The sequence below is a fragment of the Hyalella azteca genome, unplaced genomic scaffold, assembly GCF_000764305.2.
Source record: "Hyalella azteca isolate HAZT.00-mixed unplaced genomic scaffold, Hazt_2.0.2 contig1645, whole genome shotgun sequence".
Lineage (NCBI taxonomy): Eukaryota > Metazoa > Arthropoda > Malacostraca > Amphipoda > Hyalellidae > Hyalella > Hyalella azteca.
In genome coordinates, this window is record NW_025931949.1 from 187,156 (window position 1) to 668,458 (window position 481,303).

At 38.6% G+C, this 481,303-nt stretch overlaps 4 protein-coding genes across 5 annotated transcripts in view; 2 read left to right on the plus strand and 2 right to left on the minus strand.

Moving 5' to 3' along the window:
- Nucleotides 1-15,809, minus strand: part of LOC108669463 (protein turtle homolog A) — a 22,498-nt gene extending 6,689 nt beyond the window's left edge. Inside the window, exons 1-5 of the mRNA XM_018156801.2 lie at nucleotides 15,402-15,809; nucleotides 6,960-7,092; nucleotides 1,240-1,454; nucleotides 798-914; nucleotides 210-413 (exon numbers count right to left, since the gene is read on the minus strand). Of these exons, the coding sequence (XP_018012290.1) occupies nucleotides 210-413; nucleotides 798-914; nucleotides 1,240-1,454; nucleotides 6,960-7,092; nucleotides 15,402-15,537 (805 nt within the window). The 5' untranslated portion in view covers nucleotides 15,538-15,809. The remainder of the gene's footprint in view (nucleotides 1-209; nucleotides 414-797; nucleotides 915-1,239; nucleotides 1,455-6,959; nucleotides 7,093-15,401) is intronic.
- Nucleotides 15,810-35,173: 19,364 nt separating this feature from the next.
- Nucleotides 35,174-46,131, minus strand: LOC108669469 (bifunctional purine biosynthesis protein ATIC). Its single transcript, XM_018156811.2, has 13 exons — nucleotides 46,002-46,131; nucleotides 42,615-42,736; nucleotides 42,203-42,352; nucleotides 41,742-41,956; nucleotides 41,311-41,486; nucleotides 40,869-41,029; nucleotides 40,392-40,547; nucleotides 40,012-40,101; nucleotides 37,881-38,009; nucleotides 37,531-37,697; nucleotides 36,797-36,900; nucleotides 36,158-36,306; nucleotides 35,174-35,691 (listed from the first exon to the last, which is right to left on the minus strand). The coding sequence occupies exons 1-13, from the start codon at nucleotides 46,030-46,032 to the stop codon at nucleotides 35,572-35,574; spliced, it is 1,770 nt and encodes a 589-aa protein (XP_018012300.1). The 5' UTR covers nucleotides 46,033-46,131; the 3' UTR covers nucleotides 35,174-35,571.
- Nucleotides 46,132-50,079: 3,948 nt separating this feature from the next.
- LOC108669448 (dystrophin) lies at nucleotides 50,080-452,824 on the plus strand. Its single transcript, XM_047883400.1, has 65 exons — nucleotides 50,080-50,502; nucleotides 58,862-59,016; nucleotides 59,713-59,883; nucleotides 60,005-60,094; nucleotides 60,452-60,650; nucleotides 61,547-61,671; nucleotides 61,920-62,153; nucleotides 62,419-62,600; nucleotides 62,901-63,172; nucleotides 63,593-63,795; nucleotides 64,069-64,251; nucleotides 65,529-65,699; nucleotides 67,267-67,587; nucleotides 67,875-67,993; nucleotides 68,361-68,511; nucleotides 68,993-69,138; nucleotides 69,403-70,687; nucleotides 70,957-71,112; nucleotides 71,489-71,641; nucleotides 71,951-72,076; nucleotides 72,506-72,644; nucleotides 73,207-73,361; nucleotides 73,963-74,106; nucleotides 74,482-74,661; nucleotides 74,778-74,960; nucleotides 75,371-75,505; nucleotides 75,769-75,927; nucleotides 77,194-78,780; nucleotides 84,379-84,576; nucleotides 84,896-85,195; nucleotides 85,695-85,829; nucleotides 86,281-86,481; nucleotides 87,601-87,738; nucleotides 88,203-88,352; nucleotides 88,765-88,964; nucleotides 89,649-89,792; nucleotides 94,233-94,368; nucleotides 95,174-95,287; nucleotides 95,761-96,060; nucleotides 101,414-101,558; nucleotides 102,339-102,466; nucleotides 105,938-106,036; nucleotides 121,574-121,685; nucleotides 137,916-137,993; nucleotides 141,151-141,365; nucleotides 141,837-141,991; nucleotides 143,161-143,362; nucleotides 334,187-334,359; nucleotides 338,035-338,303; nucleotides 338,608-338,768; nucleotides 440,104-440,235; nucleotides 440,613-440,776; nucleotides 441,339-441,461; nucleotides 441,936-442,072; nucleotides 442,559-442,846; nucleotides 443,080-443,264; nucleotides 443,721-443,819; nucleotides 444,249-444,404; nucleotides 444,725-444,844; nucleotides 445,544-445,683; nucleotides 448,084-448,227; nucleotides 448,696-448,942; nucleotides 449,442-449,550; nucleotides 450,441-450,554; nucleotides 452,284-452,824. The coding sequence occupies exons 1-65, from the start codon at nucleotides 50,166-50,168 to the stop codon at nucleotides 452,460-452,462; spliced, it is 13,551 nt and encodes a 4,516-aa protein (XP_047739356.1). The 5' UTR covers nucleotides 50,080-50,165; the 3' UTR covers nucleotides 452,463-452,824.
- Nucleotides 452,825-463,341: 10,517 nt separating this feature from the next.
- On the plus strand, nucleotides 463,342-476,850 carry LOC108669468. Of its 2 annotated transcripts, XM_047883402.1 has the most exons (15): nucleotides 464,712-464,859; nucleotides 465,279-465,360; nucleotides 465,872-465,901; nucleotides 466,575-466,733; nucleotides 468,387-469,283; nucleotides 469,525-469,759; nucleotides 469,962-470,108; nucleotides 471,536-471,633; nucleotides 471,831-471,953; nucleotides 472,418-472,598; nucleotides 473,004-473,258; nucleotides 473,615-474,195; nucleotides 474,453-474,516; nucleotides 474,656-474,892; nucleotides 475,057-476,850. In XM_047883402.1, exons 1-15 carry the CDS (start codon nucleotides 464,792-464,794, stop codon nucleotides 475,956-475,958), a joined length of 4,059 nt encoding a protein of 1,352 aa, XP_047739358.1. In that variant the 5' UTR covers nucleotides 464,712-464,791; the 3' UTR covers nucleotides 475,959-476,850. The 2 variants fall into 2 exon arrangements, with proteins under 2 accessions (XP_047739362.1, XP_047739358.1); XM_047883406.1 differs by lacking the exons at nucleotides 464,712-464,859; nucleotides 465,279-465,360 and adding an exon at nucleotides 463,342-463,426.
- The last annotated feature ends 4,453 nt before the right edge of the window (nucleotides 476,851-481,303 follow it).

Consider the following 481,303-nt stretch of genomic DNA (forward strand, 5'->3'; position numbering starts at 1 on the left):
ATCATGAAATACATACAATTCTTGTACTACAAAGCTTGCATTCACGTCGTGAAAAATTATCAAAATTAATAAAAAATTAAGTCAGTCGCAACGCAAAAAAATGTCGATGCAAATTTCGGAGTCGTATTGATATATTAATTATAAAGTAGATCAATTAAATTGAGCTTCCATTTAAGAATATCAGTTCATCAAATTCGAATTGAACGTACAGGCAATATCGAGAGACACGGCTGTTGACAAAGGGGCCGTCAAGTTGCTGTTGGCGGCGAGACAAGTTAGTTTACGGAACAAGTCATCGCCTGTGAGACGAGGCAGACGAAGCAAGTTACGAGTGACTTGCTCTGTTGTGACTTCACTGACGTCGTCCATTAGCGAAGCACCTTGCCACCAGGTCACGCTCGGTCTTGGTGATCCTGTAATTAAAATGATAGAAAAATCTGTATTTAATTATTATTCAATTTGATCACACGATTAACTAACAATTGGCCGGTCAGAACACCGGCTCTGGCTCGCTGGAAGGACCTATAATAATACTTTCCGTATAATATTATTATAATACAGTGAGACAGTGAGGGTGTTTCCGATCCTACCAAAAGAGATGTAGCCAAAGAGTGTTTAAAAGGTAACACATTTTGCTAAAAAAAAATCCTAAAATTAAATATGATAACGGACACCGGCCATCCATGCATTTACAGTGATATTATTAGGTAAATTTTACGCTAATGAGCTCATTTGTGAATTTGGCAGCACAATTAGTCATACGCACATAAAAGAAGAGTATGAATGAATATACTAACCTCCTGTGACCTGGCAGGCTAAAGTTAGGTCAGCTCCTTCAGGATAAGGTCCAATCCTGCCGGAGACGATGCGGCCTTCCTCCCAGCTGCTGGTGACGAGGATGTGCCGAGGCGGCACTGAGAAAAGTAATCCAATAGGTTACGGTCACTGATGGCTTTATAGGCCTAGTCCTGGAGTAACGAAGACCATTAACATTTTAGGGTGGCCGCGTGGGAGTTGAATTCATTAACCTTTTTGCTCGGGGGTTTTTAGGATGACCGCGCTTGGCTACCCACGGCACAGTAAGAGACACATGTCCCCGCAAACAAACTTCGGGAATAAAAAAAAATAAAATTGTTTCTCCAATGGATGAACACGGGCATGCCAGCTACATGAAGTCACAGCAGGAATTCAGGCTAACATGAATAAAATGTTCTGTCCAACATGGTTTTGAGAGCTTACCAATGATTTCGAGGATGATTCTCGCATTTCTAGTGGGCGAGGACTTGAAATCGACCCGACAGCGGTATTCTCCTGCATCATCTTCAGTGAGCCTTGAGAGGTAAAGGCCTTGTTGTCCTGGACGTCGAACCTGTAGATTTGCTCTTCTGTCTAACTGCTCTGAGTCTGCCCAGTGTTTGCCAGAGTAAAGGTTCGAGCTCTCTCTGGCATCCACACTGCAAATGAGTTCAAAACAAAAGACTGTGAGACCATGTCATTCGTTACAGCAACGTTCAAGCATACTTCAGAAATTCTTTTATGACGGATAATCCTGATGGCTAGCGAATGTAGCTTAAGTCTCGGGCAGAACTCTTGATTAAATACCGCGTTACTGGGCCACTGAGATATTTCTAACGGTGCTGAAACAGAAAGATCACGGTCGAAAATTTCAATATGATCCAAATTCAAGAGAAAAATAATTCAGAAGCATCTATAAACTGAATTTTTTAACTTTGATCTCAAGAAGAAAGTGAGAAGTAAAATTGCGCGAACATCGAGCCGCTAATGAATGCTGCCTGAGAGCTTTCCATACGAGGATATCTTCCTGCTTCTCAACTAAACAAAAACCAATGATAGATCAAGAAAATTTGGAGGAAGGTCATACTCCATCAAGGAATATTTCAGAATCTTTTAAATTCTGTGAGAAAGATTAAATTAAGTAATTTTCATCACTAGCTTATGAGAAGCTGATTCAAATTTTCCTTAACATTCTTACAGCCCAAATAATTCAAGTGTCGGAAAGAATAAAAGCGATTCCTTTAAAATTGACCTTGAATGTCTTGTTTCTTGGAACTAAGTTTTCCTTCGCTTTTTAGAAAATACCTCGATGTTCAGAACGAAAACCTAACTTTCATTAACTTCCAACTTTTTCGTTAAACTCAACTACTTCTGCAGCCAATAAAAATTCTGTTTTTCATTTTCTAACAGAAACAAAATAATACTTGAAATTTTGGTATATTAAAAAGCTACCGATGGCTTATTCCGCCGAAATGTTCACAGCGGAAAAAACATCGTCGTAATTAATCTATGTTGACTCGGACAAAAAAACTTTAATCAAGGATCGATGTCTCATATGTGAAAGCTGGCAGAGGCTCATGGCGAACAGAAGCAAAGTGCATCATCACTGGATCTAATGAGTCTGAAAAAAATAACTTAATTGCGTAGTGTTGCATGTACGGCAATTATCTCGAATGGCACTTAAAGGCAACGCGATAGCAACGATCACAGAGGTCGAGCATTTCCCACAGCTAGGCCACTTGAGATCAGCTTGAGGACTTCTTATAGACGATATTCGATTAGATGCGGACTTCTTTGTAATGTTCAATTCATACACTCGAGTGATATCGTATCAATAACTGCAGTCGATCATACGGGACATAGTAAAAAAACTAAATACAGACGACCACTCGATGTTCAATAATCGTGAGAACTGTCAATTTTTTTAAGCACATGTGCTTTTCTAGTGACAGGAACACGACAAAGCTATATTGAAAGGATTGATGAACGCTCCCTCAAACGCCATAGTTAATTGTATTATAATTATAGAAAGCAAATTAGAAGCAGTTTTTAAATAAGTTTCATGTAAGCTTCGAAGTCCATAACGAGATTTTCACACTTCCTGCGATGGCTTAAAATGATTAAATTTTAGCAAAATTTATTTGATAGAATAATTTTATTTATTAGCATAAGTTTACATTTTTAATTTTAATATATTGAGAAGTTGCTACCGTGGAAGAATAAAAGGCCAGAAAAAAAACAATTAAGATGATATGCATGTAATAACCGATGTACATCTTATGAACAAACAATTTGAGATTTGCACTATAATGATTGATTATCCTCTTATACATCTTTCAGAGCTATAACGATGGTAGAAAGAATCATAAATTTTTAAGCGAATTCATGACAATAGCTTTAAGCTCTTAGATTAATCGCCGGCGAACTTCTTCCGGGCCCACAAGTTTGGCCGGAAAAAAGCTGCCCTGATTGCATCTCATCAAAGAAATCAGTATTCATTCAACAATGAATCGAATAATTAACCCTCTACCGCTGTATTTAATTCTCCGGGAACATAACTTTCAACTTGAATTATTCGTAAACTATTGAGTGTAGCAACCTGAGAACGTTTGTACGCAAGTGCAAGTCATTTTGTGCTCACTCGAACTTATCTTATTTGGGAGGTAGGCTTGTGACAATATTGCTCCGGTTACTCGTGTCAGGCGGTGGAGGGTTAAGCTAGAGTTGCAATTATTATATTCAAATATGAATTAAACTGAAAGCGAGTGGTTGAGTGCAGTGATTTCGAGCTAACAGAAGACTGATACCCAAATAAAAATTAAGAGTGGAGCACCTATGTTTTTGTGGTGGCTATCGGCGGACGCCATAGGTGGAGCTTATATGATTTATACAGTGAATTAAGGGTGGCGTGCACCACCTATCCCACACCTATCACCTGCCAATGGCCACCACACCCGTAAAGCTCTTCGTACACCAATAACTACCCATTGGCACCAGTGGCGCATCAATGAGCCACAAGTGGCCACTTTTGAAATGAATTCAATAAAAAATTCTCCTTTAGTTTCAAATCCGATGCTTCTGAATTTACCGATATTGCTTCACCCAATCACCATTCTAAGTGCTACGTATGCAAATCTACCATGGCAGTACAAGTAACAATGTCAGACATGTAGCAGGAACATATAATCAGAGTACCATACACATACCTCGTGAGAAATCGACTTGAAGAAAATCCCTGCCTGCAGGATTCGAACTCCGGTCTCCCACACGCGAAGCAGAGCCTCTACCGCTGAGTCATCGGAAAGGACATGACGGTCGAGTAATTTTGAAAGCTTTAACTGAAGTATTGCAAAAATTAATTTCATCAAATGAGCACACTTGATGATAAGATGGTTTCATCACCAATTTTATTTGAACATGCTACTACATTCGAGTAAACACGCGCTGAAAGAAATTTCATTTATCCGTAACGAACGATGGTTCAGCTCAGAGTAAAGGCTACGGGAAAATGCTTAATAAGCATCGAAGTTCATAATGTCAACATTACACCAATTTTTGACAGCGGTTTGATTCGATATATTTTCACCAAGAATATTCTGACGTGAAGTAAGAAATTGATATTACACTATTATTTGAAATATCAGACGTGAAATACCTGAACCACTTCTAGTCACCATTGTTCTATAGCCTAATCTTAAGTCTTTTTGCGTATGAAAGATACCGGGGCCACTTTCTTAGATTTTTAGAGTTAAAATGTAAAGAATTATCTGACTGTGTATTAAATTTCACAATCGAAGTCAGGATGGATAACCGAATTTTCACTCGTATCCTCTGCGTAAAAAAGATACTCTTGTGACAAGCAAATTACCCGGAAAGCACGTTTCAAGCAGGACTAGGTAAAGATTAGTAGGAAGCTCAACGTCGAAGCGCGTCAAGCCAACCGGTATGAACGTGTGCTTACTGTGGACTCGCTCTCTGCCCTTGATACCGAGCCGCTGTGCTCTACCTTCAAGGAAGAGGAGCCGCTGTTGACTACGTCAACGTGCCTTTTGAGTTTAGATAAATGGGGGCAACTTGAGTATATTGTAAATATAATGGAACACACTTAATCGATCCATACAATTTATACTTAATAATAGAGTAAGTAGTCTCAATTGATCGCAATATTTCCAACACAGCCAGTTGAAGCATACGCAAAATTCACAATAAATTTACGCAATATTTCAGGTGAACATGAAAAATTGGATTCGCCGTCATGTATGGAAAAACTGTATTTATTGCAATCAAATTTTTTCATTGTTCCTCGGACAATTTATATCAGGAACAGTCTGATACATGCCCAGTGGCTCCACTTTGGCTCAACAATTTTGTGAACACCTTGATTCTCTGTCAGTTTTATTGGTGCCTACCTAATTCACGCAAAATTTTCTTAACATAACTAATTCTTAGAAGCCAAGCACACAAAACGAAGCCGTGGTTTCGTCTAGATCTCGAATGACCCGCAATCCAATAACACCTTTCCATGTTGGATAAATTACTGTGGCAAATACCTTCGTGCATTGTGTAGGCAAACGGTTTTCAGTGGCTTAAAAGAGATTTGCCTGCAATGTGCTATCGATTATTCAGACCATACAAATCAGCAGAGATTCATAGATGACTGCCACCTTTACTCGCCATCCTCTCGATTTATTGATGTTTTATTTTCGATTTTTGGCAAATCTGGCCACTCACCGTTACGCCACCTATAAACTACTATCGCCACCTATAATCATCGGTGCACCACCCTTAATTTTCATTTGGGTACAGTATATCTTGCAATAAGTCGTAAGATTTGAGTCTGAAATCGAACTTTTGCTACAAGATTTGAAATATGTGAGGTGGCTAGTGATCTAGTGTCATTTTCCTAAAACCCCGAACAACAAAATTTCACGTCCCGAATGAACTTTATTGGAAGATGACGTAGAATAAAATTAACTGTCTAAATGAAGTTAAGTCTGATCTCTTCCTGGTCGAACATCGAACGACGTATAGTTTATCTTATGAGAACTTTTCCAGAGATGGGCAAAAAATATTTTTCCTAGGGAAAAGAAAAAGTTTTATAAGTGCATCATATTTGATGTTGTTATTCCAGAAAGTTCGCATCGTAGTTTTCCGCATAGCCTAGCCATCGCAAGAAGTCTGTGCAAAACTTCACCGGTCTCGTATACTTTCTTTGAAGCTATTGACAGCCGCAAACAAAAGCTCCTCTCGAAGATAAAACGTGAGTGCATATGTGTGGACAGCCGAGAAACTTTTCCCGCTGAGCGAACAGGAAAAAGCGAAGACTTTTAATCTGCTTGTATGCGGTACGTAGTCGGTCGTAAAAGTTCTCATATAGGGTCAATTTAATGGAAAGGATGAACAGTATTTGATCTTGGATAACAGAAACGGAGCTTGTTATTTTGATTATTGTTCTGGAATACATTCTAACAGACTATTATACTTCTGCACATATTACGAAGCGAGTGATTAGGTTAAATACATTACAATAATAGCAAGCAATGCTGCAAGTGGCAAATTTTAAGCGAATGCTACTGCCGGACGTCAGAAATAATTTTATATCAGAGTATAAAGAGAAACTATCTTTTTAATGAAGTCAATAGATTCAGCCACGTTAGAAATTTATTACTCCTGATGCGTCGGCAATAACACAGCACATTCATTACAAGTTTTATAGTAATTTTAAATAAATAATCGGAATTTTTTACGAAGACTATAATTTTTCAATACGAATAGCATTAATAGACCCAATAACAAATCAACTAATTAATTTCCTTTAAGTGGCTCAAAAAATTCAGTGAGAGGTTTCTGATAAAGTTCTTTCCTGTTGCCCTATTTCAAGTTATGGTTGGCTTTCTCTCAATCCAGGCTCTGATCATACATATATTTCAGATGAACAAAATTATTACTTACTATGAGATGTCAATCATCACTGCACAACAGTAGTTATTAAGTAGGATTTGACCATACATTTGACCACTACAACCACTCATAGATGACATATCAAAATATGGAACAAATTTAAAAAGCCAAATATATACAGAAATATACAGAGTATGTGAATTAAATATACCACATTTATGTAATTGTGATCATTATCATACTAATTAAGACAAGTATCATACCTATAGATCGGCGTTCCTTTGGTCTTGAAGAAAAATAGCACAAGCATCGGGGCATCAGAAGGTGTGGGCGGTGTCACGTCGCACGGCAGTAGAACAGACTCCCCCACCACAGCCTGCACGGCGGTAACGGGACCTGTGGGACAGCAATAGAAAACCTATTGAATTACATGTAGTAAAGAATTGCAGGCAAGCCCGCATATGGGAGGAATAATTGCCCATTGAAATTTACAGACGCGGCAGCTTCTGATTTGGATTACCAGAAGCTGGGGCGACTCTAAATTTTGTTAGGGTGTAGACCAAATTGTTAACAAGACAATAGAGTACATGAAGAATTTTCTTTGGTCATATCGTGGTTATTTGGCAGAACTTCTCAACTTCCAAATGTATTTTAATAGAAATGAAAATACATAGACTAATAATTATATACTTGCATGCCGTGATAACGTGGCAGAAAGTAGAGCTATTCGTTCAGAGATATCTATCCTGGATTGAATAACGGGATCGGAGGCATAATTTTGAACATTATAATAGTGATCGTGTTCACAATTTTATATATGCTTAGTAACATAAATTTGGACGAAGCAGGTGAATTTTTCTTAACTTTTTTTATCTCGAAAATAAATCAATTCAAGCCTATTTTCATGTTCACATGCACAGTACGCAAGATGGTGTGAACGAGCTCAATAACTTCAAAGTGATAACAGTCAAGAGTCTGAAAATTTGCATACGAAGATCAAAGGGCATGATTAAAGTTTCAGGGCTCATGCTCTTCAGAACTTCGGAAGAAGAAGTAAAAAGGCACAGACGAAATTCAATCAACGTTGCATGTATCATCGAGTTTGGGTGCACTCAATTCTACCTTAGTCCCTTGAGATCGAAACTTATCCAAAATGTGCTATGAAATAGCATGTTATGTGATGCAGCAGCAGTAGTACAGTATTGACGTTATTGATGAGCGAAGTGAACATTTCTAATACGATTTGACAAGCTAAGCAGTGAAAAGATGTGGATTCGCCAATAGCATAACTTTCTTGACTCAACTAATTTCAATTATTTTAAAACATCTTGAGATTTCTATTCACCGAATGAACCAAAGAACTTGATAAAGGAAACGGCGCAGAAATTCAATGAGAAATCTCACGGTATTTTTTCAACCCGACTCGTTTAAAAAAGTTTAGATAGGCGAACTTTCGGTACGCTTGGTTCAGGGGGAAACTTTTGAACTCGATTCGTATCTTTCGCATAGAATACGGCCGGTGAATTGAAAATTTTGACCAGAAGAGTTTTACATTTGCCGCCGCGTCAGTTTTTATTTGTTCCAGTCTTGATGCCTTAAGACTTTTTGTCTGCATCAAAGTAATTAATTTTCAAGGTAAAAATCATGGAGGGGCATCTCATTCCATTTAAAAGACGGTGAAGGCCGAGAGTTCCACAGCGAATATCATCTCTTTTATACGAGACTTTTAGAAGCGCCTTCACGTCCCCTTCCCCAAGAGATATCGCGCTAGAAGTTCAGGGTAAGTGTTGAGACCTTCTCCAAGTTCCGACGTTAAGATCAACCCATAGCAAAAGTGTTTATCCTTACTTAAGGAAAACCTCAATTTGACTGTGAATTGATATTCAACTTTATGCACTTAACAACTTCTCGCCTGAAGTTTGTTCGTTGCATCGCCAAATATCTCGACGCCACAGAATTCAAGCGTTATTTACAAAAAAAAATCTGGATCCGAATTTTAAAGAGAATAGTCAAAGCTTAGAATAGTCGCAAAATATTTTCGAAAAACTTTTTTCTTTTCAAATCACAACTTCATGCTAGTTTAATACAGCATTTAAATCAATAAAATTTTCTATGATTTTCGAAATGCCGTTAAAAAGTTTTTTTATCTATTGAGACAGTTGCTGATTTAAGCTAAAAACTAGCGCGCTCGTTAACCTCTAGAATATTCGTTCGAGTGCGATGTACAACGTAAACTGATTATCGGCACAGTGAACAACTATTACATGTAAAAATGTAACACATTACATTACACATTAGGTATAAACATTGAAATTAACGTTGTCCAATCTTCGCCGAATATTGTTGCCTAACTTCAGACTCTCGACGCACTCCAGATGAGCGGAAAAGTATTCCCTTAAGCTGAAAAAACATCATCAGCACTTGGCAAGTTGTGATTGTCTGGCAGCTAGTACTCAAAACTTGTAAGGTCCTTAATGATCATCTTACCCTTTGCGGTGAAAAGTTTTGATTTATTGCACACGCAACGTGTCATATTTTTCGTCAAGATTGTACATCCAAAAATAGCAATTCGGGAACAATATTGTTGATCGATAGTCAAATAAATTACATATTACAATAATATAAATTTACATCGATAGTACATCGTTCACCGATAATTTTATTTATTACAATAAATAAACTTTACATCGATAGTCAAATTCTGATGCTCTAAGAAGCAACCGCTCATTGGTCGATAGCCGAAATAAATCGCAGTTTTATAGACTGCGTTTCTTTACTTCTGTGATTAAATTATTGGGAAAATGTAAGATAACATTGATATTGCCCGACTATAAATGAAGCCTGGCGAAAATTTATTAGTGATTTATTACATAATTTTCATCATTTCACGCTGAGGTCCGAGAAACTAATATTTCTTTGTTGCGCCAGCGGAGGATCAGGCAAGGCTCCTGCTGATCTCGTTTGCAAGCCAACATCCAAGCTGAGCACTGGAAGACGAGTCTCATCCTGGCTCTAATGGAGCCTACGTGAAAGGTTTATCTCTTTCAATTCGCCTACATGGAAGGGCTGGCTGCTCCGGAGCCCTTATATCTGCAGCCATGGGTCTTTCTTCATGTTCTCCAGAAATGGTTTAGGACATACTGACGGTCTCAGATCGACTCTGAGAAGCCACCAACACCGAGAGTGAATTAAGCCCAGTGTCAGACAAATATTCAACATGAAACTTGTACCATCTATACATATTTCCTCCGTAAACATTTATCTAGAAATTTTTAGATAAAAGCTAAGTCATATATAGTGTGGAATTGTCGACGAATAGATTGTGTTTCAAAAAAATTTTTAAAATTCTTTTTTAAATAAACCGCCGATGCATATTATTTATCCGTTGAAGTTGACGAGAATATAAAAGCTTTAAATTATTTTTGCATAGCTGTGTTCAATGCAACAAGATGAGCAAATGTCAGTCTGCGGTAATCGAAAGTCCATAAGGGATCGAATCTCAGGTGATGACTGAATCAGACCTCAAGAGCCTAAATGCATTGCCTATATGGGCATATTTATGGTAATTTTATAATCATGTAATGGTAAAAACAAGAATTTCAGAATTTCTACATGTATCTCGTAGATACCAAATAGTTGGGAACGAAATAAAAATGGTGTTTTTACTCTTCTTCATCAAAGGGCCTCATCAAATCAGCAATATCATAATGAATAATTTGTATAAAAAGTAGCTTAACTTAGAATCAATTAAAACAAAATGGCAAAGGTTTTCCAGATGTTCATCAAAATTAGATCCAGGTACGAATGAAACTCAAGATACTTCAGGCCTTCTCGAATCCTCATCTTGTGCTCTTCAGCCGAAGCGTGAAACTGACGAAGGTACGAGCGGACCACAACATGGCATTCGAGCTAACGGAGTCTTATATAGGGTATACAGGCAATATACATAGAGCGCGGTAAGCCAGACTATGAATACCGAAGTGTGGGTCGAGTTTCGTGCTTCTTGTGCAATGAATTCATCGAGTCTGTCGACGTGGCTGACTGGCAAACTCCTGCGTCTTGAACGTGAATAAAATTTTAAATATTTTATTTTCCCACTAAATACGTAAAGTGGATTTGTAATTTTAATATTCGTCAAACAACTTCAGAGAGAGTAAAATAATCCGAGTTACTGGAAAGCAACAAATGCCATATCAAGTTAAAGTTGTTGGCATCAGAAGATTAAATACGCACTCCAAGTTATTCATGAGAGATAAATTTTCAAAAATGTAGTGTGCTAGTTAGAAAAAAGTTACACTACTGAAATTAAAAAGAAGTTAAGTAAGACTTTCAATTGAATTTATTTGCCCAGTAAAAGTTTAAACCGCCTGCTGCTCAATGGTGGGAGCTTCCTTTGCATTGCGCTTGCACACAAAGGCAGGGGCAGTAAAATGGGCCAAAAACGGCCGGCGTCAGCATTTTTAACGCTAAATTTCGTTCGGAATACAAAATTCCTCGTAAATTATTCGGTAGGCCGGTTTTTTTGACAATGATTCTAATATAAAAATCTGAAAGTTAGCGTCTAACAATTGTGAAAGCTACTTATATCATTAGTCTGCTTATATCGCAAGTTCACAAGGAATTTAAAAGCAAAGAAAACGCCAAGAAAATTCACCATATCGATATTGAAAACGTTTCGGAGTCCAGCTCCATCATCAGTTCGACTAAACTAAAAATGAATAAAAATCACTTTAAAAGTCAAAATTCAAAGACAGACATAAAACCTAAACAAGACTTGTTTAGGTTTTATGTCTGTCTTTGAATTTTGACTTTTAAAGTGATTTTTATTCATTTTTAGTTTAGTCGAACTGATGATGGAGCTGGACTCCGAAACGTTTTCAATATCGATATGGTGAATTTTCTTGGCGTTTTCTTTGCTTTTAAATTCCTTGTGAAAGCTAAAAATTAAATGACAAGCCGTCGAGTATTCCGGTTAAAGATAAAACTTCAAATGTAGTCATTAACTTGAAATTAATTCCAAAAGAAACGAGAAGATTATCTGAAACTCCGTGAGTTAGAGAAATATTTTCGCGCCTTTCGGGGTCTTCATAAAATGTATTCCAGAGTTTTTATCTGAAGTTTAAAGGGACTTAGGCGACTAAAACAGTGGGCCTGTACCTTTAATCGTAAAGGTTTTATGTTCGTTAAAAACGCTTTTATCAAGGGCCGTGCCTAAATGCCAGAGGCATAGAAACTAAACGCCGTCTAACATTTTACGGAAAACAAAGCCATTCAGGGATACGTTCTTCTCTCTCGACGCCGCTGCAGGCTAACTGCAATTCGTGAAAACCGTTCGACACTTTGCTACAACTGAAACAATTTTACGCAACAAAAATCTTCTGAGGAAAAAAATGTCTAAGTTTGTGTAAGGAAATTCATTTTTAAACTTTGAATTTCGCTCAGATGTACCACGGAAGCCATGACACGGCTTAGCTTCTTTTATCAAACTGTTGGCAGGGGTTATTTTCACTAGTTTTAGATCGGTCGGAAAATTCACTTCATGATGAATGAAGTCCATCAAGATCAAAAATAACAAAAAGCGAATCCTACTAAGCAGTTTGCCGCTTATCCTTGATTAATTACAGCTATATGTCTGAACTTGTACATTAAATCAAGTGCACCCGTGTTATATTCTAAGCAATTACAAAATGAATTAGGCTTGCTCCTCCAAAGATTTTTCTTGCTGCACTCTACGTATTTTCGTATAACTACGTGCACTTAACTTTCCATACTCAGCAATGGTGATTGCAAAATCTTCCTGAGCTCCTGGCACATTGCGAGTTAAATTTTTTTACTTTTTCAGTCTTGGCGGAGTTATCCAATGGAGTTACTCATCAGCGATGAGTAACCCCTCCTCCACCAGTAATCCCAGCTATGAGTAATCATTCAAGAGAGTTTAAATAAAGAGTAAAATTACAGCAGTAGTAAAGAGTTTAAAAAAACAGCAGCAGTCAGTAGCATTAGCGCCATTAAAAGTAGCAGTCACAGGAGCAACCGAAATAGCAGCCGTAAACAATGTACGTTCGGCGTCCGTAGCATCACTACTACTCGTATATGCTGTATCGTATACAAACAACGTATAACGTATATAAAACGTTTATTCTGTATCGCCGCTATCACTGCTACTCGTATATGCTGTATCGTATACAAACAACGTATAACGTATTTAACAACGTATATTCTGTATCGCCGCCATCACTGCTACTCGTATATGCTGTATCGTATATACAAACAACGTATAACGTATATAACAACGTATATTCTGTATCGCCGCTATCACTGCTACTCGAGCAGCAATGAGGTGCGCTCTCGCAGGCGTCCATCGGCGCGCGCCATCAGATCGGTTAACTCACTCTCATGAATATGTTAATTCTAAGTCGTTAAGTAGTTGCTGCTTAGTGCATAAATTGCACACAGAATTTCTTATCAAATTACACTCCTGTGTTCTGCGAAACTTTTCTCTCCCAAGCTTTGTATTAAAGATGCGCTCAAGAAATTGTACCCGGTTTTGATCCTGATCGAGTTTAGCTGCAAAATTTAGAAGCAAAGAAAACGCAAAGCAAATAGATCATATCATTTTCACGTGGCATATTTTTTCTTTTAACATTTTTCAGGAAATTAGCTATTAAAGTCGACTAATGATATAAGTTCACCTTCCACTCACTTGAGGAACATCCACTAACGAAAATAAAAAATTATTTCGCATTTTTTATGCAGAGTTCTATTTAAAATTATATATCACGTTTTGACCGCTTAGACTCGTTTCGCGTAAACGAGGAAAATTTGTTCAAGGACAAGAATTATCTTTAACCTTATTGATTTTTTATCTGTAGGACTCTTTACTGAACTTCGATTTTTATTGAAATATTCTAAAAAGTGAAGTACATAATAGTCGTGGATAAATTCTGTTAAACTAATAACTGGAAATTTGGATTCTGAGCGAAGTTTGTCAAGGAAATTTAATAACATTTCCCTAACTTTGTGACATGAGAAAAAGTGCCCGATAGCCTTAACAACGTACGCACAGTAATAAAATATATCACAGTGTCACATTTATGCAGAAAATGTTTCATCTCATAAGTTATCCAGAATTTCTCGTGCACAACAGCAAGCATTGCAATTTGACGCCCTTGGGCGGCTTAATCTTCTCATCAGATTTAAATTGAAGAATATTCCGAGCAAGAAGCTTCAGTTTAAAAAGAACCGCTCACTTTTCACATTCTTTTACAACAGGCTGAGCTGTTGTGAAATATTTTTGTGCCAAGACGTAATTTGTATAAGAAAATTTCCTACTGAGACCCAGTAATTCGACCAGAATAAAAAATTGGATCTAGATTGTATCGCGTCAGCAGGTTGGATCATCCGTAAAAACTCGATGCAGCTTGAAGAATGATGTTGGTCTCAGCTACGCCGTAATCAAAAGCCAAATCACTACTAGCCAAAGTTATTATTTATCTAATTAAAAGTTACGGAACACATTTTTTAGGATGGAGTGCTCTTCGCAGGAAAAGTGAAGCTAACAACCTTTGGTTGACCACTACAACTTTTATAATTTGTTACCGGGCACTGAATGCTGCTGTGTCACCGCATGTTTCTAAAACATAAATGGGAAAACTTGAACCACGCTCCGAAGCGCATTCCAATAGAAATCCTGACGAGCCTAAAGCAGGCATTCCTATTACGCAAATCTCGCTGCGTTAAAAAAAAATACAGAGAATTTTAAGTATTATAGGTATTTAGCGAAAAATATTGTCAAGCATCGCGAAACTGAAGATGGCCGATTGGGTAGATTCTTCTTAGAGCTAAACTAAAGCCAACGTTCTTTGGCGGGAAGGCAAATGATGCAACCTGTCCAAACGAAGTTTGACAGGTTGCAATAGTATACGAAAATTCATTATTATACGAACATTCTCTCTTTTAACCACGCCTAATTTGGGTGGCGACTAAGAACTTTTCGACACTTTGAAGCATTAAGTTCAGAAGGCTAGCAACTCATGCTCATGAAATAACGGGGTTCCTGCATTTTAAAAAAGAAAATTGGATTCAGTCGATGTAAAAATGAAAACAAGATAGTGAAAATGTTTTTTAGCTCTAGCTTATATCATTTCGCTACTCGAGAAGCTACAGACGAAGAATAGATCTACTTTAATCCAGATTTTATTTTATTTTATTATTTACAGGGTGGAATTCTGGATTTATTGTCAGCCGCAATTCCACCAGGTGCTCAGTATGGTAATTTTCAATAAAAAATGATAATAGTTGTTTTGTAAGTAAAGCTCCTCACAACACGTAGCAATAAATAGAAATTTAAAAGCGAAGAAAACTCCACAAAAATTCAGTATTTCTCTATTGAAAACGTTTCGGAGACCAGCTCCATCGTCAGTTCGATAAATCTAGAACACAAATACAGTCAGAAAATTAATAAAGTTTGGAGTCATAAGACACATCAGGGTAGCAATAAATATTCTAATCCAATATTTTACATTACCGATCTTCATCTATACACCCTAGATCTCTACCTTGCAAGTTCCATGCTTAAATAAACATTGATCAAAAGAAAGGGATAGGAAACTCTAATTCGTATTTGAAGTTCCCAAAAGCAGGTGAACCGAGCAAGAAGCTTGCGAGTTAAGGTCCATTAGAGGGCAAATATTGACATAACTCACTGTTCTCCAATCCTTCAGGGCTGCTCGAATACTCTTCCAAAGCCCGATTGCCGTGCACCAGGACGGCCAAGTTAGCCCAGATTACCGCCACAAATGCGACGCTTAGCACCACTGTTATAGCACGCGCATCTAACATTTCGCCGCCAGTCTGCTTTATGGATGCTACAATCAATTAATTTCACTTCGATCTGATAGCGAAATCAACTACAAAATAACAAATAAACTTTTTCTCACTAGCATACTCTGCAGCGCTGATATCACTTAACATTTGTTACATCGCATATCCAATGATAAGTTAGGAATATTCTTAAATTAGTCTAAACACGAGCATCAATCACACCGCGCGACACCGGGGGTTAGAGTGGTCACTTCAGAGGCGACACGAACACACAACCAGCCTCCGCAGCCTCTGCCTTACGACTGAGCTGACCATCCCAGTCTTGATCTCCATAACCTGGGATGCTATTGCAGGGTCGCCGAGCGCCTCAGGTCAAGGGATGATATGGACGCTGATAAGTCCATGAGCCGGCACCTGACTTACATTTGATTGACTCTGGCTTCACTCTTATTTTCTCTGCAAATGCCGAGTCTCTCAAAATTGTTATCTATAATAAAATAATTATTTTAAGGTGAAAAGGTAATATCGAAGCGTTAATTCAGTTACAGTAACATCCCAACGTACCAAAATTTACACGACTGTGCATGTTTTACTTTCAAAGCAGGTAAATCTTCATTTATGGAACACAATTAAAACGTAGTGCATTATATATGTAACTCCCCAATGCATCACAATTTTTCATGCACCGATGCATTTGAAATTGCCATGGACAGCTAAGTGCTCAAAATAAATTTTCAAATTTTTAGAATCGTGATGCGGTAGACAAATTTTCAAATCTAAGTGAACCATTTTCAACCACAGGAAAATTATAAATCTTCAATACCGCAAGGTAAATTAGGCGTCTGCTGACTGTAATGCGAGTAAACCTTATCCTCTCGAAGTCACGGTGAAAGGAAATGACAAGGCTTGTCATTTGCGTTCTCAAGGATTAGGAGGCGACGAAGGGGGCAACTTTGCTGAGCCAGCCTGCGATTCGTATTTTGTGTGACCTCCTGCACGGAACCTGACTGCATACTTCATCAGGCGGATGAGGACGAGGAATGTGAGACTTGGAGCCTGGCTTAAGTGGAGCGACATGTCACCTCTGACTTGTGGACTTACTCATGCAGCAGCGGCGCATTCTGTCAAAGATGGAAGTGGTGTCCATTGCTCAAATGGCTCCAAATCCTGTCTAACCCCAACTCCGTTGAATTTATGAAGGCAGCGCTAGAAGTGCGGGCATGAACTATTCATGCACCTGATACGAGCAGTTCCAGCAATTCAAATTCATTATTTTCAAAGTTGGAACAGAAACGCTTGATTTTCAATTCGTGTGCTGAGGGCGCAACGCAATGACGCAGAATGAGGATGGAATGACCCAATCTTTGCTTAATAGATTTGTTGTTGAACCGCACTTAAAATTTAATTTATTATCGCTGCTGGAACTGTTTTAACTGACCGAAGGTGTAAGAATTGATAGGACTTCATTAAACTCGAAATATGTTGTAAATTCAGTAATATGTAGAAATTCCCGTTTATTTCTGAACATTACGACGAAACTACCAACTAGTATCAATGAAAAATATCATGATTATGTCTAAAATTGTCTTTGATTATTCGATGTAGATTCATGTCCCTAATTTTTCAAATAGATGGCCATTTCGTTTGCCATTTTTGCATCAAGCAGTTTCAGACAGACTTCGCCAGCCAGCAACTCGGGAATTCTGTCTCTCTTCCTGCAAGTGACAATTGTTTTTGTTCATATATTTCTCAGCGTATGAGCAATAAATCTTGAGAGAGCACACGCATATCCCTTGGCCTGAGGGATATTTTGCAGATAGAACTTGTTTGAAACGGTGACAAATGTTGCGCCGAGGGCTGCGACGCACGACCTGCACTCCAGTTATGTATGCAATTGGCTCAGCTGGCGTGTGTAGTGCTGAGAGCTTCTAGATCTGTGGCAGATTCCTGGCCTTCAAACTCGACAGCAGAAGAGGAAAATATTTATCTCATATTTTTCAGCAGCTAACATAGCAAAAGCCGGAAAATTTTTGAATTTTAACGACGGTACGCAAGGCACATCAAATTATATTTACCCAGGTTTCCCATGAATATCCTTAAATCTGGAATAAACTATTATACCGATACACCTTAAATACATTCAAGTATTTAGACATGACCCTATTAAATTTTCTCCACATATTATCAATCTTTCACGGGGACCTCTCTGCACTCGACAGACCAACTGGATGCGAAGTTCTCATTTGAACTTCAAATGCCACTGGGGCAAAACTCGAGAAATTTTTATGTTTTTGGCAACTTTGTTCGCTACTCGAGAAGCTCAGCTCTGCATTTCTAACGCACAGGCTTCGTTTAACATTAGTTCACTGCCTAAGTCGAGACGCAGTCGTTATCTGGCGGCGGGTTTTGCAAGACCTGCTCCCGATAATAAGCTAGTGCGATCACATATACAGGCTCAGACACACTGCAGGCTCGCAGTTTAATTGCAACTTAAATGCAAATCAAGGAACAGCAGCAAAACTTAAATACACTGTGCGACAAGGCTTAATATTAAAACGTGCTGATTTGCCTATAGATTGACTACTGAGTTGGTGATGGGAGCACGATTTTCGTGACTATTCGTAATGAAATGAAATGGGGATTTGCAGTACCAAAATTATTTCCTCCCATAACTTAATATAGATCAATGTTATTCGTACCAAAAATTATTCAATCAGTACAAATATTAAGATCACGCGTTAATCTGTAATGTGCGTTCATTGAAAATGCTTCGAAAATTCATATCACCTTCATTTAAAAAATGTTTCCAACCAATTTATGTCATCTACAGGAGATAGAATTTTCGAACTGATAATGAAGCTGAACTAGAAAATATTTTCTACCTAAATATGGTTATTTTTTACACTTCTAGTTAATCGAAGAAAAAGTAAGTATTTTGTGGTGATATACCACTAGTCTATTTCAGTGTTTCAACGCAATATTTTCAATTCAGTTGCTTACAGCCTACGAACATTGAGAATTTCCGTATTCTTAGGCATCCATTTTGAAAATTCGACTGTATTGCACGCATGTTTTCCATTCGACGAGTCAAATTTAAACGGCAAAATTTTCTTCAGATTCTCTTTCTTTGACAAAAGTCATATTTTCCTTGTCACTGTGCGCGACAATAGAAGTCCATGCACTCAGCACATGAACTGTCGCAGCAGCATTGGATTGGCTTCCTCAGCTCTGTATCATGCAGCGTCGCTACTAACACGCATTCGTGCGAGGAGAGAGAAATTGTCAGATTTCATTGGTTCGTAATTTTGGAGTTTATAAGTTCTTGTTTTATGTCAAATATTTCGGTAGTTCATGAATTTATTTGTGAGCTCTATACATTTTCGAGTGCAACGCGATTTCGTAGCCAGATTACCAGCCATTAGCTCTTCTTTCGAATCGAAATAAATTTTCACGATGGCAAAATTTAACATTGAAAACGACGATAAATAATTCGATTATCAACTTGTGGAAGATTTGAAGATTTGAGTGATATAAAAAAAATAATTAGTGTAAATCAGTTTTGTTTCATTGTCGACGACTAATTATTATATTGCGATCTTTTGGAGTCAGATCAAGCAGAAAAGTTCAACTTGTTGCGAACACCGAATTGCGAAGTGTGATAACTTATCTAGTATAATGGTAGTTCCTGTATAGCAATTCAAAATTTGAAAAAAAATGTTGGGCCTTCCACTAAATCCTCAATGTTCATTCACTCGTTATTAGGTTCTTCATTGTTAGTCAGTAAAAAGTTGTGAAATAATAAGCCATACTAGAAAGTAATAGAAGCGAATTTAACGATATTCTTCATTACATGAATGGTCGAAAATACTTTAATTCCTTTTAAACATGCAGTATATCTATTTATAAATCACAAATCATCACTTATCAACATGAAAAACTCAACTTTTATTATTTTCTATATGCATTTAAACTGTGTTCTTCGCGTACATGATGCGATTTCTCTTACCTGTGCCCCATTTTATTTATATATGGAACAAGCTTTATGTTCCATGCCTTTCATCTTTTCTTCTTTTCGTCCTTCTATATATAAGCGCAAATGACAGCCAGAGTTATTATTCGATTAACATTGATTTTAACCAATGACTTTTTCATCATTCGACGTCAATTAACTTTTTAGTAACAGAAATAATTAGCGAAGATGAAGTTTTTGTGCAATTTTTCGATATGTTCGAGCAGACCTTGAAGAACAGGACTTCTACCAACTAAAGTTGAGCTGTGGAGCAAAAAAGTGCGGCACCGAAGGCAGTTAGGCTACTTTTAGCGCATTTTCTCATTTATGAAAAAAATGCACTATTGTCCTCGCCATGTCCGTCTGTCCGTCCGTCTGTCCATCCGTCTGTCCGTCCGTCTGCCCGTCTGTCCGTCTGTCTGTCCGTCCGTGACTTCATGTTTTCGTCGACGAGAAAATGCGCGCTCTGTCACTCACTGCAGTGAGTACTGAGCTATATTTTGTCTTAGTATTTCCACCTTGCTGCATTCGGGCCAAAAGAAATAAGTCTTTTATAAACAAATTTTGAATCAATAAATTTAAATTAAATTTATGGTATAATGCTAGGAGTAAGAAAAAATTGAATTAGATGAATCATATCTTGAAAAAGCATGCAAATGCTTGTTAATCCTCGAAAATAACGCTCAATTTGAAACCAGAGAAAGGTCACTCATTTTCAATGAGTTTAATTCTAAATCCCCTTTTTCATTATGAAGAATTATCAAAAGTCAAGAGAATAATTCCGTTGAAATAGTTCATTAAATACTTGTTGGCAAAGGAATGGAGGAATTGAAACAGGCGTGTAGGAAAAAAAGAAGGCACTTAATTTGTAACTTGCAATGGAATTGTTGCATCATTTGCATCGAAATTGCGTTGTCTAGAAATGTTCTGAAAATTACCTCCGATATGAATGTATTACTACTATTCCATTATTGCCTTATGCCTCCACTTTATAAAAAATTACAACGAAAAATATTGTTAATCAAAACTATAATAAAAACAATAATAACAACCGGTCAGGGTTCAAACAATAATAACAGCAATAAATAGAGTTCAAAACAATAATAACAACCGGTCAGGGTTCATAATCTCAGGACACAACAAACTGCTGAATGAAAATGATATGTATGAGCTAATAAACGGTGTGCTATCAATTCTTATGATAAAGTGTCCCGGCATGCAGATGCCCCACAAGCAGCAAGCTGTGTAAGGCCTACGCCAACACTGCACGCATGCCGCCCCGCGCTCTACAGGCTCTCTTGCTGCCGCTAAACACGTGCAGTTTTCAGACGCTGATATTACTCTGGCAGTGCCGGCAACAACAGGCACTCTGGGGATCTTATTTCTTATTTGGTGCCGACCTCGGAAGCTTCTTCCAAAAATGCTCAGGTCATTTTTCATTTCTGACGGGGAGCTTTAATTAACCCGAAGTTTCAATATTGCCTCCATTTAGCCGGAGTGATTTTGATTTTGAGATCTCTCAAGAGCCAAACTTAGAGCAAAAAATTACTTTAGGTCATGACTTTAGAATAAATTCGTAAGTGATTTTTTATTCTTCATTTGATGATGTTTCGTGAAATAAATGTTGAACTACATTATTTACCTTTATGTTTTTCTTTCTCTTTGAAGAAGCTCATGACAATGCAATGAGAAAAAAGCCAGTTCTCCGTATTTAATAAAATGTCGCGGTCTAAATTTTATTGTATATTATTAAAATAAAATTGAACGAGGTTTTCGCCGTATTTTAGTCAATGCAGCAAAAAGAATTTTTCTAGGTTATTGTCGGCAAAATTCTATGTCAAAATTTAGCGGAGCGTATTATCAAATAACGACAGACGTGACAATGCTTCATCAGCGCAAGCGATCGTTACGTCTTGGAAGTGAGAACGTTATATAGTCACGACGGCCTTCATTCTACTCCCGTGCGATAGAATGACTGCGCTTCAAAGAATGAGAAATGGTTATACAAAGTGCACAAGTAATATAGTCATATTGACAAATCATTATGATTCGTGGCTCTCGAACTCTTTGGAGTAAGAAGATCAAAAGCGATTCCGATATTCCTTGCTGGGATTTTTTCAAGCAGGGAATTTTAAATTTTTAAATTCGTTAATTGGTTTGTTGAGACAAAAAATACAGTCATAATCATAGTGTACAAAAAAAAGTTTGACGGGAAAATCGTACAATATTTTTCTGTTTTCAACATGAGCAAGAGTGTACATTTTGTGTTAAATTATCTGAAATGGCTTTTAATTAGTAGAATTTTATAATTCAATAAATTCTACAATATCGCACTTCTACCAGATGCAATGTTGTTCCTGACGTTATTCAAAAATCAAGTCTGAATAAAGATGACGACCATATATAGGCAGTATACGGGGCAACAAAGCATATAGCGACGTTTGATTTTCCTTCGTAAATGCTTCCCTAGTCTCTCAAGGGCTGGGTGTGAACTACGTACGTAGCCCTTGCGTGATTGTTCAGTCCTGAAGCAAATTCCATTACGCTTAAATCAATTCAATTTAGAGCCTGCAGGGTGATCGTCTAGAAGAGTTGAAGCAGAAGATTCTCTCAAGAAAATGTTTCTAAACTTTTCCGGAGCAGAAGAAGGAGGAAAAGAATATTCGAGCATCTTGAAAGGGAAAAGATGAGCTGTGTTGTCATGATAAAAATAATTTATAATTACTCGCATTTGCAGCTCCTTATAGATACTTAGTTTTTAGAAGAGAATTATTGTTTCAAGCTCTTTTGTCTCACGTCTGACCTTAAATTATAATGCTTATCCATTCTTCATAAAACTGGGATCGTCCATCAACGAGAAAGATGAATCGTCTCACCACCAATCCTATTTCTGGTCAGGAAAACATCTGTCGTCCCTTAGAGCTCTTCCAATCACTCACGTATAAAAAGTTAGCAAGGATTTGAGAGCGTTTGAGGAATCGACTTCATGTCCCAATCTTGCGAAATCTCGAGGTCCGTGTAGTGGTTTGAATCTTGTGATGGAATGGAGTCTCTGAAGTGTCGCTTTTATCACGTAAGTTTAGCATAACTCGGAAGGTGATGAATATTGGCGAGCAGGAGAGATGAAGGACCAACTTCAGAGTATGGCTCTGAGCTGATGTTGATGATGGCGGATGATGGCTGCGCTTGGTCGTCGCATCGCTGAAAGGAGCCGTGAGGCTCCTTTAAGCCATATGGCTCCCTCATTAGACTTTTAATCCGAAGTCTTCAATGCTTCCATTTCTTGCAAACTTACGTCTTTCCGTAGAATTTGCAGACCCAGATTGTGAAACTTCCGCTGATAGTTTGTTATAAAGTTGAATAAGTTTTGCCGTTACAGCCTCAGTAACAGCTTAATTTGGGAGGGTCAGTAATAATTTAGTTCATCCTCGTTCCTCAAGATGAAAAATTATTCAAAATATGATAGTCTACTACATATTTTGTCTACTATCTACATATCTTTGTCTACATAGTCTATTATCAGATAAAATATGATAGTCTCTACTACATAACTACAGTAATAGAGAGAAATTGAAACAGGACCATACTCAATTTCCATTTTTATTAAATTCAAGCTAGTATGCTTGAGCAGTAAACTCTAATTATATCACCAATGATACAAATATTCATAATAATGATTTGTATTTCCCATTTATAATATAGAATTCACATTATTTCGATGCCAGCTTCGAAATTATTTTGAGAATCAAAATATGATTAAAAGCAATAAGTAAAGCAACGTGATGTGCATTGTGCAATTAATTCTCGCCCACAGAGCACAGCTGTTAGCTCAGCGCTCAGTCCTCACATTTACTGAGTTTTCCTTCCGAGTTCGGGTGCAGTTTTATTTTATTTTAATGTAGAATTTAAATTAGGGCTAATTACTTTAAAGCTGAAATGATGAAACCACAATTCAATAGAAATGGTGAAAATATAAAAAAGTAAGCATCGTAGGAACTCTCCAGAAAATATGTTTCATGTATTGAAAATGTAATAATAAAATGGCCAGACCTCTAATGCCTGGTGCTGCCGAATAAATAAATATTTTGATAAGCAATGACCACAGTTCATTTAAAATATGGGCAGACCAGATGTGCCGAGCTTCCACGAGAATAATGGGAATGCGGAAGCTTTTGCTTTCAAAGTGCGGCATAATTTATTAAAACGTATACGCTGTATTTCACAATAAGAAAGGAGATAATTAAAGATAAAAAATAACCTAACCATATAATTTTTCTTAACGGGCTTGTTTTAATCCTCTTTGAAATACCTTGTTTTTAAGCGAGAATAAAATAATTGTCAGCATTATGACCGCAGCGTACATGTCAACCGCCACGATGATGTAGATGATGTGATGGGACAAATCATCAATTAGCTGACTTCCGTAAATGCGGCCAAAAATTTCCCTTACGTCAGTTAATTCATTTTAATAACAGTAGAATCGAATAAGTGTATCTAGAAGTAAATCTTCTTCGATTGCTGATCGTTGGCGAGTTTACCTTCGCTTTCACTGCAAACATATTTTTTCTTCCAAATTGTCGTCTAATTTGGTCCGCACATCGCGTTTTCGTATTTAGTTTACCGCCAGTAGCTCTTCTTTCAAATCGAAATAGATTTTCACGATGGCAAATTTACTTTTGAAAGCGACGATAAATAATTCGATGGTCAACTTGTGGGGATGATATGAATTTTTGAAGTATTTTCAATGACAACTCAAAGTAGCGTGTCAGTAGAAGTGTTACCTGCCAGTTCCTGGCGGAAAAGTTTCTGTATTAAAAACTTATGTGAAAGAATATATATTACGTACAAAAATATTTTATTGTACGAGTAGAAAATATACCTAAATACCAATAGAAAATAAATATACAAATATAAAAGAAAATATACCAATACCTAAATAATTTGAAAGTTCAATTCACATAATATCACGATGCTATACTTTTTCACGTACACGCATTTCGTCTGCAGCCTACGGTGGGCTATTGCAACTTTGCACTTGTATTCTAGCTATATTTCTAGACGAAATACTCCTAATAATATTCCAAGACCGTCCGAATCCGCACACGCAATTTGAGGCTTCTCGAAATCGAAGCTATTGTGGAGCCTCGTTCGGTGTTGCTGCTAAGTATGTGACCTGAATTTAGAAATCGAAGCCCAGTAAATTCGCAACTGTGCGATCACATTCTGTGTAAGGTTTAAATTTATTTGAGGGCTTATAATATGCTAACACCCGACAAAAAGCATCGGTCCCATTTTTAATTGAACTATCTTAAGCGACTCACTAATTTTTTTGTTAGGAGCCTGACATTCAACTTGTATTTATATCAATTCGTCGAAACATTTTTGATAAGCTTTTCTAACAATTTTGTTCCAAAAATTGACATAGTGGTAAACCCTGACACAAACTAATTTAAGGAGAGCCTGCAACGCATGAGCGATGGGAAATGAAAGAATATATACGCATCGAGGGCGAATCTTCGACTAATACGAGTCGAAAAAAGTTTTTGTTGTGACCGCATTTACGCCCTGGAACACCCAGCAGCCACCCGCCACAGGTTAAGATTTTAGACACAACGCCAATGTATCGCTGCTGTTGAATATAGTATACCCTCAAGTGTATGTTGCCACTGCTTTCCAAAATGATTCATCTCCATAAGACACACAGAGTAAATCATCCCGAGCGTGGGTGTGTACAGAATTCTGTAGCCAGCTTCCAGCTGACCCCGTGGGCAGTGATGAGTGAGGATCATTGTATGTGAGAATGAGTACGTGGTCTTTCTTTAGCTCTGCGGCGAATTATCTCTTCCTCAACTGCTTTATACTTAATGCATGGCTGCTTTCCTGAGTACGTATTATAATCCCGGCTGTCACAAATTTTACACTTTATATGACTGCCGCAAACTATTATACTCGTGTTATGTTCCATTCCTCCATCCCCCTTTAGTTCCAAATCTCCATCCTCAGGGGGCCTCCCCACTCAGAACCCAACATGTTTGTCCCGAGGGCAGGAGGTGCATATCCCACCATGACACAGTCTACCATCTTTTTTATCTCGCCACTTCCCCTCATCTTCATACTCGCAATTACATAGACAATCTCACCAACATTCAACCTCTTTAGAACTCTTTAAACTTTAAACCTGCAGAACGCACTCTAACAAATCTTTTCTAGCTTACCAACTAAACAAACTAAACAACAAAAACATTCCACATGACGTTGAAGAGCCTAACGCTCTTGCCATTGGACTGATTAACCACTGGCAGTTACGTCGTGACAGATGGCGCTTCTTTAATATCGACAAATTGACTTCCATGAAATAAATTCAACATGATTGGCTTGACGAAAGTAATACGATTTCACTTATGAGCTTATGAAGAGACGCAACGAGTTTGATGTGTGGTTGCGGTTGCCGGTAGTTTGAGGAATGCAAGGGAAGCCGTCAGAGCTACGGGACACTCCAAAGTCGATTATTTTTTCGCGCATTCCACTTCTAGACTGACTTTCCTTGAACGATGACAACGACCAAGCTTTTAATTAGGTAAAAAATGAGACAAAGATCAAATAAAAATTATCTTCGACTTTTGAATTAATTCGTGCGTTTTTTTCTTTGACAAACGTAGGTAATGTTTTAAATTGTACTTTCCTTTCATAATTGCTGCAACGAGCCAAGCTCGCTAGCTTGGGTTCTAGATCCTTATACTAGCACCAATAATAAAAATATTCGTTTATAATACTATACAAACTAATACTACATAACTGTTTAGGCTTTAGATTACATCTTAAATGTTATAACGTATAGAAATTCATTTTTTTCAAAAGTCTCGATGAAATCAAGTTCCAAAACCTATTCGCTAGAGAAAATGTACACAATAGCTAGGATCGAGAGTGCCCCGCTTTTTCAAGATTTTAGTCGGGATTTATTCGTCATATCACACGACTCAAACCAAATTTACGCCAATTTTCATTTACTTGTTATTGTAACAATCAAGAGTATTTTAAGCCATCTTGCATATATGAAACCTTGCGTATACATTAATATTTTTTTTTCTCTTAATGAGCTTAACATCGGTCGATTCAGAGTCGTATTCGCAGCGGAAAAAAGCTGCTTATTCTTCCTGCTCTGCCGCATTCGTCTGAGATGGTTTAGACCTGCACTTTCTTTGCCTCGATGAGTGAATTAAAAGTTGCTCCAAACAGAATAAATCTAATTATGTATAGATATATATTATTCAGAACCTAAGTTTTACCAACTTTGGTGCTGAAGCTGAACCATAAGTAATCAAAATAAGATGACATTGTACCCGGCCACGTTCATTATATAGCACACTGCTTTGATTTTGATTCTCATAAGTGTGAAATCTTCATGCACAAGTTAACAAGCGTTTCAAGGAACCTTGATTCAAAATTTTCTAGCAATACGTTTATTCTTAGATCACATGCACTTGGAGTTATAGCCAATGGCAGTTACTATTTCTGTTATTTGCTTGGCAAATCCTGACGTTTGTAACTGGTGATTAGTTCTCTTGGAACACAACTGTTGGGAACATCTCATTGCATAGACCAGTAATCATAGTGATAGATACGATCAATGTCCACGCACACTCTGCAATTTACTCAATGGTCAATTGCACGAGTTCATCTCACAAAGCTCATGCACATTGATGATACGTGTCCAGCCCATAATGTATTCCCTGTCTTGTTTTTATTTGTATCTATTTGACATTTCATTTCAGCTGATGTTCCTACGACAGTTATTGTGCTCGAAATTTCGCAATTATGGCACTAAATTGAGATGTAGATGGCCTGGAGTGTCATGATTTTTGTTTTCTCTGATGTTTGGACTTGTTCAGGCATTTCCAAATATTAGACTTGCTCAGGCTTATGGGAAATACTTCACTCATTATCTACCAATAAAAAGTTCAATGAGCTTTAACAATATAGTTTGGGTATGATATAGTAACAATATATATGAGTATGCGATGTAAATTTAGGTGAGCATTTAGCGCACAAGAATTTTCTGTTTTTTGGGCTACGAACATACCAATTAACTTGCACTGTAGCACGGAACATAATTAAATTATGTTCCGTGAGACACGGTTTTCGTTTGAAAATATGTAGAGACTCCAATATTCTCAAATCCGAGCAGCCAGAAGTGGAACCGAGTATCCTGAAGTAAACCGTGTCGCAATAGTGTGTTTAGTTCTTATAATCTGGAAATAGTGAATCGCTAGGCTTTTATATTCTTTTCGTGACCCTTAGAACTATAGGTTGTTCCAATCGAGTCCTGTTTTTCGATATAATGTTATAGGTTTTATGTCTGTCTTAGAATTTTGACTTATAAAATGACTTTATTCATTTTTTGTCCAACTGATGATGGAGCTCGACTCAGAAACGTTTTCAATATCGAAATGAGGAATTTACTTGGTGTTTTCTTTGCTTTCGAATTCCTTGTGAACTTGCGATATAAGCACACTGATAATACAACTCGAACCATCGACAGAAAGAATACAAGACGCAGGTAATTAAATTCAGTAAAAAAACTTCTGTCTTGGGTCCATTGACTTTACATTTAACGACAAAAGCATGCCCAACGAAACTTAACAAAAAGAGTAAAAAGTAAGAAGGGCGGGTGTTAGATTTGAAAATTGAAATGTGACTTCTACGTTTTCGAGAGTTAATTTTATTGGAAATAAACAATTTAAATTTTCAATAAATTTATTACAGTATGAGTTGAGCGCCAATTAGTAACATGACTTCCTGCAATAAACTTATTTAATTTTACAAATATTGTATCCGGGTTAATGAAATAATAATAATAATAAAATTATTGCGGAATTTAATTAAGGAAGGTGCACGGGATTCTAAATAAAGTGTTTTTAGCGCATTTTCTCATTTATGAAAAAAAATTCACTATTGTGCTCGCCATGTCCGTCTGTCCGTCCGTCCGTCTGTCTGTCCGTCCGTGACTTCACGTTTTCGTCGACGAGCAAATGCGCTCTCGGTCACTCACTGCAGTGAGTATTGAGTTATATTTTTTAATTATAGGGACCATCACTTACAGAATGGGGTAAAGCAAATATAAGCAACGTAGGAATCAAATTTATTCTAAAGGTAAATTGATTTTTAAAACTGTTGTTCCGAATATAATTTTAATCAATTTTCCTGTTGCAATGGTTATAATTAGCTTCTTTTATAAGTGTTGTTTGGGCCAATTTTTGTCATTCGTTCTGAAGCATCATCGATGAAATAAGTGCCCGTTCGTTTGATTGCGTCAATATCTTAGTGAGTTGTCCATGAAGAAATTGGTGTCATCGGCTCATCAATAACTGTTTGACCTTTCATTTAAACAATGAATATAAAAAGACGTATCGAAATGGGGGCGTATGGAGGTATTTTTACCGCGGTGATCTAATATTAGCTGCGAAGCGGAGCCAATTTTTTTTAAACGCATTTCCATTGGTACCGGTCAATGACTGATAAACCACCTTTCAGTGAATTAGCTAACTTTGTCGCATTTTCGTTGGTGAATCGGTGGTTATTTAAAATATTTTTTGTGTCATTTTCATGCGTGGGCTTTTTAGAAGGGGGGGGGGCGGTGTTTTTGAAAACCCGTTAGTGTGACTCATAAAAATATTTGTCGCTAGCCCACTCATTAATAGCTTATAAAAATGTACTTTGAAATAAAAGCAATTTCAAACATTATATACGCCAGAAACAGTCGTTTTTTTCATGCAATCCAAATTTTGTTAATGCTACATAACTTTTACTTTAATCTTTCATGTTGTTGCCACTTGCCAAGAAGTAAAACACCAAACTGTGTTTAGGTTGGTTTCAATTGTAAATTTCGTTCTAACAATACTACTATTTTTGTTCGAATTAGAAATTTCTGGTTGCAAAAAAAAATTATCATTAGAATATGTTTTAATTCTATTCAAAAAAATCGAGCCGACGTTATGCTAAATACTAAATATATACGTTACGTGCATTGACAGATATTCAGAGAGACATTTCTATTGCAATTTTCGTTATTTTCAATAATTCATTAATTCGAATAATTGAATAAACAAAAGTTCCAAAAATTAAATAAAATAAGCGGCCTTCAAATTTATGACTCATTCGACAATTCCCTAAATTGAACTAAATGATAGATGTCACAACAACGCATTATATACTGTGCAACGCAGCTTGTCGATCTTTTCGAAACTCCTGGAGCGCGTTGTGGCCCTATAGCTGAACAACCGTCTTCGGCAGTCCTGTCGCATGCCTCGCGTCCAGTCTGCATACCGTCATCTCCACTCGACGGAAACCGCTGTGCTGAAGGTGCTTTCCGACATTTCTGCGAGCAGGAGACCGCGGCGACACTGGCTTTACTCGACACGCTTAATTGACACGGTCGACCACGCCACTTTATAGCGTCGACTTGACGTATCATTCTGCCTGTGTAGCACAGTGATGCGGTGGTTCGAGTCCTCTCTCAGCAATAGGTCCCAATACGTTCGACGCGGGAAATCTTCGACACCATCGTTGATTACTTACGGCGTACCACAGGGTTCAGTTCTCAGCCCAATCCTCTTCCTATTATATACTGTTGACGTATTGCACATAATTGACTCACATAGTTTGAATCCGCATATATTCGCCAACGACACCCAAATTTATGGCTACTGTGCACCAGCTGACGCTGCAGCATGGCAAGACCGGAGGTCTGTCTGCATGGACGTCGTCTCAGACTGGCTGCGCTCCAACCGACTCCAGCTCAATGCATTGAAAACCGACTTTAAAGGTTTCTGACTACTCGGCGCCAGCTTCAGCTTCCGGTCAACTCTGTTTGCGTGGGCAACGCGTTCATCGTACCTGCGTATACGGTTCACAACCTCGGCATTCTGCTGGGCTTGGAATTTTCTATGAATAATCACATCGCCAAAGTTACCAGAGCTTGTTTTGGGGCTTTTTTGCATGTATAATATATTCAGGAACTATTACAAAGAATCGATTTCATATTTCAGGCGAATCATATTACAACTCATCACGGGCCTCTTAAAAATATATATCTCAGAGCTACAAAACTTGCCTGAAGCGGCTGTTTACCACAATTATACGGAATTGTGATTTAAGTAATAAAAAATAATGAAAATGTTGATCCCAAAGCAAGCACTTCAGCACTTTTCACGTATTACAATGATTCGGTTCCTCACCTCATAAAACTGCATTTATAATTGAGTCACATAAGAAAACAATTGTTTCCTCTTTGTTCAAAACGAAATGGCAATGCTTTCAGCATATTTTCACATTGCAGTGATTCTAATTTTTAATATATCCTTTTTTATATTACTTTTCTAAATTCGCAATGATCACATTGCATTTTGATGCACGATTTCAGTTGAACGACTCCTAATGCAGACTCTGATTGCGATCATGTGAAAAATATTTAGCGGAATATACGTGGATGCATACTTATGTGGTTTGATTTTATAGCGAATCCAGAATTTTTTTAGAATGAATTCCTAATCTAAAAGGAGATTGCTAATCATCTATCAGCCATGGCACCGGTTATGATGAGGTCTTTCATAATTTTCGACCCTTGCAATCGAATGAATAGAAATAAAAATTCACAAGGTATGTATTTAATCGTGGACTATGAAGCAACGAGGCAATTTTTGTGCATACAATCAGCTCGTTCTTGACACTTCACAGTCAATAGTGCTATATCGCGACGACGGTGGTTCAAGAGACATTAAAGCTGTGCGAATAAACGTGGCGCCGGTCCATCTTCCTACTCATTTGGCGTCGTTCCGACCATCAAGCACTGCTTATAGTTTCATTTCGATGTAAATTAAAAAATTCTCACGTATACCACCGACATTAACGCCTCTGTTACGTCACTCTTATAGTGTATGTACATTAACTCCACTCTCTATTCCCTTTATGCACAGATGTATATTGCTATAGAATCATATCGTGACTATACAGCAAATATTATCCAGGATACCAGGGCATATTTACTTCATAGTCTATGACTCTATGGTATATAGGATGCAATTTCACAAAACGCAGCTCTCGTCATAGTTTTTTAACACACGCCTCCCCTTCGCCATACCAAATTGCTACTATAACGTTAGACAATAGATTAAAAACGTAATTGAAAAAATAAATTTTTATTATTTTAATTGAATTCACTAGATCAGGATAACTTTTAGACAAATAAATAAAAGGAATTAACCTTTGTCCTGGAAGAAAATGCTCTTATATAGCTGAGCTGGTGAGACCACGATTTCTTATTTTATGAATTCGCAACTAAAGATGTATGAAGGCAGAAAAATCACCAAACGGATATGATCACTGGAATCGTGAAATTGGAGATTAATTAACCCTATAACTATAAAATATCTTAAATTCATCATTATATTTCAAAGCGAGAGTGTTACAAAATTTTTCGCAAGGCTGCTAGTCCGAGCAAATGAATGGAGAGAATATAGTATATCGCGAACTTTTACTTTGACTTTGAGTTACTAATAATATACGGTTAAAAATTACTTTTTAAAGACAACACTTCCAAGGAATCCAGTGTCTCCAATCTTACAGATGTACAATGAATTTCTCATTTAATTTTCGAATATTAAAAAATTAATTTTTCATTTTTTTTAAATATAAAATTTTTTTAATTAGTTATTCTGTTAATAGATTCATGCATTGCCTCTGACTTCACACAAGTGTGCAAAATTTCAGATCAATTAAACAGGTACAAGTGTGTCAATTATCAGTTATAAGATTTGTAGCTGACAAAATTATTTTTTCAATTTTTTAATATTGAAAATAAAATTAATATCCTTTATTTTGACATTTGATTCATGCATTGTCTCCAACTTTACACAAGTGTGCAAAATTTCAGATAGATTGGAGAGGTAGAAGTGTGTTAAATATCGGTTATAAGATTTGTAGCAGACAAACAAACAAACAACAAGAAGCGAAGTTAAAGATAAGTGTTGTAAAAACGAGTGGTGCGTTTCCCATTTCGCTACACTTAGCGCAAAGAAGGCACAAAAGACAAAAAATGTTAAAAAATTGCTTGTAAACAAATTAGCCATATATTTGACGCACAAATGTTTTGCCAGGTTCGAACGGAATGTTATTAATATTTCAGTTCGGGATGCTCTCGTCAGCATATATCATTGAACTCTGCATTTAAGGTTTCATATTAGTTATTTCAACGACAGAGACGTTGAAAAGATGCCTTAAGTATACCTAATTAGTATATCCAGTGTAGACAATAAATTATTCATTTTCTAACTGATTTAGTTGAAGGCCGCAGAAAGACCTAAGTCAGATGACCATGTTGTTCAGTTATGAAATTATATATTCTTCACTCAAATAAATGAGTGAGACTTTGTTCATATAGAGATGCATTTTTCGCCTTTGAGTCGGTCATCCAAACCAAGATTGGCCTATCAGAATAACGTAATAGTGCTGTGGATAAATGCGTGATACAATTTGGACAATATAACCCATTCATTTTTCTGAGACTCTGACTCGATCATCTCAACAGGAAATCTAATATAAAGTATGCTCCAGTATTTATAGCCTTTGAAGTTAAGAAAGATTCGAGTGATGAAAGGATTCGCGCAATTGTTATTAACTTTCAACGTCGTTTTCTCATGCGATTCTGAGTTCTCTGAACGTCCGTAAATTTTTCAGCGGGACTTCAATTACTTAAATTAATAAGCAGAGTAAAAATGAAGTTCATGCTACAAATATACTAAAGTATTTTGACTTCATTTGTTATAAATCACAGTTTTTTCTAAAAAAATTTTGATCTAAAATATATCAGAGGATTTTTCGAAATCATTCATTCGAAATTTGATAGTTCGATTTTATAGAAAGAGACACTATAGCCAGTAAGCACCCAAAATTAGTGCGCCCGACGAATGGTTCGAATATATATTTTATTTAAATACGATTATTATACAATAGATATTATAAGACATAAAAATTTAATAAGCCAAGCGTATTCATCATGATACAAATGCAAGGAGCATTCTAGTCAGCAAGTACAAACGAGGCAGAGCGAGAATAATCTCATTGAAGTTATGAGGAGTTAATTGCAATTAAAATACGATTTAAACCCCATTTAAAACCAATGCTTACGATATGCAAACGAGATCCATTAATGGAAATTTCTGATACATTTTCAATAGGGATATTAAAATTTATCAAATTAATACAACCCAACTAAAAGCCGGTGATTATTATTGAATTTCGATTATGTATGTTAAGAAAAATTCCTAGATCGTGCATTGTAGCTATTTAGGATCTATGTGTCTAATTCGACAGATCCTGCCACCATAACTGTGGAACTGGCCGAGTTTCGAGTTAATATTAATAAAATATCAGTTATGATATGAGAAGTATATACTTAAAAGATTAATCATTTTCGAGAGAGCTTCGTTGACTCTTAATGTGTCAACATTCCTGCCTGTCGGACCGTTCAGGGTTCATTTCTGAACTGATAGTTCTATACAAAAAACTCAGATTTATAGACACCATTTGAAAATAAATGTCGCTGCTTTCGCTTTCGCATTTTACAACGGTGTTTTTGAATTTTAAAAAGGTTCTAAAATATCCTAAAATTCTGAAGCATTAGCGCCTCTGATCATCGTTTGTTGACAATGACTGTGATCGATACAAGCGTAGGAGTGTGGGTGACGTACCGTGTATGAAATAAATCTAAAGGACGGTCACCGAAACTCGGGCTGACTGAAGAGTTTATGATGTACGTTCGTTCCGAAATGAGCTGTCGCTTTCCCAGCCGTCGCTGCGGATTTTGCGGGCAGACGAGTCTCATCTTTCGGGAACGATGCGTTCTCTAGCTGCCTCATGTGCCGGGAGTGGTATTTTGGCCATGATTTTGACAGGGGTTCTGTCAGCTTTTAATTGCAAGTACACGATAAGCATTTTCAAACTTATTTAACTGATTTATTAAATTGATTAGAGAAAAATGAATGAAAACTGGTATGTAAGTTGACAACATTTTTGTTATTATTATTACTTGGAACAAAGCGTCATTGGTGTGTTTTGCAAAATAGAACGAGAACTCCTATCGCGGTTTTCAGCAACCCGGATGTATTTTCGACCTTTCGCTGTGGTCGTACCTGGATCCTCTAAATTTTCTAACTGATGATGGAGCTGGTCAATTATTTATTTTCTGCACAATTTCAAGCACCAAGCCTGCATAATTTGAAGTAAAAATTTTGGACAGCATGCTGGAAGCCCTTGCATTTGGACGAGCTGATGTGCTTTTTGCATGTCATTACCTCAACAGAGCAAGGTGCATTTCACAATGTATAAGAAATATTTAACCGGAGAACTTGGTCCCAAAAAATTGACAGTCACTTCTGCGAGAAAGAAAAATATACGACGTTTAAAATAATATACGAACTGAATGAATTGGCAGGATGTTTGTGTTTATACTCGTAAATGCAATGGAATGTACGACATACTTTCATGAGCCGAAGTTAGCCAATTATCATTAGCCAAGCTTTTCACTGTTTGGTAGCATTTACTAAAACTAATTCAATCATCACTGTATGAAAGGAAATATAAATTCTTAAATAGAAATCCATGTAATTTATTATAACCCATTATCCTCAAAACACATACAATGTAGATTCTGATACAATAAATTGTTCATAGCCGCATTGAAAAAAATACTTTCATGCACTTGAAGCGCACTCCAGTGAGAAAGTGCAAGCGATATTTTCTTGCTCTGCATTCTAATCAGAAATACAATGTGAAAACAGAAGAGCAAACTTTAGCAGTATTTTCAGATCGCGGCTTATCACATCTCACCGAAGTGTAACTTCAATATTTTCACTCAAGTCTAATTCGACGAATAGTTCGGGTAAAAAGAGCCCGCTAATAATTGTATACAAACAAATATCATATCAGAGTAATGAATTACAATACATAAATGATGCAAATGCGTCGTTAAACTGTAGGTGTTGGTTGCTTCAGTGGTGGAAGAGTCTGAGATCCGAGTGCACCATAACAATGCCATGCTCGTTGCAGGCGTCCACTACAGCCTGGTCGTTCTGGGAGCCTTTCGGGCTAACGATGAAGCTCACGCCACTCTGACATGATTAAACATAAAAACATTAATAAAAAAGAGCTAAATGCGAATTGCAATTGTACTGCCAGTATTTAGAAAAGCATTCGGAACGGAAAGAAACAGCCATATTGTCCCCAGCTGCAAACGTAGAATAATAGAGAAAATGCCTAACACCAAGTAAAAATAAAAAAATTTTTGGTTTCAATTCATAATTCTCGGTCTCATTTACTAAAAAACTTTTGAGAAAAGAGGAAAACGTCTCAACGTCAAAAAAAGTTATTATATGAACACTGAATGCAATCTTAGAATAATAATAATTGAAAATGCCAAGTAAAAATTACGAAAATTTTAGTTTCAATTCATAGTTCTTTGTCTCGTTTATTAAAAAAACTTTTGAGTAAAGGCGAAAACATCTCCACGCTAAAAATAAAAGTTATATGAACACTGAATGAACAATTAAAAATAATTTTACAAGTCTTCAAACTGACTTTCTTAGTTCGGTCGATGTTATCCTTGAAGGGAAAGAAGGCGTCTGAGGCGACAGCCACGCCGCTGAGCTGGCCGAGCCACTCTTGCTTCTCGTACTCCGTCAGGGGCTCTGCTATCTCACTCAGGACTGAGCTCATCATGGAGACATCTGCGGATAGTGTTATTATGTCAACGTATATTGCCATTAATGTTGCCTACTAATTATGTCTACAAAAAAAATTGAAAAATTTCTTGCAGTGGTCATTACCCAACAGGTACATTTTATAGAAGTTTTGGCACTATAAGGTCGGAATAGCGAGTTTATGAAATTGCATTTGTACAATTGTAAATAATGTTTCAATGAATTAAAAAACAACAAAAATAATTAAAGCGAAAACTTCAAGCCGCTTGCAATTGTTAGCCGAATCAGTAGTTGAAAAAAAACTCAGTGATTGTGTAGCCTCTAAGCATCTAACAAATTTAGTAATAAACAAATCTCAACTGATTGAATGCGAAACAACAGGTGCAAAATTATTTTTTAATAGAAAAATCTGCATTATTAATAGCAAAATGCATGCAAAAATGAAATGAGATCACGTAGTTATTTAGATACATGCATATTGACTGAATAAAAATGTTTCAACGTTAAGTCTCATCACCGGCATATCCGTTGACGTAGTTATCGATGAGATTTGCCTTTTCAGCCCTTTTCACTCCTGCCTTAAAAACCAAGTTAAGAACTTTTGGGTGATGTCGCAGCCACCTGAAATCAGAGTGAGAACAGGCAATATTGTTTTTTAGCCACTTGTAACGTGCCCTCGAAGTTCGATCCGAACGAGACGCCACGACAATCTTTTCGTGGAATAATAATAATAATAATAATTATATTATGTTATAATTTAATATATTATAATTTTTATTTTGATACTTATCAAAGCAAGTGCGATGCGTGCATAATTGGATAAAATTAATTTGTCAAAACTTGCGTGAGCTCCAAACGTGTCAAACTGAAAAATATTATCAAATAATCTAGAATGCAAGGTCTTAATATCAATCCTATACGAACAAATGGTTAAGCTTTAGATTTTAGAAAAACTTTGAAAAGCACGACTTCCCACTTGCTGCTGAGGTCTACGTAATATTTTACTTGCGAAAGCAATTATAAAAAATTTACACGACTTGAAATGAGGTCGTAGAAATGTCACCAGTTATCGAACACTTTTTAATTGTTCATTCAGTGGTCATATAAAATTTCTTGATGTTGAGACGTTTTTCTCTTTACTCTAAAGTTATTAGTTAAAGTGACCGATATGAATTGTCTATGTAATATTTTCACAGCGAAAGCAATTATAAAAAATATAAATGACTTGAAATGAGGTCGTAGAAACGTCACCAGTTATCGGTTTTGTCGCCGGCAAGACGCGTGCAGTGAATCCTGCTTTGTTGCCCAGCGCCCAGCCCCACAACCTGGCCCCTGTAGGCGTAGCAGACGCTGTTGCTCTGTGCGTACTTCACAGCCATCGCCGCCACCAGCAGGTCCCGCAGGTTGTCTGCTGACATCTGCAACACCATGAATAATTTCAATAATCTCATAAAATTGTAACTATATGTCCGTAATATGTGATAAATACTTTCATAATAAGTGACGTTTCAGAGGGTATAAACGCGAAAAGAAATTCTTCAGAGAGTATCAAAACTTTTGTAAAAATAATTGCAACGAGTTCTGGTATTATTTTGACCCACCTCTTTCTTCTCAGTTACCACGTTCTTCAGCAAGTTTTCCGAAATTATTCCATCGTTTCTTTTCTGACGGAGCTTGACGCCGAAGATTGTTCTTGTCTCCATCGGCTGAGGCTCGTAGTCTGCATCGATCTGCGAGATTCCAATCTTCATTTAATGAACTTTCTTTCCATGTAGTAAGGTAGTATACAAGGAGTTCTCACAAAGTAATAAATCGCACGAAAAAAAGGTTAATTTTCCTGGAGCAATTTTTCTCAGCCTTTTTCTTACCGGCACCGCGCCTCATTAGAAGTCTGGGCATTAAATTTCGTTACTGCTTTCTTGACTCTAAATCAATTCTCAAATTACAACACACATGCAAGTTTCTACATATAATGAAGTTTTAATATGTTGTTGAACAAATCTTCTAACCGAGTCGATAAACGAATTCACAGGAGAAATGCAAAAAATAGTAATGTAAAATAATGTACTACTAGATAAATACATGATTATTGATAGTTTCAACATAGTCTTGATAGTTTCAACGACACTTGAGAGAGCAATTTCAAACGTACATAGTAAACCAGTTGTTGCATATTTTCAGAAGAAATATTGATTCCATCTCTCAGATTTATAGAACTATTCATTACAGATTTATAGAATAAATAACTGTAATGTCTGAATTTACTCTTCAATTACTTTTTAGTCCTTATAGTTTTTGATTGCATTCCTTAATAATTGAATGTTTAGAGGTTAAAATGATATAAGCAAACAGGTCCACTATGAGGAAAACTTTTAATTCGCAAATAAATTAGAAACAATTTAGAAACCTTAAAATTTAGTAAAGCTGCGTTTATTTCACGAGATGATTAAATGATTGAAAAAACTATTACATCGATTGTTTCACACTTAACTGTATGACCCAAATTTTACGGACTTGTCACTGCAAGCAGTGATCGGCTAATTCAAGTTCACTATGAAACCTGTAAAATTTATTGAAATTTAAGTTATCTTTTCAAAACTTACGTACGCATAATTGAAATTGCATATAGGTATATGATCACACGTGAAGTCATATTGAAACACGCTTATACCGCGAAGTTGTGGATCCACAGAATGAAGAACTGACGCAGGGTCTCAATTGACAACTAAAATTTGGATGGTCTCCGGCCTTCCCTCAGAATCCGGCTTTGAATGTGAGCTATCACACTAAATACTTTCACAAAAAATGAGGCACCGTAATATTGGCTTAGAGCACCCCGATTTGTAAATATAAATATTTCGGTTACGGTCATATTTACGAGTTGAAATTTTAGCTTGCTAACAACCCATGATCTATTATGCGAACTCATTTGAAGCGTGGGACATTTATTTCCTATCAGAATTAATGGGTTAACTGTATCAGCTCTGATACGAACTTGGTAGTCACTGATAAGCGAGATCAAACGTATCAGATAATGCTAAAAACGCAAAGTGATGCATGATCAAATCAAATGACCTCATGCACGCTTGTTCGTTTGATCGCCATCAATTGATCACTAATCGAAACTTAGGTCATTATCACATCCCCATCCCGAAGTTGGCTTTATCCTATTAGCGTTAGAAACGAACACCTGTTATCGCCAACGCAGAGGAGCAAACTTCTTATAAAAACCGAGTTAGCATAAGCAACCGACTAAATCTTCGCGTTCGTACAGCAAAAAGATAGCGTTCACGTAACACGTGCGGCGATTTGAGTTGTATACAAGCTTGATCTATGGTTATAATTTACAATATTCTTACTTTCTTATATCATTGGATATCCACTTAATAGAATAGTGGGTTTTAGTGTTCAAGAAAAAATTCTTTCATTAGTAAAACTGGATTTTCAATAACCTCTCCCCTGATCGATGAAGAGACAAATCCACCACTAAGACGTTACTCAATAACATCAACAATGGAGCGTTATCACTGCACTGACAACGACGGATTTAGAGTGGAAAAAGAGCGTCTTTTGACCAGCAAAGAAAGGTCCCTATGAAGAACTAAGTATTTGAAGAATTTTCTTTACCACCGAAAAATGTTATGAACCTTGCTTTATACCCATGAGGGAACGACAGTTGGTAACTAAAATTTGTACGAAACGTGGATTTATATACGATAAAAAGAAGCTTACCTGCAAGACGCAGTAACTCCCTCCTTTCTTGGCGGAGAGAATTTTGAGAGCTTCTTGCGAGTAGCCAGGAGCGACGATTCCATCGGATACCTGCGCAGAAACGGGCGCAATAAGCTAATAAAGAAATTAGTTCCACAATAGTAGTGCCAGTTGTCATTCTTTACAGGATTGAAATTGAATTGTGACTATAATTTCTATCCGAGAAACAATAAACTAAACTTTACAAATTTATAAACTCTACAAATTTACGTTTCATTTCTACCAGGAACGTAAATTCGTTTTGACATTCCTGCAAAAAAAAACTGTTTTCAACAAATATTGCGTGGATGTATTGAAGAATATTTCATGCACAGATGTCAGCAGAATATTTCGTTGTTGACCTCCTTGGCGATGATCCGGGCAGTTGCAACATCGCACTCGTCCGACAGCGAAATGAAGTCTCCGAATGAAGACATCCGATCCGCTCCTCGAGCTCTGCAGTACGCCTGAGAGAGCTCGCTCATTTCCCCCAGATTGTCCACCTGATACACTGCGGCCTACGAAAGTCAGGAGCGTGAAGACGAGGATGAGTTTCAGCAGAAAGAATGTGGACATTTTGACTGGGGAAATAAAGAACTGGAAATCTTTGATGCGTATTGTGGCTCGTATGATTACGAGTCGATGACTTACAAATTGCGCGGAAGGAAAAATTGAATAGTCATGAAATGTTTGCCAAATATCAGAATCGCGCTGAATGTACAGTACAGAGGAGGAAGTGAACGTTTCCGATGAGTAACATAACTTTTTATCGTTCACAAACCAAAGAAATAGTTATGGAAACAAACAATAAGTTAATTCCTTTGAAGTTTTGAATTTACCTCAGTGTCGGTGAGAGGCACGGCCACCGCAGCACCAGCGGGAGAAACGTGCTTGAAAGAGGCAGCGGCAGGCAAGCCGAGAGCCTCCTTCAGTTCCTTCACGAGCTGCCATGCGTTCAGAGCGTCGCACAAATTGATGAAGCCAGGAGCCCCATTGAGAACTGCACGAACACGATGTATAAGGCCGAGCTATTCATAAAGTCATTTATCTCCAATAGTAATATGCAACGGAGAGGAATTGCTCCTGCTGAGGGAAATGTCCATTTAACAGCACCATGGAACAGCTCCCATGATATAATATTTTATCTTATTTTAGGCTTAAAATTTTCATTCAGATGCGAGATTAGGTGTAATATGAAACAAAGATAATATTCAACACATTCAAAACTTGAGTGGATGTAATCTTCACTTTTGTCTTACGATAAAGTAATGTAATTTTTACCCGTAATAGGTAGAGTTGGTGCGGCCGTGTATGCGAAGGCGGGCTTCTGATGAGGGTTCATCCCGTATCGCAAGCTCAGATGTACGTCGGATTGTTGTTGGTTCTCCATGAAGTAAGAGCTAATTTGCTCGTCGTAGTTCGACGTGTGGATGAACGCTTTCAAGGCCAAACTACGTCTGCAAAAGAGAAAAAATTATTGGCACGACTTACGGTTATAGGAAGCAATACAATAACTTGGGCACTGTAACGAACGATTGATAACAATTAGTTGTCCACTTTTCAAAATTAATGGTTGGAAATTTAGTTTGAAACGGCATGATATTGAAATACCTTAAGCAAAGGGAATGTTCTCTAGTTGGAAACTAATTTCATGAGGAAATGAAACTGCACTACTAAAATCTAACTTCAGTGTCATATTTCATGGAACTAACCTCTCATTCTCTCCATAGTCCTTCTCGTCTTTGAGCTTGGCCAGTGCAGTGGAGTAATCCGCAGGATCACACAGCACAGTCACCCTAGAGAAGTTCTTAGCCGCAGCTCGTAGCAGCGCCACACCGCCGATGTCTATTTCTTCGACCGCCTCGCTCATGCTTACCCCGTCCTTTGCAACTGTCTTAGCGAACGGGTAAAGGTTGCACACTACCACCTGATTATGAAACGAGTAGAATTTGTTAGTATTTACGATTGTACGAAGAATCATGAAAAAATATGCAAATGAACTTCGCCGGTTGAACAAACTCAATTTTTCCATTTGAAATGCGATCAATATGGATTAAAATTTTCTGCGCATAATAACCACCAAATATTGGAAAAACAATAGGGACTTTAATCGAATTTTTACTCGCTTTTTCATTCAGATATGTAAGCCTTACAATCTGACAGTAAAACTTACATTGATTGGCTTGATGCCATGGGAGCGAAGTTCATCCATGTGCTCCTGACTGTTCCTGGCAAGAATAGCCCCGTGGATTTTAGGGTGTAGGGTTTTGACTCGACCGCCCAGCATGCTAGTGACACCTGTGACGTCACTCACTTCCGTCACCTGACAGGTTGGATGATCTTTGAAAACCTCCTTCAATTAAGTAGGGAGTTCAGTTCAAGTCTATTCAAAAGTTTAAATGCATTTTCACTTTAAAAAGTAAATTATTCACGGAGTCTATATTTTGCGTTTAAGAAAGCGAACTCGTAAAATTAGAATACTTTATTCAAGCATGGTGACCAAGCTTAATAAGCAATAATGAGACTAGGCGTAGAAAAGTACCTAGCATCAGACAATATAAGCTACAAGCCGGAGAGCGTCTTACCTCAAGACCGGCTGCCTGCAAGCTCTTCGCTGTTCCACCAGACGCCAGGAGATCGTAGCCAAGTTTGGAGAGGCCTTCGCCGAGCTCAGCAAGTCCCGATTTGTCACTGACACTGAAGAGGGCTGAAATAATACAAGACATTAGCAAGGTTTAACCACTAATTAATTATCTAATAATTTGTGACAAGATTCTTTAATGTAAACGAAATTGAATATATGAATTAATGAATAAAAACCAATATTGCCGCGAGTGTGAATAACACGTTAACACCAGTCCCACCAATTCTGTTATCATGGTGGCGGGAACTTAATCGTAATTCAAGTAGTAACTTGAGCCAAGTTTAATCAAAGTGATAAAGATTTGTAATTGAAATGCATATAAAAATTATTGAATAAAAAAATATTTAATTAATATATTAACACATAATTATCGTTAACATCATGAACTCAACGTAATTTTATTTCCTCATGTAGAACAATAGAGTAATGAAGGCACGGGTGATTCACGAAAACTTCCTGATTTGTATTTCGCTCCAAGCAGCCAGATGTAGGAAAAGGATGGGGTGTATTTCGTATGAAAGGCAAGGTCATGAAGTTTTCTGTCCCGCCTAGTCACTTGCCCCTATGCATTGGACAAGTGAGCAGCGTGCGTTTGCTGTCGAGGAGTACTTTTCACTTTTCTTATGGCCGTTCCATAATCGCTACTGGATGAGCATTGCTCGACGAAATGCACGTGAAGCGTTTCTTGAGAACTTGCTTCACGATGCAGTCGTTTTCTTTAGTGATGAGGCTCACTTCCAGATTTCCGGCAGCGTGAAAAAGCAAAACGTGCATTATTGAAGTGATACCGATTCGCGTGAGATCCATCAGCGGCCACTGAATTGTGAAAGCGTAACTGTGTGGTGTGCGGTCTCAAAAGTCGGCATAATTGGAACTCATTTATTTGAGGAAAACGAACGCGCAGTAATGGGGACTGCAGCTCGGCACACGCAAATGATTGACGCCTTTCCAAAACTGGCTGAAATGAATGTCAGGGATGTCTGGTCCCAACAGGATGGAGCCACGGCCCGCACAGCGCGATGTTCAATGAATCTTCTGAGACAACATTTTGCAGAGCGCCTCATCTCCTTGAGAGGTGACCTTATTTGGCCGGCACAATCCCCCGATTTGGCTCCTTGCGATTTTTGAAAAAGATTTGGTTCCGTCCTCATGAACATTTGGCTCATCCCAATTTGGCTCCGACCTCATTTGTAGAACAAATTCCTAGCCATAGGCAACATTCTTCAGCGAGTTAAAAGGAACTTCAAAAATCAACTAACTGAATGCATTGACAATGATGGCGGTCATTTCTCCGATTTCATATTTAAAACTAAGTGATACAAAAATTAAGGCAAGGCTTTTTTAACTAAAAGTTATATCGCAATGATATCTTTATGAGTTCTTTTTTTATTGAGCTGCAAATCAGGAAGTTTCCGTGAATCACCCTGTACGAAAGTAGCGGAGGAGCTGGTACAGGGAGCACAACTACACGGCACTTGACGACGCGGAATTAAAAAAAAAAACAAATTCATTCGTGATTTCGGTGTGTTGATGAGCACCCGAGTGACCAGTTCAAGCTTAGTGTTCACACAGAGGCAATAACTGTACGAGGCAAGCCAAAGATCGAGTACAAACGTACATCCTGTGCATAATGCACGTTCTGTGCAAATTGTACATCACATGATTTATGTCAGTTCCGTGCAAAACGTATTCTTGCGTCGGATCTCCGGCCTATCGGAGTCAAAGCGACGACGAAACATTAGAATGTTCCGGCAATTCGGTATGTATGTATACCTGATTGTGGATGCCTGTCGGAGACCGCCCCCTGCCTCTTCAACTGGACTGGCATGATCCCTTCCCTCAAGTACGTGGCCTCCAACACTTCTGGACTGTATCATTATCAGCCGCAGGCCACCGGACAGATCACATTCATTGAACTAGACCCATCAACCCACAGGAGAACAGCTTACTTTAGTATGGCCTAGCATTGTCTGCCAATACGTGGAAAAATTCTGCACCACTCGGACAGAGCTCGCCGGAGCCTTGCAATGAATATTATGTTCGGTGTTCGCCACCAACCCGTCCGTATCTCGCCCGTGCATCGAATCAGCCCACGTTCGAACGGCCACTCATCGAAGAACGATAGATTTTGGAACAGAAATATGCTACCTGAAACCAAACCATAGATGCTTTGAGCTAAAAATTAAAAGTTACGTAATTTAAGGAAGCCCCGGAAATCATGATCGATCAGCGGTCTGGTGGTGCACGGCAGGTTGCATACAGTTCCCATGATGAGCTAGGCTGGTCGATGGCATTCCGTTGTACGCTGGTTATAGTTCGAGCTATAGCCGGAGTATAACGTGATGTTTGGATGTAATGCTCAGTGGTGGACGAGCATTACACTCTGGGCTATTGGCTCCCGTGTATGGTGATGTAAAGCCCATAATATTCAAACCAAGATGAGGTCATGGGCTGGTAACTGGCGGGAGGCTTACTCCTTAGCTGACTGGCGGTCCTACGGAAATATGCAAGACATTCCGTTCATGGTTGTTTGGTGAAGAAATTGGTGGTGCACGGCTGAGCTCCCTCTGATTGTATGTATAACCTGGCTCGGCTTGGAAGCTGAACCGAAGGCTGAAAACAGGCAATCAAATTTGACAAGCATTCCAAGATCACCGAAAGGTCCTGAGATCGATTAATACGCTGCAGACAGCGAGATGAGGGTCATCGAGTAGAATTTGATCAGAGCTGCATAAAGTGATTGACTGGGATGAACTATATATAAGGCTTTCTTTTTCTTCTATACGGGTGAATGAACAAAATTATTTTACAAAACGCGATCTACTTATTGGATTAGAATTGGAAGACCACAAGCAATAATAATTAAACTAATTTAAGTAGATTCTAAGAAGTTTATGATGCTTTTGAAACATTTCCTTGTGTCGTGTCCATGCACTGCATTAATTCACACACCGATTTACCGATTCTAAATTCACTGATTCACAAAAGAAACAGTTCGAAAAGAAACATAATAGGTCAGGTACCTAGTTCACATTTAAAAATGTTTAAAGCCTCTAACAGATGAAACTCTAACTTGATGAAACTGGATACCGTTACCTAAAATTCTTTACTTTAAATTAACATTGCCACCGGTCCGGTAGGCCTAAGCAGCGTATATAACAGAGCCTGTGAGAGGCACAAAATTATTGGGCATAGGCCTTCAATTCTAGGAAAACCAGCAAACGAACCAAATTATCAAGCAAACATGGAAACAACTCTTCGTACAGAATCTAAGAACCCAAGGATGACAAGACAATCAACTTAATGGAATGAACTAACGCTTACTCACCATAACCCTTTGAAGTTTTGTTCCCGTCCATGTCAGTAAAGAGGTACACGGCGCTAAGCTTACACTCTCACTCAGCTGAAGTTCAGGCACAGACTGACGGCGTCAGACGTAACGTCGCAGTTAGCAACCGCAAACTGCGTCACTTGGAGCCTATCAACGTTGGCGATTTTCCTGTGGGCAATTTTGACTCCAGCAGCAGCCTGTTTGAATGAGCAAAACTTGTTTGTTTTGAATTACGTACTTTTAACTATAGTTATAAATGAATAAATAAATATCTGACTTAGATTATTATGTTCTGTCCAGTCTAAAAACTTGAGAACTCCAGGGTTTTACTTCAGATGAAATGTTCCGAAGCCATTCATTGCTTGTTCTACAAGAATTTCCCGTGATTTTTCACAGAAATTACTTGCAGAACCTCAATTTTGAATATCACAGGAATTTAATTATGTTGCAATAGCTAAATTATGATCGTGAGGTATCTATCTGCAGAGAAACACCAAAAATTTGTACCGTATTCATACCAATTTGCAGCCCACAGTCGAATTAATTATTTCATGAGACTCCCTCGAGGCAATACTTAAGACACAAGAGCTTAGCTGAGAGTTTGAGTCATGGTTAAACTATTAGTTCATTCACGTATTAGTTACATATTCATGTATTAGTTCAACCATAGTTTTGAGTTGACGCGCCACTAATCTAAGACCTTGAGAACTTGTCCACAGCGCAGTCTGGCGCCCGGCCTTCAAGAAACGCCGGCCGGTGCGACTGTCTGAAGATGGTCGTCTGTCTTGCTTACAGTAATTTTCCTCGCTGTAGCTGTTTTTTTCCAATTAACCAATTAATTACCAGTCACCGACATTCCAGTTTTTCAAAATTTACGTAAATGTGCATAAGCGTTGTCAGCATATGTTCTAATTTGTTGTAGGATCTAGATTCTAGAAGATGGAGCTGTAATTTACCAGCTCCATAATATTCATGTTCCTACAAATGCCTTGTTTACACTTCTGGTCAATGAATGGACTCAGTGAGCTCGAAGTACTGGGCATATGGTTACTTTCATTATTGTCTATATGAATTTAGATATAAGAGTTTGATGTAAGATGTAAGAGATTACTGGCTTGAGCAAAAAAACAGCAGCAAAACAAAAATCAATCCATAATTTTAATGAAAAATTGCCTCCTTCTGGCTTTCTAATGCTTTTTCCTCGTACGTCTTCATGTGAGCTCAACATGTGAATAGTGTTTTTGGTTAAAATGTAAATTTTCTGTACATTTTTACCTGATTGCCGGACCCTGAAAGTTTGAAAACCAGCCTTGGATGGGAGCCTGGTACAAACGCCACCACACCACACATCTCTAATCAGAGAATCGCCGTCCGCGAACAAGACTAATGGCCAGAACACGCGGTGTTTGATGTAGTGACGGCGATGACGATGGTGTCAGGTGTTGGGGGTCCATTGCTGGGCTCAATGCAAGAGTGGTGCCAAGATCGGCTTCAGTGATGTTGTGAACGTGACGCGCCGTTGCCATCTCTCCCTCGCCGCTGTGCCGAGCTATGGGTTGCCCTTGCCGAACTACATAACACGAGTGAACTTATGCTTAACTTTACGGTCGCTTAGATTCGTCCAGAATAATCTTATGGTTTATATGCTCTTACAATTGTGGAGTTGTCTTGTCAGGAAAAGTGTTTACATAAAAGGATCGCCCCGGCCTCAGAGCTCTCGTGCGCAGCTTCTGCACCGAAATCATATGGCACCGTCCAATAGCTAACAGCGAGACAAGAAGACCGCTTGACACACTTGCATCTCTTACCCATGCAAGACAAGCATACTGTGCATGTCATCGAGCTCACGCGCGATACGTGATCTTTTTTTCAAGTTGATGCAATTTCATTCATAACGTAAGGCTGAAAACCTGGAATGAATTTATGTTAGCTTGTTGCCTAATTACTCACCACTTATTGAATATTGAAATATTTTTCTATTCAAGCACCTACGATGATGAAATATTGGGATTACTGTTGTAGAGTGCTGTGTACATCATGCTTATCAAGTTATCAACCACTGGCCGCCAGTTAGCTTATTAACGATCAATGGAGAAGAAAATGTGGGAGCTATTCGGCTTGGCATTGTACCTGTATTCTGATTTCATACAGTCGTTGTAATGCAAAATATATTAAAAATGAAATGCATGAGCATTTACTATGGTTTCTTTATAATTAATTTTTTGCTGTTTGTTGGAGTTCATATACAATCTAAGATCTGTAACTTAGCCTGTTATCAAGTAGATTAGCTGCTAAGAACACAACTAAGGTGAGCAGACCCCTGTTACAGCGCGGTTCATGAGAGTGGTCATGATGTTGAAGTTAGGCTATAGGATGGGATCCTATAGGACGGTCAAAGGAGATGAGGGCAATTCAAGTACTTGAACGCAGCCCGCCTGATGATCTCAAGGGCGAAGAACTTGCCACTTGAAGGCATTAAGTAGTCGCCTCTTCCACTTATACTTATGGTCTCAAAGCCACGTTGTGCAAACCATCTTGTTTAATGACAAATTTTGAAATAATCGTAAATTGTCCCTTTATTTGTGACTTATATTGCACCAAACTTGTGTTATTGTCAGTTAGTACTTAGATCATTTTTTATTTTTTCACGATTTTTTAATTTCACTTTTTTTCAACATCGGGTTACATTTTAAAGTTACATTTTACGCTCGTACAATGCAAATTTAAATATAAACTGAAAGCAATTGAGGATTCCGTAACATTTGTGACTTTAACCCATTAGTACTGCAAATAAACTGTTATGAACATGAACCTAAATTGATGAAATATAGCTGCTCGTCAAATTTGTTGCATTAGTCAACTTAATTTATTGAATCAGCCTTACTTGAGCTCGAAATCACGATAAAATAATTCACATCTGAAGAATCAATACTAGAACCGCTTTGCAAATGACAGTTGCATGATGTGCACATTCTTTGAATTGTAGATCCTTTTTTGAAGAGTTCGTTGACATCTAATATCAAGTGTAAATTGATAAACCGAAGCAATTTAGTTCGAATTGTTTATACCTATGCGAATTTCAGTGTCCCTACCGGACTACTAAAATATTTTTTCGGTGTCGATGTGGGAAGCCTAAATGTGCTTATACTCGAGGAAAGTTTTAGCTGATGGTATAAACGGCCAATGCAGTTCCTTTCCCAGTTCGGCTTAAAGCATGTATACTAGAGGAAGGTATTGGCTAATTAAGCTTAACAGTGTTTTCTCATCTGATAGCGCAAGTTTCTACGTTGTGTGATGCCATCGAGTGAAGTCTGCGCTCGGTGGAAAAATATGAAACGTAACTCCAACAGAAATGAGAGTTTGAGGAGGCTTTTGGTGAAGCAGTTGGTGAAATTGTTGCAACTCGAGCTGAGGAGATGACAAACTTTGTCAATCAACGTATTGTGTGGGTGAAATACTGGCTGGGACTTTTAGCATAATCGAATTTATATCATGAAATCGCGGAGGGCAACAGATGCTCCCTGAATACGGCTGGTTCAGTACGTCTAGCTAATGTCGCATTCTGGCGCAAAGCTTAAACTCTTTCAACTGCAAGCGCCCGTTCCTTGTTACTTTCCACTGAAAAAGAAATTAGCCCGAAATTCAAAGTTAGAATATTCGTCGTTAATACTGTCGGCTCAAACTTTCCACATGCAGAGCAGCATAATGATGCAAATGTTGTCTTTCTTTAACTGCTTTTATCACTTGATTTCCCCTGAAATTGGTGCCATAGCTAAAGCGTCTTGTGATATTGACCAGTCCAGTCTTTTACGTCATTTTCCTTCTTTCGTGCATTTGATTCCGAGTAATATCATCGACTTTACTTTAAGAAAACTGTACTTCAACATCATGATTTCTTTCACTGATTTAGAAAATATATGTACATATAATTATACCACCGGTGAAATTCTGTGCTTATTAATGTACATATTTCCAGAACCGAGCGTTAGAAGTACATGTATAGAGAGAATTTTCGTGCCTTAGAAGCGCTGATCACTAACGTGAACTATTTTAATCTAAGAAAAACATGTAGGCAAATACGAACCAGAATCATTTTTCTAGATGGGTGCTAACTAAAACACCTTTTACGACGTGACCAGCTTCAGGTATTTCTCATCCATCATGGACAGAAAATCACAGTCCAAGTCCAGTCGAAAGAAGCGGAGCCGGAAAAACCGGAAGAATAAAAGCAGCGGTTCCCCGCCACCCGAGTCTGGTGACTCGGCAGACAATAGGGAGGAACTTTCGGGTGGTGAAGACGCTTCGCTCGCTGCTGAGGTGCGCCAAGTTTCTGAAGTTACTCAACTTCCCAAAGTTCAGCTTGGCAGAGCTGTAGAAGGTTGCATAGGAGCTTCGGATACAATTATAAATGAAGAACAATTGAAACAGGAACATGAATCTGTCATTTCAGCCGAGCAAGAGTGGACGCAATTGGAATCGGAAGTTCGTTCACAAGAAGGTAAGAAACTACCTCTTCGTGGATTTTAGGCTAGTCCTAACAGTACGGGAAGTAGAAAATTACACTTAAAACTTCAAAATCTAATTTTTAACATGTTCCTGGTGAAGTATTATACTAATGGTCTCTGTGACACGATTACTGATTGGTACTTGTAGAGCATGGAGCATACCTGTGGGAACGGCTGGGGAGAAGTGACCGTCTGTGGATTATCAATGAGAATAATGGAATGTTAATACACCTAAGCAATATAGACTCTATTTCCAAATTTCCAATACAGAATACAAAACTATCTGTAATTTTTACAATGGTTTCTCTAGAGTATATTCTGTACCAGGAGTTAACTAATTTTACCGCCATTTGCCACGTCAACTCAAGTTTTAAGGATGAGTGACACTGAACGAACGTGCAGGGGAATAAGCCCTGGAAGACGTAGGTTAGCGCAAAAAGTATGCGGCGTCACGCTTAGTAGACTCACTAGACTGCGAAAAATGTTGCTCCGGCCACCCTGTACGTTACTGTATAGTGTATACTATAGCTGTATTTTTTCTCTTGCATGAATTCAGGACAGCGAACCATAAAGGCAATTGATGATTATGATAACTTCAGAACATTTATAAAATTATACTGTGTAACGCTATTATCATTTATCTGACGCATGGCACCATCGAAAACTGGGTAGGAAGTCAGCCTACAACCGGGTAACTAATTTATCAATTTATTTCGAATATGACTCGCTGGTAATGCCTTATTTTATGCTCGCTCTCGATGAAATCATTCAGTTGATGCAGGTCCTGTTCAACGCTATATTTTAATTCAAAATAAATTAAATATCTTTGAGGTTAAGGTGAATAAAAGGTCCCGCATTTCGTTTACGCGTGACATAATTTTCAACGAACGTTTATGCTCCGATTACTTTGGAAAGTAGTCTAACAATGAAGGGTATTAGAAGTCACATCTCTTACATAAATACTACCACCGTACCACGCTATAGCTGTATGCGATGAGCCGTGATGGAAATAATTCTACACAATAATACGATTTCTAATTAAGCATTGTACATTAATAGTTTCTACACCATGGCGTTTGTTTTTCAGTACTTCCGCTCTCCGATCCAGATTAATCATTTGTTACTGTTAGTATCCCCCATTGGGTCGTTTTTTGTTGGAAGAAAACTTGTTACGCCTAATTTGATATCCGTTGTTTTCTGTCTCTTCCTGCATGGAGCAACGCTCGATTATAGTAATAGAATAGAATAGAAGTGTCGGCGTTGAAGAAATAGGCCCATGGCCTGTTGCCGATTCTTGAACTTTTCGTGACTTGATTCACAAGGGATCCGGCCTTTGGAACCCGATCTTTCCATAGCTGACGGTCCCACCTGAGCATAGATACAGATCACAAATTTATAAATTTAAAAATGTCTCTGTGAAAATCGAAATATTTTTTGATGAATCACAAAATTACTTCGTTCTACAAATTATAATTGTGTGCGTTGTAAGTTGTAACTGATAACGCTGATGGCTGATGCCGCTGTTTTGTGTGATAACAGTAACAATCATCGCTACTAAGATAAAGTTGTTGGATCAAGATACGTGCGATTAGTTGTTTCACTTTATAGATTGGCAAGCTCCGATAATTTATTCATTTTTACTTTGAAACAACTAGTGAATATGACTGGAAAATACTTCGAGCTCCTTATTAATGAGAGAAAATGGAAGTACTAAGATCGCTATTTTCTCATAAATTTAAAAGAATTTTTTTCTTTCCACATTTAAACTGTATGCTTTTAACAGCCCTTAACATCAATTATGGTAAGTTATGCCGGTTTGCACCGAGTCATCGCAATTTTTTTCAAACTATCTCATTAATACATGAGAAAATAGTTCTTAGCCGCAATAGCACAAAAGGCCACGTTACTAACACGTGATGCGAATCATCGATCGACTTATCCAATGGCAGCTGTAATATTCATTATTCAGGTCTCGTGACGGCAGATTTACCTCCAGCACCCTTGACAATGAGCGAGCCCTGCACGTGACGAGCATATTATTCTACGAAACCTATCACTGAATCACGGTGTTCCCAAATTAGCATACAATTATATTTACTCCTTGAAGTCACATCTAGTCTAGTGGCACCCTAGTTATAGACACTTGAGCTTTTCGGGCGATAACTTTCTAGCTAGTTGTAGAATTGCATTGATAGAAGCGTCGGCAATGAAGAAATAACCCCATGGCCTGTTGCCGATGATGATAATGTTATATGATAGAATCTAAATATAATTTTTCTCCAGATTGAAAACCTCTTAGACTAAACCTCTTGGACCCTTTTATTACGATCGGACTTGTGGCCGGTCTCCAAGGTTCAATGAACCTAAAATATTTTTCTAACTAGTGAACGCAGCTCCATGAAACTTTGCATGCGTTTTCAATAGAACCTAACGGTGATGTTTAGATCGTGACCATTTTTTTCGACTTGGTTTGCCGGTTATACGGCAATACGGGCCCAAATTCGTAGTGAGCCTAATATATCTTGTATCCTACTGGACTGATTTGACCGAAATTTTGAATATTATATGAAATATGAAATTTTACACCTGAAATTATTAGGCCATAACGTTGATGTTGAGAGCGTGATCATTTATTTCCATTTTGCCTTCGTTTCCAAGTTAACCGTAAGTTTTGTTCAAATCTGTAATGTAGGATAGAAGAAATTTTAGGCATTTTAGTCTCAGAAACGAAGGCAAAATAAAGCAAAATATCAACGACTAAAACATCACCGTTACAGGGTTATATATAATTGGATGTGCAAAGTTTCATCGAGCTACGTTAATTAATTTGGTAACTATTTTAGGCTCACTGCGAATTGGACAATCGGCCACCGAGATACCTACAGTTGTTTCCCTGTACGTATACGCATACTATACCATAGTATACTATAGCTGTATATTTTATATATAACTCACGAACGAAAGCGGAATCAGTAGAATGTTCATGACCTAAACATCACTGTTAGTTGGTTAGAAATGTATATAGAAAGCATCGTTCGCATTTGTGTTGTAGTAAACAAAATATATTAGGCTCACTGTGAACTACAATCCGTAATACCGTAGAACACGAAAACTAAGGCAAAAGTGAAAAAAATAATCACGACCATAACATCACCGTTAGGTCCTATTGATAGTATTGAACACGTTTGCAAAGCTTCATCACGTTGCATTAGCTGAATTACTGAAACTTGGAGATTGGCCGTAAGTCCGGTCTTAAAAGTGTCCGAAATGTACTCCCGTTTAATTGGATACCGTTTTGAAATTTAAAGGAACATTGAACTTCTTATTGAATATAATCCAAACCTCCTGGAGCCGGAGTCACATGCAAACTCTTAAATCTAACTCCTTGCTCATTATTTTTTTTCGATTGCACAGGGTCCCACCATTAAAAATAAAATTTAATTCATGTGGTAATATCACGAAACGATGAGTACCGTGGATATGTACAGAAACAGCCATTATATCTTCTCGTTGCAGGCTACAAACACACACAATTCCATAATTAAATAAAACATTTACTTCCGTGATGAGCGGAATATATTTTCACTTGCATGAAGTCGTGAGCGTGCATTACAAGTTATTCTCACAGATTGCGGCCACATCGCCATAGTTTAGGAAACAAGAGAAGCGACTATGTGCAGCTGTACGGCTAGCAAATACTGTGTGGCAACAGAGATGCAGACAGATGCTCTCAGTCTCAGTTGTCTGGCGATCGTACCCAGGCCGACCTGCTGCCTAGTGCTGCTCATCCTGCCCAAATGTGAAACATGTTATAGGCAGTGGTTGGAACTTGGATGTTCGCTGTTCGTGTTATAATATATATATATGAAAATTTTATCGTTATCATCGATAGGTATTCTCTTGCTTTAACCTGAGGAAATGATGAAAAATTGTGAATTTGCATAATATTTCTAAAGAGTGTATTCATTTGGATCGTGTGTTATTCTGTGGAGGTGGACGAAAAACTTCGAAAAAAAAAATTCGAATTCCGGTTAATTTTTTTTATTATTGTCTCGGATTATGACTATGAAACTTTGTGCAAAGGTATGGTCTCCTCCGTGTCCCCTGGGGCCCTGGAACTTCACTAAGTATAATGTTACTTTCACAAACGGTGACTAACTTGCCCGTGGAATTACTGACTTCTGACTACCTTTAACGTCGGTTTCTTAGTTTTGTGCGTAGTGACTGCGATTTCTTCCAATTTTCAGCATTCTTTCACAATTACTGGCGATGAAATTCACAGATCTCAAATGATAGTTTGAGCATCTTCTCTGCTGAGGTGGAACTATCCAGTACCCACTAGGTACTATATCAACATTTCTTTACTCAAAAATCATTTCACCAATATAATAAATACGGCACTATCACCAAAATTAATACGGGGAAAGATTTATTTACCTAATTAGTTCTCAAATTAAATCTGAATATTTCTGGCCTAATTTTGAGTCTCATCTGAAATGCTTTGGTCTGTCATCATGTCATGCAGCACGCCGAATAGAGATGCATCACGTTCTCTTACTGTGGAATGCTTGAAATTATGTGATAGTTATAATGCTCTTTACATTGACATCTGTGGTTTAACTACGCATTCGCTGACAGAGACGCTCTGTTTTTCTTGAATCTGGCCGCTTAGGAGGCCGCCTAACAGTGAGGCTGATTGAAATGAACCTCTTCAGTAAACGGAAATTCTTCACAAACCTCGCCCCTAGCGTTTATTTAGCATGTTTGTCGCAGGAATTTGCCGGTTTTGCAAATTATTAAAAAACTATATTGTTGGCTCAACGTATATCGTAGGCTGAAGGTTACGCTGGCCCAACTCGTAGATTCGTTGAAGCTATTTGAGATGATTCAGTATTGTTTAGAGAAATTCGTTATCAGCGCGACAATCTGTTTATATATTTTTTATGTTGTCAGAATTAACATAAAAACGTCTGCCGTTGGAAAAATGGGGATAGTTTCGATAAGCCGTCGCAATTTAAAACAATTTCCTGGTGTAGCATTGTATGAGAAGTACTTCTCTTTGGATTTAAACACAATTATCTCTAACTTGTTCAGAAAATTCTAACAAAAAAAACTAGTTACACGAAGATGTTTGGCTATTAAAACCGAGCGCTTAATACGTATATATATACGTATATATATCACGATGCCTTCTTATGAAACTAGACGAAAGTGAATGATGAGTCGCTATTAGACAAAAAGCATGGAAGTTCCTACCTTGATGAGGACTGAAGCTGTTATAGAAATTGGTGAGGTTGGCAGGAAAGAGGGAAACGATGAACTGCCATGTTACGTTGATACGTCAAAAGCCGTGTCACGGTCTGTTCTCTCTGCCCCTGCGTTGGGCGAGATAATATTGAACAGCAGGGTGGTCATGGAGGAGCATTACAGCTCATCTACTAGGTGCACTACGCTTATCAGAAGAAAACTGAAAAGTGAGTTTATTTAAATACAGGATGCACTATATTTTGAAGTACAGCATTTTATGAATTTATCCATTTCAGTTATCCTGCTATACTGCTGTAACTATTTATGCTGTATGTATTTTTTTTGCGATGGACGCACGAACAGAACTTTTTTCTGGCACAAGGATCTCTCATTTTCTTTTCTTTAATATATTCACTTCTTAACTAATCATTTTACTGTGGACTGTGGTACAACGGTTGTGCGATTATGTATCGAGATGATAATGCATCGAGCTACTAATCATTTTCATCTTGTGCTGTCTCCGGCTATATTTTCTCAGTGAAACTAATTATTCCTGTAATGGGCAAAAGAGATCAATTAAATTGTTGTGAATAGCAATTATTCTTACTGTTTAGGAATTGTGAGCGGGCATTTCAGTAATAGTGTTTCGAAAAATTGGGCCTTACGCCGATCCTGCATATTGCAGAATTTTTGCCGCCTGCCGAAAAGTTTGAACCCGCGACTCACTCCAAACCGCTCTTGCTGTTCTGCTTTATCATGTCTCCTAAACCGATTGCAACAAGATTTTCTTTGAGCTACCTGGGATCGAACCAGCAACGATAGGCTTTAATTTAGGTGCTCTAAACTTTTAAGCACTTGCCTCTTACGATCACCCACATCTTGGTATGTTCCTGGTGGCAACAACGAAATCACGATAGATGATCGGAACATCATGCTCAATCAAGGTTTTGCAAACACGGAAAACGCTTGCAAAAAATTACTGCAACTATTTTCACGCCCACACGAGTTTACTTTACTACACAATCTTGAATCTTTATTAGTACTTGAACTTGTTGATCAATATACGTCCGGTTGTTTTTATTTAACGTACTTAATTGTAATTTGTAACTTGTGAAAGGAAATAGTTGCGGAACACTAGTGTGCAGTTTTGGGTATACAGCAGTTCTTATACCCAGCAGTTAAGGTTATAGCTGCATACAGCAGCTAAGGCTATCATTGTCTCGTAAAGGATTTGGTCTGTGAACGGAAAGTGATAGTTGCTAAAGGGAGAATGATCTCATAAATTGGACGGAGTTTTTCTAACATCATCTCCGTCAACCAATTGGTGCTGGCTATACTCGGCACTCCTAAATGCGTTCATCAATACATGAACCGCTTCAACTAAAGCAATAAAGCATATTGCAGAATGATCGTTTGTTATGAGTATGATTCGTATAAAATTTTGCATTTGTTTTATTTTATTCAGTCTTAATTTAATTTGAAATTGAATCTTAGAAAAGTGTTATTTTCGTGTTTTTATGATAAACAGTGCAGGGTGTTTTTCTCTGTCCATAAGTTCAGGAGTTTAGGTCGTCTAGTCCAAGTTGACTTCATCACTCCTTAAAAAGTCAGTGTGTTCAAATGTTCTGTTAAGGGAGGTCGTGCGTCGTTCTCGTGCTGCTGCTCTGTGTGTGAATTGTCTTTTTAAGTAACTATGCAGTTCCATTGAGCATGGAAGGAATATTCAAAGGTTCGGCTTGATTATTTGAATTAATAATGAGGAAATAATATTTATATTGCGGTAGCAACAGGATGACAGCTAGCGAGCTTTGGGTGCAGTGTTGAGTGCCGAAGCATTCTAAACTACGGAAGGAGTTGTATTGCCTATCGGCCCTATCCTATATTTTTGCGGTGAAACGGTTTCAAACTATACACAAATTTTTTATTCCCTTCTGTTTATACAATATTTTATTTTATCTATATTTAGAATAATTTTATTCGATTGTTTACGCAACGTTCTTGCGTGAACGCAGAAGATAGGTGGGAGTTCGGCCGTCAACTGTGTACCGCAACAACCTGTAGCCCTGGTTCCGTTGTTGCGTCGTTTTTACTGTCGTGTAACAGTTGTTGCTGATTTTAAATGCCCTATGGTATAATTTTGCTATAATATCAATATTTTCGTTACAGATATTAGTTTTGGTGTGATATCGCTGCAATTCTTGTGTGCCTGGAAGAATTTTCAATATAAATTGTTCGAGCATTGTTACCGGTACTAATAACATTAGAGTGGCCGATCTACGCAATAAAACAAAGTTTAGCAAAATAATTTAATTTAAAATTAAGGACTAAGTTACTTCGAACTTTCAAATTGCAGGTTTGGTTGGCCGGCCCTGGCCCTCAATCAATTTGCTTTATATTTTGTTGCAAATCATTCGATTTTGTACATCTTCTTTAACTGTAAATGATAACTGTCATATTTTTTAATCCTATAAAAAACAGAGGAAATTTCATATGAACAGCATTGTCAGCTGTGGAAAATAGGTATTCACTATCTGAAAAGCACTGTCCAAAACTGTAGCTGTTCATTCATTATGGAATGAATGAAATTGCTAGGCCCAACCACACAATTTTTCTAGACAAATTCAAAATGTACCCTATCTAAATTTTAATCAAACCATATGATTGATTTAATATTCAAATTTAACTAGGATGCCAGCAGCTTTACTATTTCAATCATTCACATCTATCAGAAACTTGCGACTGGAAAATCAAGCATGGGCACCCGCCACCCATGATCCACAGAGAAGAACTGCTTTTTCCTGTTGATTTGTATGTTGTGTGTATTTCATCTGTAGTTCTTGAATTTTTTTCTTACTCAATTGAAACAGTAAGAGTTTTATCTATCACATTTGGCCCAAGAACTACCACAAAGCATTTACCTAGCTGCTGACTGCTCAGTCTCATGGTTTTCTGGATAATGTGACCTGGCATTTCAGTCTGACTCTAAAGTTTGTGCTAATGGCTGAGCTGTTGTGAAAATAACTGTAAGGCTAACCAATTATATTTGTATGGTACGGTATAGTATATACTAGTATAGTTTATTTACATTCTAAATTTATTTGGCAGATGAAAGGGAAGATGTCCAGAAGAAGACATTTACTAAATGGATCAACAGTCACCTGAGCAAGAGAAATGAATCAACTGTAACTGATCTCTTCTATGATCTCAGAGATGGCACCAAACTTCTGCTTCTTCTTGAGATTCTTACAGATACAAAGCATGTAAGTGTAGTGCATGTTATGTTTGTCTACAGAACGTTCTTAGGACGATTAGGAGCAGTAAAAGCTGCCTACACTTGATGACTTGATGTAGGTACATATTTAAAATTTCAAATCAATTTGGAATGAATTTTTAGAAGTAAGATTTTGCAACCTATTAATTGGTGTATTACTTAAAATTTTTATTATTGATTTATATGGATGTAGTCATATTGGATTGAGCTTTTTTTTAAAGCTCAAGTTATAAATTCACTGTTAAATGCATTCTTATTTGCTCAATATTGATCTATTATTGTTCAGTATAAAATTATATGAAGCTTGAACTGAATCATCTATTCCTATTTATATTGGTGTAGTTTGGCAGAAGATTTTCTTTAATGCAGGTTTCATTGAAGACCAGAGAGTATTTCTTATTGACAATTTTCTTATTGTTTTTCTCTATTCGGCAAATTAGGCTCTTGATAGGAACTGAAAAGTCAAATATCAGGTTTCCAAGGTACATTTAAATGTCCCTTGGAAACCTGATATTTGACTTTTCAGTTCCTATTTATATGTAGATCTATGGTAGTATATTGAGAAAGACTTGCACCCATTAATAAACTCGATTGTTATTTTGAATACATAATTTTAAAAATGGTCTTACCTAAACTTTCCAAGGTTTAGATCCAAGCAATAATTATTGTACAATTGAATTTTCAGGCTAGAGAAAAAGGAGGCATGCGTGTCCACCGCTTAAGCAATGTGAGACGAGCCCTTGATGTGCTGGCTTCCTATAATGTGAAGCTTGTCAACATCTCAGCTGACTACATTGTTGATGGATCTCCAAAAATCACACTTGCTCTTGTGTGGACCATTATCTTGCATTGGCAGGCAAGTTGAATTATTTCAGCTAATATAATCTTAATCATAATTAACCTTTAAAAAAAATAACAATATAAAAATTTTTTATTTATATTATAAAATAATCTAAATTATTTGTATGTTGTTGCAGGTACAAGGAGTATTGAAAGAGGTCATGGCTGGCTTTCAGCAAACAAGTCTGGAGAAAACTTTGCTTGCATGGTGCCGTCAAACAACTAAGGTAAAAGAGTCATTATTGTAGGTAAACTCAATATTTATGTATGTTTTGTTTTCCGTTGTCATTGCTAGACTTGGCATAAAATGTTTGTAGTTACTCAGATGCAGTTATCCAAAGCATTTATACTTGTAATGAGATTAAAATAATAATTTTGTATGTGCTTCCAAATTACATCACACTGTAAAGTTCTTGTGTTAATGAGTGGGTTAATATTTGTTTACATGGTTTTATGATTCAGTAAGTGCTGTATTTTTGATGTTTTTTGCATCATCAAGTTATTTTATTTGTTATTTTTCATCCATATATACGTATAGTAGTTACTTACCCTACAGTTTTTCAACATAATTATTTCAAATGCAGGGCTATGCTGGCGTGGACGTACGAAATTTCAGCAGCAGCTGGAGTGATGGACTTGCCTTCAATGCTCTGCTGCATAAGCACCGCCCGGAGCTTTTTGAGTGGGCTTCACTGGCTAACAAAGTGCCTTTTGCTCGCCTCCAACACGCCTTCAATCTTGCCCATGAACATTTGGGCATCAATAAGCTACTTGATCCTGAAGGTCCGTCTATAAAACTCTATACCTATATTCTTCTTTGAAATGTTGCCTCGTTTCTGATCAAGTTTCTGTTTTCGTACATAGAGTACCCTGCAAAAAAATCTCGTTCCAATCAGACAAATCATTATCTATTTAGAGGATTAGATATCAAGTGTTTTTGCTAAAAGTTTAAGGAAACCGTTTTTTTGTTGTTGTTATGGAGATTTAATATCTGTAAGTGCATGATACTTTACTCAAATTTGTTGGAAATACTGACCAGAAATATCTTTATGCATTATTATTACACCTGGGACAATTACATGACTAAAAATGAGTGTCCTATTCTCAAAATTTCTTGCCATACCAATGTAAGGAAGTTTTATTAGCTCCTGTAGTTGTTATTTTGGTGGTTGATGTAGATCAAATACGTATTCTCACAGAGTCGTTATAATACATTTGTACAATTTAATATGGACTAATCTCTGCTTGTTTCTGAGGATTTAATGTGTGCAGTCATCATAGATGAAAGATGTTTATCCTATTATTATACCTAGATATACCTAGTGTGGAAATTACATTATGCAACTTCATAAGTGATTAACATGTATGTGCATTATTATTTACTACTGATGAATTTTATTTCCATGTTAATTCAATATTAATAACGACGTGCGCATTTTGTTTTATTACATGAAAATTTTTACCCCTGTTGACTGATAAGTAAAAGCTAGAATGCTCAATGTTTGATGAAGGTCTCTTGGTTGATGTTAACTGTTTTAGTCATTTCTACTTGCATCAATGAACCTGTTTGAGAAAAAATTGCATAATTTTAATCATTTGTGCCTTTTGAAACTATTTTAACTTCTTTAAGTAGTATTATAGTTGATGATATAATTTTACTATAATGATTGTTTTTGCAGACGTGCACACTCAGGTTCCTGACAAGAAGTCTGTGATGATGTACGTGATGTGCCTCTTCCAAGCCCTGCCACCTGACCGAGTCTCACTCCAACACCTCGAGGAAACTTCACCTGATTCATCTCTTGTCTGTTCTAATACCGTGCTGTTCAAAATTGATGATGTTGTGTCTCAGTCATTAACCGAGGAATGAATATAAAAATCATTGACGGTTTTTATCTTCAACTTTTGTTCGATGGTCTGGTAGTTAACACTTGTATGCTCTGCAATATTGTTAGTAATCGGTAATTCCTGTGTTGCATATTATCTGCTCTGTTCTTGACCTCCTAATTGTTATCAATTGATTTGATTTGAAGACCTTCTTTGTTACCATAGACTGAAACTCAAGGAGGAGGTGAAGGAAACAATCTTAAGACCACCATGCGGTCACCCAGTAAGAGCAGTGGCATGGAGCGCCCTGCGTCGTTGGTATCCACTTGCCTTGCCGCATACCTGCGTTGCTTGGAGGAGGTACTCGTCTGGCTGCTGGGGGCCGAGGAACGCATGGATGCAATGCCCGAGATCGGAGACACCACGCTTGTATTGAAGGAGCAGTTTCACGATTTAGAGGTATTTCGTCAGAAAAGTTGGGGTTTCTTTTGTTATACTACTACTGGATGTAAATACCGACTTGATTGAGTCGTGCTCATGGAATATTGATACTAACAGATTTTATCCATAGCTCCAGTTTTTCGTTGTTTGTTTGTTCCTTTTTATTTTTTCCTTCTCGTGTTTACTTGTTTCTTCTTATTTTTTCCTTTTTTTAATCATGACCTATACAGTAATTTTCAAGGGCGTTATTACCTCCAACATTAATGGTGTTTGTACATGCCAGGCTGTAATGCTGGAGCTGACGGGACGTCAGAGCGGCGTGGGCGAGGTGCTGAAGGAAGGCAGTCGTCTGGTGAAGGAAGGTCTTGCTCAAGGAGAAGAGGGAGAAGAAATCAAGCAGCAGATGAGGCTCCTTAACGCTCGCTGGGAGGGCCTTAGAGTCAAAGCAATGGATAGGCAGTCAAAGTGAGTTCTTCTTAATTATCTCTTGTGTGTGATTCCCGTAGTAGAGTTACGGTGTATTTCAAATGATGATAATAATTTAATAATCATGCATTGGCCGTATACTATTCTTTATTCAGTAATGCTCACTAGGCCTGTGACGGGATGAGCTTATCAACATGTTGATTTTCCACGAAGAATTAGCACTGCCTCTATCTTCCGACATGCACATTTTAACTTAAAAAGAGGCACGGTTTTAACTTAAAAAGAGGCACATTTTAACTTAAAAAGAGGCACGTTTTAACTTAAAAGAGGCTCCTCCAGGCTGCACGTGAAGTTGATGAAGCACCAGCAGGAGGAGCTCATGTCCCTGAAGAGTTGGCTAAGCTCCACTGAGGAGCGCATAGCTGCCATGAGTCCCGTGGGCAGCAGCCTGATGGAGGTGAAGCAACAGCTGGAGCAGCACCGACAGCTGCAGCGAGACCTGGAGAACGAACAGAGCACGGTCAGCTCACTCAGTAACATGGTGGTCGTCGTCGATGATCCTGCTTCAGATGCTGCTTATGCTCAGCTCGAAGACGAACTAACGGCTTTAGGTTAGTTATTAATGTGCCTGCTTGAAATATTATCTCGAAATGCGTAATTATTGATATTCTAATGTCGCTTAACTTAGGGCAGGGATAGATACCGTAAGTTTGAGTTTATGGGAAATTCTTTGTTTGCATGGTATTGATTTCGCATACTGCTGGTTTTAATAGTTGTTTTCCCACAGAATTTCAAGCAACTTCTCTGTTCCTGCTCCCTTTACTTTTTATAATGTCTTTAATCATTCATTCCTATAAATTTATTTTAAAACTTAACAATATATATTCCTTTTGGATGGAATTTTATTCTATTCAACGGCTCATGTTGTGACCTCAATGAGATAGGTACGGTATGTCGCAGTGCTTTTTTACTGTGTGAGTACACAAATACTGTGCCTAATATTTTGAGATTAATTAGGAACTGATTATCAGGTGAGCGGTGGGGCCACGTGTGCAAGTGGTCTGAGCAGCAGTGGGCGACGCTGCAGGCCTTAGCACTTCACTGGGGGCAGCTGGAGGAGGGCGTGAGGCAGCTCACGCTCTGGCTGGACGGCAAGGAAGCGCAGTTGCGACATATTGAGAGCAATCCTTCCACAAACCAGCAGCATATTCTCTCCCAGGCTTCCATGCTGCAGGTCCATGTCTGAACTCCACTCAATTATTCTGGTTTTCTTGCAATAAATGGGTGTTAAATACGGGGGCTGTTGGCAGACTTAGAACGAAAAAGCATGGCTCTGTTGTTAATGACAGTGAAAATACAGGATAAATGTCTTCAGTATATTTGCCCTCTAATCTCATAGCTACCAAAATGCACGTTTGTTTTTATTCGAAAACGCATTTAATGTTTTACTTTTGTCGGTTATTCTTATTTTTGTTTGATTTTACATTGTGTGTGTTTGTGGGAGCAGGAGCTGCAGTGCGAGCTGGAGGTTCGTCACGAGCAGCTGTCAGGTCTCCACGATCAGTGCAGCGTCGTGCTCTCAGGCGTTCCTCTGCACAGCGCTGCTCATACTGAGTTGCCGCGCACCCTTGAGAACATCCAGGACCGATGGGACTGCCTTCTCTCCATCATTGAGGCGCAGAAAACAAGGGTAAACTCAGCACTGATGTGTATACTTATTTTCATATACCGTATCATTATGGTGCGGGAAACAAGGGTAAACTCAGCCTTAATTTGCTTCCTTCTCTCCATCATTGAGACGCAGAAAACAAGGGTAAACTCAGCACTGATGTGTATACTTATTTTCATATACCGTATCATTATGGTGCGGGAAACAAGGGTAAACTCAGCCTTAATTTGCTTCCTTCTCTCCATCATTGAGACGCAGAAAACAAGGGTAAACTCAGCACTGATGTTTATACTTGCTCTCATCTATCATTATTTTGCGGGAAACAAGGGTAAGCTTAGCCCAAATTTGCTTCTTTCTACCAATATGGCGCGGAATACAAGGGTAAACTCGGCACTGATGTGTATAATTACTCTCATCTATCATTATGGTGCGGGAAACAAAGGTAAACTCAGCCCTAATTTGCTTCTTTCTTTCTATCATAATGGCACGGAATACAAGGGTAAATTCAGCACTGATGTTTATACTTGCTCTCATCTATCATAATGGTGCGGGAAACAAGGGTAAGCTCAGCCCTAATTTGCTTCCTTCTTTCTATCATAATGGTGCGAAAAACAAAGGGTAAATTCCGGAAAGACGAAACTGCCTTCATTCAATCATTAAAGCGCAGAAAACATAATAATTTGGTAGAAATGAGACTGCTTGCTCGTCATCATTGGAGCGTAGAAAACTATGTTAAACTTTATGACAATTATATTCAGATAAATAATGAAGCGGTCACCCTGGTAAACGGGTTGTCTCGGCATTGGAACTCTCGATACCGGCCCCGTGTAATAATCTTTTATGTTTTATTGTATTCCAAATCAGTCGAGTTGTCTCCGACAGGGAGACTTGTAATTGCAGCTTATGAATGCTGCTTTAAAACCTCGAACCGCATTTTTCATAAAAATTCATGCACTGAGAAAATGGGTTGACCTTTTTTCTCGATTTTACATTAGAGAAGTTCTCTTGTACTTGCTCTTGAGTCTTGAACTACGGTAGTGTTGAAATGCACATGCTAAAAGTAATCTCTATCAAGTATCACAAATTCTGTACATTTGAATTGGATTTAAATGCAATTAGTCATAGGTAAACATATTTCGAATGCGGAAGGTAACAATTTATTTATATCTTTCTGCTAAATTGGAAGTTTTGTCTATTAGTCTATTACCCTCTAAGAAGTTTTAAATAAAATGCGAGAAATTCTCTTGAATTATTGAGTTCGACATGACGCCAGTTAATTATGATTTTCTTGATGTCAGTTGGCGAAGTGTGGCATCGACATCAGCACCGTGGTGCTGGTAGGCGGCAAGAGAAGCAGCACCTCAGACTCTGGTGAAGTGAGTGGTGATGTCACCACAACTACTGCCAAGACTGCTCACGGCTCTACCATCATCACCAGGGTCATCACTACCAAAAGCGTCTCATCTCAGGTCACTATAGATAACTGAAGTGCTAGTATATCTATAATTAATTGTTGTGCTTGATGCATGCATATGTTGTTCGTATGCACCTTACATGGCAATTATTGATAGAACCTCATTCTACAAATTTTACGCTCATATACATATTTATATGGTGTATATGTATATAGTAATCCAGATGATGAACTTTTTATAAATCGTGTGTTTTATAAAACTCTATTTTTTGTTTTATTCTATTTCTGTCAATGTCTGGTTTCTTGTGATCATATTTTTTCATAAACGAATAGAGATATCGTTAGTGATTGTGGATACTTGAACATATTGCAAATTTTATGATGAGGACTAATAAAAAAGGAATGAGATTATACAAAATTTTATTCCTTTGCATTTAATCTGCCATTTCTTGTTAATTTGACTACAGTATTAAAAGTGAAATATTTTGGCAATATCGGGCTGCATTAAAGGAGCATTATTTATTCTATTTATCTGAAGTTTGCAGAGGTGAGGACCCTCTGCTAGGTGAGAAAGCGGTGGTGCTGAGTATGAACGAACGTACATAAAATAGGATGAAACAAGACAAGATGTGTTATTTGCGATATGATGGTGGGACGAAAACTGGTGAACCTGATGATGGAATGCGAGGCATATGAGAGTGAAAGAAATATAATAATTAGGATCATTCTGAAGAAATGAGTACTAATTGCGTGTGATGAGAAATGAATTGCAGTGATTGTGTTTTTGTCTGATGGAACAATCTTCGATAGAGTACAATTTCGAGCAGCATGTGTAGGCTGGAAGGGTGGAGGAGGATGAAAAAAATTTGGCGTGTGTTCACTATCGTGGTGGTGCAGCTTGGGTGGTGGGACGGGTGATAGGTCAGTTTTTTAGGACACTAAGGCCAGTTTAGGTAGTGCTCGCTCATCCGCCTGAACCATTTTTATTTTTTCAACAACACCTGGGACAAGTTAGGTTCTCTTTCATCAAACATTCCAACTGAATATGATGAAGTACTGAGCTTCACGAAATAATTTGTCTTGAGTGGGAATTGAACCGTGGTCGCCGCATGCAAAAGACAGTGTATCTTTCAGTTCAACTGAAAATGTTGTAGTTTTCTGAGTATTGTTACGGCCACATTTCAAGTATATATTACTATGAGGTGCCTGGCTGGCTGACTGATGCAGAGGTTTGAGATGAGTGCTCTCCGAAAATAAATTTCAGTGGAGGGCATAGGATTAAATAGAGTTTTTTAGTTTTAATTCATCCCATCATTTGTTCTGTCACTTCTGTGGATGGTGGCGTTGTCGGTGCAAATGGCAAACACTTTCATTGTCCAATTTCTTTTACAGTTCCTATCATGATGCTAAATAAGTGCCACCGGTGCCATTTTTGCTAAATATCTTGCACAGTAATCAGAAAATGTCTCGTCTGTAAAGGTTGCTTCTCTTTTCACAGCATCCTTTTATCATCTTTCATGCATCAAAACTATGTCAATCACAAGGAAAAATTAATATTTTACTTCATTCGCAGATCACACTTAAATTTACAATTTACTCATGAAAATTGCATTTGATCACAGGAATCTCTGGACACCGGAGGTCACAGTAAACGGCCCAAGTTGGAACCAGGAACGGTGAGAGTAGACTCTCCTTCGTGCGGATCAAGTGTAGACAGCCCTCTGCCCATGGAAATAGTATCCCTTCATGAGGTGGAAGATGATCAATATAATTCAGAAACAGACAAGATTGAAGCGGAACCTCGGTCTGGATCATCTGAGCCTTCAGATGTATCTGCAGTAATTCGGTGCCTAGAGAAAATTGAGGAGAAACTCCAGCCATCTTCTACCCTCAACAAGAACGACGAGCAGCGCGAAGATCTTCAGCGAAGTGTCATCCGAGAAGTGAGACTCACTGACTTTTTTGAGTTCAAGATGATCATATACCGTATTTTTTCATGTTTGCAAAGTGGTGCTCATTTGATCCTAGAGAACTGGTAAAGTAAAGCTCCTCGTCAGGCTTCATGATAAATAAGTTAAAGTACTTATTTCTAAAGAATTTTGAAGACGGGTAACGGTAATAATTTTTATCTTTATCTGAAAAAAGTTGAGGTCAGATACTGAACTGATTGTTGAAGAATGCAGTGAGGAATAAACTAGAGCTTATGTCTGGTATTTTACCGTCTCAACAGTTGTCTGGACTGGAAAAGTCTTATCGCCGAGTCAGGGGTGAAGCTGGTGACCGCAGCAGAGAACAACAGCAGCTGGTGGCTCAGTGGCTCGCCGTGCAGAACATGCTGCGCAGAATACGGTTCATATTTCATAATTATATTACGTATACGGGGTGACTTGTGGACCGTCTTGTCATTTAGGAAAAAAAACCCTAACTCTAAAAGTTGTTGCCTTAGAAAAATTGTGTTGATGGCGCTTGAAGTATCATGAGATAACCTATAAATGCAATAAAGAGATATGTTTTATATATTTACTATATATAACAAAAAGTTAAGCTCCAAAAAAGTCCGAGTCACCCCGTTTTACGGTACTTGATTCTCTTAGGTATATTGTTTCGCCTTTTTTCGCGCTCTTTACTAGTTGTTCTTGCAAGTGTTCTTAATAATTGAAAGTTTCGATCCTTGGAATCAAGAATTTGTTCCTAAGGTCTGGGGTGAACATTTCAGGTCGGTGAGCGTGCCCAGCACCGAGGGGCAAATAGCTGACAGATTCTCGCTGCTGCACAGCCAGTATTCGGAGACCCTGGATTGGCTTCAGGATGCTGCCGAGGCCCTCAAACGGCCTGGTGGTGAAGAGGATATACGCTCCGAGATTATGGTCAGAATACTAAGAGTATGAGCTAAGAGTGCGCAAGAATCTCGATGTATAAACCTTGGACGTATGTAAACTATCTCGTACACACTTACGTTATCTTCAATATGCCAAGGTGTCATTCTTTGTTCGTTGAAATTCTTTAGGAATTCGATTTGCCGGATTAATGATGATTTACTCACCAATCAAATAATAGGTATTTAGAGGAAAGCAAGATTAGTGTTTTTTTTGTTGAATTCGAATCTTTAACAATTCGGTGAATACGAATCTTTACGAATTCGATTTGCTGGAATGATGATGATTTACTCACCATTCAAATAGTATTTAGAGGAAAGCATGATTATTGTTTTTTTTTTAAATTCGAATCTGTAAAATTTCGGTGAATTCTAATCTTTAGAAATTCGATTTGCCGGATCAATGATGATTTACTCACCAATCAAAGAGCATTTAAAGGGTAGCTTGATATGCGTTTTTTATTGGTTGGTAGAGTTTGGAAAGCAGTGTTGAGGACGGGCTGGAGTCGCTGCAGTTGCTGGCTCGTGTAGCTCAGGAGCGTCTACCTGCTGACACCGGGTCGTCATTACGCTCTGACGTTGCTGCTCTCCTCCACAGCTGGCTCACTCTCGACACAAGGTGAATTGTTTTGATATTTGTGCGGATAGTTTTTATATATTTCTACAATACACTTGGTATTGAATTCTTGTGATTCATTTTAGCGGTGGAATAATAAATCATTGTTACGTGAAGGGTTCAGTATCAAGTGAGGAATTCAACTTAACAACCGCTACTGATAACAATTATTTATATGCTTGTTTCGTAATTTCTAATCCCTACACTAGTCGATGTGGTCTTCAAATTCTCTCCGTTCCAGAGGTAAATTTTAGGTTTCTCTTTCAGGTTGAAAGAGCTTCAAAAATCGTTGTCCGACTCATCGTTTCGTGCAGTTGATCCAGAATCCGTGATAGAAGAAGTGAGGACAGTTGAAGTGGTTGCCAGGGACGGAACGAGTGGCCGCAAGGTGGTAGAAAAAATTGAGACTGTCGTGCAAGAAGTATTAGAGGTGCATGTTGAAGGCATCGAGAGCTTAGAGCTGTGGTTGAGTCGAGTAGAACTTGAAATCTCGTGTTCACCAATGTTGGACGTCTTGCCTAAGATGGTTACTCATGTGAGTACGCTCCGTAACTATTTGAAGCGGGTCATAGCTGAAGCTGATCGACTTATAGAGCACCAACGGGAGTTGTCGGGAAAAATGACAGCGACTTCTTTGGCTGAATCTCCAGACTCGAAATCTACAACTGTGGTGACTGAAGTGACGAACAACATGGCTGAGGTGATGTCAACAGTTTCAGGTGCTGCTGATAAGTGTGCCGCTGTCAGGTTGTTGCTAGAGCGCCGGCTGGCTGTATTGACTGAAGGTATCGAAGCTCTTGAACAGCATAAGGCTGAAGTGAAAGGACTTCAGTCATGGCTGGCTGAAGTGCAAGTCTTCCTAAAAGCTGAAGAAGACCAGGTATTGGGCCGAGCTGACCTGGAGACCCTAAAAGCTCAGCTATTGCAGTCGAATGCATTGGAAGATGATATCGCTACACTGTCAACCAATATGCTTAGAGTTGAACAAACGTGTGCCAAACTCGAGGAAGGGACACCTCCTGCTACTGTGACGGAAATCAGTGATGTTAGTGCTGCACTCCGCGAAGAGGCTCGCGCCACTGCCCATACTCTTCGATCGGAATGGGAGTGCATCGTGTCAAAAACCCGGCAACTCAATGATAAACTTATCGAGGCTGTCAAATGCAAAGAAGAGGAGAAAATCCAAAGTGAATGGAATGATTGGATCAACGACGCCAAAATACCATCAGCACTGGGTATTGAGACCTCTGGTGACCTGCAGTCAGCTATCAGGGGATGTCTTGAGCTTCTGCAAGAGTTGCAGATGAAAAAAGCATTTGTGGATGACAAGCTTACTGATGAAGAACGTCGAGCAAATGTTAACAAGCAACACGTTGAGCTGAAACAGAGTTTGGATGAGAGGTTGACTCTTCTAGAGACAGCTCTGCGGGATTACAATTTATTCAAGGATCTCACCGCTGCTGAGAACTCTTGGCTACTGGAGCTTGAACAGAAGCTGCAGCTGTGGTCTCGACCAGCTGTCGATGCTGAAGAAATCAGTGCGAAGCAAGACGTGAGTTTCCTTGAATGTCTTGTATTGTTATTGAATGTCTTGTCTTCGTCTTTTTACTTCGTCCCTTGTCAGCCAAATAATTATTACTTTAATTTTGCCTTATATAAAAGGAAACTTGGTGCACTCTTTTACTAACTCTATTCACTAACTTTTTTCTTTTGCACTCCTAACTCTTCATTGAACTGGTAAATACGAGAATCGGTGGACGTTTTAGACGTATAATTTCTCAGTTACTAATGGCTGTCCGTGTTCCTTTTTTTATGTATCAGGAGCTTGAGAGCTTCCTGCGAGAGCGCGACGAAGGCTCTGGTCGCTCTCAGCTGGAAGAGGTTGCAGAATCGCTGGTGCAGCGGCAGCTCATGACCGTCGCTGTGCAGAACTCCCTGCACGATGTCCGTACGCGACGCAAAGACCTCATTGAGAAGGTGTCGTGTGCCATCTTGATTTGAGATATTCAATTGGTGGAATAAAAATCATTGATTGCTTGTTGTTTCACTTGAATATGAGTTTGAGACCAGAATATCTGCCTCTAATTTCTTTCTTGATGGTTGATTGGTGTGCGAAGACAAACGGATTCGTATTTTTATTGTATTTTGTTATTTGATTTTTCTTAAACTTGGCTGTTCAGAGGAACATTCCCGTCAATACGACCTAACAGGTAAAGATGTTCATTGCATATATTTGAAGATGTTCTATTAACGTAATATATTTAAACCTATGAATTACCGACAATGAATATTCATGGTGAGGCTTTGAGATGATGTAACTCGCTTATTAATTCATATTAAACATTGCCGACAGAGTGAAAGCGTCCAGCAGAGCCTGGAGAAGGCCAGCGCTCGCGCCCAGGAGAGTGAACAGCAATACCTGACGCTGCTGGACCGCATATCGTCTCTGCAGCAGCTGCCTGCAATCATACAGACTGACGAACACGCGCGGGATATTGCTTCGCAGGTCAAATACTGTACATACTTAACCATTAAAAAGGACTGGTAGTTCTTTCCTGGCGATTTTATTCATAAGCATTTGAACACGGTTGGCGACGGCTGTGGAAGTCCGGCTCTGAAACGGATGATTTTGACGCTTGATAATTCCTAATTTTGTTAATGGCTTTGGCTGGTCAATGGCTTTGCCAGTATTACAGTGTTTTAAACAGGTGCATTTTTCAAATTTGTGTGGGAGAAGCATCATCTATTTCAAAAAATTTTTCTAATTTATGTTTTCATAATGGATATTTTGTAACAAACATAATTTTTTTGTCAGATTGAGAAGGAAGTTGCGACGGACAGGGAGAGTATGACTCAGCTCAGAGATCAGGTGCAAGTGCTTCTAAGCGAGGGCAACCAACTGGCAGCTGATAGACTCTCGCAGCAGCTGCAGTTACTTGAGGTTTGTTTTGCTGTGCAATGCAAACTTTGCTATATTGGAAGGCTTGGTTAAGATTCCCATTTCATTTGTAGGGTACTGCAAGGCTTGGTTTAGATTCTCATTTTGTTGGGTACTGCAAAACTATTGTATCTTAATTTAGTTCAAAATTGATTACAACTTCATTGTAAATAATTATGGTTATCAATTAATATGTCCCTTTACTTTGAAATGTTTCTCGCTTATTGGTTGACTCAATGTTGACTTTTTATTTTGATGGTATGACACAGATGATGGATGGAGTTTGAGGAGTTTAATGTTACTATCCTATTAGCTCTCGTTCTATTTTCTTTTTTCTAATTTCACTGCTCTGAGTTTATACATGTAACACATTTCGTTTCTTTCTGAATTATTTATTTTTGAAATATAAATTATTTTCATTGCGTTACACAGAGCAAGTTCGAGGAGGTGCTGCGTGAGTTGCAGGCTGAAGGACTGCTGCTCGAGACGTTCACTCAAGCCACGCTGTCCGTGTCGTCTCCTGTGCAACCCCGCGCTGCCTCCAGCGTGCCTGACAAGTCTCTGCATGCAGGTTATTATCAATGACTTGTTTAGGAACTTGTTTCTTAAGCTTCTTATTTGAATATGATAAGTTTAAGATAAGCCGAAGTCTCTGCATGCAGGTTATTACCAATGACTTGTTTAAGAACTTGTTTCTAAAGCTTCATGTTTGAATATGATAAGTCGTTAGCGGTATAACATATTACAATTTGAAGGAAAAGACCTATATTGTAACATGATATACAAAATTATTATATGACAAAATGGTCTACGCACTGTTTGATGAAAGGATAACAATGTGACTTGTTTCATAGGGAAGTGGATTGTTAATAAATCATATATAATTAAGCCGTTTACGTTGACGCGTATTGACACTGATGGTAGATTTCAATTATTAACTATATTTTGGCATTTTGTATATTGTATTTTTTTAAATATAATGCAGGTGTGACTGCAGTTTACAAGGGTTTACAAGGGTTTACAAGCGTTTACATAGGTTTACAAGGGTTTGCATAGGTTTACAAGCCTTTACTAGCGTTTGATTATATTATATTAATTATTGATTATATTTTGACTATAACAACACAATGCAGGAGAGACCGCAGTAGAGAAGCGCGCCAGCATGGAAGTGAGTGACCGCGTGGAGGAGCTGAGCGCGAGGCTCTCAGCCACGGGCGAGCGCGCCAAGGAACTGAGTCTGGAGGCCGCGCATCCCGCGCACGTCAGCGATAAACTGTCCCGCTGTCTTGTAAGTACGCATACTTTTATAGTACTTTTATAGAGAGTATATACTTTTATATACTAGTATACTTACTAGAGGTATACTTTATACTTTAATAGTATTTTTTTCACTTTTATAGTTATAGAGATTTTTGCATGCAATTTTTTTGGGGTTTGAGCTATGTATGAATTGCTGGATTTCTATTTCAAACAGTTTCTGATTTTTAAGCAATAGAGGTGTCACTATTTCACCTTGCAGTTTAGAATTGAGAAATCTGCACTTACTTTATTCGTTTGTTTGAAACATCAGAAGGTTTAGTAAAACTTCCAGTCATAGATTGAAATGAATTTCTTTTGCTTTGTAGAGCCAAGGCAATAATTCTAATGATTATATAGCCAATATAATGCCGATCATTTGTTCAGTGATGAAATTGTTTTAATTACGGTTCATGTAGAAGGGACTTTCACGCGCTTAAGACATTATCATGATCAGAGGCGATAATGGTGAAATCGAGCCTCAATTTACAAAATATAAGCACCATATTCCATGTAGATTTATGATTTATCCTGTTATTCCGTTGAACATTTAATATTCAATTTTGATTGTTAAGAATACCTCTGTTGTGAAGGTCGTGTATCGTGAACTGAGCGAAGTGAAAGCAACCATTGAAAGCACACTAGCCAGCGGCCGACGTCTCGTCAAGGAGAAAATATCGACTCAGCCCCACACATTGTCGTCCAAGCTTGACGATCTCAAGGCGCTCTACAATCAGGTGAGCAAAACTCTTCATTTCCAGCCAAGGTCTCAATTACAGTTACTTCTCGACGGTGCGTAGTTCCTTGCGTCAATTTTCAAAACCTTGTTGCGAAAGTTTTTTGTAGATATTTAAAATAAAGGAACAGATTTTGTGAGCATAAAGTTGAGTTATGATTTGACCCTCTTGCTGTATCGGATATCTAAGGGGTTAAGGGGTTGTGGGTTAAGATAAAAATTACCTCATCAACCAACTATGGCTGAGGAATCGCACGGCTGTCATAAAGTATGAAAGTGACATTTCGTAGCAGGCATTTTATACTAACTAGCCATTTCGTGTGAAAGATTCATGTGTAAAATTAAGGAACCTGCGAGCTGAGAATGTTCTGTGCAGCTTGGCAGCGATGTGACCGTGCGCCGAAGTGACCTGGAAAGAGGAGTCCAGCAGTCGCGAAAGCTGGAGCGCGATATGGCCGCTGCTGAGAAGCTCCTCGCTGCTACCGAAAAAACGCTCGCTGTTTCTGCTGATACAATGGATCCTGGGCAACACCAGCAACACATTCAGTATATTAAGGTGAGTGTGAGATGGATGAGGGAAGGATTCTGCTATTGCAAAAACATCGCCCATAAAAAATAGTTATTTTTAGTTTATGTCAATAGTGTAGTTTTGAGACCCGATTACTTACTTAGGTGGCCTTGGAGGAGTTGCGAGTAAAGCGTCCTCTGCTGACGGGCGCCTGCGAGAGCTACAACTACCTGGCCGGCCTTGCTGCTGATGGAGGGTTCACCGAGATCCAGAATGCGCTGGAGGAGCTTGGGAAGCGTTGGGAGAAATGTACCGCTCTCCTCATGGATGCCAAACATGCTTACGATGTGAGTTACATCATCCATTGTTCCTTTAAACTACAGATCCATCATCTTGTATCATCGTTATCTTATCATTGAACTTCCATATGTTCGTTTTTTGTATGTTACTCCTTTCTCGCCGTATTTAGATCGTATATAAGTACTTATATTATCAGTCTGCTCATATCGAAAGTTCACAAGGAATTTAAAAGCAAAGAAAACGTACTGATGATGGAGCTGGACTCCGAAACGTTTTCGATATCGATATGGTGAATTTTCTTGGCGTTTTCTTTGCTTCTAAATTCTTTACTCCTTTCCTTGTTAACTTTCAGATATACATGTATTGTTTTATGGTCTGTATTGATTTGGAAAAACAATACCAGAGCTCGTATTAATTATGTTAGGTGTAGCAAAAATAGCGGTGATCGCTTGTGCAGGCGGTCGAGGAGCAGAAGGAAGGCGAAATGTCCGAGTATATTCTGCATCTCGCTGACATCAAAGCTTGGCTCGAGGGCACCGAGCAAAAGTTGGCACAGGAGCAGAACACCAGCGATCGCGCGGCATTGCTGAAGGCATGTATAGAATTTTTTAACATAAAAGCCTATTAATTCTATATATATATATATATAGATTATATATATTATTAATTCTATATATACATAACTGCCACTTGAATTTTGTCATTGCACAAGCGTCGGAATAATCCATAGAGGACTAAACTAATTTGATTGTTAAGCCTAAACTGTGGACTCTAAAATATCATTGACGCAAAGTTAGGGAACGATAAGCGCGAGAAGTGTGCGTAAAGAATAATATTGTTCTATTTAATGTACAGGTGCTGTCTGAGGAGGTGGTGCAGTACCAAAGTGCCGTGGAGGCCATCAAGACGGCGAGCGCGTCGCACATCTTACACGGGACTCTCTACGGCGACAAGCTCGAGCCTGAGCTACGCGATATCTCGCGGCGCTGGGAGAATATCAACGCTCAGGTTAAGGTCGGTCTGCCCACGAGCTTGCCATTTATCTCTTGAATGTGCCTTCAATGTCTCAAGAGAAGGTTATTTTTTTTCTTTTTTTTTTGCGTCTTCCATGATGCGCCATGTACCGGGTGCAGGTACATGTCATGATGACATGTATTGCGTCATGTCATGATGACATTTTTTGCCATCTATCTCTTGAATGTGGTTTCAATGTCTTAATGGAAGGTTATTTTTTGATTTTTTTACCTGAAGAATTTCAGGTTTATATGAAATATTGATGTAACGCACGGTTTTAGTCATTTTTAAAGTTAATTGATATACTCAATCAGCAATTATTTAAGGCTATTGAAAGTAATGGTGTTACATGAACACAGCGCAGTGGAATTATTCCTTGTTCAGACGCTTTGAATGTTTGTTCTACATAATTTTCAGTGATTATTAGTTCATGTTATTATATATATGTTCTCCTTGACGACTTGAATCGGGGTAAATCATATCATATTAGGAAAAGATTAAAGTATTTTCTTCACCATTTTCTAGTTACAAATGGAGATTCTGCATAGTGTTTGGCAGAATTTCATTATAAGTTTTATCATAATCCACATAACTGTGAATGTAGCCATGTCTCAAGAACAAGTCGTGTTTACTGCTCCTGATGTCTTCTAAAGTTTCGTGTTACGTTAAGTTCACCAAACTATCAGCAATGTCTGTCAATAAGCATGTCGCACCGATCACTTAAGGCTTCTAAACGAAGAATAAACTTTTCCTCTCACGTGGCATAAAAGGTTATTTGAACTGCATACAGTGTTCGTCGTTGTGCATGCCTTTAAATTTGCTAATATGATGACAATGTGATTTATTTGTCCCGCCTTTCGCTTCGTTCTTTCTGTGATACGCCCTTTGCAGTTCACTTGCAGAATATAGGATAGAAAATGTTATTAGTTCGTTTTAAACTACCGCTGTAAACCTCCCTGTCCGTTATTAGTAAACCTAATGAAATGATTTAGATTCATCCTGACGCACCATAACAACTAGAAACTTGCTTCACTAACTGTTCAACATCTTATTGTTGTGTGGGTGGTATTTGGACCTCATTATTTTGATTAAACACTCATTTGCTTTATTACTTAAGATTTTGTTGTTATGTTTGGGCCCTCATTGTTCTGTTCCCACATCTTGAACGATCAAAAGATGGCCATAAATGTTGATTTTGTTTGCTCCTCGTAATGTAATTTGAGCTACATGCATTGGATTGTTTTCGTTGAACGTTTTTTATTGCAGCGCAAACTAGATGAACGTCAACAAGTGCTTGAGACACACGAAGAGGTTGGTTCTGGTACAGGCGAGCGAACTTCGCCGTTACATCAAGAATCGCAACTCTCATCATTCTCTACAAGCGACCCTAAGTCACGTCAGGGCAGTCAATCGTGTGATGTGAAGACTATAATGACTTCTGATTTTATTCCAAGTACCGTAAAGACTTATTCGACCAAAATGGAGACTGTTCTAAACTCACCAAGATTGGATAGCTCCACTGATGCGGAGACAGGGGCCGCTCTGAAGAATGCGGAGACAGAGGCTGCTCTGAAGCATAATACGTCTGCGTTTGCCAAGAGTCGACTGCAGCCTTTGAAACAGCCTTGGAATGTTCTGCAGAGTAAGCGTCAGTTCAGCGTGCCCAAGTTTCCGAACAAAGATCCCACGTCGTTTGATCCTAACTCCACTGACCACTCAGTTGAAGGTTCACCAGTTAGACCCAGAAAACGGAAGGTTATCGATAAAGATGCCGATGCAGATAACCTTGATGATCTTATTGCTAGTCTGAAACGAGTAGCAGAGAGGGAGATGAAACCTAACGTTTTCGAGAGAATAAAGAAAAAAGCTTCAAGCAGGAACATTCCGGTAGAGAGTTTCTTGGTTGAAAAGCTTTCCTTATTGAACATGCCCAAACGATCCGAGCTTGATGATGATGATTTAGAATCACTTTGTTCGGTGGACACAGACATGGCTCCAGCTTCGGAGACGAGTCGTGACCTGGAGTGTACTTACTCTGATCTCGAGAGTGTCAATGAGTCAGTATCTTCTCGTGACTTACTCTCAACTACAGGTGGTGTCACACCTCTTCCTCCCGAAGTTTATTTAGCCGAGACTTCCAAGCTATATGCTAAACTTGCACCCGAGTCAGAAACGGAAAACTACCGCAGTGAAGCTGTCATAAAACTGACTTCCAACGATAAATTGTCTTCGACTCCGTTGAAAAACCGCAAACTAAATAGCGCTGAAAAAGTCCACGTCAAAGGAGAATATTCCACCAAATTCGATTTATTACCTGTCGAAAAACTCGAAGCCATGATAGCTGAGCTGGATCAAGTAATTAGTGACACGGACTCCAATGATGGCGATACCGCAGAGCCCAGAGTTGCCGAAGGAAAACCTGGCGAATCTAGAACCGAGTTGATACCACCAGGCAAGGATATTTCACACTCCAGGGAGCAAGAGGCGCGAAGTACAGGAGATACGAAGCAATCTACCGAATTGGCTACCAAGAAAAAGCACGAGAATCCCAGCTCCGTATCATTATCGTCCGTGCGAACTAGCGAGTCTATTACAACGAAGGTAAAGTTCGCTAAACCTGAGTTCGTAAGGAGTCGTTCTGTCGACTCCAGTTATTTGTGCGATAAATCTTCATCTAACGTAATCTTCATTCCATCATCGGAAACGTTCTACCCCCCCATTCCTGAGAATGCAACCTTCGTCACTCTCCACTCCCGGCCAACGTCTGAAGAGTCTTTGGCTTCAAGGAAGTGTCAGGAAAACTTTAATAGAAACGGTGAAAGAAACATTATACTGTTCAAGAATTCTTCCGAGGTGAGTGCAATGTGTCAGTTATTTCATTGACAACTTTACTGTGACAACTAACAGTTTTTCGTTCGATGTGGGTGAGCGATGGTTGAAACGAGACCGGACTAACGGACGTCTTTATGCCACACACCAAGTCACAGGTTCACGTTCATAGTTGGTGTGTTCACCCCTCCTTCCTCATTCCTTCCTGGTGTTTTCAATCCATTCTTGTAGATAGAAAATTTCAATTCACGGATTGTCTTATTTTTCAGGAAATCACTGCATGTGGGGGACATACACACTCTTCTCCTTCTGTCATCCCAGATCTTGACGCTACTTCACCGACCATAACTCTTTCCACTTCTTCTTCTCTGCTTGACGTCTACGAACATGGTGTCTCTCCTGGTACTTGCGTGACAGTTTCTTCAGGTTTAACATTTAGTAATGGAAAAATTGAATCTAACACTTATACAGACATTGCTGATACGGTGCATCCCGTAGATCAAACTACATGTATTGCTATAAGTTGCGATCCTTCAGATTTATTGCCTGTTGACTGTACTCCCATAGATTGTGTAGTGGAATACAATACGCAGAGTACAACTCCCATAAACTCTGCTTCGTTTGTTCAAGAAGAGACCGAAGTGAATGCGAAAATTTGCGAGGAAAACGTGCCTGTGACAAATGATGATCGAAGTGAACCTCGTACGCAAGATCAGAGTCATGGTGTTAAAGATGATGACGATGATTCTCTTACTTTGCTTGAAGCTTCTGCCCATGTTGCTGCTGCAAGACGTGTATGTAGGAAGTCTGTGCAAGGTAACCTTAATCTTGAGCTTAAAGAAACTCCTCATACATCCGCCGATGCTTTTTATTCATTATCAACTACTGAAACTCAAATGGCAGTGGCCTCAGACGAACCTGATATAGTTATCCCCATGGAAGATTTTCAAGGAAAAGTGGTTGATGCTTCTTGTGACAAAACCACTCCTCCAAAGCCAATGTCTAGGCTAAAAAGTCGTAAAAAGTTCATACAAAGTTTATCTGATGAAGGGAAGTCGTTTGAGTCTTTTACAACTTCAGACTCGTCTGATTTACTTAGTTCACCTCAAACTGGCATATGTTCGTCTAAATCATGCGGGAGTATAAATGCTTCTTCACAAGGTCAAATAATTTCAATAGGTCCCCCCGATGTGGCTAGAGTTCCAGTATTGCAGCCCAAAAAGGATTGCACTGTGTTAGGTCCATCGGAGAATGAAGATATGATTGGTGTGCATTACGTTCCGTTTTACTCCAGTGATCCGTCTGTAGCATTTCTCGGAACATCCCCGTCACAGGCATTTTTACCCACTTCCACGAACAAATCTGTGCCCTCACTGTTAACCGTGAGAAAAAGTAAACCTGATACACACGAAAGTCAATTCGATTTTGCTAAGTCCGACAAAGATGTGCAGTATGTCCCGTTTTCTGCCAATATGCGTTCTCTACACGCTCAAGATTCTCCTCCTAAAGCTCCTCCCGAGAAATCCTTACCTACCGACATTCAGTACGTGCCTTTTCTTTCTCCTGCATCAACGGGCCCTGTGTCTTTGACCAGTAAAATTTGTGCCCCTCAAGAAAAAATTGTCGAACCTATTCCGAGCACTGTGGCTCAAGTTGTAGAAGGGCCTGTTGTTTTTCGAGACAAAGCAAAAGAAATTTCATCTCCAATGTCAATATCGGAACGAAAAAGTGCTCCCGTTCCCGGAAATATTATCAGAGAGTCTTCTGTGAAATTGACTTCTTTGCGTAGACTGTCCTCTGGCTATACGAAAAGTTCTATCTCTGACACGAAATTGAATACTACTAATGGTGACGATTCGAAGACCACAGGATGTTGTGGGCCGTGCCTGATGTCTTCGACTACTTTCAAAAGTACAAGTAAATCTAATAAAGCCATAAAAGAAGAATCTGATGAAGACGCTTCTCCTGTGAGAATCATCGAGCCCAAATCAGAAAAACCGCGAAATGAAAACGTGCAATCCAAGAAAAAGAGCGTTGATTCTGGGAAAATGAGTTTGTTTTTGTCTCCTGAAACATTTGAATGGAAGCCGTCCCGCTACTCCTACGCTAGTGATTCAGATGAACTCGATGATACGATTCATTATGTGCCTTTCGCGAAAGAAGACTTGGGCAAGATTATAGCCGAGGAGCGTCGATCTAGCGTTTTGTCATCGTTTAATAATCAACAGCCCATGATAACTCGAAAGCGTATTGCTGCTGGCGCAGAAGCTCGTGTGGACTCACGAACAGCTAGCTTACCAGCCAGCTCGACAGCAAGACGTGAAACATTGCCATCTGAGATGAACTACGTACCTTATGCTCGTATTGATTGGGAGAGAATAAGGCAGGCTGAACTGATACAAAAAAGGCAGTCTCTACCAAATGTTAAACCTCCAAATCATTTCACTATTTCTGGCTCTACTTCTTGTCAAGACTATGCTGATAACTCAGTGAGTAAGGAGTGTTTTCTCTCACTTCATCAACGTTATCGACCTTCTAACGATGCGTGTTGCTTCATGTGTAGCTTCGTAGACTACCCATTGTGTTTGAGTTGATTATTGATCGTACTACTAATCGACTGGTTGTAATAACTTTAGATGATGGAGTTTTTGTTTTGTGTTTAATTGTGTGATATTTTTTAATTCTACAGGTGGAAAGGAGCTATCTACCAGGATTAGGTAATCGTGTCAATCCATACGATGGCTCAGTAGGTCTCGAAACCGCGCGTAGTTCTTCAGATGGCTCTGCTTTGGGTTCAGATGCAGAGTCATTTATTGATAGCCTCAATAGTCAGTGGCATGAGGCCAAAAAACGAAATCTGGTCGATTCTGCTGCTGCATTGCAGACATCGAAGCGCTACGGGAAGCTTTACCGCAGCAGTGAAGTTGCAATCATGAGTGAACCTCATCCTTTGAAGCGTCTTTCTTCTCAAGACAGAAGCTCTTGCAGCTCTTCCGATTACAAGCATGGCTCTAGCTGCGCGTCCAGCATGGCGGGTTTATCTGACGAGAGCTCCGTTGATTTTGGTTCTGAGAACAGAAGTATTCCTTCTGGTGACTTTAGCGATTGGTTTTACAAAGAGACCGGTATTGAGATGGTATCTTCGAGCACCGCCTGCGATGCTGACTCGCGATTCAGTTACGCAAGCATGGGCAGCTTCTCCACGGATAAATACATAGCTAGTGGAGACATGTGCTTAGAAGACTTCGACACTGACGCTACTGATTCCAAGCATCAGGCAGAACAGTCTTCGTCCGATGAAAGTGAAGCTCCGGATAAACCGTCTAAAAACAGAATATCGGCTGCCACACTTTACGAGAACGCCGTCTCGCAGGTCTTGGAAAACAGTCGGCGGACAAGCACGGAGCGCTGTGATTCTGTTGCTGATGAAACCATTATGGAGACCGTATCTGATTCCTCCGTGTCCATGCGTGGTGTTCTCTTCAATGCATACGCCAAGGATAAACTAGATGGCATTGTAATGAGCACTAAGACTGAATCATCATTAGGGAAGCTTAACGACAGTAATCGTTACAGACCTGAACTTGAAAATAAATTAGCTAGCAAGGATAAAATCTCATCCAATATCAGCGATGGAGTGCAAGGATCGAAGTCTCCCTTGAGTTCTCGTAAGTTAGATGTTGAAATTTTGTCAGGAATTCCAGTTAGGCTGCGTCTCGAGAGGCACGTTAGCATGGATAGTTCAGTGTCGACAATTTCCGACGCTGACACTGTTATTTTCAATCCATCCGCCGAGCTTTCACGCAACAATTCTATTACGGGACCCAAGCACAAGGGTTCTCTTCCTCGCGATCCTAAAGTCATGCTAAGATCCGTCTCTGCGGAGGGCATTCTTCAGAAACCTAAAGATTCAGTTAGCTCAACGGATTCAATGAGTGGGACTCCTCGAACAATTGTATACACGTCTGTCCCAAGGAAGAAAGCATCGAGCACGCAAACCGATAATCATGCCGAACCCGATCTTGCTCATACTTTCATTGATGCTCCATCCTCCGATTCCATGGAAGAACAAGAAATCACAATGGATTTGTCAGATTCTCAAGTGTCCGAGAAAGAGGATGCCGCATCCGATGATACCAAACGGCCGCGGTACTTAACGACAATTCCACCCAAGACCCCTTCAAGCTTCAAAGTCGATATTTTGCCGTATGAGGAACGCCGCCGTGCATCCATTGATCGCATTCTACCGCCTTCTAAAGCTTCGTCAAGAACATTTTTAACGACTAAAACTGCAGCACAGAACGAGAGAATGAGTAGTTCGTCGAAAGGTCCCGAAGAAGACTATTGTATATATTCGACGGCTGAATTGACCGGCAGATCAACAAAGAAGGAAGTTTTACACTCACATTCAGGGATCAAAGATGAAGCTTTGAAGCTTGACTCGGCGAGCCTGATCAGTGGAATAACAATGCGTGTGAAAGCCTCTGATTCATCCTCTTTGCATCCCGTAACTATCAAAAAAGAGGTGATTTATCGCACTAGCATTTCAAGTTTCGACACAGAGATCAGCGACAGTCATATTTTGGGCTTCAGCGAAACTGAAGATGAAATAACCCGAGGAGAAACTTCTGATGAGGATCTTACGTTTGAAGAGGAGCAAATAAAGCTATGGGTGGAGGTGAGACCAACTCCACTCGTTCAAAAAAAAAAAAAAAATGAAAGACTATCATCATCGTTTATCGGAACTCTGCTATGCCTCTAAACCTTGTTGACTCGGCAACTAAACGGTGCAAGATCCTGGTCGTCCTTGCTACAGGCTAAACAACTTGCTTTCCAGAAACTGATACTCTTTCTGCCCCTTATTAAACTGTATATTTATTCACATGTTCTCGAAATTTTCGAGTTGTTATCCAATTGATTACTCATTAACAGCAAAACAATTGATGGCGCTCGATGGTTTTTCTGGAATAATTTGTTCATGCTACAGCCCAGAAAATATATAATTTCATTCCAATGTTCATTCGATATTTTTGTAGGCCATTTTACTTATTCTAACTCAACAGTTATGGTTTATTTATATGATTAAACCCTCGTACTCCAATGCTATTAACATATCTTTTCTTTCTTAGTGTCCACTAATCTTAACAACAACTAATTATTCTACGTGTTTTTATTAATAAAAAAATAAAAAATCGTTTGCATCTATATAAACATTAAAGATGTCATGGATGTTATAGTCATTTTTGTAGTCTCGGTATAACATTAACTCTGTCGATCAGGAAAGGTTCTGCATGCTGCATCAAAAGTAGTATACGAATTCTATCTAAATTTTATACGCATGTCAGTTTCTCACCTGCATAACTATAATCCGACCAATGTTGAGACGTTATTTTTATAAATATCTGACTATACTTTACCCAACGATGTTTGAAAGATAAATCGATCTTATGACTTTCGCAAGTTAGTAACATTTAGCGTTACTTAATAATTATGTAATGGAACACTTTGAACATTCGATAGTGTGGTGTAATTTCGTAATAAGTATAAACTTTGGATTCTCGAGGGAACGCCTGAGAGATAACCCAAATATGTGAGCCTAACTTTGTGTTCGCTGTCCCATAGAAACAAGAAAAGATGCAAAAAGAGATGCTCCAGAGAAGCTCCAGCGAAACCGCTGCTACCGAAGCATCTATTGTGGCTAGTCGAGAAAGCCCAAGTTCTGTCCGTAGCACCGTTGTTGATATCGTCTCTAGTGCGTGCTTGTCATCTTCTACAAGCGTCACTACCACCACTAAAACTTCTACCTACCTTTCCGCGCTGGCAAGTAGTTCCGTATTTTTGTGTTAGGCTGTTTGAGTATTTTCGATTTATTTCATGCATTACGATGATATAATACTGTCTAATAGAACTGTAATAAACGCTCACCATACTTGCCATGTTGCTGATACAAAGAGAAGAAAACTGTAATAAAATCAGATTCATACTGAAATGACTGACGTTTACCTGGCTAGATCATGTAGCTATGAAACGAAGCTGGGCGTAGTAAAAGTTGAGATATCAAAAACTAATGAGATAAATTGAGGTAGGATCAGGTTTGTAGTATTGCTAATACTAAGTAAGTAATTAAGTCATATTGCAGAGCGACGATGTCCTGGACACATCACAGTACCTCGAGAAGGTGGCAGCGTTGGTAGATAAAATAGCAGCGGTGCGCATGAAAGCTCAAGTCGTGCCTGTTGTGTCGCAAGCAAGCAACAATGCGATGGCGCTGGAGCAGGAGGTGGGGGCGTTAGATCCTGAGGTGGCCGCCGCAATATCGTTTGGGGAGTCACTCATCCTCTCCCCTCGTCTTGAGGACACTGATAATATAAAGTCTGCTATCAGGAACTCTCTTGAAGATCTCAAGGCTACCTGGTCTCAGCTGAAGGCTCAAACCCAGGTGACTTTACTACCTCTAAGTTGTTTTTTAATGCCAAATTTCAAAGTCATTAACTCTCTAGGTGACTTAACTACATCTAAGTTATTCTTTTAAAAAAATTCAAATTTCAATGTCATTAACACTTTAGAGTGACTTTACTACCTTACTACCTCTAAGTTTTTTTTATTAAATTCCAAATTTCAAAGTCATTAACACTCTAGGTGACTTTACTGCATCTAAGGCATTTTTAAGAGTTTCAAATTTCAATGTCATTAACGCAATCTGCAGTTATGTTTTTCGTACGAGTTGACTTATTATTAAAGTCAACTCATACGAAATAAGACTCATACGTCTCTAATAATAATTTAAGATTATTATAAGGATTAGATTAGAGACTCGCAAGTCTCTAATAGTAATATGTAATATTATTACATATTATTATTAGAGACTTATTAGTTGACTTGATGTCGTATTCACGACAAGAAATTCATCATTGCCCCGGCGCCTACAACTATACCAGGTAGTCAAGGCGGAGAGCGAACTCGTAACCAAGGAGCTAGGCGGGTCGTCCGAGCGCGTCAACGATCTCGTCTCGTGGCTCAACGACTTCAACAAACGCCTGCATCTCCTCGACACGGACTACTCGCTGCTTCCGGTTAGGGATTATTTGCTCACATATTTTAATATTGACTGTCCAAACTCAACAATATCTTCCACCTTGTAACAGTTTATTTGATGTGAAGCTTCTTTCTTAGCGAATATTTTTAGCATTTAATTTTTCTGATCTTCTGCTGAATAACGTTTTTAAATTTATTTGTGTTCTTAAAACGTAGCATATAATCGAAATTATCGCATCCTCCAAATACCCACTCACGCTCACTTGTCTTTAAGTTAATACCTTGTTTAAAAATATTCATTCCTTCATCTGCTGGCACTCAGAATCTGGAACGCGAGCTCGCACACTTGTCGTTAAGTTAATACCTTGTTTAAAAAATATTCATTCCTCCATCTGCTGGCACTCAGACTCAGGAACGTGAGCTCGCACACTTGTCTTTAAGTTAATACTTTGTTTTAAAATATTCATTCCTTCATCTGCTGGCACTCAGACTCTGGAACGCGAGCTGTCAGCTAAACGGAGCGCAGTGGACGAGTTGAACACGACAGCGGCGCTACTGACGAAGTATCGACACCAGCAGTTACTGCCTTCCCTGGCCGTGGTAAACTCGCGCTGGACGGAGATCACGGCACTACTCGAGCGATACAGGCAGCAGGGCGCCTCTGACCCATCATGTAGACTTCGCTCACAGGTAGATACAATCTAGGACCGTGCTTTTGTGAAAATTGCTCATGTATATACACATACCCTAACAAAATTTAGAGTCGCCCCAGCTTCTGGTAACCCAAATCAGAAGCTGCCACGTCTGTAAATTTTCACTGGGTAGTTCCAGGCACAAAGGCTTGTAAAATTTAGGCCAAATGGCTTGAAAGTTAGTATTGCGGTGAGATTTAATTAAAAAATATTCAGTGATTCTTCGCAGGACTATTGTTTCGATGATGACTTTAAAAGAGAGTAATATTCTTTGTGACTATTATATGCGTTAATGATTGTATATAACTTGAATAAAATCTTTATTTATCAAGGCTCAATCACGCGATAACTGTCGAACTATTAATTGCAATATCTGTGTAAATTTTATTTTTATGCATGTATATTTGTAAAAATTGTTGTGACTGTTTGTATGTTTGAAGTAAAAAATTCTCCTTTTGTGAAAATTGCTTAAGTATATACACGTAGTGGCTGATTTCCAGGCTGTGATTGGTGGTTTTGCTTGAGAAGCCGTCAGTGATTGGCTAGCGAACTTGTGAAATTTTGATTTTTTTTAAATATGGCCACTTGAATGCTGCGGTTTTCAAATTTTGACCCCAAATTACACATTTTACTTTTTGTTCGCTGTGATAATCGTTAGTTTTTAAGTTATTCTATTGACTCAGTGATTGGCTTTATGAGGATCCTTTATTTGGATCGTAGACCTGGTTAGTTATAAGGATATAGCTGAAAATAGCAGTGAGCAAAATTGAAATGACTGCAAGGATACTTGAATCGCAATAACTATCAGAATTTCTCTAAAGACATATTTTATTCACTTAAAGCTGTCGCTGAATCTCGCACAAACACCATGTACGTTCAATGCCGAATAAATAGCGTCTGAGAACATATATAAAAAAATAACTCTGTACTCACTGCAGCGAGTAACAGAGAGCGCATTTTCTCGTCGACGAAAACGTGAAGTAACGGACGAGCAGACAGACGGACGGACGGACATGACGATGACGAGCACAATAGCGCCTTTTTTCCATAAATGAGAAAATGCGCTAAAACCTGAGAATATGAATTGTGCTTCGAGCTTATAAATGTTTTCATGCAGGCGGGGAGCCCTTCGGTGGTACCAGACTACGTGGCCTCTGTCAACAAAGTCCGTGAGAACGTTTCTTCCATTGCCAGGCAGATGACGCCACACAAGCACGCTTATCAGGCCCTCAATGTTCAGCAGAATGAGATACGAGTGAGTACGGGTCTTTGACTTGTGAATATTCGATTAGTATTTGGGTATATGACTTATACATTTTTCTGGCAAGTCCAACTCACAAAGAGAGAATGCCAGCAAATGGATGTAATTTATAAACTGAATTGAGGGTTTTTTCTCTCTATTCCAATCATTTGTCAACGATTAAAACGAATATGTCTTTGCCAGTTACGATGACAATCGTGCTGGTTATTTAAAATTCAGATCTCTCACTTCGATTTACAATTTTTCTATTATGTTTTGTTCATTACAAATTTTGCTAGGTTGTACACCGTGGCCATTAATGATATTACCCTGTATAATAATTTGTTATCTCCACGATTCAGAATTACCCAGTATAATAATGTTTTATTTCCACGATGCACAATTACCTTGTATAATAATTTGTTATCTCCACGATTCAGAATCACCCTGTATAATATTTTGTTGTTTCCGCGATTCAGAAGCTGCAGTTGCGCCTGGCGGAGACGAAGGAATTAGTGGAGCGAGTGGAGGACGAACGCAGCGTTGCTATCAAGAGCGCCACCGGCAACGCTCAGCAAACCGACCAAGTGCGACGAATCACCGACAAGCTTCGTCAGGAATGGTCGCAGGTCTGTCTTAGTTTATTCAAGTTCATTTATGATCTTCTACCCAGAAAGTGGGTATTTTATAGAAATAATTTGTAACTCAGTTATATGGAGAACTCGGTGAATGACAGTGCTCCTGATTATTCTGTGTGAGTGACTTTATTTATCACAGTTCCTCTGTGTACCTCAGCGTGAATGAGTGAATGGCTCGCAATTCAGTCGAGCAACATATTTATTACATTTGTTATTATTAATACATTACATTATTATTACATTATTTTTAGCGCATTTTCTCATTTATAGAAAAAAGGCGCTATTGTGCTCGTCATGTCCGTCCGTGACTCCATGTTTTCGTCGACGAGAAAATGCGCTCTCTGTCACTCACTGCAGTGAGTACCGAGTTATATTTTGTATTATTACATTTATTTCTGTGCAGGTGAACCGCTCAGTGAATGAATGGCACGCATCTCTCGCTGAGCGCCAGGCTACGTGGCATTCGCTGCAGTCGAGTCTCACAGGCTTCACGCAGTGGCTCAGTGAGACTGAAGATAGACTGCGTGTCTCGCAGGATGAGCCGCTCACGCAAGCTAAACTCACCCAAAAGGAACTTGAGAAGCAAGTTACCCTCAAGCACAGGTATGGTTAATAGCTTTAGTAATTATTGAAAAATGCTGCCATTAGTTCAGGTTTACAACATTGGAAAAGTAAAACGAAAGTGGTTTAATTTTCCGAGGTGAATGCTGGCGTTTGAAAGTGTTGTTTCTTTGATAAATTGCATTTTAATTGTTAAATATTTATCACAGAGTGAGAACAAACGCCGTATTGAACATTCAATATCGTAGATTCACCCAGAAAATCTCTAAAATATTAAATTTGTCAACAGTGATTCAGAACTGCCCTCAAAAGTTCATACACCAAAATAGGGCAAAGGTAAAAAATTTAGCTAAAAAAAGAGCCAAGACTGGAAAGATTGCGCTGCATTTTAAATTCTGAAATCAATGCACATGACTTATTTTTCTATCCTCAGGACCACTTAGAATTCTTAAATGCCCTCGTGGCAAGCCATTAGATGCCGGAGCTAACGCTAATGTATTGTCATGACTGCAAAATTACAGTAGAAAATCTTCATAATCTGTAGCTATTTTTTGATGTTAGTGAGCCATCAGTTGCTGGAGCTAACGCTAATGTATCGTCTTGACTACAAAATTACAATAGAAAGTCTTCATAATCTGTACCTAGCTCATAATAATATGATCATAATAATGTGATCATAATAATATGATCATAATAATATGATCAATTGGTCGCCACTATGACCAGAGTGAGCCAGAAGGTGCAGGAGCTGTGCACGGAGGTGATGGAGGGACTGCCGGCATCAGAACGCGGTATCCTGCAGCAGAGGCTGGACGGCGCCCTGCAGAGGTGGCGCGCCATCCTGCACGAGCTTGCCGCCAGGAGGAACAGGTGAGTCTTCGTCAACCCATCTTCCTCTTGTCTAGCAGGCAATGCGTCGCTATTGCTGGTATTGGTATTGAATACCGTACCGTAACTGTATGGTATTGAATACCGTAACTGTATGGTATTGAATACCGTACCTGTAACTGTATGGTATTGAGTGCCGTAACTGTATGGTGTTGAATACCGTAACTGTGTATGACATTGAATACCGTAACTGTATGGTATTGAATACCGTACCTGTAACTGTATGGTATTGAATACCGTAACTGTAACTGTATGGTATTGAATCCCGTAACTGTATGGTATTGAATACCGTACCTGTAACTGTATGGTATTGAGTGCCGTAACTGTATGGTGTTGAATACCGTAACTGTATGACATTGAATACCGTAACTGTATGGTATTGAATACCGTAACTGTATGGTATTAAATATCGTAATATTGTTATTTGAATTACTACTCTTCGTTTGGGTACTTTGGAATATCAACTTATTGTAGGTCACGTGTCTCAAAAAATTTCATTATTCCTACTAAAAAATGTTTTAAAGGCAATGGCGTTACCCAGCGGTTTTTGGCACTGACGATTATACTGAAACATGAGCATGATTTGTTTCGTCGTATACATGAAGTAATATCTTCGTTACAGGAAAAATTCATTTGTATTATTTTGTATTATAAATCCTGAAAATATTTGAACTAGTGTATATAATATATACACTACTATAAATTGCATATTTGAATTTAAATTTCCTCGTTTAGTTTTTGTTTATATCTTCACTTTTTGTGTTTTATGGCATTGGTATCTTTCATTATTTTTCTGATTCTTTTTCTAGTTCATTTTTTTCCTTGACACGTTTGTTTTTTTGGGTTTTCACTCTATTTTGTGGCAATACTAATATCCTTATTTAATGGATCTTCTATTTATTTCTCTCGTCAACTTCTAGCTGTAAATTTGTTTGCTCTTGAGCCTCTTGTTGTTCAATCTAAAAAAATTTCACTTTCCTTGCTATAACATTTAACCGTATTTCGCTGAATATTTATAGAGCAACAACCCATTACTTTAGAAAGAAGGCCGCTGGGCAATATATGTCGAACAACGTGTTACAAAGTTTTGTGCTTTGATGTAGCGTGAGTTTTCTTGGTTTTATCTGTTGAAACGATCACTCGATTTTATTCATTAATAAATTGACTGAAATATATTTCAGTGCCAATGCTTCTTCCGACTTCATGTATTTTTTTCTCTTATATTTAATTTTCTTCGTTCAAACCGAGTGGAATAATTGCGTGTAATTAATAATTGCGTGGTGTTTACGAGCATTATTGGATTGTTGGAGATTACTCAGGTTAACACAAACATTTAAGAGCTAGTATAGCGGCAAATAATTCGATCTTCTAAATCTAATTCTCCGTTAATATTTTGTTGACTGTTTATAAATGCGCTTTTAATGGTTGCCTTTCAACCAAATGCATTTTTAACAAAACAAAAAAGAAGCCAGTTTTAAAATTTTAAATTGTGCACGTCACATGCAGCAACAAGTAATGTGATAATAGTTGTAAATTGGGATTTCCATTGGTGTGTGTGTGTTTGTTTTTTGCCTCTGGTGAGGCATGCCTATTAAAAAAGGGTTTTAGTATGAGTCTGTAAACATCTGTGTAATTTATTGTATAAAGTTGTGCAGTCCTACTTACTGATGTCATCTAACCCTGCTTTTCTTTTAACATGACTCACTGTAATTTCTGCTGGTGTTTGTATGAAAAACTTCATTAAAATGTGGAGACTAACTCGCGTGTTCTTTGTCCCTTGCAATGTTTTGGGTGCTTGAGGTTCTTTTTAACGCCTTGCTTCTCACCACTTCACATGAGGAGTCAGGCATGTCTGCTCCTATTTAAAACAATGGAGATATAATTTTCTCCGTCGTTTCACGAATTTAATTGCTTGCAGGGCATGATTGCATAAAATAAAAACTAGTGTAAATTATACAAGTGTACATAACGCAGTTAAAACTTGAAGATAAATTTGTAGATGCGTGCAATGTCGGATGAACATTTTAAATTTAATCTGGAACAGCTATACGGTAAAAAGTCCAAGTGCCCCCGGAAACGAACGTACAAGAGCCCTCAAAATCGGTGCCCTGAATGATACATTCCAGTGCGAAGAAACATGTACGCTGAAGGTTACTACCAACTGCCAAAAAGAATGTCCTGATGCATGTGCAATAATTTCTAGTTAACGTTTTTGTAACGTTACGTGCTCTTCCGAAGTTGATTTTGCTCAGTGATATTTTGCGTTTAGTGATGAATAAAATTGATTGTTATGAGGAAGAGTGACTAATCTACTTATTAAATTAATCGAGAAAAAAAAACGTTCACCAGCAATTTTTATCGAATTTTATCAAAACCCTACTAGCCAGTATGATAGGAGTTTCGATTACGTTTGCTTATTTCCATCTCTAAAGAAACAGAGGAAGTTTTCGAGGTAAAAATTTACGCTACTAAAGAAGCGAAGGCTGATGCTGGAAACTATGAAATGTGAAATTATTTTTGAGCGTTTAACATGGAGCTTATGGGTTATCGTTGATAGCGTAATAACCTTCATAGCGTTAGCGATGATAGCGTAATATTTAGAACTATTCATCTCATTTTTTGAGTTATGCGACTGGAATGGGGCTCTCGTAGAGTTGATTAACACGGTCCAATACATGTTGCCTTTTTTAATCGCGTAAGTTTTAATTGATCTGCTGCGAATGGCTCAATGATAGCTAAAACTTCAGTAAAAGTTACCGTCATTCGTCTCTAATCACTGCAGAATATAACAATATTCCTTTCAATGTGGAATTACATCAGTAAAATGAGCTTGCTTTTTTTTTGATAAGCTGGATCGAAGAGCTTCTGCCCAAATGTCGAAGTATAATAAGTTCAAATGACGTTACTGGAGCTTAAAGGTAAGCTACCGATATTTTTCAGTTCCTAAGCATGATACCAGACTTGAGATTCACTGTCGGTATTGTCCCAATCATTTTCACTCCTATTCACATTTTATTTAAAATTTAGTAATTTTAAGTAGACGTTTTTTATCGTGTTTGAATGAGTTTTATTTTTTCGAGTTAATTATTATGCTGCGTCTGCGCTTTATTTTTTACAAAAAGTGAAAATTAGTCTCCTATTGTTTAGTTTTCTCTCAAGTTATGGTTAGTTAGGTTGCTTGACGTGACTACGCTACACGGTTCAAATATTAGCTTCCTTAAATAATAATTTAATTCATTCACTGGTGATTGTATGGAAACTGCACAAGCTACCAAAAACTATTACGCTATCTAACATCCGACTAACAACAAACAATTAAAAACTTCAGGTGTTGAATTATTTCAAGTAAATATCCCATTACGAGGAAATGTATCTTGTCAATAAACCTGAATTGAATTAAGCCCTGAAAATCTAATCCTGAAGCATGTTGCTCTCTGTAATCTCTAAATATTTTAAATCATTTGACTATTTTTTAAATTTTTTCTCATTAAATATTAGTTTACACTTAGAGTTCCCGTAATAATTTATAAATAATTGCAAGCACGTCTCATTCAAGGCCTCATGCGCGTCATCTGGTAACCTGAATCTGAATTGGAATTAGATTCAATTTGCTCTTATCAGCTTTTCTTCAAGTGCGGTGTTTACAGGAAGCGAAAACAACTGTGCAAGAAAATTCAGATTCTAGTTAATTTCAGTGGGATGAATACGCGCTTAGCATGCTAGATTATTGACGTATTTATAGGCAGGAACGAAACAATGAACAGATTTCTACCATGTGCTTAATCGGCCAACTCAAATGAAAGTTTCTAGTGATATATTCTAATGAACTCAGACTGGTAGAAATAATTGGTTTGTAAAATTATTTTTAGAAGATCCTGATTACAGTGCAAGATGATAATATTATCTAATGTTAATGATTTGGTCATATAGCTTTATAACAGATGTCCGTTGAAGAAAAGTATCGACATGAATTGATATAATGGCTGATTGTCAGGTTTAAAAACATTGTTTAAATTAGTTAAATGATGATTCTCAAGAATAAAATTCGATTCCAGAAAGAAAAACAGCACTCTGATTACCTGACCAGAATCGCGAGTGATGATTGTCATGTCAAAAACAGTGTTTAAATTAGTTAAATGGTGATTTTTCCAGAATAAAATTCGATTCGGAAAGAAAAACAGCACTCTGATTACCTGACAAGAATCGCGAGTGATGATTGTCATGTCAAAAACATTGTTTAAATTAGTTAAATGATGATTTTTCAAGAATAAAACACGATTCGAGATAGAAAAACAGCACTCTGATAACCTGACCAGAATCGCGAGTGTGATGATTGTCATGTCAAAAACATTGTTTAAATTGGTTAAATGAGAATAAAACTCGATTCGAGAAAGACAAACAGCACTGTGATAACCTGACCAGAATCGCGAGTGAGGGCGGCGGAGGCAGCCAGTACGAGAGCATCTCTGGCTGGCTGCAGCAGGCCCACGCTCTGCTCTCGACGCCTGTGAACGTCACGGACGAGTCGGCCGTGGCAGCGCACACTACGATGGTGCAGGTGGGGACGGTCGGCTAACATGCGGCATTTAATTAATTAGCTCAATCTATCTCAACGAGTTACATTACACAACGCTCTTGATTAGTTTTTATTTTGTCGCTTTGGTGACAAATATTCTTTTTATTTTTTCGCTTCGGTGAAAAATATTCTTTTTATTTTGTCACTCTGTTGGCAAATATTCTTTTTATTTTGTCGCTCTGTTGACAAATATTTTTTTTATTTTGTCGCTTCGGTGACAAATATTTTTTTATTTTGTCGTTCTGTTGACAAATATATTTTTTTTATTTTGTTGCTTTGTTGACAAATATTCTTTTTGTTTTGTCGCTCTGGCGACAAAATATTCTTTTTACTTTGTCGCTTTGGTGACAAATATTGTTTTTAATTTGTCGCTCTGTTGAAAAATATTCTTTTTATTTTGTCGCTCTGTTGACAAGTGTTCAACTTCTTGTTTTTCAAAATGTATTCAACTGCCAGAATCTGGTTGAAAAAACTATATATACGTATAACGTGCTATTTACGTCTTAGGCGATAGTTCAACTTTGATTGCAAGTCATACAACGTTGATATAGAAGCTACGCTCACTCATTATTTGTGTTTCTTTTATTTCGGTGCACATCCCGAAAAGAATCGAATACGAACTATAGTCTCCATGACAAAGTTGCGAGTGATACTATCATTTATTAAAAAAAATCCTTTCGTTTCTAGGTAAATTATTCCTCAATTTGACTGCGAAATGCAATGTTTCGTTGTACCATTAGCCTAACGCACTACAGCCGTGGCAAATTTGTAAGTTAATTAATTACAGAACCACGTGAGTGAACTCAACTCGAAGAAACAGCTCGTGAAAACCTTACAAGACGTGCAGCCAGCTCTGGTGTCACAGACACAAGTAGCCGAGCTACAAACAGAGCTCGATAAGGTGAGTCATATTTTTTAATCTAACTCATTAAAATAGATTCCTCTCGTAACACACAAGGAGTCATATAGATATGTATATAATTATGAAAATGAATTTATTGAGGATCTTCTTTTGTTAGGATATTTATCATCAGTTTTATATATGTGAACCTTGCTGTTTCATGTTGAATTGCTTCTTATTATAATACTAGTACTAAAAAATCCCTTTAATATTGGACCAACATACGTGTAATGTGAATATGTGATTAGATGCAATTCAGGTTTTATTTGTATTAAAGGAATAAATATTATATTAGTTTTTGTTATCAAATCAAATACAAAAATGGTTTTCAAACTGGAGCTGAGATTCATGGAACGAATGCATGACGTAGATACCGAACCGAATTTCCCGTAAGCATCCAAGATTTTTACAGCGAATTTTGTCGAACCACTCACCGACCCATTAACAAATGCCTTGTTCACGTCCGTCACCAGCTTTCCCAAGCCCTTCCGGACTACCAGAATGCCCTCGAGACCAAGCTTAGCGTCATCCGGAACCTGTTGGACGGATCAGAGGAGCTTTACCGCTGGACGGAGAAAATTCGTTTGCAGGCTCTTGCCCCTGGCAATGCCGATGACCTTAGCAAAGCGACGCAGGAACCCTTGGCTTTGGTGCGACAGATGCAAAGGGAGCTCGAGGATAAACTTGTGACCTACGAGACCCTGGACTCGACTTACTGGGTGCTGGCTAACGATGCCGAATCCAAAGGATTACCCGTCGATTCTACGCTCAAGGTAAAGTCTGTCGAGGAATATTTTTTTTCTCTTCACTCGTGCATTATTACTGCTTTAATAAGATTGTGTATTTTAATAATACTCTGCTCGTAATTAATTTGTAATGTTTGGATTTGGCCTAAAGAGCCTGCATTGATTTGATCTTTTATAAGCATACTTTTATTTCTTTTCTTTAGTATCTCTATTAGCACTTGTCATTTCTTTCCATCGTTTAAGACAAGATACGTTTTAAGTAGCGGGTGGTAATGTTTGTAGGATTTTAAAGATGCAGGAAAAAATTTCTTAAGTACCAACTGACGATGAAAAGTCTTTCCGGTAACGTTCAATGACTTTGCACATTTTGCAGAGCTTGTCATTTCATGAAACTTACCTGCGTAACTAGAAACATGCTAGTTAGAGAACAAATAGTCCTTTTTGAAAGCGCTTCCGAACACTGCAATCTTGCTGACACCTTTGATGCGTTATTTCTCATGTACAAAAACATTTCCTAGTTTTCTCTGTCAGTTCTATAAAAAAATTGTCGTGTGCATGCATAGTATCATTTCCAACTACTTGCTGTAGCCTGCCTAAATTTCTCTGCCCCAGACAGCTGTAATTTATATATTCTTGCTTTTTGACTAGTAATTTTTGGTTGATTTGTTCCTCATTAGCAAGTTTTACCTAATCAAATACCCTCACACCCTGCAAAAATATTATATATAACTCAAATTGCATTTATTGTGTTTAATTGTCTTTAAGACGATATTCACTACATTATCGGGGTTTATTTTCGTTTTTTCGTTTCGATCATGGGACAGTGTGGGTTGCCGACCTTTGGTCTGAGTCACTTGCGGTAGCCCGTTGCTGCACGAGGGTTGCTTGCTCAACTGCCCTCAGTTTTGGCAGAGCTGTCGTGGCCGCCGTCCGTGCGTCTTATTCTTGACGTGCTTAATAAACGTGCAGTGCTCGTGTGCTCTTCTTTCACTTCTACAGTTGCTAGCTTATTTCTTTAGTCAATTCTTTATAACTCTATTGCTGTGCCTCTATTGTTTGTTGTCTTGTGTGCTGGATTATCTAGAAAGTTTTTTTTCTTGCCACGCTGCCACGAAGTTTAGGATTAGTAACATTTATAGTTCTGATAATCTGATTTTTATAATGCGTATACGAGCGAAATTATCATTTAAATCAGAAAATAGTTGCATGTTAATTTATCCCCTTCCACTGAATGAATTTTGGTCACATTAAAATTCCCGTACTACTCGCAATAATTGTCGATTTGTCGAGCCTAATTGCTGGTGAAGCTTTTATATTAAGAGTTTGCTCTCTAGTTGGTAGTGAGTTCATTTACTTTTTCCTGTTGAATAACGTTTTCACTACTCTGAAAATAATAAATTAATGATCTACTTTGAGTTAACTAGCTTTGAAACATTCCCGTGCCGTAATGCAATGCTCGGTTAATCATGGCCTAGCGGCTCTCCGTAGCCATCTTCATTAGTGTCGCTGCCAAGATCGCGGCTTTAGTTTACTCCTTTGCCGGCCATTGCTGACTCGCTGCCATTGTTTTGCATAAAATATGACGTGACCCTGAATAAATTCGTACTAATGATTAGTTTTTGAAAACATTATATGTTTAATAAATTAAATATTTTATACTATTTTCCGCATCCAGTTGAAAAAATTCCAGGGAAATAGGAAATATTTGATTGCTGTTCTTTAAATTGATTAAATGATTCTCTTGTTAATTATTTTAAAGATATAGTGTTTGGATTTACGAACGAGTACTCGCACGTTAATCGTTTCAGTCAGTTTTCACCAGGTTTCCCTGTGATGATTCGGTCTGTCATTCTTGAATTCATTGCAAGTCATAGAAAGAAGTTTTATCCATTTTAAAGTAAACTTATACCAATTTGATTAACATTGCTGCTAGAATTTCTGGCGTTCCATTTCATCCTTTCATTCATAAAGATGATCTGTAGGCAGCAATGTCTTTCTAAATCCTCATAGCCAGATGAGCTCTGTGTCCTCGACGGAGCTCGAAGGTTTCCGATACATTTTCCGATGGCAGATTTTACGATTGTCCGGTAATAATGCTCGGAGTTCCGAGATTTCTTTCCGTGGCGTGGCATCTGGTTTATGCAGTGGAATGTATTACATGGCATCGCTCGAACATTGTTGTCGAGTTTATCGCTTGACTAGCGCATTTTTCTAGCTCCTAATGTTCGAAATTTTTTACATTGGGCTACATTTTCTACTTTCATTATCTATTTATTTGCTCCAAAGAATTATGTTTCACCGGGTTTACTGAATATATGGAAAAAGTGACCCATAGATGTTACGTAGATTTGAATGTATGGATTATTTATTTATTTTTAATTTTGAATTTATTTTCAATTCCTCTCTTAGTTCTCCTTCAATGGTATTGATTATTCCTGAAAACTTCCTAGCACGCATTATTTAACTGTTTTAATTTAATTTTGCAATCCACAAGGTTCTGGTTCCTTTGCTTGAATCCCTATCTAAATTTGTCGCACGTTTCAATTTTTTCTACTTCTTGTACCGACTTTATGGTTATCTATACATTCACTAGTCTCCGGTGTCTGATTTAAGTTGGAAAATTGTATCATCTGAAGGAAGATAGTTAGAGGGCATGCGAGGTAGGTATTATTTATTAATAATCCTATACGCACTTGTCATTGTTGCGAAGTAGTTTACTACGAGCGGTATTACGGGCAATTCTATAGTCGTGTACGCACCCGCGTAGCTGCGGTCGTCTAGTTTGTTTTTATTGCTCTTCTATTTTTATGCCGGTGCGTGTGCGTCTGTTGCTTACACGTGAAAAAATTCTTATAGAAACTGGCGGTAATCGTGGCTCTCGACTTGAGCGCTCTGCTGCATTGTTCTATTCGTCAGGCTACTCTTGGTCAGGCTCTAATATCTAACGGAATTTTAATATTTTTTCGTTTACCGCTCTTACATTATGATTGTCATTAATTTGATGTATATTTTCACCATTTTATGTTTATTACGGTAGGTTTGGACGAGAATGGTTGTTTTTATTATACTGAAAGTGTTCCGGGTTTGCATACACATATATTGGTGAATTATTTTCACTTTCAAACAATTCACCTATTTTTTTATCACTCGCAAAATTAGTTTTTTGTCTGTGAAAATTGTTAGATTTATTTTGGAAAGTGATTTCGTTCTAAACGCATTTTCCATGGGCCGGTGCAGTTAGGTTTTCATTTTCGGCCTTCTTTTCGGCCTGGCTCTGAATTAATGATCATTTTTAGCTTTTGTTCGGGGGGGTTGGGCTTTCTTTGTTTGAGGCAACTTCCGTGGATGAAACGAACATTTCGCGCTCTTTTGGAGGTGATGGCCTAACGCTAAATGAGAAATCATTGGAATACTTCGAAAAAATTCCGCGCCGAAAATTCCTTGCGAAGTCTAGAAATTTCTAAGCCGTGCTGAGAGTTTAACTCAGCACACTGCCGCATTCCGCTAAGTAATTAATTATCCTACCATGTAAAATGCTTTTCTTTCACGTTCATCAAAATAATCTATTCAAAATTCTGTTTCTTTTATGCGTTTATTTATGAATTACAACATTTTATTGCACTGAAATGGATTGCAATTTTTCATTCTCATATTTGGCCCATTATAAGCGTGTTCGAAATTTTAGAGGGAACTGCAGCAATTAACCCACTACTTGCCAATATTTGTTTTGAAATAGTAATGTACTCATATGCACTTTTTCATCAGTGAGAATCTTGTTTTTGGTGTTATTCCTCATCTTGATGCTTGCCATTCGTCTTGTGTATTCCCTTGCCTTTATTTTCAGGAACAATTCTGCATGTTGGCATTGTTAGTTCACTGGTATTTTACTTCTCGTTTTCATGGTCACATGTTTATTCATGCATAATGAACAGTTCGAAAAAATTTGGTCGAACCCCTAAAAGTCAGAAGCGACATTCATCTCGGGGGAAGCGAAACGTCGGTTCTTCGAACTCATCTCTAACTTCCAACCTTGATCTTGATACCTCGAGCGAGTCTGTCACCAGCACTAACGCTTGCACTGAAGCCGACTCACAAATAGCAGTTCAAAACACTGCGCTTGCCAATGATACTGACTCTCTTCCTTTCATCGATGGCGTGGCTTCCAGTGTCGCCGATGCCGGCTGTCAAACCGACCCGATTTTTTTCCCCGAGCTCGAATGTCTCGAGCAGCAAAGTTGTTTATCGTCAAAAGTTTCTCGCGATTTTCTGTCCAATTCAACGCATAAAATTTGCGAGACTGACATTCCTAATTCTAATCGCAAAGTTTCTTGGAATCATAAGAATCTTGATTCTCAATCTCAAACTAGCCAAAAAATAGCTCCATTTGGCTCTGAAAAGACCTCGGGTTCTATTGCGCTGAATAATTTGGTGGCTGATGAAGTGGAGAAAGCGTCTTCAAAAATGTCGCCTGGACTCTACACGTCTCCTTTCACTTACGCGTCCCCTTATTCATCTAATGCTGCTCCACGGACCTCTCTCAGATCACCAGCTCTTTGGGGCAATCAACGAGTCTCTCTCAACAGCTTGACGTCGTCGCCAACCTACAGCATAAGAAACTCAAACGTTACGCCTACATTTGGGGGCAATCAAGATGTCTTGAGTTCACCTTATCTGTCTAAATGCAGGCAACCGTTGGATTGTTCTGATTACTCTGTAAATAAAAATGAAAATGGTGATAAAAGCGTACATTTTAATGATGATTCATTCCGGTGGAAAGACTCATCGACATCGAGTTCTTTAAACACCCCAATTTTTTGTCGTGCGAACCATGATTTTAAAGACCGAAGATGGGACAGATACAGCCTTCCTAATATTGCAGTTACAAACAAGCTTACTAATGACTTAGCTCCAAACTTCAGTTCAAAATTGAAAAATGTTGATGACGACGAACTTGAGTTAGATCCAATCAGCGTTTTGAGAGCATACGTTGCTGACTCACAGGTCCTTTCGACCAGTAGATCGGGGCAACCTGTTGCCTCCAACACAAAGAATGAGGTCGGTTGTTTCGCCCCGCAAAACTTTTCCAAATTTTATTCATGTGGCTTTCAGTGTTCTTCAACTGAAAAAATAAAGAACAGGTTTCGTATTTATCATGCAGAGTGTTCTATTCTGGTTCTGGCGAGCCAAAGCATTTATTTTGAATTCTTTCCTGGGATAAGAAGCTAGGTAAAAACTTCTGCTGGGAAAACCCCAAAATTCTAAAATTCTCGAAACTTCTTTTTTTGTTTCCATTTTCAAAGTTAAAATTTTCAATAAAGACATTGATTGAACGATTCTTATTGCAATCACTAACTTATATTATTGCGATTCTGTCCACCAGAAACGCATGTCCATCATCGACAGCCGGCTGAAGGTGCTGCCGGACCAGTTGTCCACCGCACGCGACCTCATCGCACGGCAGCCTGACGGCAGCGACGCGGCGCACGACGCGGCACTCGTCCTACAAAACACCATCTACTTTGAAGGTGCAATACGCATTCTGTTTAGATCCTACAAAACACCATATACTTCGAAGGTGCAATACGCATTCTGTTTAGGCCTTAATTCCAGAGGCCATACTTTCAAAAAAGTTAAGAGATCGTAAGTTCATTAGCCGATAATTGACGGCCTTTCGAGCAAAATCAACCAATCATAGACAAGAAAATATAGCGTAAGTATAACATCAACTTAGCGAGTTTTGAAAGTATGGCCCCAGCAGATCTGGAGCTTATTTACGAATTTATTGGAGCTATTCGTATTATTGGAGCTATTCGTATTATTGGAGCTATTCGTATTATTGGAGCTATTCGTATTATTGGAGCTATTCGTATTATTGGAGATACTCGTATTATTGGATTATCGATGTTGTCTCGACAACTCTATTCATTTATATATATATTATAATCAACATGTTTCGAGTTTCCTATTTATTCGTTGCATTATTTTTATCGGGGATATATATAACTCATAGGACTTAATTATTTGTTGTACTGCCGGCCTTGTAGTTTCCAACTTGAAACACAACTTTCATGCGTCGACCGTGGCATGAGCTAAGCCCGTCAAACGACACGACCGAGGCTGAGTTAAGCTCTACCGGAAGGCAAATAAATTCAAAGGCATATAAATTCAATAAATATTAGCCCGTGAATAAAAAAGGTATATAAATTCTAAACTTCACGTTTCGTAAACAGTGCACCGAGATTACCGTAAATATTATGCTGAAAGTAACATAAGTATGAGGATTAAAATAGGTGTTGTGTCGTCAGAGAACCGCAGCGTTGTTGATAACAAGGGCTTGATGACGCCCCCCTCCCCCCTGCTCCGCTCCACCAGACCCCCCCAGGGATCGTCTCCGTCCTACATCATGGCTTCGCTTGATAAGAGCATCCTACAGGTGACTGTTGCTATTAATTACTTACTATTATTGTTATAATATAAACTAATTACTTGTTTCCTCTGATATCACGATAATTACTGACTATTATTATTATAATATTAACTAATTATTTATTCCCTCTGATATCACGATAATTACTGAATATTATTATTTTAGTAATAAATAAATACTTGTTTTCTCTGATATCACGATAATTACTGACTATTATTATTTTAATAATAAATAAATACTTGTTCCCTCTGATATCAAGATAATTACTGACTATTATTATTTAAATAATAAGTAATTACTTATTTCCACTTATATCAATAGTACAACTTTGACTAGTGGGTAATTTTAGTCATCAGATACAAACTATTTTTCGGGTTTTGCTTGTAAAGGCTTTATCTGGAAAAATAGTACACGACTCCAGTTGAATTTTGTGGTCATCTTACTTGATGCCATTGATAATTTTTTTATGTGTCATCGCTCAAAAAATCAATAACGTGGCTCAATTTTGCGGCAATGAATTCGCATGTTCGCGACTACTGCTCTGTTTCCATAAACTCGAGACTGTACTTATGCACAAGTTGATACTTTTATCGTAAACGAAATATTTTACTTTATTAGAACTAATTTACTTTTTTTGAAGTAATTTACTTTTTAAAGATCCTATTAATTTCATTTCACCGCAATGTTACTGCTGATGTCGTGAAATTCAGCTCGCGATGCAACGTACACTGGTTTCTAGCTAGTTTCTTCATTTGTGCTACAGTGCTACTCTCAACTAAGCTTTCTTCAGTTATACGATTTATTCACATTTAGCTTCACTTCGTATACTCTGTTACTATACGACAAAAAAAAACTGCTGCTCCCTAGCTAGACTGCCAAGTCTATTCTGCTTGTCATGACAGGTTCTTGGTTGATATTCTCTTACCGCTCAGGGAAGTGTCTTTGTCATTGACAGATATTTGATGGGCGTTCCTATGCGAGCGAAAGCCGAGATATTCTTTAGTGTACCTTTTGCTTTCATTTACCGTTGCTCCATTTACCGTGTGCAAGCTATATTGCTACCTTTGTTATCCAAGTAGCTGAAGAAATCAAATTATTTTCTCTTTATCTCTGATGGACGAATCGTTGAGCTTTATTAACGAATTGTGCTCCTTTTCTTGGCATTTACCGTTGTTTATTGGAGTACAAGCTTTTTTCTGTCTATTCTCTTCTAATAGATGAAGAACTTATATTCTTCCGCCACTTTCTCTCAGATGAACGAATCGTTGAGCTTGATTAATAAGTAGACCCATTGACGGAAGTTTTGTTCGAAGAAAAAGAGAGAGAGAAAAATACTTTATATTTGAATAATTGTTCCCTTGAATGTCCTTGTTGATGCAGTAAATTAAGTGAGTAGCAGTGCTGCGGTGCAGTATTGACCGGTCGCGCTGCACCGACCATTAGCTCTCGTTGCGCTCATGATCGCTGCTTCGTGTCATCGCCATTGTGATGCCCGCGGCCCTTCTCGTGCACTGCGGCTGCTGCTGCTGGTGCTGCTGCTGCTGATGGTGTTAGTGCTGCTGCTGCTGGTGGTGTTAGTGCTGCTGCTGGTGTTAGTGCTGCTGCTGCTGGTGTTAGTGCTGCTGCTGGTGTTAGTGCTGCTGATGGTGTTAGTGCTGCTGCTGGTGCTATAGTGCTGCTGCTGCTGGTGGTGTTAGTGGTGCTGCTGCTGATGCTAGTGCTGCTGCTGCTGGTGTTAGTGCTGCTGCTGGTGCTAGTGCTGCTGTTGCTGGTGTTGGTGTTTGTGCCGGTGCTGCTGCTGATGATGATGATGGTGCTGCTGGTGCTGCGGCGTCTGCTGCTGATGGTGCTGCTGCTGCTGCTGGTGCTGGTGCTGCTGGGACTGCTGCTGCTGATGGTGCTGCTGCTGCTGCTGGTGCTGCTGCTGGTGGTGGTGCCGATGCTGGTGCTGCTGCTGGTGCTGCTGCGTCTGCTGCTGGTGCTGCGGCGTCTGCTGCTGCTGGTGCTGCTGATGGTGCTGCTGCTGATGGTTCTGCTGCTGCTGGTGCTGCTGATACTGCTGCGTCTGCTGCTGCTGCTGCTTCTACTGGGGCTTCTGTCATTCTAGCCATCATTTTATATATTGGGCCATAAACGACTAAATTGCTCGCCGTTCAAAAGCAATAGTGAGTAAAGTTTCATCGTTGGTTTCCTGCCTAATTTTTTACATGGCAGTATTTAGAAATTGAGACGTCAGAGACAGAAACGCTGAACACGGCGCATTTGGACAGCTAACACATCCCTAGGGTAATTGGCAGTATAAGAAAACTAATTCATTAGTTTTATAAATATAACAATAATTATCTGGATTGGAAAGGGTTGTTGTCAATGAAAATCAGCATTATTAAATGTGAAACTTGTCTTGACTTAGTTCGTCGTACGCGTATTTCTTCATGTTAGAACTGCAGTCTCATTCATACGAACAAATTTCCGTGAGCACAAAGTAGCATCAGTTTAACAAGGCGCTCGTGTCACAGCCATAAGCCTGCTCATCTCGCTGTAATTCTACTTAGCCTTAATTGAAGCGTGTATCTGGCGCTGGCGCTGTAAAGATGTCGTACTCAGGTACCGTCCGACCCTCATCACTTTACGATCTCGTTACTCAGCGCGCGAGCCTCGCAAGCTGCACATCGCTACATTTTATTCCTTGTTTTTTTTCACCCCAGCATTTGCTTTGCTTGTTTTTTTCAAAGGTATGCAAGTGCGCAGAGAATCTCACGTCTCTTTTCTCTGTCCACATTTTTTTTAATTATTATCCATCGTTAGTTCGCTGTTTCTTGCGTTTTCGACGCACATTATAATCATTATACATTATAATCATTTAACATTATAATCGTTTTCGACACACATTATAATCATTATACATTATAATCGTTTTGGCCGCACATTATAATAAGAGACGTAACGGCTGTCTTTGAAAGCTTTAATTCATGCAGAGTTGTGCTACCTTCGAGACGGTGTGGCGCTTGCTATCAAGATTGCCAGCGTAATAAAGAACCCTTAAGAGTGCACTGTCATAACTCAGAGAGGTGTACACTCAGAAAAATTGAGAAATTTTGTCCAAATAACGATACACTATTTGCCCATGTCTGGGTCATCCTTACCCAATTTTGCCCGGCAATAGGACGGTTTAGTGCCACACACAGGAAGTATGTCACTATTTGGACAGTATTACCCATGTATTTTTCTGAGCGTCTAGTATGAGAAACGAGTGAGACTGTCCAAGTACCGAAGCACTTTTTCCTCATGTGTGGGTCATTCTGACACAGTTGGGCCCGGTAACAAGGTGTATCAGTGATACGTCCTCTCTCTTCTTGTGCTGGGAGTGAGAAAGTGTGACAATATTTGGATAATAATAATTTTATTTGTCTGTATTTTCTGTGTTTATGCTACAGTATTGACGTATTTTATTATTATATTGTAATTATTTGCTACCAGATCCGGGACTGGCTGACGGTGGTGGAGCAGATGTGTCGCCAGCAAACTGTTGTTGTGGGAGACCTCGACGACATCCGCAGCATGACTGAGAAGCAGAAGGTAATTATGTTAATTCGAAGTCATTTCTTGGACATTACTAATAATAAATATTTTTTAGAACTTGATTCATAAATACGAAATTTATTTGGGAATTTTTTGCTCTGAATTATTTACATGAAGAGACATGGTGGAAGCGTGAACACTTTAAAAACGATATCGCTTTTGATGTCGGGTGTTGTAGTGTTAAACTATGAACTTTTATCGATAGATACCTCAGGAAAAAATTTTCCTTTTCATCGAAATTGCCATCATTCATATCTTCGACATAATTAATTTCTTTGAAGTTATTGCCATTTAATTGACTAAATATTGCATTGAATAATATTACGAATATTATTAACTGGATATTATCGCTTGACATCAGTTAATAATTACTCGCCAACATGTATAAACGACCGAGAAGTTCTAGATTTAACTTCATCGTAAAAATGATTTACTCTCAAGAATTCGTTAATATTCATGATCGTTACCTGACGGGCATGCATGCTCGCTGCCTCGAATTTGGTTTGTGTCTCAAAAATTTGCGTTACAAGTTCAATTAACGAAGTTTTAATGGGCAACTCCAACGCTTCGATGCTCACAGCTTCTCATTAGGAAGCTTTTCACTCGTGTGTTATTTTGCCTTCGGCGACCCTGAGACTTTTTAATTATGCAAATCAACAGCCGCCCCTCCAACGATTGTTCATTTAAAATTTATGCATTTAGGTGCGACCTCCCGAAAACTTATTCCGATTGAATCCAGATACATGATTACGGGTGGATGACGAAACATTCATTGTTCGTATCTAGTAAAGAACTAGTAAAGATATCATTATAATATAAATTTTATTTAAAAATGCATTACCTGCATTTTCGTATCACTTAGTTCCAAGTATGACATCTTACAAATTATGGCCCGGGGAGCGTTGAGTATTCTTCATCTGAAAAAAAAAAGAAAAGACAAGTTTCTTAGCTATCATGTAGAAAATTCCACTTTGGTTTTGACGAGCCATAGCATTTATTCTGAATTATCTCCTGGGACAAGCTGCTAAATCTTGTTTGATTTAGTTTTATAAAAGTACAAAATGATATCTTGCTTATTTCCTTTCACAATTAATAATATTTACAGAATACTTGAAGAACTATCTGAGAATAAATTACCCTTAATAACAAGAATATACAGGGTGCAGTCAGGGGTGATTCACGAAAGCTTCCTGTTTTGAAAGCTCAACACAAAAAGAACTGGTAAAGATATTACAATATAAATTTTACTGGAAAACCCTAACCTAAATTTTTGTAACACTCGGTTTTAAAGATGACAGCTAATTGATTTTTGAAGTTTCCTTCAACTCACTGAAGCATATTGACGGGTATGTTGGCGATGGCTTGGCGTATGTTGTTCTTCAAATGAGGTAGGGTCCGTGGACGTCATTGTAAACAATCGATTTAAGATAATCCCATAAAAAAATTACAAGGAGCCAAATCGGGGAATCGGGCCGGCCAAAGAAGCTCACATCTCGAGAAGATGAGGCGCTGTGCAAAATGTTGTCTGGGAAGTTCCATTGAACATCGCGCTGTGTGGGTCGTGGCTCCATCCTGTTGGAACCAGACATCCCTGACATTCATTTCAGCCAGTTTTGACAAAAAAAGGCATCACAGACAGTTGGGCGGGGCTGAAATTGCAGTTATTTGTTGAGTATTCGTACCACACTGCTCTTCGAAATCCCTAGAAAAGCAGCGTGTTTACGTGCTGAACGGTGTGTAGAACACAGAAATGCCTCTCCAAGTCAATGTTTTGGGGTTTTGTGGCAGTCCGCTGACCTCCAGACCCACTTGCATTCATACTTCCACTTACCCTAAATTTGTTCACCCACGTAACAATCGATTTTCAATCAGGAACCTGACCTTAAGGACGAACATGGAACTGATTACGGAATGCCCGTTAAGTAGCGATGATGGAACGGCTATTAGAAAAGTACGCCTCGACAGCGAACGCACGCTGCTCACTTGTCCAATGCATAGTGGCATCTGACTAGGCGGGACACAAAACTTCATTACCTCTCTTTTCATATGAAATACTCTTCGCTCTTTCCCTACAATGTCTGGCTGCTTGGCGCGAAATACAAAAAATGAGGTTTCCGTGAATCACACTGTAGAAATAATTTTCCTTTTTGCTTATTTACTTTTTTTTATTCAACTAAAGAAAGCATGTTATTCATACATTGCTCCTGAAATCTGTTTTTGTTAACTTATCTTATTCACTATCTTATGACCTCTAGTAGTGTTTGTAACGTATTTATAGCAATTCCACTGAAGGAATTTCCCTGCGAATTCACTATGAAATAGTGAAGATGTCTGATTAATTAAGAATGAAAGGGAATATTCTTGTGTTCTTCGGCGCGTGAGAGTTTTCCAACGCTGTAATTCGAAGTGAACCGACAGAAGAAACAACATGGCGAGTACCACTTCTTTGGTTGTATTCGGATCTTTTTTTTTTCAAAAATCTCCTGCACATATTGTGGATATTGATGTCGAACGTAATCTCCGGATGATCCTGGAATTTGTGCTACACTAATCTTAGGTGATAGCGCTGACAATATCTTTCTCCGACTAACTAGGCTCCACAGATACTCAGAGCAACAAGGGGAATTTTTTGCAAGCGTTACTAATTTCGTGACTTTTTAATACAGGATTCATATGATTACTGATAGCAGAAGTTCACGTTGAGTTGCAAATGCTCCTCAGCACCCATGATTAGGTTTTATTGACTCAATATTCTTCACGCAAGTGCAATCTATTCGGTGAATAAAATAGCTTATGATCACCATGACGGATGGAGTTCACTTCGTTTATTATATTTGCATAGGCTGGATTTTCTTCGAATTAAACTTAGCAGTGAGTTGAGTTGCTTTCTCAACTGAATTGATCGTCTCCTAGTCGACATGTTAAACCGGTCTGCAATACTCCTGGCAGTTAAAACTGGATATCAACTTCCTTTGTGCATGGTCTGCTGTTGCCGCGACAGCAAACTGACAACGTTGCGCTAACTTGCTTAACTTTCCTATTTTCATTGCAAATGTTAAATATCTATGCTGTAAATGGTCCATATCTATAGCGCAAGCCTTCCTCATCAGGATTTTTTTTTAAACCAGAATTGTTTTACATCTTCATAATAAAATCCTAACCTTTTGCCTACCGAGAAGTACGTGGTTTCGCTCATCCTGATACGGGCAGAGATCTTTGACCATTTTTTTCTGTATTCTATCATAGCTACCACTATTGCGTTCACATTTTTCTTGCTATTAGTTCGCGAACGCCTGGTTCATGTCTCCACGGACATGACTGAAACTATTACATGGGCTGTCGCTGCCTCTTCCCAGTGCTGGACCGCTTCATTTCCGCTTGTCCATTCACTTACAAAGTTTGTTTCCTGGCGCACAACTTGAGGGATTTTCCATCCAAATTTTCAGGTTCTTTCTTTGTGAACTCTGCGAAACTTGGCCCAGTTTTCTTGTTCCGCTCCGTACTTTTCCTTAATGTGCTCAGCGAGGACGTCTCTGTTAACCAACAATTATATTTACGTTTCAGGTTTCTAATTTTGTGTATTCTTAGGCTCGAGTTCATCATGTATTTTGAGTAGTTTTGTGGAATATTAGAGCATAAATTTTAATTTATTATTGATAGCGGTTACTAATAGCCAAGTATTAATGGTATCTAATATAGATATATTGCAGCATTTTCCATTGTCAAATGTGTATATCCAATGTAATGGATACTTGTATCTGCATCTGCACCGATTACCTAGTCATCATTTCCAATATATTAGACCTATCTTTCCTAACATGATTCCTTCCAATGTATTCCACCATATTCCTTGAACTGTTCTTCGTATCGACTAAAGTGATGAAGGTAAAACTTGGTAGAGAAGGAAAGGAAAATGACTTGCACGGATCCGTGCCTGGAATCTTCACACTGATATAGTATGCTAAATTTTTGTAGTGTATTTAAAATCTGCGCCTATCCTACGTAGCATAACTGTAGAAACGAGTCTTCAAAGAACAATCATATCATTGAAAAGATTGAAAAGAATATCTTTTAAATGTCGCTCATTCAGCAGTTAAGTATTTATGACTCTGTTTGATGCGTAGAACATGCAACATGCGTAATACATGTTTGATGCTATCTGAACATGCCAAGAAATCCGGGGTACGTGTAGGCTCCGTGTCCGCGTGTCGGCAGGTTCACGAGCTCATCACAAGTCCCAGATTTCAGTCCCGTTATAAAGGAACGGTTTTGAGAGTATATATAGTGGCGAAGGTTCTGAAAATGGCTATTAAATTGAGCGTTTAAAGCCGATGTGAACGAGTACCACAAATCTTGATTGGGAAATGTATTAGGCTGGGAAATTTGAGTATAGATCCTCGATTTTGTATTACCGGATTCTGCTTCATTGAATGTCCTAAACAGTGTGTAATGAAAAGTCTGACATCCGTAATATAAATGATTTCTTCTTAAATAATTTGTTAGGGCATTGCAGTACGTAAAATTGAGGTATTTGTGGAACTTTCATATTTTTAATTATAATTTTTTTCTGAGTATCATTTTACGTGTCATAATTTTTTTCCGGTTCTGCGAAAATTTCATCTGACTTCCTTTCCAAATTCGAACCATTCTCGTTTCTCACCGGTACTTCCGTCATTATTTTACCCGATTTCTCCTACCACGAAAGAACCTCACGTTTAGAGCCGCTCGGCTATTTTTCTCCGTTGTCGAGATAAGCTCTACAATCTGATTAATCCGTGATTCTCATTTACCCTGCGATTATTAAACTATAAGCTTTTTCCTCCCCTTGTCTCCGTGCGATGAATTGATTATCCGCCAATAAATCAGGTTACAAAACATTCCGCAGCATCTGCTGTTGGGATAATTTCACATTAGGTTGTGAAATGAACTACATTACGTATTGGACCTCAAGATCACCTTAATGAAATTAAATTGTAATCAATAACGATCAATTTTTTTCTGACATCGTTATCTTACCCCAATAAATTTTTTTCTGCTCTACCACATTATTACATTCTTGAGATAGAATGAAATCAACTCGACAAATTACCCTACGAACTAACAAAAATTTAGAAGTTTATGCACTTCTTTACTAGCTGAATCCATACAACGTAATATACCTGCAATAGGTAATTCAATTTGCTACCTCTCCATCACTGGGGTTTAATACGTCACGGCGTGTTGTGGTCCGCATAATTACTTTGATCCGCTAAGCCGCGCGCAACAGGACCCGGATTCGCTCTGTCGTCACTCTCCGTTGCTACTGATGAAGCAGACTTTGCTGGTCTTTGGGGTTGTCACTTCCAAAATTAATGTGTGCTTTCATTTTCTTAGTCTTCAAGTTGTACCTTTTCTTATCATCTAACTTTTGGGTGTTTATTAATTGGTTTCGTGTGCTGGTTTGGAATATGTTGTCTGTTACTACATCTGCTCTAGATTTCCTCGTTGATTTTTTTTTCAGCGTACAGGCCTGCTTATTTGTGCTTAAAAGTGTTCCTGTTTTCCATATTATCAGATAGTTTCATTCGACGGTTAATTGTGTCGTACGAATAGACTCATATTTTTAATGCTAATCAAAGAACGTAATTTTTTGAGTTCGAAGAAAAATTTCCGGGGCTGTTAGGCAATTTCTTATAATGAGCTTAGTGTGGCGACCAGATGTATGAAAATGCGCCATATTTTATTTTATTGCTTCAGTTGTTAGTGTCCATATGTGATTTATATTCCGCACAGTTCCGATTATATTAGTGTTTCACAAACTTCCAAAGGTAGTTAAATAATGGTTTGTCTTTCCGGAGACTTTCTTGTGAAGCTTTTTTGAGTCATCGTTATCGAGTTCCGGTCGACGGACACGCGAACTTTTATGACACCCGCTGGAAGCTTTGCCTGTCATTCGTGTCAGTGTAGAAAGCATCTGCTCTTAGATTATTGCTAAACGTAGTATTCTCTGTTCCTAACTTGACCATAATAGACGAGGACTGCAAATCTTCTATAATACTGTATTTGATAATTCAAGTCATGTATGTTATATACCGGCGACATTATAGTAATTGTGATGATATTTTTATCAGATCTCTTAGAAGCTGTGCTTACACCGGCTGCCAGAAATATTTCTAGTGCGTGCGACGCTCGCTAGGGGAATGTCTGAGCCTCAGCGCTCGAGGCACTCCAGTGTCGTTCGGGAAGTGCGCGCGTGTTGAGTGTCTCTCGCGTTATCTCTCTACTGCTCAGTGTGTGAGCTGGTATCTTCCATTCGCTTAGTGTTGCGGTGGTGAACAGTTGCTGCATGTCATGCTTGTGATGCTGTAATGAGGCAATCTAGGATACCGTCCCGGTTTATGCCCGATTAGGGTACTGAAGCAGCCTTTAAAGCACTTTAGGCTTACGTGGTCGCTTTTGGAAGGGTGGCTGCGTTTTGAACTATTCTGGGCACGTGCTGGATTGCCTGCTTGACCCGTAAACTCTTGAGCGTTGCTCCTCATCGCACTTAACAAGCCATCGGGTGCCGCTTGTCATTCTTGCTTAGTCGCTTCATTGTTCTCTCTTGACATCTCGACCTTTTTTCTTCCTAACATTCGCAATAATTTTTGGTGCTGCAATTAACTTTTTTAGGTTGGACAAAGTGAATTTATTTGTCAGGTACTTTATTGTAAGTTAGAACGATGTTTAATCGTTCGAAGCGAAATTAACTCAACAACCGCTAGCTGACAGGTTGTCGCGTTGTCGTTTCAACTTGTAGCTGTCACTACCAATCGATGAAGCTTAAGTGGCTTTCACTTCGTTTTATTGGTCGAGTCCCAATCATTTTTCGATTTAAGTTTGAGCAAATTCAGTGACGACCCATAACAAAATACGGTTACTGGATAGGCTTCTGCCCTAGAGTAACTGCACTCGGGTAAATTTTTCGGGGTCTGATTGCCCACCCGAACGAAATCAGCTTCTCGACAGAATCTCCTACCGACTTTATAGTTGCCTGACAGTATGAGAAGGGTTGGCTGAGCCGAGTCATACCGAGCTTGCAAGCTTCCCAGAGGCTGCCGTTCAAATTCTAGTCGAAGCGGACATGGAGCGGCTGATCCACTAGTATTCCGAGTCCTAGGCGGCACCTATATTTCACAGTCGGACTCGCATCGAAATTTTGTTAGGGACTGTGATGACTATGTCTTCAAGTTATGTGTTTGAAAATATTGCAGCGCTTGCGCGCTGCAATATTCTGAATTTTTTAACAAAAGCGTCTAATAACAAAAGCGCCTAATGAATAATTTTTTTAGTTATATTGTCACGTTCATGGAATCGTGAAATAATAGCAATATAAAAGCAAATCGGCAAAAAGCCGCTGATTTAAACGGGTTCAGTGTTCCTGCATAGTTTTCTACGGACGGAAAACGTGTGCAACTCGGTTGCTCCAGCTATACAGCCTTGAGACTGCCGTTTACTTTGCAACGATTTAATAACGGCCAAGCATACGGTACATTTTTAAGTGGTCGGCCTACAGCCTATGCAAGAGGCAGTCTCATCAACGGAGCCCTACTGCTATATCACCCTATATACTTGTTCTCAAGCCCAATCGGGAAGCATAACTTTCATCTGATAGTAAACGCGCAGCCATAAAGCGATGAATGCGTAAGCAACCCGATTTTTTTTCAAATAACTTGCATCTCTTTAGATGTTTTTTGGGCATTCATTTGCTTTCTTAATCTGTTCGGAGCTTTGATGATTCTTAGCAGCTCTGTCAAGAACCGGATGTTTTTTTCCATGTTTTTTTTTTCACAAATAATTCTTTACGTCGTCTATCCATGAGAAATATAGCAAAAATGAACGAAATGATTGTCTAACAAATATTTGATTCCTTTATCGTCACTTAGATTTGATCATGTACTTACTTGCCACTTTTTATTGACAGTTTTCAATTGGTTTATTCCTAGGTTCAGCGAGACGGCCTGTAGAAATTTTATTGCATACCGCCCGAGCACGCATTGATCCTGTTGTTTTCATGTGCTACTCTGGAGAGGTTCCGTTGATGTTGCGGGAGCTCTCTCATGATGCGGTCGATGCAGTTCCGGTTTAGCTCATGAAGTGTTCTGTTCAGCCATGTCAACAATTTCGACCGTGACTTTGATCTGATATTGATTGCCTTGCGACTAACTTGATTGGTTTTCGTTGCCTATTAGTTGAGGGGGCAATCATGTACTTTATGCTGCTTTAAGACTTAATTGAAATAACTTCTTTAACATCAACATGACATCAAAATTCACTCCCAATGGACGATTAATTAAAAGATTTAGTGCAGGATTTGTTGGTTAAGGGCTCCGTATCAACGGAGGCTCATTCCAGTTGATTCATGTGGATTACCGACTGTTTCAATTATTGTTTCGTCATGTGGAGACCAGTAAGCTACAATTACAGTGTATGCTCTTCTTCCTTTCGACTCCAAATATTTTCGAATCGAACTTGCACTTGCTATTCTGACGGTCATTGACTTGACTGGGATCTGTCGCCAGACTGGGATGCGTTGGAGAGATCAAAGCATGTCTTGCGTTTCCTTGCTCTATGATTCTTTACAACTTGGTTCTACGCTATTCATGCATGTATTTTCCTTTTCCGTTTGACTTTGGGCCGCATAACAATCACTTTCTGATATGATCAGGGCTTCTCAAATCACAATTTTCATTTACGAGTATGTTTAAAGTTCACAAAATTGGCTCGTGTCAAGATTGCTAAGAGGCTTGATTCTAAATCTCTTATATTATTTCATCTTAGTTGGTAGTTGTAAGAATGGGGAGCTATTATTCTCGACGCTCATTTCAAGTTTCTTTTTCTGTTAGGATAAAAAAGTGTCACAATCGCTGAGTAGTAAATATGCTCTCCCTTCTTACGTATGTTCATTTTTTTCAAAGCGTTAGGTTTAACAGAGCATCTTATTTAAGAACCATTTCTAATCAATTTCACAACTATTTGTCTATTAGCAAATGCTGAGGTCAGGGACTCAGGGTTCATCTGAGTAAACTTATTGTATCCATTTGTGATAAGTTTACTGCCTTTACGGAAACAACATATCAAGGAAGTGCCGCACAAACCATATCATCAGGATATAAGGTAAAGACTATATCCAAGATATTCTATATGCTTTATATTATATACTAGCTAGGCTGCGGTGTGAGGTAGTTGATGAGTACACTGTAACCTAGTGCTGCCGTGTTATATGAAGAACAATGATCGCTAAATCTACGCTTTGAAGTGATTACGCAACTTTCCGAGGCTCGCTTTCTGAACCTAGGGTGAGAAAAGAAACATGTGGAATCATCGGACCAGTAATACCCTGGAGCATCGTTTCGGGGTAAGTTTTCACATGGAATCGTTGGATAATCTAATTTTCATTTACATTTATGGCAAGAATGCTTTTTAATATCCAGCGCTGTTTAATGTTTTTTTTATTTTGTTTCTTTGCACGTTTTAAACAGGTTTCGAAATTGGATTATAGTTTGACTTTCAGTTTTCTGGACGTTCAAGTTTATTTCTCACCTGAAAGAGATCAAATAGAAATCTATAGTTGCTACGGTGACACGGGCATCGTGTGCATTGAGGCATTTGTACACTTTTACCATCGTATTTGTTGTCAAAGAATATTGGCGGCCATATCTGGTTTAAATTCAACTTCAAGTGAAAAATGCAAGAAAGCTATGAGAAGTTATCTGGCTCGGGAACAAATATAAAAAAAAATGATTTCTGAAAAATATCGTTTGTAGCATTCAGTTTTTTTTTTGACACAACGATAATGGTATTGCTCCATTTGTAGCAAAGTGGTATGCTACCTGTTGAACGACTTGAGCGCTGCCGTCACTTCACTTATTATGGATTTTTGCGGCAAACAAACGAGATAAAGGCTCCACATAAATACACCGAACTTGATATTACTTGGCTATTTATCGGTGGCCACTCATCAGGGGTTAAGAATGCAGTATAATAACTATTTAGCCTTTAGGAATTTGCTGCCATGGACAGGGCCAGGCTAAGGGTATAGGAGGCAGTTCTGCGTCAGTGATGCAAGACACGTAGAATGCACAAGTATTCACGTTGCTTGTAAGCTGAGCTCTGCAGATTGGCTCCGGTGACCGATGTTTCGCATTGGCTTTTTGAACTCGGATTATATACTAAATTGACCATTTTATCATTTATTTTCAGCGTACGTTTAATTTTATTTAGATACAAATATTGTTTTTCCCTCAACTCTAGCGAAACTTAGCTTACTTCCACAATAATTTATTTAATTTTACAATGTTGTTGAACTTGACAATGTATTTCGCATGCATTTGAAAAGACTTTCTTTCATACGTATTATTTTCACTATTATGAATTATCTGGCTAGTCACATAATTCAGTTTGCGTTACATAATTAACTGTACTCTTTATTCATTTGATATCTTGTTGCTAAACTCTGCAGCGTATAGTTAACTTTCATATTTTGCGGTGGGGGTTGCGACGTTTGCGAAAAATTCAATTAACGTTTCGTTTGCGGAAACCTGCTACCTATATATGGTGTGATGTAATGTACAAATGAATATTAATATTATTTGGGAAAAAAAATTAAATAATATTAATAACAAGCCTATAAATACGGAAATCAATAAATATTATCTGACACTTCATTAATTTAAATTAAAGTAATTTCTGCATGTTTTACGCATGAGCTTGTCCTACCTGATTTTAAATAGAAAAATGTAATGAAAAGTAATGGCCGGCATTGAAAAAATTTTAAAGATAGTTTCTTCCCTCTCCCTCCAAACTTTTCTATCAACTCAGAGCATAGTTTACTTGTTTTTGCGAAGTTTCAATGCGGATTAATAACATTCGTACTCGTCAATTCAAAAATTTAAATATATCAAAAATATTTCCTAGAGAAGCGGTTGGAAGCTAGCGTTATGGTTAGGAAGTTGTTTTTTGCGAGCCTCGCGCAAAATAGCGTGAGGTGCCAGACTATCGATCTTTTCGCAGCTGGAACACGCTTCGCCGCTGCTATACTGCTGCCGTTCATGCTGCTTCTCGCACTCCGGTGCAGTCACTGCTTCCCACCTGTCTTGCTCCATATATATATATATCTTGAGCATCTCAGTTTAGCGTTTTAAGCATTGTTGAAACCCTGACATGGGCAGTCTTTCGTTTTTAGCGCATTTTCTCATTTATGGAAAAAATGCCCTATTGTGCTCGTCATGTCCGTCCGTCTGTCAGTCCGTGACTTCACGTTTTCGTCGACGAGAAAAGGCGCTCTCTGTCACTCACTGCATTGAGTACTGAGTTATATTTTTTCAAATTATTGAGATCTTGTTATTTCTGTATTGACGCTGTTTCGAGCGCAAGAAAGCAAGAATGTGGCTATATTTCCGATGCGGAAAGACTTAAAATCAATTTTCAATTGTTCTTTGGAAACTATTTGAGTTAATGGTCGGTTTCACCAGATTTTTTTTTTTTTTTGGTAAATCGTAAAATGTCGTGCTCATTGCATCTGCAATTTAAAATGCAGCTGAGAAAAGTTCAGTGTTTAGTGGATTTCGATATAACTTTTCTAGTTCTTAGCAAACTTATGAATTAATTTTGATTTTGATGACAATCACGACGTTGAACTCTAAGTCAAGCGATAATATGAGGCTCAATTTGAGCACTTGAGACCACGTGGCGTGTGCTGGCCGCATGATTGGGTAATAGAATACGACAACGAGGGAGCTGCACGCCACACACGGCCACTCCTGGCTCAGGTCGCGTGCGTGACGCTAGAGACAGGCAGTTAGTGGACTTGATTGATTCTGGATTTGGCGAAGATGACAGTCATTGTCGCCCATCCGCAATCTCGCGTAACTTCATCATGTATTCGATTCAATCGTCGGGATTGCGCTGGCTCAACTCAAGCCTTTGTAGACTCAGAGGAAAGGTGATAACTTGATGCTAAATTCAGAGTAACTTTCGTTATTCTTTGTGCCGATGAAGAATTCTTATGCATCCCTTAACCATTTGGCCTTTAAGTATTGCATATAATGTTGTTGCAGAAAATTATTAATTTGTATCTGTAATAATTTGTATTTGTAATAATTAATTTTTATCTGAAAATATATTCATTTTAAGAGTAATTATCAACAATTATATGCAGTTTGACACGGAAATAATAGTCTGTGGTGAGTACATCATCGGTGAAGGCAACACGGCACGAATTCGATTTATTACAGCCAACGAAACGCTCACACATCAGGATCTCTTGATGGCCTCTATAAAACTAGCGTCAGTATCGGCCATTTATGAGCTGCTCGCTCTTTGTATTCCCGCTAAACTCGCAAACATTAATTGCACAGGCATCATAGGTTTTGATTGTTTTAAACTTGATCATGCAATTGAGAGAAACGTAAATCATTCCTGACGCACCATTTAAAAGAGGTCATTTAATTACTTATCACGGCACTTTATTGGCATCTAAGTTTGTCTTAAGGTGTAATTACTCTCGATCACTTAAGATATTGACGGGCGCTCGGCTTGTCTACTTACACAAACCAAACAGAAGCGAAATCAGTTGATATAAGAAAAATAGGCCGGCGCTCGAGCGTCGGCCAAGACCGTCTTGCTTGATATTCGGGCAGTCCCGGAGCTCCAAACTAAATCGGGACTTCACAATTAATGGTTCAAATTAACCTCCCCGACATTAACGACTGCTGGACCGCGGGCTCGTTACGTCCTCTTAATTAATTGGAATTTTGTTTTATTATTTTAAAATAGAATTTTTATACCATGGGTTATGCTGTGGCATAATTTGTGTCTATTTCAGGATAAGTAATTCTTGCTTGAAGCCCTTCGTGCTGACATTTATTTTGTTTTAAACAAGGTTCTTTTGTTTCGAATGAGGAAAATTCTTTTGAGACCATCACAAAATTTCTTGTAAGATTGATTCAATATCTCAGTTTCCTATAGTTCTCACTATTCTGCTAAGAAAGGTGCAAGATTGCGGCTTTGTTCTGCAGTATGTGACCATAGTTTAGTGCTGAAGGCATTCCGACCCTCGAGACGAACTTTTCGTTCTCATTATCGTCTCGAGAAAAAAAAGAGCTTATTCTTTGCAGAAAGTTTGCTCCAGCTCAGATATTTTATGGTCTCTCGTATATCCTGGCACCTTAGCTTATTTACGGAGCTGTGGCATGCCAGAATTAAACCTGTACGATGCATCACGCCTTACTAGATCGAGTGCCAAAAGATAAATTATGGCACATCAGTATTATTGAACATAAGGCTTTTATAGGAACTTGGAACTTCGTGTGAATTGCATGTAGAATTTAATTAAAATTTCACAATGTAAATATTTGCTATTTATTTCACAACTTTTTTGGGCACCTTCTTGTTCTTTCCTCTGTAAAGAGTGGTCTATGTCTTATCATTGGTAGACTGACTCGCGTTCTGAAACTCTTGTTCTTTTGAATCACTCGTATCTTCGATCGACTATCATTTGCTTTGAAAGTGTAAATATATTGTGGAGATACGACAAGCAAAATTGTTGCTGCTCACAGAAAATTCTCTATAATAAGTGATTTAAATTTTCACGCACCTTTGCATTCGGTATCAAATAGTCCAATACATAATATAAAATCTAAGTTTTCTTTCTTGAACTTCAAAGCTTTGACATACTAAGCTAATTAAGATTTGTTAAATAAATATGGTTGATAGGTTGATTCGCTCTGTGAATGCAATACTGCATTTTTTTACTTGATTTATGAATATTCCACAGGGCAGCGGTAACTTAGGTGAGCGCCTTTAATTCTAGAAAAAGATTCTTCCTTGCTACGGGGAGTACTAAAGTACCTTTCTTGCTACGGGGAGTATCAAAAGAACCTTCTTCTTTGCTACGGGGAGTACAAAAGAACCTTCTTTCTTGCTACAGGAGTATCAAAAGTACCTTCTTCTTTGCTACGGGGAGTATCAAAAGAACCTTCTTCTTTGTTACGGGAAGTATCAAAAGAACCTTTTTCCTTGCTACGGGGAGTATCAAAAGAACCTTCTTTCTTGCTACGGGGAGTATCAAAAGAACCTTCTTTCTTGCTACGGGGATTATCAAAAGAACCTACTTCCTTGCTACGGGGATTATCAAAAGAACCTTTTTTCTTGCTACGGGGAGTATCAAAAGAACCTTTTTTCTTGCTACGGGGATTATCAAAAGAACCTTTTTTCTTGCTACGGGAATGATCAAAAGAATATCTTTCTTCGCTACGGGGGACTATTTAAAGAACATTTTTTCTTGCAATTGGAAGTATTAAGAGAACCTTCTTTCTTGCTACAGTAAAAATCAAAAGAAAATCCTCCCGACTACAGGGAATATTAATAAAACCCTCTTTCTTGCTACGGGAAATTTCCAGAGAACCTTATTTCTTGCGACGCGAGCATCAAGAGAACCTAATTCCTTGCTATGGCGAATCTCAAGAGAACCTCCTTATTCGCTCCGCTTAGCCCTGGCATGACGAATTGTTTCAGTTTGCTGCTTGTTGGAGCTACAGGGACCGGTAGCGCTCTGCGTTGAATTCTTGTAAAATTATAAATGCAAGGAGCAATTCCTGCATTTCGTTCGTAAGTTCACTCTCGCAGAAGGGATCATTTTGATGGAAAAAGTGGTTCCTGAAAATGGTTATTAAAATTATTCAACTAGGGAAGAAAATAACCAAATACATTTTAATGTAGAAACGATTCCTGAACGTAGGTGAAATTTGGCTCGTTTTCTACGAAGCGAGTAAAATTATCATGGTCTGGAATACAGATTACCTACACTTGCCGTGAGACGTAATATTATGGCATTCCGAGCCGTAGCCAGCGGAAAGAGTTAAAGGCACACCGAATGCCCCCTACATATTTTTGGCAGCGTCTACAACGATATACAAGAGTAGTCTTTTATGGTCCATTAATGTGCTTAACAGCACCTCAGGTATTTTACCATTTTTTCACATGATAGAATTTTATCAGATGAATAATTGATGGAAAAGAGGTTTCAAAATTGAGATTCTCAATTCTCACACCGAATATAGATTAAAATGCGCAATATATTTTGATCTATCATGATACCGGTGACTTAATCCTCTCTGTCCATCATATCTTTTTGTCACGAGTCTAATTTGACATTACACTGCCCTGTCTTGAAACTCATCCGCGTTTGTCTTCTAACAAATTGACGATGTCACGTGCAATTTTTTCTTCCTTACCCACAAATACTCACGCAATTCTCTTCACGAGTTGAACGATTTATTTTCCCCTAATAATTTTCCTCTCATGTGATATGTATACAGAATATTTTTTTTTATTTTATGTATGTGTAAGAAGCTCTATGGTCCTCCCTCAGAACCACCCACAAATACTCAGACATTTCTCTTCACGATTTGAACGATTCATTTTCCCCTCATAATTTTCCTGTCATGTGATCTGTATTCAGAATGTGTAGTGTTATTTTGTGTATGTGTAAGAAAGACTGCTGTCCCCCCTCAGAACGTCTTGCGGGAGCTGGAGAGCAAGAAACCGCAACTTGACGACCTCGTCGCGTCAGCCGACGGCCTCAAAGACGACGCTAAAAGCAAGACGCAGCAGCCGCAGCAGGCTGGTAAGTACTATTTCTATATGCATGTTAAACTAATAATGTATCAAGTCTCGTTTACAATTGATAACGTGTACGATAACGTGTATATTACGTGTTCTATTTGGCATTACAGATATTGCCAGAATTTTGTAAAAACAAAATCTTGCATTTTGTTTTTACTGATACTTTCAGTGTACATCATACACTGCTGTCTAAAAATAAATGGGTTCATTACTTCGGTTAAGAAACGTTTACGAAAACGAGGTTCAATTTCTGTATTTAAATAGTCCGATATCCTGTGAGCTTTAACTGTAATATATGCTCATTCAGATTGATTTAGTTGTGCTTAACTATCATTTATTAAATTGCCTCAGCATCGTTCAACAATAGTCAAATGCTGCTCCATCGAATTTTTTTCGTTATTTCAACTGTCAAGGCCCTCGGAATTTATAAATTGACGTATTGATTTGTCCGATTAAACTTTATTTGTTCAGGGAATTCAATTGTATCGTAATCTAATATCTAAAGTGTTGAGTTTTTTTTATTGAAAAAATGTACAATTGGTGATTCAACCTAATGAGCCTGACGAGTTAGGTTATTTTATTGTATATTTATAGTCGCTCAGGTGCGTCGTGCAATCAAGTGCTCTGGACAATCCTCCACTCTGTTCTCTCCGACAATAATTGTCTGCTCTCAAGTTACGTTCCTTTCGGATTAATTACGCTTCCGCATCGGAGTTCAAGATAGAATGCTAATTTAACAATTTCCTCGGGTATTTGCGCCGGATTATATCAGTTGTTCGCTACCCTCGCAATTAACTTAAGAGGGGGAATTTAATTACTATTTGTTATAGAGTTCTTTCCAAAATGAAATTTCTCAAAAGTGTTGAAATATATTTTCGAGTTTTGTGTAGAAACATATATTCTCGTCTTTATGAAAGTGATGTACGTGGTACATTGCTTTAATTTCCGTTCAAAGGAGAAACTTGCAATAATGTACATTCTTTTTTTTTAGAATTTCAAAAATTTCATTTTATCAAGGAAATTGGTTCTATACTTTTCTTGTCGAAATAAGTTCCTATCTTTTAGTTTGACTATCCCCAAGGCTAGCAACTCAAATGGCCGAAGTCGCGGACCATTTCTAGGTACTTTTCTGCCGGCTCCTGTTGTCGACGACGCTGATGCAGCCAATAGCATGAAATTGAGTGCTCGCCAATTGCATGCAACGCGCTCTTGTTCTGATACTTGCGATTCCTTCGATAATCTTTCGGGGGCCGTTTAGCTTAATCAGAAACCATTCCATTTTCGCTTGAGGTAAGTAGAATCGTTTGCCTTGAATGGCGTTGTTCGGGTCCCTATTGCAGCGTGACGAACTCTTTAGCTCTTTGTCTTTGAATTCACTAACCTGTCGTTAAATCTATTCGTATCTGAAGGCACAGCAATTAGAGTTGCCGACGAAGGCTTTAATTATAATTGAAAACCTTAGCTGTTAATTAAAACTTGATTATGTTGTTGGAATTATAATAAATTTTAACATTCAATGAAGGAAGTTATTGGGTCTAACTTGAAAAAAAGTTATCACACCCTTAAATTTCCTTCCTATTATAAACAAGACGGGAATTCCCTTCAAAAATTATCAGAAGAATAGCTGTACAATGTGAGTACATAATTCAATATATATGTTTGTTCAGTTTTTAGGATTTTGTTGTTTATAGCTTTAAATTATAGGAAAAGCATTATTTCATAAATTTCAGCTGCAAAACACGGATTATGGTACCTAATGGGTATGAAAAGAGCTATTAATATATATGATTTATTTAAAGGTGGAAAAAATAAAAACAAACCTAATCGAAGGTGTTGATGTTTTTCCTCCCATAAAGCAGCTATTTCAGATTCAGAGCATTAATTTTAGATTTGTATTGATGCCAATTTATAAATGTAGAGTAAAGTCGTGTGGAAGTTCCTTGATAGGTTTAATTTACATTGATTATGCAAAACTAAAGGATATTTTAGATATTTTTTGTTTAAAATATCTGAAAACACGGGAAAGGACAATTTTTCCGCTTAACATGATGACGTATTTATTCATGATATCCTACATATCGGCGATTTTTCCTGAAATCTATGAATTTGTTGGAGTTTGTTTGGAGCCTGTCACTGTCACACATGCAAAAGTGTAAATCCTTTTCGTGTAAGGCCACAACCTGGAGGTACAATTTTTTTAGTGTTGAAATGATGAGATGTTGAAAAAGGATGGGAAAGTAAATAGTTTAGAAATGTAAAGGCTATAATTATTTTGGTACGTGGGAATTGCATTCAAAAATAAAACGTTAGTTTCCTTTAAATGTCAAGCCTAGACTTGAATTGGGCTTCCGTGCTGTCGGTGCTGAATGTGGGCAAAATCGTTTCTTTTTTAACTAGTGCCCTACTTTAGTTTTAAAATTATTAACGTGTTTCGTTATGCGGGTTAATGGGATTCTCATGTTAAAAGGATTATCTATCGCGAGCAACGCGGGCTAACCTGTTAGTTTATTATTTTTATGAAGGTTTAGGTGTTGGAAGCATGGCGCTGTTGAATATATTGAGGATATTCGAGCGCGTATCCGCTTTATATTTTTCGGATAGGGATGCCACCTCGATTTCAAGTTTACTTATAATATTGGAATTATGACGCAATTCATTTTTTATAATGATCAATTCATCTTGAATCTTTATATCTTGTACCATACTACTGTTTTTTAGATTTTCTTGGTTGGTTAGATAATATTTCCACATGTTTGCTAGCTTCCCACTGATCTAAAAATAAATTAGGAAATAAATGAATAATCAGTGAAAAATCATCACGCGATAGCAGTTGTTTTTTCGTCCGGTTGATTCATATATGAAGTAGTGATGTAATCAGGGTTAATTCTCATTCTTTCTGGTTGAAAAGTTAGCAAGTAAAATTTTTTGTTGCATGGATCACTTACTTATATCTCTTAGTTCATTGTATCTGTCTGTGTATCTCCAGGCTTAAACTAATAATGGAAGTGCTTGCTTACCTTTGTAAAAACTTGAGTATAAGCACTAAGCACACTATGTGGATGCAGTTGCTCAGTTCTATAAGCACACATTGCTAAGTTGTTGCGCAGAATTCGCAATGCTTTACTTCATACTTCATACTAATATATTAATGATCCACACTAAATAAATGACTCTCAGTACCCTGCATGGTTTTAAATAAGGATCACTGCAAATACCTTGGATTGTATAACAAAATTTTGACGTCTCTTATGTTGTATTACTATATTTAATTTTTCGGAATATCGTATTTGGGGGATCTCATGGGGATCAAAAAATAACGATCATTTTTTTCTGCATTCTGTTTCAACAAGATTGGTATTTTCCAGCTTATTTAGTTAGGTGTTCAAACATTATTGGAAAATGCCTTGGATGCTTGGTTGAACAGGTTTGGATAATTATCACTGATGAACATGGATAAATTTTTTGCCACTATTTTGTGTGGGCAATGTTACCTATGTTGGCAATGGACTGTACAAGTATACAGGAGATTTACTGGCTAGCATAAGAAATGCCACACTGCCACAGCTGTGACCTAAGGGAGGAGGTTTTCGCCACACGATCGAGCACAATTTCACGACCCATCATGTGGGGGTCGCTAATTCAAAAGTTTTTCATATTTTGAGCCAAAATTTTGGCAAATTTCGGTTGAAAAACGAATCAAATTATGTGTGAAATGTCATCAAAATTGGGGATGGTCAGGTTGGGACCTTTGGTATACGAGCAATGGAATGACCCCCAATAAACAAACTGTACAAATAAAACAAAACAAATAAAAAAGACATAAACAAACAAATACAAAAAATGAATTGTACAAGTTTTCATACCTCAGTATAGCATGTAACTGTCTTCGACATGCATTTGCGAAACATAAGTGTTCCCTGCCTGTTTTCTTTTTAATAATGTGGCATAAAAGTGATCACTGTTGGGGAGCTTGGTAGGCACTGAATTGCTTTGTTCTTTTGTACTATTTGTTTTCCCTTTCCCTTCGAAGCAAATTCATGGGCTTTAGATTGTTCTAAACTCTGGGCCCTGAGCCGCTAACTTTGGTACCAGAAAATGCTTAGGTACGTAGGAGCTGTCTGTCCCTGGTGCTGTTTGTTCGGACTCCTCATTTGCTAGACACCCTGCACGTGTATCGTTTATGCTAGGCTTTAAATTTTGGTTCAAAATTTGTTAACATTTGCTGTAGCTGTTTTTAATAGCTAGGCTGTTGAACACAAGAGCCTAGGTATTAATTACGAGCAAGCAACAGTTGAGTTGCTTGCTCGTAAATTGTTTATAACAACGATATCACTCAAAATTACATTCGGAATCATATATAGAAATTTTTTCATAATAAAAGGCTGAAATTTACTGCCGCGCTGATAAACTTTTCTAATGTAATATTGATTTAGATTACTCTTATTTAATACAAATGCAATTCATTACTCCAGTGAGATCTATAAAACCAAATTAGAGGCTAGTGCTCACTGGGCTGTGTTGTCTCTTATGGAAAAAATTAGCACAGATTATCTTTGTATTGCAGCGACCTCTTGCCTGTATCCGTCCAAGTTTGTTGCCTGTGACCGCTGGCATAACTTGGCCTTAATGACTTCTCGAGTACTACACCAAAGGACACTCGGAGTTCCTGAGGGACCGCCAAAGTTGTTACGGGTCGCGTTACTGAACGTCCGCGAAAGCTTGCGATTGTCGCGATATCGTTCAGTGCGCGCCCTGAATGGTGCGTTCGACGTCTATAGGAGGCATTGAAAAGTGGTCTTTGGTCTCAGTTGTAATCGAACTTAGAACTAACACGTAGAATATTGAATTGCCCTAATGAATATAACTAGAATAGATAATAGATAGTAAGCACCATGCCATTGGCCAAGCTGAAAAAATAAACCCTACAAATGCATGATTTATGTTCAAATGTTTAAAATTATCGGTGTATTTTTTTGTTGAAAGTGATTTACTTAATAATATTCACTGAGAGTTTTTAAATAACTTGTTAAGATAGATTTGGTTCTTTTGTGCATAATTTCTTGAGTGTTTGCGTTGGTTCCACCTGAATTTCTCCAAATCTGGAACTACTAGCGGAAGCCTTCGAAGGACTCGCTTCCCTTCATTTGCCGGGATTAGCATTCGGATTTGGATTGATGGCCTCAAACTCTGCTCCTGAGCGCGCAAATGCTCAGGGATTTGAGGCACCTGCCACATAACTAGTCTGGTGTGACACTGATGTTTGTCAGGCCGTGATCTTTCGGAGTTATGGTTTTAATTGAGATTCACGTGTCGCGTAGCGTTTGAAGAGATGTAATGTATTTAAATCATTTGAATAAAGCGTTAAATGTGTTGGTAATTGTAAATATTCCTAATAATCTGCATCAATCATTTGTTATGGATGCTTTATTATTTTGTGGATTAGAGAGATCACATTTAATACTGATTGATGTATTGATATGAAAGCGATGCAATAGTTTACTATAAATAGTCTTCATAGATATAAACTACTGCAGAATTTCTGGTTAAATCTTTGTAGAATTTATCTAGGATGTAGAGTGAACTTGTAGGTCGTATCTTCCTTATATCCTGAATAATGGATGTCTTCAGAGACGTCCGACTCGTGTGGGTCTGCAGGTCTAGCGTGAGTGATATAAGCTCATGGCGTCTGTTAGTAATATCCTAGCCCTGATGTATCAGTGGGCTATTGTTATGCAGGTGTTGTCACGCTCTGGCTAGGCTACTCACGTTGGCCTTGCTATACTCCGAACAAAGATTGTTGCAACGAAATATGTTGTACTGATATCTCTTGGCTCTAGCCAAATTTCTCTCGAGATACGGTTTTCAATAAATTTATTTGCAACGGCTTATCCTGCCTAAAGAAATCAGCTCCGCAAATGGTCCAATGAATAGAGGTTTTCTGGCTGCATGAAACGCGTAACCGTTGTAAATTGCAGTCCTGGAACGAATGAGAAAAAAACTTGTGCAACAAGAAAATGTCTCCAGGTTCGCTATAATGCAAGGATGTAATCAAATAAATGTTCTGCATCTTGCGTAATTCTTAGGAGAGACTTCTGTATCATTTAAAGGTGTTCATAGATTCAGAACCAAATTCCAACGTACAGAATGAAGTCATTTCTATTAAATTGGTTGACGACCACGTTGCATGCTCGTCCAGCTGCGAGACGGTCGGCAGCTGTGCATCGATTTGCACTGCGGTGGCTCTGCGTCCCGTATACGCACGGTACCAGCTGTTCTCGATACTGTATAGATCGCTATCGATATATGTGAACAAACGGTTTTCCCCGTGCATTGAACTGGCGTGCGGCTGATGGTTGATATCAATTACCAACCAGCACGGTAACTTTAACATAATTAATAAGTTTAATAAGTTTAATGTTTGCTGCATACACAAAAAAAAAAATATAAATATTATCTGGAAATGTTCATAAATTAAACGTCTATCTCTTTGTTGAAGTAGCTGAAGCCTGCTTGCCCAGTAATGTCATTGCTACCTGAAAGTGACATTATTATTAATCGCAGCTCCCCATTTGCAAACATGCATTCGTATTATTGCATTTCATTGCCTTATGACATTGATACGTGTCCAATTCTAGCTGTATTTTTTTTATGCAAGTTGCTTATCTCACCACACGCTGGATTAAAACATGGCTCACGAGTGATCCGTATCTTTATGGAATCTTTGATTTGTTCGTTTTTAACATGGTATGGTTTAACCCGTCTCACTGTACCTCTCATAATGCGAGCAATTAATTTTACATAACATATTCTACTATTGTCGCTAGAGATGGGGAACATGGCTTGACACACCATTAAGCTGCGGTATATACACTACGCAGTTAAGCTCCAGCTCTCATGTGGTCCTGACATGGAAGAATGATTACTCGCTCCTGATAAATGTATCGGAAAACACGGCTTCTCTTGAGCCGTTCTCCTCACAGAATCTTGGGTCCAGCAAATTTTCGATTAAAAGAAATTGAGTACCGTTAGTGCACGGCTTAGATTGTTCCTGAAACTTTTCTCATGGGTCAAGGACTCGGTTTTGAATTTAATGTGGTTAAATAGACGTTTTTCATTTTTTGCAGTCCTGTTTTACTTGGGTTTCTGCAAATCCGAAACTTTTAGAGGATTTCGTGTCATTAACTTGTTTCAATTTACCGGTTACTCTTGGAATATGTTCCAACTCAAAATGTTACAACTTTGAAACTAAGATGTAGAATTTCATTAATCAATCGGAGGATTAACTTTAAGTTCGTTTCATTTCATCGCTAGATAATTTTAAATGATACAGCACTTGTTTTCTTTCAGCGTTGCGCTCTACAAAATTTTCTGTACACGTCGTGATAGATTATTCGTTTATTTCATCCTGTTAATTTTTGGCATCGATGTTTGAAAGGTCGTAATCGTCGAGGTCTGATAATCGATTTTTGACGTTGATTTCTGGAAAAATCGTTCATTTTCTCAAGCCGCCAAGCATTGGGCAGGTTACGCCACAATTCTTAAGAGCTAATGTGCGGAAGGTTTATTTTCTTTATAAATAAACATTTGTTTTTCTCAAATCCGTTGAGAACTTTAATATTTGTAAGAAAAATATATAGTGGTGGCTATATGAATATAGCCTTCACTCTGATGTTCCCTTGAAAATATCGTTAATTGTTACCAATTTCAGTCGATTCCTTATCCATCCTTCACAGCAGTTGGTGCTCTCATATCTATGGCTGGTTCAGCTGTCAATTATCCATGATGAATTGAGACAACGTTGACGCTGACGAATTTTGATTCTTGCAAAATTCGTATTTTCATCATCGAACGACTTGAGTTACAAGCTACTCACTGACGTCATGAATTTTCGGAGTGGAAAATTCCATTGTCTCACATGCCATCCAGCTAAATCTAACCTCATTTCCACTCACAATAATAATGTGAGTATGTTCATCCGATTCTACGCAATGTGTCTCCACCTCTTCTTTCTATGTATTTTTTCCCGTTATTTGTGAACGTTATTAATTCGAGTTATCCACTTTATTTTCGAATCTGCAACGAAATTGAAGGGATATTACTATTTATTTCCTATGGGTTTCACCAAAATTGGATGCAATGTTTCTCATTCAAGTATGCATGCCAGGACACAATTGTTTTCTCATTCCAGCGCGTTAAAGTGACGAAATAAAGAGTTTAATCTTCGAATTTATCTCTGATCTTGGATAGTGAATCCTGGTTCTCCTATTTCTCTTGTCATTGAGCGGAACCGGAAAAATTCCTCCTGAGTAAGTGCACCTTATGTCAGTTTTAGACAATAATTTTGAACTACTATTTTCAAGTCTTGGCAGCTTTGCCTTTCTTTGGTTTCAAGACAAAAGACGCGTCACTTCCAGGCTTATTCAACCCGTCCGTGTTTAAATCCTGCTCTGCAATTCAGCCACTCGTTTGTTTCAAAAGCTACCGAACTTTTGCAGGGTTTGGATGGAGGAATTCATTAAAAGTGAGTCTCGTCTGATTTTCCTTGAGCTCAATTTTACGGCAACTCAGTGTTTGTTGGGAGGACGGTAGTTCTATGACCAAACAAAAAATTTTATTTTTAGGGCAGGTAAACATCGGCTTCTCACCAAAATGAGTATTTTAAGAAGTTTCTTTATTTTATTTTAAGCAATGTTGAATAGAATATAAATTATTATCAAAGGTGTAGTAATGTTTCACATTTACCTTAGAAATTCAATGGGTTCAATCCTTGATATTTGCTTGTTTTGAGCTTCAAGGATTTTACTACGTATCATGTTTTAGCATTATTACACAATGCACATGTCACTCAGTTTTAAAATATTATCACATCTACTACCTTCATCTGTCTCATCGTTCATGGACTACCGCGTAAGTCTCACAGTATCGCAAGCCTCCCTGCAAGATGTTATTTACTAATCGAATGCCAGCTGAGATGGGGTATTCTGGTGGTGCTGTGTTAGAGCCATTGCTATTGACTATTACCTGTGAGGCTGCATCCTCTTTAAGACCAAAGTATTGCAGCTTCTGCTGCTGCTAAACTCTCATAGTTTGTGCTTCTTGACTTCTGTTACATTTCATTCATTCCAAATATATTGGGGAATGTCCTGATTATCACAGAGAGAAGCAACTGACGTTCCCGAATCAATACTCTGGTACAACTTGCATTATGAGAAGGCGGTCATATGGGCTTAGCTGTCGTGGTTAGTGCCATAGCTTTCTGCCTGAATGCTGCTGTCCCAACTATTTATTTTTATTGGGCTTCGCAAAACGCATGCCTGCTTGGGCGATGAAAATTCTTCACTTCGTCAGAATTGGCTCCCAGAGAAAAAATTGTGTATTTATTCCTTGAATTCTTGCATTGGCTTGAACATATTTTAATTGTTATTGTCTGAAAACTACTTGCTTGCTATTTTTTTAGAATTTCCTGTTTGTGGAAAAGCATTTACCTGCAGCGATTGCGTGCATCGAGCTTAAGCCTCCATATGTAGAGAAAATTGGGTTTGAATATCACCCGTTTCTGATGATGATTTTGTGCCTTATTTCGTCCGATGTAAGCATCATTCAATTCGCCGGCTACCTAGGATCTTAGGTTTTTTTGCGCTGTTGTATTCATCGTATAAAGCTACAAGGTCGATGATGCCACATTACAAAGCCTTCTCTTGTTAGCCTAAGCTAGAAATTGTGCTTTTATCTAGCTTCTTTTGTTCCCAAATTAAATCTTGTAGTATTAAGAATTTAGAGCCCGATCTATCATTGTATTGTCCTGGTGACGTCCAACTTTTTCTAATCGTATTTTTCTTAAAGTAATGGCTTCCTAGCCAGCTCCAAAGTTCCTCCGAGAGAAATTCTTTACTGAGCTACTCGACTCGAGTTTCCTAGCAATCAGCGGCGCTTCAGGTCAATAAGGAATGTTCTAACCGGGGCGCTCTGGCCCGCGACCGTGCCGATGCTTGCAAGCCTCACTTGGCAATTGCCGCCCGACGGTATTGTGCGCACCAGCCTACCTAGGCCTTGTTTGTGACCTGCACAGGAAGAGAAATCGTATCATTGTTTCCTGCCGTGCATTCGGGGCTCTATTGTGCTCCTTGTCTTGATATTTCAAGGCCTCTCTGTTGGGCGACCCCTGTGGATGCAACAATTTTTTAGTGTCACATGTTGGCGTGGTTTGTCTTCCATGATGGTGAGAAAAGACCAGTTTATCGTTGGAAAGAAATTGCTTTATACTTTGATTTCACTAGTGAGTATTATTTCAATAGGTTGCTTTAATAATTCAAATAATAACTTATTTGCATGCAACATCGGCGTTCTGCATGGATAAATTGGCACAATTTCTACGACGGTTGACAGTCACTCTGTTTAATTTTTCACATTAGATAACTGCTATCTAGCTTTCAGTTTTACTTATTATTTTTAGTGGATGTTTTCGATATAATATTTTACTTATTATTTTGAGTGGATCTTTTCGATATAATATTTCCTGTAATCGATATAAATTTAATTTGTTTGATTTTAGTGCTTCTCGCGCCCTTTCCGTCCAACCTACACGTCCCGTGCAATATTCTCATGGGCAACTTATCAAGCGAGATACAAGGACCTTTTCGATCATTCTTGCAAACATTCTTAGCAAAAAACATGCCTACTAACATCCTTGCAAAAATTCGAACTAATTTTGTTGTGCATTATCGCAAAAATTCGAATTAAATCTGTTTCTTGATTTAAAATTATTTGATTTATTAATTTGTCAGCATGTGCTTCTGCTTTGGATGATACTTGCGTGTGTTCGTCTGTGCTTTAAAATGAATTTTCTCATTTATTATTTTGAAAAAGCATGGCATTGAACCTCAGTCGTTAAAGCATTAAATTCTGATGTGATTGTATGTATACTTCACTTGTCTATCTTTGCAATTTCATCTATCAACATCTTATCCCTTGGTTGATTGACTCTCTGGTAGTCTGGAGCTCCTCACTTTTTACTATGGCCGCGTTGTGTTATTTAGATTTCTATCGACTTCTGATATTTTTTGTCGTGTCATCCTTACTATCCTCAGGTTGTACATCTTCCTGCTCCCGCTTGCATGCGGTCGAAGATTTACTTCGCCATGCAGGTTAACAGAATTGTTATTTCACCTCCTGCCGTGTTGCGGTTTGTAAACTGTTATATTGTCTTGCTAGATTTTTGGGCTTATAAGTAAAATTTAATAATCTTTATGGAGTCATATGAATGTAAACGATGCGTTTTACTATTTCCGTTTCTCCTGGATCAGCGACAGTTTGCGTTTCTTGTGTGAGGATAATTACGAAAACTGAAGTTTACGTCACAAAGAGTTTTATAGAATACGTTTTTCGGTACCGTTCCACGTACTTGACAAAGTTAGGGTAAGAATCTGCTCTTCTCTGCGACGCTTTTAGCGCTGCAGGGGCCATACTTTCAAAAAAGTTAAGAGATCGTTAGTTCATCAGCCAGTCATTGACGGCCTTTCAAGCAAAATCCACCAATCAAAGACAAGAAAATAAAGCGTAAGTACTTCAAGCAAAATCAACCAATCGTAGACAAGAAAATAGAGCGTAAGTACTTCAAGCAAAATCCGCCAATCAAAGACAAGAAAATAGAGCGTAAGTACTTATACGTTCACTTAGCCAGTTTTGAAAGTATAGCCACAGGAACATATGAGCTGCAGATGTGCTTGTGCTGCGAGTTTCCGGAGACGACAGCCCGTCCGTTAAAGTTGCGGTGCGCGGCTGCGGGTCTCGTCTATGTTCTAGTCTACGTGGAATAAATGCCTGACTCCAGGTAATATGTTCAATCAATGGGGTTTAAGTCTATTTATTCAATATAATAAGTTGCAATGTCAGCGCATTAAATTGTACATTGGCGAATTTTTTTCTAACGGTGATTCAGATAATTTGTTTGTATTTTTGAGCTCAACTCTTTATATTTTCGACGAAATAATCTCTTATTGCGTGAATAAATCGCTACCCTTGCTTTATCTTGAATTGCATTACGTTCGTTAGTATTTAGTCCGCATCTAGCAATTGAAATCATACAGCGTGTGAACATTTTTCACTGCAGCTATTCTTCACTTGCAGTCCAATTTTCAACCACGACACAGTTTGTTGTCATGATTTAATCCACCCTCCCGATCTATCCATTATAATGTGGATTATGGATGCTATTTTTGCGCGAGGTAATAGCCTCACCGTTTACAATCACATAAGCCAGCATCCTGAGATAGCTCATGTGTTGTTGGGTCAGATTTTTTTTTTGTATTGGTCGCCTCCTCACCCTACTGGGGCAGTGTCATTTTTTTTAATTTTTGTTGTGATGTATATTTTTCTATCAGTGTTTCCTTTCGTAATGCAAGTTTTTGCTTCACGTTGTGGCATCGCACCTTGTTCATTTCCTAAGAATATAACTTAAAACTCCTATATTTAACGCATGTTAGCGGATTCCTACCATAAAAGGGTTTGTGACGGCCTGGCCGGCTTTTAAAAGGCTTAAATGGACGTCAATCTTCAAGCCTATTTCTTCATTTCCGTGTCCTTGCGTGTCGCTCATGTAATTTCCTCGCCATTATGACAACGCATCACAACATTCCCGGGATAAATCTGACCGCGCGTCATTTTTGATCGAGGGCATTAATCTTGAATTTTTTAAAACTTTCTTGCACTAGAGATTCTATTTCAGAAGCGAGGTCATAATTTCTTTCCTAAAAATAGAACCTTCAATTGAAATATATTTAAAAACTCTATTAAAATTTGTTTTCAAAATTTGAAACTCAAATTTGCGATTTTATTTTTCGTCATTTTAAAATGCTTTCTGACATGTTTTGCAACACTTTTTTTGAACCGGCGTTTAGATTAAATTACATTATCCGGGGAGATATGTTATTTTCGACAAAAAATTTTCCTGAATGTTCTTCAAATTATGTACTTTTATTTATTAATCGATTGATTCTTCTTCGCTTCATGTGCATCTAATTGACATTATTATCTTCTTCGCTGTTCTGTCCGTTCTTATCTATCTTGATTTCTCGTATGTACAAAATCAAGTACGATTGGTCAATGCCCACTTCTGAACAGTGCCCACTTCTACAGAGGATGCCCACGTCTGGACAGTGCCCACTTCTGCATCTATTTCCTGTACGCAGCAATTTCAGCAAGACGGTCGCTGAACAGATTCTCTTTTTGCTAGTATTGATAGATCTTCCTTATGCAAACACTTGCTCATTCTCGTCTAAGATCGAGGTGCTGTTTGTTTTTACCTTCACAAGACACGGAAGATATCTATTTACATAAATCTTACTTGTCTATCAGGTGAATGTGGACCTGAATCTTGTGAATGTCTAAAGCTAAAGCCTACTCATTTCATTGCAGCAGCTGCAAAAAATATATATTTCTTTTCCCTCGGAAATTCAAAGCCTCAGCACCGCTACTTTTTGCTTAGGACCAACATGGATCCTTTCCAGCCGGTCTCTGAAGCTTTGTCTTATGGCTGTCCAGGCCTGTAAGCTTTTATCTGGAGCTCAATGGGCTGTGAAAATGAAAGCAATTCTTTAGGTCTTTTATTTATTCAAATGTGGAATAAACTTAGGGATTGAGAACGAAAAACTGTTTGTTAGGGTAGATTTAGTATGGTCTTGCTTCTATATAAGCAGGAAATCGTTTCTTTATGAACTGAAATTTCTCGGAAGTTTGAAATTGAATAGATTCATCTGAGCACAGTGATTCATTTACTGAATCCTCTACCGCTACTTAAACCATCATCAGTCTCTGATTTGTACGTAAATGAGTATTTGAATGTATCGAACCATATTCTTCCATCGTGTTATTTGTGCGTTGATACGTTGCTTCTTAGATGAAGTCGATGAGTTGGCAAAACTTTGGATCTAGAGTTCCATTAGGTCTGAAAGAATTGCAGCACGAGAGGGGACTCTCAATCTGCAATGGAAGTCTATATGGGAAAGTGAAAAGTGAAGGTCGAAGCGATTATATTGTCAAAGTTGGTAAACCAACATACCCACTCTACTTCCCACCAGGCAAATGACGTTTAAACACCGTTTAATTAGAGTTTATTCTACGAAACAACAATTAAATCAACGGCGATTTAGATGCTTGGTGAGTTGTTTATGCTGATGTTCGTAAATTGGAGCATTGATTGCTGTAGCATGTCATTATAGATATTTTTATCATGGCCTTGGTACAGTTATAAGTGTGTAAGATACACAACATAAGTATGTAAGGTTTACAACATAAGTATACATGTAATATTCTCTCAACAATCAAGAAGCATGCGATGACAATTTTGTGTTATGTCGCTGTGATAAATTTTTCAGTGAATAAAGGAAAATTATTGGCGATATCCGGGCTTCGTTCCATGACCCAGTTCAAGTTGACAATTCACCTGAACAACGTCGATACTATGCTTTCTAATTGAAGATTTCCAATGCTCAAATGTCAGAGACATGCAGCTTTCACAATAACCGAGGACTGCCAGGCTCTTGTCACACTCGATGCTAGTATTGACTACTATTACTGGACTGCAGTTCGTTCTGTTCTTGGAATTTTTTTTCACCGAAATACGATAGTACGATTTAACCAGTTTCAATTTTATTTTTTTTATGTTGGCGCCACTTTGAGTGTACAGTTATAACTTGAGAAAAATTATGCTTCTATCTCTTCTATTGCTCTTAGTTTTATATTCCCCAAACCTTAATGAACGTTTCGTTTTTGTTGCATTTGGCCTGGGTTTATTTGGAAATGTATCTGCGTTATCTGCTCTTCAAGTGGATGAAGCTGTTCGGAATTTTAGAGTTTTGAAGTTTGGCATTTTGTTCAGTTGATTTGGTACAAGATTAATGTTATGTCATTCCCCGTCATTTTTGTGTTATAGTTTACACATTATCCGGAAAGAATGACATAATTCCGTGACAACGATGCAGTTAATTTAATTTTGATTTACGGTTTTCATAAATTAATTAAGCCTTCCGGTAGAAAATGATATGATTAAATTGAAATTGTAATACGCAAGAGTATACTTTTCAAAAACTTCCTAGAAGTGACCGAATATTTCCATTTGCGAAAAATTTCGCTCATCTGTTAATTTATAATTCTTCAGTGAATGGGACTTATTGTCAAGTTTGAAACACAAAAACTATATTTTTCAAGCTCTAGTTGAATTTATGCTGGAAATATATTTTTGATAATAATTAAATTATTAATTATTAAGTGATAAAATAAATAAGGAAAATTTTTTATTTTATCACTTAATTCCTGCACTACTCGCCTATCTCAAGCCCTGGCAGCCTTTGATCGATCTTATCGAAGCATAATCATGTGGCAGTTAACAGCTCGGCTGCCCCTACATTGTATACGAATTGATTCGAGCTTTTAAATTTATCTCATCTTCAACGAACATTAAAAACTTTTCATAAACGTTTTTAGTTTGTCAATTGTCTGACGGAAGTAAGGACTGATAAATGAAAGTAAGGCATACCACTAATATATCACGTGTTCTTCATGTGACAGCACGTGTTCTCGTTCGAACGGAACTTGATATCAGGGCCGACCTGATACTTTGCAGTATTCATCGACAGTCATTATGTTAGCTCAACCTGTTCAATAATTGCTGCACTCGCAAGTTCATGAGAACTCAAGGATTACCTCAACTTGGAGCCTTCATTCTTTATTAGCTGTGCAAAACCACCGTTACTGAGCTCGTGTCATTATAGCTGCTAGTCGTGCGGCAATGAAACTGGTGTCACTCAAAGGATCGCTACTAAGCTGCAAGCGATTCAATTTAGCCTGGACCATGGGCAGTTCTTTGAAGCCTTGCCCGAGTTCGCCGCTGCATTGCCGAATACGATGCATCATCTGATCGATTAATCGATGATGTCATTTGCCATTATGATGATAAAGATTTTCTGCCACAAAATTCCGTACCTTTCTGTAATAATAAGTATTTACCAATTTACTATTCCAGTCATATTTATCAGAGAACTTTTCATTAAATATTTCAAGTACAATGAATTAGGGAATAAATAATTTAAATACTTTTGCTTTAACCTTTTCTTTTGTTAAGCTTATTTAATTTGGCATCAGTAAATAATTATCTGAAATTACGCATGACAAACCAGGATGAAAATTCATGTTCGATCACCATTAAAATTTGTATGTCCTTCGTAATTTTTTTCAGCTACAACAAACGAAGCTGCCATCTACCAATTCCCATCTCAGGCGCGTCTGTTCGACCATTTGCGAACTTGTTTCAAAGGTATACGCGTGGAGCTGCATTTCTTGTTCCCCGTTTGTTAACATCTGTAGCTATAACTTTATATATTGACTTAAAATTCTACTGACTCGTAATCCAACTTACTAATTGCATAGAAAAACACCTATGCGTAGTTATAACTTACGAACCTGTTCAACTCTAGTGTAAACAATTTGCAAGTCCCGAGTATGTAGTTCACTAATTTTAATCGTAGTTCTGTGTGCTTCTGTGAAACTTGTGGAAAACGAAATTACTTTTTCAACTTACAAAATAAATGAACTCTCTTTGTTTTGATTGGAAATCGAACTGCTCCGAAGATCTTGGTGTGCGCATAGGACTGCTGCTTGTGTTATTCGAGTTGTTCTATAGGACTGATCCACTAGCTAGCAATGAACGACCATCATAATTGTTCATGATGATGCGGGCTGTAAATTATAACACTATTTAACAGCACGATACGATTTTATTTATTCTATTTCATCCATACTTTCCGTACAACTGAGAAATATGAAAGGGTCGAATTGTTCAAATAATGACACACTTTCTTACATGCAGCGCCAGCATGGAGTGGATTTAGCAATGATACGTCTTTTTGCCGGGCCCCACTAGATCAGGATAACATAAACAAAGGCTAAACTGCATCACTATTTAGACAAATTTTCACTCATTTCTCTCAGTGCGCCATTGTACTTCGAAGATCGATTCTGTGATGAAATGTACTACTGTAACATTTATTGTGACGCTCTGCTTGGAAATCCTTATAAGTACCGAGTACTTACTGCCCTAGAGATCATTCTCTATCATGATCGCGTAGAGCGACCACCTTGATGTAACGCTGGCCCGTCTAAACTCTCAAATGTTAAAGTAATTCTGCTGTGTCAATATCGCCGAACTTGATCCTATAATGGAGCTTGTGTGCTTCAAGTTTTCGGCGTCGCTGCTGTTCTATCACGGCTTTAATTTAGACGGTGCGTCTCATCGATCATCCGCCAGATTCTCTATTAGTTTTACTCGCGAATTCAATCGCTGCTCCGCTCTTCACTAAAAGTTTTGAGTGGCCAAGCGCGAAAGATGAGAAAAAATAGAACTCAGTACTCACTGCAGTGAGTGACAGAGCGCGCATTTTCTCGTCGACGAAAACTTGAGGTCACGGACGGACGGACAGACGGACGGACAGACAGACGGACATGGCGAGCACAATAGTGCATTTTTTCCGTAAATGAGAAAATGCGCTAAAAAGGCGTGAGGTTTGCGAATCGAAATTTATGTTTCGTCTCTTTTTCTGGGTAGAAGCGCGTTGACCCAAAATTTTTCGAATCGCTAAGATGCGTATTTGTCAAGTCGAGCATAAAACATACCCTCGAAGTTACGTAATATCCTCGGTCAATAGTAGAAGTTATATCAAAAATAGTTGCGACTTCGTCTTTTTCTGCTTATCACAGTCGACTTTTCAAGCTAAACCCTCCAATCACAGACGCTAATCTAATCAGCCGCTTCGTGTACTTCTAAGCTGCTACGAGTAAGAGTTTTGATAGTACCTATAGTTAGCCGAATTAACCTGCCTGCTGAACCTGCTACGCTAGCTCACCTAGTCTGATTAGCCCGCTACTTATCTCGCAATATCTCGCGGATCGCTACATATGCCTTGTTGTATTCAAAATGAAAAACAATTGATGAACTGCATTGACTCATTTTAGGTTTTCTTATTTGTTGCAACTGTTGTTATTAACGAGTTTCTAAGTAATATATCTGAATTATACCCTTCTGTTTGGTCAAATCATTCTAACATCCTTCAGTATTGTTTAGTGCGCAAATTTGATTAATTTTGGCTTGAAAATAGAGCTGGTAACGTGGTTGTTTTCTAATGAGCATGGGCAATTGAGTGAGTTTCTGTCTATTTCAACTGATAATGCTATTTTAGGCGAATAATGGACAGAAAATGAAATATTTTTACGGCTAAATGTATCCATTTTTGTTTAAAATAACTTTTTATCAGAAGACTTCCGCTGCTATTCAGACAAGTCGCCAAAAAGTAAAGGAATAGTGCGATTATTAAAAAATTAATTTAATAAAAAATTAAGTAGAGTAAGTTTAAATTTAAAATTAAGTAGAATTAATCTTTGGTAAATCTGAACTCATCAAAAGAAACTCTAGGCCGAGATTTTCGTTCTTCAATCGCAGCTCTAATTAATTCCATATGATAGGCTGCTGTAGGCCCAAGGCCAAGGCCACTGTGCTCGAGATATCTACGTATATTTCTGTCATACTTAATTAAATGAAGTTCGTATATTTTTTTGCACGCACACATTTAGTTAAGCTGCTGTTTTTATTGTAGTAAGATTCCTTTCTGCCTACGTACTGACGGTATTGTACTCTGTACACTGTAGTGTTAGTGTACAGTCCAGTCGCAGTCCTTCAATGCCGAGCGGCATATTGCTTCAGCTTCTCCTAGAAGTTCTCATTTTCTGTCAGAGAGCGTTAGAAAATGTAATTTTGAGAGATGCTATTGTATATATAATTGCTATGTGTGATCTTGTAATTAATAAGTAGCAATATGAGTTCCCGTACGTGTACTGTCGCCGCCCCCCTACCTATGCTACATAATTGGCTTTGATATGTAGTGTAATTTTATTAAAAATTAATGCACTAATAATTAGACATAACGTTTGTATTTAATAATACGCTAATGGGGCGAGATCAGACTGATGAGATCATAAGTGCAGTGTCTCAACAGTTGAAAACCGTTGCCAGTTTGCCTTTTCTTAGGCAATAAACATTTCGAATACCTCCAGGGAGGCTATCATATGTATATTAATTGTGTAACAGGTACACGATTGGGAGCCACAGGTCGTGCATGGATATTTGTACATGACAACGCCTCACAACGGGCCTGTAAATTACAAGTTTGAATAAGGAAATATGATAATTGTAGACACATCGACAGCTTTTCGTGGTTACGATTAAAGTTTTCTTTATCTCTCTCGCCGAAAATATCTTGAGGTAGATGTCGTCAGCTGGTTCTCCTTCTTGAACAAATGCGCTCCATTGCCACGCATATTAATGTATCTTTTTCATTGCAAAAGGATACAGTCATTCATACATTCATACTGCCACACATTGGTCTTCTGCTGTTTTATAGCAAACTTATATTGTGTTTCAGTTGCAAAGCTACGTGAGCATTGGGACGAGACGAGCAGCGCTGTGCTAGCTCGCAAGACTCAGCTAGACGCGATGCTCTCCGACTCTCACAAGCTCGAGACGAAGCGAGCCGAGGTCGAGGCTTGGCTCACCAGGATGGAACACAGACTTGAACGGTCCTCTATGACCGTCGGTCTCGCGCCTCACATGCTCGACCAACAGATCAGAGATCAGAAGGTGAATTAAATATATTTTGTTTGGCCTGTGCATGCAGGTAAATTTGTTGAATTAATTGAATTGTTAGCATGAGGTTTCAACTCTGGATGTATATGAACATTGGTGAACATCTTATGAATTTCTGATGATACTATGCACAGAATTTAATTTTTTTTATTCGACGCATAATAGTGACAATTGTTTTGTTTGCGTAGAGATATTGATGTATTACAATTATTTTGTTTACGTAAAAATATTGATGTGAAAATATTTACGTCAAATGAAGCTGAACTATTACCTAGTAGTAGCGAATCAAGTACGAATAGTGAATCGAAATTGTTGAAGTCAAATATCGTCACTTTCTTACTGGTTGATAGAATATATGATGGAAGGAAGCGCCTCTCGATGTCTCGATATGATTTTTAATAACATTCAGTAATAATGTGAATACCTAACAATACTCGAGAAAATATTTGTTTTGTTTGGCTGCAGGGTCAGCAGGCGGAGGTGCAGCAATACAAGCACCAGATGGAGCTACTGAACCAGCAGACGCAGCGTCTCATTACGATCTACCAGCACGACGACACGCGTCACCTGCGACGTCGCGGCGACGCACTTAACGCAAGATTTAATAACCTCCAGGCAAAGTGAGTCATGCCTCATTGAGACCTACAAGTGAATTATATGTGGTAGACATCAGCGCGTTCAATGTTCTCTGTTCTCAATTGCACACTGTAGTCCGGTCGCTCGTTCTAGTTTGATTCTGTAACTTTGCACAGGGACAGTTGAAAAGTCTTTATTCAGATTTGCACTGTCTGATCTAACCGTCGCTGACTTGGGACGCATCATCAGCCAGCGATAAATCCGTTAAAATGAAAAGTAATCTGAGAGAGAAAATTTGAAGAAACTTATGTATATTATACTTCTAAGATGAAAAGTTGTTAAATCCTACTTGGATTCAAGGCTATAGCGTGAGACAAGCGAAATAGCCCAAATATGTAGTAATGAATGATTATGAATGTAAGAATGTTGTAATTCTTGCCTCTTGTAATTCAAGAGTGTAGTGCTTCCTTCATTCAGACTTATGAGCAAATAATTGGAGGCCAAATTCAGCGCGTTCAATGTTTTTACTAACTGTAGGCTAATGGTGCTCTGCCTCATTCAGGCTTACCAGCGAATTTCCAGTGGCTGGTGTCATCGCGTTCTATTCTCTCTGCTATGAAAGGCTTTAAAAATGACTTCAACATTGTGGTAGACGGTGACCAATAGGTCGGTTGGCTTGCAACTTGCCCTTGTTGATGGTGAAAATTATGTTCACGTTCAATAACTTGGCTTTATTGGCGGTGTGTGGGATTTTCTTTGTAGATTCAATGCATCAATCTTAGCGTTCAATGAAATTGCCTCTTTTGTTCTTATGATGTTTCTGCTTAAATTGATCCTTTATGTCAACTCTACTAATTTCGAGGCTTCATGTATTTTATATTGTATTTTATGATTTATTCGATTTATTTGTCTATTCATGATGTTAACATAAATTCGTCCAAAATTGTCACCTAAGAACTATTTTGCAGTTATTGTTTTTATTTCCGCCTGCCAATTAATAATGCAATTAAACTGTATCTTTTTCTTTGCTGACCTCTTATAGATGCACTATGTTTACCGTCACGTCATTAATGATAGAATAATTTTACTGCGCTCAGACACGAGCAGCGCCACTGAAAAGTTTAAAAACTTTCAGCATGGCTGTTTAATGGTTTTATATCCAGATTATTAATATCCTGCAACGTACTTATATAAATTACGACTTGTGTTTCAGCCTCGCGATGCGCGGCAAAGCCCTACACGGCGCCATGAACTCGACCAGCAACTTCGACAAAGCCTTGGAGAAGTTCTTCGGCTGGCTTAGTGAGGCCGAGGCTTCCAGCAACTCGGCAGACCTCGACGCGGACAACACGCAGGCGTCCACGGGGTCTCTTGGCCACCGACGCGACCATGGACGACATGTCGCCACTGTCAAGGTGAGTCAAGGAATAAGCATCTTTATTATTATCAATTTTTAAGAATCAGATAGATTCACAGGTTTCATTTGGAATATGATCTAAAATTTCTGTCTGCGTGCGAGTGGGAATTGGTGCTTATCGCTATCGGTGACCGCCGTTAGATGAAGACTGCTTTCGACTTTATTTTATTCGATTTTCTGGAAGGTTTTCTTGAAAATCATTCAGGTGTTCTATAACTCAACGACAGTTAACAGTAAACAAAGATGAGAGCAAATGAGAATTTATTTATGGTTAAAATCATTTCAACTCAAATTGTTAAAGATTGAATTTGTTTGTTACAAAGATTGAATTTGTTTGTTAAAGATTGATTTGTGTTACACCTGTGTAAGTAGTGTTGTATTAATCTTTTTCTTATTTTTCAATCTATGCAATGTTCTGAAAATAGTTTTCATTTAATGCTTTCAGCTTCATGAAAATCAATGTGTTGTTGAGAGCAATTTGTAATGTTCAGTAGCAAGTTATCGGTTGGGCAGCGTTAGTCCCTTCACTTGTCGCTACTCTTGTCGCTGCTTCCTCACACGCACTCGGGCGCTGGTAATTGGTTCCTGTTTAATTGCATCCATTCGTAACCATTGCCGTCCTTGACACCTCTGCCCGCGTTCACATCGCACCCGCGACGCTGCTTGCTGGTCCCGCTAGGATGCGTAATTCTACACAGAATAATATCACATTCCTAGGAAATTGCTGCTAACGCGTCTCCATTTCACTTACTTTACAAAGTCAACTCAATTAAGATACGTACTATGCGCATAATGTTTGAGACCTCGCAGCCATGCTGTAACATGACATTTTACTTCAATTATTTAATGCCATTACCAAGAAGTTTCCCTTATCAATAATTACTAGTCGTCCACTGTTTTATTTTTAGGTTTTCAATGGCTTTCATTCGGCTGCGGGTAGAACTTTTTCCGATCAGAGATAAATTATTTCTCGTGTGGAGTGACTAGCGAGGCCGAGAAAAGAGCTGCCTGGATACTATATACCGTTCTCCCTTAAATATTGGCGTCCAGTTGCTATGCTTGCTGTGGACGCTTCTTCGCGGCTCTCCCCTCTCCAGAAACTCTCTACTCATTAAATTGATACGACGTTAAAGACTTTTTATGTTGAAACTCGAATGGCAATTTCCTATGTGTCGACACAGTTTTCATTTTTTAGTTTCGTATTTACTTCACATAGTGAATTGTGTCTCATCCTTAAACTTTTCCTTCTATGTTAACTTGAAATTAACTAATTAAAGCCAGTTGTATCAAGAACATCATTCATCATTAATTAGAAAATTCGAGTGAAATTTGATTTCAATCGTTCTGAATTCACTTCAAGTCGAGTCACAAACATAGGATCGCACCTTATTTAATTTCAGGTAAGTTTTAAGTATTGTAATTATATTGGACCGCCAAGCTGGTTGATGCTGATTTTACACGAGTCATTGATTTAAAGTTTAGCTCGTCCTTCTTGAATTACGCAACTGTAGTCTTTGAGCATGCCGTACTAGATAAATATAGGGTCCTTCTCCAGGCCACTTGATTACCATCCGCACACTGAAGACGGGATGAATCATTTAATAATTCATGCCTACCGAACGAAGTAGATGTTTTTATAAAGTTTTATTTTATTGTTTCATGCTCAATGTGTAAAGACTCTGAATACCCGCATAAAATAAATCGACCGCCGTTGAAGATCTTCGTTCTTATTGGATACCGAAAATTTTTTTAACTATCGTTTGATTCTACGTTGATGGACTAGAAATCCGTTGTTTTTAAAAACGTACTTACATGCTCCGAAATGAGTATTTACATACTCCTTTAGTGAATGATAGTTCTTTAGTAATAATTCTATAGTTTTCGGTGAATTTGTGCATTTGAGACACTCTTGATGACATAGTTTCCATTTTCTTTTACACCGAAGCGTGAATGGAAGTAAGCGAAGCCTAGGCAGCGCTGGTCGCATTTCCGCCGCATATATGCAACAGAGCGCTTTGTATGTTAGTGTCACAAGCCTCCATGATGTTGCATTTGCATCTGGGGGTTCGATGTACGGTAACCAACTCTGTACATGGACATTTCATTGCATAGTGATGTTCTGTCCCTTTGACGTTTGCTTCATCCTCGTCTCAGTTCTCCATGTATTCTCTCAGGTATCTTTGATGTTATTCTCTTTGACGCTTGTGTGTACGCATTTTGTCCTTTGCGCAGCTTAGTTCTATGAGGTGCAGATGGGATACTGCAGATGATCGCTATAAATTCCTCCATCAAACTTGGAATAATGGCAGTGAAATTTGTTGGCGGCATTTGTTAATTCATGATAGGCAATAACATGGAAGCATGATATAATGCTATTAAATTCCGTTTTGTATCCAAATGAATTTTTTTATTTAATATCATTCATATCTTGTGATGTCGATCGCTGGACAATAGGCCTGATGTGGCCTGTTGCCAATTCTTGTACTTGTTCACCGGAGATCTAAAAACAATACCTCTGACCGGATCTTTTCAAAACTGACGATAGTTTGAAATAGCTACTAGAGTTACATCAATTTCAGATTTTTACCTACCGTTATATAATTCCGTGCTGAATATGTCCAATGCCACTGATTTTCTTACCGCTCTAGTGTTATTTTAATTTTGATACTACAATTATAATTTTGCTGGGGGTTGAAATGCTCGGACCTCGATAATTTCCGCGGCTACTTATGCTACATTTCTAGCTGGTGTGTTAAAGTTTACCGATTAGGTTGCCTGTTCAGAGTTGGCGCTTGTCTCACACACCGAATTTGATGAACGGGTTCGACGATGGACGGATAATGAAGCAATCTATTTACAGCTCCGCCTCTCACTTTTAAGATCTTGAAAAATTAGCCTTTGCTCCTTCGAAATGCCGGAGGAGACGACACGCTGTAAATATTACAACAGGTGGCCATTTTCAAAACGCTTTGTTTTGATGTCCTGGAATAATGCTTCTCCTACCGCTGTTTTCATGTTGTCCAATGAGCTTCGCATTTTCTCATCCTCGCTCGAAAGGTTACTTAAATTTTTAGGTGGACATAGCAGTTAACTCTTATAGGTACTCGTGCATTGAAATTTATCATTAACGTTCTCTAGAACCTGATGTTCTCTCAATAAACTCCAAGCATTTTCAGTGACTTGTTTAATGTATTTGGTTAACTTAATTTGATCGTTTCCGTTGGAATATGGTCTCGTGTTCATTTCATTTATCATTCAGTTTTACAAGATATCAAATTTTTTCCTGGTCTCATATTATCATCGTTCACTTAATTTTTCGTTGTGTTGGGATTGACGAAATATCGTAGTATTGAGGTTGTTTCTCAGCGAATATGAATATTATTGGCCTTTTACAACCTAATCACATTCATTTGTAGTACTGTCGAGTGATTTTATGATAGCACACTTAGTAAAAAAAATTCTACCCAACTTTACAATAACGTCTGCGTGCAGCCATGAGGTGGCTGCGTTACGTCTCATTCAGTTGCGGCCGCCGGTGGGCCAATATAAGCTCTCAGGTGTCAAATGATGAGGGCTTTGTAGCGATTGCGTTGATTCAGGAGCAACTGCCTCCCTTACCCTCCTCTCTCTCGCCTGATGTTATGGATGAGGCATCAGCGCAGCGTACGGCTCATGATGAATTGCCGGCCCTCTGCCGCGACGGGATATTGAGTGCTGCTCGGCTGGGAATATCGGGTGCTGCTCTGCTGGGGATATCGGGTGCTGCTCTGCTGGGAGTATCGGGTGCTGCTCTGCTGGGAGTATCGGGTGCTGCTCTGCTGGGAGTATTGGGTGCTGCTCTGCTGGGGATATCGGGTGCTGCTCGGCTGGGGATATCGGGTGCTGCTCGGCTGGGAATATCTGGTGCTGCTCGGCTGGGAATATCGGATGCTGCTCGGCTGGGAATATCGGGGTATAATCTGCTGCAGTTAGCGAAGGTTTTGATTGTAGTATTGGATAACTTATCAGGATAACAGGTCCAGCCGACGTATGCTGGTGTGCTTCCTAGTCATTTGTTCATATTGTATGTTTGTAAATCAAACACACGGTATTGGTATTTAAGGTGAACAGATTTGATGGTTATGCTGCCGTTTATCGCCGTTAATAGCAAGTCGAGGTTGAGGAGCGCATTAAATCAAGCATTGAACCTAGTGAATGGCGAGCGCACAGACACCGGCATGTTGATGATAAGCGACAGCGGCGCCTCTGATGTCCCAGATGGAAATTATTAACGACGCTGCTCATCTTCATCTCGTTTCACTTGAACACTTAATATATTTAATCTCTTTAAGAGGAGCTCTTGTTTGGGCTGTTTTGACGTTGAATTTTCATTCATATCTACTATATTACTGAATATTATGAAATCCCTTGACCTTTTTGTATTCAATTTTTCACTCAATGGTTTTTACTTGCGTATGCAAAATACTCACCAAACTTTGGTGGTCCTCCTTTATTACGGGAACTTTGGTTGTTTATATTTTTTCGGGAATTCTTTTTGCACATTACAGGCCAGGCTTATCCTATTGTCTCGTGTTGTGTTGCACTCTAACTGTTGTTTGGTTCGTAATTGTTCTTGACCTTATTATAAAACTTATGATGACATTGATTACCTTACAATAGAAATTTTTAGATAATTAGAGATTTATCCAAAAAGCTCTCATTTTGTTTCCATTTTTCTAAAAAAAAAGTTATTCGCTTAATAGAGGAAGTATGAATAACGCACCGGAAGAGAAAAACTCCTCTGGAAGAGATTATAATTATACCGCTCCTCTTGAAGTGAGCTACAGCTATGTCTCGATAAAATGAAATTGCTTTTTTTACAAACACAACCTACAATGTCCCATAGATTCAAGGATGTTAAGATAGTGGGTTTGTTTCGTTTTCTTCTACTAACCCTGTAGCACCTGCAGCTCACTGGTACCTCTTCTCGCGTCGCTTTGGTGGTTGTGGCCGCAATGATACTTCATTGTGCCCGGGTTGGTACCACAGAGGAGCAATTTCAAAGAAGATTACTGAGGCTTCCCTCCATAGTGCCTATACAAAGCAGAGGTCTTTTGAGCCGAAGTTTATTCTAGCCGATTGTGAGGAGCACTGCGTAGCACGCCAAAATGCGACGAGTTTTCTCTGGGCTTCGCCAAAGCATCTTTCATCTTCCTCTGAGAAACGCTCTGCTTGTGAACGTTATCCTCTTGGACGTTTGACGAGACTTTCATAACAAATGATAACTCGAGTCTGTGCTGCCTTCAAAGAAGTCTGAATGAATACCCATTTTGCTGCTCAAGATGACTAAACCGGAAAACGAAAAGAGCAGCGCTTCTCAGTAATATTTATTCTAGGTTTCAAGTTTGCCTGTAATTATATCCATCTATAATTACGGTGTATATAAATGTATAGACTATTTAAAGGGCAAAATAAAGAAGACTAAGTCCGAAACGCTTCACGAAAAAGAAATTATTTTATTTAAATGAATTGTATCTGCATTTGTTATTATTCGGCTACATTTAATTTGGTGTTTTGTATGTGGTGAGAATTATGTAAGTGACTTTGAAAAAGTTTGTTTTCGTTGATTACATATATTTAAGTTTCGATGTTTCTCCTCAAAAATCTTTATTTCAAAATTTAAATTAGGCATTCATGCGTTACACTAGCGGTTGAACGAATTTGAAGTTTCTAACTTATAAAAAAATAGGAAATATGGTGTTTATAACTTAAAAAACATAATAAAACCTCGTCTATCACGCGTGTTACGTTCCAGACCCCGCGTCTATATGTATAATTCGTGATTTGGAATTCATCAACTTTTAGTAATTTTCAAGTATTTATATTGTAATTGTTAAAGAGTTTTCATCGTTTGATTATGAACTTTTTTACTCTTCTTGATGATCAAGTTCGACGGGCTGTTAAATCTTCTGATTTGCCTCAGAAACTCGCGCCCCACGAAGTTCCATGAATGATTCTTCTCGTTATTATGTCTTGAATCCGTGATGAAGTGAAGCCGCCGTTGGTGATTCATTATATTACCTTTCACTTCTGAAAAAACTTTACTCCATTATTTAATATTCCTGCCAATTAGATACATTTATCGTGTAAGGAGCAAAATACTTACGCTTTTGAGTTTTCTCCACGACGCCGGAGCCAACTAAATGAAGCGTTATTATGCGAGAGACCTAATGATGGTTTCGTCTGATGGTTAAGATCTCATGCTAATCCATGGCTTGTCCCCTAATTTAGTTTCAGTCGATGTTATGCTACTGAAGCCCTGGATCGTAAGAGATGATTATGTTCGTCATAATATTCACAAGGGACAACATCATTATTAAACGCTGCTTAAGGCTAGCAGATCCGTACGGCTTGGAATATCGTGAAGTTGTCTTCCGTCTCTCAAACGACCTCAGCAAAGGATTTGTGATCGCATTTGCGAAGCTAGTTTCCCTAAACTTGATTTCTCATCTATGCATTTTTAAGAACTGAACTTAGGTCCCCATTTAATTATTGCGAACGATGTGCTTCTGAATCGTTTGTGTTTCTGCACGGAAACGTTGACACGAACTCGTCGTCCGGCTGCCTACAAAGCCGGTATGTGCGTGCTGGAGATAATGAGCAATACGCGGTCCTCCAGGGATTCCCCTCGACGAGATTTAATTAAGTCACCTGACGGATGTTTGGTATCTTTTGCGCCTGATTATGGGAGTTCATCGTTAAATTTACGGCCAAATCCTATCCTCTTGTGATGAGAAATCTGTAGCCATCTACTATTATTCAGACCGTAACGAATGTACAGATTCATTTCTGTACATGGGCTCCAAAATTTGAGTCAACTGTGGTTTTGGAGAATCCAAAATGTCGTTTCCCGTATTTTCCTGTTCTTTCTAGACTGATCGTTTCATTCCTAACATCAATGAATTAATACTAGAAGGAATTGAAATTTTGATTCACAATTCATGAGGTGCGTTCGTCGTTACATTATAAAAGTAGTATTTTTAGCGCATTTTCTCATTTATGGAAAAAATGCCCTATTGTGCTCGTCATGTCCGTCCGTCCGTCTGTCCGTCCGTCTGTCCGTGACATCACGTTTTCGTCGATTTTGAGAAAATGCGCTCTCTGTCACTCACTGCAGTGAGTACTGAGTTATATTTTTTCAACATAACATCAGAAAATGACTGTCCAACATGTTTACTAGCATTTTCCAAGAGGTTACTTTGCTGATTTTTAAAACAGTTTAGAATTTTCTCTGGCCTAGTTAATGGTTGAGAACTTTGTCAATGTCTCTGGAAAAAATTTGTGCGGGGCATATCTTCGTTAGGATTTTTGAGAAAAAATACATTTTCTCCAAGTATATTTATAATTACCTCTCTGAATTTATCCAGTCTGAAATTGTCGGAAAGATTTGTGTGTACCTACGTACCTAATTAACATATTATTAACAAACAGAATGAGTTGCATCGAATAAGTTAGAATTTGCAAACTTCAACTATACAGGGCAAATGTTATTGCGCATAAGATATGACAATTTTGCCCTGATTTTACGGCCTTCTTGCAAAAATATTGACATCTTTCTAGTGGCTTGGTAATTGTAGTCAACCTGAAACTTTATTGATACATAACTTATATTTAAATACTTTTTTCGCGGTGTGTATTTTGTTACTTATAAATTTACGGCCTGAATAAATTAATAAATTAATTAATAAATTCCTGAAGGAAATTTATCATTTTCATCTCGTTTCAAGTCGTTGGTAATAATAGTCGGTGCAGACTCCAGTCCTGAAATGTTAAGATAATTGCCGTTATTGCCTTGACTTGCTTCGGAAGTAAAAGCTTCGGTTTGGTTAATGGAGCTGAATAGACCTTGACGAGCGCGACTATTGCCCTCGGAATGGTCTAACATGAATATTGAAACAATACAGGGATCGCTGCGTGTAACACAATTTACAGAACTTAGCTACTTTGTGGAAGTTCTTGCGTAGCAAACTTCTATTAAGGCAGATCGAGATCTTCGCATTTTATTCATGGAGCCAATTTTATGCATCTTTCAAAGAGCGTTGCGATGTGAAAAGAATCCCCCGCAACAAACATCAAGCTGCATTTTATTTGTTACTTGGAATCTTATATGAATAGGCAAGTTTCGGTATAATATAAATATTTTTCATAGACAGATTATATTTTTGCATTTATTTGCGTTTCCTCGTTTGTGCGTAACCTGGAATTTATTCTTGTGGCGCGAGATGTTCACAGTTGACATGAGCTCAATTTCAAATTGTAATAGGAGAATTTTTCTTCCCACCAAGCAATAAAGGCGAGGCTGTAAAGTTTATTGGCAGTCTGTTGAAATGGTCGAGGCTGGCGTGAGGCGTCACTTTGCATACAGCCGTCCAACGTCATTGCTTCCTATAAATAAAGGAGCATTTGTTTGTGTGGTGCTTGGCGAACCTTGACTACCTCGATTGCTGCATCGCTGCTGCTGATCCGCTGTTCAAAACTTTTGGTTTGTTCCTGAGCGTGTCGCAAGTACTGTACTCCACGACTTGCATTAGCATCAACCGACACAACTTTCGCATATTTTCTTCGTGACTTTGAAACTCTTGCTATCCTTTAACTCTTGCACTGTCAGCTAGCTAGCTTCCGGTTATCGAGTCTTGAAGTTGTCTAGTATCGCCTTATGATGCACTCCCTCAACCTGTTTGAATCGTCTATATTTCATGCTCGTACAGCGTGTAAAGAGGCGTTAATGACTTTAACTTAGACTTGGGTATCATTTACGTGTTGCATTAAGTGTTGAAGAAACAAACAGAATTTTTTTCAATGTGAAAATTCTAGGATGTAGCATAAGAGTCTAACCTAGTTCGTGTGCGCCTAAAAATTTCGATATAGGGCATTTTTACTTTGAAAATTCTGGGATTTGGTGCAGAGAGGTGGAATACTTACCAATTTTTCAGTTTATTTTGCTACGATTTAATCGAAAAAAATACCTGGCGATTTTTGCGCGCTGGTGCGAATATTGAAGCGTCGCTGTTTCCTCCTTTAGCCTCCTAGTGAGGATGAAAAGTTATACGCATTATAATTTCCCTGCTTTGCTATTGAAAACGAAATGACTTTAAATTATTCCTTGCAACTCGATTGCAGTTTAATTAAATCGCCTGAAAGGGTTTTGATCTTTTCTCATCCTAACCTTTGGTCGTCGACAGTGACGACAACTGAATTCGTAGATAGATAAATGTTTGTTTATTATTATTCTGTATTTTGTTATTTTTGAATCAATTAAACATTATATCATCACCTTCTAATGAAAAATTTTCTCCATTTCAGGTAAGTTATGATGAGGATCGCGTTGTTCCTCACAAACAGCTATCGGGGCTTCGCTTGGTCTGTGAGTAACTTTTGTTCATGGTCTTGTGTTTACTTTCTTCGTTGTTCGGATCTCCTGGACATGAAGGAGGTAAGCTATAAGGTGAGGCTGCTTTGGATTTTTCGGTACCTATGAAGTTAACCATTTAAACATCAGAACAAAATTTTTATGCGGCTATTGCATCGAAGGACGAATATGATGCATTGCAGCGCACTGCTCACTTTATTCAACATTAAAATGTAAAAATCGTTATAAAGTTGAATATTTTTTTATAGACTCGGAAAATTTTTCAATGAACATGTATGTATCTCTATTTCGGAAACGAACAATCCATTACAATTTCATTTGTTTTCTTTTGCGTGCAAGTTGCCGGTTGTCGTAAACTGGATACGTTTTGTCCAGGTGCTGGGAAACAACGTGCAGTGTTTGGCCTCGCTCGCAGTTCATTACCGTCTTTGGAAAAGCCTAGCTCTTTTAGGTCAGAATTCCTATGATGCTTGTTCTCTCTTTCTTTGGACGGGATTGCATCAAAATCTCATTAGGTGCTGAGGAGCTGCATGTTCTCTTAGCTGGATAACCCGGCACTTGATGCTGCGTGACCTTGTCGCTGACTCTTAATAATTTTTCATAGCCTACTTTTTATTCCGCGTAATAATCGTCCTCTGCCTACTATTTTTATATAAGATCTTCACAATATCGTGGCGCACACGATCGGCATACCGTATAATAATTGTTTGGTTATTTTAATCTTTATTTAACTCTGTTATTCGGCAATTCTGAAATTTTCTAAGCTCATCTTTGATTTTATTTATTCTTAACGTATTTTTCTCGATTACTAGTTAGACTTAAGAACTGAAAAAAATGGTTCTTTGGAGAACGACGCGGCCGTAGTTAGGGAGAATTTTCAATACGAGTTAGTGAGTTAGTGGAAGCCGTTGGTGGAAGTCGCATGTACACAGATCACAGATCACAACAACAAAGTTGCAAGTCGTTATTGGCACAAAATTTCCTAATGTATTCCTAAAAAGTTATCAAAGTTTCTTTTTGAAATATGATTACTCCCTGCTCTCCTAGATTACGTATACTCAGATCATACCGCCACCATAATTTGGCATGAAACTGCTGTACATTACATAAAACTGCTGTACATTACATAAAACTGCTGTACATTACATAAAACTGCTGTACATTACATGAAACTGCTGTACATTACATAAAACTGCTGTACATTACATAAAACTGCTGTACATTACATAAAACTGCTGTACATTACATGATCTACGTCAGTTTGGGCTTGTACTTTTCACGAATAATAGCGCAATCGGCAAGCAACACTTTTGCTCTTCAGAACGGATGATAAAAAGTATTTCTAATTATTCATGGGCAGTTTTGGTATCACAATTCATCAGCCAAAAGCAGTAACGACCCATAATCTGCCGATGCTCCTAACAAGGAGAGATGAAGGGCTATTATAGGAATAGGCGGCATTAATAATTTTGTTCTCTGCTCATACTCACCATTTCCAGGCTAAAAAAGCCGCCAACTTGGTTGAATTTAGAAATGAACTTATCAGGACAATTTAAAGGTAGTAAAATATTGACACTGACCGATGGCATGTTCAAGCGGTTTAAACTGTCGTCATTTTTGCAGGAAAAATGTTTACATATTATGTCATTTTAAGCGTTGGTATCTCTCGGGACCGTTTGACTGAGAATTCATGTACGCCAAATCTTGAACCGCGATACTAGAATATGCGATCTCGGCAAACTGTCGAAGCTGGTCAACTGGATTGATGGGTTCAGTACCAAGAGAACCTCATTAATGGCCAAAGGAAAGTTCCTAATAGTTGTGACCTCGAAATTTCTATCTTCAGTTCTACTTTCGTATTTTGGCATACAGTATTTTTTGTATAGATCTGCTCTTCTGCTTTTCATAACTTTAGCAATAATTTAATAATAAACCAAACCATAATTTGTATATTTTTTCCTTAAAAATAATTCCTGTTAGCTTACGTCGTTGGTCATGGAAGGTTGACTTGGGGCGCCATGCGTCGACGTGTCTGTCTTGTTGTGTCCGGGATGACGATGGCGAGCAAGCTATCGCATGGCTCAGTTTACTCACCAATTGCATCGCCCGCCAACCTTTTGATCTGATTGCATCGTGTCTTTTCAGCCTCGGGATTTCCGGCGTTCCTTGTGTGGATGTTCTGACACTGAGATGGTACAGGTTTTGCTTCCGAACGAAGCACGAAAACACGTTTTCTTGCTCTGCAAGAAGTTGTATTCGCCTCTACATGTTAATTTTTAACGTGTTATAAACAATGAAAACGTGATATTTTCATGTTTTATTGTTTATTGTTGCTGCTAATTGATATTTTATCCTTGCACATATATTTTCGATACATTTTTGAGTCTATAACCTAACCTATAACCTATAAAAAGCAAACCTCTGACTTTCAAAGAGGCCAAATTATTGGTGCTCGTATGGCAGGTGCTAGTGTGACACAAACTTTCCGAATGCTTGACGCTTCTAGAGGTACTGTCTCAAAAGTAATGTCTGCCTTTGAAAGTGAATTAAAATTTCCTCAGCAAAGCACAAGTCTGGCCGAAAGTCAAAATTGTCCGAGAGAGACCGTCGATACCTAAATCGAATTATGAGGGACAATCAAAAGACTGCAGACCTCAATGGACACCTACAGAACCCATGCAGTTTCCATAAAGACTGTCCGCCGAGAGCTGCACAGATCTGGATTCTATGCATGGGCTGCAATTAGAAAATCTCTGGTTTCAAATACAAATGCTTTAAAGTGTCCAGAGTGGTGTAAAATCCTCCAGAATTCGTCCCATGAGCAGTGGACAAATTTGACTTACTCTGATGAATCATCGTTTACCTTATTTCCAACCTCTGGCCGAGTTTGCGTTTGGAGATGGCGAAAAGATCCCGACTGCCTCCGCCCCCGTGAAACATGGCGGGAGATCTTTGGTGATCTGGGGTGCTATTTCTTGGAAATCCGGCGGACCAATGATTTCTCTTCATGGAAGAATTAACAGCCGTGACTATTTAGGAATTTTGGGGGACCAAGCTCATTCCATGCATCTACTATCGTTTCCGGAGGGGAACGCCATCGTTCAAGATGATAATGCCCCGATCCATACAGCTGGAATTGTTAAAAAATGGCATGAGGAACATCCTAATGATGTTGAGCAATGAGCATCTCATGTGGCCGCTACAATCACCAGACTTGTGATTGTGGAAATGACCTCGTCGCTTGTGGCCACCATTGACAAGGTCAGTTCTGTCAAGAAAGCATTTATGGTCGATTCTAGAGATACCGGTCAGAAGTCGATTCCCGCCGCCATCGTCTGTAAAAGAGCTGGAGTGAGTTTCAACTGAAGAATGGGTTAAAATTCCTTTGGAAACCATTCACAATTTGTATGAATCAATGCTTCGGAGAATTGAGGCTGTAATTGCTGCAAAAGGTAGACCTACACCATACTATGTAAAATATATTTTGTGGATTTCTCAGTTGTTTCCCTTTTTTTTGTCTAACCCCTGCATGTTACATTGAAAATGTCGTTTGGAGCCCTTGAGATCATTATAATGTAATTGAATGATATCAACATGCCTTACCACCAGCTCTACTTATCTATCAAAAACAATTTGAAGGTGACATATCGAGTTAACTGATATAGGGCTTCAGATGTTCACTACCGAACTAAACGTTTTGTCTACTAAACACCTTCACTTGCCCCCAGGCGGTAAGGGTATTATGATATTATTTTGCGTATTTTAGCTTCTTACTGAGCTTTTAAATTTTGTCATATGGTGTTTTTCCATTTATACGTACGAAATGATCAGTAGGTAGCATCGATGAAGAAATTGTTACGATTTGCAGGACTAACCAAGCGGGAGCCATCAAATATGGAAGCCTATAACGACGAAGTTTGGATTCTCATACAGTATATAGGGCGCTAGCAGTTGAACCCGGCATTGCTAGGATTAGGGTTAAATATTACCCGGGCATATTGGCATTCATCTATCGATTCGTTTTCTTGCTTTCATTGTAATATTCAGAGTTTTTCTTTAAGTAATTATATCTTCGTTCAATTCCCCATTTAACCCATGTGTTTGAAACTTGAAATCAATTAATCTGTTAATTATGTCCACAATCTTTATTGTTTAAATTTAAAAATTAATCGGGTATAGTTGTTTTCCATTTAACCTCATGTGCTCCTTGATTCCATAGCTGCAAATAAACTTGTCGATCCAAGAAAAATTGCGAAACAATATGTTTGTACGCACTCGAACCCCCTTTTTGTTTGTTATTTATTATATCTTAAATAAATCTTCCAACATTTGTAAGCGCGTACATTGGGATGTATTCCTGCATCGCGATTGCATGCAGATCCGTACTCGTTCACATTATGCAAAATATTACGTAGTATAACAGATTGGTTCTATATTTTATTAAATTCGTGATTTACAACATCGTTGTTGAGCTAATGTAACCGTAGTCTGTAAGCGTGCCTGTCGCTTAGTGCGTTCGCGACACGGAATGGGACATTTTTGACGCGCATTAAAACGCTTGATCTATTATGCACGGAAGCAGATTTCAAGTCGCTCCCTCGGCCGGGAAAAACGCACTCCAATTCATTCGAGCCGTCATGAATAATTGATGTTATCTGCTGAAGACGTGTTTGGAGCGCGCCAGCATTAGTCTACTCGCTCCAATATCGTCCTTAAATGATCAAACGATTTTCTGCTTCAAGTAATTTTGGGGCTCGTATGGAGAACTTTAAATTTCGTACGGGTTTCTGGAAGATATGATAATACTTGCAAAGCTTAAGGAAGAGGTGAGAAAATCTTCATGGAGAAGTTATAATTTGGGGTAATATGCTAATGCGTCACGCCTCTTACATGTCATGAACGATATTGTTCTTCAATCAATTATATGTTCATGGAGTTTGAAATTAGCCGAAGACCTTCAAATAAATGAGGAAATTAATTTAGATGCAAAACGTATTCCTCAAAAATACTGTTATTCAAGTTATTCTTAATTCGGTGGTCTATGCTCAATAACTCAATAATTCCCTCGCTTTCGTTGCCTCTCTTATATGTTTTTAGTCTCCATAGCAACGCGCGGAGTCCGCTCCTACCACAACTTTTTTTGGAGTTTTTCCTCCCTTTACGCCTCTCCGCTGAAAACTTCATAATCTTTGACAGTTTCTGGTGATCGATTACTTCCGGGGCCTTATTTCTGGTGTCTTATGTGCCAGCTCATGACCTCCCTTTAGAAGCTTTCATTGCTCTCGTCACACAGATTGAACATTTCAGTTATGAGGTTCTTTTGGCACGCGCTTAACGTAGCTTCATTATTAGGCATGCAAATATTGTTATGGCGAAGCGCTTGTCGTTTTACTCGACTGGTATTGCCTACTTTTTGAGAGTGAAATCGGTTACTCGTAAGGCAATTTTCTGATCTAGTCATGAGATTTATTTTCATGGCTGAATGTTGTTGAAATGAATGATTCACGTGAAATATAAGGAAAAATTTTCTGCGAAAAGTCTTGCAGTTACATAACTTAAAGTGTTGAATTGTACTAGATGAAATTTAAATCCCCAAAAAAAAAATTCATAGCTGGTTGAACTTTAAAGAGTCAATTTTTTAATGAAATAGATCTCTACAACTCGTGCCATATTATTTAATGATATTTAAATAGAGTTCTTCAACCACAATCTAATCCGGTCTTAATGTTCTCGATTCGTTTCCCACAAAATTTTTGACCCGTAATTAGTAAGAATCAAAGATTCTGGCCATTTGTCTTGTTCGTTTTCGAACCGTACATTTCTGTTTTTCAGTGAATTTGAACTGTGTGTGATCTTGAAAAGAGTAATTGAGATTTTTAACAGTGCTGGTTCGAAGACCCCTCAATGCGTTCGGTTACGATGCCTCACTGAACTGTTCTGCTTATCCTAGACCTTGACGAGGTCAGTTCTGTCAAGAAAGTTTATAATTTTTAACTTTGTGTTGTTTGACTTGGGTCGTTGCTGTGTGAGTTTCGCTTCATTTTAGTTTCCCCTTCCCGTAAACTTCCTCTGCGGTCTGTGTTCTTGGTTCTTTTTTTTTTCAACTGAAGTTTCCGTTTTCTCTCGAAATTTCTTGAACCTCTCCCAGGCATCTATAAAATAAATTCGACTTTAGAATTTCGAAGCTTTACTGCCTTATTTCATTCATATAGTCGCTACTTTCTAGTGAAAGATTTCAGCTAGCATTGTAAACCATGCTATTTATGAAACAATTAGTATTGTACTCTGGTTATATCGCAACATGTATAACCAAAGCCTGAAATTGAGATTTATGAAAATTACCTTGTGGCATTCTCGATGTAAGAACAATCATTTAGTCGCCATCTGCTTTTTAAGTTACTTGAATTTCGTTGTTCTGTTGACCTACGCATTCAAACATCAATACCTGGATGTATAAATACAGGTTTATTTTCCACAAGAATAAAGTACATTCCGGCTCACACTCAAATGCTCTGTGCATTAAGCCTATTCCTAGCGATGGACCCGTACATTTTTCACACAAAATCAACCCATTTTCAGAGTTATTTATTATTGAAATGATAGAATATGAACCACTACCAGTAGTTTGCGCATTCAAGTGCTTGCTTTGGGACTGTCACGACCATGCTTGCTGTTCCTATGAAGTCCTCAAAGCTCCTGCACTGTTAGAAAAAAGGGTGAAAAAACGGTCCCACTGGCGTTCTAGTGGCCGGTCGCCCCGTAAAAATAAACTGTTTCGCCGTTTTTATCAGATGTTTTACGGATTTATAGTGCTAAATTAGAATAAAAACGGTGACACGGTGTTTCTTTTCACGTGCCGACCGGCCACTGAAACGCCGGTAATACCGTTAACGGTAATTTTTCTAACAGTGTGTGATGCCGTGCGTCTCATTGCTGTGGTTTGTTGCTAACTGCTCCCGCATCTCACCATGTTCTATACTGAGATTAGCTGTTATTTGAATAGGATATTCCCTAGACTCAATTTGAATAATCCTTGAACAATTTTATTCGTTATTCTCACTATATGGGTTAATTTACATTAGATTTACCATTGCATCAAATTTCTGTCTCTTTAATCTTGACAGTTATCCGCCGATAAAGAGAATTCCTTTGGGCTATGCTCTTATTTATTTGTGAACAGCAGAAAGGTTGCTCGTTTACAAACGGTAAAAATGATGTCTGAAAAAGCTTAGGTTATTTCAGTCAAATAACTTAGTTATGGCATGTGTTTGAGGTTCAGTCCGAGGGTCCAATGATATTGAAGGAACCATAATGCCCATTAATATATTTCATACGGTTTGGGCAGTTGGGCTGACTACATCACTGTGTATCTGGTAATACGTTCTGAAACTTTACTAATCTCAACGCCCGAACAATGCTAAACTCCCTGACTGATGTTGAGCAGAGCGGTCAAGTTGTCTGCATGGTGTCTAGATATCGAATATAACTGGTCAACACAAGAACAAGTCCATGGAAAGCCCGATAGCTCTAATTGAATTCCTCGCTCATTGTTTTTTCCTGAATATTGCGTCTCTCATAGCAGTGACTGTAGCTGATTCATTTTTTTAGTTCGAATTCAAATCCCTCTTGCATCTTTTGATTTTTTGTATCGAATAGCTGGTGAACTTTTCGTTTCCAGAGCGGGAGACTAGAGAGCAAACGGCGACAGTCTCAGTTCGCGAACGAAACTCTAGCTTTCGTTGTGTAGTTTTTTGCTTCAAGATTTTTCCGTGGAAGTTGGTACGGCGTCGAGTAGATGTGTTTCTCATAATTCTCTACTTCAAAGCCTATAAATCTATTGATGTAAGGTTTAAATAAAATAAATATGAGTTAGGTGCGTATAATTTGTATCTATCGGACTTGCACTAGTGCTTTGAGTTTTTGAGAACCACATTCGTAGCTCACCTAAAACTTTTTTCCTAGCTTCAAGTTGCTACTATGAAATATTTTCTTCCTCTCCATGCCGAAATTTTAATACTTATTAGTTCATCTTTGCGCCGAAAATTGTACGAGGTTTCGCTTCAAAAATTTTCTAGAGGAATTTTCAAATTGCTTCGTACCAGGAATATTCACGCTAGTTTTTTGTAGGTTTCCATTGCTAAGCTCGAACTAATTACAATTCGCCTATTATACGGTGTTTAATTCGCTCCAAGACGCTGGACTTCAGCCATGATTAATCTCTACTTTCTGTCTCTGTGGTTTTATCACTTTGCCCTCGCTAAACTCCATTGCAACCGTAGTCCTCGGTGAGGGATGCTGCTGTAGGTCTGAACTGAGCGCGTCAGGAGGCTGTAGGATGCGTGAGGTCATCAGTGTGCTCCTAGGCATGCCCTGGTGAGGTGTTGTGTGATGCGCGCTGGTGTCCACCATATCCTGCAGCCAAAGCTCTGACTCCTGTCTTCGTCACGTGTAAATTATGGGTTTTATGCCCAGCTGCTGATGGCGTGATGTGTTCAAAGTCTCGAGTGATGTCAAGCAGCGTGCTTCAGAAGCTCTTGTGTTGAATTGAGCACAAACAAAACGCTTGTTGATGGAATCATTGATGTTTAGCGCTAGTTATTCATATCGGTGCGCGTATCATCTGGCTTCTGTATTAAACAAATATTAGCAATGCTGTTGTGTCGGGCAGCTCTACCTGCTTGAACGAAACATTTTCTTTTGTTTGCTCAACTTGAATGTGTAACTATTAGCCTGTAGCTGAGTGCTGTATTTCTCATTGTCATAATTATTTATGCCGCAAGCCTTATTTGTTGACAAGATTCATCTACCCAAGATATTTTGAAGCTTTCGTCTTCACCGCAAATTATTAATGTATTGAATTATACAACAAGTAGAGGCGGCGATCCATCGTAGCCTGGGACTGCTACGTCCCAAACAAATACTAAGGAAACTAAGGAAAGTGTATTCACAACTCTAAAATTTCTACCTGAACTTGCTCTGCACCAAGTGTCAGTTTGATGTTCATGCTTAGTTTAACAAAGTTTAAGGTGATATGCATAGAATCTTGACCTACTGCAACGAAATATTATCTGTCAGTACACAATTTCAATAAAATTGTTATTGCATGAGGCGTTTATTGTTCTTATTGAAGTTTATTTGCTGCGCCAAAGCCGCGTTGTTGCTCAATACTTCTCTGAGGCTGCCGATCGTCTGTGCCACAGATGTGAGAGCTCCAACGCTGGTCCAGTGTTGCGTCTTCCTCATCAAAATGCAATATCAGCTGACATGTACTTTGTGTATTGCCTATTGTGTTCTGTCTCATCACCAAACAATAAAGGACTACACGTGTTTAGTTTACATATTATTTGTGCTACGTTGGTATTATTGGTGTACAATAACTGAGTTCACGTGTAGCCTATGAATCAATTTCACTGCTCAACGCCTAGCACTGTACTATAACTTTTGTCGTGTGCAGGATAGATAGCTAGGATCCTGCATTTTTTTCTTTTATTTCCTTAGACTTTTTTTCCCTATTTCCAGCTCTAGGAATATTTTTACTCAAGTGTCACTTTCTGTAATAAAGAACAACTTTTATTGTGCATCAGTTGTCGGCCGGTCGGAAAATATATCTTTAAATATTGATAATTGTCAGTAAGAATCAATTCAAAACCTCATTTATTGGTAAAGCACTGGACTTTGATCAATTTATGTTTCCTCTTGTTTATGTGAGATGTATCATTTAATTTGCGCACATTGATCGAAATACTGGTCCTTGAATATATTACGGTGTGCTGAACTCCGTTGCAGTGTATCCAGTCATCAAAGTGCATGTTATTTTTGATCCGCGTAACAACTTTGAAGTATTCTGTGTCATTCTTGTCATTCATGTTACCGTGAAGCACTTGACTCGTATCCCCTTAACACACTGCACCGACGTCCTCTTTTAGAACCTCATTAGCCTGGGCATGAGTACATTGGTAAAAAAAACTCCTTATTTTAAAGAACTGCCTGGGATCGCGAGTGTCAAACGTCCTTTGATGGAGAGAGTTGCTAGTCAGAGGCGTCCAATCCGCTCTGCAAATATTATTAAGATGCTTTATATATGTCTTTGCTATTCAGCAGGGAAGTTATGTTCCTGGAAATTGTATTGAATTTGTTATGACGTGCTGAGCGTTATAAATAACGAATTGGAACTTTTTTGCTTCAAGTTCATGACAACGCGACAAGAGGGAACGTCAGATGCCAATTATGCGTACGTTTCATTACGGAATTGGGAAATAATCTGATGGACGTCAACATCTTCGTAACTCAAATGAAGTCAATCTATTTAGAAGTTTGGGAGAATGCATTTTTTATCAGTTTAATTGAAAATTTCCGTGCAAGTTTCAAACATTTATCTACCTTCGTTCTTTGTTTCCTTTGAAGTTCAAACTTCAATTGTTTTTCGTTTCGGTTCTCGTCTTGAGTGAATGGCGCGAATGTTGCTGGACGACTTTAAACAGGGAAATTTTATTCAATATTGTGTGTGAAAATTCAAACTTCAATGTTCCTTGAGATTCATTACTGCACGAATAATGAGCAAAGTACATAGAACTCTCTCCTGTTTTCAATAATGGATCAAATAAAATAAAATAAATTTGCATCACACTGCAGGTTAAGGAACTCTCCAGGATCTTCTGGCTAATTTTTCTACTAAACGAGGCTCAAAAATGAAAACTTTATTTCCCTTATCCTCGCTAACGAACGGAATTTATGTTTCATGAAAAGCTTCGTAGCAGCAAAGCACCTGATCGTGGTTTCTACTCACTTTATGATAATTAATACGAGATAAAAACTGCCGATTGTGCGGATATGAACATTCCTTGCTGGGAAACGAGTCCGATAATCTTGCTTGGATCTCATGTTAAGCGATCGCTCGTGCAAGTATTCGTAAGCGGGTGTCTTGGGACAGCCATGCTCGCTTGCTTGTATCAGCTTGCCCATCTCTCGCCCCGATGACTATCGCTGTGTCGATACAGACCGGTTCCAGTCTATGCTAGGAATCCGCGGCTATATATGCTTCCACGAGTGTGACTGCTGGCTTCCATACTGCCTCGATCAAGGTCTCTGAAAAATCTACGTTTGAATCTTATATTAACTACCTTGATTATTTCAAAGTAGTTTTATTAAAGCGCTCCTATTTCTAAGCTGAAGGTAGATAGCTGATAAGCAATACAAAGGGTAGCTTAATTCCATCAATTACTTTCTGCAAATAAATTTGCTTCCCTGCTTTTCTAGTACGAATTTTACTTCTTTATGCGGTGAATAAAGATCATTATGTTAAAAGGCGTTATCATACTCATCACAAATTTTGTCTGATAATTTTCCGAGAATTCCGAAAATGATCGTGCTTGGGCTTTTTGTTGACCATTATATTCGTGCTTGGTCTTTTTATGATGGTCGACTTTGCATTTCTCAAAGCCAGCAGGCTTTTGGCTGGTGCATCATCTATGAATATTTGTCATAACGGAAGCTGCTGGGCGCGATCTGGTCCTGTCTGGTAATGTTTACATGAACTTTTAAGCGGTCTCTAACTTCAGGTGTTAAGCTTAGCCTCCCATATATAACGCGGTGTTTGGTCCAAGATCCGCTTTCCGGACTAATGCTATGCTGATCTTTTCGGCCATGAGCGCGCCTTGTGATATTTTCTAGTTTTGTACTTGATTTTGCTAATAAAGTTCATTCCTTCAACACATACTTGGATGCAATTTATTAGAAAGTTCAGTTCAATGCGTTAACCACTAGTCATATTTCAGAAGGTAAAACAGACCCAACCTGGTCTTCATTCGATTGGTGAACATCCGAGCTGTGTTGCCTATAGTTTTGAATCTGCGTTTATTCTTTTTAGTGAAATTTTTATCTTTTCTGTTGGGTTAATTATGGAAAAATTAGTCTTAAAGCTGAAAAAAATGTGAACCTTGAATAGTCATTGCTGCTGCATTGCATCCTGATGAATATTTGTGTGATCCTCGTGTGTCAAATTAACATATTTGCAAATACTTCGCATCTGCAAACGTGTTAATTTTAGTAATTATATTATAATCTTAGCTACTGAAGTTGAATGACTCACTCTTGGGTAGTAAAGCCTGTTATCCAAGATCGTGATTTTTTTCCTGATCTACGCTCACGATCATTAGTCACGTCGCTCATAGGTCACCTAGGGGCGACCTTCAAGCAAGAGGTTATCAATAGGTACCAATTCATTACTAATTGCCGCGCTAATTACGGTCTCATTACTGTGCCGTAACGGTTCTCTAATATTATACGCGGGGAACTTTACCCCTAGTAATTGCATTTTAATGCGCCTTCTGACGCATAATTTGCCGTTAATTTCGCACAGATTCTTCGCACGAATAGAAAATCTTTCGACGCCATAACTTTTTCAATACAACTGCCGCTTCGTATGTTAGCGACATTCTCCATGCACTTCTTTTCTTGTAGAATAGCGACCTCAAGATCGACGTGCGAGTGAGTGCCCCTAGAAGATAAGTTTATATGATTTAGCTGCGAAAAGTTCCTTGATTTTAAACCATAATTGGTGTAAGATTTTCTTATGGATTTTCGCGGCTAAGAAGTGGGAAGCGAAATAGAATCAATTAAATGTAGGATTTCTCAAGTTTCAATCTTGAAAATTTTGAAAGTCGAAACTTTTTCGGACTTTTCTCGATCAAATTATTAATACTAAAAAGTATTTAAAGCCCTAATTCCCAAAGCTCAGTGTAAGTATTTTCCGCCTTTAGAGCTATGAAGTTTACTGTAAGTATACACCTGGGAGTTAACTTGGGTTTGCGTTTCCTCGGATAATCTGTTTCTTCTTCCCCTTAGACGTGAACTCGCTTGTACATGCTGAGCCATTGAATAAGTTGGTATCCAGACTTACAGTTCCGGCCTGAATACCAACTGAATAATACTCTTTCCAGTTGAAATGAACAAGTTGGTATCCAGACTTACTCTTTCCGGTCCTGGATACCAACGGTGTCCCGACGATGAGGACGATGAGAGCTCCTGATAAACTCGGTTTTTGGGACCTTATTAGTACATGCATAGAAATTTTACTATTTTCTAACCCACGATGATTGCCAGCAGGGTTGGCAATGATTAAATCAAAATGATTAAATCATGTGATTAAATCACTTGATTTTTTTATAAAAAAATCATGATTTTTTTGATTTTTTCGATTTTTTTGATTTTTTTGATTTTTTTCATATATTTAAATATATTGAGCGGCAGTCTTTAATTTATATTGAGGTATTGTTATTCCTGGCTTAGTATAAATGTACTATGAATGACAAATTGGTACATAAACTTGTTGCCTTTAGTGTGTATTAGGTTCCAATAAATTGAATGTTTTTGGTACAGAGGCATCAAGTGTACAATACATTGTACATAGCTAGCAGCTTAGCTAATTCTTATAAGGCTACCTATAAGTAGTCTTTAACTATTTGACTATTTGTTATATATTGATTACAATATACACTTTAAATGTGTTAGCTAGCTTATACAGGGTGGGGCAGAACTGATTGAACAGTTTTGAGGCAAAATAAAAGAGTAATGGAGGTACATAAAGAAGAAAGTTTTTTTTTCCTCAAGATTATCATAACATACCATTTAAAATACTTATGTTTTGAAAACAATATCAGGAAGATGGGGCTTGTTAGCTGCATCACACTGTTGGGGTCGTTTTCGGAAGTTTTCTATAGCACGTTCACACATATGGCGAGGTATGGCCATAACCTCTGCTGCAATAATCCGTTCCTTTAGCTGTGGTAGGGTGTGAGGGCGACTTCTGAACTCCTTTCTTTTAGATGTCCTCAAAGAAAGAAATCGCAAATGCTCATATCAGGTGACCTCGCAGGCCACTGGAAATCACCCCTCAGAGTCTGGGAACATGCATTTCAAAACATTGAGTGACATTCGGGCTGTGTGAGCTGTAGCCCCATCCTGCTGGAACCACATGTCTCCCAATGCTTCATTTTCAACAATGTTTTCGTCCATCATGGGCTGCAAGAAATTTTGCAACATTGCAGCATAGCGATTGGAATTCACTGTTACGGTTACTCCCTACTCTGCATACGACTCCAACAGTGTGTTGCTGCTAATGGCCCCCATCTTCCAGATATTGTTTTCAAAACATAGGTATTCTAAATGATATGTTATGCTAACCTCTAGGAAAAAAAAACTTTCTTCTTTATGTACCTCCATTACTCTTATTTTCCCTCAAAACTGCTCAATTGGTTCTCCCCCACCCAGTATATTGAGAGGTTGAGATTGTATTGACCTTTTAGGCAATTAGAAAGATTTTCCACAAGTTGAAAAAATCAAAAAAATCAAATAAATCAAAAAAATCATGAAAAAATCAAAAAAATCATTGATTTTTGATTTTTTTGATTTTTTAAAAAAAAATCAAAAAAATCGCCAACCCTGATTGCCAGATCGGTGCATGTGAGTACTTCTGAGAAATTAGTCAAGCACAGTATTTGTGGCCACAGACTCTGCTGCTTCTATTAACATTTTCTTTGCTGAGATTGTTTATATCTCGACTCGAATCAAAGCCTTTATGATTTCCATTTTGTCTTCACATTTCATTGAACTTCTAGCTTCCATAAATAGACTTCATGTCGGTGATTCATCTGCCTTGTCGGCTTTCTTGATTGTCGTTCCTTTAAAATGACTGCACCATTCAACTTAGATCGTGTTTTATTGTATTGAAACATCATTTTATGAGAATATATATAAATATTTTTCAAATTTACTTTTTATTTTTCAAATTGAAAAATTTTCTACGGAATATTTGTATTTAAGTTTTCAATGTGAGAGCTGGCATCCTGCCTCGCTATTATGACGTGGATATTTTGCTGCGCTATTTCCTTCATCCTGCAGTAAGATCCCCAATCGGATTTCATTAGCTTGCCTCATTTGCTAGAAAGCTTCTTAAGCACTTGAGCTTTATTTGCCTGATTTGCCGAGTCTCAACGACCGGGCAGCCACATACAGCGATTGGTTTAGTTCACTGTTAGAGCATTAAGAGTGTACGCTACAGCGGACCTTATCACGAGCTATTGCCAAGATCGCAACGAAGGTGCTATATACTGGGTCATAATACCTATACTATACGGTGCCATGCGGCCATTTCGGCTGCTCGATATGATCCTTTTCAGTGCTCTGAACTCAGCGGAATATGAACCAATGCCATCACGTTGACCACGTATACTCGTACTTTGTAACCGGTCTCTCATACTCGTTCGCCTGGCACCTTTAGTTCTATCAATTTTTCCGTGTCATCAAGTTCGCCATGAATAAACATTTCGAAACCTGAATTTTGCTCACTTGTTAAAATATGACATCTTTTCTTTCTTGTATTTATTGATTAATAACTGGTGCTGGTAGAGTTCTATCATATTTATATTAACGTTCACTGCAGACATTCAAAGTAATGACGGGCAAAATATTCCCTTCCCACACTGCTGGTATATTTTGCAGTGCACTGGAAACCTATTCCATGCGATATTTTAGGCGACGAGATTCTCATCACATGCCTTTTCCAGCAACTTTGCTAGTGTCTCTGGAAAAAAAACAGAAAGTTCGTCAAAGTTTCAAAGCTCGTTATTAATTTTTTTAATAAGACTTCATCCACTTTTTCGCTTCGCTATTAAATTAATTCAGCTTTTTTTTTACGATGGATAATCTCGTCTGCGTGCACAGTTTGCTGCGTGTCGTGTTGGTATTTTTTTCTCTTGTCTTGGAGACTCTCGAAGTGGTTTCTTTTGTTGGAGTTTATTCTCCTTGAAAATCCCAGTGATTGCTTACTCCGACTTATTTTTGGGCACTTGGCTATTGTACGCCTGGGTAAAGTCTGGCTTTGCAAACAGTCTTGAAGCTGTACCGGAGACTGCGAGTCAACATAGCGACCTGAGTGCATATATCTGAGAGGTCGTGATGGTTGCCCATATGGAACCGGCCTCGCTCGCCTCGCCCAATGGGAACAGGTGTTTTTCTCGCCGTCTGGCTCGGTCCACCTCAACAGTCGGACCCTGAAATCGAAATTCAACGCTCGTTGAATTTTACTCCAACATGCATTATAATAACGTTATTACGTCATGAAATTTTGTCAACGATTCAATTTACTTTCAATCTATTTTGTTTATTTTACGGTGTAATTGTCCTGTTATGACAAGTCTGTTGATAGATTAAAAGAGTTCTTTGCATTATGCTGCTGTTGAACGATGCAAGCAATAATTTAGGCTTGAACTTGACAGATATCGCGCATTGTTTAACGGTCGGCCAAGCGTCTATGCTTTGAAGCTCCATGTGCTCCAATATAGCCGACCGTGCAGGTCATGCTTGCCTTCAGTTCTGCCGAAGCCCTCTGCCCTAAATGGGCCGCTTGCATTCCTCTCCTGAACTTGCGGGCTCGGCTCCTGATGCTCGGCGCAGCGACTATGAAGTGACACTCGATACGAACGCGGCCCTCGGGTTACATACCTCGCCTCTGCTGCTCCTTCCTTAGATATATTTGTCCTGACTTATTTTAATCAGTGCATATTCTCAATGCACTCGAGAATCTGAAATCTAGTGTTCAAATGACATGTAAGTAAACTCATTTCAATGCAGTTCTTTCTTCTATGTCCTAAATAGATTGTGTTGAACTTGAAGGATGACTAATAAAAGTTATTCTTAAACCATGTCAGTGTTTTTATGGGTAGGTTTTACGATTGGTGATTACAGTATTCAACGCCGTATATGTGTTAATGCTATGACTCTCACCTCTACCCTGATCTGCTTGAGATAATGAACTGAGAGCGTGCTTAGTCATCGCTCTTCTGAGATTGGATATGGTGGTGCCAGATAAAGCCTTGGAACTTTATTGTTCTCTGTATCCGGGACTTTTGATTGATCTTCGTTGATGAACGATATTTGTAAACACCATGAATTTTTCTTCAAAGTAAAAATAAATTCTATCAATTCGCAAATTTGTCATTGACGTGTTTGATGCAGTTTCCGTTCCGTTACTTATCGTTTTGTTGTATGTGCGGTCGAGTATTAAGTCTCTTAATTTGCACTCAGTTGAACCGTTCCTACAAAGCTTACTTTTTATTGAACATTTTCATTATCTATGATTTTTCAGCATGTTGAATTTATCAATGAACGCAGCTCAAATAGCGTCTGTTGATGCATTTTATGGCTGCCTGGAGCATTGTATCGTAACCTCAATTTGCATAATTGTTTTTCTTTCTGATCTTATCGGCTTGGTGGTCCGGTGTTATCCACTACACGTTCGCCTGAATCACTGGGCTGTCCAAATCAATGAGACCTCGACAACCTCTCATCATGGTCATATGTTGCCATTTGGCCGCAAGTGATCCTATCCTCCCCAACATCAACCATTATAGATAGCGATCTCACCCTCCCTCTAGATTACGTCTGCGGTTTTTCTTGCAAGTCCGTGTGGGGGAAACAGTAAATGATTCATCGTTTTGGTGGTCAAGCTGACGCGTTCATTCTTCGTTGTCTTGGAGGCGGGAATGATCCAATTCAAACGAAAGAAAGGATGCACGTATTATGCATTGTATCTTTCTTTTCTTTTGTCTTTTTGTTGCATAGGACTTCTCGCTAAACGCGTGTAAATTAGTTGAGATATCTGAACGATTAATGGCTAGTTAGTTAATGGATGAGCAAAAACCTACACAATTTTTGTGTGGTTTCATAATCTCATCACGTCTTCTCACTTCCATTGAGCAGTCAGCTTCACGGCGGGTATGGGAATTTTTAGTTCGTAAACGGGTTTATTTATATTGCCAATTTACTCTTCCTTGAAGGATCGAAACCCATTAGTGCCTTAACTGATCCGAAATTGTACGTCGTTAACTGCCTCTTAAGAAATTGAAGATGATGCGTGAAATTATTTGTTTATAGAGCCTGAGAGCGCCTAGAATAAACTGGGGTCGTGATGGTGGGTGCGCTAAGATTTAAGATAATGACAGGTCATGAGGGCGTCTGTGAGCAACAAACATTTTCTCTCCGACTGAGGCACCTAAATTTCTTTCAGAGCCGCATGCAACCTGCCTGATAGAGGCTTATTCTAACATCGAATAATGTCCCCAACGTAAAACAACGATGTTTAAAGTTTTTGGCCTGGATGTTTAATGTTCTACTCTACCAACCGATTTATTAGTAACATATTTCTATCACTTTGCTTTAATGGAAAATATTATAATTAGAAAGAAATGCATAGATTAAAAAATATATTTGTAGAGTAAGAAGCGCTATACGTAGATGATTGATAGGATCTTGAAGTACGTGTGATCATTAAAAAATAGAGATGTTTTTACTTGGAATAAGATGTGAACAGTACTGCTCGCTTCCTATATTAATATTTTCTTGCCTTTTCACAGTTATCCCTTTAGACGCAGTGCATTCCTTTACAGTGCACACAAATGTAATTCTATGACTTGATAAAGCTTAGGGGATTCCAGTCTGTTTTATAGGAGAAAGGCATACATTTGCCTCTCATGTGAGCTCATTCTGATGTAGATTTGATCTTGTTGCTAAGTTCATCCTAAATTCGGGCATTCCTGCGCCGATGAATGCCTCTCTTTTTGGTAGCTCAGGCTTCCCGGCAGCAGTGGGAGCGATAATGTATTCAGGTAATTTGTCGTTCCCATGCGTATTACTCAGTTCCTCATCATTTTTTCCGAGGACTCTTCGTCGTGAATTTATACTCAGGAGGCGAGATTTATGAAGGACCTCACGACCACTTCATACCAGGCAAGATAAATGGGTGCTTGCGAAGCTTGCTGTTGTATGGGCGGTTGCTTTGCGCGCCTCCTGGACCCCTGCATCGGCACAAGATTAGCTTCTTCTCTTCCGTGCAGCTATTCGGTCAAATGAGAGGAATGATAATTCTGCTATTGACTTGTTCCAGCCTCAGGCACACGTTGGATGTGTATGAATTCTTTCCTATTTTCGGCTTATCGACTGATGCTCGTAGTTATTAAACTTTACTCAAACCATATTACCTGCAAGTTTATTGGCTTTCATGCACAGGTTTATGACATTTAGGCTTATTCCATATTTCAGTTTACTCAATTCTGATTTTTATTTTATTTTGTATTTGTATTGATTATTATTATACTTACAGCATTTTAATTTACAGTCATGGCTTTGAGTCCTACAGTTCCTCGATTTGAATCCCTGCCGTGTTCCGCGGCTACAGCTGCAGCCTAACTTTTTACGTCTGAGTAAATATTACCGCTTTGGTTATAGTGTACCCTGAGCCGACGTCTCGCAGTCTCCGTGACTTGACGAGCAATACTTTTTTAATATCAGCGCTTATGTTCAGTCCGGCCGCGCTCCCTCCATCATCGCAGCCGTACACGCGACTCGTGCCCGACTGGTCGATGTAACCCGAGTCCATGTCGTGTTCTGCAAGCTTTTACATCATATTTTGTCTCGCATTCTTATGTTAGCGTTACTAATTGATCCTCGAGTCTTTTTCCATGGGAGAATGAAGACATCAAAGTTTAACTCACAAGCTGGAAACAATAATTGGCGGCGTCAGTTCCGCTGGCTTAAAAATGTTGTTTTTCTCTGGTTGTTTATTTGCGTGGAATTGCAGTCTATTAATTTTACAAAAAAATGAGTTATTCATAAATTAATTACGAAAGTCGAAAATCTCAAACCATTTTTTAGTATAATTCGTGTTCGGGAAGTTTCGTTTTGCGTTAGTTTCGGAATGCACTGAAGATATAAATTTATATTTACAACTTTTCTTCGCAGTTTTTGATCGGGTCAAACAAATAAGCATTTTACTTCTTGTTTGAATTGAATATGTTGCGATTAAAATTATTTGCTGTATGATAATTTCATGAAAACTGTCAATTGAAGCTGTACGCTGGGTCTTTCCGAATCTAATATTGGCACCAACTCATACTTTCTATAACTGGCAAATGAACTCGGAAGAAATTCCTTGCAGATCATTTCATCACTTCCACGGATCGTAGGAACCATTCAGGAGGTACCTTGATAATTTTTTCCGGATATTCTGTCAAGACAACAATTTTTTTGAGAAACTAAAACTTCCTAATTGAAGCGATTTTTCAAACAGAGCTGTACACTGTGAATAAATTGTGAACCATTAACAATTAGGCGAGCTTTCTTATTCTAGTCATATCGTACTATATTAGTTTCAGGGTGTTTGTATGTATGTTTACTGTAACATGATGAGGTAACTTAGCTATACAGATAGAAATGCTGCAATCAAGGAATGACAGTAAAGGGAGTAAAGTCACATTGGTTCAAATATCTTCAACCTAGGAGTAGATGATCTTAAAACCTCGACACACAGACGCTTATAGCTGCTACTGTAAACTGACACAGGTTACCTGCATGCAGAGGTGGTCCTGTTCCGATGAGTTGCTCATGATAGCTTCACTATACCTACAATGAGATGCTTGGAATGCAGTTCACCTGATGTTCTTTAGCTCAGTATTGTAGAGTACAGGACCTTGCCTCCCTATTTATCAGGGGCTGATCTGCTCTCTAATTCAAATTCAATTATCTCGTACCTTTGGCCTGCTGCTGCATATGTGCTGCAGGGTGGTGAAGCGATTGGTAATTGTACATTACCGTCTAATGCATATACGCCGAAGCATCTCTTATATTTATGAATGCATTTTAATCAATAGACTTCATATGGGCTGTAAATTACTGTTGTCGTAATAGATTTATATGCTGCGAGCTGTTACATATTAATCGATGCAATACTCAGATTCCGCTTGTTATGCGCATATAGTTAAAAACTTGTTGTAAATTGATGGCGTATTGGAATTTCGCTTTGAGTATTATTGCTGCCTAAATCTGTGCTGATGAGAATTGGCAAGTCTTCTAATTGCGAAACAAAAGTACAATCAAAACCTGATTAAAATTAGGTATATTTGTGTGATCTCAACGAGAAAAGAACTCGGGTTTTTATTTGTGTACTGTAGCGAGAGAAACTCAAACTCTTGGTTATTTTTAGCGCATTTTCTTATTTACAGAAAAAAGGTACGGTACTATTGTGTTCGCCATGTCCGTCTGTCCGTCCGTCCATCCGTCCGTCCGTGACTTCACGTTTTCATCGACGAGAAAATGCGCTCTCTGTCACTCACTGCAGTGAGCACTGAGTTAAATTTTTATTTATTTATTAGAAACTCAAACTTGGTAACTCTTGGTAGAAACAATTCTTGGTTATTGTAAACTTTTTGAAACATATTAGTTATGGTACATTTGCGTTATGTTTTTTCCTCGAAAAAAAAGTTACAAATAGTTATGAAAGGTTCATGAATTGTATTTAATTTATTCAAATTAGGCTATGTAAAGATCGTCTATTATTCTAAAAATATGAAATGATTATTTAGTTTCCCGAGTTAAAGCACAATCCTCGCCTGATAGATCAACCTCCGGTCGCCACATTAACTCGTCGTTTACTGCTTTTTACTGCTCATGGGTGAGGGATGCCGAATGCTTGCTATCTCGTGCTGTCGCCTGCGCCTGCTGTTCGTTGGTCGCCTGCGCCTGCTGTTCGTTGGTCGCCTTCCCCTGCTGTTCGTTGGTCGCCTGTGCCTGCTGTTCGTTATGCGGATCGCTAGTCGCCTGCGCCTGCTGTTCGTTGCTCGCCTGCGACTGCTGTTGGTTGGTCGCCTGTACGCCGGTGCGGATCGCTAGTCGTCTGCTGTGGGTGTAGGGGTCGCGTGGAGCACACGGCGCGCCTCAGGCCACTTGTCCGAGATTTGACCTCCGCCATCGGCCGCGCGTCTGTCTACCTTAGCCAGCATTCCTACTACATCCCGTCTAGCTGACAGTTCTTACTTTATTTATTATTAATTATTACTTTATTAATTGTATTTTTGCGTAATTTTAATTCATACGATAAACAAAACTCTCCACGTTTGTTATTGGTCTATTGCTCCTTGTTGGCAGTTCCTGTTAGTATCTCTCTTGACGTCTTAGTCATGCGATTTTTAGTTTTTGCCTCAGCGAATATTTTGCTTTGCTTTCTACATAAGCTTATTTGTCACCCACATCTCATACGACCGTAAATGTTTTAGGGGAACATTCATCGCTTAATTACAATGGTATTGCCATGGCATTTAACTGACATTCTTTTCACATTGTCATGGCTATACCATGGTATTATCATGGTATCTTCATAGCATTGTCATGTTTTTTTTACTGAATTTGTATGCATTGTCATACAACATTAGCATAGCATTGGCATAGGATTGTTGCGACATTTGCGTGGCATTGCCATAGGATTGTTGCGACATTGCCATTTCATAGGTCCCAAGTTTATGTGCCTCCCAGAGATTTAAGTCCTGCGCGTATCCCTGGCATGTTTGATGTTTATGGCCTATTGACTCAACGTATTGTCGACACAGCCTCTCAGCATGCGGTGAAGTCCTGTGTAGCTCTTGCATCCAACGCTGTTGCGGCAATACATACCGATTGTTGCATTCTGAATAGATGTGAGACAGTCGGGTCTCACTCAGATCAATTGATAACGCATTGCAAGTTTGTAAGTAATCCAATGTTATTAACGATAGATCTACTCGATCGTGCTTCTACGTTATGAATTGTTGAGTGTTCATCTCTTCAATGCTAAAACGGCCTTTCGACGTTTTTTGCCATTCGTTCACCTGTCCACGGAATGTGCACTGCCTTCAGAAACTATAATTTCCTCTGAAATTTGTACTTAGGATGCGTTGATGGTTCTTTTGTCTGCGTCACGACCAGTGATTAGTCTTGAAAATTCTGCCTGCGTGAATGCGATGAAGCCTTAGAGCTTTTCTGTCATTTGCTTCTATACTGTATTGCTTTCTCGTTGTCTACTCACTGTTAGAAAAATTACCGTTAACGGTATTACCGGCGTTTCAGTGGCCGGTCGGCACGTGAAAAGAAACACCGAGTTGCCGTTTTTATTCTAATTTAACACTAAAAATCCGTAAAACATCTGATAAAAACGGCGAAACAGTTTATTTTCACGTGTCGACCGGCCACTAGAACGCCGGTGGGACCGTTTTTTCACCGTTTTTTCTAACAGTGCTGCGGCGCTTATGGTTGTGCAGTGTCGATGTCGGATAACATGTATCTCGACTTAAAAATCACGCAAATTTGATGCAAATACGACAGTATCTTGGTTAGCATCCTATATTATCATTGTTTAATTTTTAAAAGCCATCTCGTTGTAGTTAGTCATATTGAGAAATAAAGTGAAGTGAATCCGTAGAGCAAATATATTGTAGAGCAATCAAATTCAAACGATGATTCGATTTAACTGTCTCACATGAGACTTGCTGAACAACTAAACTGCAAAATATAATATGCTGTGCGATTTAACTTACTCACCTGAGACTCTTATTAGCCTTTTCCTGTTTCTGCCTCTTCTCTATAGCCACACTTACCAATTGTATCTTCGTCCGTTACGTTGTAATTTTTAATGATGTAAGCTGTAACAACTATATGGCGAGCCATAATGCGATCCTGGCTTTTATGGCGCACATCATGCTTCGCATCAGAATTAGTTCTCCATTTGGTGCTAATATATTGTTAAGTTGTATGGAATTAGTTGCGTTGATGCACTTGAGAGCATAGCAAGGTTTAGCTAATGAAGGCTCTTCCCTAAATGAGGTACATTGTCGAGCAACTTTTTACGGCTATCGAGCCCGTGTGTGCTGCCGCTGCTGCAGTAAACCTCTCGACTTGCTACTTTGCCTGGACCCTTCATGGCACGCAGCATGGACGCTGTAGGTTAAATAACACTGGTATTATTTTTTTCTTTTTAGTAATTTATTTCCGATCACACAAGTCTGTCGAAAAGCCTACTTAAGTTGATGCGCTTTTCGCTTCTATCTTTATTTAGTTTCTTCATTCGTATTTTAATTAAAATTGCTTTAATCATTTGACAAATGATTCGAAATCTTACTTTAATGTCTACTAATTACAGTAATAACAATTAATATTTGAGGTTGAACCACATTTATTTCATCGAACAAATAATTTAGAATAGTAAGAATCTACCTTAATTCTGCTGTTCTTGCTGTTGTGCTGCAGTGCCCTGAAGTTGTATAATTTGTTTACCCTTCTCCCAGCTTTTCTTCTCACAGCTCTCCCATTCCCAGCTCTCCTACTCCCAGCTCTCCCACTCCCAGTTCTCCTACTCCCAGCTCTCCCACTCCCAGTTCTCCCACTCCCAGCTCTCCTACTCCCAGCTCTCCTACTCCCAGCTCTCCCACTCCCAGTTCTCCCACTCCCAGCTCTCCCACTCCCAGCTCTCCCACTCCCAGCTCTCCCACTCCCAGCTCTCTCACTCTTGCTTCCATGGCTCGCCCACAATGGAACATACCAAGGCTTCAGCATAAATTACTCCCATCTTACCCCGCGCATGTGTGTCCATGTCGTCTCCGAGTCTCCGAATAGTCGGGCCTCAGCGCTGCTGAATTTTAAACGTCTTTCCAGGTCAATATTAATTTCTTGTATTTCATCCGAATCTGGGTTTTTCTTGCCTCGTTTAGAGGAAAAAAATTGTCTTGATCAGGCATTGGAAGTTGGAACATCGTCAGTCCAGGTGAAGAATCGGGTGGTTTAGTCTTGTATTTTCACTTCATTAATTTTCTGTGCCAGAATGTTGATGCTGATATTTCACCCTGTCGAGACTTGAGGTTCAGGTGCATGACGCATCATGCACTATAACTAAAAATACGTCAAAAGATATTTTTCAATATGGCCTTTACCATTCTCGATTGCATTCAGCGCCAACATGCATTCAAATGATGTGTTCAGTGAATCAGTACTTCAATCTCTATCTCTTGCGAGTGCGAAAAATTTATAAACTGAGGCAGCAGAAATGTAATCAAAATTTTTTGTTTACAAATGTTTAATCCATTCTATTGGAAGAAATAGCTGTTTTCCCTGATATTTCTCGATTGCTGAAGCGTAGACGGGAAGGAATTACAAGTATCGGCATGCAGCGACGCCCTCTTAATGCACAAATTACTTGAGTCGCAAATCCTCTACTGTCCTTTCTCATGCCCGATAAAATCTTGATGCAAATTTAAGACGATTCTTCCTCGTGGTAGCAAAAAAATTGAATTTATTATCCTCTGAAAGTGCGGCGGCCATAATGTCTGTGTGTGTGTGTCTTTTTTATAATGCTTTGGTGATGAAGTGATCAGATAGCATCGCGACGGACTCCTCTCCGTCAAAGTCGTTGTAATTATTTCTTCCTTCGGTGTCATATTTTTTACCCTCATCAAGCTTGCCATTGAAAACCTTTTTTTCTGTTGTTCATGTCACTCTAGGCTTATAAATAACCTTACGGCGAATCTTGGTGTAAAAGTGTGCAAAACAATCCAGAAGCTTCTTCTATTCTAATTTCTGATAACTTCTATCATAATTTGTACGATCAGAAAATTTGGTCTAAAATTCACACACCACTAATTTACTTATTCCTAGTCTGGTTGTATCACGGCACGAGTTCTTCCCTCAAGCATTCCAGACGCGCCAGGATTATAGCCTGGCAACGTCTAGCTGAGATGCGCCGAGTGGCAGCATTTGTCTGCAGCAGACAATGGATCGAGACGCTCATACTAATTTGTCACGGTAGCTTATTCCTGCCTGCGGTGTGGCCAATGCGATGACGTGCGTGCATGGACTGACTGGCAAGCGCTTCCTTTGCTGGCACTGACGGGGACCACACTGCTATGGGTTAACGGGATCTCGACGAACGAACAGCCGCTACAAGAATTTAAGTACGGGAATGGACAAACATCTCGTATAAAGGCGATGCAGACTGACAATAAAGAAAAGCTTTAGTAAGAATTACAACTCTTATAATAACGAACAGCTCTGTTTCAATTACGAACAGCCCTGTAAATCGCTTGGAATCTTCAACTGCGCGCTCTGAGTCGCCAGTGCCGTCTTAGATGTCCAGTAGCGGCATTGATGGACAGTACCGCAATAGATCGCAGGCAGCTGTGCATTTTTAAGACACTTAGCTTCGACATTAATTGATCTTATCGAGTTTCTTGGAACCCGTTTTTCAATCTCTCTTCTTCTACCTGCCAAGAAGTTTATACTAGCAAAGAAGTCACTATTGGTGAGTTCTTTGCTATTTGCTTACTTTGGTTAACTACAAGCTTATTATCACCCTTAACATGCATTTTTCAAGAGTAAATAAATTCGAGTTTTTATATGTGTATTCGTGTTTACATGGAGTTATTCAGTTTGACTCTATAGCAATTCTGTACCACGAGTAGATATTTCTTCCAGTACGCGCTATTAGTGTGCAGAACACGTGGTGTCCGTGTTAAAAAAATTATTTTTAAGGTGCAATCTAATTGCTTCCTCTGCCCGAGAGGCAGCGAATAGCCAAAAGTTCTTGTAAACTCTGGCGCTTCTTTATCTCCAGCGATATTGCTCGTACTTCTACGTTTCTTCTGTCTTGTGTACTTTCTGTACTGAATTAATCTGTATTTATTACACTGCGCGAGCTTCTAAACTGTGCAAAAGTTTGCAAATACTGCTTTTCCTTCGTGATTTGTACATCTGTTTATTAAATGCTTGAATATAATAAACTTAGTACCTAAACTCGCGTTGAGTTTAGTGAGTTGAACTCACGTTGAAGTGAGTAAAAATTCATTCTTTTTGTCAATCAACAAGTAATTTTTCATTATTACTGACCATTTTTCTGGTACCCTGAATGTAACGGCTTCAAAATTCTGTCCCAAGTCGACAAATCCTAGTAATTAGCGGTGGCAAAGGCTTTGTTCGGGGCTCAGGCTATGAAAAATAAGTTCTGTGGCGTGAGCTTTTCTTCGCATTGCAGAAGAGAGAAAACTTCCTCATTTCACTTTCAGAACTTAATTTTATAAGTAATGTAGTCCAAAAAATACATGTATGTTCACACATCTGATATAATGCACTATTTTGATATAATTGTCGCTTGAAATAAGCTAAGACACAAAGAAATGTCGATTTCGGGATATTTTGCAAAAATTTATTTATTATTTGAGAAATGTTATTATTATTAGTTATTTAATTTTTGGAAAATTTGAAGTGAGTTTGCGGCCATTTAAACACAAGTAAATCATGTCTAGTCAAGAACAGGGGATCTTGATTTCACATAACTATATAGTTTCATTCATCATTATGTTGTACAATTCTAAATTACTTGAATATAAGAGTACAACGTCCAAAGATACATGCGTGGTTCGATAAATACTGAGGCTATACCGTTCGAAGAGATTTTTTTGTGGCCGTTCAAAAGTTGACAATTTTTGGATGCCAGTCCTCACAGTCCTGTTATTGCAAAGAAAATAAAGACAAATTAATTCAAGTGTACCGGCTCATGATCGAGCCCCATACACAGGCATATTTAAGGCGATTTTGTTCAAAATATTTAGCAATTTAAATATACTCGTGTATAGGTTATTGTATTTATCAATTTAAATATACTAGTGTATAGGTTATTGTATTGATCAATTTAAATATACTCGTGTACAGAATAAATAATTTTGAACAATTTAATTTTTTTTAATAAAATTAAAAAATTAATTTTCTTAATATTTCATAATAAAATTAGAAATTCATTGTACATGTGTAACGCCAGAGACACTGGATGCTTAAGAAGTGTTGTCTTTAAAAAGTAATTTTTAAATGCATATTATTGTTGTTGAGATCATATGAAAAATGTTAGGCATTTTCTGCACCATACAACATTAGTGAATGTCAGAAACACGCAAAGATGTTTAATATAGTATGTTTTGCTCGAGAGAAAGCAGTAACAGAACCGCTCTGGAAAAAATCGTTCAATTTCTGAAATTCTGCCGTTAAAAGTTGAGGAGTTGGAATCCATTTTTACAACACTTCTCTTTAACTTCACTTCTTGTTTGTCTGTCTGTCTGCTACAAATCTTGTAATCGAAATTTAATACATTTATACTTATCCAATCGATCTGAAATTTTGCACATTTGTTTAAAGTTGGAGACAATGCATGAATCGAATGTCAAAATAAATGATTTTAAAAAATTTAAATTTTTTTTTTCAATATTAAAAAAATTGATAAAATAATTTTGTCAGCTACAAATCTTATAACTGATATTTGACACACTTTTACCTTTCTAATTGATCTGAAGTTTTGCACACTTGTGTGAAGTCAGAGGCAATGCATAAATCAATTAACAGAATAAATAATTTTGAAAAAATTCATATATTAAAAAATTTATATATATTAAAAAATCGAAAAATAAATTTTTTTAATTTTCGAAGATTAGATGAGAAATTCATTGTACATCTGTAAGATTGGAGATACTGGATTCTTTGGAAGTGTTGTCTTTAAAAAGTAATTTTTAAGCGTATATTATTTGAAATAGCATCAATCCCCTGAGTAAAACTGGCTGCAGCAAAATAAAATTACTGGTTGTGCAGAGTACCTAGGATAAAAACGCAGCGAAGAAATGTGTCCTTATTCGGATAACGGGATTATTTCACACAAATTCCTATGTAATCGCTTAGTATTTAGTGCGGCAAATGCAATTAGTGAGAAAATTTTCCAGCAGTAGAGGCAAAAAAGACCCACGTAAAAAAAGCATTTCTAATAACTAACAATCAACCACTAAACTACTGATAAAATTTCACTTGTGGCGTCTCTTCAATCAGTCTTTCACTTACACAGGAAATATCTACAATAAACTAAATTATCTCGTTCAAATTTAGATTTTTTAACGCAAAATCAAGAAATAATGAAACTTTCAAACCATTTTCGATGTTCTTGAGGAATCTCATATAATTTTTTTCATTGTAAATAACATTTGAAGAACATGCAGGGGCAGCAGGGCATAGACGAAAATATGTCATTTTAGATAAAAAATTCTAAAATAAGAGGTTATTTTTTTGCGGCATCCCACTGCGAAATAAGTGTCGTCGTGGCCGGAGCCTCCTGCTGCATTACCGTACTTTCGTCCCATTCTCCGAGACTTGGATCATTATTCTGCCACGAAATATTCGAAGTGATGCGTCGACCTTAGCTATGGTCGTGTTCGAAGAACTCCTCGTCAGTGTCAATTAACGTTAAATATTCTTTTAGCATTGCTTACGTATTACGTAGAAGCTCTCCCCGTGAACCATCAAGCGGTGCTCTGCAGATGGCGCCTTCTTTCCACTTACGAATTTTTGCTCAGGTTTGTTGAGAGTCCCTCACGCCGGTCGTGCGCGCGTTGTCGAGTGAAGTCACGATCATCCACTTCATAATTTTTTCTCTTTCTAAAGTAATTGTTCTTTAAAACTTCTTTACGCTTCTTTCTAAATGTAATTACCTTCATTTTGTGATTCTTGGAATCGAATTTTTGTTTCTTGATTTAGCAGATTTTCTCCGAAACATGGAATTTTTCTGCTGAAACGGGAACAAATTGTTTATATTATGATTATTTGATATTGCTATTTTAAAGTTGCGAAATTAACATTTCATAAATATGTTTAATTAAATATATGTTTTGTGTAAATATGTCATGTGCTTTTTTATGTTCATAAAAAAGGAATTAATAATACTTATGCTTCGGTCCTGCTGATGTTGATTTATTATTGTTATTTTTTCTTCTGTTATTAATTTAATTCGACCAATAAATGCAGGTTTTCGATGCTCCTCTCACTTAAGCATTTATTGGTTGTCGTTTCCTGTAATGTTTAATGCAGGTTAGACACATTCGTTCCTCGCCATGCGCGCAATGTGAATTCTGTCCAATTATTTCGCTTGAAAAATAAAGAAGTTCCTCAAAAATGCCTCATCAATTACAAACTTTAATCGGACAATTAATCAAAAGCTTCAGAGCGGCCAAGTCGCGCTTGTGTCGCGCTCACTTGCTTAACTTCATTTCATGCTGGTGCCAAAAGTGCCTGCAAGATGAATGTTATCCGGCAGTCAATTGTTTGCTACTGTCGCTAGCTTATTTTGCACTACCCCGTTATGCGTTCACATCCTTAAGGTTTAACTCCCGGGTGAATGCAACGAGTTGAATGCATGCGTTTGTTTGATTTTTCAATAAAATTTATTTGTTGTGTTTTAACCTCTAACTGATCATTTTTCTATACACCAAATCTTACTCTATATATGGTCTATGCAATCATGTAACCTCCATTTTAGTAACAAATCTTCAATGCGTCACTTCAATACTACACCCGATTTCCTTCAGTCCTACAACTAAGTAAAGTATTCAAGAAAAAAGTTAATCTTCACTCACTCATGCGTGAACGGCCTTGATCGTTTGTTCAGAGGAGTTTTTGTTGACGCCTGACACCTCAATCTTACGTTTTGCCTAACGTTTTCCGGGCGCAAAGCCGATAGAGACGGCGATCGAGCTATCCATCACTGAAGCGTGCCTTAAAACCTGCTATTCTGCTAGTGAATTTCATCTTGTTTGGCGATGCACGTTTGTTTTCCCGCCAGTGCTATATGCTCAGAAGAGATAACTCCCATCCAATCGTGTCCAGGCGAATTATCATCTGGCGCCTTGTGCTTAATTTGGGATTTTTGATGTTTACATTGGATCATTCAACTTTAACTCCAATTCTCACTGCCAATAAATTAGAATATTTATTTCAAGTTCTCAAAAGGGTGAAGATTTTGAATCATAAATTACATCAAGGAATGCAAATGATTTCGATTTTTCAAGAGCGGTTAACGTACGTCAATGTTATCTCGTCATGACAAGCGTACAACGCTTGCATGTATCGTTCATTTCCCCAGTGATTACACGAACGTTCCTCGTGAGAGCTTTTATATTGTCCAGTAATAGTTCCTATGTGTGTCTCGGCACGCAGCGTTTGTTCGACGAACAAAAAAGGCTGTTATCGCCGTGCGCCATTGCTGTTCTTACCGCCCATCTTCATCCTCACAAAGAAATGCTTTCTTGCCGCTCTAATCGAATTGTTTCTCCAACTGGAATAATTAGTTGTCGGTTTTGTGTGCTCTTTTTGTTTATTCAAACTTAATTGCGTTTGCGCGTTTCTTTTGTTTTGAAGGTTTTTAAGAGCATATTACATTTCTCTCAATGATATAAATGCTTGCTGCATACAGATTGTGTAGTAGCGTGTCGTGTAACGATGGCCTGTGACTATCAAATCTCATCTGCAACCGCTTTAGTTTCCATAATATACCGATATGTGCGTTTGTGAATTTACCTCATCGTAATTTTGAGTCCGTGTTTAATTCAGATTCGTGTATCTGCTTGCACTCCTTCACACCGCACGGTGATTTATCCTCGGCGCGCGACGCTCGTCTTTGGTCTGCAACTCAACTTCGCTGTGCTGCGCTGTACTGTGAAGAGAGCCCATCGTAACGAGCTGCAATTGGCAAGAAGCGACCAATGGCTAATGCGCATTTTTTCATAAGACTTGTCCATTCACGACGCTTGTATAGGTATAAACTCGCGAACCATGAAGGTTGTACATCTCTTGTATCTATTTATAGCAATGATCTTCTGTGGTGTATCTGCTGCCGCCTACGCGTGCTTGGAAGAACCTCAGGCACCTCAAGGATTCTCGCATCATTTGCATTTCCTCATTACAGCAAAATCGCCGGGTTTACTCTGGTACTAAGTTCTTGATCAACTGAAACTCGATCATCAGAACGACGTTTTCTTTTCGCATTGAACTAAGTAACTACGTATGGTTCAATTTTGTCTATCACAAAATATTACCTTGGTTGGCTTCAATGTGTTGGCCTATCTTTCAAAAATTTATTGAGGAATTGGCATCTCGTCGCGCGGCATGCAGTGCACATTCTTTCTACCTGCTTCGACTGCAGGACAGCGCATCCATCCTAATCTATTGCGATCGTGTCCTACTTGAAGGTCCCTTATAATTGCTGCCATTCGCGTATCACTTATGCTTATTACTAGCTTCTAATAATACGTGTTATCAATTATAGTTAGTAATAGGCGCAGTAGGTATAAGTGTAATTTTGGACTCAACACCGGATTGATGAGCCCAGTTAGGTTGCCAATTATCGACAGATTTTCTTGTATTATGCAGTTGACATTTTTTGTGAAGTAAAAATAACCTACTGACTGAAGATCGTTCATGACTTCTAAATGTTCACTTACCAGTAGTTTGATTCGTGTACCATAGTTAAGGAATTACCACATTAAGAGAATGGTTCGCTCCTAATCTTTACATCGTAAACTTTTCACCTTCTTTGATTGTCCGCTCGTTGTCTGGCTCGCCATCAGTATATCACTGACTTGTCTACATTGACACCCTTCGCTTTGCGTAATTCTCCGAAACTTGCTGCATGCGTTCATCTTTCGTTGCAGGACAACATGGGGGATTCGTAGGTTAATTCGCTGCCACCGCCTCTTGATTAACGTCATAGACCTTTAAGTGGGCGGCATTCAGTCCGTCATTTCCTGCGTCGGATCTCGTCCTGACTCCTCTAAATCAATTATGACTCAGCCTCTCTATTTGGAAACTGCCCTGCTATTCTAAGCGTTCAGCCGCCCAACACAGTTATAACATTAGACGAAGCTCATTGAGGAGTTATGTCGTTGATAATGTTTCTTGGGTTGTTTGTCTACCAATACGTAATGCAGGTTGTTTCCAACATGAGTGAGTGTGCATTATTAATGATCCCATCGATTTATTTACAAGTATCGTTTTACAGTAATTTAGCTGATATAATGCTTTCAGAATCTCATTCTAGCTAGGGTATTATGACAGGAGTTAATATTCTAGTATTATTCATTTCATTAATTTTCAAATTGATGTGATCATAAATTAATTGTTGTATGTGCTATAAATTCTGCGCAAACTCTTGTTTGGCATGCTCCAATATTTGTGCTTGGTGTTAGACTTCTTTTTTTTTGACATGGTAAGTTCAGAAAAACTTTGATTTTGTGCGTGCAAACAATATCGTTTCCCCATCCTCTCCGCTCTGCCATCGCCAAACTCCAGGATGCCCGGCAGGGACCAACCTCCCCTTGTTATTTCTTCTCAATTGGTCATTTTTCTTCCTTAGAATTATGACTTTATCGCGAAAGTTTTGTTGAAGTAAGGCGGCTCACCAGAAAGACGATGATCCTTTGATCTGCCGTCGGATCGCTTGAGGTCCTCCTTAAAGAGTATCTCTCATGAGCGGCGCGCAGCTCACGCTCTGATCTGCGCTAAAGATTCATTCTCCAGTTGGTCGTCCCATAGTTCGGCGTGTCGACAGTAAAGCACGCAACGGCCCCTGTCATAAAGTAAACCATGGGAAGGATTTGCATAGCTTAATCTGGCGAGCCGATCCGCGCATAGGTTTGACCCGTAGCTTTCAGCGCCGTGTTGAACCCTCATTCGTGTGGTGCAGAGTTCACTCAATGGCTTGGGAAAGAGGGCCTGGATGCCGCTAGATGAGATGCGGCGGCTTTGTCGTGGCCAGAGAGCACAGTATGCTAGCACCGACATGGAAATTACCTGAATCCATAAATAACCAACGAGCTCCTCGTCTTTTGATGCCGAGCGATCAACTACAAGAATTTAATTATTTTTGTAAGTTTGTGGCCCCATGTTGTATTATCGAAATTCGTGTATGTAAAACATTTGTTTAACATCCAATTTTCTTTGGGTCTTCTGATCATTGTGTGTGCCGCATTGCGCTTCACTAATCAAGCACATTTCTTTCTCCTCTGTACTGGCTGCAATTGCCAAATCGAATCAAGGTTGGGAAATCTAGTCTTGGAAATTTCTTGGTTGAATGTTGCAGCGCTCTCGATCTCAACCTAGCACTACTCAGCCGATTATTCCAATAGATAATGCAAAAATAATGGTCTCTTATCTTGAAGTATTCCTTACTGCGCAGCGATTGATGGCCATTTTTCGACTCGCAGTAAAGGCATAAAAAAAATCTATGTGAGCTTCTAAGGCTTCAATGCGATGGGTCGAACGAGGAATTATTCGATGTCATTAGCTGATTGCCTCCTGGGGTTTGGTTACGGGATTGTTCTTAGCTCTAATTAATTGCTAAAAGCACCGGGTTTAACTCAATGTACTTGTATAAAACCTGGCGTTATTATGAGTGTTAACGTTTTGCGTAATAAAAAAAATAATTTTCCTCGTGATTCTTCAATTGAACAAACTTTCTTTTATTTATTTGTTTTAAAAGTAATTATTTTTTCTCCTTTTTAGGATGAAAAAGCCTTGCAAATTTCGAAGGAAAGAACCGAGAGAAAGGTGAAAATGACATAGCTGTACTGCGCTGGCTCAAAATGGGTTCATATAATCCTGATCATGTAAATTGAAAACGGTACAATAAACGACGTTTTAATATTATTTATCACATAATTTCCCTCAAATTGAAGAGATCACTTCTCAAATCACTCGTCGATGATAGAAGCTTTAATTCCACCGCTCCAGTTTGGAATCGCTCTTTGATGTTAATACTTTTTCAGTTGTTGCATTCATCTAATTTGGAATATAAAATTTTTCAATCTTCCACGATATAACGTCTTATTTTCGCAATTCTCTTTGGTGAAATGTCTCGTTTTTGCAATCATCTGCGTTGGAACGTCTCGTTGCCTCTTGATGCGTTGTCTCGTTGCCTCTTGATGCGTTGGAACGTCTCTTGCGTATTGATGCGTTGGAACGTCTTGTTGCGTCTTGATACGTTGGAACGTCTCGTTGCCTCTTGATGCGTTGGAACGTCTCTTGCGTATTGATGCGTTGGAACGTCTCGTTGCCTCTTGATACGTTGGAACGTCTCTTGCGTATTGATGCGTTGGAACGTCTTGTTGCGTCTTGATACGTTGGAACGTCTCGTTACTTTTCGAATAGCAATAAAAATGCTTGGCTTGTTTCTTTTTCACAGCGATTGAGAAGACGCCACTGAGCGTTTTAGCAACGCGGCTATTCGCTGCCTGCAATAAAATCGCACAACGACTGCGAAGTGCTGGCAATTTCTCTCACAGCAGATAATTGCACGGTGAGCCAGTGTAATTAATGAGAGATAGGGGAGTACAAACGCTTGTGCAATACTGATGCAGCTGGTTAATGCTCTCTCTAATGCAGTCAGTGAGGAATTTATTCTTCAGGGTGTGATTTTTCTGCACTGAAATTTTGACTGTAATTCATGTGAGTAACGAGCAGGCTACTGCACCCCGCTAGTGCTGAGGGAGAAGATGCATGAGCGTTGCGCAGCTCCTGGAGCGGCGCTCACCGATTCTGTACTAAATTTCACGCGTACCGATATGGTTATTTAGCGAGTCATTATTAATGAAATTTATTATTTAGTGAGTCATTATTAGTTGAATTTATTATTTAGTGAGTCATTATTAGTTGAATTTATTATTTAGTGAGTCATTATTAGTCAAACTTATCATTCACTGAGTAAGTATTAATTGAACTTATTATTTAGTGAGTCATTATTAGTCGAATTTATTATTTAGCGAGTCATTATTAGTCACATTTATAATTTAGCGAGTCATTATTAGTCAAACTTATTATTTAGTGAGTCAAATTAGAATATTTTAGAAAACGTTTTTTGTTGGGCTATTATTTTTATTCATTACACTATTTTAGTGCAGCATTTCTCTTTCAGCAAAAAATACTATTGAGAAGTTTATTGAAGTCTGTTTTTCCAACTTCTTGATTGTGTGACGTTTTCGTACGAAAATAATTCGACGTATTTTGATTCAGGCCCAAAAACAAATTAAAATTTTATAACTCAAATATTGTGTTATTTTGAGACTTTATAAAACAGTTTTTTCTTCATCCCGCTGAAATTTGTGCTATTCAGGCAATGCTTGGAGTCGAGCTGTCGCCCTGCTTCCAGCTCAGCGCAATTTTATTACGTCCCTTCGAATTATCCCAGAAAGAAATTGAATCATGTCTTAGCGTCGAAAGTTTAATTTTCAAGTCATTCCTTACTAGGCGAGCGACCGGAGAAACTTCTCCGGAATTTAATAATCTTTGCCTGAAGTGTGGGGCTTTGCTTGGCCTAATTTTGCTATTCTATTCGCATGGCTCCTGAAGATACCGCTGTTGACTCTTCGTATCATCTCGCGACGTAGATTCCTTTTTTTTGGAAACTCGTTTAAGCTTTTTGATTTTGGCCGATCAAATGCTAACAAGAGCAGATGGTAACGTTTATATTTACTTTATATATAGCGCTTCTATTGATGTTTTCCACTATTTACGGGCACGGGAGGTTTAATTCATTTTCTCGTGCTCTAATTGTAACTTGCGAATTACTATAAACTCGACAATTACTACTTGATTTCTCGACCATTCTATTCACCATATATCCATTAATATTCTGTCCATTATTTGATCCTGTTTCATGAATTGAAGACCCTCTTAATTTATCCCCACTCGTATGAGTATCTCCCGTCACATTTAGTGACTGTACAAAAGAGCGCATCGAAAATTATCCAAGAATGCGTCGTGCATCCCAAAGAGCTCGTCGAACATGGAGTTTCAATTGACTGTTATTATTTACTGAACCTAGAATTTCTCCTGCTTTCATTTCGCAGCGGTGCTTCATTTTGTGAGCGCCTGGAATATTAAATTAATGACAAAGGTCGTCGTTCTCCAATTTAAAGCTGCCTATGCACTCCCAGCGTTATATTCATCGGCATTCAGGCTATTGTATGTGGAGAAATTCCTCCGCTTGGATGAGAAACCTTTTGTCAAGGGTTATTTTGGAAACTGTTAGCGAATAATCGTTAAAAATGAAGATTATAGGTCGTCCTAGAGCTTTTCATTTCCCTTCCTTACGCTCCACCGTACCCTTTGCGTGTCTGCTTGCGTTCAAGGATCGCATAAGAGTGACACCTTCCATTTGTTTTGTGAAATATGTTCATTCTAAGCAGACGTTCCGCAAGTCTTGCTTAATGTCCGCAGAATACCGTCTGTCCTAATTGAGTATGACCTTTTTGCATACATTAAACCCTAATCATTTGGCCTGAAAGAACGTCCTCTTGCTTTGGTATGGGTGGAGCTGCAACTTATGCCTTCTCTTATCTACGCGCGTTTGTCGAATTCAAACCTGGCGGCGGGCTCATTCAAAACTTTCTTCTGGTCGTCTTGTGTAGTGCTTCTGTCCATCTTGCCGTTGTTCCAAACTGGTTTGGATAATACTTGTAAAATTTAATGTCTGAAAAATTATTTATTAATCATACATGAAATATATATCGTGTTAAACTATATGATTTAATATGGTATCAAAATTGTTGGTAGATATAATTGTTGGTTTCATGTTTGATGAAATTTTTACTAGGATCTATCAAATTTCGTTAAACGACTGTGAGGAATAGTGCGTAGATGAGCTGGTAAACACCCAGACTTGAATTTTTGGTGACAAGAACTGTAAGTTTATTGTACCGACACTGCACTTGATTCATGTTGCAGGAGATAAATTTCGAATAATGTTATTTGTAAGTTTGTTTTCATCTGCTAACGAAGGGAAATTATCGGTCATGAAATAATTGAGATGTGAATTATTTTCTTAATTAATACTTTTCGGGGAAAAATCTAAACTGAGACTACGTATCAATACCAGGAAGAAGTCGATTTTTGTACCAGATATATAGTTTATATTTAGAATAAAGTTAATTAAAAGGTTAAAAACATTAAACTGGCACTGTCCGATTAAGTTGACAAGCAAACCTCTAATAAGACAATTTGTTGGAGCTTCCTTTATTAATTGTAAGTTTTTTGCCTGCGAGGCTAATTTCTCATTGGCTAAAGAACGTGTCCTTATTTGCATAATTGATGACTGAATAGTAAACAAACGAAGTTGACGAGACAAGCTTATGAATATGGAGTAGGCAAAATTCTTGGCTGCCTTCGCCCCTATTTTTGCCTCGATCTCGTTGCGTTTTTGTTGATTTAAGGAATCGAAATTTGTCTACCAGCGTTTATTCGTAACTGCAGAAGAATCCTGGAAATTCCTGTGCGACTTTCCCGTTGGAACGGGGCGATGTAACAGAAACACATCTATGTGGGGGTCTACATTAAACCAAATTTCACTTGATTAAAATTTAGCTCCAAAAAATCGGTGAATCAGTAATAGAGGTGGATTGAATATTGTCCTCAGCATTTGATTTCAAGTGCCATTTGTTTAAATGAAAAGCAAAAGCCACGACTTGCGCTCGGTAATAGTAAAGTATTAATTTAATAATCCAGGTCTTACTGCCAGCAAAGTTTTCCTAATTTTCACTTGCCTGCAGGCATCAGTAGCGAAAATTATCAGTGAGCTATCGGGATATTTCAACCTGCCTAAGCTGGGCATATAATTAAATGAGAGAGACCCGCCTTCTATCGACGGTCATACTTTGGTGGAGCTCTGACCGATCTTCTCCTCTATAAATAACTATAAGGCGTTTGGCAGCTGGGCACTTAACGAGGACTTATAATTAATGTTACGTTTAGGTTGGTCGAGAATTAACTGCGTCAGGTATTGTAGAACATGTCGGCATCCTTTATTAGCGGTCATTTTACCACCACCCAAACCTGACCGTCCTCGATCCTGAAGCGTCGTCTTGTTACATGCACTGGTATTTGAGCCGCCCTCTCAACCGCACACCTTCCCTCTCCGGTACTAACTTGTTTTCAATATTCTCATTCATTTTTCCTGGCGATATTGTGTACAGAAACGATGGAAGCCTGTCTACGACTCCTGCATATGTCATTGTCGACAGAATATCTTGCTTTTCATTTTCCGATGTACATTTGAGGAAAGGTTTTTATCGAATTTTTTAAATTTGGTGTGATGTTTCATTGCTCAAACATTACAGCAGGGATTTTAATTCAATATCTTGGCTTTACAGTACGCACTCGTACAACTAATTTTGCAAAAGCTTTGGTTAGCGACTGCACTCGAAGGATGAACACAACAACAAAATAAGATTAAAGAAGGAATCCTGCGCATCTCCGCCAAATCTGGTTTTGAGATTTTTTAGCTCAATTTTCGCAGTGCAATTAGCTTTTGTCCTGCCTCCTGCAGTGGCGGCTGACCATGCGGAATAGTTTTAAATCACTGGGCAGCAGCGTCCGCATCCAATTTCCAAGCTTTGGAAATCATCGCTGGCCCTTTGAATTTTGCTGCAGGTTTTCATTTCTTTTCAGAATTCGAATATTCTGATTCACTCTGCTCTTCACAGTCCAGCTCACTGAGTCGTGATCTGCGAGGGTCGTATATTCTTCATTTGAATATTTTCTCTGAAGTCCTGTTCCGGTGATTAAAATTCTTGATATATTTTACCCTATGTTGTTTGCTTCTACATCGTCCGCTGTACGTTGTTCCCAGTCGATCTTTCGTTCTCTTTCAATTTTATTTTTACCGCAGTCTAGTTTTTTATAACTACTTTGTGCCATGTGATACGGCTGCCACATAAGTTGTTAAGCATCAATAAGTTGACTAGTTGATTTCTCAAATTTCATGCAAAGTGCATCGCCTCAAGTTGCACAATATCAACTGCAGGCACAAAGAAACGATTGAGGGTTGCGACAATAGCTGACCGTGTAGCGGCGTGGCATATCATTGTGTTGTAATATGGCCTGAGGACATTGCCTCTGTGCTAATTAGTGTTGAAGGAGACCTCTTAGCGGAGCCTTTTGCTGGCTGACGTGGATATTAACTCGTGCCATATTTGGTGACGTGAGTAGTACAATACCGTGCCATACTTGGTGCCGTGAGTAGTACAATACCGTGCCATACTTGGTGCCGTGAGTAGTACAATACCGTACGATAATTGACTTTATATATCCCAATTTATTCTTAAATTTCAAAGCTTGGTTTGGTAGTACAAGTATTTTGTCGCATTATTTGAACACAGCCTCTAATTTTCATGGTTTATTTACCTATAAATGCAATATTTTAACCTTATCACAAGAATTCTGTCTTGTTTAGTGTCCTCATTTCTCATATTAATCATATTTTTATTTCTAAATTTAAAAATGCAAAATTTCTGTGAACTTATCTAACCTAAAGAGCTTTTATCAAATTCTATAATTTTAATCTAAAAACATATATTTTCCATGGACACCATGTCAAAATATATGGTGTCGCATAAAATATGCGACAGTATGGAAGTGTGGGTAGACATTATGAATGTTTTTTTTTATGCGTCATGTCGCTCGCACTGAGCGCTTGATGACTTGCAATGCCCTGCCGCTGAGCGAACCACAGGCGGCTTCCGCGCGGTGCCGCCCTCTTAAAAAAAATACCTCCTCGGCCGCTCGATTTCTGCCGGCGCTCGAACGCTGATAACTGATAAGGCGACATGATTGAATTCCCATTGGTGATTGAACAGTGTGCGCTCGAGTTGGCGTCACTCTTTCAAGCCCTACTTGGACAACTCATTCCGGTTATCTCCGCGACCTTTTTTTAAGTCATTACTTCTCGCTGTTCTGAGAATTGGGCAATCGCGTGTAGTGGTATAGGCTGTTTAGACACTAGCTTCAATTTAAAACGTGTATCTGTTTGATTCGACTAGAGGGAATTTCAAAATAATAATTTCTTATTCCACATTCATCTTTTTTTTTAATTTGTTCACGCATAAATTGATTGCTCTGAAACTTCATCTGCTGTTAATTCCGAAAGTTTTTGGTCCTGAAATTATCTACGTGTTTTGAATGATAACTTATTATGTTTAAAATTGCTTTTACTGAATCAAAGCAGACAAGTCTGGATCTGTGAGTTGACATTTTCGAGCACCCTTCAGTATATTTAATGGAAGTAACTTTTTAAACTTGAACAGACCTGCTGTTCCATCGCTGCATTTAATCACCTGATGTTGCGCTCTCATATTCTAATGCGTTTCAGGCAACCGTGTAATTGAATGCTCGACTTTCCCATTAGTTGAGCGCTATGAGTTTTTGGCATTCATCACACCACGCCCCCTCTCAGAATTGAGATCAGGATAAAGTTTCATGCTATTGAAATTGTATTACTTCTATATTAAATGTTGTAATACTTTGATTCAGAGCATTGATCAATGGAGTTCCATCACGACTCGGCATTTGTTGGTATCTAAATTATTCGTTATTTTAGTAGGTGTATTTATTCAGGCCGCTTATAATTTTTCATTTTAAGCAAGAGTTTGGTATTTTCTAAAAAAATGAGCTAAAGATCTATTGCGAATCCATTCAAGACAAATGTGATAGAAACTCTATTCCTTGCATTCCTGCGACTTCAGCATTGATCTGAGAGCGAAACGGAAGTGCACGATATCCTGACGAGGGTTGGTAGACCTTCACGGTTACTGCCGTGTTTGGCTTCCTCTCTGCAGGTGATTTACGCATGCGGGTCCTGACTCTAGATTTCCACGTTTCCTCTTCTTGCTTTTGTGCCACAGTTTAGAATTTCCTCTGTTTAGTTAATTTATTTTACCTCTGTGTAGTTGCGGGTTCCGTTTTGTCTTCGGTGAATTTTATTAGTTTTTCTCCCCACTTTTGATGGAAAATAACTTAGAAACAGATGCGAAATAGTGCTCCTGCACGTTTGATTGAAACATGTGTACTGTTAACATGCAAGTAAAGCTAATTTGACATTCAGAAATTAGCCTTAAATCACTTTTTCTACTTCGAAAGGCTGAAATTAGTGTGAAGGAAGAGGTTTTTAATTTAATAACTATCTAGCTCAACTAATGCTGCTATACTTACTAGATTTAATATATTATAAATCATTCCAAAAATATAAAAAAATGTATTCCACTTATTGAGTTTGTGCAATACGTTTAGTGAAGGTTATATAGTATTCTTTAATATATCTAAGAATTTGTCCACTAAGGAAACTAAATTGTGCAATAAACTCGATCTGTATGCAATAACCCACCAAACCTTCTCCTAGTCCATTGTTTCTATTCATTTTAGATATTGGAGGCTCCAATCTTTATACTCTGTTATTTTACTACTTACTTCTTTACTTTACTACTTACTACTTGACATCGTTTCTGAACTTCGCACTCAGGTTTGAATTAATTTGCGCTTGTCTGCAGCTCGTATATAGGCTACCAACTACTAGCCGTAACTATTGCTCGATTAAATAATGACCGTCATTGTTGTAGACATTCAATTGAGACGCAATAGACAATTATGTACTGTGTGTGAAGCAATTTCATTGTTTAAAACTTTTTATGTGGGCAATCTACTTTAGTACATCCTCTCATATCTGCTCTTATAACTGTAAATCAATAACGCTGATTCGAATTAATATCGTAAAATTATTTTAACTCCTCATCTAAATTTATTTAAATCTATTTGTGGACAATTAGTTTAAATAGGTTTCAGCGCAATTTAGTATAGTTTACATCTAATTAATATGTAGATAACTGCCAAAATTGAGATCAAATTCTGTTTGCTAAGTAAATGTCAGTACTGGAAAAAATTCCATTTTTCCCCACCCCACTAGCGCAATAAATCCATTATAGCTGACTGCCCTGCTTAGATCCGCTCCATTCGACTCATGACAGAAACAATTTTTAATTGTGCATCGTCCGGTTATTGCTTCACGGTAGTGCAATGTAGTGTTCAATCTCTAAGGTCAATAATTTTCCTCTGTTCCTTGTTCTTTAAATGGAATTGGATTTACTCTCGATCGAGTCATTCGAAACTTTAATCTTTAGAAATGAAATGGCCTAAGTTTCTTTTGGATATTTATGTGTGAAAACCAGCACTATAAGTTCTTTGAGTCCATTTGTCTTTTATGGCCTCCCACTTTTGAATTGTAATGTTAAGCATCTGCATATAATCCTAATTTGACGAACTAGAGACTTTATCGTGCTTTTACCCTCGTCTGGAACGGCGGCTTTCGAATTCTTATATTTTACAGTTTCCTGGAACTCGCTAATCGAGTCTAGCGTGAACTCATTTGTGTGCATTGTGGAGCTCTAAGATTTTTTATTTACGTGATCCCACCGTTTGTTTAGCGCGTCTCCGAGCTGCGCTTTAGGCCGCATTTATCGCCGCAATAACCGACAGATAACGCAAATGGATGAGCCCTAATTTCTCCCGGGAAGAGCTGCACGTTTACCCTTGTTAATTTGCTGCCGTGCTCCTCAGAAAGCACGGGCATCACTTGCTGTTCACTCCTTTTTTGTGCTGACTTTGCATGTCAAGGCCTGATGAGGAATGGGGTCGTACACTTCGTGCTATAATTGAGCACTCCGTGTTGAAAATGTGTTGTGCTTGTGCCCGTTAGGAAACCCCGCTCTGAGCTATTATTTGTACCAGGTTGGTCAGTCCAGGTGTTATTGCTGGCAAGCTTATTACATAATTTATATCGCAACCAAATTGATGGCAACTATAGTTGAAAATTGAAAGCGAAATGATTGCTTAGATAATCGGAGTGGCTTTGTCTTAATCGCGTAGGACTTGAGATCCTGAAGAAATCCTGTAATTTATATCAAGTTGACGACAGCACATCAATGAGGTTTTACTGTTAGTAAAGTCTACTACTTGGCGACTTTACCCTATTATGCACCTGCCCCACATATAAGATGCTCAACACTGCAGGTTTTCATTGCGAATTCGATTTAAATTGTAAATTACCCAAACAATTTGTGTGGGAGAATTATTTTCAATTTTTGTTAGTGAGATTCGAGCTGGAAAATAAATTGATTTACCCATCATAAATTTTGATCTGTTTATGAAACTCGAACAAATGCAAAATGATTAATTAGTCTAGAAAAACATATATTTTAACTAAAAGGTTTTTATTTCGCTCATTATTGGTCTGAGCCCATACTTTCAAAAAAAGTTAAGAGATCGTAAGTTCATCAGCCAATCATATCATTGGCGGCCTTTCAAGCAAAATCCCCCAATCATAGTCAAGAAAATAGAACGTAAGTACTTACGTTCTCTTAGCGAATTTTGAAAGTGTGGCCCCTGGGCGGGTGATCGAGTGCAGCTCTGCGCATGCAACCTCAACATATCTACACTGAAGCTAGGAGACCGCCAGATGGAAGAGCAAGTCTGTGCTGCGGTCATCCATCTCGAATGACAGCCTCTCCTTACTGATTGGGAGGCTTGCTGGCTCGCATGCATGCAGCCGTCTTGCTGCGTAGCATTTTTGTGCTTCAACATTCGTGCTGAAAAAAGTGCACAACTATTGTCCTGTAGCTAAAAACATTTGTGCGAAAATTCTTTTTTCAGTGTCACTTTTTTTTAGCTTTTCATTCGAAAACGGATTGCTTGTCATTATCTTCTATTAGCTGTTAAAAGATTGACGTGCATACAAGTATATTGCAGAGTAAATCTCTGCATGGTTGGCCGCTAGCTTAAGAAGGAACCCATGCCCGCATGAACATGTTTTTCGAGTTTTCTTTCCAATCCGCGGTTGTTCTCCCTGAAAAATTATTAATTCCTTAATATTTCAAATGAATCCGGGCCCGAAATTCCAACGCTACAATAATTTTGTTTTTCTCTTTAGAATGGCCTGATTGGCAAGGATCTTCGATCTAATTTAGTTTACATGTATTCGACACAATTCTTGTAGTTAATTACTTCTTTGGTATGGTTTGACGTTAACTTTCTGTATAATTTTCACTACTGGATAAAAAGACCAGTCTAGAAAACAAGAACAGAGTTCATAATTTCATCGTAAGTCTTTCTTTTAGCGAAAAAAGAAGCTCTCACCGTATACGAGCTGCTCTTGATGGCCCAAGAAATTCCATCATGAGCTTCATGAAGACGATTTGAGGCTCGATCATTAGAGGCCACCTGAACATCATTATGAGCTGCGAGAAAGGGAGCGCGTGAGCAGAATTTGAGAGACACTCAACATTCTGTAGGCTTCGTGCCGACCCTCAAAGCGAGACAGGCTTTACCCGACTTCCTATTGTGAGGTCGCTCCCAGGTGGACAGGCGTCCAGCACTTAGCTGCTGCGCTCAGGTGTTGGGTTCGCCTCGTACCTGGCCTTCCTTGCAATCTCGGCAGCTCTTAAGGTCGCCCTCTAAGTGCCATCTCAAGGCTCAATGCAACGCCGAATTCAGTGATTTCCGTTGCTTATTAAAAAAATTTGTCAAATTATGCTGCTTTTTTTGTTAATGACGTCACTAAGTCAATTTCTGGAATCTTTTAGGAATGTTATCAAATTTTCCGAGCTACAAAAATGTAATGAATCATCAAGAATGAATTCCGTGTTTTTTTTATTAACTAAAATTTGAGATTTGCTGTCTATAAGTGACGTATGTTTTGAACTTTAAAATCGAATTCTGCAAGCTACAAAAATGTGATGAAATGTCAGTAATGATTTCAGTGTTTTTTATAAACTAAAATTTAAGATTTGCTGTCTAAAATTTGCTGTCTAGAAGTGACGTATGTTTTGAACTTGAAATTCTATCCAAGTGTCTCATTAAATAAAAGAAGCGTATTTCGCCACAGGCCATATCGCCGTGTGTGAACTTTCTGATAATGGAGTTTTCTTGCGCCCGGCAGCCGTCTCTATGCCTGCCTTATTATGCCTCACGTTGAACGTTCCAACAAAAGCCTCGTAACGTCTGATTGAACATTCCGAGTCATTAGGCCTTCTTTATAGTTTTTTCAGAGCTAACTTTGGGATGCCCTGCTGCGGAAAAAAGACAATGAATCCGTGCTCATTTGAGTGAGGCCGTTAGGAGCTTCGGAAGGCCTGCGTGCCTAATGACGCTCACTGAGCAGTCAGTCCTCCGCAGCTTAAAGAACCCACGTGACTTTTCAGCCCGCAAAGAGGAAATTCTTTTAATGGTCATCCTTAAAGTTATTGTTCGGTACCCAATGAAGCATTGCGCACCAAAATATCCCTGGAAAAGTTTGGTCCTGGAAATATTGCTGCTGGTCTTGAGAGACCACACTGGGACTAGCCTGGATTTTACTGCTGCTAATTGGCAGGGTAGTTTTGTGTGAATACACGCGCTGGTCTGTATGTGCCAGTGAGCTGCATAATTGGCAGACATCTAAATGGAAATAGCCCATACATGAGTCGTTAGGAGCTATAGCGCTCACGTTTTCTCGCGTATTCTATCGTTATTACGAGACCTGTTGTTGTAATAATTTTTTTCTAGGGTTATGATCTTATTTTTTAGCTAAGTCTCTGTACCTAATTTGAAAAAACAACAATTATGCTTTCATTGTGGTTTTTTGCTATTCTTAATTGTCTCTCTGAGCAAGTATATAATCTCATTTCCAAACATTCCTTGTTTAACATTGATGTCTTGATTAACAAATATTTGCACTCAATGCTGAACGTGAATGTAGAAGGAAGAGGGCTGAACTCGCCCTCTTCCACAAGTTTTCAGAATAAAGAGTATAGTTTTCGTTTAGAATAAAAATATTTTATAGAAAATTCTATTTTTTTTTTCTGAGAAGAGATTTCTAAATTGCAGACGCAGCAGACGAATCGCTTGATATTTGCCGTCGCTTCTATTTTCATCAAATTTACTTTATTTTTTTAGAGACTATTCAATAATTTCATTTAATTCGGCGTGGTTTATGTAGCTTCAATTTGAATTAGTTGTTTCGATCCGGTTTCTAAAATCTTGAAAGTAATTATTTAATGTCGAATTTTTAAATTTCTTATGCAATTTATCAATCAGACGTCATCGCCAGCTATTATTTAGGAGCGATTTTGTAGATTTGTTTGACATAAGCACCGACCATTTTATTTTGTAATTTATTGGCTTCATTAGGAATTTTCATCAAACCGCTACTACGCCAAATATTAGTATCTGTTATTTTTGGCTTCTATTCCATGTTATTTATGGCTCGTATTCTAGTTGATTCAGGGATTGGTAAGCTTAAAACATTATCATTAACTTAGGGTAATATGAGTGATAATAACGTGAGCTTCAACATCGTCACTCTGCACCGAATGAGAATAAATTGTTTACTTGCTAAAAAGCTTCTCAATATCTTGTTGGTCTCAAATATCAATGTGTTTTCCGGCTAAAAATATCCCCCAATCGTGTTTATCATTGCCTGCCTCTCGTATGAGGTATAGTCGAGCCTCCTTATATGCGGTGTTGTTCACAGTTGTCCTTCGGTTCATTTTGTTGCTCGTTAGCGCTATGCGAATGCTATCGAAACATCTCATTCTGACGAGTTCGAGCGTCCCACGCTCATGTCAGGCTGCCAAGCAATGATGTTTGACGTGCGGTATCTTGCACTGGCCGTTGTTGTTCAAAGCAAACGCTCTTCATTTGGATAATTAGAATCCTAGCGAATTCTGTTTGTGCTCTCAGGTTCACAGGATTTATCTAGCCTTAAACTACGATCTTGATTGGCTTTTGAAATTCTATTGGGTCGGTTCTTCGACTCAGCGTTATCCAGTTTGCATTGACATTTTCGTCAGTAAAAAGGTTATATTTTTAGTTATATTTTCCATAAGTGGGAAATCAACAATTTTTTTCTTTTATAAGTATAAATTGTTTCAACGACTGAATAAATCTAACGGCAGATTTAATACGATGAGACAGCACCTCACTACGTACACTTTTTTCATTCATGCCGTCAGCGTTTGACAAAATAAAATATTTGACATTTTTTTCTACTATTCTGTTTTTTTCTGTCGCTCTCGAAGTAAGCATTTCAAACACCTGTATAGTTTATTCGTTTATATTTGGAAATTAGTAAATAGATATGGTATGTCATTGATCAAAGAGGCTTAATTTTCATTTATCTTAATTATTATAATTAATATTAAATTTAAACTCGTAAAGTGTTTCATAGGAGGTGCCCTGAGGTATGTGATTTATTCGACCAACATTAATTTGTAAACGTAAAAAGTTGGAATTTATCAGCACTTGGCCACATCACCTCAAATTTTGTCTGTTATTCTTAATTTTCCTTGAAGTCAGTCATCCTCAATGTTTGCTTGGAATTTCGTAGTATCTTTAACGCATTTAGATGAATTTTATTATAAATTTGTTTTTTCGAGTCAAGATGAATTTTTCATCCCATTTTTTGCCGTTTCACGTATTTACCCGCCCCCTTCCATTCATTTTTAGGTGATTCCCTCACTGTATTGAATTTCATTAACACAATGACCGACAATGTTCACATTAATTAAGTTTTCATTTTTTATGTTCAAGCAAACAATTGTGTGTAATTGTTCTGAATTTTACCAAACCGTTGCCTAACGTGTGCGCGAATTAATTTCTATAATCACTAGCTCTACAAATTATTCCGCTAGTGTCGTCAGCTCTACCTGTTTTTTTTTTCAAAGAGTCTTTTGGGCCCAGGGGAGTACGCTGTCCATGTGGGTCTATATGGGAGACCTGTCACGACCCTCTGAAGGCGAGACCTCAAGCTTAGAGCATATCTCCGCTCCCTTCACACTGGCATCGTGCTCTTCCCTGAACGAGCTTTACGAGCCAACTTCTTGGCTTCGTCTAAAATTTATTTGACACCGGAATTTCAGACGTGCTCTCGAATTTTGGGGAATTTGCACTCCCGCTTCTTTCGCTGCACTGGATAACGGCTAAACAAAGGATTTAGCGACTCAAAAAATCGTCGAGCGGGATTCTGTGCGTACGTTGTCCGTCCCCACAGCCGAGCATCTCTCGTTCGTGTCTCTTGCCTCCGGGGCCAGAGAGCGTATATAGGCTCTGCCAAACTGAGTGTATGCAACACTGGTGGCTGTTCTATTTTTGTAGGTACATTTATTCCAAATCACAAGGAACAGGTATATCTAAAAGTAATAACATAATGTCACTATTTCAAATAAAGTTGATTGCTGATGATTAGATTATCATCATTTATGTAATATCAGTCGGCTTTTTATATGAATATAGATATTTTTCTGCGGAAGTAGTGCAGAATCTTTCTAAATCAACCATTTTTTTATTACTTAAATTCACGCACAATGGGTCTACAAACTTTTGATTATGTTCAAAGCTGCATTAATGCAGAATTAAAATTTGCGTATGACGACAACATATTTCCAGTTTTCATTCTTTAACCGTTGTAACATTCTTCGTTTCAGCCCTAACTTGTCTCATTAGTTACACGAGCGAAATTGTTACTAACCAAATATATTCGCGTCCCGCATCGCTTATTTTCGCCCTTCACTGCAGCCAATGTAGGATTTGGATGTGCATGTGCGGATGGTCCGCCGTTCTGAGCGGTTTATATTACGTCCCATTGTACTAATGGTCCATAAATTATTCGCAATCTGTGGGTAGAAACGTCCAATGGCTAGTGGCTGCTGTAAGTCAGTTCCAAGAGCGCATTATTCTGCTGACGCAGCGCTCGCCCAAACAACGTATTGGAAAATGATCACAACGTCAGAGGTCTCCTCTGGCGCCGCTCCTCCGGCCAACTCTTTAGTTTGGTGCGTGTAAACTGCGGCTGCTTCTTCTGATATGTAAAAAAATCGTTGAAATTCTGCTCGTATCTGTGTTTCCTGACGTCAAAATTTCTCTCTCCTGTTGAGTTTGAGAATATTTTTCTTTAATTAGTTCGTCACAGCAATAGTGATAAAAGAGTATCTAAATTTTAAAAATATGCATCGCGCACTTTAAATCTATATTACTACGGAATGGTGAGTCATAATTTGAGAAATAACTTTTTTTAAAGAATCATACACGATTTGATCATCACTCACATGAGTAGTAATAAAATAGTGTCGCTTTGCTTTTCGATCTTTCGCTGTACTAAATGCACAATTTGTATACCACAGTGAGTGAATATTTTAATACTAGAACCATGTAATTGGATCTTATCAGACTAGAGTGAAAAGGTTAGATGTTTCCTTCGTCGTTTTTATCGCATGTTGACTTGCCTCGTTTACTTTTTTATGCTCCGTGTAGCGATCATCTTTAGAAATATTTCTCTACAGTCTCTTGTGGCTTCTGTTTCCAATCATGTTGCATTTACTGTAGCTGCCCTACGTGCTGGATGGCGTCGCTGCTTTGCAGCAGCGGCTTGTGTTACTGCTTCACACGCAAACGAAGAAATTTCCCCGCATTCTAATTTATAGCCTCTTTTAACAGTTTTTTTCAATAGATTTTAAATGCGAGTTGCATATAGATTTTCATTCTTAAAAAATCTCGTTTGGGGAATAATGTATGCACAATGGCGTACTTTTACTGATAAAAGAAACTCCGAATTTTTATCCCTGTCAAGCCTTCCTGATTCTAGCAACCTAGCTCTTTCCCTTCACCCAAGCTAGAGCGTGCCCTCGCTCCCACCCCGCATGCCTGGCTTTCCACCATCGCTGCCGGCGCTCGGGTTGCAAATGCATAAAGTATGTCCTGTCTTTTAGAGCCGTAACCGGCAATTGTTGAAGTTACGGTACCCCGAGTTTTATTCTGAAACTCGCCGTTATTGGGAGCGACATAACCCTGCCCATACTTCACTGCACTATTTTGCCTACATAAAATCCTTTGGTTTTCTATTTTCAGAAAAGCAATATTATGGTACCGTTTGTTATTTAAATGTGTAATTTTTTATTCAATGAATATTATTTATTTTCTTGGCAATACTACACGATTATTATTGGTTCTCTTTTTCAGACTGCAAATTTACTTCAAATCTTCACATTTCTCATATCTCATATAATTTTATTTTCTTAGGCTCTATCAGTTTTTTACTTCCCCTATATTTATTCGGGAACAGTTTGAATAAATTTGCTACAGATAATGAACAACCGGTTCCTTGGACCTGAAACTTGATGTGAACAACCGATAGCTGTAGTTTAGTGTTAGCATTTGTCGGCTGATAGGCCTCAATCTTGCAAGCTTTCGAGCAGCCTCTTGCCTAAGCCACGATGCTGGATGTCGCTTATGTGATCTGAATAGCTAAGAATGCGTTCGATTGTGATGCGGTTTGACAACAGCTAGGGCTCAAATGTAGGAGCTACCGTACATTATAGCCTTGAAGCGTCCTACTGGAATTTCTTCTCTACGTGGAACGAACTGAAAATGTGATTAGTGTGATTATTTAAATAGGATAGGATGAGTTGTTTTTCAAAAATTCTCACTTACTCGTACATCTCTTTTAACTGCGGGTTGACAATTAGGAGTGATTTTTTCTTGATTTTTGTTGATTTTATTCATTATTCTCTGCTATGGATTTTTGATTACTTATTTCTTTGATTACTACCCAATCATTGTGTGAAAGTTAAATGAAGTCTGGTTTCCCTTGTAGAATGCTGCAGCAGTTCGTGATTGTCGCTGCCTGAATTTTGTTTGTGAGGCCAAGTCCAAAAGATTATCAGAAATTTTGCGTTTCCTCCCTATGTTTGAAAGTTGAATGATGGCGATATTGCAAATTTATCATTAATAGTCCGTGTAAATAATTAGTGAAACGGGTTATTTTTTACACCCCTCGGGTGGTCGTAGTTGTGCTCAGCTCTCTTGTCTGTACGCGACCTTCCACTTAACGACTTGCGTAATTTGAACCACAAGTAATTGTGGGTTGGATTCCACAAAATTATACAGCGTTGAGCCCCACGCATAATCTCTTGGCAGTTCTTTTCTTGTTAATGAACGCATAATTGTTTTACAGGGCATATTTTAAAGAAACATTTGTCGGCCTCGTGAAATTCGTTGCGGTAAGCCGCGTACGTGGGCGCATTTAAATCATATTGCTTTCCGAGGCTCAACAAGCTTTAGGGTAGAAGGTATTGCATTGTGGCTTAAAATAGGAACTGGCGAATGCATTTTTTTCACATGTGTTCAAGTGCATTCACTAGTGTGGTGTTATGAAGCCTTATTCACTGGTTTATTCTCATTACATAATAAAAATATTCACTTTTTTGTCTGCCATGTTCCTTGCCAAATCACGCCGCTGGTATTGCAGGAGCTCGAACATTGCTTGGTGACCGATGGACGATAATTGAACGTAAGAAATGATGGAGCCTCTTTTTGCCAATGGCAGGACTTGGAACCGAAAAGCTGCTTATGCTGACGCTTATCTGCTTGTCAACGTGACTTTAATCCCGAACTTGGCTCGAGGCCTGAGAGACCCAAGTCTCATGGTCATTGATGGAAATCAAAAAATGTTTAGCATGTTGCAAGGATCGTTCTATCCTTAATTTGTGACCTTGCTCTGGCGTACAAAAAAATCTATTGTTTTATAGAGAATATGTTAAAACTTATCATTGAAGAAAATCGCGGTTGACTAGAATTACTCCTAATATATGCTTGCTAACACATTATGTCCCACTAAGAAAATTGTTCAGTGTTAATGTTTTATACAAAGTAAGATAAGTTGCCTCTGAAATGCCGTGCCATTGCCAGTTGTAATTAGAATTATGCCGAGTGGCTTTTTTCCCGTATTGTATAGTTCGTTTCGAGTAGTCTATGCGATCTCAGAGATATTCTAATTCTCCGGAGGATTCACAAGTCAGTCAGCCGAGCGCATAGGAGCATAATAACTTTCTTGGGGAGATGAAGTAAATCGTGCCTGACAGCTTCGAAAACGACTGGGGCAAAAACAGAGAATTGTAACTTATTCTAGAACCTTGCGAGCACATTGTGATTTGCCTCCGTATTAAAAAGACTAGTATTTTTCTATTGAAAAGAATCGTTGTCAGAACCGAGGCTCTGGTCAAAAAAATGCTATGAACAATAACGTGAATTTACGAACAATAACTGCATTTTCATGTACGGTAGTAGAAATGCATTGTACGGTATTTCGTGAAAAGCATCACTTGGTTATGCCTGGGAACATATTTCTAGAACGCGTTTCTTAGAAATGTTAATGCAGGTTATTTGGATTGTTAATGCAGTTATTTGTATGAGCTGTGAATGTCGTAATATGAGAACCTTTCGAACATACCCCCTCTTAAATTATTCTACAATATATATTTGTACCATTGTATTTCACCTTGTCTTGATCTTTTCTCTGAAACTCGTTTTTTATTCAAAATTCATTCCGATGATAATCAAAGTCTGACGGGGATATTCACTTTTTACGGACCATGTCTCATATTCATGGCAATTTAATTAAGTCTTGTGGAGTGCTCAGTTCAAGTCGCGTTTTTTCAATTCGCTGTGTTTGTTGACTTTCTAGAGGATTGGGTCATGGCGTCTTTGAAGCTCGATTGCTCGACGGATAGACGGAGTGCGATTAAAATTCATTTATTCATTAGCAAAGGCGAGCTGAGGATCTCTCTAAGCCAATCATGTGCTCAGTTTGGCTTTGCTTGGGCAAACTCGCGGTACGAAGCCAAGAAAAAAGGCACGTGACGTAGTGAGGATTATGATCGCGAGAGTTCAGCATTTGTGAGGCACTGATAATAAATTGTTTCGAAGTGAAATGTCATGCTCGTGAAAATTTAGCTTTTGTGAGGTACTGATTATATGCTTGAGGGTAGTAACGATCATGCTTGTGAGAGTTAAAAATTTGTGAGGTAATGATAATCAATTTTTAAGATGCGAGAGTCATGCTCGTGCAAGTTTAGTAGCGTTATTAAGGTACTGATGATATACCTGTGGGGTTGTGAAAACGCTGGTGAGAGTTAAGCACGCGTCTGGTTATAAATACCTTCATCATATATTTACTGAGACCAAATATTAATAAAAGAAATACAATTTTGCAGTTGATATAATACAATGGACGCTCGTAAGTGATTGGTGAATATTCGTGGGGTACGAGAGGACGTTCATGAAACGCTGTGATATGGTTACGATCTTGCTGCAGTATCGAAAAATCCATGCCTTCATAAGCTTCTGGTACCCGTACGAAAGGCGCACAAATTGTAATGGTGCTGGCGACATATCAGCTTGGTGGTTATGCCGTGGTAGTGACAGAAATGTAAGTTATCTCAAGATTTGAAAAAGAATTTTTCTTCGGTTAATCATCTACCAAAGCGCACTTTGTGTTGTATAATATAAATTTGTCGTTCTCGAATAATTTAGCTGGCTTTTACAATTCTTCTCATCATCTCCTTTTGAATGATTTTATTTAGCACTATAATGAACCGTGCTCATGAAACTCAAATGAACCTACGTTTTTTCGTAAATTTAAAACTTATTGTGTTCCAATGCTTTACTGTTTCTAGTTCATCTGTCTTAAAAAGTTCATATTGCAAGATAGTGTGCAACATTAGAGTTTACTTAATTGGTATCACATTTTACATTTGCCTAGCTATTTTTCCGAATACTTTTCGTTTCACAGCAAAGTCTACAATTAGCCAAAGAATTCTTTCGATCGAGCATCAGCATGCAGATCAGCTATCGGCTGTAGCACGGCTACGTGCCGACGGCTGCCTTCTTCGAAATTAATCGTTCTGCATCTCCAAACTCGTCGGCATGCCAAGCACAAGGTCGTTCTTTCTGATGCCACAAAGATGTCTTGGCTTGCAAGTTTACCAATGACTGATAACTTTGATTCAGTCAAAGAGTTCGAGCATTGGTGCTCTTTCACTCTTAATTTATAAATCGTGTTGTTTTATATTTTTGGTTGTAGGGTTGTTGTACTCTTTCTCAGTGTTTAATTAAGCGTCTGCGTTTGTTTTGTCTATTATACCTATCAAAATTATTTTATCCTTATTATATAAATTAATTTCCGGAAGATACAATCCGCTGGAAACAATAAAGATTATTTTCTCTTTGATACAAACTTGTTCTACCAAATTGTGGTCGGCCTCATCTCCGTAATCCAACACTATTGCTTGCACTCTGCCTTGACGTCTTTTCTTAGACTGCCTATATTGTTGCTAGACAAAGAGAAAGTTTTTTTCTGATCCTTTCCCAATAATCGATGTAAGGCTTGCAAGTTGTGCTGTGCCTTTAACTTTCTTCATTATACAGACTCGAGGTTTCCCTAGCGAGCGTTTTTACGACAGCTGCACGCTTATGATGAGTGCAGCGGTGCAGGCCGAGCAAGACTGGTTGGGTTCAGTCCTTAATGACCTCACTAATATGGAGTGAGGAACGCAGTCTCTAATCTTATAGGCCATATTGGTTTCTTATCGTTAGCCTCGGCTTCTTCTCGAGCCACAGTCCCTGAAAACTTTATCGTCCTGCTGTTTAACGCAGCCTTGTTGAATTAACGCTTCATTACTAACACTCTGTAGTTTGTTCGGCATTTAGTAACATTTAATGTGATACTTTGTATCTTCGACAGCCTGGATTTTGCTCGAATTATTATTTTTTATTTTATTGTTATTCCATGCTCCTCAAGACACATGTCAATCTATGCTGCTGCTTAGGCCTTGTAAACTGAGCTTGCTAATGACGAGTAACTTTATCATTCTTTACTTCCGATGTTTCATCTTTTTGCTCTCTGTCCAAGTTAATCTAATTCAGCAAATGCCTTTTCAAGTGCAAAAATCGTTCTACTATCTCGGAAAGTTGGTGGCGACGAAGCCTTGGGTTGAAAGTTCAGCACCTCCAAAGAGGCTCTTGAGATACCGCACCCGAAATACTTGCGGCTTAAGGCCTGTAAAAGTGTAAGCCACTTGCACTTACTCTTCACTGCGATAAGACTAAAAAACGTGTTCTTGGAGATAATGGCTAATGCCCAGCTACGAAATGTACTTTTGTTGGTCTTCGTTATAAGTTTTTGTGCTCGGTGGACCGCGTCGCCGTCGAGATTCACTTTACTGCTCATCTGTGCGATATGCAGTATTTATATGTGTGCAATGTGCACGTCTCCGTTTATTAACTGCATATCTGATTAGATCTCGACAAACATTGCAAAGAATTGTTTCTGCATGGGTGTCGGGGCAAGCCTCATTGCAATCGCTAGGGACGTTTTAGGTCAGCGGTGCTTACATAAACTTGAAAGGTTCCATATCCTTAAGTCAGCTCACGACGTTTTAGTACACTCTCTGAATTACGACACCCATGCACTTACAAAGGACTCGGTAAGCGAAGGCGCGCCTGTCGTTCTCAACTTGTAGAAGTGCTGGATATTGCTGAAAGCTTATGCATTTTGATTTTAGCGCGATTTGTCTCTGTGTTCTAATTCTTTAAAAAGTTCTGATTTGTGGATCCATGTATTGCATGCGGTTACTAATGCACAGTTTCCTCTCCAATGTGTTTTTTTAGCAGCTGCATTATATCTATGGGTAATTAGTCTCAGAAGTACGACAGAAAATGCCGGTAAGATTGGAGATGTTCGGCTGCTCAATGCGTGGCTGTAATATACGTGGCATCATCGCAGTCAAATCTGCACTGAACAATAACTCCTGCGAATATTTACACACCAGAGACGGCAAACAGTATCAGCTGCAGGGGCTGAACTTAATTCTATCGCATGGAGAATTACCAAGCCCGTGAACAAACAAAATCAGCACGCTGGTCAGCAGCTGGGCTAAATAGTGCCTTAATTTACCAGGAATAGTGACTTTCTGTAAAAATGTTAATAAACAGTGCTTACTTGCATTTAGTCAAAGCCGATTTGAATTGGACGCCTCAGGTACCGGCTTGGGACTACTCGTTGCTTTCGCATTGCACGTAACACCGAACCAATCCTCCATACTGAAGTTTTAACCACCATCTAAACATTGATATGTTCCGATTAAAACCTACATCGCATCAAGAATCCCTGCATAGTTAGTAATTTAAAGAGTAATTGGTGTGTATGCATGAAGGGAACTTCTTTATTATTGCATTTGTGACTTGTCAACTATTTCGTTTGGTAGCCTATGAACTATCATTGATGTTTGAAGAACCGAGTCGAACTGGACCTATTCATTTTCGCTTGCCATTTTGAACTAGGAAAAATATTTTTTAGCACTTTTCTGTATTTATTGTTTTGTAAGAAAGTCCATGCCTTTTTCTTTATCTCTACTAATTTAAATATCAACGTAATTTTAACAAACGTGTCAGTCAAATTCTGTCATTTCTCGCCAATATATTTAATTTCAACAAACTTGTCATTCTACTTCTGTCATCGCAAGAGATAATGATTTATCAATATTGTTCGCTAAAAGTTAGTTGTTCCTGGCCTCCTGGAAGTGATTATCAACACAAAAATGCGACTAGACAGCCGAAGTACAGCAAGCTCAAGCTCAGAGACCAGCGGCAACGCCCACGCGCGGGCTCGTCCCATGAGATTTAGCGGCGAGGCGTCGCGGCGTCTAGCGAGACCCTGACAATCCGCAGAGCAAACGCGGGGCTGGCCAAATTTTGCCGTGTAAACAACCCTGCTCTCTCATGAGGTGTTTTCCACTCTAATTGATTTGACCTTAACACGTGTAGTTTCGAGGCTCCGAAGAACGTTCCGTCTGGAAAGAGTTAATGATTAACTTTCTTGGTATGCATTTTTGTAAATGCTTGTGATGGGGGTAAAACAATACAAATAATTGTCGCTAAATAGCTGACTAATTGTACCATTTAAGCTTTCTTTGTTCATTTTTGTCCAAAATTTTATATGAAATGTTGAACAAAACATTAGTAAATATAGCTACAAGTTAATTTGCTTCTTGAATATATGTGCCATATATTTTTCAAAACGTACAGTACGTTAAAAGTGATTCATGCAATTTGAGTTACGCCAGGCCAAGCATCTTAAATTTGAGCGCAAGCTAGTATCATTGCTGGCTGTAATGACGCCCCAATATCCTATACTTGCTTTAGTATCTGGCGATGCCAAAGTTTGGTATGCAAATGGCCTCAGTGAACGACTAGCTCGCCCGTCGATTAAATCATTTGCTCGGCCTCAATCACCTGCGGAATGTAGCGTCAGTAATTACAGGCTATAGTTCCTAGTTGCATGTCGAAACTATTCCAAAGAGGCCACGTGATCTTATTAATCCCCGTGCATTATATAGCCTGCTTTGAATTTATGACAGTTTATTTATTTTTATTTTTAGGTTTAAGTACAGTTGTTTGATGTCTGTTGCTTGCTGAAATGGTGTATTTTTTTATTGAAGCTTAGCATTTGGGGTTTATTTGCTGCTTGGATGTCGACAGCTCTCTATTACCGCTTTACGCCCATCTCATTGTGTTCAAAATCACTGCATGCTTTTTAAACCAGTATTATTAGAATGTAACTTGCGTTGTTTGGGCGAATTCGACGACTCTTAATGGATCTAGGCTGTCATATACGACCATAAAGAGACCTCGGATCATTATTCTTTATCTTGTGCTCATCTGCTTTGTGTTGTAATTCCAACTAAGCCTGGGTGAACCTTAAGGCCGCTGAGTGCAAACTAAATACTGCCCTCTGTCTTATCTCTCCCGTAGCCTACTGAAATTTACCAGCCATCGAATGAGAAGCCCATTCACTACCTGTCCCTGCTTCATAATTAAACCTCCGACGATTTATAAGCCTACAGGTTTGGCTGGTATTTTTTTTTAACTTCAAGGTACCCGAGTCTTTAGAATTTATATTTGCTTTATGTATTCTAGAATGTTCTCTGCGCCTTTGAACTACATGAACCATAGTCTGTCCATCACAGATCTCATTCAGCTACAACCTAAACTTGAAAGGTTATAATTTGTTTCTCATGCAAAGTAATCTTGTAATTTTGTTGTCGTTCAACTTTGGTTAAATATCCTCTTATGTTCACGCAAATCAAATTATTTTTAAATGTGTCTTAAAATTCCATTTAGTGTATATCCAAGTGTTAAAAAAGCTTGATTGTCCAACAACTTTTTTTGAACCGTTTTGTGTCCTGCCACTCAATTGTGTGCATGCATTTTGCAAGATGTAAATTTTTTAGCCTTCAAGCTGCGACGAGATACCAAGTATGGTCGGAATCTCTGCCAATGATTCTCTTAGTTTGCGAGTGCATTATGCAAAGCAGGCTGATCCTTTGTAAGCGAAATGGTTCCATGCATGTCAAGGAACTTGGTCCCGCTCGTGTTCACTCACGATGAATTGTTCGTATGAAAAGACCTGCAGAGATTGTGTACCTTGCTTTGCGGGCGGGAGATCTGCGCTTTATACAGCAGAGTGGAATCGTTACTTCGATTACCGCTAATTGCTAACTAGATAATCTGAATCAATCAGGACGCTATGCTCATTTCTGCTCCTCGATTTTCGAAATTTCATGCTAATTGGTTACAATGGCACTTGGTTCATCATTGAAATGGTATCAATGAATGCACCTTCTCTCAGTTAGGTTCGATTATTTTTCTTTTTCACAGGCTCTTTCCCATGAGACAGCTCGCTTCAAATGAGATAGATGTATTTTATCATTCATGTTCATTTTTCATGTTCGATGTTTGACGTGAACGGTTCCTCCACGTTCATATTTGAGTTCTTCTTTCCATTTAAAAAGTCATTGCATTGAAAGATGGAAATTTCTCTCTTATTTCAAACTGAATTTACCACTTTGTTTTTATGTTGAAAATTACCACGACATCTTTTACAATATTTTGCAAATATGCTTATGGGGAGGTATGGTGACTTTTTATCCAGGACGGCCTATTGTTTCAGCCTAATGAATTAGATGTGTAACGATTATTCTTGAGCTATTCTTAGGATGTAAGCCATAATACAGAATCGTTAGTAGAGATTCCTGCTTTCTGTATTGAGTTGTAAGCAGTCATCGTTTTCAGTTACGTATAATTAGAATTGTATTGTACCGTCCGTAACATCCATCGTTATGGGGCTAGCTTTGTTTTGGCTTGATCAAATATTGCGATAGAGTCCATCATGTCCGTCGCTATAGATAATTTTATAGAACAAGAACGTGCCTCAGGTCTTGCGTTGGTCCAAACGTTTTACTTTAACGTTTTTTATGAGTCTTGAGGTGATGCGCATTCCTCAGCGAGTAGAGGCTTTAAATCGGCGGTGAACGTTTAGTTTCTTGAGTATGTGAACGCTGTGACAGCTGCACGGAATAAGGATCGCACCCCGCTATATTCGGGCCCTGATGTTGGCGATATGAACAGGTGCAGGGCGTTTCGGACATCGCTCAAGAACGGGTTTGGCTACTTCAGCTCTACAATCTGGAAAATTTACGGCCCATTCTCGATGTTTTTTAGTTTCGTTTTACTTTAATTTGTAATGTTTTTCATATCGGAAGTTTGAAGAAAATCATAAATTTTAACTTATTGCAATTCCGATTTCAGTAGTTGAGTTCACTGTTCGAGTGGCATAATCCGCAACAATTTCACACAAAGACTTGAGGCATTCGCTGTTCATTCACTTTAGCCATGGCTTAATTTCTGTGCATGAAATTTGATGACTAGATAATAACAGAATATACAGCTTCTTTATGTCTTCATTACTTGCAATAGGAAGCAGTTGAGTGCATGTAAATGAAGCACTGTTCTGACAATTGCCTGCACTTAAAAGTTTCCGTGCTCAGTTCATTAGAGTATGCGCTTACTTTTCTTAATAATTTTTTACATTCAAAAATTCATAGAATGTGCTCGATTTCTCTGGGTGCTTTTTGACAAAGCTTATTTGAATTTGTGAAATTATTTTAGTACCAGTTTTGCTGCTGGAAAATTTATTCCAGTGCATTTGTATTCTAATCAGCCATCTGTGTGACGAGCCCGTTTCCAAATTTGTTGTCAAACTTTTCTGGCAACTTTTGGGGAGTTTTGTGGATGTTGGTACACTCGCATGCTCAACTTATGTTCCGATTTAAAATGCCATTCCCAGCTGTCGAGAGAAAGATTAACTTCACGAGTTCTATATAAAAATGATCATATTCTACTCAGATATATTCATACGCTCGTCTCCGTTCGATCGTTGGACAGGCTCTCGTTTTCGATTCAAATGAGCATTAAGTTGGCATTTCCTTTGCTCCGTTTTTTCCTGGTCTGCACGTCTGTCGATGACACGAGACTGACATCTTATGTGATAACAAAATTACCTACACAGAGATTCCCCTAGGTCGATTTAAAGTACAATTCAATTTTGAGACACCTTTATATCTTCCAGTCCTACTTTTCATTGCTTTTCCAGGAAAAGCAGTGAGCAGGCGAGCAAGGCTGCTTCCTGTCAAGACTTTTTTATGCCGTTTGACAAAATGATACTATATAACGTTCTGATATTCGCGTAATGGCCGTTTTCTTTACTATATTTTTTCACGTATGTCTTACCTATTTCATATGCAACACTTCCGAAGTCATAAGCAATACAAAGCAGTAATTTACAGAGGCGGGCTATTGCTGAAAACTTCACATTGTTGAAACCTAAAGTCCTTCCTAAAATTTTAAATATAAATTTCTACTTTTATTTATTATATTTTTTTATATATAATCTGAGACAGATCTAAAATTGGCATCTTTTTAACGCGTCAATGAATCAAAACCAAATTTTCTGGTCCGTAATTATTTCCAGACCGGCTCTCTCTGTATAGTGGCCCAATGAGACCTCAAGTGTCCTAACATAGCGTCTGCGACGAGATGCCTATCGGTGACAGCTTTTCAGTTTATCAGCGGTTGTTGTTTGAATGTAGCGTGTCGGAGTTTATCGTGAGCTTCATCGTCGCGTTTGAATTAAAGGACTCGACGTCATTACCAGCCACTGAGAAGCTGTTGAGCAATCTTCCTTGTGTGGTCGATCAGGTTACGCAGTAAAAAAATCATCGTTAGAAAGATCAAGCTTAAGCTCACACACCTGGCACTGTCCAAGTTTTTGTTGCTTGAAGATTGGTCTGCTGTGTAGGTATTTAAACCCAGGTCTTGGATATTTATGGGCGTAGTCTGCTGCTGTGATAACAGTAGTAGACTTCGCCAACAAGTTTTGAGAGGCGCCTAATGAAGGTTTACCGTTCGCTGATCACTATGCTTCCTTGTGTATTAAAGTATCGAACATTTGAATCAGTCTTTCATTTATGCAAGAATTGAACTTGTACATATTCAATAGGCCCAATTAGTTATTTTTCTAGAACCTAACACACCTTGTGCTTTTACTCTCTGTATTCTGACGGTAACTTGAGTTACGTGGCCGTAAATACTAATGGCATTAGCAACTGTTGAAATCTGTTGACCACAGTATTTAATATCTATTGTAACGCAGCAACCGCCCTCAACTGAGAATTTTCAATGACTATGGTTTGTTGTAATTATTTGTACGTGGTTACCTTCATAGGATAATTACGTACTTGCTAACTATATTTATTTGTAGCGGACTATATAATATTTTCTTTATTTCAGCTGCTGACAAAAAAGCCCATATTCCCCAGGTAACTTTACGGCTCTGGAAATGAGCCAGACCATTTCGATTTTAAGTGCTTGATGGTTCTGCTTAATTTTGTGTACATTTTTTATAGCTTCATAGCGCAGTTCGTAGTTTTTAATTTAGCCCCATCCGCTGTGGTGCTTTCCCTAATTTCGTTACGACTTGGCCAACTGCCGCCTCAACTCTATTAGCATTTGGCAAGGCACTTATTCTGGCCGGTCTCTGTTGGGGTTGCGTGCGTAATTGTAATTCAGCTGCAGGAATCATTGTTTTGAACTCTACACTGTGACGAATGCTTACTTGATTTCGCCTTTGCTCTATTCTTAATGCTCACAGTTTCCATCCGAAGTAATTAGTTTATTCCGATGAAATTAAAACTAACGTCCATTTCTCACACAACAAAATTTTAACAAGTCGGGAGAAAAATGCCTCATTAACTTTCTTTTGTGGTTATAAGAAGTTATTTTAAGGAACACAGAAGAGCAATTACTCCAATTGGCGGGCGTTTGAAGAATGCGTTTATCGATTTATTATGCTGAGAAATGAGGTTTATATTCACACTGTAATGAAAACTCCGTTGATGTACGACCAAATCTAGCAGTTATACAATACAAGTAAATTTTCTGAACAAGCTTGGTATAGTATTGTTCTGCTCGTGTCCACCCCCCCCCCTCCAATGCCGCTCGCTATATGGCGAAATTAATGACCTAGTCTAGCTCCTGGGGTTCGTTGCATACATTTGATCTAGATATTTATCAGTATTATTGATAGCATCTTAATAGCGGCATAATAAATTTCAGAATGAGCTGTTATCATAATCATAATTCTCATTCAAATTACTTGTTTTGCAAACTACAGTAATTGCTGAAATTTTTTCATCCCAATTTTCGTCTTAACTCAGTTCCATCACGATTGAGTTTTCCAATCTCTAAGTTGAAGGTGTATACGGTGATTATTTTTCTATTTATTTTTCTTCTATTTGATACCAGGAGCGTTATTATCGTACAATTTTATTATTTTATTATATTATTCATTATTTACTTCTTTTAAGAGGCCAATTGAACACATTAGGTGCGTTTGCTCGCTGACGTGTTTATGTGAATGATAAGACAGCTTCATTGAGCGCCGCACGTCGTCACAAGTGGATGATCTCTTATATACGAACGCCACTTGAATGCTTAGAAAGCTAAACTCTCCACTTGAAACTCTTCTTAGCTACTTTTATTTCCGTGTGATGAGTTCTCGTGTTAATTTCATATTTTGAGACTTGGTTCAGTGCGTTGAACTATTCATATTTTGACGCGAAAGAATTTGTTTTAAATTATTCCAGCGTTGCGTATATCAACCCCGGTTGTGTTTTGCAATCCTTGTGAATCCCCAAAAGCCAAAAGCAACGTGCGCCTGGAGCTAGCACGAAGTTCCCCTACGAAAAGAGCTCCTGTTTAACTTTGTTTCCTGAAGTTTGTCCTTTTAGAGCTGGCGGTGTGGCGGTGAGAGTATTCCTAGTGGTCGCGAGGCTCTCAGCCCTCCGTAAACACGCGTCTCGAGGGAGTCTCTGGCGTTATGATGCCGTGCGCTCACCACCGTCACTGATCGCTCGCGGCCTCTCATCGGCCTAGGCTGGTCCTGCCCTGGACCTATACTTTCAAAAAAGTTAAGAAATCGTAAGTTCATCAGCCAATCATTGACGGCCTTTCAAGCAAAATCCACCAATCATAGATAAGAAAGTAGAGCGTAAGTACTTATGTTCACTTAGCGAGTTCTGAAAGTATGGCCCCTGAACATGCTCCTCAATCCTGATGTTTCTTACGCGAAGGTCTATGCCAGCATTTGTGTTCCATGCACACGATCTATGTTGGCATTGAATATTTATTTTACTCCTCAGCATCTGAGCATTTATTCATATATTGTTTCCACACAAATACTTTTGTTCCACGTGTGAGTCCCCCAGTAAGTATTCGCGTTTAATGCAGAATATTTGCTCAAACATTCGCCGCTTATAATAATATTGCTCATCTTTCTACTTCGGAAAAATTATGTTCTGTTGGTCCATTCAGCATTTCTTCTTTTGTGTTCGTATAAGTTCACGACGTGTTCTTTTGCCTCCTAGAGTTTAATTATTTATTTGAATTATTTTCGGCATTCTAATTTATAGACTGAACTTCTTTTCTTTAGATCATGATATTGTTAATCGCCAACTCGTTTTCGTTGACCGACAATTTTAGTTGGTAAAGTTGTTTTGGAAGCAAACAAGGGCAGTTCTGTTTGCTGTAATTCATTTCAAATAATCATTGAACTCAAGCCATCGATCTTTGGGCTCGACACAAAGCTCAACAAACCAGAGTAGAAGTGGTAATGGAGTTTTATTTATGGACATGGCCTTGATAATTTTGGAAAAGACGCACTGCCTCTGTTTTTAATTAAATGTGCTCGACTGTTTTCTTGCTCGAGCTAAAGCAAATACTTAAGTTGTTGCTCAGTGGACTGAAATAGCCGTGCTTCTCGTCGTCATTCTGATTTATTCCCCGCTGTATAGTATATTTGCCTTTCGAATTTCACTACTGATACAGAAAAAAAATTCTGTTCTACACTGAGCTTGAGTCTTTGTGAGATACCAGCAGATTTTAGAATTTTTTATGCAAAATGTTAAGAATTTTATCATGCGCGGAGCCTTGACGCAATGCTGTCCCTGCAGCGTTCTGAGCAGACTCGAGCTAACTGAATTGTCTGTGTTTGCATGCGCAACGACTGCTCTTTTGTGCTCGACTCTTCGTTACGCAGTTATACTGCAGTTCTCTCGTCGAGTAACGTACAATTTTTACGTTATTCTTTCCTCGCTGCTGGTAATTAAACTTGTTTTGCAATTCAGATGTAACCAATCACAAACTTTTTTTTTTAATTCATTTTCACATGAAAAAATCTTGCTAACAACAAAGTATTGTGAAGTGTATCGTATTTTTCGTAAGTTTCCAAATGATAGTTCATCTTTTTAGCTCATTTTGATTTCTATCGAGATTTAAAATAATAATGCTGATAATTTTGAGATTTTTCTAAATCGCTATTTTTTTCAAATTTGTTCATCTTCTGTAAGTTATTATACATGGTTTAAATAGTTATATTATTATATTGACTGTGAGCATTGACAATTTATTAAAGTGTTTCTGTTATTAAGATACACCCCATCCTAGAGATTAGAAATTAGAGTTTAATCTTAATTATTTACAGTGCACTGCAGTTGAATCGTTAAAAATTATTTTTAAATTTGCTCTAGTTGAATAGCACTCATGATGATCGTGTTGTATTTATTGAACTCCTATGTACAGTAAACTCAAGCAACGTATCTATGCAAGAGGTAGTTTGGGGATCAAAAAATGAACTCAACCCACATTTCTTCATCACCTCCCACACGCAAGATAATTCCACTATTTCGTGTATCTCTTATTACCATATTCTGTCATGTTGATTTATAGCGCACCACTGTTACATGGCTTTTGATAGTGCGATCGAACCGTCGTATGACTGCCAACAGCGCCGAGTGCTGTAAAGAAAGCTAAGCGATGCCGGGATTCCAGTCTAGCAGCAAATAGCTTGCGCCTTTCGCACTAGCAAGTATTGTAACTGGACAACAGTCGATGCCCAACTTTGGTGTGGGTGTTGACAACTTTTGCTCTTCTATACAAAGATGTGCCGCAGCAACCGGTCTGCTCGAACGACAAAAACGCTCCTTTGCTTCATTTATTGAATCAGGAGTTTGGCGGACTCGATTGGAGTGCGCGGTGGCGAGGGTTGCGGGGCCGGAGGGCCGGTATTTCTTAGGTCTGAGGAAACTCGAGTTTTTTTTTAGATGCCTGTGCGAGTGTGCGTCTTTAGTAGACTGAAATACGCGCCTGTCGTGCACGCTTTTTCATTGCACTGTATGTTCACTGTTGTACGATCTTATATTCCAATCTGAATGTTTTTTGTTTGCATAGTATAATTTTTTAACCTTGTTCACAGTGATTAATTGAAACCTGCTATATAGCTTGGAATAAGTTTTGTCAACAATGATTGGTCTCAAACTTATATTATTTCTCGAATCTTCCGTGTCATCATTTTTAATAAATTATTACCTCTTCGAATTGCCCAATATTACTCACATCCAGAATAGGAAGCATTGGTTGTAATCCATGTACTTAGTAGAAGCTGCTATAGGTAGTACGTTTTTTAGTTTGATTGCCAACTCACAAATTTATGAAGTGAAGCAAAAAAGCTTATTTCATGGGTTTTAAATTCGCTTTGTTGTTGTAATAAAATTTCGTGGCCTCTCAGTCTTATCGATTATCCAATATTTTATCGTGGTGTGGATTTATTCACTCGTGTTCAGTCAAATGAAAAAAAAAACGAATTTGTAATAAAATTTCTAATTTATGTTACTCACGCTACGAGTAATTTGTGTACATAACCTAAATATAGGAACATCTACACGGTACCGTGGCCGTGATATCTTGAAACAAACAGGCCTCTGTGCACAGCTCTCACATATGCTCGAGACTGCCCTCAGTACTCCCCTCCTCTTGCAAGCATCTTGTACTTGTGGTTGTGCCGCTATCTAATATCCCTCGACTGGTCTCTTTAAACATTACGCTTCGCCTTCACAAGCGCAAGTACTCGGGCTCGTTCCTTCTATTTCACGAGTATTGATAGATGCTCTTGATCAAACGAGCCAAGAAACAGCACTATCAACCGGCTTTAATTTTATTTTTTTTTTCGACATCGTATTTTAAGCCGATGGTGATGGTTTTAGTTCCGCCGTGATAGCTATCTGGTTTACAAACTGGTTGCTAATTGCAAAATAATTTAATTTTGACTATGTACTTGAAATGTTACTTTTCTTGTTGGCTTTAATCTCAATAAAGCAGATTTCATCGTTCATAATCATCGCTCATAATTAATCCGACCTAAATTTTGCAAATTTCTTCACATAACCTACTCTTGAAGATGAAGCAGCACTGGCTATGTCAACAACAGCAAATCAAGCTCATGATGTGCGTTAAGCCCTCGACTACATTTCGTCATCCTGAAGATATCGTGTACCTCAATGACATGCTCCACAGGCATGCTCTTCAATCGCTTATTCACCGCTGTCAACACAATCGTCTATCAAGCCCTCGATTACTCTCTGTTTGACCGCAACCAAACATCCCTCTTAAGCTCCTCTATCTTGCGCAAATCTGAAGAGACAAACATAGTGAAGTTGGATAGCATGTCAGGGTATCTGCCTATAAATGAGGTAATAATTTCGCCCGATGCTTAATTTCTCGCGACATTTTGCTATTCAATAACAAAATATTTTTACTACATTTTTTCCAAATATTATGGGTATCCATTCCTTGCTTTAAACTAGTTACTATTTCAGTATTCATCTTTGTTCTCTTATGTTCCACATTCATCTTTTCCTTGATTATGTTAATGTTGCTGCTGTGTTTGTTTTATGTTGTCATATCGATTTTCAAATGTTAAACTTTTATGATATCGACCGAAACTCTAAAGTGTTTCTTACAATTCACTTTGAGTGTGGCGCAATGAATAAATTAATTTCTTGCTTGGATGTGGAACGTGTGTTCATTTTGCGGCGGCAAAACTGGCTACTGCTCCATATCAGAGTCTGCTTTGTACGTTGATGAATGTCACGTAGCAAATAAAACCCGTGGGGTATTCATCAACGTCGGCTGGCTCAGTTTTAGCGAAGCGGTTCTGACGCCATATTCTTTACTTGCTCATAATAAATGCGGTGCACGTCTTCTGAAGGTCATTAACCACCAAAAATGCATCACTCTAGCTACGCCACGCACATCCCGCTGCCCTCCCTGCCTGCCATGCAAGCTCTACACTTCTCATTCAAATTACGAGATTGGGCCCGGAATTTTCACGGCTACACGGCGGTCTTTGCTTTCGCAGTGGTTTGAGTTAACAATATATGTCATACTGTCATTTGCTTAACTTCATCTTATCTTGTTTAATCTAGGATCGAGATGACTTATTAGTGTGAACATTATTGACACAATAATGAAATATTCATCAACACGGTATTCGTGCAGGACAAAAATTTGGAATTTAAAATGTTTTTTTTTCTTCAACTGATCATTCATTGTGATTGTAAAAAGCATATGCAGCATGTACTAGTCACTAGTGCATTTTAAATGTGAGAATTTTTTCTATATTTTTCACTCGCAATGTTTCATCTACTTACCTTGATCTTTTCAACATGAAGTCTCCATGAAGACCTCATCTATGGCTCGATGTTAGGCGATGTTTCTCAGGCAGCCAAGTCCATCATTTATCCGGCACTAGTTTATCATGGATGTTTGCACGAGACTCCGAGGAGCTTTCGATATCTACTATATCTATTTGACGCTGGGGATCTCTAGAAGTGGCAGCGGCCTCAATTTTACGACAGTCTCCTGATCTCTTCTGATAGGACTCGTCTGGTCTGCGCTACTCGTCGTCTCAGGCGGTACCAGCGCTCAGTTTCTTCAGTTTACTTCTGTACCAATGCTTCTGTATGGCATGTACTGTGGTCCGCCTCAATAAATTGATTTTTTTTATCAACTCTGGTAAGATAGTATTCATTGGAGTATGAAAACTCATTGTGTATTTTTTCCAAATCAGTTGATGGATTTCTACTACGATTTCTACGATTTGTTTGTTTCCCATTACAGATGAAGTTCGAGTTAAATAGCAATAACGTTTAGTTATTTTTAAGCAGTCTTTCGCTTATATCAAATAGCGGCAGTAATGATGCTTCGGCGCAAGAAAAGTAGTCAAATACTAAAGCCTTCATGGCTTATCGATAGAATTTTCCCTTAGTTAAATTGTTTTTTAGTGGCTATAAATGGAACGTATTAGATGGGCGACAACTCTGGCTTAATTATCTCAGCATTTTTGAAAGGTCTGAAGATGCCAACAATCGCAATGGTTGCCTTCGTCTAGTGAGTCGGAGACGAAACTGAGGCGCTCGCTTAGGCTGAAATGAAATATTTGTCTACGGAGATTTACTTATATTGGGCAAATTGCTCCCAGAAAAATGCCTTACCGAACCTAAATTGAAATACCAATATGGTGGCCTGCCTCATTGCTGATGCTGTGGAAGTTAAAGTATACTGGCTTAGAAAAATTTGGCCAAATTTGTTTCATTTGCTCGTAAATGCAATAATTAGATTTGAACAGTATTGTCCATCTCTCGTGACTTTTGAGACGAGAAAAGTACGTGGAAAATTATTTAGAAAAATGTTACAAATGTGTATGTTGTTCAGAATTATTATTATTATTATATAATTATTCAGAATTATAAAATCTATTTTGTTTCCTATCTTCTGTTAATTTTTATTATCACACGACTTCGATATCTCCACATGCTTTTGAATTAAAATTTCGGTGCCTAAAACTGTAGCATTTATTTTTCGTGGTTTAGCGTTTAATATTCGTTCGTTTTATGAGAGCACATTCGCCTGTTCGAGGTAATTCAGGCAATATTTTTCTTTCACGCGTATGACTAACTTTCATTTACACTGGCTCTACGTTTCCTCCGCAGCTTTCGTCCGAAATCCTCGGTATTTGGAATGCCCTGAAATTCTTTCTGAATTGAATATTGCTTTTCATTTGGCGCCTCGTAATTTACGACTCTGAGGGAATCCAATTAAGCAAATTAGAAGACGATCGAGTTTGAAACGAGTTTGACGAAACAATCTGCTCCGGGGAGGCCTTCAATCTTCCTTAATTTCGGAGGGAGCTCTAATCATCAAATGATCAGCACAAGATAATGTAATTGTAGGAAGCATGTTTTCAGGCACTTTTAATTGTTGTATGTTTTCTCACAGGGTTTAGCATTCATTTTTACGGCTGGAAAAAAGTTTTGAGTGCTGCTTTTGTGTTGCATTCAAGTTTGGTTCTTCGTTTGTGCAATTGATAAAGCAAAAATTTAGCTCCTAAAGTGTAGTGTCATCTTGCTTTGCGTAGACTGATAACTAAACTATCTACCAAAACCATTTCTCTCAGAATCCAATGATCAATATGGCCCTTGGATTGTATTGGAGTCACTTATTTAGTAGTATGAACGGATTTGAACCGGTTTATTTACAGCTTATTGTTGCTTTTGTGCATATAAACGTTGTGTTAAAAAACTGTTTTTTCAATAATTGCTGACGCTGAACACCATTGAAGTGTTTATTCCTAATGAAATGTTCAGTTGATAAGCATTTAGCGATATTATACCTCAATAGTTTGTTAGATCCACTTGATCAATGTTGGATGGTGTGATCACTAAGCTTTGACGTCGGCTATAAACCGAAGCGACGCCTGCTCTATGGGATTCTATAAGTTAGTTTAACATATTGGACATTTATACGGCTTCAATTTACGAGTTTGTATACCCACGGCCTTGCCCCTTAGTTACGCAGCGTGGTTCTCACTGCACACTATAAACGTCACCTCTATCTGCGTGACTCACAACTCAATACGACTGAACACAGAGCGGCGCCACTATTAAATCAAGTCCCCGACTATCGCACCTGCTCGCATATCTTTCAACTTTGAATTTGAATGTTGCTCGCCGCGCCCGACGACCAAAATCACCCAACTTGAGCTCCGAGCTCCTGAAACATTACGCAATGACGCGCCGAGCAGTTCACCGTCATCTGGCCGCATTTTCATTTCCATGCGAGATGATTCTATTCTGCAGAGATATTATTTAACTTCATATCAAGTAGTTTTGAGACCTTCCTGAGACCCTTTTTGACTCAAAATGCCATTTTGAAGCGAATTTATGCTGTCTCTGTTGATAATTTAACTAGATACAGCCGTGACATTGAGAGAACAATTATAGTAAACCATTGCTAATATCGTTCACCTACCCAACGAGAGGAAAGATAGAATGTAAGAAAGGAAAGAGGGGAAAGACAGAATGCACAAACTTATATAGTTTATTATTAATTGCGATTTCAAGCGATTCACGGCTGTTAATTATCTCGCCGTTCTAATGTAGTTATTTCATTTCATTGCGACTTTTATTTGAATTTGTCCCATAATTTCGTACTTCACTGGGTTTAATTTTACCGAAACAAGAGTTACATTTCGTCTGGCATTGTCTGAGGCGTTTAGCAGGAAATCTGTAAGCAGCTGCTTGCATCCGTCACGTCTGCTATGGCATTGGCCAGAGCCTCAGCGTTCGCATGCTAATGTGCCCAACAAATTTATTGGTCTCTTCTCTCTGGATATTCTGAAGTGAGCATTTGTGCTCTAAGTGTAAGCCTGCCATATTTCACACCGCTGCCAATAATCCTTGCCTCGTGTCTGCGACTTGCCTGCTCACTGCTCACATTCGATTAAGAACTCTGCTCTTGAGTTGAATGTAAACATATAGAAGCAATATTTACTGAAAAATCTGTGCATTGATTTCTGATTACGTAAGTGTGTTTCTATTGTGCTCTGTATTTACAAAACAATAAAACGAATGTTAATAGACACTAACAATCAAATTCCAAATATATTATTAATATTATTGGTACTTGTTTCTTCTTATGATAACAAGAATAAGACTATTACAATGCATTTCTTATCTAATTTCATTTATTAATTCTTCATATTTCAATAAATTTATCAGCTTAATTACCGGAGTGAAATTGTAGTTAAATACTCGAGCGTAGTGGGAATAAGAGCAATACTATATGGAACAGAATCCCACCTTTCAAAATTTTTCTCGAAGATAAACTGTTCTTTGATTTAAACTTTTATATGCCATTTTTGATTCAAGCATGTTATTAATATTATTCATAAAACACATATGCCTCCAATGTGAGGCTGCAATAAATCCGATGCAGTCTAAATCTCCTCGTCTCGTCTCGTCAATATTATACGTTAAGTAAAAAACTTTCCTTCAGAGGTAGTATTTTTTTTTTTGCTTTTTTGTCTCATTCATCTTCACGGTATTGCAGTAGTTGAATATTTATTCGGTTTCTATGACAACAAATCCTGCTCTGTAGTTGCTCCGTTGCATCCATATATTTGGGCATCCATTACAGTACACTTCTGCTGGTCTTCCTAACTTTTAACTTATTTTATCCTCCAGAAGTGGGGGCCTTATACAGAAGCAAACGCTACGTGATCAGAAGCAGAAGTGCAACCTTATTTTTGACTGTGGTTCTGCCTTTCTGGGCTCTTTGATTGGACTTGAATTACAATTCTATTTTTTCCGTGCAGGGTGGCAAAATCACTTATAACGGCCATTGCTAAAAAATGGATATGGTATTGTTGTTTGCTATCCTTTTGAAGGAATTCATGCATAGGAGACATTAATGTTTCGGCCAATTTCATTTATTTCAGAGGACGCTTTGTACCCAGTGATCTAAATTATTAGTTTTTTTTTGTCTTGCATTCATAATTTGTTTATGTTGTGTAAGTTAGTGCCCATTAGTTCATATTTATCTTCGGAAAACAATCTGTAATTTTGGCCTTTAATTTAAAATAACACACACTTAACTGCAGTCTGTAGCGAGCCATGAATTATCAAGTTATCAAAAAGTACTAAAAATACGCTGTAAATTTTGCTCAGCCTTCAGAGCGCAGTAATTGTTTGCAATGGATATCCCAATTATAAAGCCTCAGTCATTGTATGGTTTGACGATCCAGTTGTGGCTGGATTCCTGCAATCTCTCAAACGAGCCCTTCTCAAGGTAGCGGAGTACCATTGAGATAGCTTTTTAAGCAAACTTCTGACTGTTTTTCCGGACACACTTATTATGAGACTGACGTGTCGTGTAATACAACTGAAGGTATCTAACACGCGTGGCAACGTAGAACTGACGTTTAGAACTCATAACGTTTCAAGGACATTATTAGTATGTAGCAATTGCTTTAACGTGTCTCTCATTGATTTTATGACAGAAATGGTAGGTTCCTCAGTTGCATATGACAGTGCGCCGAGCTGCTTCATTCGAAGGCTTTGTAACGCCGTCATGCTCCTACAGCTTACCGGTCATTCAGAATGGATTACAGGCTCTCCTCCAAATTAAACCAGGATGTTGCTGCTACAGCCTAACGTTATCTCTACTTTCTGCGCTCCTCTCCACTCTATTTCCTCACTTGGCACCTCCGTTCACGTCGCTCATATTTTATATAGCTTATTTCTTTAAGGTTTTTCAAGTAAGTTTTTAGTATCCTTGAGGAATTATTTAATCAAAATACGAAATCAATTTCCCGAGTTGACATATTTGACATATTATTAGGGCAATTGGATTGCTTTTCATAAATTGTACCCTATTAAGGGCTTCATCAAATTCGATTTGCGAATTTTTTATTCCAGTGACTGACATACATGACAAGGTTATTGCAAATACTTCTTGTATCCAAGTTTTTTAACCTTACAACTCAATTGTTATTATCATGGTTTCTATTGATTTATTCGCAATCGATCTTGCTCTTTTAGTAACTGCAGTTGCATGTTGTTGTACAGTGTCTTAGACGAATTAGTGTTTCCATTTTCGACCTTATTACATGGTGTGTATTGATGATTGTAACACTGCTTTTCAGTCTCGGCCAGAGAGCCTGGTCTCCCGTGCTCGATATAAAGCGCAGAACGTATTGTTCAAGTCACGCCAAGTGCGAGAGGGGGACCACTTGTAGGTCTTCTATTCGCCGTAATTGCACGCCGATACGAAATCGCCAGCAAATTGAGCGCCGTGTTGTTCTGTCCAGGAAACTGCGCCCGGGCGTTGCATGGAAATAATTGGTCGCGCCTTGTAACTAATTGTTCTTGGTTACTTCGCTCGTATTTGCCCCGAGAGTACACATACACTCCTTTGTTTTACCTTTAAATTTATAACAAATTTGAGGGGTAAAATTCTACAACTGGGCTGTAATTTAAATGTGGAAACGGTAGAACCTTTGACATTTGCGTTTAGGTATAGAATACAACTCTGCTGAAATCGTTCTCGCTTATTGTAAGCAATACTCGAACTTTCTCCGTTCACCTACAAACGATAGTAGTTGCGCTGGGCTCCAAATTTACAGAAATAAATTCACTCCCGGTATTTTCGTTGTTACACCAACGACTTCTTAGCAGTTCTAAGCCTCTTTGCTCTCAGGAAATAATTAATCTATTACTTGCGACATTGCTTCTCTTAAAAGTCATCAAAATACATTAGTCTTATAATTTTCGGCTACTTTCTTCCTTAGGACCGCTTGTTTGTGCCCGTTGAGCCAGGATTCTTGGAAAGGAGTGCCACAGGGAGATTGGTATCATTCGGTCTTTTTGGGTCGTGCGTTGGTCATCAAGGAACTATTCCATAAATATTGAGGACAAAAGAGCGCCATGCGTCGGTTTCTCCTGCCATTTCCTTTCTTTGGGAGTTTTAGTGCGGCTCCGCTTCCGAACCATTTTCCGGAGCGCCGAACAACATCGCTTAGATGCTCGCGCTCACGCTCCCGTCTAAACTTTTGAATGGACAAAATGGTGCGTAAAGAGTAAAGAAACCGTTTACTTTGCGACCCTCAACGCAAAGCCTTGCTTTGTTTTCAACTATGATTTTTCTGCTGCATTTAAATAAGGTTGATGTTATGTGAGGAAAAGTACCTACTACCGTTGTGCTTTTCCGATTGATCACGACTGTGAAAAATTACGCTCTAATCAACGAATACTCGAATAATATGATCTGGATTTTCTAAGGCTGCTGATTGGTGTACAAGCTGCTTAGAAGTATTCCCGCATTTACTGAGAGTTGATTTCGATTAAAAAGTGTCGTGTCTTTTATGTAAAAATGTTATTTTTAAATATTTATTGTGAAATGCAATTTTGAACCACAATCCATGCGGCGTAGCTAAAATAAAATTCACATAACTTGGAAGAGATGCATGCCCTAAAAGTCGGTTTGTTCAGTGTTCATTAGCGCCCTGGGCCTATACTTTCAAAAAAATATAACTCAGTACTCACTGCAGTGAGTGACAGAGAGCGCATTTTCTCGTCGACGAAAACTTGAGGTCACGGACGGACGGACAGACGGACGGACANTGGTATCAGGCCGCGTCTCTGGGTGCCGTCGAGTCCAGCTCTCATTTCAGGCCACATTTTTATTGAGCGACAGAGAATCATTAGTTTCGCAATCAAAAGTCTTCAGGAAAAGGTTTTCAAGTTTATGAGACCTATTGGCTTGTTTTGAAGCGCAATCAGCCAGGTCTTTCTTAGTTTTTCCTCGTGATAGGAGGAAGCCATATTAATGGAAGTGGCTGTTTCACTTGGTCTCTTTTTACAATAAGTGCAAATTTCCATATTAAGTTTATAAGTTCGCTTCAGAGATTGTAAGAAATGTGCGATTCAATTAGGTTTATAATCTCTTTGTTTATTGAGTTATAAAGTATCCATCTTCGTGGAAGCTTTGATAATGAACGTGTCTGGTATAGCGTTCACTCTAATTTGAATGTATTTGTTAAGGAACAAGTCTGGTAAATCGATCACTCTGCTACTGTTCGTTCTGATCAGAATTTGTTTGCTCAGAACGTCTGGCATATCGTTCACTCTGATTTGATTTCGTTTATTAAGAAACTTGCCTGGGTTATCGTTCTCTCCCATTTAAATGTGTTTTTTTGTGCGATATATCGTTCCCTGTTTGGATGTCGTATTCACGTTTTCCTTCAGAGTGCTCGATTTTGTTATTGTAATCCCAGTTTCTCGTAAACTTTTCCTTTCAGGTCTCCATGAAGAGCGCGAGTGATTATTTTGAGGACAGAAACGTCGCTGTTATCGCGTGAATTTATCAACGCGTACAGTGAGGGAAATTTCCCCTCTGTGCAGCGTTGAAGGAGATTTGAATCAATACGTGTGTCCATGCGGCGAAAGCGAATTTTGTTATTCTTAACTGAACGATTACGTCTTTTCACCCATTCCATTCTATCTTATTTACCGAACCCAACGAATCGTTTGTAGCACAATTGAGTGACATGAAATTACCGATGAGTTAGGCTCTTATGAAGAAGATATCTTTTCACCTTTCTTTCTGTCGTGTCTTCAAGAGTACATAGTTTACTAGATGTGGCACGGTATAATTGATGACATTATTATTTTTTTCTGCATGAGGAACATTAACTTCTGCATATTAACAAATAATTGCCCAATATCACCTTTTAACACTTTATATATTGTTGTATACTACAATAAAATTTTATTGTTCTATTAGTAATGAAGTTAAATATAATTATCTGAATGAGAACATGAAGGCGAACACCCGCTTGTTACCTTTTGCTGCGCTATTTCAAATGCACGTGAATTATACATTGGTGTTGAAAATTGTGATGAAGCGCAAGAAATAAGTTATTCTTTACAAAAACTGATTTAAAGAGACGAGCGTTTGCCCCTCAAGACGAGCTTTACTAGTCGTCAAAGTCAGATTTAAAGGGCTAATGAGCAGACTGATCTTCAAGCCTCATTAGGAAACTACGAAATCGCTTTGTTTTATTCTCTCTGTTGCCAGAGAAAAGCGATACCTCCAGGAGAAAATATTACACGATTTTTGCCGGAGCTGATAAACACTTCAAATAAGCAGTATTAATAACCTTGGCAATCGTGCCGTTCGTGGTTATTCAGCGCAAAGTTATTACGCGGATTTTTTTGTAACTTCCGGATGAAGAAATGAAGAAATGGAAGAGTTTTTTTTATTTCAAGTAGGCAAATCAGTTTCGTAATCGGGAAATTTTGCTGGACGTTTTCATACAGTTTCAATATTCTTAGAGATTGGCACGTAATTTCCAACTTTAATTTAATTCTTCTTATGGCTTTGCGCATGATATGCCAGATATGTAGACACGCATTAAATATCATACAGCAAATTTACCGTGATAATTGGAACAGATAGATAATTGGGACCTGAACATTCATTTGCAGTGACGAGCTGACAGCTGCGCATTGTATTTCCAATTACCTGCTTTATGCTCATCAAAAAATATTTGAACGATTCATTCAATGAAATTTATCAGAATAGTTGCATTGTATCCAATTATGTTTTTAAAATATCATCGATTTGCTGCAACAACAATGTAAAAAAAAATATAACTCAGTACTCACGGCGGTGAGTGACAGAGAGCGCATTTTCTCGTCGACGAAAACTTGAGGTCACGGACGGACGGACAGACGGACGGACAGACAGACAGACGGACGGACATGGCGAGCACAATAGTGCATTTTTTCCATAAATGAGAAAATGCGCTAAAAAGTTAAGATATCGTAAGTTCATCAGCCAATCATTGACGGCCTTTCGAGCAAAATCCACCAATCATAGACAAGAAAATAGAGCGTAAGTACTTACATTCACTTTGCGAGTTTTGAAAGTATGGCCCAGCTGGCTGTGAATTTTTCCGAGCAGTTGTGTTGTTGAGCGAAGCGTCATGCGTTAGGTGTCGCTTGCGATTACGCCTGAGTGGCACAGCTGGCTGCTCCCCCTTTAATTCAGCGCGATCGCCACTACAAGAAATTTTGTAACCCTCGCACAAATATTTTGAGCGTGTTCTCTCTTCAGACGTTAATTCCTGTCCGTGTTCACGAGGTCCGAGAGCCGCCACTATGGGTTGCCTGTATTTTTATTTTGTAGGTTTCAGATTCCGAGTATATACACTTTCTCTCCCAGTCATCTTTCTCTCCCACACTTGAGCACGATTTCACTCGATATATTTTACCTTTCCTTTATTTCTCTCGCCTCTTCCTGTCATGCGCTGTTTCCTCTGTATTTAATTACTCGGTGCCACGTAGCGATCGTAAGATTGAGTTTCATTTGATCTGGAAAAAGCTCGCTCGAAGGAGTTCTGTTTGCGAGGTTGCCGTAAACAAACCCTGTCGAATTTGCTAGATGAGATTTGCTAGATGATCCGAGCGCGTTGAGATAGTAACTAATTTACCGTTTTCCTCGCCTCTGCGGAATCCATCAATTTAGTAGTCTCGTTTGAATCACGGAACGACAGCGGATATATGAATCATCGCTGCCGCTGTCGCTCCATTTTTATGGCCTATGAAATTGGCGTGGTGGATTCGATGACAAATTTGTTGAATATTTATGAGAAATGGGTGTTCGGTTGAAATGAAGTGATTCAATTAAGTGGAGTAAGCAATTTTTTAAAATGTACCAAACACTCATTATAATGTGTTATGAAGAGCGCGAAATGAATTATTTTAAATAGTGTAGTTTGTGGTTAAGAGTAGTGATTTGTCTTAGGCATAGTCTTCGTTGCATGATTACTGAGTTTGATATAAATTATTTTCATGTATGAATGATACTTTAAGAACTAATTCAAACACAAATAACATTTCTCTGTTGCTCCTACAACAAATAAATCGGTAAGATGACTCCATTCATAGTGAATTCACTCAGCGTTTGCATTGATATCGACTTATCTTGTGCAGCAGTCGAAGCATTCATCTTGGTGAATATTCATAACTGACATGTTGCATTTATTCAAGCTGAGTCCCTGTAGTATTACGAAGATGCGTCGCCTCTTGCAGCGACATTCGTCCCGCAAGTTAGGCGCTTCCTCAGGCACCTGTCCCGACAAATCGGGCGAGTGTCGCCCTAAAGCCTGCGCTTGTGTCTCTGTGCCGTGCAACTATTCGCCGCACTATACGCGACTTGTGCACTAAAGATTTTTTTCTGGAATATTTTATTGGCCATAATGACTGGGTGGTCTTTGCTGGGAATGGAAAGAGTGTCTTTACTAACATCTGCAAACTAATTGTCTCTGTAATTTCTAGTACTGAGAAAATTCTGCTACACCATCGACTAACTTTTCAATCATTTGCAAAAAAAATTGATCTATAATGATATTTTTCGGATAAATTCGCTATTAAACATTAATTGTTATGAATAACCTGATCGTCATTTTTTCGCGGACGCTCAATTTGAAATAACGTAAAAAGTACTAGCGTTTCAGCTTCATTATTGTCTACATTACCGCTAATTGCCGCGTACAAACATCGTTGTTTTAATTCATAATCCTCAGTTTCAATAGCTCTCTCTTTTCTTCCGGCCATAATTCCAACTTTTCTCGTCTGCAGAGAAGCACGGTCGGTTTGTGGTCTCGCATCCTTATCGTCGTTAGCTGTCCAATTACGCGCTACTGAGGCGCAGTGCAGCGATGGCTGTCCTTTGATATTATCACGGACTCTTTCATCATGAGGCGCACAGCTATACACGATAATCATCGGATACTGTTTTATTTTTTAAAGTCAATAGCTTTTAACAATATGCATTATGGCAAACACATTTTTCAATGACTAATTCAATTGCGATAGAAGTGTCGAAATTTTTTGGAAGTAAAAATAAGTATAGACAATTTTTTATCGGTTTTATTTTTTATTGGCCTAGAAAACGATTACTTGGAAGTCAAGGTTATTCTAATAGGTAATTTTTTGCAGTTTTTCCTCCATGTCACTAGCTCCTCTTTGAATCAATCCGCATCATTATGAACGCATTAACATTTTCCGGCTCTGTGATGTCTTGAAGTGAGACAACGCACCCCTTGAGATGTCCTCCATCCACTCGTAGTATCTATCATCGTTGCAACTCTGTTTCATGATGAAGTTGAGGAAATTAAAAGTTGTTCAAGTTCAACAAAGCGCCACGAGTTTGGTAACGCCAGCCTGGCTCTCAAGCACCGCCATCTTAGTCATATTGGTTTACTAGGACGCTGCCATGCATACCTAATGAGCAGCCAGAATGACGTGCTGCGGCGCTGAGATACCCTACACTTTAATGCTAAGGATCGTCCTTAATATGAGGTTATTACTACCATGCCAGGAGCTAAGTCGTGCATCATTTTGTAGTAGGTAGATTTGAATTTATTTTAACTTTTTACGTGTAAAACGAAAAGCTTCAGGCTGTAATTTAATAATGATTTTGTTAGATGATTTATACCCGTGAATTTTCTCAGAAAATTTAAAAAATTCATTAATTCTACACTACGCAAGTCATACATTTGCTACACCCATGATAATCATTTAAGACATAACTTATATTCTTACAATTATTTCATCTTTTTCTCGCGCGCTCTGCTTTTGATGCTGCTGGTAATTTGGCGCAGGAAGCGTCTGCAGGGACGACGCCTCTTTAAACATTAGCCGATGCCTCCGTATTCAATGGGACTGAACGGATTAGAGTTCTCTTTGCGCAAGCTTAGCGAGATTTGAGAGTCTCAACGCCGTACCCTCTTCTCCGGCCTACATCCTCTCAGCAAGCACTGGCTGCTTGCATATCATATATACGCTCCTGAGCACGTACATCGTGTGACTTCGGTATTTTTTCAGGAAAGCGTGAAAATTATTTTATTCAATTCTATGCTTAATGGTTTTAGTGATTTCTAAAATTCGTCGGCCTGATATTTTATTTCTTTGATGGTTATTGATATGGACATTCGTTAGAGATTCTATACCAAACACAGAAAACTCGCTCATTCTGACGTCAATAGGGACTCCATCTCGAGACAAATTTGAAAATTTGAAAATTTATTGGCCTCGTTGTCAACGTCACAATAACGATGTGGAGGGTATCAGCGTAGTTATCAGGCCAAGTCAGGGCCCATAAGCTCTTCGAAACGACCGCAAATCCGCTCGGACGCTCCTGAATCCTGATGAGAACTCCTTCCCGGGCCTTCGCTTGACTTTCCGGGTCTTTCTGCTTCACCTTCCACTCCTGGTGCACTTCAGGCTCTAGCTCTGAACCATGAGTGTCACTTTTCATAGTTTCTATTTTAGCAAGGTTCCATAGACTCTAGTTTATATTGCTTCGGTTTGAGGCTGATGCATATACTTCTGCTCCTTCACTTCTAAAGATCATAAATGTTGAACCAAAAATCGACCTGTTCACTCTTCGGTATGTTCCTCATTTGCTTAAGTGAATTATATTCTTTTTCTAATTAATCCGAGAGATTTCATGTGCACCGCTTTTTCAACTTTATGCATGAACATAATATTCAAGCTTTTGTCGCCCCTCTCTCCAATAACATCCAGAGACCGCGGTAGCATTGATCACTTCATTAACTCTAAGTTTAGTGAATCCAAATGTTCCAAAAGCGCATCTAAGTTCTGCACGCAAGCCTGTCGCTTGGACGAAGCGCCCTCAGCGAATAAACTTGCCGTTAGGCGGCTAGTGTTGCATGTCATGTTGCATCTCTAATGGCAGTCTCCAGAGTCTTCCTCGAATAGAAACTCCAGGCATGAAGAGCTTCCATGCAGTGAAGGGCCTCTTCAATTTAGACTAATGGATAGCGGACCCTCTTGTGCTTTTGAACAACGAAGCTATTGGAAGGAGTCCGGCATCATATTGTTATAATGTCCGAGTTGCTGCTTCCACCGATACCTCGTCAACCTCGAGAGCTATCATGGCTTACATATTGATACACTTCACATTTTATGAAAAACGTTCTGAAAATTCGGCCCAGTGATACTTCAGTGATAAATATTCGTTATTCACTAAACTCGTGCCTAATAACTCCTAGAAATCCACGTGTCATTTGTTTTTGGTGTCCACGAGGGACGCCAGAAATACACAACGTCTTGACGATATTTTCGCATGCGTGGTTACTGTGTTATTGGAGCAAAAAACCTAAAACGAAACTGACGATTGCTATTAACAACATTATTATTAACGACACCAAACATTGGATGTTTGGTGTTGCAAACGAATATGTTTATTTTGTTTATATTTTATCTGGTTTATTTGCCATGTATTTCTTAATTTGTGGTGTATCGTCGAACGCTGCTCGCTACGAAATACTAATAAATTATAATGGCTTTTAATTGGTTTACCGCAGCAGAAGGAACCTTGAGAAAACTTTCTTAGTAAAAGGTCAAACGTGTGTAAAACTCGTATATTAAGTTATTTATCATTGATTGCTCAATGAGACAATTGAGAAACATTTAGGTTTTTACGACGCATGGAATTATCCAAAAATGTTTCCAGGTTGCTGAAGATGCAAGAAATTTTTCTTACAAATTCCTAATCAAATTAAGATGTAATGAACCCGCGGAAATTCGATTCGTGCGAGTCCGTTTCCGCCTGGCCGCCCGACGAAAAAATGAGGCTCAAGATGAAGCCTCTCGCCCGTCACTGGAGTCAAATGGTTAAAATTTTCTTTTGGATTAATTGCTTCGATTTCTTGAAACAACCGTCTGATTGTAGGGGGAAAACTTTCGTCATGGAAAGACTTGCTGGCGCTTATTGTCTAACAATTGTCGTTACCATAATAGTACTTCATATTTGTAATCCAACTAAAAGTTTTTATAGTTGTCAGAGGTGTGTTGTGTATTAAATAACTGATTGAAGACGATATATTCATTCATAACGTGCTTCTGTTTTCGTTTTGTAATTAAACCAGTTAATCGTCCAATAAATTTGTTTCACAAAGTTACTATCTTATTTTTTTCAGGTATTGGTTTAGGGCAATATATCTTTGAGTAAATTCTACATATCAACTGAGTTGCATATCATCTCCTGCTAACTTGAGTAAAATATGCGGTGATAGCATGCTTGCAGGACACACCGATGTCCTGCCCTGAACAAATTTCAAACAAAATGTTACCCGATAACGCTCACTCGAAGAGGCTCGCTCCTAATGCCCCTGCTCGAACGAGCATGAACGGCCTGCTGCCTAGTCCTGTTGTCTGTCCTGATGATCCAGGTCTCTCTAATATGTTCGAAAACGGCCGAGTCAAAAGAATTGTGACAAGTTTTAGCAGCATTGACTTGAAGTGCAATGGTTCGTCTACTCTTGAACGTTCCTCCGACTCTGAAGATTCACGGTCTGGAAGTGGAGCCACCAGCGGTAAAGAAGCAAGCCCAGGATACGCTGAGAGTTCGGGGTCAGAGCAGAGCAGCGGCGCTCCATTTAGTGACGAAGCTCACGTGGAGGATAATGAACATTCTGTTAGTAAAGCGATGCCGCGGTCACACACAACGCCTATTCTGAACGGCGAATGGGGTCTCGATGACGCCTTGAAGTCCCTTACGCAGATAAGCACGGACATCAGCGTCAACGTATCGACAGCGAGTGCCGATGTACGTCATAATAATAGCTTAAATAGAATCAGGGCCGCGCATGAAATGAATGTCAGTAAATTAGCTTACCTAGAAGCACTTTTTCAACGAACAAAACTCGAAGAATCTCAGCTTAAATCAAGTTGCGTTAATGCTTCTACAGTTACCAAGAGAACAGCTCCAGATGGTCGTCTCGCTGAGCGAAGAATTACTGACGAGACGCCCGTGTCGAGTTACAGTCCCGACAGCGGCTATAAATCCTCGCCTACCACAAAAGAGAGAAAGATGAAGACATCGACGTCTGGTCCTTGTTTATCCTCGATATCGAAGGTTGACGATGCATCAATGATAGATGGTCAAACTTTACTGCGAACGATTGAATCGCGACTTCAGCGCTCTCAAGAGACCAACAACAGTCAGCGGCAACTCTACAAAACAGGTGGCAGCGCCAGCGCCGGTAGCCTAAGCCGCTTGAGCTGCGCGACTGGAACTGCTACGTCAACTCCCGTTTCTCGCTACACGTCTCCATCGCGGCCTCCTAACCTGCCCTCAATCAATGCCGCTCCGGTCGCCCAGCTGACAGACGGATTAGGACGATTACCGGTGGGCTACCTCGGAGAGCACTCTCTGCCGCACCATTATAGGAGCCGCTCGGCTTACAGCTCTCCTGCCGTGTCGCCACAGAGAGGTCCTGACCCCTTCCTCCTGACCTCCCCATCTGAGGTGGCCGTAACCAGGAGGTTTTCAAGTCTGGACACGCGCAGTCGAAGTGACCAGCACAATTCGGCGCGACACCTCCCAATACGGCACACCGCTCACGGCTTCCCTGGTGCTACACAGCCTCTAAGCCCGCCTTCTCCAGCTCAAGGTGCCAACGCGTTACAAAAGAAAATGAATCTCTTCCTCGAAATTATGGACACTCAGTGGAAATTTTCCAAGGTATTTATTTTCTAATCGGATCTTTCCTTTCATTACAAGGAAAATATTAAGAAAATTTTAAGTCTGATTGGAATTTTGATCGTCATCACAATAATGACATAACTTACGTTATTTTTAATTGTGTACAATTATTCATGTGATTATTTATAGAAAATTTCTCACCTTACTCATTTTTTTCTTTCCAAATCCCTCCTCTGAATACAGAAGGTAAGCACAAGTTTTATTCTGTGTACCCTAAGCCTGAATGTAATCTTCTACCATCAAGTAAGTACTCTTCATGTGCACAAACTTGACTGATGTAAAGCATGCTCTTTGCACAGGCTAAACACACATGTTGTTGTCACTCGTTCGTGGTTCCAACCGTTTTCATTGAATACAATAACTACTGTCGTGAATAGATGCATTATGATAAGGTATTTTTGTTAAGTGTGATCTTGTCACGCTTGTTAGTCAGGAAATGAGAGCTATTTTAAGGTCTTTCTTTAACATTTCAGAGTCTGTGCTTGAATTTTCTCCTCCAATAAACTGTTTTTGATGTTCTGGTAGCCATGGATAGTCAAAAATAGTGATTTATTTCTTTTTTTCTCAATGTTTCTTATAGTTTGATTGCAGTAACGTTCGTGTCTGTTCTTTCGATCATGATTTTTTTTCAATGATTCCAATTATTTATTTTTTTTAAATAAATACTGATGATTGAAAACTTGACAGTTCTATCAGAGAAGTTTGGTTTGCCCTTTCAATAGAAACTTTAAATTATTTTCAAAAATATTACTAAAGACCGGCTAAATAAATGAATATTCATGTTATTTATTTAATGTAAAGTTTTTTGTGTATTATTTTTCTGATACTTTATTTAGGGTTTATTTGGTGCAATTTTCTAATTTACAGGTAAGCCATGTGGATGTGAATGCAAATGGTGCTTCTGCCGGTGTTGGGTAAGTACATAAACGCTTGCATTATTATTGCATTATAATGCTTGACGTAATTCTTGCGTTATAATGCGTAAACATTATTGTAAACGCTTGCATTATTGTCTTCGCTCTTTTGGTACTGTTAATTCTGCTTCGCGTATGCATTGTTCGACTAATTCCCGCATATTCGAGATAGTAGGTAACGACTACCGAAGAATTGTTATTTGTCCGGTGCTTAAATCAAACTTATTTGCCGTCGGGCATCCATATTTATAAAGCATAGCGCACTTATTGTCATTAGGGCCCCATAAGACTATCAAGAAGTTACTTGAAGAAGTCCCAATTAGGTATTTCGATACGGTTCACTTAGCAGTTTCGTCCACTTATAATTCCCTTTTATGACCGTCATTACTCCGACGTCTGCCGTAACTTTCGAGATTCTGATAATCTCAACTGAATCCTGGAGTCAGTATACTGCATGGCTTTAGATTTACAGACCACGCAGTGAGGACACATTAAGCAAGATTAATTAAAAAATAAATATAAAATTGATTGAATTATGTCTGTCATTGAAAAGTTCTACGTTATTTTCCTCGAAATTATTTTTCCTTTTGTCTAAAATTAATTTTAGTTGCACCCAAAGATTAGGAAACGATTAGGATAGGAAGCTGGCAATAAAAAGCTCCACGAAACTTTTAGTTTGCTTCAGTTATTTGTATAGGTTGTTGGTGTTGGCATCAATGGTGCGTTTGCGAGTTTCACAGTTATGAATGTCACTGCAAAATGGTCTCCCTAATAACATAGTTTTCTATGGAACACAATTAGTAAAAATAAGTCTACGGAAATTGAAACCAATATTTATTTAACTTTCCTTTCAGAATTATGTTGAGCACAAAAGAATTCGCATTATTTGCTCATGATTTTGTGTGTATACTCTCGAGCCTTTCCAGGTTAGTTGCAGTCGGTATTATAGTATTAATAATTGACAGTTATAATGTACGCGGTAACGGCAAATTTTAATCACTATTTTATTAAATGGCCCCAATCACTCGGTGTTATAAATAACAAAATAATCGTGGATTATTGGTAAATTTGTATCTAGCTGTAGCTAAGGCTAGATTCTTGAAATGTGGCGAAGTAATTTCTTGTGGATGAGATTGATTTTAATTCATTATGAGACAGGTCATGAACAATCTTAGTACGTTAGTGGATTAGTATACGGTTGTAATGCCATCCCATGCACGATGGAGGAATTATAGACGTTCTATTAATTCAACAATAATAAACGTTCTGTGCTGTTGCAATGCTTGAATTACGCTTTTAGTGTTTTTCACACTCTAAACACTTAAAGCGTGGCTAGATGTTTATAATTTATTTGAATTAATGTATTCGTTCGTAATTTTTAGTCATTCAAAATTTGCATGTAGATTTTTCTATAATCTGCATGCATCTTTGGGATTGCTGTTATTGAAAATTAAAATGATCCAACTGCCATATACTCGTAAACTCTGGAGAAAAAAAATCGGTATTGTCGAGTTACTTTGCACTGCGTACGAACTTTTTGGTTGCGTATCCATCTGCTTAATTGACAATTATGGTCGCAGCTACATGATCTACACTGGGACATGATTCTTTGTGCCTTCTGCTTCTAGATTTTATTTCAGTCTTCGCTTTATCTTGTATTAAAATTTCTCGGTAATAGTATTTCTCTTTTTTTAAAAATCATGTCGATCTCATTACATTGGAGTTGATTTCACCACTCATAAAATTCTCCTGAAGGAAATAATATTTCTAGGGTTTCTCTACTATTGTTCAGCACAAGATTTTACGCTCTCAATCTTATTCAGTGGGTCCTTTGGTACTGACTTGAATTTTGACACGGCTAGTTCTGAGTGTGATAGGCTTTAAACTAAATGGTGGTTTAATTGGATATATGTTTCGATTTATGTGCTGTATTTTGTTTTCGATTTTTTAAAAACCGTGAAAATATTTACCCCAATGTTTTTTTCATGGATCATGGTTATGGTTGTGTCAATTGCTTATATCTATGCATTTTATAATGATAGATAGTCTCACTATTATTTAAAATATTAAAGAAAAACGCTGAAAGCATTGTCCTCTTTATATTATATAATTAGTTTCTTTTCCACTTCAATTCATTTTATAAGTATAGGTATGAGCATATGTCATGTTCAATATGAGAGAAAACTCTTGACCTTTAATTTCGGGTTCTCTTTGAAGTCTCGTCCTGAGTTCTCAAACTATCGGCATTTTCGTGCTCGACGTGCGATCTTCCCATTGAGACTTGACGGCTCAAAAAATTTCTCCCAGCTTTTGAATCCTGAACACTGAAGGGGACAAAACTTTTCTTTTCTGTCCCTGGAATGGCAAGGTCGTGTTACACGCTGCTTCAATTTCCCTGCTGAAAAATACAGCCTGTCCGCTTTGAAATCTTGCGCACGAGTTTCCGACCAAAATTTTGACATTAAAAATGCACCATAATCTTTATTTCACCATAAATGTATTCGTCGATCTTGGTTTCATTTCGAGATACTTGTTGGATATAGATTAGTTTGTGGTTAGTAGCTTTTTACTTTTACATCTAATGGCCGCTAGAAGTTTCATATACTATGGCAGTCCAAAGTGTTGATTGTTCTATCCGTAGAGTTATCCATCCGTAGCGATGTAATTTATTTTTTATCACGAACTTATTACCAGGATAATTGACACGGATATAATATCCAATTTCACCCTAGTTTCTAGTTCATGCTGCTGATGTACTTTCCCCTCGATGTGCGGTCTTTGCCAGCTAAGGTACACCGTATCGGCTTCTGAAGTGCAATATTTTCCGAGTTGATGCGGTGGCAGCCGATTCTCGCTGATGTGTTTCTGGCTCTCATGTCGCACCTTATCGGAAATCAATGGCATCGGAAGGCTTGCTTTGCTCTGCGTCTGATTCCGCTGCTCGCATCATCAGGACTCGGGGAACGCCTGACTAAGTGATGTGGCTGAAGTTTTTTTCCTTTATTAGCCTGTTGGTTCAGCTAAAAATATCGACCTCGTCCTATGAAAACTATTTCCCGCGTTATTTCCAATCTCAAAGGTTTTTATTTGATACTTCTATGTTATGAAGCGAAAAGATTGCTCAAGTGAATTATATATACAATATAAGTTCGCTTATGATTTTTGCCATTCGTGTCTTCGAGTGTTTTGAAATTCTGTTATCTTCTCTCTGATTGCTCTCTCAGAAATCCTCATTGCTTCCGAATCCTTTATTAATTATAATTTTCTATGTCATTTATTTTCAGGACCTATTAGGTTGTACATGGAATGTGACTCCCAAAAGCCTGTTGCGCAATTTTCGCGCGATTGACGAAACCGCTTCCTTCCGAGCGGCGGCAATTGCTCCTGGCAAATTGACCCAATTTTGAAGAACGCTTGGCACTCCCTCATTTTTAGCGCTAAATTCAACTGTTTTATTTCGCCTCGCTACTTCTCGTGGCGAAATAGGTTTCAAGTCTTCGGGTAGGTTTCAGTTCAGGGTAGAATAGATATTTAATTTTAAAAATGTATCGTTAAAACACTTGACATGTTTACGCATAATGACCTAATTAAAAAATGAAACATATTTCTCTTACTTTGAATTCATATGAATGCAAAAGTGCATTTAATTGCACTAAACCTTACATAACATCATTTGCAATAAAGTAACCCTGTTGATTCCATTATCAAGTTTAGGCTCCACTTTTTCACATGGTTGTCAATTCGACAATTTTATTCCTGTCACATGTCAGTCAGCTCTTCATAACTGATGTCATGCGTTGTTGGCAAGCGCTTTAGCGCAGCCTCATTGTGACATTTTTGCCATTGCTGCGAAAGCGAAGCATCGCGACGCTTTTGATATGCAGCGTTTGGCTGCAGCTAGACGCTTCTACCCTCTTCTCTATGGGAGCATGCGGGTCTCGTTCCTTCATTTAAAGTCAGGACAATGTCTTCCGGGCTCGTGGGAAATTTCCCGCCAAAAATCCGTCTTCCTTTACGTCGAGCAGAAAATTCTATGCTGTAGGAAGCTGACGTTCCTCAGCAACACGGGCTACGCTGCTCCCTAGACGTTAGCGATGCAATTTTAATTTCTATTTGATACCTGACCACCGCTGGGCCAAGACCTGATGACTGCGTAGGTGCAGCTCAGCTTCCCTCTGCTACTTGTTCATTGTGATCCAGCACCCCTAGGCTCCTTAGTTAATTTGTTTCAGGTGTAGGAGCTCTCACTGAAATTTGGAACCCCGCTCCATTTCATTCACTTTTTTTTAATTTTTCATTGATGATTTCCTGTGGAATTTATAATAACCCTAAAAAATATGTTTCGTTCCACTAAAAATTTTTTGAGTTCTCGATCTGACATTTTTCGTAATTTTTGCAAATATTTGTTTGCAAGCGAATTGTTTGCAAAGATATTAGAGAAAAAACAGACATTGACTTGAAACTTGTAGCTGGGCCACTACTAAAATGAACTACGAAAAATTTTACTGAAATATTTGGAATAACCTTCTAATTTCCTTATAATCGCATGTAAAATTATTTCCTATCACAAAATTCTCTCATGAAAGATTTTTTAGTACCAGCCCCTTTTTAGTAATTTTAGTCCTGGACCTAAATGCTATTTTCTCAAGTCTTATTCGATTGTTTCCTTGTTAGTATACATGATAGTAGATGTCTGAAGAGAGCAAGCTATTGGCACGACGTCTGACCTCTTGAGGAGATCGATTGTTGGTCGCGGCAGTGCTCGAGCAAATTGCTTCACCTGTCGTCATGTGACTCGACCTACTGGGCTGTTTGCGACGAGCTATCCTCGTCTGCTGACCTTCCTTCAGACTCGTAACGATGAGCAAACACTTCCCCCCGACCTCTCGTCTCTCTACTTCCATGATTTTCTCTGCATGTCTTCTGGCACTTTCTCGGCGCAGCTTGGAAATTTCTGGTCAATGTAGCTGATTTTAGGGTTCAAGATTCCAATTTGATAAAAAAATCAGGTTTTCCGCGTTTTCGAGCGGTTTTAAACTTTATTGAGTGTATTTTTTAAGAGCAAGTTTTGGTAAAACAACTATATATATTTATATATTTGGATCTAATTTTCATAGTTGGAGGAGTTCCGTTCATTGCAAAAAGTTCTTCAACAATTTAAATCGCTGTATCACTCATTTTTTACCTAATTTTTCTATGGTAAAATATTATTTTATTATTACTCGATTGAAGATTCGTTGAAACATTAACAAGTAAAATTTTCATCCCTGTAACAATTTCTTTGTACATATTATTTTATTTAAAGTAATTACCGTGAAACTGAATCACTATTTTGTTAGAATAATTACACTGAGTTTCAGCCCTCGCCTCATAATTCAGCCTCATATGAAGCGAGGGCTGATGTCTCGCCTCATAATTCAGCTTATTCACCCAAACCTATTCAATTTCACATGTATTATAAATACACATTGGGAAGTTTCTGCCGTTTATGCTATAGTATCCATGATAGTACGGATATTTTTTGTTTTCATGCTTGTATACGTGCTAGTATGGTCCATTTCATTTTTAATGTTTTTATATATGTTGGTACTGCAAGTTTCCATTGTTCATGCCAGTTTTCGTGTTATTAATGTTAGACTACATTTGGCATGCAATTCTTGCTAGTTGCAGTTTTTTATGCTTATGTCCATGGCCGTATTAGTAAAGGTTTTCTATTACCAGTTTCTATTATTACTAGTTTCGGGTTTCCATACTAGTATTTTAAACATTCGATTTGGTTCTTAGTACGGAATTGCTCAGCTTTAAGGCTGCTACTAGCATTATATTTACTAGCTCTTGTAATCATTTTGACGCTTTTTTATTGGCCAAATCGTTCTCGATTTTTTATATAATTTCATTCTTCTTCGCAGGCCTCTTCATCTTGTCACCAAAGGCAACTGAGTACCCTTGCTCTGAAAGGCTTTCAAGTCCGTAAATTTCTTCCTCTCGATTCGTTCAGTTTGCGGCGGTCAACTTTTTGAAACCTTGTAGCCCTTATACCGGCATCAACACCATTAGGGCGTCTAATATTAAGTAATCACCATTGCAGCTAATGTTTTTTTTTACTCAATCAGAATTTTGCCCTCACAAATTACATATATTTGTAGTTCGTTCTGATATATTTCAATTTATTAAATAAAATGGTATTGAGATCCCTTTCGGCGCTTGAGAGTTGGTGTTATGATAATTGTGATGCCTCTCGGCGCTTGAGAGTTGGTATTATGATATCTCTCGGCGCTTGAGAGTTGGTATTGTGATATCTCTCGGCGCTTGAGAGTTGGTATTGTGATATTTCTCGGCGCGTGAGAGTTGGTATTGTGATGCTTCTCGGCGCTTGAGAGTTGGTATTATGACACCTTTCGACGCTTGCGGGTTATCTGCGCATCTTCTCCTAGCAGCCGATGACTTGCTTTGTGCTACGAATTTTTTATTCCATTTTATATTCACCCGAATACTCCGCATGAGAAGGCCTGTTTTTATGGAACGAGTTGATTGTTATGGGGGTTCTTCGTGAGTTGTCTCCTCAAATTTCATGTATTTGTGTGATGTATTTGTACTAGATAAAAATTGAGTTCTAAGTTCAATGCACTAAGTCGATTAGTTTCATGAATTTGCTGTAATTCCGGAAAATGAAACGACGCCGTAATAGGTGGTTAATACAAGTATGTAAGCTATTATTTTCCAATTACTTTTCTACCCATAACACTCGTAGGTGCAATTTTATATTAAAAATTCAATTTCTTTCTCACATCTATTTCTTAAAAACATTTGTTTTTCAAAGATTATCCGAAAATCAAACTAAATCTTCTGAGTTAATTACACATATAAAGAATGAAGAACTGTTACATTTCAAACAAAATTTTCATGTGTGTTATAGAAAGGGAAACAGACATTTAGTTCATGCATCGTCAGTCGCTTAATTTAATTCTAGAAAATAGTAGCTGAGCCTATTGGCTTAGACGTCAATGTTTCAGCGAAAAGAACTCTTGCTGTACCGACTTCTGCGTTCGCAGACGCGTGCAAAGTACTAGTTTCTCGAGTCCACCAATTGCAGGTGTCTGCTGAAGTGTCCGAAGTAGCTGGAACAAGTGTCTCAACTTGCACCGACAACTTCAGAAGCGACGTCAGTCTCACCTCTCAATTCTATACGCGTCACGAACGATGTTCCGAGTTCTGCAACTCCTGTACGGTTCCTTAAAGTCTTCCCTTTACGTTAGTTTACTTGGTCGTAGCGACTTAATGGTTCAGTTGTTAGGTATGTTATTTTTTTAAATGAAAACAAATTTGTTTATGATTGGTGTACGCAGTGAAAGTTATTGAAATAATTCAAGTTTGATAGCGTTCGAAAGTAAGTGTGGGGGCAAGCTGTTCGTGTTAAAACTTTGCTGTTAATTGTTAAAATAGAAATTATTATAGCGACGACTGCAACTTGGAAACAAACGATCTTAGTGGCTCCGTTCCTGCTTCTCAAGGTCAATTTTTCTCGACTATGATGTCAATAGTGAGTGCAGTTGTTTCAAATTGTGATGCAGTTGTTACCTTTCATAACGAAAATTAAGGCTAAGTTATTAATAAAATTTTCTAAATAACTACGTCTATAACTTTGAGTTCGCTTGCACATGTCGTAAATTTTTATGCCTGTGCGCTGAGGATCGATAAGCTCGCCGGTGTCCGCGTGCGTTGTATTGGTAAACTCGGTCAGGCTTTTCTCAACTTTGCGTATGAAGCCGCTAGACCTTGTGTTATGGTGGCTATCGTCAAAAGTTGGTCTCGATGGACCAATTTTCGTGGCGAGGTGATGGCCCAACGCCCGCTGGTGCACACGTCATCGCTGCAACTTCGAAAAGATCAGCTCGCTAGCTTCTCAAAACTTTTGCATTTGCCCTGGAATTTCTTCACTCATAAAAATCGACCATACTTATTATGTTTCTAGCGTTCATGAAAATTAAGCTGTAACAGTTTGGTGTTCTATAGAGATATGTTCTATAGCCTTCGAAGATTTCTCTGAAGTTTCAAAATTGAAGACGAGAGTTCAACAGTAATATATCTGTAAATTAATGTATTATTTTTATTTATGCTACTTCAAATTTATTATTGGGTGAGAAAATGTTAATTTTTATTTGACTGGTCGGTTATCTTGTTTTGTAACTTTATAAATCCTAGATAACGATGTTCTGCTAAGATAATATTTAACGATAATGCGCAAATGAATTTGTTCTGCGGTGTCTCAGAGACTTCACTCCTTCATCAACATATTAATGCCAGAGTAATTTTGTCCTCACGTTTAGATGACAAGAAAAACTCAGTTTCGTGAGGAAAGAAAACACGAGTGGAATTTCCTTTTCTTTGATGAAAACCGTCGAGTTTTCGCAGGTCTCGGGAAGACGAAATTGTCCAGACTTTCCTGAGTAGATGAGCGCTGGCCGTGGCCGCTTGTGGTGCCAAGTCCTTCGCTAAATATCAACTCTGACGCACTTTGAGAAAAATTATCAACCTCGTGATTCTTGGTTCTTATGTAATCGATGTAATATCCTTTCTGTAATTTATTAATATACTACAGGCGGTGCTCAAAAACTAGTCTGTTGTTAAGTTTTATTAAATTTTCAATCCACATGTAAAGTTTGCTGCAATTTTACCTCCAGAAAAATCTTACACAGATTTCTCGTGTTGAATTTAGCGCACAAGTTTCGGTCAGACGCTGTGTTCCGTGTCCGCTTTATCCAACCGTCATCTCGGGTCCTGGCCCTGATGGATAAATTAGATTGTTTGCTTTCGTCAAAGCGGTTGGTTTTCAGGCGGCTTGTAAATGACGAGTTTCCTCTATTTTATTGGGCTCGATTTGAGCTTCTGGTGGCGTCGCTCTCGTTCTATCAATCGGACTCGCCAAAGACCGGTCTATCCTGAATAACTACCTGAAGTAAACAGATAGTTAGAATTTTTTAATGGTAAAAATTATCTTGACTACTCAAGTGCTTATTTATCAATAGAATTTTTGACATCTAAAATCTGTTTTTAATCATAAGCAGCTCATCACAAACTCAATGTTATGAGAACTCCTCCAGCAATGTTTTTATTTACATTTTTTTCGAAATTCACGTTACTCGTGAAGACCTCATGTTAATATAGTTTACTTCGACTGCCAGAATCGATCTTCCATCCTCTCGCATTTTTCCATGAGTAATCCTTGACCGCCAACGAAGGCAAAAATTCCTCCTTATTGTTATCACCGGGTCAGAAGATTTTCTGCTGGCTCCAAGGAAGCGAGGCTCCTATTTCTGAAGAGCAAGAATTTTCCGGGCCGAGTGTCGTGCCTGAGACAGCTGAACGTATTATGCCTGCGGACGAGCGGTGCTCGACTAGACCGCCTTTACGCAAATGACAAGAATCGCCTCGGATATACGCACCTGAAGTACATGGTGCCATCCGGTTCTATAGATTCACAATTCTATCCCTCGACTCTTATTGCTGGTCACTTTTTTATTTACATTTTAATAGTTATTTTAATAGTAGTTATTAACACTGGGTTTTTCGCTCCTGTGACTTCGTGCTAGTTGTATTTCTGTGATGATTGAGACACTTTTTGTTTTGAGCCGAATATTTGATCATGCAATTATTCTCCAGCGTACACTGGCAACCGATCTGTCATTTCTGAACCCAGTCGCGGCATAACGCAATTATTGCATAATATTAGCTTTCATCGTTCAGTTATTGCATGAACTCTTACGAGCTCATTTTGTGTTCTATGGTATGTACAAATATTCATTAATATATTAATTTGATTTTACTCTCGTAATAACTGCAATCTTGAAGCTAAGGAATTTTTCTTACTTTTTTCCGTCAAAATTAATTCGATTTTGCGCTAGTGAATGGTTTCCTGATTTGCTGTCCATTTATATCTTGTCTGATTAATGTGTGTCCATTTTTATACCAGTGTTTGTACTTCTTACATTGACGAGTTACTTCCTTGCTCGTCAATATGTTTCTATTTCTCGCGTTTTAAATTCATTTGCTTATGTGTAACCCGATTAAGAAGTCATCTTTTCTGCTCTTTGTCATCTTGGGATATCTATTATTCTATTTTTCATTGCTCCCATAAGAAAACCATCCTCATTTCTGTAGTTCCAGAGGCTTCTGGTTCAGTGATCAGTGATCTTTCTAAATAAAGCCGCAAATTTTTGCTGTCGTATATTGATGTTCAGCTAATTGGTCAAACTCGGTCCCACCGACCACTCCGCTGAAGTTCCTATCTAGAAACTGATTTTAAGCGCTATTTTTGCTCTGAACGCTGCACGGGAATGAAATTCTGTACAGATATTTTTTATGTCTTTTTGATTTCCCAACCAAAAAATTCGTGAACATTTTTTCTTCTAATGTTGTAGCCATGAAGCACGTAATAAAGTTCTCAACTTGAACAGTTAGAGCCAAATTCGTTACCAAATCATTCACTCCTCTTAGAATGTAGCTTCCGACAGTCAAGGGTTATTTCAATGCGGCTTCTAATCATTATTTTCGTAAAAATCATATTCGTCTATTTGTGAATGCTTAGCAATGCACTTTATACTTCCTTAAATTCACTGAATGATCAGTGAACTCAGTTCCTTCGCAGTTCATTCGGCGTTGTGTTAACAGAGGTTTCATACATTATATTTGCATTGAAGAGACGAGTTTCCATTATTTTTAACAGATGTTCATCGCATTCAACTCTTCACTATATGACGCTGCATCACAGAAATTAAGGTCGTATTGCTCTGGACAGAATCCCGTCATTTTAAAAGTTAAGCATTTGGCGAACTCGAGAATGAATATCGTTTAAACAATCGAGAAATGATCTCGACTCGAAACAAATTTGCATATTATTAATAGATGATTATTTTTTTGTGTATTTGAGAAGGCGATATTTCTGTTACTTATCATACGTGTGCGGAGCGTAGGGAGGCAAAGCAGGAAACGTCAGTTAGGCGCCCCATGCCTAATGAAAAAACATTCACTGTTATTTTTACCTGGAATGTTGCAAATTGTAGTCAATAAATCAGAGCGCGAAGTGTTGCGTCATTCACACAATCTCACATGCGCACAGCTTTGCTCAGTTTCCACGTGCAGTGCGGATCTTAATGAGATAGATCACTGAGATTAATATCAGGAAAGGGATTTTTTCGTACGAATTTTGGCATGGCTTAATTATTGCGTACCCAGAATCAATGAATGTGACCGTTGTTCTTGCAAGAAGTATTTTTTAGACAAAATTATTTCAGACATCCGTTGAAGCATATTATCAAACAGTCCGTCGAATTAAGTACTATCCTCCTATGTCAACTAGACAGATCATAAATTGCATTTATTGCTCATTCGAGTCGACCATCAACAAATGGACTAAGCTGCGCACGTTGAAGAAGACGAGTTATGTATGATAAAGCGTCCGAATGTCTGCGTATATTTGATGACCAGAGCGAGGAGGTAATGTACGCAGGTAATCTGCTTACGCTCAGCTCGGATTATTTCATCCTTGACTGATATTGATGGCCAATAGTTAGCCCTCGCTTCCATCGTCCAGTAATTTACTGCTCTGAGTTATTGATGGTCAGGATTTGCCTTGCCTGTAGATTAGTCTACGTGCCGATAGAATTTCAAACACTTCCCGTTAGTTTTGTTTGTTATCATTGGGTGAAAACGTGGGAGTTTTGGAACCGTTTTATGATTGAAAATACTATTATTCCTGCGGCTTGCATGCTTTGTTTTCTTGTCAAAATATATTTATTTTATTTTTGCTTCTTTCAATGTATTTTTCAGAATGGTTTTGAATGGGTGGTTATCGTTAGAAAATATACCTACTTGTTTCGTGCCACCTTTTTCAACTGTGCAAATTTTGGGTTCGCGTGTAAAGCGATTAAAAATTCTTAAGTTGCTGAAGCGTGCGACGCCTGCTCTATCTAGCTCTCGTCTCGCACAAGTGTTTTAACGCGCCTCTCTGGGCAATCGCTGATGCTCTTCGCTCCGCCTCTTGACATAAGCTCTTGTGTCGATACTAAGTATGCACTCAAGTTGCTCACCATCATAAACTTTTGACAACTTCTTTCCCCTAACACGGCTTCTATAAATTTGTTCCCTCGCTTGGCCTGAAAAATACCTTCACTTCACTGTGGCGCACAAATTCTCTATTTGCATTTCGTTTCCTATAGTGAACTTTTATTTCTTATGACTAATGCGTCTGTGAACTCCTTGCAGTGTGTGATCTAACTACCAAAAATTAAAATACTTTGGGACAAGTAAAAGTTGCTGCATTTTTTCAGCGCATCAAGTCTCATTAAAAAAAATTATATCTACATTGCTACCACGATTCATGGTTGCTCGAACTGAAATTTTACCCGCCAAATTGGTCAAATGAGTCTTGTGGTAATTGAATTTGCATCTGTGTTTTTTTTTGGCCAATTTTCCGAAATTCTACTTTTTGTACCGTCAGAAGCCCGTCGTTGATCCGTGCTAGATGACTTCATGTATCGCCGCTTTGGTCAAGAGAAACTTGTCCTTCTTCTACATTATTTTCGATAAATTTCGTTTTTCTAGTCGTGTCCGTGAAGTTAAAATTCACTGCCTTATCACTGTCATCTTCGATGCATGTTTTTACTTGCGAATGGTTCTATAAAGAAGCCGATAATGTTCCGTTTCTTGCGAACGCACTGTTAACACAAACTCGCCTCCTTGCAGAGCCCGACAATCTATTGTAAATCCCGCTCGACCGCTCAGTTCAGTTGGAGTGCCGCTTGCTAATTTACCTCGCAAATCCCAGCGCATCTATCCACTTCTCTCGCAGAGTCCCGGCACCATTCTTTACTGCTTCACAAAGGCATTTTGCGGCAACGGACGCTCGAGATGGAAAAACAATGCTCAGGATGACAGCAGAAAAGTTTGCTTTTGTTTTAAGAATAAATTGAACGAATGCATGGGGAAGAAAAATCCCTTCTGCCGCCGTTTTTGCTGCATGACGAATTGCCCACTAATTACTGCCGCTGTGCTGGGTGAAGGCATCTCATGGTCGTTCTCAATGCCCTATTTTCATCCAAAAAATTTGTTTTCATTTCTAGTTGTGAAAGTTAGGTTTCACTTAAGGGCATATTTACGTTTCGCAATATATATAAAATATATAATATATTCAGTACAAATTATAGTTCTATTTTTTAATCTTTAATTGGAAGTGCGATCATGGCTATGAAACTAAGATGAACTATTATCGTTAAAAGCGATATTAAGATAAGAATAGAATATTCCTACTTCTATATGCCCCTCACATTTACCAGATTAGGTGCGCGTTCCATCTTTAGATTAATCAAAACATGAATACTGGAATTATTCATTGAACGCTTTTGTTTCTCACCCAAAATGAGACATTGCAAGGTGGCTATAATTCATTGATATTTTCCCATGTAGGTTACATTCTCTCAAAGCGACGAAGCATCTCAAAGCGACGACCAACTCAGTTGTAGTGCGCAAATGATCGTTTCTGCCATGAAACCAAGGCAGCGATGATGTTTTGTGGAGCTCTAACTAACGCGAAGACTCCTTAATAGAGTTCTCCAGCTCATGGACCCAAAGCTTAGCTCCTTACAAACGCTGCCTTTAAAGGACGATTTGTTCTTGTCTGTTACACACCGACATCGCAGGCCAGTAAATTGTTGCTTGTCAACTCGTGTTTGCCTCCACACGCGTGCTTAGGCTCTCCGTGTGTGTGTTGGTGTCACCGTTGCTTAAAGCATAAATCTCTGCTTCACCAGGAGGGTAATAGGCCTGTATAGTAATTATTCCAACGTCCCCATTACATTCAGATGCTTTTTTAAGTTAAGTTAAGTTAAGTTAAATTCTTGGTAGGCTTCAGTCTTGGTTTTGCACTATCCGAAATTCTACGAGATTGCTCAAAACTTTGTATTAACTCGCTTAATTCTCCGTCAAGCTTTGAGGAGATGAATTCAGATTCAATCATCAATAGAATAGCGAAGTTTCAGTTAAAAGTACAGGGTTTCGAGAAAATATATTTCCGCCGTGATATCTAAAAATAATGCATAGAATGGAATTGCAGAAGACTACAGCAATGTGCACGCCAGCTCAAGATATAATAACCAGTGCACGTGTAAGAACTAACTCGTCTCTCCTCGCCTCTCATCGTTCAAGTAACCTATCCTCGACTATATTCTTTATTACAACTTCTGTCTGTAAGATTCGCAGATTATTGAATTATGTACGTGGTTTCATTGTGTTATTTGTGGAAAAGTGAATGTAGCGGCAAGGATGAAAACTTCGAGCGAATAACTTTTTTTTCAGTTGGACGAATCGCGAACCTCGCAGGAAAATACCCGCGATGATTTTCACAAACTTATTCTATGTTTTTTCAGCACACCTCGTCTTTTCCCTGAGGCTCGCTTTCACGCATGAATAACTCATGATTTATGTGAACACACTTTCTGCCTGAAGTTCATTAATTAAATTTAGGACGGATTCCAGAGCCGAGTATCCAGGAGTATTTTTTGTAGGAAGGCGAATTTTTTTTTTAGTTGTCTCCTTTACGTGCAAATCCCGCGGCTTCTGAGATCGAAGTTGAGCTATGTACTCTTCCTTTCATTATTTTATGATGCCTGCATGTACATGTCGGATTTTTTTTTATATTTTTACACTGGTCGAAGAATTAAAACTCGGTGAAAAAGTGCCTGGAAAGCTCTTTGACGAGGCTGACTAATCCTGCCCGATCCTAGCGAGGTGTGTCGAAATATTACCTCGTTGGTACCCTTTGTATCTCAACAGCAATTTTTACCGGGCTGTGGTCTAGCCTATGGTGTTGCCGGGTTGAATATCAGGAGAGGCTGATGCTTCTCGACGAAATATTAGCCGAGTTACTCAGGCTCGTTCTACATCCTCGTATAATTTACAGGCTATACGGTGCCTTACGCTAAAGTAATGGCGAGAGCAACCCATGCCTCACTGCTTGTAAGCTTCGGCTAACGGCCAATTGATGCTGGGATGATGCTGCCGCAGCGAGCGCCTAAATTTTGACTAAAACAGACGTAAACTGAGATCTGGGGAATTGCTTCCGGCTTTTAATCTCTTGTAATCCTGAAACCAGTACACTATTGAGAACAGCATTTCACAAACTGAGTAAATACGGCAAAAAGCTCTTTTTTCCGAAATAGTAACAGTATTCATGAACGTGTTGAGTCTTACCTGTCTGAATTATTTCAAAGGAAATCAATGGAATGATAGAAACTTTTTGCTCGACTTGAATGCGCAAGCTATGAAAAATGCAATGGTTTTCCTTAAAAAACTTTTGAAACATTTTTTAAAGAGCTTTGAGCTACGTAAGTGGAAGTCAAGAAACCTCAATTTGCATCCATCCATCCAGAAGGATAGAAAAACTTTTTTTCAGGCCAGCGTCTCCACACGTGCCTCACGCCAGACTATATTCAAGTCAGAGGCGCCAGGTCGAGTTCGAAACCAACAGAAACCAACCGTCAGGTCGAGTTCGAGCAGACATTTTTGCTCCTGAGAGCTCTCATATTGATGAAAGTCCTTCACTACTAACGAATGCTCCACTCTTCTGTTCTTGTTGATTTCTCAGCGCTATGTTTTCTCTGAAGCACTTGAAGCGCGCGTAGGCTGATCGAATAAAAGTGTTTATCGTCGAAGAAAAAGTCATGTGACTTTAGCTTTCGTACGTTACAGATATTGAACATTGAATTGAAAGAACACCCTTGGTGAGACAGGTTTTTTTTCAATTCTCTCAACTTACCAGAAACTTTTATCCACTCTTTCCATGTATCATACAAAATCATTTATTTATGGAATGCAGTTAATTATCAATTTATTATTTCATCTCTCAGCTTAGTGTATTCTGTGACACTGTTCAACATGATGAACACGGCAGACATTCATTAGTCTACGCAGATCGTTCCTACTTATAGTCTATAATTGAATTTGGTTACAAATTTGTCGCGTTTCGCCATGATGTATGCACCTGATTCAAGCCGCAGCCAATAAAAACGTTGGCAGTCGACTTTGTGGTTTATTTTATAATTAGGCGAGTGCCTTGTCAAAGCGATAATTAGAGCCGTGCTTGTGAAGTGTTCGAATTGGTTTAATTCAATTTAGGTAATTAGTATGAGGCTGACAGCGATGCCGTCCGTTGCAGTGAAATGTTGCCTTTGAGCTCGCCCGAATTCCTCGTTAACATGAGCACTGGAATTAATTGCGAATGCTCTTGCCACTCTTGTGTCGATACTGGAGTTCGGATTCTTGCTCGCTGTGTGACTTACGCGCTGAAATTTGCTTTGAACCATTTTATGTCTGCAAAAATACGATGCGAGTGTTCTGTACCCAATTTACCTCCAGTTGACACGTTTTATTGACGTTGCAGCTCACTTCGCGCGTGAGGTGAATAAAATGAGGTTGTTTTGGTAGTTGTTCAATCAATATACAGCGATGAATTGCTTTATTCACTAACATTCGCATTTTAGAATATGCCTCTAAAATCACTTTGTTTGCTAAAATCACTTTGGTTTATTTAAAAATGTGTTTTCAAGGTTGCAGCATGTTCGTCTTCATTGACTTGGTGCCACCGGCCTATGTCGGGCAATCTGTTCGACGTTGACAGTCTTCCTTGCATGATCAGGCCAGCACGCAAACTCTCATATTTTATTTCCTTATTTAATAGCTGTCCCGATAGTCGAAAGCCATCACTCTTGTCTCACACGCTGCCATGCAAGAGACTCGGGAGCTTCCAAAATTCATCGATATCCTCCAGATGTAGGTTCATAATTTAATATACGCTGCTCGACCAGCGCTGGGCTCGGAACCAATCTAGCATGTCCGTTTGCATTTAGCTTAACACCTCTGATGGAGCGGAAGCTTTCCGTTGAGCTCTCATTTGCATCTTCCAATATTCCTTGGCTTGCTGGGTCGGTGCTGCGCGGGCCAACAGACAGGCTGCGTGAGATCCTTTACTCTGTATTCCTGTTCTAAATCATCACCTGCATCTGCATTTTATTTTTTACAAAGCTTAACTACTCGTACATTGAGAGATGTATCACTCTTCTAAATTCGCGATCATTGATGTAATCTCAAAGATTTTAGATATATTGGTTACGATCTCTTTATGTTTATCGTTGTATAGAATTTGCATTGAATATGAAATATAACCACGTTTTTCTTCTCTTCGCTTTGTGTCCGTCTGTCATCAAAAATTCAAACCTTAATTTAGAGCACTTCTGAAGATCCTAGAAACATGAAATTTGGCTTGCATGCTTATGATGCCTAGCAATTCAAGATTTGATCATCAGAAGTAATAATTAAAAAAAAGTAAAAAACTGAAAATTCATGGTTGGGAATCCAGTTTTTTGTCGAAAATCCTGAGTTGCCAACCCTGGAAAATGATTTGAATTGCTAAAATTGCTAAACTAAATAGTAGTGAATAAATAAATCTAAATAAACATTTTTAAAAATCACGTTTTTTTGGTGGTTACAAAACTAAAAACAATGAAATAAAACAAATAGAAAAAACTTTTAAAAACCACGCTTTCTTAACGGACAAAATAGAAAAACATTAACTCTGAAATAACATTAAAGTTATGTACAGTAGAATGTTATGTAATGTCATGTAAGAGTTAATGTTTTTTTTTTTGTCCGTTAAGAAAACGTGGTTTTTTAAAGTCTTTTTAAATTTGTTTTATTCCATTGTTTTTTGTTTTGTAACTACCAGAAAAATGTGTTTTTTAAAAGTGGTTTTTTAGATATATTTATTTTACTCAAATCTCGTGAAAATCAGCATCACCTGACGTTACTTATTGTCTAATTTTTCTGATCTTGTGCGGTAATTGTCCTTCTTTCACACTTACATAGCCTTTCAGCAGTATTGCCTAATTTTCTGCTATTGTGTTGATTACATTATACGATTTTTTCTGACAGTAATTGATGCGGCATAATGTTGAAATTTTTTAAATCATTTTTTCACGGACAGAAATTACGTCTACGCCGCTGATCTCCAATGCATTTCTGAAGTGCATTTCATTCTCTGTCATATGTAATTCAAGAATTTTAGGGCACTTTTATGCAATAACCAATCTAACTTATTGAGCATTCTTTCTCATACATGAGTGCGATCGTGAACTATGCTGCATGAATTCTTGCGTGGCTGTCACCAAAATTATTCTTGTGGGTCGCCGCCCAACTTTGACGATAACGAAGCGCAAGTTTGGTAAGCTGAGAGTACCTCTCATCTCAAGCCTGCCCAGAGCTTCTCGTCTCGCGTCACAAAATCAAAGTCATGGCTACCTACACTTTTCAGCTTCCACTTTTATTTTTTAACTTCCCACCCTAAGATGGTTATAAAAACATGACTATCGAACATATGGTTAAAGACATGATCAAGTAATCGAAGATGATATCATGGGAAAGTGCAATGAATACTCGCATTTTCATTAAAAGACGAACTGGTGAAATCAGTGACTTGCTGTTAATCGTAAATTTGCTGATGAATGTGTCCGCGTATCAATGGATAAATTATGTGTGTCTATAAATTGATAAATTAGCAGTCGTGCTGACATGAAATAATACGTCAAATCGTTTCTGGAGTGTCAAATTGTGCACTTTTCATTAAATTTTTAGACTTTTTCATCACTGTCTATTTAACGACTGTTTTTTATAACTTCGTCTTTAGTATAGTTTACTGAAGTCATTTTTACAAAAAAATCATCAATTACGATATTGAAAGGTTATTTTCAATTGTTCTTTTTACTATATAATCGTAATAATTGTGCGATTTTGTAACGTGACACAGCTTGTTAATCAGCAGGAAATTGATTATGTTTGAATTTTTAAATATTAAAAAAATGGATATGCTGTTGGAACAATTCTAATTAAAACCCATCGTATCAAATTAGTTCGTTTTGATCGTGATGTTGGTCTGGTTTCTGCTTTGAAGCATAGGAGAAGAGCCTTGTTTGCTCACACCGAAGCCAGTGATGTTTCTTCGAGTTGTAAACATCAGTCTCTGAAGAAGAGGGCAAAAACTGCCTTCATGTAAGTGTTCCGCAGAAGTTAGAAGATAATTAGTGTCCTTAATTGTCAGTTTGACTCGCAACTAAAGTTTGCTTGTTCTTGTTCCTGCTTTGGGTCGACGCCAAATATTTCTTTGAGGCTTCCAACCGTCCTGGCAGGAGACGACCTGACAAAGCGTCAGGTCTTTGGTTGGTAAATCGTACTCGTAAATCATTCTGTGTTTTTTTTATTGGTCTATTATTAGGCAATTATTAATGCTACAAATAGATGGTGTTGTACAGCCCGACGCAAAAGGTTAGCCCCACCCCTTTAAAACATCATAACACATCGAGTTTTGCGAGTTTTATTGTGCAAATGGTGGCAAACGAATCGTCTTGGTCTCAGTAATCAAAATACAATAGACTGTAGTGAAAATGTAATTAGTAACGGAGAAAATGAAAAACACACGTTTTTGCACCGACGCAAAAGATTAGCCCCACTTTGTACATTTTGACATTTTAGGCAAAACAAAATATACGTCAGCTGCAAAACTAAAAGTTATTTACCGATATGCTCCCCGTTGGCTTTGTAGACATCCAAGCACCGCTTTTTCATGCCCTGAGACAATCTACGGAGGTAGTTGGGGCCCAGATTGGACCAGGCGGCTTGAATGGCCAACTCGAGTTCTTTCTTCGTGTCATACTGCTTCCCGCAGGCGTAGACGATCCCAGCCATGTACCCCCCGACGTTCTCAATGGGATTCAGATCGGGGGACTTGGCTGGCCAGTCCATAACCCGGATTTTGGCACGCTTGAAGAAGGCCTTGGTCGTGCGCGCCGTATGGATTGAGGCATTATCTTGATGGAAGATGGCGCCGCGGCGAATTTGGTGGCGGATGACGGGAAGTAGATGGTCCTCGAGCGTTTGGACATAGTCGTCCGCGCACTGGTTGCCTTCGAGGAAGACGAGCTCACTCGTCCCGTTTGAATGAAAGGCCCCCCACACCATTACACTGCCCCCGCCATTTTGGCGGCTAAAAGCTGCCTTTGGATCATACCTGCGGCAATGCCAGTAGTACTTCAGACCATCTGGGCCATCCAAATTCCATTTCTTCTAATCAGAGAAGATGGTTTTGGCCCAGGTGTCAGCACTAGTACTTGCATACTTAGTGCCCCATGCGACCCTGGCATGCTTGTGAACCTCGGTCAATTGGGGGGGGCCTTGTTCATCTTCACGTATTGGAAGATGCCGGAGGACGCGACGGTGCGAGAGACGGTGGACTTGTAGACATTGAGCTTCAACTTTTGGAGTTGTTTAGGCGCGCTCAAGTCGCCGGGCACCGCAACTCGGAAGAGGCGACGCGTGTCACGGGCCGACATCTTCTTGGAGCGGCCTTTGGAGTGCCACTTTCCGTAGTTCACGGGGTCCTTGAGATAGTTGGAGATGGCTTTGCGGCTACACCCCACTTGTGCCTCCATTTGACGCAGGCTAGGGCCCTCGCCCTCAGACAGCGCCATCAGGGCTTGAATGGCACCTTTCTGAAACTCAGTTAGAGGCTTTCCCGCGCCCATTTCTTGCCTAGGTGAGCATAAGATCCGTGCACAACTACTACGCTATGAACGCACCCTTTGCAGCGAGTTACGCTGCGTCCTGTCCGAAAGAGCGCCAAACTTGCAAAGTGGGGCTAACCTTTTGCGTCGGTGCAAAAACACGGACCGCTTGATTTTTCCGCCAGTAATTAACTTCTTCACCAAATTTTACCTGCTATAGATTGCAGAGCGCAAGACAAATCGTTTGCCACCATTTGCACGTTAAAACTGGCAAAACTCGATGTGTTATGATGTTTTAAAGGCGTGGGGCTAACCTTTTGCGTCGGGCTGTATACCCGATTCAAGCGAGAGTGCAAGAGTAAATAAAAACATAAAAATTGCCGTCCGTTTGAATAATGCCTCCAGATATAGTCGAATTCAATACTTAATTACTGCAGATGAGTGAAGAAAACTAGCAAATTCGGTTTATCTTTTGTTTACTCCTAGAGTGATTGTTCCTGAGCACCCCACCGCTGAGCTCGCGGTGTCTGACTGCAGGTCTCAGTTGTGGGGTTAAGTTATTAAGTAGGTAGGATTCCTTACATTAAGTTACTATATATGTAGGATACCTTTCATTTCCCTTCTCTGTCTCTTTCGTACGAAAGGCCGACGTCCCGTGTAAGCGACCTCCTGTTCCAGTGTCTTAGTTTCTGTTGCTTTTCACCTGTCCCTCCTTGTCACTTCGTTTCTTTGAGATGCTAACGCTGATTCTTACGAGCCAGCTTCAGCGGGCTGGACATCTGAAACCTCCCGCCCCTTGTGGGTGATGATTAATTTGAGATTTGAATAATTGGGACCTTCCACCTTGCTGGCGATGTTATATTTTGACCTCCGGTGCGAAGTGGCTTGGTAGCTGAAGCGCTTGCAAACCATTATAGTACTACTACTACCACTACTACTGCTATCTTTTGTTTATAAAACTGATACTTGCTTCCAGTTCAGCTTTTCTAGAACTATAATTTCAGTGGCCTTCAAAGCTAATTACTGGATGTCCTTCATCAACCCGCTCCTGCTTCTTATGTCGCCCCCAACCGCGTTCGTAGCCACGATTCCGTGCCTCGTCAGCCGCGGTCGGGCGGCCACGTCCTGGCGCTAATTGCACGTCAGACCCGCTCGACGATCTCACTGAAGAGAAATTAATGAATCCTACGTAACGCTGTGAGCGCAGGAGGCGCTCATGATTCTACGGTAATAATCAGAGAAAAATCGGTAATGAACGATGATTCGAGAACGTGATGCTGGACAGAGTCTTTCAAATGTCAAGTTGAATCGTGCGAAATAAGCACATGCTCAAGGTATTGATTAGTAACTTGAAGCTTGCTTAGTTATTTGAAATGCCACAGCAATTATAAAACTTCTGCAAAGTGCGTTTAAAATGCTAAATAAACGAACAATTGAAATAAGATGGAAAAAATTGCTGAATATATCTGGTTTTATTAGATTGGAATTTATAGCGATTTTAACAAATTGAATCTCTGAAGAACTAAAATTTAGGAGGACGTTTTCAAATATTTTTCCATCATGATTTTTCCAAAATTATTTCCGGTTTTTGTTGTTATCGGCGTTCCAAACTTCCAAATTTCGAGTGACTGAATGTGCACTAATGAATAGAAGACGTATACAAAGGATTGTATTTGTTGTTAGAAATTGAGAAGAAATCAAAATACTGAATTGAATGAAGGCAAAGAATCCACAATTGAATTGAGGATCGAATTGCAGCATTCCCGTCTTTCTCCTCAATTCGCTAATGGCATGGAGTGTCTCTGAGGAATGCCTTTGAAACGAATACACGTTTAGTAGTTTGTTTTCAGACCGGCGTGCTGGCTACCGCACTTACACTGTAATTGTAAAACACGACTGTCGCCTGAGCCAACGATCGACGTGCGCCGTGAGAGCATTCGCTTAAAAGCACGAGCAGCTGATGCACTAAACCTTGCTGTGTGATCTATCTATATCGAACTCTGTGTGTTCCTGTGTGTATGAAATTCCCAAAATTTTACCTTCAGGTAACCTTTTATCTGAGTTCTATGTGGGTGTGCACTCGAATTAAATCAGTGCTACACTTTTTGTATCACTTGCTTTTCTTTTAGCTTAAAGATGTTAGTTCAATGCCAATACCACCCGAGGTACAAAATGGATAGATGTCCACTCTATATTAGGATATATCCGATATTCTAGTAAGCTTTCTTGCTCCTGGCGGGTTACTTTGCGCTTATAGAATTTTGGTCCGCTCCAAATCTCTCCCTCCTACTGTTTTATGGCCGTACTGGCTTTAGACGCATCAGCTCGATCGAGTTTTGGAGATATTTTGAGTGTATTAGGATCTACATTGGTATTTATGGTTTCAAATCTGCTAGTTATCTTTTAGTTCATCTCTTCTTATAAGATTATTTTGCACTTAGTTCCGTTGCATTAGTCGTTGCGTTTGGTATGGTGTATTGACGCGATATATATATCTTTGGAATAGCATTAAGGAAATTTGATTACTTGATGGTTTTAATGAAAGATTTGTTTGAAAATGCAGAGGGAGAGCGAGGGCGCTTCCTAAACTAAGTAAAGTAAATCGGATAAAAATTTACAATCAAACACATTGCACGTTGGATATTGATCATTTGTCGTTGCTTCTCCATAATTTCTGCGACACATAATATTACGTATTCTAGTATCTCCGTCCCATCGACATTTCTATTAACCTATAATCATCGTCGAGTTCTCTCAAAACTTTGAATATTTATCATTTTCTAGACCTTATACCATTATTCACATTTCAATTTCACATGTAATGGTAAAACCTTGCCCTGTTGATTGAGAATTGAGCATTTTCATAGTCGCATTCGATTTTTTACGGAAATTTTACAGAGAAGAAATAGAAATTTCATATAGAAATTTTACAGGTTAAACAAAGTTGTTTGCTAATACCTTACTTCATTGAATTAGTTTTCATGTGACGACGTTCTTGTGTGATTAAATTTCTCCAACATAATTTTTTTTTCTACCACGATTTCCAAATGCTGAAGAATTGTTCAACACTTTTATTTCTTTGTTCATTAATTCTCGCCGTTCACAATAATTTTCATCTGGAAAAATAACCATTTTTCATCTGGAAAAATAACCAAAATAACATTACAGTGTACCGAGGGTTTTCTAATTCAACTTGCAGCTCATGAGCAGAAACAGCGTCTCGTTTCCCATATTCGCAGTCTGCTCAGGGACTATTTCTGAACTGGTATTTATTTATCACATATATAACCGGAATTGAGTTTTGACCTTGCCTTGCGCACATTCTTTCTCAAATTTTGTGATTTCTAGCATTTCTGTGTTCAAATGCTTCAGAGCGGAAATGACTCGTTCGTATTCTGTTCATCAAAGTTTATTTTTAACTCAAAAGACTTTTGATGTAAATATAATCTTCTGAGTTCAATTTTGAACACGTAATGTCATGATGTTTCACTTTTATGGCTGCAAAAGAAACTTGCTTCTTTTTGAATAATAAATAAGTAAAGCGCTTCACAAATTTTCTGCGTTCGTTTGCACATATTCTGAAAAAAACTGCGCCTTTTTCACGTGACTGTTGCAATATCACGTTTAAATGTCGAACGTTTATAAAAAGAGTTTTAAAAAGCTCTCGAGTTCAAATGAAAGGTTACTCCAGCTTACGCCCATCCGTCGCCTGTTACAAATATTATAAATATCCCTTCAGTTGAAACTAATATTATTCCTACTTTTAGTTTACATGACAAGAACAGAAGTGACGCCTAATTTCCACTGGGGGCGCTTGCCTCGACATCTGCTTCTATTCAGTTGAAGGACTCTTTCAACCTAAGAAATTCGTCGCTGATGGCGTATAGTGTCGAAAACTTTTTTGCGTTTTTCGGAACTGTTACTGCACTGTTGCTCTTGAAAGATAAATACTACGACTAAAGTTTTCATCTAAGAACTTGAAGCACGGCTTGTCGTGCGAGTAGGACTTTGTTGTAGGATCCTCACGAGGCCGTTGTACAAGATGTGTGATCAAGTGGCTTCTGCCACTTTTAAATCATATCCTCGACTGACATTACATTTTGTGCAGTTACTTACGATCACCATCATTTAATTTATTTCCTAAACAATTAATGAAGGAGTCATTTTCATTCGTGTTCATAGATAATTAGTCAGAAAAATTTGAAATTTTCTTAGCTCATGTTCAAAATTATTTCAACTTTTTCGAATTATTTTTATTTCCATCTGTAAAATGTGCCATCTGCAAACTATTCCTCGGAGAAATAACCATGTTTTCACACTCACGCCACGGACTCATTTGCGATGCAATTCTAAGCCTCAAATGAAGAGTAGCTTCAATCTGCTTGCCCCAGAAGTGCTTGTCACTAATACCAGGTCGTAGAACTCTGTGGCGACCTATAAGTCATCATATCACCTCGCGGGATACGCATTACTGCTCTTTGCTTTACTTACTTCCGGACTGTCAACCAAAACATTTTTATTACGCAGATATTGCGAAGTGGAATTCTCCGGATGCTGCGGAGGATACGGATAATTCTTCTTTCGTATGTAGGCTCGAACATAATTCCTACGATTCCTAGGTTGAGCACACAACATTTTTCGCTTAAATTTTCGTTAAATTAACTGAAAATTTTATAAGTATCGTAAACTTTTTCTGAACATTAACAACAAACAAGCAAAAAAGCTTTACTGTTCTGATGATTTTTAAACAGTGTTATGTAAGCCTCAATCATTTCATTCGTTTGAATTTATATTTTCCTCAGTCATTTGTTTCCATTCAGTAGTGGTAATTTCTTCAAATGAGATAAGCCGAAAATTTTGGCTCCATAGAAACCCTTCATTTTAAATGCAGGTGTGAACTCAATCTACATGCGCGACTAACTTTGCGCCGCTTCCTTCCTCTGGAGATGAGGATGGCAGGTGCTCCTGTAATGGCAGTCCTTAAAACTTGGAGTTATATGCCGTCTTGGCATTTTATTCAATTTGCTTCAACAGATGGTGTGCGTTGGGCTGCCATCCGCTTTGTAAAGCGTTTGTAGAAACAAATAGTCACTTTTAATTTATCTTTGTTTATTTATTCTGACGATAATTGCATATTAATTGCGGAAAGGAAACAATTAATGAATGCTTTGATGATAACACTTCTTTTCAAGCCCGAGTTTAATGCTATGATAAGTTTTGAAATACACGTTGACGAATGCCATGTCTCTACAATGCTTGTATTTTTTCACTCTTCGTGGAAATATTATGGATTTTATTTGTAACTGATTTGCATTTTAAGACCATCTGGCTTGACTTTCAAGACCTTTCTTAGCTCTAGGCATCTTTTACTCAAATTTTCTATTTACTTTTGTACGTGGAAGTCGCCTACTCTCGAAGTTTCTGTGTCGCTCTGGAGTTCGAAAGGGAGCGAATTTTCCTGATTGCTGCATTCCAATGTTGATTAAGCTTAGGAATTCCTGTTACGAGTTTTTTTATTGCTTCTGTGAAATTTCTCGTTTCGCTTGTTTTCATTCGATTTTTTAAACTGTGTGTTCTTAATTTGAGAGCTTGGTATTTGAGAATAATTGATTTCTTCACATTCTGGTTCCATTTCAGGATATTTCATTCGTTTTTATTAACGATTGGACTGTTGATTGTTTTATTGCCGATTGGACATTACGTTATGGTTGTAAAATATGCTATACATTTTGTGACGATATAACAGTTATTAAATGTGTGACACGAGCAAACAGCGCAGAATTTTTCACTTGTCACAGGCACCACTCTGCCCTCACTGTGAATTGGTTATTTTCTAGCTCGTATACGGTGCTCCGTTTATAGCATCATGTCCTCAGTATAACCAATAACTAATATAAGGCTCTGAAGCCCAGCCTTGCCACTCATAAAACCTGCTATTCTGTGCTTGCAGAAAATGCCAAAGCTAAAAGTCTAGCGGACGTTGCACTCACCGTCGTTTTTGCTCAGAGAAGAGAAGAGACTTGGTCCTAATGGCGATGCACATTTGACACTTGCATGGGTCATTATGACCCAGTTAAGCTTAGCATAAGGGTGTATCAGTTCTACGTGTGCTCTCTGTCTGAACTGTGGTTGAGAAAGTGCCAATATTTGGACTATATTGTACAGCCTGGCTTTTGATTGCTTGCTTAATTTTCTGACTCCTCAAACTCTCGAACCCGTGCTGCGTAGAGCCCAGGACCAAGCAAATTTTTGTCTACCGCATGTAGGAGTTGGTATATACTTGCATTAACTCATTTCTTGGGAATATCATCGTCAGAGTTTCAGTTAGTTATTTAAAACTGTTGAATAGAAAATTTATTATAAAAGAAAACGTTCATCGGTTTCTTTGTAGAATGTTTTAACCAAGTTATTTGTAATGCTCTTCCGAAATGTCTAAGATTGAATTTTAGTGTTCGAGTTCTATTAGTTTGATTTTAACCATAATACTTTAGATATGGTTCCTTTTCTTTTCGTTAGTTGAACTCTTGATAAATAAATTGATGCTATGAACTTTTCATTTACAATTATCCATAATGTTATTTAATCAATTTTCGTTTTGCCCATGATTGGATTTCTACTGGAATGATGAATCAATTTTTTCCTAATTGAATACTTCAGCACTTTTTATTTTTTAGTTTCTCATAATTTCTCATATTTGATATCGATATTTAAATCATATTCCTCTTCTAGTAAATTTCCCCAAGAGAACTCTACAGTTCCGTTAACATGCAAGCGTCTGTTGAGGTCAATTTAATCGTTTCCTCCGTTTAATAAAATTCTTCTGACTAACAGTACATCTTAATCGTTCTCGAATTAAGCACAATCTCTTGAGGGTGGTCGGGAAACCTTAAAGAGGTTTGTACAAATGGCTCTGTCATGGCCAGGAAACGCATATCGCGTACCTAATTATGATGCCTGTACAGCCCCATTCTCTTAATTCTGTCTTACGACCTCGCCGCGGTTGTGTTGCTTCTTTTTCTTAAAGCGGCAGCTCATTTCATTGCTCACACAACTGCAGAGCTGCTGTAAGTGCATAGTGAAATAATTGCACCGCTCGTATTGTGAACGCTTACTTTCTGGGCTCCGGTGTACAAGTACATGGATTATTTTCTCTTGAGTGGTTGCGGGTAAAAATTTACGTTGACAGGCGTGGGTGCAAGTGGTCAACAGAGCTAGGGCTTCACCAGTGGTCCGATGGCTTTCGCAACTAGGCTTGGCCTATTCTCAAGGCCAAGGAAAATGGCGAATGTCGGTAGCTTTTAATTAAAAACTTGAATAAAGAATAAATGCAAACTTGGAGGCGGCGAAAAACCGCAAAAAACTTAAGCCACAAAAAAAAAACAAAGAAGAACTGGACAACGTATAACTTTCATCAGAATCGTAAAGATCTCAAGAGGGAAGACGGCCTGAACAGGGCATGTTCAGGTTCAAGTCACAGTTCAGGTCAGCGCGATCAAGACTATAAGACCTACTGCCTTCGTGCCTACATTGGCTATACTTGAAATTACAGGATAAATTAGCAAGATCCCAATACCTTTACAAAGCCCCCCTCACAATAATTATTTCGCAGAAAAATAATTTACTATTACAAATTAAAGACAACGTGTTTAACAATCTAAATTAGAACCAGTGATAAATGGATGGTACTCCACCATTACATGCACCTAATACATAGGACTTTACACACCTGCAAACATAGACACAGTTAAGAGAGCATCAACTACAACAAGGAACAATACTAAGTCTAGCTATAACACTAGCAAAACATTCGCGTATATGGTTACTTCATTTTTTAGCCTACATAGTAAACATGTCAGCTCCCAGGTTGAGGTTGAAAGCTCATTAGACGGGTGTTACTTATTCAAGTTTTCCAATACAATTTTTTTTGCTTGAGTGGGACGTCGATTTTTATTTTTTTCAATCAAAAATCTAATAAAATTGTATTTTATTTCTCGTCATAGCATCTATGCTGAAAAAGTGAAGGGTATTTAGAATTCCTAACGTTTATTGTTTATTTCAAAAGATCATCCTTAATTACCGATTCGCTTGTTATTTTATCTCGTGAATATTAAAAAAATTTGTATGAAATCTCGTGCATCCTTTTTGTATGAGCACTTGAAGAATTTTTCCTCCGTGTTCAATCCGTAAAATCGGAGCCAAATCTCAATTTGGTCAATAATGTCGCATCTCATAGAGCCCGTGCATTTCTGTGTCACCGAATTCGGTTGTCGACTTATCAACATTTTCATTTCTTGTACACAAAAATCCAACTGCGCACGCTTTGCGCTGCTGACGCAAAATTCTACAACTATGAACTGAGCTGTGAGAGCTTCTAATTAAACAATCTCCTGGTCCATTCGTGCGCTGCCATTTCTCGAATAGTCATCTCGGAGCTCCAAGAATTTCTTCATTCACATGCACGTTACTAATTTTTAATCCCAATGCCGGTTGGGGCAGTGTCATTTTACGTTAGCTATATAACGCTGCGGCTGCTGGATGACTTGTATATTATTTTATTTCTACCAATAGATATTAGTTAGTACATATTTAATTTATGTATTATGTATATGTCTTCTAAAAGGTAGCTGGATATTTGTATCATTGAATTCAAACCTGTTCATAACTATAATTGTGCGAAAATTTGAATTTGGCCTCGACAACTCGTGCTCACATAACATGTCGGCCCAGGCATAAAAAATGTCGTAATTTTGCTGTGCTGCATTGTTCCTACCTGCTCCAGCAATTTTTGATATTTTTGTCTCTGATTTTATGCCAAAATTTGGCGTTACGGAATTTCTTTGCCTGTCTACACTTAGTTTGATTCGGGAGCTCAGCATGTTGTGCAGAAATTTATGCGTGAACTTTTACTGCGTGATGTTCTTTTTGGGAAGTTTCCTCGTGTTTTGCTGATGGAACTTTCGACCAATAACTTTTCTAGGCCGATTAATGCAAACGCGTATTGGAATTTTGGTGAAACAGATTCCGTCGAATTTCTTGTGTGACGTATTCACTGCTCTATTTTGTATCCTTCGTGCCTACTAATACATATTTCGAAATAAAAAATGTAAATGTCATTTTTCATCGAAATTTATTGTATGATTCTTAAATTTGTTTCGTTTTAAGATGCATGAAATTTCATGGTATCGATAGATCGATACAATATGCCTTATCATCGACCTCGATTTGTGTTTCGAAATGCCTGCTTATCGAATAGTATGCAGCCTCCAATAACTACCAGCATTCCATCCTTCGTCTGCCTGGAGGCAGTGGCATATTGCTTGCCCCCACAAGAGTTGGGTGTTTTTGTCTGAACTTTACTAGGCCATGTTTCTGATTAGAGATCCTTTGTTTGTTTTGCTAAAGTTGAGCTGTTTCACGGAGAACAGAACATAAGCCATGATTGAGTCTCTTCTTTGACTCATCTACTAACAATAGCCGCGGGGGTAGCTCAAGAAGTGGTCCCTCCACTAATGAGGAGCTTCAAAGCAAGAAAGTTCCTAAAATTCTTCCATAATGGCACCCACTTACAGTTTTTCTTTTTTAATTTCTCGCATCGAGGATTATATACACCTTTTTAACATACCAGTAATGGGCGCAATAAAACTTTTTACCATATCCCCATTGATGATTGAACTCAACGAATTATCATTCATTGAATTTTCAGTACCTTATTCTTACTTCAACGATTCATGCAACCCAAAAACATCATCTAGTTTACAATAACTATTTAACCTCACTGACTGGAAGTACCAAATTGACACGAATTCTACTCAAAACAGTTTCAGTAAAGAAATAACTAATTCGTGGTTGTCGACAACTTTCCTCTGCTGGGAAGAAATCAGTCCAGATTAATTGCCTGGCTATGGAACTTTGTAGTTCAATTATTCGTGTTGTGGCCGGGATCACATTAGTGCACGAGATGAATCTTTCATCGCCTGCGGTCAACTTTCAAATTAACGTGTTTTGAACACTGATTCGTGCTCTGCTCTACTTCAGCTACCCAGGCCTTCATTTGTATGCTTTGGATTATGTCTGTACAGATTGTCTGGCCTTGTTTCCTCTTTTGCTAAAAATTAAGTGGTGTTTTGCATTAGCTGGTGAGCAGTGCACTAGTTTGCTCGTCAACCAAATTTCCGCGTAGTCCAAAATTTTCATTGACTGTCAATTTTGAGGTGCACTCATTCTGATCCCTGCTGAATATTCTATGTTCCTAGTCCTCGTTCTACAAAACGAAAGAATTTCTGCATTTGCATAGTTTTATTTGGGAATGGTTGATGTGGCGCTAGAGCATGAATTTTTTCGATTTCCACTTTGCAAGTGCTTATTGGTTATCCTCCAATTAATTTGGATTCAGTAAGAATTTGAGAGCAAAAAAAATGTTAAGAAAATTGATTATATTTTCAGAGAACAATTTTTGGAGGCCTGCCACATCACCTGTTCAAATATAAATAATTATTAATCTACAAAAATAAATTATCTGAGTAGTAAATTAGACATACAGTAGCATACAGTAAGAGGTGGAATAATGTGATGCAAACATTCACGGACAAACCAATCGCTATACGGACAAATTCCAAGATAATAAGCATTTGAGGCGACCTTCAAACTAGGTTTTTGGTTGAGAAAATATAATTATTCGGAAATTAAGAGTTATAAGCACAAAGAGTAAGGTATAAAATTTTAAAATTAACTGAATGAAATCACTGCGTGAGTTGGTTTCTAGTGCCATTAACGAGTATCCTCTTCTATGCCCTGCCAATCTAGGCAAAAAGTTTCGTGACGTCATTACAGCTTCCGGTAGTATGCACTTGCTCAAGAGTCTTTTTATGCCAAATTTTATGGGCATAATTCGATAATTGGGATTCCGACACCTTCAGTGTTAACTCAAATTGAAAAATCTCGATTTGTTCCTAAAGGAAAGTTGTTTATTTTTCATTAGTAAACATTTTCCCTGCATCTGAAAATTTCCCTAAGAATCGAAAGATGTATTTCTGCTAAATTTTTCAAAGAGCACACTCCTTTTATACAATAATTCAAAATCGATTATTAATAATTCTCAAATTCTGTCCTGCTAAAATCAGTGCTTACTTCAGATGTTTTCAACTTGCAAATTTCTGAATTCTTGAATGCTTTTTAAATAAAAACATGGTTTAAATATCACCTCTATACTTCTTGTCTGTTTTCACTAGTTCAATCTCTAGTTCGTTCATGTTTATCTATCATTATTTTGTCTTATATTAGTCAATATATCAGTCAATTCAAATCTTATTCTTCACTCGGTAAATTTGGGCGTTGGATTTGATTCTACTTGTATTGATGAATTCTTCAACTGATTATTGACCTGTTCGCCGAAATGTTTTCCTTAAAAACGTGATTCCTTAAATGTACAAATTCCTAGTTGATTTGAACTGAGAAAATCATTTTCCTATTAAGAATATGTAGCAAATTTCACAAATGAAAATCAATTCGAATTTTGAAGGCAATTTTTCCAGATATTTTTCTTTTGATGACCGACGCAAGGTGAGCCTAGAATTCCATACACCGATGCGTTCATGAATTCTTTCTCTATGGATTATTTGATGTAAATTCTTCCTGGTAATCCATAATGCCGTAATGTAATTGAACTAAGTGTAATTCAGTCCATCAAAATTCTTCCACGGACGTCGAGGTAATTAGCCTAATTTAACAGGTGCCGTCTATAACTGCACCATTGTAGTAAGATGTTGGACTGTGTTGGTATGCGCCGTATTGGTAGGACAGTGAGATATTGCGCAGTATTGATTTGCACCGTATTGGTTGGGCAATAAGATTTTGGACAGTATATTAATATGCACCATCTTAGTTGGTCAGTAAGACGTTGGCACCATGTTAGTTGATCAGTAAGATGTTGGACAGTATTGGTAGCTGTGGTTGTTAAATTTGGTTGCAGTGGTAATAATAAATTTCGTGGCTGTTTAATTACGTTAGGATAGCATATTTATCAATGACATGTGACGTGATAAATCTATTGATGAAGTTCGTAATGAAGCTCGCGAGTCAGGTGAGTGGGATGAACAGAGCCTGCCTCAAGCTGGAGCCGCGACTCAAGCCCCTGAGGTTAAAGCAGATAGGAGGCAACACGGCGACTGGTGCAGGAGGGAGGGAGGCTCTCCGCTCCCACTTATCTCTCTTCTCCACTCTTATTACACTATCCTCTTCAAGCTTTACTCTACTATTAACCCCTTTTTAATCCCAAATGCACTATATTCCTAGCTACACTCTACTCCTATCTTCACTTTACTCCTATATTCACTTTACTCCTATCTCCACTTTACTCCTATCTCCACTTCACTCCTATCTCCACTTTACTCCTATCTCCACTTTACTCCTATCTCCACTTTACTCCTATCTCCACTTTACTCCTATCTCCACTTACTCCTATCTCCACTTTACTCCTAGCTCTACTTTACTCCTAGCTCCACATTATTCCTAGCTCCACTTTACTCCTAGCTCCATTTTACTCCCAGCTCCATTTTATTCCTAGCTCCACTTTACTCCTAGCTCCACTCAAGTCGCCTCCTTTTTTCTTCTTGTCATCCACTCTTAGCTCCCAGTTCTTCCTTCCATATAATCTGAGCTCTTTACTTCACTCCATTATTCATCGACCGAATTACTCGTACAAGTTGTCTCATTTTCCCCTTCAGATTACCGCCTTGTGATTCCTTCAATTCTTGTAACGCCTTAAATCTCCGCTTGCTGGGCTGTCGTGGCTTTTCCTTTTACCACAAGCTTACAAGAGTTTCTCCCAAACGACTTGTTCGGCAATTAGCTAATTTGTTAATTGAAAGTTAGTAATGGATATTCGTTCTTCACAATCGCGAGTAGCTGCAGTGATTTACTAAGTAAAAACAAAAAATGATGTAACATAAAAAGACGAAATCAAAAAGTTGAAAAGGACACAACAATTTTACAGTTTCGGCTCTGTTTGATGTTGCGGTATCCAGCAGCTGAGCTGCTGTGTGCCGGCCGGACTCCAGCTAGTTGAACCGGGTGGGCGCAAGCGGTAGCATGTCTCCTATAAACTGGTTTGAAATCTAGAAGGACAGACGTCTATTCAAATGCTGTTCTGCTGTGATGATCCAGAAAAAAAATATTCTGACTTGTTCTGCCTTCGGACGACGTTGCTTAGCGCGCGTTCAAAGGAAGGCACGACAACGCCAAGAACATTCAAAATATCGATCATTATTGGTCAAGCAAGAATATGAAGAGCTTCAATGGGCTGATTGGGAATGTGTTTTTCTATCGATAGTTGTCGTAACAATTTTTTTACATGACCTTTCAAGTAAATCTTGAACTTAGGCCGCAAAACTAATGTTCTGTGAAAGGAAATATTAGAAGTATGATAGAACAACATTTTAATTTTTATGAATATGCTCATCTCACACATAGATATATCCTCAAAGCAGAGTTGTGAAGCTCATTTCTCTGATATTTATAAACGCACTAAAATATATTTGTACTAACTCGACCCAATATAACTATAGATTAATTCAACTTTTATTCCGGTACTTACAAATAAAACCCGTCTATTCGCACGAGAATCGATTTTATGCGACCGAAATCTCAAAAAAAAACAATAACCTTACATCTCAACAAGTTACGTTTGATTTCTAACAGCCTTCTCCAAACATTGCCGTTTTCTTTGATTTTATTGTCAGTCAAAATCCAGTCTTTAGAAAGTCGAAAGAACAATGGACCGTTTTGTCGATCTGCCTAGTACTCGTAGCTAGGTAATACTATTAGTAGGGGTTTGCTTTTTGAGCCTGAATCTATTGTTATGTACGGGTCAAAGATATGCTGCCACTTAATCCTGATCATCATTGTCCAATCGTTTGTAAGTATTTACTGCACGATACTTAATTTTGTTAAATAAAAATAAGAATTGAATAAGAAATGTTATTTTAAGTGTATATGTTTGGCTACATGTAGCTTGAAATCATCAGAGGGAATCGTAATCCGTTGAGAGCTTTCGTCCAATCTGTCACTGCAATATTAGTTGTTGTCGACGGTCGAGTCTCATAAGGCGGTTCCAGAATTTGAAGCTCACTTTTTATGTCACTCTAATTAATGTATTACGATGAGAACGTTTTCGACTGTCTCCTTGATACTTGTAGCCTTTGCTGGAGTGACTGAGACTTTCATAACATCTGACCATGTTTAAATGATATTCATTTACTAGGGTTCTTCCTTCGATTATTCTCCTAATCCTTCATTTATGCTTGAAAATTGCGCAATCTAACTAAGTCTTAATTGCAGTAAGAAAGAAAAAAGTAACAAATATAAAACATTGTATTTTGACTATTTTATGAACAAAAAATATTTCTAATTTAAGTAAATAGATATCACCCAATTATAATCCTCGACAAAAACGTTCGCACTGTTTTAGCAAATTTATTCAATACTGCGTTCTGGACTGAGTTCTTTTGCGAGATTTTATTTCAATGTAATCTTGAATATTTAGTAAAGTCGGCCACTTCGCTCTACTGTAATTAATTTACATAATTAATGTCGCATGTTTGCCTAAATCGTAAGTTTACTAAACATTTAAAAGCTAAGAATAGTCCACAAAAATTCATATTTTGAGCCGACGAACTGACGATAGAGCTTGATTCCGAAACGTTTTCTATAAAAATATAAATTTTTATGGACTATTCTTTACTTTTAAATTTTTAATTTACATATTACAGGATAGAAGCACCGATCTAGCCTTAGTTCAGGAAGTCTTCACTATTGGGTAATTTTAGCTGTCTGTTCGGTTTAGTTTTCGATCTTGTCATGATTTCAAACTTAACCATTATCGCTATTTCACGCTTAAATTTCATCAAATGAGCCCCAATTCCTTCGACAGTATTCTTCATTTTGCCTTGGCTTACTTGTGTAAAGATTTGCTTAGGTAAGTCAAGTAAATGTTCCGAATATCTTTTTTCCTCCACTTTTCTGTAGGAAACGTTACACTGGGACGTTCTTTCTTGGGCATCCGTCACTGCCTGCAGCCGTAATTGACTAGCCCAACACTTGCACTGGATTTTGCGGTCTTTGGAAGCACTTTATTTACGATTACTTGCACCACAATTGGCTCTCGAGGAACCCTCCTGCCATGTGCTCGAGCCACGCTCGCTCGTTTGCCAGCTTACCGGCAAATCTTATGTCCTTCGCCTTCCAGCCGCACCAAATTCATAGCACCTGTAAGGCTCGAGATTTTTCCCTTGGCTTCTGTGATGCAAGACACACGAGCTTGCGGTACAGTTATGTGCTGATATTTTCATACGTAGTCTGCGCAAATTTTTCCAAATGGTTTTGCAGTAAAAGTATAATGTATAAGAAATTCAATACCCGGGAGAGAAAATATTTGATTTTCTTCAGCAGCTCGTTCTGCCAAGCATGGGATTTCTGCATCCTCCAGGGTCAATAAATTTAAAAATTTAACGGAACGATTTGTTCTCAGTAGGCGTCGAATTATATTGTTCTGCTCCGCTCTGTCCAACATTTTTTTGGATTTAATAGTTAGCATTTTACTTTTTCTCATTATGAAACGGTTAGGTTAGTTGGCAAATAATTTGTGATCTTACAATCAAAACAATTCTTGGTGACGATCAGCACATATCAAATCAGAAGCCTTGGACGATGTATTTTGGCGCGTTGAATTTGCGTTGAAGACTCTAATACTAAGCTCCTTTTTTTACGTACGACCTTTGAGTTGTGTTGATCGTATCGTTAACCGTCAATATTCTCGGAGACCCATTTGTGCCCGTAGCGTGCGTCCATATAGAAATCAGCAGGGCCCATACTTTCAAAAAAGTTAAGAAATCGTAAGTTCATCAGCCAATCATTGACGGCCTTTCAAGCAAAATCCACCAATCATAGACAAGAAAATAGAGCCTAAGTACTTACGTTGACTTAGCGAACTTTGAACGTATGGCCCCAGTTTCACATTTATTTATTTATGTTGCAGTGGCTGATGTCATTAGTACTGTCCAAGCTAATTTATTTAGCGACTGAATTTGCCTAACAAGCAGTTTCATTGCTTTTATTGATAGTTCATAAAATTACGTATTATCTAACGCTTCTCATTCCTGTATAAAACCTTGGATTCATACGACGTTAGATGAATACGATGCCACATATGAGGTTGGTCCATATGATGAGTTCAATCCAAATAAATTTCTTAACCTATTTCCGACTTCAACTCTCTGGAACTAAAATTTAGTCTAAGCTCTTCACTCGAAAAATCAATAGAGAAAGAACTTGAACAAACTTAGTCGAGCGAGCTTGCATTTACCTCGAAATTGACCTGCTTCTTGTGTCGTCAAAAGAGGACTGTAATCACGGGCGTTTTTACTAGCCTGACATGACCCAGCTACTTACAAATCCACTTCGCTATCAGACAGTTGGTCCAAAACACCCAAGTTTCGGCATTAAATGCGGGGTGCCACGTCGTGTGAGCATTCTTTATGGACAAACTTTACCATTACTTCTGCAATTCCTTATCCACGACGTAATTTGACTTTTGCGAGGAAGAATGCACCAACTTTGGCCAATTTAGAGCCTTAGAATTATCGACAGTTTCATTTCAGTCGCTCGTGATCCCTGCTACCGCCCTCTTGCTAACGAAATCTTTTAACCAATTTTCACTGCGCGACTCAAGTGGAGTGGTACGGTCTGCCCACGAATTGGAGTAATGGGTGGATTGAAGTCTCATGTGATCTACTATGAAAATCTTTAATTGTGTAGAAATCGAAAAATCATGCGATGCAAATGTGCGGCATGCAATTATGCAACATTTTATGTCAGTCAGCTTTAATTGAATTGGGAATTTCCGGAACAAGCTTATTACAGTGTGAAAAAAAATTTTCATCGTCGTCCGAAATCTTGTACAACAATTCGAGATTTTTGAACCCTCCTACCGCAAGATTGCTGTGTACGCGTAGCTCGTTATACACTGAGTGCGTGTATGATGTTCCTCTGAATGCATGTAGCGCGTTCCACTGAATGCGTGTGGCGCGTTCCACTGAATGCGTGTAGCGCGTTCCACTGATTGCGTGCCGCGCGTTCCACTGAGCGCGTGCAGCACGTTCCACTGAGTGCGTGTAACGCGTTACTGAATGCGTGTAGCGCGTTGCACTGAATGCGTGTAGAACGTTCCACTGAGTGCGCGTAGTGCGTTCCACTGAGTGAGTGCCGCGCGTTCCACTGAGTGCGTGTAGCACGTTCCACTGAGTGCGGGCCGCGCGTTCCACTGAATGCGTGTAGCACGTTCCACTGAGTGCGTGTAGCGCGTTCCACTGAGTGCGTGTAGCACGTTCCACTGAGTGCGTGCCGCGCGTTCCACTGAGTGCGTGTAGCACGTTCCACTGAGTGCGTGCCGCGCGTTCCACTGAGTGCGTGTAGTGCGTTCCACTAAGTGCGTGCCGCGCGTTCCACTGAGTGCGTGCCGCGCGTTCCACTGAGTGCGTGCCGCGCGTTCCACTGAGTGCGTGCCGCGCGTTCCACTGAGTGCGTGCAGCACGTTCCACTGAGAGCGTGTAACGCGTTCCACTGAGTGCGTGTAACGCGTTCCACTGAGCGCGTGCAGCACGTTCCACTGAGAGCGTGTAACGCGTTCCACTAAGTGCGTGTAGCGCGTTCCACTGAGTGCGTGCCGCGCGTTCCACTAAGTGCGTGTAGCGCGTTCCACTGAGTGCATGCAGCACGTTCCACTGAATGCGTGTAGAACGTTCCACTGAGTGCTTGTAGCGCGTTCCACTGAGTGCGTGTAATGCGTTCCACATAATGAAAGCTTCTCTCGCGCATTGTTGAGCCACTTCATTTCTATGGAACGACGTAGATGTGTGATGGCATGACGTGCTTGCTGCTCATATTGGCAGTAAAGCTTTTTGTTACGTGGCGCGGTTCCCCATTTACGCGTTTCTTTGGGGTCGCTAAAGCCCAACTTGCGCACACATCGTTGATGAATTGCCCCGAAATATCGCACTTCTCGATGAACGCGCGTGCTAACACACTTGGTCGTGGGTGATGATGCTTCTACCTAATGGCGAACTCGTCTGTGATCAATAAACTTGAAAATTTTTCAGCATAAGATTTGTCATTTGGGATCTGCGTGTTATTAGGTTATGTTTTCTACTTATAAATAATGATAGGTTTCGTTACATGCATTATCCAAGCTAATGCCTATTACTTCTTATCAAAGCTCCAAGTATTTTCAGCGTTTAGACTTCTATGAAACGTGGAAGTCTCTTTTATTTCTAATGCATGGTCTTCGGTGTATTTTGGTTTGTTTTAATGTTCTTTGAAAGTATATTTTGTGTACGTCGCTCTGGTTAATTGTTTTTTTTTTTTGCAGGCTATTGCAATTTCTGCTGCGCAGTCAAAATATTTAGCTTCCTCCTTTATTCTTTCAGAATGAGAACTGCGAGTGATTTTTAAAGCTATCCTGTGAACTGATATCCTGTCACTGCTCCTGAGAGACGCGCAATCCTCTCTTATCTGTGACAGATCACGTCATTGTTCTACCTCTGCTCGTCTCATCCCACGAGAGCTTTGAAAGTAGGCTTCTCTGGCAGCAGTCATCCGGAAGAACAATGTTGGCTTGGAACCCGCTTGGGAAGGCCATGATCACCGCAATGACTCCTGTACCGACACTTTCTATTGATTCTCTAATGCGTAAACTTTGAATTTATTCTCGAAAACTGGATTGGCAAGTCGTGTGTTGTGGTGCAAAAGGAATCTCGTAATGATCCATCGTTAAAAAAATGTGATTACAAAGATTTTGGGAGGCTGAATTGTGCGTCAATGTATTTTTTCTGAAACAGTTTTTCTAGATATCAATCAAATCTTATTTATCTTGATAGCCTAAAATCTTCATTACTATTTCACGCAAGAATTTCCAATCTACCCATGATACCAAAAACCTTTGATACAAAGCTTCCATTTGTGCATTCCTGCCATTGATGGCATGCTACTATTCATAGCACGCTACTCATGATCTTACGCTGCACGTGATATACTAGATGCTACTCGATCGTAACTTCATGCTACCATAGCTACAATACTACTACACTGGCCAACAATGATACTATATTACTTAAGATACGATGCTACCTTTGATGCCTTTCTTATCTTGGTTTCATGCTATCATTGCTACATTACTGCTTGCTATTAATAACAATCTACGGTCGATATGTTGAAACCCTTTAAACCATACTACTATTACCAGCATGCTTCTTAAGGACATGCAACCCTTGCGGCAATAGCAGATCATGAATGCCACTCTTGTGCATCAAAGTGCTGTATTGATGTGCATCAGTGGGAAGTATTCATCGGCAGTCCCGTTTATTCGGGCGTCGCTGTCACAAAGTGACAGTAAAAGAGTTCCCTGACTCAATATTTGCCTGTCCTTTAGTGAGACTTGGCGTGTTTGCAGCCATCTTTGCGGGACGCCTAGGATAGAACATCATACATTGCAAGATCTTCAATTTACGGCGCAGCTTTTTAACTAAATTTTTCCGTCCGTATCTTTAGTCAGTTCTGTCAGTTGCAGAGAAAATTATTTAAATATTTTGTATCATTTCTGTAGTATGATCATTCTATGAAAATAATTAAAATAAAAAAGATGCATGATTTTCGTTTTCCGTTTATCGACAAGTTAGATTAATTGATTGCTTAGATTAATTGATGACTGCTTATTTTTTTAAATTCGTGCCTTGCGGTCAATTCTCGCTCGTTCATGTAATGAACTCAATTTCACGATTTTCTCTGGCGTTCTTTGATACGAATTACCGATGTATTCGAATGGCGTTAATTTTTAACTTGTGGTTTATCATTCATTTTCATTTGTTTTTTCTATGACATTCATCTTAACGTACATCAAATTTATTAAACGAGCTAAACAAAAGTTTCTTTCCTCTCGAAAATCTGCGGGCTTTGAACCGAACATTTTATTTACTTCCATCTAAGGAGCTATGGAAAAGAAACGTGTGCGTGGAACAGCGCTCTTAAACTGTCGACCGCTTGGAAGTTAGCACTCTTTGTTCCACTTTAATGATTTCGTTCATCAATTTAGTTTTAGAAACTGGAAATTTTACCTTTTGTTTTATATTTTTTTTCCTCAAATCCTCGAGTGAACACGGTAATAAAATGTGTATTCTAAAAATTAATCTTCAAACTCATTATGTATACAAAATAACTGCCACCCATTTCCTGCTCTCTCTCTCGTGACGAGATTGGAGCATGCTTGTGTTGATGTGCTGTGCCCAGGAACAAGCACTATCATTGAGTGCACAATATTGCCTTGCTATAGGCTCCTCATTAAATACATAGATCGAATGCTCGGGAGCTCGAATAACGTCTATCAGTTCGCCGCTGAATGCGTCTTGCACCGGCAACGAGATCTGATGCTGTTTCCAGTGCTTCCGTTTTGACTGATAATACTTTTAATCGGAAATTGTGTTGTAATTTCACATACCCCTGCAACTTGGGTAGATTTCTACTTTAATTATTATCTACAATAGTATTTTTTAGTATAGTATAAGTTCACCTTCAAGTACCTTGTGCCCACCAATTTATTCTGAAATACAGAATAAAATTCATAAATTTAACATTCTCGTAGATAATATCCTATCTTACCATTTTATTCTACGTCGAAGAAAACGGTTATAAAAGCTTGCCTGGTTCATACTCATGATATTCTGTTGGATTTCGTAGTCCGATATGGTAATAAAAGTTGAGCACCTCTGAACGCAGTGCGGGAAAGTACCTGAAGTTCACGTCCACATTATTGCTCTTTGGCAGCGTGGGCGGTGGATGACCTGAGCGACGCCGTTTGCGGGATTCCGATGGCGTGCCTTTAGCTGTGCTATTGAGCGCATCGACTCTCGCTGAATGCTAATACTCCTAAGCCTTCGATGGCATGATCCTCCGCTGCCTATAGATGAGCTCTTCTCTGCCTTACCTGCATTGACAGAACGCAACAAATGGTCCTGAAGAATGTCTCCATGGATGATTGATGCAATGGATCGCTTTTGCGATATTGTCCGGCGCTATGACGGCTATCAGGTCGCTTCTTACCCTGCAATTGCCTCGTATATAATATAACTGCTCACATCACCAGGTGGCCGCATTGGTCTATTTATTACTCAACGAAATATACGGGTTTGTTTTCCAGGAGCCCAGGTTTACTGTTTAGTAATATTACTAATTGGTTGCTGGTGGCAAATATTGACGATCCGGTTAAAAATTATTATCTAACCAGATATTAGAAATTTTGTTGGTCAATGTATACAATACGGTTGCCAAAATTTAATATTATGTGCTTAATGCTGACTATTCAGTGCCGAATATTTAATATTTTATGGCAGATCATCGCCATACATCGATTTAGCCTGTTTACTTGCCGGTGATGAATTTTTCATAGTTTCGTTCGAATATTATGTTTTTGCTGAGTATAACATATTCCATTTTCTTGTTTTTGCTGAGTAAAGCACATGTTACAAGTACAAGCTACATATATGCGCCTCTGATGCTGAGAGCCATACTTCATAAAACATGGCTTACATGGCTGTCCACGCATACCTGGTTATTCATGGTCCACTGTAGGCCGCCACGTCCTGATGTCTGTGCAATATGTTTCATTACAAGCATGAAGAAGTTTTCAAATAAATGCAGTAGTCTTCAGCAGTCAACAACTGATATTTTGGATTTATATTTTGTCTTCCGTAATAATATTTGTTCGTTTTCTACAGTGAGTTATTTTTGTGGCCGATGCCTGGAATTTATTGGTACGTTGATGGCACTGTCTAGGAAATACGAGCTAAACCTTAGCTCATCAGAGAATGTTTTTACTGCCGGTAAACATAATTGACTTAGTTGTAATATCTACTGATGATTTCGCATAGAGGAATATATAAACTTATCTCTGCACTGTTCGAAGTGTTTATCTGTTATAAATAAGTTTCCATCATTGTGTGTACATTTTTTGTATGTAGGTATACATGATTGGTTTTTTATCGATTGTATATTATAAACCTATTATTGTGCACATTAAGTTCTGTTGTGCAAACGCTTCGAGGATAAACCCGAATTGAAGGTATTGAAAAATTGATTGCATTACAGTAAAAAGATGACTTAGAAAACCGATGTATACTCGCATGGATGTTTTCACCAATTGCAGTCCAATCCAGTACAATTTACCATTCAATACCCGGCCCCTGCAACACCGGTTGGACCGTTCATTTTTAAGGTAGTTTTTTCAAAGTGACACTCCATTTTCCATCAGCGTAATACTCTGGCTATAAAGTTGATATAGTCTGGTGCATTGTGTAGAAATGCCCTGCTCATCTGTCGGACCACAAAATTATTGTTTCTTAAATCTGCCTATATCTAACATGCAAAATTGTCGTATTTATCGTGTTGGCAGAGATTTAATTCATTATTTATTCAAATCATGTAATTAAATTTGCCTGTTCTAGAATATTTGACTCAGCACATCACGTTTAAGAGAGATTATAACCTATGGACGATGCGTTTCGCATCCACATATCACAGTTCGCGATTCGACCGTAAACCCCGCCTCTACTCCTAAACTAATGTTCGCTCAACTTCAAAATCAACTTTAGTTTGCATGGAGCCTAACTTCGCTCTGTTGAAACGATTAATCAGATTTTCCTAGCCGCATTCACATCCATAATTGACGGCGTTTTTCGACTTCCTCGTAATGAGTGCCTCTCCCAAGCACACCCAAACGCTGCTATTAAGCTGTCTTTTATTCTGGGATTGCATGGAGCAAATTTGTAGCTTACGTTTGTCAGAAATACGACGGAAGTTTGAGCTCTCTTATAACAATCCGATCTACATTGGAAAGTTCTGATCGTTAATTTGTTTAGTTAGTTCAGTGGCCTTGAACCCCTCGAATCTCATGCACAGTCACTTATGATATATCTTTCATTTAATTAAAATTCAATCGTTAGTTATATTTTACCCTACTTCCTTTCCTATTTTGTTTTTTTAGGCGCTTCATTACTTTCTCGTGTGCTATTAGAAACAATTTTAACTTTATTTATAAATATAGATTATTCGTAAGAGACGCTGTCTTGTGCTATAATATTATTATGCTTACAAGGAAAGTCTTGCAATGCGAATGGCATTGAAATGTTGTTCCCTATCTCATATGAGAAGCGAACGAATAAAATAGCATTACTTACAAACTCCAAACTACAGTTGTAGTAAATTCTAAGTCTCATTCTGTGGGCCCAAGCTCATAAGCCGGTCAGGCTCAAAAATTGATACAAATGCGGCATTTGTGCCGTGAAGAAAAAATTATTGTTTACAACAGACCCAATTGTCAGCCGTCATGAACGTTCGACTTGATCAGTTGTTTAAAACTTTTGATACGCGTAATTAAGAACTTCACCAATGTTTTCATTGTCTAACACAAGACAAGTTGCAACTCTTTCCACACGCAATCCACCTGGTCCTATTGACTCATAAATAAGTATAAATGTTTTACTTGCTTATTGCGTATTAGTTAAATGCAAATAAATATTATCGCAAATAGGAAATAACGAAACATTCTGATTTGCATCTGTACCTCCAGTGGTATGTGATGACTGTAAGTGATAATCGAGCAAAAAAAGTCAGGGAATTGTTAAACAAGGCTGACTAGAGGTCAAAGCGCACACTCAACCTTCCATCAGAGCTCCCAGGCACTAGGAAGTGAAGAAGGAGCTCTTCTTCACTTCCTAGCCAGAAGTGAAGAGCGCCACCTAGTGAAGAGCCAGAACAGAACAGAGCGCCGGCCGCTGAGAGAAGTTTGGCGACTTTGGTCTAGTAAGTTTCTATATATTAAAATATAATATTTTGAATAATCCATCAATTTAACGATCAAAGATGGTTTTATTTCCTCTATATATTCATTTTCCTGCCATAGGTGATTGGAATTCCTAGGCTCTAGCCTCTAGCCCGTTGGGCTAATAACATGTTAACCTGCTAGAAGCATCACAATTTTCCCTATACGTCTAGTTACCCATCGAAATAAAAAATTTTCTTTCTACCTGACCATACCAATCAGTAGAAAACTTAGGAAAGTACTTTTACAGCAATGACTGCATAAAAAGTGTTACTCCTAAGAAACGGCGTGAGGTAAACTATTTGATGCTTCAAAAAGGCTAAGGAACATATTGAAAAAAATATGTATGATTAAATTTTCATTGTTTATGTTTTTGTATTGTGGCTGACAGTATGACTAGGTGACATTCGTACTTGGCCGAAGTTTAGGACCATAGTCGGAAGATGGGTTAGAATTACTGAATTAGAAGACCGATTCGACACTTCAGCGAACTCGCGTGCGAACTGGCCTGCGAACTCGAATGCAAACCTAACTTCATTTTCAACTGTGGCACTCATAAATCCTTAAATAATGAACAGATTTTATTCAAATTTGAAATATAAGTAGATAATATCAGTATTTTGCGGGGGGAATTTTTTCAGATTTTTACATCAATAAGAAGACCGATTCGACACTTCAGCGAACTCGCGTGCGAACTGGCCTGCGAACTCGAATGCAAACCTAACTTCATTTTCAACTGTGGCACTCATAAATCCTTAAATAATGAACAGATTTTATTCAAATTTAAAATATAAGTAGATAATATCAGTATTTTGCGGGGGGAATTATTTCAGATTTTTACATCAATAACTTTTTTGTTAATACGGAAAACCTAACTTCATTTTCAACTGTGGCACTCATAACTCCTTAAATTATGAACAGATTTTATTCAAATTTGAAATATAAGTAGATAATATCAGTATTTTGCGGGGGGAATTTTTTCAGATTTTTACATTCATTACTTTTTTATTATCACGGAAAACCTAACTTCACGTTCACCTCGCAGGTTAGGTCCTAGTCAGGTCAAGTTTCACTATTTTGTGGCATTAACAAAAAGTAATTGATGTAAAAATCTGAAAAAATTCCCCCCGCAAAATACTGATATTATCTACTTATATTTAAAATTTGAATAAAATCCGTTCATTATTGAAGGATTTATGAGTGCCACAGTTGAAAATGAAGTTAGGTTTGCATTCGAGTTCGCAGGCCAGTTCGCACGCGAGTTCGCTGAAGTGTCGGACCGGTGATTTCGCTGAAGTGTCGGACCGGTAATTAGAAGCGATCATTTGGTAATATAAAACAAATTGGTGTTATAGAGGGCTGATGTGCCCCTGTAAATTCTGATTCATTAGTACTCAGTGCGGATAGTTAACTACCAGCTTGCAAACATATGGTACTAAGTTAACATTTTTATAAGCTGTGCATAGTGCCCGATATTGTGTTCAGACGTTCAGTGAATTTTTGTTTTTATTATGTTAGCTTCATTTACGCATAATAAATGATGGTTGATGTGAGTACCTTTAGCCTTGCTTACCAATCACGTTCGATTCCTATGGAACAAAGTTAGCCGAATGCGACTCGTATCCTTAGCATGTTATCAACAAAATTCTGGAACTGAGTTCCTACCGATGTAAATTCATCTTGAAAATTATTTACCACCAAGTTTGTAACCATCCACGTTGCTCCGAATGAGTCTTTCCAAATCGTTAGATTTTCTTCATTTCGTCTTTTTTCGACAAAAAAAAATTTAGAAACAATTTCGTTAGGATACATCATTATTTTCATGATTTTCAGACCAGCTTGGTCAGCAGCCTGTATAAAGCAGCACCACCTCTCACGACTTGCCAGTCGTGCACTGACGCATACGTTAGTAAAACATGTGAAGCCTGCTTATTAATTAATTTATTTTTTTTGTGAATATTTGTTATGGTGGTTGCTTTCAATCATAAAAATTGTTTTTATTATATCTTGCAGATTCCTAATTTTTAGACAGCCTTGAAATATAGAACTTAAATAAAAATATGTTATTTTAATTTCTGTAAGTCAGTTTTGAAAGGAAGCTTTCTTTACGTTACTCCCCAGCTTCCAACTGGTATTTTTAATAGGTTTGCGTACTGCAGACTGTTTTCATCTTTAAATATAGAAAGTACGCCTCAGCGGCCCAAGATTCTGAACTCGGAGGTTGTAGAGCTCATGAAGAGCTCAGCGGAGAGAGCCCTTGTCTCAATAAGGACGGGGGCTGCGGCTTGTTTGAATTGGTCGCATGGGACCCGAGCCCTTGCCGGAGATACGGTTAGGGTTAGATAGCTGAGTTATTTAAGGGCACTGAGTCCGAGCATCGGGTCCCTTTAGGGTCCTGTGATCAACATTGGCCTGTATGGTCGCCCCGCAGCCATAACGGGGTCTGGCGCAGACCGACCATTGCGCTATGGGTCACCAAATCTCAAGTGGATTGCTATCAAGGGGACTGGATGGGGATCTAATATTGCTCGGATGTGCGTAGATATATACATAATAAAATCGCTTCTATAAGACTTTTTCTTGAAAATGATAGGAATTACTGCGTTATTTATAGTAACTGCTATATCGAATTGACTTGAGCGATAATTTTGTATTTCACTAATGGCTTTTTAATCGTATATAAATTTCTTTTTGCTTATGGCCCTCAAAACTTTCTACTGGCACCGTTTGAAGCCTCTTTTAATCAATTTTTTGCTGAATCTTATAATTTTGTCTCTTTTAATGAAAAACGGTAATTTCGCTTAAATTACAGTCCAACTCATTAGTTGCCTTTGCTCCTTTGCTTTATCTTCGGTTATTTTTAATGAAATAATATTCGCTTTACACTCCATTTTTTATTTAAAGCGGAAGGAAAGAGAGTCAAATTATTCGAGCTTATCGTATCCGTGCGGCGGACAGCTATTATAGTCTCCCCTGCTGGTGATCTTTACGAGGCGTCTCTCAATGAGCGTCTTCCTCTTGAGCGCCCCGAGTGTACCGGCACATTCTAATGGCGGCCGCCTTACGCCTTCAACTGCCTTGCGGACCTACCAAATGTTTCGTCTTAAATTTACATATTAGAGTCACTAAGAATTTTTTACCCTATATTTATAGAATAATACGAAAAAGTTACGTCGTTATTGTGTAATACAATTGCGGTCCCACACAAACGACATTAATGAACAATGGGCTGGATCAAGTTGACAATAAGTGAAACGATTTTATTATTTACAAAATATTTCTTATGAATCCCGGGAAGCCATTTCACAAATGTTGTTTTTATGAACTTGCAACCATCGTCGTGGTTCACATATATTCGCTTCATTTCATTGCCAATATCACACACAATTTTCTGAATATGCGGCTAATGTCGAAGGCTTATGTGACGTGCAACTCTCTGTAATGTCCGTCTTCGTCGTAAGCATTGACAGGTGCGCGATGGATTGCATGGCGTGCAGCAGATCGCTCGGGCCATATCATTTAAGCCAATTTACCGCGCCCCTATGACGACGAGGTCGCCTCTTTTCGTGCCACTCAGATGGCGTTTACCACCTAAGGGCGCTCCAAATGCTGATGACTTTGAAGAACAAACTAGGGAATAGAGTTCTCTTTATAATTTGTTTTGGTATCGAGGCTAAATTGAGGCATGCGGTTTAAAGTTCTTAGCAAGTCACTTGAATCACGTCAAATGCGTCCACAAATATGTTGATATTAAGTTTTTCCTCAAAGACCTAAATGATTTATTTCATACAAGTTTTACAGACGACTGATGTTGAAAGAGCTTGCTGCAATCCTCAATAATTGCCCAAGAAATCTCTGCTCAACGTATTTTATGTGTATAAAAGTAAAGAAATAAAGATTTAGAGATATCTGGTGATGCGTACCAAATCTTCGTTAATCCCTTCACCGAGATATCGCTGACATTGTTCATTTTTTAACGACTCATCTTGAAGCGATTTCTTGGCAGCTGCAGCGGTAATTGAAGAGGTGCTACAGGCTTCATTTTCCCTCGGCTTAAAACGAGTCTTCATGATTCCATTTTATTGTAAGTGATATAATGAGATAACTAGTTTCGTTTCTGTGTCATTCGTGTCATCTCGATTCCTGGATTTCGTTGATAATCCTTTCAAACATGCACGATAACTGCATACAGGGCTAAAAACGTACTCCAACACCAGTTTTTGAATCATTAGTTAATCAAATTGCGATTTCTCGAAATTTTCTACGTCTCCTACTTATTTGTACGACATCAAATTTTGTGCTGGATCCAAGCAATCAGAATTATTACAATAATGTATAGCTACTACAATTTCTTAATTGCATGCATTTATCATTACTGCAATATTTATCACGTCTGCAGCATTGCTTTCGGTCGCATGCATTTTTATAATTTTTTTTACAAAATTAGTTGCTATTAAAATCCAATAGTTTTAATTTTGCATCTCACGATTCGACGGCATAATTGACTATTACTTGTTTAATGCAATCTAGTTTGGCCGGGTCGGAGACTGACTTTAGTCGGAATTTATATCACTCTTACCAATTTCTATGACGTTGAACTAATTTCATTCGAACTTTAGTTGGATTAGGATGATATATGCTCATCCTTTTTAGTTGAGAATTTCCTGTCTGCATTTAGAAAGCATTCTTGCATATAAAAATAATTTTCTTATTCAGCATTATTGTATCGAACACAGAGCCGGATTAAATGTCAATTTTACTCGTCGCTCACGTTAAGTGTGTTGAAAAGTAAGCGACGTTGCATTCGTGGCGAGGGCGTGTAGTTGCCAAGCAGTCTGCTGTTGCTACTACACCATCATACGCCCTCCCTCCCTCTGGCCGCTACAATCCCCTTATCGATTGTTCCGGTTCGCTACTGCTAGCTTCAATGACACGCAGGCAAACTCTACAATTGGAGTAGCATTCCAACATTTCATTAATGTCGGATTTGGAACTAATACGTGTAGTCAGTGTTTTGTGACCTTAACTCTCAGGTCAGAAACTTGGGTATTTTTACACGTAAATATACCTCTTCAATCATCTTGTTAAATGTTAACGGAAGTTATTAACCATGAGTTGTGGTAATGGTATCACCCCGCGTGTTGCTCCTCAGATATTATTTCCTGGTCGAAGGTTTACTACTCACTCATTTTTGGTTTATGTCCCTAAGCCAGGCGAGATTAGTGCTTGAAAAGCAACTTTGAATTGTTTGACATCACAGCTTACCGACCTTTTGCATACACCGCTAAACTTCTTTTATTTTGACGTCCCCATTCTACGACTAATTTGCTAATCCATGTGCGCATCGAATTTGTCACCATTCATAATATGAGTGTTTTGAGATAGAAACATTCTAAAAAAATTCGTATAATGTAAATTAAGTATTATATTCTTCAAGATTTATTTAAACCTAAAGACATCTTCCATCATTTCCAAGAAAGGCATCTAAAGTTCAACAGATTATTTTTAAAAATTACTAATGAGAACATTCCATATTTTGAATAAATGGACCAATTTCTGTAATTTTGTAAACATTTTAACGACTTATCCCTGGGAAAACTGGGTTTCATCTACGGTTAACAGCACCATTATTGCAGTAGTAAATTGCGTCAATGTGTTCGTTATTAGTAAAATGAATACTTGTACTAAACATCTGCTGGAACGTCAGCCAGCACCCGAAATTAGTATAATGTGAAGTCGTAGCTTTAGGCATAATTCACTACAATGATACACGGACGAAGTCCTGGCGCTAGATAGCTTGTCTGCTAACTCATATTAGTTCGTTTATATGCTAGTTTAATTGGAATTTAATCTATGGCTAACTGAAAGTTATTCCCGCACATTGAGCAGTCAATTACCTTTTGTAATGCTTGCATTATTACAAATCGAATCTGATGTCACTTATTTGCTTAAATCGCAAGTTAACCAAAAATTTAAAAGCAAGGATTAAACCACAAATGTTCATATCTTTATGGAAAACGTTTCGGAGTCCAGCTCCATCGTCAGTTCGTAGAATCTATAATTTACATAGAAAGTCACAAATTAGTACAATTGAAAGCACAAAAAACAAAATTAAAAACCTAAACTTACAAGTACCAGGGCACAAAACCTATCTATTCACAATTTCAAGAGGATAGGAGCTACCAGCTGAATTTAAACTGGGCCTAAGTTTAAAAATGTACAATGATTCTAAAATACGCAAATCTGAAGTACCGGAGGTGGAAGCTAACACTCTAAAGTCACTGTCAGAAACAGGGACACCACACTGCTCGGCGTGAGTGCGCACAGCCGAATGAGGGGGGCGCGATAGTAACTGTCCGGTCCTACAACTCCTGCCCTTATGCTCAGCGACCCTGGAATAAAGATTGCGAGACGTCATCCCGACGTACGCAGATGCACATTGTGCACAACGAAATTGATAAACCAGGGACGATCGCATATGAACAGGGAGCATATCTTTATATCTAAAGAAAGAACCGATTTTGAAACCGTTTACCAGAACAATATGAAGTTTGACGTTTGACGGTTCAAGTTAAATGGGCTTAAAACTCTATTATACAGAGGTTTTCGCATTTGTTCAACATACCATGCTATGGACGCTGAATTTGAATTTTTACGAAATATATTCTCGCTTAATGGATTTCCGGCAAGTTTGGTGTATACCCAAATCAAGAAATTCATGTCGAAGCGATTCAGTGAGGTTGCTCCCGAGCGCGATAGTAGGAACGTTATTTATTGTTCTTTTCCATACTTCGGCCCTGCGTCCGAAGCTATGTCAAGAGAATTAACAGCCTTGTTCGATAGATACTTTCCAAACGTCAAACTTCATATTGTTCTGGTAAACGGTTTCAAAATCGGTTCTTTCTTTAGATATAAAGATATGCTCCCTGTTCATATGCGATCGTCCCTGGTTTATCAATTTCGTTGTGCACAATGTGCATCTGCGTACGTCGGGATGACGTCTCGCAATCTTTATTCCAGGGTCGCTGAGCATAAGGGCAGGAGTTGTAGGACCGGACAGTTACTATCGCGCCCCCCTCATTCGGCTGTGCGCACTCACGCCGAGCAGTGTGGTGTCCCTGTTTCTGACAGTGACTTTAGAGTGTTAGCTTCCACCTCCGGTACTTCAGATTTGCGTATTTTAGAATCACTGTACATTTTTAAACTTAGGCCCAGTTTAAATTCAGCTGGTAGCTCCTATCCTCTTGAAATTGTGAATAGATAGGTTTTGTGCCCTGGTACTTGTAAGTTTAGGTTTTTAATTGTGTTTTTTGTGCTTTCAATTGTACTAATTTGTGACTTTCTATGTAAATTATAGATTCTACGAACTGACGATGGAGCTGGACTCCGAAACGTTTTCCATAAAGATATGAACATTTGTGGTTTAATCCTTGCTTTTAAATTTTTGGTTAAATCGAATCTGGCCATCTTAAATCATGCTGATGACTCAGATTGTCAAGAATGAAGTAAATTTTTAACAGATTCAAAATAAATTCTCGGATGAAGCTAATAACTGACACTTATATGAAAGGTCAAACCGTGTCTCGTGCCATTTTAAGAGGATCAAAGTATTTATAACTCAAATGAAATTCTGGTGTGGTGTATAATTCGTGTATTTTCCGCACTTTTCCTACTGCATGGACCCCATCAAGGAAATGGGTCGTAAAATACTAAGTATTCGGGGCCTCCCATACCCCTCCTTTCAAATCCGAGCTCAATGAAGCCTCGGAACGTCTGTGCCTTCCGCTTTTCGATTGTTATTCGATTTTTATATCGAGTTTTTTAATCGAATCTATGGTAGCTGGAGCCGCACGGCAATTCAAATTTTACGGCTTTTATGCTCAGTGTTGTTGTAATGGGAAGTCAACTAACGTTATTGAGAAAATAGTTTTGTATTTATTTACCGTTTCAGTCGTAATAATGGTTACGGCAATGTGGCAGTAGAGAACGATGTTCCCCAAAACGAATATGTTGTTATAATTTTGCCGTTTCTCTATCATATTTTACTTCTTTTTCCAAACAGCGTGAACAACATACGTAAAAAAATCTGCTTCTGTATTTTGCCCCATTCTTCTAGGATGACCATTTATTCCCTGCAAGCGAGTATGTGAACAGAAGAAGATTCGTGTAAAGTGCAGTGCTGCAACGAAAAGCTGTCGATCCATATTAATTTATCCGTTCTTTCCAATTGCTCTCTGCATTACTAATAATTTAATGTTGGATATCAAATTCAAATCTTATTTCTACTGAAAAGAGATATCAAATCCAATTTTTTTTCTCAAAACTTTCAATAAATGTCGGTCTTGGGGTTTGTTACATAAACCTCCCTACTTCTGGACCATCAATTCGAAGTGGAAATGAAAATGCACACTACAGTTCTAGCAACTCATACCAGTTTTGCGGTTGCTAGACTTCAGTGTTTGGTAATATGAACGATTTTTCTTACCAACATAGCGTTGAGACCTCCGTTTGTTGAACTGTTTGTGTGTTTGTAGAAGTCCACTTCGAGTTCTGGTTTCATGAAGTTTTCTTTCATGTACACTCATACTCCCACATTTTGTTGGTACCCATATCGCTATTTTGCCTTGCATGGTTTTCCGTAAATAATACTATCTGAAATCATATAGGCAAAACAATTAAAAAATAATACCGAGAATTTTGAAAATTACTGAGGAGGCAAAATGTGCGTCCAATTTCCGAGAGTCTGCGTATGAACTGGGCGGCTGTAATGCATGGACTAGTGTTTATGGAGCGGGGCTTGCCATAAACTACAGTTGGGACACCTCGAGCTTTGAGATATCGAGGGGAGCTTCTTCTTTTTTCTCTTCTTCAACAGTAGTTGCTCTACCGCCATTTCTCCCTTGCTACTTTATTTCTCTGGTGCTCTCCACTGATCATGATTTCATTTCATTTTAACGTTTGTACCTGTTGTCGTAATCAAATATTGATCTTATTTTAATTTTCTTCTTACAAATTTATTTACAAAACAGTTGGTGCTGTAAACCACCAAATTTTCTATCATTAAACTTAAGAAGTTGTAATAATTAAATTATCTGCCGAACTTTATTTTAGAATTTAGCTCCCTCATGTCAATTGTTAAAAGTCTAAGGTTTTAGATTGAATAAGGCAACTCGGTAATATCAATTGAAATAATATTTTTGTTTCACGAATTTATCTTCACCATGTTTCGCTATTTATATTGCCATTACCTATTTCTCAATTTGTTCAGAGCCTTAATTCATTTTTGGAAATAAATTAAGTTGTGGCTAAAAAATTGTCTACTCTTTCCCAAGACTCCTTAAATTCGCGTGTCTTTTTACCGGAGGTAATTGTGGCGTGCAAAGACAGTTCAACGCGAGCTGGAATGCCCGTTTTTGGCGCTAGGCGTGGCCGAGACCATACGTTTAGCGTAGCACTTATCGAGCGCAAAGAGAGGGACGGAAAGGCGAGAGAAAGAGAGTGGGAGAGTACGCGCGTGAGTGAGAGGTGCGACAAGGGAGAGTCTATGGAGGAGGATCAATAAGAGTGGGAGGAAGGAGTGGGAGTGTGGAAGGATGTGGGAGGGAAACGTATAGCTGCTCCCATACACAGTCAGGTGCCTGCCTGGCCCAAGGCAGGCTTGTGAGGGTCTCTCTAAACTATGGCTCTCTGCCTCAAGGCATCTCTCCAGTCTCGAATAATGTTATTACTTTATCTAATATTCTACATAGTATCAGTTTTGTGCTTGTAGACATTTTATCTGTATAAGATTCCTCGATGCTCAAAAATAACTTTTTGTTATAAAAATTCCTGGACTTAATCTTGCATTTTTATTAAAGGTCCATAAGCTTGCGCAAGGTATCTCGGAGGGTGGGATAGTACCTTATGAAATGCTAGAATTTTCAGGCTTGAAATTTGTGGCTTCAGCTGCATTTGACATTATTTTACAGCAATTTGTTATTTTTGCCTGGCTCAACATATTAATCCTTGAAATTCCTTTATGAAGATAAGATAGCATCCCCACTAGCATCCTGGGTGCTACGCCTCCTGATGAAGTCATTGACGAGCTCGACTCCCCTTCCTATTAACTCTTCCCAGGATAGGATGGAAAAATTGCGCCAGCGCCGCAGAGAAACATGGAGTTGCTTTTGATTCCACGAGGGAGGACTCTCAAAGCGAGTTTTTTTACCTTGACATCTTCTGTGCCTAAGGACCATTCAGCGTACTACTAACTAAAATAGTAAAAATTGAAGCAAAATTTCACTTGTGCAAGCTTCAAACGTGTTCAACATGTTTTAAGTGCCTGGTTAAATAATTGGGCGCTTTACGAATAACCTATTAATATAAACACTTTAGAGGCGTAAAATTTTACAGTGTTCATTCGAACTAAGTAAGCTAGGAGCATCTAATCAGTATCGGTTTGCAAGTTAATGCATGTGCATGTTTTGAGGCTGGTCAAGTGGAGAAGCTTTTAGCAACGCTCTAGATAGCGTCCATATATAGGCCTGAGTGCCATGTCGAGGATGCCGTTATTCTGTCACTTGAGAAGTGCTTATATAGGTTATGATTTCTTAAATAATTTATTTGCCAACAAATATTTAATTAAAAAAAAATGAAAGGACAATAGCGACTACAGATCCATAATATAGTCTTTCTACCCCTACCATGCGTGAAGTACTTTTATTTCTGAATTATATATGAAAATTTATCACTCTTTTCTCGACGAATTGGCTGCTTCTAGTCGAGTATATGCATTATAGTGCGAATTACTTGATGCATTTATGCATGAACTAAAGCGTGCCATGCTTCGCGTAATTTACATGTCTGAACTCTCGATTGTTCATTGTGCTGACTGTTGTGCGCTCAGTGAAGAAAATGTTGGCACTGTGTGCTCTGCATTGTCTTCCCAGCTACTCCGAGCCGGAAACAAACAACACAAATACGACGAGGACACATAGCTTCCTCTTCAACGAAGGCGACTTTAAGCAAGCCTGTTCGTCTCGATGCGCCTGGCTTCGACCTAAAAACTCAAGGCTCCGGCCGCCGGTTTCATGCCTGGGGTCACAAGGTGCGTTGCTATAAGTTTAACTCACCAGCGCCTGTCGGACAGTAACTCGGTTCCTAATCGCCTCCAAGTAATTTCTCCGCCAATGCAATTCGGTATAAATTGAAACTGGCATTGCTTTTTAAAGCAATCAAAAATTTTCAACGAATTTGATCCTAGCTAAAGTAATTCTAAATTAAATATTGGCCATCTAAAATCGCGTCCGCTCCTCTTTGCTCACCTACGTTCAGTGGTACAATAGCCTCCTCATTGCGGTGTCCATGATCCTTTAACGCAACTTCCAGCCACTGATGAAGAGATTGTCCGGCCCTGAAACAGAATTTCGGCTGAGGTGTCGCGTGAACTCTTGCCCGCATTGTTGTTTGACCTCCGGAAGGATGTTCACTTGCATCAGTTACATCCTCTGACAATTTCGTCGCACTCATCAGTTTTTTTAGTTTGATCCATTATTTTATTCCATATAATCAAAATTTATTGATTAAAACTGTAGCCGAAATAAAATAAATTAAGCTAGTTTCAACTAGTCGTCCGGAAAGATTTGTGTGTCCGTAAAATGAAGCATATTGATCACATTGCACAACTCGTTGTTCGTAATCGACAGTGTTGGCGTTGCAACTTCAATCGAGACCGTGGCGCTTTAATCCAATCATATCTTCTTGATCGTATCACCACCGTCTGGGAATTCGATTAAACTGAACCTCGACGCAAGGCTACGCCGACATGATAACTAAAATTGCAGGAAGTTTTCTGAATTTAGTCTGCGACGTACCACAATAGAACGGTTCGTCCGCTGGTTGGTATAGAATATGTAGAGTCTTGCAATATGGATAAGATAACCTCTCTTACCTAAATTGTGACTCCATTATAATTTGGGTCCTTTTCATTCGACCACGTACTCGCGGTTTCAAATTTTATGCAACAAAGTTTTCAGAACAGCTTTCATGTTAGCCAATCTTCGTCTTATAATTGTCATCGGCGATGCTATGTTCATTAGTTCCGCAATGGCGTTGATGTGGTATTCAATCAATGAAATTTGAAAAAAATCGCGAAAAGACTTCCTTTTAATATCATTTTTTCCACTGCAAGTTGGAAACGTGATAGTCACGATTGTTTGGAGCTGTCACACGTACTACTTTGGCATTCGAAAAGATCCAATTCCTCGTCGAGATTACTGGAATATATTTTTAATACAAAACTGTAAAAGATCTTCCATGCCTCCTGTGCTTCTATCGTGTATGTAGAACTTATTGATTGTGAAATTAATTTTACTTATTTTTATTTTTTAATTCATTGTTAGAATTTGTACGTTGTGCATTTACTTACTTCAGTTTCTATGGTCCATCATATAGATAAAAATTTTTGTGCCTAGTGATACCAAACTATACTCTGTGGTGTCTCTGACCTCCATGTTCCAATAGGGGAAGATGATAGGAAACTTCTCATTTGTAAGTAGATTGCTTGTCATTCTTCCTGGTTTCCATTCCTTGCCCTCCGAGCTCACGTATGTTGCTGCTGCTCGTCCAAGAATTTTACTTCTAGCCACAGTTTTTTTTGCAATTTGATGCTCTAAGACGCTAATATCATCTGGTCTGTTACATGAAGTGATCAGTATTAAGATATTCCATCTTGCAACCGAATTGAATAATTTGCTATTACTTGGGGGCAGAGAATAATTTTTTACATGCAAGCGCGGCGTTTAAAAATTTATTTCAATATTTTATTGCGTTGTTTGGTCGTTACTCATCCTCGCTAGCGTAAGCTGCGATTTTTTTATGCAACATTTTGTATGACTCGCAGTACAAAATAACAATTTAGGTCGCATACCCGAACGGTCCAAGGCGTAAATAGGAATATATGACCAACAGCTATAAATTATATTAAATTAACGTATGCCATAATTAGATCAAAGTTGCCATTATAGGTCTTTGCTCGTTCCAATTGTTTGCAGGAAAGAAATGTCCCGCTATGTACGGCTTTTTAATGAGATTGAAGCGGGATTGATGAGCTTGTTGTGCAATAAAGAGGCTCGTTAGCGAACGCTGCGGAAAATCTCATAGCTGCGTTGTCATGGCAACGACACCTCATAGCTTCGTTTATGATAGCTAATTCCTTCGCTCTGTTCCACCACGACGAAATTTTTTGGTTTTCTTGCAATTATTTCCTCACTGAGCTTTGAAGCTTGATCATTTTTGCAACAATTGAACATTGCAGAACATTCATTACAGATAGTTCTTACATTTAATTATGATATATGTACAATTATTAAATTATTAAGTGTAGTTTGAATAATAAATTTATTTGATGACTGAACAAATTGTCGATGTTGCTTAATAACATGTAATACACTCTCTCGGGAATCGAGTCTTTACCGTTCCCATTACATGGACCCCATCAAGGAAATGGGTCATAAAATACAAAGTATTCGAGGCCTCCTATAGACCTATACCCCTCCTTTTGAATCCGAGCTCAAGGAAACCTCGGAACGTCTGTGCCTTCCGCGTATTATTATTGTCATCGTTGATTTCGCAAGTTTCCTTCATTACCATAAATATTAATTTCGTAAGGCAGATTTTTTTAACCTATTACCTATTCAAGTACCAAAGGACTTTCTTAATATTCATAGATTTTGTTTAAATTTTCCTAGCCTCCCCACCCTTCAGTATTAGCTATGGTACTTTATCAAACTTCTTCTTGGTCCTACGTGTCGCAAAAATCCGTTTGGAGACTGCATGACGCTCTACTCAGCCAACTTCACTGTTTGCTGCGATAAAAAAAAAACCTGTAAGCAAACAAGTCCAGACTTACCACGCATGCGGGAACCAACTGAGGAGGCAAGTTTCACGTTCAGGTTTGACGCAAATACGTAAGTTAGTGCGTGAGAAGAACATGCGATATCTGGTCGAGGATACTTGGTACTATTGGCAAATATTACTCAGACATTCATGGACACGCCTGCATCCTGCAAGGCATCCCGCCTGCATCCTGTAAGGCATCTTTGAATCACCGACGTATTTTCGTTGTTGGCCTTCATTGCTGAAAGGTTTTAAAAAATTATTTTCAGGGATGATTGATTAGCGGCATGTAAACCTGAAAACCATTTCGCAAACTCCAATTTTTCGCTGGTAAACAAAAATTTGTGAAAATTCTTGAACTGCTGACAATGAATAAAAATATTTTTTCTTTGATTCTATTTCTTCGCTACTTGTTCTTTTTTTATACGGTACTTATCTATGCCATGCTACCTTGATCCATCCACCAATCAGAATAAACGCCAATTCAGTGAAATCATTTTGAAAATATTTGTTTTCAACAAATTTGGTCATTCTTTTATTTACGATTGTGCTTCTCGTGGAATGAATGGAACTTCCATGCATTATTTATTAATCACAGCGTTGACTGTGCAAAGCAGCACCGCAGTGTAATAGCTGCAGCATGTGGTTGCTATGTGTCGACCCTTTGTCCGGGTGCAGGTTAATTAAGTAACCGCTGCTCGCTCAAGCATGCCTCGTGCTTCTCACCGCATTTCAAGCTTCTCTCAGAGCTAACCGAACGCCTAGTGAGTTCGCTCGTTGCCTGTTTTGTTGCTTGTCAGGTTTTGTTGTGGTCTGGCTGTTTGTGGGATAATGGCGAGCCCTTTGAAATAAATTGGCAATTATTTGCTTCTGTTGATGATTAATTATTTTTAACTATATTGTAAGAAATTTTTCAATTCGCCACATAATAGGTTAAACAAAGATATATAATAAGAGAACCATCAAATTTTATTACAAGAGATTCAAGGTCGGATCTTTTAACAATATATTTGTTAACTATATCGTTATTTTTAACTATAGTCATGATAAATATGGAGGTCATTTGGGGTCGCTGATCTATATTTTCAATATTCGCTTGCCTCACATTCAGGTTACTCCAAGCCATCATCATCCCCCGTAACTTCCGTCACGGTTTACAGGACTCATTTGCGGCGGGACCAGCAGCTATTCATTTGTTATCGCTATCGGCGCCGGTTGCGTTAATTTCCCTGGAGGTTTCCTTTGCCGTGCGTGTTGTGTTTGTTGTCTTTATTGCTTCTTCTTGTTGCGGGGTCGTAATTTGCATAAACTGCTAGGCATCTTATCTTTTACCTCTCGTCGCCCAAATGCATCAATTCGATAAAAAATGCCATACTAAAGTAATGTTACGATAATATAAAAGTATTGCGAAGATATTTTTACGAAGTCCAGTTACATTTCACTTGAAATCTGTGTGTTTATTTCTTAATGTTGATGAAAGTTCACATTGCATGATAAGGAGGATAATTTGATCGCTTCAACATCCCTTGATTTGCTCCCTCCTGGCTGCTCAGTGTTCGTGTGTAATCTTACCGAGTCAATCATCCGGAATGGTTATTTATTTCGAGCTCCTTGTTTGAATGTCGACTAATGGACTGGTTCTATCCATCTTGATTTGAACTCGCTGTGAACAACGCCCAATCCGTCGCTCGAGTGTATCGTTTTATATGGAACCGCTTTTCCTTATTGGTCCGATTGCATTCACTAGCAACTTTTTTAACACTCCATAGAACATTTTGTCCATGCGCATTTACTGGAACCTATTATCTGGATGTGATCATAAGATCGTTTTATTCGTATAATAGAATTCCAAACAAGTGTGCTAATTTTTTCAATTTGATAATTTATACAATTTTTATCCTCTGTTTCTGTTGAGATATCGAATATCATGAGGAAAATTATAAAAATAGAGAGGGTTGATATAACCATCTCATCAAGACGCATCCCCTCACCGTTACTCAAGTTTTCGCTTGTGGCGCAATCCATCAGTTTTATACCACTCAGCAGTCAGCACCAATTGCTCCTCTCTGTTTGCTAAGGAAAAACACTGATTGTGTGTCTCTGCACAAACCGTGTTTGTTATAGCTTTTTGGCAGTTGCTTCGATGTTAGACTTCTAAAGTTATTGTTGAGAATTCCTACGCGGAAAATTCGCGTTGGCATCTGCCGCAAGTGCCGCTTTTGGGGCCACTAGCGTCGTTCAGCGGATCGGTTGGGGTCAGGGAGGGAGAAGGCGAGAGACGTTTGGTGGGTGGCGGTTTGCAGCGGCCAGCAGCACTGGCAGCAGGTTCAGACTTCAGTGTATCGTGAGACGCGTTTGAGGGGGGTTATAAACCATGGTGGCTCAACCCCCGCCACTGGGAGCTTCTTTCTTGCCTTCAGTTTTTCCACGACCTGTTTATGCTTAGCCTACTTGAGGTCCTGAAGTGTAGTGATGGCTGGGAAAGTCACTTCTTCTGTGAATGAGAATAGACCATTTTTTGTGACTGTGTAGTTGTGTGTATTGTAAATTAAATAAGGTCATAAGTTTGGTCACCTCACTAATTGGTGGTGGAAGCTGGTGGCTCTGCTACTTCGGAGCTGTGATGCCGACAAACGAACGTGACCTAACTTCACTCGCCTCCTGCTCCATCTTTGTTACTTTTTCTTGTCGTTCCATTGGGGCCTTTGCGTGGGCATCGGGTTAGAAAATTCCTGTGGTGTTTGTGAAATACCTTTCGTTTCGTGTCAAACTGTGTATTGAATAAAGTAATCAAGACTGCATTTGTGATAACATATTAAAGCGTTTAAAATGTGAAAAATGTGTTCGCTGGCTTTAGTGATATCAAGCCATTTTCCCGTTTAACCCAAGAAAAATTGCATACCTTTGATGTACGGTATATAGAGTGCCGTTGGTTATTTAATAAACAATATTGAATTTTATACTTGGTGAGATACGTCTCTGTGAATTTTCCTTCCATTCTTCAATGATTTATCTTTGAATGATATCTTTAAGGAAAGAGAAGCGTCGTAGTGGACGCTGCTTGCTGGTGTTTACGGGGGTCCAGAGAGCCTCAGCACGACTCGGATGGCTTCATCAAGTACTCTGGGCCCCCACCGCACCCCGAACATGAATGTATCTTCGTCCAACCGAGACGCATACCATCCGATGCCTACCTTCCTGCCTTATCAGTTAGCGATGACGTTGCGTCGCGACCGCGACGACCTTCTAGGTCCTCCACTTATGGTTTTACAGATGAATCAAAACCTCTGCCATCTTCTTTGCAGCTTCAGCTGCAACAGCAAGAACAGCATGAGAAATTCCGTTCACAGAAACGACACTTTCAGTCATGTCCGTCCCAGCGAAATGAATCTGAGCAATCTATATCCCATCCACCTCAACTACCTCCTCGTCGTCGCACAAAAAACTACCGTCATAGTCGTGGTTATCCTACTTTTGTTGATGCAGGGCTTGATTATCCGAAACGCAGGACTGTTGGTCCTCAAATTTCCACTGACAAGAATGGTTTCAGTGGCAGAAGCACTCGAGAAATGCCTTTGGCTACCAGTACGCCTCGCCACGCCCGGGCGTTGGCTCGTTTTAATCAGCAAGTGCCAGTACAGCCTCACTTGCCTCAAACTGCGCTACCTTGGTCGGTACGCACTTCCCTCGGTGCGGAGTCCCGGCAGCTCACGTTCTCTGCTCCACCGGTTCCGGATCGTGGGGTCCCGCGAAGACGATATCGACGCCCCACGAAATCTCGTGACGGTCAAAAGTCACGGAGTGCCTCCAAGTTATCTTTCTCGCACATGCCAAGAGATGACACGTTCTCTGACATCTCGGTGGTATCGCCCATGCCTTCATTGGATGTATCCTACACTGCCTATTTAACTCCTGAAGTATTAACACCGAGTATCATACCTGTTCAACCATGTCGCTTAAATCGTCCTAGATTTGATGAATTTCTATATGATGAGTATGGAGAACCTTTTGTACAGCATAACCCAATATACTCGCCAGTTGATGGATTACCTGAGCTCACTTTATCCACCCTAGCGTCTGGTAGCCCTCCCACACCTCCGTATGTCCACGCCAGCAATGTCTTTGAAAGATTAGAACGAGTCAGACGACAATTAGAAAGAAGCTCAAATATCGCTGAAAAAGTGAGAAGAGATCCTACAGCTGCTGCTCCTTTTCCTCTCTCTCAAGAATCACAAGTTGACTCTGATTATGAAACTCCTGACCATTTTTCGGATGAATCTAAATTTTCTCCAAGACGTGACGTAACGAGCATTGGAACGCAAACCCCGGATTTCCCAGATGTGAAGTATTTTTTTCCGCTAGATGATGAAATTTCCCAGTCGTCTGAAGATAGTACTGCCAGCAGCTCTCCTTCTAAGTCTCCGGTGGTCATGCGTCCTTCAAAACATCGCTCGAGATTACATAAGTCTTCCAGTAGCCGCAAACGTCGTCATAAGAAAATTTATCATGCCACCACACCGCTGTCACCCATAGATGAAAATAACGGATTCAACGGCCTCAACGGCATTAGTACGCCTGTAATCATTAGTACGATTACTACTGCGATAACTGCATCAAGTAGTGAGTTTCAGCCACCTTTTGTAGTACGAAACGTCGACGACAGTAGACGATCCTCGTTGCCTTATTCTCACGCAGACCTTTTTAGCACTAGAATACACGGCGTTTCTTCGCCAGACGAATCACTGCCTCCCTCATGGGAATTGCCTTACGTATCTTGCTATGGTGCTATGAAGACTAGTACTGGGTATCCTCGACTCCAACTCCCCGTGCCGGGACGCTCAAGAGGAATTAGTTACCCAGTTGCTCGCCAACATGTAAGGCACGGAGTCACTTTCCGGCCTCACAGAAAGAGATTACGACGGAAAAGGCGAGGCCTTGCGCTCAGTCGAGAGTTTCTCTACGCTCGAATGTTCGACATCAAGGAAGATGCTCGCTTCGTCTACATTATTTTGGTGCTTATTCAAATGTTTCTGCGCTTTGAGCAGGTGAATGTCATGTTCTTGCCATGGTTTTTTTATTGAGCTGTTATGAGTTTTTTATTATTAGCTAGTATTTTTTCAACTACAGCTAGTAAGCTTCCAAGTTTTAATGTATCTTCGTGAAATATATAGAGACAAAATTCTTCATTTTTATTACAGGAATTTTTTTCGACTCGCTGAAAATTTACTTGCTTACATTAACAAATATACTTCGTGACGTGCTCGCGATTTTATTATCAATGTTGCAGGCTGGGTTCAGTAAATACTCCCAAGAACACTCGCCTGAGTTAGCATTCCATCAGAGTAATATTTATATCTCGCTACGTCTGTTCTACCTATTCTTCTTCAAGTATTTTCTTTGCGAATTTTGCATCGGTGGCATCAATTTTGATGTTTTGAAACACTCGATGGAATGAATGTCTTGTTCCATCATTTTGCACTGCTAACGGTAAATGAACGATGAGCCTTTGCAAGTAAAAATTTGTAAAAAATTGTTTTTCTTTATTTGCAAAGAATCGTTTATATTTTTAATCCAATTATTTTGTTGTTGATTAATATTATTCAATGTAATTGGTGCGAATGTTCTCTGATTCAGTAGTAAATTCCCATTCTGTGAGATCATCATAGAATCAACTGTACATTATCTTCCCTTGTAATTGCCAGACTTATTCTGGTGATGCACAGACAGCTTCGGTTAATTAGAAAGTCGCTGTTTCAAAACGAACACACTTTCATAGTGTACCCAACATTACATGCGCGTTACGTGTAAAATAATTCCTATTGTGAGCAAGTCTATCATCACCAGTGAACAGGTCGTCAACCCGAGCCATGGTGAGACTGAGACCACTACATGAAGTGGCCAAAGAAAATGTTCTTATAGAAAACTTTTTCTAGAGGAGACTGTTCAATTTGATATCAATGGTAACATTTTCTTACAGTTTCTAATTCGATGTTTTCTCTCCATTTCAGGTTGGTCAAAGTTTCTGGCGTAGTCCGTTTCATGCTGCAGCTTCCGTAAGTTTCGTATTTAAGTAAGTTTGTTTTTAATGAGCTGGCGGAAATAATATATCACGCCATTCCAATTCCAATCACTGAATTTGACTGAAAAGTTAAAGATTTAATTTTAAATATCGCAAATTCATTTTATTGTTACTATCTTGCTATTCAATAAAGAATAAAAAATATTAGTTCTTTTGCTGCAAAGTCTTCTGAATTATGTTGATACGTTTTAAATCCCAGTTTTATTTTTGTTAGCAGTTATGATGATTGCGTAATAAACTGAGATACACTGTGGGTGAGGTATTACTTTCTTAACTTTCGCGACGGAAATTATGTAAATGAAATCGGTCAACCACAACATAAAGTAAAAGGGTTTTGCTCTTTTCACTTTCGACGTTTCTTATTTTTTTTATTGGCAACAGAAAAGTTTTTCGCGCGCACTCTTTTCCACGCCCCCTGATGGCTTCGCGGACCCTAATTAAGAGAAAGCCGTTATTGTCTCATTGCTGTGCTCCCGCCAAATTAGCTCATCAAGTAGAGCCTCGTGCACCGCACCTGGAACGTATTTCCTGCAATGTTTCCCTTTATTATTGATGGCCAACCTTTCACTAGTTTTAGTATCTTTTCGACATTAGTACACGAAAATGACTCGCGCTCAGGTCAATTGTGATGATTGTTTTTCCAAACAGGGAATGCGCTCTCGGCTTGACTGCAACAATATCGAGTTATTTTTTCGTGCAAATTTAAATCTATTCTGAGCGCATTCTTTCAAATATATAATTCATGAGTCGTAAATGATAAATAGAGTCAAAAATGTAAGAAAGTCTATGGTACTTAGACATATTATTTTTAAAGTTTAGATTGTTCGTCGGCGACTACCGTTAACCATATATTAGCTACAATTTTAAACTGCATTTGATTTTTTTAATTTCATCGTGGAGGTTTAAAGCATTCCCCAATTAATTAATCTCTTTAACACCTTTTCATGGTCGATTTAGACAAATTTGTTCTGGGGCCTTCTTGGGCCAAGGTCGCTCAGCTTGAACGGGCTCCAGGGATCGTAAGGTCATAAACGTCACCGTTTCGATTTTCGGGTTGTCATAAACAAGGAATTTTTTACAATGAATTGGCCAAGTTCAAAACCTCAAAGTCAAATAATGCATTATACATTACAGCATGACGTAGAACATCTCAAAGTTTTTAACATTAATTTATTTCATAGAGTGCTTGTTACTCTATGCAATCAGACCTTTATCCTTCTCTTCTTTCTCGTGTGAATGTGCGTATTTGTTTTATCCCTTTGAAGCTTTCATTAGCCTTCTACACTTACACAGCAAAAGGTTTGATTAGTGCGTTCGTTACTGTTTTATTGCTACGTAATCGTAAACTCGAGTCCGACATGCTGTCGTAGCTGCTGCAAGCCGTCTATATATTTCTTGCATTTAAATATCATCGTTCAGGCGGTCATTACTTAATTGAGTCCTTTTGACTACCTACATTGGTTTTCTTCCTTGACCTGAACCTGACTTTTATTATTGATGTGAAAGCGCTAGATAGGGACATATCGCTTTGAAAAATCAAATGTGAGTTTCCGTCTCGAACACATTCACTTCGTTTCAAGGAATAATTTTCGAATTCAGAATTCGATATAGTTTTTTTGCTTACTATCTATTAGTTTATTATTTTGTATAGTTATAACAATTTTAATCATTTTTCTTGTTTGGCCTATACCAATTCGTGTCTTTTTATGTCTTTTGGTAAGAATAACACGAATGAAATTAAATTAAAACATAGTAGGAATGGAATCCCTGAAAACAAAGTTACTGTATAATTATGAATATTCCGTACAATTGTCTTAACAGCATTTGTTATTTTATTGGCAAATAAAGCCAGGCTTCCAATCCACGATGTCATGTAAGTGAAGTACTCATTAGGCCGTTAAAAGAACGTTTTATGAAGCGTCAATCGCAGGCAGGTGCGCGTGCCATCGAAGCCTCATCGATCCTCTCTAGAACTTGTCGTCTGCAGCTGTTTTATGGAGGCTCCCATCTGGTCATTTACAAGCAATAAAATGAAGTAGGCTTGTCAAATCCTCGTATTATTGATTATTGGATTCAGTTATGAGTTCATGTTCGCCATGATAAAACTTGAGGAAATAAATGACAACGTACTTGAATTCATTAGTTCCTATAAACTATTAAGTGGTGCCTTATTAAGGAAATAAATGACAACTAACTTGAATTCATTAGTTCCGCTAAACTATTAAGTGTGTCTTATTGTTGTGACGGACTCCTGTTTAGCCACGGTAAAACATTTTGCAGCAATCCCTGCGCAGTGGAAATTTCACGGCAACGTTAATTTGAAACCGCGGCGTTGTTCGTTGAGGTGTAGCGCAGTGAAGTGAGAGTTGCGCATATGCCATCATGCCATGTGAGGTCATTTATAACAAATAAATGTTTCGAATGTGTCAATTCACGTCAAAGCTCGTTTATGTGTATTTACTATGTTAGAGTTTTTTCATTTTCATTCATTGTCAAGCTACAGTTCCGATATGGGTTGTAACTACGGTACGTCTCTCACTTTCCCAATTTGCGCTTGTTTTTAGACAGAAATAGGCGTTATAGGATTTATCGTGTCAAAAAGTATAAGTTACCTAGTTATGATCTGGTCATTCGATGGAAGTATGTTGCCACGGCCTGCAACAATATTAGAGCTTCTTAATGCTTTGATCAGTTTGTCTTGAATCTCGATGCTCATGTTATATTTGATCACTGGTAATGTTTTCTTTAAGCTCATTGATCATTATACTCGACCTTAATCGAATTATTTATTTCGTTTTCTTCGCTTTTCTATTTACCCAGCAATTTTCTTATATTTTTAGTCAAGCAGCTATGATTTGTCGGTAAATTTTCATGCGACCTAATTATTTAATTCTGCTGTTGTCCAAGAAGTTTATTAGGATTCTATAAATGGTCCTTAGCAATCTTTTATCATATCTGAAACGTTGCACATTATTCAGTCTATATCACTGAATGGCATGCGACTATTTTATTATTTTCTGTTGATCTTTCAATTTACGAATAAATACTCAGGATTTGTTATATTCCGCATAGATGTACTGGCAATTTATGAGCACAATGCAGATATGAGTGTTCATTACAATGGCGGAGTAAATGACGCCGGCTCCCTCCTTGTTAAATTACGGATTACTGATGTGAACGGTTGCTGAGCCTTGGAATTATACACCCAACCCTCTTTACTCTATACTCTGAACTTTACCCCACCCACTCCCCCATTGCATCGATTTTATGTCGGTAATTTGTATTTCTGTTATTTTTCTGATTGGAATCCAAACAAAAATATTGGTTATCTTTTAATCCAAACAAAAATGTTTTCCGCTCATTGTTATTTCATTTGGAAAGTGGAGTTTAATTTTCTAAATTTTAACTTTAGTAAGATACGTACGTTGATCAGATTCAGATTTGGATGTGAAGAATAGTCTTCTGATGTGGCGATAAATCTCCGTAGATTTTCCTGACAATCTATTTTTTTAGCTACTTTTTTAATGCTTTAAATGATGTTCCGTGACAAGAATTGTGAATATTTTCAAAACCAAAAATATACCATTTCCAGAGAAAGTTTTATGCATAGACACACGATTTACAATCCAGGTTAAGTTAATAGATGCGGCTTTTCTAGTGGATGAATTCCACTCGAGTTGCGATGCTGTGTGCTCAACTTTGTTTTCTGCGCTAATGAACACATGTCAATCCGTTTATTGAGAGCTTAAGTCCTCCCGAGCTTTATTTGATCTCATGATATTATGCACTCCTTTAGTATCGCTTCGCAATAGAAAACGTGCAAGCATGAAATGAAAAAGTTTGTTTCTTCAATAAACGCTATCAAGTTTTGTGGTGACATTTACGAGAGTTGCTCGCCGAAGACAAACAGTGTTGTTCGCCAAGATTGGGTCGTGACTGTCTAGCGCCCTTTTTCCCGTCGCAGGCTATCAGAAAGACTGCATCTCGCTTGTTCGGATCTGACGTCGCTGTTCCGTGCCAATTACGTGATGGAACTTCAACTGAAACTTGTCTTTGCATGCCTTTTATTTTATCAGTGTATCATGGAATAAAACTTGTCTTGGTATTCCCTTTATTTTATCAGTGTATCATGGAATAAAACTTGTCATGGTATTCCCTTTATTTTATCAGTGTATCATGGAATAAAACTTGTCTTGGTATTCCCTTTATTTTATCAGTGTATCATGGAATAAAACTTGTCATGGTATTCCCTTTATTTTATCAGGGTATCATGGAATAAAACTTGTCTTGGTATTCCCTTTATTTTATCAGTGTATCATGGAATAAAACTTGTCATGGTATTCCCTTTATTTTATCAGTGTATCATGGAATAAAACTTGTCATGGTATTCCCTTTATTTTATCAGGGTATCATGGAATAAAACTTGTCTTGGTATTCCCTTTATTTTATCAGTGTATCATGGAACCGCACTCAATTCTATAGTCCTCCAATGCGAGTGAAATTATTTCGATTTTCATAGTTGTTCAGAGCAGTCTTTTCAATTAACATAATAAAATCATATCATTCATCAGTGCTAGATTTCTCAATTTTGTTATGACTGGTTGATGAAAAAAATTTTGGTATCGTGGCAATTTTTCCAAAACGCTAAACATCTTGAATAGCTGTTCGTATCAATTAATGTACTGTCCTTTGTTAATTATTCGTGAGCATATGCTCGTTTTTTCATGCTGCATTATTTGCAACTCCCGGAACGATTGAAAACCCTCTGGGTTTCAAAGCGTGTTGCCAGAGTTGCGACTTCAGTGTTAATGTCGAGGAGTTAAGTAATTTCCAACCGATTACCGAAGGTTGGATTACCATTCGATACTCCCTTCATTTGAAGCACATACCCGACAACGAGTGCTGCTCCTGAGTAGCTCGAGAAACAATGCCGTAGCCGCAGAAGGGATTACGTCGAACGTAGACAACATGGTATATACACGTGCAATGATCCCAAGCTTTCATTGTCGTCTTTCTGATTTGGGTTTCGGCCTTGTCGCTTCATCAGCCGAGCTAGCACACCATTTTTTTTCTTTTAGCTTCTCAGTAATGAGATCTTCCATTCTATTTCTATTCGGCTCAAGAGGAATTTCCCAAACCGGTTACAAAAGTTCGCATGGACATGTTTTCACAACCTTATTAACGATTCTTGCATGTCTACTTAAATTTCATTAACCATCCGTTCTCTGAATTCAATAAGATCGAAAAGAAAGCATGTACTAGAAGAATGTAATAGAATAGAAGTGTCGGCACTGAAGAAATAGGCCCATGACCTGATGTCGATTCTTGAATTTTTCGTGACTTGATTCACAAGGGATCCCGCGTTAGGAACCCAATCTTTCCATAACTGACGATTGATTGAGATAGCTGCTGGACTTATTGCCTGGTCCGTAATTTGCTAGGCATTTTAAGACTGAACATATGCTCCTGCACAGCTTCGTCTGGACTTATTGCCTGGTCCGTAATTTGCTAGGCATTTTAAGACTGAATATATATGCTCCTGCATAGCTTCGTCTAGTCTGTTCTTGAAGGCGTTAATGAAAAATAATCTTACGATACATCGCTGGCAATAAAATTCGACCATATATCTCTAACACAGGGCTAATAAAGCTTCCAACACCCAGAGTTTTATTAACTGTTCGAACATCAAACAACCGGCCTTATGTTGCTACTACCTCTATTCTCTTTCAACAATTTCAAGGGGTAAATGATGTAAAAAATATTTACATTCCATGTACGCACCACGGCCGCTGCTGTGCGGTTCTCATTTAAAATGAGGTAGTACCAAAGTGCTTGATGAGTTAGAACATTTTATTTCAAGAATTATAAGTTATGATGTATGATTTTTTCGTGAGGTTTGAGTAATATTTCCTGATTAAATTCGAGATATATTTTGCAAACATTTCAGTTGTAATTTTTTGTTCATATATTTTTTCTGGCCAAATTCAGAAGATCTGTTTATCATTAAATAATTTTGTAAGGCCCTTTGCCCGGATTAGGTTATTAATTGGTGGTAAATCATTCTCACTTATTGTTTCAAATGTTTCTCTACAGTTCGACTATTTGTTTACAAATTCGTGTAGAAATAATTCTTTTCGTTTCCTTGCTGTTTTAGTTGACGAGACTTTTTGTCGCCGAGAAACTCTAAACCGCTCCGTCACTAATTGGTGTCGTGTGGAAAGACAGGAGCGAGCCGAGCTGGCACCCACGCCTAGTGTGCAAGGAAAAAGTTTTACCTTTTTAACGATAAAATATTAAACAACTTCAATTTCGCTACTGTTTTTTTTTTTTTGCTCGTGGAAATCAAAGGTTTTAATTTAATGTAATGCAAAGCGCTGTGTAAATTTTCTTTCCGAATATGGTAGTTCTGTCATTCTATCTTTTCACTTGCTATCAGGTCTGTTAAGAATTAATTTTTTCATGAAAACGAAAAATTCGTGTAGTGACGTCATTGTGTGGCATAGCATATTTGTTTTCAAGTCGCTTCAGCTCTCAGCATTAAGACCCTCTATTGCAATCCATGAAATGAAATCATGATAACAATGATACGGCTCAACCTTTGTCTTCATTTCACGTTCATGATTTTTAGCTTAAATTTACACCGCCTCCGAGTCTCGAAGCTGTCTATGTTCCTCCCAATTTTTGAGTCATCCAGGCAGTGTTACCATTCGATTCGGCACAAGTAACGGCACTCGGTTCATGAATTGCTCACAATGCTCAGCCATTCTTGCTTGCTGTGGCTGAAAGCGGCTGTCGCCACCCAACGCCACGAGGCAAGCAACCGCTAGCGAGCTTGAACACATCGCAGAACAGGTTCGCTCTGTCAGTGTGGTTTTAGCTAGTAGCGTGTGAGGTGGACATCGCCGGAGCATTATTACAAAGTGCTGCTGTGCACACATAATTCAGTGGAAAAATGTTGAAAAAATGTGTGGCATATATTTACTAGTTTATGTCATTGTGCGGTGAATTGGTTTAGCTTAATTTAGCATTTTTTCGACAAATTACTTGCAATTCATGTCCTTGTTGTATAGTACTTGTATTTTGGAGCATGATTATCTAACCATCTTGCTCTATGATGCAAGTACCAGTAAGCTCAATGGCATACAAATCTCCCAATGGAACATCTTGGCACGATGACTGCTGATTTTGTTTTAGGAAATTAAATAGATTAGTATTTTCAAGGACACTGCTTGAGGTGCATTAATTCTTTGATTCATGCTGTTTTAATCTGATGCTAAGTTCTACTACCCCTGGTTTTTTCTTCCTTTTTACTTCCTAGTAGGTGTATCATTGTTATTTACTTTTCTCGTAAATTTACATCTATATTTAATTTTTTAATGGTTTGAAGCACGTCTTCGGAATTATTTGTATTGTTTTTATCCGTATTTCTGTTCTCGAAGTAATTTATTAATTAGAGGTGACAACTTCTTCCAAATTAAGTGTTATATTTTATATTATGGTGTAATTTGTTTGAATTTTTAATTTTAAGTTTCAAGACATTCTGAGCAATGAAAACTACATTGAAAATATGTGTTGGAGTCGAAATTTGTCATTGCACATCAAGAAACTTTGTTACATCATACAGTAAAAATGTAATTCTATATACGTAAATCCCGTTACAAGTTTGTTATTGTCGTAAGGGGACGTTCCCAATACCCCTCCAGAGCCCGCCCAGTGGCTGTTGCCTTTTGCAGGCAAGCATTCCAGAGAACTTACCTCCGCCCTCCTTTCTTTTTTCTTGTCTGCGCTGCTTTCCTCTCATCCGTTGCGTGTCCTGCAGGTGCAACTCGTATCTTTGTGCTCTAACTACATCCTGATTACTGCCGTGGGAACTACTGGGACAATGAGAGCGGTATCCGAAGATCAATAACTTGTGTTGAGTTTAGTTCTTTTTCTAGTTTCACTCTTGTTATCAGAGGTCGGGTTAAGTCATGGAGATTGTCTATTAACACGAATAATTTGTTGTAGCAGTGCAAGCTTATTCTTTGGTTGGCGTCTAATTCACTGGATATAAAATTAATCTAATCATTTTCATGCGAGTAAACATCCTATTCAAGGCTTGGATCATCCTCTTAAATTCATGATTAGCTACCTTCCTCCAATTGCTTTCAGCGCGAGCAGAAAATATAATTCTGCGTGAATTTGTTAAAAGATGTATGACTTCATGTTATTTTATTTTTTATGCACCCGAATATTGATGAACGACGTTGTGCGTGCATCTTATTCAGACTCCATCGAATTAGAACAGGTCATACCAGTTACGCTTTAATGATCGTATACTTGAGAAGAGGATCAAAATTAAGCTTTAATTTTGCTTATCCGAACCTTTGGATCGTTGCATCACCCGTGCGTCAATGGGGGCAATCAGAGAGCTCGGATGAATCCGCACTGGCGCCAGTCCATCGTGCTGTCACGGCCTGATCACCTTAGAATGCCAACTCATCTGTCACTGCATCGTTCTATTAATTAAGTCACTGCATCGTTCTGCATTAATTAATCTATAAGTGGTTACTATTTTCTTGCAGTACCGGTCTCGTGTTCCCAATTTGGTGACGATGATGATGTGATGTCGTGAGGTTTTTTAAATCATCATATGAGGAATGTATTATCTCTCCAATATTTATATAATGATTTAGGTATTCTTTTTAAAACGTTTTTCTTAGCTTAGCTTCGCGTTTGTTTGTTTGTTGTTAAAATTGACAACGAAAATTAGCCCACTTCTGATTGCTCTAGAGATCTGAAATTCGGCATGCAGGCTATTTTCGCCTAACAATTTCAGATACAATCATAAAAACTTGCAATTAGAGACCTAAATTAGCTTAATCGAGTAAAGTATATATATATATAATATATATATATATATATAGAGTATGACGTGCCGGCGCTGACGTTATAGACGAGCAGGCGCTGACGCTGCGTATCATCGATACGTACGTCAAGTCATACTTTTTAGTCCGTGCACAACGGACTAAAAAGGAGAAAATAAAATACTTAAAAATACTTTAAAAAAAACACGTTTTTCTTGTGGACTAAAAAGTAGAAAATAAATTATGGCTCGCCCCAAAAACGTGGCTCGGGCTGTACGTTCACCATTAAATTTCCAAAATTCGTGTGTTGTGTGCTTTTCGCTTTAATCATAAATCTGCCCGACACACGTTTTTGGGGCGAGCCATAATTTATTTTCTACTTTTTAGTCCACAAGAAAAACGTGTTTTTTAAAAAGTATTTTTAAGTATTTTATTATGTGGTTGGTTTTGTTTTAAGGTATTCAGATTTTTTTTATCTATTCCTGTCTCTCTAACATTTCTTGCCGGCATTTCTATTCCATGATCCACGAAGATGTTCAATGTGTCAATTACAAACGTAGAGCTCCGTCGTTAATTTAAGTTTTTTTATTCGTTTTCATTAGGTGGGTGATTATGAGCGATGTTGGCAAATATTTTATTGTAGCGGTGTTAATCGCCCCTGCGTTTTCAATGCGATATCCATTTACATCAAATTAAGTGTCAGTTTCTTCGGTTCATATTTGGAAACAATTAGTAGCAGCATCAAATTCTCTCACTGGCAGTTAGCTGAAGATAATTCAGGGGAGGCGTTCAATTGCTGCTCATAATTACGGGGGTCTTGAGTGCTCATTGGCAGCCTTCGCCGGCCTGCATTTCTCATTGCCCTGCCACCTCAGTGCAGCGCCTGTAGCTGCTGCTGCCTTCTTAGTATGGCGTCTGAGGCCCCAATAAAGAAACCGGAATTGCATTAGACGAAAAACCTACGTCTCCACTTCCCATATGGTTTCTGTAATGCACGCATGAACTGTGGATAAAATTTTAAGGTATAGGATACCGTTTTAAAATTTTTGTAAAAACTAGTTTAATATTTTTTCGTTTTGATGAGACAAATTATTGAGAATTATAATGTTATTGGCGGTGTGAAAGTGGGAAAATATGATCTTAATTGTCCTTCCACAAACCTAAATTTTTTTGTTAACAATAACCATTTTGAAAACCTGCAATGCAGTAGTATTTTTAAACGCAAGTAATTCACTTGTTAAATTTGGGACTAGGCTTGTATTTCTGCAACTAAAGTAGAGTGGCAGACTTCGTTTGTGATCCTAACTTAGACTTTCCATTGTTATCTTGCTTAATGGTTCCCACGACGTGCATTGAACTTTGTGTTGACAAGAATTGTTCGTGCTGCCGCATGTGGCGACTTTATTGTATAACATCGACTTAATTCTGTCTGCAGTTTCAGGAAAGATCTAGATAATCTCTGTAACTGGTGAAAATAACTGATAACTGACTTGTAACTGATGAAAATACCAGTCTCTTTTCAATAGTAGGAGTGCTAATAATTAAGTATCACTTGCTGGAACGTAAGGGTGCGTTATGGCTGGTTGATGTATTGGAGATGCAGTAATAACATTGGCGTCAATGAAAAGTTCCGATACTGATGCTCTGATGTCATTTAAACTTTTAGCTTGCGGTTAAAACTGAAACTTTCAACTAACGACTGTAATTTACTAATAAAACAAACTTCGTGCCTGAGGATGTACCATGCACGGATCCTGACGGATTGTTCGCTCGCGTACCAAGTTCCCCGCTTTGTGTTTGAGGCTGCGTTACCATGCCTCTACCAATCTTCTGCACGTCGATCGTTCCATTTAATAACATCACAACCTGCCTTTCCCATGAATTTAAATATAAGCATTACAGTAGAGTTGTCGTCCGGACACCAATGTTGACGATATTTCCGAAATTTTATTTTGTAAAGCTCGAGAAGCAATATCTCTACAATATTTGTGTCAATAACTTGATGAATTTTGAATATATTTAAGTAAATGTAATATGTACTTTAACATATCTACCAATTTAACGTATCTACTAACCTATCAGAATATATCAAAGTATATTGCATATTCTTTTCATGACAGATAGATTTTAACTTTATAATAAGGTATGAAACTTTATGCCAAGAAAAAATATTTGGTATTATATAACGATCGAATTTTTAAATTATTCATCTGCTGCTTCAATATTCAGAAGTTATAAAAATCCTGAAGAGTAATTAGGTAGGTTAGTTAAACAGGTTATAGGGATGAAATTGGTGTTGATATTTGTACTTATGTGAAGTAAGGATTCGAGTTTTCTATCAAATTTTGCTCTGTTGTAGAAAAATAGTTTCGACTGTTTAGGAAACGTCAGCATACAGTTTTATAAATTTTTATCTGATGTTATATCAAGGGTTGACCTTGATCCATTATTTCTAAAACTAAAATTCGCGATGTTATTTCCGTGTGTTATGAAATTTTTATACTCAAAAATTGTAAGAATCAAATTTTGTAGAAGAACATCTCTAACATATTAGCAGCACTGCAGCACCCGTACGAATTTTCATTTCTTAGGTAGAACAGCACGTGATGAATACGATGATCCGTTGGCAACGTTTGACACTACAACCCTTTACTTTTTAGTAGTAAGCAGATCCCGCATCGCACGCGTATTACGCGTCGTATTTCACCACATTATACTCACACGCGTGTGCTCTTGCCGTCTTATGTTACGTTGTATACCACATGTCGTAAAGGCAACCTGCTACATAGTGTGATCCATTACATTTTACCCAACTGTGTTTCTGTTAATTGCAATGTTTTTTTTTTTAAGTAAAGTAAGTTTTTTGCTTGTCCATAATCATCATTGTTGTTTTAACGTAAATTGAAAGTGAACTCTAAAATTTAAACTTCTCCAAAGATCTCCTACTGTTGTGTTTGCTGAGTCGGCATCCACCATTTAACCTTGAGCGAAATGCCGCCTCTCGACTGAACTTCCGTGTAATGGTTAAAAAATGTAGTAAACTCAATTAACTACCAATATGAAGGAAGAATTTTATTTTAAACTTACAAATGATTTTTGTTGAAACCATTAGATATCATTTCGATCAGTTTCGATCTCACAAGCCAGCAATTACGAGTATTTTTAGAATTGGGACTTTTTATCGTCCATTTAATTATTTGGTCATTCCTTACTATTTAAATATAATCACCTGTACCGATGATTTATTGTTTCATTCTCTAATTGTGTTAGGAAAGATATAACGATAACAAGTTTCTCCTGATTCCACCCGAGTTGTAAGCTTTAATTTTTCCCGTTAAGTATTATTGTATGAATATTGACATCGATTGTTTCCTCACGTTTTCAAAACATTTGAATACAGATTGTTCTATATGCTAAGAATACATGAGCCTCGCTCTATTGTGATTGATTGGCCTCGCTCCATTGTGTGCTCTTCAGGTTAAAAAAAACTGTGCTGATATTACTTGTTTATCTTCTCCCTCACGCGCTGTGATCTGTTATGCAAATCATGATCAACAGTTACGAGTGCGCTCGTCCGTATATCAGTCGAGTGCCAGAGAGCAATATCTCGACGTGGTGCTCTACCGGAATTCATTTCATGTGATAACAATATGTTTCCATGTGTACTTTTTCTAGTGAATTTGTTCATTTGAATCCCTTCTGCATTGTTTTTACAACACTTCTCTTTAACTTCACTTCTTGTTTGTCTGTTTGTCTGTCTGTCTGTCTGCTACAAATCTTGTAATCGAAATTTAACATACTTCTACTTATCCTATCGATCTGAAATTTTGCATACTTGTTTAAAGTTGGAGACAATGCATGAATCAAATGTCAAAATAAATGATTTTAGAAAGTAATAAAAAAAATTTTTTTTTTCAATATTAAAAAAATTGAAAAAATAATTTTGTCAGCTACAAATCTTATAACTGATATTTGACACACTTTTACCTGTCTAATTGATCGGAAATTTTGCACACTTGTGTGAAGTCAGAGGCAATGCATGAATCAATTAATAGAAAAAATAATTTTGAAAAAAATTATGTATTAAAAAAATTATATATTAAAAAAATTGAAAAATTAATTTTTTTATTATTCGAAAATTAAATGAGAAATTCATGGTATATCTTTAAGATTGGAGACACTGGATTCTTTGGAAGTGTTGTCTTTAAAAAGTAATTTTTAAACGTATATTATTAAAGCTTTACACGCTCGTGACCATTTATTAAATATATTTAAAATTTCGTTTCTTCTTATCTCGCCGTAGTGTATTACTCTCACGGCTTGCCGACCCCTGTGACCGTTATTGCATAGTTGAGGGCGTCCGGAGTTTTTTTTATTAAACCTTATTCATCATTGAACCAATGATCATCACAAATAGATGTATTTAAACTCATGTGGTATTTAAAAGTATTTACTTACGTTCAAAATGATTCATATTATTTTTCTAATTTATTTAAAATGGAACGAGACTCGACGAGTATCGAAAGTTTAATGAGATATTGATCAATTCTTAAAATCTTTTCAGTAATTTTTAAAGCTCTCAAAACTGTTATCATACTAAAAAAATCATGACAATATGGTTCTAAAAAGCATGGTAACATTAGCTCTCCGAAACTGTTGTCATCTATCAGTGTATTATTTATTTCATTTTCCTATCATGTTTCACTAACGTGATGTGCCTTATCCCTCATTTCCCGTCATCCGGTGCGCCTTTTCAATTGGCAATCCAGACTTTGCTTCGGTTTTTTACCGAGCTAATGTGATTGCATTGCGCAGCAAGGCCGATTTGTGATTGCATTGCGCAACAAGAGGCTGCCGATTTCGGTCTCTTGAGTAGCCTGTCTAGCCATGGACGATTTTTCTTATTTTATTGCCTTTATTGACTTTTTTAGTTCGATTTTCTGATAAGAAGCACACCATTCACTGCAACATATTTGAAGTCTTCTTAAAAAATGAGTTGGAAGTAGGACGTATCAGTGTTAATGCCTTCAACAAATACTAACTAACCTAAAGTTATTTTTTAACTTTTTACCATCGATTCTGTCCCATAGATTTACCAAATTTCAACTGTAAGTTGTACCGTTATTTTAAAAGCATTATTCCAATATTTCTTGGCATGGTAGATACACGTAAGTACGTCACAGTAACACACACTCGGCACCAAAGCGTTAGGCGCCAGCGAGTTGATAGGATGAAATGTAATAGCAAGTGGCCTTCATAAGGGTCAGCAATGTTTTCGTAATGTGCGCCCTGAGCTTTAAGGAGGTTAAGGAACTCGCTCGAGATGACGCAGTTGCTCTCCTGATCTGGCGCAATATCCTTCTCTTGTTTTATTTTCTAATATATATGAAGGTTTCCTAATGCTTAGCCTTTTATCATCAGTTTTCATGTATATTATTCACTGTAAGTGAATATTATAAAAGTACTATTTCTGTTACAAATGAAGGTTATCACAATGTCATGTTTAATAATACTTGTTTTCTCTTAACGTGTGGGGAAACGGAAAATAGAAATTCTCATGAGAGGGTCAGAGGGTAAAAGTCAATGGGATGAAGAACCCAAGAGTGTTAAAATAATAACAACTTAAGAGGACTGAAGAGGGGGCGGGAAGGAAGTCGTGTGGACGCGTGTTTGCTGGTAGGCCTCTTAGGCTGATTTGCTGCAGTACCCGTGGGAGATTTGCTCGATATTTGTTACCAAAACAAAGAGCGATCGTATGATTCTTGTTCCATTAATTTAGGTGGTCGATTAATCGAAATGAAACATTTTTAGTGACAGCAGCCTTGCCATTTTTATTATTCCATGCATTATTTTTAATTCCAAAGTTTCCTGGCCCATGCTGTAGTTTCGTAGAATTTTATTGTGCTTTATTTTTATATCGGCATTTTCTCGTTGGATTTTTTTTCCGCCCTCGTTTCGTCCAAGTACAAGGCTTTTCTTCCTTTGTTTATAATAGACGTTTTATCTGGAGTTGGTGATTGTTTGTTCATGTCTTCGTGGTTGCCAGCGTTACCAAACATGGCTACGATTTGTAATGTAAATGTTTGTTAACTCACCCACTTTTCAGATCTGTGATCTTTCCTCGATGTTTCATTGATTCAACAATGTAATTCTAAAATTTGCGCACTTTTACGAGAAATCGGCCAATTAACTTCAGATTCGCACGTTTTGTCCAACGTTTTTTTAACGACAGACATTCATTTAGTTTGTTAATTTAACATTGATGTTACACCAAGTTTAATTCACCAGAAAAATTACGGTGGAGTTGCATTTTCCTTAGTTATTTTTCCATCAAGCAGTCAGATGCTACTACCAGTAACTTCCAAGAAATTGATCAATTTCCATTCTTTTCTTCCTACAATAACCTTAAAGTTAATATCGGTACCACGATTGTGCTTAAGTGCATATCATATTCATCGCGAGTTCTTACTCGTCATATATTGTTAGCAGTGCTCAGTATTTAGGTAAATGGAGCAGCATTGCAGCATCTCTCCATCCGAATAATGGAGGACTTGTGCTAAAACGTCTTGGTAAAATGAGCCTTGACCAACCTGAGTGACGCAACCTTCAATTCAGATAACTTTTCAGCTTGAAAAGCTTTTTGGAGAGCATTTTAATTGCACTGTTATTCAAATGGCAAGCTTTTCTCCTGCAATATTTTTACGGTACGCCTCGATGTATACTATTAATGGAACATCGTCGAGATAAAATCAAGTTGTATTTATATATACGTTAACTGTTCGATGAACCCTTTCACTTGACTGAACTTTTTCGGTCCTACTGTTAGGTTACGCGAATATTTTTCTGAGATTGAAGCTCAGCAAAAAGCAACAGCAGCACTGTGCATCTTCAATGTTCTAGTGCTGTAAGTTCCTGGATAATTGAGCGAGTTTTTGTCTACTTCGTTAGGTGAGAAATATAGCGTCTAAAGCCTCTTCTGTTGATGTTCATGGATTTTTTACGTTTAAATATCTCTCGATAGTTTAGTTAGATGCTGGCAGCTACCATATGACTTTTTTTCTATTTGATGAAGCTTTTTCGTTGAATTGATTTCATGAATTAGTTTATCTAACTTCCTTGAGTCGCTAAATTTAGTTAGAGGTTTTGATTACCGGGGCCAATAAATATCTTAACTAATCTCCACTTACTCGATTAATCAGAGCTACATTGCTTTCAAGTTGTATTTATAATAACTCATAGTACTGAGAAAATTTTTGACTTAAAAAGCCCTGCTGCGTCGAAAACACTAACAGAAAAACACGCCATGCACGCTGCGTCACAACGCTGAGGCCGCACAGTGTTGTACTTGCCGCCAAATTTGACGCGATCGATGGCGAGCAAGGGCACTGCGGTACAAACACAGATTCCGGTTCTCGATTTCATCTCGAGAAACAAATATTTCGAAAAATTATCTCCTGCTAACGAATTTGTGATGATCCCACCTCCAATTTTTGTGTCTATACTATTACTTCGAACGATGTAAACGTGAGAAATTTTTCGTTTGTGGATTCGTAATACAACAGTCATTATGAGCATCCGGTTTGTGATGCATGCGACGTCTGCAGACGTTGTTCCTTCCCCTGCAGCACTTGGCTGTGGAGATAACGCTCTTGTTTGCTCAGAAGTCATGCGTGCATAAAGTAGTTTGCTGAGTCCTAGCACAGATGTGGATACAAACGACCTGCTGTTGTAGTCTTAGCGTTATGCGCTCTTCAATTTGTCCTCTAAGTATTGTTATCAAGTCTTTATTTCCTGTACGAGGCTTGTGGGAATTGTTGCTTCAACATTGTTGTCTTTGTGTTGGTATGGTAAATGTTGGAGCTAGGATAAAATGAGAAACCGTAATTTCCCAACCAAATTGAATAAAAATTCGTAAAAAATAACTTATGATTTCTGTATTGGCTCAACAATTCACGAATTGTCGTGAATATTTTTGGTTGCGTTAATGCACCCTGTGAGTTTAGGAGATGAAAACGATCGTCCTGTGAGTGTGACCGCGTCACATATACGCCGCTTCTCTCTGGACACGCACAAAGACGCTCTTGTCACGCCGCTGTGTGAGCGCTCTTTCTCTGCCTCACTTCATTCCGTCCACCACTTCCTTGCCTTATCTAAATTTTATTCTAAGGCTTCGCGTCAACTTTCAAATGTCCTATTTGTATTGTACTCCTATTTAACTTAGGAAAATTTAAGTAGTGTAGTAACTCATTTTTACGCTTGCTAGTAAACGTTTTAATAACTCATTTTTACGCTTGCTAGTATTTTGTTCCATCTGTTACATATTTGTCAAATTCAGAGTTTAATTTGTTTCTAATCTGGGGCTGGAAAGGTATAGAGGCTGATCGATCAAGTATACATGGTGGTTATTGGTTTGAGATATTAATATGGCGGGATTATTTTTAATAACCAAATCACGAAATTTTGAAAAATGAGGAAACAAATTGAAAAAAGTGAAATATGATTTAACCATTTATCAAGCGGAAAATATACTAATAGATAGCATATTGAAGTTTACTGTATTTATGGATATTTATGTTTGATTTGTATTTTGATATATAATAACCCACCAGGCCACATTAAACATAACAACGTTTATTTTTACGTTGATTTAACGTCGTTTGCCTGGTGGGAAGGCTTTAATAAGAATTACCTGATAAATGTATTTCTTTATTTAATCTATTTTATTTTAAACATTTTTAACTTGGTTCGGGAAGACAGGATCGAAAAACGGGCTTCTCAACTTGTTGGTATATCCAATTATCCATCCCTGGCAAACGCCGGGCTAACCTGCTAGTTATTTACCGTGTTTTAAAAATGTTCGTTTTCTATGCAGCACTCGGGAGTATCTAGGATCCGTTTAATATTCATTTATTTACTGTTTAATATAGATAAAATAAATTGATGCTTATGTGCAAATGTACGCCTTTAAGCCATCTTTCGTATCATCTTTACAATATCTTAATTAAAGTTCTTCACGTTTAAACGAACATTATTGAGTCGTTCCTCACGGTTTAAAAATTTATTGGTAAGTTTCCTATTGAGATGAATAATTCGATTATTTGTGCTCTCTGAATAAAGATTTGAGAGACATCAACCAGTTCACGCTGCGCTGCCGAGAACTATTTCTATTATCTGACGACCTTCTTTGCCGCCGCTCTGTTGTTTTGAGTGCCGCGCTAATCCATCTCTGCCTTCACGCCTGTGAGCAAAGCAGAGTTATTGTTTCGTCCACTCGATGCTTGACTAGACCGAAAACCGGGATTCCGCCCATTCTCAGAAATTTTTTGTTATATTTTGTTACATTATGCTCTCATTTTTTTTTATATTGAACAGATAATAATCATATTCCATACATATGTCATTTATACAAACGTATATCTATGTTCTTGTACTTCACAATAGCTTATTCAATGCTAGTTTATTACTTTTTGCAAGTAGATCCATGTCTTTTAGCTCTTTCGAGGTTCAAATGTTTCCTTGAGGTTAAATTTCACACACACACACACGATTTATTCATTTTGCTCGTTTCTTCGTCCCTTGAAATTCTAAGAATTTTTCGTGTGAGCTTGATAATTACGACGGTTTTGCACCGTCATTCCGTAAAGCTGAATAATAGCCGAATCTTGAATATACAGATGATTCGCTTCAAATGTGGAGCTCCTTAGCTGTTACAGAAGTAGAATCCCTATTATATGGACGAAAGAATATTTACTAATTATATATATTCTAATAATTTGTTTAATCGTATATTCTGAAAGGTTTCATCTCTAATTGTGCAGTATGATTTGTGGATGTAGAGAAAGAGGTACTATGAATTTATGGTATTTTATTTGCATACCAAAGACCATTTAGCTCGTCATCGATTAGTTGCTATGCGAGTTTTTGGTGATAAACTAATTATGGTATTTTAGCCTCAATTTTGAAACTTGTATCATTTGGTGGAGCACGCATAATGTGTGCGCACCTTTCCATGTTATCATTCCAGATTTTGTTGTAAAATTTGTTAGGCTAACAACTGGATTGATGGCAATGTGACATTTGCGCAAAAATTTATTCCCTCAAACGCTTACATGACACACTTGACAGCCGGCAAAGTCAGGTTGTCTCAACCTAGTTTGCTCGACGTAGACAATGATAATGTGGTGACCCACTTACTTCATTACGTTTTCTCTGGAATAAGAGTAATATATGATGTCCTACACACTCGATATATATATTGTGTGTCTGATGATCAAGTAATTCCGTGATAGGATTTCGTACAACCGATTTCGATGCATTCAAATTTAGTCGCTTGATATTTAGTCAGATTAAGTTCAGCAAGATATAGATCCTTAATTTTTTTCAAGTACACACTTCCAAGAACTACTCGTAATCAATGCCACAACGGTTTTTTATTTGAACTCGCTAATATTTCATAGAAATGGCTAATTATTTGAGCTGGCTAATATTCCATTGCAATGGCTAATAGTTTGCAGATTGGCGAGAACCTGCGATGCCTCAACGAAGTTTAAAACGCCAAATGATTTAAATCTACCACAAATACCTTGTAAACTCTACATTTTGTCGATGCGATTTTTTACTTCTATCAATATTTTTTAATGGTCAACAGAGAACTGAGGGTTGTACGCATGTTTGAATATATTCACTGTCTTTTTTGAATGACATTTGATCTTAATTGTTAGAAAGTCAAATGGTAGATTTTTTAATCTAGTACATTTTATTTTCTATTATTTCTCTTCTACCAATCTTATCGTAGAGATGAATTCGCCAACTTACCCGACGACGTAGCGTCGAGGCCTTTGTTGCTGCTGCTGCTCTGCAGTGGCTCAGCTCATTTTATGGACCATTAACGGACAGGTTGCAGTGGATGATGACCGGCTTTTGCTCAAGATATTCTGGATAACCTAATGGTGGCTGCCTCAGGCCTGAGCGCTTACATGCTCTCTTATCTTGTAGCGTTTCTGCATTGGCGCTTTGTTACTTCTATTGGAGAAATTGCATAATGGTTAGAGGCGAAGGCGCTGTCGCCGCCAACGAAACCAGAGCACTTTGGCTTGACCTATCACGAAGAATGCGTATATTAACTGGGTGTAGCCAGTTCAATAATAAAATAAATATTACTTTATATGTCTAATATTTTCATTTAACGAGAATTTAGAAATTAGGTTCACATCTGGAAAATTGTCCGTAAAGTTTCTAGTTAGTACGCTGTTTCATGTCAGTCAGAGAGTTTAGCACTTTAGCGCATCTAGAGACTGTTCACCCGCCGTGCTATACTCCCCTTGAAATAAAACCCTCTCACTCGGGCCAGAGTTTGCGTGCCTTCGTGTTGCGGCATAAGCGCTCCTCATCACAGAAAGCGTAATCGCGGGAGGCCGGTGACATCAACTCGATATACATGGTTAATATTATTGGTTATTGATCAAGCCCGACTTGGTGTTATCGACGGATCAATTTGTGTTTCGTGATCATTTGTGTAGCTCTTGTCCCGTGGACCTAAACCTCTTCTGTCGTGAGTAAATATTCAACTTTCAGGCTTATGTGCCTGTGGCTCGATATTCAGAGACTTCTGAATGATTTAAATTAGCATAAGAAACAATATAGAGAATTTTTTAACCAAACACTTGAAACTTATATTCCATACTACGATCATTGCCAAAATTGTGAAGCACACTTGAAAGCCGGGACAAAGGTTTTTTAGGTGTTTCTGATAAACCTAATTTCTTCTGGGTTTTGTTGTACAAGAGTTAACATTATTGCAGTTTCTATCCCATGTAAATTAATGCTGTATTTTAATGAGTGTGATGCTGCGGTTGTTCACGATGCACCGTGTCTTGGTCATCGTGGCGCCAGAGCTTGCGTGTGCACCCATATTCGTGCGTCGGTAACCATAAATCCCCACAACTTGCGGGGCATCTTTTTACCTTATGCGATGACTCATGCACTGCGAAGCAGCGTACTCGCCGCGTTGGCGCTCGACACGGACACGCTTCGTACCGCACCTGTTGTTGCTTCTCCCTAAACTCCGTAAAATGGAAGCTTCCTGCTGAAAGGTCTTATGAGGTTTCATCTTACACCTCGGATATAACATACATGCAGTTTGACCGTGACTGGTTCAAGATTGAATTGACGACTTTTCAAAATATTCAAATTCAGTCGTTGAGGTCTTTTGTCCTCGTCCTATCGAATTTTGCGGTTTTCCCATTGAATTTATATGGGCGTTTTGCAGTAATAGTAATTCAGCGCTGATATTCTCAATTTTACATTATTCGTGAAGCATGCATGTACATGACCATAATTGTTCTACTTGACAACTGAAACTACTTTCAGTTTTTTATTTCAGTTGTTAAGTTTCAGACAGTTTTTATAGAACAGATCAATCGAGTGGCAAGAGCACGTCCTATGTCTCGACTGTCGCACTTGAACTTGAGACGATATTTTTTCAGCATGCCTTGCAGCTGTCATCAGAGCGCCAACCTCGTAGGGTAATATTTAAGGAATGGGTATCTATTCTACAGCCATAAACTCCTGTGACTGTTTAGTGGATATGCAGGTTCGCTCATTTATGCCCAATTGATTGGTCAGAACTGGTTCCACTTACAATTATTGACTGATAGCAATGAACCTGAGTAGTCTTCTGCCGATGAAGCTTCCTTTTAATATTGTTTCAATATTGTTAAATCCAATTACAACCGGAGCGTTTTTTAGTTACTCAGTTCAGACTTACTAATAGGGTTACTTCTATTTACTTAGCACCCGCCACTGGTTGAAGTGTGTGGCGTTAGAACAGCATCCTGGGACGTACAATCTTCATTGCTTGGTTCAGTTCATGTCATCTCTGTATATTTTATGAATCTTACGTGTGCACTCTTATGGTTCTTGTATTTAAAAGAAAAAGATTATTGGGCCCTTGATCTAATTTTAGATAAGCCAGTTCTTCACATTGAGCAGGCGCTGAATGGAAGATGCTTGCTACAGATTAAGATTAGTTTTCAACATTGGATGCCAGTGAAGTAATTGCGTTTACATTCATTACGATCGCTGCACGCTATGTATTATGAGGGACAGGGAATTAAAATATATTGGACTTATAAGCAACAGGGCTCCTTTACCATGATAAGCAAATTTTCAGATCTAATTTTAGTATGGAGCATAATGAATTTACACAAAACGTAACGCAATAAAACTTTCAATTTATGATGTTGCGATTTTGTTTGAAATATTGTTTTGAAAATGATAAAAGTGTGAAGTAATTGTCTCACTTAATTTCACACCAGACATTAATATAGAACCCTAATCAAAGGAATTATGCAATCAACTTTTCTGATTAATATGAATTTAAAACTATTACATGGGATGCTCATTAGACTTATCTGGCCAAGCTTTTAATTTATTATTTCTCAATCATAATATAACGGTTGCATTCATTTGCTTATAGTGTTCATTCTGCTAAGATAATAATTATATGGTCTCTGTACCAGCAGAGGCAATTTTTTCAATAATTTGTAATTTTTTTTGCGATATGTCACCATGTTAAATAACAATTCTTGCATAGTTTTGCTACTCTGATGGATGAGCTTCGAAAAAATATTTCAGAACAAACTAGCTTGGAATTTGACCTTGTATCTGCATCTTGTCGGTTCTCCGTGCGTCCCGACTAACACTTCGATCGGATTGTTACCATTTTCTTGTATCTTAACATGACTTGTCGATGCTGCTTCTTTGACATGAATAGCCCCGCTTAGTGATGCTCAGCTACAGCTGTGTTTATGCTACGCTGTTATTGGGGTCATGGGATCAGTTCCTGAGTTCCTTCATTAGGATTGTCGAGACTTCATTGCCCTTCTAGCACTGCCTCACTGGCGCCATTCATTTGACTTGCTGCGCTCAACCTTCTTACTGCACTGGGGATCGTGTGTGACCCTCACTAGCGAGTGTATTTATTATTTAGTAAAGTCTGTTTTTTAATAACAGACTTTATTATTTAGTAAGTATTTTTTCCTTCGTTGGCTGACTTCGTAAGCAGTTAATTATAAACAATGTTAATTAAGATTCGCTTCTCTGATACCTGCCTAATTATGTAGTATATTTTCTTGTATATATAACCTTGGGTCACAAAACTAATACGCGATATATTAGGTGTAGTCGGATTAGATTTCGCCACCCCAACTCTTTTCGTTTATGTCTCTTTTACTCTTATATATATGTGCTCGACATATTTTAAAAGACCTTCTTGTTATTTTGATATCACGCATGACTATTAGCATCCGACGGTTTAACGTATAAGTCACGGTCAGAGCTAATTTCTCGCTCTACTTCCACCATAATGTCGGGTAAGCACAGTAGTTATACCGTCACTTGACCACCGCAAGGGGTCGGTCTTCCCTCGAGCAGGGGCGCCGTATTGGAGAACGTAACATCCATCAACAGCCCGCAGTTACGAGGCTACGTCTACTACTCATTCGCTCGCAGTGCCTCGCCTCACGACTCTTTGAATACTCGTGCGTGCAGTAGGGCATGAGAGACACCCTTGTCTCTTGACTGGCTCAAATTAACTACTACTTATCCCCAACAGAAACGTGAGCGTTTTACCTAGGCTGACCTAAATCTGGGGCATTAAGATATTTGCCATAAATTACCGATTCATACATACCCACTACACTTCAACTTTGGATTGTCTTTAGTTCTTGTTTACTCACTCGGTTAATTTTTTGTTCTTTATTACCACGATAAGGATATTAATTGAGTCATTTATATATATTTTTATTTTGCAGTTGATTTCGAGCCCTATGTTGTGATATGTTGATTTATAGTCAAAGAAACGAAACGATGCCTGCCATTGACAAAGACATAACCTTAATCAACAGTGTGAGCATGTGTTCTTCGTCGGGTTCTGATGGCGGTAGTCCTCTAAGAAACTTGTCTTTTATTCGACCGAGTCGAAACTTATCGAGCACAGAAAGAACGAGGCTAAATTCGTCAAATTCAATGCTACCAAATAGAAGTCGAACTGAAGTGTATGTGCCTAATATCAATCTGAACAAACGACTTTTTCAAAATGGGCTCAGCAGAAGTGTGTTTAGTGAAAGATTGCAACGAAAATCGCCGACTCGTGAGATCGATGAGAACAGTGCAGCATCGCCCACAACTTCACCAACGAAGATTTGCGAACGTGGTTCAATCTCCCTGAGGCGCACCGGGCCTGCCGGAAATTCAATGCGTCAAAACTCTATAGAACTCGACAATTCTTTGGAGTCGTTCTCCGATGCTATCAAGAAAGAATGCAAAGCTCTAGGCCGCGACTCCAAAAGTCTTTGGCGCCAATCAGCTTTACTGTGGGGGGAAACTGGCGCAGTGACTGAATCGCATCGCAGTAGCTGGACTGGAATAAGTGACAACGGCACCCTGTCCACCAATGAAGGTGATGCTGATAGCCGCATTTGGGATACCGCCGCATCTATCACTACCGAAGAAGACTGTGCGGCTTCAGAGGAAACAGAATTAAAGAGATACTCTCTAGAAAGCCCAATGATGAACATGGAGTTTCGGCATGAATCGTCTGATGCGACTACAGATGAAGAAGATTCTTCCTCTTCGCCCGAAGCTGAGTTTAAACGCCTCTCAATTGATGCCAGTGTCAGGAAAATTGTTGTAAAGGATGGCACACCCATAATATCGAATTTGGATGTAAATGACGAGACATCAGAAGATGATTTTCGAAATTCTAGTATAGCCTGCGAAGAAGACACCGCAGCCTTCATGGAAAGAACAAGTCAGCTGGAGCACAGCGTTCTAGACTATCTATGTTCACCTACTTCTGTCATGAGGGCTAATGGAACTCGAGAAACAGTCACAATCGACTTCGAATTTTGGGTGAGTAACTGACGGATTTTGTATCATTATTGCTAGACCTAATATTGGAAACACAGGGAAGGTAAACATGTGAAGTTGAAGGAATTTATTTTGGAAAATTTTCTGCTTGCTCACGCTTCAAATTTGTGCATGCATAGACAATTACATTACTTGATTGTGCTGCAATATTATCGAATTTTAAAGCTAGATAATGACGTATTATATTTTATTTGCGTTCCCCAGATGCTTAGTTTTCTGCATCGGGTAAGCGACATAAATTGGGATTGTGCAGGAGTCCCCCTTCTTCTACTCACCTGTAGTGTAAACATCGCCAACGTAATACCCCTTCTAATTAAGGGGCGCACATGTACCACATTAACATACGAATGATGCATTAAGCATTTCTCTAGGAGCTTGTCGAGCCCATTCGCGAGCTTGCGTGTCATTTATGACGTCTGGGCTACCGCCTTGTGGGTATAACTTTAATATCTACTCTTGAAACAACACTATGGTTTTTTTAACATGGAATTCTCTGCCCCTGAGAAATCCGGTTTAAAGTTTAAAACTGTTGGTGTTATCGGAAACGCTTCAAGCTACGATCAGTATCTTTGTTCCTGAATACATTTTTGAATGAGAAAGTTAAAAAGGAAAGCTTAAAGTGTTCACAATTCATCACTCTATTTCTATGGGTTGGTTTTTATGCTGGTGTAACTCCGATAGCGCAAGAATTTTAGTGGAATCGCATTTTTTGTGCCCCTTGATATGAGCATCCAAAATTTGAAACACGCAACGTTTTGTCGTCGATATTGAAAACACGTTTTAGCATAGGACTACATGACTGTATTCACGCTTCTATCTTTTAAAAGTTGTTCCTCATACAAGTTTCTAGGATACCTCTCACATTCTTGGGTGGCTCCCAATGCCATGACGGCTGTCTTTGAAACACGTCCTTCCTGAATCACTCGGCGGTGGTTCTGTTTGTTGCTCAGTTCGATCGATAAGATCTATTGTTCTTCCGGGAGAGCGGTCGCTTTTTTACTTTACTACTAGCGTGAGTAGGGATGCCTCTGCGTGTTCTTGCAGAAATTCCTACGATATTGCGTATCTCTCGTTGGGGGATCGGAATTTCTAGATCTGATAGCGCGCTTGGTGCTATGGATTCCTTATCATTTCTCCCCGTACATTCGTCGTTTATTTACCGTAAGATAAAAAAAAAATTTTAAATTCGGTTGCAACGTGATGACACCTATTCACCTATAGCACATCGTCTGTAAGCTCATATATTATTAACGTTTTTCTACAACAATGTATATAGGGTTTAAGTAAGTAATAAAACTATTGAAAACTTGATAATTAGTAAGGTTTTGATTATGATATCGTTGCTCATTATATGAATGAAATGGGTGGCAAATATTTCTACCGTGAGTAGAGGAGATCGTTACAGTAAGCTCATCCAGTTTAGAATGAATGGATTGAAGTTGTAAGAGAATACATAAATGTCAGCTCTCAACTCGTATATTTTAGAGGGGATTCCAGGGTGGTCGCAATTGATGTTGCGAATTACCCTGCGAAACCCGTGTTTATTTACTTTCTCCTGGTTTATGAGCACGATTTCAGTTGAAAGGCATATTTTTCACAGTCTTTACTTGCATTTTACGAGTTGCGTACTCAATGCTTGTGCTATTGAGCCCCCATTGAGCGCAAGTATCGCATGTCCTAAATTTGCATGCGTGCGTGTTGCGCTCGGGTACAAATTTGCATACATTTAAATGCTAGCAGAGAATATGGCTGGACTCGTGTTACTCCGGGCCTCGTAACCAATAGAAATTTGCGCACTGATCTTCGTCATCGGCGTGCGACTTCTTGGTAAAACTTTTTCTTACCCTCTAATGCCTCAAATTTTTCCGTTTTCTATAAGTTACTAAAAAATTAAGGCTTCATGACCTATACAAGTATACATTGAGTGCTATAGTAATGTGGCTTCTGAATTATTTTGTAACTAATTCGTTCATTGCGTTGGTATCTATTTTAGGTCTAGATTTCACCCGGTTGGCATCTTTAATGTACAATGAATTTCGTCAATCGCGGCCGTGGAGTTGGCTGCCTTGTTTTCGTGGTCTTTGAATCGACTGCATGGGCATCACGCCTCTGGCAGTTCTGCGGCTCTCAACTACAGCGCGCGGGTGCCGCTGCTCTTGAGGCCTCTTCTTGGCGTCGACTAGACTGGACCCTCTCCCCCCCGGCCTGGAAACTCTTATCCGTTACCACAATTTTTTGTATTAGTATAAACGTTAATTCACAAATCACTTGTTTATTGCATCAGCAGTAAATCCGGCACCTCAACTCAACGGTGGTTATTTGAATCAATAAATTATCACGATCTCAAGTTCGCTTCGTCGGAGTATTGGCAACAATAGCCGAAGCAACAATGCACTGCTTCAGATAAAACTTGTCATCCATAATCAGCATTTTTTAAAGATATTCCCTAAATTCGTACTAAGTGTTCTCGATTCTAGAAATTTGATCGTATTCATTTATCGAATTTGTTTTCGCATGTCTATGCTTGCAGCAGCAGGAGGATCCTTGACTCGATAATTCGTTTCGGTCGTTGCAAATCTCTTGATATTCTTGGAACCACCAGTGGTTCAATTTGATAGTTTCTGGAATCCGCATGGAGTTGCACCGCCACTTTTTCCACCGTTCGAGATGACAAGCCGCGAGCCAGAAGTCACACTTTGGCGAAATGTGTGGTAAAGAAATTATTGAAGAGCACGTTAGACATCCGCGAACTTTTTAACCATGTGAAATACTCTCATCTGTTGCGTCATCTCAAATGTGTGTACCTAAAATCTTGTATTTCAGATATAATTACCATCGCTCTTCACTTAGAGTGTGTGTGTTCTTATTTGTAAACCAGAAATATTCTAGCAGCTTCCGGCACTTCCCGAATTTGTCTGGACGAAAATGTAGAGTTCTTTTTTGTCGGTTGACGTCGGTAAAAGTTTTTCGTGAGTTGTTTCACGACCAACGTTTAAGAAGGAAATATGAAAGGAATTTCGCTTCCTTGTACTTCCCTTGTTTTCGCTTCCTTTCGCTTCCCTTTTTCGCTTCCTTGTTGTAACTCGCCAACTTTTCAGCCTTATTTTTTATCTAGATTGACTTTTTTTCTTTTGAAGCTCATTCTATATTGTCTTTGCACTGAAGCGAATGTGCAAATGCATGGATTTCATAGTAAGATTATCATTAGGTAATGTTGTTCTAGTCACCGGTTTACTGATGATCTTCAGTGGCTTTCAAAATTTTTTTGTTTGTATCCGATAGCGGAGCCAGTTAACTGGACTAAGTCGTGAAGGCTTTTTTCAATTTTTTTTAATGTTTGGATGATCCTTGGAAAAATTCGCTAGAAGTTACCGTCAATTATGACAAATGTTCCACAAAACTCTTCATCAGCATTGTCATGACCCAATTTTCAGGTGTATGCTGTCGATTGCTCCCGTGCTATGGAAATTTTTCCCTTTTCCTTACCTCGTGAGTTAGTTTTCCTCATCGGCGATGATGCGTTTCCTGTGCTCTTTAACCGTATTTTCTTCTTGTCTTTCTAATTGCCAATCTACTGTGGTTTTTATACTATTGTGAAAGATTACTTGATTTGCCCTCATCTTACCGTCACATGATATTTCAGTTTGATGGCAAGTTTGACATAATGCTACATTCTTTTGGAACGCACCATTTTTCTGATGGTCTAGACTCTAGATTATCAAAATTTTGGGGAATTTATCTGACTCGGAAAGATGTTTAATCATTTTCGTTCCGAGGATTATTTCGTTCAATCCTTTTTTTTCTTTTTTTGCTAGCATTCTCCTCTTATGTTTGTGTGTGCTGCTGCAATTCTGTCTCAATGCTTTGTGTTCCTCTCGCGCCACACGGTGACATGCCCTTCATAACGAGGTTTGTGCACCTCCCAGCATAAATAGGAAGAAAGGTGCAAGGTTTGCACTTCGAGTTCACCTCAATTGAGCGTCAAGGCTGGTATGTATTGAAGACGACACTTTAAAGTCGCTTATTTGGTCCTTCAGTACCAGTCTAGAGTTCGTGCGAGTTGCGTTGTGTTGCTCAGCTGAAAACGTTGACAATAGAATGAAAATATTCTGATCTTCATAACATCATTTCTACGCATATTTTGCTGTTGGAAGCTCGTACATTAGTCGATCTCACAGGTTTCATTATAGTCTTGTTTCTCGTTCTGTTACCATGAGACTCATCAGCAACGGGAACCACTTGACCAACAGAGCCATGTTTACGTGTTTGCTCTGTTTGTTATGCGAGTGTGAAGCAGTGTTTGCCTTACTCTGTGTCCGCTGTTTCAAGCCTCGGTATCTCAAACCACTAACATCTTTTCCATCACCTATAACCGCGATATTATAGTCTTTATTCCTTTAAGATGCTAAGTATTCCTGCTATCATGATTGCAGTTTACTCACTCACTATCATGCTAAGCATCAACGTGAACTGTATTTCATTATCGATTGGTGCTTATTTCCCAATCTTGGATTAATATGAAATATTGGTTCTTGAATTTAAATACCCCTCAGGGGGGGACTTCTGACGCGTATCTGTGTTGTCAGAAGTCCTATAAGATTTCGCGTTCCTTATAGGAACATTGTTCATGATTACCCCACCCCAGAGCTCGCGGTGTCTGACTGCGGGTCTGAGTTGCGGGGTTAAGTTATCATGCAGGTAGGATTACTTACACTTCCTTTCTTTGTCTCTCTCGAGCGGGCAGCCAACGTACCGTATAAGCGACCTCTTGTTTGAGTGTCTTCGTTTCTGTTGCTTTTCACCTGTCTATCTTTGTCACTTCGTCTCTCTGTGATGATAACGCTGCTTATTTCGCGCCAGCTTCAGCGGGCTGGACAATTTAGACCTTCCGCCCCCTTGTGGGTGCTGAACGATTTTTTGAATTGAGAATATTCCGATAACCGAAACCTTCCACCTCATTGGTGATATTCATCTTGACTTTCGGTATGATATAGCTATTTAGCTGAAGCGCTAGTAATCATGTAGCCATGCACTAAACTATACTAAACTTGAATTCATATTTTCTAATATTTACATCTTTCGGCCGCAATTCGTCTCGCTTATTTCTTGTGGCTCGTGATCTTGGAACTCGTGATTTACGGGGTAATTCTAAATAATTGGCCTAATTTATTAAATTCGTATTTATGTAAGTATATATTCAAAATGAATAATTTATACGCCAATGGAAAGGGAAAGATTTAAATTTTTTAACCTATTCAAACGCGGGATTGGGTAGCGGCGGGAAGGCCTCTCAAGTTTTCGTACACAAACGGCCGCTAGAGTTCTCGTGTCAGCAGCCGCCATTGTGTTGCACTGTCACTTGCGATTGAGATGGCTACTGTGCCGCACAAGATTTTCTGCGTTCTTGAGTTTGCTCAAATTGAGTCGAAAGTTACAGTGCAGCGGGCATTTCGTCTCAAGTTCTTTATTGAACCACCTGGCTGGCTAACTCGAAAACTCTAGCGGCCGTTTCCGCCGCTGTCGCCGGCTCCCCATTCGGCGTGTGAATAGGTTGAAAAAATTGAATCTTCTCTCTTCATTGGTGTATTAATTATACATTTCAAATTTAGACTTGAATAAATACGAATTAATTAAATTGGGCCCATCATTTAGAATAACGCTGTACTTCTCCCAGATCACTGATAAGTAATGAATGCATCGATGCTCTTTGTTTGAGATATGCTACAAATAATCACAAGCACACTTGCAGGCATGTAACTTCAATATTAGGATGTTGAATTTTTTATTCTAGCTTGCAAAATGTATCGTATTTTAAGGTAATACCGACGTAAATTGTAAGCTCCGACTTCGATAATTGTGCCCGAAGATACTTCTTAGAAAGAAAATGTCCACCAATTTGCTTCTTATGGAGAATAAAGGCAGTTTGATCACGAACGTTTCATGCGTTGTTTATGATGCTGTCGTGCTCCTGTTATGCGCGCTGAGCTTCTCGGCTTGGTGTATAATTCAGTGGCGCTGCCCAGCATGTGAGCTCTGCCTTTGGCTTCACAACAAGAACCGCGACAACGACATAGATTCTTCGTCTCCATACGCTGAACAAGTATAATCTCTTCGTTCACCGGGCGATTATTATTAAGAGCAAAAGCGTTTTAATGTTGTAATTGTATTTGAATGCTAAATCATCTTTCAGTCATTGTTGAAGTTGGTTTTCGTTGTATTCGTGAATGTTTGCATTCATGAAGTTTCGCATGTTGCAATTGTTGTCAATCTATTATAATCTCAAAATTAAACAATTTAATTCTCGGTTCACCCACCAATTTCCATCATTTTATTTCAAATAAAATATTTTCCTGCTATAGCGGCATTATTTTATTTCGATGTCATGAAAAAAATGGATGTCCATGATTTTTGTCCATGATGATTTATGCAACCGCGGCTGAAAACCCCCAATTTCAAATATAATTGAGTGCACCCTAAAGTTGAAATAAGTTGCCGTACAAGTAGTATAGGTGTACTGTGCAGCATTTGTAGCTACCGTAATGACCAGCCGCTAGGCCTAGGCGCAAGCGAGCACTGAGCACGAGCAGCTATATAATTTCGTTGGCTGGATGAAAATAGAAATTTGAAGCAGTATCCACTGAAAATCGTTTTCTCTTTCATCCTTCTCGATCAAAGAAAACTTTTTTATCTTAGTGTGACTAGTGTAAACTAAAACCTTTTTTGATTGTCTCTGAATTATTTTCCTATACATTTGTCCAAGTCCACCTGAATGACAAAAACGTATATGAAACCTGCAATGAGAGATGCACCGTTTAAAATTAGTGCATTTTATTCATTTTAGAAATAAATAATTAATTCAGTGAAATTTTTATTATAAAGTAGTCTTGTGTTGATCGTGTAATTGCATATTACTAGTAATTAACCTTCACTTGGTTCTATTCTAATTAAATCCATTCGTACATAAGAACCACTTATATTTACGAAGCTCATTAGTTGCTAACACGTAACCGCTGACAATTGAATTTCGAGTTATGTTGTCACAATTTGCATTCTGCGCTTATATTTTCCCTTGAATTTCACATTGATTTGACTTCTACAAGCTTTAATTGAAGTTTTGTTTTCAATGACAACTGTTGTCACTAGCTTTGACCTCAACGTTCATTGTATTTTGTTTCCCTCCATTTAACTAATGCTTGTGTATTCTCCTCAGGACCTACAGAGCGAGATCGAGTCGCACAAAGATGTGGTGGCGAGCCTCAACGCGACGGGACAGAAGCTCCTGGGCACGCTCGAGAACCAAGACGAGGCGCTCATGCTACACCGCCGCCTCGAGGAGATGAACACTCGCTGGAACACTCTAAAGCCTCGCAGTATTGCCATCAGGTGAGCTGCAGTTATGATGCTGGAACATTCTAAAGCACCGCAGTATTGCCATCAGGTGAGCTGCAGTTATGATACTAGCACTCTATATAGACAAGCATTCGTGTACCCACCTCCATAAGAAACGCAGTCGCGAACTCACTTCGGCCGTTTGGATATTAATCACATTTTTTACGCAGTTTTGATATTCGCGATTGCTTTACTATGTAAGATGGAGGTAATTAAATGCAGTGTTTTTCAAATAATTGCTTGGAGCATTCAGAGTCGTTTTCCATGCGATGAATCACGTCTTACTACCTCCTGTTTGGTAGTGATATCAGTTTTATTTCCAATTTTTGCTTCTGTTCTCTGCCTGGAATTGGATTTGCTTTGATCAAGATTATGCCCTGAGTCCGTGATTTTATGACGTCAAAGCTTCTCGTTTCCTTGATTCTATTGCTGCTGCAGTTGCCGTCGCTGCTGTTTCCGTCCCTCTCTCGTTTGTACGCTTCGTCAAGTTTCTCATTAGAGGAATATTTCGCTTCCATGCCTCAATTACGTTGCACTCAACAATCTCTACGACGCAATCAGGATTTTTGCTCCCATTGCATGCTGATTGTCGTTTGCCACGGCGAACTCCGGCGCTTCTCTAATTCTACAAAATTCTTTATAATTTCTGGCGCTTCTAATATCTTGAATTCTCCCCTAAATTTTGCTGTTCTGTAAACGCAATTCACCGGAATCTTTTTCTGTCATAGAATTTTTTACATATTTCAATTAACTTTAAATAACAATAATTAATTCATGAATAAACGGTATTAAAAGCAATCAAAGCCATTAACTAATTCCTGCATCATCGTTAATCATATTAGAATTTTATGTCTCCATGCTCGGAATCCTATTACTTAAGAATTTTGTGTGTGTATGCAAACCACTCGTAAATCTTGGCGACGTGGACGACCAATAAATAATATCTTAGCCATAAGCCTGACAGAAGGCTCTCTGCACCTGATCTGATATGCTTCTCCATTTTCCAAATTGAGCCTGAGGCCCTGGCGCCCGTTCCATATTATTATCCGTCACTTATCGTATTATTTATCGTATTTCTTCTGAAAGCTTCATTTCTGCATCTTTACTAGAGTTTCCATGTAATTCATTTTTACAACACTTCTCTTTAACTTCACTTCTTGTTGTTTGTTTGTCTGTCTGTCTGTCTGTCAGTCTGTCTGTCTGCTACAAATCTTATAATCGATTTTTAAAACACTTCTACCTCTTCCATCGATCTGAAATTTTGCACACTTGCGTAAAGTTGGAGACAATGCATGAATCAATTGACACAATAAATAATTTTAGAAATTGAAAATTTTTTTTAATATTAAAAAAATTGAAAAAATGATTTTGTCTGCTACAAATCTTATATTGTAATCGCTATTTCACACACTTCTAACTGTCCAATCTATCTGAAATTTTGAAGACTTGCGTAAAGTAGGAGGCAATGCGTGAATCAATTGACAGAATAAATAATTTTGACAATTTAATTTCTTTTATGTATTAAAATAATTAAAAAATTAATTTTTTTAATATTCGAAATTAAAATTAGAAATTCATTGTACATGCTTTACATTGGAGACACTGGATTTTTTTAGAAGTGTTGTCTCTAAAAAGTAATTTTTAAACGTATATTTTTTATTCATTATGACTATTTCTGCAACTTTCTCTATACTTGTCATTGGATGAACTAACCCTTTAACGCTATCGGAATATTGCCAGAAATGCCATCTGAATTTATTTAATTTGATATGTGACTCTCCTTATGGCGATTTATGGGCTTCTCGACGTTCCGAAATTGTAAATCACCTGCGGATGCATGCTGCATGGAGGTGATAACGCACCGTATTATCTAGCTCATCAGTTTTTTTTTTCTTTGAGTCTGAGGAATATCAATTTTTTACATTGATAAATATATTAAATTCATCCGTCAACACACAATTGTTGTCACATCACTACAATTCCCTTTATGGGCCATTTCTTTCAAATCGCGTTCTTACTCTAATGCAGGTTCGTGTGTACTTTTTATCCAGTATGTATAGTGAAAATTGAATCATTCACTACAAAGTTAATTTTTGGTTGTATTCATACCTGATTGGGTGGGATTATTTTCGTGCGCCGTTTTGTAAATTTTTGTGTTTATTTGAAGTCGGTATAAAATTCTCATAATATGTGGCAATACAAAGATCAAGCAGTGGATACGTGACTCGAATAGATTATGTGAATAAGGTTTATACTGAATGCTATGAATTTCAGAATACGCCTGTACACAGAAGATTGACTTACTTTCATAACTCGTTTTATCTTTCAGAGTTGTTTGCTAATTAGGATAAGCTGCTATTGCTAGCGCTAGTTTATTTCTAATACTGAGAGAAGGGCGTATAAGGTCATCACCGCGTCCTTTTATTTATTCGCTCATTTTGTATTTCCATGTTTTGGTTTCCTGTGGAGCCAGCAACTCTCTTCCCCACTTCAATACTACAAATCATTCTACACATTTATCGTAAATCTTACAAATAAGCTTTCTCTGTTTTTATTTTGTTGTGCTTGGATGTACTGATGAGGTACCTGAATATTTCGGCCATATTTTCCTATTTTATTGTTTCATTCATTTTTTAATATTTATTTTCCACATTTTCTTCAGGCTAACCAATAACCTACAGTTATTTAGCACTCAACACTCAACAGCCATTGGTTTCATATGTAGATATGTTTTTTTGGGGCTCAAATGGCTTTTCTTATTTACTTCAGGTAATTTGGTGCCGTATTTAGCTCACTCTGATTTCGGCTTACTTGGGAATGCACGATAACATCGCATTTGACGTTGAATGTTTACAATGACGGATAATCAGTATCTACTACAATGCTCTATGATTTCTGCATTTGATAGATGATCAATAGAGCAGTGGACGGCAATCTATAGGATTTTTAAAAAATCAAACTTACAATTGTGCACCTACATTTGGATGCCAATTTACAGTCAAGGTGGCTTAAAAACACTGATAACTCAACCTCATAGGTATTGAATTTTTTAGGTAAAATTACAGAATTAGCAAGACACCCACAGATGGTCAAATGAGCTCTTTGCTCCAAAAATTTATGGCTTGAAATAGAAAATTTACTGCCCAGACGTTTTGTCAAAGCGGCAAAATTGTTAAAATCAACAAATTTGTTACTGTCAGGCAGGTGATTGCTTTTCCATGCGTGTATGTACAAGTTTTCCCTTTATCCGCAGTTACATAAGCCGCAATAAACCTGATGGCCAAAGTTCACTCTATATTGTCTTATTCTATGATCTGTATGTGGTCTTAGCAACTCAAGAAAGAACGTGTATGCAAAAATAGTGAATATTGAATTTAATTTTTAATAGAAGATGACTTTTAATAGAAGATGATGATTCTTCTTTGGGTTCGGCTTGACACCGGCCAGAAAAGCGGATTATTTATGACCTACAAATTTAAAATGAGTTCCACCAGATTTTTGTACAACGTGGAGCTGTTGTATGAATTTGTATTTTTTATTTTTATATTGTCTTTTTCAGCTTTGCAGTAAATTTCTTTTTAATTTAATCTTTTTCAAATTTGCTCTGGGTCATTTTTCCCAGCATCTCCTAAGGTTTGGCCGTACTGAAGAGAATTATTTCGCGTGCAGGTCACGTCTCGAAGGCAACTCGGAGAGTTGGAACAGCTTGTTACTGTCACTGCGGGAACTCATCGAATGGGTCATCCGGAAAGACACCGAACTTACAGCCATAGGTCCTCTTTCCGGAGACCTACCCACGCTCGCCAAACTTGAAAGCGACCTCGTCTCCTTCAGAAGAGTTCTGGACGAGAAACAGCCCGTGGTCGAGTCTAACCTCAAGAGCGGTCGGCAGCTGATCGCGTCCGAACCTCCTCTCAGCGATACCAGCGACAGTGAAGGTCAGTATTTCACAATTTCCTTAGTTGCTGTTGCTCTTTGAATTTTATTCAATATTGCTTGTTTTGTGAATTTTAGTCATAAAGCTTCACTATTCGATAAAAGCTAAGTTCGTAATTACGCTTGTGCGCATCTAATGTTCATGTTGAGGGTTTTTTTGTTCATCAATTGAAACGGCCGGTGTGTATCAAATTTTGCTTGTTCAAAACGATGTTCATTGGGGGCAGAAGAATTGAGGCTGCTAACAGACAGCCGCGACTCCATCATTTTGTAGGTTTTTTTAATGAGATACTTATTCTCGCTCAGCTGGTCGTGACATGGACGGCGACGCGCGTCGTCACGGTGAGGAGAGCGCGCGGGAGCTGACGCGCGCCGTGCGCCGCGAGGTGGCCAAGCTGTCGGAGAAATGGGCCGCTCTGCGCGAGCGCGCCGCTGCTGTCGCCAGCAATGTCGCCCTCGCTCATAAGGTAAGATCTTGTGCAAGGTCCTCACTTGTGCTCATTGTTGATTTAAGTTACCCTCGTGTCCAGGACAACATTTTTGTTTCTTGTCCGGTATTGCAATTTAATTTTCTGTTATTCCACAGTCCATCATAATTATTTGTACATAATTTCTCGTATCACGTTGCCTTATCTTGAAATTTTGATGAAATTAGTCCGAGTTTAAATCATACCTTGAAAATAATGTCGGTGATGACGAGATGATCGATTAAAAGCCGCAATGATCAAACTCCAGCAACTATTGCCAATTCATTGGTTATGTATTTCATTCCGTTCGTTTCGTCTGTTCTTGATGAGTGAACATCAAAAATTTGTACAAATACACATCAGAAGTTGGTAGCCTAAATTTTTACCTAAACAATATGGAAACGCGTACGAACAAATCGACCACATTTTTACTTGTGACTCACGATGCTCCGAGAGCGCGGAATCGTCACGGCTTGACCCTCAGGAGTTGTGGTCGACGAAAGCGGAGCCAGTATTGATGAACGGCCTCGGGCTGCAGCTTTCCCTTAATTCTGCGAGGCCTTCTGTTCTCCAGACACGTCTGCGAGTAAATTGCATCGAGAAACTTATAGAGGCTTTTTGTGGAGACTCGGCGCTGCTTTGCCACTTCTCCAATCGTATTTTTATGACGAGAAATAAAGCCCAGTAATGGATTGAGTGTCTTGCCGAGACAAAGCGCACATTTTTATCGTCGATGCTTAGGCATTTTACAGAGAGAAATTTTTGTCGTGGTTTATTTCTTATATTTATGCACATAGCTTCATAAATGGCCGAATTAATACGCCGAGCCACGAGAAATTTATTTCTTTTCCAGTAACAAGGAAGCTTTCCTAATTTGTACTTTTCCTTAAATTAATTTTTGGCTAATTTATTATGCATGATTTACCTTATTTCCTTTTGTATATTTTGCAAAAAGCCTCTAATTGACCGATATTAACTAATGGGAATTAGGAATTGGTTCATTCCTCAACAGATTTATTTTGAGTATTGAATTTAAAAATGTAATTTTTTTCTGATGATTTAGAGTCGAGTTGCAATCCGTTCGTCATGGATGAGGTTGAGTTTCCTACAGCGTGCATTGTTCTGCTGGAGCATAAGGAATTTCTAACGATATCCGTTGATCTCTTACGGACTTCTTGGCTCGGAAAGTCTTGGCTCGCTTGACGTCGTGTTTACGGCTGTCTGAGTGTATTGTGACTTCGATAAATGTATTGCTTCTCTGAGTCTACCTTCATTTTGTTGAGACAGTCAATTCCACCCATCATTTTTCACCAGATTATACGATTGGTATTTTTACACGATTATGTAGATATGCTTTTGAATGCGTTTACTGTGCGAGCTCAACGGTTTTCGTTGTAGCCTTTACGAATATCTTTTGTGGTGAAGCTCTTAAACCTGGCTGTCTAAATTATGATTCCCCCTCTGAGTACTTTTAAATTCTCTTAATGAGGCTTTACGATTATTTTATTTCCGTGCACGAGCTCATAATAATAATTATAGATTAATCAGAACAACTGTTATATTACTATGTGATCGTGATCATATTACTATGTGATCGTGATCTAATAATGAAGGTAAAATGAAATGAATTGTTAATAGACGAGTTTTTGAAGTAATTTTGTATCTGTCATCAATACTGCAGGACTGTGAGGCTCTCGTTATTGACCACGGGCTTTGGTGGGATGTGGCTGGTCGTGCATATTTCATTTATATTTAAATGAGGCTCATATGCCTACAAATGGCTATGGTGTTTCCTGGCTGCGGTCTCATCCAATAAGCCGTGTCTGACAACTGCATTGAGCCAGACCGCATCCAATGGCTTCCATGGCCCTCTACTGCTGTTTTCTTTCGATGAGACCCGCGACTCCATCACAATGTATAAACACGAGAGAATTCAATATTATCTTGTATGCAATTCAGTGATCAGATCAGGTGTTTCTGCCATGTTACTCTGACCTAACCTCTGTCCTGAAGTGATGGCCGGACGGGGAACATGAAAAATCGCTAGTCTCACTGTAAGGTTCGGGAAGATTAATAACAGCATAGTTATCAATATTGAATGCCAAACTAAAGATTGAGGAGATTTAATGTATAGTAGGATTATAAGCTGCTAGTTGCGATATTTTCAGATTGTCTGGGTACATTTATCATGACTTCTTAGGTGAATTTATCCACGACACCTTTATTGTATTCGGACAATTTCAACGGCGCACTAGAACTCCTATTTTGGCATGTTGCTGATCGCTTGAGAATTGTGCCACGTACCATCTATTTTGTTTAGCGTAATTGTACGGGCGCAATTCTCCTTCTAAATATAACCTGCCCTGCGACACACTAGCGTCGCGGAAGTTTATTAGGTTGCAGAACTTCACTTGCCTAAGTACGTCCACGAATATCTCCTACATCCGATAATTTGGAAGTCTTCGGACGATCTCTCGCGAAATTTGTCAAACCCTACAAAATTTTTAAGCATTATTTTGAACTTTTGTTCCCATCAAGAAACTGTTGATAGAAACAGAAAAAATTGTAGATCCACTAAAAAAATAAATAAAACCTTGAGCTAGAACATCAGACATAAAAATTGGTATTTTATGAAACTATATCTACTGGTTTATCTACAAATATCGTTTAAATTAATTACACCACCTCAATTGATAAAAATTGATTATAGAACATATAATATGATAATTTGACAACATGCATCTTCTGAAAACGGTTTCATTGCATTCGACTGAAATTTGCATCAATAACTTTTGGGAACGCTTGAGAAAAAGAGATGCAGGAGCAGGAGTCATGCATCTTTTTTTTTAAATCTTATGTTTTTTGAGAGCATCACCGTCCATTCTCCGGGTGGATTTAAAGAGCTTTGGTGACGGGTAGTGCCTGACCAACCTTGTCCAGACCTCATCGTGGTATGCCTAGTCTTTTCAACTGAACAGCTTCATTCTTCATCAAACAAGCAATTTTTATTTTTATTTTCATAAATTTTTTGCTGAAGATTTGTCAAATGCAATTTTTCACAGTGGTAATTATATTTGCTCATGAAAGCATAATATTAATCGTTAATTAGGAACAAATTCGAGTCAAAAATATTTTTTCTGCCTGAAATACTTTTTTTTATAACTCAGATTGTAAATAATGAAAAATTTGCCCGGATAATCGATATATTGGCACTGATAAATAAATAAAGTTCATTTCGTGCATTATCGATTCACCCTCCTTTTTCTTCCGAACTTTAGAGTTATGAGGGTAAATAAAATCCTCTTAACTCCGAATAATATCACATGAGGGTAAATAAAAACAGGCTTTAAATTCTAAACTGAATGCTAAACCAAACCCTAATATGTCTCGCGAATCACTCTTGTTTAAGGGAAAGTTTTGTACGAAGGATGAATCTTACTGGGAACTTGTTGATACTCTTTATACTTGAATTTATTTTGCTTCTTGCTCGCTGCCACGGACTGATCTGCATCACAAAGTTTGCCGCGCCGTCTGGCAAAACGTGAGCCACGAGACCGAGACAACGCAAGTCATGCAAAATGTAGCTTCATTTTGAGCAGCGGCATCTTGAGTACCGCCAAGTGTCTTGCTGTTAGATGGATACCATTTTTTTAAGGTGACGACGACATGCATACATAACTCTTCCGCGATGCCATGAAGCACCCATCCGCTCTTAGAAGTGTTCACCGGCAGAAATACGAAAATGCGTGAATTGTGAAATTTGAGGAAAAATCTTTATATAATAGTAAAAACAAATGCTTTCGTTTCATTGGAATCATTGGAAACGAGTAAAATGTGTTATATCGTTACCGCTCCATATAGTTAAAATGTTCGCTTGATTTCATTATCTTATCAATATCAGAAAATTCAATATTTTCAAATCATTCTCTAACATAACATTATTATTATACTTTCATATCTTGATGCGAATGCTACTCTAATTGACACAGCATCCTTTGTCTCGAAGTTTTATGGTAGTAACGAATTTTCTTCCTAAAGTGGACTGGATTGAACACTGAACATTGTTCTGTTCCGCTCTGGAAAACTCCGTTTAGAGCCTTGTTCGGCCTCGTGCTCTTTAGATAACCATCACCGCCGCCACCCACACAACCAGAACTGCTCTCTCTGGCCCTCTTCTGGTCCTCAATTGTGTCCATCAAAGATCTCTTTCCTTATTTCCGTTGCTTCATGCAAGTAAAGTCCGTCTCTCGACTTCAATTTCGTTAGCTTCGTTCATTCGTTGAAATTTCATTTCGAATTATTTTTTAACTTATAAATATTTAACGCTAACGGAAGTTTGAAATTATTACTAAACAATTTAATGATGGATTAATGAAATATACAAGACTCGACTGTTATACTTTCTAATAACTAAGTACTAACATTTTTCTTTTTCTTTGTGTCTAAGCTAAGATAGTTTAATTAAAGTTTACTTATCCCTATATTGAACAATAATTATTTCTAGCGAAAAAGTGATTTTGATAACATTCGTAAATGAGGGTTTGAATTATCTGCAAAGTATATCAATCTTCAAAGCATTTTTTATTGCATTTTTTGCCCGCGTTTGCCTAATAATTTCTTAAACCGATGAATGCAGACAAAAGTCAGGTCGTCAAGCTTCACTCCGTTACGAGCTCGGATCGATCTAGTGGAGTTGACATTTGCAAAGTCGTCTATCTTAGAGGTCATCCCGGCGGCAGATTTCTTGGAGCAATTCAAAAAGTATCCTCTCCTCAATTACGCAGCCGAGTCCTTCAGCTAAATTGAATGTATATTCTATTTGGAAGAATGCAGACTGAGACCTGATGTACTATTGACAATGTAATGAAAATTTTCTCTTCAAGTTTTAATTCAAACAAGCAGCCCGGTGTTGTTCGAGATAGATCGGTGATCCAAGAAATTTTGGAACCCCGTTATCTAGAATCCCTTTAATAAGAATTGAAACAATGTGTGCTAATATTGCAATATGCTATGTCGCTATATTGCAGACCTGTTCAACCTCACATTTTACATAGAACGAACAATTCCCATTGAAAACCTGTTGAAAAAATATTAATTCTTCTTCTAAATTAAATATGTATTTACCAATTTATTAATCATATTAAAATTTTTCATCTTTTCCTCCCAGTTCTGCAATGAGTCACTACTCACAGACCGAGAATAAAATTTTTAGCTCAGTTATTATAACATGGTATATATATATTCACGCACAAATATACAACATTGACAAAAAAATATGAATATTGGCTATAGTCTTTTAAAAAAATTGCTCTCCAATGTTATTTTTCGGCTCAAACTATACTTTGCTTTATTATAGATATCTAATTATGCTTTATTGTGTATATCTATGAAAGTTAATTTAACTGTTGAAAGCTTGGCGTTGAAAGCATATATAGAGTGGCTATATACTCGGGCGCGTAACCACGATACTCATAGTTGCGGGATGTTACGTGGTAAATTGGATTTTTAGCTTAGGGGGGTCAGGAGACGTAGAAAATAATTATGGGAGAATGTTTAGAAAAAATTCTCGTTAAGTTTATATTTCAAATACACGATTTAGGTGGAAGTTTACTGATAAATTTGAATTTGAACGAGTTTCCCCTAAATTAACATAGTTTCAGAATCAATAAGCAAATCCGGCATTTCGGGATTTTCAAATGTCAGGGATTATCCATCCCGGGCAATGCCGGTGTATTCTGCTAGTATCTCAGATTTTAATTATTTTATTAATCAGTTTTTGTGCAATTGAAATGTTCTTTCCGGATGTCACTAGTATAATAGGTGACGAGATACTCACAAATTCCTGCACGTTACTCCATTTGGATGAAATAAAACGAATATTCACGTGTTTCACATGGAACAAATTTAATGAATTGGAACACGTTTGTTTTGATGAATCACTTGAATTGCTTTGATGGAAACACGGCACTTTCAAAGACGTCGTTTTGACCGTACTCGCGAGTGGATACAAGATCGCTAATGACTCGTTCGTTGATGACGCAGTGCTCTTTGATGGCCGCTGTGCGCGTTACATCGTCACAGCAATCCTTTGCAGTCCCTGCTATTTATATGACGCTTGCGTACACCATAGGTTGTCGTTTGGCTTTAGTTTATTCAAGAATTGAATAAAATTGAAGAATTTGAGTTAGGCTTTATTTTATTCAAGTATTGAGGCTGTGTTTTGAAAACGATCCAAGTTATTTTTGAATCGCTTGTTTTCATTGCCATGACATTGTTTGTGTGCAGTGAATCATTAAATTCCCTGCATTGTTTGCTATTAGAATTATTCATTATAATTTGTATGTTGGCTAATTGTTATTTGCCTCAATATGATACGTGGATAATTCACTTCACACAGCGCTTTCTTTAAGATAATGTTCGCTAAGAGAAAATGCTATAAACAATGCTTTAAGTTATTCAAAGCGTTTTCTACCGTTCTTTTGACAGTCCGGGAAGTTTCGGAAAGATAAGTTTTCAAACTTTTAATTTTGCTCCATTAAACGGCGCGTGGAGTTTTTGCGTGTTTTTGAGATGCCGTAATGAGTGTGTTTCTCAGTCGTTCTCTACCGCCCCGTCAACCGTGTCGCCGGAACCTTCATTCAAAGCTCTCCTCGGTCTTCGTGTTCTGTGACTCCTACGACTTAGTCTACGACATCAGCTTATGAGCGCCTAAGTCTTGAATTACGTACTGGATAATATGAAACCTTCTTTGTGTGCGTTTGTTCATATTTGTGGGCCTTATTTGATAAAAAAAATCTAATGAATAAATTGAAATGTTTCGCCTACGTAACATGTTTGTAATGCCGCGGTTATCCTGCAGGTTCTGTCCTGTACAGTGAAGTCCGTTATCGGACAACTTTCATGATTTGTGAGTTTTTCGCGCGTTATTGTTCGATAAATCAATCCATTAATCATATGAATACAGTTTGAATTTTTTTGGTTTTGCCTTTAAATGTTATTTTAGTTGTATTCATGTAATAGGTAACTCGCTCAAAATCAATGTCGCTAGATTGCTTAACTCGCAAATTCACTAAAAATTTAAAAGCGAAGAGAGCTCCACAAAAATTCATCATATCTCTATTGAACACATTTGAAGTCTAGCTCCATCGTTAGTTGAAAAAATCTGGAACACAAATATAATCAGAAGTTTGTACAGTCGAAATTCAAAAGAAAAATGCAGACGATAAAAACTAAATTACAAACTAAAGAAAGAGTATAATAAAGTAAAAACCCATCTATTTACAATTTCTAGTGGATAAGAGCTAAAGGCTGCATTTAAACTAGGCCTCTCCTTTAAAAATATACAATAATTCTAAAATAAATATAACTCAATTTTGTCTCAAAATCTTATGAGAAACAAAAATTTTAATTTTTATACTAAGCTGAACAGAGTCTATTTGAATGCATTAAAATTGTTTTGTTTCATATTGCAATAATTATTTCAGCTTATAAATCTTCGATAGGTAAACAACGAATAGTAAGATGATTTTCTGCCAGTTTGATATTCATTGTCCAAGGCAGCATTTAGGGACTATTGTTGCATGTGAGTTCACATGAGCTGCAGTGATTGTCTCTTTAGAAATTTGTGTGCTCTTGTATAGTGACCACGTAGCTAGGTGGAGTACCATCATCTGAGCAAGACTCGTTCTGCCGTCTTCTCTGTACCATGCCGTGCTTGTTCATTTTCTGCCGCGAGTTTACCTTCTTTAAAGCTGCAAATCGTATTGATTTTTCAGGTGTGAGTGAATGTTTATCTGAAACTTCTATTTCTAATCCCTTCTAAGTAGTCCATTGAGGGACAAGTTATAAATTGTTGCTATTTTTCCGAATTGTTTTGTCATGCTTGGTAACAACTTTGAAAAATTTCTCATTTTATTTGTTGCTTCCCTAGTATGAATCAAAATATATTTTCAGGTCATTCAGTCGTTCGAGTCCTTAGCAAACTAGTAACCTTTTTGGGCACAGCATGGTTTGAATGATAAATACTTCCAAGTATTGTTAGACCATCTCCATTCCACTCTAACTAACTTAAAGCCTTTAGACACGAAAAGTACTGGCGACGGGTTGTGTATCCGTGGACACTAAGTTAAGATTATTGTTTTCACCACTCCTCGCACAGTAACAGAATCGTGCCATTTCGAAAGAGGGAAAACATGGAGATCCTATTCGGTCGCATTTCTCGTTTGGAACGGTTCCTAATTTAGTCTCACACTCGCTCATGTGATGAATTCCATTCAAATCGTGAACCTCAAGGCAATTGTTTTTATAAAGAGAATAGCTAAAGCGCTCTCGTCTTTCGTCATTTGTTCTCAACGGAATAACTCAAGCGTGGCTAACCTTATTTCAGACCCGGGCACGCCCTGCAGAGCGGCGAACCATACCTCAAGAAACACTGCCTTCTCTCTTAATTGAAAATCCTGAAGCGCCGAAATGTGTTCCCTTTGCACTTACTGAATTATGTAAAATTCCTGACGAAGATAAAGCTTGCAGAATTAGAAACAGAAATAATTGACAAAAATTCTCACCTCTTTAAACACGTCCAAAATTATTCTAATGATTGGATGGATTTGTTAACCTTTTTTCTATTTTTCTATTGTGAAGTTGCAATTCAATTCAGCGATGAAATGTTGGAACCCTAGGCTATTTTTCACTTCTTTGTTTACATTTGGCAATACACGAGCCTTATAAGTTTTAATTCAAGTTAAATATATTTCTAAAATTATGTAAAGACATCGATTATTTTCCAAGCTTTCAATTAGGTTCTCAGAAAGGAAATTCACGGGACTTGATTATGGATGTTCCGTAGTGCCGTGAATTCTGGGCAGCTTCTTCCTTGCCAAAAACTTTGGGCGCAAATGGAGCAACTTCCCTCATTTTATTATCGTTGGAAGTTTTCAAATTATTCAAAATCCTGCATGCCGTGCGCCTGCTAACCAGTGAAAATCTCATGGTGGGCGTCGCTCTTATTTAATGTTCATTCTTTTCCGCACTGGTTAATAGATCCTTGTCCGAAAATGCGCCTTTTTCCTTGCTTCTGTCTCTATGGTTTCTTCCTGTTGCTTTTTTTATCTTTCTCCTGCAGTAAATACTGAAGTTTTAAATACTGATAACTCCGTCTCATTTTTATGAATGAAAAAGGTCATTGTAAATTTTTAGCGTGTGTAGCAATGATTTTTTTTACTGTGCCGATCCTAATTTTTTTTTTTTTCAATTTCGAACATTCAAAACATCAACTATATGTTATAAATTTTGAACTGTCCTTGAAGACTGTTTTAATCTTTGAAAAAAACTCGGAGCATTTGCACGCCATTAGTCATGTAAAGCTCTATAATTATCGAATCTTCTACTGGTTTGTGCTGATTATCATCTGAATCATCAAAAGCCCATGATTTAGTGGCAGATGCCGTGTCATTTCATACTTCTCTGCTCCATACAAGGAGTAATGTTTTGCGTAATAGGTGCCTTGGTGTCGCCTGAAGACAACTCAATTGCTTTGCTTCCTTTCTACATCCATTGCCCTGCGGCTGAATGGACGGTAAGTTGGCTGCCATTGACTAAACCCATGTCTATAACATATAATAATTATCAAGAAGACTATGCTTCTTTCTAGTCAGACTTGTCGTTAATTCATTTCTGGAGTAGAGACATTAAAAGAATGAAATTATCTCCTTTTACTTTTCACTTGAACACAGTGATGCATACGATATTAAAATGAATGTTACTTTGCCTCAGGCATTGCTAAGTTTATACTTCGGTCAATAAACGTAACATTTTAACTCAGTAGTTGAACATTATTACGGCGTTGGCGTCCTCCACCTTAACGCCCGCAGCATCTGGCTCCTGGCTACACCGACAGCCTCTACGTCGCCGACTCGAACAATTCGAGACGCCGCTTGTTTGTCTTATTAATTGGCAGAGGGATTTACTCCTTCAGCCGCGCCTCCACTCGTGGATTGTTCTTCAGCTTGAGGAGTTTTTGCTGTACTCGAGCGATCTTAAGTGAGCGTTATTGCCCAACCTTTTAATTTGTGGCAAAGCGACGTAAAGATATCGTTATGCATTCTGCCAATGTATTTTTCTCAATTTAAAGTCGCTCTGCATCTTATCTTTCAAAGTCTTTCTCGCGCCCTGAATTTTAAATCAGTTTTTATAATTGTCGTCATTTGAAAATTGTTTGATTTTTTTTAGTTAATTCCACCATTAGAATTGCAAAACGCCATCACCAAGAGACTAGTTTTTTGAAGACTTTATTTACCCGTATAGGAAGTAGCCTCATCAATTACTTTCTAGATCTAATTCTAACAGATAATATCGTTTGGCAGACCGTCTACAGTTACTTCCGTACTGAGGTTAGCAGTTATTAGATTATATTTGTTTGAAAGTCTTTTTAATCATACTCAAAATATTATCCTCTAATCTGTATTGAGCCACTGTTTAGAGTGTTCATGCTCGTTGCTGAAGCGGTCGATGCGTATTTTGGGGATTAACTTCGTCGGGAATGAACGCCGTACTCGATAGCATAGGACGTCGCCTTAATGTTCTATTCTATAGCAACTGCGCTGTCCGTGAACGATCTTTGAACGGTCACAGATTTCCGACAAAGCCCGATTGTGCACGAGAGCGAGACTCAATTTAGTCTTCCTTGTCACTCATGGTTGAGTGGGCAAGCGAAGTTAAGTCTCATTTCTCAAACTGTCAGGCAGACCGGCCAATGCATCCAATCTGTCACCATTGCCCCGATTATATTGGAAACAGAATGATTGATATAACCAGTTCGCCAATTCGGGGTGACAAACTTTTCCCGATGTAATCAGAAATTGTTCATTTTGATTTCTGGTTAATCGTTGCCTGGAAAAGTTTACTTACTTTATGTTGTATATTTTCTAATTTACCGATTGAAGTATTTGTTTGTGCTTGCTTTGAGCTTCCGAATTATGTTGTGATCGACGGGAAAATAGAAGCTTAAATTACTTAAGAACTTTCGGACTCCCTATCTACCTAATGCCACTTTCTGTAATGTTCGTATTCATAGACGACCTTTGATAAGTTTGAAGTTTAAAAAATTAAAAAGGTAATATTTTCCATTCATGGTAATAAATATATTGCATTGCTCCAGCGCTACAGCGCCAAAGTATCGGGGAAATGTTATTAGTGTGGACGAACTCAAATAGCAGGCGTGAATATATAGATTTGCATACGTAAATTCTAATATGTCATATCTTAGCAGCCTTGCATGCAGCCGAAAAATTTCATGAGAAGGTATGAGTTGCTAACGCTTGGAAGTCTTGACGAGTTCATTGAAGTAAAAGATATGATCATTATTCAGAACGCGACTGTGTATGACTGGCGTAATTATACATAATAAATAAATTTAAATACGTACAGAATCAGCCTAAAAAACGTTACATGAACAAGGCAGGCTCGAGGGTACAATTTAAAGGGCGACGTAATTCTCATGTAAACGTTATGATTATTAACACAAATCCCCAAAGTATTTGCCTGCACTTAACAAATTTCAATTAACATCTACTAATTGAAATCAGAACATCAAAAAAAGAAAAACTTGAGATTTACTGGCTCCTTCACTCATGTCTGCAACTGCGTTCTTGCATTCAAAATCTTTGGCTGGCTAACCATTCCTGCTCACGGATGCTATAAATAACCATTTGGAACATTATTTTCAACTTGGTATTTTGTCGAATATTTTTGCGTGTTTCATTTTAGAAATAATCATTTTTCTCGGTATTCACACTGTTATTGTTTAGAGAATAATTCCGATCTATGTAGCCTATTCAAATTGATCGTGCCTCATTTGTAGTTTGCGCTATAATTATTTCGGCGAGGAAGCGCCTCGTTTTTCGCTAATTGCAAAACTGATTAGACAACTAATATGATGAATAAATTACCCCACCCACGATAATGGATTTTTCACTCAATTTTACCAATTTTAAAGGCTCTCCTAATCAAATAATATTTGCTGCTCATTAATTTGTTATTTTTCTATTTCACATCAATAATGCTCGACTATATTAAGCATTCATAAAATATCAGTCCATGCAGTTTGATTTACTTCATTTTAATTCCAACTGTGTTTTTTCAAGTTCGATTATGCTCAATTCTTTGCTTAAAATTGCATCGTTCGTATGAAGTCAAACATGAAAACTCGCCCTGCCATTCTGTCAGTCGCACACATACGTCGCTGCCAATCATTCTTTGCTCTTGCTCTTCGCCATCATTCATGAGATGAATAGCTAAACCGTGCTTACTATCTTGCTCTGCTATTTCTCCCTTGATAATTTTGAACTCTGATGTTAGTTATCTCCCACGCTGCTATTTTCAGATAGAAAACCTCGCTGTTTAGTACCGGATAAAGGAAACCATCTAAGTGGCGCACGCTCCATATTTACGAGCAGTTGCCTTCTTCGTTTTGCTGCAATTGCCCAAATTCATCGTATGAAATATGAAGCTTTCCTGCTTAAAGTATGTTTGAGCCCTCCAGAGTAATAGAGCTCTTTGCTCTCGCGTAGGCAAGAGTTCCATGTTATATTTGGTTTTAATAACATTTCAAATTTTCGCTGCGACCTGCATGTGAATTTTTGCAGTAATTGATTTTTTTAATATTTTCAACGTAAAATTGTAGAACTCGTACAAACTAGCTCAACGTATGAGATTTACGATATTAATTTCACCAAAATAATAACCTTTTCATTTTTCGTAATATTATTAATTCTTGTTTGACAGATGTCTTATCACGTTTTGTAATTTTAGGTAAAAATTTCCGCACTAGTTTCACACATTGGGAAGCTGTAATTAATTTAGGCAGCTGATATATTGCATAAAGTCTCATTTGAGGCGCCCGAGGAAGTCATGCGCGACTCGTGTGGTAAGCTTTTTGAGACGCAGAGAGCGTGATGTTTATATAAACCTCCACGAGCACATTAGTTCTGTTGATCATTTTTGATGCCGAAGGAGCCGCGTAACTAAACGACGGTCACGTTCGCCACGCCAAATAGCCAGTCGTCCCCTGCTGAACATTTATAGCGAATCTCGGTCTACTGACTATTTAGATATTGAGCCGATAGTTTCCCAGTACCAAGCTAGCTCAATGTGGATCAAAATCCTCCAGTTTTGATGTTGCTGAGACTAAACAAGGAGGCATCGAGTATAAAACCTGCTTTACACGAGTTAGTGTCTTTGCTGTTACATTTCATTATATTACCGAAAATTATACATGAGAAAATCCCTTGCTTCACAACACAATTCTTCTAGAATTAGAATTCACCATTCTAGTTGTTTCGTTGAGGTGAAAAGTTTCCATCGCATAGATTATACGTCACAGAAATTATCTTTTTCCTTTATTTAAATTTTACAGCCGAGATCTGTTGCTGAAAATCCCGAATGTTCCCGAAGTGACTGTCTCCACCCATGTGAACTCTGTACCGTGGCGAGGCGATTAAACTGTCCCACTCGAATATCGCCATTGTTCGTCAGCGATTTATTGCCTTGCAAATGGTCGTGATTCCCATGCAAAGGTTAACGTGGAAGCCTAGGATTTGCCTCTCCTGATGGAGATTTTAGTGTCGTGTGACACTGGACAGCTTCTACGTCACCTACAAAATTACACGATATTGTTGTTGTCGTGATGGCAGTTGATCTTCACTTCACTATTGTTGTTCTCTCTGCTGGTACACCCACCACAAGGTTCCCACTCTATTTTGGAAGAATCGTTTTACTGAGAGCGTGCAATTTGATTAGCCGTCAATTGAAAATGTGTTGGCATTGATGACGTCGTAATAATATTTCGAAGTTTCTTTTAATTCGTGCAAGTTTGCAATGTAAAAATTAAGTCGAGATTCGTTCAATTTTTGTTCTCCTTGTATTCAAGAAAATTGAAAGGTGCGTCGTGCTTAATTCTTATAGATCGTGTTCTATTTATGTAGAACACGATTACATTACATATACGATGCTCTTCATTACATTAGACCACAATTATGACATTTGTTGCTCTCCTCACCAGTGGTCATGCTTCGTTTTCGGTGTGCTCAACATTCTAATCAGTTTAAATGCTCTAGTATATTGAAATTAATTATCAATTAATGTTCTTAATTTTTTTCTAATATTGCACGCGGCTGAGACTTTTTTGTACTTTAGCTGGCAAACGTCCCCCCAAAAAATAAACTTCGCCCAAGTCGCGAAGTGAAGTTTATGGGATTACTTCCCATGAGCTCTTATTGGATGGCAAGTGTTCACTTATGAGTCGTCTCGGAGCTCCCGACAGATATGCTGACATTGAGTCATATGCTGTTTTTCTGAGACTTGCTATCGACATACCGCGTCGCCCTGACAGCCCAGACGATTTGTGATGAGAGATGCGACAGCTTATTGCTGCGCTCCGCATCAACGGTCGACCAAATGCGCATCTTGTTAACACGTCCGTTGGTAATGTGCTATTCTGCCATCGCATTTATTGACTCATTGAATGAGTAATGAACTATCAGATGTATTCTACCGTCAATAGTTTCAAACTTATACTACCTACCACTGTTCCTCTGAACTCTGTTTTCTGTGGATCTTCAGTTAGCACAAGATTTCAGCAACTTGATAATCCAATCGGTTTTCACGTGAGAAGAATAATTCATGATAATGTTGATATCTGATATAGACTTTGTACGTAAAGTTAAAATGTCCGTTACTTTCTACTGTGTCTGTGTACTTGAACCAACTACCAAAAAATAGCCAGAAAATGCACGCATGCTTCATAAAATGCACTGAGATTTGAACTCCTAGTCCAAGCGCAACTCTTCCCTAGAAATCAGCGGAAAAAATCCAATGAAGCGCCAGTGCAAGTTTAATTCAGTAAAAGACATGTCCAAAGTTGGACGATGAAAGGGATGCAAGTTGAGATTTCCTGCCGTAGACTCGCGAGGCCCTTCTACTGTGCTAATTGACATCCGAATTGCAGGCTTAGTCTACTACTCTCCAACTGCATGCTGGTTGCTGTGCGGGCGAATCCTTTCCATAGGAACTTGTTTTATTGCAGCCTGAGAGGGCCTCGTTTTTATACTTGGAATGAAGTCAAATAAAGTGATTGATGCATTTTGATTCGTTGAAAATGTGTAATTAATTCTTCCAAATTTATTCGCATTTATTTGAAACTGTGTTTCTTATTTTTCTCCGGAATTGGAGCTGCAGTCTCGCTCGTTCCAAATCATGAATTACTCATTTATTTTCCGTGTCCACAAAGCACCTTGCCATGCCTTAATTGCCTAAATAATTTTTTTCGTCAACCTAGTTTCTCTAATTTCATTCCAAATGTTCAAACTGTTTTTAACTCAACAGCGTTTGTAATGCAGCGTTGAGTTAAAGTTACAGAGTTTTAGCGTTTCTGTAATGCAGCCTTCGTTTGGACTTAAGTTAAGCCAGAGATGTGTTGAATTTCAACAAATAATATTAATCTACTAATTTTGCTCCATTTTGTTTTGATTCTTCCATAGTCTCATGGCGTCAGAGTCTCACACAGGCTTGCAGATCCTCCCATTCCAAAGAGCCGTTGTTAATATAATTTTCTTGTGGTTCATTTATTACGAGATTCCGTCTGATTACACGCACGTTTGAAGTGGGCACGTTTTTCCCCGTCCCTAAGCATTTACATGTATAAGCTTCAGTGAGGCTCCACGTCATGTACATAGACAGAATTTCACCGACTACAAGAAAGACTGTGCGTTCTTTGTTATTCTTGACCTGAAATTGAAAACTACTTGTACTTATGCCGTTTCGTTTTATTCCAATCTATAGAGTTTTGGGAGAAATGTTTACTTCATTGCTAATTTCCTTTGAAACGTGAGGTATTGGCTAATTCATTCTTATCCTTGATCGTCTTAGTGCAATTTTTATTTCAATGTTCTTTCCCGAATCTCATTTTGTTGAAATGTTTCGCCATCAATTCGAGCAGAACGAGTCTTTCCTGTTCGCGATGTTTGAAGCGGTCACAGAGGGTGGATAATGGCAGCAAATCGGCTCAGGGATGACTTGAAATTGGATTCAGAATCACTCTCTTAGGTCATCATTTGTTCTTCCGGATTTAAAATGGACCGAGTAATTGAAAAGTTGAGCAAAGTTATTTTATCTAGCATTAACATTCTTCGTATGTATGAAGCTACTTTAATAACTGTATTTTCGTCATTTTTAAAGCGGTACTTTCTGGGAAAGGGTTTATATTTTCTATTCACTTTCAACTGATGAAGTTTTTGTTTTCAACTTTATTAGTGTTGAAAAATTTCCCTAAAATTATTTTGTATTTGCAGTGTTGAAAATGATTTGTATTTGCACAACCCGCGTACACGCAGAACTTTCGTCCATTAACCTGCAGAGAAGGACACAAGTTCTGTCATTGATTTACTCAGCCATGCCACCCGAGAGACGCGGTCTCGTAGCCATGCAGTTCGTATCTGAGGCCTGACTTTTTGCCGTCAATCGTCAATGTTGGGCCGTCCGTGTGTTCGGTTGACTGCTCCTGCAGGCAATCAAGGAGCTTCTGCCCCTCCATCAGCAGCCTAGGGGCGCCGTTTCCTTGTTTTACTAACTTTTGCCTTCAATTTATTTGCCGTTCGTCGTGGGCTCTGGTCCAATGCAAACGTCGCATGTCCTTTCCTTCGGTTTTTTTCCTTGTGCTGAAAATGGAAATTAATTTTGTTCTACCAAGGCTTTTTATTTGTTAATATAGTTCATATATATTTAAATAACATAATACGGTTTTGTTATAGCAAATTTATTCATTTTCTTCGTTAAAGGATTGAAAATAACTTTTTGTTTATAAATTGAAATCTTTGCTTAGAAATTGTTGTGAGTATGCATTTTATATCAATCTTACCCCGAGGCGCGGTATTAACGTCACGACAGAATAAGTGCAGTGATACACCGCCGTCTTCCGGTGATCGAGGCCCACGTTGCTAAGTCAAGTCATGCGCTCTCGTCGTAATCCGACTCTCTCATTTCACGCGATTTATGGCTACGAGCTTACAAAAAAGCCTCATACTTTGAGCCTATTTCTTGCTTTCTCGTACTCGCTCATGTGCCAACTCGTTAACTTTGGCTCTAAAATAATGAATTGCTTGATTTAATATACGTGCTTCAAAGAGCGGCCTAGCTACGATTGCTCGCTTTATGTTCGCGGTGTTTGAGGTTCTTGTGCATTAATGTAATTTTGAACTGTATTTCAGTGAAATTTCTGCCTAATTTTGGCCAGTGGATTTTTTGAAAGAATTTTTTGCAACAATTCTCCCTCGTGTGTATCGAGTCGGTCTCGATGGAGAAAAAAAAATAGAAAAATTTCTTCGCCTCTGGTGGCCTCCTTTACCCTGGCCGTGGAATTGGCCGGCATTGGTAAATAATTGACGATGAGGTTTCATTGGCGCAATGGAGTTGAGCCATTCAACTCACGTCCCGGCAGCTGGCAAGCGTTTCCTTGATAATTTGGCCAATCCCAAACTTGCCGACCTGCTCAGAAAGGTGGCGAGCCAATGCGGTGCATGACTTAATAATTTAGTCAAGACTTGGTACCTGTTTTCTATACTTTTATAATGTACCGGCTACAAAAAATTGTGGTTCCGTAACTCTACTGTGCTTTCAAAATGTGGGCAAATTATCGTCCAAATTGCCCTAAGAACCGTTAGTTGGCTTCGTTTCACTGGACAAATATCTTTATATTCGATTCTCTAAACCTTCTAATAAATACTGGAGACTATCTGTGCCGTTGAGGACTCGCGTAATCAGTTATGTGGTGTCTGGAAATTGGCCCTTCCAAGCGTTAATTCCTGCGTCATTAACACCTGAGTCGTTAATTCTTACTTAATTTACTATAATAGTCACCGCTTTATGGTTGACATTGCCTCAAATTTTCACTGGTATCAGTGTACTGTAATAATTTAATTCTCATTTGGAAGAAATGTCATCAGAATGAGCAATATGCAAAGGGACTGGAATTTCCCCCGGAGATAAAACGACGCTGTTGCTTTTCTGAGTAATATATATTCCTGAGACAGCACCTTTTTATATTATCACATTTTTATGACCGCTCGTACATATGCATTGGTTTGCAGCAAGTCTATCCGAAGCTTGACAACGTTGTAATTTAATTTGTGGACCATTCGAAATTATTCCTTCCCGTGCATCATTCCGTTCCGTGCAATATCCATTACGTTAACTTAATAACATTATTAGTAAGTTAATAATGTTTTACGGGGCTGTCATCTTCCTGTAGCAACTAAGGCACGTTAATGTTTCTGTATATTCTGTTCTGTATATCTTGTGTAACCTCAGCTCAATCCGCTGCGTCACGGCACCTAATTCCATCAGCAACACTTCATGATCACGCTGGAGAGCGTTCTGGATATTATTCCAATTGTGCGATGAGTTTAATCGGTTTTTAGCTTATAAGTGGGCTAAATTTTTAAAAATAAATCCCCTGAAATTATAAAATCAATAATTTATTAAATTGCCGTTTTTAGATCTTGGCCTACTCGTACAATTATTTTCTAATATACACAAATTTATGACGGTTGTGCATTTTATTTCACTTATCGTGGAATCCGCTTATATGTTTTTTAAAGTTCTTATTATTCACTCACGGTAATTTAAACATTTATCCTACGGGATGTGCCGCGTGTCACGCGTCGCTCCGACCGTGCCGACGCGATCATGGCTTACAATTTTTCGATCAAAATTTCTTCAGAGAATGATATACGTTTTTGGCTATTCATGCCGTGCGCACGGCTTCGGCTGTATCAATAAAGTAATATTTTTAATACAAGTAAATTAGCAGCAAAAACCTTGTCGGGGTTCGGTAAATTAAGCGAAGCGTTCGTCGCAAGTGCATTCAGCAATGAGCTGCAGTGCAGCGCTCGTTTAATGCATGGCGCAGGTGCCCGCTACGGCCGACGCTCTCTGAGACCCACTTCTTGACTGGCCTAAACGAGGCTTGGTTGAAGCTGAATTTAGGTAGGCCTGGCCATTTTACATCGTTGCAGCAAAAGCAGAGCAGGCTTTTATGGCTGGCGATTTTTCCCTGGTTGAACTGGGCTCTGCCACTCGATATCCTGAGCAAATAGGCGCACTTGTCTCCATCTCGCCCTTCCTACGGCTGCTTCGCTTCCGACTTGGGTAGCCGATATTTTTTGCTTTCGCCCTGCGCTTTCGTCGCTGAAATTGAGTCCATATGGAAGCCATCGACTCCTGAGAGTTCTCATACTTTATTCTCTTTGCATTGCCTAGAATCCTGAGTGCGCCAATGCTCGCTCCTAGTCCGTGGAAATAGTATTCGGGACTTGTTCATTTCTGAAGTTAGGTGTAGATTTGTCCATTCCTTGAAATGCAACAATGAATGATGTTGATACCTACTATTAGAAAATTATTTTTGTTCTGCTTCGGCTTTGTTCCTGGCCACGATTTTCTCTTCTGTTGATGTCACAACTTCAACTGTAAGAGTTGTTAACTTGAAGTTCACTTGTTAGGGTCGTTTCCGGGAGGTCGTTTTGGATCTCAAAATAAAAATACATCGTTGTTCTTGGGGAAGTGGCAACGTGTGTGCAATTCCAGGTAAGTTCGCGTGCATTCCTTGAAGCCCCAAGTCTATTTAATGCGAGTTGCCGGAGTGCCTGCGGTGCAGTTGCTCCATTGAAATGGGTCGTTGTGGGGCAGCCCTCCTCCAACACTGTACTAATTGCTTCGCTCCGATGCATCGTTTAATGAATTTCTCCAGAATTTTATTGTTACACGGAGGACTAAGCAAGTTAAAAAGTTCTACATCCAGTGCTGGTTTTTGCGACTCGTCGACATCAGGCCTAATCTTATTACCGTTGCTGAAACACTTCACAAGAAATTGTACAGTTTTGTACTATTCGGTGATATGAATTCGCTTCCGAAACATTCTTTCACACCTGTAAGACGAAGTTGGCCTCTTAAAATGTTTATTTTAAAAGCAAAGTACGTCCGTTCAAAGATTAAAAAAAATGGGGATAAAGCAAAGCAATGTATATTATGGCAAGAAATTGCATTACGAAATGATTGTGTCGTAACATTTATAATTCACGTACGTCCATTAACACTTCTATCATTTTTTTCTGATTTGCATTGCTCCTTCATAGACGGAAACTTATTTTCCGACTAATACTTTTTCGCACCTAAGTTCATTGTTGTTTTGTATCGGTACATGTTCATTGTTCAGCTCATGTAATCCCTTGTTAGTCTAGTACGTTAGGACATAATTTATTGCTTTGTTTCGATTGTTTCGCAACAACGGATGCTCCGCATTCTTCGAGCTCCTGCCTCGTCTGTTGGTTCCGTCAGCACCGCGGACATTCCTCACTCCTCCATCGTTGGTATCGAGTTGCTCTGGATATTTTAGTTCACTATCAAATGCCTGATGGCTTGCACGACACTTGTTTGTATGTGCGCTTCAATGAATTTGTCCTGGACCAAATCACACACAAAAATAGCATTCTAATAACCTAGCTCGTTATTCTTTCGTATCAGAAATTTTTCAGCAATGAAAACAAACTCCTTAATTATTAATTAAACCATTAGCACGAGCGTGCTAGAATTTGAGATCAGTTAATTTTTTTGCCTTTTTCGAAGACGAATTCCGAATTCGAATGTTTGTGATTTTTTTTCAAAATATCGTAATGTCGAGTGCGAATAAATCTCGCCCTTTTTTTCGGCGTGGAAAGATGTATTGGCTTGAACTCGATAATGCTCGGAATCGATTCTCTGAAATAGATTTTATTCTCTCTACTTCGTATTATCCGCGGATGATTACTTTTTTGCTTCTTGTGAGGTACGACTTCCCTCGCTCAAACCGCAACTTCAGCCTAGTGCCGTTCCTCTTCCTCAAGTTCCCGCACTAAAGCACTCGAGTGTTAATTTTTTCCTCACAGAATCTCCTCTCCCTTAATTCCTTGCACTTAAGAAACAAAAGAAGGATTTCTTCGAAGTTTGCCTAAAGCTCCCTCTATAAAAGTTTTCGGTTTTGAGCTTCCTCGATTTCTTGCTGATGAACTTCCCGTCTTGCGTGCAGTGGAATTTCGTCCATTTATCATCTCAGCTAGAGCGATACGTACAAATGTTGAGTTGCGTTTCTGAAGAGAACCTCGTATCCCTCATAAGCTTTTAACTTTCATCAGAGAAAAAAAGAGCATATCAACACTCCCGTAGGCAGTTGATTTTCTTATCTATTACTTGTATTAATGCCGAACATTTATGTCAATGTCACCCATATATTCCACAAGAGATTGATTGCTTTGCATGTAATAATAGTTAAAGCAGTCCTTAATAGTTACCTTGTTGCATTTGTTCATTTTATCCTGTAAACTTTTGTCAAGAAAGATATAACAGTTTTCAAGCCAAACAATAGAATACAAATGAATATTGAGTTATTCTATACCCATTAATGTCAATATTCCTGGCAGTTGCCACTAGGTTCCACGTTGTCTCGTGTTTAGAAGAAAACACGTGAAGTGCGACAGAGTTGCTCTCAACGCAATTTTTCCCTTAGCACTTGGCGCTGCTAATCTCCATGAGAAGCCTAATATATATGGAGATGAGCGACGCTTTAGACGTCGTACTTCTGGTCCAACGCGCGTGTTTTTTTAGGCTTGGGAGTTCATTCTTGTCAGTTTAAATGAAAATTCTTGCGACTCATTTACTCTTTCTTCCTCATTAAGAATAAGGAACCATTTAATTTTGTCTATATTCTTGAATAATTTTTTATTGATATTTAATATTATTAATTCTGTTTAACTTCGGTTACGACTGATTTTTTTTAACAAGTGACCGATTGTAAATATTCGTTCATTGAAACTGATGAGCTTCCGAAACCAATCATCATTCCGATGACTTGATGTCAATAATTCCGTTGACTATATTTATTTTTTACCTTGTAAAGATCACCATCATGTGTCATTCATTTCTACTTCATAAAATAAATGTAAAAATAATTAGAATTCTTTGTGCGAAGTGAGCTGCGCAAGAAATGCGCTAAATAAAATAAAATGGATGAAAACTTGTCAGGATTCCGTAGAATATAAATGTAAACAGAAATTTAAAATTTATGGTGCAATGTGAACTGCGAAAGAAAACATCAAATAAAATAAAATGGATGAAAACTTGTCGGGATTCCGTTGAATATAAATGTAAACAGAAATTTAAAATTTATTGTGCAATGTGAACTGCGAAAGAAAATACTAAATAAAATAAAATGGATGAAAACTTGTCGGGATTCCGTAGAATATAGTGCCGAGGAAGATGCATGTGAGGGGAGCTGGAGGTACAAGATCTCTGGAGACACCGTCGCCGAGCTCCAGGCCCCAGGTGCTATCAGCGAGAGATGGTCGGCATATTGCCTAATTATTTGCAGCGCTCGTGTGAACGACGCGACTGCTGCTTCCATACACGATCCTCGACTCCGAATACCTATAACGTTGGTATACCTATTATCTATTATTACAACCCTCGGCATTATCTAGTTGAGCACTACATATACCCGTATAAATCGAAATTATAGCGTTACTCTTATTTACTTCATGAGGTAATTGCGGTCGTGATATTTATATAACTGCAACCGCTGAAACTTCTGTACATACTTCCTTTGATGAAGTCTGTGTTTCTGCATTAAACGCCATGCAGACCAGTACGTGTTTCGGGCCAGCCTATTTTTGATCGAGTACCACTTGAGAGTGTCGTATTATCACCGCGTACCAACACGAACCCGCCGCGTAACATCAACTATTAGTTCATGTAACCGTAGACGCGTTAACTTTGAGCTTGTGTGCCATCTTAATTGAACCCAGTATATAAGCTGCTGGGCACAAGCGGGTGGTGCAAGACCTTTGTTGAAAATCGTCGCTGGTTCATTTTGTGTTGAGTTCTATGCATTTTTGTCGCAGAAAAGTAACTTATTGGAATCGTTCCTGACTCGAAAACATTTCCCGTGCCCTGTAGTAAGACATGACCACCAATTGTGGCATCCAGAGCACGGGTTTGTGGCTGATCCTCGCGCGTATTCCTTGTCTCTTGGGATAAAAAAATACTTGAATCGGGAGAGCCATCGTTTCGTGGAACAAAAAAGTATCCTCGTCCTGGAAGGTTCTTCTCGATTATCATCTTCTTTTATGAAGCAATAATTACCTGAATAATTTGAAAGGAAGGCGAGCTCATATCTCTGGAACCCCTGGTGCCTCCGGTCTGAAATTGCTTGCGTTTGATCTCCAAAATGAAGCAAAATTAGGGTGTAACTTGGCAGTTTTCTGCTTTTATAGCTGTGAGGTTCATAGGAATGATGAGATAATATGCAGCCGATGTATTTAAATCCATATTTCCTTTATTATGAATTGCTTACCTGGAAATACTCGACTGTTTGAAGCCCAATATACTTAACTTTGTTAGTTATGCCCATTTCTGCGTTAAAATTACGGCATGAAAAACGCGATCGAAAATTTAAGAAAATATGCTAATGTGAAGAAGCGTATATAGCCAATTAATGCGCTGCTTCAGTATGGCATTGTTTGCATTGACTGAATTTTATGACAACCGTGCTCTTCTATGGGTACCTACACTAATTTTATCGATGAATTTTTCAGCCCTCTCTCCCTAAATTCTTTGTACAATGCATTGTATTTTACTTTTTCAGTGATGAAAGCCGTCAGCTGCAGCGCAGCATAATTCCTATATATAGGACCTATACCTGAAGCTAAGGTTTTTTTATGTTCATAATGGAACACATGATATGTTACTGATCAGTATCACGATTTGGTAACCCACTTTGTTCTGATCCAAGAGTCGTAATCATAAACCAGAAATATTAGATGCAAAACAATTATATGTCTGCGTCTTTCTTCATGACAGTCATTGGCTGACATTTTTAAGTAATGATGAGTGTCTTTGTAATCATGACAATCATTGGCTGACGTTTTTTCAGTCATGATGAAGTCTTTAATCAATGAACATCTCGTGTTACTTAACTTTGCTGGTATTCATCTGCTTTGTTGCTTCTATGGACGTTGAAGACTAATGCTGAACCGTCAGCGAAAAGATGCATTCATTTGACTACTTGAAAAGTATCCATTCCAAAAGTTATGTTTCCTACATTTGGCTGTGCCGCGCACTCATTTTTCGAGTATTCTCGCTCTTTCTCTCTGTGAAATACTCTGAGCTAGCTGGTCGTTCTTTTGTGGTACAAGTTTGTTTACGGAGCCTTAAAAACGATCACTTAACCGTTGTTGCATGGGAGGGCTTCCTTTTTTGAAGAGCTCTGTTATTTCTGCCTGTGTCTCCTAAATGCTGCGGAAAATGTGATGATGTTGGCTCCGACTGACAAGAAAAGTCCATCGGGGCTTGGCCGTCTCGGGAAGCGACTTCTGTGCGTGACAAAGCGTCTCGGTCTATCTATACGATTGAGATCTAAAATTTAAAGGACTTCTGGGCGCTTTCCACAAATCCAATCCTTTCAGTGAATTTTGTCTGCGAATTGATGTGTCTGCGAATTGTCAAATGTGTCTGCGAATTGTCGAATTTAAGATCTTTAGAAGCAATCTTATGAATTTATTGCTTCTTTGATTCACTCGTCATCGGGTCCAATCCCGATAATTTTGGCGCTGTAACTGGGAAAATCTAATTCATGCATTTTTTGATAAATTATATTATATTTATAATAAATTGGAAAGAAGGGCAGTGAATTGAATGCGTGAGACTAGGGCACTGTTCCTTTCATACTTCCTATTTCAGAGAATGTTGAATCGATATCATTTGTTTAGAAGTCGATTTAATTCGTAATTTTTCTTTCTCGATGAAGATAGCTTCACCTCATTCAAGAACCTACATAAACTATAAGAAGTGGCTTGAACATTTATTTCAACTGTGAAACGGCGTGTTCAACATGAATTCAGGTAAATTTTCATGGTATCTGAAGTAATATTTCACAATTGTAAAAATTTTCTCATGATGAGGACTGAGAATTTCTTGGCAAATGCTTCTTTTGGTTTGCGCTGGGATCGTCCCAGAGAGCGTCTATAGGACGCCGTTTCAAATATGTTTACGGTTATGATTTCCGATCTCTGGAGAAGCTCCAGTGCCTCATCTGGGAAAAGATTTTCAAAATTGAATTCGAAGCGCACACTGGGGTCCAGGGAAGAACATCATAAAAATAAATTATGTTCTCGGGATTCGAGTCTGATTTCAGCAGCATGGCATTATTGCCTTTCTTGTTGTGCGAGCGCATTCCCGAAGTCGAAAATATTCTTATTGCCAATTCGCATGCCTAACAAAGGATTAATTCAAGCTTCTTATTTATTCGCTGTACTGATGAAATTTTACTCTGCATTTCCCGATTGTTTTTGTTCAATTAAGTACATTAAGAAGCAGGACAGAACAGTTTTCACTAAAGTATTAATTTGCTTGTCATTTCACTTACCGGGAAGATTTAAACAAGACATCGCGCTGCGCGTCACCCTTTCAACTGAAAACTGTTACGTTTGCTCTTGGTAAGCGATGAAGTAGCTTGAGCGCAGTTAATTTGCTTTATGCTCACTTTATTGAGCTGTAATTCAGCTATTACATTACTGGGAAGGCTTCATTATTACATCGTGCCTGCATGCTCACCAGAGTGCACACTTTCCAACGATCTAATTAAACGCTCGGGTTCTTAACTCTTCCAATATAGCTTCTTGCTTGGACATGTCAACATGTTCGTCGACAAGTATTGCGTTCTTCATATTTGGGAATCTACCTTCGGGTTATAAGCTACTGTACAAAATTCAAATTATTAAGATTAAAAATTATAAAATCAAATTATTAATTCAAATTAAATTATTTCAATCTTGTGCTGTGGTTTGGATATTAATGAATATTCCTAGTGTGATTGAAAAATTAGTCCAAGAGCAGACCTTGGGCCGTCAAATTTCGATTTTGACCTCATATTTGTTTCAATATTCATTGTATTTATGGTTAGCTACGCGTATTATCTATTGGACAATATGTTTTCAGCATGCACAAAAAATTGCAGCTACATGCTGTGTGGCAGATTTTAGCGGGCTCAGAGCTCAATTTCATTTGAATGCAAGCATGTTTAAGCATTACTCATGTTTTGGTTTAGTTTGAATTCATTTTATGCTTCTTTTCTCTATTAGACGCGTATATTGCAATGGCCAAACTAATTCTCTCAAAAAATTTCCGTGTTGAGCTGCTCGTCTTGGCTTTCCCTTTTATTCTGACCGAATTCTCAGCGTTCCTTCAATTTTAGCTTTTGATTAAAGAGTTTTTCCTTTTTTCACTTGCTTGTCACGTCTTGCGTTGGCCATGCAAAATCAGCATATTCCTGAGTTACTTTGGCAGATTGAAGTGCCTCTTAAAGACCGTAAGCTTTGTCCTCTTAATTACTTCGGCCTCGAAGTCTGTCGTCAACCTTTTTGTTGCTGGCCTCAATTCTCTCCATCAACATTAAATTAGCGAAGACGATGTTGATGCAATTTCATTCTTCATAATTTTGGAAGATCCTTATAACCATACTTTATCGGACATTGTTATTTCTGTAACAAATTCTGGAAAAAAGATAGACGGCATAATTGTGTAAGCTTGTTATAAGGTGTGCCCGATTACGATGTGCAAAGTTCTTTCGAGTTATTGCTTCCTTCAATACGAATAATATGTAATTAAATATAAATTCGTTTATGATTTGAAATTAAATATAAATTCGTTTATTGTTTGATTGAAGACATGTATAGTACGGTATCCATTTGGGACAATAATATTTATTGAGGAGGGAATGCTCGCAAAGAAGGGCTGTTAGGACGGTGAGTCCAGATGGCACGCTTGAAGATGAAATACACGTGTTTAGTTTTGCTCAGTGGCGGCGTTTTCTGGTATCGCAATATCGCCACATGTCATTGCTCCTTGTCAGCGCTGAGCTCCCGAACTCTCGCGCAAATGAGGCACTACTAGAGCCCGACAAGACGGCGTCATCACATATAGAGTTGAGTTGACGAAGACAAGCGCCAGTTCTTGAGATGTTTGCGTGCCTTTCCATCTATTACTTTCTCTCACACTTCCGTCTTCATTCAGTACTCATTTTGTTATTGAACTAAATTATTTTAATGCGCATATTTTACTTCCATTGGGCTGCATTTTAATTTGTTTAACAGAATCACATTCGAGTGACATTTTTACAGTATGCTTCTGTAGCCAGCTATTGATCATTCATTTTATATTATGCTTAAAAAGTTATTGTATGCGGAGAACACAAATCTTTAGCTTGCGAATTATAACGAGCGGAAACTAAGAAATTAAAAGCTTATTAAAGAGGCAAATTTTCATGGAACATGAATACGTCCACAATTGTTTAAGTAAAACAAAAGATGAATTTATTAAGCTGTGCAGAACGTATAGTTATATGGCAGGAGCGTACGGTGAGTTTGAGTTGCTGCTGCTCCATTGAATGTTTTTTGCAGATGTGATCTGCGCGAGAATGTCGTCCTGACCTCGTTCTTCTATATTGGTGTGTGTTAGAGTTCAAACTTAACACAAATCCTTCGAATTAATGCTTTTTTATTTGAACGCGGTCCCTAGATAATTGGACAACTTGTTTCTAGAATTAATATTCTAGAACAGAAAATTTATCCATTTATTATTATTTTTATCGAAACACGTACTTGACATTGTCCATTCATGCTGCATTGTAACCATTAGTCTACAGTTAGCAACGAAATTATTCATAGACCCTTTCTTTTCAATATTGTCTTGAATAACTTGAAAATTATGAATGAGGTATCGGTTCCTGTTAATTGACTGCTAACTTGAAGATAGACAAGACGAGTAGTTCAGTGTGTATTTGAGAAGCAAAATTATTGACCAACTGAAATCTGGTGATGGTTATGTGTGCATCTAGAAGCGCGTGAATATTCCAAGATCCACAGTACAGTCGGTGATGAAGAAGTTTTTAGAGTTTATATAGTACTGCACACACGCTGGCTGGACGAGGACGGAAGCCCATTCTATCGGAACGATCAGTTAGAAAACTGTGTCGTGAGGGAAATAGCAGTCCAAGAGTGGTGTTGAAGGACCTTGCCAATACATTAGCCAGTGAGGGAACTAGCGTGAGTCAGTGTAACATATGCAGCGTTTTCTCGGCATGATTGGCCTGCATGAACGCAGACCTCGACGAGTCCCACTTCACACAGGACGTTATGTTGCTGCTTGTATTGCATTCGCAGGATCTTATGTGAACAATTAGGGGTAAGTCTTTTCTAACCCAGTACTATGGAGTGACAAAAAAATTGAGCTAAATGGACATAATAGTACGAAAATTTGGCGCAAAAAATTTGCTTTCCTTCCGAAGAACACAATCCCAACAGTCAACCATGAGGGTGCACGGGTCAATGATGTATTGGGGTTGTTTCTCATCAAGTGGCACCAGGAAGTTAGTTCTAATTGATGGAATAATAAACTCAAATGTTTATAAAACGATTATGAAGGAATACCTGCAAACATCCGCTCTGAATTTGGGTTAGACGACGATAGACCTTTCGGCAAAATTATAATTCGAAGCTACAACCACATGGCTTAATAAAACAGAGGTGACTGTTCTTCCGTGACCAGCAAATAGCCACGACTTTAATCCGATTGAGAATTTATGGCGCTCGGCTTGAACCCCAAGAATCGCCAGGAATCGAAACAAACCGCAATTAAAGAACGAGATGATATGAAACCGCGGATACCACTTTGAATCTCGTCAAGAAGTATAGGAAGAGACTGCTGGAGATTATCAAGACATGCCATTTATTATTAATATTGCAACTATGTTAGTATTTTCCGACTGTACGAATAATTGTACCTGAATGTGTAAGGGGAATTTTTGCATTCTAAAACGTTTTGAAATTACACTTTGTTCTAAAATCTTGTTCTTAGTTCAATCAAATCTTAGGCTCGTGCATTCATTAATTTTCAAGAAAATTAATTAATTAATTCAAGAAGACATTACAAATAGATGGATGTACGAATCATTTCGTCGCTAACTGTAATTCTTCCTCAACTAATACACTTTCATTTATTTCTGTTCTACATCCACATGTCTCTTGAACTGAAAGAAACCTTCAAGAATCAGTACACGTTCATCCCTCTTCTTTTGCTATATTATGGGTCTGAATTTCGAATCACGCAGTGATGGCCTACAAAGTGAGTCTTATATTGAGGCTCATCCTGCATGCAAGAAACTGGTGAGGCCCTCTCAAGTCGGCGTATCTGCTTACCGTTTGCTTTGGACGTCTTCATTTTACTTACAAGCTCACCACCTGAACCAACACCATCTCTGAAGCCCCACTCACTCGCTTGTGATGTGTGCGCTCTAGAAACTTGCTTCGGGGAGGTCGCAAATGTCATCAAGGAATTTCTCTGCTGCTGATGTGTGAGCAATCTCTTCCCTCAGTTATTACACCACTGCGCTGATCTCAAGTGTTATACGTCTTTATTAAATTAAGTTCCACTTTAATTTAAACGAGATCCGTTTGGTATATATGGTGTGTTCTCTCTGAACCGCCCAAACTTGAGTATTCAACTGTTGCTCAGGATTACTTGCGTTGTTCGTTCGACACTTTAATTTAAATGATGTAAACCTTAGCTGTCATTATTGATAGAATGAGTTTAGTACTAAAATTTTTATCCTCAATTCTACGTACGCGCTCTGGCCGATCAAATAAGCTTTTGCGGAAGTACTTGACGCTCAATATAAGCTGACAGGTTCTTGACACTTGCGTTACTCCACTGCCTTCACTTCACGGAATACCAATGGCCAGTCAAGTCCCTTGTGAGCGCAAGAATTCGCTGGTCAAAAATTTCTTATGTTGTTGCTCTCGGTCGTTACCGCATGCATCAGCGAACGCCTCTTTACCGTTGAATTCTTCCAATTTAAATCATAAAGGATTTTCCCGATTTGAATCTTTAAATTCTTTTTTTTAATTAGGCAATGCAATAATTTTCAAATGGAACCAAAAAATCATAATGGAACTAAAAAAAAAGGAAATGCTTAGATAGCAATTGATTCCCAATAACTGTATCAGAATAAAAAAAAAATTCCGCCGGATAATGCAATAGGTTTTAGTTACGACGCTCTGATATAAATCTGTTCAAACGAACTTAAATCTCTCGAGAACCAATTTTTGTCTTGAGATTATTTGTTAACAATTGCAAGTGGTTGTAAGGCAGATTTCCGATTCGTGCATCAATGTTCTGTGATGGATAACTATGAAATTTAGGTCCAGCCTATTTTGCTTTACGCGTTTCATTTGCGTTGAAATGTTTATGGTTTGCAACGAGTGACGGCAGACGTGTTTTCGCTGCAACCCACTAAAGCTGTGGTGCTTCTAAAATGAGCCTCTGAAGGCTTCCTTCCAGCCTAGCACGGCCACACAAAACAACGCAAACTCTACGCGACTTTTTCGGGATAATTTTCTTTCATTGCGTTTGGTGCGCTACCCCTAACTTCCTTCTCCAGCTCCCCTTCCACCTCGCATTTGGATTTGCACCGAAAAATTTCGTAAAGTTTGTTTCGAGTGTTGCAGCTTACGTCTTGCGGTTTCTTGCTGATAATTTGTCGGAACTGCGGTCTCCAGAGTTCTGCTGCGATGCAATCTGTGATGTGTGCTGCTTCTCACGACCGTGATCTGTGTGGCGACACCTTATCTGTATCTCGTGGATGGGACTACTTATAAACCACAAATGAATTACATTGTATTAATTTTAGAACATGTCGCCAGAGATGTAAAAATTTATTTATCATAAATACTTTTTTTAAACCACGGTCGAATTAAACTTTTCCTAATTAATTTGAGCTTTCTTGAATATTTCTCACAAAATGCTGGCATCTCCGGCGTATTAATTATTAGTTTTTTAACGTACCACAACTTTTAAATCTTGCTTTATTTCGTAGCTGGCGAAGTTGATCCATTTACTGAAGTTCTAAATGAACTACATTGTAATACAGACTCCAAACACGCCGATAACGCGAGGAGTTGCGCAGTTTAGTGGCATTTGAGCCACATTGCCTTACAGACTCACTTTGTCTACTCTTGGTAATCCATGTGGGCACATTCGCATGCCAGGCTCGTTTTAGGCTCCTATTAATCTCATTCCAGCTCTCGGATAAAGGCAGTGTCTCTTCACGCTGTCTTCTGATAGTGCTGCCTGATTTTATCCTCTATTTGTTGTCTTATCTTGCGTCTCTTGGCTCGTGCAAGAGGAATTTCTATTCGCTGCGCATTCCCACGCAAAACTTTTTAAACAAATTACTTGGTTGGCCTCTACAAATTCATTTTTATTTATATCCAAATTATATTACTTTACTCGGTATTTTCTCAATTCAATACTTTATCTGAAAAATTTTGTTTACTATGGGAGAGTGTGTATTTAGTATTTTTATTGAAAAATTTTACTCCCCTGTCGGCTAATTAACCTCATTATGACTCTCCCGTTGAATTTGAGTATAGAGCAGCTGGCTGAGCTGCAAGTTACATCTCTGTAAACACAATCTACAAAGTTAGCTGGCGACGAAGTCGTGTTATAGCCTTCCGGCTAAGCTTGTCTGGTAGTTCTAAATGCCTGCAATAAATTGGTTTTCTTTATTTATTCTTGACACACGAATATCTGTGAATGTTGTGGAAATTTTGGCAACTGGGTCTCCTTGCAGTGTAATTCTAAAATAATTCGTCCGCTATCGTGGCAGATGAAATCTAAATTCTTGTAGCTTGTGCCATTGATAGTTACAAGTACTTTACTGTTCATTTTGCTACGTTGACTAGTTTTCCAAGTTAACCACTTTCTTACTTTAACACAGGCTGTTTGAATTGTTTTTTACTGTTTGTGTGCGAATTATCTTATGTGGGTTTTTACTGCTTATGTGCGAAAGTAATTCCGTACTTAAATCTCGAGAAAATAAGTAGCGCATAAATACACTTCCATGTGCTACCTATTTTTTCATCAATTCGTTTTATCATGAATTTAAAGCCTTCCTTAACATGGCTTCTCTGAGTCGGTGGAATCGCTCGAGCGAGTTATCTCTCGTTAAGGTCTGGCAGTTTCTGCCACCCCAAGCTCTCCGTATTTTATCTGATGAGCTTGCCGTAGTTTACACGTGCAAGTTCTGGCACTTCGGGACTCATGCTTTATTTTATCAACCAATATTTTACGCTTAGGTGAAACTAAAATGGCTTTCATACTCGTGTATTTTTCCTTAGTTAATTCTAGGAAAAATACGAGAAAATAGAATGTTAATTTTATAATTAAACCACGTTGAAACGATCGCCGCTGTCTGATATTTCAAGACATCTTGAGCTCAAGTTTTTTTACGTACGTTGTGAATAGACTTTTGATTTATTTCCATATTTTTCATGAACGAGTCTTGAATACATAAATCTTACGTTTTTGTAATCAAATAGTTTTCGTGGATCTTCAACGAGTCTTTGATTGTTTTCAAAGCTTGATGTTTGTGCGAAGCAACCTTGTAGAAAATTGTGCTGTTTGCACGTTAGTAGCGATAAATATTTGCCGACGAAGGTTTACTTCTGTACGTGTTTGTCTTGAGACACGCGTAAACAGCGAGCCGATGTGAAGCCAGTAGCAAGGTGAAGCAAGCATTAGGCCGCCCAGCTCAAGTTTTAATTACAGGTCATGATGCGGTGGCCACTAATCGCGTTTGAGCTCTCCTCGATGATGTGCTGTAATAAGTCATAGGTGGGTTAGAGATGACCTGTACTACAGGCAGGCAATTGTTGTTGCACACTAGTATAAGTATAGGATGTAAATTAACAGTTATCTTTCTTTTATAAAATGTCTCATTATAAATTGAAGTTAGGAAATTAAAATTGTCAATGGTTGTCGAGTGGCAGAGCATCATGTTAATTGCTTAATTGGCAGTGGTCAGTCGATAACGATGTCTATTTGGATCCATATGATTACATATTATTGTAATCAAATTTCCTCTAACGATTTATATATACATGAAATTTTTGAGCTTCATTTAAGAAAGGCTGAAAGGAGGTGGTTTTAAAGAGGGAAACCTGACGAAACTTATTCCGTTCGCTTTCTTATCACACCAACGAACTTGCCCATTTTATCATTATTTAAGCTCAATTTGAAAGGAAAAATTTTATGAGAGATAATACTTGTGAACAAAATAGAAATTTTTAAAGCATTTTACCTAGATTCAAGTACTCGATAATTGATTCCAAAACTTTTACTTCTGCTTCAAACTATCCTCTGGATAATTTTCAATAGCATATTTAGTTATATTCGAAACCAATCTAATTTCGTGCAATTATATAGATAATATGTTAGTTGTAACAATACGTCTCTGAACAGGCCTTCTAAAAATAGCCAGACCATATTTGCGAGCTCTTTATTCAAGTTAACTACTAATGCATGGCATAGAAGTTGAATGGCTTGCCGTTTTATCCCGTGTTTGACGATGCTATAATTTATCCCGGAATGTTGAGTGTGTTTGCAACTGATGGGTAGGTTCTGTCATTATTTTCCAAGAGGTACAAGCAAGACGCATCAGATGTCAATAGTTCGCCGAGTACTTTACCATGTGTTGTTCTGATCCCATAGGATGCTCTCGACCCCTTTATGTGTACGTAAACTAATGCTTTTGAAGTTCTCAGGAGAGAGAAGCTCCGCTTTGGCTAAAGACTTTATAAATATTTGATGCCCTCTCGAATTCTCGCTCACAAAGTATGAACCTTCGAAGTTTCGGGCCGTATATATAATGTATGGCGGCATTTACCACCCTGATCATGCACCCATGAAATTTCTCGCTATCAATTTGCATGCGTTCACGTCCGCGTCCATTCTAGTGCCAAGGTTATAGTTTGCCATAAAAAAAGTTGCTGCGCGCTCACAGCCTCGGGAGCGCACTCATCAGTGAAGTTTAATATCGTCCTGCGACGACTTCAGTGAACCGTGAACTTGAAAGGCTTAGCCTTTTATCCAGCGTGATTGTTCTTGCGTATCGCTGTGCATCATGCTAGTTTGATCATGCCCTTCTTTACCAGTGGGTCGCATGTATTATACGAGGGCTGGAGAGCGTGACGAAGCTTTGCGAGTTCGTGCTTGCGTGGGGAGGCTCGTGGCTTTACTCTCACGTGATGGAAGAGTTATGCCAACTAAGACCGACGTCACACGAGAACACAGTTGCAGTCCGCGACCCTGAACTGCATGAGCTTCAAGCCACGAGTCCTGCTGTTGTCTTAAGCTTCATAAGCCCCTTCCACTTTATGATGCTATTCATCATCCTATGTTAGTGACCAAGCCATTACGATGTATTAAATACCCTTGCTTATTAAATTGTTATTAGTTCTGAATAAGCAAACCTAGGTGAACATTCGTAAAATAATTAATACACGAGCAGCTTTTAAAAAGCTACAAATCGCCCAATGCATGTGAAATGTTTCAGTAGCTAGGTATGCGCTTTTTCTCATAACTGATTTTACGCTTAAGTGATATATTTGCTTTCGATTCTAGAATTATTTCGTTTCTTGGGAATAAGGTAAATTTTTGTCAATGAGTCTTTTGAACAGGTGAGATGAATTACAAGTCAGCTCTGTTGTTTGATTCCTTATGCTTTAGCGCAATAAAAGCAGCCAAACTAACTCATTTCATGCCTACGGTTTGACTGGAATATTGTACGAAAGTTCGACCGAGGAAGCTCATATAGTCTTGTCCTGAGAGGAATTGGCACATCATTTATTTCTATTAGATAATATTTTCTGAATTTAATGGCAAAGTGTGCATTTTTGTACTGTGTTCTGAATTACATGATGATTAATAAAACTTCTCCGTAATTTGGGGTTGAACCTAAGATTATTAAATCTAGGTCTACACAATATAACGGATGAAAAATTTCCTGCTCTCACTTCATTATTTGTTCCACCCTCCAGCCTTTCGCCTGCCTTTTAGCTGCTCCTCACGGCCTCATCACTCATTTTGTCAGAGAATTAGAAGAATGCTTCGCTACATTGCTTCTTTCTTGTTGTTCACAGATGAAATAAGGAGCACCAGCTTCCTTAATGTCTTAATTAAGTAATTCTGGCTCGCAACAAAACCTGCCTTCCGACGAGCTTCTCTGGTCCAGGCCCGCTGGATTTATCTATATGCGACTAGAGATATCGAAGTGTTATTTTTTAATGCTTTAGATTGTTGAACATATAACCTGTTACCCTAATTATATTTACTTCTATCATATAAATCATTCTTCATATTTCGAAATTTTAAACTGCATTTTCTCGTTTTCAAAATTTTTCGAGAATTTTTTTATTTTATTTATCATCAGTCAAAAGTTATAGTTTCATTTTTTAATCGAAAAATTTACAACAATATTCTTTCGGTATTTTCGCAGCAAATTTTGTGAGCTTTAGGTATTTCATCTTTGCAAACCGTGAGATTTTAGCCCGTTTCGCACCTCCAATTTTTTTCATCGCGGGCTGTCGGCTGCTCGTAAACTTCGCTCCTACTTAGAACGCAATATTCGCCAGCGCTGCTCTGCAATATGCATACTGACCTCTGCAATATTGTGCGGTAATTGCTGGTAAAGAACGGCAATGAAGCGGCACCGATGGTGCGGCCGCTCTCGCTCCCCAAATTCCGAATCTAGTTAACGCGAATTGTAAAACGCTGGCCAGGTTGTCGCAGTTACTGCGCTCACTGCTTCCCCTTCCTCGTCATAAAAATCGTGTTTATGCTTCATGCGACACCCGCTTCTTTGCTGCCAAACCTCCCCTGCTGAAAGTCCGTGTGCAACACTACTCGGGTGCACTAAAAATTTCTATCTTCTCCTGACGAAATTGCGAATTTTATGATCGTGCACAAATGGGATAAAGCTCGCCTTGCAATCTTGCTTTGATTCAATCAAGCTTCCTCCTGTTTGTATCAAATGAATTTTTTTTGCATAACCCTTATTATGCTAGTAAAAATATAAATTCCTTTAACTCGTTCCGAAATTCTAGCGAGAATCAAATTCATTATATGTAATATACAATTTATTTTGTAACGTGCTTTTGTGATGGAATTGTTGTGGTAGTTTGTTGAAATGCGGTGGATAGTTTGTATTCGATTAATCATAAATTTATACGTTTTTCCTTCTGCTCTTTCATTTAAGAAGAAATGACTAATTCTAGGAAATTTACAGACTGGTTTTACGCAAGATGGGTTTGTTTGTACGCCATTTTTCATGGCCCGAAAAGACTTTTTACCGCACCATATAAGAATGGAATTCTTCTGTTGACTCGATTTGTTCCTAGTCTACTGCCGCTCTCATGAAGCAGAAAAACTACTCGTATTTCTCGAGCCAATAAACCGATAACCGTTAACGGTGTTTCTGAACCGCCTTCATGCGCCGTCCTGCCGGTCTTCCGTATATACGGCAGGTGTGAGAGTTGCTAAATTTGCTTCCGAAGAATGTTAGCCTTTCGGCGACTTTGTTATTACTAAAAAACACCATTTATGCTTTTAAACTCGTTTGGTGCCTATACTTCTTCTCACTGATGTTTTACCAGTTCTTGCGGTAGCGTTTATTCCAATGAAATGTGAGATCTGTGTTCGAAAATTCCGAGATTCATGAACAGAATTTCTATCGGCATGTGATAATTTTTTACGAATTAGTTGTAACAAATTGATCAAAAAGTATTAATTCATAAAATAGAGTAGAATTTCGATCTCAAGCTCATGCTTAATAAGTTTGTTGATCAATCTTCGTTAGGCCATGAGAAGCGTGGCATGCCCAAGTTTGAACAACACCCAGCGATGCTAAATCATTTTTTACACAACCCGATAAAAATCGTCTGCCTGTAAGGTGGTGTTCCTTGTCGGATGCCTCCTGCGGAATTCATTATTAGCCAGGAAGACTAGTTATAATGAACCTGACTTCTTTTTCATTCCGCTGTCCCAAACTGGTTTTTCGTTTCACCCATTGTGCTCTAAAAGACTAATGATGTCCATTCGTTTCTCTCTGTTCGCACCTCGTTAACTTGTGGTACCAGATCTACTCGCCAGATATAATGTCAGCGGGTCGGTTTAGAGCCTCTCCGATTTTCTTGTTAATTCTTATCCGATGAGATTTTCGTAAAATGTGTTCGAATGAATTCCAGTTCTGTATCTTTTCGTATTTACAAGACCATTTTTGGTTCAACAGACGATTTGCATCGTTTACTTGTATATCAAGGAGCTTGTTGTGTGTGCTCCCTTGAATCCACTCCGCCACGTTAGGAACACAAACGAGGATTTGATGTCAGAGCGTACAACTCTGCCTACCCTCAGTGACGTTATAGTTGAAGTATCATCTTCCTGTGTCGGTAGCAATTGCATGGCGGTTGTGCCTGCCTGTCCGTTGAGCCTGTTGTTGCTCTCGCTTCCCTCTGTTGGGATTATAATTCCCTTATTAGCAGTCACATCACGACCTCGCAGCGTCCAACCGGAATGTCGGGGAAGGTCCCAGGCTTTAGTGAGCGATAATCGTGTTAGTCGACACCCGCTCCTGCGTCCCGTGCTCAGCTTCTCCTCGTTCAGCGATCGCCTCCTGCAATTAATTAATCACCTTCTCTCGTCTATTCGGTATCGACTGTCTAAGAAACGTCTGTCATTTCCAAGGATTGGTTAATAGTTAACAACATTTGGTTGAGATGGCTGTCAAATAAAGTCATTTAATAGGGTTGTGTACTCAACTTGAAGCCTGGCATTGGTTCTAATATTAGAGAGTGTCTTTTCTGGATTAAACGGGTTAAATTATTGTTACCAATTTCGCCAAGCTTTAACAAGCTCAGAAGTTTTGGGCATGATTAAAAAATTGTTCCTAACTTTTCAAATTTTGTTATGCGAGTAGGAATACGTTTCTAAATTATTTTTATGAGTGTTCAAAATGGTTGGAAATGGATACAACACTTACCTTGACTATCAGTACATATCTATGTTCACAGTAAAAACCTTTAGGTTAAAGATTCTAATATATTTTTCTAACACGTTAATTTCTTTACTTCCTTTCGTTGTTGGGTTACACTACTGGTTTCAAATGTCGTGATCGATAGTTCGATTGTGTTCCTCGTGTGTAGCAACAATGAGATGTATCGCCGGGATGCGAGAACCTCATAAACTTTGTAAAGTACAGACGAGTAAGAGAGAGCAATCGCAAGACGGTATATATACCAGTGGCGGGGCCGCATCTCTGAGCCCCTGCTTAGCTTGGACCTCGAGAAAACGCCACAAACAATTCAGGCTTTGTCTTCCGAGACTCCCCCTTGACTTTGTTCTATTCGCGTCTCCTGAATATCGTAGTGTACATCCATTTCAGTATTCACGGCGCCGCCGCCGCCATTCTCATACGTCTCCAATTTGAAGTTGAAGCTCTAGTCACGTGTCTCGAATGCAGCTCTCTTGCCTGCTAAACATTATCGTTAAGCACTTGTACTCATCATAATTTTCGTGTCAACTGAACTCTAACAGAAACCCTTTGGAACTTTTTCATTAACCATTCATTCATTAAGTCATTCGTGCATCAATTGTTTATTCAATGCGATGCAATAGCCGAGTAGTCGATGGATGACTATATTGAAATTCATGTGCAATTTCCTAGCTTTGTTCCCTGTACATTAATGTGAGTTTGAGATAATGTTACGTTTTTATTTATAGCTGTTACTCACCGACTTTGCGTTGGTCGGCATTCAAAATCTCGTTCATATTCCACTTTGCTTGAGGTGTGCGCCCGGGATCCCGACGACTCTAATGTCTTTGCAATTAGAGGCAGCGCTTGTGCTTAGCTTGTTCCCCGAGCCTGGATTATTTGCTTTTATATTCCGACTTGTAAAAAGTGTAAGTGGTCCCTGCCACAAGGCTTGCCTCCGCTCTGCCACTGATTGCGTTAGGAAACTTTGCATTTCATTTTGCTTCAGTTTTTACAAAGTTGTCTTTAAAGAAATTGGCTAAACAATTTTTTAATTAAATCGAAGAATTATATTTGCTTCTTTGCTAACTGAAATCCTGCTAGAACTTAATATGACCATAATAGTATTGTTAATTCTGTAGAAAAGGTGAATTGATTGTAATTATCATCTTCCTCTACCAAAGATTGCAGATATATTTAAGCTATTCTTGTCTCTCAAGATGAGCGCTAGAGGGCATATTCACATTTTAAAACTTTTCAGTTCGATGTTTTTGTGTGGCTGAATGATAATGGAACTCATTGTTTTTCGATCTTTCATCCGTGGCGTAGTTGAAGACATATAAATGATTCGGCGAGATCGCTTCTCAAGTGTTTGCTGTCTCGGTTCGAGATCACATTGAACGTGCTCAATTGAGTGCGTAGCAATTGCGACCACAAGTCAAACAATATTTTCCTGGTTTATTTAACTAAGGTGAGGAACGCTCCATACTTCCTTTGAAATGCTCGTTTCAGTAATCAGTATACTGGTACTTTTCTAGTACTCTAGAACTTTTCATGTGACGGATTATCGCATACTCGTAGAATTAAATACGTTATATATGTTCCTTGTTTCATTGAAATTTCTTGGAAAAATTATTAAATGCATTATTTAGTAACAAAATTAGATCGTCCTTCCTAATGAGGTATTACTGGCTCATTTTAATCATTCTCTCGCTGAACGGCTATTATTTCATAAAAGCAAGCGTTGTTACTGGCTCACCTGCAACATGATACCACAGAGTGGGTGTAGCTGCACGGGACGCGCAGTTCATATCCTCGCACGTTCTGCCGATTGCATACAAGCCTGCGTCGCTCTCCCTCCGTCGCTCATATTCTTTGGTGCACTTATCTACGCCATTAAAATTGATAACAATCATCAATTACTTATCAAACTATTCTAAGTATTGACAATAGCATCAAACAAATTGCCTCCAATCAGAAGTATGTTATGATTTCGTGAAAATTTTGTTGTTATTTTGAACGAGTGTTTGGAGTACACTGCAGCGTCGCAGATGTTGGTCCCACCCGACACTGCAGGGGCGTTGTCCAGGAGTTTGGAGTGTGGGCGCTCTCTGGCGCCCGCTGGTCGATTGCACCGGCCCAGTCTGGAACTTTATACAGAGGCGCAACTTTTATATTTCAAGAATGGCATGAAATTTACATTTTTCAAGGACGAAAAGTCTTGAAGCTGACCTTTTTATACATTTTTCAGTGCATCTAAAACTTTCAAGTCTCAAGCATTATTATTATTGATTAAATTGGCGTTTATTTAAAGTCTGAAATATCAGTTGAGGCAAAAACTGTCTTTAGCTCATCTGATCTGAAATACTCCTCAAGAATGTCGAAACTCTATAAAATATACGGAAACTTTATTTCCCATCTTGTGAGATGTCTATGAATCTTTCTTCAATATGAACAATATGAGAAGAAACATAGTAAGAAAATAGAAAATTCGGGACGAAACATAAGTTGTTTGGATTTATTAGCCATGCCATTTCCAACCTTTCTCGTTTTCGATTCAATACCCATTTCGTTCGCAAGCTGGAGCTGTCTCCTGAGGGCTTGTAACACCGATTTCTCAATCAAAATTTCCTACGATCTCATTAGTAGAAGTTTAACTTGTTCCATGGACGCTCATCCAATTTACTAGCACTGATCTCTCTGTCTATAGCCTGAGCCAAAATATCCTCTGCTAATTTCCGCGGCGAGCCTCCAGCAGCATCGGTGAAAAATGTTCTTGATGGGACGTGATAGCATTATCTGGTGGTGACAGCCGTGCTCCTGAGCCGGGACTTATACGAGGATCTTGCCTTCTTGCTCCCACCGCATGCAAATTCGGTTCCTCTTTATGATCGTGTGATTGGTTGCCGTGCTGCCATGTGTGGCCGGGCTGTCAAACGGGTCTTCGCTATCAAATGTGTTCGTATTCAGTCGCCTGTCTGTTAAACTGAACTGAAATTTATGGTTTTTTTTTCGTTGACTCGCGTATTGCCTTTACAACATCACAATTTGACCGCTGCACTTTGTTTTTTATGGCTGTTCATACACAATTCAATCGATTGTGTTTCTTGTTTAAAGATAAATAAACATGTTTTGCAATATTTTTTTAATTGCTCTCAGAAATTCCTATTATGATCGTGTTAACTGATGATAAATTATTGCGAGGGGGAGGAATAATCTAACAAATTATTAAAATTATTACACTGGTTATTATTAATATTGCATATTGTAATTATTACATTATATACTGGTACACATTCAATTAATGTGTGTAATAACACTGCTAATTTCAAACCATTGAATGAGATTTTAGGTACAATTCTCGTGATGTTCTTTGATGACGGTTAGGTGCCCCGATAAATTCACAATTTATTTTATTCAACAGGTAAGAATTATTTCCCGGCCGGGTGGCGAGTGTCTTTGCTGCTCCCGACAGGTGAGTACATCAAAGTATTTTAATTTATTTTGTAGTACTACAAAAACTACGGGTTAAATATCGTTTCGCTAGTGCCTTCGAAAAAAAGTTTAATTCCGACGTGTTTAATAGGCTATGCGTTTTTGAACCGCTCAGTTCTGTCAGTTCAAATAATATTTATTGTCAATCAGCCATCCTTACAGCACCTGCCTTGCAAGTGACATTCAACCGATCCATCAACGAGCCATTTTACTATCGGTTCCTTCATCAATGGTCCTGTTGTGTGCTCTTTATTTTCATTTTGCTTGATCACAAACATACGGTCCAGTTGAGATTCGAACGACTTAATTAACAGATTATCTCCTGCTAATAAGACTGTTGCCTGAAGGCTATTCTCTCTACACGTGCACGCATTATTCGATTACCTTAAAGCTTTTGATGTATACTTCAGTTGAACTATCCCATACGTCGACTGCACAGATGTCAGCCTCGCGAGCTGCGCAATTAGGAACTTGTGAGCGGCCTCTTTTGTCCGATCAGCCTGCGTTGTGTTTGTGTGGTTGCAATAAAAACATGAACGTTGAGTATAAAATGAACGTTTATTAGGTCCCTTCCGATCGTGAGACACCGTTTCCAAGCACTCATTCGTGTGATTACGTAACGCAGACCGTTCGAAAACTCTGCCATTAATACCTCTTAATTTGATTATCCCAGGAGCAGTAACGGTAAAAGTAGCCAACAAACGGCGCTTTTGATATCATTGCGGTCACATGACTCTCGTAAAATGACCATAAAACCTGCGCTTCAAGAATAAGTAAGACTCCATTTTTATTGCTCTTGGAATCTGAAACTCGACCGTGGAGAGTTGAACGACTGCTCATTGCTCATCATCTCAGGTTTATTTGCGCCCTTTTGAGGGAAAGAGGCGGGCTGGCGCCTGTCAATCAGCCCTTATAAACACTTACAAGGGATATTCCGAACGTTGGGGTGGTGGCTTCCCAACATATAGTTACCCGTTCATTTGCAATGTTTGATGGAGGTATTACTTCAATCATAATGTGCGTCTCCTTCTTCATACTTTGTAGCAAATTTCATGAAACATTTTTGCCTCGCTCATTTCCGTTTGAAGAATCTAAATCACATATTGCACTCTCGTTGTTTAGTCGAACTCATTGGCCCTCTGGTTACCATAGTTACGTGGCTAAGAACTTCAATTTCTCTTCAAGGCATTCAGCTCATTGTTGGCTGTGCCTGCGGTATATACTTTAGAGGGCGTGCCGCGCACTCTGTACATCATCTAGCCGGCAAGTGTCAATACAGTCCAGGAGTTGGTGCAATGGACTGGGCTGCATGAACAGACCACAGCTGCTTTTGAGTTCGTCTTTGTTGTGCGCAGTTCAGAATTGTCGAGGCGAGTACTCCAACTTCACAGCTTGGTTGCCTCTGGTCCTCTGTAAAGCCTCTATAATCGAGATCAAAGCTAGAGCTCAACATCTGTTTGCCACGCCGTCTCGGAGAGAGATTTGTTATTTACTTTTTATTCAACAATTACTCGAATGTTTGCGTGAATGCTTGAAATATGTATGAATGTATTATCATTATTTCTTAAAGTAACAGAAATGAAGTAACATCACCTAATGCTTCACAGCCTTGCATAATAAATCAGGGTGTAATATTGCTCGCGCTCCCTGATATGACGCTGATAAATAAATCTCATTTTCATGTGGTCTTATAGCATTCTAAATAATATTGAATTTCTTGTAGATTAAACGGTTCCAACCTCTGCCGTAACTCTCACCAGTGGATAGAAGAATTATTGATTTTACTTTGAGTTGAAACCACCTGCCACATTACTTCACAATTTCATCCAACGGTCGGAAAAGGTTTATCAATCCCATACACCATTGGTAATTCTGATCCAGGTCACGTCATTTACTTACAAAGTATTTCAGAGTTCAGTTTCATGTATAAACACCACTTCCTAATATTTTCCAATAAACTCATTTTTTATCGAAATAAATTTGTTATCTAATTTCCTATGAATTTTAATGGAGATGGTCGTACGATGTGGTCTTCTTGATATAATACTTGTGAACTTGTTACTGCGTTGACGGAGTCGCGCATACGTTGAACGGTGATACTTTTGACTAAAGTCCTATGGTAATAAATTCGCATATAAAACAGCACCATGTGTGCTGTTGCTGTTCGAGCGACGCCCCTTCCTCTCCAGATGAAGGGGGAGATTAAAACAGGAGAAGCACCCTTTATACATCATGTATTAGCAGCACGTGGGAAGTTTTGTTTGTACCCTGTATATCCATGGTGTATAGATCACGATGAACGAAACTTCCATCCTGAGTGATATATACTGAATTATTGAATTATATCAGGCAAATGATGATACGTAAATTTAATTCGTTTAATAGCTGTTTAGAGTATATTCTCGAGTACGTCAGCCGCCCTCGGGTCTGCAATTTTTGCCGGCAAGGAAGCCAAGAAAACTGTAGTTCTAGTTCCCTCAAGACACTTGCTAATTTCTTATGATAATTTTATGCTAAGTACGCGTGCGTTCGGAATAAATTATGTTTGAATAAATTATCCCGCATTGTTTTTTCCCTTTGTAATCGCTGGCATATGTCAGGTTGGCAACATTGACTTCCGATATTAGACTTCTTTGAGAAAGAACAAAATAGAAGTAAGCGATAAAATATGCAGGCGTTTTGTTAAATTCCATAACACTTTCACAGCCTCCGATTTTTTTTTCACTAGCTTTATGTAGACTTTCTACCCGTAATTTTCAGTTTTTATTATAGTTTTATTGCAATATAACAACTTATAAGTAAACAAAATATATTGGTCTGTTCATTTGACATGCGGAGCTTTACGAAGATTATTTCCAATACTTATTACGTTATTACACACTTCCAAAACATATCAAAGATTGTCAAGTTGTGCAATTCTCATCGGTTGTCATATAAACGGCTTAGAACAAATTTACTCGACTTGAAAAGAAGCAAATTATAAGAAAAATCATTGCCTACTTGATGGAAGCTGCTTGTCATGTCATGGGCGTAGCCGCTCTGGCAATGATGTAGCCATCAGGCATCGGTTTTAGTCTTGGCCTTCTAATGCTCTACTAACTGGAGACATCGATCGAAACTTTGGGAGCGAGCCAGGCAACCCATGAGAGGCGAAGCATGTCAGCGGATGTCCCAAAGCCCTGATATCATTATTTCGGTGTCACATGCTCGACTTGTTGACTTGGCATAGAAAAATTTGACTCCTGCGGCAGCTCTTACGTATTTAAAAGTCCCTTTTGGGACAGGCAATCGTGTGCTGGATCAACACTGAGCCATACCTAATCACGCTCGTACTCCACCCAAACTGGCGCCTCTCCTGCAGTTCGAGTCTCGGTCCTCTTCTGGTACCCGCTTTAGGAGATAAGACTTCACAATGTCGGGTTCTTATCAAGATCAGCAGAAAATGAAGAGCTGTAATTCCGTAATTCTACCATTCGAGAATTCTCCCTACTCTGCCGACAAGGAACTGTCATACTCGTAACAACGAAAATGCAGTTCATTACAGTTAATCAAGGACACACTATGTGAACTATTTTTAGTGAACCCATTTTTGTGAACCATTTTATTTTTAACTTCTTCTCAATTTTTAAATCTACTTTCTTATTTTGATGAGCTCTTTCTTACATGTTCTTCAGTTGCACTGTTTTCATTTCTTTATATATTCATTGCATTTTAAATTTGAAATAAATTTTTCAACTCCGTAATTCAAGTCTGTTAAATAACAAAACTTTGGCCTGTTTTACATCCGACTTTCAAAACTTGCTGGAAGCTACTCGCTCTAATCGATTTCATTCAAATAACAAAATATTTACTGCATGAGATAGCCTCTGTCTGCGAAGCCCCGGAGGTTTCTCCACTGACTGCAGTGCTTGTACAATGTACATCGCTATAACAGACTGTTGGATTGCAATAAATGCTTTTAATGGTTTTTGTGATTGACGCGCGTCCTTAGAACGTTCGTTTTTTATTGTTTCTAATTCGTAATAAAGGTTTGTTTTGGTCGAGAAATTTTGTCAATCTTGAAATAACTAATTTGATATTATATTTCTGATCTACAAACGAAATCAAAGGTTCCTCTTATTTTGTTGGAATGAGAAATTGTTTCACGATACTAGTAATTCAAACGACGTCAAATTAGAGAATATTTCCTATACTCACTCGTCTGGGTAATCAGTGATCATTATCCTCGGCATAGTTGGATTATACCTGAACGATATTATAATCTTTCAGTTCTCAAGCTCTTGAGGCAATACGTCTTGCGAAGCTTGTTTTATCTCGGTGCCAATCTTTCTACTGTTGATTTATCCTGCGTTTACTTAACACTTCAGTGGGGACTTGACTTCCATATAAATATCCGCCGTGGGAGTTTTCTTCTCACACTCGTTGATCTGCACAGTGAGCGTCGATCTGGATGCGGTCATAGTATTGGATATTATTACAACCATGCGCTGTTAATTCGACCATCATCAAAGATAAGCCCACATGTGATATTACATGCATTAGATCGCACAGTCCGAACTCCATTCAATTCCCGCGTGATTTTCTCGATTCCTTTCCTCTTTTTTTTCTTTCGATTAGCATGCATGAGAGGTTCGATTGCAAGCTCTCTCGAGTAACGTTTTTTCGTCATGCTTGACGCGCCTCAAGACTCGTTGAGTCCATTATCTATACACCTTACCCTCATCTATGCATCCTCTCTCTTGGTGCGTTTCACATGCGCGCTTGAGTAGATCTCAAGCAGCTCTTCAGCATGAGGCTCCGTAAAGAACTATAAGAAGAAAAAGATTAAAGCAGTCCCGTCGTGCTTCGCTTCTCAATTCAAACCATGTTTATCTCTGCCTAATTTACTCATCACAATTTTCTCGACCTAAGCAGCTTTCGTAGTAAATGTCGTTGATTTTGAGTCTACTGAGCTCCGCCGGCATTAGTATTTAGATTTTCTGTCAGATTTCGATTTTATTAGATTATTTCTGCATCGAATACGGCGTTCGCTTTTTTATTCACTCAGCATATACATATGTGCGGGATTGTTGCTTTCGTTTCTTAATATTTATTCTCTATTTTTTTGTTATTTTGGTTCGAGTAGATAGATACTAAAAAATTCTCCCTTCAATTAGTTATCGCACTTTTCGATGAAAAATAAGCTATCCAATCAATGGATTTTTTTTCAAATTCCACGACCTCAATCAAGTTGAAAAACCTATTACTATTGTCAGTTAACCAATTAATGTATCTCAGTTACTTTGCTTGCGCTGTAAAGTGGAATTTAATTCTTTGTAGAATTTAGACATCAGTATGCACGTCAAAGAAACTCATTATTATCGCAAAGAATGTCTTTGCTAAGCGAGTTGCGAGTCTTCACTAAGCAGATGCCGCTATTCAGCGAGTCTCTCCTTTAGCATTCATCTCACCTGACCCATAAGGCGACATTTCTAAGCTCCGTAGGAATATTTTAGCGACTCTGCTCCCTCTAATAATTTCCAGCATTATATTTCCAGCCCCATATCTCTTGGGTGTCTCTTTCTCATATTCTGTCTCTATTTTTATCCGGCCGGACTCTGCAAGTTTTACGTTTATCTTATAGTGGAACCGGCTCTGCGAGCACCCTGACAGGCACAATTGGCAAAAAACATCCCAGATTAAAACATATCTACAGCCATAATTTTAAGATTCCTCGGCGTAGCGACTGGTGGCAGCCTTTCTTTCCTTGCTGCCGACGGGAACATCGCTCCCCTCGAACGCTCTTTTTTCGTGCAGAGACCGCGGCGCTTCATGGCTCAGAGACTTCCTCACTCTTTTCAATGGCGAACTTTGAGGGAACAATAATTCTGTTTCACGTCTCATGGCTTCCCTGTGTGCATCGTTAACTGCGTAACTGGGGGCGGAATGCGTGTCCCATGATAAGTGCTTTCACCTTTATTCGTTCACTGATTTTCAGACTTTGAATTACGCGACTTCCTCCTTCACAGCAGTTTAGGCAGCAAGAAGAAACAAGTGTTCCGCTAAGATGGTTTGATTCCGATTTATTCACGTTGCTCAGTAGTAAAATATGGATTTTTGCATTATTCATGTTCTATATTCTATGTACCCTAACGTTTCTATTGATCTCAGAACTGCTATTAAACAGATTTATATTGGTAAAGTGATTGAATGAACTTGGATTGAACAGCCTGCAACTGCAAATATTATCATGTATATCTGTTTAATAGTTCATGCTTCGCGTTTCACGCCACAGGAAGTAAAAATGTATGTGTGTGAATGGCATCCATAACAATTTTGGCCATCACTTGAAGCCCGGGATCTGCAAAGGGGTAGCGCCGAGCGCCCGTCTCGCCCCGTCTGTTGCGGCAGACCAACAGAGGCTGAGCGGCGAGCGCCGCGGCCCGCGACTAACTCAGTCTGAGTTGTGCTGTGCTGTAGGTAGGGTGGTGCTTGTCTACGCTACGCTCCTCTCGGCAATCTGTAGTGCTTAGTCGTGTTGGCTACGGATGGCAGCTTACAAAATCATCTGGTTTTGTAAAGTGTTTTTAACTAGTTAACCTAAAATGAAAGTGTAAACAAAAACTTAGTTTGTTGGCTATTTTAAAGTGAATAGTAGCTATGATATTACGTTAGTAAAATCTGACCTGGCAGTTAAGTTGAACTTGAGCGTTCACATCTTGGCCCATCTTGTGTCGTTTGAAGGTTTACAATTCTATAAGCTTTTTAAATTAGCTCAACCGGCTTTAATATGTTTGAGGTATTTATTCATATATTCCAAATGGGTGAGAAATTCATTCGCTTCCTTCGTTGTGCGCTTTTTTGGTGAACGGCCCCGAACGACATTTTTGGCTATAGGTACGACATGCAACTTGCAAGAACCTTTGGAGCTCGAGTCGTTCTTCTAAGTTGATACTTTTGTGATATGTGACACTACGGTTTGAGCGACGTTGTTATGTGCTTTCCGTCTTGGTGGTACTATTAGAAAACTAGTCCTTATGCCACATTCTTCAGCAGAATAGCAGATATATACGAGTCTCTTAACTTATTAACTTAAAATGAGTCTCTTAACTTATTAACTTAACTAAGTTAACTTAACTATTTACTTCCACCATTAAACTTGCTTTTATTTCAGGATAGTTCGATAATACGACCATTACTAAAAGTGAATTAGGTACCTCAGCAATGCATTTATTTGCTCAAAAAAATATAGATTTCTCAAGTATAGTTGAAGCCCTTGCATTATGAAGGATTTGGTGAAGTCCTAATGAAGGAATTCGAGTTTGTGATACTAGGGCTATGTGACAGCAACTTTTTAAAATTCATATTTACTGTGGATAATTTTTCAGCATTCCATAGATCTAGAATAAAATTGTGCCTCTGTAAAACATAAATCACACTTTTTCTTAAATTTATCCTCTGTAAAACAAAAATCTCACTCGTTCAAAAACTGTAAAATTCCTGTCCTGTCCCAGCAACCTAACCTGGCAAAGTTAAACTTTGAGAATCGAGAATTCCGTTCTCCCGGATCACATTGATAATTTAAATCCCAATTTAGATTCATTAATTTTAATTAAAGACCCCTTCACACCAATATACCAATATGTCGCAATTATAAAGCCCTCTATTGAACCACCATCAAAATATTAGGAGAAAATTTTAATTTTTCGATTTCGAATCTATCTAGATCACGAATACATTTTAATTTTTAATCTAATTTATCTCCTCCCAGTTTTGCTGTAGGTCATGATTGCACAACTAACTGTAGAAAATCACATTTATTTCGGATCCGCGATCAAACACCTCTCCATATTCAGCTTAACAGGCTCTAAACAAACACATTAATTAATTCAGACTCTAAATGCATAAGAAAATATGCATCATACACTACATTTCATGCATGTAATGTCAGCAATTGGAACGATTTTTTTTATTTAATAAATAGTTAATTTCGCTCTGTTTTGTGTGATTTCTGCTTCTCGATGCGATATGTTGGATCAGATATTGTGATTCCAACTTCTCATTGTGAATGTGATACGGCGCAATGGAAACTAAACAATGTTGATCAGTATCTTTGTTTGGATTCTTCACAAAACAGGATGGAATTCTTTGTTATTACTTTGATGTCCCAGTAAATGCAATAAATCTGGTACCTATTCCATTGTTGAAGTATTACGAATGAGCAATTTAAATATCAAAAATGGAATCCTAGACTGAATGCTTATAGATGAGCAAGAGCAGCATTTTTATTTGCCGTGGTGTAATTTTCCATTTTAATCCCATGTCGATTTAATAATTTCATATTATGATGTGCAATTTATCTCTCAGTCCGTAATGTGTTAGATGTAATCTTTTTATTGGTTAAATGATGAAAATACCAGCTTAGAATTCCCCTTCTGCACGGTTCTCAGATATTTAATTCGTCATTCATAAATGAACTTAGCTTATTCTCAGTGATATATCAGATTGCACGTGACTGCTAACAATATATGGTGGCGCTTCCGTGAAATTCCAGCCATCAGTTACCGAGTCTCCTTCCTTGTGCTCCTTAATGGCCTGAGTTGCTGAATTTACTGAGCTGAATTATGACGCTGCATTAACAAATTATGAAGACCGGCTCAGTTGTTACCTTTCGCAGGAGCTCTTGAGACGCATTATATGGCCTCGCTGGATCATTGTCTCAGTTGTGCAATTAAAGCCCACCGTCCGAATTTCACGGCGCCGAAAGGACCTTATTTCTACCTTTGAAATTATCTTCGTAATTCGTAGTATCGTAGTAATTTCTTAGTATAAAGTAGTTAATTCGAATCATAATTACTACCGCAGTAATTATGACTCTCCAGTTAATTATTCATTTTACTGTCGAATTTGATTTAGATTTTTTAATATAATTTTATATGCTCTCGCTATATGAAATGCACTGATTTAAAATTGAACCTGTAACGAACAAGTTGTTAGGAACTTATAATTGTTATAGCGCTTGCGAATACGCGAAGTTTACTTTGATGCGTTGGACTAACTATCTGCTTCTGATCTTTTAATATCGCAATTTCACTTTGAAATTGAACTCCCTTTAAGGTGCTGCACTGGGAAGTAGGAGGTCTCTCGTTAGCTATTATGCTCCTCGTTAGCTATGGTTGCCTGCTCGTTATTAACAATCAGCATAACGACTGTTACTGGCTTGAAGGCATTCTGTGAATGCGTGCAGGAGAACCGCAGGACGGCGTAGCCGCTCCCAGCTGTTCCGGTAGGCAGGACTCGTTGTCTAGAGAGGAAGTTGTTCGTAGATAAGACGCGACGCGCGTTTGATCCCTTTGTGTATTTTGAGTAACGAGAAATTATATGGTTAATAAAATTGTTACCCACATATATTGTTGATATACCTAGCCCGGCAGAGTTTTTCAGATTTGCATAACGACCTCAATTTCACAAGTATGGAGACCAAAGCATGCTCGGCTTCACTCATTTGATCGCTGCTACGCTCAAATTTTTGTTGCTTCCATTTCACTTTTATGCTTAAATTTGTTGGCTTCTGCGCTCAAATTTTCGTTGCTCACATTTCACTTTTATGTGCGAAGAATTCGTGGCTCGAGTTCTCGCGCAAAATTCGTGTTATGTTCTTGGCCCCTTATGTTTTATTTTTAACGTCGGATGTATGTAAACTTTTTTAGATTTGTATTCGCGCTATCCCCCGTCGCTGCCCGTAATATTGTGTCGGCTCAAGGGTACGTTTACTGCCTCTTAAATCAAACGATCTCTTCCGATTTTTTTCTTGCTCGTACATTCAGTGCCCATTTCGTTTCCTCTCTGAACTATGTTATAAATTCTTCCTCTTTTGAGCATGTTAGAATGCATTTCTGATTTCCGTCTCCTCTTTGGACTATGTTATAAATTCTTATTCTTTTGAGCATGTTAAAATGCATTCTGATTTCGCTTGTTCATATTGGTTGCGACTTTGAGTCTTGCCAAGGCCAGTCTGCTGTGTCGTCTGTGCTTCTATTGGTGCTTGCCATATGTGGTACCGTGCATCCTGCGTCCATTCTATGAACCAGAACCTGTTCGCAAAGTTGCACGAACTGATGTGCATTTTTTCAATGTGTACGACCTCTCACCTCCTGCTCTACTTGTCGATTTTTCTTCCATCTTTTTGAGAATGCATCTGTGTTTGTGTGAGCGTTTTTTGATGGCTCCCTGCTGTTTTATTTTCGTCTGCAAACGTTGAGTTCCTTGTTGATTTACTGAAATTGAAAAATGCGCACTTGCTTGGCATGCACCCGCCTACAATGGGCATTATGTAGTCTTGAGAAAGAAACTAAATCATTTCAATTCAGGTAAGACAGCCAATATTTTCAAGTACGCTCCTTCGTATTTTAATTTTGGTGTTGCGGCATTGTCTGTACGTTTCTTAGGTTTTTTATTTACTCTACAGTTGCGTCTACAATTATTTTGGAACCACTTCAATTCTAAGATTTGTTGACGTGCTTCATGAGATTTCTCTTTGACATTAGCGAGCTTGGAGTGGGTTTCAATGCGGCAATTTTCTGACGTTCTTGATTATTTAGAGAAGACCGCGTTTGGCGGCATCTTTTGACGACAGTCTTCGGCGTGTAGTTTCCTGACTTTATGACGTGAACAATTTCCGATAATATCTCTGGACTAACTCTTGAAAAATATTGTTCTCAATAGTGCGCATTTAAATCATTGCAAATCGTTCTCACGTTTGCTACGTAGCGCAGTTTTAAGCGGACGTCTGACCTGTAGTGTTCATGTTATATTTTTATCTTACACTCATGTCTGAGGCCCTTTAATCTTCTTTGTCGGAAGACTCAACAGTCATCACACACGTCTCTTACCAATGGTACTCCGGTCATTATTTATGGCTCGTTAATTGAGTCGCTTCCCGATTTTTAAGTGCGCTTTGGCTTCGGCTGAAGATATAATGTTTTCCTTTAAGATATCGCACGACCTCACATCAAGTTTTGTCCTTGGAGCCTTGTGCTTCTTGCCAAATATGTCTTGAATCCAGTCTCTGCGTGGCTGACCGTACAGGTGCAGCGTTTGCTTGCTTGTTCTTCTTGATTTTGAAGCCGTTTTGCTAACAATTACTTCCATTAGACGGTCATGAATATTCTACTGAATGTCTAGTGGTCGTGCAATTTTACACATAATTCTTCCTATCTATTGCGTGTTTATATATCTTGAGAGTAAATGATGCCTTTGATTGGTTTAAAAAGTGCAATTCATTCGAATCTCTAGATTCAATCGCACTTATAATATTTTCAGCCGAATAATTTGATTTGTTCACACGATATTTTACGGTGAATGTTGTTTATTGTTTTTCAATTGTTGGCCGATCTTATTTGAATGACATGTTCACATTCTCATATTTCCTGTTCATTTAACCATAAAATGTAGTACTTCCGGCATGCGCTGCAATCGATTTTAGTCTCCAAGCTTTTTACTCCGGCATTTAAAAACTGTTAAGTATTTTTCTATGGCTGTGGATTTTTTGTTGTTTCGTGTTCGCTTTATGAATTGTTTTAAGTTTGTTAGCGCGAAGGGGAGACCAGTTCTCTGGTATTTTCGGGCTGTGAGTCTAGAGGACGCGTTTAAAGATAGGATGTCGATCTGTTGTATTTTTCACTTCGTGCAAGGAAGTCGCGATGAATCTGGTAGGTCGAAGTCGCGATCTGGTCGATCTGAAGGAAGTCGCGATGATTTTTTTTCTTAACGGAGTGTATTTCCCTTTTTGTTTACGATTCCGACTTCATGAAATTATAGTTGGTATTTATTTTTAGCTTTAGATTTTTGTATTGTACATCACAGTTCTAGATTGAACTTTAGATGTTTTACGGCAGCACCTACCGTGATAAAAAAATTCAAACTTGATTTCGTCGTTTTATTTTATCACGAAGAAGTTTCTTGTGAGTCTCGTATTGAATTTAATGCTAAGGTGTTCATTTTAAATGCTCATTAATTTCATTAATTTAATGCTAATGCTCATTAATGCTCATTCATTCAGAAAATTCAAAGCATTATAATTAGGTCAATTTAAATTGTGACTCTATTATGGTTGATACATCAATGAAATCTAGTTTAGAGCAGGTTTTTGACTTCTTTAGTTCTGAACGCACATTTTCTTACACTAAGTTTTTTTAAAGAACTCTTTTTGACTTACCTGTACAAAGTTAGGTTTAAAATTTCGTCTTGTGACTATAAAAGTTTCGAGCTATTGAAGTGAATGACTCCTTTAAGTGCTGGACAGGCTCCACTTATGTCTGTTGCTAAGGGAAAATTCCCTCACTGGAAGGCGGTATATGCAATTCCCTTCTGTGAAGCTTGTCTCGTATTGCCTGATTTTGTCGACGCTGATTCAATAGAAGTCCACCTAATTAAATCTGTCAAAAATTAGGTCCAGTTTACTGCTGCTGTGTGCGCTTTTTGTGCCGCCGCAGTTCGCCGCGCTGGCTGTTCCCTCTTTACTACGCCTTTGTTGATCGCCGCTGACTAATGGCGAACCTTTTAATTGAATTACGCTTTTAATAGAGCACGTATTCCATGGTGTCACAATTTCTTTGTGGGTCTTTGTCGCTTCGTTTATTACGAAATGTTTGAACATAAAAATGTTTGTTCCTTAGACAAAGGTTGGCCGAGCTCTCCGACGATGCAACTTTTCACTTTAAAATCGGTTCATTTTTAAAATATATGAATGGAATCTTCCATCCTTATGCCTTAACATTAAACTCTGTTCCACTTAAATTCTACATCCTGTTCATTGTCGAAAACTCTATTTAGCTATTTTCGAAGCTTCTTTATTTCATTTCTCTTCATAGTTCATTGTTCTTTACTTACTGTAATATCGGTCAAAATATAACTACTATCTATACTGAAAAAAACATAATTTTTACCAGCGCTTGGAACAATATTTGCACTTCTTTATCAAGATGCTCATTTCTTCATTGAGAAGAAGGAACGAAAGGTGCGCTTGCGCTTCATATGAAATGAATGATCCAACTATAGACTAGGGAGAGAATATAATGAGGTAGTCTAAGGTAATTTGCTTGAAAAAGGCCATTTTAACAACGCCAGGCCAACGAAACGATCACTTCCGTCGAAAATTGGTGCCTGGCGCGGGTCTGCTTCTTCAGAGGCTTCTTTTGCTTCGTCTTTAGTGACAAACTTCTGTTTTTTTTTTACTCTACAAATATATGTTTGAGTTGCCAATATTTCGCAAAACAACGCCCGTTAAGGTGTTCTCTATTACAACGCTTATTTAACCTTGTATTAATCAAATGATTGATGAAAATATTTATTCCGCGTGTTAAAAAAAAAGTTATTCGTATTTTATTCCATGGAACGGCATGACGTCATGAATGGAGGAAACTTTGATTAAAATTCTAAACTGCCGAGTAGAAAGTGGTTATTTACTTATTTCACTATTTGTTCATCCCAGAATGAACATTCCTATCTAGTATCTGATACCGCCCTTACATTCGTTGCTCGTTAGTGTAATGGGTTGGACAAGCTGAGCTTTATGCGGGTTCGATACCTTCTTTCAAAGAACAATTTTATATCACTTGCCGTCATTGATCCTTCCCATTCATATTTTTTATTATACATATTATTAATCTTTCTTAATAATACTGCAGTGTCAACGTTTTATTCAAGTACTTTTTGCAATTGGTCAATTATAAATATTTGTTACTGAGTGCAATGACAAATTGGTTGTGGAACCATGCGCGTCGTTTATGGGAAGTCCTTGGTCGTATCCTAGAGATACATTATATCTTCGTCCCCTCGTGTTTAGTTTGCTGTGCATGCGTCGAGATCGGTGCTGCAATATCGGCAAATTTAGTGGTTCTCTCGGGCAGCTTGCTCTGCGAAGCCATAAATTTGTATTTGGCTTTATATGAAGGAAGGAATATTGTTCGTGTGTACCTTGCATAATGGCCTGCTGCCACTTACCTCTGGTTTCACGCCCAGTATTATTACTGCAGCGCAAATATATCTTCACCTTGCATGTCATACTGTTTACCCTAAGAGTCGTGTAGCGTCTGGAGTAATTAAAACGGTTGAGAATTGTGCCGTTATTAGGATTGCTTAAGTTTACGAAAGTTCGTTTACCTTCGCATTCAGTCTTTCAGATTCACGCATGATAATTTTGCTAGTATTCTCGTTTTTTCTTCATACAAAAAGCAATTTCTATCTTCAAAGTCCGTATTTGCTTAATTAATTTATAACAATTTCTAATTTTAAGGTCCTGAATTGGCCAGATTAAGTTGTAAATTCAAGTTATATGGTCCTAGTTAGAGAAGTGATTATATGAGCATCCAAAAGAGTACCCATATACCTACGCTGAACTGTTTAAATGACATATGTTTTATGGCTTTTCTGTATCGTACCACATTCAAGAAATCACGCACTTCTCACTTCTCTGATTATTTTGCAAACATCTACAGTTTATCTAAACTTCTCCCTAGATAATTCAAGCGTTTCAATTTAATTTTCTTTTATCTTCTTCGTTCCGTGTCTGATTGTATGCAAATAATAGAGGGTTTCCTTTATCTCCCTCTGGATATAATGTGAGAATTCAATTGCAGTGAGAAGCCTGCAGAACTGCATGCTTCTCCAGTGAGGTGTCATTTTTGCTGCCCGTGCAATAAAATGTTTGCTGTTCTAAATTGCGACCGATATTATGGCTGAAAATTATCGTGGCTGTTTCCAAGAGATGTTCCAGGCCTTCAATTTCTGCCGCAGGAGTTATTCTAAATGCATTGCAATAGTCTTCGAAGTGACAGCATATTATTCTTATTTCTAAATTGTGAGTTTTTCTGAAATTTTTAATGGTTTATTTAATAGCTTGCAGTGAATATTATCTGAATAGGCCGAGTTTCAATGCTCCATGATGGACAACAACATCTAGTCTTGTTGCTGATGTTCGCGCAGTAGATGATTAACCATAACTGAGCTGTTAATTTTAGCTGAGAATCATCATAGTATAAATGCTATTGGATTACCTCATTAATTTCTTTGACGGGTCGAATTCTTTTTTCGACGTTTTCCATTCTCTCGGAAGGTCCTGCTAATGTTTTCCCGTTCTCCCCGTATTGCTCGCATGATTTATCATGGTGGCTCCTTCTTGTTTGCGTTGGCCACCATAATGGCGCCACGGCGGCGGGTTCCCTGAGATATGAGCGCCGCGGAACAATGACTGCACTCCCACTGAATTCTTTCACTTGAATTGTAAAGAAAGATATCATGAATTGAATTCTGGATGGGTGAGAAATTGAGAGGGTTGAGGCACCGCGCTCTTTTTAACTCCTCTCCTACCAGCAAAATACTCCTACCAGCCAAATACTCTTACAATCGTAATTTTGCATTATGCGCTTGCTCTTGGTATTTTTAAAGTACCGTATGAATTTATTAAATAACACAATATTATTAAAATTTATGTTCAAACTCTTATCATGATTTAATAATTTTTTGAGAAATTTTGTTGAATATTGGAGAAAGCGATCTAGAAATTCGTTCAGCTCGTAGGAACAAATTTTTTAATTAAAATGACAGCCAGGAAGCGTTCGAGCCATCCTCGCTGAATACGCGCCTCTGAATACACACCTTAAAATTATGGAAATTTTGTAATTTTAGACAAACCATTTTACCGTCCATCTTTGCTTATTTTAGTTGAAAATTTAAATTGCGAACCTGAGAAGGAGTCATTCTGTCTGCTTGGACTAATTATGACCAACATATGATATTTTTGTTAATAAATTTTAGGCTTTAATATCTATCGCCGCATCACTTCGTGTTCACTATTTATTTCTTGCTTCTATCTTAAGATATTATTCGACTTCATTTATTCATGTAAAATCATTTTATTGAGGTTTTGGCATTGGTTATTTTACACTATAATTTATGATGCTGCGCGACTGGAAATCAAAGTTTTGGATCTTTGACACTCTGTTACCTTGTAGTTTCTTCCTGCTCTTTGAAACTCACTCGGAAAAGAATCTTGGCAGGGAATAATTTTACCCATAATACTGCATTTGAGGTTTTTATATACCGTAGTTTCAAATGATTTTCAAAATGAACTAACACTATATAATTAATGTCACTATAACACCTATAACACTATATAATTAAAACCAGATAGACGAAAATCATTGTACTTAAGTTCAGTTGAAAATTATCAACTTTTATTAAATTTCTCGTAAACACCCGTGTTCCGAGCTACTGCACTAAGGCACGCAGGCATGAGTGTAGGCGATATATAGAAAGTAAAGTGCAAGGGGCTTATGGAAGAGAAACGATTTTGCCTGAGCGATCGTCCTTGTATTTATGACGATCGTAAAATACGGCGCATGACCCCCCAACCAATACTTGTGCGTATGAGAAATATAATTTTTTGGAATGGTATTTGCAAATGCGAAGGGCGTTTGACACTTGCGTTGATGTCAACGTTTGTGATGCGTCTTGAGCTTGAACACGACTTCTGTTTAAACTGTGCAGTCTGTATGAGGGAGCTTTTAGCTGTGTTAATATCGAGCACCGGTATGAGTTACTCTCATCTCTAGCGGGTGGAAATATGGTTTCTTGGTTTTGGTTGAAGTAAATTCTTACTCAACAGTAAGACCTTTAAGTGTTTGCCAAAAGAAACGTCCTGTAGTTAAAAAAAATATATCTATTTTTTTTAAGTTATCGCTATGAACTAGTGTTCTTTTTTAGTTCAAGGTTTGGATAAAATTATGGTATTTACTTCAATAGACGCGTGACAATTTTTGTAGTTTTCAAATGATAATTTAAGGAACAAGACAACAAGTGTAATTTACTTCTTCAACGTCAAACAGGGCAACTTGAGACTGATAAAAATAAGTGTCGTGCGTTTTTTAGTTTGCTTTGTATGGTAGTTTGATATTTCTTTCATTGTTATTTCTTTTAATGCGATGCTTGTTTAAAAACGGTATAAAATTAAGACTTTTTGAAACTGTCTCGGTTGCCCCCTAGTCTCAAGTGGCGACACATGGATATAGTGATTGTAGGTATATAGTGTCAGGTGCTTAATTTGAACTCCAGACCCTTTTTTTACTGGCTACATCTGAAAACCGGCAGGAGACGCCCCATAAATTTGCAACCTTAATAGATCTTGGCGCCAGAGCACCGATACCGATTGCCATTTTTTCACCAATCTACAATGTTTTTACGTTTATCGAGGTGTGACTCAGATGCTTACGCAAATGGCGATGGTCCGTTCTCCTGTTATCACCAAGCGGCTGTCTAAATGGAGGCAAATTTGAGCAAGTTTTTCCACATATTTGGTTTGCCAACAAGTTTTCTTCTGAATTCCAGTACGTTTTTACTGTTATGTTTATTGTTGCATCGGCTGTTATGTTTATTGCTGCATCGGCTGCTAAATTGAATACACAAGCCGAACATCTTCATCAGTTATTGACTAATTTAAATCTTGTCGCGTGTAAAATTTGCGTTTCGAGAGTTAACGAACAAATTTACCGATTTTTGTTCATATTTATAAACAGAAAAGTTGTATTTGTAGTGATAAATATACAAAAAATTTAATGCATCTCGGTACAGCTTGTTGTAAAAAACGCATTTAGTTATTTATTTATCAGCATAATCGTAGTGCAGCGAATGAATCACGGTGCCGCATGCGTTAATTACACGAGTCGAGTCAAGGTGTTCAATTAGCCTGATCCACGTCGTGGATTGCGGTCTGTCTGCCGAGGTACTGTCTGGCCTTCACCTCTTTCCCAGCCGAAGTGTTCACTGCATACGTGCTACCTCATCCTGCTTCTGTGCCTGCACGCAACTACTACTTGGTATCGGTGCAACATGTACCAAACTGTTCCTTCCATAGCAACAGCTCTTGATGACTACATTAGCATTCTTGCTGCTGCATTTTTTGTTGGGTGCCGATCATTTTTCCTACTGGTGCCAACTAATCTCTTTTGTTTGGTTGCTAACTGACGCTCTGGAGAGCTGCAGCCGACTTTGCACTATTAATATTACCAACTGTGTGTATTGCTTTGGCTTATGTTTGCCTGATAAGTTAGATGGTATTTCTATCTTCTAGTTTATTACTTTCCCCGTCATGTATGTATATTGGCTTCTTGCTATCAAGAATTGACCCCTATCGTTGTTGCTAACTGTTCATAGCATCGACTGTTACGTATTACTTAGAAGCTTTGAAGACGACTTGTTTAGTGAGCGACAGCACTTCAGTGTCTCTATAATTTGATTTATTGCACATGCAACCAACAATGAATTGATCCCAGTTGACACATCGGACTTGACCATCGGTATTTTGAAGCGATGCAAATGGACAGCTGCGTTAGAGCATACTTGTGCCGTGTGCAACTGGTTGTTCTATCAACAAGATGTTGCAACCCTCGCTGCCTGACCTCATTGTCTGACCACTGACCACACACTGCGTTCTGCTCCTTGAATAGAAGGTATTATTCTTCTAGGCTTCATGAACTTTGTCTGATTTTCATGCCGCTGTCGGAAACATGTAAAATTAAACGAATATCGGGACTCGGAATATTTGAGACTCAATATCCTTATTTTCTATTTTCATTATCTTGTGAGATCTTCTCTTGGTGTTATTCATTTTCAATTAAATAAAATAGAATTACGTGTTTTCGCACGGCACTGCAGCACGGCATCGGAAGATCTTGAAAGATAGCTCTACGGTATCTATACTTCTCATTAACTATGGTATGTAAATCTTTGTGAGAAAATTTTCAAGTCTACGTGAGACACGCACGCATGCCCCTTTTGACCTCGAGTGTGGTGCTCCTCAAGTTAGAGGTTATAAGTTTGACCCGTTGTGGCCACGACCAACGACCGTGCCCTGCAACACGACTTTCTTGCCTGGCTACGACAGCCTCCGTGACCTCCAATCTCACTTAAATTGCGCGTGGCCTCGCAGTTACTTTGAAGGATTTCACGGAGAGACGTGAAGAAATACACGGTGGTGTCTAGCACACGATGATTATCTTCATGTTTCCATCGAGCCTTCAGTCATCTTCAGTTATTTTTAATACCTTTGGGATTGTTTTTTCGAAGGCTTAGTCTATTAATAGTTGCATTTCTCGTATATATTTACCATGTATCTTTCCATTCTCCGTTCCCGTGCGGCGGTCCTTGATGTTATTAAGTGACGTCACAGCGAGACAGGAATTGTGTCATCAATCCCTTGTGCGCGTCCGGCAATATGTGATTTCTCTCGAGGCCTTGTCAGCTCTTCCAGTGCTAAGAAATTTAATTCTTGCTCCGCATAAGAGCAATCAACGTTTTTTGTTTCCCGCGTCGACTTTTTTTGCCTTCTTGAAGTTCGTGGGTGTCAGTTTTTTTACACACAAACGCACAATGTATTGTCGTAGTTTGGAACGACCCCATCTCGAATGATGTTGTAATAAAGCCTGCGCAAAATTAATCTATTTTGATGCACAATCGGTCCACTATGCAGTAAAAAATTTTGAGGTAATGTTCTTCTATTAACTTCAGTTTCTAACTCATTGGACCATTAATTTCTAGATGACTGGTTTTGTTTCAAAATTTTGTATCTTTTGTTCTTAGTTACGGAGCGAAAATTGTTAATCACTATTTCCACTGAATATTCTGTTGTGTTTTCTGTACTAAATTTTTTTATTGTAAATTCCGTTAATGAAAGAGGTTAATCTTTCTAACTTTTAAATTTTGTTGATCATTTTTAACCTTTTATATAAAATCTGTCGTCTTATCTTAGCCGTTCATTGCTTATGTATTTATTATTTTTTTAGTGGGCCTAACTTATTTTAATAGATGGTCTCATGATCTCAGTAAGGCATCTGCTTCACGTCGCTTGCGTGCGTTACAGATTGCCGGTGTCGAGCGTTCATTGCGACGATTATGTCCGCAGGACAACTGCTCTTGGTGTTTCATTACCACTCGCCATCTCATACAACTCTGCTGACACTGAATTATAAGTTCCCTTCGAGGTGTTGTTCCTACAAGGCGTCGTGCGCCAGCTATTCCATTATGATCTCGCTGAAAAGTTTAGCAAGCATCTTCGGTGTGAACTATAACACTTCGTTTCATTGGTTTCTTTCATTTCGAGCAGACTGTTCTGGGTGCAGTGAACTGTGCAATTTTCTAGAAAGATTGGATTACATAACTGCCACTGGCGTAGATTTATGCATGTGAGGCATAATTAAGTTGTAATTGAATTTTACTCGTCGTTAGAGCACACTCTTGCATAATATATCGTTTTGGTTTGAAATTGAAGCGCGTCTGCGCCAAGTCATTCCCTAAAAGTCACTTTTAAAATGACCTTTACGCGTTTCTATGGCTAGTTGGCGGTTTCACTCGCCTTGAAGTCAGTTCCTCTTACCATTGAATGGGCCTGGCCGTCCCGATCCCTTTCGTAGCCTCATTGGCTGCTGTTAACCTGCAAAGAGCGAGGTTAGGACGGGCAGCCGTGCAGAACAGATGACCGACCCTCCGCTCCAGCGTCTCGCCCCTGCCGCGGCATCTTGCGAGTTCACACGTCAGTGCCCCGTATAGCCATCATTGTTGTATTGCAACGAATATCATTTGCGTCAGTGCAATGCTGCAAGCATAACTTTAGCTATTTTTGACGCAATAAATACTTTGCATCTCATGATGAGAACGACTCTCAACTGCGAATTCCAGGTATGGTTTAAAATTGTCAGCTGTTGTGCGACGTACTCCAGTCCTCGGCAATCATAAGATGAGATAAATTTGGCTCTTTTAGCCGAAAGATTTGTGAAACACGCTTTCGACTTATTGCTGCTTATTGTAGACCATTGTTATGCATGCAGAAGCAGATGATACTGAATCTGATTGTTGAAGAGACTATTTACTCAAAATGAACGCTGCTATAGAACAGCTCTCGCGGAAATTTTTTCAACACTAGCATGCAATTCCTTACTGGTATGAAGCGCAAAATGAAGTTATGAGCAAATATAGTGACAGTCATTTTTACTGCCTCACATTATAGGGAATATCTTTGCGTAAAATTAAAATCACTTAACTAAAATCATTTCACTTGTTAAACTAATTCTAGTAATACCTTCCATATCATTCTCATTTTTTAAAGTTAAAAGCCACCTCGTAACTTGAACTCCATGCGCATGAAAGTAGCGAGAGGGAACTGAGCGCGTACAAGTAATGTAATTGGTATATACACCGTGGGGCGCTTAGCATGACTACTCGCAATTCCCTGGCTAATTGATAACTGCAATTATCTTGTGCCGTGTGTATTATTTGGGCTCAGCTCCTGCCCCGCTGGGTGTGTCTATTAATTAACACTGCATGGCTGTGGCCTCGAAGCTTGTAATGCAGGATAAGGCTTGTACCAAGCGCACCAGTGGCCTGCTGCAGTTTGTATGCATGAAAAATAATCATAAAGCATCGCAATTTATATTATTGTGCTCGCATTTGTCGCACGCATTTTGTCGTTTTTGATAATAGTACTTTATTGGGTGCTTATTGTTAAATCGTAGTATTTAAGTTTCGGCATGATTTATTAAGCATTACAACTTTATACCAGACTCGAATCTACTTGTGTTCGTATCACCTGTGTTCTTGTTCATCACTTATCACTACTTTTAATCGCTTGTGTTCTCATGAAAGAAAAATTTGTTGCCTGCTATTTTGCTTTTTATTTCTCAGTAACGTCTAATATACCCTATCTAATATATCATTATATAAAATTGTAAAGCGCGCAACTGTGCATTGTAAACGCCTCTGTGCTCATTGTACTCTTATGTACGCTTGTGACATTGACGTATATTTCTTTATGGGCCGTTATAAACACTGCTGTATTCCTGACAGTTTTATCCTAAACTTGCGTGGTCATAGTTTCTGCTTCCAACATTTTCGGCAAAATGACTTCCAAGGAATATCGAGACCAGGATCAACTTGCTTCCAGCTTGCTTTGCGAGCTTCGATTTTCTGCTCAAGTGTGTGTGGAGCAGATTGCCAATGTGCCGTCTCAAAATTACGTAACTGCGTTGCGAATTCAGCGAGTTTGTAGTGCCTTGGTATACGTTTCCTAGTGCACACAGAGCATCTTCAGCGTTGTACAAAGCTTAGTCACAAATACTTTGACCCCCGTCAACGATATTCGTATCTAAGTGCCTAGTAGCTTGAGTTACCGCCACTATACTGATCGAGAGCTAAGCTCTCGATATTCGTAATTTACGTTAAAATTATCGCAGCCCGAAAAATTATTTTCAATCAATTTTTTCATAATGGTTCTCTGATTTATGCTGATCTTTTTCAGTAATGTTTAAATTTGTCAGTGATGATGTTCAGTTTTGCTGATAATGTTTGCAGTGATGTTGAAATTTTATTAGATATTATTATTAGATTATTATTATTTATGAGATACCGGTATTACTTTTATGTTAAATAAGATTGCGTTCAAGTGTTTAATCATTTTTCGTCATTGCTTTCATTCCCATAATGCATACGGTGCCATCTTCATGACTAATGTTATCATGCCGACTGCCTTGCGTAAATCATGACTCGATTACTGTGGTTTATGCCATCAGCCAGATTCATGATGCCATTCGTCTAATGAGCTTTGTACATATGTGATTCTTGCTCGACTCTTCATGTCTCGATTTGTTTGCTTTGCCACCAGTTTATGATGACTGTAACGTCATACATTACCCCGACATTAGTCTTCAGATCGATATCAGTTGAGAGCTCAGTGCCAAATTCACGTTATTTGTCGCTAACGTCCTCTAGCTGCGCGATTTGAATTATTGCATTGCATTGAATCACCAACTGCAATATACCTCCTGACCCTGCGAAGGTATTTTTTTTTATTAGCTCTGTACCTATAGAATGAGCATGAACTGAAATATGAACTGAAATAGAATGAGCATGAAATATTGCTGAAATATTTGTGCATTCTAAAATTAATGTTTTTCAGTTTTACATGATTCCATCGTAACGATTCTGCTTGGATGAGCGAGTATGCAGAGAAGCATAAGTATGTTATTCCAGTTGCTGAAACTAAAATTTCTGAGCTTTCGGCGGCGTGCTTCATAAGACCGTTTCACAAATTTTTATTTCGCGTCCCGAATTTCCTCCAAAAGGCAATTTTCCTAATTGCAATGAGACGACTTTTCCCGCCTTACCCGTGACCCTCGCAAAATATTTCACTCACCTTTAGAGGCGGAAACGACAGTGAGGCGGTCGTTGGAGGGCCTGATAGTGGTGAACTGTGTCGTCACTGGGGTCCTTGTCGCCAGAGTTTTGAGTATCGCTGCGAAGTATGGCACGGCTGACCAAGACAAATTTCTCACCTTCTCTGACCTGTTATCTTGCAGAAAGCTTTAGTGCTGAGTTAAAAAAATTTTTGAAATGGAATTTTACCCGTATTATACTTCGAGATATATATTTTATTGGCGAAATATTTTTCTCTTTTAACACTATTAACCATTTATGGCCAGCAGCTCATGACACGACCCTTTGCATTTGTGCTTTTGGTCTCTAGAGATCGCAGATTCGTTTTGCCATCGCCATCGTCACTCGAATTGAGCTTCTGTTGTAGTAATTCTGGTCTTTTTTAGAAGGCTTTGTAGGGTTTCCAGCGCCTCGTAGTGGCAGCACTGGGTTTGGAGCCGATGGCGGACGGTCGTGACGTCTTGGCGGGTTGTTACCACTTTAGCTTGAACTCACCATTGAACTGAATAAATGTTACTTTGCATCCTCATGCTAAGTAACATTTACGACTTGAATTTTCCTTGTATTGAATTATGTATTAATCTCCTGAAGTCGTCAACATCAGTTATTAACGTGTCCTTACGGACGAGACTGGTGAAAGAAGCGTGTACAAAATTTGAGTTATTGTAGCTTCTCGATAAGTATAATTTATACTTTTGATCGCTATAGGGTTACTGCCTACCCTGACATTCACAATTTTGCGTGGATTATTCATTAAACACCTTTTCGTCTGATTCAAAGAGCTTTTGCCGGATAATTATGTAGATGCTTATTATTAATTTAGTGCGCAAACCTCATTAGTTACTATGCGTATTCTCGTTCCCCAGGTAGGCATGCAGAGACAAATATTTAGCCTGAGTTTGCTGTATGCCAGTTGCATTTTCTTGAATCCTGAATCTTCGGCAAGTCTTTCGTCGGGTCGCAGTCTGGGAACTGCCCCGAACTTTCTGTAGCTAGTTTCTGGAACCTGATTGTGAAGCCCAGCAACGTGGAGCCGCTTTACAATCAGGTCTCAGCAACGTGGAGCCGCTGGATTCCCATTGAAATTAATTAAACATTGTTCGGTGATTAACATTTGAACTAGAAAAATACAGTATTGCCGATTCTGCGATTGTTCTCAGCTCAATTTTATGGTGTACCATCCTCATTAATGAAGCAAATTATATAATGTGACCTTCACCTACTGGTTGATTTCAATAAAACTGTTGCTAAAATCTTCAATGTCATTTCTCTGATAATCGTAGTGACTCTATGCCTGGTGACGATGAGCTTGACCGGCCGTCACTCATCATAACTAAATTTATATGTTGTACGCTCTTCCGCAACCCTGTTAAAATCAGCGCTGTATGCGGAGTTCCTCTATGCACTATTAATTTTAAATGCACTGTAGCATTGTGATGGGTGCTTCACATGTCATGTGCTGAAATTGCCACCGGTGGTAATGTCTTTGTTAGCCAATGCTAATCGTGCTTCTTTTGTGTTTCCGCCTTGCCATCCTTTACTCACACGAAGCATTGCATGCAATTTTTTTTATTTATAGCTTCACGATGACGCTCTGCCTAAGCAGGTTGAGAATTTCTGGTTAGCGCATATTAGTAACCACATTATTTACATAACCATGACCATTGCATTCCAACACCATTTACAATGAGCAAATATTTTCTGTATATTTCATAACATATTTCGAAGTGTTCAAGCGTTGTGGCATTCTTAAAACTATCCTCGTTTATCTTGAATAATCTGGAAGCTGCTTAATCCTGTGAGATGTATAAACAGTCACCGTGAAAATGATGATGGGCTTCCCACAAATTAATAACAATTAGCTTTCTGTCATGGAATCGGCGAAATAACAACTCTCATCGGAGCAGTAATTCCATTTGTAGTTCGATCAACCATATGTTAGCTGTTCATACAAAGTTTCGGTAAAAATTCCTTGCAAAAAAATACTTGTGATTCCTACAATCACATCCAAATTCGAGGGATGACACCAATAGCTTGCTAACTTTAAAGGCACATGGTATCACTCCCGTCGCTCTCCCTCAAGCTCGCCTCGCCTGAACTTGGTATGGCGGAGGGCTGCTACCCGGTCGGTCGGCACTCGTGTCACGCGCGGGCAATCACCAGAGCAAATAGACCTACTGTGGTCTGCTGCAGTCTCGGCCACTTGGTGTCCGTTCTGGTCGTAATATTCTTATGACTGTTTTCTTCTGTGTTCGTAACCATTTTCGTCTCTTTTACTTGGGACCAGGTTTCTATTTTTGTTGAATATCGGCCCGTATATGTAATTTTCGGTCGTACGAAGATTATTCAGTGTGAATTTTTTACCGTTCTCATTCGTTATGTTCCGTCTATACCCTACTCTTCTTGCTTCGCCATATTGTTCCCTGGTCTGTTCTATTCCGGTACACATTCAGTAACTGTCAAATTTTTTATATTTGTAAACTCATTTCTTACCATTTAGGAATTTTCATTTCGCTGCTATAGATTTTTTAATGGGGCTTCCGATGTCAAAAATGTTTTAAATTAAACTAAAGGTTTTCGCTCATTTGATGTAATCAAGCCTTCAGTTAGTTACATTTATTGAGAGCTACCTCATCCACTTAAACAAGCTACCTCATCCACTCAAATGTGCTGTTTTATATACATATCTGCATCTTGCACGTGTGAGGTGCCTACACGTTTGTGCATGCGATTTTGTTTCATAATTTCTGCAGCGATATGCACGACAATCTTTTAAGAAAGCTTCCACCGTGACCGAAGTGCCATTAAAATCGTGTCAGCAGAGTTCCATTGTTTATGAATACGACATGACACGCACGATGCTGCTCGCTTTGCTCCCCTGCTCCTGTGGCGCAACGTGCGTGTAAATGTTCTCATGTATCAAGATTAATGATGGTTATTTCCATTAAGATTCGTGTAATAAAGTTTCATTTTCAAAGTTGGTTATAATTATTATGAGGGCAGGATGGCCTTGTGCTTACAGTTCAGAGTCGCAGGATTGGAGCAGAGAGGTGCGGGTTCGATCCCAGCTCTGTGCGCCAGTTTGTGGTCCAAATTAAGACCGCAACAAGCTGTGAATGTTCTGAGATGTTAAGAATCGGCGATAGGCCTACGGTTTTAAAAACGCTGAAACCGCTATTATAAGTTTATTGAAGTTCGTAACACTCTCGAAATTGAACTCTTCTAAATTGGTCTGTATAATGTTCAGGAAAATTATTGAAGTTAATGATCTTACAATTTTACTGAGTAGTTAGTAATTTGTTGCATATTTTTTGTTATCATTTTTCGTTGTACGGGAGTTGCATGTATCCATCACTGACTAGACTTTTATTCATCAAATTGTGGACGTTCGTGCACGGTAGCGTGACGTGAGTAAATAATTTATTTGACTAGTAAACAGTCATCTTCTTTTTCATTTAAACGCAAGTTTGCCGAGAAACTTTTGTAGACAAATTAGCGAGGACCTCGTTTGGATGTTCGATGTCATCAGTGTCGTGTTCGGTAAGCTTTGTTGACGTTGCGGCCATTCAAACGTGCGTGTAAAGCGATTCTTCAGACTCTGTAATCTTCTAATGGATAAAAGCCAACCAACTTGGCCGGCTGTTACGTGGACAATTGCGAGTCTGGCACATGTCTTCCAGATCTTGGGATGACGAGGACTAACTACGTAAATTTGATGCCTTCAGATTCTTTCCTTTCAAATTGACTTGTCGTTATTCTCATAATTTCTGAAACATATGAGAGAAACACATGACAAGCAAAAAGCAGCTATGTCTTTGAGAGCCGAGTGCTGCTGTAGTAGATCTGCCAGGTGTTATTTCAGAAATTTGTTAGCCTCTACTATTCGTGCAAAGGAATGGGGATCTTGATAACAGATTTATGGCGTTGAGATTCAAACAGTGTGTTCGTTGCTGGGTTATTGAAAAATACGATTTTTTAATCGCATTCCTGTTTTTCATTTTTCAACCCTCTCTTTAGAAATAGCAAATCATGTCTCAAGTATTTCATTAGCGACCGTAAGATTTCCATCTGTTGTTTATGCCAAAGTCTGGCTAGTAAAAGATTAGCTTTATGCGATTATTGAACTCCCTGCTGACTTATGGCTGATAGCCTGCGAGTGTACCGTCTCTTCGACTGCTGTTTAAAGCCTGTCGCTGCATACATGGAATTTAGCTCGACGATTTATATTTCTTACGTTTGTGTGATGTGCTCTCCCCTGCAACTAGCAAAGTTCGTTTCATTGAAATTCTAAATTTTGAACGTTGGCTCATGCAAGTATTACCTCTTTATAACTTTGTTTTTATCGTCTTTTTGTCATTTCAAGTTCCTTGTTTCAAAAGTTTTTATTCCGACAAAACAACTTTTAACCTGTCTTAAAAAGTCGTTTCATATGCTAGCCCTGTTAAAGTATGAATTATGATAAAATGGTATAATAAAATATCGCTTATGATAGTAGTCATTAAAAAAATATTACTTCGCGGTTTAAAATAAACTTACTTCATCTAGCAGAATTCTGAGAAGTTTACGAGTAGACTTCTACAGACTTTTTAGGAACTTCTACATGTCGGAGATGACCGAAAACTAAGTTTTTGCTTCCCTGAATTTAGCCACGTAAAAGGTTCTGCAACAAAGGGCAAGCATCAATTTGTCACGTCCTTCCCTAATATGCCAGACTCTGATGGATGGATGGCTGGCTGCCAATCTTAGGAGAGGGGGCCATTGACGGGTCATTGTTGGCTTATCGTCGACCAACAGTTAGATAGCTCAGCTCGTCGCTGGATTAGCTATCGCCTCCGAGATTACACCTTCATCGTCGCGAGCACCATAGTTGTCCAGCGAGATCTATGAAAGCCTGACGTACGTTCCTGAAAAATGCATGTTAGCGTATCTTCCTGATCACCGTAAATTGGCACCTTCTGCCACATGAGGTCTCCGCCTGTGGTCACCACAGCCTCTCAAATCGTCTTCTTGTTCATGAAGAGAAACAGAAAATTGTTATCCCTTTATTTTTTGCACTTGCAAATATCGAAAGGATGCACGTTGTTGACTGTATCGCCATGCGTATTATTCTTTGTGTGCCCAACCTCAGTTATTAATGTCAGCATACTTTATTTTCTGCATATGACTACAATTGCAGTTGTATCTTCGCCTGACGAATCACACGGGATTTATTTTTTAATGATGTCCAGCTTGCAATTGGCATTATTAATACCTGGGCAAAAATATATTGCCGTTCACTAAGACACGGAACGTAATCCAAAGAAGGTAATCGGAAAAGAATATAAAAAATTGAATTTTATTGCCTGCATGAAAAAAATACTTGTGGGTTGACCTTTACTCTTAGCTTCCAAGCTTGCGGATTCTGGAGTTGCGGTGCAGTCATCAATATCTGTCCAAGCGCCTTAAGTTCTGAGTTGCGACCGGTAAAGAGCTTCTAATGATGCTCTTTGTCTAGCTCCTATATACACATTGACTATGAAAAACACTCTCTGAAATAGGCAACACGTACTCCTTGAACCTATTATTGTAATTAAACGGAGGCTACCCAGCAATTAATGCCTGATCTTAGCTTCATTCCTAACAATTTTATTTATTTTTTTAATGCGAGAATGAATATTTCCTTCTTCAGTTTTTTTGTGTAATTAACTAGCTTTTGATAAACTCTGCATTAGTCATTTAATGATAAATTATAGATAAATCCTTCTCCTATGAAACGGATATTGAAAGCTGTTCCTTGCTGGCCAGCATTAACGGAAATGAAAGCTTTATTCCCCTACTAAATTTCTGCAAGGTGTGTCTTGAAATGCTATTCTTTTCAAGCTTGTTTTATAATATGAACAGTTTATATAAAATAAATGCATAAAGGCATAATTCTCCTGAATGGCGGGCTTCTTCGTAAGTCTTGTTTTACAACAAATGCTATCAAGATGACTTTATTGTAACAACGACGTGTCGTCGAAAACAAAAATTGTGGTTTTGATCTAACGATTTCGTCTTAGAAAATTCATTACCATAACCCATTTAACTTTCATTCCAAGCTCATCCTTTCAGTGTGCTCAAGTGCTCCACGTTTTTGCATGGCTCCTGAATTGTTCTATATGGAGTAAACTTGAGAAATTGCTTTGATTTTTTATGAACTAACGTGAGCAACATCTACGATAAAAATATTTCATTCGCATGTATACAGCTGCACCACAGTTAAGCAAGAAAAGTTGTCGCACTTAATAATAAAATCTTCAGAATGCAATATCGAAATTTCAATTCTTAATAAATTCATTTGTTTCTAGAGTTGCATACAATTTGTAAAACGAATGAAAAATAATATATTAACTCCGTTAATAATTGTATCAGTTTGCTACTTTGCAATCAGTTGAATTTCTCTCAGTAAAACGATAGTACCAAGTGTAACATTTTTTGCTTTTTTAACAAATAATATTATTTTTCTCTAATTTACCTTTGTTGAACCCCTCTTTCAAATTGAAACTGAATTAGACGGCAGTTTTTTTCACTCTGGCGAGGCTCTTGAGAGCGAGCGTCTCATCTCCCTGCATTTTACTCACCATAGCACATTCTTGAGCGTAGCTTCTCCCCCTCAAACCGTAATTGTCAATCTAAAATTCATTTTGCTCCAAGTTTTTCTCATTGAGTTCGTTGCCGAAGTCGAGAGTAGATGGATTGGAAATTTTAGGCTTATTTCCTTCCTACACGGAGCCCAAAATGACTTCGGGATGACTGGAGGCTCTGAAAAAATTCGGAGTTTTTGCCTTTTGCCTATTCACGGATCTTGTGTTGCATTCCCGCCTTCAGAGAAATTGTAATGAATTTTCTGTTGTAAGTCGCTGGGAAAAAATGCTTGGTTCTAATTTCCAAATTTCTCTAGCATTTTTAGGAAACCCATAAATGGTTCGTATCTCAACGAGTAATGTACTTTGCTACATTTTTTTATTCTGAAATAACACATTCTAACATCACTTTATTGGGAATGCACCTAAAAATCTGTCATAGTTTCCACAACTTCTTTTGAGTGTGCTTAAAGTTGAAACGACTTTAGGCCTCTTTTTAACGGTAATCCTATAACATAACGTGACTAATCAGTTTTAAAAAATTTCGTTTCTGCGTTAAAAAAGTTTTCAGCTTGGACGATGAAGGATAGAATACCATCACTTATTTCGACATCTCCGTACTTTTTTTTCGTTTGCGGCAATTTGTGCGCGGAATCTTAAAAGATTCTCTGCTGGCAACAAGTTGAGGTTTTATGACAAAGGAAATAATTAGTGTTATCAGAGTGACATTGTTCCTGATGCCAGTAAGAGCTCCAGCTGTGCGGATGCGGTCAGCCACATCCATTTTCTTTTAATTAAAAAAAGATTTAGGCCTAACTCCGTTCACTTTCGTGTCTTTGGGAAACGATGCAATGAGCTCGTCTCTAGTTCATCTCTTCTTACGATTGTTGTTTCGACCCAAAGTTATTTTTTTAGGTAAATCTTCATCTTTTGTTCTTATTTTATTTTCATGAATAAATTATTACAACTGAAGGAGCGAAAACCATTGTCATGAAGGTGATAATTCCGAATTGTTCACCGGTATACAGGTATACTTGACTTTTCTTATCGAGTCACTTCAAGTCTCGCAAATCCCTGGAAGGTCTTATCTGTTGGACCAGAGGGATGCGTGTGCCTCCGCCGTACGTTAGTTGCCGCATGCTCGGTCTGTCGCTTACTCCGCCTCTTTTATCTTCTACCATCGACGTCTCCTTCGTTCCTTTGGAGAATTATTCTTGCCTGGGACAACATAGGGCCTGCCTGTGTTAGGGGAGTTGCAGCACCGATGTTTATATTAATGGTCAGCCAGGAACTAATTTTAACTTGCCGATCTTGTCACATGCTAGCGCTGCATGTTGATACCATTACGTGGAACCCTTGCTGTTGACTTTGTTTCATTACTGTCACAAAACAGTTTTTTTACGAAAATTTTTCATAATGCAACCCAGTAGAATTTGTCCTAGTTTATCTGAAGAAAATTTCAATCATTGATTTTTTCAGTGTACTTGGCCGTCGAACATTTGTTTATATTTATTTTACGTTCACTGCTATAAGGCAGATGTTATTCGTCTATTATCCCACGGATATAAGCGTTTATATTGTTTTCGAGAGTGAAACGATTTCTTTCTATGTATCGTTTATTGTTCATTTCATAAAAAAGATGCTGTGCAATCCCAATTATAATTACACTTCGCCAATTTACTTTCCTGCTAACAATGTTCTCTTCTATTGTTTTCGTTTGGAAATCTAGTTTTTCATTCGGGAAAATTACCTCCAAGCACTTGTCTCGGTGGTCTTGAATTACCTCGAGCTCATACCCAGTCGTTTTTTCGTGGTATAGACGCTACTAGGGGATCGTCTTTCTGCCCCTATCCATATTTTTGTCGTCGAACAATACCTTCCGCAGAGATGGGAACGATGCATGTAATATTCAGCATGCGCGCGGATTCTTGTAAAAAAAAGTTATGATCTGGTGTCGCATTCGCTGACGTTGATCGAAGACGATCGCCTGTCCAGAAAAGTTGGGCGCTTTCTTATCCCTGGAAATGCTACCGGGTAGCTGAAATTTATTTGGCCGAAACTTCTTGGTATTGTGTTGTCATTTGCAAGGAGAAAGGGCCGGACGTAAAGCAGATTGACGGTGTTACGTTTCCCTGTAGGTGGAATAAAGTGCAGGATTTATCGTTGTTTGCATGGCCAACGACAGGTTTCGTATTCCATTTTCTACTCGCTGGCGATGTAGCTCAGAATTGATTCCCTCCCCTTCTTGGATTAAACTTAAATTTAAATTCCTGCTTATTTCATGAAAATGAAACTAATGCAAATATTTTATTACAATCGGAAAAGTTTTTAATGATAGAAAGGAATTCTTAATCTTCTAATTCTTCTCACTTGCACTTTGAGAATTTTTTACTTCAACGTTGTTAAGTTTAATATGGCGGCTTTCACCTTTGGAAGTTTTGTAAAATGTAATCAAAAATGTATTTAAAATCTATTGTAAGTTCTTATTTCGCTTAATCTACTGGATGCGTTCTGGTATAGTTGATGATCAGCCGTTAATAACTTCAAGTTTTGACGTGTTTCCTCCTTGGGATTTGGTGAAGTTTTATCGCCAGTCTCGCGAGTAGTCCATCATATCCGACAACTGGCAGTGCGGCCGAGACTACCACTCATTTCTACGTCGCAGGACTCGGGAATTCATCGCTGTCAAACAATCCTGACAAGCATCTACGAGGAGCATCATTCACCACAACCGTCCAGGCAGCTTGCATTATGCATGCTAATATCATCGTAACATGATATTCCATGCGAAATTGATTGTAGTCGACTTTTTCTCGTGCTGTGAAATTGTCATAAAAGTAATTCGTTGGCTTTCGTTGATATCACCGTCGCTACTCTCGAAAACAAATTTGATTTTCGTAAAGCGATATTTAAATATTTTTATTATAAATTAATTACGTGACCCCTTCACGCAGAGAAAGTAACCGCGAAGTTATGACCCACGTTTCTGTGCTAACTATGCACGAACCATTTTGGTTTAATAGGTCCGTCGTTCTGTAAATACTTGTGTCTAAGTAATGGACTGTTATTTCTGCTCGAGTCTTCCCTTACACTTCTCGTAATGAGCTGAGGTCGCATAAGCGTTGTTTTTTTATAAATCTTGTGCTTTATTCCAGGGCATGCTCATATATGTGCCAATATATGTATACATATTTTTATTGTAAATTAAAGGTGGAGCTTTTCCTCGAGCCATCGAGGTAAGCACTTTTCTGCAATAAATAGAAGTAAATAAAAACATTCCTCCGCCTTAAAAGCTCATTCCGCAAATGGCCATAGCGAAGCATTATGAAGCACTTGAGCTGTATAGGTTTTTCTTACTTCATCACCTCTTATAACGCTAACTGATAAATTATGGGAGGATTCCATTATGACAGGGTATTGCTATTCTTCCTGTGAAAGCGAACAGCTCTCGAGTCGTTGGGCGTGACTCAGGTCAACCTTATATAGGAAGCCAATTTTAATATTGTGCCAGGTTCTTCTTCATTTGTCGGGTTCTTCCTTGGCACTAAAGATAGCTGCATGTACACGCTGTTGCTGAAATGAGATGGAGGCTCCGAAGAGATACGTGTTTTTGAAATGATTTTCAGCTAGCATTTGAATGTTGCTGAAGTAAGCGATTGGTGTTAACTAATTTATATTATAATTGGTTGCAAAGCAAATGCATTATTGTGTGGTAACATCACATTAGTGCCACGAGTTTCTGTTATCGTTTCTTATGATTTTCAAGACGAAAATTTATGAGTGTGCATCTCCCTGTGCTCATCCGTATGAGATTCTAAATGCATCATAACAATGTCACCTGATCTCAACTTAGAATTCAACTTATGAGCTGATGCGTGTTGTAGCCCGACGATCAAAGATGGTCGTTGCAGATTCTGCTGCGGTATTTCCTTTCCATCTTCTAGCTCGATCCCAATAATCCTGTCACTCATGATAGCCATCCTTTGACAAGCGAAACCGTGGATTACAATCTTGCTCTCTACCCAAGATCAGGTTTGGCGAGTATCGCTTTAGCCTCCTGTCCGTCTCTTCCTCTGGGCCTCACCCGCGCTCTGGCGGCAATTGTGTCTGTGTTTGTTTGCCTCGTTACTTCCGTTGTCTGAGTTTGAAGTGCCACTTGCCACCTTCTGTTGAACGAGCGAGTTTGGTGGACGGAATTTGGAGGAAAACATTTTATTCCACATGGAGCTAGCACAAAAGGTCTGCCACCTCTCGCTACCAAGAAGACCCTTGTGGGAAATTGTCGTCGTTCCTCAAATCGATTCGATTTAAGATATCAATTTCTTTTGTGATCGGGAGTTTTTTGCAGATGTGATCTGACTCTGATTAATTACTTTCGTTCATTTCTCGTCTCGTAATGACTTTCAACTACTAAATTGGGTTTGCTCTTATTACTCGTTCTCGTTCTGCTACAAAATTTGGATAACTATACTATATATTTTGGATAACTATACATTAAAACATCTTTCTTGTGTCCTTTACAGAACCTCCTTTGTTGAATAAACGATAATTTTAATTAAAGGCTTGGCGACATCATACTCATTATTATCTAAGTTTAGAAAAAGCTTCAAACGTTTACTGTTAATCCCTCCTGATATTTTTAAGCCTGCGCAGGTGTCTGACTGTATTCCTAGCTCCGTAAAAATTATGAAGTAGGCCGTAATACGTTAGACCATCGCCGATGGTTCATTATCTTCGGTGCTCTTTCGCTCTTCATAGCCCAACTATCTTCGTTCGCACGCACACTCTTCCCTTCCAAGCACAGACGACGTGAAGTTGTTTGCATGATGTCGCTGCGCGAAAACTTACTGAGACATTAACCGGAACAAATAGCGCTTCTATGGAGAATAATTGACCATTTGTGGGTGATTTCTCCCTTTGCGTCGGAGTTCCTCAGCTTGATGTCGTATCATCGGCGTTCACGAACAGTAGCTGCAAAAATTGACGTTCTTATGCTTCACGCTTGAGTTGTATATGACGAAATTCGTATCAGAACGTCAAGTATATTATACTAGATAATTTCTTCGATTAAGTTTGGGCATGCATTTATAGTTGCATGCGTTTTTTACCTGTATTTTTTCATTTCATGCGGTTTCATCAATGATCATTATTTTTCGCACAAATTTATTGATGCTTCGTTGCTAATTCGTGCATATAGTTTAGATCTGCATGATACTGCGTTTGATGTTCTGCACGATCGAAGTTCGTTTTTTCCTAAGCTAGAGCCCCGCCACCAACAGTGCGGTGTGAACATTGGAATGCAATGGTACATTTTTCAATAAGTTTTTATCACCTCCTGTAAAACATTAGGAACTTTTTCGTCTGGTTTTTGCGGCGTGCAGAAATTTGTTGGTGCACCGAGTATTGCGTTCGGCGTGATCACCTCGCTCATGCTTCTACCGCAAATGGGCCCACAAATGTATTAGGCTGCTCCACAGCAATGGTTATTGGCCGTGCTATTCCAGACTCCTAAGATGCTCTAAAACGCCCTCTAAACTTTATTTCTCGTTCTTGAGTGCGGCTGTGTTTCTGTGCCCTTATCGATGCGTTTTTATTCTCTTCGATAAAGGCCGAGTTCATGTGCATCAAACATCCATCGAGCCCGAAGACTTGATCATGTTTATGTTGGTCATCCAAGTTTTTCTTCATAAAAGCACCTAATTTTGTTAATTTGATTTAGGTTTGCAACATTTTCAAGCTGTGCTCAGTAAAATTGACGAACAACAAATTGCTAACGCTACAAAAATCCAAGATAAAGTATTAACTTAACTTGTATAACTTTTAAATTGTAAAAATCAGAATTTGTGTCCCGCGATGAAGATATATTTTGTAGTGTTGAATAGTCAATCATGCCTAAATTGAATGAATTAACATTTCATCACCAAGAAGGAAACAAATTTTCACTTTAATTTCGATTTTAATCTATAATTTATTTTGACATTTCTTACCTTGAATTTGTTTTGTTTCTGCTTCTATTTATTCTTCATGACTTCATTTCGGGCTTGGATGTGCAAGTAATGTCCTAATCTCTGTAAGAATTGCGTCTCTCCGTTGTTTTCAGCAAATTTAATGCTAGCTCCGCAAAATTCAGTCGTCTGTTTCCTACTTCAGCCGAACTGAAACAACCCGCAAGTTATACTCTCCTTGACGTTTCCTATATAAACTTGGCTGGCTGATGGAGCCAGAAATTGGATGGCTGAACTGCTGCCGACTTCTGACTTACGTGTTATATATTGGTCATGAGAAGCCGTGTCAGTAGGCAAGACCTCCCTATTTCTTTTAGTAATTCATTTGTGCAGGATTTGGTTCGTGAGATTTCTACTCGTTGCAATGGTTTTGTTCCCTTATGGCTATGCCTAGACTGTGTGCAAGATAATAATAATAATTGTAAGCGTTTTTGTACCATTCTGGATGTTAGTTTTAAGACTGTTAATAGATGCTGTGGAACTTTCTTGTTTAAACCCAGTGATATTTGAAATTTATTATAAAGTGTTATTCTCTTCTGGCTCCAGAACGTCTCTTAATTGAATCGCTTTGATATATTGATAGTATCTTTGAAATTTGTTATGGTGGATCAGATACTATGAACTACTGAGTGTTATATCGTGAAATTTTTAGTAATCAGTGTAGATTTTTTTGAAGTGTTGGTGTTGGTTGGTGTCTAATTCAAGTAATTTAAACCAAAATGTTTTTACGTGCCACATCGTGACGTGCTATTAAATGAAGACTTTATGAAGAAAATTCTCCAAATTTGACACGATTTGAAAATCAATGCATGATTCGGATCCTTGATTACAAATCGTATAATTTTTCTACTTGGCAATTGAGCATAACTTTACAACGTTGAAATTTTACCTAGTGTAGTTTCAGTTGCACCTGATCTGCCGGACAAATCTCAAGGCAAAAATTATCGTTGGCCTTAGCAATGTCATCGCGCTAAAGTGATGGAACCGTTTGTGTGTCTTTGCGTAGCATGAAAGTCGAGGAGGTCGCACCGGGGGGGTTAGCTCCCTCCGGCAAACTGACCCTCTTGATCCCGAAGGACGACACGGCTTCGTCGAGTAGCGACGGAGCCGACAGCGGTTGCCTTGCCGAGTCCCCCGAGTTCTGTAAAGAAGATTCGTTGTGTCAGAGCGATGCGTGCGTCACTCCTGACATGGCTCGTAGGGAGCATCGCCCGCAGCTGCTCCCCGCATGCAAAGATGAAGACGCGGGTCGAGCTGCTCCAAGAGAAGAGAAAACGGATCACATGCATAGTAAATCATCGAGCACCACGTCAGAGTCATCCAGTAACTGCGACGACTGGACTCATGGGTTCTCACGTGTCATTACTTCGTATATCGAAATAAATTGCAACGGAAATGGTGTTCCGCGAGTAGATGAATGTCCTAAAAGCGTGTCTAATTCAAATGAGCAAAACGAACACCGTGTTCATGACGCGAACGATAATGAACTTTGTGAAACTGCTGAAGACTCTGTAGATTCGGCCTTCTCTGCGACGAAGAAACACTTCTCATATAAGGACAAAAATCACGGATCACAAACAGAATTTACTACTTCTAACATCCATGAGGCACAGAGGAATTTGGTGCTACACAGTGAACCACTTTCTGTGGATGTGAACCACTGTATAAGTAAAATTTCTTCATCGGAAACTCAAACTGACATCAATGCCATGGCGCCTGTCATGGCTCCTAATGCCAACGCCACTCACGAAATAACGTTGAGTCTATCCCAGCTTTCTGACTTTGAAATAACAAAGCAGAAAATAAAAGAGATGAGAAAGAGCTTCCTTACTAAATTAGCTTCTGAAGAATCGCATTCCGAGAATGCTGACGTTGCGAGAGAAGAAACTGGAAAACCTGAATCGTCATTTCTGGCACATCTTCAAAACAAACGGGCTAATCGTTTAAAAATGAAAATCGATTCCGGGAAATCCATCTCGACTAATTGTGAATATCAAGGTTTGTATCCAAAAAATATTTCCCTCGTCCCACAAGCTCTGACAAACTATGATCCTAATTTACGGCACCAAATTTTTAATTCTAACGATCGCGAGACGCTTGGACGAGCTGCCGTACATCAGTCATCACCGAGAGAAAATTCCAGTAATATTTTGGAACAAATTCCAGTAAATTTAGACGTTATAAATGCCAATGCTCCAAGTGCCTTTCATTCAATACTCCCATCTTCGTTGCCTCCTTCCATCTCCTCCTCCCCTATCCATTATTTTCCCAAAGTTGGAGCTGGGCCGGGTGTAGCGCGTGTCAACAGTAATCCGAACTCGCCGTATCGCGCGGCTCTCACACATGACTATACATGTTACCCTCACATTGCTCATCCCATACCAATTGTAAGAACTCCTCGACAGGCAATATTCAACCATGATCTCGATGAAATCCTTTCTCGATCAGCTGATGCAAGTTCTTTCAACATGGAAAATTTCGACTGCCAAAAGCAGTATTTGCGAACACGTTCTCTCGAAGAAGCTTCAAAGATTTCAAAGAAGGCCAAATCTAGTAGTCCTGTTAGTTCTTTTCGAAAAGTTTTTAATCAGCACAAAAGTAATAGGAATGGAGTATCTCCACTGGACTGCATAAAATCAAACTCTGATAACCTTGAGTCAGACAAGAACAAAAATTTTTCGGACAAACATAAACATGAAATTATTAACGATAGTAAGCTATCAACAGTTCAAGGTGCTGTGGTTCGATCAAAGACTACAAATAGTGACCACAGCAACTTATGGCTCCTCGAAAAAACAGTACAACTTTTGCGTTTGAAGAAAAATGGCTCCAAAAATAAACTCTCGAAGTTAGGAGGTGGTAACAATTCGGACAGTGACTATGAGCATAGAGAGCAAAAAACCAAAATCAAAGAGGCCTGTAAAGACGTAGCTCGTGCGCTGTTTTCTTTGCCTAACAGCCCTGAGAGAAGTCGAGAAACTCGCTCTCAATCTCCGCCAACAATTGGAACCTGTCAAAGAATTCTTCCTTCCGTAGATCTGGAGAGAGACGCTTCTTTGTCGCGTCAAGTGCGTCGGCGGCAGCACCTCCTCTCAGCCGCTGAAAGCTCACCTCGCAATAGTTTTCATGGCTCGTCCAGCTGCTCGTCTGGTGATTCCTGTAACTGCAGTGAAGTGCGTTTCGGCAAATGTCACTCGGAAGGGTTACAGAGAAGTCCAGCGTTTATGGATGGCTGGCAGAAAATTTCTCTAATAAGTAGGCCGAGTTCTGCCCCAAATATTATAGCAGAAAATCGGAAGAATTCAACGTCTGCGTGTCAACAAAACCAGCGAGAGAAGGAAGATCAGTTATCTTCCGATGATGATGATTACGCAGAAGACTATTGTCAAACTGACGAATGCCAAGACGGTTGTGATTATTGCAGTGGTGACGATGCTGGAGATGAGGAAGAAGATGTCTGCGATCAGTGTCAAGCTCGGGACGCGGTTTCGTCATCGTGTAAACATTCCAGAATTTTGACTAACGGTGTACTCAAGTCTTGTCCGCGCGGCCGAAAAAGTGACATGAAGGGGGTGGCAAAAGGAGGCCGCGTTTCAGTTGAGTTCACAATGCAAGAACTTCGGTCGATGCCTTCCACTGCCGCTCCTGCAAATGGCTTGGTGTGGGTGCCGCCACTACCCAAGCGAAGACGCTGTGCCGCAGCAAATATTGCCTTATCTGGCACTTCTGTTGATAGTTGCAGGCGACAGGGCCATGGTTTGGGATGCATCCGTGAATCGAGTGTTACTAGCGATGATCAGCTCGATACTGACGAGGAACAGTTCTCTCATGACGGCAGCAATTGTGATCTGTCACGAAGTTGGAGATTTGGTCTAAGCCGTGATGCGGTACCAAGTCGTGACTCTACGCTTTGCAGTGACAGCAGCTGCGCTTCTGCTCCCGCCAACCGCCTTCACTTAACATGCAGGGAAAAGAGCAATTCTTTACCTGGTGCCTACAACCGACCCCTCCCGGCTGACCTTCCGCGACCACGGCCTGGATCAACTGTGATAAGACTACCATCAACTTCCGAAGAAGATACTGTCATTGCCTCTCCACTTTCCTGCAATCCTACCCGCCCACCACGAGCCCCACGAACTCGATTCCCTTCGTCCCCAAACCCAACGAGCCCAGCTCTACATTCCACTTCCCCGGGCAGTCCTCGGCCCACCATGGGAGTGTTGGGTCTGCAGCGCTCCCCAAACATTGCTCGAACTTACAATATGACGGGCTTACCACCGTCACCCCGGCTCATACATGCACCCCGCACTGTCGCTACCCGCAGTCCCAACAACCCTAACCTTCCGTACGCTTCCATTGCGACCCCCGTGCAATGTTCACCGCCAGGGTCGCCGAGAACGAGCTCGCGGGCGGGCGGCTTAGTAACCCGGAATTTTTCCATAAGTGATGATGAAAATGGACGACGCTACTCCAAGAGACAAGTGACCATTTGCCGACACGAGAGCGCATACAAAGAAGCAGCCGAAAAAGGATATATTCTTCCTCCGGGATCTCCTGTCGATCCTTACTGGCTTACTTGGGTAAGTATCTTAAATGCATTATATGATTAACCATGAGTATTTGTTCTATTAGGACGTACAAGCCGTCATGCATTAATTAACTCGATTGCTGACCGATTATTACAAGTTATTCAATGAGAAACTCGCAATAATTTCAGTTCTGAATCTAATACTGAAATGATTGATGGATTTGGATTAACGAGTACGTTTTTGGTAAGGAAATCTGTTGTTTTACGATTAGAAAGTTTATCCTTATTTCGAATTAGTTGCATACTTCATAATGAATATTTATTAATGATCTGCGTTCTATCTGCGTGAGGGGCACCCAACCTGATTCTGTATTGCATAAATAAGTAATTAAATCAAAATAAATTACCACAGAGCTTCTCACCAAGGCCTGCTCGCATGATAATTTTATTTAGGCTGAAAATAAATTTGGTATTTGTTACTCATTATGGGAGGCTTAATCACAGCACAAACTTTTCTGTGCCTTATACCTAGAAGTTCTGTTCGTTAAAAGCTCTCAATTTTGAGACCAGCACAGGCCACGACGACACATTTCCTCTGAAGGAAGACCAGTTTGGCCGTGTCTCATTAGCTCCTAGAGAGAGTGAGTGATCGATGCCTGACGTGCCTCCCGTACGAGACTTCCGTTTCTTTAAAGGCTTCGGTTCCGTGATTAGCGCCAGCAAAGTGAGGTGCGCTGAGAATATTTGTATTGAAACCTATAGGGCTCCTCAATCAGTATTGTTCGATAATGGCCACTTCAATGTGGGCTTTTTTATAAATTTAATTTAAGACTAGATTGATCAATTTATCTGCAGAAAGTGATTTGACGTGCAAGTAATCTCGGTCATCTGAAAACTTTGAGGTACGACATAAAACAATAAGTTCAAATAGATGTCAGTAATGTGAGTAAAATTTTCTCAGTAATGCGCAATGAATTAATGCTTAGAAAGAAGTCCTGTTAATCAAGTAGACAGACAATTATTCAGCGAGATTCACATGACCTCAACCTGAAATTCTGAGAATCATTTAGGACTTTCAGAGTTCAGGAACTGTCGAGAAACTGGTTCTCAATATACGGAATTACTATTCCAGTTCCATGAGTATTGATTAGCGCGCAATATCTTCAATGAAGTATTGAATAGAGGCACGAGAATTAAATGCTGGCAGTATTTAACCAGTTATCAATTCGTGGAGGAAGGTTATTAAGTGTAAGCAAGCAGTCGCGCTGCTCACTGCTGTGCTACAGCGATAAGACGAACCCTGTAGCTCGGCACAGCCCAACAAATGATGCCCCTATATATCTCTTCTTCACTGTCTCTGGCCTTCCTTAGCTCCCAAGACTGCCTTCCTTAGTAATACGGAGTGCACTAAAGTTTTCTTCCTTTAAATTGCTTTGTTTACTTCTTACTGTGGGAAACTTCTTGCAAAGCCTAATATTTTCGTGGCTACGCCTGTACCCTTGTGCCTCATTCTTTAGCTGCCCCTTGGGAGTCTTAGTGATAAAAAGAGAGGCGAGACGATGCTGCAAAAAGCCCTAGAGCCGCTATCGGAAAAAATTTAAAGCTTTGATGCGAGTATCGCAATGCGCTGTATGTTTATATTGCTGATGAAGCTCAAAAACTTGACCGCCTACGGTCTTATACACTAGCTTCAGATACATTATTTATTTATGAGCATCTTGCTAATTTTATGTAACTTTTTTCAGTCGATGATTTATGGGTGCCTTCAAAAATTTATCCAATGTATCCTCACAGAGAAATAGTGCGATGTCGTCACCACAATGCTCTAGGCAGATAAGTCAATTTACGAAATATAGCATCATCTCTCCAGGAGTAAGGTACACTAGCTAGGAAGTCAGTTTCCAGGTTGATGATCGTCTGGGTACCATGGAGACTGCATTTTGTCTCCAACATCGCATGCTTGGCGCTTGGTTTTAGAGGCCGTGTTCAGGTTATAGGGCCGTTAAATGCACCTTTAGTGCATGTGTACGTTAGCACACCTTCCCGAGGTATCAACTTTTCTGCTTCCTGCCTCCGAAAAATGTTATGCACTCCCCGAAATTGAACTGTTGCTTTTAGTGATCCCTTGTGTTGTAGCTCTATTGTTCAACTTCAACTAGTTTCTGTTTTTTTTTTACTGCAATGCATGGAGCAGCTAGATGAATATTTGTTGCCTTTGAACGTATGGAGTAAATTTTCAGTGTGTAACCTGAACTTCAGCTCGATTATAAAAAACGATCGAAAAGCATACATCGGCGTATGAGCGCAATTTGCTGGCTATGCCTTCCTTTAAAGCCCTTGACTATGGGGACCGCCTCGGTACCTTCGAAGTTCTTGAACGAGAGGTTTGCCTTTGAAGTTACGAAGAGCGCCACTTCTCAGGGAGTTGTCTTCGTTCTCACTCGTAACGGGAGAAGTTAGCGTGACGCTCTCTTGAGGACTGGAAAGATCTACCGCTCCTTCAAACATCCACTTCATAGTTCGCAACTTCCTATTTCGCCTTAATCGAAAGAATTTTTTGATTATCCATTTAATGAAATATTGCCTTAATCAAAAGAATTTTTTGATGATCTATTTAATGAAATATTGCCTTAATCAAAAGAATTTTTTTATGATCTATTTAATGAAATATTGCCTTAATAAAAAGTTTTTTATTACTTATTTAACGAAATATTTGGCCTTAATCCTACACTATTATCAATCGTTTTTGTTATTAGCGTGCGTCTTATTGTTTTAATTTGTATTATATATCCTTATAGGTTCTAGATGCATTCATAGTGCAGTGACTCGTGATTGAAAGATGTTGACTTATAATGTTCAAATAAATGCATCACATGTCTCACAGTAGTTGGTACGGAATTGCTTCCCTACTATAAATCCGAGTGATGTAATCTACTATAAAAAGAATCCCCATTCTCTGCAATAATAAATTTCATATAAATTTTCTCGCTCCCTTGTGCGGGCAAGCTGTATATCGGTAAAAACTCAAGATGAATGACCCAGGCAAAGTTGGAGGGCGTGTCAGGAAAATAACCTGGACCATGAAAAATTATTTTTTTTGCGACATCCAGTCGCAGGACCATTAATGCACTGTAATCTAGTGACCGAACTTGTCACGGGAAAAAATCGAATTGCCGGCAGTGTCCAACTTTAGTCTAATGGTTGAAGACTAATTGTCCCTTTTTTTTTGCAAGTCCTCTGCCAGCAAGCGTGTCCTGTGTTAGAAGATCCGTAATTTTACATTCCAATCCGTTGAGGCTTTGATTTACCTAACATAATTTGTATGGAGTCCGAGACAAATTTTAATTTATTGTAAATAAAAGCTACTAAATCCAGCGCTGTTCGCCTCTCGTTTGTTATTATAAACAAATCATTAGGCAAATTACAAAATGAACGAACTAGTTCGAGATTAAGTCGAGAAGTGTTTCATTTCCCACACCTCTCATTGCCCTCATACCGCAGACCAAACAATATGAGAACACTTCTTGAGTGTTCGTGAATCGACTTACTCGGCGTATTGTTGAAATACGAGGGTGCTTCGAAAGGTTCATGGAAAATTGATATAACTGAAAACAGTATGAAAAGAATATGATGTCAATGCGCCAGAACGATCCTGTAACAATATTTTATAATGTACTCTCACATGAACCCTTGAATTAATGTTGTAAACGTGGGCCACTGTTTTAAATGCAACAACCGTTCATGCAACTTGGTACCTACCGAAATCGAGGCCAAGTCCAACATCTAATTCATAGTGAAGCTTGGGTTGAATAACAGCCAAACCATTAATGACTCTCTGGAATAGGTTCGTGGTGACAGTGCCTTAGAGAAATCAGCAACCTCTTAATGAATTGGCCGTTCCAGAAGCGAAAGAATAGAGACAAAATATGACCCATTCAGAGGCAGTTCAAACACATCAGTTTTTGGTGGTAAAACATTGATATTATTCGTGATCAAATTGAAAAGGATAGGCGAATAACCATCGAATCAATAGCAGAGACACTCGCCTCCATGGGTCGCGACCACGCAATTAATTCTGGCGGACAGTTGGGACTGAACAAACTCTTCGCTCAATGGGATCCTAGGCTGTTGCGCCCAGATCAGCAGGAATCAAGGGCAGATCTTTACATGGAAATTTTGAAAAAGTGGGATGAGAACCCCGAATAATTTTCTTACGCGAATTGTGACTGGGGATAAAACCTGGCTATAGAAGTACAATCCCGAGGACAAAACTCAATCGAAGCAGTGGCCGTTGAGGGGAGGAAGTGGGCCGGCCAGGCGAAGAAAAATTGGAGCATTCAAGAGGGAAGGTTATGGCCACTGTCTTCCGGGGATCTTGGTAGTTGATTTCTGTGAGAACAAGAAAATTATTTCAGCTGTTTTTTACGAAGAGATTTTGATAAAAAAATCAAACAAAGTACCGAAAAACGTCTTGGGGAGCCGCATCGGCGCGTATACTCTTTCACCACGACAAATTTGCTATACGAAAATTTCAATGGGAAATCGTCATTCGTCATCCACATTATAGGCACGACTTAGCGACTTATTTTTGTTTCCAAACCTGAAAAAATCATAGAAAGGTACCCGTTTTCCATCAGTTGAAAGAGATGCCTAAACATGGTTCAAATTATACGACTCAATTTTACAGAGATGGAGTTAAAGGCTGGTATATCAGCGTTTCCAGAAATGTGTTGACCTAGATAGAGCATATGTATGAAAACGAACCTAATGGTTTCGATCGTATTTTTCAAACTGTCGTTTTTTCCACGAACTTTTTTGAAGCATCCTCGGAAACAGATTTGTTAATTATTTTTTTAAACTTCTTCGCTAATATTCACAAGTAAGGCTGTTTGATGATATGTCTCCTTGCTTATTTGTTCAGCTACATAGGAGCGCGCACGAGGCCCAAGCTTTCGGTGTGGCACATTTCAGCTTCTTTTAATGGAGCTCTTACTTTTATTTGATGCTTACATCGTCTTGCTCTCAGTCTGGTGACTGCCTGACCAGACATCCTCTTATGCGTTTTTATGCACCGTCAAAAGCATCTCACTAAGCTCTTCTGTGTAGTGTAAACAGGGTCATGGAGTGCGTACCCGCTTCACTCGGTATGGTTTTAGGTAAAAATTGTAACGTGCAATTCACTGTCGACATATTGTTCTGGAACCGTTGTGCAGTTCCGATAAATGGAATCACATCAGGACGCGATCAATTCGGTCCATATAACAGCTTGGTTCCATCACATGAACATGCCTGATTAAGAGGACGGGAATGCATATGTTTAGGTTCCTGAGGATTTGACCCTTACCAGCGACTTTTCCGTATAATCGAAATCCACTCTGTGTTGATAGAGTAAAAGCGGTAGGCACATTTTCTGCTTTCAAATGAAGTCCTTAAAGCATTGACTTTTTAACAATTTTATTCCGTTTGGAATTTATACCCAATTCATAATCGCGAGGTGTACAGCATCTGATTAAGATTGAATTATTTTATTTTAAGTCTTGACATTATGATCTTTACTTTAAAAAGCAGCAGGGATTCAATTCGAGAAATTGCCACTCCAATGAGCTGCGACGTTTGAAATGCTCGAATTTATTGTCAATTCTGTTGACTTAGGTTGACCACTATAAACATTAAACAAGTACGAATATGTGCTCGGGACTTCGTTTAGTGGAATGCGAGTTGAAGCGCTGCATGTAGCGAAGAGCTGTTTTGGTAAATGACGAGATGGCGCTAAATTTATGGCATGCTAGAAAAGCGCCCTCCACCGACACTTGTGTATATGCTAAGAGCAATGCACTTAGCTCGCCATTTTTGTAGTTGGTTTGTTTTTTTCTATTTTTCTGAACAGGTACTTGAATCTTCTTTTTTCTATTTGTTCATGTTTTGAGGATCTATTCTTGGCTGTCATTTAAGCCTGTGCCCTGTTAGACTTTAGGAGATATGGGCAATTGCCCTTTTTCGGCCCTTGCTTTCTACAGAATTATTTTTATTAATCAGGTCCCGTGTGAGAGCAAAAAATTTTTTATTTCAGTCTTCCTGTAACAGGCGATATGAGTTTCCAAATAATAAGAATGATAAGGTCAGAATACTCAGAATAAGTTTGGCAACGCCAACTCCATCTCTTGCATCGTCATAGTATTGCCATAGCTTAATAGATTTTTTACGATACATTGTTGCTCATCTTTTTTCTCGTTCCTCATTTCTTGTATTACCAGCGAGAATATTCCAAGAGTCACATGGCGCCGTTGTATAGTGACGATGCAGTTACTTGGCTCCCCACGTGGCCATGTTTAGCAAGCGGGTTCCTCCCACGACGCTGTTTGCTCTCAACCAACTTGTGTGCCTGGCATCATGTCAGCCTCGGGCCTCGATACTGCTGCCTGTCCCCTAAACATTCATTGAAGCTTCCAGGATACTCAACAAAAAATTTTTTCATGCGTCTTAACGACGAAACTAGCCGTGAAAATAAGTCGCTTGGGATCCAACAATTATATATTTTTTTACAATGAAGCCTTTTGGTGATTTGCAATGATATATTCTACTGCAAAACAAAATTCTAGAAACCAAACAAGAAACAATTATTTGTATAAGGTCTCTCTTTGTTAAAAAATAAGATTACTTCATCTCCTTCATCTTCAGTACCATGCTTCAAATAATATTTATTTATTTTGCAGTCTCATTTCGATGTTTTTGTTATATATGGTACAATAGATCGGTTGTAAAGGTTTATTCTCAAAACTTTTTCTAGCTCGGAGTCTTGTAATGTTAGATGTTTGGTTATGATTCTTCGTTTCACTTCCTGTTGTTGTCGAGCCTCTACACCCGGCCTCGTTGCTGCTCGACACGAAAAGTGTTTACTATGGCCGTATGCTAGAATTTTTCATCGCACCTTCATCTCTGGTCCTAATCTTGTCCATAACCACCATCATTACCTGAACGAGGTCATCAGATGCCTGATATAGACCTTGCAATCGCCATCATCTAGAACTTGGAATAGCCGCACTCAAGCAAAAAACCTACTTGATGCGAGAAGTCGTCGATAGCATCTTAATATAGAGTTACGAAAGAACTTACGGAAATGGAAGCAAGGAACGGTGTCGGAAGAATTTATTAGTATCGCTTGGAGCACGGCTGTTTGGCTGCCAGCCCGCCTACAGATTGCCATCGACGGCATGGGTATCCGCACTCAATTTCTTAGCTCCTGATAAATTATAGAGCATGTTCTGCTTCGGATAAATTATAGAGCATGTTCTGCTTCGAGTAAATTAGGTTTTATTATGAGTGATGAACTGCTTGCCACGAACGTGCCTTTCGTAAAAGCTATTGTACGGAATCTCGCTCGTCGTTGGAGGCTGATTATTATAGGGTTTCGTAAGTTTGTTCTGCGATTTATTTCTTGTGCTTTTAACAATCCTCAAATAATATTTTCTCACAATTAAATATGTTTTACTTTGTTTAGGCATTAGGCCAATGCATTCGTCGTAACGACTCTTATGAAATCATGTGATTGCATTTCGGTCATTGCGTTTCCTGTTTTTTTTTTATTTCCATGATCATATATATGGTTAATAACAAATTTTTCTTTCGTTAGGTTATCAATTTCGATATTTTAGTAACGTGTAAAATTTAGGTGAATGTGATCCATAGTTCCTGCATCGTCGAGACTTCCTATATTGGGTCTCAGAACTTCCTTGAAGCATGCCCGAACTCGAGTGATGCAAAACATCAGCCTGAGTATGGCTTCTATACAACAAGGTTGTTATGAAACTCGTGTCCGACGATACTTCGCCTAGCAGATCTTCTGGTCTGCTATATCTCTTGTTTGTCGCTTGCTGAAATTGGTAGCACCTTGGGCAAATATTCCTGCCCCCGTATGGATGACTCGACGTTTATTTTCTACAGTTGCCACTTTAAATTCATCCGTTCCATTCCTGTATCGTGGCTGATGGAGCTTCATGGGGTATTATACTTACTTCACTTGTTGCTGTCTTCAGATTAGCTACCTTTTCACGATTGATCTCTGTTTTCTAAAATTCATTTCTTCAAGCTCTTCAAGGGCAAAACTTGTGAGTGGACTATACTTAAGTTGTTGATGCCAGGAAAATTAAAATGAGATTAAAATTCGTCAATGATTATTTTGCTCATTTTGCTAAATTTAAATCCCTCCTAATATTACACTTTCTGTGAATAAAATTTAATTAAGATTTTCATCTCTCGCTTACTATCTAAAAATTATTGTTGTCGTATTCCACTGACGTTGACGATACATTTATCTTTGTGAAGTCCATAGATGGGTGAATTTTTTTTATACTTCATTTTCATTTCACCTGGACAAGGAATTTGCCATATCACGAAACGGTTGAGATTGCTTTTGACCGCATACTTTTATAAAATTATTATTAGAGCAATGTATGCCATTGCCAGTCTAATGATTCATTGATCAGCTCCCGTAAAATTCATTGAAACTGATCATGATCGGCCTAAACCTGCAATCGCCCTTTTACGTCTAATGAATCAACTTCATTTGTAATATACATGATGCATTAAAGCAAAGCTTTTCAGAAGACTTCACGTGTACATTTCCATGATGAGATATTAAATATAAACCAGTCCAAGGTGATGTGTAGGTGTGATATACCGGATCCATGTTATTGAGCAAGGTTTACGCCGCAGCGCGGAAGCTTGTGCGTTGTTTACACTCGTGCCTTGCGTCGGTCTCGTGGCGTTTGCACGGTACATGCCCGCGCGTGTACATCACATCCTTCCGCCACGGTGCCGTATGGGGCGAAGATGATGCCGTGCATGGCAATGAATTCTCGTAAAAAAAACTGAAACATCAATTAAAGCTGAGTCTTGATTTTTCTTGTTCTCATCTTTTGTGTTTAGGTGTTGTATTTTGCATTTATTTGCATAACTTCGAGGCAAATGATAAGCTTTATTCAGTTGTCAGTATTCAGGTTATAATTTCAGTCAGTATATAGGATATGAATTTTATTTAAACCGTCTAAAAAACTTGGTACGTTCTTGATTCAAAGCTGACTTACTGGATGATCATTAATATCTCGAGTTGGTCAGTTGTATATGCTCCTTAGGAACACTACTGCGGCACAATGTGCTATCTGTGGAAGAAATTTCGTAAATGTATCATTTATGGTGGAAAGAATCAGCACAGTACTGGTGTGAATATTCCATCAATCACCTGAAATTGCAGAGAAACTCTGTTGAGCTCTTGCATGACCTGGCCAAGAGCCAGTACACCCAATCGCCGGCTAAACGCAACCTATTAATTAGGGTCGTCGGATCGTCGACCAACGTGGTGTTGGCAATTGGTCGATTTTCATGCTCAATGTAGCTGCCGGATTTATTCTAACTATTAGTAAGAATAGAGTTCTAGATGCGAATTATAAGAGGCGGGAACGTAGGCATACGATTGTAAAGGGATGTTAGAACGCAATGCCAGTCCTCTCTAATATGTGATTGTTTTCAACTTTTATTAAAGTATAGAATAGCATTAGTTGGCAATAGATTTCTATTGACCTGTCTTTTTATTTTGAAACTTGGTGTGATCAGATGGCTCTACAAGGTTGAACAGGAGAAGGAACTTTTTAAGTTTTTTCCAATGCACCATGGATAAGAAGGTATTTTTTTTATAAATTAGCAATGTAAAGTGTAGACACGTTAGACGACCCGATCAGCATGAATTGATGCACACAATAGAATCGTTAAGAACTTCTAATGCACAGTCAGGAAGAGATCACACTGCAAGACAATTACCGAAACAAGATTAGTTGGCTGCCTCTAAATGCCAAAGCGAAAACCCGGCTAAACGGCGCGCAGACAGCAACTGCCTTCTTAACAAACAACCGCGCTCGTTTACCCTCGCGCTGAGTGTGAAGGTCGGGGTCCTATAAGACCCAGCCGACTTCTCTAATCAAACCTTGTTGCAAATAATTACAATTTGACAACTATCAAGAAAAAGTACACTTAAATGGCAATAAAAAATAATGAATGATTTTGTAGCGTTTGTAAAAAGAGTCTAGCTTAATGAATGGCAACTTCTTGTTTTGAACTCTGTTTTCTTAGTTTGTTTCCATCTTGCCTCTACGTTGCCTAAATTTAGTTATATTATATTATTTTACAACTTTTAATATTTATTTTCAGCGACGACTATAGTATAAATATGCCTGCATGAGCAGATTTGCGAGCAGGTGCGGCCTCCCACTGCATCCTACTCTCCTTTTAAAGAATCAGCGACCTGCCCCAGACGCGACATTAGATCCGCTCCATGACGTTCCTTACCAACCCAAGATTTTGGCTCCGATCCTCGGGTGCGAGAATTTTACGATCGTTCTTTTATTAGAGAATCTTGACGGCATAGAGGTAATTTGTAGGAGACTATCCTACGGCAAGACGTGTATTACGACGTAAAAACTTTTTATTCAAAATAATATACTTTATACAAATTCATTTATGTCATTTATGATGATGCTTTTGCGTAAGTATCTTCCGTTTTATGAAAATAGTTCTTTTTAGCGTTGAAATGCACCAATCTTTTATTTATTCAAACTAGAGTTGGTGAAAATAGCGCGACTTATTTAACATCTAAATGTTTCTAACTTGTTTAAGTGTGCTTCTGTTTGCGGTCTCGCATTACTTTGACCTCGGTGCGATTTCTCGGAGATCTTTTTCCTGCGCCGTGGTCTCTAGAGAATTTCTCCTAACCAGTCCTTTTTATCGACTCCTCATGCGTGCTTCTTGCTAAATAATTTTGTGAAGTTCAAAGCAGAATTACCTGCACTTAGCCGTATTGGTGCCGGCCTGCTGGAGCAACATCACGTCAGCTTTAAAAACGTCGCTGCGACGCTGCTTTGTGTCTCCTCTTGTCTTGGAATTTTTTTATTTTATCTTAACTCGGATATGTTGTACCAGACTTAGGTAGTTGGCGACGTCGTTTAATCAACCGAGAGTGCGTGTCTCAGAGGCGAATGACGGCTGATCTTCATGGATTGAGATTGTCTCACCTGAGTAGTGAGGCGTTTGATTTGCGCCAGATTGAGGTTTCAGGGCCCATCAGTCTGGCTTTCTACGACGCTCTTCGACAGCTTGCGAGAATTTCTGGCCGTTAAGCTTGTAAATTTATCTTAACTGTAGCTATTGATTTATGACAGTTACTTATAAGTAGACGACTGTCCACTTTGACCACGAACTTAACTCTTAACTTATGAATTTTACTTCTTGAACTTCGTGTCATATAGTCCATGTGTCGGTGCAAACCCGTGCAATAATTGATTTTTGGCGCCCATCAACACCGAAGACCCTATCTTATTGGACTTATAGCCCATTGTTGTCATGCATGACCCGAGGTTGGCGCTCAATTTCTTGAATGGTTCCCATACATGCATATCTCTGGACACTCCCTGTCGTCGAAATCGAGCTCATCTTGTGATGGGAACAGCTTGCCCAGATGTAGCTACAACGAACGCTAGTTGTAAGTACAGCCTTCATTTACATTATAGATGAGAACAAGAATCGTGTCGCATTCCGAGACGACCTTCAGTCCAGCTGCCATCGCATATTGAATTAAGCAGTGCACGACAAACTTAATATTTAGGTAGGAATAGCATTGCGATGAGTGCATCATTATAACGGCGTACCGCGTAACTGCATGTGAAGTGTTTACTCTAGTAAATAATATATCGAATAATGCGCTATTGTCTTGTTACAATTTACAGACATGAGTCGTAGCGTTGCTTATGTTCGTATCGTCGGTTAATTTGTATTCAGGAAGAAATTGCTTTCAGATGTTATAAATGCATAAATAATTGCTTTTATTATGTCTGTAAAGTAGTATGGAGAATAATACACATGTCTGTATGTTATTTTTCAGGCATGAAATTCATTGTAAGTTCTCATTAGTGGTGTGCATTCGTTGACTGCATTAACGCCGAACTCTGTGCGTATGTTGCCTGTTGGCACAAACCAGTTCTATGTGTTGCTGCCGTTTGAGCAGCCTGGTATTCAATTGAAATTAAATAAAACTTGTTTTTATAACATGAGCATTAAATGGGCCGGGTAAGTAACTGGCATTCAAGGGCAGCTTTGTGGCCGCATTTATAGCCTGGGTAACTTGAGACTATCCCAAGTCTAGGTACGTCTTTATAAGCTTATATGAACCTCTGGACTGATGATGATGAGATCCTTGTGTACTTGGCTTATACTCATATTGTATATTGTTGCCCTGATATATGACCTGCTCTGAGTCGGCCAAGATTCTCTTGAGATTTAATTAGAGATCAACTAAGAAGGATTACCTTCATACTTGATTTGAAAAATGTTATTATATGAAACCTTAATCGCTACGTTGTATTTGTCTGCAAGAATTCTTCGTATTATACTTAATCGATACGGAGATAACGTACGTGATTTATTTTAATCAAATTATTCGACGAAATAATACGACAAAATCGTGACTTATGTAAATTTATTTATCTAAATAAACAAAAATGATCTACATTCTCACTCTAGTTTCTATGACTTTCTGTTTGAAGTCACGCATTCCCGCGCACCATTTCGACGAACACATGCATGATGAACTGTTTTGAAATGGCCGTGTAACAGTTTTGGGTTCTCTTCATATGAATCAAATTCAAGCCTCTTAATTTCATAAATAATACGCTTGTGCATTACTTGATAAACAAATTTGTAATTATCACTTTGCATGCATTGTACCCTATGCTGTACTCGTACTATGGTCTCCTCATAACAATGATATTCCTACCTAAATAATGTGTTTGTCGTGCACAGCTTGGTTCAATATCCAACGGATCTCGTGCCGAATTACATTACACGTGATCTTTGATGAAATAATCATGCAAATAATTAATATGGTTAGAAATAATTACTCACAATTTGTATTTTTTTTTAATATTATAACAGAACGTAATTTCTTTCTTTATAAAGCTTTCATAATTGTTCACGCTTAAATCCGAATTATTTTTCCAATTTATGATTTGTTCCAATTTTAATTCTCTAAATATACAAGTAATTATTTCTTTAGTCATCGTATTTTCAGAATAAAAAGTTCATCAGCGTCTGAAGAGGCTCGTTAGGGCTGCGTGTTGTCGGACAATAATCTTTTGGTAGCGCCTGGCCAAATTTAAGTCGATCTCCCTAGCTTTGATTATACTTCTTTGGGCTTTGCTAATGGCGATATTACGGAAAACCAGATTATCGCTCAAGTATTGTAGTCCTCAGGTGGACTTCCATTAAAGGGATGAAGGGAACAGCGTCGGTAATTATGAAGAGCTCACTGATTTCCTCTAAAGGTTGCCGGAAAATCTACGTCTTAACGATGCAACTTATTCCGTGCTCAGGATTCACTTCTTGTTTGTAATGAGCCAGAAATGATGATGGCTTGTGGGGTTCTTCGATTTTACCGTGGCTATACTAAACTTGTCTATTCTGTGGTGGCTAGTCTGATCATTTGTTGCTGTGTCTAGATGACTAATGAAGCTTTTTTGCTTACTGTGCCAATGTTGTTGTAAAAGATTGAATACTCTGAGGTAATATTCTGACATTTGATCATTCATTTTTCTAGTGTATTAGGTGTATATTTTTTGTTCCTTGAATTTCTTTCATATTTAAAATTTGTCACTGATTACCAAATCACGATCAGAGTACCGAAATTATGTCAAATCCTACTGTGAATAACAATAGTTACAATTTTTAGCTTCTGTTTTCAATCAAAACAATTATCATATTTGGTCAGCTGGAAGCTGTCCTCAATATTTGTTCCCCTATCCCATACTAATATTGGGCTAATTCTTCTGTCAATTTATGAAGTAAAATTCTCCTCAGTGTTCTGGCTTCTTTCATCTTTTCTCAAATGTTTGATTGTTTTTTTCTGCATTGTTTTGTTTTTCCATAAGTTTTATATAAATCACAATCACGCGCTCAGTCTTTTAGTCTTCATTTTGATCCCTAGAGCCATAGAAGATCCCAGTGGCGCTCTCAAAGAATTTCCTCCTCAGGGATGGAATGCAAATAGTTTGAATTGCGATGTTATGGAGACGCGTCGCTCTCGCGGCAGTCTAGCTTCTGCTGCCACCGAATGCATCGCCCCAGACCATGCACTTCTCCGAGCATGGGCTTCTCAAGGAAACGGGGCTTTTCAACCTCATGAATACTCTATGTAGTATTTATCGCCGTAGCAAATATATTGGAAAATATCAATGAGACTCGCGTTGGTGAATTTTCACAGTCTGCAACTTTTCAGCACATTCCAGTTAACAATTTCCAGTTAACAATTTGACTTTACTTATGACAATTGATGAAAGTCGTTTTCTGCACCATGTGATCAAAATGTTACTTATTGTAACTAATAATAAATAAGTTCAGCGATTTATCGTTAGTATTTGGATATCTGAGACGTAGGAAGCTTAAACTCTAAAACTTGACGGATTCCGCGACGCGACACACAAGTGCAGAATAATCAATTCGGAATTCAATCACCTTCTCGGCACCTTTTTCCCTCCTACGCTTATCTCTCTGCCTCACTCCAATTACCAACCGCGATTATTCCATTCAGACTTAATTACTGAGAACATCAGCTGCTTGGCAAAAATTTAACATTGATGGAATTAATGGTCTCTAGATTTGTGGATAGAAGCAGGTACGGGGAGACTATATAAAATTCTAATTTGGTCACATGTGAATAAATAACATTATGCTAGTAATGTTACGACCAAACCTTGTCCTAGATTGCTGTGGGCCAAGAAATTTTTAGTACACATTTTATTATACGAAACCTGTTCCAATGCCGGCAAAAAAAATGTATTTTCTATAAAACAGGGCTAGCGGTGAAAAATGAACAATAATATAGAATGAAAGTATGTAAGTTCTTCCAATTTTTTATTCAACGTGCTAAATGATCTTGCTACTGCGGCTAAATTCGCTAACTAGGATAATTGATCTAAAATTTTCAATTCTTTCGTTTAATATATGCTTTGCACTTCTGAACTCTTAGTTACGATGTGTCAAAGTTTGCAATGTCCGCAAAATAAAATGTAAATTTTATTCCTGTGCCAAGTGTATCCGTGCTTGGCTTGAGGGTGCCTCTGTGTCACCGCGTGCTTACGACAGCCCCTTATAATGCCAATTTATATGTTAATTGCTCTCTGATTGTTTGTCGCGAATATCTCGGTATCTATTGTACACTAAATTGTCTTCCTAGATCGACTTTCGCAAAGCCAATGACTCACATCAAATTTTTGTTGCAAGTTGCTTTCTTTTTAATCGATTGTTTGTTCCAAATGTCAACAGTTTTATCTCGGAATATAAATCTGGCGAGTATTTTTTAGGAAATTGCTTCCATAGCTAAAACTATAAAAATTGAACTCATTCCTTACATTAAAAATCATCAATAGCAGTCGATAATATCAACACTGCCGTGCCTGCTAAGTTTATTACGGGAATTTTGTTACAAAAATTTACTAAAAAGTTTTACTTCTTTTCGCCCCGTAGTATTCATATTATGTTTTAACAGTTTAACTGATCTTTGTTAAAGTGTATTTCCAGTCCCTCACACTAAGGCTGGTCTCGTACAAGAGAAGTCTGGCCTAGGCTCGCCAACGTTTCCATTAGATCACGGCAATATCTCATGAGAAATATTGCTAACTAAGTCCTGCTTATGAGCTGCTGCTTGATATGCAAAAGCTGCCGCTTCCCCTTCTGATAAAATTGCTGCTACTTCAGCCGCCTTGTGTGTCGTATACTGGAATGAATGATATTTGGCCGTGTTTGAATTTGCTCCCATGGCCGCAGGGACTTTGCCCTGTTTAAAATTCGAAATTTTAACATCCTTATTCACTGAGTGAGCTTCATTTTCTGGAATTTTGTTGGCACAAAATATCCTTGCAGCTTCAGGACATTATCTTAGGACATTATCTTAGGACGATGAAAAACACTTACATATTGCATCGTGGGTATAATCCGCTCGCAATAGCCGTGGATATTTTTGTTACGGTACTATGTTAATCATTCCTATGTTTGCAAACTGACTCCGGAAAATATTCCGCTCGTTTAAATTATTCTCCCAGGACAGAAGCAGGACTGGGGCGGCTTTAAGACGGCAGAATTTGCTTCCTCTTGTGCCCGCCTTCGTGATCTTGCAAATTGCTGAAATTACCCAAATTGCAGTGTTTGCCCATTAAAGCCTCGGTTAAATATATGACCCAGGAATTTTTGTTTGCTCTAATTGTCGAGGCTGGATGCTCTTATGGCGGCTCTGTTTGCTCGACGAATATTCACCCATTTCTTCGTCTGGGTCAGCTTACCTTTCTTTTGGGACCTCCGCTGAAATTGAACGTGAGAGAATAAAGGCTTTACTTTTTCAGTGTCGATAGCGAGTGCAAATGTATGTGGTTTAACAGGATCAAGTCTCTGTAGAAATTCATAATATAGATATTAATTAAAAGCAAAACTTATTTTTTGAAATAAAAATATCTCATCGTGTTCATTTCTGTGTTATTTAATGTCACAATTAGCATTGACATTGTTATCGAATATAATTGCATTTATGATCAAAATTACATTCATGAACTGCCTATTTTAAACAATGAAACTTTTTATCTACGTTTCTTTCCTCTTTTTTTATCTCTCTTCGGACATAGAATTCACGTTGAGATAGCTTCGATCGTATAACCTCGATTAACGTGTCTCAAAAAAAAAAGTCGTATTCCACACATCAATAGTCAACGAAAAACTCAGAAACTAACCTAATATCGAGTTGCTCGCGGCTAGCTGTCTCGGGTATTGATTTCCGCTTATATTGAACGAACCAAACGAACGTTGTTTTTGACAATTATTTCAGTTTGGACTTTCTCCATCTCGATCACGTCTGTGGACGACGTGTATTGAGAAGCCCTTCTCCCAAAGTAGGTTTGGATACTGCGTCGTTCGCTTTTCTGGTCAGATGTCTCGGAGCAGCCATAATTTTGGGATGATAAAGACTCGCAGACGCGCGAAAAGAGCTATGCTGGTGGAGTTCTTTATTACGTAGATCCCATATTTGGTTGCGTAAGCGATCCCCTTCCCGATCGAACATTGCTAGTTGTCTAGCCACCTGTTATTCTGGTGCTGTATCCGCACTAATGAGGGTAAACCCATCGTTTTATCTTAGAACTATCATTTAATGAGGATGTGTTAATCGCGAGCTACCGCTTTGGTTCATCAACTAGCTCAAGGTTCGCTCAGACGTGGATCTCGCTCCCATCCCTCTTCTAATCACGTGTAGCCTGAATTACGTTGGCTCATTAATTTAAACTAGCAGTACCGACTTGAACTTGATAATATACCGTAGATATACTCTACTTTTGGTATAAAAGAGCAAACTTGAGCGATGGGCATAACACCATCGCAAATTCAGGCTTTCGATTATTAGTGAACCTTATTGAATATTATCAATCAATAAATTGTAATACGATTGGAATAATGGCGAATAATCGTTGAGGGAGGTTTTTATTCGGATAATCTTATTCTATCGGTTTAACTCAAAGATACTTATGTTGTAGATTCATTTATATTGTGTCACATGCACTCTACGAAATTATTCGTATGTCCTCTTGTAGCCCACGACCGGGAGTCGAGTGGTTATTTATCACCATTTATTAAATCCTTGCTTTACTGCACTCCCCGTGCAAATGTTAATTAAGTCTCATGATCAGCTCCGGTGCTGTTACGTCGCTGCTAAATGAGGAGCCTGAATTAGACGTGCTTCTATCAGCAACAAGTTAGGCGCTCTCGTCGGTATTCGCGATTTCCTCGAACTGGGCGCCAGCGAACTCGGTGTCTAGACGGTACTTCCTCACCTGAATGCCGTTGTCTGGCTTATATAAAACTCGGGTGAAAGTAATACGCCTGTAATAGCAATATCTCTGTGCAAGCAATACGCCTGTAAAAAGCCATATCTCTTTACAAACAATATCCATGTACAAGCAATACGCCTGGGTAAAAGTAATTACGCAGTAGTAATAAAGTAGTAGTATAAGTAAGTATTGGTAATGAGACGTTGTAGGTTACAATTTCAATTACGCCTCGCCCGACACAAGGTTACCTGCGTAGGTAAATTATAAAATGAAACAATTACCAGGAGAAATGTTTTTTTTTATGAAATGTCGACACAAATTTGTGCACCGATAACTGTGCAACATCCGCGTCATACCTTTCAAGCCCTTAAGACCACATGCTGGAAACGACTGGTTTAGAGATGCATGATTCTGCTCACGTGTGCAGGAATATACTCCTCTCCCAATCCCTGCATCACATTTATCATGTAGCCTGCCATACCGGGTCTGCATCACATTCATCTTGTAGCATGACATTATACCTTTACTCCGTACCCTGTGACCCGCCTCGTCGTCCTCGTGCCCCATGCTTTTTACCTTACCAAAGCTGCAACTGTAATACTACGCTTAGAGCTTCTCGTCTGACAACTTCTCATCCTCAGACCAATGACCTTTATCTGCTTGCTGTAATGATTTATGAAGGGTTGTCCTTTGTGAGCTCAGCAGCCCTGCGCCTCCCATTATAAAATATTTAGGCCTCTAGGCTCTGGGGTTATCCTTGTTTATCTTTCCGCTTCTGTGCTTATTTGTATTCATAAATTCGATGTTGGAGAGCTTAGACGTAAAAGTCCAAGTTTGTTTTTGAGGCTCAAACGAAGTCGGCTTTTGGCTTTCGAAGCAAAACAACGGATTTATAGAATTAGTATTTTGCCCGTCTCTCATAACTCGCGATACGTCGAACTTCTTGTTGTTCCTTTTAGTCGTTAACTTTTTTTAGTCGTCAACTTGGTGTTGGTAAGAGCGATCACATCGTTGTGCATCTCATCAACTTGAGTGTGAGCTCTTACGTTACGCAAATCATAATTGCGGCCACATGACTGCCTTGAGATGCTCCTTGATGACGGCAATCATCATGATTCCCTTAATTACGCATTCGCCACGCTTGTCAGAAGCTGCGTGTGCGACCGGCACCATGCGCCATGATATGCGGTGGTCTCTCCTCCACCATTCAATTGTGTGATTAAATGCACACTGTAATCCGTGCGCCTGCGGGGTTTTGTGTCGCTTCCAATTTGAATCCGTAGTGCCAGGTTTTGCTGATTTATTTTTTTCCGACGTTAGATTGATGCTGATGTCACTGCGGCAGTTATTAAATTTCTTATTTTCAAGGTTCTCCATTCTGCTGGCTAGTATATATTTAGTCGTACGTTTTTGCGTTCTCGTGCAGTAGATTAAATTTTGTGCATATTGCTCATATGATTATGTTGTATTCTAGAGAAGGCGATGTGAATTTGATCACGACTAAACTACGTTTTTATTTAAAAACTTTCCCGGATGATTTTGTTCACTTGCATATTTTTCACGTGCAGAAGCTCGGAGTGCTGCAGAAGACGCTGGAGGAGGTGGAAGGTCGCCTGGATGCGGCTGAAAACACCGTCTCCAGCTGGGGGCCTGTGCCTCAGGACCCCAACCTCGCCGACCAACACGTGCACAACGTCACCGTGAGTGTTGCTAGTTACTTCTTGGTCGAGCCGTCGTTGTGGTGTCCAATCCTATGCGTTGTTTAGGGTTAGGAATTGTGATTTTTAATCATTCCACACCCGTGTTCAATTGTTCATGAGGTAATTATCTTCAATTTAAATAACTGAAAATCCTAAAATGTTGTTTTGATGTTAATTTCTCAATTTATTTGAAGAATCAAAAATATTAAAACCAATTGTTTCTTGCTGGTCAGCAGGTGTACAGTTTCTAGTCCACTAATATCGAAATTAAATTTATATGTCCACTTACTTATGTCACCTTTTCATTTATCCTAACCTAACACGTGTTAATTGTTCAGTGAATTAACATACAAACTGATACGAGTGAAATATTTCAGAAATTCCGGGAAGGTTTGTCAGACCTTCAACGCGGTGTGGATGACGTGAACGATCAGGCGGCGCGGTTCTCCGCGCACAACATTCCCTTGGCGGCCGACAACAGCACTCGCCTCCACAGGCTCAACTCGCGCTGGAAAAACTTCGAAGGAGCCGTCAACGACCGGTGAGTGACACTGACATTAGTGAGTGACACTCGGTGGTAAGTGCAACGGTGGCACTCGGCGGTGAGTGCAATGGTGGCACTCAGCGGTGAGTGCAATGGTGGCACTCAGTAGTGAGTGCAATAGTGAACTTCATTCCAAGGCTTCTTCTACTCATATGGCATCTCAGCTCCATTGCCCACTCAACTCCAATGCTTTCTTGCTACGAGAATTTTTGTGCTCAAAAACTTTTTCAATTCTAATGCCTTTCCCGCACCAAGGCTTCTCGATTCTTGAGCCACCTCTGTTACGATTCCTTCTTCACTTTTAGGAGCTCCCCTATTCCAAAACCTTGTGTATCCCTGTGCGTTTTCTGGTCCAATGTACCGTCGATGGTCAATCTTCGTTCATTGAATATTTGTATGCAGTAGAAAATATGTAATAGAACTTAGGAGTTTGCATCTGAAATCCTCACGAAAATAGAGGTTTCAGTATTCAAGCTATTGAATTACGAAGTTATCACATATTTTATTAAAGCTTTAATTGCCAGCTAAATAAGCTCTTGTTGTCTCGTCACGAGCGCAGGTGGCGACAGGTTGCGGGCAGGTCGCGTGAGGTGACGCCGCTCACCGCCGCGCAGCTTGGGTCGTCGGTGTCGAGCCCCTGGGAGAGAGCTATCGCTACCAATAAAGTGCCTTATTATATCAAGTGAGTTAACTCTTCCTTCCATATCACTTGATCTTTATATGCCGCCTTACCAATCTTTAATGTGAAACTCGTAAATATATTAAATGTATGAGTATATTTGACGTTGATAACGTTTCAGACCATCTCCTCTAATTTTTGCCGTGTTAACTGGTGTTCTGTTGTGTTAAATTCCAAAATTGTGGTCCGATTTCATGTGTTAAATGTTATATACAAGTATATTTAACTTTGATAACGTTTCAGGCCTTCTCCTCTAATTTTTGTCGTGTTATTAACTGGTGTCCTGTTGCTTTAAATTCCAAAATTGTGGTCCGATTTCATGTGTTAAATGTTATATACAAGTATATTTAACTTTGATAACGTTTCAGGCCTTCTCCTCTAATTTCTGTCGTGTCATTAACTGGTGTCCTGTTGCTTTAAATTCCAAAATTGTGGTCCGATTTCATTTGTTGATTGTTACCTTTTTCTTTTTGACAGTCACGCTCAGGAGACAACGTACTGGGATCACCCTGAGATGATGTCATTGTTTGACGCTCTCGCTGACCTGAACCACATCAAGTTCTCGGCATACCGCACTGCTGCTAAACTTCGAGCTTTACAGAAGAAATTAGCACGTAAGTCAATCCATCTCGTGAAATGAATTTATTTTTTGACGATTTCAAGCTAACTGCTTGTTTTAGATTTGTAAAACAACTCTATTCTGAATTGACAATTGGTTTTCTGAAGGCAAAGTTGAAATAACACTTTTCATTGTTGATTTTTTCTGACTGCCAATTTTTTGAAGAACAGTTAACACCATTTGTAAAAGATTTTTACATTCTGTTCTAAAATTTTCTAGGTAACTTATTAGGTTTCACAGTATACCATTAAATTATGTGTAGATCATTAGTCAATCTTGTATTATTATTCTTGTACTATTAAATTTTGAATTGATGATAGAGCTGGTCCAATGCTCCGATGCAATCGGTCTATATTTTCACGAAAAATAACGTGAATTTTTGGGGATTTTCCTTTTTTTTAATTACGATCATTCCTAGATGTAGATTTTTACTCATCATTCGTCAATGTAATGTATAATTTAATTCACTCGTGCATTGCAGTGGACCAAGCAAACCTTCAACTCGTTACGGACGTGTTCGACGAGCATGGCCTGCGCGGGCAGAACGACCGCCTCATTGAGGTGTCAGACATGGTCGTTGTGTTGTCAACGCTTTACAGTCGCATAGCATCAGACCAGCCCGAGATCAACACGAACCTCACCACAGACCTCTGCCTCAATTGGCTCCTCAACGTGTACGATAGTCAGAGGACCGGGCAAATGCGCGTCCTATCCTTCAGGGTCGGGCTCGTGTGCCTCTGCAAGGGACATCTTGAGGAGAAGTATAGATGTGAGTGGCGTCTAGAGGAATCTAGTGATTGAACACTTGTTTGTAAAAGTGATTTGATGCTTTGGTATGAGTGAGCGAACAGCACGATCTGCTCTCTTGGCATATCAACGATTTTATATTTGAGAATCAGTTAAATTCTTTGCATATATGTTGTCGGCTTTCAACAAATGTTTGGTAGCCGCTTAGTTTATTGAATAAAATGTGATTTTTAATGATGAAATGTCATTGCGCAGATGTATTCCGACTGATCGCCGACCCGAACCGACTAGTTGACCAGCGCAAGCTTGGGCTGCTGCTGCACGACTGCGTGCAAGTTCCTCGGCAGCTCGGAGAGGTCGCCGCCTTTGGAGGTTCTAACATAGAACCTTCAGTCAGGAGCTGTTTCACCAAGGCCGGCAAAGACAGGGATACCATCGAAGTGAGTTCAACGTACTGCTAGTTCCCGACTGCATCTAACTTGGTCATATGGCTATAATTCATTGTCTCATCCTTACTATTTCCTTCGTTTGCAGTCTGTTATTTTTTTGGTGCATAATGAAGATGCATTTTTTTATACTTCGCTTTAAAGAGATTAAAGGATGAGCAACTCGTTTCTCAGTTGAAGTTATCTTTTCCTTCAGTGAAGTCAAGACAATGAGATTCCTTAATATATTTTAATTAGAAAGTTTAGCAAACTGTCTTTATAATGAATTAAAATTTTCAGAATACAATTTTAGCTAGTTCGTTCAATTGAATTATGTTAGTTTGTTATAGCCTTTTCTTTGTTTTTGAAATTCTCTGCTGAAATTAATTTAGCTAAACTAATCAAACTGATCTTCTTATTCATCTTCTATTTTACCTTTCCGCTGTTGAATAATATGTATGTCTGGGCTAGGCTGTTCACTTCTTGTCGTGGGTTCAACAAGAGCCCCAGTCGCTGGTGTGGCTTGCTGTACTGCATCGCGTTGCTGCCTCCGAACAGATTCAACATCAGGTGCGACTATTAAGAATACAGAAATTTACAGGCTCCAATTATCTTGCATGCACCGAGTAATACCTCTTAACGCTGCAGTGGTTGAGTACAAAAACTAACCAAATTGGCCACATTTCGGTTTCGTTACGGTCAATTTTCGCACCACTGTAGGGGTTAATGTGTTCAGTTCGGAATTTGGCCTTGAACAATACTCCTGCGCCAGCACTGCACCAATATATTTATCTTCAATAGTCATGGCAAGTTTTTCTTGGTTTCACAGATTCCAAACCGTAAGATATGAATGCCAGTGCTCCGTTTTTTGTCCACGAATAATTCCAAATGTAACTCGAACGAATCAAAATATAACTCGAACGAATCAAAATGTAACTCGAATATCCTTCACTGGTCCGCATCTCTGGGATAAAATATCCTTATTTGTTACGCGTGCAGGTAAAGTGCAATATCTGCAAGACATGTCCCATCGTGGGGCTGCGCTATCGCTGCCTCAAGTGCATCGGCTTCGACATGTGCCAGCAGTGCTTCTTCGAGGGCCGTAGCAGCAAGAGTCATAAGATCACACATCCCATGCACGAGTACTGCTCTGCCGTGAGTGTCCTTATGTCAGAAACACAGAAAATATCAGATGTTATGTGCAAACAATAAAATTGTTTGTAAATCACGTCAGAGGTTTAATTTCTAAACCTGAATCTCCTCATGCATGAGTTATTGAGATGTCTTGAGTATGAGAGCGTTTTCTTTTTGTTCTTCCTATTTTAGCGTGCCACACTCCTATATTGATTTCAAGTGAGATCATCTTACATAGGCGTTCAATTTATCCAACAGCTGATGCTTAAACACAATATTTTTTAATGTATTTCATTCAGGTTATTCTAGGTTAAAGCTCTCATATTTATTTTTATTCACAGACAACAGCCGGAGACGAAGTGAAGGACTTCACTAAGGCTCTAAAGAATAAATTCAAGTCCAAACGGGCGTTGCAGAAGCATGCGAAAAAAGGCTACCTCCCTGTACAGACTGTCCTGGAGGTGAGTTCCTCGAGTGTAGTAAGCCCTCAGTGTAAATCAGTCTTAATAGGTTTGTCAAAATTAAAGTTTGTTTAATTTTAAACTAATTTTTATCACTAATCTGTGTAAAAATACATAAAGCGAGCTTTTTTATTGATTCCTTCAGTGAATTTTTGTTTATCTCCGGCATCAGAACCAACTTCATTTTGCTAGTTTTTCTACTTTTTTACTTGCCAGTAACAGTTGAGTAACAGTGGAAATCAGCTGCATTCATTCCTAATTTATGTTCTGCTAAGAAAATTGCTTGTGCCCGATTGACTTAGATAATTCTTGCTCTATAATTTGAATATTTTTGATCGACGAATGAATAACGTTCATAATCATTATATTGTTTACTGGGATAGTAGATAATTTCAAACAAGAAACACTGCTTTCCCTATGCATTCTTACCCGAAAGAAATTCTTTCGGGCTTACATATGCATTCGATAATTCTTGCCCCGTAAGAAAATAATTCACGCGCGTGTAGTAGAATTGAAATCATTTGCCCTTTTTAGCGCATTTTCTCATTTATGGAAAAAATGCACTATTGTGCTTGCCATGTCCGTCCGTCTGTCAGTCTGTCTGTCCGTCCGTCCGTGACCGCAAGTTTTCGCCGACGAGAAAATGCGCTCTCTGTCACTCACTGCAGTGAGTACTGAGTTATATATATTTTTTTTTAGGGAGACCCACTGGAGTCGCCGTCTCCGTCGCCGCAGCACGGCGTGTCCAGCAGCCAAGACATGCACAACAGACTCGAGCAATACGCCTCCAGGCTCGCCGAAGTCGAACTCAGGACAAACTCTAACTCCACGCCTGATAGGTCAGTTGCTATCCAATGCTCAGCACTGGCAGTTGCTTAACGTCATTTTGTTTACGAGCCTTATGAAAACTCCCCTGGAATACTACTTGTACTATTCAATTAAGTGTCTCTTCGAAATGTTAATAAATTTTTGATTGTTTGTATGTCGTGGACTATGGTCTTTCAATACCGTACATTACTTTGCAGAAGAGATCGCTTCAGTTGAATTACCTTAATTTACGGTACTAATGTTCACTCACTCTCATAGAAGGAAGCATAGTACCGAATTGTGAGTAATTTTTATGAACTCTTTGGAGCCGTACTGTACCCTGCCTCTTTGAGATGAAAATCTGTACCCAACTCGTGCCTTTCTTCTTGCGATGTCTGATGTTTGTTTCTGATCTCCGCAATAACATTCATTGTGTTAGTCCCCGCACACATCACCGTGTGTTAATATCACCTTACTGCTCGTAAATTTTGAACTCTAACCTCCTTCTGTCCTACTGCGTTAAGAAATAAATTAGGCATTATAGAAATATTTTGGGAGTCCTGTAATGTGGTTACAATCTAAACTTTGTTTCACTTGATCGAGCATATGTTGCAATTTCAATCCTGACCGATTCCTGCCGAAAATGTGACGTCCCATTTGCGCTTACATCTTTAACGCCCACTCCCAACGTGTCTGCCTCTGCTCAGTGTCCAAGTGCCCTATTTTGCAATTGCTGTGTAGATTTTAGGCTCCGCTCTAAGCTTTGCAACTTAAACCGAGTTGTCCCTGCGCATCTCCCGTATCCCAGCTACTCCCTATTAACGTTTCATAATATTACGAGCTTTTTATGCAGTAATTCCCAATCACAATTGGAAAATTCGTTCATTAGATATGGAGAGACTCCGAAGAAGTTGACTATGACATGAGATAAATGAAAAATAAATTTCTTTTCGGCAGGTCCCAAGCTAACGCAATTTATCCGCGCTATTTAAATACGTAGGCAATACATTGGTATGCTGTACTGCCTGTCAGGATGACTGATGTTCGCCTGATCTTTGACTGGCTTCGTTGCAAAACTTTAATAAGCTGGTTGCTCTTATTGCTGTGAACAGAAAATTTGTCGTTTTCAAGTCTTGCGTTTGAAGTTCTACATGTCTGATCGTAGTAATTGTTTCTTATATTTTACTCGTGATTGTCGGCAATCAACTTGATAAATGAAGTTGACGGAAAGTCCGCCAACTTAATTTATCAAGTTCAATCTATTTTTTATTCAATCTATTATTCAATCAATTTTTTTGTTTAGTTCCATTATTGACTTATAAGTATTCTTGTCAAATCATGTTGTTGTTGTTGAATTGCCCATCCTGGTAGTGGCGACTAGGTAAGGGAGGGGGTGATAGGTCATTTTTTCCGGGCACTTGGTGCCACTGGTAGCTCCACGACCATCACTGGCTCGCTGACCCTTCAGAACCATTTTTGCATTACACAACACCCTGGACAAGCCAGGTACTCGTTTAAATCATAATCATAGATTTTCGTTGTTGTCATTTCATCAACGTTGATCAATTATTTTTGCATTTTAAATGGTAACTAACGTTGTTATCATCGCTTAGTTTAAATATTCTTCTGGGGTAACGTTTTTACATAGCCGTGAATCCCACAAATCTCCTTTCATAAATAGTTTTTGGTGAATTATTCGTAGTTATTTCGCAAAATAATATGCTAATAGTTTGCTTCAAAATCCGTGGACGAAGTTCGTTAATAAAAATTGTTTGTTATAAGTAGTATAGACAATAGGCCTACCGTCACACTTTGCATAAACAGCTTAAATCATAGGTCACCACAACCATTTACCCTGAATCTTGTCTAACAAAATTAACCAATTACCCCTGAATAAAACCGATTCATTTACTCACAATCTTATTTCGAATATTGCCCATCGTAACACTTTGCATAAACAGCTTAAATCATAGGTTTCCGATCATTTACCCACAATCATTTACCCTGAAAATTAACCAATTACCATGATTTAAGCTGTTTATGCAAAGTGTTACGATGGGCAATATTCGAAATAAGATTGTGAGTAAATGAATCGGTTTTATTCAGGGGTAATTGGTTAATTTTGTTAGACAAGATTCAGGGTAAATGGTTGTGGTGACCTATGATTTAAGCTGTTTATGCAAAGTGTGACGGTAGGCCTATTGTCTATACTACTGTTATATTTATATCGAAGCGTTTAGGAAGTTTGTTAGTAACATCAAGATTCACATCTTATTCTTGTATATCCGTGCAGGGAAATTGGTTCTTCTATATTTAAGAATTGGTTCTCATATAAAGGTTCTCAATTAAAAATTGTAAATGAAAAAATTGGTTCTCATATAAAGAATTTACAATCTACAGATAATTAAAAATATTACAATGTGTGGTTACAGTGAGGACGAGCACGGTCTCATCGCTCAGTACTGCCAGTCGCTGAGCTCAGGCGACGGCGCCGCTCTGCCAGTGCCGCGGTCGCCGCTACAAGTTATGGCTGCCGTCGATGCGGACCAGAAGGACGAACTTGAGCAGATGATCAGGTAGCAACATGGAATTATTGGTTGTTGTTGAGCAGATGATCAGGTGGCAACATGGAATTGTTGCCTGCTGATTATCGGTCTTGCTCCTCTAGCTATCTTTTATTGGTTTCATGCATGCGGTCTGTATTGTCTTTTTAGCGCATTTTCTTATTTATGAAAAAAAAACCTATTGAGCTCGTCATGTCCGTCCATCTGTCCGTGACTTCACGTTTTCGTCGATTTTGAGAAAATGCGCTCTCTGTCACTCACTGCAGTGAGTACTGAGTTATATTTTTTTCACTAATATTTGTTTGGTCAGAGTGTAGCTCGCTCGATTTAGGACACGTAGAATAATGATAAACCCCAATATTGTTTGAGGTATTCGACGTGTAACTTCCTCAGAATATCTTTGAGAAAAATCATTTATATTACTTGATCAATCTTCGTTGTGGAGTATGTAATAAAAAAGTTCTCGTTGTTATTATCCAGAGAATTGGAAGAAGAGAACCAAGCTCTGCAAGCGGAGTACGAGCAGCTGCGACTGCAGCAAGAGCCCAGCGACTCTCCGTCTCAGAGCTCAGGAGGCTCACCGCTGCGCTCTGAAGCAGAGATGCTGGCAGAAGCGCGGCTACTGCGACAACACAAAGGCAGGCTGGAGGCGCGCATGACGATCTTAGAGCAGCACAACCAGCAGCTCGAGGCCCAGCTGCACAGGCTCAGGCAGCTCCTACAGCAGGTTAGTACCCTAACAAAATTTAGAGTCGCCCTAGCTTCTGGTACTCCAAATCAGAAGCTAACGCGTCTGTAAATTTTCACTGGGTATCTCTCTTGACACAAGGAGGTTGGTTTGTGATGCTTTTATAAAGATGGTTAAGTTAATCCGCAGGTGTAGTAGTAGACTTTAATCTGGTTATTCTGGTAAGTTCTTGCAACTATTTATCTTGAGTTTGGCACTTGCCGAATTTCTTACAGGTTGAATAGGCAGTATTTAAAGATCAAAACTCAGATAGGGAGCATGGCAATCGTTTTGTAAGGTTGACTCTAATTTTAAACCGAATTCGCGGCTTAGAAACCATCTTTTACGATAAATATGAACTTGTGTACCATGACCTTTTAATATAAATTCTTAAGTCGCATCGGAGTAAGAGAACCCTGTTTGCAACCTATTGTTTTCGCACTGAAATATATTTTAAACTCAATTATCTGTTGGGTTTACTGGACTTGATATTCCACAGAATGGCGGGAGCTCAATGAACAAGTCAGGCACACTGCAAACTAAGTCCGTGACTGCCAGCCAACTAGCGACCGACTCTCCTGCTAAAGTTAACGGCCACTCAAGTCAAGGTGAGTTCCTAATCCCTTAGTGTTTCTGCAGTTCAGTCTAGGTGTTGTGGGCCTGGGTACTTCTTGTTTGTGTATATGTATATTTTGTATAGATATCTTTATGTGCCTGCCAAATACTACCACAAATTATGCTGCTGGTCTCCGACGTTTTCAGCTCTCGTGTACTTCGACAAAGCTTCTCGACGGCCGCTTATACGAAACAATAATGGCGCATTTTAATCACTCGCGCTGCAAAAAACTAATATATTCAGCCGAGTTTTTACTGGAGTGAAAATTCTATGTCAGTGGAGTAATTTCCATTTTCTGAGAACATGACATGCTCAGATTCTAAACTCATTTCTTTATTTACAATTCACGAAATGTTATTTCTTTCGTGCCTGCAAGCTGCAATAGTTACAATTATAAAGTTCTCGACCATTACTTTCTATACTGTATTAATGGTGAAAAGCGTACAGAATTTTTCATCAACTGCGAGAATTCCTTTCAACAGACTCTTCCTCTTTACTTGCTTTTGTATATTTGAGCACATCGCCGTTCATTCATATTTCAGTTTCTTGCCTTATATCGTTGCGCTCCTACTTTTTTCTTCAATTCAAATGATTCTTCAACTATCCAACAGACAACGTCCTATGTCACCTATCGGGTATAATCTTCGCTTTGTGTCTCTCTTCGGAAAATTATCTCCTCTAAAATTGACAATTTCACTCAGAATTCGGATCATAGTTGGCTTAAACAATTTCACACCCCTGGGAGTGGCTTGAACCGAAAAGAATGTCATGTACGCGACTGACGTATAAGTTGGATTAAGCGATTTCAAACGACTGGAAGTGTCTTGAACATAAAAGAATATCATGTATGCGACTGACGTATATGCTCTTATGTGGCGGCAGGAGGTGCCAGCACCTCCTCCTACGAAGGGCTTGACCAAGTGAGCGAATATGTGCGGCCACCGCCCCCACCCATGGGCAATGTGGCCCACGTAGGCAATCTCTTCTCGCGCGCAGGTACAGCAGCAGACCCTCAACTGTCGCGACTAACCCCACGCTAAGGTTGACATTCTCCCAAATGTTGACGACATGCTTGTTTTTAATGCCTCCTCTTTCTTGTGTCTCGTGATGTCGGGTTTCTTAGTTCCTCACTTATCAGTTCGATTTTAAAAATTGATTTTACTAAAAAATCATAAGAATGTTGTACAATTTCCTGTCAGTTGAGTAATTAACTAAAAAGGAAATAAATCAAATTGATGTCTTGATCATAACTGATATTTGACAAGGCCTACCATTTAGTTGTAAGAACTGAATTTGACTTTTCTTTGTTCATAACCATAACTAATTGAGCGATTTTTTAATCAAATTTGAAAGTGAAGAACGGAGGCCACCGACTGTTTAGTAGATAAATTGTCCTTAAATTGGGTAGATCTTGACGTTCCTAGTTACTCATAGTATTTCTTCGTTTCTTTTACGTTTGAGCTTTCACACTGACTATACTCTCCTTATAATTCTGCTTGTGATATTATTTTTGACTGTTAGAATGTGAGCTACTTCGTAAATCTTTAAATTTTTTCTATACTGTAAATGTTTTTCTTTAAGTTATGTTTGTGTTATTTTCCTGTACTTATCAATCGTGAGTGATTCACGATTTATAGTCGCAAGTCTAACATAAATATCATCGCTGATATTTATTTTCCCTAGAATGCACTGAACTTGCCGTCATTCTCACCTTTAAATTCGGTTATCTTCGAAACCGATTACAATGGACCACACAGGAAGTTATTTCTACTTTTTGTTTGCATGAATGCAAGCAACCCGCCTCTCCTACTGATCTATGTACCACTGCACGCTAACCTCTTGTGCATTCGTTTATCATCTGACAGATGATTTTTTTCCGTTTTCCCTACAGGATGTTTAACCGCTAATCACCTTCTCATATTATTGTAATATTTAATGTTAATATTCATGTGTCTATGTTATCGGCATTCACTCTCTAAGCATGCGATTTCTTGCTCTTCTTTTTTATTTATTACTTATTGTCTTCATTAATTCTAAAGCTGCAGTTCTGACTTGAATATCGTACATGTTGAAGCTCAAATAATTTGCTAGAAACTTACTTTAATACCTCTCGATGAATCTAATTAATTTTCTTGCGGCTAATGTAGGATGGTGGTCTAGATTTTATTATATCGAAAATTCGAAATCTAAATCATTTATGCAGTTTAACGATCCCATTCAAAGAGTTTCATGAGCGTGCTTGTTGAGTTTTTTGAGCCATTTGATTGATTTCAATGATTTTATTGAGCCCTTTCAATGTGTATTATGAACCGCTCAATGCGAGCTGAATAAGTCCGCTTAACAATTGTGTCTTCTTCATTTCCAAGCAGCGCCTTACAGAGGATCAGGATGGTAAGGTTTGTTATTAACATACAGAGAACTTGGGTTTAAATTTCGTGGAAACCTGTTAATTATCTGAAGGCAAACTTTACTTAAACCTTTTTGAAGGCGTCCGCTATATCATAGTTCTTCGTTGCCCATTTGGGAATTTTCCGATCATTTAAACGGTTTTGCTGGAAATTATTATCAAAGATGTTCGTATAGTCTTCAACTATTTCATATTTTTGTTATGTGCGTTTTATTTTTCGTGGGCAAATAGCAGTTTCTTGTTGGAACGTTTGTAAGAATTTATTTTGTTTCGCATCAGGTAATGTACTTTTTTCTATTTGTTGTTTAAATTTTGAAGGCGACCTGGAGAGGGCGGTTGGCAACCTGGTGGCCACAGTGACACTCGACCAGGAGAGAGACTCGCTTAGTAGACATGCGAGCGAGAGCCGAGATGAGCCCTTCCCTGTGCTGCCGCAACAAGACCACGAAATCGAACAATACGACAACAATCCAATGCCCGCTGAGAAAGATCGATGAACTTGCCAGACACAATCGATTTCTTCCTATCTTTGATTATTAAGCCGTTTAAGAGTTAGCTAAAAACATTTCGAATACATTATGCCAAATAAAAGCTACATTATTATCGAAATCAAGTTACTGTGTCGTCTAGAAGGAATTCATTTTGAATGTTGAATATTTTTACTGATGTAGTGTGCAATTTTATGGGGATTATCTTTTAAATATGGCTAGTGCGTTATTTGATGATCATGGATGCGCGTTCAAAATGCTGGGTTCTACAATCAATTTTAAGAGCTGATATTTCGCTCGAACTAAGGATTTAGTGGGAGATTCAATTTGAATTATTTGTTGTTTGAAATTAAATATTTATAGAATAGACCAGGCAATAGTGCTCGCATTTTTTTAAACATTGTGAAAAGACTGTTTCTTTATATTTTAAGCGAATAAAATCCTATCTCAGATCAGATTATGGAGACTTTTTGAATGAATTGAACTACAACGACCAAAATAGAACAAAGTGGAAATGGTCTCTATTATAGTGCCCTAGCCTCGCGATTTCACCATGTAATGTACTTATTCTTCCACCACCTCCCTCCTCCACTACTTTAAATAACTCAGCCAGCCTAATGAAATTCAAATACGATGGAATTTGTAAGTTGAGGCCGGTGACTAAATGAGTAAGAATTGTGTTGAACTGAAAACTGAATATGAATTAGTTACACTGCAGAAAGAGATTGTGTATTCAATTCTTTGTTGATTCAGAACTTGATACTCAAACCTGTGTACTGAAATGGATGTGTATATTCACCTGAGAAATCAAATTTATGAAAGTTGCGAATTCGCGCAGCTGAACGTACGTCTTGCACAACTCTACCGAATCTTGCATAGCTGAATAAGATGTCTGTGAACATGAGTGCCGGCTCGTGATCGATTTTGTAGGGTACCGCAACGTAAATCGGAGTGCACCTCAAGAATTGCAATGAGCTTTTGTCAATAAGATTATGAGTAAGTCCCAGCAATATTTGACCTTTAGTAGTCGTCTCTTCTAACAGACGTGATCGAGCGTCTGTGTTATATGTTCGTAAGCTATCTGAAACACTTGTGAAGAATTGTGGCTGATAAAACCTTACATAGTAGACAATTGTTGTCCTAACGTGTAATCAGATTTTCCGAATCTTTGAAACCTGTTCCTCCTAAATTTCGTAGCGGTATTGACGTATCCTTTCTACGTTAACGTAATAAAGCAACCTCATTTCATAAGAGTGTATAATTTCCAGGGATTTACTAGATGATCGTATCACAGAGTCTGTCTCGAACCAATAATGATTTCATCTCCGGTTTCCTATCCCTCTTTTCCAGAAATTTGTTCAACTATATGTAATGTTCTCTTCCAAATTTTCCGCAGCCTTCGCTCACTTAAAAGAATGTTTCCATTTACCTTACATAACGGATTATTGTTACTCTTCCAAAACTTCTTATCTCGTGTGATGACACTCTTCTATTGTGTCATAAAGAGACTTCACATCTCTTTCCGAACCTTCTTGTCGTACTGATGTTAACAAAGCAACATTTGCACTTGGTAATTATATATTCAATAACGTCAATGACGCATTGATTATTATCATTGAGAGCAAAACGTGTGTATGGAAAGAAATTGGTTTATTCTCTTTAGCCGCACGTGTGTTATCAAATTAATACAACTTGACCGTTAAGAATTTATACTACATACTTAAGTATCCTATTTGCGTGTAACTTGTGCATTGATTTTGTTGTACAAATTGTTACGTCTCGAATAGTGAGTGAATCGTAAATTTTTCACCGACTTAGGATTATCATTGGTCAGTATTTGTTAGCTGCATAGCATTGCAAATTTTACGATATCGTTACAGATCGGTGCTGAATTGAAGTCTCAATTTTTGTCAGTGTATTGCAAGTACTGGAAAAATCATTATTTAAATATCCAATTAATTCTAATTTTGTCGAGTTTTTGTTGTTTGCTTGTTGCTTTGATGATTAATGAGGATCTCAGTTTTACGATCTTTTTAAGGCATTCTTCGTAACGCTCATTTAAATACAAATAGCAGCGTTCACTTAATCACCGCCTAATTGCAGTGCCAATTCATATTTTAAGTCTCCAATTTAATTTACGTAACTGACTATCTCCCTCGCTTTTTTCATTATCGGATTACTACCGGGGTCATTATCTACAGTCTATTGTTACGAATAGCCAGCCTTGACATGAGACGTGGACCTTAATAGTAGAAATGCGCTGCCTAATTTTCGAAGAATGCCCAATAAATTCTTGACTTTATTATTAATTTTCTTCAACTTCAAGGTTCGAATTATTTCAGGTCAAATACAAAATTTTTATTCATGATTTCATCACGGCCTAAATTACGTTCATGTGTCGGTCGTAACTTCTAACATAGAATATTTTATGCTAAAAAATATATTGTCACAGATTGAATGTCTGCGGTAACTATTGTTACGTTTTTGAGGGACATGTGCTCTTATGCCATGCATCGACCAACTTCTGTTATCTCCTCTTGGGAGGAAAGTGTTTGCCGTCTCCTGTTGGCCTCCATCAACCGAAGCCACTGCTGTTAATGTGAGCATTAAGTTCCATTACCTGGAGTCACGAATTTTGAAATACTTTCTTAGTTTCGTTTTAATCGTACGTTTTATCTTATCTTAGAGCTGATTTATAGTTTTTCCTTCGCGGTCAATACTAGTAAAAGAAATTGTGTTGGCAAGATATCTTGGTTTTCTGTCTTATTAATGGTATCTTTCGCTGTTGCTGTAGGCAACGACTTTGGAATGTACATATGTACCTTGTGAGACATAACACTTTCCTCGAGTATGCAGAGTATAGTCACTATGTTTAGTGTTTAGAGCTAGCGAACATGGAATTCTTAGAGACGACCCACCTCCCTTCCTCTCCGGTTTTTTGTGCAGTCCCTCCACACACGAATATTTTAACGCTTTAACAGAGCGACATAGAATTCTCACAAGGTTTAAGGTTTCAACTCGAAATGAGGCGCGTCCTGATAGTTCTAGCAACGTGGCTAGCAAAACTTGTCAAAGTTGAAATTCAATTCCGAGAGGTTCTAGAAGTTTCTGTGTGTAGAGGGCTCGCGTTGTAACTCATGGAAGCTAATATCATGCCTTTTACTTCGTTCTTGTTGAGTTACGTTTTATTATCATGTTGATTGAATTTTTCTGCTGATTGCAGTTTGACAGAGAGTGTAATTAATTTACATTAGTATGGTGCTGATTGTAGTTCTTAATTGCCAGTATGAGTTAAGTGTATTCTGTACACATGGCGTATGAACTGTTGTTGTGTTGCTCCAAGAAGAGATATAAACCATAATTATTTACTGTTTTCTTTCATGATGGAAATAAAAAATGTGTAGAGTTAATAATAAAAGTATGTTGTTCAAACCTGTGTACTCCATACCCAGTTTATCTTGGTGAAGTGTGACGATGAAAACCTCTTACCTGGCATAGCCGATAATCGATACATACCGATTTATCTTTCACTGGTATTGCACTAGACTCGTCTCTTTGCACTTGTAGGTATTTACGTCCTTGGACAATGTACACATGCTTTGCAGCAAAGTGTCACCACTTCAGCTGCAACAATGCATCCTGCCAGCTGCATTACTAGTATTTGCTATACTTGATATGCTCGGGTACATCTTTGTTCATCTCACTTACAACCGATGATATGAATACCACGCTTATTTGATCGCTCCCAAGACGAGGCTGGTCTAGCACGCATATAATGGCGGAATCACAGCTGAACCAATCCTGGGAAGATCGCCAGTGTAAAGAGGCTTTTCTCCCAGAGAGTCGCGTTATTTGCATATGCAGCTATAAGCAGGTCTTAAACTCGATCCAAGGCTGAATAGGTCCACAGAACCGATCATACCGTAAGGGAAAGTTTTAAAGAACCGACACCTACAGCTCCCAGCCCTCCGCAATGCGCCGACTTGTGGAAAATTTATAAATCCACATGCTAATCTATAGTGATGTCGGCAATGAAGAATAGGCTAGACGTGGCCTGTCAGGATGTCGCCGATTCTTGTACTTTTCGTGAATTGTTCACAGATCTAAAATTTCTTTTGGCCGGATCTTTTCAAAGCTGACGATAGTTTGAAATAGCTACTAGACTTTCACTAGGGTCAATATGGTGCTAGGCATTTCAAGTCTGAACATATATTTTCTTCATAGCTGTATCTAGTCTTTTCGTGAACGCGTTCATACTCGTACCGGCAATCAGTGAGGCTGTTTTACATGTCGGTGACTTGCGTCTTGAATCGAGAAATGTCGCATGAGTGAGTTGCAACGCAGTTTTTCAGTTTATAGCCGTTACCCCTGGCGTTGGTTCTTGTTTCAAATTCTAGCAATCCTTCTGGGACCTTGTGTAAACCATGGGTATACGATTATACTTTACATGGGCCACCCTGCCCCCTTGGTAGGGCAGGGTGGCCCAGTGGTTAAAGTTCAGAGTACCAAGATTGACGCACTAGAGAGGCGCGGGTTCGATCCCAGCTCTGTGCGCCAGTTTCTGGTCAGAATCGGCAAGGAGGCCGAGCGGTTAAGCACAGCAGAATTGTAGCAGTGCGTTGCGAGTTCGAGACCTCAAAATGCTGTGAATGTTCTGCGATGTTAAGAATCGGCGACAGGCCTACGGCCTAATAAACCGCTATACTTTGATGAGGTAGGTCCCCACGAGGTTATAACTGCTGACGTGTCCAAAATACGTATCAAATAATAAAGTTAAGCTAGTAGATAGAAGATAGGTTACATAATACGCTAACAATCGGATTATAATATATCAGTACTGAAGTAAGCATTCCATTAGCACAATACCCATCTTCCCCTGTTCAATCATAATTATGATTGGACAAGGGAAGTGAATGCTATCCGTTCAATCGAAACCCAAGAGAAATACTGTAGTCTGTATAATATCAATAATAATTTCATTTGTTCGGTTAGTTTAGTGGTTTATTCACTTCTTTAGTTATTTTTGAAGGCTTTGAATACATATAATTATCCTATTTTATTAGATTTGGGGTAAATTTTTTACATTCGGGTTATTATTTTGCATCTCCAATTTCAAAAATCAAAACATTGTCGCCAGCCTATCAAGCATGTAGTAGCGTGTACGCCCTACGCGGCTACGCCGGGGTGTCTAATTCAACTATGGGTGTCTAACACTGTCTAGCAAACACAAAAGATCATTCTTTGGCTTCGAAATATACTGTTTATTCTTTAATATGAAATGTATCATGTTGATATGTTCATTATAATTATTTTATATCTTTTCTCTGAGAGCCGTTAAATAGACCTTGCAGCTGCAGTGAGCTGCAGACTTGTGTTACACTCACACTGTTACGGTGAATGATACATAAGTCACCAGCAGTGTCATAACTGTCATTCATTGGTGAGCTGCCCTCTTCCAGCATCAAATCACTAGAAAGTGTATAGAACAGCACTCTACTGCTCATCCTGGGAGCTTGTTGCACTTCCCCAATTAGCTAGGTCCCTTCCCTAGGCCTAGAGTAGAGGTCAGGCTGAAACTGAAAGCTTCTTGCCCCCGCTTCCTCTCTGCTTCCGCTTCCTATTTATGAAAAGGTGTCTTTGCTATTGCTATGCATATTCTCCAACACAAGCAATATTGCCTGGGCTCCTGGGAATTGACCCCATTAGTGCCCACTGCCCAGCCATGGTCAGGAAGATGTGCCAGGTGCGCGGGAATTTATATTGTCATTTTAACGACCTGCGCGGAGCGCCGTACTACGCCGGTAAAAAAAATGCACCGTGCGCCGACAGCGCCGTACTTTTAGAAAGCTAAAATAGTTTAAATATGGATGCGCGGCAATGCAAATTACGTAATCACACTGACCGTACACACAAACGTGTACGGTGTATCCGCACTGTGTTGTGGTTGGATACAAGTTAACTAGATTGCTACCGCGTCAACTCAGGACTCAGGTTCTAAGAGTCAGCACAGTAATGAATATTCATTCATAGATCACAATTCAATCGGACATGAATTACAGAACTAAAGAAGACAACATGGCTTTAGATGTGCCATCGGTGCCTTCTAATGAATGACTGGACTGGTTGCGGCAAGTAGGGTATGAACCTGTATGTCAACAGTATGATCCTGCATGCCAATGTTGGGACTACATTACCGACATCCTCCCGGCTGGCAAAATCGACACAATCAATACCTAATAACAATGCTTCATTTGAGCAATAATGGTTTCCAAATCTGGGTGCGTTATGTTATGTCATGTGTACTTTGAATGTGCAAAAATTATAACTATCATATGAAAATTGTTACGTAGGTTATCATAGCACAAATCACAATAGAGTATCAAGATTGCCACTATGCAGAGGGTGGATGCAGCGTCGCCAATATATGGATTTTTAAGCCCAAAGCGTCGCCGGCCATTTTAAAGATGCGTCGCCGGGTAATTTTTAATGAAAAGCTATTTACGCTGAGTAATGACAAACTATTTACAAGCCACAAACTTATTTAAAGGTTGCATGCACGTGTTACCCCAAATAACTAATTTTACCCTAAAACAGTCCGATTGTACAGCAAGTGTCAAGTGAACACGTAATAAAGCAGTCTGACCACTCTAATGTGACCGAAACTATGCAATCAAAAAAACGTTGTTTACATTTTTTGCGGGAACTCATCGCTACTGATTTCCGGACAAGCTTTGCTGCATCGTAATCCATCCAACGTACCAGAAACCTTAATTTTTTTCTAAATAGTTGGCCGAAGACTGAGAAATATATTAAATGCAAGAATTTCAATCTAAGTGTGTCGGCAAGATCTTCTGAAGGCGAAAATTTGGCTACTGAAGCGTCGCCAAAGATCTTGCAATATTCATCCACTCTCTGCACAGTGGCAAGATTGCAGCTCTGCCACCAGCCTTCTTTGAATTATCCCGCTGTTTTTCTAAAATTCAATAATCTCTCTTCCAGCAAAGTTTGCGAAATTCATTAGCTGCATAAAATACTCTCTGCTGTGGTGTTCAAGTTCCGGTTGACATGAAAACTTGCGGTTCCAAAAATGGCGGGAAAGCTCTAATCGCGCCGCTCTGAAGGCAATTCATATAAATAATAATATAATCCACGCCTACGCTGGAGGAAGTTCAAACTTCAGAGGTGGAACTAAATGCAGTAAATTTGCAGTAAGTCAGAAAATACCAGAAAAATACCAGATTTAGGCATATGTACCAGATCTAAAATATTCATACCAGACACCTTTTGAAAATACCAGATTTGTGAAATCTGGTATAAAAATATACCATCTGGCAATTCTGGTTCAGCGTTACTTGAAATCATCTACAGACGATGTTGCCATTCCATTCAGATGAAAACTGTGTCTAAATCAGAACTGTGTCGGACGGCTCCGCGGCCCGCGCCGAGTGCTGCGCGGCGCGGAATCGATGACCGTGATTTGCACAAACGCCTGCGCGAAAAAATATAATTAGATTGATTTATGCGAGAAATTTCCCAGTTTAGATACATCTTCCTGAGTGTGGCTGCCCAGATCAACAACTTGCATCCATTTGTAACACGTGCTGATGCTTGTTAATTGTTACTACTTGTTTCAGTCCATGCACTGATAGGTCCTCTTCTTCAATACTTTCATTTGATGAGTCATATGGGCAGCTAGCTCAGGCCTTTAACAGCCACTGGCGTGCATACTGGCATGCCCAGATTGTTGCTACTGGTTGTGGCCAATTCAGATACAACCTTGATGGTTGCATCACTTATAGTTATATAGATTATAGCTATCTGGCTAGACCTCTGAAATGTGCAATGGCCTGCCTTTGTCTGGGCCATGCAGGCGTGGGTGCCCACCGTGCCTGGTTTGGAATGGCAGCAACGGGGGTCTGTCCAGATTCCAGAATGTCAAGTAGATGACACCATCCATAGCTCACTTCATATTACACTGTGCTAGATTCAGTGGCCCAAGAGCAATATTTAGAAGTGCAGTGAATGCACAAGGACTTACTTGGGGTCTGCAGATGGCCCTGGGTGGGGGAGTCACCAGCAAACAGTGTCACCAAATCTTTTCATGCTTGCAACAATATTTGCTCGACAGTGGAGCTGCCTCTCTGATGTAGCTCAAAACTGGGGGTGCTTTCTCCTTCAAATCAAAGAACTTGAAATTTTAGGGTTTTTTATTTTCTATAATTTTTTCTGTTTTGTTTTATTTTTTTGGCATGTTTGTATAGTTTAGCATGCTGTTAGGGTGCTTTATTGCAGCATAAAGCTTGACTCATTGTGCATGTTATTATAAGGCATGCCGCATATATCACTTGCATATTCATAACCTTGCTACACCTACATGACCAAATGTCTGGATGTTGGGTGCATGCTGCGTACCATCAAACGGGATAAAAAGGGACGGGCAGGATAAAAAGGGACAGTTCTCCAACATTTTGTAGAAATGTTGTAGCAGCTAAAAGCCTAAACTAATCAAAATTTTGCAAAATTAACCATAGTGGCATAAAGTTCAACATTTTTACTATCTATGCAGCATAAAGCAAGTTGAGAAATCATACATTTATTACCTCTAAAAAATCCTTGAAAAAAATGTGAAAAGTGAGATTTTGGAAAAGTACCTCTGCTAAGATCTGTAGTAGAAAAAATATTTGTCATCTTGAAAAATCTTACTTACTAGTTACATAAAAGTTGTACCCTGGTGTTGGCTGGAAAACGTGATTGACAGAATTTGCATATCTCATTCCAAGAAAAAATGGCGGCCATTTCTGCAAAACAGGGTAATAAGGGACACCCCCGGGGTAATCAGGGACACCCTTAAAATTGCATTTACAGTAGAGCCTTGGTTATCAAAGGATCCAGTTGATGAAAAAATCAATTAACAACAAAGAAATTTGATTACATTTACCTTGCTCAGTGAAAAAAATTTCACTTGACAAAAAAATTACTGCATCAGTCATCACAAAATTTTGCATATAATGTCATAGATAGAATTGAGCGCTGGGCAACAATGAATGAAACATAATAACCTAAACTATGACTTATTTCTCCAAAAAATATGATGGTTGTCACTAAAATATTCCTTCCCGTTTCAGGTATGTTTTTTTACAATCTTTTTTGTTATAGTAAAATCCCTCGACTTAATTAAAATTGTGCGAAATTACAAGCTATCCTGTAAGCTTACAGATACAGAAGAAATGCTACATGGCTGCAGATATGAAGCTTGCAGTGGACGAGGTCGTTGTTAAGGCTCAATGGCATGTCCATGGAAGCGGTAATATCACATTAATAATACGGTAATAAATGAATATGGTAATATCATATCAATAAAGGAAAAACAAGTAAAAATCACAGAAAATGTTGTTTATTCCACATTTACATCATCTATAATGAAAGAGGAGGACTTCAGAGTACTGTTAGTAATACATGAGTACACTCTGCATGCCTCAAACGTTTTAAAATTGAGTTTTATCTCAAGTGTCCCTAATTACCCCATTTCCAGATCAATTCAGGAGGCTTTTATATTGAGTCTAGGAGGGTCTAGCACCTTACAAATAGCATTTGGAATTTTTTGGAGATGCCATACAATAGCCCTCGCAAAGACCTTTAAAATGAGCCCAAACTCGTTTATGAAATGTTTTATGGTAAGAAGTTATTAACAATAAACGCTCAAAACTGCCCCTTTTTACCCCGTTTGATGGTATACTTGGGGCATTGAGCCCCTTTGCACAGTGCATAGTCTTTCATCAAATCAAATGAGTGACAGAGACCAGGCTGGGCAGTGCAGAAGCACTGGAAGCCTCCAAAACCAACTATAAAAAAAAAACATAAGTCACACATCATCTATTGCTGACTGCACTATGCACATCCACATACCTAGCCGTTCGTCACCAACAATCGTATAGCACTGGGGAAAATTAAGATTTGTAGGGTTAAATTTCCACATAGTAACTTAGATGCTTTTTTATTGTGCTAGAAAATTGTGGCTCAGATTTGTTGACGAAATAGATCAATTCTTTGAAGGCCAGCATCATTAGTGCTGTCAGTGTGGTGCTGAGGCATTGCTGTGGTGAAGTTACTGGTATTGATGGTCCAGTTCAAAATTGTATTCAATATTTGTATGATAATGTTGGTATTTGGTACTATCTGACATTCTGACTCAGACAGACAGTCAAAACAAGCATTAAATACATGTAGTGATGCCTAATTTGATGCAGTGATCTTTTCTGTGATGGATCTCTCACTTTTGGACATGTGATGGAAGTAGACCAAGTTAAGGAGATGCTTAACTAGAAAATTTGGCAGAAGCTTCTCTTGAATTGGACAATAATTTCCATGAATCTGCCCAATTTTAACTGTTCCTTTGGTCATTTTCTATTTTTTCAATAAAAAATCAGGAAAATAACTTATTTTTACCAGCTATTTTCAAAAACCAACCAGAGAATGATAAATTCTACTTGCAATTTTAAAAAACTTCTGCCCAATTTTCCAAAATTAAAGATGATGAGCATGGATTTCATATCCAGTTACTAAAACCCTTTTGCAAGGCCAATTGTATATCAAAAAGTCTATTTGGTTCTCACAAACTCAGGCATGTCCAAATGTTGAAGAAAGCATTGCATTAGGACCTGCAATAGCAAGAGCAACATCCTTACCTTGGCTTGAGCCTTTAAGGCTTCTTCTTTACTCATTTAGTTGTTAGTTTAGTTTCTATAACTCATCTCTACCTTTTGGCTATTATTGATACCTATGCATTATGTAGTAGGTAAATGTCTCTGCTGGCTGGAATTTTTTTTTCTCCTACATTTGAACTATATATAAATAATTAATATTAACATTGTATTTTTATTATGTATTAAAGCCATAAAACAGACCTCATGGAACCAAAGAAGGTCATGTCTGCCATCAGTGCCATGCCATCTGCCATCTTCCTTCAGGATCAGGTGAGTAACTATGCATGGAATAAATCTTTCCACAGCATGACAAGTGTTTTCCTGCCATTTTTTGGAGCTTCTTGATGTCTACGTTCCAGCTATGTGCTATATGAATTATCTCCTATCTAATTGCTGACAAAGTGGATTAGTAAGCAACCAAACCTTGAAGTTACAGAAAAATGCCCCTTTACAGGATTAGAAAAATCCTGCTTTTTACAGAAACATCATTGCTCCCAAATCAGTTTGGTGGGTATGAAATATACCAGGATTTTCCATTGTTAAAATAATTGATAAATAGGTTCACTTTACTAGCAAACTGCTGTATGTACCAAGTTCCTTAGAAATTAAGTTTGTAAGGTGGTGAGACTTTTCCAGAACAGTCCAGTCTGGTATGGTGTGATTTTTCTTTAGAATGTTAATTAATTATTATTATTCAATGATCCTTGATAATTTTTAACATATATTCTCCATATATGAATTTCAACTCGAGAAAAAGTTTACTTCTAAGACTTTGACTGCAAGTGGAGATAATCACGAAGATGATGACAGTGAAGAAGAGGAGTTGATTGAGGAAGAAAAGAAGAAGAAATATGAGAAAATTGAAGCAAAACAAAAGGAGAAAGAGCTCAAGAAGCAGGAAGGTGAAGAGAATGAGGCCACAGAAAATGAGGATAATAAGGAGGCAGACAATGATGCTGAGAATGACAAGGTGAAGAAACCTATCGGCAAGAAAGGTTACATGTCATTGAAATTTTCCTCTGATGAAGACAAAGACACTGGAAAAACTGACAATAAGGAAGCTGATAAGAAGAACAATAATGATGATTCCGAAGACTCTGACAACTCTGAGATGGAATCGCCTCAGAAATCTCGAATGTTCATTGACAGTGACTCTGACTTTGAAATTTTCGAGCCATCAAGCAGGAAGCGGAACACCAAAGATCCATCATCAGAGTCGGAGGATCTATCCTCAGAAAAAAAAAGGAGAAGAGGAAGCCTCTCACAAATACCATGTCATCTTCGTCTGAAGAAGATGGCGCTCAGGACGAGAAGAACGCTGATGAAGCGCGCGTGGTAGAAATTTTATTGACGGCCACAGAGACGCCCATGCAGAACAACCTGAGGGAATACCACAGCATGATATATTTTGTGAAGCCCAACCTGCTGGGCACCCGGAAGGAGTTCCACAACAAATTCGTGAAACCCATTAATACCGGGAGCAGGGCTAACGCAACTCCTTGTGATGTGAAGATTTGCGTTAGCACTGCTCCAGGTATTGATGGGTTACCTGCTGCCCTGCTCCTCCATTACCTGATCGAGGGTTGCGTTCAGCGGTTGGACTACACCGTGCTGAAGCCGTTGTTGCCACCCAAAATGGAGTACATATTTCCTGACATCGGGAAATCCTGGTGCAAGTTCTTCAATGAAAAGGAGAACGACAGGTACTGTATTGTTATACCCAATTTTCCAAAATTAAAGATGATGAGCATGGATTTCATATCAGGTTACTAAAACCCTTTTGCGAGGCCAATTGTATATCAAAAAGTCTATTTGGTTCTCACAAACTCAGGCATGTCCAAATGTTGAAGAAGGCATTGCATTAGGACCTGCAATGGCATGAGCAGCATCCTTACCTTGGCTCGAGCATTTAAGGCTTCTTTACTCATTTAGTTGTTAGTTTAGTTTCTATAACTCATCTCTGTCTTTTGGCTATTATTGATAAGCGTTATGTGGTAAATGTCTGCTGGCTGGAATTTTTTTTTCTCTCCTACATTTGAACAATGTATATAAATAATTGATATCAACATAGTATTTTTATTGATTTTACATTTTATTTAGTATTATTTGTTTTGTATCAAAGCCATAAAACAGACCTCATGGAACCAAAGAAGGTCATGTCTGCCATCAGTGCCATGCCATCGGCCATCTTCCTTCAGGATCAGGTGAGTAACTATGCATGGAATAAATCTTTCCACAGCATGGCAAGTATTTTCCTGCCATTTTTGGAGCTACTTGATATCTAGATTCCTGCTATGTGCTATATGAATTATCTCCTATCTTATTGCTGACAAAGTGGATTTGTAAACAACCAAACCACAAAATTCAAAAGTTACAGAAAATATGGCACTACAGGATTGTAAAATCCTGATTTTTACAGAAATATCATTGCTCCTAAATTGTTTTGGTGGGTATGAAATATACCAGATCTTTTCCATTGTTAAAATAATTGATAAATAGGTTCACTTTACTAGCAAACTGCTGTATGTACCAAGTTCCTTAGAAATAGACTTTTCCAGAACAGTCCAGTCTGGTATGGTGTGATTTTTCTTTAGAATGTTAATTAATTATTATTATTCAATGATCCTTGATAATTTTTAACAAATATTCTCCATATATGAATTATTTAAAATATTTTATATTTTCATTATTGAAGCATGGTTTTCTTTCTTCCAGGTTGCCATCCTCAAGGCACATCAAGGACAGGTAACTGGATTCCTTTTTACCAGTATAAAGATATGGGATACAAAGAAGCAAAAAACAATAAAGTGTAGAAAAAAAATTCATATATGAAAAATTTTAAAATTTAGCATATTTTTCACATTGTTTCACAAGATAAATCCATAGTTCATCTAAATTTAGTAGCTTCCTCATAATAATGAGAAATTTTAAATCAGTTCAATAAAATTCAACTAAAAAATAATTTAACTTTTGACAGAAGCAATATTTTGTTCTCCAGTTTCTAGTCTAGTGTCTCTACTGAATGTCTAATTATGATCTAATTTTTACATTCATCCAAACAATGGGTTGTATTACAAATAAATAATTAATAATAATAATGGGTTAATAATCAATGATGGTTAATCAATAGAAATTGGCGTTTTTATTCTTAACTCCTACTTTTCTCAATATTTACACAGAAAAATGTCTCATTGTCATCCCTGAAATTTCTACATTTTCACCAAGTGATGGATACTTTTGAAATAAATGTGACTATTTAGTCCTCAAAAGAGTGAAAAAAGTAAAAAGTTTATCATACATGTATGTATCATTTGCATTTGTAAAATAGTCATAAAGTGGAAATAGTGGATGTGTAATCTTGATTTTCATATTGATATTTTCATCTAGCAAGAAGTTTACTCATATCTTCATTTTACAGGAGTGTGATGCAAAAACTATTCTACAACTACAGCAATTGTGCTCTGCTATTCAGACAGCTGCTCGGCTGCTACTAAGAGCCCTTTCTCCTCCAGCTGCTCTAATTGCCCGGGTCACCACTCTCCTTGAGCAGCTCAGCAATCTAACTACAGAGCTTCATGTAGGTACATGAAAATAGCCATGATGCAAAAATAATTCCTTGGACCCAATTCTTTTGGACGAGACCAAGATGGTTGTCTATATTTGTTGATGTTTTTCATTTCACATTGACATGTCCTTTCATTTGATGAGGTTTGTTGAAAGAAATATAGGTACCTACAGTATATATTTCAGTGCTTTCAAGCAACAGGAATTGCTGTTCCACAAAAGTACTTTGAGCAGCAGCAAAGGCTGCAACTTGCAGCAGCAACTTGGCTGCAATCATTAAAATTCTTACAGCTTTTATCTTAATGTAGTATTTAATCTTCAGCAGATAAAACAATAGCCATGAGGATAGAAGAATAATGCAACAATTCTTCCTTTAATTAATTATTAGGATAGTGTGCTTTATTAAACCAAAAAGCAATTAACAAACAAAAGGATGCATTCTATTGACTGTAATATTTAGTATGGGCTATAGTCGAATGGTTAGTACGTTAACAACATTTCTACCTTGGAGCAAGTGGTGGTGGTTGTCAAGATGATGAATTAATAAAATTCCAGTTATTGCAGCCAAGAAAATATGAGGACTTTATTGGCACTGTACCACTGATGGGTTATGATGCTACTTAAGATGATGAAAACAATCTTAAAATCTATTCATAATGGGAGCTGTAATCAGAAATGATATACTATAAGTAAGATGTACTGCACCTGTTAAGATAAATAAACTAGCATTAAACCTGGAATATGGAAGCAAATATTGTAGAACTGAATGACGTCAATGGATATTTGGGGAACTTGAAAATATGGAATGGCAATCTATAGAAGGATGGCTTGAACTTGAATTGAGTTTAATAACATCACTAGTATACATACCAATTCAATCATTAGGCAAAAAAGGACAATAATGCCAAAACTGAAAAACCTTACAAGTAAGAAATAGGTAATTATCTGCATAAATAAATGCTCGTAATGAAATAGTGAAGAGTACAGTTTAAGTGCGATCAGTAGCCTAAACTGTAGGAAGTGTTTTAGTCAACATTAGTTGATTGAAACTATATTATCTAATGCCCTTACACAAAAAGAAAAAACGTCAGCCAACTTGTCAAGTCATTACCATTCTTCTATTGCTAACTTAAACACAATATTGTTTCTCCCTTATATAGCAAAATTTCTTGCTTCAATTCATTGCCTCCTAAATTACAGTAGTGCCTAGAATGAGATATAAAGATATGCTGCATAGTTATTCATGAACTAGATTAAATTAATTATGGGTGTTATAAATATATGACGCATATGTTATGAACTAGACATATTATGACTACTTGTGAGATAGTGAACATTGAAGCAACGAGTGTTTGTGTAGGTAGGGAATTGAGTGTCGAGTGAAAAACTGGCTCTAAAAAATTTATCACTTCATTATCATAGTATAGTTTGACATCAAACATATGATCACTTCAACAAGTTCGATGTCAAAAACTTACAACTGTTTAATGTCTCTGATTTGTTGTAAAAAATTTGACGCTTTCTGCTCACATTCTATTTGTATTTCACAATGTGCCATCAATCGACTTTAAGCACAAAAATCATCAACCGCAAAATTCACAATATTTTATTTATATGCAGTCAATAAGAAGTTCACTAAACAAAATGTATATCTCCTGTTGGGCAGCGGGATGGCGGCATTGAAGTTCGTGACAACAGTGAAGTATGGCGAGACCTGGGCTGCAGTTTTGAGGACCTAGTGTCCTCCATTCTTAAGTGCTTAGATCTATGGCTTGAGAAACGGCTGGGTGAGCTTCACACTCATCTCAGTGACATCAAGAATGCCGTCAAGAATCTAAGAACTGAGATTCTGTCAAAATTTATATGCAAAGATGAGCTTTATTCCCTTGTGCTAACTGCAGTGCGAAGAATATCGGGAGGAGTGCAGAAGATTCAATGTTGGATGCTATTCATGCCTGACCAGTCTAAAGAAATTTTAAGCATTTGGATGATGCAGTTGTACGCTGTGATACTGATGTTACCTCAAGCTACTGTTGTGTTAGCTCACTGTCACTGTACAAATGAACGAAATGCAAAAATATTGAACAAGTCTTGTGCAAGTTTACTTGTTGTTCTCAAACGACTGGAAGAAATCATGGATGAAATTCGCTCTACAACGTCCTTGAAATGCGTAAATGGGAACAAAAAATATGACGAAAATTCTCAGGGTGGCTTCCTGAAAGCTGTTGATGAAGTTCTTGAATTGTTGAGCCAAACTTCCCTACGTCCTGATGACCAAAATGTTCAGCCTGAACAACAAAATACTGAAGTTGATGAGGTGTTGAATAGATGCTCCAAAGAACAAGAATTTTCTCGTCACCCAAAAATTTCCGATGGTAATTCTATTGACGCACATCGTGTTGATCTGAAGAAAAATTCTCCAAGCAAATGTGTTCTTGATAACTCAACTCCTCTGAGCCAGCGCGTCAAAGGACCCCTGGAAGAAATATTGCGTCATGTGATCTCTATTGCATATTGTAGTTCACAGGACGACAGTAAGATCATCATGTCGCAAGGTGAAAAGGTTAGTGTAAATACGATCTATGATGCATCTCATGTTTATTTTACATCATTAATGCTAACGATTTACTTACGCTCATCTAGTTTCATAGTTCATCTAGATATCATACGCTCATCTAGTTTCAAGCATTTTTTATTATAATCGTTTGAAGGCTTAAATTGACAGCATTGACTTAGCATTTTCATATAATTTGTAGATTCGTCTCTGAAAATTTCCATGAAACTTTATTCGAATCTACCCTCAGTTGCTTTCCTGCTTGAAGAAACTCGTGGATGTTGAGTCCTCAAATTTACACATCAGCAAACAAGACTTCGCAGCAACAGATGGTTATGAGCTGGATTTTATGATGGCATGTGAAGATCTGTCCGAGTGCGTGGAGAAGTTGGAGCAAACTGCCAACACTTGTCTCATTCGCTGCTATGTGCGCTCTTTTGCTAGTGTCACGGAGCCTTTCAACAAACTTATTAGCTCCTACAGAGGTGAGTTGGCTTAAGAAATAGGTAATCCTCACTGAATATGACAGGTAAACTTTCTGGACTCTCAGCTGGGATGAACTTTCTATACAAGTCTGAACTTATTTATTCTGTCGAAAGAATTACTGCTGTTTCCAGCACTTTCTGCTAATAGAATTTATCAGTATAAGTATTGCCTATAAATCCGAAAATTTCTTGTACATTTCAGCTGAGAGTGATTCGTGCAAGTCCCGCGATGCAAGCTCATCACGTTCTCTCCCACACCTGCAAGAATGCGTTGCTGATCTGGATGAGCACATTGACAAAATATTTCAGATAGTGGCTTTTGCGGCTGCATCTTCTACTGACAAGTCTCGTGAGTTAATGGCTTGTACTTGGTAGTCATTGAGGTTTCTTCACTGATTTGTATCTCGTTGTACTGTACTATTGACTTATACTTGGAAGCAATTGAGGTGTCTTCAATGATTTGGATCACATTGTACTGTGCTATTGTGCATGCTTTTGAATATTAGCCAAGAATTTGAAAGCAAAGAAGACAACAAGCAAATTCACAATATCTTCATCACTAACGTTTTAGAAAGAAAAGGTATATGATCTGTTCAAAAACTTGAAGAATACAAAGATACTTAATATTATGCCTAACTTTACACGGAAGAGATTTAAACCTTAATGCCCAATAACTGGACATAGAAACATTAAAATCTATCCAGGAAAAGAAAAATCAAGAACTATTAGGGTCGTTTGGTAAGGTTTCATTAATAAAAAGATTTGATTCCAGGTTCTTTTAATCTAAAGCGCCAGAAGTAAAATGTGAAGTAGTTGTCGGGCGTGAAGAATGGGGCATTTTTATAAACAGAACTCAAAAACTCTTTCTACGGTGTTCGAATAATCTGATGCAGAAGTTACGCAACATCCTATAATTTTTTGGAATTAGTTTCAACAAAGATACTTAAAAACTATTCTCACGAAATGTTTTCAGAATGTTGACTTGCATTTATTGTTGTCAACAACACAAATTTTTTTTCCATTTTCTGGTATAAGGATGATATTCCTGTCCAGATCAGGTCCTCTCTCGATTCCAAGCATAGAAGTGCGCATTTGCATGCGCCGGAATGCATATTTCATGATATTGACTGAGCTACATGGCAAGACTTTTCGTTATACAGTTTTGCTTACCCGTCGGCTCCACTCTGCCGCCCGCTTCCACACCTTACTTTGCAACGTACTTGTGTCTTGGAATGATTTAAAATTTTAGGCTCGACGTTTCGTTTGATGCTTCTGATCTGAGGATTTTGGAAGCGCTCCGTTGTTATAAAAGGGATACTTTGATAAACAACGATAATGGGAACTACATGCTCGAAATTGTCGATCAATAGTTTTTTTTTTGCCGTTCATCTGCCATTTAAGTTTAAATCTCTACCGTATAAACTTGGTCGTGATCGTACTTGTATTGTTCTATTTGTGTTTTAAATGAACATGTAGTGAGTTTGCTTGGCGTTTTCTTGGCTTTTAAATCCATGGTTAACTTATGATTAAATCAAACTTACAATGTAAAAGGTACGTAACTTGTATACTTCGGAATGAATCCTAAGTAAAATGATGTACATGTATGTATTCAATATTAAGTAATTAAATCTATTAAATTACTCGATTAATACATGGTTGTGGTAAATTGTACCAATTAGCAACAGTTCATTACTCACATGTTAATTATTCTGTTCCGTATATTTTATTAAATTCTAAATCTCAATTGTTGCTTGCTGATGATATTTCTTCCTTCAGGGAGCAGTACTGTGCGTCACTGCCTGCTCAGCTTGGAGTGGCTGGAGTCTGAACTCGTCACATTCGTGCTTCAGCAACACGCTCACCCCCAAACCAAAGTATGTTGGGCGATATTTGTCCTATAAAGTTATAAAAAATCCCCGCTGTCTGGAAAAATACTAATTTGAATTATCTTCAAGTTAAGTTTTCCTTTTGATAAAAAATCCCAATTCCAATCAGATAGAGAAGAATGTGAAAGTGAATTAACTCTGAAAAATCCAGATTTAAAGAAATTCCATTGTTGTTGATGTAACAGGACGACTCGGACACGTGGTGCTCCAAGCAGCACATCGGAATGCTGACGAAGCATTGGACGGAGGCGGCTCTTGTTTTACAGCGTTGCCTGGATGCGTCTCTAGACCCTGCTGCCTTTGTAATGGTAGTTAATGGAGACTTGGATTGTTTATATTTTTCAACTCTATTAACCATATTCATTTACCGTATGTTGACTTCGTACACAATTAGAAGGCTTTTTTCATCTTCAAGCGTGTTTTAAAATGATAAAATCCGGCATATCATTGATTGAATTTGCGAATGAAAACTGGCTTTGAAAGCAAAGAACCATACCTACATAGTTACATACCATATAAAGATATGGTAGATCTTTTCGCTGTGTTTCTAAATTGCAAACATTTGCTGCTAATCATACTATAGTGAATAAGTTCACAACTGCCTTATTTGTCATCAACCGTTAATTCCATGATGTTTTCTAAGCATGACTGCCATGCATACAGGGCTGCTATTTATGGTCTCACAGTCTGCCGATTTGCCTCGAAATAAGCGAAGCTTGAACTGGAATGCGGCTGTTTTTCGCTATGAATTAACTTTCATTAACTTATTCAGGTGACCCAGAGTGAAGTGCACGCGGCCTGGTGGGAAGTGAAACAGAACTTGTATTCTCAGGACGTGGCGATTGTACACGAACCTGTAAGGCGAGTACTGAACCTTGTGAAGCGTGTCGTCGTCGACATGGATGCTGCAGATGGCTTCTTGAACGACCTGCAGAAGGAACAGTTTTCCAAAGGTATCAACTATCAACCACACTAAATAAAATAATTAGGCTATTGTAGAAAGAAAATATTGGGTAAGTTATCATCTTTAATCTTACATACAGCTGCCGGTCCGTATATTTTAGAGCCGGTCCGTATTTACACACATTTCTATAAAAATATTCAGCTGCACTACGTTGCAGGTAATTAACACGGTTTACATCTTCTATTCTCGCCTGAGAATAATTTCTTGACGCTTTCCTGCCATTTATTTGTAATCAGTGACTGATTACAAATAAATTTTTTTTAGATTATTATTTATGCTAAATTTGCTTTCGTCTTCTTTTTTCATGGGTTTTGTAGGAAATATTTAATTTAGTACTTGTAATTTACTGAATGAAATTGGTAGCAATTTATGAATTTGTTTTAATTTTTTTTAGCAAGACAAGAGCTGAATCGGAGCATGACAAGCGTTTTGGGTGCTCCTGAGAACCTACGTTTACGTCGTTCACTTCTGAAGCGCGTGCAGCTGACTCTCACGTTGCTCACTAGGCTGTCATCCTCCCTGCACAGCTCAACACTCAGGCAAAATAGTGCACTTCAGCAGCATGTCATGCATCCCAACCTGGACGCTGCCAAGAGTAACTACGCTGCGGAAAAGAGAAAGATCACTGTGTCCAAAACTGTCTCTACTGGTGAGTGTGGCTTTTTTTTGCCTTATATCAAAAGTCACTTGTCCAGCTATAGTATTTCCTACATCAGTTGATATTGGTACTCAATTTTCGAAGTGCTTATGAAAACTATAAAAATGTGACTAATAAAAAATTATATAATCTCAGGGTATTTATGATTTTTCGTAGTATATACTGATTTAAAAAATATAACTCGGTACTCACTGCAGTGAGTGACAGCGCGCATTTTCTCGCCGACGAAAACGTGAAGTTACAGACGGACGAACGGACATGGCGAGCACAATAGTAGCGCCTTTTTTTCATAAATGAGAAAATGCGCCAAAAATGTCTTCGTTTGTCAAATTGGTTCCAATTTTCAGAACATGCGCCCAGTGATTGGTTATTCTCATCCGACATCGCGAACATTCCTCGTGACGTAGCTACTCCGTTTCAAAATTCATCGCTATCTGGAAAAATTCCTGTCACATCAAGGACTCCTTGCGTCAACCTTACCGATGAAGCATCCTGTTGTGGGAAGGACATTACTGAAGATGCAACATCAGCTGTCAATTCTAACCCAACCCCTAAACTTAATTCTGAGTCCAGCGTGGCAAAAACTAATGGCAATATAAAATCTTATCTAAATAGTGAAGAAAATATAGAAGACGTGCACTTTGCCTACGAAAATAGCGATAACAAGACAACGTGTGGAGATGAGAGGAAAAACTCTTGTGTCGTTTCTTCTGTTCGTGATGCGCTCTCTCCCCCTACTCCCAATTTCTGGTGTAATGTTGAGAACGGCTCTGTGGATAGCATGTGCGACGACACAACTTTTGACCTCACTCGTCTGCTGGCCGCAAATCCTCAGGACGCTTCCGTCAGGTCCTCCATACGCGCCTCCGTCAGGAGCCGACTTCTTAAAGGTTTACGCGGCGCATCCGGCAGAGGCTTATCGCCAAGAGTGAGTTTGAACATTTTGATGCATCCATTTATAATAAGTATATATGCAGTTATCAGAATCATGGCTTTAATGCTGAGAATATGTTTTGAAATGTGACCTGTTTAAATACCTATGAAATGAAGTTTCACGAGGCTCGTCAGATATCAGTCTTTTACTCTAATGCATTGTGTTTGATTGATTATTTTGGCAATCTTTCAATTTATTGTATTTTTAAATAAAAGTGAAGCATTTAAAGAAGTTATCCGCTTATTTTTTAGGTAAAAGGCATCAATGTTGATCTCACCGGATTCCTAAGTCCTGCCTCAAAATCTACTGTTGCGAGTAAGTTAATCTAATATAACTTGTTGTCATTTTGAAATCAACGTTTCTTCACGATATATTGTTCTTAACCATTGCTTTTAATAGCTTCTCAAATCTAGGCTTTGTCTGATTGTAGAATAATTTAAACCTAATTGAACAGATGGGGGTGTGAGATGTCAACCTTCTCAACTGCCTCCGCTTCCGGCAAGAACTGCTCGTCGCATTGAGACCAACAACAAACCTCATGTAGAGGACCCAAATTCTTTGCCGCCGGTTGGTGATTGTGTTTCTGTGATCGAGGAACTGAGCAAGGCACAAGTCGACGTTGATGAGGAGCATCACCCTGCGGAGGAAGAGCAAGGTTTGGTGACCACGTCGCTTGTGCAAGAACTCACAGGTAAGGCGAGTTACTTTGTAATTTATTGATATCGAAAACCTATTGAATCAAAGCAGGTTATGAAAGATGTTCAATTATCAGTCGTATAAAACAAGGCTCTTAAGTGTAAAACTAAGATATTTTTTACTTTACTATTGACAGTGAAATGTTGATTATTTTATCAGGATTGTTGGAGAATTTGACAAGTCTGGCCTCGAGCTTTACCTCTTGCTCTCCTGCTTGTGACGATGATGGCATCAGTGCCTCCAAACCTGCACGCCAGAATGCGACGCAAGAATCCTCTGAAGTCCAAAGCATTCAAACTTCAAGTAACAAATCTACTGCTATTATAGATGACACAAGCTTAGGTTATATCCTGGAAACGTTTGAAAAGTCTGACCAGGCAACGAAATTAGTAAACGAGTTGCCAAAGGATGGAAGTGAAGTCCTTCGTGGCATCAAGCTTCACGGAATTTCATTTTCTCCCAAATTCCCTGATATCGAGTCGAAAGATTCAGGCGAAATCTCCTTTGATATCTCCCATCCATTGCCTACTGACAGCAAAAATTTAACTGGAAACTCGGCCGTTTGGGAAAATTTTACTCTTATCGTTGATGACGAAACTACTCAGCAACGCCGAATGTTGAAATTTGTTGATAAATTCATGAGCACTAATCAAGTAGTTGCCTCTTTGATTCAAGAAGTTGACGAAGAGTTTTCTGGCGAAAGGAATCTGCAACATCATTCTAAAAAATCAAACGATGAAAGCAAGAGCACTATTACAGCTTTTGTTGAAACGAGTTCAAAGTCTAAATGTATTGAAAAAATTCATCATGCAAATAGTGACTGTGACACCAAGCAAACCTGCCAAGGGACTTCATCTGTATCTACTGCCAGTCAAGAGACAAGCGCCGTTACTGCGTCTCAAGTCTCTTATTCAATGAATGGCATTGCTTCTTTCAAGTCGAGTGTGGCTTCTGTTGCTACTCCAGATAGTGTTGCAATTGATTCACCGCAAAGAATGTTTGATATTCAGACTTTGCGTTCTAAATTGGCTAAATTGAGGTACAAATTTAGCCGGTACTAGTTTTTTTTTCACTCAAGGTCAGTTCTTGTTGCATGTTCGCATCTTCTTGTTCGATGCGAACATGTAGCATTAGTCGGGTAACTTAAATATTTCGACAGCCCAACAACACATTCTCTCATTTAGAGAATTATGATAATTTGGTTATTCTTCCGTAGGCTTTAAACTACTGGTTTTTCAGTTATCGGTGTGAATAATGAACGCTTTTATCTGTTGGTCCCCAAAAGTTTTAGAGCATAGAGGTAGAAGAGGTTTAGAAATTTTAGAGCAACCTCGTGTGAAATGGCATTCCGTCCAAAAATTATATCTGGCCTCATGTTGACTTGAAAAGTTTGTTTTAAGTGTTTAATTTTAAATGATTTACAGGAAAATATGTGTCTTAATTCAATTTTATGACTTTTAAGCTTTAACAGTATCTTCAGTCAGTTTTAACACAGAAGTTTAATAAATATTCAGTTTTCTTAACCTTAGGAGGTCTTATTTATGAGTTTCTTTCTGTATGATAAGCAATAAGCAGCGCAGTGCAGTCTGACGAAAAATTGGGAATGACGTTGGTACGTATACCAGTTCTTTCTCTCGTAAGGAGCGTAGGAAACGTTATGTTACATCATAATAACATGATTTGGGCGCTAATACCGTCGTCGGTGCTGCGCCGTATCTTAACCAAGTAACCAATAACATGATTTGAGTTTAAATAAATATGTACCTCAACCTTCCTGTAGATTTCGGGTCAAAATGACCTGCATTACCGTCCCGATGTCCACAGGGCGTAGGGCGTGTACCCGAAATGAAGACAAAAGTAGGTATAACTCCACGCCTATGATTAGTCATGAAATGCATCGGATCCTAACCGAATCGACACAGAAACGACTTTAAACCTACCGTCCGTTGAAAAGATTTGAACAAAGGGTCAGGCTAGTCAAGAAAAGTACAAGAATCGGCGACAGGCCTATTCTTCAATGCCGAAGGTACTAAAAAGAAGATACTATTACTTTAAATTCAGAAGAGTATTAATCGATTAACGAAAGATTTACGGTTCATTTCAAATATACCAGCCTGTTCATTCTACTGATACATAATTTTAAAACAATTCAAACTGGTATGTGTCGACTTTCTCGACCCCTCTAACTTAATTACCTAATTAAGACCATTCCTGGAATTCAAACCGGGAGCACTGCAGATTCTTGCGTCACAGCCATCACGTGGCAACTTTTAGCAGACTCGAGCAAATGCGTATCGCCATTCGAGCATTGTTTTGCTTAGGTGACTGTGTTGACAAGAATATAAGCATCTGGTAAGTAATAAGTTATCTAGAAGCAGAATTGTTCTCGAAACATAGAAGCAGAGCTATTTTGGATGTAAAAATTCATCCTAAGCCCTGTAACAACGGTGTAATTAGCCCCGGCAGTGTACATTTGTCAAAGCGAATATGTATCATCACTATATGCTAACCTTTGAATTACCATTGACAATTTTTGTATTGATTAACATCACGATTTCACTAATAAAATTGCCAAGGAGCTTTATTTGGTTCTTGTTTACTCAGAACTTTCGTCGTTTGACTGGGACTAAAATTTAACCCGTTAAAATTACTTTCCATTACACAAGCAATTTTCATCTATTACGAAATATACTTATTTAAACTCGACAACTTATACAATAATTTACGTGTTCTGATACACAATGCAGTGTAACAGTGTTAACAAGGCATCTTTGCCAACCACGATTTCCGTACATCTCCCTGGAGCAGTAGATCTCGTTATAATCCCATCGCTGGAGAACAAGTATATGGCGCCATACCATCACAAACTATATTGGATTATCTATTTTTTCTTCGTTATTAATTAATTTATTTTATCTTTTTTTGATAAGCCATTCTAGGTATAGAACGTCATAAATATAAATAATGAGGTTTTTGGGGTTGTGATTGACCCCTAATAGCAAAGCTCGTAAAATCCAACAATTAATCGTTGCCGTAGGTTTTTAACAACAAAACGCAGTTCACGCACTGAACCACGATATAAAATGTTAACGAAAACAAAAAATTAGTCTGTATCTGACTCCGAAATTGAAGGTGGAAACAGTTGTCATTCGGATGCGTTTTCTTATTTTTCGACTGTTCTTAGCATCTAGTACGGCCTAATAAACGCTGAAACCGCTATATTATATATTTATTTTATATAGTCTTCTTTCAAGTTTTGGTACCGAATACCATCTTTGTCAAGTTAGGTTACACCGTTGATAATTTGAGGAATATACTCTGGTGAAGGGAGACCATGCAATCTATTATTCTTCTATTCTAAAAAAATTATAATAAAATTTTTTTGCTAGTAGAAGAATCATTTTAGCATGTACGAGTACAAGAAACAGCAACTCTCTTAATGGAGTTAGGACGCTTTGATTCTCCATGGTAAGAGTTACCGTTGGTTTTTGCTGCTTCTTTCTAAATGCGTTTTGTTTGTATAATTTAATAGTATGATACAATTTGTTTTTTTAACACTCACAATGCATTACATTTTCAGTGTGAATTTTTTTTGTGTGTGCCTTTTATATTCGTTGGGCAAGCTAGTAACGAGTTGCAAGTTGATCAAAACGTCTAAAACTAATCGCATGCAATATTAGTTCGACTGGTACCCCTTTGCATTGTGGCCACCTCCGTTATGAAGCTGCACCGATCGAAACTGTCAATATTGCGTTGTGTGGATTGCACTAAATTCTACCTGATGCCCCTAGACAATCAACATCATTGTGCTTTGTATGTCGCACCACAGTTTGACCGAAGGCCTTAGACGCGCAATATTTAAGTAAATATTTTGATTTGACAAAAAGGTTATTCCACATCGTGACAATATTGAAGGTAGTGCAGTGCATTGTGAAACCTTAATTCTAAACCACTGACGTACACCCACGTACATCGTTCAAATTTTGGGTGATTGGCGATTGTTTTGTATTTCAGCCAGTTTCTCATGTAAATCTGTGTAAGGCTGATTTTCACTAGGAAAAATAGTTTCTTTTGGCTTAATATTGTTTTTTTTTTACTTTTTTGCACCTCCGTGGTAGATTTAATTTCGGGTAAAATCAAATTTTGGGTTTATTAAAATTATTCAGGTCATAAGATTCTACGTTCTAAAGTTTATTAAATTAGTTTCGAAAGAGGGTTAATTCATTAACCCTCTTAAGAGGGTTAATGTTCAATAAAAGTCATTTTCGGTTCTCGAAGCTGAATGATGTGGTTCGTATAAGCAAACTCGTGGAACTGCTTTAGGTGAACCGCGTAAACACCATTCATTGCTCGAACGACGGCATTGACTACACAAAACTGCAATATTGGTCTCACGACGTCCAATATATATTGTTGTGAAGCCATATGCTGTTTCTTGTGCTGGGTGGGATGATTCATCGAGATCTGCTCTCGCATGGAGATTTATGGCAATCATGGTTGCCAAACATGGCATGTTAACAGTGCATTGTTTGGTATACAAATTCAAAAGTTCACATTAGTATCAGAACACGCAGGTTTTTCCATGAATTTTTTAATATGAGAGTTCATAAGGCTTCGTGAGTAAAATTTAAAAGCACTGGTTTTCGTGTTACATCCTTACATTAGAAAATATATCTTCAGTATGAAGAAAGGTGTGAAGAATTCGGAATGCCTCACAAAATCGGATCAAATAAAGACAGATATCAAATCAATTATAATTTATTGAAATTTACTGCGTTGGAAGTGTTTAGCACTGGTCGGTAACTTCGAATGCGACAGGTGTACAAAAATGTATATACTTCAGTATATACGGCATATTCAGATTGAGGTTGATTTGGTTGACATCTTGATGCCGGCTATAAATGTTCCGGTAGACGACAAAATTAAATTCGTATTCTCGCTGCCCCTAGAGTATTTGCTATTGTAAAAGGAAATAATGAGATTTATTAACGGAACAGATAATGCTAAACAAAAAGCTAGTGGCCAGGTATACATATGAATCAAATCAATGCAAATAAATATCAAGAATGAATAAACGAACAAAAAGTTTTAGATGCATAGCAATGCTAATGCTAGTGCAAGGTGGCAAATTAGAAATTAGAAGAAATCTGAAAAAGGAAAGTAGTCTAGACAAAAAATAGGCAAGGGCAGTTCGAGATTTGACGTTGGAAAATTAGAGGAAAAGAAAAGGAATCGCTGGTCACAGCTCAGGAAATGGGTTCCTTGGCAGACAAAGAGGACCACGAAAATTGGAATTTTCAGAAATTGATCATTACTTTCTCCTGAGTACCATAGAACTAATTAATTTCAGAGTGCATATAAATTTAAGGAATAAATAGCACATTCATTCAAACGAAACGATAGGGAAGCAACAAAGGTAGAACTTGAGGAACGGCTGTTGCTGTGCCGGCTGAAGTTGATTGACTGCTCTTAAGACTCGTCCTGCTGAATAATTGACATTTGAACTGCGGGTTGAACGAAGGCGACGATTGAATGAAATTTAGGTCAGTATACTGGCAGTTTGAAACGAATGAATGCTGGAAAATGAATGAATTAACCCTAGCTGAAAATAGACTACGAAACTGAGTACAAGACTTGAATACGACATGAACTAAGGCGAAAATGAACCTACACAAATGAACAAAAAACATATTTTATTAGGGCGCGAAAAAATTTCATACAATGTACAGTAAATACATTGAACTTCCGTTTTCATTCAATGACCGGCGTTAGGAAGGCGGCAGAGAGTCTATACGTAATTACAGATGTTTGTACAGCTGAAGTCTTGCGACGCGATCTACTTGCCGCTCATAAGGAACACCTGTGATCTTTCACAGGCCCTCCTGCTCGCTTTTATGAACTATTTTGCTTCTTAGTTTAAAAATATACTGCTTTTTTTTGCATTGACTAATAAAAAATTTCTATTCATTTGTTCTTGATATTGATATGAATGCGAGGTGTGTTTTGTGTGACACGTTTCGTTTTTAAATCAAACACTTTTATTTGCTTTACCAAACATTTATTTCCTCAGACCGTAGTTACAAAAACTTTCACATAGCTTACTTTATTTTAAATCGGTCATTTTTCTCTCGAAAAACTCTCGCAGCCAATGCTTTCCCATCGACCACAAAAACTTCTTGGCAGCTACACGCAACTCTGTTCTGGCGATGTACATGTATGCTGTTTTTCTGCATGAGCAGAATAAATATTTACTTGCATGTAAAAATGTTTGCTTCAGATGTCTAATTTTAAGCTCATGCATGGTCTTCATAAGTCCAACACTTTCAATATAACGTTACTTGCCACAATTTATTTCACGCGTTGGTGTTGCGTCCTTATATAGCTCCTTTCTCCAGCTGCGCAGTAG

Bases quoted from the DNA above. Each gene is read 5' to 3' on its own strand.
- LOC108669448 (XM_047883400.1), top strand. From the start codon at position 50,166: ATGGACAGAAAATCACAGTCCAAGTCCAGTCGAAAGAAGCGGAGCCGG. The intron at 334,360-338,034 runs GTGAGCTGCAGT...TTTCGCGTGCAG, and splicing joins CCTCGCAGTATTGCCATCAG to GTCACGTCTCGAAGGCAACT. The intron at 443,265-443,720 runs GTGAGTTCAACG...TGTCTGGGCTAG, and splicing joins AAGACAGGGATACCATCGAA to GCTGTTCACTTCTTGTCGTG.
- LOC108669468 (XM_047883402.1), top strand. From the start codon at position 464,792: ATGGAGTACATATTTCCTGACATCGGGAAATCCTGGTGCAAGTTCTTC. The intron at 471,634-471,830 runs GTATGTTGGGCG...TTGATGTAACAG, and splicing joins ACGCTCACCCCCAAACCAAA to GACGACTCGGACACGTGGTG. The intron at 473,259-473,614 runs GTGAGTGTGGCT...TCCAATTTTCAG, and splicing joins GTCCAAAACTGTCTCTACTG to AACATGCGCCCAGTGATTGG.
- LOC108669469 (XM_018156811.2), bottom strand. From the start codon at position 46,032: ATGGACGGGAACAAAACTTCAAAGGGTTATG. The intron at 41,957-42,202 runs GTAAGTTTTACT...TTTCATAATCAG, and splicing joins ATGGCATCAAGCCAATCAAT to GTGGTAGTGTGCAACCTTTA. The intron at 37,698-37,880 runs GTGGGTCAAAAT...ATGGTGTTGCAG, and splicing joins TGGTAACTGAGAAGAAAGAG to ATGTCAGCAGACAACCTGCG.